The following is a 480,076-nucleotide window of genomic DNA, read 5'->3' as shown; positions in this document are numbered from 1 at the left end:
CATTTGGCCCCTCCACCCTGTTCTGCCATTCAATAGGATCATGTCTGATCCAAAATTCCTCATGTCCATTTTCCTGCCCTCTCCATATAACCCTTGATTCTCCAACTGATCAAGAATCTATATGTCTCAGCCTTAAATATACAAAAGGGCTCTGCCCCCACACTGCCTGTGTCAATGAATTCCAAAGACTCACAACAGTCTGAGAGAAAAACCCTTCTCCTCATCTCGATCTTCAACTGACTCTCCTTTATTCTGAGACTATGTCCTCTGGCACTACACCCTCCCATGAGGGAAAACATCCTCTTAGTATTTACTCTGTCAAGTCCCTTAATAGCCCAGGATACTTCAATCAGATCCCTCTCATTCTTCTAAACTCCAGTGAGCAGAGTCCGAATCTGTTTAATTTTTGCTCATAAGACAATTCATCCATCCTGGGGATCATCTGAGTGAACCTTCTCTGAACCACCTCCAATGAAAAGATATCTTGTTTTAAAAATGGGACTAAAACTGCTGACAGTGCTCCAGATGTGGTCTTACTAGCACTTTGTACAGATTTTCCCACTCTTATACCACCAACCCCATTGAAATAAAGGCCCACATTTCATTAGACTTCCTGATTATCTGCTGCTCATGTGTGCTAGCTTTCTGGGTTTTATACACAAGTACGTACAAGTCCCTTTGTGTTGTAGCTTTCTGCATTTTTTTTTCCATTTAAGTAATACCCTGTATATTTGTCCTCCTTTCCAAAATGAACAACTTCATATTTTCCTATATTATACTCCATTTGCCAAACTTTTGGCCACTTACTGAACTGATCACAATCTTTCTGTAAACTGCACCCCTCTCACAACCCCCCAGCAGGTGATCCAACTTTGCTAACCTAACTGCTGTGTGGAGCTTTGTTGAATGCCTTACTGAAGCCTACATTGATTATGTCCACCACTCTGCCCTCATGCAATCCTCTTAATTACCGCAAAAAACTCAATCAAATTAGTGAGCCAATATTTCCCAAGCACAAATCCATGTTGGCTATCCCTAATCAGTCCTTGCCTTACCAAATACATGTAAATCCCTTCCCTCAGGATCTCCTTGAACAACTAGCCCACCACCAGTGTCAATAGAACATAGAACAGTACAGCACAGAACAGGCCCTTCAGCCCACGATGTTGTGCCGACCATTGATCCTCATGTATGCACCCTCAAATTTCTGTGACCATATGCATGTCCAGCAGTCTCTTAAATGTCCCCAATGACCTTGCTTCCACAACTGCTGCTGGCAACGCATTCCATGCTCTCACAACTCTGTGTAAAGAATGCGCCTCTGACATCCCCTCTATACTTTCCTCCAACCAGCTTAAAACTATGACCCCTCATGTTAGCCGTTTCTGCCCTGGGAAATAGTCTCTGGCTATCAACTCTATCTATGCCTCTCATTATCTTGTATACCTCAATTAGGTCCCCTCTCCTCCTCCTTTTCTCCAATGAAAAGAGTCCGGGCTCAGTCAACCTCTCTTCATAAGATAAGCCCTCCAGTTCAGGGAGCATCCTGGTAAACCTCCTCTGAACCCACTACAAAGCATCCACATCTTTCCTATAATACGGCGACCAGAACTGGACGCAGCATTCCAAGTGCGGTCTAACCAAAGTTTTATAGAGCTGCAGCAAGATCTCACAACTCTTAAACTCAATCCGCCTGTTAATGAAAGCCAAAACACCATATGCTTTCTTATCAACCCTGTCCACTTGGGTGGCCATTTTAAGGGATCTATGTATCTGCACACCAAGATCCCTCTGTTCCTCCACACTGCCAAGAATTCTATCCTTAATCCTGTACTCAGCTTTCAAATTCGACCTTCCAAACTGCATCACCTCGCATTTATCCAGATTGAACTCCATCTGCCACCTCTCAGCCCATCTCTGCATCCTGTCAATGTCCCGCTGCAGCCTACAACAGCCCTCTATACTGTCAACGACACCTCCAACCTTAGTTTCGTCTGCAAACTTGCTGACCCATCCTTCAATCCCCTCATCCAAGTCATTAATAAAAATTACAAACAGTAGAGGCCCAAGGACAGAGCCCTATGGAACACCACCCACCACTGACTTCCAGGCAGAAATATTTTTCTTCAAGTTCATTGGTCTATAGTTCCCTGGCTTTTAAACTTTACTACCTTTCTTAAATAGCAGCACCACGTTAGCCAACCTCCATTTTCCTGGGTGAGTGATAATGGGAACTGCAGAGGCTGGAAAATCCAAGATAACAAAGTGTGAAGCTGGATGAACACAGCAGGCCAAGCAGCATCTTAGGAGCACACTTCCGCACCTACACAGGCCCCAAATCCCACATCTTCCTCTGTTACATTGATGACTGTATCGGCACCGCCTCTTGCTCCCCAGAGGAGCTCGAACAGCTCATCCACTTCACCAACACCTTCCACCCCAACCTCAAGTTCACCTGGGCCATCTCCAACACATCCCTCACCTTCCTGGACCTCTCAGTCTCCATCTCAGGTAACCAGCTAGAAACTGATGTCCATTTCAAGCTCACTGACTCCCACAGCCACCTAGAATAACCCTCCTCCCACCCACCCTCCTGCAAAAATTCCATCCCCTCTTCCCAATTCCTCCGACTCCGCCACATCTGCTCCCAGGATGAGGCATTCCACTCCCGCACATCCCAGATATCCATGTTCTTCAAGGACCGCAACTTTCCCCCCGCAGTGGTCAAGAACGCCCTTGACCACGTCTCCCGCATTTCCCGCAACACATCTCTCACACATCGCCCCGCCACAACCGTCCCAAGAGGATCCCCCTTGTTCTCACGCACCACCCCACCAACCTCCAGATACAACGCATCATCCTCCGACATTTCTGCCATTTACAATCCGACCCCACCACCCAAGACATTTTTCCATCCCCACCCTTGTCTGCCTTCCGGAGAGACCACTCTCTCCATGACTCCCTTGTCCACTCCACACTCCCCTCCAACCCCACCACACCCAGCACCTTCCCCTGCAACCGCAGGAAGTGCTACACCTGCCCCCACACCTCCTCCCTCACCCCCATCCCAGGCCCCAAGATGACCTTCCATATCAAGCAGATGTTCACCTGCACATCTGCCAATGTGGTATACTGTATCCATTGTACCTGGTGTAGCTTCCTCTACATTGGGGAAAACAAGCAGAGCCTTGGGGACCGCTCTGCAGAACACATCCGCTCGGTTCGCAACAAACAACTGCGCCTCCCATTCGCGAACCATTTTAACTCCCCCTCCCATTCCTTAGATGACATGTCCATCATGGGCCTCCTGCAGTGCCACAATGATGCCACCCAAAGGTTGCAGGAACAGCAACTCATATTCCACTTGGGAATCCTGCAGCCCAAAGATGTCAATGTGGACTTCACAAGCTTCAAAATCTTCCCTTCCCCCACTGCATTCCAAAACCAGCCCAGTTCGTCCCCTCCCCCCACTGCATCCCAAAACCAGCCCAGCCTGTCTCTGCCTCACTAACCTGTTCTTCCTCTCACCCATCCCCTCCTCCCACCCCAAGCCGCACCTCCATTTCCTACCTACTAACCTCATCCCGCCCCCTTGACCTGTCCGTCTTCCCTGGACTGACCTATCCCCTCCCTAACTCCCCACCTATACTCTCCTCTGCACCTATCTTCTCCTCTATCCATCTTCGGTCTGCCTCCCCCTCTCTCCCTATTTATTCCAGAACCCTCTCCCCATCCCCCTTTTCTGGTGAAGGGTCTAGGCCCGAAACGTCAGCTTTTGTGCTCCTGAGATGCTGCTTGGCCTGCTGTGTTCATCCAGCTCCACACTTTGTTATCCATTTTCCTGGCACCTCTTCTGTGGCTGTCAATGACACAAATATCTCAGCAAGGGGCCCAGCAATCACTTCCCTAGCTTCCCGCAGAGTTCTATGGTACACCTGATCCAGTCCCTGGGATTGATTCATGTTCATCTTAAAAAAGACATCCAGCACCTACACCTCTGTAATACAGAGGTATCAACATGTCGCTATTTATTTCCCCAAGGTCCCTAGGTTTCATGTCCTTCTCCACAGTAAACACTGATGCAAAGTGCTCATTTAGTATCTCCCCTATCTCCTGTAGTTCCAAACATAAGTGACCTTGCAGATCTTTAAGAGTCCCTTTTCCTTCCCTAGTTACTCTTTTGTTCTCAATTTATTTGTAGAATCCCTTTGGATTCTGCTTAACTCTATCTGACAAAGCTGTTTCATGCCCCCGTTATGCCCTCCTGATTTTCCTCTTAAGTATACTCCAACTGCTCTTGTATTTCTCCAGGGATTAACCCAATCCCTGCTGTCTATACCTGGCATATGCTTTCTTTTCTTGACGAAAACCTCAATTTCTCTCAACTTTCCTTTGGTCTGTAGCAATTGGCAGATCATGAAGCTGAATGTGGACATGGTGAGCACCAGGTTCGGTTAAATCATTAGGTTCTGCAACCAAGAACCCATATCTCTTTATACCTGTCACCCCTTTGGCTATCCTTCCAGACTAAACTTGCACATGTTGCCATCCAAAAATCTTGAATTAAGACTCTAACTGTCTTCCTGAGTCCTGTCAATAAGTTTGCTGATGCCCATTATCATGGTGCACAGTCCAAGTGACCCAACGCCTTGATGATAGTAACCACCTTCCTCTGCCTCCACTCCCCATAGCACTCCATATCCTTGTGAATTACTTTCCCACAGTAATACACTTCAATCAGCTGGTTGCTGCATCTGGGGCAGTCTTGAGCTGCTGTCCTCCACACACTCTTACATTCATACAGCATGAAATCTCAAAGTCTAGGAGAATTGTGATAGATGATGGCATATCTGCTGCTCTAACTACTGAAGCCTAGCAGTGACCCTTCCGTCACTGCTTCAATGTTCAGCTGAACAACTCTGTCCTCATACCTTCGAGGATTTGGACAGTTCACAACTGCTTCTGCTTCAGATGCCTCCTCTTATCCACTTGCTGTACTGCATTCCTCAGCATACGCTACTCGATTACCATGTATATCCTCATTGAGTCAGTTTCAAAAGGGATCACAGCAGGCTGACGCTGCTACTTGCTATATGTGGATGATGTGATGACCATTACTGCAAATATAGAAGGGCTACAGGCACATGGATGCAAAGAAAAGCAGCCTCAATGGGAGCAAGCTAAAGCTGGGCATCAAGATGTCCACGTCCCTACACTGCCCTGCTGCGGACCAAAGAGGAGACAGGACATTGTGACCATTGTTGGAACAGAAGGTGGTCAAATTTAAGTACCGAGTTTGATTATCCAGTGAGATTGTGAACTCAAGGCGGAGGACAAACGTCAGGTAGGTAGATCGTAGAATAGCTGGAGATTGCTGGCCAGGGCCCCGTGTGATCCTAAATGCCACCCTGGCTCAATGGGTTTTTAAGAGATAATGGGGATTGCAGATGCTGGAGAATCCAAGATAAGCCTGGCAGTGTTTTCAAGGCATGAGACCTGAACTCTGAAGAAAATGGAAGGAAAAATATCCAACAGCAGAGCTGAGAATTCTGAAGTGAATCTGTCATGTTTCCATAGGAAAATGATCTCAGCATGGCAATATTCAAGAGAAACTCAGGGGAAAGATCCACAAAGTCACAGAAGGGGAGGTTGGGATGGCACATCCATGTGCAATGAAGACCAGTGATCAGATTATCAGAAGGATGTTGTAATTGGCTTTGCCAGGAAAGAAAGGATTTTCAAGGCAGAAGTGGTTGGAATACTATCAGAAAGGATGTGGAGAAGAAGGGTCTGGATGTGAGTTTGCTCGCTGAGCTGGAAGGTTAGTTTTCAGACGTTTCATCACCATTCTAGTTAACATCATCAGTGAGCCACTGACGAAGCACTGGTGTTATGTCCCGCTTTCTATTTATCTGGTTAGGTTTCCTTGGGTTGGTGATGTCATTTCCTGTGTTGGTGATGTCATTTCCTGTTCTTTTTCTCAGAGGATGGTAGATTGGCTCCAAATCAATGTGTTTGTTGATGGAGTTCTGGTTGGAATGCCATGCTTCTAGGGTCTGCAGGGAAAGAATGTCTGAGGCAGGGAAAGGTGGAGAAAATCCATTATACTTGTGATAACCACCTAGTGGGAAATATGACATTCTCCTATTGACATGTACCTCTGCTTTCAATGAACTGTGAACCCATACTCCAAGGTCTCTTTGTTCAGCAACACTACCCACATCCTTACCATTAAGTGTATCCGTCTGGTGTTTATTTATTTAATAACATAATGTCTGGTTATTAATTAATAAAACAAATCAATATTGTTAAGATTTGTGTGGAATGTTATGTAAAAGGTTGAATTTAGCAATAAAAGGATGTCATAAATGAATAAAAGCAACTTTGGCAGACCCCACTATGCACTATGCAGGCAAGAACTCCTTAAATGACAGAGAAATATAGCAACTTAGAAGAAAGGAGCATGAGGAGGCCATTCAGCCCTTCGAACCTGCTCTGCCATTCTTCATTATCATGGCTGATCATCCAACTCAATAGCCTAATCCTCCTTTTTCCCCATAACCTTTGACTTTATTTGCTCTATGTGTTATATAAAATAAAATAGAACAGTAACCTTTGACCTACTGTCCATTCAATTTACATAAAAAAAATAAATACTTGGAGGTATCCAGTCTTCACATTTGTAAAAAGAAAAACACATTTATTATTCTAAGTGTCAGAGATAATGGGAACTGCAGATGCTGGAGATTCCAAGATAATAAAATGTGGGGCTGGATGAACACAGCAGGCCAAGCAGCATCTCAGGAGCACAAAAGCTGACGTTTCGGGCCTAGACCCTTCATCAGAGAGGGGGATGGGGGGAGGGAACTGGAATAAATAGGGAGAGAGGGGGAGGCGGACCGAAGATGGAGAGTAAAGAAGATAGGTGGAGAGGGTGTAGGTGGGGAGGTAGGGAGGGGATAGGTCAGTCCAGGGAAGACGGACAGGTCAAGGAGGTGGGATGAGGTTAGTAGGTAGCTGGGGGTGCGGCTTGGGGTGGGAGGAAGGGATGGGTGAGAGGAAGAACCGGTTAGGGAGGCAGAGACAGGTTGGACTGGTTTTGGGATGCAGTGGGTGGGGGGGAAGAGCTGGGCTGGTTGTGTGGTGCAGTGGGGGGAGGGGATGAACTGGGCTGGTTTAGGGATGCAGTGGGGGAAGGGGAGATTTTGAAACTGGTGAAGTCCACATTGATACCATATGGCTGCAGGGTTCCCAGGCGGAATATGAGTTGCTGTTCCTGCAACCTTCGGGTGGCATCATTGTGGCAGTGCAGGAGGCCCATGATGGACATGTCATCAAGAGAATGGGAGGGGGAGTGGAAATGGTTTGCGACTGGGAGGTGCAGTTGTTTGTTACGAACTGAGCGGAGGTGTTCTGCAAAGCGGTCCCCAAGCCTCCGCTTGGTTTCCCCAATGTAGAGGAAGCCGCACCGGGTACAGTGGATGCAGTATACCACATTGGCAGATGTGCAGGTGAACCTCTGCTTAATGTGGAATGTCATCTTGGGGCCTGGGATGGGGGTGAGGGAGGTGGTGTGGGGACAAGTGTAGCATTTCCTGCGGTTGCAGGGGAAGGTGCCGGGTACGGTGGGGTTGGAGGGCAGTGTGGAGCGAACAAGGGAGTCACGGAGAGAGTGGTCTCTCCGGAAAGCAGACAGGGGAGGGGATGGAAAAATGTCTTGGGTGGTGGGGTCGGATTGTAAATGGCGGAAGTGTCGGAGGATAATGCGTTGTATCCGGAGGTTGGTAGGGTGGTGTGTGAGAACGAGGGGGATCCTCTTGGGGCGGTTGTGGCGGGGGCGGGGTGTGAGGGATGTGTCGCGGGAGATGCGGGAGACGCGGTCGAGGGCGTTCTCAATCACCGTGGGGGGAAAGTTGCGGTCCTTAAAGAACTTGGACATCTGGGATGTGCGGGAGTGGAATGTCTTATCGTGGGAGCATCTGCGGCGGAGGCGGAGGAATTGGGAATAGGGGATGGAATTTTTGCAGGAGGGTGGGTGGGAGGAGGTGTATTCTAGGTAGCTGTGGGAGTCGGTGGGCTTGAAATGGACATCAGTTACAAGCTGGTTGCCTGAGATGGAGACTGAGAGGTCCAGGAAGGTGAGGGATGTGCTGGAGATGGCCCAGGTGAACTGAAGGTTGGGGTGGAAGGTGTTGGTGAAGTGGATGAACTGTTCGAGCTCCTCTGGGGAGCAAGAGGCGGCGCCGATACAGTCATCAATGTACCGGAGGAAGAGGTGGGGTTTGGGGCCTGTGTAGGTGCGGAAGATGGACTGTTCCACGTAACCTACAAAGAGGCAGGCATAGCTGGGGCCCATGCGGGTGCCCATGGCCACCCCCTTAGTCTGTAGGAAGTGGGAGGAGCCAAAAGAGAAGTTGTTGAGTGTGAGGACGAGTTCCGCTAGGCGGATGAGAGTGTCGGTGGAGTGGGCCTGGTCGGGCCTGCGGGACAGGAAGAAGCGGAGGGCTTGAGGCCATCTCCATGCGGAATGCAGGTGTACAGGGACTGGACGTCCATGGTGAATATGAGGTGTTGGGGGCCAGGGAATTGGAAGTCCTGGAGGAGGTGGAGGGCGTGGGTGGTGTCACGGACATAGGTGGGGAGTTCCTGGACCAAAGGGGAGAAAATGGAGTCCAGATAGGTGGAGATGAGTTCGGTGGGGCAGGAGCAGGCTGAGACGATGGGTCGACCGGGGCAGGCAGGTTTGTGGATTTTGGGAAGGAGATAGAAACGGGCCGTGCGGGGTTGGGGAACAATGAGGTTGGAGGCTGTGGGTGGGAGGTCCCCTGAGGTGATGCTACACTTGTCCCCACACCACCTCCCTCACCCCCATCCCAGGCCCCAAGATGACATTCCACATTAAGCAGAGGTTCACCTGCACATCTGCCAATGTGGTATACTGCATCCACTGTACCCGGTGCGGCTTCCTCTACATTGGGGAAACCAAGCGGAGGCTTGGGGACCGCTTTGCAGAACACCTCCGCTCAGTTCGTAACAAACAACTGCACCTCCCAGTCGCAAACCATTTCCACTCCCCCTCCCATTCTCTTGATGACATGTCCATCATGGGCCTCCTGCACTGCCACAATGATGCCACCCGAAGGTTGCAGGAACAGCAACTCATATTCCGCCTGGGAACCCTGCAGCCATATGGTATCAATGTGGACTTCACCAGTTTCAAAATCTCCCCTTCCCCCACTGCATCCCTAAACCAGCCCAGTTCATCCCCTCCCCCCACTGCACCACACAACCAGCCCAGCTCTTCCCCCCCACCCACTGCATCCCAAAACCAGTCCAACCTGTCTCTGCCTCCCTAACCGGTTCTTCCTCTCACCCATCCCTTCCTCCCACCCCAAGCCGCACCCCCAGCTACCTACTAACCTCATCCCACCTCCTTGACCTGTCCGTCTTCCCTGGACTGACCTATCCCCTCCCTACCTCCCCACCTACACCCTCTCCACCTATCTTCTTTACTCTCCATCTTCGGTCCGCCTCCCCCTCTCTCCCTATTTATTCCAGTTCCCTCCCCCCATCCCCCTCTCTGATGAAGGGTCTAGGCCCGAAACGTCAGCTTTTGTGCTCCTGAGATGCTGCTTGGCCTGCTGTGTTCATCCAGCCCCACATTTTATTATCTATTATTCTAAGTCCTTGGTGCACATTCTGTTTCTTCTTCCCCTGATTTGACAACTTGAGAACTGTACCTTTTCAAAAGACAGCTTGTGATTTCCACGTTCCTGAAGATTCTGCTCAAAGACTCCTGTTTTTGTGAGGAAGATTTTGTAAGTGAGGTGTCTAAGTTCCAATGTTTCTTTAATCACTGTTTTTGGACAGTGGCAGACATTGGGGACTGACAACTGTTTTTATGAGAAATAAGAAATCATAAGAGATCTTCAGGCCAGCGCCTCTCTGCTAGGAATGGTTACAGAATGTGCTTCTGAGGCGTTCCTTCAGGGCTAACAATGGTCAGCAGAGTTTTCGCAGCCTAAACGTCATCACTGAAAAACTTCAGTACCCGTAAGATTACTTGTTAAGAGTGAAGAGGATTGCAGTTCAATGGGAAGATGTCGCCATCTTGTGAATAACATGCTGCAAGTGCACTTAGAAATACTTCAAATGCAATCATTTGGGAGATTTTTCTGCGTTCTGAATTCAATGGTTATCCCATCAGCATTTCTTTAATACAGCAAAATCTCATTTTGCTTGTTAAAAATTAAAGATTTCCTAATTTTCGTGTTGACCATCCTAAGGGAAATGAAGCAGCTCGGGTTCTCCAATATTTCGTTGTGATTGGATGTATTGAGAAATGATGTTTTTATTCACCAACGTCTACCCTCCACAATCTCTTCCTATCATAAGGGATCGTCTTTCTAACGGACCTGAAGCTGGATTTGCTAAGGTCTCAGACAGGCATGCCGTATGGTTGTCTCAACTACTTTATCCTTCGTATAGTCATGGGACGATTCTCGACACCTAAGAAGCCCTTAAAGTCAATGAAGGGTTTCTTGAAAACATTTTGCAAGTTTATGGAGCCAGAAAGGGAAAGAGTGCTCCTTTCAAATCCACAAGACTTTGGATGTTGCCTGTAAATCTGGCATCTGTTCCCTCTGCTTCACCTCTTTCACTTTTCCAGAACCATCCTGTGAGATCAGTGTTTCTAACACCACACATGGGTCAGTTACATTAAGGTACCAGGCTGACCCTGTTAGTTCCCTGGTTTTGTGGAATGAATTCCCAAGATTCACAATGCACCTCAGGGGTGGCAGAGTGGTTATCCCTGGTGCTTCACAGGGCCAGGGAGCCAGGTTCAATCCCAGCCTTGGGTGACTCTCTGCGTGGAGTTTACTCATCCTTCCTGCATCTGTCTGGGTTTTCCTCTGGAGATTAGGTGGATTGGTTATGCTAAAACAAATTGTCCCGGAGTGCCCAGAGATATGCCATTTAGGTGAATTTGCCATGGTAAAATCCCACATGGGAGTACATGGATGGAGTGGGTCTGTTTGGGATGCTGTTTGGTGGGTTGAGGGTCAGTGCAGATTTGATGAGCCGAATGGCCTCTTTCTGCACTGTAGGATTCTATGAAAATGACGTTGGCACCATCACTGTAGGAAATGTTTGTCAGTTAGCATCCTCCACCTAAAATTAAAATCCATCCATTTAATTATGAAAAAAAATGTTAGAACATAGAACATTGAACATTACAGCACAGTACAGGCCCTTCGGCCCTCGATGTTGCGCCGACCTGTCATACCGATCTCAAGCCCATCTAACCTACACTATTCCATGTACGTCCATATGCTTATCCAATGACGACTTAAAATTACCTAAAGTTGGCGAATCTACTACCGTTGCAGGCAAAGCGTTCCATTCCCTTACTACTCTTTGAGTAAAGAAACTACCTCTGACATCTGTCCTATATCTTTCACCCCTCAATTTAAAGCTATGCCCCCTCGTGCTCGCCGTCACCATCCTAGGAAAAAGGCTTTCCCTATCCACCCTATCTAACCCTCTGATTATTTTATATGTTTCAATTAAGGCACCTCTCAACCTTCTTCTCTCTAATGAAAACAGCCTCAAGTCCCTTAGCCTTTCCTCGTAAGACCTTCCCTCCATACCAGGCAACATCCTGGTAAATCTCCTCTGCACTCTTTCCAAAGTTTCCACATCCTTCTTATAATGCAGTGACCAGAACTGTACACAGTACTCCAAGTGCAGCCGCACCAGAGTTTTGTACAGCTTCACCATGACCTCTTGGTTCCGGAACACGACCCCACTATTAATAAAAGCTAAAACACTGTACGCCTTCTTAACAGCCCTGTCAACCTGGGTGGCAACTTTCAAGGATCTGTGTACATGTACACCGAGATCTCTCTGCTCATTTACACTACTAAGAATCTTATCATTAGTCCAGTACTTTGTCTTCTGGTAATTCCTACCAAAGTGCATCACCTCACACTTGTCTGCATTAAACTCCATTTGCCACCTCTCAGCCCAGCTCTGCAGCTTATCTATGTCTCTCTGCAACCTACAGCATCCTTTGTCACTATCCACAACTCCACCGACCTTAGAGTCATCTGCAAATTTACTAACCCATCCTTCTACGCCCTCATCCAGGTCATTTATAAAAATGACAAACAGCAGTGGACCCAACACCGACCCTTGCGGTACACCACTAGTAACTCGTCTCCAGGATGAACATTTCCCATCAACTACCACCCTCTGTCTTCTTTCAGCAAGCCAATTTCCGATCCAAACTGCTATATCTCCCACAATTCCATTCCTCCGCATTTTGTACAATAGCCTACTGTGGGGAACCTTATCGAATGCCTTGCTGAAATCCATATACACCACATCAACCGGTTTACTCTCACCTAGCTGTTTGGTCACCTTCTCAAAGAACTCAATAAGGTTTGTGAGGCACGATCTTCCCTTCACAAAACCGTGCTGACTATCCCTAATCAATTTATTCTTTTCTCGATGATTATAAATCCTATCCCTTATAACCCTTTCCAACACTTTACCAACAACTGAGGTAAGGCTCGCTGGTCTATAATTACCAGGGTTGTCTCTACTCCCCTTCTTGAACAGGGGAACCACATTTGCTATCCTCCAGTCATCTGGCACTATTCCTGTAGACAATGACGAGTTAAAGATCAATGCCAAAGGCTTGGAAATCTCTTCCCTGGCTTCCCAGAGGATCTGAGGATAAATCCCATCCGGCCCAGGGGACTTATCTATCTTCACCTTCTGAAGGATTTCTAATACCTCTTCTGTGTGAACCTCAATCCCACCTTGTCTAGTAGCCTCTATCTCAGTATTCACCTCAACAACATTGCCGTTTTCTAGAGTGAATACTATCGAAAAATATTCATTTAGCGCTTCCCCTATCTCATCTGACTCCACACACAACTTACCACTACTATCCTTGATTGGGCCTAATCTTACTTTCGTCATTCTTTTATTCCTTAAATACCTATAGAAAGCCTTAGGGTTTACCCTGATCCTATCCGCCAACAACTTCTCATGTCTCCTCCTGGCTCTTCTGAGCTCTCTCTTTAGGTCAATCCGGGCTACCTCGTAGCCCTCAAGTGCCCTGACTGAGCCTTCACATCTCATCCTAACATAAGCCTTCTTCTTCCTCTTGACCAGAGATTCCACCTCCTTCGTCAATCACGGCTCCCGCGCTCTACAGCTTCCTCCCTGCCTGACAGGTAGATACTTATCTAGGACACACAGGAGCTTTTCCTTGAATAAGCTCCACATTTCTAATGTGCCCATCCCCTGCAGTTTCCTTCCCCATTCTATGCTCCCTAAATCTTGCCTCATCTCATCGTAATTGCCTTTCCCCCAGCTATAACCCTTGCCCAGTGGTATACACCTATCCCTTTCCATCACTAAAGTAAACTTAACAGAATTGTGATCGCTATCACCAAAGTGCTCACCGACCTCCAAATCTAACACCTGGCCGGGTTCATTACCCAGTACCAAATCTAATGTGGCTTCGCCCCTTGTCGGCCTATCTACATACTGTGTCAGGAAGCCCTCCTGCACACACTGGACAAAAGCTGACCCATCTATAGTACTCGAACTATCGTGTTCCCAGTCAATATTTGGAAAGTTGAAGTCCCCCATGACAACTACTCTGTCTCTCTCACTCCTATCGAGGATCATCTTTGCTGTCCTTTCCTCTACATCTCTGGAACTATTCGGAGACCTATAGAAAACTCCCAACAGGGTGACCTCTCCTTTCCTGTTTCTAACCTCAGCCCATACTGCCTCAGTTGACGAGTCCCCAAACATCCTTTCTGTAACTGTAATACTGTCCTTGACCAACAATGCCACACCTCCGCCCCTTTTACCATCTTCTCTGTTCTTACTGAAACATCTAAATCCCGGAACCTGCAACAACCATTCCTGTCCCTGCTCTATCCATGTCTCTGAAATGGCTGCAACATCGAAGTCCCAGGTACTAACCCATGCTGCAAGTTCACCCACCTTATTCCGGATGCTCCTGGCATTGAAGTAAACACACTTCAAACCAACTTCTTGCTTGCTGGTGCCATCTTGTGTCCCTGAAACTTTATTTCGGACCTCCCTACTCTCAACCTTTTCTATAGTCGAACTACAGTTTTGGTTCCCATCCCCCTGCTGAATTAGTTTAAACCCACCCGAATAGCCTTAGCAAATTTCCCCCCCAGGGTATCGGTACCCCTCTGGTTCAGGTGAAGACCATCCTGCTTGTAGATGTCCCACTTACCCCAGAAGGAGCCCCAATTATCCAAGAGTCCAAAACCCTCCCTCCTGCACCATCCCTGTAGCAACATGTTCAACTCCACTGTCTCCCTACTCCTCACCTCACTTGTTTTTTTTATTTGTTATGTGCAACACGGGAATGTTTCCACACTAAAAGAAAAATAGGTAGCTATGGGGGCATTTACATGTGACTTAATGAGAGCCAAGTAAACATTCCTGACCTGGGGGTGGAGGGGCGGGGGGTGGGGTGGTGTGGGGGAGGGGGTGGGTGTGGGCCGGTGGTGTTGGGCTGGGGTGTGTGGTGGTGGGCAAAGTTTAAAGCACCAAATTTGTTAGATCCGCAGTTTCACCTGGATAGTGAGCTGTCTCACATATTTCCAGAAATAACATAAGTGACTATCCAGAGACTAAACCATAAAAATAATTGTCACAGCCGTATGAGTGGAGTGCTTGCTGGAACAGGCCAGAGTCCGAGCGTTCTGCAGCACACGGTTCATATCCCAACTTTCTGACAGAGCAATAGCAATACAAACATCAGGAGGCAGACGGAATTTGTTGTATTTGTGCAGGTAGGTTTTCTGTGCATGAACCAGTCTTTAATTCATGTTAAAGTATTATTCTTGGCTGTAATGATGATTTTGTCTGAACATGTGAGCACCTGATTGAAGTATATAAAATTCTGAGAGGCATGTATAGGGTGGGTATTTGAATCTCTTTTGCGGGGTGGAAATGTCAAACACCAGGGGTCATAGGTTTAAGATGAGAGGGGAAAAGTTTAAAGGAGATGCGAGTGGAAAGTTTTTACACAGAGAAAGTGGTCTTGAACACACTGCCAGAGAAGGTAGTAGAAGCAGATATGACAGCAAATTTTAAGAAGCATTTTGACAGACTCATAAGCTGGTAGGGAATGGAGGAAAATGGACCATGTTAGTCAGATGAAATTAGTTTAGAATATTTAGAATGTCATCATGGTCGGCACAGACATGGTGGGCCAAAAAGGGTCTGAACCTGTGCTGTAAGGGTGGCACAGTGGCTCAGAGGTTAGCATTGCTGCCTCACAGTGACAGGTTCAATACCACCCTTAGGTGACTGTCTGTGTGGAGTTTGCACATGCTCCCTGTGTCTGCGTGGGTTTGCTCCGGTTTCCTCCCACAGCCCAAAGATGAGCAGGCTAGGTGGATTAGCCATGCTAAATTACCCGTGGTGTTCAGGGAAGCGTAGATTAGGTGGGTTATAGGTGGATGGGTCCAGGTGGGATGTTCCAAGGGTCGGTGTTGACTTGTTGATCCAAAGGGCCTGTTTCCGCACTGTAGGGATTCTATGTGTAATGTTCTACATTCTATGTTTTGTTCAGTAATGTGAATTTAAGGATATGAGTGCATTGATTAGATGCCACACATCCTGCTACTTCAGAATTGTAGGTTTTGTTAGGAATTGTAATACAATGTTTTTTGATTACAAGTAATTTGGTACATTTTCCACAATAACACTGTTGTCGTTAAAATAATTTGCAGATGTCAGTGAAGAACTTTTGGGTGGGCATGTACTGTAAAACATTAATGCTACCCCCAGCAGTAAATGATGTGCTTCAACAAATTGTAGTTTGATGTTATAATAACTATAGCATGTAAAAATTACAATGTGTGATTTGTTCAGAATAAATTATTGTTATTCCCCTTGAAACTCTGAATCAACATGTAATTTCTCTGAGTAGCCAAACCTATCCTTAATCTTCCTGTATTGTACAGCTCCTTAAAGGCCATCAGCTGAAATGGCTTTTGTTTTACAGAGGTAGGTCTATGGGCAGGGAGTATTGACTGTGTCACTCAATAAGCAAATTGCATTTTAAACTCATCTAATCTAGGCTTACCTTATTAAATTTAGTTTAAGTGTAAGTTGTATCGTTTGCAAATATCTCATTTTACTTATATTTTTGTTGTCCTAACACTAGGTGGAGTTGTGACTCCTCCCAACTATTTAACACCATTCTAATTATGATGTTTATTGTTTAAATTAGACACAAGCTTTAGTTAAGTTTGCCTAATAATTTTAGCCATAATTTCCTTCCAATAAGTGACTCATTGCCATCTTAGACCTCGCAAATCTTCACCTGCAGCCATTTCAGGGGTCTTTGGGGTTCTTGTTTATCCCTCAACTCCTTTATCTCCAGAGTGCTCATATCCAGTGGTCCAATCCTCTCTCTTCACCATGCCCCTCGGCCTACGTCACCCACCACCTCACCCATCCTGCGAAACCGTAAGCCTGCTGTGGGTCTTGCAGCAATTCACAACCACAGACACTTCTAATCCCCTGATCTCCTGTCTGTTTATCATCAGCTTTCTGAATTTAAGCAATATTGTTAACATTCAAAACACATTTAGTGCCTTACAAATGGAACTACAGGACTTGCAAACGTACAAAACAGCAGCAGAAGCAAACCATTTGTGCCCTCGGGCTGCTCCAACATGCAATCAGATCGTGACTTATCTGTTTGTCTTTTGAGCTCCCGATTTTGAACAACTCTTGATAACTTTTGACTCTCTTACCGAATAATGTTCTATTTACCTCTGACATAAAAATATTCAATGATCTCACCTCCATCACCTTCTGAGGCAGAGTTCGAAAGTCACACAACTCTCTGAGAGAAATAAAAGGGGTGCCGTCAAATCTGTCCTAAAAGTCTAGACCTGAAATGAAGTGCCCTCTAATTCCACAATAACCCTAATTAATCAACAGTGCTATTCACTAATACAATACACAAAGTGAAATATAAATAAATGTTGCCACCAACTTATATACTGTTAACATTTAACAATAGTAAAAATCTTAAATTTTCCTAGACTCACAAACAGCTCCTTTTCTGCAGAAGAACAAGAACCAATTCCAATCAGCTCCAACAAACCAAAGCCACATTTTAAAAAAATTATTACACTGTCACAGGATTTCTCCTTGTACAGAGGAGAGCACTGACGGTTAGATAAATTACAAAAGGATGAAAACAAGCTCTGCATTCAAGGAGGTTTCTGGGAATCTGATTGAGAAGTGGAACACTCAAAAATTGTGAACAATTTTCTGCCCCCTCTTAGAAAATGCAGGTTGGAGGTTCTGGCCATTCTGTGGGATTGCAGCTGAACAGCATGATATATTTTCTGCTGCTTTTGTGCCAAGTCGCTGAGAGTAACAAATGAATCCACCACTGGAATGTTAACAGGAGATGTTTCCTGACACGTCAAGGATGACAGGATAAATGGCAAAAGTTAAACAAGGGCATGCAAGGTTAAGCACCATTCCTCTCTGAGGCAATTTTGTATCTTTGTTTGAATAGCCGCAGGAGCTGCCATTGTATGTTTAAAATAACGGGCGTGTGCTGCAAGTAGGGTGGCATGGTGGCACGGTGGCACGGTGGCACGGTGGCATGGTGGCATGGTGGCACGGTGGCACGGTGGCATGGTGGTTAGCACTGCTGCCTCACAGCACCAAGGACTGTGGTTCAGTTCTAACTTCAGGCGACTGTCTGTGTGGAGTTTGCACATTCTCCCTGTGTCTGTGTGGGTTTCCTCCAGGTGCTCCGGTTTCCTCCCACAGTCCAAAGATGTGCTGACGAGGTGGATTGGCCATGGGAGATGCAGGGTTATAGGGATAGGAAGGGGATTGTGTCCAGGTGGATGCTCTTTAGAGGGGCAGTGTGCACTCAATGGGCTGAATGGCCTGCTTCCACACTGAAGGGATTCTATGAAATGTTAAAAAACTGACCTACAAAGATATTTTCTAGGTGCTCTATGTGCAGTCACGCTTCATGTTTGCAACCTTTGTCGACACCGTGAACCAGTGATAAAATTGTGATGATCTCATGGGGATGTCCCTAGCCATGAGAAAGCCTTGGCTGTCAGCAGGGTTGATGTGGTAAAGCTCGAGTCCCAGACTGAGTTCCCGGGGGGAAAATGGAGAACACAAAGGGACAGGACACCTCTCGCTCCTGCATTGTGGCTGAGAACAAAATCCAGGTAAATGTGGCAGCAAAGATAGGAAAGCCATCAAACAGGAAATAATTGGTGAAGAAACCCAGGGCTAAGAATTAAAATCTAAAGCCAAAGGCTTTTTTATGCACCACCACATCTCTCTGAGCAGAACGGAAACTGCAATAAAATGATCCCTGTCACATGGCTGGGCTCATTCTCGACAGAGAACATTTCTCACCAGTACAAAAACCAAGGACTGAAAATGCTGACTTTCTTTTAAATGTAATGTTTGTTAAGTTCCTATAACCAGCTAAAGCCTTGTTTATCGCAGCCAGGGATATCACCTTGCTATTGCTGCTCATTTTGCCAACTAGAGATTGAATTTATACAATTCACAGCCTTAAAATAAAGCAATATGCAGAGGTGGGCAAGAAACTGCAAATTTGAAAGTGTAGTTTGATTTTACAATTTAGTGACCTAAAAGCTATATATATCACAATTGTACATATATCACAATTCCATAAATTATATTCATGAAAACGTTACTGTGTTCCTAGCGTAAAATGACTTATCATTGTTTAGCAGCGTAGCTACAGATTTTGGCAAACAAGAACTGTATTAAGATAAACATGTTAACAAACATAAATTTTAATACGTCTGTTCTTGAATTGCAAACAGACCAAATATATGACAATATTATGAAAGAAAGCACCAGCAGCCTGGGCTGATCGACTACGTATCAAAACTTGGGAGTAATTGATCCTTTAGTCCTTTCCTTCAATGCTAGGCCAATGTAACAATTGTTTCTGGCAAGAGCACAGAAATGAAAGATGATAGCACTTTCAGAAGTCTGACAGCTTAGTAATTCAATGAATGCATCCTTTAATTGCTGTCAATCAATTTACAACTTTGTGTTTGTGATACATGCACCAAATAAAAACATTAATGCCAACAGTCAGTCCTCACTTGATGTTATAGTTGCATTCCTGAAAATCATCTCTTTAAGTGAAGCAACTTTACGTGAGTCATGGTTTCCCGCAGGAGTCAATGCTAAAGCTGGAGTTAGGTTCCTTTGGATATTTCTTGTCTGGAGAGAAAACAATATACGAGTTGAAATCCTGTACCGTACATGAGCAAGATTGCATTCCTTAGGTGAAATAACTTACAAACTAAAACGCATAATTAAATATAAAAGAAGCATTAATCAAGTTTGAAAGTTAAGTTACTCACGTTCACTATGCAATAGTATTCAATATAATGGCCACAAGTAAAGGTCAGGGGTCAGGAATCCTACAGCACGTGGACTGCAACAGGTCAAGAGGGCAGCTCACCACCACCTCCTCAAGGGGCAACAAGGGACAAGCAAAAAATGCTTGTCCAGTCAGTAACACCTACATCGCACAGTGAGTAAAACAAAAATGGCAAATCCCCATCTGGTGTCAGATTGGTTGGTGCAAGGAGCAGCTAGACTCCCAAATCTATTTGCATTGAACAACAACTGCTACCAGACAAAGACTAGGATGTCAGTAAAGGTTCAGGAGTGCCAACCAGCAGCTGAGCTGAGTTTAGAGCAGCAGTCAAGTCAAGAAATCTCGGTTTGTAAATTAAGAATAGACTGTGGACAACAAGGCTCAGAGGGGAGGAAAAGCCAGGGAGCATGCCCTGGGGAGGTTAGTATAGTCAGGGAAAATGGTTTAAGGAAAACGAAGGCCCAGGACAAAAACAAGGCTGGAGGGAGGCAGTGGATTGGAGGGGGCAGCAGGGGATTGAGGGCCAGAGCTGAAATATTAGAAGAGAGGTCATGTAAGAATGCAATGCCCACAAAAGAAACTTAGTGGCAAATGTGGATAAAGTAAAACTAACAAGGTTAACTAGATGCATTGCCCTTATTAACTATTTTAAAGTGAAATAATATCCATTGAACATGGTACAACAGTGAAACTGTGGAATGATGTATTTACATGCAGACATAAAAAAGTTACACAATATTTGAGTTCCATATAAGCTTACCCAATTCTTTGTTGTTCAATTATTCTTAAAGTAGACTTAGCTCACTGGTTTCCTAATCCTGGATATCTCCTTTCTTGTCCCAAGTTTTTAGACTTGGGGAAAGACTTTTATCCAGCCTCAGCCCCATCCCTCATCCCTCTATTTATTTCTCAGCTCCCTTCCCCACCCACCCCCACCCCAGTCCTGATAAAGGGTCCTGACCCAAAATGTTGACTCTCCTGCTCCTCTGATGCTGCCTGACTTGCTGTGTTCCTCCAGCTCCATACTGTATTGAGTCTGACTCCAGCATTTGCAGTTCTTGCCATCTCCAAAAGACTTTAATCCACAGAGCTAGTAGGAGCTGCCGATGCTAGAGAATCTGAGATAACATGGTGTGAGGCTGGAATCTTCGATCTTATCCATCTTCAACCCACCTCCCCCTCTCTCTATAGTTATTTCAGAATCTCCTTCCCCTCCTCCATTTCTGAAGAAGGGTCCGACCCAAAACATCAAGCTTTCCTGCTCCTCCAACGATGCTTGGCCTGCTGTGTCCACCCAGCTCCACACCTTGTTATCTCAGACTTTAATCCACTTTGGCATGAGTCTGAAAATGAGTTTTCCTCAACAAACACTGACATTAGGTTCAAGCTGTACCCTAAATTTCCACTTCAATGGATTTGTCTGATCTGAATTGTTGAACTAGTAATGGTACACTATCCATATTCGTGTTATCTGATTCATTGGAATCATTGGATTCTTCCTTGTGTTTGTGAACCTCTGAAGGTGAAGCATGGTGATACGGAAAAGCCTAACCTTTTCCATGACTAAATATATTGACAAAACATCAGCAAGAACCCCATATTTTCATGAATCTTCCCAGTAGCCTTTAATTTCTTTTCACCTTCTCCCATTCTACCTCTTTCATGACTCTGTTTATCTTGATTGGTTCTTTACTCCTGACTATTTTAAACGTTGCTTTGGCAATGAAAGCCTAATTCTGGATTGCCTTCTAAGAACAATAAACTTGGTATCTGGTGGTAGTGGTCAGAGATAATGGGAACTGCAGATGCTGGAGAATCCAAGGTAACAAAGTGTGAAGCTGGATGAACACAGCAGGCCAAGCAGCATTTTAGGAGTACAAAAGCTGACACTTCATCAAGGTCTAGGCCCGAAATGTCAGCCTTTGTGCTCCTGAGAGGTTGCTTGGTCTGCTGTGTTCATCCAGCTTCACACTTTATTATCTGGTGGTAGTGTTGTGAAGTGTATTAAAATAAATAAACAAAAAAAATTCTCAGTTTGTGATTCAATCATAACTGACAAGTCTTTTGATTTGGAGTTCACGTTTGCTTCAGAAGAACATGTTTATCAACTTGTGACTTCCATTGGAAGCAAAGTAAAACTCTACTGTGGTCTACCCCGCTTATTCTCATGAATTGTGCTAAATCCTCTGAACAACTGTGAAGCCTATTGTCTGAGAAACCATGCAAAATATTGCCATTTTATGTGGCTGTTATTCAATTTAGCAGGAGCCTCATCCTTTCAGTGGCAATCTATCAACATTAAAAGCTGTGCCTTTCCTATTCTGTTCAATCCATTTTGCCACAACATAGCTGACCAAATCCACACCTGCTTCTTTTCTACTGGTTGATATACTTGACACTTCTCATTGTGCCTTGTGTCCATGTCAAACACTGACCACCAAAGCTAGCTTCTCGCTAAACTCCTTGACAACATTCTTAAATACCAATCATGAAGAACACAACGCGAGTCTAATCTGTACAGGAATTACAACTCTGGCTCGTCACATAACACAGACTTTATCAACAGGAAACAATGGATTTCTAAATCTAATGATTGTTTCAGTCACTCATTTGCAATGGAAACTTACAAACTTGACTATTTGGGATCACTTTGTATTGTTCTACAAATGTCATCTGCTGTGATTGACAGCTCATCTATATGTGAATGGAGCCTCTCAGCCTGCCTGTTGGGTTTGTCTTTGGATAGTCATCTAGATATCAAACTGATATTGTAATGATCTTCTGATTATCTCTACTCTATATTGTCCTTCTAGCCAAAGTACATCTCTGCATACTAAAGTACATAACAGAGACTTTTGATTCAAAATAGACCTTGGCAGCTTATGATCAATTTGCTTATGCAACTATGAACATGCAAGCATCTATGAAATTTTCTCAATTCTCAAATCAGAAAAATGTTGATGCTCTATTTGAGTATGTACTGGTACTGAGTGTGTGAGGCAAACACAATCAGTCTGTACACAGAAGTACGTCTGCTGTCCTCACCTGGTCTGGCCTACATGTAACTCCAAACCTATAGAAATGTGGTTTATCCTTAACTGTCCTCTGGGCATTTAAGGATGGACTATAAGTGCTGGCTCTAGCGAGTAATGCCTACATGCCAAGAATTAATAAATAATAAAAACAAGATGTTTTGCGATATGAATTTCACTTTCAGATGGGCTTGTTCCAATTTAAATTAAGTGTGACCAACTAGTTCCTTGTTAACAAGATTTTTTTTCTCACCCTTCAATACGACGATGAATAATGTTGCATAAATGATCGTTTTTTGTAATTGGAACTGATAAAGCTTCAATCCTGGTAACTTCCTCTCTTTAATTGCTGCGTAACTCTCTTCAGGTTTTTACCAGCAAATATTAATTCAACTATCCATAATTCAGCAACTCATCAATCATGCTAACCGATGAATCCGTGATAACCTTCATGTTTACAGGAGCCATGTACAAAAACTATTTGCACCATGATGTGCTGGGGCTTTACCAATGGACATCCTTGTGTTTCTGATCATATGGATCGCAACTGACTCCTCATTAACACGTTTTTGTTTGATAATTGTATGCAGTGACTGTGGATCCTTCCAACAAACACTTTCTTCCTTGACATGTTGCTCCATCTTCTTGCAGCTGTTGAGCTCTGCCTTCAGAATTGGACAATTGTTGGCCTAAGCACCAGGAACTATAATTGATGCGCCACGACTATGACCAACTGCTGTTGCGGGGGCGTTTTGTTTACTCAGCTGGAGCTCATTCAGCAAATGACTGATGGTTGTTAACTCTAATTTTACTTGAATTACATTCTGCCATGTCCATGGACAATGTTTGGCAAACTGCTAAATGTTAACTTTGGCAACATCGCCATTTCACTGCAAATACATTCACTTTTGAAACAGAACAAGTGTGTTTCACAACGTTCTCTTCTGAAATTCTCCAAAATTACAAAAAGTGCACAGTCTTTTCATGGTCTTAAGAAACTAACCAAGGTATTCACAGATCAACTGATTTCTTCTTCCAAATTGATAGCTTGCTGCAATCTCTGACAACTTGCTTTTGTGCTCCTGAGATGCTGCTTGGCCTGCTGTGTTCGTCCAGCCCCACATTTTATTATCTTGTCATTCCCTCAACCTGTTTATATCCTCCAGCAGACTCTGTGTATCAACTGCACCATTTGTCTTTGCACCTATTTTTGCAAATTTGGCGATAGTACATTAATTTCCTCATCCACTTCATTAATGTATATTATAAATAATTGTAAACCCAGCACTAATGCCTGTAGCACTCCAGTAATAACATGTTGTCATCAGAAATGTCCTGATATCCCAATTCTCTGTCTTCTGTTCATATTACCTCAGAATGAATTCACTTTGGACTAGAAAGGTCGACAGTTCCACAAGTTGAAAGTGTTGACATTGTTTGTGTTCTTGACAGTGTGAGGCCTGCAAATTCCTTTAAGCTGGAAGATCTTCATTATTTGATTTCCTTTGTGGAGAATGGTCATCTATTCGAAAAGCCTTTTATTTTCTGTTTATTTTTGACAGTGTCCTGTATCTCTGAGCCAGACGGTATCTTCTGGACATTATCTTGCGTCTGACCAAGATAAGATTCTTCTCAACTATGTCTGTAATCGAAAGATGTTGGTCAGTCAAACTCAGTGGTTGATTCAAAACAGTTTTATTTACCACAACTTCAATCTGTATGAACAGATTTTTATTCTCAACCTGCCAGAAATCTATGTAAATTATTTACTCAGCGTACTCATTAGGTTGGATGCTTTCATTGAATCACAGTGATTGTGTTACTGGTGAAACCGTATGCTCACTTCCTGAATCGTGCTATTTGAGAACCATGTGCTTCTTGCTATGCATGATCTTTGCCACAGATACTGATGATTCATCCTGGGAAGATATACAAATAAAACAGTCTGTTTGAACTTAAGTCTTCTCAACGTCTGACATCAAGGGCAGGCTTAGAATTATTAACTGTTCACTGAGATATAATGAAATCTGAGTAACATAATTGAGGATTCATTAATGAGCTAAGGTAGTGTACACTGCACGCTTGTGATAATGGGAACTGCAGATGCTGGAGAATCCAAGATAACAAAGTGTGGAGCTGGATGAACACAGCAGGCCAAGCAGCATCTCAGGAGTACAAAAGCTGATGTTTCAGGATGAAGGGTCTCGGCCCGAAACATCAGCTTTTGTGCTCCTGAGATGCTGCTTGGCCTGCTGTGTTCATCCAGCTCCACACTTTGTTATACTGCACATTTGCTATTTTATCACTGGCATTTCCTCACCAACTGTGATCAGAGATAATGGGAACTGCAGATGCTGGAGAATCCGCTTTTGTGCTCCTAAGATGCTGCTTGGTCTGCTGTGTTCATCCAGCTTCACACATTGTTATGCCCACCAACTATGCTGGTTTTGCCAATCCAAACTCTCTTCAGTGTTAGCATGAGTGGAAAATATTTTTGCCAATTCTATATAGTCACGTGTTTCCATCTGGCGAACAGAATGCATCAAATTTCTTATGGCAACATAACACCTCAATGAATTTTGTCTTCTGTTTGGTTTCTGCCATGATTCGAAGAAAACCCGATGAAATCTTCTGCTTCTTGACTGGTTGTTCAGTAACCAAAATTTCTGTGGTGCATTGAATAGACCCCCCAAGTGCAGAAGCATGCCATTTGGCCCATTAAGACCATACTAACCATCTGAAGGTCATTTCACCCAGTCCCACGCCTACCCCATCCCTGTAACCCCGCAAGCCCCATGGTCAATCCACTTAAGTTGCACATCCCTGAACACTGTGGAAATTTAGCAAGGCCAATCCACCCAGCCTGCACATTTGTGGACTTGTTGAAGGAAACTGGAGGATCGGGAGGAAACCCACACAGGCATGGGAGAAGAATATGCAAACTCCACATAGGCAGTCACCCAAGGTTGGAGTCAAACCTGACCCACTGCTGCTCTGAGGCAGCAGTGCTAACTGCTGAGCCACTGTGCTAAAAATTGGTTGTTCCATGACCAATGTTTCAATAATACCTGTCATTCAACCAGTGGTTTCTTGACCTTACCAAATTTTGACTCATTCTGCCATTTGAAAAAGGTTCAAGTTAAATATCATATTCATTCTCAAGAGTCATTCTCAAGAGTGAGAGAAATCGATTGTGAAGTATATATAACTTCCCTACTGTATGATGGCTCTTGTTTTGCAGAATTGCTCCTACCACACCTTTGATCTTCAATCATGTAGACTGTCTCATAATATATACTTTAGCCAAAGAACTAGGTCTAGGTCGCATATTTCCTCTAGGAATGCTTTTGGGTATTCCTCTGTTGTAGTTGTATTATCTCATTAATTTCTTTCTGTGAATAGCTATTTATCTTCTTGGTACTCTGAAACTATGTTTTACTTCAGGACATGTTCTGAAAGTGACTTATTGCGTTATAGATAAAGCATTCTTTTTGATAGCTTGACATTCTTTGTGTGTGAGAGATTTCCTTGCTATGTAGCACTGCCAATAACTATTAGTATCTATTTCCCTCTGTTTTATCTTCTTACATATGGTTTTAGGTTTTTCTTAACCTCAGAAACTGAAAGAGCTTTGCTCTGATCAGTTTGATTTCGTTTTTTCCTGCAATGGAGATTCATGAGGTTGATTCCGGAGTTGAGAGTGTTGGCTTTATGAGGAGAGATTGAGTAGGCTGGGATTATATTCATTGGAATTTACAAGTATGAAGGTGGTGGGACTATTATAGAAACATATAAAATTATGAAAGGAATAGATAAGATAGAAGCAGGGAAGATGTTTCCAATGGCAGATGAAATTAGAACAAGAGGTCTTAACCTCAAAATTAGGAACAGCAGATTTAGGACTGAATTAAGGAGGAACTTCTTCACCCAAAGGGTTGTGAATCTATGGAATTTCCTGCCCAGTGAAGTAGTTGCAGCTTCCTCATTGAATGTTTTTAAAGTTAAGGTAGATAATGTTTTGAACAGTAAAGGAATGAAGGGTTATGGTGAGCGGGCAGGTAGATGGAGCTGAGGCCATGAAGAGATCAGCCATGATCTTATTGAATGGCAGAGTGAGCTCAAAGTGCCAGATGGCCTGCTCCTGCTCCTGGTTCTTAGGTTCTTATGTTTATTGCTTTTCAACTTCTGATTAATTCACTGCCTGAATGGCTTTCTTCAGTCAAAGCTTTTGACAGTAGTAAATCTGGTAAATGTTCATTAACATTTCCAAAAATTCTGTATTTTAGGAATTCTCCATTGTCACATTTTTCCATTAATCTGTAAAGATAATTTATAAAATTATCTATTGATTCTCCATAATGTTGATATCATCTATGAAATATTGTTCTTTTTTGCCCTGAGGTTACAGTAATTGTCAAAGAGTTGCAAACATAATCAAAAGCTTCTGCTGTTTCTTTAGTCTATTGGCAAATTGTAACATCATCAGAAACTGACACAAAAATGTATTTATTTGCTTACATTTTGATTTAGTGTCTCATCTGGGAACGATTATGCATCTCAAGATTTGTTTTCTCTCGTTTTTCCATACCTATGTTCTATATGACAGATGCTTAAAAATAAATCTTCCTAGCAACATTAGTTTCCCTGCTTTATCTTCCTAATGTGATAACTTAATTTCTTTGCTTTAAAGGCTTTTGATTCTGCTAAATGGTAATGTTGCAAGTGTACATTGTTGTTCTGGAAGATTTTCCCAATCTCGTGTAGTCAAAATAGAGGATGTCGGCCTCTTTCAAATAAAGTAGATCATTTACACCTTTCCTTTGGCTTCTCTTGATGAATTTAGTGAGTTACAGCCTTAATGAACTATTCCCATTCTCTCAACAGCTTTACTCAATGAATCCTGCTTTTAGTGACTTTATAAAATAAATTCTTTATCTTTGACAGTTATCCTTAGATAGCTCCAGTTGTCTGTTGGGTGCTAATAATCGTTGTTGCTTCATCGCTTTGCCCTTGGATGAATCCTGTGGTATTTGGCTTCAGTAAATATTTTATAACTTTAATGTGGTTTAAATAAAGGTTCTCCCATCTTTATTGTGGCCTCAATATCTCCCAGGTTTCTTCTTCCATTAGGTTTGTTTACCTAGGCATCTAATTTACCCCTTTATCGCTTTAATTCTGCTTTGTGACAGGTGTAGGCCTACACTTGCATTTTAAATTGCTGCTGTGGCGCTTCATTTCACTTACTGTAGAAGTGCCTCATGGTGCTCACCTTCAATGCTTTTCATAAGGCCATAACAAACAGGAACAGGAGTAGGCCATTTAGCCCCTTGAGCCTGCTCTGCTATTCAGTAGGATCATGGTTGATCTCACATTCCTCTTATCCACTTTTGTGCCTCTTCTATGTAACCCATTGATGCTCAATGTGAGCTGTACACACTTCCCCTGCTTCTCCTGTTCCCTGTCTATAAACTGCCCTGATTTTATTTTCTACTTGACCACCACTTTTCAATTTCACTTGTGTAGTGTCTGATGTCTGCTCACTCACCAACTGGTCCCAAACTGGGTCTGCTCCCACAGACGACCAGCTCATGATAAAGCTGGTAACTGCTTTGTAGTAACTAGTACTCTAGATCTTTAACTTCCTAAGCCTTCTGCTACAATGTGCCTCTCACTGGGACCAAAAAGCTTTTGACTACCCATTGTACATTCTACCTTGTTAATTCTTCCCACAAAAATCATCATGGTGTGAGGTCCATCTAGCAGATTGGCTGCCACCATTCTCTTTCTGGATAGGGAGCTACAATGTTTGATTGGTTCGGTGTTGTAGAGGAATACCACCCAGTTGCTTAAGCAAAAATGCTCTTGCCTTAAGCAAGATATGTTTTACCTCATGATTACAACTGGGTACATGACCTGAGTTCATGCAATATCACCATATTGGGATGTACTTAATGCATTCCTCAACATTAACTATTTCAGGACTTTACCATAATGTTGCAACTTCTATTTAAATGTGAATGGTCATTATTCAGAAGCTTCATTTGTATGAAGTGTCCATGATCAAAATATCAACAATTATTTCTGCTTTCAGATGGTGATTTGCACACAATCTCCAGTATTTGCTGTTATTAGTTCAGATTTCCAGGTTTCCTTTAATATCTGATTGCCCATAGGATTACATGTAGAGGTGGGAGGTATATCTTCAGTCAGAAAATGAAAATTGGAAAATGGCTTATAAATACGATTCTTATTCATCTTCTTGCAACCAGTTACAAATCACTTACAATTACATTTGGAACAGTTTGCAGGACATTCTTGGAATGGGATAAGCAATTGAGCTGTTTGAAAATGTGATGGCAGTCGATAAAATAATAAACAAAGGCCAATGAAATTTTGGACGTTAGAAGTGGTGATTAATTTGTTATCAAGTGCAATTTGTTCTATATTGCATCCCAAAAGCAGTGCTATGTACACTAGTGTGCAACTCAACATGAATGTATTTATCATGTCTGGCAGTATCTGTGGGGAGAAATCAGAATTAACATTTTGGTTTGAGTGACCCTTCCTCAGAGCTAGGAAATTAATGGAAAAACACAGTAGGTGTGGCCGCATCTGCAGAAACCAGAGTTAACATTTCAGGTTCAGTGACCCTTCTTCAGAACTCTGTTGTATTTTGCCAGTAATTTCTGTTTTTGTATCCAATATTTAATGTTGTCTGTGATGTAGAAGTGCTGGTTTTGGACTGGGGTGGACAAGGTCAGAAATCACACAAGACCAGGTTATAGTCCGAGATAACAAGGTGTAGAGCTGGATGAACACAGCAGGCTAAGCAGCATCAGAGGAGCACAAAAGCTGACGTTTTGGGCCTAGACCCTTCATCAGAAATGGGGGAGGGGGAGAGGGCTCTGAAATAAATAGGGAGAGAGGAGGGAGGCGGATCGAAGATGGATAGAGGAGAAGCTGGGTGGTGAGGGAGTGGGAGAGAGATCTCCCTCCAGACAAACTTCAGGGGATCTCTCTCCCACTGGCTCTCCACCCAGCTTCTCCTCTATCCATCTTCGATCCACTTCTCCCTCTCTCCCTATTTATTTCAGAACCCTCTTCCCCTCCCCCATTTCTGATGAAGGGTGTAGGCCCAAAACGTCAGCTTTCCTGCTCCTCTGATGCTGCTTGGCCTGCTGTGTTCATCCAGCTCCACACCTTGTTATCTCAGATTCTCCAGCATCTGCAGTTCCTATTATCGCTGACCAGTTTATAGTCCAATAAGTTTATTTGAAAACACAAGCTTTTTGGAGCCTTGAAGTAAGAGCTAAAAATACTGGAGTCAAAACATTGGTGCAGAAGTTTCAATGAGAAGACAGCTGCTGCCACAATTTAGATTGGAGTTGTGCGCTGAGACCACATGGAAAACCACTGCTGCTGGCTCCTTGAGAATTGCCCAGAAAATTTGAGTATAAATTTATCTAGCATTTGGAATCCTCTGAAAAGTCCCCCAATCTCAGTTACATTTCAAAAGGAACTGATTCACTTACTCAGGAAATGATGGAAGATTAAGACTGCTCTGAGAGTCCAGCAAGAAACTATTGTTAGTAGCTAAGGTTAATTAAGGGCATAGAAGACACGCTGAACAAAGTAAGTATACCAAACAATAATAAAAACACCATCAGTACATTACTGTGCTTTTCCCATAAAATCAATCCAATAAAACATCTTTGGTTAAACACTGAAAAAGGGGACACAAGAAAAGGGAGACAGACAGGCAGACAGTGTAATAGCATCCTATTTTAGCCATTTGTGTATTTATACACATGTATATAGAAACAGGAATGAGCTAGTTTCAGCTGAGTGCTTAAACTCTGTGTGCAAGCGTCTGTCTCTCTCTGTCCTGCAACATATCACAGGTAACCAACAAAGAAAAGTCAACTGTGGTCTGGCAAGCTCAGTTGCTCTCAGTGGGATGTAAAATATCAGACATTGCTGCAAATCAAAAATGGAACCACTGCAATGTACCTTTGATAGTCCAAAGTAATATCATGCAACCAGTTTTAAAAGCAGCTACCATCTAGGCATGTAACTTTCTTAAATGTGTTAATTTCAATTTGATTTAGCACGTTAGTGGATCCTCTCTAAGGACACTGCATTGGTTCAGATGTTTCAGTCCACTGGGTCCTAGTTTGTACAAAAGTCTCCACTATGCCCTGAATTTTCACCCAAATCTTTTACAAGCATTGGAAGCAGAAAGTTAAGTAAACTGTGTGCTCAGTTGAATGTTCCGCAACGATGTCCTTACTGGCAAACTGTTTGGGCTTCATCTATTACGTTTGAATGACTGACTTTAAATGAATATTTAAGAATGTAATAAATTTAAAAATTGGTCTGTGTCTCTGTGTAAATATTGTTTTGGTCCCTTTCCAGCATCACGGATGTTTACAAGTTAAAACAAGTATTCTTATGTTTAAAATTGCATTCATTCAGGATGTGCATCTGAGTCCTGATGACTTGAGTTAAGTATCACATAGTCTGGGAACTATGCAAAAAATTGTTTTCTTAGTAACAGTGATTACATTATACATTATGCTGTAATGTTAAAATAGTATGTTTAGTAACTGTTAGCAATAATAACCTACCATCCAAGGAAAATATTTGAAGTTGCCAGCAAGGTAATTATTTGTACTGAAGCGTTTTTGGTTCTTTGTTTCATTGCTGGTTCTTATTTTTATGTTTTATAATCTTTGATTTCTCCTCCAAAAATGTATATTTTCATGTCATTAACAATTTTAAGCATGAAGTGCATTTAATTCTGTACTTTATCCTAAAATTGTGAAAGTTATACAATTATAAATGAGACAGAAAATCATTACAGTTTAGAACTTATGTTTATGGAGCACCTTAAACAACCGCAATATATCCCAAAGTGCTTTGTGACAAATGAAGTAATTTTGAATCACATCCAAAGTTTTCCACGTTAAATTGGGCACCCTAACTGTATTATTTTATATTCAGGTGTCAGAGAACCAAGAAGAAAATATTCCCTATATCTCAGCTTCTTTCGGCTAGGAAAATGAAACATTTAAAGAGCAACTCTAATTATGTGTGTTATTAATAATTATATAATTCATTACGAAGTGCAAAGGAAATTATGCAGGATGTTTTAATGAGAATGCATAGGAAGAGAGGAAACCACTTACTGTTCATCTTGCCCCTCAAAAAATACCATGCATAACCTCAATCAGATATTCCACTGAATATTTGTCCTATTTCCACTGGAATTAAATTGTTATGTAAAGTTAAATATTGATCTTAATGATCACTTAATCAAGCTGACAATTGAAAATGAGTAGTTTTATTTGTAAGTTCAAGCAGCAAAATAGGACTGGAAAGGCTGTGTAATCATGCATAGCATTCCAGGTAGGAGTCTAGTCAATTTTCTCCAAACAGCTTCTAACACATTGACATTGTTAGAGGAGACAACCATCAGAACCAGCCTTGTCAAATGAAATCTTGCATGCTAGGCCACAATGTTGAGAAAGGCTACAGAGGTATGGTATGGTGAGGCTGTGGATAGATTTGCATTCAAACGAAGGAGTTTTATGGAGCATGTGAAAGCTGGAAATATCATGGACGGGGTTGCTTAATTAAGTGGGAACTGAATTTTTTCATACTCAGCAGCAGGTTCAAGTTTAGAGATTAAGTCATTTGTATTTACAAACATGCATATAAACACTGGAGTTGCAGCAAGAGTGAGCCTTTTATCCTCTTGAACCTACTCTGTCATTTAACAAGATCATGGCAGATCTGTTTCTAATTTCAACTCTTTATTCCTGCTTATATGTAATAACCTACCAACAATTTATTCAACTTTGCCTTAGGAAATTTCAAAGTCTCTGCTTCTAACCTCTTTTGAGGAAGAGAATTCAAATCTTAAGTCTGTGAGAGAAAGGGGTGTCTTTTTTGTCTTAAGTGAGTCTCTTATTAAAGGTTAAAGGTTGAGCCCTAGCCTATTTTTCTTCCAAAAGTGGAAGCATCATTGCTTCATTCACCCTGTCAAGACCTCTCGGGATTTTATATGTTCTGAAGAAGGGTCTAGGCCTAAAACGTCAGCCTTACTGCTCCTCTGATGCTCCCTGGCCTCCCGTGTTCATCCAGGTCGACACCTTGTTACCTCGGGATTTTATACGTTTTAACCAAGTTACACTTACTCTTTTAACCGCAAGTAGATCTTTCCTCAAAAGACAATCTGCCTATTCTATGTATTAGTCAAATAAGTTTTCTCTGAACTGCTTCTAACACATTGGCATCCATCCTCAAATAAGGAAATCAATACTGTGTACACTATTCCAGATGTGGTCTCACCAATGACTGCTATAACCAAAGAATAGCTTCCCCACCTTAGTATTCAATTGCCCTTGCATTAAAAACAACAATTTGATTATACTGGCTTTCTTAATTACTTGTGTACCTACAAACTGCCTCCTATGATTCTTGCACTATGATACCTAGGTTCATCTGCATTTCAGAGCTCTGCAGTATTAACATTTAGATCATATGCTTTTTGTTCTCCTGCCAAATTGAACAATTATACATTTTCCCAAATTATACTTTACTTTCCAGAACTTTACTCACTAACAATATAATTCAGGGGCAAAAACAAAGTTATAGAACATAGAACATTACAGCACAGTACAGGCCCTTCGGCCCTCCATGTTGTGCCGGCCTGTCATACCGATCTCAAGCCCATCTAACCTACACTATTCCATGTATGTCCATATGCTCATCCAATGACGACTTAAATGTACCTAAAGTTGGCGAATCTACCACTGTTGCAGGCAAAGCGTTCCATTCCCTTGCTACTCTCTGAGTAAAGAAACTACCTCTGACATCTGTCCTATATCTTTCACCCCTCAATTTAAGACTATGCCCCCTCGTGCTCGCCGTCACCATCCTAGGAAGAAGGCTCTCCCTATCCACCCTATCTAACCCTCTGATTATTTTATATGTTTCAATTAAGGCACCTCTCAATCTTCTTCTCTCTACTGAAAACAGCCTCAAGTCCCTCAGCCTTTCCTCGTAAGACCTTCCCTCCATACCGGGCAACATCCTAGTAAATCTACTCTGCACCCTTTCCAAAGATCCACATCCTTCTTATAATGCGGTGACCAGAACTGTACACAATACTCCAAGTGCGGCTGCACCAGAGTTTTGTACAGCTGCAGCATAACCTCTTGGTTCTGGAACTCGATCTCTCTATTAATAAAAGCAAAAACACTGTATGCCTTCTTAACAACCCTGTCAACCTGGGTGGCAACTTTCAAGGATCTGTGTACATGGACACCGAGATCTCTCTGCTCATCTACACTACTAAGAATCTTACCATTGGCCCAGTACTTTGCATTCTGGTTACTCCTACCAAAGCGCATCACCTCACACTTGTCCACATTAAACTCCATTTGCCACCTCTCAGCCAAGCTCTGCAGCTTATCTATGTCTCTCCGTAACCTACAACATCCATTGTCACTATCCACAACTCCACCGACCTTAGTGTCGTCTGCAAATTTATTAAGCCATCCTTCTACGCCCTCAGCCAGGTCATTTATAAAAATGACAAACAGCAGTGGACCCAAAACCGACCCTTGCAGTACACCACTGGTAACTGGTCTCCAGGATGAACATTTCCCATCAACCACCACCCTCTGTCTTCTTTCAGCAAGCCAATTTCCGATCCAAACTGCTATATCTCCCACAATTCCATTCCTTCGCATTTTGTACAATAGCCTACTGTGGGGAACCTTATCGAACGCCTTGCTGAAATCCATATGCACCACATCAACCGGTTTACTCTCATCTACCTGTTTGGGCACCTTCTCAAAGAACTCAATAAGGTTTGTGAGGCACAACCTACCCTTCCCAAAACCGTGCTGACTATCTCTAATCAATTTATTCTTTCCGAGATGATTAAAAATCCTATCTCTTATAACCTTTTCCAACACTTTCCCAACAACTGAAGTAAGGCACACTGGTCTATAATTACCAGGGTTGTCTCTACTCCCCTTCTTGAACAGGGGAACCACATTTGCTATCTTCCAGTCTTCTGGCACTATTCCTGTAGACAATGACGAGTTAAAGAACAATGCCAAAGGCTCGGCAATCTCTTCCCTGGCTTCCCAGAGGATCCTCGGATAAATCCCATCCTGCCCTGGGGTCTTATCTATTTTCACACTCTGCAGGATTTCTAATACCTCTTCCTTATGAACCTCAATCCCACCTAGTCTAGTAGCCTCTATCTCAGTATTCTCCTCGACAACAATGTCGTTTTCTAGAGTGAATACTGTCGAAAAATATTTATTTAGTGCTTCCCCTATCTCATCTGACTCCACACACAACTTACCACTACTATCCTTGAGTGGCCCTAATCTTACTCTCGTCATTCTTTTATTCCTTAAATACCTATAGAAAGCCTTAGGGTTTACTCTGATCCTATCTGCCAACAACTTCTCATGTCTCCTCCTGGCTCTTATGATCTCTTTTTAGGTCTTTCCTGGCTACCTCATAACCCTCAAGCGCCCTAACTGAGCCTCCACATCTCATCCTAACATAAGCCTTCTTCTTCCTCTTGACCAGAGATTCCACTTCCTTCGTAAACCACGGCTCCCACGCTCTATAGCTTCCTCCCTGCCTGACAGGTACATATTTATCTAGGACACACAAGAGCTTTTCCTTGAATAAGCTCCACATTTCTAATGTGCCCATCCCCTGCAGTTTCCTTCCCCATCCTATGCTCCCTAAATCTTGCCTAATCTCATCACAATTGCCTTTCCCCCAGCTATAACCCTTGCCCAGTGGTATACACCTATCCCTTTCCATCACTAAAGTAAACATAACAGAATTGTGATCGCTATCACCAAAGTGCTCACCTACTTCCAAATCTAACACCTGGCCAGGCTCATTACCCAGTACCAAATCTAATGTGGCTTCGCCCCTTGTTGGCCTATCTACATACTGTGTCAGGAAGCCCTCCTGCACACACTGGACAAAAGCTGACCCATCTATAGTACTCGAACTATCGTGTTCCCAGTCAATATTTGGAAAGTTGAAGTCCCCCATGACAACTACCCTGTCTCTCTCACTCCTATCGAGAATCATCTTTGCTATCCTTCCCTCTACATCTCTGGAACTATTCGGAGACCTATAGAAAACTCCCAACAGGGTGACCTCTCCTTTCCTGTTTCTAACCTCAGCCCATACTACTTCAGTTGACGAGTCCCCAAACATCCTTTCTGCAACTGTAATACTGTCCTTGACCAACAATGTCACACCTCCACCCCTTTTACCATCTTCTCTGTTCGTACTGAAACATCTAAATCGTGGAACCTGCAACAACCATTCCTGTCCCTGCTCTAACCATGTCTCCGAAATGGCCACAGCATCGAAGTCAGAGTTAACGTTTTGGGTCCTGAGTGTTCTGAGGAAGGGCCATAGGGCCCAAAACATTAACTCTGATTTTTTTCTTCACAGATGCTGCCAGAACTGCTGAGCTTTACCAGCAACTTCTGTTTTAGTTTCTGGTTACAGCATTCACAATTGTTTTGGTTTTTAATTTAACCTAACTCTTTGCCTCTCTATGTCGTTTATGCCCACTTCACAACTATGTTCTTAAGTAACTATCCTGTGTCACCAACAAATTTAGCAACTCTACCTTTGGTGCCTTCATCCAAATCATTTATTTACATTGTAAAAATTGATTCAGCAGTGATTCCTGTCGCACATCACTTTTACATCTTGCCAACAAGAGAAAGACCCAATTATGTGGATTCAGATTCTGGCTTTTAGTTAGCCTTCTACCTGGAGGAGATAACGGTGAAGTTGTATAGTCCCTGCACTAGTAATCCAGAATGCCAACCTAGTATTCTAATAACATGGGTTTATATTATCATCAAAAACCTATTTGATTCACATGTCCTTCAGGGAAGGAAGTCAGCTTTCATTGCCTGGTCTGGCTTCTACGTGACTCCAGACGCACAGAACTGTGGTTGATTCTTAGCTGCCCTCTGAACTGGCCTTGCAAGGCACTCAGTTCAAGGATATTTAGGGGTGGGCAACAAATGCTGGCCTTGTCAATGCTGCCAACATTCCGTACTAGAATATATGTTGCCCCAACATCCTGAGACCTTGTTTTCAACAATTACCACATTTTTGGTGGGCCAGGCCTCACACAATCCAGGGACAGGCTCCAATTTGTAACACAGTTGCAATCAATGCATACTCATTAAGTTCTTTTGCAATTACATCCAACCCTCAAAATAAAGTCAGTGGCACATATGTACCTTGTGGTACTTGGTTCACGTTTAAGAACATTAGAATAAAGGAACAAGACTCGGCCATTCAGCCCCTCCAGCTAGTTTGGCCATTCAGTGAGATCATGGCTGATCTGTGACTTAACTCCATATACCTGCCTTTGGCCCATGTCCTTTAATATCTCTGCTTAACAGAAATTATCTCTCTCAGATTTAAAATTGAGACAAATAGTACTAGATTAGTTTGGGAAATTTGGTTGGCATGGATGAGTGAAGGGTCTATTTCTGTGCTGTTTGACTATATGACTGTATGGTGGGAGCAGGTTAAAATGAGTATTTAAAGGGGAATTAGACAATTATTTGGAATGGAGCAATGTGCAGGATAACAGCAAGAAAGCACAAGAATCATATAGGCAAGATGCTAATTAGGAGAGACAGCACAGACAAAATGGACCAAATGTCTCGTTTTACCCCCGTGACAATTTTGTGCTGATCGATGTTTGCTAGGTGAGAGTATCAGGGAATGTGGAGTTGAATGAGTGAACGAAGTTCAGGTCTCAGTTAATTGTGATCTGATTGAATGGTGGAGCTGGCTCACAGGGATGAACCCCTATTCCAGTGTTCCATTTAGTAGCACCCTCTGTTCTTATAACCATCCATCATAATCTACAACTCCCTTCAAGCTGAAAGACCTCTGATTTGTCTTCTAATTTTGAGATTCAGAATCCTTAAATGGAAGACAAGCAGAGTCACTGCACCAAATAATGGGGAATCTCCTGAAATTTTCAAGAATCGGCAGTTCCCCCACCCTCCACCTTCCTTCTAATGCAGATGCAGATACTGTCCCCGCTTTTTTTTTAATCTATCAAGGAAAAATCTTGGCCAGCCTTCACCCCACCACCACCTAAAAACCCTACAGCTGTTAAAAATCAGAAGCAAAAACTGTAAATATTAGAAAAAGCTAAGTGTCACCACCTGAAAAGAGAAAAGACTCGTTAATGCTTTGAGTATGGACCCAGGTGCTAGTAAAACTATACCAGAATCATTCACAAAGACAACCAAAGTTGTTTTCCACCTGACTTTCCACGATTCCCAGACGGCCAATGTTAATAAATACACAATGACACACTAGGATAGTATTTTGGCATTTATGGGTGACATTCCATTTGGAGACCTTTGCAATGAAGTGATCAACATATTTAAATAATAATACTCCATTTGATGTTCTATTAACTAAGTTGAAATAGAGAACATAGAGAAATTTTGGACAATCATCTAGAATATTTATGATAAATGCTGCTGAAAGTTACTTCACCCCAAGGAAAGAAACTCGATATTAGTCAAAATTACAACCATTTAAATGTTAATTCATTTCAACAACTCCCTAACTAATGAATGTTTGGATAAGCCTACAGTAACATGCTCATGATTTATCAAGTTCCAGGAATTGCTAGGCATTTCCTTCTTTAGTCTGTGATCTGTAATGATTGTTCCCTCTTCAGAACTGTTTTGCAAAGTGGCATTAAACAGCCTTATTGGTGTAGTTATTCATTGATGCTCTATGTGTTATATTTTCATTTTCACTACACAGCACCGTGTCCTGTCACTGTCATTAGGCTGCCAAGGAAGGACTGAGGTTTGAAAGTCTAAAGAGTTGATATCTAGATCTTCCTGAGCAAACAGGCAACCAGATTTTAATAGCAAACAGAAAAGCATCACAATTTTTTTTGCGGACTTTTAATCTAATTCCAAGTAGTATACAGTAAGCAAAGTGGAGGGCAGACCCCTGTCTAAGTCTGTGGGATTGAGGTGGAGAGAATCCATTTCCTGGGGGTGAAGATCACCAGTGCAATCTGTCCTGGTCCACCCTTGTTGGTGCCAAGTCAAGAAAAGCACAATAACTTCTTCAGGAAGCTAAGGAAATTCAGCATGTCCATAAAAACTCTTACCAATTTTTGTACATGCACCATAGAAAGAATTCAATCACTGCTTGGTACAGTAACTATTCTGCTCAGATCTGAGAGAAACTACAGAGAGTTGTGAACACAGCCTGGTCCATCACACAAGCAAATTTTCCACTTATTGATTCCATTTTTACTACTCACTGCCACAGGAAGGCAACCAACATAATCAAAGACCCCTCCCACTCAGGTAATACTCTCTTCCACCCTCTTCCATCAGGCAGAAGATACAAACGTTTAAACACATGTAACAACAGATTCAAGAAGAGCTTCTTCCACGCTGTTGTTAGGCTTCGGAATTATCATACAGCTCAAATTTTAAATTTAATGCTGATTTAGCTCTTTTTGTACCTTCCCTGCAGCTGTAACATTGTACTCCTCACTCTGTTCTATTACCTAAATACACTTGGTGTGGAATGATCTGCTTGTACTGCAAGCAAAACAAAACTTTTCACTATGTCTAGGTACATGTGACAATAATAAATCAAATGAAGTATTGAAAATTAACTTTTCTGCTTTTGAGCAATGCCTTCTTTTTATCATTTGATATTGTGTCCTTTGAAGCTGCTATCACTGAAATCTGTGTTGTTTGTCAGAAGCATTGCTAACATATTCAAAGATCTGAACACTTTGAGTCAAAAAGGTAGAAATTAGATTTCAATCTGCATATTGCTGCAGTATGGTCATGCAGGAGACAGTGCAGAAACTGTTTACAAGGTCGATGTTTGGTGTGGATGGCATTAGATATGAAGAGAGATTGGACACACTTGGTATGTAATCACTTACAGTCATAGTCATAGAGTTGTACAGCATGGAAACAGACCCTTCGGTCCAACTCATCTCTGTGCCAACCAGACATCCCTATCTGACCTAGCCCCATTTGCCAGCATTTAGCCCATATTCCTCTAAACTCTTCCATTCAGATACTTTTTAAATGTTATAATTGTACTCACCCCTACCTCTTCCTCTGACAGCTCATTCCATATACGCACCACTCGCTGCATGAAGAAGTTGCCCCTCAAGTCCTATTTAAATCTTTGTCCTCTTACCTTAAACCTATGTCCTCTAGTTTTGGGCGCTCGTACCCTAGAAAAAAAAATCCTTGGCTAGTCACCCTATCCATGCCCCTCATGATTTTATACACCTCGATAAGATCACTCCTCAGCCTCCAGCACTCCAGGGAAAATAGTCCAAGCTTATTCAGCCTTTCCCTACAGCTCAAACCCTCCAGTGGACCCAGCAGTGATCCTTGTGGCACACTATTGATCACAGGCCTCCAGTCCGATTGAGCATTGAAGGATCAGGGGCAGCCTGGTAAAAATTTACAAAGTTATGACAGGCAAGGATAGGATGGATAGTGGGAGTCCTTTAGCCAGGGTAGAAATATAAATGTCTAGGAGGCATTGGTTTAGGGTAAAAGGGGTTAAGTTTAAAGGAGATGTGAAAGGTTTATTTTTACACATAGAGTGGTAAGTGTCCGGAATGCACTGCCAATGGAGTAAAAATAGATAGAACAGCAATGTTTAGATGCATCTTGACAGATATATGAATAGAAAGGCAATAGGCAGGTAAGAACTGTGCAGAGGAGAAAGAATTTTAGTTTAGAAAGGCATCATGTGTTGGCACATGGTGGGCCGAATGACCTGTTCCTGTGATGTACTTGCGTAAAATGAAGAGATGCAATGTGGATGAAATGTTTTTGACATTGATAGTGTGAATGACTGTGACTGGTTGACAGTAATGTATTTCAAACAAAGCAGCGAATCCTGGCTCAGTGTTGCAGCTCTTCTGAAGTGCCATGAACCAGGTATTGTAACAAAACTGACTCAGGTGCATTAAAATTGTGAAGGGGTTTGAAATTTGCGTTTCTTTCAATGGGCTGAAGCGCTACGTATATATTAGTAACCCAGATCCTTATCTGGTGCTGGTAAAAGTTGCTGGAAGTAGAAATGAAGTGGAATGCCCAGAATTGGGTGCTGCCAGCTATTCGTAAAATTCTTTTGATTTGTCAAGCTCCAGGAAGATCTTGGCCCTGATTTCACAGTGTTCTTTTTTCACCATCTGAACTATTGCTCCTCTACTCAGTGGCAGAGTTGAGATATAAAATCTTTAAAGCAGCCCTAGTAATCATTGTGCTCACTTGGTGTCCCTGTCTGGCAAGAGAAAATGAAAGCAAGTTTAGTTTCTTTGAACAGAGAACCTGAGGGATATACCTCATACTATGGCAACTATATGTTTCTAATATTTCAGGCAGCAGGCTGGAGCCACTAGCTACACCAACACTGCAAACTCGGAACAGTGCAACAACTACATTGTCAGTGGCTGTGCAGATAACCGTGGCAATAAAGCTTTGTGCATTCTTCATGTTGTGGCAGCTGGAATGCTGAGCTCCAAATGTCAATTCTGATCAATTCAGTATTATGGCAGTGATTGATGCCAGTCTTGATTATCTGCAGGGAACATTAATTGTGCGCTCTTAACACCTACACCACGATGATGTCTAAAATACTTCATACACTTGTGTGCATGCAGCACAAACACTTCGCCTGCAGCACTCAGATCATTCATAGAAAGAAGGGAACTACCAAGTCCACAGATAGTTCTGCAATAAAGTGTATTTTATTCATGCGAATTAGTTGTGACGAGATTGATGAATAGTAGACGCTGTTTGGATAAAGCAAACTTTTTACTGCAGTGTATAGTGATTTCCCTATAACGTGATTTTCGATTGTGATTTTCTATTAGGTGACGTCACACAAGAACACTATTGCGTTATAGGAGAGCTACCTGTATTTATATCCAATGGTTTTGGTTTATCTGATGTTGTGAAAAAGGACCAGAACAGCCCCAGTCAGGGAGCTCATATTCTATGAGGTCCACCTAGCTGACCTCATTTCAATCATGACAGTGACACCCCACCCCCTTAGTCCGGGGACGTGGAACCATTCTTTTTCCTGTAGCTTCTCCCTGAAGCATTTCACACCAGGTTCCTCTGAATCTGCCTCGGATGTGGGTGGCATGTACCAGGCCGTAGCCCACCTATTGCACTTGGAGACTCTCAGCAGAAATTCACCCTTTTCTTCAGGCGGTAACAACATTGAGACTGTGACATCTGCTGTGTTCATCTCATCCTCAGAAGGTTTCTTCAACGCCAGGCAGAGGGGGAAGCATGCTTTCTGACAGCCAAGCTGATATTCTGAGGGGTGGGTATGGTTTGCTCCTGCCCCGTTTGCAGCTTTCATCTGGTCCACATGCTTGTTCAGGAGCACTTTTCGTCCCTGAAATTTTTATGTCACGGGAACTGCCTCTTACCTGCGCAGGGCCATTCCTGTGGCTCCTACACCAAACTTCATCCCCCAAAGTAAATTTCTCCCTCACTTAGTGGAGTCTTATGTCTGGCATTGCATTCCTGATGCTGTTTCATCCTCAGGTCTGGGAAGATCAGGTTTAACCTGGTGCAGAGTCTTCTCCCCATTAGCAACTCTGCTGCAGCCATCCCCATAGCTGCATGATGGGTGGCCCTACAATCAAGTATGAACTGGGACAGTTTTGTACCTAGTGAAGCTGTAGGTTGTTTTTTTAAGCCTGTCTTCAAAGTTTGGACTGCTCTTTCTGCCAGACCATTGGACGATGTATGGTATGGAGCTGTCCGAACATGCTGAATGCCATTTGAATTTACAAAATACTTGAATTTACCTGCTGGTAAGTGATGGCATGTTGTCTGTGACCAACACATCTGGGAGTCTGTGTAACGCACAAGATGCTCACAGTGTTTCAACTGTCCTCTCCGTGTTTGCCGAATGAGCTCTATGTGCGTCAAACCACTATGAGTGGGCACCCACAATAGCTAAGAAACCTGGCCCCATGAAAAGACTGGCATAGTCAATGTGTAACCAAGTTCAGGATTTACCTGGCCATTCCCACAAAGGTGGGGGAGCTGCTGGCAGTAATTTTTGCTCTTGTTGGCACTCTGGGCACCAACCTATGTATCTTCATGATTTCTTGCCAACATCTTCAGTTTGAAAATCCTTGGGTGACCAGGAGGTGAGCCAATATCTAGCAGTGACCTTTGTTCAGGACAATCACACTTGCTCTCTATAATAATATGCTGTTCTCTACAATGATCTGGTCTCACCGAGTTCTAAAAGGATTTAATTCTGATTGTGACAGTCCTTTTGGTTCCCCAGTCACCACCAACTGTTTCAGATTTTCCAGGGGGGGGGGATCATTTTGTGTCCGCAGTCTGATATTGTCAGTGGTGAGGAAGGGTGTCCAGAAATTTTAAAACCAGAATGGACTCTTCCAATGGTGGCACCACCAGCGGGGTATCTACCAGTGGGAGGTGGCTCAAGCCATCCACATTTGTCACTTGGCCTCCTGAAAGCACTCAGAATAAGGGCCCGCATCTGAATTTGATGTAATGGTACAGACTTGTCCTCTTTGAGTAGCCCTCGTAGGGTTTTGTTTTCTGCTACTCTTACAAATTTACATCTATAGAGGTATTGGTGGAACTTTCTCACACCAAAGATGACCGCTAAACCTGCCTTCTCTATCTGGGAGTATTTTTATTCAGCATCTGCCAGTCTGGGAAGTATATGCCATCGGATATTTCTCTCTATTGGACCACTAGTGAGCCACCACTACCCTGATACCACGCTGTGGAGGTGCCAGTGTTGGCCTTGGGTAGACAAAGTCAGAAGCTACATTCCACCAGGTTATAGTCCAACAGGTTTATTTGAAATCACAAGCTTTCAAAGCACTGCTCTTTTATCTTGAAGTGGAGGAAAGCACATAAACACAAAATATCCTGGAAACACCTGCTGCTAAATGATGCCTATTGTCTGTGAGTAACTTCTCTGGGAGTGTCCCAGAGGCTGTGCCTTAGCACTTCACTCCACTTCACCTGATGAAGGAGCATTGTTCCATAAACTTGTGAATTCAAATAAACTTTTGACTTGGGCCGATACCATACAGGGAGGCATCGCATGTCAGCCCCACATCTCACTGGGGATTGTAGTGGGCCAACACCTTGGATGATGTTAGTGGCTTCTTCATGTTGCTAACAGCCACATTTTGGCCATGAAACCATTTCCAAGGCTGATCCTTTTTCAATAGCAGTTGTGATGGTGCCAGGATGGATACCAGGTTACATATGAATTTTTGATAATAATTCACCAGCCCAAGGAAAGATCTAAGCTCCAGTACAGACATGGAAGCCAGGGCACCTTTAATCAATCACATGTTCCAATTGGTGTAACCCGGTCTAGTTGACTCTGTAGCCCAAGTAGGTCACTTGGGGAAACACAATTTTCCCTCCTAAGGCGAACACCCACCTGGGAGAAATGGTTAAGCACAATGTCCAAGTTCTCTAAATGCTCTTTATTGGTCTTCCCAGTTATTAGCACGTCTTCCAGATAAATTTGACCTGGGTAGACCTAGCAACGTGTTCTCTATCGCCTGCTCGAAAATGGCACAAGTTCATGATACCCCAAATGGAGGCCTCATATACTGGTGCAAACCCTTAAGTGTATTAATTGTAGCATATTTCTGGGAATCCTCATCTAACCACAATTCCAAGTATGCATTGCTCATGTCCAGCTTTGTGAAGGTCAGGTCTATCCCCACCCTAGTCAGCTTTGTATACAAGTCCTTTATACAAGGGAGTGGGTATTTATCCAGTTGTGAAAAGTGGTTTACCACTTGCTGGAAAACCAACCAAAGGCAAACAGGCCCATCGGACTTCAGTATCAGTATGAGTGGTGCTGTCCATTCCGCAAACTGGACTAGTTGGCGATTCCTTCACTTTCCAGCACCCTGATTTCTACATCTACATTTCCCCATAAGGCCATTGGCACTGGGTGGACCTTGTGGAATCATGGAATTGTTTCCTGGTCAACATGCAAGGGGACCTCGGCTCCTTTAATAGTCCCTAGATCTAGCGAGTTTTGAGAAGATTTGTAGCTCAGGTTGAGGTTCTGGGTGTGAGTTTGCTCGCTGAGCTGTAAGGTTAGTTTTCAGACATTTCGTCACCATTCTAGGTAACATCATCAGTGAGACTCCAACGAAGCGCTGGTGTTATGTCCCGCTTTCTATTTATCTGGTTAGGTTTCCTTGGGTTGGTGATGTCATTTCCTGTTCTTTGTTTTACCATCCCCTGAGAAAAAGAACAGGAAATGACATCACCAACACAAGGAAACTTAACCAGATAAATAGAAAGTGGGACATAACACCAGCCCTTCGTCGGAGGCTCACTGATGATGTTACCTAGAATGGTGACAAAATGTCTGAAAACTAACCTTCCAGCTCAGCAAGCAAATTCACATCGAGTCCCTAGACCTTCCTGAAAAACTGAGTGTTTAAGTTGGATTTCATTCAGGCAGCTATTTTGTAATTGAAAAATGTTGAGCCAATCAAGTTGAATCTTTCTCATCAATTTCTCCTCATTGAAGCTTGGGACTGAGCTTTTTACTGCAATCAGTGGTAACTGAAACAACTGCTTCTCATGAGCAGCCAGAATCAAAGTTGCACCCTTAATCTGTAAAGATTCCCTGGTGTATGTTCTCAGCTTGGCTGAGGACTATGTAAACTTAAGGGTTGGAGTCCAGAGTGAATTTTGGTAAAGATTGGTTCTGCAGACACTGATATAATCACTGCTGGTATCGACCTCCAATAAAGCTCCATTTAAACAGGTTTTTGTTTTGACTGAGAGATAATAGGAACCGCTGATGCTGAAGTATGAGATAACATGGTGTAGAGCTGGATGAAAATAGTAGGCCAGGCAGCATCAGAGGAGTAGGGAAGCTGACATTTGGGGTCTGGACCTGAAACGTCAGCTTTCCTGCTCCTCTGATGCTATTTATTTTGATTGGTTCTAATTTGGATGTTGCTGAGCAATTTACCTGTTCCAAACCAGATGCATGTAGACTTTCCAGGGTGTGCGTTCTCCTGGATACCGGCCTATGAGTTCTCTAACTCAGTTTAGGCCTAGTGGGACTGTTTTGCTGCCTGAGTCCATATATCAGCAGCAACTACAATGGCCTGCTGGCCCAGATCCTGAAGGAAATATTAACTGCTTGACCAAGATTCAGCTTTGTTTTAGGGTTTTATTGTGGGCTGACCTCGAGTCCCTCTGTTCAGATGTGTCCTGAGTGACGCTATGCAATTGCGTTCACTCATGTGGTGCTACCCATCTCAGAGAGTCTGGCAAGGGTGTCCACTTCCATCGGAATACCCTGCAACTCATAAGCTCTGCTTGCTTCATTTTCCAAGATAAAGCCACTTGTAGTGCCTGTTTGAAGTCTAGTCAGGCTTTAGCTAGTAGGCACGTTTGCATATCACATCATTAATCCCACTCTTGTTGCCACTGAAATAACTCCACAAAGACTGTTGTCCTATCCCCAAGTCACTGCTTTATTTACACATAGTACATGAGCCAGATAGCTCACAGCCAGCTCTTAGAGTGAATATAACCCCTGAAATACCTGTTTCTATCTGTCAGCCAGGGCTCCCTGATTTGACCAGCTCAACAGCTCCAACTGGGGAATTCATATTCTATGAGGTCCACCTTGCTGACCTTGTTCCAATCACTACACTACCTGTATGTTGTTTTCTATCCAACATTTGAATGCTTTTATCTGAAGATGTATGTTCACTCGGCACAGAGCTAAATCAAGGTTTGGCACATAGTGCCGTGATCACTTTCTCTAATGTTTGCGCTATCTTTGTATTGAAATTTCTGCAAGTTTAATACTTGGAAACATCTGATAGTGATGGAAGGTAAGATAGATAGTTTTGTAGTTGTTCAATGCAAATTTTAAAGCTATGAGCTTGCATTAGGCAACAGCAGATGCCATTAAAGTGAGTTAATCTTGCTGCAGGCACAGTGAGCTCAGCTGAACAGCGCACCAGTGAAAGTTGTGTGAACACCTTACAAGCCAAAACCACATAAAAGAAACAAGAATACTGTGTAAGATTTTGAGTCTTTCTGCTATATAACCCTGGGATGTAGGAGAAGGTTTAGATATTTTTAATTCTGCAGAGAAAACTAGTTGTCAAAATTGCCATTATTTACTTGTGTGGGAGGCAGTAGAGCTTTACTGACTGTAAAGAAAGAAAAATAACTAAAAGCATATGTCAAGATTAGGATTTTAAAACAATAGAGAGGGAGGGAGAAACTGCACCAGTATTTATAGAATCCCTACAGTGTGGAAGCAGGCTATTCAGCCCACCACATCCACACCAACCCTCGGAAGACCATCCTGGCCAGACCCACCAGACCCCAACACATCCCTGTTGCTCTGCATTTCTTATGGCTAATCCACCTATTCCTAGGCACTACAGGCAATTTCCCATGGACAATTCACCTAACCTGCACAACTTTGGACTGTAGGAGGAAACCGGAGCACCTGAAGGAAATCCGCAAAGGCACGGGGAGAATATGCAAACTCCACACAGACAGTCGCCCATGGGTAGGATCAAGCCCAGATCCTTTAGGCTACGAGGCAGCAGCGCTAACCACTGAGCCACTATGCAGCGCACCAATTCATTCAGCCACTATTATGGGATGATGGTAATCTTCTATTGGCATGTACGAGTTAAACAAAAGCAGTTGATTGTACGTGTCACATTTATTATTCGGTGCTCTCTGTGAGCAAGTATACATTGCTCCTGGTTTTCACCTACATGTGTTTATAAGTAACACAGTTAGCCACATAAAATCTATATAACCCAAAATAATAAGCTTTATTGTAAGAAAAGTTGTTCGCATACTGATATTCTCAAATCTACAAAATAATGCACCCCAATAACAAAATGTTCCTTTTTCAATTTTTTTTAGAATTTTATACAAGTCTTTCATCTCCCTTCTAAATAAAAATGCGACATTTGTGCTAAGGAATCTTCAATGCAAAATGCATCTTTCAACAACACAGATATGTATTAAAATTAGGCTCATTTCCTTACTGGTATAAACAGGGAGGTACAATCTTTTACAAACTCAGATTTTTTTAATGTATTTTTCACAAGAACCAATTGGTGACCAATATACCCCTGATATAGAACACATTTTTACAGTATATAAAAAGAAGACATTACAATCTTCGAGTTAGCAACTAGCAGGCATTCAATGTGCACACATTATCCTTTATACATGAAATACAATGAAAACATGAAACAATGTAAAATGCTGCACAAATCATGATGTACTGAAACAGAGATTCCAACGCCAGTTACTTCCTGATGAGATCTAGTTTTTGGTTGTACAGTATGCTGACCCTGATAGAATAAATATCATTAGCACCAGTTTTCTGTACAGGCACCACAAAAGTACACATTTACTGTCATCTTCAAACATGCAATTGAAAACATATAGCCCATTGTTCTGAGCTCTGGTACCAGTTACGTATGAAATATTGCACCACTTGAAAGGAAAGGATTTGTGGTGATTCAAATGGTTCCTCTGAGAATGCCCTATAGTATACAGTACAGTCTGATTTTAGCATTGCATATTGATATTAATATGATATAAACAGTTACATTATATTATCCGTAACCCAGAAAAATGGCTCATTATGTTTCTATTAGTCTACATTATTAGAAGCCATTTACAACTCATGTACTCACACACTCATGTAAAATATGAGCTCACTGACTGAGGCAACTGAGGTGATATTAAATATACAGCAACCATGACTGAGGTTATATGGAATACTGTTAACATGGCAGTGTGTAAAAACCCATTTATTGAATGAAGGGTCTCGCAGTCTTGGAGGGAACATGAAGTTAAAATGTCCCATGTAGAATCATAGCTCTTGACATGTGAAAGCTTTTTCAAAGCAGACATACTGTGGAGATAATTGAAGGAATATTTTTGAATAGAAGCATTGTATGTCTTAGCTAGTTTAATGAAGCTGGATCTGTAGTCTCATTTTGAGTGCTTCTCCCAGCTCACCAAGGAGGTAGTCATTGTCTTTTTCATCTTCCAGTTTCTGTAGAGTCTTTTTCTTATACAGAGGAATACTGGTGATTTCCAGTGTGTATGTACCTTCCAGAGGCCTCCTTTTGGTCAAATGCAGGTAGCTCAGGCCATCCTTTTGGTGGATACGGAAGTTGTTGTTGTCATTTCCATTGGAGATAATGTAACGAACATGATTGTAGAGTGGTTCAATAGCTGGCACAAGCTCTAAAATATGCTTCTTGTAGTTCAGCTCTGAGATAGTTAGATTCATTTCGACAGGGTGGTCTGTATCCAGACTAGCCAAACTAATTCCTTGATCCTATCATCAAAACAAGTAGCAAGGGAGTATTAATAATTAATGAATATGAAATAATTAGGATACTCCTTTTCTACTTTTAAGAATGCCTCAAAATAAGCTGCAACGGTAGTCAATTTATAAAAACCTATTTACTCGTGAGATGTGGGTGTCACTGGCTGGCCAGCATTTATTGCCCCATCCCAAGTTGCCCTTGAGAAGGTGGTGGTGAGCTGCCTTCTTGGACTGCTGTTGTCCACAATGCCCTTAGGGGAAGAATTCCAGGATTTTGCTCCAGAGACACTAAAGGAACGATGATGTATTTTCAAGTCAGAGTGGTGAGTGTCTTGCAGGGGAATTTGGAGGGGGTGGTGTCCCCATGTATCTGCTGTCCTAGTCCTTCCAGATGGAAGTGGTCATGGATTTGGAACGCGCTGTCTGAGGATCTTTGGTGACTTTCTGCAGTGCATCTTGTAGATAGTACACACTGCTGCTACTGAGCATCGGTGGTGGAGGGAGTGGATTCTTGTGGATGTAGTACGAATCAAGCGGCTGATCTATCTCAGATTGTGTCAATATATTTGAAAGCTCCCTTTACAGCAAATCTCTTATTTTTAATAGACGTATGAATATAAATTTGCCCTTTCCCTCATCATTGCAGACACTTGATATTTTGAATACTTAACTTTTGAATAGGAATATAATTTCTATATCCTAATTCTGATTTCTATTGCATGAAGACAAAAAAAAGGATATACTTACCTGTTCTGATTTGGTATCGTTGACACTTCTTCGATTTCTGCCACTGTTCTTGGAGTAACCATTGATCTTACATTCGTAGCAAGTTTCATGTGATAAAAGATTTTCATCATCAGCATCTCCGCCAAAAGGCCCATATTGCCCTTTATTGAATCCCATACCAGACACACAATGGCTGTGGAGTAAATTAAGAATGAGAATATAATTTGAAACAAGGCATGGAGTTTAAAGCAAAAACCACACGTATAGATAGGTTAGATCATTCAAAACCAATGCTTGTTCCTAAAGTTAAAATTGAGCCCTATACTTCAGTTCAGTTATATGTTATAATGTTCATGTTTCACTTTTAAAATTTTAAAAATCTTATTTATGTCTCTCTCTCAGTCTCAGGCATCTTCAATATCCTTGATGGTATCCTGGATCTCTAGGCATTGGTCATCTATTTCCAGTGATGCTTCCCTGGGCCGGTCTGCACCACATCTTCAACCTATGATGGAACACTCTACGTGCCGGTAAATCTGCCTCCTTCTGTTTCTTGGTTGACAATGCTGCCTGAAGCTTTTTGTGTGAGGCTGGCTACATGATTGCTCACCAGGGGATTAGTGGGTGACCACCACCAGCTTCCTTTACAGTAGGGGCCTAAAGGGTCTGCTCAGTCTGATGTAATAGAGCAAAGCAACTTGGTTGTCTAATGAGACTTTCATCTGAAACAAGACATAGCCAAAACTTTTTTCTGATGGCAAGATATCGATTGCAGTAGCATAGACTGGAAGCAGCCTGTTGAGATCACGCAAAACTCCTGATGCAGCTAACTCCTTTTGAGTTGATTCTGGAAGTTGAAAAATCTGATGGGCAATTACTGAGAATCTGGAAGCTTCCAAAGAAGTCGGCAACTCTGGCTTAGAGTTGGAGGCTGTGGAGGGTTCTGACTGACTTGATTTAATAGTTACCTAAGAAATATCAGAGGGATAAAAACCTACTCTACCTCCTGGCTCACCACTGAGCCCCTTAACCCCGCCCATTTTGACATGCAAGCAGCCCTGTTCTCCACCAGCAAGATCCAACCCCTTACTCCTTCTATACAAATGTTCCTGGACTTGACATAACCTTGAGCCAACTCAATGGTCCCACAACCCCTCCTGCCTCCTACTGACAACTACACTCTCTTCAACTCCTACTGACTCCTTCCAACCCTCAGGGACTTAAGCCCCCAACTGGACTCCAACACACCCTCCTGAGCTGATAAATCCTGACCTACTCTAAGTACACACCCCCTTAGCCACCTCCATTAACATTTACCCCCAGGATCTCTCACCTACCTGGCTCCCAACCCTAACATTCACCTGGTTTCTTCTAAACTCTCACTTACCTGGCTCTCTCTATATCCTCACCCACCTGGCTCTCTCTAACCCTCACCCACCTGGCTCTCTCTAATCCCTCACTCACCTAGTTCTCTCTAATCCCTCACTCACCTGGCTGTCTCTAACCCTTCACCCACCTAGTTCTCTCTCACCCCTCACCCACCTGGCTCTCTCTCGCCCCTCACCCATCTGTCACTCAATTGTACACCTGTCACCCTACCCTGCACCCACAAGCCAATCCAAATCCTTATCCACTTTCCACCCCAATCCTTTCACCCATCTGACATCCTAACACACTGTACCATCTGACTCTCTTACTCCCTGACTTAGCTTACACTATAGCCTCTCTCAGTAGCTGTGGAAGTGGCTTCAAACCTGATAATTGTGCAGTAATGCTCAGGAAAGGGACATTATTACAGTGTTAATCCACTTCGCTGCTGTCAGCTGCATGGATTCCTTGACTATGCTTCACTGCTTCAGTGGGGAAGACTTGTGGTCCAGAATTTTGTACAGTAAGCTCCTTTAAAGTCCAGGATATATTTTTGTGTTCATTCCTGATCAGAATACATTGGTCTCAGTTTATTGCATATTTGAAACTCAAGTTACACTGATGTAACTGAAACTGTTACAGAAACATGTGATAGATATTACCCCTTCAACATTGCAAGCTGTTCTCTGACCATGTGCATTTGACATCATGATAATGGGTCTTGGTTATTAACCGTTTCAGTCTCCTGCACTATTCTACAACAAGACCTATGACCATGGCAGGAGCTGTTAATGCCTTAGTTTTCCTGCTGTTTGGAATACATATTAGCAAACTCACTTTTGAGCTGCATGAGTTTTAGGGAGTAGGAGTTCACAGCACTGCCTTTTTCAAATATTAAAACATTTCATTTTATTAAATTTTGGCAAATTGCTGGTTAACTGGGTTAATTCCCTTCTGCAGACTTCAAATTTACTCCTATCTTCCTCTTATTTTGTGGGCCTCCTTAGGATGCAACTCTTGTGGCCAAGTTTGTTGTTGGTCTTGTCGTATGTCTTCCTTTGGTTCTGCGTCCATTTCTTAGTAAAATATCAAAGGGGCACTATTAATGTTTTAAGTGCTAAATAAATCAAGTTGTTGTGATTATGGCTGGAGGTTGGTGGAACTGGGACCAGGCCAAGGGTTTGCCTTTGTTCCAGCAGGCTCTTGAGGAATTTATTAAAGCAATCAGTTGATCTACTTATAGATTTCTGAGTTTTACATGTTACTGTCAACAGAAGAAGCACAGCTTTCTGTGTTGGGACATATTGGGAATACCATTGGCCTTTGGGCTTACACTACAAGGAGAAAGGAAAGCATGTGTGTAGTTGATTGAAGTTGTTATTTAAATTTGGTTTAAGTTGACGTGAAATTGCTTAAATCTACAAAATAAATGTGGCTTCACACTCTATTTCTCCCATACAAGGAAGGAACAATGAATTCCTGTGCACATCTGGCAAGTGGTGACAATCTTAGGTTCTACAACAAGAAATAAAACAGTTCATTTCTATTCAGACAGCTCAGTTATACTGCATTTTATTAAATTTCAAATGTTCTCCAGTTAGAAAGTATTTCATCCATGGCAAGAATATGGAGGTTTGTTAATAATGTGGATGGTTGCATCAAGCATAACCATACTGTCATAATAGTGGGTGATAAGAAAATTAAACTCAGAATTGGAAAGTACTAAGTAACTTGTTCTGATGGAATCAATAAAGCGGCCATTTATTTCACAAAGTTTATAACCTGTAGGTGCAGATTTGCTTCACCCAGCACCGCTAAAGGGGTTTGTGCTGCCACTGACAAGCAACTTTCACTGCCAGGCACATCACATCCCATCCACTACCGGAGGAAGACACTGATGGGTACTATCCCGATGCCGTAAAGTCCAACTAGATGGTCTGATGCCAAATTAAGCAATCAATCTGCTGACTGAGTTTACATCTCGTTCAAGGGAAACCAGCATGGAGCCAGAACATGGGTCCTGTAGCAACCTTTACTGTAAGGTCCTAGCAGCTGAATTACAGGTAAAGTAAATATCGCGAATGTTTTTCATTAAAAGGTGGCTAGAAGAACTCCACACTGTTTCTTTTAGTGCAATGAGTTTTGAACTTGTCCATCCTTCCATGGAGAGGGGGGGTGTGGAGCAGGGGTAGGGGTGTCCACATGTTGAAGATTTACTTCTGGATCTACAGGTGGACATGGAAACGGATCAGGAACTGCGGGGAGACCAAGCTACAGATCATTCCTTGTGCCAAGTTGGCATTGGTGACGTTGCTCCTCTGTGAGCGAGCACATGATTAATCTTTTCTCCCTGACCTAGCTGCAGACCATTCACACAGAAGTGGGAGATAATCAACAGATGGTGTTGCTCACCACCTCTCACAGTAGAATGAGGGACTGCTGTCAGCTAAGAAAATGCACATGGCAGAAACGGGTCAATCACCTCAATGTCCTTAGTAACATGGGACAACACAGGGCCCATTGCAGCAGGCTCTGTGATACTGAGAACCAGCTCGTCTGTATGGCTCAGGAGATGCAGGCATTCTTGTCCTTCCATTCTGACCCTCAGGCCTCCTGGCTGCCCCACCAGTGCCCACCTCTCTGTGGGGCTTCTGAAGGACATGATTACAAGTGCTCTCACTGAGTTCATTGGTTCCCTGATTAGCTAACCATCCTTGATTGGAATGGCACTCCTGACAATGGGTCATTAATTGACCATCTCCTGGAGGATCTCGGTGCCTTTTCAGCTTCCACCACAATTGGGTCTGGGCTTGCATTTGTCTCAATTTCAAAGATGGGAAGATTCCATTCATTGGTTTTAATAGAAAATATGTACAAGACATTTAAACAAATGACAATAAGTTTTAAAAGGGACTTTTGCAGGTTTAATTTCTTTTTTTTTTCACCAACTCCATACTCTAAAACCCAGCCAGGTTAACAATGCAAGCATCAACTGTGGACTTACCCTTGTCCTACTCTGTAATATCCAGGTGGGCAGCCACAGAGATAGCCACCTTCTGTGTTTGAACAGCCATAAGAGCATGGATTCTTGTAAGATGAACATTCATTCACATCATGACAGCTATTGGCAAACTCATCAAAGTTATAGCCAGAAGGACAGGCACATTTGTAGCTGCCAAGTGTGTTGTAACAGGTTGCTGAGCCACAAGAAGCTGGATTGGAACATTCATTCTCATCTAAATGGGACAGAAAGGGCCAATAGAACAGTGTGAAGTTGTAGTCCAAGCTTGCCTGTTCCAAATTGACCTAATATGACTTCTAGTTACAGTCATACAAAATAGTTTTCTACATCAGTATATCAAGAGTCTAAAATGACCCTAATATGATAGAATTTTGCAGAGTTTGACAGTGTTTTAGAAAATAATTTCAATAATTCATAGCACGTGCGCATTGCTGGTTAGGCAATCACTTATTGTCCATCACTTAGCTCTGCGGTTGGCTTGATCAGTTCAGAAGGCAGTTCACTGTCAACCACATTGTCTGGGTCTCGGGTCACTATAGGTCAGAACAGCTAAAACCTTTGTTCCTTTGCAGAGGGACATTAATGAACCAGATAGCTTTTATTGACAATTCAATAATTTAGTTGGGTTGAATCTTATGATAATGTGGCTAATTGTCCATAGGTAGATACATAGATGTACAGATAGATAGTTGGATGTACAGATAGATATTCTTGATCGATAGGGGAATCAAAGATGATGAGGAAAATGCAGTAAAGTGGACATAAGAAAAGTCGGATCAGCCATGGTCCCATTGAATTTGGGAGCATGCTCAAGGGGCCAAATGGCCTTCTCCTGTGACTGTTTCTTTTGGTTTTATGGACTGTGCTTCTGGAATAGGTTTCTAGGTACTCAAATTTGGGCTACTCTCCCTCAATCTCTTTGCCATTGTCTCCTCCCAAAAAACTCTCCTTACAACTTACCTCTGAACGAGGTTTTCATTATCAGCATTTTTGTGTTGGTGTCAATTTTTGCCTGGTTAAACTTCTGTGAAGCACCCTGGGATGTTTTACTACATAAAAGACTTTATATAAATGTGAGCTATTCTTAGTTGCTATTTTATAATATCCTGCAGTTTGGGACCGCTCCTCACAGTACATGGGCAGGAATTTCTTGTTTGTCTGACTGATTCGCCTGGGGTGGCTACTAAATAAATTCAAGCCATCAAACAAAGCTTACATCAACCTGTGAGTTGTTTGGAAGAAGGTGGTGACATACATGTTCCAGATAGCTCAAATCCTCTTGCTCTTCCAGAGCAGTAAATACAATGGGCTGAAGCTGCTGGAAAAAGAGCATTTGTTAACAGCTAACTTCATTACTAACGTGTAAATTAGCCACAAAATTCTGGAGATTAAGGGATTTCTGTGAGTTGTACATCTCCAGAAGCTTCCCTCTCACCTCCGTCCCAGACCCAAACAATCCTCTCAGATCCAACAGAGATTCACCCGCACTTCATCTAACCTCACCTACTGTATCAGTTGCTCCTGATGTGGGTTCCTCTATATCAGGGAGATCAAACGCAGACTCAGGGATTGGTTCGCAGAGCACCTGCACTCTGCACGCATCAACCAACCTGACCTTCCAGCTACCATCTATTTTAACGCCCCCTCCCACTTCCCTGTGACATGTCCAGCCTTGGCCTCCTCCACTGTCAGAGTGAGGCTGAACATAAACCGGAGGAACAACACCTGATATTTCACCTTGGGAGCTTACAGCCCAATGGCCTGGATATTGGCTTCACCAACTTCAAAATCTCTCCACCTGTAAGCTGTCCATCTTCCTACTCACCTATCCACTCCACCCTTCCCATCAACCAACAATAATAACCTCCTACCTGCATCCACCTATCTCCATTCGACCTGCCCTCCCCCTGGCTCCACTCCATCCCCCTATTTATTTCTGGGCTCCTCTTCCCCTCCCTAGTTGTGACAGAAGGTTTTGGCCTGAAACACTGAAATCCCTGCTCCTCAGATGCTGTCTGACCTGCTGTACTTTTCTAGCTCTATATTTACTGCCAGGCAACAGCCATCTCCAACAAGAGAGAACCTAAGCATTACCGCTGACAATCAATGGCATTGTCATCGATGAATTCCTACTATCAACATCATGGCATTTACTATTGACCAGCCATATACTTATACTGTTTATGAGAGCAGGTCAGTGAATTGGAAATCTGAGGCAAGTAGTTCACCTCCTGATACCTCAAACATAGTCCACCATCTCTATGGCATAAGTCAGGAATGTGATAGAATACTCCTGACTTCTCTGGATTACTGCAGCTTCAACAAAAGGTTTGGCACAATCCAGGACAAAGCAGTTAGCTTGATCAGCACCCTTTCCACAAATATCACAGTCATTAGACAGATCCTCCCTAACCTGCGATCTCTATCATCTGGAAGGACAACAGCAGCAGACTTATGGGAACATCACCATCTGTAAGTTTCCCTCCAAGTAACTCATGTGGAAATATAGTATCAGAGATAATGGGAACTGCAGATGCTGGAGATTCCAAGATAATAAAATGTGAGGCTGGATGAACACAGCAGGCCAAGCAGCATCTCAGGAGCACAAAAGCTGACGTTTCGGGCCTAGACCCTTCATCAGAGAGGGGGATGGGGGGAGGGAACTGGAATAAATAGGGAGAGAGGGGGAGGCGGACCGAAGATGGAGAGCAAAGAAGATAGGTGGAGAGGGTGTAGGTGGGGAGGTAGGGAGGGGATAGGTCAGTCCAGGGAAGACGGACAGGTCAAGGAGGTGGGATGAGGTTAGTAGGTAGCTGGGGGTGCGGCTGGGGGTGGGAGGAAGGGATGGGTGAGAGGAAGAACCGGTTAGGGAGGCAGAGACAGGTTGGACTGGTTTTGGGATGCAGTGGGTGGGGGGGAAGAGCTGGGCTGGTTGTGTGGTGCAGTGGGGGGAGGGGATGAACTGGGCTGGTTTAGGGATGCAGTGGGGGAAGGGGAGATTTTGAAACTGGTGAAGTCCACATTGATACCATATGGCTGCAGGGTTCCCAGGCGGAATATGAGTTGCTGTTCCTGCAACCTTCGGGTGGCATCATTGTGGCAGTGCAGGAGGCCCATGATGGACATGTCATCAAGAGAATGGGAGGGGGAGTGGAAATGGTTTGCGACTGGGAGGTGCAGTTGTTTGTTGCGAACTGAGCGGAGGTGTTCTGCAAAGCGGTCCCCAAGCCTCCGCTTGGTTTCCCCAATGTGGAAATATACTCTTGTTCCTTTAGTGTCATTGGGTCAAATTCCTGAATCTCGCTCCCTAACAGCACTGTGGATGTTCCTATACCAAATGGACTGCAGCGGTTCAAGGAAACAGCTCATTACCAGCTTTTCAAGGGTTGGGGCAAGAACTAGGGATGAGCAATAAATGCTGGCCCAACCAATGAAGCCCACCTCAATTGAACGAATAAAAACAGAACTAATTCTCTCCATCACTGACACATTATGGCAGAACAGTATTATCCACAAGATGCACTGCAGCAGCTCTTTCAACAGCACCTTCCAAACTGGCAACTTCATTTTGTCTTGCTTTGTAGTAAAGTATTACTCCTTTCCTAGTAAAGATATCAGAATAAATATTAATCTTGTATACTTGCATATCTTGCTATTTGAAAGAAAAAATGCAGAATGGCATAGCATTAATTCCAATAAAGACAGAGGACGTAATTTTAGACCTTCATAAACTTGGCTTTGTTAGGACAGAGCCTAGAAAATGTACAGAAAATGTACTGAGGAGAAAATCCACATATGAGAATCATTGTTAGACCATGTCCAATGGAAAGACATTTTATACAGGGATATGGCAGTATAACGGTTATGTTACCAGTCCAGTAATCCAAAGGTCTGCATTAATGATTTGGAAACACGAGTTTAAAATCCCACTGTGGCAGGTAGGGAATTTAAATTCAGCTAATTAAATAAGTATGGAATAAGAAGCTAATACCAGTATGGCAACCATGAAACTACAGGGTTGTTAAAGAAACACATCTGGTTCATTAATGTCCTCTAGAAAAGGAAACCTGCTGGTTTACCCATACAGGCCAGTAACTGACTCCAGATCCACTGCAGTGTGGTTGACTCTTATGTGCCCTATGACATGGTCCAGCAAAGTCACTCAATTTCATTCAAGAATGTGACTCACCACTACTTCAATAACCAGCATTGCCCACATCCTACAAATCAAAAAACATCTTTCTGAAGGAATGTTGTTGGCACGAGTCACTATCCCAACTATATAATCACAAACAACATGGTAATGCAGTACAGCTGAACAGCATTTCCTTGACAGAGGAACACTTCATATTTAGCTAACCACTCTGTTTAGCAGAGTGAAAACAACCATTTGAACTAATTATGATTTAATATACTAAAAACATAGCAAGCAGCTAAACATATGGTACTGGTGCAGCACATTTAAAAAGTTACTTACCAGATAAGTTTCGATGACTCAAAATGATAGAAAATAATTGAGTACAGCAAAATTTCAACGCATAAAATCATTGTTCCTAGTGTGTTAGCAGATCTGTTGTTACTTATGAATCTAATTCAACTTGGCTTCCGTCCAAGAAAAAAGATGGTTTCCAACTGCGGCATAATTCATTTTGTTTTTGTATAAACTCTATTTAGCATCACTTTCCTCCCTCCCTTGTCCCTTAATTCCCATTTATGCAGTGAGGTTTAAATCAGAGGAACACATCCACTCAGCATAAAATACCAAACATTCTCCTGAGGTAGATTTCACATTCCAAAAATAATTCTTTCTTGTTCCATCAGTAGATATTAAACTTCCATAAGGAAAGACAGAACTAATTTCACTGAGCTACAAAAAGTAACTTGTAAATAAGGATTTGGATGAATGAAGAGAAATTAAAGAGCACAAAATGAAAGCCTAATGGACCTTCGTTTTTAAGATTGTGATATTTAGCTTTGTTTATTGATGCATCAGATGCTAAGAAACTCCAGATAATGTACTTGTTCTGTTCACAATGTGTCTGACATAACAAATGATGCAACAACCTGACAGGTCAGGACAAACTGCAGAATCTCCTGTTGCTATTGTTCATTTATCTCTGAGACAAAAAGAGTCAATCCATTTCATTTATTTCTTTAAACTGTAGAAAGGACAGAATTTTTATTGATATCAGCTAAATTTGAAATCAGGAACATGGTCAAATGAGGAGGTCATTTTTCATATAATTCAATAACTCTTTGAATTTCATTATCCACTTCATTTTGGTAGAAAGTATTTTAAGATTTTTCTTTGAATCATAGAATCCCTACATTGCAGAAGGATGCCATTCTGCCCATTGAGTCTCCACCAACTGCTGAACAGCATCCCCCCTCAGAATCAACCCCTACATTATCCCTGTAACCCTGCATTTTCCATGGCTACTAAAACAAAGTTGCTGTAAAAGCACAGCAGGTCTGGCAGCATCTGTGAAAGAAAAACAGGAGTTTACATTGTGGGTCTGGTAAGCCTTCCTCATTCTGAGGCAGCAGTGCTAACGACATTATGAAAGGTTTTATGTACTGATTTAAGTTAAAAATTCAGTGATACAAGTGCATATCTATTGGATCCATGCCACATCCAAGTTGAATTTGATCACTAAACTCCACGTGATACTCACCGACACACTGGTTCCACTGATAGTGCTGCATGTAACCATGAGGACAGCTGCACCTGTAACCTCCCAGCATATTTTGACAACCGTGTTGGCATCTGTGACTTCCTTCACATTCATTCACATCTGCAAAAAGATTGGGTAATTGAGAACAGAATGATGTTTTCCATAGTTTCCAGTCTATCCTCTCCTTTCCTTAAAGTGCTGAATCATTTTGGGGTTTGATTCCAAAAACTGTTGGCAGCCCTCCAGTGTCTTTCCCTAGTGACCATTTTTCACATTTGAGTCTAGACACTGAACATTGGCTGGGGTATCAAAGCCAAGTTTGATTTGTTTCACGAATAAGCCTGCAACTCAGCATGGGTGAGTGGATATAAAGCAAGAGTGGGTACTCTGCCTAACATTTTCCTTCTTCATCGCCAAATGGCAGTGTTGCCAATTGTAACAATTCGACTGTCAACTGACATTAGTTAACTTGGTTAGGGATCAAACCCAAGATTCCTTTTGGTATAAGACATAGTATCTTGTCAGACAATGCACATACGCACAAAAGCACCAGAACAGGTCATCTTCCTCTGTTTTTGACCTGTGATGGGAAAGTGATTGCCTTTATAAAGTTGATAATTATCTGAAGTCATAAATCTTCATTATTTTCAGCATCCAATAGTAGACCATGATTTGGTATCAAAGTAATGTTAAAACTAATGGCATTTACTTTTATTTCCGAACGAACAATACAGCAATGTCAGGCAAGTGCAGTTGTATGGTTAAAAATGTGAATTCAAAGCTGTGTCACTCCACTATTGTTATCATTAGAGCAATACTTTGCTGATTGACTCAGCACTGAAATGCACTGCTTGGCATGAAGTCACTGTATTTGCACGGCAGATTCAAAACTAAACACACGACAGGAAGTTAACAGTGATAAGAGAATGCTTGGATTGAAACAGTCACTGTGACGTTCCAATTACTACTAGTCAACATTGGCTTGTACTTTTCCTCTATAGATACAAGCTGATTTGCATAAATTCTCTATTTGATTTGGCTTTTGGTTATTTTATGATTATAAAAACAAAATGGCCAACATTTCTTTCAAATGTCATTTAAAAAGTTTAACTTTTTAATGGGCTCTGGGGGCTTTGGTTAGTTATTTCTCAGCCATTTCCAGCACAGAATCAGAGTAAGAATTATAAAGGAAAATTCTAAAGCGGTCCAAACTTAATGAAAGGGAAATAAAAACAGAAGATTCAGCAGGTCTGGCAGCATCCTAGGAGAGAGGAACAGAGTTAACATTTTGAGTCTGGTTTAACCAGGCTTCAGAACGAGAACAGTTGTATAAGCTGCGTCATGTTGGACTTTAAACATTAATTGTACTTCTGTTTCAGATGTTGCCAAACCCGCAGAGCTTCTCCAACATTTCTGCATCCTTTTTAACTACAGACTCCCAGTATTTGCCATATTTTGCTTTTAACTTTAATATGAGTGAAAATGTGGCAGCTTCTATCACAGGTTTATCTGTTCAGCCTGTCACATCCTAAAGCTGTGCATGCAGATAACAGGAGAAGTAAAACTTTGCTGGGGGCATTCGGGGTGGCACGGAGAGCTGTCGGGGACGAGTGAGAGAGAAATAAGGTGCAATATTTTAGATAATTTTTCATGTATTGTTAACTGTAAGTAAAACAGATTATCAGTTTCAAAAGCCGATTTCAAGACTAGGGGGCACAAATGTAAGGTAATTGGAGAGAGATTTAAAAAAGATGAGGCAACTTTTTTACATGGAGGGTAGTTTGCATGTGGAATGAACTTCCTGAGGAAGTAGTGTATGCGGGAACTATAACAACATTAAAAAGATATTGGGACAAGCACATAAATTGGAAAGTTTTGGAGGGATATGGGCCAGGAGCAGGCAAATGGGACTAGCTTAGTTTGGGATTATGTTCAGCACAGATTGGTTGGACCGAAGGGTCTGTTTCAGTGTTGTATGACTCGATGACAATATTTTCTCATCACATCTGGCACCAACATTTAAGCTTGGCTGAGATCCACTAACTTCTAGACATTGTCAGTTAACACTCATTGCTCCAACACACACATTAATCACATTAATCATGTCCAGTTGAGCAAGATATCAAACGGCAAGTAACTTCAATGGAATTGTACTCAAATGGAATAAAATTGCATAACTTAGGATGGAAGCCGATGAGACATTTCTAAGATTGGGTTTGTAGTTCCAGTTCCCTTCTATGGCATCAGCTAATACAGTGTGGAGCTGGAGGAACACAGCAGGTCAGGCAACAGCAGAGGAGCAGGACCTTAATCAGGATCCCTCTTCTAGGGTGTGTCAGGGAGATACTCAAATCAATATCAAATGATCTTAATTTTGATTCATCATTGTTAAGCTGTATTGTTTCATTATTATGAGACTAGCTGTCCCAAGAACCAGGCAGATTTTTAATTATCCAGAGCCAAGCGAAACAATTTTGATAATTATTTGTGTTTGAGTTGACCTATGTTTTGGGCAATTTTGCTCCTGATGTTTGTGGCATAATTGCTAAATGGGCTTCTGCTAGGCATCTGAGCTTCCTCAGCTGAGGTCTGGGTGAGATGCTGGCTGTAATGTTGCCAGTAAAAAAGTGAAATTCATTCTTTGCATCTGTAAATCAAAGTAAATCAAAATTAATGTGTTGTCTGCCTTTGCTTTAACTCAAGGTAAAATGTAAACTGAAATAAAAAAATTAAACTGCCTTTAAGAATAACACTAACTAAATCAGAGACAGTTCGGTCCAGGAAAGCTGCAAACTGGCAGTAATGTTTTACATAAAAATTTTAATGTCAGAATCCTTCAAACCTCAATCATGTTACCTGAATGTCTCTCTCTTGTCAAAAGTTATAGCTCAGCCTCCTGATGACTTACAACCTTGACAACTGCCTGAAGCAGTACTCTGATTGTACATGAAATAACCCAGCCCGTTAATTGAATAAGAAATTTTGCAAATTAACAATTAGAAACAAAATGGAAAAACTTCCAGAAATTGCTTTGCAAGTCTGTCAATAGAAAATTGGTGCAACGTTAAACTAACATTTAGAAATTGTTCAATAGCATGGACATTACCTCCAACGTACATTTCCAATGTTTCTGCTCAACCATTTTGCTTGGATTTGCTTGAATGACAGATTTGATGATAATCCTATTGTCACTAGTGGCTGTTTAGAGCTCTGTACTTGTGGTATGTGATATCATGAATAAATATATCCTTCCTCATCCAGCTGTGGGAAAGTTTGCTTGAAAGATCAAGCTCCAATCAGCCAAGTACGGGTTTTCTGGCAGGCATCTCAGCCTATCAGAAGCCTTGCTCCTTCCCTGCTAGAAACTATCAACCAATCAGGGCTAGTAGTCAGAAGCCAGGAATACTATGGCTATTAACTCAGCTCCTGACTCCCCAAAGCCTGTGCACTGTCTACAAGGCACAAGTTAGGAGTGTGATGGAATACTCCACATTTGCCTGGATGAGTGCAGCCCCACTCAAGAAACTTGACACAATCCAAGGCTACATTCACAGGCATCCACTCCCTCCACCACCGAAGCTCAGTAGCAGCAGTGTGTACTATCTACAGGATGGACTACTGAAGTTCACCAAAGATCCTCAGACAACATCTTCCAAACCCGCGACCACTTCTATCTAGAAGGACAAAGGAATCAGACATATTGGAACACCACCAACTTCAAATTCCCCTCCAAGCCACTCACCATCCTGTCTTGGAAATATGTTGGCATTCCGTCATTGTCATTGGATTAAAATCCTGGAATTTCCTCCCTAAGTGCATTATGAGTCAACCCACAGCAGGTGGATTACAGCGGTTCAAGAAGGAAGCTCACCACCACCCTTCTTAAGGACAACTAGGGCTGGGCAATAAATGCTGGCCAGCCAGTGACACCTACATCCCACAAATGAATAAAAAAAAACCTGGAAAGTTGAGCTGATACCTGAAGAGCCAGGTTGCCCAGCTATGAGGAACTATGCTCCATGTGTTTTTATTTGGGGAATTGTGGAAAGATCACAGGCAGAGGGGTCCAGGGACAAGAGAAGGGGCTAATTTTCAGCAGCTATTCCCTTGCCCCATCTCTGCCCTCAATAACTCCTTGACTGAGGCAAATGGGTGCTTCTTCCAACAACAGGTGTATTCCACCAATAGTAGGCAAGTGTGTGATGGTTTTCCTCTCAGGAAGGTTGTCTCTTTCCTCGCCCGTAAAGTGTGTCAGTTATCAGATGGCTGGAAGGTTGAGTCCACTCTGGCCATTCATCAACCGCCTAATGACCTGAACGGGTGGCAGATTGGGAAGGTCTCTCATGGACCGTCCCCCATACAACGTAAACTGCTGGAGTACCAAGATTGGGGTGGGTACCTCTACAGTGCCAAGCTGCCCAGTAATTTGCTTTTATCTATCACCTGCTTGGCCACTTCTCAGAAGGTGAAAGTTCTGTCCTATCGGGATATCGTGGCTTTGCCTAGCCCAGCTGCAGATGAACATGGAAGTTAAGTCACATTGCCGGGAATAGAAGGCAAAATGGGAATTATTTGTTAAAATCTCATCACAGGTAGCAACATATCATGGGCTCTCTCTTAGTCAGACCTTATTACACTCAATTTGGTTGTAGTGCCATGGTGTAACGTGACTGTTTCCTTCATTATGGTCAGACATTGAGCAGGGCAACAAGGCATTATAAACAACTGCATAAGTATCTTGAAGAAGTCGGGTCTGAAGGTACATACCCTCACAGTTTAACCCAGTGTTATCAAGGGTAAATCCTCGCTGACATTCACAGCTGAAACTTCCAGGTGTGTTCTGACAAAGCCCCTTGGATCCACACAGTGAGAGCTGGGATGCACATTCGTTGTTATCTAAAAAACAGAAAAGTCAATGTAAAGTACTGGGGCTAGAGGAAATCTAATAATGGAGGCCAAGGATAAAATGCAAATATCGACTTGTTGAGATAGAACTTCCAGCCTTTCATTACAAAACAATGCCAGGGTTATGTTGAAAAATGTGACTTGCTTAAAGTCACGTATTCAATGTATTCATTGTAAATAAATGTAGTTTCCCCGAGCTACAGTTGGTGGAACTGACAATCTTCTAGATGGTCCCACCCCACAGAGAGTAAGACATCCTGAGCACAGTGCAACACTTCATCCTGGGAATCAGAATTAATGCAGTTAAGAAGTCTGTTACAAACTAATGTTAGCTCTGCACCTGACAAACTATTAACTGTCTTGTGACTAGCTTCCACAGCAGGTAAATAGAAAAGCAATGGCTGGCAAGAGAATAGCAGCTGTCAAGTCTTGGTCCTGGGCCCAGGGCTTGTCCGCTTCCATCTGCCTTTTTCTTTTCTCTCTTTATCTTATACTTTTATTCTTTTCTCGTTTCTTTCTTTGTTAGCAGGAGCGGTTCTTTCCTGGAGTGTGAGCAGCGATGGGAGGGTTTCCTCCCTGGAGTGTGAGCTGCGATGGGAGGGGTTCCTCCCTGGAGTGTGAGCAGCGATGGGAGGGATTCCTCCCTGGAGTGTGAGCAGCGATGGGAGGGGTTCCTCCCTGGAGTGTGAGCAGCGATGGGAGGGGTTCCTCCCTGGAGTGTGAGCAGCGATGGGAGGGGTTCCTCCCTGGAGTGTGAGCAGCGATGGGAGGGGTTCCTCCCTGGAGTGTGAGCAGCGATGGGAGGGGTTCCTCCCTGGAGTGCGAGCAGCGATGGGAGGGGTTCCTCCCTGGAGTGTGAGCAGCGATGGGAGGGGTTCCTCCCTGGAGTGTGAGCAGCGATGGGAGGGTTTCCTCCCTGGAGTGTGAGCTGCGATGGGAGGGTTTCCTCCCTGGAGTGTGAGCAGCGATGGGAGGGGTTCCTCCCTGGAGTGTGAGCTGCGATGGGACAGGTTCCCCCCTGGAGTGTGGGCAGTAGTGGGAGGGATTTCTCCCCAAAGTGTGGACAACTATGGGATGGTTTCATTATTCAAGATAACAAAGTGTGGAGCTGGATGAACACAGCAGGCCAAGCAGCATCTCAGGAGCACAAAAGCTGATGTTTCGGGCCTGGGCCTTCATCAGAGAGGGGGATGGGGAGAGGGTTCTGAAATAAATAGAGAGAGAGGGGGAGGCGGACCGAAGATGGAAAGAGGAGAAGATAGGTGGAGAGGAGTGTACAAGAGAGTCCACCTCCCCCTCTCTCCCTATTTGTTTCAGAACCCTCTCCCCATCCCCCTCTCTGATGAAGGGTCTAGGCCCGAAACGTCAGCTTTTGTGCTCCTGAGATGCTGCTTGGCCTGCTGTGTTCATCCAGCCTCACATTTTATTATCTTGGATTCTCCAGCATCTGCAGTTCCCATTATCTCTGATCACGGTTTCATTATTGATTTTGTTTTTACTCCAGTTAATCTCATTTGCCATTGCTTATTTTATTTTGCTATTGTCAGTAATGCCAACCACCCGAGCAAACAGAGGTGTATAACTAACAAGCAGGACAGGACGCTAACACTTCACCACAGGCGCACTGACGATGTTAACTAGCAGAGTGATGAAACATCTGCAACCAAACACTCCAGCTCGGTGAGCAAGTCTACAACAGCTTGAAGTGTCAGGTCTCAGCCTGACTTCGCAGTTTTCTCAATTTGTTTTGTCTTTCTCATTCGTATATTACATTTTTTTTTTGCCTACAGGCAAATTCACCGTAACATAAAATACAAGTGCATGAAATACATAACTTGGAAGTTAAAAAATCCTTGCCGTATTCACAGCATAAGAGAAATCATTCTTTCAACCACAATACAAAAGTGCAGCAATGCCCCTACTTCTTCAGGAGGCTAAGGAAATCCAACATGTCCACAAAGATTCTTACCAATATTTATAAAGACTCAAGGAGAGCATTCTATCCAAAAGCTTCATGGCTTGGAATGGCAACTGCTCTGCCCAGGACCATAAGATTGTGAACACAGCTCAGTCCATCATGCAAGATAACCTTCCACCCACGGACTCCATCTACATTTCTCACTGCCTTGGAAAGGCAAGCAATATAGTCAAAGACCCCTCCCACCTCAGTTATAATCTCTTCCAACCTATTCCATTTGACATAAAGTACAAAAGCTTAAACACACGTACCAACAGTTTCAAGAACAGCTTCTTCCCCCATGTGATTAGACTTTCTGAATTATTATACCTCTCAATTTTTAAATTTAATGTTGATTTGGCTCTTTGTACATCTTCTCTGCAGCTGTAACATTCTATTCCTCGCTTTGTTCTATTGCCCTAATGCACTTTGTGTGGTGTGATCTGCCTGTACTTCATGCAAAAAAAAACTTCTCACTGTCAGTAGGTACATGACAATAAAAATATCAAATTATACATAAAAAACAAACAAAATTACAAATTTCCAAGCACAATAATGTAAAAATTCCCTTTGTCAGTGTAGATCACTCTTACCAATGCAGGCAGTATGATGTTGTGTGAATCCAGGTGGGCACTTGCATGTAAATCCCCCAATTGTATTAACACACAGGAACTGACAATTGTGCTGTTTTGTAGAGCATTCATCAAGATCTGTGATTGAGAAGGTAAATGAAACAAGTAAGTAGATGAACAGCCCAAGCTGTTTAAAAGCATCGGTAATATGAACTGCTAAATATGAATTATATCGGTGAGAAAGGATTCATGTGGCTGCTGACGACTGAATTGCCAAAGTGTCTGAACTTTGGGAAAATCTTCAGGATGAGATCTTTAGCTAGCTATCAGTTACACATTTCAAAGACGTCGTCTCATGCGAGCAAGGTCCAAAAGCCCATGGACTTCCAATGTGTTCCTGATGTCACTGGATTGTGTTTTAGCTTAACTCATCAAAATCAGGGTTGAATTAGATGGCTCCAATGAGGATAGCTTAAAACTTTATTACTCGTAAAAACAAATTTAATAATTCACCATTCACAGTGCCCTTCCCTGGAGTTACTTGAAACATTAAGAATTCTACACCAAACTACTCATTGTTCTTTATTAGTTTTGAATGTTCTTTTTACTTCTTTCTGGTCACCTCACTCCACTACAGTGCATTAACTTCACAATTGCAGGGATCTACATTTACAATTTCCTTCACTGACCTCTACACGTTTTCCCATCCTCCTGCAGAATGTAGCCTCTTGGACATGAACAGTGATAGCTCCCTTCTGTGTTCTTACAGATGAAGTTGCATGGTTTTGGGGCCTGAGCACATTCATCAAGATCTAGTTATGTCGTGAAAGAAAGAATAGCAGAATTAGGAGCCTGTATCCAATCCTTAATAGATTTGAATTTATTGTAAACACAATGATATACCAAGTCTGGGATCATTGACGGCATTGTCTTTACTTGGATAAAATTTATTAGCATAGTCTGAATTTTCTATTCAGTGTAATTTTAGTGCTAGTGACATCGCATTTAACTAACACTTTTAAAGTGGATACATTTTGTCAAAACCTCCAGTCTGGCATTCATCAGGGCAATTCGCAATAATACTAATTTCAGGTGAAAATCAACTGTGTTAAAAGGAGAGTGCTGATTGGTTGGGAACTGGATTCTAATTATGAGAGGTCTTGTTCTGGAAAATGTGTGAATTAATTATGGTTGACAGTTAACTATCTGTCTTGTTTAAATTTTAAAGCAGGGAATGTAAACCAAGTTGGCAATTAATTGCCAATCATCATTAATTGGTGCATTCTCCAGGGCAGAGCTCTATCATTCAGAATTAAATTGCCAAACTGTCAGCACTGTCCTCTCATACGGTAAAATGTATGTTTACCTTGAAGTCGATATTTGTGAAAGTGGTCCTGATGAGTGCAAAGCAGCATGGTGGCTCAGTAGATGCTACTGCTGCCTCAGTGTGCCAGGGACCCCAGTTCGATTCCAACCTCAGGCGACTGCCTGTTTAGAGTTTACAGATTCTCCCTGGGTCTGTGTGGGTGTCTGCCCAGTTCTCTGGTTTCCCCCCACAGTCCCAAGATGTGCGGGCTGGGTGGGTTGGCCATGCTAAATTGCCCATAGTCTTCTGGGGCGTTCAGGGATGTGCAGGCTAATTGGATTGACTAAGGGAAACGTAGGGTTAAAGGGGTAGGGAAGGGGGTGGGTCTATGTGGGATGCCCTTTGGAGGGTTGGTGTGATCCCAATGGCTGAATTGCCTGTTTCCACACTGAAGGGAGTTCTATGATGAAAAAACTTTGACAAAATTGTTTCCTTAGCAATGCACAGGTTCTGAAACAAAAATTATTAACCTAAGTAGGTTATTACTCACATTAAAATAATGAAATTGGAGAATGTCAGGTATTGTCTACAAAATTTATATTCGGTAAAATGGTTAGAGCTGGGTGTGTAACATATTGTCGTGGTCCACAAACTGATGTAACAGTATTTAGGGCATTACTGCAGTGCACGTCCACTGTTCTGATACAGGTTCACTCCTTAGTTCCTGCTGTCATTGCTTTATCATCACTAAAGGTTTTTTTTGTTCAATACAGCCCTAGGCCTGGAACTCCCTCTCTAAACATTGTATAACTTAAAAAAACACCCTTTATAACATCTTCTTGATCTTTCTGTTTTAATTTCTCCCTTCCTGCTAACTTTCCATCTATATTTGTCCTTGTCATAGTCTCATAGAGTTCATACTGACCCCTGAAGGTCATCCCACCCAGATCCATTCCCTTACCGTATCCCTGTAACCTTGCAGTTCCCAATGGCTAACCCACCTAGTCTGCACATCCCTGGACACTATGGGCAATTTAGTGCAGCCAATCCATTTAACCGATAATCTTTGGACTGTGGAAGAAAACCAGAGCGCCCAGAGGAAACCCACAGACACGGGGAGAATGTGCAAACTCCACACAGACAGTCACCCGATTCTGGGATCAAACCCAAGTCCCTCTAACCACTGAGCCACCATGCTGACCCCATGTTCTCTAAAGCATTCAGCCATCTTCCTACAACTTAAAAACTGCAGAAGTGCAAGTTGATGTTGGGAAGACTGGCTGATGTCTTGGTCCCAGGAGTCTACCAAGACTATTTTTGATTTTGTCGCAGGTGACTTTTTATCTGACTTCCAGTAGAGAAGTTGATATTTAAAACAATAAGGAACAGAATCTGACTTTAATTTCAAGAAGTCATTAATCCACTTCCACGAGATGTCTATAACAAAAACAACAGAAGAGCTAAACAATCTCTTACCAATACATGCTGTACCCGTAATGTCTGTGGTATAACCAAGCTTACAAAGGCAGCGGTAAGAACCCAGTGTGTTGATACATTGTCCATTCAAACATAGGTTAGGCATCACCTTACATTCATCAATGTCTGTAACAAAATCCCCAGTTAGAAATAGATCCACAATCAATTTGTTGCATCTGTTCAGAATAATACTTTCAATGACTCCCATTGAAATCCAATTTTCAAAAGCCTTTTATTAAGGTTAGCAATTACTAATTATGATTCAACTCAACACATGTGGTAGATGTACCAAAACTGCAGCAAATAATTTCGCTGAAATTCGTAATTTTCATACTGTTCACTACATCCAACCCAAATAAATTGAAAAGTCTCTTTGATCCTAAAATACAATATAAAGTACAACATTAAGCAAGGAACTGTTTTTACAACCTTGTCCATCAGTTGTGTAGCCTGGGCCATGTGGACACATCTTTTTGTAGTGGGCAGTGCCAGGGAGTGGGCAGAGTTCACATTGGTTACCCCAACCACGGCCACCGTCACAGCAACACTCAGACTTGGTAACCAGGTTGCGGCTGCTGGAGGACATCTGACACATAGTTTGAAGAACCTCTGCAAAGCAGAAGGCCTGACGATTATCTGTCGGTGGAAAAAATACAGTGATTAGAAGATTCAACTTGCACAGTAAGAATCCACCACCAATAAACATAGAGTTTAAAACTGATGAAGTTTTGAGTTTTGCCCTGCAACATCTCAAAAATGACCTCTTATTGAAGCAAACAGGTGTGATATATAGCATGAAGAGAAGTTGTCAAGGTGATTGGAAGGCAATATACAGGAGATATCCGATTTCCAAACATCAACTTACCAAAGCTCACACTTATGAACATTATCCCATTAAGAGGTATAATTTAAAAGATTTGCTGGATATAAGAGAATTTCCTGTACCTATGAGCAGTTCCTGTATATTGTCCTGCACTGTGTTCCAACATGCGACTCAGATTCGGGAATGGAACCTGTATGTAACCCAGGGACTGCCTGTATTCAGAACATTCAAATAACAAGGCCATTGAATTTCCATCATTTCTGCTTTTCAACTGAGATAACAAAGTGTGGAGCTGGATGGACACAGCAGGCCAAGCAGCATCTCAGGAGCTACTTGGCCTGCTGCGTTCATCCAGCCCCACACTTTGTTATCTTGGATCCTCCAGTATCTGCAGTTACCATTATCTCTGCTTTTCAACTGCTTTGTTTTCTCCTGTAGTCAATGTATTGTTCTGTTGGCCTTTTCTGGAGGCACAGTTTAGATTTTTCACATCAGAACAATGCCATACTGTTAACTTGGTCTGGATTCACATGATGCTAAGTTATAGCCTAACAGGTTTGTTTGAAATTGCAAGCTTTTGGAGCACTGCTTATTCACCTAATGATCACTAGCACCTCCATATCATTGTTAACCTGGTAGCCAACTGTAAAGGTGCACCCTGATCCCTCAGATATTATTGCATTAATATATTTATCAATGGGAAGTGCTGCAGGAAGGAATAATATCATGGGTGTAAATTCGAAAATAAGTTAAAAATATTTTGGATCTGTCAACAGAGCCCCTTAACTGATAGCCAGCAAGTGGGAGCACAGGATCCTGTGTCTGTTCCAATGATACCAAAGTTCTGAAGAAGAGTCATAGGACCTGAAGCATTAACTCTACTTTCTCCCCATTGATGGTGTCAGACCTATTGAATTTCTCCAGCAATTTCTGTTTTTGTATCAAAGGAAGATGTTACCATGTATGCTAGTTGCCCTACATCTAATTGAAGAGTTTACAGTGATAATTCAATATGATAAATTCAGATAACTAATTCCTCTGGTGTGTAAATCCAGTAAGAATATTAATATTAAATTTAGTGGTAGACCATGTAGAAGTACATTTTCCACATAAAGATTAGTGTAATTTTGGGTTAGGCCCCTTTAAGGTTTGTGGATATTGAGTTAAATGAAATTTTCAAGCTAGACATTAATGAGTTTTGATCAGATAAGTGTGTGAAGGGAAATGAACAGAGGCTGGTAAATGGATTGATGGTAAGGATCATCCATCATTTAAATGATTTATAAGTGTCCTTTGTTCAAAGGCAGTGCATTCTCAATGCCATTCTAGAACAACGGGACAGAGGGACTTAATGGTAAACTGGGACCTGTCTATACTAACTTCACTTCAGATTGTGGCTCAGCTGCACAGCACACTTCCATGAGAGGGGCTATACAGAGTTCCAGACCTCTCAGGAAGCATGGGGAGAATTTGTGACTGCTAAGGCTTAAAATAAAACGTACGTGGGATATCGTCTGAACATCAGGAATCTTTTTCTGGGCTACAGTTGGTTGCACCTGTAGTACATTAAGATGAACACCACTATTCACAAACAAACTGGTCAGGGATTTCAAGTGGTTGAAGGATCACATGAGTTTTGAATTTTCAGAATTTGCTGGTTCAATTTAAGCTATTTGATTCACACAAATAGCATCCCATCCCTAGCTTTCCCATTAAAAAATACTCCCTGACGTTTCATATTAATTTTCAACTAAATTTGCCAGACAGAGTTATGCAAGGTAGTTAACAGTGTGAGTACCTTTGAAATAACATGCCAACAATACCAATCAACCACTTTCACCTAGAAAGGGAACAATTTAAATCTTGCAATTTTGTTTTTAGAGTTTTTTTCCACCTATTCATACAATGTGGATGTTAATGGCGAGCCTAGTATTTCTTGCCCATCCCTTATTGTTCAGAAAGCAATTAAGGGTTGGGGTGCTGTGGGTCTGGAGTCAGGCTATACTAGATAAGAATGGCAGTTTCCTTCCCGAACGAACATTAAAGAACCAGATTGTTTTTACAACAATTGGCAGCAGTAATATGGTAATCATTAGGCCTGTTTTTTGTTCCAATTTTTATAAATTTCCAAATTTGAAATATCTTCTCACTTCTGCTTAGATTTTTTTCTCTGAATTTAATCTTATAACTCCTCTCTTTGTTTCCCTTTCTGGTCTGCATTTGAATATAATACATCCTCCACTCCTAGCTTCTTTTTCCATTGTTAATTCTTCAGGATTAAAGAGATACAATGTTAGTTTTAGAGTCAAAGAGTCACAGAGTAATTCAGCATGGAAACAGGTCCTTCAGCCCAAACTGATCCATGCTGACTATAATGCCTCCTCAGCTAGTTCCAATTGCCCACATTTGATCCATATCTCCCTAAACCCTTCCCATCCATGTGTCTTTCCAAATGTTTTTTAAGTGTTGTTATTGTACCTGCCTCAACCACTTTCTCTGGCAGCCCATTCCATACATGAACCACTCTCTGTTTGAAGAAGTTGCCTATTCAGTCCTTCATAAATCTATACTCTCTCACCTAAAATCTATGCCTTCTAAATTTCAAATCTCCATCCCTGGGAAAGAGACCATATGCATTCATCCTATCTATGCCCCTCACGATTTTATACACCTCAATAAGATCACCCCTCATTCTTCTATGTTTCAAGGAATAAAGTCCTATCCTGGCCAACCTCTCTCAACAACTCGGGCCTACTAGTCCTGGCAACAGTATCCTTGCAATCTTCTTTGTACACTTTCCAGTTTAGCTATGTCTGTCCTTTAACAGGGTGACTAAAACTGTACACAATACTCAAAGTGCAGCCTCACCAATGACTTAGACAACTGTAACATTACGCCCAACTCCTATAACTCAATGCCTCAACCGATGAAGGCCAGCATGCTAAATGCCTTCTTCACCACCCTGTCTACCTGTGATGCCACTTTCAACAAACTATGCACTCGTACTCATAGCTTCCTCTATTCCACAACACTGCTCAGGACCTTACCATTTACTGTATAAGTCGTACCTTGGTTTGACTTTCCAAAGTGCAACATCTCACACTTATCTGTACTGAGTTGCATTTGCCAGTCCTCAGCCCACTTCCCCAAACCACCAAGGACCCTCTGTAATTTTTTATAACCTTCCTCACTATCAATGATACCTTCTAATTTTGTATCATCCACAAACTTACTACTCATGTCTCATACATTCAGATCATTTGTGTAAATAACAAAGGTCCCAGCGCCAACCCCTGTTGCACATCACTAGTCACAGGCCTCCAGTCTGAGAAACAACCTTCCACCATCACTCTCTGCTTCCTACCATTGAGCCAATTTTGCATCCAATTAGCTCGCTCTCTCTGGATCCCATGCAACCTAATCTTCATGAATAGCCTGCCATGCGGGACCTTGTACTTAGGTACAGATAGACAAAATCCACTGCCCTGTCCTCATCTATCCTCTTCGAAAAACTCAAAGATTTTTCAGATATGATTTTGAATGCACAAATCCATGCTGACTATTCTTAATCAGACATTGACTGTCCAAATATTAATTGATCCCATCCCTCAGTATCCTCTCCAATAATATGCCTACCACTGATGTCAGGCTCACTGGCCTGTAGTTCCTTGGCTTCTCCAGCTTAAACAATGTAACAACATTAGCCACCCTCCAGTCTTTCCGGAACTTCACCAGTGTCTAAAGATGAAGCAAAAACTCTGCAAGGGCCTCTGCAATGTCTTCCCTTCCCTCCTACAATATCCAAGGATGGGCTTGATCAGGCCCAGGGGATTTATCCACTTTAATGCGCTTTATGGCTGAGAACACCTCCTCTGGTAATATGTATGTGGTACAAAACATCCCCACTTGTTTCCTTTATTTCCTTAGCACCCAGGATTCTCTCCTCAGTAAACACTGAGGAGAAATATTCATTAAAAATCTCCTCCATCTCCTGTGTCTCCACACGTAGATGGCCCTACTGATCATTAAGGGGACCTATCTCTCCCTAGACATGCTTTTACTCTTAATATAGTTAAAGAACCTAAAGTTTTCAGTAAGATTTGTAGCTCGCGTTGTAGATGAGGTTGTAGACATGCTCGCCGAGCTGGTGTGTTTGGTTGCAGACATTTCGTCACTCTGCTGAGTAACGTTGTCAGTGTGCCTCCGGCAAAGCATTGGTGTCCTGTCCTGCTTGTTAGTTATACACCTCAGTTTGCTAGGGTGGTTGGTATTACTTCCGATTCGGTTTCTCAGTGGTTTCTACGCAGGGTCTAATTCAATGTGTTTGTTGATGGAGTTCCTGTTGGAATACCAGGCCTCCAGGAATTCCCTGGCATGTCTCTGTTTGGCTTGTGCTATTATGAATGTGCTGTCCCACTCGAATTAGTGTCCTCCTTTGTCCATGCGTATTGAGACCAGTGAGAACTGGTCTTGTCTCTTGGTGGTTAGTTGGTGTTGGTGTATCATTATTGTCAGTTTACTTCCAGCTTGGCCGATGTAATGTTTCTCACAGCCCTTGCATGGTATTTTGTATATTACATTAATTTTATTGGTTGTGGGTATGGAATCCTTTGCAATTGTCAGTAGCTGTCATAGGGTGGTTGTTGGTTTGTGGGTCTGATACCTAGGAGTCTGAGTAGTCTTGTGGTCATCTCTAATATGTCCTTGATGTACGGTAGGATGATTAGTCAGTCTGGTCATGTTGTGTCTTCCTGTTGTGGTCTGTCTCAGAGGGAACCATGGATTGTGCCTTTCGGGTATCTATTCCTTTTAAAGACTCCATATAGGGGCTACGGTTCTGCTTTGTGTAGTTCTGGGTTGCTGCAATGTGTTATGGCTCATTTAAATAGTGTCCTGATGCATCTCCGTTTGTAGGCATTGGGGGAACAGCATAGTAGCACTTCACCGGAGGCACACTGACAATGTTACCTAGCAGGGTAACGAAACATCTACAACCAAACGCACCGGCCCAATGAGCATGTCTACATCTGAGCTATAGAACGTCTTGGGAACATCTTTAACCTTATCTGCCGGATCCATTTCCTACCCTCTTTTAGCTCTTCTAACCTCCCTCTTAAGTGTGCCTCAATATACTTCATCAGCCAGGGATCCCTAAAGCTGCTAGCTTTTCCCTTCAACCTAAAGGGACATACTATCCCTGGACTCTTGATAGCTCACTTTTAAATGCCTCCCTTGTGCCAGTCGTTCCTTTTCCTTCAAACAGACTCACCCAATCAACTGCTCCTAGATAGAACATAGAACAGTACAGCACAGAACAGGCCCTTCAGCCCACAATGTTGTGCCGACCATTGATCCTCATGTATGCACCCTCAAATTTCTGTGACCATATGCATGTCCAGCAGTCTCTTAAATGTCCCCAATGACCTTGCTTCCACAACTGCTGCTGGCAACGCATTCAATGCTCTCACAACTCTCTGTGTAAACAACCCGCCCTGGGAAATAGTCTCTGGCTATCAACTCTATCTATGCCTCTCATTATCTTGTATACCTCAATTAGGTCCCCTCTCCGCCTCCTTTTCTCCAATGAAAAAAGTCCGAGGTCAGTCAACCTCTCTTCATAAGATAAGCCCTCCAGTCCAGGCAGCATCCTGGTAAACCTCCTCTGAACCCTCTCCAAAGCATCCACATCTTTCCTATAATAGGGCGACCAGAACTGGATGCAGTATTCCAAGTGCAGTCTAACCAAAGTTTTATAGAGCTGCAACAAGATCTCACGACTCTTAAACTCAATCCCCCTGCTAATGAAAGCCAAAACACCATATGCTTTCTTAACAACCCTGTCCACTTGGGTGGCCATTTTAAGGGATCTATGTATCTGCACACCAAGATCCCTCTGTTCCTCCACACTGCCAAGAATCCTATCCTTAATCCTGTACTCAGCTTTCAAATTCGACCTTCCAAAATGCATCACCTCGCATTTATCCAGGTTGAACTCCATCTGCCACCTCTCAGCCCATCTCTGCATCCTATCAATGTCCCGCTGCAGCCTACAACAGCCGGCTATACTGTCAACGACACCTCCAACCTTCGTGTCGTCTGCAAACTTGCTGACCCTTCCTTCAATCCCCTCATCCAAGTCATTAATAAAAATTACAAACAGTAGATGCCCAAGGACAGAGCCCTGTGGAACACCGCTCACCACTGACTTCCAGGCAGAATATTTTCCTTCTACTACCACTCGCTGTCTTCTGTTGGCCAGCCAATTCTGTATCCAGACAGCTAAGTTCCCCTGTATCCCATTCCTCCTGTCCTTCTAAATGAGCCTATCATGGGGATCCTGCCTAATAACCCTAAAATTGGCCCTGCTCCAGTTTAGCACCTTAACCTGTGGACCTGACCTATCTTTTTCCATAACTATGTTATAACTAAGAGAGTTATGGTCACTGGATCCAAGGTGCTCACTGACTGATACCTCAGACACTTACCTGACCTCGTTTCCTAACAGGAGGTCCAGTGTTGTGCCCTCCCAAGTATTGACCTCTACTTGTTGATTTAGGAAACTTTCTTGGACATATTTGATAAAGTTTACCCTGTTTGGGGTTTTTTACTCTCTGGGTGGCCCAGTAAATACAGGGGAAATTAAGATCTCCAACCAGTACTACTCTATATTTCCTACAGGTATCTGCAATCTCTCTACACATTCACTCTTCCAGCTGCTAGCCTATAATACAGTCCCAACAGTGTGACCATCCACTTCTTGTTTCTAAATTCTAACCATAAGGCCTCATGGCAACTATCCCTTATTGCTTACTTGTACTTCTGGTTTTGTTATTCACCAAGATCTCAAGATGTTCTATTGTCCTTGCCATAATATTATAACCTTGTATTTCCAGCAAGATATAGTGGAATGTTTATCCAAGAAGATTAGACAATGCTCACACAACCTCCTGAAGTCACCAGGAGACTGGTGCCATTTCTCCCATTTCAGGTCATGTGCTTGTGGAGGCAGGCAGTCATGCATGGTCAAATAGTTCAAATGGTCTTCTAGTGCATGGTGGATCTGCCAACTTGCCTCCTGCCGAACAAATGGAATTAAAGCATGAAGCTGAAGGCATTGGCCTGATATATTCCTGAACCATTCTAACAGCTTTCTAGCCTTCAAGCCCATTGACGAAGGGCTGGTTAAAACACTGGTTTTTGTTCCTCAATTTGTCCTTATTGTCTGATCAGAAGATAATTTAGTTCAGGCCAAGCTGCTCGACTTACTTTCAGAAAGTTGACCTATCCGGTTAAAAATAAGTTTGGAATCATTGACTAGACCGTGATGGTAACACGAAGGGGAGGTGATGGCTTTGTGACATTATGATTGGACTGTTAAGCAAGTGACCCAGGGTAACTTTCTGGAGACCTGGGTTTGAACCGCACCATGGTGCATGGTGGAATTTGAACTCAACAAACATCTGGAATTAAGAATCTAATGACGACCGTGAATCCATTGTCGGAAAAACCCTCTGGGAAATTATGGATGGGCAATAACTGCTGCCTAGCCAGCAACACCCTCATCCCATGAACAAATAAAGGGAAAAAAAGAAGTCATATGTAGCTTCAGATGCATACACCGGATTGCCCTACAAAGTTGGAAAATTGTCCCTGGTGAATTTGGTGCACAGTTCTCGATGGTCAACTATCAATGCTTCCCCCTGTTTATTCTCTTTCACTTTTTTTTCTACAATCTTTCCAATGGAATATTCAGTTATGTGTATTGAATCTGAATGACAGTTCAGCTCAAACCTTTAGGTGACACATCTCACTGAGCTGCTAGCTCCTTTAATCAGTAACAAATGGTCTAAAATGAATGGTTGGGTAATGTTTGTACTGGGTGGGAGATGATGAGAGCGTGCAGAGAGGCATAGAGCAATCAGGAAAATTAGAAATGAGGCATCACTCATTTTAAACTGGTGTATTCCTATTACTATTGACCTCTGTGTTGGAGAGGTGAGCTTCCCAGACTAACATTACCCTGATTGACAGGGAGCTCTTTCTACCATCAGTTACAAAGTGCCCTTTGTGCTGTTTACCTTCAGAGGATTGGTCTTAATCCCAGGGAAATGGAATTGAGGAACCCAGCCATTTTGGCACCTTGACAAGGGTATGCAATTACTTCCAAATTGCAGCTTCTAACAGAAACATAACTATTATGGAGAAGTGCAGTCAGCTTTGAAAGATTAAAACTTCTCATCTGTAAAAATAAACTATAATCTGATTCCTTTTAAATTGCGTTACTTAATCCCAGCTATGACAATGAATTCATTTTGTCTCACTTACTTGTATTTTTCAACAGCTGACTCAGATCCAAGCCTAATACATCTACTTCTTTTTAACATTTTCTTGTGTGTGTGTGTGTGTGTGTGTGTGTGTGTGTGTGTCTTTGTGTGACTGTGTGTTGTGTGTGTGTGTCTGTGAACTGTGTGTGTGTGTGTGTGTGTGTGTGTGTGTGTGTGGGTGTCTTTGTGTGACTGTGTGTTGTGTGTGTGTGTCTGTGAACTGTGTGTGTGTGTGTGTGTGGGTGTGTGTGTGTGTCTCTTTGTGTGACTGTGTGTGTTGTGTGCGTGTGTGTGTGTGTCTGTGAGCTGTGTGTGTGTCTGTGAGCTGTATGTGTCTGTGTGTCTGTGAGCTGTGTGTGTGTGTCTCTGTGTGTGTCTCTTTGTGTGACTGTGTGTGTTGTGTGTGTGTCTGTGAGCTGTGTGTGTGTGTGTGTGTGTGTGTGTGTGTGTGTGTGTGCGTGTGTGTGTGTGTGTGTCTGTCAGCTGTATGTGTCTGTGTGTGTATGTGTCTGTGAGCTGTGTGTGTGTGTGTCTGTGAGCTCTGTGTGCGTGTGCGTGTGTGTGTCTGTGAGCTTTATGTCTCTGTGTGTGTATGTGTCTATATGTCTGTGAGCTCTGTGTGTGTGTTTGTGTTTGTGTGTGTGTGTGTGTGTGTGTGTGTGTGTTTGTGTCTGTGTCTGTGTGTCTGAGTCTTTGTCTTTCTCCATTTCAGGGTTTGTCACCTTTCATCTCTTGATTTAGTTATTCTGCAATCCTGCTAACTCAGCCCTCACTGATCTTTATTACAAAATTTCAGCCCCTCAGCCTCCCTCTTCCTGCCCCTGTGGCACCTCTGGATAGCCCTTTAACAACTCCACAGCTGCCTGCTGTGTCTCTCGGGGCTTCCTCCAAAGACCCTATTTTGCTTGTTATCACTACGCTTTTGAAAGGCATGACCTGGAACGACTCATTTACCTCTCTGTCGCTATGCCTATTTTGTTTGCTCTTTATCCTCTAATTTAGTGACACTGTGATCTTATCAGCAGTCACATCTTCATGTCTCCTGTTCCTCTATCACTTGTCCCTCCTCTGAGCACCTTACATTGTTTGCTTATCCTTCTTAACCATCATTATTCACATTCTTTCCTCTACACACCAAAATGAGTTTCTCCATAAAATATTGTTCCTTTTGCTTCCCTCAGCAATGGACTTCAGATCGGTATGACAGGTCGGCACAACATCGAGGGCCGAAGGGCCTGTACTGTGCTGTAATGTTCTATGTTCAGCAATTTACTTTGATTGACTCCACATCCTAAATTATTTAAATTTCATTCTCAGCTTCCTTTGGCCTCTGTGTTGCAAATATATTGTCCTTCTGCCCTCTCTAAGCTTCTGTCTTCGAAGAAAAACTCTCTCACCTCATTCACGACCATTCTTTTTGCATCACCACATCCATGCCTGTTCATCGGATCTCAGTCATTGAAACTTTTACTTAATGACATCGTGCACATCCCCTCAATCTCTTTCTCCCTCTGACAACTACGCGCATATTGATTTGCTTAGCAATTCTCATGCCAGCAAATTGCATTTCATATCTCCAGTAAAATGTTCCTCATTTCCCAGTCTGTTTTTATGCTCAGGTACTGTCACAAACCTAGTTCCTTTTGAACTTTCCACTGGACTTGAAATGTTCTCTCTGCACAGTTCCTGCCAAACCCACTGACCTCTCCAGCAATTTGTGTTTTTGTTTCCGACTTCCAGCATCCACAGTTCTTTGGTTTATTTTAGTTGCAACGTGGTTTCCTTTTAGACTGAGACTGAGCTAATGAACTAATATCTGCTCTATCACTGAAACAGTCTAACCTTAACATCACCTTATTTGCCCCAAATAAGCTTGTTTGCTCAGGAATGAAATGCATTTGTTAAGCTTTGACCTGGCTGTCCCAATGGTCTCCTCATTGGTCCTTCATCCTGAACCCTCTCTAAACTTGAATTCATTCAAACCTCAGTTCCCATATGTGAATGTATGTGCAATCCATTCAAATTATCTCCATTGTTCACCAGACACATTGGTTACCATTCTGGCAATATTACGCTTTTAAAACTCTGGAGCAAATCCCTCCACAAATCCCACACCCCATCTATGTAACCAACTCTGCGCTTTTCCAGTCCTGGCCTCTTGTACAGTCCCAATTTTAGTCTCTCCATCATTGGCAGCCTTGCTTTAGCTAGTCGCTCTTGACTTTGTATTTGCCTCAGCTGCCTCCTTACATCTTCCTACTTCGATAAGATGATTCCTAAAACCTGCCTCTTTCACCAAGCTTTTGGTTATCTGTCTAAATATTTCACATTGCTCAGTCTTGAATATTTTGATCAAGTGCATCCCAGGACATTGTGGGAAGTTAGGGAAGAAATTGTGGGGCCCCATGGTGGAAATATTTGTATCGTCTTTAACCATTGGTGATGTGCCGGAGGATTGGGGGGTGAACATAGGACCATAAGAAATAGGAGCAGGGGTAGACCATCTGGCCCCTTGAGCCTGCTCCATCATTCAATAAGATTATGGCTGATCTTTTCATGGACTCGGCTCCACTTATCCACCCACATGCCATAACCCTTCATTCCTTAACTGTTCAAAAATCTATCTACCTTTGCTGTAAAAACATTCAATGAGGTAGCATCACCCACTTCACTGAGCAGGGAATTCCACAGATTCACAACCCTTTGGGTGAAAAAGTTACTCCTCAAATCAGTCCTAAATCAGCACCCCCTTATTTTGAGGCTACAGCTCTAATCCTAGTTATAATGGGAACTGCAGATGCTGGAGAATCCGAGATAACAAAGTGTGGAGCAAGATCACCTTTGATCACCTTTTCTGATGAAGGGTCCAGGCCCAAAACATCAGCTTTTGTGCTCCTAAGATGCTGCTTGGCCTGCTGTGTTCATCCAGCTCCATATTTTATTAGCCCTAATCCTAGTGTTGTGGCTAATGTTGTGCTTTTATTTAGGAAAGCCTGGGAACTATATACCTGTGAACTTGATATTGGTGGTGTGTAAATTGTTGGAAATAATTCTGAGAGATAGGATTTACATGCATTTGGAGAGGCAAGGACTGATTAGCAATAGTCAAAACGGCTTTGCGCATGGGAAATTGTGTCTCACAAATTTGATTGAGTTCTTTGAGGAAGTTACCAAAAATTTTGATGAGGACAGAGCAGCAGATGTTGATTACATGGACTTTAGTACAACCTCTGATAAGGTTCCACCTGGTAGACTAATTAGAAAAGCTAAATCACATGGGATTCAGTGTGAGCTTCCTAATTGGATACAAAATTGGCTTAACGGTAGGAGACAGAGGGTGGTGATACAGGGTTGTTTGTTGGACAGGAGGCCTGTGACCATCAATGTTCCACATGAATCGGTACTGGATCCACCTTTGATCGTCATTTACATAAGCGCTTTGGATGAGAAAATAGTAGGCAGGGTTAGTAAGTTTGTGGATGACAGCAAAGTTGGTAGGATAGCAGACCATGAAGAAGGTTATCTAAGATTGCAAACAGATTTTGATCAATTGGGTCAATGGACTAAGGAGTGACAGATGGAGTTGAATTTGGATAAATGTGAGGTATTGCATTTTGGTAAAACAAACAAGGCTAGGACTTACACAATTAATGGTAGGGCCCTGGGTAGTGTTGTAGAGCAGACAGACTTAGGGGTTCTGGTGCACGTTACATTGAAATTTGCACTGTAGACAGGGTGGTCAAGAAGGTGTTTAGTATGCTTGCTTCCTTTGCTCAGCCTTTCGATGTTATGTGTGGAATAAGCTGTCGGAGGAAGTGATAGATAAAGGTACAGTTACAATATTTAAAAGTATTTGGATAAGTACATGAATAGGAAAGATTTGGAGGGATATGGGTCGTGAGGCTGGTTTAGTTTGGGAACATGGTCAGCATGGACTAGGTGAACTGAAGGATCTGTTTCCGTGCTGTGTGACCCTATGACTATGACTCCATAATATCTTAGCGTGATTTATGGTATTCAAAGGCACTACATAAATGCATGTTATTATTGATATGTTTGTAGCATACTTTGTTCTTCAAAATAATTTGTAAGATTCTCTCCAACATTCGTTCTCTTACCTATTGTTCTTTAATTTCTAATATTTTTGTTGCTCTCGCCATACACAAATATCCCCCAAACCTTCTTCAACTCAAGTTACTGTTGGCCTAAAGTCTGTCTCAACTTCTCTTTCGACTTTATCATTGAGACATCACTGCTCGGTTTTCTAAAGGCTGCCGCTCTCTAAGCTGGCATCCTACTTTTTCTCTGTTCATTTGGATTTTAAGTCTGTGTTTCTGTTAAATGTTTTGCTTTGCCCTGTGCTCACATCAAAAAAGGCCAATCGTGTAAGGCGCAACAGGAACAGGGACCATCAGTTTGTGACTTAATGCACCTCAGGCTATGCCACACCATGTGGAAAAGAATATTTATCTCGGTCTCTTGATTATCAGTAGTCAAGTCCATCATGGGTTATGGTTCCAATAACAGTGAATAAATCCTTTTCATATTAGTAAACCATCTCTTCTGCTATGTGCAGAATATCAGACTCCCAAATTGATTGGTAGTTTTGGAGGGATTTGTTCCTCTTAAAATGTAATATGTGGATCAGTCTACAGCTCAAAGGAATTGGGACACTGAAACTCTCATGTAAATTGGACTTACCAATGCACTCAGTGCCTGAGGGAGTTGCTCGGAATCCTTCGCCACAGTCACATCTGTAGCTGCCAACAATGTTTATACAGCGCCCATTTTCACAGATACCTGGCTTGCTCCAGCACTCATTGTCATCTAAAATTGGAAAGATTCAGAGCATTTTTTGAAAAAAAAAGTGATCAAATTTAAAAACCAAGCTATTTTGATTCTTTCATCTTCTCTACAAAATATGTTGGCATGAGTTATTTTTGGTGTCACTATTCAGCTTCTCCATATCTGTAACAATTTTGAGACTTCTTTGATACAAACGAGGCAGAATCATACTGTGCAGTATTATTAAAGTGGTTAGCAAATTTTAACTGAATCCCTGTATGCTATTTATTTTGTCACAGCAAATTCAGTAACATATTCAAAGTACAGAGGCTACAAACAGCACTGAGATAGCAAAGAAAAGAATTCCACATGAATATATCAGTATTTATGTTTCTAAAAATGCACGGTGTGATTTCAACCACTAATGTCAAGTTTGTATACTTCAGAAGAATTTGAGACAAATAAACATCGTGCACCTGTCACATTTGGAATGTTGTCAACCAATGGTACAATGGACCATTTTTAAACTGGGAGGGGTATAGAGTGTGTAAACCCTGAAACAGACAGAGAATCTTCGGAGTTCAGAGATGTAGTACATCTGGTGATCTTTTTGGACAGGCGATCAATTTTCCCGAAGTCTCATTGGACTCGAGTTAGAGCTGTTGTTTGATCTTGTGCAAAGGACCAGACCCCAGGCCTTGGTTAAGATGAGAGGAGGTCTTACAAAGCAATTAGAGAGGCTGGGTTTGGGGGTAGCCAAACTTAGCGATTTTTGTTCTTCTGGCCCCCGGCTGATTTGGCTCAACGGAGAGGATTTTGCCAGTGACCAGCTCACACTGCAGATCTACTTTTGCTGTCCAAACTTTTCTTTAAGAAAGGAACCTCATTTCCTTTCTGATGAAATGTCACTCTATGGCACAAAACTGTGAATGTAATCAGGACATGGTGGGAAGGCAAAGGGATCATGACAGATAAGGGTCTTCACTGCATCTAACTCTGTATTGGTTTCCACAAGGCTAGAAGAGTTGAAATCAGGGTCAATGTGCCTGAAAACAGGCACACAGGATGAGGGCCACATTGTTCCCATGATCCATGGAGCAAATGAAATCGGTGTCAGCATTTCAATGGCCATGAGTCACATACGCGATCAATAAACATTTTCCAGAACACCACAGAATCACAGAAACTGACAGTACAGAAAAGGTCTTTCAGCCAATCAAGCCTGTACTGCTAAAAGCACACAACTACCAACACTGGCTCCATTTTCCTGCCCTAGGCCCATAGCCTTGAATGTCACAAAATGCTATGTGCTAATCCAAGTGCTTGACACCAGCTTGAAGCAGGCCTAATACATGTAACATTGCTGGCTGCCTAGAACTTACAAACAGTATTTATCTTCATAGGATGCTGATCTGAAGATATTCATGCCACATTTTCATCTATTCCATCCCTCTCCCTATTTTTTACGGCTCTAAGATAAGGCAGGTGCACTTTTCACAAAAAAATGGCTTGACTTCAGCTGAATTTGGCTATATTTCTGTGTAGAAGTATTTTAAGCACATGAACCAACTTAGAATGGGACTCATGCCCAAGATCAGTACTGGCTCCAGGTCAACACAAGAAACGTGCACATTGCTGCACAGTGCTCTTATAGCCAGAACAAATTCCAGCTCTGCTTTCTTTTAAGGAGTATCAGCCAATTGGCCCTACTAACTGCTGTGTGGTGTGCTGGAGCGAAGGATGGAGAAAACCAGTACTTATCTGCAGTAAATAAAAAGTTGCTAGTTTTGTCTTTACAGAGCCTTCAGTCTGAGGAGAGCTCAGATCCCATGGGTGGCCTTTCTCTCCTGTAATGTTTCAGTGAAATCATTGGATAATGACATGGAAGACTTGATAGTGTCACTCCTGTGCCAGTTGTACACTATTTAAATGCTCATTGCTATTTCAGGCTGAGACTTCTTTTCTCCTGTAGTGTGGCTACAGGAAATGCACAGGTCAGATAAGTGAAATTAAAGCTTTTATTTTCCCTCCCTAACACCCTGAAAGCTGGCATATTTTTGAGCATTCAATGAAATGAATATTTTTCTCTTTAATAGAACAGTTTGTATTACAGGGTTATTCATTGCTTTTTCTGGTGAACTTTCTTCAGTGTTAGTCTTCAGAACTCGATAGTTAGGGGAATTGACAGGAGATTTTGTGGTCTGGATCGGGATTCCCGGAAGGTATGCTGCCTCCCTGGTGCCAGGGTCCGGGACGTCTCCGATCAGGTGTATAAGGTTCTAAAAGGGGAGGGCGAACAGCCAGAAATCGTGTTAAATATTGGCACTAATGATATAGCCAGAAATAGGATTGAGGATATAAAAAGTGATTTCAGGGAGTTAGGATGGAAGCTGCAGAGCAGGACGAACAGAATAGTGTTCTCTGGTTTACTACCGGTGCCACGAGATAGCGAGGCGAGGAACAGGGAGCGGGCGCAGCTTAACACGTGGCTACGCAGCTGGTGTAGGAGGGAGGGCTTCAGATATGTAGATAATTGGGATGCCTCCTGAAGAAGGTGGGATCTGTACAAGAAGGACGGGTTGCATGTGAACGGGAAGGGGGCCAATGTCCTGGGTGGAAGGTTTGCTCGAGTAGTTCGAGAGGGTTTAAACTAGTATGGCAGGGGGGTGGGAACCTGAGCTGTATACCAGAGGTGAGAGTTGATGCAAGTGAGGCAGTAGCAAGAGGTAGACCAGCTAGTGGGATGGATTTTCCTGGGAAGGAACCAAGGGATCAGTTAAAGTGTGTTTGCTTTAATGCAAGGAGTATCAGGAATAAAGTGATGAACTTAGAGCATGGATCAGTACCTGGTGCTATGATGTTGTGGCCATAACAGAGACATGGGTTTCTCATGGGCAGGAATGGTTGCTGGGTGTTCCAGGGTTTAGAACATTTAAAAAGAATAAGGAGGGGGGGAAAAGAGGAGGGGGTGTAGCACTACTAATCAGAGAGGGTATCACAGTTACAGAAGCTTCCATTGTCGAGGAAGATCTGCCTACTGAGTCAGTATGGGTGGAAATTAGGAACAGCAAGGGAGTAGTCACCTCGTTAGGGGTTTACTACAGGCCCCCCAATAGCAGCAGGGAGATTGAAATAAGCATAGGTCGACAGATTTTGGAAAAATGTGGACGCAGTAGGGTTGTTGTAATGGGTGACTTTAACTTTCCTAATATTGATTGGAACCTCCTTCGAGCAGAAGATTTGAATGGAGCTGTTTTTGTAAGGTGTGTTCAGGAGGGTTTCCTAACGCAGTACGTTGACAGGCCGACGAGGGTAGAGGCCATTCTAGACTTGGTGCTCGGAAACGAGCCAGGGCAGGTATCAGATCTTGTGGTGGGAGAGCATTTTGGTGATAGTGACCATAACTGTCTCACATTCTACATAGCTATGGAGAAGGAGAGGATTAGGCAAAATGGGAGGATATTTAATTGGGGAAGAGGAAACTATGACGCGATTAGACATGAGTTAGGAAGCATGGACTGGGAGCAATTGTTCCATGGTAAGGGAACTATAGACATGTGGAGACTGTTTAAGGAACAGTTGTTGCGAGTGATGAATAAATATGTCCCTCTGAGACAGGCAAGAAGGGGTAAGATAAAGGAATCTTGGATGACGAGAGCGGTGGAGCTTCTTGTGAAAAGGAAGAAGGTAGCTTACATAAGGTGGAGGAAGCTAGGGTCAAGTTCAGCTAGAGAGGATTACACGCAGGCAAGGAAGGAGCTCAAAAATGGTCTGAGGAGAGCCAGGAGGGGGCACGAGAAAGGCTTGGCAGAACGGATTAGGGAGAACACAAAGGCATTTTACACTTAAGTGAGGAATAAGAGAATGGTCAAAGAAAGAGTAGGGCTGATCAGGGATAGCATAGGGAACTTGTGTGTGGAGTCTGAGGAGGTAGGGGAAGCCCTAAATGAGTTTTTTGCTTCTGTCTTTACGAAAGAAACAAACTTTGTAGTGAATGAAACCTGTGAAGAGCAGGTGTGCATGCTGGAATGGATAGAGATAGAGGAAGCTGATGTGCTGAAAATTTTGTCAAACATTAAGATTGACAAGTCGCCAGGCCCGGACCAGATTTGTCCTCGGCTGCTTTGGGAAGCGAGAAATGCAATTGCTTTGCCACTTGCGAGGATCTTTGCATCCTCGCTCTCCACTGGAGTCGTACCTGAGGACTGGAGAGAGGCAAATGTAATTCCTCTCTTCAAGAAAGGAAATAGAGAAATCCCCAGCAATTACAGACCAGTAAGTCTCATGTCTGTCGTCTGCAAGGTGTTAGAAAGGATTCTGAGGGATAGGATTTATGACCATCTGGAAGAGCAGGGCTTGATCAAATGCAGTCAACACGGCTTTGTGAGGGGCAGGTCATGCCTCACAAACCTTATCGAGTTCTTTGAGGATGTGACTAGAAAAGTTGAAAGGGTTGAGCTGTGGATGTGGTGTATATGGACTTCAGTGAGGCATTTGATAAGGTTTCCCATGGTAGGCTCATTCAAAAGGTTTGGAGGAATGGGATACAGGGGAACTTAGCTGCCTGGATACAGAATTGGCTGGCCAACAGAAGACAGCGAGTGGTAGTAGAAGGAAAATATTCTGCCTGGAAGTCAGTGGTGAGTGGTGTTCCACAGGTCTCTGTCCTTGGGCATCTACTGTTTGTAATTTTTATTAATGACTTGGATGAGGAGATTGAAGGATGGGTCAGCAAGTTTGCAGACGACATAAAGGTTGGAGGTGTCGTTGACAGTATAGAAGGCTGTTGTAGGCTGCAGCGGGACATTGACAGGATGCAGAGATGGGCTGAGAGGTGGCAGATGGAGTTCAACCTGGATAAATGTGAGGTGATGCATTTTGGAAGGTCGAATTTGAAAGCCGAGTACAGGATTAAGGATAGGATTCTTGGCAGCGTGGAGGAACAGAGGGATCTTGGTGTGCAGATACATAGATCCCTTAAAATGGCCACCCAAGTGGACAGGGTTGTTAAGAAAGCATATGGTGTTTTGCCTTTCATTAACAGGGGGATTGAGATTAAGAGTCGTGAGATCTTGTTGCAGCTCTATAAAACTTTGGTTAACCCGCACTTGGAATACTGCATCCGCTTCTGGTCGCCCTATTATAAGAAAGATGTGGATGCTTTGGAGAGGGTTCAGAGGAGGTTTACCAGGATGCTGCCTGGACTAGAGCGCTTATTTTATGAAGAGAGGTTGACTGAGCTCGGTCTCTTTTCATTGGAGAAAAGGAGGAGGAGAGGGGACCTAATTGAGGTATACAAGATAATGAGAGGCATAGATAGAGTTGATAGCCAGAGACTATTTCCCAGGGCAGAAATGGCTAGCACGAGGGGTCATAGTTTTAAGCTGGTTGGAGGAAAGTATAGAGGGGATGTCAGAGGCGGGTTCTTTACACAGAGAGTTGTGAGAGCATGGAATGCGTTGCCAGCAGCAGTTGTGGCAGCAAGGTCATTGGGGGCATTTAAGAGACTGCTAGACATGCATATGGTCACAGAAATTTGAGGGTGCATACATGAGGATCAATGGTCGGCACAACATCGAGGGCCGAAGGGCCTGTTCTGTGCTGTACTGTTCTATGTTGTATGTTCTAACACTTCATTGGATTGATTCACCAAATGATGTAATTTAACACAGATTTCATGCCTTTGTAGTCAGTCAAACATGTCTTACCCATGCAACCATCACCATCAGGTCTGCGTACCATTCCAGGCGGGCAGATGCACATAAAAGTACCAATCAGGTTTTTACACATCATGCCTCGCGATTCACAGTCTTGGAGTTCCTGAGCACATTCATCAAGATCTGTGATGAAAGAAGGTGGTGGAAAATAGGTTGACACAAAACAAAATAAATATGCTTTCAAACAAAATGTAATTAAAAGACAGAAAATAAGGCGGAAAAAAGAAATTGCACAGTACTAGGTTAGCATCATTTTTATTGTCTGGTACTGCTACCTTCAGAAGATATTCAAAGTTAAAAACAGAAAGACTCAGATAACACAGTGTGATAATGTTGTTTCATTCCTCTTGGGTCACATGTTATTAAGACTGCAATCTCACAATTGCAATTGATGTGTGGTTAATATGAATGGCTAGAAACAGCCATGATTCAAGGAAATAATGAGAGCGCAAAGTGGAGCATCAGAAGATAAGAACTAGGAGCGGGAGTCGGCCACCTGGCCCCTTCAGCCTGCCCTGCCATTTAATAAGATCATGGCTGATCCTTCTGAGATGCCGCCCCACTTACCCGCCCACTCACCATATCCCTTAATTCCTTTACTGTTCAAGAATTTATTTAGCCTTGCTTTAAAAACATTCAGCGAGGTAGTTTCAACCGCTTTACTGGGCCAATCTAGGTTAGGACTACAGAGATAATGGGAACTGCAGATGCTGGAGATTCCAAGATAATAAAATGTGAGGCTGGATGAACACAGCAGGCCAAGCAGCATCTCAGGAGCACAAAAACTGACGTTTCGGGCCTAGGACTTTCCTGCTCCTCTGATGCTGCCTGGCCTGTTGTGTTCTTCCAGCTCTATCCTGCTCTCTCTCTCTTAACAGCCATGACATTCCTTTCATGGTTAGAGTGAAAAAATGTGGGATAATTTGCTCCAATAAACAAGACTTTGGTTTGTACCTTGATCCGATCCCATCAGCCTGGTGGTCATATTTTGTGTGAGTCTTATGTTTTTCAACTTGCAAACAGTTAATGTCAGCTTTGCCTTGCTTACTACGATCTGTCTGTACTGCTCATAAATAAAGCTTTTCACTGATGAAGGGTCTAGGCCCGAAACGTCAGCTTTTGTGCTCCTGAGATGCTGCTTGGCCTGCTGTGTTCATCCAGCCTCACATTTTATTATCTTAGGTTAGGACTACAGTTGGGTCATACTTTATTAGAAATGCTAGACCAAAGAATAAAAGCATGTATCAGAGATAATGGGAACTGCAGATGCTGGAGAATCCAAGATAATAAAGTGTGAAGCTGGATGAACACAGCAGGCCAAGCAGCATCTCAGGAGCACTGCTTGGCCTGCTGTGTTCATCCAGCTTCACACTTTATTATCTATAATAAAAGCATGTAGATGCTTTAATGAATCAGAAATTACTATTAGGCTCAACAAGCCTATATATCTCTGATGAAGGGTCTAGGCCCGAAACGTCAGCTTTTGTGCTCCTGAGATGCTGCTTGGCCTGCTGTGTTCATCCAGCCTCACATTTTATTATCTTGGAATTCTCCAGCATCTGCAGTTCCCATTATCTCAAGCCTATATATCAGTTCACCGTAACTACTTTCCCACTCTAAGCCTCAATCACTTTTATCTACTGAAATGTGCGCTATTGAGATTTAACCACGTTTGCATTGCCTATTTCAATGGCCTTTCAATTATTTTTCAGTTGTAATGGTGAGAAAGACTTGTACTTTTGCTCCTTTACTGATTTATAACTTTTTGCTTCTAGTATATGAATATTAAACACCGTGAGGAGATTTTTGCCAGAAACAGCTCTGATAATGTCTGTATAATGTTGCAAACTTCAACTTGTTCAGTTCTGAAGAAGGGTCCCAACCCGAAACATGGACTTTCCTGCTCCTCTGATGCTGCCTGGCCTGTTGTGTTCTTCCAGCTCTATCCTGCTCTCTCTCTCTTAACAGCCATGACATTCCTTTCATGGTTAGAGTGAAAAAATGTGGGATAATTTGCTCCAATAAACAAGACTTTGGTTTGTACCTTGATCCGATCCCATCAGCCTGGTGGTCATATTTTGTGTGAGTCTTATGTTTTTCAACTTGCAAACAGTTAATGTCAGCTTTGCCTTGCTTACTACGATCTGTCTGTACTGCTCATAAATAAAGCTTTTCACTGTACTCCATAATCAATCAATATTGATTGTCCTCACCTCTACACATCTTCCTGTCTTCCCTCAAAGTGTAACCAGCAGGACATGTACACTCATAGGAACCAAAAGTATTAATGCAGCGGAAAGCACACAGCAGTAGGTTCTGGGCACATTCATTGATGTCTAAATAAACAAAAAAGAAAAAAATATATAAGTTATATATTAGGAGTCCTCCAAAATACTTTATTTCTGTCTACTATCCCTATGATGCATTACACTTCACAGAATTAAAACCTATTCAGATGATAATTCAAATGGTCCGAAAAAATACCTCAACAAGGAACTTACAAAAACAACAAATTACTAATAATCATACTGAAACTGCATTTCCCACTTTGTGTTTCTGCCTCAGGGAGACAAGTTATGAGATTTTCAACAGTTTGAATTCCAACAAATTGGAAGGAAGTAATGGACAGCCATGCAAATTTTTTTCTTAAACTGAAAGATACCCTCCTTAAATAAAATAACAGGAGAAGAATTGATTGCATCTTAGAGTGTGGGCCAATATATTTTTCATTACACCTCTATTACATTCCTGTAGAGAAGTCTCTGGAGTCTCACATAGGATCAGAGAATGGGGACAGCACAGAAGACCAGCTCACCAGGATGGTTTGAACATCTTGTCAGAGATAATGGGAACTGCAGATGCTGGAGATTCCAAGATAATAAAATGTGAGGCTGGATGAACACAGCAGGCCAAGCAGCATCTCAGGAGCACAAAAGCTGACGTTTCGGGCCTAGACCCTTCCTCCGACACTTCCGCCATTTACAATCCGACCCCACCACCCAAGACATTTTTCCATCCCCACCCCTGTCTGCTTTCCGGAGAGACCACTCTCTCCGTGACTCCCTTGTTCGCTCCACACTGCCCTCCAACCCCACCACACCCGGCACCTTCCCCTGCAACCGCAGGAAATGCTACACTTGTCCCCACACCTCCTCCCTCACCCCCATCCCAGGCCCCAAGATGACATTCCACATTAAGCAGAGGTTCACCTGCACATCTGCCAATGTGGTATACTGCATCCACTGTACCCGGTGCGGCTTTCTCTACATTGGGGAAACCAAGCGGAGGCTTGGGGACCGCTTTGCAGAACACCTCCGCTCAGTTCGCAACAAACAACTGCACCTCCCAGTCGCAAACCATTTCCACTCCCCCTCCCATTCTCTTGATGACATGTCCATCATGGGCCTCCTGCACTGCCACAATGATGCCACCCGAAGGTTGCAGGAACAGCAACTCATATTCCGCCTGGGAACCCTGCAGCCATATGGTATCAATGTGGACTTCACCAGTTTCAAAATCTCCCCTTCCCCCACTGCATCCCTAAACCAGCCCAGTTCATCCCCTCCCCCCACTGCACCACACAACCAGCCCAGCTCTTCCCCCCCCACCCACTGCATCCCAAAACCAGTCCAACCTGTCTCTGCCTCCCTAACCGGTTCTTCCTCTCACCCATCCCTTCCTCCCACCCCAAGCCGCACCCCCAGCTACCTACTAACCTCATCCCACCTCCTTGACCTGTCCGTCTTCCCTGGACTGACCTATCCCCTCCCTACCTCCCCACCCACACCTTCTCCACCTATCTTCTTTACTCTCCATCTTCGGTCCGCCTCCCCCTCTCTCCCTATTTATTCCAGTTCCCTCCCCCCATCCCCCTCTCTGATGAAGGGTCTAGGCCCGAAACGTCAGCTTTTGTGCTCCTGAGATGCTGCTTGGCCTGCTGTGTTCATCCAGCCTCACATTTTATTATCTTGGTTTGAACATCTTAGCAAGTTGAGTGAGGTGGTGGAAGGGATGTTTATGTGGGAGGGAGAGTGGGGGTATTATTCCTCAGCGAGGCGGATGCATCAATTCATAAAAGATACCCTGTAGTAAAACAGTGCCCTTCATTCCCTCTCCTTTCAAAAAACACTTTTTAATGGGGCTAACCACCTCAGCTGCATGATAGCAAAGGTAGGATAATATTACGCTCAACTGAGATTTTAACAAGCTCAATTTGAGCTTGTTGGGCCTAAGGGCCTGTTTCCACACTGTAGGGAATCTAAAAAGAAATGTACTCTTATTTATGGATTTAAACATAGCACACGGGCTGGTAGTTTCTGTACGTCACCCCAACACCCCTTCCTGTGCACACTCCATCACCCACAAACTATATTATGTGGATTGACCAAAGGGTGGATAGGAAGGTAACACCCTGTGAATACACCATTAACATGGTAACGTGGCTCCGCCAATGACAAAGACCACTGGAAAGGAAACATAAACTTCTGCCTCATATCTCAACCCTAACTAGTCGTTATTGTTTGGACAGCAGCAGGTTTTGGGTGACCGAGTCTCACATTATGTTCTGTTAATTAGTTATTAATTGTCACTCCAGTGCAACTGGGGAATGATTGGAAACTCACTGCTCTCCCATAGATTTCTGAGGCATTAAAAGATTAATCAGAAAAAGGGAGTTGAGAGCTGTTAAGTTCATGAGGTTCTCCAGCATTGCTTGCGAGCCAGAATAACAATAATGACTACCCTCTGGTTTACTGAGGAAACCATTGTTCTCCAAACTACTCCAACTTTCTCCAAGTTGCAACAGCCAAACATCCTCTTTCCAGCCCATACATGCTGCCACTGAATACCAGAAAATATTATAATGGGGTGTGTGTGTGTGTGTGTCCGTCCGTTCGTCCATGCCTGTTTGTGTGTGTCTGTGTGTGCGTGTGCGTTTGTCCGTGCATGTGTGTATCTGTGTGTGTGTGTGTGTGTGTGTGTGTGTGTGTGTGTGTGTGTGCGCGCGCGCGTGCGTGTATATCTGTGTGTCTATGTATGTATCTGTGTGTACATGTCTGTGTGTCTATGTGTGTGTCTGTGTGTACGTGCCTGCCAATATGGACCAGTGGGCCACATATTATAATGTTAGGAGCAGTATTCCTTCTTCACGTTCAGCTTAGTATATTTTAAATATTCACTGTGTTGAAAGCTAACCACTAGTCCCTTTAAGGCCATTGTATATATGTATGCTGAGAGAATCCTTAGCTTATAGAGCAAACGGAAAGCAAATGCTCACAATCAGAAGATAAGACGGTCATTTTACACTGAAAAAACAACATTGTATGATTTGTGTGCACGCTTACAGTTTCATAGGATGCACACTTAACTGCAAATATGCTTGATGCAGATGAGATGTCATGTTGGATGTATGCATTTGGTATTTCAGCCTTTACAATTCAATTCAATGTTCATGCAAATACACATGAGCAGGTTTCAGCCATTTGACCCATCTGCTCTGTCATTCAATCATGGTTGATATGTTTCTCTAACACATTCTCCTGCCTTCTCCCTGTAATCCTTGATCCCATTACCAATCTCTGACTTGAATACAGTCAGTCACTTGACCTCCACAGGCCTGTGTGGCAGTGAGTTCCACAGATTCACCACCCTTTGGCTTTAGAAATTCCTCCTCAGCTCAGTCCTAAAGGGTCGTCCCTTCATTCTGAGACAGTGCTCTCAGGTTCTAGTAGCTCCTACAAGTGGAGACATCTTCTCTACATCCAACCTATCCAGTCCTCTCACTATTTTGTAAGTTTCAATTGGATACATCTCATCCTTCTAAACTTAATTGAGAACAGACCCAGAGTCCTCAACCACCCCTCACTTGGCAAGCTCTTCATCCTCAGGATCATTCTTGTAAACTACCTCTGGACTACCTCCAATGCCAGCACATCCTACCTTAGATACGGAGCCCAAAACTGCTCACAGTATTCCAAATGCAGTCTGACCACTGCCTGATACAATCTCAGGAGCATATCCCTGCTCTTGCATTCTAACCCTCGTGACATTCATTCTAACATTGCAATTGGCTTCTTAACAGCCAACTGAGCCTCCGTATTAACCTAAAGAGAATCCTAAACTAGGTTCCCAAGTCCCATTACGCTTCAGATTTTCAAAGCCTTTCCATATTTAGAAAATAGTGTATGTCTGCAGGACACTGTGAGTTCTTATCTTATTCATAGAACATAGAACATAGAACATTACAGCACAGTACAGTCCCTTTGGCCCTCGATGTTGTGCCGACCTGTCATACCGATCTCAAGCCCTTCTAACCTACACTATTCCATGTACGTCCATATGCTTGTCCAATGACGACTTAAATGTACCTAAAGTCGGCGAATCTACTACCGTTGCAGGCAAAGCGTTCCATTCCCTTACTACTCTCCTTTGCAGTGCCTTGCCAAAGGCCTACTGGAAATCCAAGTAGATCACGTCCACTGACTATCCTTTGTCTAATGTGTTCATTACCTCCTCAGAGAATTCCAACAGATTTGTCAGACAAGACCATCCTTGATGAAGCTGTGCTGACACACCCTATTTTACTATGCACTTCTAAGTACACTGTAATCTCATCCTTGTTAATGGCCTCTACAATCTCACCAATGACCAAAGTCAGGCTAACTGACTGACAGTTCCTCCTACCCTTCTTAAATAGGGTATTACATTATCCACTTTCCAGTCTTTTGGGACCCTCTCTGACTACAGTGATTCCTGAAAGATCACCACCTATACCTCTACAACATCCTCAGCGACCTCTTTCAGAACTCTGGGGCGTGGTCCAAGTGGTCTGAGTGATTTATCCACTTTCAGGCCTTTCAGCTTCCCCAGGGCCTTCTCCTTAGTGATAGCCACTAAACTCACCTCTGCTCCCTGCTTCTCTTCAAGTTCTAATACGTTGTTGTGGTCTTCCACAACACCTTGAAACATTATGCAAAGTATCTATTCAAGTCTTGCACAATTTCTTGATTACTATTTCTCTAGCTTCATGCTCCTACGATTCAATGTCCACTCTTGACTCTCTCTTACCTCTTAGATACCTAAAAAACACACTCTTGCAATCTTCTTTTATATGCTTTTTCTTTTGCTTTTGTGCTGTCCCTGGCTTGCCTCATCCTTCCCTTAATGGGTTTCTTTCTCTTTGGATGAATGTCTGATGTGCCTCTCAAATTACCCCCAGAAACTCCTGTTATTGCTGTTCCACCATATTCCCTGTGAGGGCCCCCTTCCAATCAACTCTTCCCAGCAACTCCCTTACGTCTTAGTCATGACCTTTACTCAACTGTAATGCTGTTACATCTGATTCCAGCTTTCCAATCTCAAACCATTCTCTATAATATTGTGGTCACTGCCCTCTAGGGGTTCCTTCACTTAAAGCTCCCTAATCAAGTCTCCCTCCTCACACATCACCAAATCCAGAATTGCCTGTTCCCTAGTAGGGTCTACCACTATCTGCTCCAAAATAACATCTTGTAGACATTCCAAGAATTCCTTTTTCTTGAGATCTGCTACTAACCTGATGTTCCCAGTCCACCTGCATAGTGAAGTCCCACATGATTATTGTAATAGTGCCCTTCTGACATATCTTTTCTATCTGCTGATTTATTTTCTTAGGCTGCGTCACTTGGGCAGTGCACGACTCTGGATGTGATCTCTCTTTCCTAATCATGTGAACCTAACTGATCACCCAAGTATGTTCCATTCCAAGTTCACTCATTTACTCCCCATAAAACATCTCAGTACCTCTGACATGTAGCATCCATTATGGGGACTAGAGGAAGGAAATCTTTAAGTATCAAAGGGCCAGAAAACCTATGAAATTGCTGCACGAGATCAATTTGCATCATTTCTAGTCCTTTTAAAAATAGACAGTAATTTGTTTTGCTGGCACAAACAGAATGCCTTGCACGTTCACATTGGCTGACGTCAAAATCAGATCACCTCCATACCTCTCAGCAGATACTTGGAAAGTGCAAAAATGCAAATAGTTCTTGATCCAGTTCAACTAAGAATTCCAGTTTTGAGACAGATTCCCACCTCACAAAAGATGCTTCAGACTTCCTCAATAACAGGGACTGATAGATGTTGGCTCTAAATTTATAACTCGTTGTATATTGCCAACTGTACATTGATCCATTGAAGTCACGTCTTACCTTCACAAGTCATCATTGGACCTGGCTCAAAACCTTCATCACAACTGCATTCAAACCCACCAATGACATTGGTGCAAGTGCCATTCCCACAAGGATTACCAATGGAGCATTCATCTGTGTCTGTTTTCATGGAAAAGCAACAAATTATTTGCTGTGACAGTAGACTTCAATTTTCATTAAGAATACTCCAAGCTGGTGTTTACTGCAATATTATAACATTGTAATAAAAAGATTCCAAGTGTATCCTCAACACTAACTTATTAATTTACGCACCTGAATCTGGAAATGTACAGCATCAGTGTAATACAGACCACACGCGTGACAGTAGCATTTGATACAATAGGTATGTAATATTAGTTAATATACAGGGATAAATTTTGACTTTCAGTCAGATCAGAAAACCTGCAGTAGCAGATCAGCTGACCATTATGCACTCTTCCCTGTTTTACCTACAACAAAGCCAATGTCGAGGAAATCTGGACTGAATTGACATAACATTGTGGCTGATCCATAGCCACAAGGTTCCACTCCTGTCAAAAGTGAATCTGATGCACTATTTATTTTTAAAAATGACTTTATAATAACTGATAATGATATCCCTACCAGCACAATTAACTCCACTGTAATCCAAGTTGTATCCCATTGGGCACTCGCATCGGAACGATCCATCTGTGTTGATGCAATGGCCATTTGAACAGATTCCAGGGTTTTCCAAACATTCATTAACATCTAGAATGCAAAACAAAAGATTCATGCAAAATAAACCAAATGACATAGTAAGTTGTATTACAGTTTGTACTGCTGCAGTGCGTGTTCTAGCAATGTGAATTAGCTGTAATGCAACTGATGAATAGGGGAAAAACATTTCTAAAACACAAACTTGTGTTGGCTATAACACAATTCTATCAGTGCAGGGAGGAGTATGTGTTGACATCACATGATTGTTTAACTGCATTTGTTGTGAATATGTACAATGTTAGTGCTGAAAGAGTCTCTGCACCGACATCCCGTGACCATTTTGCAGACTTTGTCGTGAAGTGTTTTCTGCGAGAGGTACAATACAACCTCCTCCCCCATCAACTCATTTGGCAACATGTTTTCAAGGTAAAGTGCTAAATTTACTTTTATTTCATTATGAGATATGAATTAAACATTTATTCAAATTGTGCTATCTTTTGTGATTTTTGACTGATTTTCAGTGTTTTGTTTTGGTGATCTGCCCCTAATCCCACTTTTCCTACAGGCCCTGTTATTTTTATAGCGTGGTTTTCCATAACGGGATGTTGTGCAGGAACGCAACTATTGCATTGCAGCAAAACTGACTGCTTCATTCTAAATGAACAAGAAAAGTCTAATCTGTCTCAGGGTCTTTCCAAATATTGATGTATTCCCAGAATCATGGTGAAATTGTTTCATTTATTTTTCTTTTTCCAAACATTTTCCTGAAATGTTAAATTAAATATGGGATACACGTTTGGTTGTCATGCATAGTTGGCCTTTCAACCCTAATGTGTATATATAAAGAAAATAACTCTCATTCTAACCAACATTTATCAAATAACCACACACACCATGGTAGATGTGTAAATACTCTTCCATTCAATTCTATTTTTGTATTGTAATAGAAGAAATCACTGACCAGAAACAATAACTCTGTCTGTCTCTCCTCAGAAATTGCCCAGTTGACAGCATATCTCCATTATTTTAAATTTTTATTTCAGAGTTGCGGTATCCACAGCATTTTGTACTTACGTTCTTACACAGTATTATTCTTAGAACTGCACTGCCTCAAGTGTTAAACACTCTCTGTGCTGTTTTTCCAGTTTTATTTCCTTATTGAAATCAGTATTCAAGATGGGGAAGTACTGCATTACAGTATAATGACAATAGAGGCCAGAAAGTGACAGATGTGCTTATCACATACAGTCAGGAGAACAGGACATGGCGTTAAATGATATCTTAGTAGAAGCTATGGGTATCTTGCAGATATTTTAAGTTGCTTTTTAAATTACACTTCTGGTTAGGGTACTTCATACTGAAAATATTTTCTGACAGCTTTTTATTTGTTGAGACTTGAAAGGTAAAATGCTAAAGGTTTCTGATGAAGGGTCTAGGCCCGGAACGTCAGCTTTTGTGCTCCTAAGCTGCTGCTTGGCCTGCTGTGTTCATCCAGCTTCACACTTTATTAACTAAAGGTTAATAGCCTGTTTTTAATTTTGTAGCAGGAAAAATAGTTAATAGAATAGTTAGCTAACAAGCAGATCTCAGTATGTGCCTTCATTTCATGCATGCTCAATGCATACCTCACCCCCAACCAGGTGTAACACAAGGGAGATATACAATTAAGTTGCCTAATGTACCACTCAATGAATTGCAATTGTTGCATAATAGTTTGACAAAGGCAACTAATTCAAGTGTACTTTTATTTAAATGCAGAGCTTCATTTAAATGCAGAAGTGACTTCACAGATGTTAGCTCAATATATGGTGTGAATAATCTTTATAGATTTAAAACATTAACTAACTGCATCCTTGACCCTGACGCTATACTGTGCCAATCTCACATTCTAGACCATTAGATCTATTATCATGACGTAATACAATACAATTTTGTCCTTATGTGACTATTTTTACCTTCACGAGAATCTCCGATGCCAGGGATTGTACCATGTCCAAATGGACACAGATCTTGGAAAGCAACTGCAAAAGAGGTAACATTCATTTTAAAAATTATTTCAACTCATAAAATGCATGCAAAAATTGGAATTATTTTGTTTCCATGACATTTATAGGATTGCTCACTTAAATTAAATCTAAATCATAATTGGTCGATTTGTGAAATATTATTGTGCGTTTGGTAGTCCACAGGCAATGACTTCTCTGTTTAATTTGACGATATATACATGTTATGGTAAATAGCAGGAATGAAAGAGCAACAGCGCTGATCATTATAATTGTCTTCAAAAGACTAAAACAGTTTGGACTATCCATTTTTAAAAGGGATAAGTAAACAGGTTGCTTATCTAAGCATATGTGACAGCACGCAGGAAACAAAAGATATTGCGAGAATACTACCTGAAGGTGAAAGGAGTCCATCCACAAGGTAAAAATCACATGAGAAAAATCAGCAGGCAGGTGAGGAAGTTCTGCTTCATACAGGCAGTGAGCTACAGATGAAGTGAGCTTTTAGATAATGTAGAGCAAGCGAAAATCCTGGAATCACTTAATGGTTTCGTTAATGGTCTTTCTGGGAAGATAGACCATTATTAAAAATTTGTTCTCGAATCTGTCGTTAAGGATTTTATAGTGCAGCATTTAGAAGGTAATGGCAGGATCAGACAGCGTAAGCATTGATTTACGAAGGGGAAATCATGCTTGACAAATTTGTTGGAATTCTATTGAGATGTAAGGAGTAGAGTTGACAAGGGGGAGCCAGTCAATGTAGTATATATGGATTTCCAGAAAGTGTTTGACAAAGTCCCACATAAGAGATTATTGTGTAAGATTAAAGCACATGGGATTGGGGAAAGTGTATTGAGATAAATAGAAAACTGGTTGGCAGAGCGAAAACAAAGGGTTGGAATTAATGTGTCCTTTTCAAATTGGCAGGCAGTAACTAGTGGGGTACCACAGGGTTCAGTGTTGGGACTCCAGTTATTCAATATATATATTAATTATTTAGATGTGGGAACAAAATCTAAAATCTCTAAGTTTGCAATGATACCAAGTTGGGTGGGAGGGTGAACTGTGACAAGGATGCAGAGATCCTTCAGCATGATCTGGGCAGGTTGAGAGTGGGGCAATTCAATGGTACATGCAATATATGACCCCAGTGAAATCATCTCCACAGACAATATGCTCAAACCATTAGACCTTTGCCTCACCATCCACTTCACTTTCAACGGCCAAACATCCGAACAAATCAACGGGACACCCATGGGATCACCAATCTCCGGACTCATAGCCGAGGCAGTGATGCAAGACCAGAAAGGATGGCCCTTCTGCAAATCCAACCAAAACTATGGATACGCTATGTGGTCGACACCTTTGTCCTCATTAAACGGAACAAACCAGAGGAGACACACAAACTTACAAATAACACCTTTACCAGAATAAACTTACAAATAACACGTTTACCAGAATAAAATTCACCAGAGAGGAGAAGAACAAACAGCTCCCATTCCTGGATGTCATGGTAGAGCGCAAGACAAATGGGGAACTCCAAATAAAAGTACACCGAAAACCAACACACATAGACCAGGTGAACTTCAACAGTAACCATCCTGGCACACACAAACGAAGTGAGAACACTATTTAAAAGGGCAACAACACACTGCAGCAACATGGAACTAAGCCAAGAGGAGGAGGAATACCTCTTCCAAGTGTTCAAGGATAATGGATATCCAAAGAACTGGGTCAGAAGATGCTGACACGAACAACATCAGAAAGATACCACACTCCCTGACACACTCATCATACTACCCTACACCAGGAACACGTCAGAACTCACCACAAGACTTCTACGACCGCTGGAATCAGAGTGGCACACAAACCCACATCAACCCTACGACAACTGCTCACCTGAACTAAAGACCCATTCCCCGCCATGGACAGGACCAATGTCATCTACAAGATCCCCCGCACAGACTGTGAGAAACACAACATTGGACAAACAGGAAGGAAACTAACAAGAGTACTTGAACACCACTGGCTACAAGAAGACACGGCCAAAACTCACTCATCTCAATCCACATGGACAAGGAGAACCATCAATTCGACTGGGACAACACCAAAATCCTGGGACAGGCTAGGCAGAGACAAGCACGAGAATTCCTAGAAGCCTGGCACTCCACGAAGCATGCTATTAATAAACACATTGAACTCACCCCTATATACATTCCACTACGGAAGAAAACTGGAAGTGAGGCAATCCATCTTAACGGGCCCCAGAGTTTAAAAACCAGGCGGGAAAATACACTGACACTTCATTGGAGGCTGCACTGAGGATGTTACCCAGAAGGCTAATGAAACGTCCGAGGAACAACAAACCAGCTTGGCAAGCCAACCAACCTCAACACGCACAACCCAAGCTACAAATCTACTCCAAATCCTTAGATGCAGTATAATTTGGATGAACGTAAGGTTATTCACTTTGGAAGCAAAAACAAGGTGGCAGATTACAACCTGAATGGCTGTGTTGGGAGAAGGGAGTGTGCAAAGGGACCTGGGTGTCCTTGTGCACCAGTTGCTGAAGGTAAGCGTGCAGGTGCAGCAGGTGGTAAAGAAGGCAAATGGTATGTTGGCCTTCATTGAGAGAGGTTTCGAGCACAGGAGCAGGGATGTGTTGTTACAGTTATATAGGGCCTTGGTGAGATCACACCTAGAATATTGTGTGCAGTTTTGGTCTTTTTTTCTGAAGAAGGATACTCTTGCTCTTGAGTGCAACGAAGGTTTACCAGGCTGATTCCAGGGATGGCGGGTCTGACATATGAGGAGAGATTGCCTGGGTTAGGGTTGTTTTCACTGGAGTTCAGATGAATGAGGGGCGAGGTTTCATGGAGACTTATAAAATTCTAACAGGACTAGACAGGGTAGAATCAGGGAGGATGTACCCCAATGGTGGATGTGTTCAGAATCAGGGGTCACAGTCTGAGGATTCAGGGTAGACCATTTAGGATGGAGATGAGGAGACATTTCTTCACCTAAAGAGAGGTGGTCCTTTGTAATTCATATTACCACAGGAAGTTGTTGACGCCAAAACATTGAACATATTCAAGAGGTGGCTGGATATAGCACTTGGGGCAAATGGGATCAAAGGTTATGGGGAGAAAGCAGGATTAGGCTATTGAGGTGGACGATCAGCCATGATCATGATGAATGGAGGAGCAGGGTCGAAGGCCCGAATGGCCTCCTTCTGCTCCTATCTTCCATGTTTCTATGTAGGCATTGCAAGCTGGGCCAGTATTTCTTGCTGATTGCTAACCTCCCTTCAGTCAGTAGCTTTGAGCTACCTTCTTGCATAATTGCAGCCCATTAACTTTAGATACATCCATAGGGCTGTTATGGAGGGAGTTCCAGGAATTTGACCCAGCAACACTGAAGGAACAATGATATATGTCTGAATCTGGGTTGGGGATGGTTTGGATAAAAATTTGGTATTCCATGTCTCTCCTGCCCTTGTCATTTTAGCTGAGAGTGTTCATGGTTTGGAAGATGCTGTCCAAGGAATCTTACTGAGTTTCTGCCGTAGATGGAACACACTAGTGCTGCCATGCGTCAGTGGTGAAATGAATAAATGTTGAAAGTGGTAGATGGTGTGCTAAACAAGTGGACTATTTTGACCTGGGTTGTGTGGATCCTCTTGAGGGTCGTTGCAGCTGAACTGGGGATTATTCCATCACAATATTGACTTGTGTCTTGTCGATAGGCTTTACAGAGTCTGAAGCTGAGTTACTTGCTGCGGAATTCACAACTTCTGACCTGCTTTTGTAGCCACTGGATTAATGTAGCTGATTCAATTTAATTTCTGGTCAATGTTAATCACTAGAATGCTGATAGTAGGAATTAAGTGATGGTAATACATTGACTGTAAAAAAGAGATAGTAAGATGCTGTCTTGTTTGAGATCAGCATTGCGTGCATCTGTGATGTGAATGTTACTTGTCAATTATCAGCCCAAACCTAGACATCGTTCAGATTTCGATGCTTCAGCATTTGAGGAGACGTGAAATGTACTGAACACTGTGCAATCATAAGTAACAATTCTCACTTCTAATTTTATCATGGAGGAAAGACCATTGATGAAAAGCTGAAGATGTCTGGGCAAACCCTGCTATTCAGGTACTCGTGTAGAGATGTCCTGAGACTCAGTTGATCAATTTCCAATGACCATAACTATCTTCCTTTTCTAAGTATGCCTTCAAACATGGGAGAGTTTTCCCCATGATTTCCATTGACTCTAGTTTTGCGACGGGTCCATGCTGCCACACTCTGTCTCACACAAATACTGTCCTGAGGTCATGGGGAGTTGTTGCACTTCCTCATTCCTGTCAATTTTTTTAATATTGTAAGCTTAATATTAGATATTGAAAATATCTGAGAATAGATTATTTGAATTGATAAATGTAGAACTATGTGGCCAAATTCCCAAAACGCAGTTATAGAATCATATAGTTGTACAGTATGGAAACAAACCCCTCAGTCCAACTCATCCACACCAGGCAGATATCCTAAACTGACCTAGTTCCACTTTCCAGCATTTGGCTGACATCCCTCTCAACCTTTCCTATTCATACACCTATCCAGGTGTCTCTTAAATGACCTTATCGTACCCACCTCCACCACTTGCTCTGGCAGCTCATTCCATACATGCACCACTCTCTGCATGAAAAAGTTGCCCCTCAGGTCCATTTCAAATCTTCTCCCTCGCACATTAAACCTATGCCCTTTAGTTTTTGGCTCCCCTACCCTGGGAAAAAGTCCTTTGTTTTTTGTCCTCATTATTTTATAAACCTCTACGAGGTCACCCCCCAGCTTCTGATGCTCCAGGGACAAAAGCCCCAGCCTATACACCCTCTCCCTAAACCCAAAGCTCAAATTCTCCCATCTGGCAACATCTTTGTAAATTTTTTCTGAACTGTTTCAAGTCTAGCAACATCTTTCCCATAGCAGGGAGACCAGAACTAAATGCAGTATGCCAAAAGGGGCCTCATCTCATACAACTGCAACATGACATCCCAACTCAGATACTCAATGTTCTGACCAATGAAGGCAAGTGGGCTAATGCCTTCTTCACCATCCTGTGACTCCACTTTCAAATAACTATGCACCTGCATCCCTCGGTCTCTTTGTTTGGCAACCCTCACCAGAGCACTACCATTAATTATATAAGTCCTGCCCTGATTTGCCTTACCAGAATACAGCGCCTCACATTTATCTAAATTAAAATCCATCCATCATGCTTCATCCCATTGGCTTATCTGATTGACGTCCTGCTGTACTATGAGATATAATGGGAACTGCAGATGCTGGAGAATTCCAAGATAATAAAATGTGAGGCTGGATGAACACAGCAGGCCAAGCAGCAGGAGATGCTGCTTGGCCTGCTGTGTTCATCCAGCCTCACATTTTATTATCTTGTACTATGAGATAATTTTCTTCACTGTTCACTACACCATCAATTTTGGTGTCATTTGCAAACTGATTAACCATACCTCCCATATTCACATCCAAATCATTTATATAAATGACGAAAAATAGTTCACCCAGCGCCAATCCTTGTGGCATCCTGGTGGTCCCAGGCCTCTACCAGTCCGAAAAACAGCACTCTACTACCAGAGAGAAAGTAGGAACTGAGGATGCTGGAGTCTGAGACAACAAGGTTTAGAGCTGGAGGAACACAGCAGGCCAGGCAGCATCAGAAGAACAGGAAAGCTGATGTTTCAGTTCTGGACCCTTCTTCAGAAATGGGTCCAGACCCGAAATATCAGCTTTCCTGCTCTTCTGATGCTGCCTGGCCTGCTGTGTTCCTCCAGCTCTAAACATTGTTAACTCTACTACCACTCTTTGTCTCCTACTTTCAAGATAATTTTGTCACCAACTGACCAGTCCCCCCTGGATTGCATGTGATCTGACCTTACTAACAAGTCTACCATGCAGAACCTTGCTGAACACTTTGCCTTCATCAATCTCCTTTGTTACATCTTCAAAAAACTCAACCAAGTTGGTGAGATTGGATTTTCCATGCCCAATGCTATGTTGACTATCCCTAATCAGTCCTTGCCTTTCCAAATGAATGTAAATCCTCTCCTTCAGAATCTGATATGCAAAGCTGGAAATTAGAGCACATTTATGAGTGATACATTTAAATTCCTCTTGAAATACTTCTACCAAAATTAATGTTACATGAGATCAGTGAGCTAAACTAGGCATGATGCATTGTGAGGACAATGTACTTTACCTTCTCCATCCTTGGGGCAGAGTTCACAGGGATCTCCCCATCCCTCTCCTGGCATTTTACTGCAACAACATTTTGCTTTGGTTGTATTGGAAGGCTTTGCCACTGAACACTTCCCATTCTCAAACTTAGTGAAACAGAAGCTTTTGCGTGTATCTAGCGGAGACAGATCAAATGGGTGTCAATTTCAAGCCAGAGCAATGAAAAGCCATCTTTTACACACCATGCACAAATTAAAGCTCTGGTTACTCAAAAGATGAAGCTGCAGACCTTTTATGTTGAATCTTTTAAAACTATGCACTTGGAAATTCTCCATAGTAGAAGATTAGTCAAAGTCCTGGAGACATGTTTTAAAATGTCAATTTATGATTTTTCTCCAGGTTTCCCATTCAGATTGCAGTTGATGATTTGAAGAACTCAATGTCAGTTGAGTGACATCTGACAAATAGTTTATTCTAATTTAACCTCAAAAGATCTCCACCTTTTGAACGTACTTATACATCAACAACACACAATCAGAGGCTAGACGCCCAGGTTAGATTTTTACAATCCATAATAACAAACGTTCAATAAATGCAGACTCACCGAAGCATCTACGCCCATTCTCTGACAGAATAAAGCCTGGTCGGCAGACACACCGGAAGCTGCCAGCAGTGTTTTCACAATTACCAAATAGGCAGATATTTGGATCTTCCTCACATTCATTTATATCTGCAGAACAGGAAGTAGTATTTGTCTGAACAATAGGGAAAAACATTTTGTACTGAGTTCAGTACACCAAAGACTGCAGTGCAGTTCTTAGATAAAGAAAGGACTATGAAGTGAAATCACTTTTGCAAAGAGCTCCCAATCATATGTTATTCAGTGAACTATTCATTCAGAGTTGCTAACTTATTTTCTCAGTAAGTAAAGGAAACACCTTCAGAAAGCAACTGAAGCAGTTCATTTTCTAAGTTAATTGAATGTTGACAAAAATTGCCAATTCTCAGCATAAACGTAGAAAAACACAAGCGAGGTGAACATGTCACATTTTAAGTCATGCGTGTCCCTTTTATGTGGACTTAAAATTGCATGACTGCCCTGAGAAAGATGATTTTTTTTATTTCAGCAGAAGTCTCTAGTGTATAGGACAGCAGAAATTAAAGATCCTCACCTATACAGTTTTCATTTTGCACTTCATACCCTGAAGGACAAATACATCTGTACGCACCGTCGAGGTTCTGGCAGGTCCCAGGGGCACATGATCCAGGAACTAACAAACATTCATTGACATCTTTCCAGAAAATAAGGAGAAATACAGTTACAGGCCTTGTGAAGAACCAAAATATCATTTCCAAGATTTTTAAAACCAGTTGTAAGATAACTGTTGTCGCACTCACCCATGCAGTTCTTCTTGTCAGGTGTAAGCTCATAGCCATCCTGACAAAAACAAGTGAAGGAGCCAATGCTGTTAAAACATTGTCCATTTCTACAGACTTGGCTAAACAGAGTGGCACATTCATCAATATCTGAGGGTATGATGAAGGATATATTTAGTTGAATATTATGCATTCACTCTCAGTTATTAGGTAAGTTTCTAACCAATTCAGTTAGCTATGCAACATAATTAAAATGTGAAACACAGAGCTAATTTATAAAGTAGTAGGAATCTCAAGTGTAGGGTTTAATTTCGCATTTCAGCTATCTAACATTTGCATACTGGAAAAGGAACTTGAAATTCTTATCAGACAGTCTTGAACTCCAACAAATGTTTGTTGGCTAGAATATTTCTTTGGGGTGGAAGTGAAAACTCTTGGGTGATACTAATAATCGGAACTATGGGAGGAAAGCAAAGCAAAAACACAATAGCCAACAAGAAACAGTTGATTTTTAATGTACAGTTGCAATGACTGGAAAATTACAAATGGTAACAATGGCTAGGAAATTCCTTGGTCCTGGTCTTGAGGTGTTATGTTACTGACAGAGCAGCAGAAACCCTGTCTATTTTAAACAGGAATCTACTGCACAGCCAATGAAGTAATTCCTTCAGAGTAATAATAAGTCCAAAGAATTTCTCAGATAATAACGACTGACATTTATTGAGGAATGATTTTCAAACAAGCATTGCAATTACTGCACAAGACAGTAAAGCATATTCTTTATTGTTTGACAAAGCCAAGGCTCTGACCAAAACGGATGAATCGAAAGATAAATTTTACACTTTCGCCACTCTTATCATCCTGATGTTTGTTTGGGAAGGCAAAAAATGGTTTGTCAAGTTTACATTAACAAATTATTTTTGTGTCCTAAAAGCTGCAATTTTCAGCCTTCCTATTTTAGTTAGGAGTATGGTTAATTTATGCACTATTTCTCATAATAAAATTTCTCCATTCCCTCAATGATTCTGTTTGTCCTATATCCTATCCTTTTATAGTTTGTAACACATTCTTATCGGTTATAGGTTTCATTGGCTTCATGTGGATATATTTATTTTCAAAATCTCATTGTCCCAAAAACATGTGGGTCTTAAAATGCTGATGTTTCGGGCCTAGACCCTTCATCAGAGGTCTAGGACCAAAACATCAGCTTTTATGCTCCTGAGATGCTGCTTGGCCTGCTGTGTTCATCCAGCTACACACTTTGTTATCTTGGATTCTCCAGCATCTGTAGTTCCCATTATCTCGGGTCTTAAAACTGGGCTTGCACACACTTAGTTCCTCTGACTGCATAAATTTCTTGCTGCTTATTTCTGGCAAGCATCCCAACAGAGTCCTTTACAATCACCAACATTCTTCCTCTTCACTTGCAGGAGAAGGTGCCATTCAAATTAAATAAAGAAGGACAGATGTGGAAAAGTTATGCTGACATGCCCTGAATCCCCTGAAGGAGGTGGTTGGCTACAGGAGAGCAGGACCTGGGGTATCTGAAATTGAAAGAGATGTTAAAGGTGATACTATAGTCTTTTCTCAGCTTTCACATCCTCATCCTGATATCTGGCATGTAGCACAAACTGCTGCTGACCATGAACCTCCTGATTCACATCCAAGCCCTCCTGTCACACCAATTCCTATTTTTCAGACATCTGATAAATGCAGCCTGCTTCTTCACAGTGGCCATAGGAGAATGAAAGAGAGCAAATAGCACAGCTTTGAGAACTAAACTCCGTCACTTAATCTGACACTTGCAGTCTCCAGCTCAGATACATGTGGTGCACAAGCTGTGGAGGGTGGTAGCAAGATGGGTATCAGACACGCTCAATCTTACCGACAAAAGACCCCAGACAGCAAGGGCAAAGGTTAACTCTGTCACTGATTCACCAGAAGATAGGATCGTTGATGGACTCTGTTACATCCAAATGAGGAGCTCAAAGGAGCCATATATAAGAGACCACTGATGGGTTCTGTGATGCTGGGTGAATGTGTTGGCGGTTTTGTTTTGCTATCAAGTATTGTGTTTTGAGCCTTGGAGATAAGCATATGTGATACACCATGCTCTTTGAGTACAGGAGCTTTTCTAATATATTATCTCACACTAACAGCATATTGCTTCAGTTTAGTTCCTTTTTCTCTGCAACCATAACTAGACTTGACCAAATAACACACAGTGGACAATCAACAACCTCTCAAAAACTGAACTATTATTGCCAAAAAGAAAACAAACTTGCCAACCAATCAGCATCCTTTTCCTTGTAATGTAAATTTTGATCAGTTGGAAGTTGGTATTCTTGTGTTTATCATCAAGAATACAAGATCAAAAGCTCCAGCAACATGTTTCTCTTTTTAGCAATATTCAAATTCTGTACCACCAAGTGAAAAACAAGTGAATACTATACCAAGGGGTAGGGAGGAGCTCTAGCTGATTGTGGTCAGTGCCACAGAGTTTAGCTTCTCTCCAGCCTCTGCTCCTTCTCTCTATTGTGTTGCAGTCCCAGAGGCTGTGCAGCTGCAGGCCCCATTACTGTCACAGACCAAATGTGGAGAGATCACCTTCTGGCCTGTCTGCCCTGTAAAGATTCTAGCAAATCCAGAAGTGCACTTAAGCACTTTCAAGAATGGTGCTGATACTTCTGGGCATTTAGCAATGCATCAAGTTGTAAAATATCACCTCACCTACACAATTTGGGTGCCTAGCACTTTAACATGTTAGTTGAGCACGCAGGTGCGGTATAAAGCATCTTTCTTGCAGAGCGATACAAGAATTATGCTGCATGTTTGTTCACTCTCCAAGTTAAGAATTTTGGAGCTATTCCAGTCAGTTGGGTTCAGTGAGGACAGGATTGTACCGACTCACAAGGCATGCCCTTGCATGCCACCTTCTGCTAAAAGAACGCTGTACAGCAAGTGGTCAACAGTGTGGGAGGGTCAGAGAGGATGGCACAAGACAACTGCAAGTGGCAGTGTGTGAGAGGCAATTACTTGTCTGTGGCCTTTTCCTGATAAGGTCTTTGGAAGGGCATAGATTTCCATCAGCTAAAGTTTACATTAACAAGTCAATTCTAACCCCGCTGCATAACACTAAATTCTATGTTGCAGTGGGGGAAAACATACAGGCTTTGTGGCTCACCCATGCAGTCATTATTGTGAGTTATCTCAAATCCTGGGAAGCAGAGACAATTGTATGATCCCACAGTGTTCTTGCAAGTTCCATTTCCACAAGGCTGTCGTTCACATTCATCAATATCTATCAATATAAAATCATTTGTTTAACACTAATCTGAACATGGATCTCTTTTACATATAAACATTGCTATGAGCATATTAGATAATATATATGACTCACATTATAAACATGGTGGGTGTGTGGCATGCATTTCTGGCAGTGGAAGTGCAGTCACTTTAGAGACTTTTAAGCAGCTCTTGGATAGGCACATGGATGATAGTATAATGTCGGGTATGCAGGCTAGTTTGATCTTAGTAGGATAATAAGTCAGCAGAACATCATGGGCCGAAGGGCCGGTACTGTGCTTTACTGTTCAATGTTCTATGCAAGAGCATAGAGCTGATCTTGGACATACAATACTCTATCCTTCATGGTAATGCCTATTAAAACTTCTGCCCTCAGTCCAGTGCTTTCTGACTTTATTCCCCAGTGGGACCACATTTGTTGCGATCCCTCATTAAGGAGGTGGAAAGGGGAGGAGGAGAAGGGGGAGATTTGTTTAGCATTGTTGGCTATTGCTGCCACAGACTCATGAGTCCACATTTCAACTCTTGTCCCCACCAGGTATCTCAACTTCCTCTTTGGAAAGGCTACGATGCTTTGACTGTAAAGATGATGCAGGAACATTCTTGCTCTAACTCTCCAAAAGGTAGATTTTCCAGAAGCAGGCCATTAAGAGGCCATTGATGAATTTGCTGTTGGATGAAAGTTGGAAAATTAGTTACAATCGGTGGGTCAGAAAGGCAGCAGCCCCACCAGAGCAAGTAGGCATTGCTATCATCAGACAGGGGCACAGGGGCACTTGAGGTCTCCTCTGTAGAGATTCAAATTCAATAAAATAAACATTTCAAGGTTACCCTTGCAGAAGATGTTCCCCAGGGGGCCCACAAATGGGCCACTTCTGTAAGTGATGACCAACCTGCTGAAGATCACTTGGAGATTGGATTGTGTCACCTCCTGAGGGCAAAGCTAATTTCAGAGAAATTCCTCCTGGCCCAGCCTCCAGGCCTGCACCTATGGGACCCGAATGATTCGCTTGATATTTTAGTCATCAACTCCAACAATTGACCACAAAGGAAAATTAATGTTCACATTGTTTATCTTATAATAACATTTGGCTTGCAACAACATGTAATTTTTAAGAACTTTATTCTGTAAACTGTTACATTTTTCATTTACTAAGTTGCAATCAATTATATCTAGTTATCACGGGTGACTTTAGCTAGTATCTAACAGACTCGCCAGCCAGTTTTTAAGTCTGGTGAAACCTACATAACATTAATGCTAAGACTGTCAGCAATGGTCCATTATGAAGTTAGCAGCTAATAGCCTCACTTACCCATGCACATGGTCTGATCAGGAGTCTGCTTGAAGCCATTGTGGCAGGTGCACCGATAACTTCCTTCCAAGTCAATGCAGTCACCGTGGCTACAGACATTTGGAATTTCCAGACACTCATTGCGATCTAAAGGAATTGTATAGTATTTTTTTTACTAGCTGAAAGGCTTAAATTTGAAAAGTTGCAAAGTTAAAAACAAAAGGTTGAATTTGTGTGGGGTTTCTCCCAAACTGACATTTTGCTCTTGATGCCTTTGAATTTCAAAAGATCTCCTGCTAAATGCAGGATGCATGATCTCAGGAGCCCTACTCAATCTTTTCATTATAGTTAACTGCTGTTCCATTTCAATATACCAATTAACAACATTTTAGCTTCCATCAAACCACACTGGCATATAGATGAAACCTATATAACACTGCTAAGAACACAAAGGATTGAAATTAGGATGTGGATATCTACTAAAAAGCTCTGTGAAGCACTTTCAAAGTCATTTATTTTAACCTGGTTAACACTTTGTGCTGATTGATTGTGTAGAAATTTCAAACTAACATTCTAACCCTTTCTTATGTTAATATCTTGCAGAACAATTTTGCTCTAAAAGATAAAAATGAAATTTTAAATCATTAATTTCTTCTAGTCAGTGAATTCTATTTTTTCCAAATTGTATTTTTCCCTTTACCATCTCACTGTTCTCTGAATTGCAGATTTCTGAACTAAGACAATGAAAAATCAGAATTCCTTCCGAAACTATTTATAATCTCACCATTCATGGACTTTACTCCAATTTATTTTTTCCACTCGCTGAGAACTAAAAGAATCAGACAGTTTAGAAACCCAGATATGGTCCCTATTATTTATAAGGTGGGATATTGATGTTAGGATCTCATTCCTCATTTCCACTATGTTTGTATCCAGCTGTACAAAGTCTCATTCGGGGCTATAGGGAACACTCTGTGATGACTGATGAACAGTAAAGGCTTAGAGTCTTTTTCCGAGGAGTCTTTTTCTGAGGATGAGGACTTCAGCTTGTACAAGGGGGCATAGCTACAAATTGAGGGGTGATAGATTTAAGACAGATGTCAGAGTCAGGTATTTTACTCAGAGAGTGGTAAGGGCGTGGAATGCCCTGCCTGCCAATGTAGTTAACTCAGCCACATTAGGGGTATTTAAACAGTCCTTGGATAAGCAGATGGATAATGATGGGATAGTGTAGGGGGAGGGACTTAGATTAGTTCACAGGACGGTGCAACATCGAGGGCCAAAGGGCCTGTTCTGTGCTGTATTGTTCTATGTTCTATGTTAGTAACTAGTCCTCAGACCCACACTCGTGAAGGGAGGAGAATTGGGAGTAAACGTGGAGTTGGTGGCTGGAAGGCAGGCAGGAGAATGACTTGATGATAATTATGAGGAAGAAATCATTAGTTTTGTAGTAATTAACCGGTCTTTACCTAAGATTTACCTGACGGCTAGCACTTGCATTCCTCCTGTCCCATAAACAGTGCTACATTAACGCAAGGAGAGCTGGCTTTTAGCAATACCGTAAAGGGACTCTGGTTTAGCTAAAATGGTGCTGGAGCTCTGATTCCAGAAGTCCCACCAATGGTCCAGGTCCCAGCACAGGGAGATGGTGCAGGGGTGCAGAAATATGTTTGCACATCCATACTTCACAGAGGCAGCTGCATAAATAAAAGTGCAGCTATCTTCAAGCAGATATGTTAGTGGGTTGTCTAAAATATAACTCCTGAACTTTAAATAATTGAGCACAAGTTCCAAAGCTGCTGGAATTATTTGCAGAGGGCTGGCATCCCTTTGGAAAGATGTCTACCTTTGGGATTCCTAAACGTAGACATGAAAATGTATAAAAATGGACTCAATGGAACTACCGAGCTTTCTGGTGACATAAGTTTGAAGGGTATCATATTATTAATGCGTCATAACTGACTACACAAACCTACTATTATCAGACTTGGGAACTTGTAAGTTCAGAGTTTCACTGACTGTTTTGAATCTTTGATATGGAGCTATGAATCCAAAATGCCTTATCATAAGGGATTAAGCACTTAAATGGAATTTTAAAAATTAGATTAAATACATTGAATAGGTTTTAATGATTGAGTGCTTTTAAAATAGTGCAGCCGTCAATATACATTTAGAACTTTATTTTAGCTCCTCTAATCTTGGCTATGGAGGTCTGCCCATGGTGGATAATAGGTGAGTTGGCACAGAGTTTGTTATGCCAAAAGTAGGTGAGTGGGATCATGTGTTGGCATGAGTTGGCACCAGGTTGACATAGGAACAATAGAGGGATATGGGTTGAGTAGAGGGACGTACATTGGCATGGAGGGTATGAGGGGTGGTGAATAGGGGCCATGAAGCTGCATGAGTTGGTAAGAATGAGATATGGCAGTGTATTGGTTGGAGGGCACTGTGCTTGAAGGATATGAGAGATAGCGGGTTACTGCTGGAACCAAGTCCCTGATCACCAAGGTGACAGCCTTTCAGAGTCCACCTTTACATCCAGCAGTCCTGTGGCTGCCTCCAGTCTGTTTCTGGACATGGTGGGATCAACTCCCATCAATAACCAGCTCTCAGAATGAAAGGTACCTCATCTGTCCCACTTTCTGCAGAGGCAGGTTCATGATTGAGAAATACTAGCGAGTTTTGAGAAGATTTGTAGCTCAGGTTGAGGTTCTCGATGTGAGTTTGCTCGCTGAGCTGGAAGGTTCGTTTTCAGACGTTTCATCACCATTCTAGGTAACATCATCAGTAAGCCTCCGATGAAGTGCTGGTGTTATGTCCTGCTTTCTATCTATCTGTTTAGGTTTCTTTGGGCTGATGATGTCATTTCCTGTGTTGGTGATGTCATTTCCTATTCTTTTTCTCAGAGGATGGTAGATTGGCTCCAAATCAATGTGCTTGTTGATGGAGTTCCGGTTAGAATGCCGTGCTTCTAGGAATTCTCGTGCGTGTCTCTGTTTGGCTTGTCCTAGGAAATACTCACGATGCTGTGCTCCAGTTTAGGAGCAAAAATTCAGCCCTTATTTGTGGGATCTAGCTGCATACAGGAATCTTGAATTCCCTGCATGAATTGAAAGTCTTTCATGAAGGATCAACTTTAGATTACTGTAAAAATATTAGGAAAGTGGTCTCATTTAAATATTATAATCTTAGAGCTGCTACCCCCAACCAGGTTGCTTAGACACCCCAGTATACACTTTGGCTAATATTAAACCAATTAATAGTCAGTTTATTTGGCACTCAATTGGTCCGAGATAATAGGAAGTAAAAACAGGGTAGATAAAGATAAACTATTTCCACTGGTTGGTCATTCCAGGCGATTGGGGCAAGGTCTGAGAGTTAGGGCCAGGCCCTTCAGGAGTGATGTTACAAAGCACTTCTACATATAAAGGGTGGTGGATATTTGGAAGTCTTTTCCAGAAATGGCAGTAGATATTGGATCAGATGTTAATTTTAAATCTGTGAGAGATAATTTCATGTTAAGCAAAGGTATTAATAGAAATCAGCCAAAGGGAGGCACATGGAGTTAGGCCACAGCCCAATGATCTCATTGAATGGTGGAACAGGCTCAAGGGGCTGAATGACCTACTCCTGTTCCTATTAAACGTTTATAAATCAATTTGGCTGGGCAGTATCAAGTTCAATGAGGTCTGACTCTTTACTTACCACAACTGGGGCATGACCTTAAAATGCAACAGGACTGAGGGCATAATGAGTATCGTTGTCACCAAGACTAAAACTATCTAATCAGCTGGCTCTGTTGTTTCCCCAGTCCCAACCACTCCTCATGCTCTCTCCCTTGCTGTGGTCCAAGCCACTTGTTTCTCTACAACTTCTTTGTCATTTCCCTTGATATTATTTCTCAGATTCTCTCTCCTGAGAGACACACTTCCAGCTCTTCTGGCTGTATTCCCAGTAAAATACCCTTCCATACCCAGCTGCCACTTACATTCCCTGTGCTTGCAAACGTTAACTTTTCTCTTAAAGCCTTGCCTCGCTGTCTTCGCCACTTTAACTTTTCTTTGCTCTGCAAACACCAATCAATATCCTCTTTGACACTATCCACAATGCATTTCCCTCAGCGTTTCTCTCAGCCTCTCGGCAGTATTTTATACAGTTGGCCAATGTCCCATATTGTTCAGAGCAGAGAAACTGTCCTTGCTGAGTAGCCAGATCATGTACAGCAAAGGCTTCTCCTAGTGTATTGCACTGCTCCTCTGCAGTACTATTGTTTCCGTGAGGATAATCCTGTGCCCTATCCATGATCCATCATCACCATCATGCTGCCCTTTTGGTTACACCATATGCGCACACAGGGTCATCTTTCACATGCTCACTGGTGACACACAAATCCCACCTCTGCACCACTTCGTTTGACCCACCTGTTGTCTCAATGTACTCAAACTGCTTGTCCAAGATCAGTGATGGATTTCTCTATTTCACGCGCTAAACACCGACAAAACAGAAGTGTTTGTGCTCAGCCTTCTCCACTGAACCCTACCATACTGCCAATTTCAACTTCCCCTCCAGCCACTGGTGATTGTAAGTTTGGTGTCCTGGTCAAGTCTGTGATGACCTTCTGTTCACATATCTTCTCCATGAGAAAGATCACTCCTTCCACTTTCATTGTATCATTTGCCTCTGCCCACAGCTCAGGCCAGCTGCTGCTGAAACTCTCATTCATTATTTCCAGGCAAAATGATTCCAACGATCTCTTGGCCATCTTCCCATCCTTTCTGAATTTTATCTTCCTCAGAATTCAGCTGCCTAATTTCTTAATCATTCATTATTGCAGTCCCATGCTCATCCAGTCTCAGACACTAACCCGACAAATTCAAAATGCTCATCCTCAAGTTTACATTTCTTTTTAGTTTCACACCACGCTACCTTTAAAGTTTCACTCAGTCCTATGAAGACTGTTCCTTCAAATGTTCTGTTCTTCTCAAATCTGAATTGTTGTACATCCCACAGGCTCATCCACTTCCTTCGCATTATAGGCGTATCATCAGTCACCTCAGCTGTTGATTCTGGAATTTCCCTCCCTAAGCTCTCCTGAATAACAGTCGCATTGACTAAGCTTTTGGTCATCCTTACTAACTCCCACTTCTTTGACTCGGTGCCTTTTATTTTGACTATGTCTCTGTGAAGCAACATGGGATGATTTTCTACAGTGAAGGAGCTATTTCAATGCAAGTCACAGTTGTAGCAATATACAAACAACATGCCCACCACCCTGCCTACTGGTTGATAAGGATGTGGATGCACTAGAATGGTTCAAGAAGCTGGCTCAACTTCATCTTCTCGGGGCAATTAGGGATGTTGACAACTGTTGGCCTGGCCAGTGACACTCACATTCTGTTGATGAATAAAAAAAGTCCAAGAATGAAACTTAATTTTCACCAGAAGATGTTGTATTACTGAATAAGTCCTTACCAATGCAAGCTCCATTAGGTGCTAGTTTATATCCGGCAGAACATTCACAGCGGTAACTGCCAGGAATGTTAATACAATCTGCATTGCGTTGGCAAAGATTGTCTCCATTACTGCATTCATCAATATCTAAAACAAAGACAAAAATACTGTCTGTAATGTCTCAAAAGTTGAGATAGCAGTAATACAACACTGAAAAGTTAAAAAGGCTATGGAGATTGGAATGCTGAAAATATAGCAGACTGTAACTAAAACAGAGCATCATAACCAGAAATACAATACAGTAAATAAAGCTGTTTATATTTCATGTTTACCAAGTTCAATTTTAAATCTGAATACTGTAAATGGAGCAGACATTATGACTCAGGCCTCAGGACGAGGGGAAACAATCATCATGCTGTAACCAGGTTAATGGGGTAAATCTAATATTGGGGGCTGATGTTCATGTAAATGAGACTTGGCTGCAGACATCAGATGGGCAGTTTTCCAACACAACTCATTGGTGAAGAGGCAGGAATGTTTGTATGTCTGCAACTGCCTCATTTAACAGCTGCACCTTTCCCCATGGAACGTTATCATCGGGGAAATGAGTACGAACAGGAAAGAAGGTGCTTGAATGTTGAGGGAGAAGGTGGAATAGAAAGCATTGAGTACGCTGTGATTTTGAGGAAAGGCAAAGGAACAAAAATGATTTTCCAGTATGAAGCCAGCATGGGAGCTCAGATCAATGAAGATCCTGTCTTTGCATCTATAAAGAAGTTAATTATTGTTTCAGATTTGAGCTTTGGATGCCTTTTTTTTTGCTAAGGCCGATATGGTTGGTGGTACATTTCTGGACTGTAATGACCCCTCGGGTTAGCCACAATCCTACTGAGTGACATAGCTGGCTTGAGAGGCTGAATGGTCTAATCCTGTTCCTACTTCTTAGAGAAGACAACTCCTGCCTGCCACACTGGATGCTTTGACATTTGGCTGGCATGGAAACAAATTGGACGATGTCATCATATGGTGTTTTCTCACAGTCAGAATGTCAGTATGACTTTAATAGACAAGGTTATATCATCATTGCATCTTATCACGTCATCTGAGGGTCTAAAGATCTCTTATGCCATTTTACCCAAGGATTAACTGATCATGTGTCGCACTATTAGAAATGTGCTCTTCCTCTATAATCAAATTGCCCATGCTTTCCCAGACACTTACGTGCCTGTGAATGTAAGATTTGTATATTTTAGTCAGCTGTAATAAATGTCTGTCCAATCCTTCCATTCCACGACATCTACATTTTGTTTCTTACATTATGAGGGATAATATAAGCATTTCTGCATCAGATCAAATACACTGCTAGAGGTAAAAACCACATTAGAGATTTTAGGTCAGGACTTTTACAGCCAGAGTGCTGCACAGTTCTTCAGAAATAAAACAGGTTAGGAGTATTTTTGTATCTCAGCATTAGAAGTTGAAATAGGATTAACTTGCTGCATCAACTGTGCTGTAATGCTCTATTGTTCTATTGTCTATTGTTCTATCAATATACCATATAATACTTGAGTGAGATAAGCTATATGTAGGAATTCACATGGGCTGGATGAAGTAAGTGTTGGCTGTTCATAATTTGTGTTTTTCAAACAAACATATTGAACCTAGGTTGCATTTTAATTATACATAGTTTAAGCAAGTTTCATCCTGAAATGTGATTAGGTGAATTAATCACAGTTTAAGATAAACAGTATGTCTTCATTGCAATAACTTTAGATCAGTGAGAAATATAATGTTATTTGGACACCAAAAATAATATGTCAAAAGGAAAACTTGGTGAAAGTTTCCCATCACTGAAAGCTATGTGAATAACTGCCTTTTTCCATCATTTTTTACCATTCAATATGATTGCTTTCTGAGAAACTGCAGGCTTTGTAGTTATGCATTCAAATTGTTTTATTAGCTTAAAAAACATGGCTCAGAAATATTCTTACTACTGGATTTCATATCCCATTTAAAAATTTATGTATTACGTTTCTGGTGTAGAAAATGGTTTTGGAATTGTATACATTGCTGAAATGTGTCAAAAACTGATTAAACATTTGGAGCATATTTTAAAGTTTCTGTTAAACAAATTATCCAAATGGATTGATTTATTGTTTCTAAGATTTTATGGTTGTGTATACAGAGAACTAAAAAGTTAGCATGAAAAATTGTTAAATGCAACTGAATGCTAAGAATCAGTCATTAAGATATTAAATTCTTTAGCTTATATATACATCTTAACTTTAGTTAAACAAGAGAGTAGTCAAGAATACTTACCTTTGAACAACTTATCCAAGGTTCTTTAAGCAGCTCAAACTTGTGACCTATATCTTCCAAACAAGGCTTACAGATACAGAGGACCACCACCACCAACTAGCTCCAGCTCCATTCCAAGCAAAGTTACCTGGATTTGGAACTATGTTGCCATTCCTTCACTTACTGCGTTAAAATCCTGGAAATCTCTTCATAACAACACATGAACTGCAATGGTTCAAGTAGGTAGTTCACTAGTACTTTCTCAAGAGTGCTTAGGGGTGGGCATTAAATATTGTCCTAATGTTTGATGCCCACACCCCATGAAAGGAACGAAATAAAACAATTGAACTCACAACTCTATGTGATGTAAAAGTCAAACTATTACACGTGTCTGAAAAAAAAATTGAAGTGGGGTCTTATAATAAATGTGACAATACCTTCACAGATGAGAAGCAAGTCGTTGTAACTAAATCCCATTGGGCACTCACATCGGAAGCTGCCAATCTGATTGATACATACACCGTTTGCACAAATGCCTGGAATTTTTCTGCATTCATCGATATCTAGGGGTAATAATCAGATGCAAATGTTTCATTCATTCATTGAGATTTATGTTAAATACTTGGCTTCATCTTGATTGTGTGATTTAGTTTTATGAAACGAAAATTGGTTTTCATGAAATAAAAAAAAGTGATATAAGAACAGCATCAGGGTAAAATCAGACCGAGTTGTTTCTCATTTGCATATCTAATTTGAGGAACCAACCTTTTGAGACTCTTGCACTGTAACAGTAGTGTCCTTACCTCTAATCCAGGAGGCCCAAGTTCAGGTCCCACCTACTTCAGAGGTGTGTAGTAACACTTCTGAACAAATTGATGAGAAACTACCTCAAGGAAGAGCCTCCCGTGCTCAATCAGTGTCAGAAACAAGGCACCTGTTTCAGAACCCCACCCTTCATGCTCATCTAGTAGAGGGAGGCTTCTCAGCCAGTCCTTTTTTGTTGGCCTCTTGTTACTTACAGGCTGCTATCGAGGCTGCAAATGTCACCAGTGCAATCTATACAACTATGGTCATTTTATCATGTTCCTGCCTCCAGCTTTCATTCGTTAATTGAAGCACCGCACTCAATCTGATCCCACTCCAACTCTAGGCCATTGTACCTAAAAACATAGGTGACTGGAGGAAAAATATCAAAGAGATAAACATGAACCACGCAGAAGGGGCATTCCCATTGGTTTGTTTTCATAAAGCAGGTTTCATAACTTTTTGAAACGGAGGCAGAAATTGCTGGAAAAACTCAGCAGATCTGGCAGCATCTGTGGAGAGAAAGCAGAGTTAATATTTCAGGTCCAGTGACCCCTCTCCCCACAGGATCTGCTTCATTTCTCCAGCAATTTCTGTTTTTGTTTCAGATTGTCAGCAACCATAGTTCTTTGTTTTACTTTAGTGCATAACATTTCTTGTTTATTGACTATTTGCTTCTAACAAGCTATTTTGTTTATGAGTAAATATCTAATGAATTTATCTTTGAATTGGAAAAGAACATTGAATGAGACACAACAATAATATAAATTGTGCGATGTTATATTCAAACATGGCCAACTCATTGAATTACCGACTTTAAAGAAACAAATCAAAAGTTTGCTCTGTTTTAATGTTGCATGGAGCTAATGTCCCTGTAATTGCGAAACAAATGTGAGTAACAACTTCTCTATTATTTTGGGTCTGAGTCACCATCTGTGCTGGGAAAGACAACAGTAGTAAGCCTGTTGTCATTTTCACTGTGCCTCACAATGTCTGGAAAACAAGGTCAGGCTCTCAAGACTGTTCACCCACTCCCTCAAAATTCTGTAGTCATTCCATTTCAAACAAGTAATCTCAAAGGATTATCAAAGAATGATGTTGTTATCATGAAAGTGATAACAGATGAATAACATAAATCTAACTTCCCAAACTGTATATATTTTGAACTTTCTACAGTGCAAATTTAAAAATGAAAATATAATTTTATTCAAGTGAAAATGAATCAAATACCAATGTTTTTCCCCATGTCATTGTACCTTTTCTAAAGCCAGTTCTGCATAAATCCTAATTACGGTGCTTTCAAACCTCAGTACTCTGATTTTGACTAATAATCTCAGCGACAACAAAGGAGGGTGTGGATTACAGTGTGAATCTTGTGGGGCAATGTGATCTCTCAGCAGCCAGCTGGAAATCTGATGAGAGACCGGTGTTAACATCGATTCACACAAACACAAGCAAAACAGGCCACTAGTGAGGTCATTGGTGAAACCTTCCCCAAGATCAAAGCCCAATGAGTATACACCTTGTCCAGCAAGGTGGCCAATGAGACAGCACCAATTCTTGTCCTTGACAATGCCACCGAGGACGGCATGCTAGCGGGCAGAACAGCACCCCAGATTCACAGAGATCCCAAAGTCACAGGATCAAGAGATCTCAGTCACAGGAACACAGAGATCCCAGAGTCATGGAGATCCCAGAGTCACAGGATCACAGAGATCCCAGAATCACAGGATCAAGAGATCTCAGTCACAGGAACACAGAGGTCCTAGAGTCATAGAGATCCCAGAGTCACAGGATCACAGAGATCCCAGAGTCACAGAGATCTCCGGTTCATAGGATAACAGAGATCCCAGAGTCACGGGATCAGGAAATCTCAGTCACATGATCACAGAGATCCCAGAATTACAGGATCAAGAAATCTCAGTCACAGGATCACAGGATCCCAGAGTCAGAGAATCAAAGAAATCCCAGAGTCACATAATCACAGAGATCCTAGATTCACAGGATCACAGAGATCCCAGAGGTACAGGATTGAGGAGGATCCAGTGTTGGGTTTTGGCCATGTTGACACCTGTCCTAATGAATTGTTGTTCTCATATCTAAGATTGATTCCCCCAGCTACAGAAAATTCTATCCCAGACATTTGTTTTACACTTCACCTAATTGTAACCCTCCACTGAAATGAAGAAGATAAAATTGGCTTGGGTGTTAAAAGAACATCTGAATTAAGCTTTTCCTCACCTCCCTAACCTGTTCTTCCTCTCAAATGCAGCCCAATGGTATCAGTGTGGACTTCACAAGCTTCAAAATCTCCCCTTTCCCCACGGCACCCCAAAACCAGCCCAGCTCATCCCCTCCCCCCACTGCATCCCAAAACCAGCCAAGCCTGTCCCCGCTTCTCAAACCTGTTTTTCCTCTCAAGCACCTCCCAGTTGCAAACCATTTTAACTCCCCCTCCCATTCCTTAGGCGACATGTCCATCATGGGCCTCCTGCAGTGCCACAATGATGCCACCCGAAGGTTGCAGGAACAGCAACTCATATTCCGCTTGGGAACCCTGCAGCCCAATGACATCAATGTGGACTTCACAAGCTTCAAAATCTCTCCTTCCACGACTGCATCCCAAAACCAGCCCAGTTCGTTCCCTCCCCCCACTGTATCCCAAAACCAGCGCAGCTTGTCCCCGCCTCCCAAACCTGTTCTTCCTCTCACTAATCCCCTCCTCCCACCCCAAGCCGCACCTCCATTTCCTACCTACTAACCTCATTCTGCCTCCTTGACCTGTCCATCCTCCCTGGACTGACCTATCCCCTCCCTACCTCCCCACCGATACTCTCCTCTCCACCTATCTTCTTTTCTCTCCATCTTCGGTCCGCCTCCACCTCTCTCCCTATTTATTTCAGAACCCTCACCCCATCCCCCTTTTCTGATGAAGGGTCTAGGACCGAAACGTCAGCTTTTGTGCTCCTGAGGTGCTGCTTGGCCTGCTGTGTTCATCCAGCTTCACACTTTGTTATCTTGGATTCTCCATCATCTGCAGTTCCCATTATCTCTGATCTGAATTAAGCCTGTCCACAGATAAATTTAATGATAATTGGAGCTAAGGTTGTTTTTTGTTTATCCTCTGATCTACCCAGTGCTTGTTCTTTCAACTTCTTCCTTCACATCAAATCTGCAAAATGTAATAATTGGCATACATACACAATATATTCATGATGTGGAGGTGCTGGTGTCAGACTGGGGTGGGCAAAATCAGTAATCACACGACACCAGCTTATAGTCCAACAAGTTTATTTGAAATCACAAGCTTTCAAAGCGCTGCCCCTTTGTCACGTCACCTGATGAAAGGGCTGCATTCTGAAAGCCTGTGATTTCAAATAAACCTGTCGGATTATAGCCTGGTGTCATGTGACTTCTGGTGTTACACACTAATTCTGATACTGCAGAGGTCTGATTAACACAGATTTGTGCAACTGTTACAGGTGGGGATTAAACATGATTAGGGATCCAGATTCACTTTTTCTTTTGCTATTTATTCACGGGATGAAGGCCTCGCTGACCAGGCAGCATTTATTGCCCATCCCTAATTGCCCAGACGGCAGTTAAGAGTCAAACACATTGCTGAGAGTCTGGAGTCACATGTAGGCCAGACCAGGTAAGGATGGCAGTTTCCTTCCCTAAAGGACATCAGTGAACCAGATGGGTTTTTCCAACAATTGACAATGGATTCATGGCCATTGTTAGGCTCTTAATTCCAGATATTTATTGAATTTAAATTCCGACATCTGCCAGGGCAGGATTTGAACCCAGGTCCCCACAACATTGCCTGGGTCTCTGGATTAACAGTCCAGCGATAATACCACTAGGCCATTGCACCCCAAAATTTAAACACATATTCTCGCCAAATATTTTTAGAAAAATGCCAACAAAAATTAAATACCTTGGAAGGAAGATGTGTTGCAAGCACAAAATCTTTGTACTTACCAACAGGCTTCCCAGTTTCAAAGTCAATGGTAAAGCCAGGACCTTGATTTCCACACAGCAACTGGTATTCAGCTGGAACACACAATCATTTCAGTAATTAATCCAAAATGTACTATTTAAATCACTCATTTCATTCCAATAATCTATGCACATTTCTTCATGACAAACTGAGCCTAGGATTCCACAGCTTCTTCAAACAATCTGACCTTTCAGAACACTGTCAGAAATCCCTGAGAAGTGAGTTTGCGCTTTACAGCCAGTCAGTTCTAAGCATCTGGAGAGCCTGATAAATATATTGCATCAGACTTGGTTGAAAAGAAAAGTAGGATGCTAGTACACACTGAATGGAAACGAACGTAGCTCAGGGAAATTTGGAAAGGGATCTGGCAATAATGAGGTGGATCTTAACTTGAAGTCTAGGCAGGAGTGGCGTCAGGGCTTCCGAGAAGTTGGGATACTTGGAAGATGGGGTTTCCCACACTTCCTGCCAAACTTAATGGCAGGAATTGATTAGCATTTATTTCTTTCCATCTCTTTTCTGTAAGCAATCAGATTGGTTGGCTGACTGGCTTGTTGGTGTGAAGGTCTTAAGATCTAGGTCACAACCAGATTGTGGATAGTTGGGACAGCATGATTGAGAAATGCTGGCGAACAGGGGCAAAAGCCAGGGAAGACCAGCATCCAGAGCTAAGTGTCTGTTAGAGGTGATAAGGCAGATTGAGGCCTCGAGGAGGCAAGTCACTAGATTGGCGTTTGGGGACATCAGAAAGACTAGGGGGAGATCAAAAGGACAGAAGGGTCAGAGAGAACACTGGAAAGGAAGATGGGGGTGCCTGACAGCAGGAATCTAGTGAACAGATGCAGATCTGGCCACCACACCATAGGAAAGATATATTGGTCCTGGAGACAGTGCAACATAGGTTTAGAAGGATGACACCTGAATTTCAGGAATTAAGCTATGAAAGAGATTATACAAATTTGAGATAACAAGGTGTAGAGCTGGATGAATACAGCAGGCCAAGCAGCATCAGAGGAGCAGGAAAGCTGACGATTCAGGGCAAGACCCTTCTTCACAAATTTCTGAAGAAGGGTCGAAACCCGAAACGTCAATGTTCCTGCTCCTCTGATGCTGCTTGGCCTGTTGTATTTATCCAGCTCTACACCTTGTTATCTCAGATTCTCTAGCATCTGCAGTTCCTACTCTCTCATATACAAATTTGGCCTTTTTTTTTGAGAATTTAGAAGGTTGATGGGTAATCTGATTAAAGATTTGAAGATATTAAGAGTAAAAGACAGGGTAGATAAAGATAAACTGTTTCCACAGGTTGGGGATTCCAGAAGTAGGGGCATAGTCTGAGAATGTGGGCCAGACCCGTTCAAGAGAGATGTTACAAAGCACTTCTACGCACAAAGGCAACTTTTAGAAACTTTATTAAGGGAAATGGGCCAAAGGCTGGTGTTTGGAGTTAGGCCAAATCCCAGCTGTGATTCAGTGAATGATGACATTCCCTGGTGGTGTGGCGGTTAAGATTCAGTGCTTTCACCGCCGAGGCTTGGGTTCGATTCCCGGTCAGGGAATAGAACTTCTCTTGACGGGGGTGGCATGGTGGTTGGCACTGTTGCCTCACTGTGCTGGGGGCCTGGGTTCGATTCCACCCTGTGTGGAGTTTGCACATTCTCCCATGTGTGTGGGGGTTTCCTCTGGGTGCTCCAGTTTCCTCCCACAGTCCAAAGATACGCAGGCTAGGTGGATTGGCTGTAATAAATTACCCTTAGGATTCAGGGATGTGCAAATTAGGTGGGTTATATGGGGATGGGTCTGCGTGGGATGCTCTGAGGGTCGGTGTGGACTTGTTGGGCCGAAGGGCCTGTTTCCACAATGTAGGGATTCTATGGATCAGTATCTAGGGGCCAAATAACCTATTCCTGTTCTGATAACTGAATCCTGCAAGGAAATGGAAAAACATGCAACTCAAAAGGATGCATTGGTAGTGTTCTTCCCTCTGGAGTAGGAGGTCTGGGTTCAAGTCCCAATTGTTCTGGAGATGCATAATCACATCATTGTTAGCAAATAAGAAAGACAGGCTGTGATTCCTGGAACCAGTAGTCCAGCTTTGTTTGAACTGTTGTTTCAGGTCTTGGAAAGCTTGGCTGGTCAGAATTAAACTTCAAATGATGGTTAAATATCGATGCACACAACCTTGTTATAATGTTTAATTTGCCAACCCTCCTGCTGCAGCTGATTGGTTGTACCTATCATCTTACTCTGTTCAAACCAGAAATAAGCATGTTGAAGGCAGGATTCAGATTTTTAACAGTCTTTGGTTTGGGTCTTGGGTCCACAACTTTGTGACTCAAGAGTCTCAATGGAGCCACACATGACAGGGGCCACGGCCTCAAGTTTGTAAAATGCAACTTTAAGATGAAAACAAAACATAAAACTTCTTCAGACTGAGTGACAATATATGAAACAGGCAAAAAAAGCTTGTGCAGCCAGTTAAGAAATGGTTGGATGCCACATAAGGATCTCTGAAAGGATGGATTATGAATGAATGAATAGCTGCCTTCATCTATAATCTTCTGATCTTGGTGCCCCCATTTTGTATGTTAAATATACGATGCTGAATTGTGTATGGGGGCTATGGTTTATACAGAGTTCTTGTTCCTCTCTGTTTGGTCAAAGAAAGAGTAGGGCCGATCAGGGATAGCATAGGGAACTTGTGTGTGGAGCCTGAGGAGGTAGGGGAAGCCCTAAATGAGTTTTTTGCTTCTGTCTTTACGAAAGAAACGACCTGTGTAGTGAATGAAACCTTTGAAGAGCAGGTGTGCATGCTGGAATGGATAGAGATAGAGGAAGCTGATGTACTGAAAATTTTGTCAAACATTAAGATTGACAAGTCGCCAGGCCCGGATCAGATTTGTCCTCGGCTGCTTTGGGAAGCGAGAAATGCAATTGCTTCGCCACTTGCGAAGATCTTTGCATCCTCGCTCTCCACTGGAGTCGTACCTGAGGACTGGAGAGAGGCAAATGTAATTCCTCTCTTCAAGAAAGGAAATAGGGAAATCCCCGGCAATTATAGACCGGTAAGTCTCACGTCTGTCGTCTGCAAGGTGTTAGAAAGGATTCTGAGGGATAAGATTTATGACCATCTGGAAGAGCATGGCTTGATCAAATACAGTCAACACGGCTTTGTGAGGGGTAGGTCATGCCTTACAAACCTTATCGAGTTTTTTGAGGATGTGACTAGTAAGGTTGATGAGGGTCAAGCTGTGGATGTGGTGTATATGGACTTCAGTAAGGCATTTGATAAGGTTCCCCATGGAAGGCTCATTCAGAAGGTCAGGAGGAATGGGATACAGGGGAACTTAGCTGCTTGGATACAGAATTGGCTGGCCAACAGAAGACAGCGAGTGGTAGTAGAAGGAAAATATTCTGCCTGGAAGTCAGTGGTGAGTGGGGTTCCACAGGGCTCTGTCCTTGGGCCTCTACTGTTTGTAATTTTTATTAATGACTTGGACGAGGGAATTGAAGGATGGGTCAGCAAGTTTGCAGACGACACAAAGGTCGGAGGTGTCGTTGACAGTGTAGAGGGCTGTTGTAGGCTGCAGCGGGACATTGACAGGATGCAGAGATGGGCTGAGAGGTGGCAGATGGAGTTCAACCTGGATAAATGCGAGGTGATGCATTTTGGAAGGTCGAATTTGAAAGCTGAGTACAGGATTAAGGATAGGATTCTTGGCAGCGTGGAGGAACAGAGGGATCTTGGTGTGCAGATACATAGATCCCTTAAAATGGCCACCCAAGTGGACAGGGTTGTTAAGAAAGCATATGGTGTTTTGGCTTTCATTTACAGGGGGATTGAGTTTAAGAGTCGTGAGATCTTGTTGCAGCTCTATAAAACTTTGGTTAGACCGCACTTGGAATACTGCGTCCAGTTCTGGGCGCCCTATTATAGGAAAGATGTGGATGCTTTGGAGAGGGTTCAGAGGAGGTTTACCAGGATGCTGCCTGGACTGGAGGGCTTATCTTATGAAGAGAGGTTGACTGAGCTCGGTCTCTTTTCATTGGAGAAAAGGAGGAGGAGAGGGGACCTAATTGAGGTATACAAGATAATGAGAGGCATAGATAGAGTCGATAGCCAGAGACTATTTCCCAGGGCAGAAATGGCTAGCACGAGGGGTCATAGTTTTAAGCTGGTTGGTGGAAAGTATAGAGGGGATGTCAGAGGCAGGTTCTTTACGCAGAGAGTTGTGAGAGCATGGAATGCGTTGCCAGCAGCAGTTGTGGAAGCAAGGTCATTGGGGTCATTTAAGAGACTGCTGGACATGCATATGGTCACAGAAATTTGAGGGTGCATCCATGAGGATCAATGGTCGGCACAACATTGTGGGCTGAAGGGCCTGTTCTGTGCTGTACTGTTCTATGTTCTATGTTCTATGTTCTATAAGAAGGCTACTTTTTGTGTTGTATGGAGGATTAAGTTTCTTGGCTTCAAAGAAGCTTCGACAATGGAAGGGAAATACAAAGTACTTAGTTAATAAAATGTAAGTGAGTTTGTTTAAGATGTGCCCCTATTGACTATTGAGCACTGTATTTTGTGTAAGTTCCTTTCCGAGTTATATACTGATCAAAACAAGAACGAGCAAATCTAATGATATTGGTTAAAGCCAGTACTGTTGGCCAAAAAAGAGCTGTTCTGTGTAAATGTTTAATTCATTTTGATTAATTCAGTACACTTTGATCAAAATGGAAAGTGAACACATTTAATTAAGTTCATACTCTGTAATGTTTGCAGAATTCTCTTTATGTGTTGATGTATTGGGTTTCTATTGAAGACGGTGCTAATTTGAGGATGTAGCTGACAGGTGTTAATAGTCATAGACGCATGAAGGAAATAAATAACTAAGACCGTAGTTATCCATTGAAATACCAGCAACACCATTCATTTCAAATTACATCTTGACAGCTGGACTGCTTGAAGCATGAGCCCAATCTGTCATTTTTGTGCAAAAAAAACTTCTTATTTCTCTCTGAGACATAACTGAGACTCTACTGTCTACAAAATAATTATGCTTTGCCTTATCAGTAACTTCTTTTTCTATTAGCTCAAATGGAGAACACCAACTTTGTTTTTTTTTGCTTCTGTAACTCCATCAAGATTGTCTGTAGTCTTCAGTACTTGTTGGCAATATAAGGGAGGGCATGGATTAAAGATCTAATTCCTTAAGAATTTGTCCAAAAGGTACAGTCACCATTTTCCTACTGGGCTTTTCAGCAGTTTCTCTTGTGAAAGAGAAATGACTGGTGGTGGTTTAACCTGTGGGTCATCACACCTTGGGCAATGGGACAGATTGAGGAGGATAGTTCATCACAGTAACCTCAACTGGTGTGGAAATTGAACCCACACTATTGGCATCACTCCATATCACAAACTAACTATCCAGCCAACTGAGCTAAATAATTTGCCTATATAGAACCTACATGAATGGCCTGCTGTGTGTTTAAGCCTATATTAAAAAAAGACACACTTTTGACCGAATGTTTTACTTTCGTTTATTTAGCGAGTAACTAAGTGTGCTAACCAAGTGGGTAAGAGTAGTTATACACTCACATGTAGCAGGTGTTGGGCAAGGTTCACAAGGTTTATTCCAGCCTTTACCGACATTGTAAGAACAACAGCACATTTTTTTGGTTAAGTTGAAGGACAGCTCATTCTCACAGGTCCCGTTGTAGTGTCGATAGCATAAGCTCTTTCTCATGTCTGGAAAAAATTTAAAAATGGTATGAAAGTCTGGCATCATATCTAAATATCAGTTGAAATATTTCTGATCTTATACTTGTTGGCTGTCTGTTGATGGTAGAACATTTAGGTTGGACTTTACATCAATACATACCAATTTATTTGTACTTTTTGGCCAGACATTCAATCACTTCCTGCCAACATTTATGAATGTTAATATATCTGAAAATTCCAAGACAAGTACAAGTTTCTTTGAGAGCTCTGATTATAGGGTAAGTGATATAGTTTCCTGTCACTTCCTGTGAATACTAAAGTGATTTATCCACTATAAAGCTGTATCTGGTTGAATATTTTTTAATTCATTCATGGGATGAGGGCATCATTGGCTAGGCCAGCAGTTATTGCCCGGCCCTAATTGCCAAGAGGGCAGTTAAGAGCCAACTGGAGTCTGGAGTCACATGTAGGCTAGACCAGGTAAAGATGGAAATTTCTTTTCCTAAAGGACATTAGTGAACTAGATGAGTTTTCCCCCGACAATCAGCAATCAAATTTTTATTGAGTTCAAATCCCACCATCTGTCGTTGTGGGATTTGAACCCAGGTCCCCAGAACATTACCTAGGTCTCTGGATTAACAGTCTAGCGATAATACCACTAGGCTGTCGCCTCCCCATACTGTGAGTCGAATATTTCCATTCTGATTTCAGTGCTAAGTCTCTTAGGTTTGAACTCAAATGTTAGGAATTCCCACTTTGTCATTCTAATACAGAACTGGAGCTGGCTAACGGATTCTGGAATATATCTATAACTTTAAAGCAGCCTGTTATTGCATTTGGCTAGAGTAGGTAGGACTCAAACCCAGGTCTCCTGGTTCAGAGGTAGGGACACTACCGCCGCACTACAGAACCCTTCACAGATTTATGACAAATTGAAATGCAACAATATTGAGGTACTAAGGATTAAACAGCAGCCGACAAATTCACAGTGAATGAATTCACTCCCTCCCTCTCTGCCTCACTTTTAGGTCGTCTACAGCTCCTTTGACTGGCTCTGCATCTAAAACCATTCAGTCAGAAACATGGTGATTTCCTCATGGCAGTTAATAAATGAAAAAAAATTCCACTGGCGATTTGGTGATGGAAAAAAAATCTCTGTTGTGTGTCAGAGCACTTTTGGATATATTAAAAAAAATGAATTCACATCGAAGGTTTCTTGGTGCACTGCTACTGTCCATACCTCTGGACCGGGAGGCATGAGTTCAAGTCCCACCTGCTCCAGAGGGGTGTAATAATGTCTCTGAACAGGTAAGTTAGGAAATATCTGAACTAAATCTAATACTGAGAGGAGTTTCTCTTAATTCATTTTATCAGCGTAGGCCGATGCCGTGCTTCTCATGTTGACCAACACTGCTGATCTACAGAAGGTGCACAAACACGCAGCAGTCTAAGTGGCTGTGGCTTCTACTAGAAACAATTAGGCCAAACATTCCAGACTCCTGGTCGCTCCACTGTAGGTGGATTCCTAGCCAGAGGAATTATGGTGTTTAGCTGGAGTGCCACCCATCTCCATCTGGGTCTTACCACAGCCAGGCTGAGGAATCCTGGCCGTCGGCAGGAGGCGGGGAGTTGTTTGGAAACTGGCAGGAGCTGAAGGCCAAAGCTTCTCAGTCAGTTGATTGGGTGATCAATCTCTATCCACGGACAATGAAGCACAACCCAGACCTGCCCAGCTCTCTTCTTCTTCTCCCACAAAAGACACTCACCTACGTAGACGGCTGCTGGACAGGAGTGCTCCCAGTGTTACCGTACAGGGGCTGAGCGCTGGTCAGAAACCAGCTGGTGGCTTCCATGCTGTGATACCACCTGGTCCCATTGATCCTTGCTTCTGGGTTTGTCACAAACACGATCAACTCGCACCAGGTTTTCCCACCATCAGGAAAAGCAGCTGTTGTTAAGAGTTCCACTGCTCTGGAAGCTGCACCTTCACCATTGCTGGTTCGAGTGGCTGGCAAGGCAAAGGGCGTGGCCACAGTGGAGATGGTGCTGGGTAGCAAGGTCTGGTGGCTGTTGGCTGGGGGAGGACGGGGATGGAGGTTGCCACAGGAACCGGTCGGCAGGGAGACAGTGGATGGCCACCTCATGGCTGATGCTTGGACTCGACATTCTCCACCAGCTGGACGATGCTCGGCTGTATGGTGGAATCCCCTTCTGCGTGTCTCCCTGCTGGGATGGAATTTCACACTGGCCCCAGGATCCTGAACCTCCATTAGGAGCCTGCACTCTGGAGCATGAGGTGCCTCATGGCAATGCCCTCTGTGCTTCCACCAGCCACAGAGGTGATTCTTGTACAGTTGCTGCTGTACACCATCCACCTCAACTCTGGCGGCCACTGCCCAGTTACATCCTGATGTGCTACTGCTGCTGGGTGGTGGGGATCCCCACTGGAGGATCATCTATGTGGGAGTCCTCCAACGTGCCCTTGCGGGGGATCTGGGACAGAATGTGTTGCATGTAGCTGCCCCATATAATCACAGATTGCAGCGGTTCATGGACTCCCAGCCTGGCTGATTACTTTAGCAGCACTGTGGAGTCCATGGACCATGTGTGTACTGGTTTTGGTTGTGATCTCCCCCATGGGGCTGCTCCTGGGTCAGTCTTGCTATAAACAGGTCCAGGCAGAGGGCCATGGAGGGGATTGTCTCTGCTCATTGCCTGCCCAGCTTCCTCAGTTACATTCATGCCCAAGTATCATTGGATAGGAAACATGAGGTATCCATCAGTGCTCTCAATACCTTTACAGAGAGGTGAGGACTGCAGGGGATGCAATGCTTTAACTCTCCTTTGAACTATGTTTTAGTTTAGGTCCTTCTCCTTCTCGCTACCTCTCAACTGTGGTGGTCTCACTCTTAATGGGCTTGGATGTAAATTACTCAATTGGAAACATGGGTGATTTCATGGTGGTACTTAGCAGATGAAAAAATGCCATGGATGATTTGGTGATAGGAAAAATACAAATTAATTGTGTGTAAGAGCACTTCTTTAAGAAGACAAGAAAAATATATATTTATAGACAGAAGACCTGTACAACACAGTAGTAGTGTGCTTACTTCTGAACTAGGAGACCTGGGTTCTAGTCCCACCTGCTCCAGTGGTGTGCAATTACATCTCTGAACAGGCTGATTAGGATTATACTTCACAATGAGTTTTGATCAGCTGTTTCATTCCTTCCCTTTCTCATTTCATAGCTCAGTTTTGATGCCTTGTGAATAAACTAGTAAGACAAATTCCTGATTTCATAAACAAAGAGGACGAACAAGAAGTAAATTTATTGAAGAACTGACCAGACCAGTCAGACTACCAGGCCCTTTGATCTGTTGTTAAGTGATGCATCTACAATTGATGCTAATGGTAAAGGTTATGGTTATCTTTACTTGCAGAGTAAATGTGGAGTGTGTGCAAGTGGTGAGGATTAAAATTAATTTCAATTATTTCAACACACCAAGGAGGAATTTTATCTCTACTTGGAGCTCGTTTTCAAGAGAATAAAGATGCATTGTTCCTATTTGCGAGGACAGTGTCTGACATTATGCAACAACAAAAATAAAATGCCTCACACATTTCTCATGCAATTTGAAAAGTAAACACATTCAGAGTCTTAGAGCTGTAGAGCATGGAAACAGACTCTTTGGTCCAACGTGTCCACGCTGTCTAGATATCCCAAATTAATCTAGTCCCATTTGCCAGCATTTGGCTCATATCTCTCTAAGCCCTTACTATTCACGTACCCATCCAGATGCCTTTTAAATGTTGTAATTGTACCAGTCTCCACCACTTCTTCTGGCAGCTCATTCATACATGCATCACCCTCTGTGTGAAAAAGTTGCCTCTGAGGTCCCTTTTTAATCTTTTCCCTCTCTCCTTAAATCCGTGCCCCTCTAGTTTTGGACTCCTGCATCCTGGGGGAAAGACTCTGTCTTCTTACCCTTTTGTTAAATCTCTCCTATGTAAGTGTTATAACAGTATAGAAATACAATATTAACCAAGATTTTAACTCAGATTTTCTGACTGAAGCTTGTTGATAAGTTGTTTTATGTTTCCTATATACTCATGTTTGATCTTTAAATACTGTCAGACTTGTAAACTTCAGCTGTAACTAAGATATTATATGCATTAGAAATATTTTAGGGAAGGTTCAGAAGTACTGCTTTCATGAAGAACTGTCTGTCCTGACTTTGCTTCCTGAGATGACATTCATCCAGCTTCAGATAACTGGCACTGCAATTGAGACATTACTTCACACTTGGATGTGTTTGAGTAAGTAGACGATGAACCTGAAAAGTCAAGCAGGAGCACTGATTATCTCCTTGAACTACAATAGCAAAGCTTCAGCCCAATACATTAAATGGTGTGTGTTTTGGTTCTGCACTGGCTTTTGCACCATTTTCTTGAGAAAACTGCAGAAGAGAATGTTTTTTTTCAGACCATGTGTTCATATGGCTCACATGGTAAATTCACTAATTTTGAGGAATTAATGATCATTAAAACTCACCCATACAGTTGTTCCCACCATTGATCTGCATGTACTCTGGAGGACACACGCAAGTGTAGTTACCCAAAGTGTTGTAACATGTCCCAGGTCCACAGATACCAGGGTAGGTGACACATTCATCAGTGTCTGTGAAGGCACAATGGATTAATTTATTATAGGAATATGACGTCTATTTCAGTTACTTAACAATTGGTCTATGGTTACTACCCTCACTCTCCCATTACCCCAACCCTTTCAATCAATTGCCTTTGGCATTTTGTTTTAAAGACTATGCTTTCTATTGAAATGTTTGAAGTAATCCCCATTCCTTCAGCCACGTCTATACCTTACCTTCACAGATCCGGGTTTCATCATTTAAGTAATAGCCAGCCGGACATTCACACTGAAAACTACCGAAAGTGTTGACACAATTTCCACCTTGGCACAGTCCTGGCAGCTCCTGGCATTCATCAATATCTGAGAAACCAAGTAATAACAGAGGATCATTCCCAAGGGGCATCAACTCACTAAAACAGTGCCCACCACTCCATTCTCGATTGACAGAGTCCAATATCATTCACTGCCAGAAAGTGGATGGAGTTGCGTTCGATTTGATATGGGTGGTGGCATATTGCTGTGAGGCTACACCTTTTCAATTTTATCAGCATGAGATTACAATCATTTTCAAGAACAGGCTTCAACTGCATAATTGGGAGTGGCTCACAGATTTGATCAAAGCATTTCAGGGCAGCATGGTGGCTCACTGATTTTCTGCCTCCCAATGCCATGGATGCTTGTTCAATTCCAACCTCGGGCAACCAGCTGCGTGAAGCTTGCACATTCTTCCGGTGTCAGTGTGGGCCTCCTCCCACAGTCCAAAGCTGTGCAGGCTAGGGGAATTAGCCATGGGAAGTGCAGGGTTACAGTGATAGGTTAAAGGGGCAGGTTTGGGTGGGTGGGTCAGTATGGACTCAGTGGGCTGAATGGCCTACTTCCATTCTGTGGGGATTCTATGATTCTAAGTCTGATGTTCATGATGAAAGGCATTGTAGGAGAATGGAAATGATGCAATGGGCCAGAGTGCATGGCCCAAGGTATTGTGAGGTAGCATTGATGGTGATGGTGTGGGATGGAGACATGAATGCAATGGGAGCGGACAGCTATTGTGGTCAATGTTTGGACTCTAAAGCTGAGAACCTGAATACAGCACTGCAAAAAAGTTTAATGACTTCACGTGTGGTTAGTGACTCCAGCTTCACATCATTAGGTTACAAATGGTCCATTAACATCGGACACTGCTGAATTCACTAACCCTCATCCTTCACAAGCCTCTCATCAAACTCTATCAAATGTGAGTCATACATAGTCCCTTTTATTTGTTACCCTGAAGTACTTTGCTCTCTTGAAAGCCTCAAACTCTCACCTGTCTTTGTGCAAGCACTGATAAATATTAACTGTGGGAGAGAGAATACTGAAATGCACTGCAGCTGACTTCCAGACACACTCTCCTTGCTCTTACAGGCCAAGGTGGCCAACAATTGGAGGTATCACCGAACTGCAGGGAGGAATAGAGCATTACATTCTCCCAGCCCAATGTTAGCTATCATTGGTTTGGCCATGAATAAGGCTGAAATCACAGAGCATGGCGCTATGTTCTTACCCAATGCATCTACTCACGTTCCTCCTTATCCCACAATCTCTTTAATTAATAAACTGTTGAGGGTGTAAGTACGCACGTTTTGATTTTCTTCATTCCCTCAACCCAACCTTTAGCCTTTCATTTACCCAAGAACTGCCCCATGGCAAAGGACTATCATGGAAGATAAAGACTTAAGTGGAGCAAGAGAATTATGAAAAGGACACTTCATCGCTCAGTCTCACGCGTACGGCTGTCAGCTCAGACACTGGCACTTTGTGAAGTTCAGAGTAACACAGAGGTGGGATCCACAGATGGGAAAGTCACTGAGGGTGTGGGGAATAAAGGACTAAACATGTCCACATTACTTACCTTCTAAGATGACAGTGATGGGATTGGGTCTAAATCCTTCACCCCCTGGACAAAGTGTCTTGTATTCAGCTGTGAATATAAATAACACAGACATTAAATGTTGTAAAATTTGGGGAAAGGTTAAAGTGAACTCAGGATAATTTCCTGTCTTGCTTTGTGGTTATATGTAATCCAAGCTGAGTGTTTTAGAGTACAATAGATCAAAATATTGTGGTTAATTTTCATAAATCCAAAGGTGAAATCATTTCATGTTAGTAACAAGATAATAAAATGTGAGGCTGGATGAACACAGCAGGCCAAGCAGCATCTCAGGAGCACAAAAGCTGACGTTTCGGGCCTAGACCCGATGAAGGGTCTAGGCCCAAAACGTCAGCTTTTGTGCTCCTGAGATGCTGCTTGGCCTGCTGTGTTCATCCAGCCTCACATTTTATTATCTTGGAATTCTCCAGCATCTGCAGTTCCCATTATCTCTGATACTATTTTAACCTCACTGCGAAGCCTCTTCCAGGGATGCCTAACCTGAAGAAGTTACCCTCCTCCCTCCGGGCTCTGATGAAGGGTCTAGGCCCGAAACGTCAGCTTTTGTGCTCCTGAGATGCTGCTTGGCCTGCTGTGTTCATCCAGCCTCACATTTTATTATCTTGGAATTCTCCAGCATCTGCAGTTCCCATTATCTCATGTTAGTAACAAGTTAATTTTATATGAAATGATATTTTAAAAGGTATCGTAGGAATTTCTGGGGTCTGATGGGCGTACACCTTTTTTAGATAGCAGACAAATATTTTCAAACATTACAACTACTGTACAAGATGATTTCAACTCTGCCATGTCAGATTGGAACACTGTTCCATAATGATGTACAGCTGTTGTATCCCTCAAGATCTTTGATATCCAATTAGAATGTGAAAGCGAGTTTTGAGAAGATTTGTAGCTCAGGTTGAGGTTCTGGGTGTGAGTTTGTTCGCTGAGCTGGAAGGTTAGTTTTCAGACGTTTCGTCACCATTCTAGGTAACATCATCAGTGAGCCTCTGACGAAGCGCTGGTGTTATGTCCCGCTTTCTATTTATCTGGTTAGGTTTCCTTGGGTTGGTGATTTCCAACGCAGGAAATGACATCACCAACCCAAGGAAACCTAACCAGATAAATAGAAAGTGGGACATAACAGCAGCACTTCGTCAGAGGCTCACTGATGATGTTACCTAGAATGGTGACGAAACGTCTGAAAACTAACCTTCCAGCTCAGCGAGAAAACTCACATCTAGAATGTGAAACATCAATCTCCAGGCTCTTGGTTGTATGGCTAATTTTAACACTACTGAACTCTGGAGTTTCACTTTGAGTTAATTATAATTCCTGGTAACTAATTTAAATATGGATTTAAAGTGCTGGAGAAACTCAGCAGGTCCGGCAGCTTCAGTGGAGAGAGTCAGAGTTCATGTTTCGAGTCCAGCGACCCTTCTTCAGAACTGAAAGCAGCTGGAAATGGTAAACTGATAAAGCAGCTCTCCCTGTCTTTGTTTCAAGTCTCCAGCTTCTGCAGCTGTTTGTTTTATTTTAAAGACAAATTTAATCACATAAATGTATTTTTGATTTATTTCTATCTGGTCCACTGTAGCTGTCAGACCTGCTGAGTGTCTCCAGCAATTTCTGTTTTTCGTTCAGATTTCTAGCATTTGCAATTATTTATTTTACTTCTGAGATTATCCTTGTTAAGCCTCCCAGAGCCCGCCTCAGTTGATCTGGATCCTGTCTATGGTATGGTGACCACAATCACATGGAGGACTCTAAGGACAGGATTTTAAGGGTTGCTGTGGTCCCTACTCTAACATACGCTCACCCTACTGACTCCAGCTGAACAGTGGACTGACAGCCAACTGATGAGCTTGATCACTACTGCGTAGGCAATTTAATGCCTGATTTGGTAGGAGGACACTGAGTGGATGGTTGGCAGCTCTGTGATCTGAGTCTGCTACAACTACTAATAGACTCAGCCTTCACAGCAACCCAGATTAGTCCAAGGTCAGGGTACAAATAAAGTTGCTGGTCCTCCCCAGGCACCGATCAAATGCAGCTGGGAGTGGGGTAAGGCCTTTTGGCAGCCACTAGCCAGCCACTGAAGGGCCTCAATAGGTCGGGATTACACCTTCCTGATTCCGGGTTGAAGTTTAGACTGCTGAGTGACAGGTAGATAGGCGGAGGGAGAATATGAGCCACCCTCTTTCTGTTTCAAATCTGATGGCAGTGGAGCACGCAATCCGATCCAAAAAGTGGCCTAACCAAGGTTCAAAAGAGGCTTAGCGTAGCTTTTCATCTAGAAAGAAAGCCTCCTGCTTTGTTTGCCATATTTTTTCATGGCCTTTGCTAATCTGTCCATGCAACTTTCAGTAATTGAAGTATTTATACTCCCAGATCGCCTTGTTCCTCTACCACAGTGAAACTTGCATTTCCAAATAATGTGACCTTCCCATTCTTCCTTCCAAAATACACAACATCATTTTTATCTGTATTGACCTTAGTTTGTCAATAATTTTCCTGGGAATTTAGTTTGTCTTCCTGTAATTCAAAGCAGGCTTTCTTGGTGTTTATTATTGGTCTGTCTCATTAATGTAAAACGTGACTAGCTGTAGGTCTCGCACTGACCCTTGTTGGATGCCAATCTCTGAATAAGTACACTTCCCTTGCACTCTCCACTTTTGGTTTGGAAACCAGCCAACAAGCTATTTGGCCACTGTCCCCTAGTTCTACATTCACTGACCTTGTTCATTAATCTATTATGTGACACGTCGTTGAAGTCCTTTTAAAAATCAAGAAACAACTACTGCCCTGCCATGCGTCGACTCCCTTTGTTACCATCTCAAAAATCCAATAAGGTTTCCAGCACATTGTTTATGTGAAGACAGATAAAATACATTTGTTTAAATCCTCTGCCATTTTCTTATTCTTTATTATAGGGTCTATCTCTACTTTTGTGGGGCCACTGTTTACTTTCCATCTTTATTACATTTGTAAGTGCATTTTTAAAGTGTGTACATACTTGTATTGACATCAGGGCAAATTTCACAAGGGTTACCCCAGGCACTTCCCAGAGAACAACAGCAAGAGGCGCGGGTGACCCCAACGCCAATGTCCACACTGCACGAGAGGCCTCCATCACCTCGTTGGCCATATTCCAAGAAGCAGTTCCCAACACGAGTATCTACAACAAACAAATACAAGAATAACTTTGAAAAAACTTTTGCATCATGTAAAATTTATTATTAACACATTTATTACCTCATTTATTACGCTTTGATCGACGGCACACTACATAGCAAATTTTAACACAGCAGATCCTTGGCATGGGGTTTTAAATTATACAAATGAAGTTTAGGGAATTAGTCAAATGGATCAGCACAACTTCTTCAATGTGTTCACAATCTTCCAGTTATTAAAATTAATCTCCCTAAAAATGGAACACTATTAAACCCGCTGCATCAACTCCCTGATATGTGTATCAATGGAGTTAAATCTATTTTTTAAGGCGTTCAGAGCGAGACATAAATAATTCTTCCAGTAACAGATGTTATTCAGAATAATCAATTGTTAAAACAATAATTATGAGATGAATTGAGGTGATGTGACTTTAGAAATTGTTGGAGAAATTCTGCAGGTCTGGCAGCATCTACGGAGGGAGAAACTGAATTAATGTTTCGGATCCAGAGACACTTACTTTGATCAGAAGGGCCACTGGACCTAAAATGTTAACTCTGCTTTCTCCCCACAGATGCTGCCAGACCTGCAGAGTTTCTCTAGCAATTCCTGCCTCTCTTTCAGATTTCCAGCATTCATAGTTCGTTATTTTATTACATTGATGTTACTCAGGCTTGAATATTTTCTTAAGAACCTCAATTAATGAACAAAGATACAATAAAACTAAGTTGTGGTCACGTAATTTTTGGACTTCACCAATGTAACAATTGAATTATAACAAATCCCTAACCAATTTCTATTAATTCTGTGTGAACAAATACAGTAACTATAACTGCTGCAGCTGATTTTTTTAAAGCTTCTCTGCAACACGGCTCTAAAATTTTTCCAGTCTGGGTGGCACGGTGGCCCAGTGGTTAGCACTGCTGCCTCACAGCTCCAGGGACCCAGGTTCAATTCCAGCCTCGGGCAACCACCTGTGTGGAGTTTGCACATTCTCCCCGTGTCTGCGTGGGTTTTGTCCGGGTGCTCCGGTTTCCTCCCACAGTCCAAAGATGAGCCGGCTAGGTGGATTGGCCATGCTAAATTGCCCATGGTGTTCAAGGAGGTGTAGATTAGGTGGGTTATAGGGGGACAGTCTGGATGGGATGCACTGAGGTTCGGTGTGGACTTGTTGGGCCGAAGGGCCTGTTCCACACTGTAGGGATTCTGTTCTATGAAATCTCTTCATAAAATAGATAATAGAATCCCCGCAGTTTCGGCCCAACATGGGAAGAATGTGCAAACTCCACACAAACAGTGACCTGAGGGTGAAATTGAACCTGGGTCTCTGGATCTGTGTGGCAGCAGTGCTAAGCACTGAGCAACCGTGCCAGCCAGGCTGAAAAAAAAATTTGATCCATGTTTCAAAGAAACTTTAAAAAAATCAGCTGCAGCAGTTACAGTTTTTGCTCACACAGAATTAATAGAAATTGGTTAGAGATTATCAAAATTATGGTCCTGCTGCTAACTGTTTCTTGGAGGAATCATGCAAGCAAACACAACTGGAATTTTGAAAAAACAGACATAACAAGGTGTAGAGCTGGATGAACACAGCAGGTCAAGCAGCATTGTAGGAGCAGGAAAGCTGACACTTTGGGTTCAGACCCTTCTTCAGTAATGGGTGAGGGGAAGGGGGTTCTGAAATAAATAGGGTGAGACGGAGAGGCGGATTGAAGATAGATAGAGGAGAAGATAGGTGGAGAGGAGACAGCTGGTCAAAGAGGCGGGGATGGAGCTAGTAAAGGTGAGTGTAGGTGGGGAGGTAAGGAGGAGAAAGGTCAGTCCAGGCAGAACGGACAAGTCAAGGAGGTGAGATGAGGCGATCATCTGCAATTCCTACTATCTCTGGAATTTTGAAAAGGCTGTTTGGCAATTCTAAATGTTGCATAAGACAGTTATTAATCCTTCTTGGTCACCTTTTGATACACCATTTACTGCTGGTTGGACTCATTCTATGATACATTTGGGAAGAAAAATAGCGGTGTCTTGAGCTATACAGACCCAAAGAGCCTGATTTTGATTCCCTCATCAACACTGATGTATCTGATCCAACTTACAGTAACAAGGTGGGGGATTACAATTGGCCTCACTACCTCAGGGTCAGGCAAGGGAAAGCCATATCAGAGCTCCCGTTCCTATTCATTAATCTGTGAGTCACCAGTGAAAACTGCACTCTGCTGTACAACTGTGAGAATAGAATATGAGCCCATTGTAATGTTCCAACAGCCAAATAAACTACTATCGAGTGTCACATGTAAAAGAAAATAGCCATTTGGGCAAGGAATCAAAGGGAGATTGGTATAAATGACTTATATCATAGCAAAAGAGAGATCTTTATCCAGAGAAGGATGAAAACAATTGGGGGAGATAAGGAAGTAGGAAAAACAATTATTTTGCTTGGAAGCCAGTTGTGCAGCAGATATTATGATCCTGAAAGTCCTCACAGTTTTCCCGATTCTTTACTTCACCAAAACTGTGCTGGAAACTTCAAATGTGTAACTATATTGGGTCACCATTGCATTTTCGAGTAGTGATCCTAGAACAGCAGGTACAACTCTGAGGAATTTCCTGAATGAACAGTGGTATCTCGGTGACACTAGGAGGTTTGTGAATGGAACTTATTATTGATGTCTCTGAATTGTGATATTTGTGTTATGTCACAAAAAAAGGAATAGTTTCCAGGTGTTTTCTAACCACTTGTTCAATATATAACAGTGAAAGAGCTTAAGTAACCAAGAGACTACTGCAAATATATTAAGCTCTGTTATTAATTGGAGGCTGAGAGTTAGAGATAAGTTGAATAGCCAAGGTAGGCATTCAGAGCTAAATAACAAATGGTTCCTCCGTGTAACAAATGTTGTTCAGAATAGACAATAGCTAAAAAAAATTATGAGATGAATTGAAGTGATGTGACTTAGAAATTGCAGGAGAAATTCAGCAGGTCTGGCAGCAACAGTAGAGGGAGAAACAGAGTTAGCATTTCAGTCAGAACCCCGGGTAGGGGATCCAAAATTAGAGGGCATAAGTTTAAGGTGTGAGGGGAAAGATTTAAAAGGGCTCTAAGGGGATAACGTTTTCACACAGAGGATGGTGCCTCTAAGGAATGAGTCGTCATAGGAAGTAGTAGGAGCGGGACCAATTACAGCATTTAAAAGGCATCTGGGGCAGGTACATTAATAGAAAAGGTTTAGAGGGAAATGGGTCAAATGTAGGCAAATGGGAGATAACAAAATGAGGAGCTGGATGAACACAGCAGGCCAAGCAGCATCTTTTTGTGCTCCTAAGATGTTGCATGGCCTGCTGTGTTCATCCAGCTCCTCACTTTGTTATCTCGGATTCTCCAGCATCTGCAGTTCCCATTATCTATTTTAGGCAAATAGGGACTAGTTTAGCTTAGGAAATGTGGTCAGCATGGACAATTTGGGCTGAATGGTCTGTTTCTGTGCTGCATGACCCTATCAATATTTAAAGAAAATCCAATAGCACAGATTTATTTTTCAATAATTTTAGGTTTTTTTTAACAAAATTGTAGAGATTCCTGCCATTTGGGAACATTGATTATCACAGTCCTGAATCACGTAAGGAGATTTGTGTCATTATTTCTGGAATTCTTTCAGAAACATATTTAGATTCAATTACAAAGAATTTTCACACAAGAAATTTCAATATGTTATGTGTCGACAGAAACCAGTCCTCAAGCTTTCATACATGGCTGCTTAAATTAATGACTCACCAACGCATCCAATTCCTGTCGGATTAAGCTCAAAATCAGCAGGACAGTTACACAGGTAATCGCCTGGTGTATTGACACATAATCCATTGATACAGTTGACTGGATCAGCACACTCATTGACATCTGCAAGTTGAAACAAAATATCTCATTTCAGCGCTTTGTTGGCTTTATGAGATAAAACAGTTCCAGTTTCAGAGAAGTAATTACTCTGCAGTAAGTGGGCAGCAATAACAGTCAAATCCCCTGAAGGCAATCTTCAAAGGTTTTAAAAATAAATACAGCTATCTACCATCTTTATATTTCAAGAAATTATCAAGAAATTTAAACAAAGGCCAATTGACAGTTGAACTTAGAACTCCATAGCAGCTTGATTTCGGAAATGCTCAGAGAAGGTCCTCAGATCTACAGAACTCACATGGGAGTGAAACTCCTCTTTTAGAAATAAAACAGATTAAAATAAAATCAAATTTCAATCTCCAGAAACTTTGTATTCTACACTTGTGTTTGTAATTAATAAATGCTGACCCTTCTATAGTTAAAAAAAATTATTATGCCTAAAATTAATTACATAGCTGTAGTATTGGACTGTAGATCATTGATGCTTTTGCAATTCTTGGAAGTACTCCCGAGGTACAAACAGTGCTAATCAAAAGATTTCAGTGATATTGTGTCGAATAAAGTCTTAATCTGATTCCTCTGATGAGTGAACTGATATAGGCAATGAAACCAAAACCAAATTTATTAGGCAGTCGCGGGTAGCAGTAATAATGCTCTGGTCAGCACAGTGTCTCTGGATTAGGAACGTGAAATGGAGCCAGGATTGTTAGTCACTGCTCTTCAATAACTCTTTCTTATTCATTCAAGAGGTTGGCCAGGTCAGTATTTATTGTCCATCTCTAATTGCGCTCAAGACGACACTGGTGCCATTTTGAACGAATGCAGTCCCAATGGTAGATACACTCACAATAGTTTTTACAATGGAATTCCAGGATTTTGAGCCAGCAATAGTGAAGGAATGGTAATATATTTCCAAGTCAGGGTGGTGAGTGGTTTGGAGGGGAACTTGCAAGTGGTGGTGTTCCCATGTAACTGTAGATCTTGTCTTACTAAATGGTAGTGGTCGCGGGTTTGGAAGGTACTGTCCCAGGATCTTTGGTGAATTTCTGCAGCGCATTTTGTGGATAGTACACACTGTTGCTATTGAGTTTTGTTGATGGAAAGAGTGGGTGCTTGTGGATGTGGTGCCAATCGAGTAGGCTGCTTTGTCTTCTCTCACTAAAATGCTCTTTGTGTGGGTGTGAGCTGGGGAGAGCATCAGGTTTGGATTTGATGCTGTCTTTCTCCTTCAGTAAAATACCCTGTCAGTATTTACTGTTTGTGATCTCTTACTGGGGTTAGATCATTTGATGTGTGGTATCATCTCCGTGCCAGGTCTTTAGTGTTGCATGATCATTGCAATATCAGTTTCCGTCAAAAGCTAAACAGGAACGATTACATAAGAACAGCAGTGGACCATATTGCCCCCTTGAGCATGTTCCATCCCTCAAATTAAATTGCTTTCCAGCAAAAATCTCAATTAACTGACTTTTTGAAAAATACAAGAGATTCTCATCACCCTTTCTGTAGAAAAGTACTTTCTGGATTTCACTCCTAAATGGCATGGTTTTCCATTTTTGCTGAGGTTATGTTCCGTTACCCAGATTCCTTGGCTAGAAGATTTTTTTTCCTGTGTCTACTGATTTGTTCTTTTGAACATACTGATTAGATTACCTCTCAATCTTCCAATGACATTTGAAATGCTAGACGAGAAGACACTCAGTAAAATACATAATCTACCAGGTTGTGTTAAATGCAAAAGATTACAATTACGCATCTCTTTCTTAACAATTTTTTTCCTGCCTGGTTGTTGCTCTATGACTATAAAACTGAACAAAAAATATTTTTATTAAAAACTTCTATTGAGGAGGCTTCAGGACAGATTACATCCAATAACCTGTTCTGAAAACTCGGCTCACATTTTGAGAGCCAGGACAAATTGCACTACAGTAGTTGAGATAATCCTCAATATTAAAAAAAATCATTTACTCCTTCTCTTAACATTAATACATCTATTGAATGAAAAAAAAAATCAAGGACCCAGAGCTACATCTTTAAAAAAATACTGATTAGCTCTTCTTTGGGCAATTCCCTATTTGTGTACAGAACTTCATTGAGAACTGTAGATGTTATTAAGACATAGTGCTTACATATAATCAGAGGCATAAACTTCACCTCTCTCCACCTTTATGAGTGAAGGTACTTAGGCAGGATATATGCTGTCCTTATGTTTTGAATCTACAGCTCTGATTATCTGAAAAAAAACTGATGCTTACTGAGAGATGCCACTGAAACCAATCTCAAGGAAGGTTCATAATACTGACCCAGACATTTCCAAAGAAGGTAATCACATTGGATTGCAAAAGAAGCAAATGTAATTTGAGTGAAAAAGCAAATCAAAACTTTTATACAGCAAATGGTCTGGAACTGGAATGCATCATCTGGTGGAGTTGGGTTTAATCAAGTCATTTAAGAGGGTACAAGGTGATTAGGAAGTGGAAGTAATATGCAGGGTTACGGGGAAAGGAGAATTGCATCAAGTCATGATGCTCATTTGGAAGTTGGTGTAGACACGATGGGCTGAATGGACTCCTTCTGCAGACTTATATGTTAGTTCTGTACCACTATTTCATAAAACCAAAGCTCCTACAACATACTTTTTAATATAGTATTATGAATTTGTTTTAAAAAGATTGTAAGTAATGTATCACAACAATAGTGCCATCAACATGTGTCGCATTTTGTATTTCTTAATCTCTTGATGACGATGCAGATTGGTGGTAGAGTAGGAAGGAAAATGAAGCAGATCCTGCAATTAGATCTCACTACCATGTAGGATATCCTCACCAAGTGCCCAAAGATCGGCTCATCAAGAATAATCCTGTTTAGTCACATGATGGTCTATAGCCAAAATTTTGTGACTATGATCCCCGATTTTAGTGAGAAATAACAGATAAATCTATATAACATATGTAAGGCAGTGAGAGTAACTACAGCAAAGTTTTACAATCACATTGTAATTGGAAATAATCTTTCAGGAGTCAAACTGTTTACCTTTTTGTTAAATTGATAAAACTTGTTCATGTTCAAACAAATGGGTATTATTTTAGCAATGAGAATTTCATTACTGCATATTAAAAGAGGCTTGCTTGGCTGACATTCTGTGTCATGCTAAGAAATGTAGAGGACCTTACTTATGTAATCCAATCTGAGAAAAACTGCTTCATCAATTTCTATATATTTATCATTTTTAAGAAAACCTAATATTTTAATATCATAACAATTGTTCTTCGTATCTTACTGGATAGATGCTTACATAAAAGGTAAAAATAGTGGACAAATGAAAAAGTATTTGACCTCTACACTGTACAGTGCAATTTCTGCGCCTTTTTACATTACATTGATATTTTGAGAAAACGTGAATATCTCGACAAATAAATGAAACATGTTCTGTTTGTAAGTGAGCTCTGTAACTGCTGTGTTCCTACCTGTACAGTTGCCTCCACTTCTGTCAAGTTCATAGCCCTCATCACAGACACACCTGAACATTCCTGGCAAATTCTGGCAGGTGCCAAACACACAGATGTTCTGAAATGAACATTCATCGATATCTACAAGGGAAACAGACAGTGCTCATTTAAACATGATGTACAAAAACTCTGAATGTTTTGGATGGAATTTTATTGCATCTTCTAAAGTGCTCTGGTAATACCCAGAAAGATCACACAGGGGTGTAGTTCTGAAGAAGTAGTTAGGTGATGACCAGATAAGCATTTAGTGAGCTACAGCTATCAGGTACCCTCACTGAATTACATGAGGAATTTGCAGCACCTGGTTTCTGGGTGAAAGACAAGAAGTAAATAAGTAAATAAGACGACTGGGGTTTTAATGAAACATAAATGCAAGAAAGTAAGGTAGCTGCTGCTCAATGGCAAGATTCTGATGTTGCCATTTAAGACTTAAGGGAAAAGTTGGGAAGTTTATCCATTGAAGAAATGGTGCGGTATCATTTTTTTAAACCTATGTAGCCAACAGGAACTTCAACAAAATAGCATTCACTCAATGGTGCATTATGTACATAATTCTCAGAGTGCATCTAAGAGTCGTTGAGTCTTGGGGTCCTACAGCATGGACACAGACCCTTCGGTCCAACTTGATGTTGACCAGATATCCTAAACTGATCTAGTCCCATCTGCCAGCATTTGGCCCATATCCTTCTAAACTCTTTCAATTCCTGTACCCATCCAGACGCCTTTTAAATGACGTAATTGTGCCCACCTCCACTGGCAATTTGGTCCATTCACACGCCACTTTCTGTGGGAAAACTTTGCCCCTCAGGTCCCTTTTAAATCTATCCTCCTCTCACAATTAAACGCATGTCCTCTTGTTTTGGATTCCCCTACCATGGGAAAAAAGATCTTGGCTATTCATCCTCTCCATACCTCTCATAATTTTATAAACCTCTATAAGCTTACCCCTCAGCTTCCAATGCTCCAGGGAAAATAGCCCCAGCCTATTCAGCCTCTCCTTATAACTCAATCCCTCCAACCACGGCAACATCTTTGTAAACCTTTTCTGAACCCTTTCAAGTTTAACAATATCTTTCCTACAGCAGTGAGACCCAAACTGTACCCCGTCCTCATCCCCTTACTAGTTTAAACCTTCCCAGGTAGCACTAGCAAATCTCCCCACCAAGATATTGATCCCTTTCCAATTCAGGTGCAACACAGCCCCTTAAACAGGTCACTTCTACCCCATTTCTGCCTGTACTGCTCACAAAATAAAACTTGCCACTGTATTTAGGTACATGTGATAATAAATCAAATCAAAAATCAAAATCCAAGAGATGACAATGATCCAAAAATGTGAATCCCTGTCCCCTGCACCAGCCATGCATTCATCTGCTCTATCCTTCTGTCCCTACCCTCACATACATGGCACTGGGAGTAATCCAGATATTATTACCCTCGATGATCTACCTTTTAACCTCCTACCTAATTTCCTATATTCTCTCTATAGATTCCTGTCCCTCTCTCTTCCTGTGTCATTGGTTCCAATGTGTACAATGACCTCCTGCTGGCCCCTCTCCTTTTTGAGAATATTCTGCACTCTCTCCAAGACGTCCTTCGCCCCGGTACCAAGGGAGCAACACACCATTCTGATGTTTCGCTGTTGGCCGCAGAATCATCTGGCTGTGCCCCAGTTTACAGAGTTCCCTATCACAATTGATCGCTTGGAACCACTAGAGTAGAGTCAGTCCCAGTACCAGAACCCTGGCTTGAACCCATAACTTATTGAGCCTGAGTCGAGAACAGTGTTTAAAAGAAGGACAAGATTCGAGTAATTTCTAAATTCTCAAAAGATGCAACTGAACACATGCAAAACTTTCAGCTTTCAGAAAGTTTTGTTTTAGTTGAAGCATCTGGCCTGGCTTAGTCTGAATTTGGCTGGATGGAGACTGGCCAAAGTGAACCACATTTAGAATGTTCTCTGGCTTGGTTATCTTTAACTGGGAGCACTTCCACTTATTGGCAGACAGTTTTGATGTCTTAAGATAAATAAAAGAGGAAACCTAAGGTTCCTATTTGTTCTGTCCAATTTAATGCATACAGAAGAGTTATAACTTTTCTATTTATTCCCAGAGAACAGTCAAACTGATGTCATCTCCAATCCAAATGGCTAATCTCTGACTTACTTCCACAGTGAAGGATGAAGAACTCTCTCAGCACTGCAATAGATGTATATTGGCAGTGGGGTCCATTACCTCAAATGACATATTATTTGAAAAAAAAGCACTAAAAATCTCCATTAATCTTAATATTTTAAACTTCTCCACCATTTTGAACTAAATACATAGCTTTCATTGCCATTTCAGAGATATTACCTAACTAGTCAATTGCCTTTTTAACCTTGTTGAATTTAAAGCATTCCTACTGTACTTGCTTACAGAATGTAATAACATTAGGTTTAATCTTTTCTCCCCCATTATGTTTACTTATTCACATGAACAAAAGATTACATTCAGTTTACACAAAACAATATTAACATATTTAAACATAACACCAGTGCTTCGTCGGAGGCTCACTGATGATGTTACCGAGAATGGTGACGAAACATCTGAAAACGAACCTTCCAGCTCAGCAAGCAAACTCACATCCAGAACCTCAACCTGAGCTACAAATCTTCTCAAAACTCGCTATGTTTAAATAAGGCACATGTTAAGTTCCATTTTGACTTTGCTATTACACATCAGCAAAGTTAATTTTTTTAAAAATAAAATATCTATCCTTGCAAATGGAAAAGGATATGTTGAACTATAACTTTCTTTGAGGAGAATTCTGACATTTCATCAGGACAGTTGTCCTTATTTCTATCTGTCAGCTAAAATAATGGATGCTTTGTGACAGTACTTTTGCATAAGATACTTTGTATTCTGCCTGCAGATATAGCTATCACTCAGATTCAGGATGTTCAGTTAAGATGGTATGGTACCACTAAACCTACCTTGACAGGATCTGCTGTCAGAAGCTGGTGTGAATCCCATCTCACAGTCACATCTGTATCCACCAGGTGTGTTGAGGCACTGGCCATTATCGCACAGATTAACATTTTCTGCACACTCATCCAAATCTGTCAATGAAGATGAGTAAAATAGTTTTCATTAGATCCCAGCAGCTCCATGTTGGCATACCTACATTTGAGGGACTGCAGCAGGAGAAGACCCCTCATAAACTGAGGCAATAAAGCAATAAATGCTACCCTCACCAGCACACCTCTCATCCCATGAACAATTTTTTAAAAAGTATCATTTTAATTCCAAACAAAGAGAACATATTCTGAGATTAGCTTTCCTGTTGCCTAGAGGTGATTGATGCAATTAGAAATAACTCTGCATCAGTATATTTTTATTTGTTTTAATAAAGCATGACTGGTTTTGCTGGTTTTATGTCAGGGGTTATTACTGATTCAGGAAACAGATTACAGACATTAGTAATTAATGTTTGTTTAATGTAAGCTTTGGCAAAATGCTCATGATGGATGATTGCTTTCTTCCCTCAAGACACTCTTTAAAATAACCTCTTGAGCAAGCTTTTGGTCAGTTGACCTAATAGGTCCTTTATAGCTTGGTGTCATATCTTGTTTGTAATACACCTGGAATGCACCTTGGGATATTTTATTACTTTAAAGGCCCTTAATATTTTATTCTCTAATTGCTGTTACACTTAAAACCAAATTGCATTCTGTCTGAGATAATGGGAACTGCAGATGCTGGAGATCCCAAGATAACAAAGTGTGGGGCTGGATGAACACAACAGGCCAAGCGGATGCTGCTTGGCCTGTTGTGTTCATCCAGCTCCACACTTTGTTGTCTTGCATTCTGTCTGAGTCAGGATCAGAAAATAAAAAGAAATTGCTAGAAAAGCTCAGCAGGTCTGGCAACATCTGTGAAGGAAAAAACAGAGTTAATGTTTCAGGGCCGGTGACCCTTCCTCAGAACCCGGACCCAAAACATTAACTCTGTTTTTCCCTGCACAGATGCTGCCAGACGTGCTGAGCTTTTCCAGCAATTTCTGTTTTGTTTCCTGATTTCCAGCATTTGCCGTTCTTTTGATCTTATTTCGGATCTGAAAATACCTGGACATGATTTCAAGGCTTTCGGAATGAATGGAAATGAAGAAACAAGCAGAAAATTTCCCCCCAAACTGGAGATATTGGTGCATGGGTTTGACAGGAGCATACAAGCTCTCTTCTATCAGAGAACCAGGATGATCTTCTGATAAGATATTCAGTGTAGAGGGTCATGGCTCTCAATATCATCAGTTATGTTCTCTCAAAATGTTTTTCATCTCAGCTGCAGCATGTAACCTTGGTGGAAGAAGCAACATGTATCTCATGGTTCAGTCAATTGCACATGTTTTAGGGAGGGTTTTCACCAGAGGGGTGATGTTCAAAATGGCAGATCTTGTATCAATTCAACAGTGGGTGATGAATGATGTTACAATCTATTTATTTTGCATACAAGTTCTGCATGTATATAACACCTGAACTATTATCTTCAAGAACATAAAGATCATTTTGGGCATATCACAAATGATTGGGAATGGTGTAGATGACAGTGATTGCAGTCACCCATAGCATTAATGCTATCAGCTCTATGGAACAGAGATTTGTCAGCTAGTGGATGGTAATATGCGGTTTAAAGGTGTTTCTCTACGATCTGCTTGTAAAGTAACTGTAAATTAACATCTTTTGAAGTGCCAGTGAATAATCTGACACTGAGGTAATGGAATCAGCAAAGATAACTGATCTTAACAAGAGGAGTAGAGAGAGTTACAACTGGATTCAGTGATGAAGATAAAATTTCAGTTGCCTGTGGCTCCTGTCTGTTTTTGCTCTTTTTGCTTGAAGTCTCCATTGTGGCATTGCTTTAGGGCTGGATCAGGTTCAATAATGATGGCTCTCTTGGGACAACAGCCCTCCTGCTCCATGCATTTAGGTTCACTTGAGAAGTCTTAAGATGACGTGTCAGAAGTTTCTAGTGTCAACAGAATTGTAGCCTTGTATGGGTCACTTTATTTAGGAACGGGGAGTACAATGGTTAGGGAAAAGAACAACCAGTGAAAACTATAAAGGGGTAATGTTGGATCGATACATTATAGTGATGTTCTTTCAAGTGGACAAACATGAGATATGTTAAGATAACAAGGTGTGGACCTGGAGGAAAACAGCAGGCCAGGCAGCATCAGAGGAGCAGGAAAGCTGACGTTTCGGGTTGGGACCTTGTTTCAGAATTTAAAAAGGGCCCATACCTGAAACATCAGCTTTTCTGCCTCTGATGATGCCTGGCCTGCTGTGTTCCTCCAGCTCTACACCTTGCTATCTCAGACTCCAGCATTGGCAATTCCCACTATCTCAGATATGTTAAGACGGCTATTTTCTGGATTCTTTTTAAGGTCACATTTTGTACATTTTAAAGAGTTTATTTAATTTCTTCCCCATACCTGCACATGTAAAACCATCACCACTGAAACCTTCAGAACAAAGGCAGCGATACGATCCTGGTGTATTCATACATTTAGCGTTGAGGTTGCAATGATGTGTTTCATTGATGCACTCATCAAGATCTAACAATTTTAAAAAGACATACAATTGTTTAAATACAGTACACTACGTCACATTTATCCTTAACACATCTTGTAAAGCTAGGGCTAAAAAATATACTCTTTTTATAGATAGCATTATAACATTAAGAACAGAAAACAATTAGTGCACAGCAAGTCAAGCAGCTTGTTATGGGATGATTTGATTAATTCAGTAATCTGACTTGAATCTGCAGTGTCACTTACAACTGACAATGCCAAATATATATTCAAAGCTCTGATGAAGAGTCGTCAGACTCAGAACATTAACTCTGCTTTCTCCTCACAGATGCAGCCAGATCTGCTGAGTTTCTGTCCCAGAATTAAATTGTTTCTTAATAAACCACACTCTAGATGTCCACACATCCTTCATGTTTTAAGGATAGGAGTGAGATCTACAGTCATGGACAAATTTCCAATCCTCTAGCACCTGAAGCTCTCTAGTGGAAACTTTGAAAGCAGAAAATGTCATCTAATTGCTTCCAAACCCTGCTCAAGTTTTTGGTCCTAACTTTGTCAGTCAATCAAATTGTATCACTGCTGCCCAGACCCCTCTGCTCAAAACACTTTGAAAGAAAATGCTGGACTTGCTATAATGTAATGCAAAATTAATCTAACTGCTTTGTCAACATCTCATAACGTTATTTCATCCTAGTGGCTGTTTGTACATTGGAGCACCTGTTATCAATACTTATAGGGAAGTGTACATTTTAATGCTTACTGATTTGCAATGTGGTCTATGCAATTTCATTACAAAATCTTGAGCAAACAAAATGCAATGAAAGCTTAGCTTTCTCGTTAGATAGTCATAGAAAGACAATTTGAATGATCATGAATGCCCACACAGCTTTATGTGTGGTTAAAAATTAAACTTCATTATCATGATGTTAAAGGGTCTAGCCACAGGGGGAATTCAGAATTGAAACTATCATGAAGGTCTACAGGGTAAAGACAAATTCTGAAAGCTAACTGTGATGAAGGGAACTTCAAAGGAATGATGCTTTTATCGATTCAGATGAGAATTTTGCAGGTTCAGTAATTCAATTCAGTCTGTGCTAATATAGGAACTGAGCCAGTAAACGGGATTATTTTCTTCCAACACATTGTTGGTGGTATTGTTAAATGGTATTGGAACACAGCTATCTGTAATAACCAATATTGAGTCATGATTTTTAACTTAGCACTGGAATCATATGGTCCAGAATTCCATCCGTCTTCAATTTCTTTAAATTTACTCTCTGGCCTCCCCATCACAAATTACATGTTTTTAAATGAACTTGCAACATTTGAGGAATTGGTAACATGAACCCAGAGGCAGTGCATGCCACCACTTTTTGGTTTTATAAACCTGATCCAAAATAGCCGAGTTAAGCATTCCCACCTTCGTATCCAGCTTATACTCTTTAATAGCTGTGTTCCTCCAACTTTCGCCTTTTGTCAATCTGCCACTCTCTTTGCCCTAGCCTTGGTTGATATATCTCCAGTTTTCCAGGTCCCAGTACCAGGAGTTCCTCTTCGATACTCCCAGCATCTCCACATCTCTGATCTTGTGAAGTCCCTGCTTATTTTTATGGGTGGCAAGGTGGTTTAGTGGTTAGCACTGCAGCCTCACAGTGCCAGGGACCCAGGTTCAATTCCAGCCTCGGGCAACTGTCTGTGTGGAGTTTGCGCATTGTCTGTGTGGGTTTCCTCCTACAGCCCAAAGCTGTGCAGGCTAGGTGAATCAGCCTTGCTAAATTGCCCGTAGTGTTCAGGGGTGTGTAGATTAGGTGGATTATAGGGGAATCGGTCTGGGTGGGATCCTTCAAGGAGCAGTGTGGACTTGTTGGGCCAAAGGGCCTGTTTCCACACTGTAGGGAATCTAATCTCTTCAACTCAACTTTTAAATTGTGGTTTCTGATATCTCATTTTTAGAAACTCTGTCAACTTTTGCTGAATTGTGCTTCTTCGAAATACATTGGAATACTTTTCCATGTGAATTGTATTACATAAATTCAATATAAATTTTTATAGTATTAACGCTAAACTCTTTTCACCATCAGAAACCTTTAGACTGCATGCTGCTGAAAACAGCTGCTAATGAGGAAACAAAATATTGAATAAGTAGAGTACTATAATCTCTAGAAAAACAGTTTTCAGCACAAGTTATACAACAATAAAACTGCAAATGTAATGCATTGCAACAACCAGAACATTATCTAACTGCAATTTCTCCCATCTAATGTTTATCTATTTAGTTGCACGCAAGACAAGTTTTCGTTTATAAAAGCATTGCTACTTGAAGGTAACCTAGAGTAGGCTCCAGCTTGATAAACACACTCCTCTTTTCTCACTCAATCATGAATCACTCACCTTCACATTCAGTGCCATCACCAATCCATCCCTCACGGCAGCTGCATTGGAAGCTTCCAGGAATATTGATGCATGAGGCATGCATATCACAGTTGTGGGCCCCGATTTCACACTCATCGACATCTGAATGAGAAAAAAGAAGTTGTCACAGCAGATACATTTCAGAATTAACATTACTTTAGATCAATTGTTAGATAAAGCAACCAAGGCTAAAACATTGAAACAGCTGTGTTGTTGATTTATAAGATGCTTTGTAGGATTAGTGTTTAAACTGATTTAGCTAATGTGAGTCTTGTTTTTAGCCAATAACATCATTCATTGCTACTTTGTGCGATGCTTGTGAAATTGTGAACAACCTTTAGAGTATTTGGCAGAATAAATTTTCTGTCTGAATCAGTACAGCTTAAGATATAGAATATGCATTAGGTTTGCTCTTGTGGAAAACTAGCTGCTTTATTCTCACATAAAGTTTGTGGAGGGTATATACTCATTGTTTTTGCAAAGCTATTCTCTTTTAACAGTCAAACAGACATGTGCTGGTATTCCTATCTTAGTCTTAAATGTAAGTGAGAGGTTAAATTTTCTCTCAGGTTTACTATTTATGTTACTTTGTGCTCTTCTTTTCATCATTGATCTCTCCGCAGAAACCTGAGCTGTGACATTAAAGTAGGTAATGAGTTCCCAAACTTTTCCTCTGGTGGTCATCATCATCATCATCATCATCAGCATCAGCAACAACTCAGTCAAGATCGTCCACATCAGAAATGTCATGGGTCCTGGGCTCTGTGGTCCTTGTGGGGATGATAAGCCCAGTACTAGAGCCCCACCTGATGTTTCCAGGAGGTGAAAACGGTCCTCAGCCTGGTGATCACTGGTATTTCTTTCTCCAGTTCCTTTTCCATATTTCTTGTTGATAGGTTTTCTCAAAACATGGTTGGGTTATGTATTTGGTAGGAAGAATAGAGGCTTAACCTACTATCTAAACAGGGAAAGGCTTTGGACATCTGAAGCAGAAAGGGACGAAGTGTCCTAGTTCAGAATTCTCTCAAGGTTAACATTCAGGTTCAGTTGGCAATTAGGAAGGCAAATGCAATGTTACATTAAGTTCAAGACGGCTAGAATACAACAGGAGGAATGTACTACTGAGACTGTATAAGGCTTTGGTAGATTGTATTTGGAATATTGTCAGCAGTTTTAGGCCGTGTGTCTAAGAAAGAATGTGCTGACATTGGAGGGGGTCCAGCGAAGGTTTACAAAATGATCCCGGGGATGAAGGGCTTGTCATATGGGGAGCGGTTAAAGACTTTGAGTCTGTACTTAATGGAGTTTAAAAAGAATGAGGGGGCTCTGATTGAAACTTCCAGCCTGGGTTACAGTGGACGTGAAGAAGATGTTTCCATTCATGGGACAGCCCCAGAGTGAAGGGACGACCCTTTAGCACCCTTTAGATAGGGTGGACAGTGAGAGTCTTTTTCCGAGGATGATGACTTCAGCTTGTATGAGGGGGCATAGCTGCAAATTGAGGGGTGATAGATTTAAGACAAATGTCAGAGGCAGGTATTTTACTCAGAGAGTGGTAAGGGCGTGGAACGCCCTGCCTGCCAAGGTAGTTAACTCAGCCACATTAGGAGCATTTAAACAGTCCTTGGATAAGCATATGGATAATGATGGGATAGTTAGGGGGAGGGGCTTAGATTAGTTCACAGGTCGGTGCAACATCGAGGGCCGAAGGGCCTGTTCTGTGCTTTATTGTTCTATGTTCTAACTGAGCTGAGGAGGAATTTGTTCAGCCAGGGGGTGGTGACTCTGTGGAATTCACTGCTGCAGAGGGTTGTGGAGGCCAAGTCACTGAGGGTATTTAAGACAGAGATAGATAGGTTCTTGATTGGTAAGGGGATCAAGGGTTATGGGGAGAAGGCAGAAAAATGGGATGAGAGACATGACCAAATGGTGGAGCAGACAAAATTGGCTGAATGGGGAGGAGATGGCCAGGTGGTATTATTGCTGGACTGTTAATCCTGAGACCCAGATAATGTTCTGGGGACCTGGGTTTAAATCCCGTCATGGGAAATGGTGAAATTTCAATTCAATAAAAATCTGGAACTAAGAGTTGAATGATAGCCATGAGTCCATTATCGATTGTTGGGAAAAAACCCATCTGGTTCACTAATGCCCTTTAGGGAATGAAACAGCCATCCTTACCTGGTCTGGCCTACATATGATTCCAGACCCAGAGCAATTTGGTTGACTTGTAACTGCCCTCTGGGTAATTAGGGATGGGCAATAAATGCTGCCTGGCCAGTGATGCCCTCATCCCATGAGTGAATACACAAAAAAGAATGGCTTAATTCTGTTTCTATCTCTCACATTCTTATAGAGTCCCTTCACACTGGAAATTTCCTCCAATTTAGTATCTGCTGAATTAGGGTCTCCCACACATTGTCAAATATGTTGTATTTCTTGAGGGAAGTCTTCAGCAAGTCTTTGAAACATTTCCTTTGTCCTTGTCTTGTTCGAGTGCCTTCCTTGAACGATTTGTTTTGGCAGTTGGAACCCAGGCATCCTAAACCAATGTGATACTTTGTGTTTAACCCATTGAAAGTTAAAATCAAAACAGCCTCTAACTTTTCTCAAGGCCCTCCGCTTCTTCCTGTCCCGCAGGCCCGACCAGTCCCCCTCCACCGACACTCTCATCCGCCTAGCTGAAGTCGTCCTCACACTCAACAACTTCTCTTTTGACTCCTCCCACTTCCTACAGACTAAGGGGGTGGCCATGGGCACCCGCATGGGCCCCAGCTATGCCTGCCTCTTTGTAGGTTACGTGGAACAGTCCCTCTTCCGCACCTACACAGGCCCCAAACCCCACCTCTTCCTCCGGTACATTGATGACTGTATCGGCGCCGCCTCTTGCTCCCCAGAGGAGCTCGAACAGTTCATCCACTTCACCAACACCTTCCACCCCAACCTTCAGTTCACCTGGGCCATCTCCAGCACATCCCTCACCTTCCTGGACCTCTCAGTCTCCATCTCAGGCAACCAGCTTGTAACTGATGTCCATTTCAAGCCCACCGACTCCCACAGCTACCTAGAATACACCTCCTCCCACCCACCCTCCTGCAAAAATTCCATCCCCTATTCCCAATTCCTCCGCCTCCGCCGCATCTGCTCCCACGACAAGACATTCCACTCCCGCACATCCCAGATGTCCAAGTTCTTTAAGGACCGCAACTTTCCCCCCACGGTGATCGAGAACGCCCTTGACCGCGTCTCCCGCATTTCCCGCGACACATCCCTCACACCCCGCCCCCGCCACAACCGCCCCAAGAGGATCCCCCTCGTTCTCACACACCACCCTACCAACCTCCGGATACAACGCATTATCCTCCGACACTTCCGCCATTTACAATCCGACCCCACCACCCAAGACATTTTTCCATCCCCTCCCCTGTCTGCTTTCCGGAGAGATCACTCTCTCCGTGACTCCCTTGTTCGCTCCACACTGCCCTCCAACCCCACCACACCCGGCACCTTCCCCTGCAACCGCAGGAAATGCTACACTTGTCCCCACACCTCCTCCCTCACCCCCATCCCAGGCCCCAAGATGACATTCCACATCAAGCAGAGGTTCACCTGCACATCTGCCAATGTGGTATACTGCATCCACTGTACCCGGTGCGGCCTCCTCTACATTGGGGAAACCAAGCGGAGGCTTGGGGACCGCTTTGCAGAACACCTCCGCTCAGTTCGCAACAAACAACTGCACCTCCCAGTCGCAAACCATTTCCACTCCCCCTCCCATTCTCTTGATGACATGTCCATCATGGGCCTCCTGCACTGCCACAATGATGCCACCCGAAGGTTGCAGGAACAGCAACTCATATTCCGCCTGGGAACCCTGCAGCCATATGGTATCAATGTGGACTTCACCAGTTTCAAAATCTCCCCTTCCCCTACTGCATCCCTCAACCAGCCCAGTTCGTCCCCTCCCCCCACTGCACCACACAACCAGCCCAGCTCTTCCCCCCTACCCACTGCATCCCAAAACCAGTCCAACCTGTCTCTGCCTCCCTAACCGGTTCTTCCTCTCACCCATCCCTTCCTCCCACCCTAAGCCGCACCCCCCGCTACCTACTAACCTCATCCCACCTCCTTGACCTGTCCGTCTTCCCTGGACTGACCTATCCCCTCCCTACCTCCCCACCTACACTCTCTCCACCTATCTTCTTTACTCTCCATCTTCGGTCCGCCTCCCCCTCTCTCCCTATTTATTCCAGTTCCCTCCCCCCATCCCCCTCTCTGATGAAGGGTCTAGGCCCGAAATGTCAGCTTTTGTGCTCCTGAGATGCTGCTTGGCCTGCTGTGTTCGTCCAGCCTCACATTTTATTATCTAACTTTTCTTCTCACAGCTTGAGGTGCTCGGGACCTCTGCACCTTATTCTATTCACACTCACACTACTCTGAAATCAGGATGTCACCGCTCCACTGGGCTGACTCAAATTCTTGGGTTGTCTGTTCGAATGGAGTTAAACTTTACCTGACCTTTTTTTTATCCTTTACCTTAATTAGTGAGATTATAACTTGTTAAACATGAATACTTTCAGATACAGCACAGTAATAACTCTCAAGGAACACATTGGGAAATTTCTGAGTGGATGGTGAAGAATCTCAACTGCTGTTGGAACTGAACAAAATATTATAAGAAGAAATTCCTAGCATTGATGTGCACTCCAAAAATTGGCTGCATTTGTCTCTATTTTAAAATTAAAACCACATTCATTTAACATCAATAAGTGAGTGAAGAAAGCTTTTGCTATAAGGTTCAGATCTTGCAGCAGTGGGTCAGTCCTACCTGAACATCCAGTTGTTCCCTTCTTTACAGAATATCCCAGCTGGCAATGGCAAATGAAGGAACCTTTGGTATTTTCACAATCACCGTAGAGACAGATATTAGGATTCAAGTCACATTCATTCACATCTGCAATGAGACGATGTAATGTCACTTTCAACAACACTAGCATTTGCAAAGTCCACTTCATCTGTAACATACCCTTTCTAGATTTATATTCTTCCACTAGAACAGTTAAAATTCACTTACATTGTGTTACATTTACACCAAACTTGCTCAATTATGGGGAAAAAAAAGCTAAACATTGTTAATCTAAATAACAATGTCATAATCATCTTGGTGCTTACCAATGCAGGTCCTCATGTCCATAGAAGCCATGAATCCATCAAAACACAGGCAGCGATACTCCCCAGGGATGTTAGTGCACTGTCCACCATCACAGATATCAGGGTTATCCTCACATTCATCAATATCTAATGAGGCAAGGCAAAACATAAGGCAAGTGTCATCATTTTGAATATCCCTCTTTAATTTGTTAACTAGCCATCAACAAATATCAATTGTACAGTGAATAGTTCTGACTAGTATTAGTTTTGATGAAAATGGCATTACTATCAGAAATTTCTTTGGGTCTATTTTGTGTCCAATGATGAATAGTGAGATGGTGTTGAACACCTGATGAGAAAAAAAACTTAAGCAGGGTCTCGGCCCAAAACGTCAGCCTTTCTTCTCCTCGGATGCTGCTTGGCCTGCTATGTTCATCCAGCTCTACACCTTTTTATCTCAGATTCTCCAGCATCTGCAGTTCCTACTATACTTAATCAGGGCCATTTTACTCATTATAAACAGATATCAACTGCATAAATTAAAAAGGTGGATGATCTCATTGAATTATTTTAATGTTTGTAAAATTTGCTGTTGTCTTACTACATAAAACATATTACTTTCAACTTACCTGCACAGGTTCTCTTATCAGGCATAAGAGCATAGCCCTCAATGCAACTGCATTCATAGCTTCCTTTGGAATTTGTACAGTGTGTGTCACAGCCACCATTCATGATGGTACATTCATCAATATCTGAAATATGAAGAGGATGGTGCAAATGGCCTCAGTCAGGTTTTAGATTTCTTATATACATACACATAAAGCTGGATATACTGATTACAGTTTGAATGTTTGTTTCTTTGGAGGACTTAGGTCAAGGGGCAAGTTCCAGTGTGCTGTACATCATCAATTTTGGAATAAAGAATTGAATTTTCTCGAAGTTTCTCCTGATCTTCTACCACATCTTTAGCAGAAGTCCAAGGTTACGGTGATGGAGAGGGTGGAATCCTAAGGAAATCCATCATCTAAACAAAGATGATGGGATTAGGTAATTCCAAGTTGATGCTTAAAAAGACAGTAAATTGATAAAGTTGGAATGTGCTCCAGGATGGGTACTGAAAGAATTCAAGGAAATAATGGTCTTGGGAAGGTTTTCCTTGGAATAAGAGGTGATGTGATCCAGTGAGAGATAGAGAAAAGGGGCATAACTCAGGGGTGGAGAACAAAGTAAGTAAAGGCAGACAAACAATGCCAGAGATTGTTAACGACAGGGACATATCACGGTTGGACGTGTTTTTTCTTGATCAAGGAAAAACAGACATTAATAAAGCTAAGTTATTCGTAAATGTTTATTGAAAATCTTACAGGAAAATCAGATAGGGAATCATCTTCAACAAAAAAGTCCTGAAGAACACATCCATATTCTAGTGAATGCACTGAAATGCAGCACAGGGTGGTGGGAGGAGGCTTGAGGGATGAACTATCCTCTTGAAGACCGTTTTTTAAACAGATGGGGGCTTACATTCATTTCTGCTGTCGGCAGACTCAATTTTGGACCCAGTGAACTTGCAGAGTTTGCTCCCAGTAGGATTCCTCTTATCACCAAGTGGTCTGCTCATGAAAAGGAGAAAAATCATGCTGATGGTACAGAGCAGAACCTCACTGTATCAGCAGCAGCAGGAGAGTGCCTCCTGGGACAAGAGCATCCAAGAGATTGCAACACGAGTTCCATAATCTTGTCTGAGGCTTACGCCTTCAATAACTCAGTGTTGGAGTTAGAAAGGAGGAGGAAGACACCCATCAAGATCCTCTCTCTCCACAGGATAATTCAGGTCATTATTGCCCTTGCTAAGCCTTCTGTGACTTATATTATGGTGTTTTCAGGAAGTGATGGGAGCTCTATTGGAACTCATGTTGGATTGGGTTTGGCTCTAGTCGTCTTAGTGGGATGGGGGAAGAGAAGCCATGGACTGTTGCATTCAAGATAACGTGTTCTTACAAAGATTTGATCAGGCCTCGACAATAATGGCCCATTTTAAAATTATATATATCTCCCTTTTGTTCTGTAATATATAGGAATATGCTTCCCAGCTATATGTTAAAACAAAGAGCTGATACCAACCAATTTCCAGCCCACACCTAATGTTCACCTCCTCCCCACTGCCCTATGGTCACTTCTCCCAGGTGACGCCTTCTAACCTTGTCCAGGCATGATCGCTATCAATCACCTCCTGTTTGCTCCTGGAGAGTACCTCTCACCCTCACCAGCATTACCTGGCAATTGCTCCTTCTCCCTTCCTGATCCTAACAATGGCTCCAAAATCAAGTTGTTTCCTGGTGAACTGACTGGGGAAATGTAGCAAGCATCCCGCTGTATTATGCAAATGAAATCTGAAGCTGAATATCGGAACTGGTACAGGGATTGCTCCCTATGCTTTGATCATGGCCTTCACAGAACAACCCAAGCCCTAGATATTTTTAGTCAATTCTGTTCAGACAGGGTGTGACATGCATCTGGAGTGAGTGGGAATTAAACATGGGCCATCTGGCCCCGAGACAGGGACATTACCATGTTGCCATTAGAATCTCTAAAACAATTTCTAAACTGAAAAAAAAAGGGATAACAACCAAATATTGGCATTGGTAGCTTTCTAAATGAAATGGGGATGGGAAGGTGAGATTGCAAAACTTACTTCTGCCTTCAGAAGCAATTTCTCTCAGCACTAATGGGAGAAATGGTAGCTTGAACTTGAAATTAGAACATTTAAAGGCAATTCAGCCTGCTAAGAAGCTGGGTGTTTACACTATGAATGACAAGCTAATTCAATAACAGAACTATATATACTATCAATATTTCAACAAATCTTACCAACGCAGCCTTGCCGATCAGGAGTAGCCTGGTATCCAGTGTTGCAAGCACATTGATATGTTCCAACCATGTTTACACACTTGCCATTTCTACAAAGAGTGTCGCTGAGGGAACACTCATTGATATCTGAAAAACATCCGAAATAAAGCAACAAAATTTATTTATTATGGAAAACATTTTCTGGATCAACAGCCGAAAATAAAAGTCTGGAACTAAATAGCTGGTCATAAATAAACTTATCATCGCCAATGAGGGACCTAGTTTCTCTTACCAATACAGGCACTACCATCTGGAGTCAGCTCATGTCCTGGAGGGCAAATACACCTGTAACTACCTTCTGTGTTTATACAGGTCCCACCACGGCACAGAAGAGGGTTCCTCTCACACTCATCAATATCTGCATGGGCAAAGCAAAGAAAATATTAAAACATTAAAGCTTCTGATGACTAATCAGTTGAGTCAACAATTTAAAGAATATGATTGGCCCTTGATATTGTTATTTGTTGACTTGTTTATTAAATTCCAAACCCTCTAACATCTGACCTAAAAAATATGTTATCAGATACACTTTGGCATCTGTGTGCAAACACAAATAATAACATTCTAACCTGCGCGCCCTTCTACGGATATCAAAGAACATAAAATCGGGGAGGTTTTTATTTCATCGCTCTTCTTTATTTTACGTTGTGTTTTAATTTTCTTTCCAAGTTCCATCTAAGCATTCTTTTCCCTATTTAGTGATTTGGCTATCTGAAAACTAATTACTATCTTTTAGAAGGTATTCAAACCAAACGACTGTGAAATCTAATTGAGAGATTCTGTATGCCTGAAGTGAACTGTATACTGTCTCATAGATACACAGCACTGAGAGGAGAGGGACAACTTGTTTTCTACATACTGAAACTAAAATAATTTCTCCTTTGACCTGACAGTTAGCTTGATACCTCCAGATATGGGTTTGATTGAGAATTTGCTACACGAGGAACTGAGAGTGCGAAACATATTCTATTAATTTTTGGAACACATGTAGATTGAGTTGAGGAGGAACTTCTTCACCCAAAGGGTTGTGAATCTGTGGCATTCCCTGCCCAATGAAGCAGTTGAGGATACCTTGTTGAATGGTTTTTAAGGCAAAAATAGATAGATATTTAACAGTAAAGGGGTTAAGGGTTACGATGAGCAGGCGGGTAAGTGGAGCTGAGTGCACGAAAAGTTCAGTCATGATTTTATTGACTGGCAGAGCCCCTCAAAGGGCCAGATGGCCTACTCCTGCTCCTATTTCTTACAGTCTTATGTTGGAGCTGACGTAAGAAATTTTTAATTTGTGTGAATGATCTTTTCTAAACAACACTATTCTTCATCATTGATGTATACAGCATTCCAAACAGAAAAAAATGACTTCAAATGAAGTCCATTACAAAAAAACACAACCCAAAAGAAAACCGTATATTTTATAGCACAAGAAGTTAATGCAGATAAATCTAAACTATTATATAAATGAAGTCTGATATCAGGAATAAAGTTATCCTATAAAGACTGAACTGAGCAGTGCCATCATCACTGCTGGACAACATGTTACACATCCGAATACATCTTCTCAATGCTGATTGCCTACAGGGCTCTATAATGTTAGTTTCATTCTCAAGTACATTCTCAAGTTGCTGCTAAAGTAAACCCTAGTGTATTTCTACTCACGCAGCTCAGTTTTAGAAAATGAGTCTACTTTTAGATCCCTCCATGTGAAAGATCCTTCTGTGGTTAAGCCAAAGGTCAGAAGCCTGTATTCTAACATCTGTCTATGTATATCTTGGGTGGTTTCATGAAGTTTGTGAATTGACTGGGTGATTTTCCAGCTGATTTTTCTCCCCTTCCTGTGAGTAAGTGTATCGTATCTCTCTGGCTCCTCTCCTGATTAAATTGTCCTCTCTTGGTTTGTTTCATTTATTAGTTGAATTTTCAGCTGAAAATTTTTTTTTAAGTTAGCCTAGTTTTTGAAGTGCACATGCAAATACACTTGAGGGCCCTGTACAATCCCCAACGTAATAGAATCTGACGGAATTGCTTGGGTAATTGAAGATTCAAATGGACAACTCTGTTGCAGGAACCCCCTGAAAATATCCATTTAAATCAGAGCATTTGGATGGTTTGGCTGCACTTAATAGTTACCGATGAACAGCTGGACAATTAAAGACCTAGCCTAGCTCCTGGGTAACTACTAAGCTTGTTGCTCCCAGTGATACTGATCCCAGATCCCATAAATCCCCTGCAGCCCATGACAAGGCACTCTACTCAGACACCCACTCCAGCTATCAGATCTGAAAGCCCCTGAGCTGCCAGATTTGACAGCCACTCTCTCCCCAGGACATGGCACTGCTCCCTACCAGGACCTGACATAACCGCTTCCTTCAGGGACACAGTACCCCACCTCTCCCTGGCACCCAACAATATCTCCTCACCTGAGGTCCAATATCCCTTAGGGAATTGCATTCCCCCTTTCCTTTCCACTCAAGGCCTGGCATCTCCTGGCTCCCCCCTTCTCCCAGGACCTGACGTCACCATTCACTTGCCCCTGGCCCAGATGCCCCTTCTGGCCCACCCACACCCTAGGCGGACAGCGCCCTTATGGTTTCTCCCCCAGCAGACTCAATTCCGCCACACCCGCTCCACCCGAAAGCCTCTAATACTTACATGACACCTTAACTTCGCAATTATATTTCCACAGGATTTGCCAAAGTATCGGCTTTGTATTGCTGCAGCTGTGAATCTCAGAGTAGAGCAACTACAGGAAAAATGGGGCATCATTTGACTTCCCCAACTGTCCTGTACTAGGAGGGATCTAATCAAAGTAAGATGTGCTCTACATTTCTGGAGGAGCTGGAATTAGAATTTCCTGCCAGAAATATAGAGTTATTTCTGATTGTAAAAAATGAAGGAGCAGAGTTGCAATATGAATGTGATTGCCACTCTTTGGAAAATCCGATCCCTGTTGTATTATTCATATGAGCAGGCGCCTTCACAGTGTTAACATTTGTCAATCAGTAGGACGATATACCTACCCATGCAATTCTTCATCATCATAAATCCGCTCTCAAAGCCTTCAAAGCACTCGCACTCAAAATGGCCAGGGGTATTGACACAAGTTCCATTTCCACACAGGCCAGGAGAGATCCGGCATTCATCAATGTCTTATTAAACAGAAGAAAACAGATTTCAAAAGTGAACATTCTGAAGGAATTAAAAAGACCACTAAGTGTTTGGGTTTTCTACTCTGTGCTTTCTATTTTTGTGTTCAACATAGCTTTCCTCGATCTCTATGAGTGAAATGTAACTTACAGCAAAAGGCATAACTAGCTTTTGGAAATTACAATAGGTTAAATTACTTGAGCTGGTAGAAATTACAACTCAGTGAATTGTGAAATAACCTAATTTAGTCGGACATTCAGATTTAAAGGTGTTATTGCAAGTGTTTTGATTTAGAACAAACAATACTTAAGATTAATAAGGGCTGGAGGATTTGAATAACAGCTGAGCAGGCAAGGCTGCCACTCAAAATGATCACGCTAGATTCCAGACCACTCCCACCAATTTTAATGATGTCTGGCTGCATTGCAACCAGAATATTGTCCCGGATTCTCATCCTCGAGACAAAGGAGATGGCGTCTCAAAGGTTTCCGGCTCTCCCACCCTGCTTTGAGAGAGACTGGCCACGGAGCTAGGGTTGTTCTGTTGAGGAGAACCTGCAAGCTACATTTGGGCCAGTTGGCTGCAGAAAGCATTCCAAGGCAGCACAGTTAAAAAGTGCAGCTGTAAACGTTCTCCTTTCGGTGAGAAATGAGTCCAGACAATGTCCGAGATCTCAGAGGACAGATTAAGGGGTGGATTCTGAGACCCCCCATTGACTAAGGATAGCAGGCAGGTTCCTGAGGTTGCAAGGCCAAACTGAAGGCCTGCAACATTGCGAGAACTCAAAGTACAAATGCCTTTGAAGACATTTCAAAGTATCAACTCTGGTGTGGGCTTAAGTAAGGGAAGCTGAAAGGTCTGAAGGTGGATTAATCACTCAGATCAGATGTATGACAGCCCAGAGCTCTGAAGGAGATAGCTGAGGAGACTGTACAGGCTTTGGTGGTTATCTTTTGGGAATCATTGGAGTCAGGGAGGGTCCCAGAGGACTGGAAAAAGATAATGTAACACCCAGGCTTAAGAAGGGAGGGAGGGAAAACACAGGAAATTTTAGACCAGTTAGCCTGGCCTTCGAGCCCAGTATTAAATATGGATAAGCATGTGGATGTATATGGAATAGTGTAGCTTAGATGGGCTTCAGATCGGTATGATAGGTTGGCATAACATCGAGGGCCAAAGGGCCTGTACTGTGCTGTAATGTTCTATATGTTCTATGTTAAGGATGAGTTTGTAGGCTGCATGGTGAAATGGGGCGGAGTCAGTGCATTTTCCCTAAGGGAAGGCCATGCCTGGCAAATCTATTCAAATTGTTTGAAGAGATAATGAGCAAGTTAGACAAAGGTGAGTCAGAGAACATCATCTATTCGAATTTCCAGGAGGCATTTGGCAATCTGTCTCACAGGAGGCTGCTGAATAAGAGCCCATGGTGTTGGGGCAAGGTACTGACATGGATAAAGGGTTGGCTGACTGGCAGAAGGCAGAGGGTGGAGATGAAGGGGTCTTTTTCAGGATGGCAGCCAGTGACTAACGGAGTTCCGTCAGCGCCTATGTTGGTACAACAACTATTCACACTATACACTAACAACCTGGCTGAAGGAACTGAGGGCATTGTTGCTCAGATGACACAAAGATGGCTGAAAGGACACATAGTGTTGAGGAAGTGGGGAAGCAGCAGAACAGTTTGGACAGGCCAGGAGAGAGGGCAAAGATGGGACAGATGGAATACTATGTGGGAAAGTGAAAGGTTATTCACGTTGCTGGGAAGAATAGAGACATAGGCCATTTTGCGAAATGTGGAAAGGCTTGGGAGAGCTGAAACATAAAAGGACTTGGGGATACTAGTTCAACATTCTATTGAAGTTAAGTTACAGGTTCAGTTTGGCAGTTAGAAAGGCAAATGCAGTATTAGCATTCATTTCAAGAGGGCCAGCATGCAAGATCAGAGAATTACTGCTGAGGCTGAATAAGGTTCTGGTCAAACTGGAATACTGATTGCAGTTTTGGGCCCCTTATCTAAGGAAGGATGTGGTGGCATTGAAGAGATTCAGAGGAGGTTTACAAGAACAAGCCGAGGGATAAACGGCTTGTCATATGAAGTGTAGTTGAGGACTCTGAGGCTGTACTTAATGGAGTTTGTAAGGATGAGGGGGATCTGATTGAAACTTACAGGATGCTGAGAGGCCTGGATAGGGTTATCACTAATACCCAAGGGCGTAGCTTCACACTGAACCCTTGAGAATTCAGATGAGGATGAATTTCTCAGTCGTGACTCTGTGGAACTCATTACACAGAGGGCTAGGGAGGCCAAGTCATTTGTGTTTTTAAGACTGAGATAGACAGGTTGTTGATTAGCAAGGGGAGACAGGAGAATAGGGTTGTGAAACATATCAGCCAAGACTGAACAGTAGAGCAGATTTGATAGGGTCCAGAGCCAGTTCTGCTCCTATATCTTATGGTCTTCTGGAATCTCTTGGGAAAGCAGGGAAATGCCTCCAGAGTACCTGCTTAGCTGAAGCTTTTCCTGTCCCCTACCCCATTCCTGGAACATCGTCTCCATGGAGCAGCCAAGTACAGTGATGAATGGCAGGCTGATCTAATACTCAGAAGATCCTGATAACATCCTCTCTGTCCTCCCCAACAGCCTCAGTAATTGGCAATTATTTGTGACCCAACAGGTTACCTGGGTGGGTTTTGCTGTTTCTCAACCACCCCTGGTCAGCTAACCAAAATCTCAGAATGCAACAATACAGCAAAGGAACAAGCCTACTGCCTGATTCCATTTTTCTATTTGTGCTTCCCATTTCCCCGTTGAATCGGCATCTATAGGACAAGCAGGATTCTGTGCACCGTGTTTTGTTTGTTTTTAGTTGTGTTCATCAATGACTTACAGATCGTGGTGCTGGTATTGCTCAGTCAAGTCAAAGACCTGTACCTGTGCAGTTTCTCTCCTCCATATCCAGGGCAAATCCATTGTCACATTTACACCTGAAGCTGCCGATGGTGTTCCTGCACTTCCCATTACTGCAGAGGTTGCTAAACACTTTACATTCATTAACATCTGTAAAAGCAATAAACAGCATGAATAGAAATCACAGAGTTGAAAAGAAAACATTTCTGATGCCTGACTCAACTCATTGGTTACCTACTTAAACTTGCAAGGCAAGACCTTGTCACATGAACAAGTCAACACTTCAACAATCTCATCAAATACAATCTTTGTGTACACTGAACATTAAATCTAACCCCTGAGTTACAAAAATATACCAATACATTTTTCAATTTATCTGCTATGGGGAGATATAAATTAGTTTTTAACTACTTAATGTAACATTTTTAAGTCAAAAGGCCATCGGGTTGCTCTCTCATTAAGGAGAAATGACTGGCGGAAACTTAACCTGAGGGTTACCATGCCTCAGATGAGAAGTAGAGTCCTTCATGGTGACCTCGCTGTTTGCATCACCCTGCATTTCAAACCAGCTATCTGGCCAACTGAGCTAACTGGCCCCCATAATGCATAGCTGCAAATAATTGGACAACATTTTTTAAACTTGTGATCTAATTAGTGATGTAGAGAATAGATAACCAGCTAGGTGATGTGTTGCAGTTTTAGCTTTTGGGATCAGTGTGATCCACAGCTGCCACTTGTGCAGGCACAGTTCAGAGTTCATGAGCTGGAGTCTGAGCTTGTAACACTGATATATATCAGGGAGGGGAAAGGTTAACTGGAAAGGTTGTTTGTTTCTGGGAGCAGTCACACTGTTGGACAAAGGTTGTTTGGGGGAGGCAATGGCCTTGTGATGCTATGGCTGGACTATTAATCCAGAGACCCTGGTAATGTTCTGGGGACCTAAGTTCAAATCCCATCATGGTGGAGCAAGTTGAATTAAATTTAATAAAATCTGGAACTAAGAGTCTAATCATGACCATGTCAATTGTCAGAAAAACCCACCTGGTTCACTCATGTCCTTTAGGTCAGGAAACTGTCATCTTTACCTGTTGACTATATGTGATTCCAGACATACAGCAATGTAGTTGACTCTTAAATTGCATTCTGGGTAATTAGGGATAGGCAATAAATGTTGATGTGGTGCCGACATCCCATGAATGAATAAATAAAAAACAAACTTCTCATTTGCCCTTCAGTCGGGGCAGGATGGTGTGACTGCCACAGTAGTAGGTTGAAGACTAGAAAGGGAGGTCCAGCAAAGGAGAATTAGCTGCCTCATGTCTCCAACAGGTTTGACATTTCGTGAGCTTATGTGGTTAGGAGAAGGGGCTGCAGGCTAGATAAGCAAACTGGCCACAATATCATGGCACCATCACAGTCCCTTGAGGCATGTGTCTCTGGTTCTGTTGGTGCTGGGCAATACTTTTTCTTCTCCTCTTTCTTAACTTCAATGTTAGTATCGCTGATGGTTAAAGTGCCAATCATAGAGTAATAATCCTTGAAGAAAAATGAAGAATGAAATGTTTGTTTTCCATCTGAGATCCTGACATCGTAAAGTTGCCGTTTCGGTCCTTACCAAGGTCTCAGCTATCGGGTTAAACCCTGTCCTACATGTGCCTCAACACAGTGAGTTGTCTTCTCCATGACCCATGATTGGTCTTCTCCTTCCTCATTCTACCATGTGTGGCTTTGATGTTTACATTCCTTTCCATGCACGTGGTAATTAACTCAATCTGACTCTTGGTGGGGTCTTTATTATTTTCTTACAACTTTGAAATCTCCAGCCTGCAGGATGGTTTATCCACAAGTTCGGATACACAACCTGGGAATGCTCCACCATGGACAGTTGTGGAATAATCCACCCCACCAGCATCACTAGTGTTAGTCAGTCTTGGGTACTCAGTGTCAAATGAATCACAGGGTGTTACGAGCCAAAATAGTTTATTCACTTCTATTCTATAGTAAGTGTTTTCTTCAGCACTGAATCCTTAATTGAGTGCTTGCACAATAGTTTTTTCAGTTGCTTTCTTTACTCCCTCAGTTGTGTGTATTGGTGCTGTGCGGGAGCATGTGCAAACAGATCAGTGACCCTCCCTATTTGGATTGCACATTTTCTGCAAGGGTCTTTTTTAGCCAAATGATCTAGGAGAAAGATGATAGCTGTTAATATTTCATGTGCTTTATTCAGCCTCTAGCCAACACACTTCTCTACTAGAGATAATGGGAACTGCAGATGCTGGAGAATCCAAGATAATAAAATGTGAGGCTGGATGAACACAGCAGGCCAAGCAGCATCTCAGGAGCACAAAAGCTTTTGTGCTCCTGATACACTTCTCTACTACCCCAGACACATACATTATCTCTCTCGACCCCCATTTCTGCAGAAACCTATCTCCTTTCTTTTGGTGATGCCTCTACCCTTCAGTGTCTCCCTGCAACCATCATCACTTCCATTCTCTCCCTTCATCTTCCTGCTTTTCCCCCTGATCCCACTCCCACTGCAATTCTCATGCCCTGGCTAAGCTCACACCACCTCTTATTCACATCACTAACTCATTCTCCCTCGCCATTGCAGCTAACTACTCCAACATGTCCCCCAGCCTAAACATGCAGCTCTCATCCATCCTGCCCATACACAACACCAGGTTAGTGTTCAACAGGTTTAGTTGAAGACACAAGCTTTCGGACTCTCAGTCCTCACTGACACCCGAAGATTAAGTGAGACTCCGAAAACTTGTGTTTTCAAATAAACCTGTTGGAATATAACCTGGTGTTATGTTATTTTTGACCTTGTCCACCCCAGTCCAACACCAGCACCTCCACATCAACCCTTCCTGTCCACCTTGTCCTAATCACTGTGATGCTTCCTTCTGCATCCCAGATTGCTCTCTCCATTCTTTGGGATGCTTCCAATGCCACACAAGAAAGTGACATACAATTTGTTTTTCTGATCAAAGGATGACTTTAGTTTTACCTTTATAGAATGGTCTTCCTGTTAGAATGTCACCCCTGTTGGTGAACCCTGGGCCTCTTGGGCAAAGCAGATCATATTCCTTAGTACCAGGCCTGGGGCACTCATCACAATCCAATCCCCAGGCAGATCCAATCGAACAGCAGCAGGCATCCATTCGAAATCTTCCAGCGACTGGTTCCGTGCATTCATCCTCATCCCACTTGAGATAACACTGCTCCTGACGGATATCTACAAAACATATTACGTAGCTGTCAGTGCCTCTCTGTTGTAGAATCTCTATAGTCTCACAGTTATTCTTGGAGTCTTAAACCAAAACGATTATAGGACTTCTGAGCAAAGTTTTTTTCAGATTTGCATTTGATTGCTTTTGGATGTCAAAAGACTATTTGTGATGTGTACAGCCACATATCTAAAGCAAATGTTTGATGCCACTCCTGAGATGTGTCATAGATCACATTGGGATAGTTTGCTATGTGAAGAGGGTACATTGATGCCCATATATTACATGGAATTTAATTCAGACAATGGGGCTCTTAGCAGACTGTTGGCAGACCCTCACATCGCCTCCTTTGGGAAAGCCTATAAAAACTGGTGTCCTTCACTCAATTCTATCAAGTTCACACAACCCTGAGTGAATATAAAAAATTGGCCTACATCTGTGCCCTAAGTGCCAAGCATGCAAATACATAAGCAAGGAACAAGTAATACGAGTAGACCATCAGCCCTCTGTTCCCATCAAAGGCCTTGCTTTAAAAAGTAGCTGGAACTTTGCAAACAGCATGGACAATGCCCACTTTCCTTTTAAATTTTGTGCTTAAAAACTGACACTTTAAAAATGGAGACAGTAAAAACTGCCGATGCTGGAGTCAGAGATAACACAATATGGAGCTGGAGAAGCACAGTAGGCCAGGCAGCATCAGAGGAGCAGGAAAGTTGATGGTTCAGGTTGGGACTCTGTGTTCCTCCAGCTCCACACTTTATTAACTTTAGGAGCAGTCTATTAACTATATTTTAAGGTATCCAGATAATTGATTTCTTACCCACACAGATTCGACCCGTACTGTCTCTGGTCAAACCTTCGGGACACTCACACTGGAAGGACCCTTGAGTATTAACACAGTGCCCATTCGGGCAAATGCCAGGAAAGACTGAGCATTCATTCACATCTATACAAAATGATAAAACAGAATGATAACCTTTGATTCCAGTCATTTCATTAATTTGGTTTACTACAAAATTAATATTCAAAGAAGTATGCACAACAGTTAAGATCATACAATCCCTACAGTGTGGAAACAGACCCTTTGGCCCAACTTGTCCACACTGACCTTCAGAGCACCCACCCAAACCCACCCTCTTATAATTCACCTAATCTACACATCCCTGAACACTATGGCTAATTTCCACCACCTAGCCTGCCCATATTTGGACTGCGGGAGGAACTGTGCAGATGTGGGGAGAATGTGCAAACTCCACATAGACAGTTGTCCAAGGGTGGAATCAAACTCGTGTCCCTGGTGCTGTGAGGAAGCAATATTAACCACTGTACGACTGTGCCACTCCGAGGTAAGTTCACAATCACATCCTGCTAAGTACAACAAATACAGAAATGAGGGGCCCTAAACTCACCTCTTAAGATAGGCCATGTCCAAATGCAGCAAGGCCCGGACTCTAACCAGGCTTGGCCTGAAAATTGGCAAGAAACGTTCCTGTCAGCCAATGGCCATCTCCAAAAATCAGAGGATCTGAGCATTGTTTCTTGACTTTAATAGGTATTACCATCACTGCTAATCATCCTAGGGGATAGCACTGACCAGAGCTTCAACTCGGCAACATGGTGGCTCAATGGGTAGCACTGTTGCCTCATAGCCACATGAACCAAGGTTTAATTCGAACCTTGGTGTGTGCCTGTGTGGAGTTTACATGTTCTCCCAATGTCTGTGTCAGTTTCCTTGCACAGCCCAAAGATGCACAGGTTAAGTAGACTGTCTGTGCAAAAGGATTGTTCTGTAGTGTCCAGGGATGTACAGGTTGGTGGATTAACCATGATTAAAAACCCCATGCAGGGTTATGGAGGTGGGAGTGCTGCACAGTCAGCACTCATTCTCAATAATGCTACATGCTACTTTGAGTTATAATTCCGTCATTCTTGGTGCTTTAAGTGAAAAATTTCCATAGGAAACAATGTTAAAACCAGAAATGGGCTCTTTCAGACATTTTTGGCACATAAAAAAGCAATGTGAAAATTCAAGCACTGCAGCAAATATGCCATCCCAGCTGGCATAACCTGCAAAATAAACTGCAATACTGAATGTAAAAGAAATACGTCATCTATGTATACATTTATCCAAGTATGCATCAGGATAGAGTACTGTTAGATTGACCAGGCTCCATCTAATGGCAGAAGGTGGTCTGTCCAACTATCAGCCGCAGTCGTAGGTGGGTGCACTGACCAATGGTGACTATGAGATGAAGGCCAGGAGGTCAGTGAGATTTCAGGGAGTAGACTTAAGAACAGAGCTAGGATCTAAGGTAGGAACCAAGGGTGGCAGGGGAGGCCAATTCTGGGGAGGCAAAAGGGTTTGACAAGGTCAGGAGGGAGGAAGGTTGACAAGCTGGGAGGAAAGCAAGGCAAGGAGCCGAGGTCGGGGGAGGGGGTCAGCAATGCAGGCAACGAGGTTGGTGGGGGTAGGGGATGTAAAACAGCCCAGAAAGAGTTGTGGGGGCAGGTAGGTTGGAAAGGGTCAGCATGGTGGGGTTTTTCAGGGTAGTTAGAGATGCATGGCAAAACACACTTGAAGTCGGGGAGATGGGCGGGTGGCATGGGCTGGCATGGGGAATGTGTAGTGGTGAGGAGGTATCAGTACTGGACAGGGCTGTTTATTGTATTATTGCTTTTATTTCAGTACAGAACCCAGGTTGATCATTTGTAAACCCTGCCTCAGCACTCAGCAACCCTACCCCCAGAACAACACTCCAGTCATTCAGGGCAGCGAGTGAAAATTGGACCTTTGTGTCAACTGCCTCCTTTTACAAGTGATTCACAAAATAAAACAAAGTAGAAAAATAAACTGGTCTCTAAGGGAGATTGCAGCAGTTCAAGAAGACAGCTCACCACCACCTTTTCAAGGGAAACTGGGGCCAGGCAATAAATGCTGGCCAGCCAGCAATGCCCACATCTGATGAATGAATAGAAGAGTTAATATATCTGCAGTGTGATAAATTTGTTAAAAAAATTGAATTGAATAATTAAATTTAATTCTTCTGTATGTACCAGATATATTTCCATATAAACTTAAATGCAACAAAATTCCCACTGAGTGGATGATCATTTTTAATAGCTGGCACAAAGACTGACTCAGGGTCGGGTGTGTAATTACCAGTTTCATTAGTTTTTTTTGTTATTTTGTTCAACTGCAAGAAGTTGATATATACGAATATTGTTTGCTGTGTCACTCAAGGTGACAGTTGATTGCATTGAGAGGGTGGAAGGTGTATTTAGGACATAAAACTTAAGGTGGTCAATACAAAAGACTGAAATACTTGGTGGTAATTATTTTAGGATCCTCTCCCTGGGCCATTGAGATAGTGATCAGTCCAAACGTGTTGTGTTGATTCTACTTTGTCTTGGAGTTTTCAATTTGATTCAAATTTCACTCCAAAGACTTGAATACATAATGTAGGCTGACACTGCAGCGTAGCTCTGAGAAAGTCCTGCATTCTGAGACGAGTTAAGTATCAGATAAGATGCTAAAATTAGGTCCTTTCTTCCCTTTTAAGTAGATGTATAACACTCTATGGCAGAAAACAAGGCTGTTCTCCCTGTGTCATGGTCAACATTTATCTGTGAACATTACCTTCTTGATAATGTAGATTAGGTGGATTCGCCATGCTAAATTGTCACTAGTGTTTAGGGATGTGCAGGCAAGGGGGATTAGCCATGGGGAATGCAGGCATACAGAAACAGGGCAGGGAAGTGGGTCTGGGTGAGATACTCTTTGGAGGATCAGTGTGGGTTTAATGGGCTGAATGGCCTGCTTCCATGCTGTAGGGGTTCAATGTATCTTGTCACTATCCTCACTGCTTTGCATAAGACTTTGACTGTTGCATTTGCCCACACAAAATATTAATTCCATTTTATTTCAATTGCTGTGAAGTATTTACAATACCATGAAAACAAGAAGAATGCTGTGAAAATGAAAATTACTTCTTTCAAGGTGTACCTATGTCAACAAGTCATAGAATCATACGGTACAGAAGTGGTCCTTCGGCCCATTGAGACTATACCACCAAGTATAGACTGTGACCTGCATGAGTCCCACTTTCCCACATTAGGTCCATAGCCTTGATTGTTTACACACTTCATGTGCTCATGCAAGTACTTTTTAAAGGTTATGATGTTACCTGTCTCCACTACCCTCTAACTACTATCTAGGTGATAAAGCCTTTCCTCAAACCCCTTCTAAACCTCCTGCCTTCCGCTTCCCCTTTACTCAGTGGTCATGCGTCCATTTATTTTAAAGTTAAAATATTCTTACCTTCACAGGCTACACCCTTAACTCTTGCGTATCCTCTTGGACAGGTGGTATCTGCAAACAAAGATACAAGTCCGAGAATAAAATCTCTGAAATTTGTATTGTATCAACTGATTATCGATAGTTCACTATTTTTACGTAAATAATATTTTGCAGATGTGGAAAATCTGACATAAGGATGTAAAATGTTTGAAGATATTACTGGAAGCTTGTGTTTGGTCTGTAACGTGACATTGTGACATCTGACTTTGTCCACCCCAGTCCAACACTGACACCTCCACATCATACGCAGGTGGAACACAATAAAAATCCCAACTTAAAAAGGTTGAGTAAATATTCTGGTTAAATTACTAAGCAGTTCCTCTTGTTATTAGTAAGTAATCCTACTGTAAAGGAGTTTGGTGTGCTGCCAGAAATAGAGATTAATCTAAATACTTGATTTTCTAATCCAGAAAACAGCCATCAGGCAATAGTATTCAGTTATCACACAGACACACACAGCCCCCTACCCCAGGTACCTCAAATGTATGTAAATATAGTCTTTTATAAGTAACAAATATCTTGGGGTTTTTGCTGGATACAGTCAAACTCCAATGTTTGTTTAAGTCTTCATACGCTACTGTACAGAACCAAACTGCTTTAGTGACTATGTATGTATATAGAGATATTTATATCAGTTAAGTACACGTTTGAAATTTTTAGAAAGTGCTCATTTAAAAAATCCTACACAATCAATACAGTAACATTCCAACACATTTTTGTAAATGTAATTCGTTTTGTCGGTAACCACGTTCAGTACCTAGTTCACAGCGTTCACAAGGACTGCCCCAGGCAGCTCCCAAAGTAGCACAGCATTCTGACTTCAGCGTGGCTCCGTTGATGTTAACCTCACAGCGGCTGTTTTGGATGTTTAACCAGCAAGTTCCTTTCACACTGTCTGTTGCAATTTGTGAGAAAGTTCAAATAATTACAAAAAAAAACAACCCCTTTTCACTGACAAGTGTCTCAGAACTTACTGAGCTTTGAGTGTGCACACAACATATCTTCATACTGACTGGAAAATGTATGTGTTGTTTTGCAAGCCATGCAGTGTGTCTGCATCATTTTTACATCAGCCCTGCCTGTACCTAAATAGTTACTTTGAATAAAGACTAATGTTTGCATGTTTAACATCCACTCTAACTTTTCCTGTCTTGTTTTTCTACTGATCTGAGGAATCAAAAGGAACTTCAAAGGACAGACTTGGTAATATCAGGTTTTTTTTTGGTGAGAAATGTAGTTCTAGTTATCATTGGTCCTGAGCAGCTAAGTTAAAAACGCAGATGCAACATGGAACTGTGACCATTTTATTTCTGACATTATATTCTAACACTGTCTGGAAATAGCTACAATGAAAACAGAAATTTAAAAGTCAATTGTATTTTCACTCTTTCTCTCCCTCTGTGATAAAGGCATTGCTTTGTGTTGTCCACCATTGTACAGATATCATAAAATCCCTACAGTGTTGAAACAGGACCTTTGGCCCAACAAGTCCACACCAATCCTCAGGGCATTCCACCCAGAATCATCCCTATAACCCACCTAATCCACACATCCCTGAACACTATGGGTAATTTAGCATGGCCAATCCACCTCGCCTGCACATCTTTGGACTGTGGGAGGAAACCAGAGCACCTGGAGAAAACCAACGCAGACACAGGGAGAATGTGCAAACTCCACACAGTTACCTGAGGTTGGAATCAAACCTATCCCAGGCACTGTGAGGCAGCAGTGCTAACCATTGAGCTGCCGTGCTGCTCATCTGTTTTCATTGGAAAATGTTACCTTTATAAGCAAGGTGGATATCCTAGTCAAGCCCAGTCCTGATTGCCCAATACATCACAAGCTCTACAGACAACAAGAGACGAGAAGTTCATTTGCCCTATTGACCCCAAGTGAATCTCCTTATTTCAATATCCAATTTTCTGTTCAGGGATTTCAAGGTTTTCATTTGCACAACTCTTCTTGGAAACTATTTTTACATATTGATCCCTCTTTCTGAAAGTTATTTTGACATCGTACCTAACTTAACCTTTTACTAGTTTTACACTATGACCATTTTGTTCTACCTCTACTACTAAACTTCATATTTCAGTCATACATTTATCCATTCTCTTGTCGACCTTACATATTTTCTACAAGCTCAACTCTCATGGTGCATCCGTTTCCTTCTAACAATGCAAATACCCCAGTCTTTCTCATTTTCCTGTTCCTACGGATCAGTCAACTTGCTTTTTCCTCTGGAGGTTAGAGCCAAAGAGCCAACAGTTCTGAAAATGGGACTGGAACCAAAGTGTGTAACTAACCTATTACCATTGCTTCCCAATTGAAAGAATGAACATTTTGCGCCGCTTAAGGCAGCCTGTTTGTGCAGAATCTTTGAAGGGAATACAGGCATGACCCTAACTTGTTTCCAATTTACAGTATTTCAGCAGATTCCAATGACTGTCTCATTTTTCATATTTCCTCCCTCATCTTTCTTGACACAGTAAGTTGGCCAGTTGGGGATGGGAGCTCCGCTGTTGCAGAAGAGATGTTAAGCACCCTACTTTAAAACATATTTTCCCACTTATTTCAATATTATTAACCAAGCTAACTGGGTTTTATAAATAATAAGAGTGAGTTAGACCTTTAGCACAGTACATCATTGTACTACCTGTTGCTTTACTGTAATTATAACAATGTCTACAATTCCTCAAAGATCCACCACGACCCAATAGCTCAACTTGACTCGACTATAAACGCATGCCTCACTCAATGGAAGACTGCTGATACTCTGCACCATAGCATTTTGCCATGATACACAGAACTCTCCTGTGTCGAAATGAGGATAAAAGATAGCCCACCTCCTTTCCTGAGCTTCTAAAGTATCAAGGTGACAGGTTCTCAATTTGCACCCCTGAGAGCGCTCTTAGGAAAATAAGTCAGATTATATAATTGCAGATATTTCATCAATGAACAAGTGCTGCTCTGTTGGGTGTGAAGCGGACCCATTAACTGAATTCTATACTGTCGATGCAGTGGTCTATTTCTAATGAATTTAATACTCTGAAAGGATCCAAACTAATATTCACTAAATTGATCACTGAACAAAACTCGAAACTTTGATATATATTCGAGGCATGCAGAGAAGAATTTCTTACTATCCATGGCTAATTATAAAAAGATGTTGTTAATAAGAACAGTGATTTATCTATGGTTTAGGTAACACATAAATGCAATGTCATTTGAGAACAAACTTTGCACCATACCTGGTTAAAAATAATACTAGGCTAGAGTTGATTTTCTCTGCTTGGAAATCTTTTGAGTTTGTTCTTTGAGCTGTGTTTTTAAAGAAAAAGTGAAACTGTATCTCACCAATGCACACAGTTCTGCTTTGATCCAGTTTGCTACCAGTAGAGCACTCACACGAGAATGAGCCTACTGTGTTCCTGCATTCCCCATTGACACAAGGGCTGCTCTCACATTCATCAACATCTGAAAAAATAAATAGCACTGTTAAGTATTGTTACAGCCTGACATATTCATGTAGGCAAAACAAACCGAAAGTACAATATTAATTGATTTTAAAAATCTTCAAATTTGCTTTGTTACCTGAGGAGAATGTGCTGAAGACAACAATTGTCTCAAATTCGGGGAGTTAGTTCCCAAGTAGTTGATAAAAGTGAAGGGCTTTTGTTTTTTTTCTGACATTAATAACTTGCTATCTACCTGAATTTCATATTGTTTACTAAAGCCCCTGACAAGAATCCCCTATGCACAGTGAAACATGTGTAATGAAGCAATTTTTTCTTCATTCACAGGGTGAGGGTGTTACTGGCTAGGCTAGCATTGATTGCCCATCCCTTATTACCCAGAGGTCAGTTAAGAGTCAATCACATGGTGTTCTGCACAGAAAGACCTTACACCTGTATGCGTGGCTGACAGACAGACTCAAAATGATTATGTCAGCAGGGTTTTTTTGTTTTGACAGCTGAAAAGAGCTGCTGACCTTGCCTGATTAGCATCGTTAAGCAGTTACAATAAATTGTTCCTTCTGTGAGCTCTTTTGCCAATGTCTCAATGTTTGTTTGCACATGATGGTGTTGGTCATGGAAGGCCCGTGGTCGGTATGAGGAGTCTCAACAGGTGGATGGGTAAACACGAGATGGCATGGAACATCAGGAGCATGGAAGGATCATGGGGGGAGCATGCAAAACATCTTTTAAACTTACCCTTCAGAAAAATCTTAAAGCTGGCTTGACTCCATTAAATTGTTGTGTTAGGGGTGATAGTTTGAAGGGACGAGGTGCAGTGATGGTAATGGGAGGTGAGGAGATGCCAATCACCCTAATGGCTTTAGTCAGAGTCTCAGTGTTGGGTCTGGGCCTTCTACCGGCTGCTTCATCATTTGCCACTGAAAACTACTTTGGGGAGAACGTTCACACATTCCAAAATTGGGTTGTGCACATCATTTTCTAAGTGAGTTCTGGAATCATTTGATTCCACAAAAGTCCAAGACTGTGCCTGGTTACTTGAGATCTGAGCACACTATCCCATGGCAGCATTCAGATTCCTGACTTCACATTATTGCTGTCTCTGAGGTAAGAATGAAAATTGAGTCTGTTGAAATTTTCAAAATAAATACCAAACTTTAATTTCAGTTCTGAATGATTAGAAGTCGCTATTGATGTAAAATCTATAACTTGGCCAAATGTTCAATGTTTTGAGTGGAATTATAACTTTGTATATTACTTCCTAAAGCATCAGAATTTAAAACCACAACATGAGGTTGGTTTCGTTTCATGGGGATTCTCTGATGTACTAAAAAGCAACTCTAAGATTTTTTTTTACTTGTTTATGAATGGACTTTGAGGCAGAATGAATTAATTGATAGGCTGATTGCTTTAATTTCAAGCAGAAGTAGAATCATAGAATCCCTACACTATGGAAACAGGCCCTTCAGCCCAACAAGTCCACACTGACCCTTGCAGCATCCCGCCCAGACCCATCCCTTTATAACCCACCTCGCTGAACACTACGGGCAATTTAGCATGGCCAATCCACCTAACCTGCACAACTTTGGACTGTGGGAGGAGGCCGGAGCACCCGACGGAAACTCACACAGAAGCAGGGAGAAGGTGCAAACTCCACACAGACAGTCGCCCGAGGCTGGAATCAAACCCAGATCCCAGGCATTGTGAGGCAGCAGCACTAACCACCGTACCACTGTGTCACCCCAAACATGTTTGAGCATCTGACGCCTCAATGCAACAGCTAAATTCTCACAGCCACCATTTGTTTTGAGCGAGGCAGTTGGTAGTGAGGAGAACAAACCAACGGCATGAATAGAAGTGCAAATTAACCACATATTAGGCATTAAATCTGCACAGATATAAGGACTTTCAGCTTAAATGGAAGAGAAAATTGACTTTATTTTATCAAACCAAGTGGATCAAAGACAATTCAAGTGAACTGCATAACTTAATATTAAATTTACCCCATTTAATCTTAAAGGAAAACCACAGTATTAACAAGGTATGGGCCACTGAGTGAAGGATACCAGAGCTAAGAATTGTAAAGGAACTTTGTTTATGATTGTGTTTTACACAAATGTAAACATGGAGTATATAGCTTTCTATTCAGGTTTACCAAATCTTACGATCACACAGAGAGTTAGGTTTGTAACCTTTCTGAAGCACGCATCATTCTTATGACCAAATACTGTATCTGTTTCAAATCAGGAATTTGGTTGTGGTTTTAATGTTTGCTCAAGGGCTCTGATTACATGTGTGCATTACATTAGAGAAACAAGAAAGAAGTACCTTTTGTTTTACCACTTACAAAATATTAGGATACCCTGGAAATATACATCAAAAGACACCTGTTTTAAATTAGTCCTGCTATGCTATTTGGGAGAATATTTACTGTCCAGACTAAAAAATCCAAATTCCCCCAAACCACAGTGACCTGATTCGGCTCCAGTCATTCAACCACATTGAAAGCAAGGTTTAGTGGAGTTTATGAAAACTGTTAACAAAACAGCAGCATCTGGGGAAACAATAGTATTCTCCTCAAACCGTCTAAAAAGTCTCCTCTATCTTTCCTCATCTGTAGAAGGAGTTTATTAACAAATAGGATGTGGTTTAACACAAATCTGGAGCTTCAAAAGAGTTTTCACTGAGGATTGCTATTTGTCTCCTGATAATCCTTGAAGTAGCAGGGGCAGGAGGCAGAAAAATAAGTCAATGGTCAGAAGCTATTCTCACCACCATTGGTTACATGTAGCAGGGCAGTCAAACAGAAAATGGCTCATTTCCCTGATGGAGCGAATGAAGGAAGATTCCTGGTGTATTGTTCAGAGGTTACTCTGTAATAGCAGCACTTCTTGCCTAATGAACTTTTATTTTCTATCGCTTTAATGTCATTTTTTTTCTGTAGTAAGGCCCAGAAAAGTGCAATTTAGTGTAAATATATTTCACTAGGCATTGGGGGGATACTACAGGGCATATGAACCTTTCCTTGACAGGTATATACACATGCATTTTCTTACAAATATCGCTCTATAGCAATCAGAAAGTAACAAGCTAGGTAAGTTAGGTGGCAGCTGGTGACATTAGGGATCTGTCTGTCAGAAATTGGCTAATTTATCACATACCAGGCATTGCATTGGAGACCATCCCACTTTGCAAGTTTGCAGCTCAAAGCCAGGTGGTAAAATTGCACACTCAGCTATTGGATGTTGAGTATTCTCAAAACATTTCAATAGTGATTGCTTTTAACGAGCTAGACAACATTAAAGATTTGATGTTTTAATAGTGGTGATGGACTGGTAATGGTTGAGGGATGGTGTAATAAAGACAGAGCAAAATCATATCTGTCATCTCTGTTACTATCTTTAACTTACAATCAAAAAGATAAACCCAGCAAACGAATTAGCTGAAGAACCTGTGCAATGATGTATATGACTTGCCCCAGTACATTTCTCCAGGCTGGTATATTTGCCCACTAGCTCCTCACTGACTTTGTCCAGCGGCAACACAAAGTTATTGCCGTGATTTTGCCACTTTGATTTTTCTCTTTTGAGGTTGGGAAATAGAAAGGATACAATTAACCAGAATCAGGCACATAAGGATCTGCTTAAAAAAACACATCTCTGATTAAAGTCAGGCAAAAGTCCAGTGTGTATCTCTGGCTGCTATAGAATAATGAGAAAATGTAATTGTGCAGATGCTAAATTTGAGGTTTTCTCACTGAGGCCCTACGAGTTTGCATCTGGTGATTTTTTCTGCTTGTAACACGGTAGGTAACCTCTGTTACTATTCAAATGAATGTTGTCTGAAAAAAAAGCAGCCAATTGCAACGACACTAGTTTTGATATTTTAAACTGCTTCTGATATTGTTGGAAAGCCCACATGGTGGAAATTGTACTCGTTTACTTCCACTCCAGTCCAACGCAGGCACCTCCACATCAAGAGCTCATAGTTCGTAAGTAGTTTGGACAGGTGATACATTGCAATGCAGATGCTTGGCACTGCCTTACGGTCAATTGCTTTAAAGAGTGGGTGTCTTTTTCAATTCAGTGCGTTTGTTAACATCCTCACCTTCACACATCTCAGAGTCTGGTTTGAAAAGGTAGCCCTTTGGGCAGCTGCAGGTGTAGCTACCAGGTGTGTTCCGGCAAAGGCCATTATCGCACAGGAGCCTGTTCACTGCACATTCATCAATGTCTGGAAGGTAAGAGTGGTGGTAAATCAAAAGGAGCGGACACAAATAACTCAAGAAAGAGTTAGCAAACTTTAGCAGAATAATTAACCACAAGTATAAAGTATTGATTCCTTTCAATAATGTCAGTAAGAATGGTTTGGTGAAATATCTCTATGATTCCCTGCTGACTTTGTCAAGTCACATTTCCACATCAATCAGTTAACAGCATTAATAGTTATTATGTATAACTTGGGCTACAAACTAGAATCAGTAACTCCTGCTCGCTGCTATATGTTAATCATGATACATTTTACAACTCATTGAACTAATCAAATGTTAAGAAAGAGAAGCAGGTGTTTTGATCTTCATTACATTGTAGAAACCATTTTCCTAAACAGAGAACTTTTATGTGTTGTGTACTTTAATGAGTGTCACATTATATGCCACACTAACTATAAGCTTGGAACTAATTGTTTTGTAGGATGTAGAAGGTTCAGGGCAAGCCATCTTGTCAGAAGCTCAATATCTTCGGGTTAGTTGCAATAATCATAGGCCTGGAATTCACATTTTCTAGTGGATGTGCAACAGACCAATTCCCACCTGCGTACAGTTAAACCTCAATCAGAAAACAACAAAACAACAATGTCAAAGTGGGGCTGTGGCCAGATTTCCCGATCTGCATGAGATGATTAGCTTGCTTACAAAGTGCAAAATGTTAAGGTCTCATTTTGGATATAGGGAGTTCAATGCCACCCTCAACTGCCCTCTAATTACAGATTCGTAGCATCCCTACAGTGTGGAAACTGGCCATTTGGCACATTGAGTTCACACTGACACTCTGAAGAGAATCCCACACAGACCGCCCCCACTACCCTCTCTCTGTGACCCTGCAATCCCATGGATTAGATAGTCCTTCTTCATCAGGCATGCTTTATTCGCTCTTATTTCACCAGAAGAGCAACAACACTTTGTATGGATCTAGCTTTTAGTGTAGATAAATATCTCATGGTGCTTCACAGTTATAATCTGACACAATATTGAGTACTGGGTAATGGTGGAGCAGTGGACCTCACTACTGAGGAGAGCTTTAAAAGACTAGAAACAGAATGGACAGTTAAATTAAAGTCGGGGTGCTCAAGGAATCTAGTGCATGGCCTTGCAAACATCTACCCAACTGAACTTGACCTGTGTAAGATTTTATGGGGGTTGCTGAAGATGTAGACAGCCCACTCATCCTCGGGCTTATTGATTCCTTTATGTGGTAGTGTTACTGTATTATTTTACCTGCAGTAGGAGGAGACCTACAATTCTGGGAAGCACAGTGGTTTTAGCAAATTGATACTGGGCACTCCTGCCACTTGGCACAGCTAGAATCACAAAGCACCTTAACTATCCTCCCAGCAAGCAGCTATCCGTGGTCAACCATCTTGTTCCTGAAGGGGCCTAGGAACTATTCAAAGACACTGGTCATTTTGAAATCATGTTGTGTCTGGACAGAGTGGACAGGCAGAAACTGTTTCTACTCATGTAAAGATTGAGAGAGAGGGCACAGATTGAAAGTATTTAATAAAAGAAGCAAAATCAATATGAAAAAATATCACACTGCAAATCTGGAATGCACTGTCTAATGGTGTGGTGGACAGAGATGCAATCAAAGTATTTGAAAGGAATTAGATTATTATCTGAAAAGAAAGAATGTGTCGGGTTAGGTGAAGAAGCAGGAGCATGGCTAGTGCAGGCACAATGAGTCAAATAGTCTCCTTGTATCATGTAGCAATTTTCTCATTCTGCAGCTGAGCTTTTCTTGACCTGATAGTGGTGACAGGGAGAACGCAGCCCCATAAATCCAGCTTGTTAAATACACTAAATACACAGTAGCACCAGGAGCAGGAAAAGATAACGACTGAATACGCAGGAAACAGATAAATGCAAAACATATATAAAACGAGGAATTAAAACTCTTGTTAATAATAGACTATTAAATTTGGAATATTAGTTCAAGCTCATTTGCAAAACTGCAACCTTTTACAGATATGGCCTTGAGAAAGAATTCAAAATAGCAAACAATATTATCTTCAAGACGTCAGTAAATTCTTGGATTCTCAATTATCAGAACAAGACATTTATTTATTGTAAACTTGATTACAGGAAATTGCATTTACTTTATCCTTCATAGCTAATGCCACTGGTTTAGTGCTTTTACAAAAAACAGACTGGATTGCAGAACATAATCCACAAATGATAATAAAAATGCTGCAATTCCACAGAATAAACACTAATTCACCATATGCATGCACTCACAGTAAAGCAGTGCCTAAGTCATAGAATATTGCTACATTAGGTTTAAGCATTTTGGATCCTTGCAAATCTCTGATAGCGAATAGATAAAACTCTCTCGTACTTATAGACACTACAGTATTTTGGCTGTTGTTGCCTTGGCAAGCTGTCTCATGATGCAATGCATTAAACAAATAAATTAAGAAAGCAAAAGCTTGAGGAATATTTGAAGAAACAATATTTTTGATAAATATCAGTGGAAATGATTTTCTTTTGCCAAAGGCACAAATGATCCTTGGCTCACCAGTCTCCATGATAAACAGAAGTAGAATGCTTCTGAGTAAAACATGAGTAAGAAAGGAAAGGCTTTCAGTGATGTTTTCTCTTACCTCACTGCTGAGAAATGTACCATTAAAAAATAACCCCATTTAATTCAGTTCCTCAGGCTTTTCTTCTCAAAAAAATTTAAAATGTGTAGTTCATTGTAATTTGTGTACAGTAGTTCACAATTTTTCTTCCTTTTATCTTCCAAAATTTATAGGCACCATCTCTTGGGATCCCCAAGCTAACTGAATGAGCTTATAGTAAGTTCAGAGGCATCTCTGAGACTATGACTGCTCTGTAAAGGCATTTGGCCCATATCCCTCTAAACCCTCCCTATGCATATACCTATCCAGGTGCCTTTTAAATGTTGTAATTGTACCAACCTCCATCACTTCCTCTGGCAGCTTGTTCCATACATGCAGCACCCTCTATGTGAAAATGTCGCCCCTTAGGCCCCTGTTAAATCTTTCCCATCTCACCTTAAACTATTCCCTCTGGTTTTGGACTCCCCTACCTTGGAGAAAAGACCTAAGTTATTCACCATATCTGCGCGACTCATGTTTTTATAAGCTTCGATATGATTTATAATGTAGATACATATAGATACATATTAATACCATTTAATTGGAGTTTGGATTTTGAACTAAGGGCATTTGGGTTTTGGTCCATGTGTGAGAGGATGGTTTTATAAATACCTTATTAGTGTTTCTGGAGTCAATTTTATTTTTTCAATGAGTATGAGAGAGATTGATCCTGGAGCACTAATGGGAATTTATTTGAATTGGGAAAGTTTTACAAATAGACCTAATAAACTTTGAAGAGTGTCAGCCGCTTTTAGTTGGTATGAACAAGGGTTGACTTTTGTTGATGGAAAATATCCACAACAGACTGAGCTTTTGGTTTCAGTTTTTGGCTGTTCTGGTCAAAGATGGAGGAAGGAGTCAGTTCTAAAGTTGGACATACATTAACTCAATGTAAAGCTGTAATTTAAAAGTTCCAAATCAAAAGAATTTGATGAGAATGCTGAAGGTATTATTTGAATTTGAGAAAATCTAAGCTCAGTTGTGTGGTCATTCAAAGGACTATCAAACTCTTGAGACTGGTATTTGAAAACAAGTTAGTTGGATCTATATATATGATAGAAAAAAAATCTTTTTGTTCTTTCAGCACTTGAAAGGGATTGTGCTGGGAGAGATGGATTATTATATTTTTACTGTGTTTGAAATCTTTAAAAATTCATTCTTTGCAAATAGCCGAGGTTAATCAATTCTATCACTCTTTCTTTTGAGTAATAGACTTACATTTTATTGTTAAAAGCAAATCAATAGCATTGTATGCTTGGGTTTCAGTAAAAGATGACCTTGTTAATTTTTTTTAATATAATTGATCAAGCCAGATTTCAGTCTGGATTCTGGCTTTTCCAGCAATAACAACAGCTGAGATCAATTCAACTATCACAAGCAGAGATCCACAATGGAACATAGTCTCTGTTGGTCCAGGTGAAGTCCATGTGCCAACCTGCAATTGGACTCACATGTTTGATTTTGGTAGCCCACCTCTTTTAATAATAGAATTCCAATAATTTCTTACAAGTGTTGCAAAAGTCCAAAAGCACATCAAAGAAGCTTTCAAAATGTTGCTGGCTATTTCAGCAGAAAACCAATGGGATTGAGGATTCTGTTCTGGAGAGGATTCAGTGCAGTTATTGGTTGTGTAATGGGGGAAGAAAAAAACAGGATAGAGATGTAAGTGAAATCACAACTGGGAGTAGCATAAGTTAATAAACCTCTCTGCAAACTCTTTAAAACAATGGAGTGTAACATTTTGAACAAAAACAGAAATTGCTGGAACAACTCAGCAGAGTTAATGTTTTGGGTCCAGTGACCCTAGTTAAGAATCCTTTAGAAGGGTCACTGGACCCAAAATGTTGACTCTGCTTTCTCTCCAAAAATGCTGCCAGATCTGCTGAGTTTTTCCCACAATTTTAGTTTTTGTTTTGGATTTCCAGCATCATCAGTTCTTTGTTTTTTTTAAACAAAATCTGGAATGTTAGATATATCACAGAATTCCTATAGTGCAGAAGCAGGCCATTCAGCTCATTAAATTTTCACTGACCCTCCAAAGGGCATCCCACTCAGTCTCACCCTATCCCAACAACCTTATACTTCCTATAGCTAATCCACCTCACCTGCACATTTTTGGACTGTGGGAGGAAACCAGCGGACCCGGAGGAAACCTACACAGACACGGGGAGAATGTGCAAACTCTACACAGACAGTCGCCTGAGGCTGGAATCAAATTGGGTCCCTGGTACTGTGAGGCAGCAATGCTAATCACTGAGCCATTGTACCAGCTTCAAACTTTGCTCATTTGCAAATCTGTAACCTTCTACTAATATATGAAGTGACTTTTCCTTGTAGCTTTAAGCTGTGTTTAAATGCACGGCATTTATGTTGTCCTATAGTTTTCACACAAATAATTTATAGGAAATGAACTTCAATTGAAATTTGATTGCACAAACCTAATAGTCTGGTCTGGCCAATGATTCGTGACTTCTTACAGGGAAGCAGAAGGAACAACAAATAAAAACAGAAAAGCTGCTGTTGTTAAATTGTTGTTAAATTACTTACCCACACAATTTTTCCCACTTAGGTCAGATTCATAGCCAATGTTACAGATACATCGATAGCTGGCATGAAGATTTTCACATATTCCATGTGGGCAAATATCCGGATCCAGATCACATTCATTAATATCTATTCATCAAAGAGCGACACAGAACATGTGTTTAAACATATGTTTTCCATTTAGATTGTTATAAACATTTCTTTTTAAAAATGATATTTTATTGCATTGCAAATATCCTTTACCTGCTATTATAAATACAAATAAATGCCTTATATTTACAACCATGAACTACAGGTTCAGCTTTTATAAGACTATTATAAGACTATGCTCCTGTTACAGCCTGACCTGTTGGCAGTGCCTATTCCATTATACCATTCTTGCATATTATTTGATCTTCTATGAATTAAAAGCAATAGATGAAAATATTGTGTGTTTCGTGTCTTCGATTTTCCAATACAGGTAAAATTTGGACAATTATTTCGATTAGCATTTTCTCATTTGAAACATGCTGTCCTGGTGTTGGAGAGGTGTGAAAAATGTAATTAAATCCAATTGTGAGAAATGAATTAATACCATCAGGGACATAGTCACTAAGCTAGAGTGCTTCACAATCAAATCATTTGATTTTCCTGCATTCACTGGCTTAAGGCATTCCAATTTGAATGGACAATTCACATGTTTCTGAAGATTGGCAAGTTTTGAGCCTTACTCCTGAAACTGTCACATGCATCTGTACATGCAACATGAACTTAGAAAATGTCCACATCATTTAATTAGACATGATATTAAGCATGGACTGGTTGGGCTGAAGGGTCCGTTAGCGTGCTCTATGACTCTATTAGCTTCTCCAACTATTTTCCTGCAATACTGATTATGTTTCACGCCCCACATTGAGAAATGAAGATCAACTCCTTCTTGCCCTTCTCAATGATAAATAATATTTGATCGTGTACATCCAAGTAATCTTTTGATGCAATCAATCACTGGAGAATAAAGTACTAAGTTCCTTCCTTTTGAAATAAGCAGGCCAAGCACATGACAATAACACAGGGCCCTTTCTAAAACACAACAGTGACACTGATTCTCGCTATTTAAACTGAAGTTCTGCAAAACTCAGGAACTGGCTGACAAATGCTTTTGCTGTGACTGCTTTTATAGGATTTCACTTCACTGGTAGGTTGCTGAGCCCGCCTTATTGAGTTTGCTTTTAACTGTTTCCAATTTATTTTGGAGATACAGCCTTGTAACCACAGATTGGCAAAGGACATTGAAACTGTCATTGTGCATAACCACCATTGCAACATTTTTTAACATAAATATCTTCACTGTGTGCGGCCCGGGCACTCAGTGTGTTGCTGTACAAACACACAGTCAAATTACTTGGGAAGCTGAATGAGGCATTAGTCACCGCTAAACCCACATAATGGGAAGTGGGAAGGAGAGTTGAAATTGTTTCAGAGATAGTAGGAACTGCAGATGCTGAAGAATCTGAGATAGCAAGGCATAGAGGTAGATGAACACGGCAGGCCAAGTAGCATCATAGCAGCAGGAGAGCTGATGTTTCGGGCCTAGACCCTTCTTCAGAAATGGGGGGACGGGAAGGGGAGTCCTGAAATAAATAGGGAGAGAGGGGGAGGCAGATAGAACATTGATAGAGAAGATAGGTGGAGAGGAGACAGACCGGTCAAAAAGGCGGAGGTAGAGCCAGTAAAAGTGAGTGTAGGTAGGGAGGTAGAGAGGCGATAGGTCAGTCCAGTGAGGTCAAGGGGGCGGGATGAGGCTACCTGCAAGGTCAGCTTTCCTGCTCCTCTGATGCTGCTTGGCCTGCTGCGTTCATCCAGCTCTACACCTTGTTATCTCAGGAGAGTTGAAATGTTCGTTTACAGGAATTAAGGAACATGCTGAAGTCATTGAAATAAATGACAGTGCTTTCATTATAGCCTATTGCATTCCAGTTTCAGTTTAAGCTGGATTTGGAATTTGGGGGTTTTTGGTTCTGTATGATTCAGAACTGCACCACTGTTTCTATTCAAAATAAGCCACTGGTGATCATGTAACTCTGCACCAGAGTAGCAATTTTTGTTTAAAACCCAGAGTGCGAGACTTACAATGTATAAGTAGTAACAGCAGCAAACTTGAGCTGTACCAAAATTGAACATAGTAAGACCAGCAGGAAGGGGAAACTACAATGCTGCTTTTATTTCTGTACGGTCAGGGCAATGGTGATGTGGGAATCCATATCTTTAGACAAAGCTAAATTGCTCCATCGAGCATTGTGCAATAAATATCATCTCAACCCAGTTGTTTAAAAACAATTGTTGCACTTATCTAAACATAGAACATAAAACAGTCCAGCACAGAACAGGCCCTTCAGCCCGCAATGTTGTGCTGAACTTTTACCCTAAACCTAAGGTCTATCTAACCTCCACCCCTACCGCTATCATCCACATGCCTATCCAATGGCTGCTTAAATGCCCCTAATGAGGCCAACTCCACTACCCTCTCCAATGCATTCCACTACCCTACCACTCTCTGAGTAAAGAACCAACCTCTGACATCACTCTGATACTTACCTCCTTTCACTTTAAAACTATGCCCCCTCATAAAAGCTACCTCCCACCCCAGGAAAAAGTCTCTGGCTGTCTACTGTATCTCTACCTCTGATCATTTTGTACACCTCTATCAAGTCACCTCTCATCCTTCGTCGTTCTAAAGAAAAAAGCCCATGCTCTCTCAACCTTTCCCTGTAAGACCTTCCCTCCATTCCAGGCAACATCCTGGTAAATCTCCTCTGCACCTTTTCCAACACTTCCACATCCTTCCTATAATGAGGTGGCCAGAACTGGACACAATACTCCAGATGCGGCCGAACCAGGCTTTTGTACTCAATCTCTCTATTAATGAAAGCTAACACACCATATGCCTTCTTAACAACTCTATCCACCTGGTGGCAGCTTTTAGTGAACTGTGGACATCAACCCCGAGATCCCTCTACTCCTCCACACTGCCAAAAATCTTTCCGTTAACCCTGTATTCTGATTTCAAGTTTGTCGTTCCAAAATGAATCACCTCACACTTTTCAGGGTTAAACTCCATCTGCCACTTCTCAGCCCAGCTCTGCATCTTATCAATTTCCCTTTGTAACCTAGAACAGCCCTCTGCACTATCCACAACGTGACCCACCTTCGTATCGTCCACAAACTTACTAATTCCCCCTTCCATTCCTTCATCAAATTATTTACACAAATCACAAATAGAAGAAGACCCAAAGTAGATCCCTGTGGTACACCACTCGTAACTGAGCACCATGTTGAACGTTTTCCGTTCACTACCACCCTTTGTCTTCTAAGGGTCAGCCAATTCTGAATCCAATCGGCCACATTTCCCCCATCCCATGCCTCCTTACCTGCTGCATGAGCCTACCATGAGGAGCCTTATCAAACACCTTACTTAAATCCATGTATACCACATCCACTGCTCCACCTTCATCGCTGTGTTTGGTCACCTCTTCAAAGAATTCAGTAAGGTTTGTGAGGCATGATCTACCCCTCACAAATCCATGCTGACAATCATGAATCAAACTGTGTCTTTCCAAGTGATCATAAATCCTATCTCTCAGAGGCCTCTCCAAAAATTTGTCCACCACTGTTGTAAGACTAACTGGTCTGTAATTTCCGGGGTTATCCCTGTTCCCTTTTTTGAATAAGGCAATGAGGTTTGCCTCTTTCCAATCTTCCGGCACTATACCGGTGGACAGTGTAGACGAAAAGACCATCGCCAAAGGCCCTGCAATCTCATCCCTCACTTCCCAAAGAATCCTTGAATAAATCCCATCAGGCCCGTAAAAGATCTCAGAGATATAAATAAACACAGCATTGCCATCATGGGACAGAGCACTCCTAATAATTCCACATCGTCCTGCGCTTATAAACAACACAGTTCAACAATTTCAATTGAACAGCATAAGTAAGATGTGTAAATATAAACGGAATGATCAGTTACTTTGAATCAAGTGACACAGAATACTGAGTAATAGACTCTAGGCCTAGATCTTGCAATTAGGTTAATGGTGAGGCTATCAGTGCTAATGAACAAACTGAAAAACAAGTTCCTATGACCACACAAGGAGAGCTACACCAGGAAGCTGTTGTCCAATTTGGCTTCCTCTTCAAGATTTATTAAAATGGTATTTTGCTGAGTGACTTAGTCTGAAAATATATAAAGATTGTAAAGTTGCAGCACTTAATAACTCATCACCCAGCAGTCACTAAAAATTACAATAATTCTGGACCAGACTCTTGCAGAAAGCAGGATGCTAGGGAAACATAGGTTATTGAGATCTTGCTCCTGACTTCACCCTCCTGCTCAAAACACATCTTTGAGCCAAGATTGGAACTAATCTGTCTCTATGACGATTTTTCAAATCAATTTGTTAAGGAAAAGTGGGTCCAGGCTTTCCCCATGATAACCACCTTCTCCGACTTGGCAAAAATAGAGGAAGTCATTGGAAATCCTAAGTCTCTCACCCGAACATGGCTTTTCCCATTTTCAGGAAGGTGGTTCAGGATTTGGAATGTGCAGCTTACAGAAACAATGGGCATCTTCTCACAAGTTTTCATCAAACAAAACAGGATTCTAGATATTTGCATGTAGTTACCATTTTCTGAAAGGATGGTTAATTCAAATTTCTAAACAACGGCTGAAACAATCTGACAGAACTGTGGAATTAACCAAGTCTTCCTAATGTTCTAAATTTTGGACACATGACCAAGCAATCTTTTGCACAAGAATTAGGATCAAGGACTGACAACAGACCCAGATAAAGCAAAACATAGACTTCTTTTGCTCTGAAGTGAAAATGCTTTTTCATTATACCTCTTCCATCAGCCGTGATGCCAATTCCACTGCTACAGAGTGCCTGGAATTCAGCTGTAAAAGCAGATCAAGAAGTTGGTTAATAACTATGAATTTGGAAAACTTACAATTTCCAGATTAACATACAATCACCTGACAATAAAATTACAAATGAAGATGCAGTTTCAAACAGGGTCATTCTAATAGCATACATAAAACATATAGAAATGTAAATGCTATTAAATCATTATGTGTGATTTGTACTTTAAATGCAGAATGCATGGAGGAATCTCATAAAGTATCCTTTGGATACAACTGACACTCGATGAATTAGAATTAAGTTAATGGGTAGGTGTAGATCACAGCTATGACCAGCAGAGTCAGATGACGAAGTTGGTAACTGGTAAATATATCAAATATGTGGAACTAAAAATAATTCATGAATTTTGAATACATTTTAACCATAGATCCCAGATTAGGAAGCAAGTAATAACATTAACTAGTCATTCTTCATGTGTGATTATTATGTATACAAAATACTTATACAGCATTAAGCACTAGTTGAGGACTCTGGGTCTGTATACGATGGAGGTTAGAAAGATGGGTGGATCTGTTTGAAACTTAGAGAATACTGAGAGGCTTAGAAAGAGTGGACATGGAGAAGATGTTTCCACTAATAGGAAAGACTAGGACCCGAAGGCACAGCTTCAGAATGAAGGCATGACCTTTTAGAATTGAAATGAGGAACAATTTCTTTAGCCAGAGACTGATTACTCTGTGGGGCTGTGGAGGTCAAACTCAAGGCTCATGGTTGTGGAGGTTAAATCATTGAGGTCGATAGGTTCTTGATTAGTAAAGGGATCAAGGCTAATAGGGAGGACGCAGGAGAATGGAGTTGAGTACATATCAGCCATGACTGAATGACAGAGTAGGCTCAATGGGCCAAATAGCCTAGTTCTGCTGTGTCATATGGTCTGCACTGTTATAGCTTCATTTTGTCAACACATTCACAGCACCAATGTTGTCCATTAGGATCAAGGCTATATTCTGTAGTGCCTACAATTTAAAAGTGCTGCAAAACTTTTCACGTTGTCCAGAGGCTGTGTAAGATGTTATAAATTCTGTGTAGCCTTCTATAGTACAACAATGATACCAAAGTTAGTTGTTGCATTCCCCTCTGCTCCCTGCGGTTAGACCAGCTAATACAGAACTCAGGGAAAATCCTTTGATACTTAAATAAACACAAAGGACTGCAGGTACTATAAATCAGACACAAAAACACTGCCCACATGTGGGGTTACTGGATTCAAAACATTAACTCCGTTTCTCTCTCAACGAATGGGCAGCACAATGGCTCAGTACTTAGCACTGCAGCCTCACAGCCCCAGGGACCCGGGTTCGATTCCCGCCTCGGGTGACTGCCTGCGTGGAGTTTGCACATTCTTCCTGTGTCTGCATGGGTTTCCTCCGGGTGCTCCGGTTTCCTCTCTCAGTCCAAAATTGTGCAGATTAGCTGGATTGGCCAAACTAAATTGCCCGTAGTGGCCAGGGGTGTGTAAATTAGGAGGGTTAGCCATGGGAAAATGCAGGGTTATAGGGAAAGGCTAACAGGGATGAGTCTGGGCCAGATGTTCTCAGAGGGTCTGTGTGGACTTTTTGGGTGATTGGTCTGTTTTCACACTGTGGGGATTCTATGGATTCCATGAGATGCTGTCAGATCTGTTGAGTTTCACCAGAGCTCTGTTTTTGTCCTTGATATTTCTCAGTGGCTTAATGTTAGCGTAAATACTGAGTTGCCTGGGAAAATGAAAATGTATTCTTCATACAAGATAAACATTGGACACAGGCATTCCCTGAAGTACCATATTTAACCTTCACTCAGCATTTAATGACCACAAGTTTGGTCAAACAGAAACAAAACATTTCTTTATAAACAGATATTCAGGTGAAAATGAGATCGGGATTCAACACTTCTAGATTTACAGCATCATCTGTTCATTAGTATTTTTTTTGAAAAAAGGTAAAAAAAATGGTGCCAATAAAGGGTGAGGCTATTCATTCTAGTTTAAATCAGTTCAGTATATGTAAAGGGAAAACTGTCTGTCAAAGTTGCCAAGGTGACAAGCAAGTTTTTGCAGACGCAAGGAGAGACTTGAGAGATGAAAATAATCTTGGGCTGTAGCACAAACCAGGTGATGGTGAATTGGCAGTTTATTTTATATTTGCTCAATTTCTTTTCCCATGAAATTGAACTGTATACAATAGTTTTAAATTATATTTGCAGATGCTGGAATCAGGCTTCCACCTTTTTAAATTTTCCTGGTTTGGCATGCTGCCAGACTGAAAATGTACCTGAGCTTTTTGCTGGGCAAGGTTGACACGGCTCTCCAAACCCATTATCTGGACTGGCACAGCAGCACCCAGACTTTGTCACAGCCCCATGAAATGCACGGACACATATTCCCTTCTTAATTCCTCCGTAGCATGTGCTGCGCATATGTGTGTCTAAAACGATAAAAGAAAACACATTATAAAGAAGAATTCACAGACCTTGGATGCTGCTCACAGTGTCTGGAATTTGAGTCAGGAAACTTTTTTAAAATGTTTATCAAAGCCCTATTCAGTGTGTTAGTTGTCAAGACACAACTATGACACAGTGAAGCAGGGGTCCTCTCAGCACTGTTGGATGGACAAATGAGCAGCCCCCAAGCATGCAGCACTTGTGTAAATATAGCTTTTAAAGACGAAAAATACTCCATTGAGCCACAATTTTGCATTTTGCCAGTGAAATACTAGTAAAAATAGCAATGAGCTAACAGTATTAAAAATCTCAAGGCTCCAACTCTCACAAAGCTCCTGATCACTTAAACAGAATTTTTCAATTACATTTTTCTTCTTGCTCATTCCTGATGTTTTAAAGAAATGACAATCTGCAGAAGTATTCAGGAGAAATGCCAGCACCGATGCTTTGAAATATTAAAGTGCATGAGAACAAATTATATAAAATAGTCCTTTATTCTGGAAGCAAGCACTGGGTTTTAATGAATTTATTTTTACAGTTTAGGTAAAGCATTATAAGTCAAACAGTGTGTTGAGAAGCAAAGTTTTAGTGAATTCACAATAGAACAAACCATTCTAATGATAAGATGTAAAATTCCAAATGACAGCCCCTGAAGTTTCCCCCGAGAACCTGACCTTTAGTACCTATTAGACATCTGGTTCAACTTTTACAGCTCGAAACAACGCTTTGGGGAAAAATAAGGCATCCTTCAAATATTGGTGTAATTCTTGTGAAGTGCTGCTACATTCCCTTGTTTTAAGTGTTGACTTTGCTTTCAGGCCGCACAGTGTCAAGCTAATGCTTTCTAGAAATGAATACCCTTCTGCTGAATGCAAAATGTAGTGATGGGATTTCAATGGGACAACAGGCTGTGAGAGACAGTGAGGAATGATTTTTTTAAAAATAGTACCCAGTTAAGGAAGGCAGAGAAATATTTCAACGTTATTAGTTTCGCTAGAGATTCCACACTTAGAACGAATGTTTGTTGTTAAATTGCCAGTGGATTGGATCCACCCAACTGCTGCCACCTTTCACATTATCAGAAGTACAAAAGGAGATTTGTCTTCACAAATTTGATGACGGATGCCCTCTGACTCATTTCAAATGCCTGATTGTACAGGTTAATCAGTAGGTGAAGCACAAGTTGATCCAGTTTATAAAGTCCTATAAAAAAATTCCTTTTAGGGCAAAGTTCAGGTGTGGTGATATAACCTGCTCTGATGCAGGGCAATGCACAGGAAAATCAACAAAACTTTCTATGCAATGGTTGAACTTTTAGTTTGTTTCTTTATTTTTTGACTTAATGCTAAGAGGGACTATAAAATTTAACTTTTGACTTTGCTCCTTATTTCTTTTTATCATGTTTTAGGTTTTGTACCTAGGTACTCGTACCTAAGATGTCTGTGTGTGTGGCAACATTAAAAAGTTTTCAGTGCACTTTAGTACACTTGCATGTGACAATAAAGTTTAAATCTAAAATGATCCTGCAGGATTTTATACTGATTTAGAATGAGGCTTTAATAAGTATGTTTTAAGCTTTCTGTTATTTTTAATGGATACAGAAAACAAGCCATGTGTAAACAATACATAAATCCTTTTCGCAATGCATCTGCAATGATGCAAATGTTGAGTATGCCAGAACCTTCAATGGCTTACACCAAATGCACTAGATTCTTTTTTTTCAAATTCATTTATTTCAATTCTGCATTTTTTCCATGAATGTGTAGATCTGATTATATTAAAAGAGTCTAAGCCAAAATAAAAGATTTTGAAGATGTTTCTGAAAAGTAATTTGAATTCTCCAAAGGGTTGAATCACGCAATGTTCTGGCACATTGTGAAAGAATTAATAAAGAATGACAGGAGTGACCCTTTTTCTTTAGGTCACTGTCTGGAATTATATATCTCTCTTACCAACACAGACACGCCCATCCACACCAACAGCGAGGCCTGGGGGGCACTCACACCTGAAAGAGCCTTCGGTGTTGATGCAACGACCATTCATGCAGATGCCTGGAGTTTGGCATTCATCAGTGTCTAAACAAAGAAGCATAAAATATTACATTTTCACCATCATTATTTCAGCTGCCGCAGAATGATCAAAGCTGTCCTCTTAATTCCATTAAAAACAAATGGCTTATTTAACGTCCAGATGTTTTATTCTCACTGAATTAACCACCCTTTTCTTTAAGAATGCTGGATTCATAAAGTTCTCAGACTAAAATAAGGGGCTGGTTTAGTTTAGTAGTCTGGATGGTCACTTGTGATGCAGAGGGTCGCCAACAGTATGAGCTCAATTCCCACAACAGCTGAGGTTACCATGAATGCTTCCCAATCTCTCCACTTGCATGAGGTGTAGTGACCCTTAGGTTAAGCGACCACCAATTCTCTCTCTCTCTCTTTCTCTGTCCTTAATCAAACAGCAGCGCTATAATCTGGTGACACTATGTGACTTTACCTTGCACACAAAAATCCAGAAACTTTGAAAGCACTGTCCACATACATTATGAAATTATCAGTTGGAACACTGTAAGAACAAGACAGAATATCTTAATGTCCTAAACCTGTTTGAAGTCTTCCAACAGTTTAAACTCTTCGGTTTAGATCTTTTTTTGAAGGGTCTCAATGATAAAATTGCTAGCAACACGTCCTGAGTTATCAGAAAGCTCTCAACTTTAAAGTGATACTTATAACGCTGTGGACACCAACTTTTAACTTCTTAACTTTCAGGTTAGAAGTTGTGATAAAATTACTGGCGAAACTAATTGCAATTTCACGTGAACATAATTCAACGCTAAAGTCCAAAGTTACTGAGTGAGACGTGTTACACTGTGTAAAAATGACAACCAACTCCACATACAAGAATGTATATATTAAACATTGTGAAGGTCATATCCAATTTGTAAACTCAAATTAGACTTATCTCTGAAAGTTAAGGATTACTCGTTTGAGTTTAAGAACCAGTTTTAATGTTGGTAAGCCTAAACAACTTTGCTGCCATATTGTTGGGCAAATGGATAACAAGTGCATCGATTAACAAACAGGTTGTTGGTTTGAGGCCATTGACGGCAAAGGGTTGCCTTGCTTCCCATCAGTTGTCAGTAAAATTTGTACCAAAAGGTTCCGGGTCCAATTGCCATTCCTGGATTTGAGTACAAATAGAAGGCTCACATTCCAGAGCGGTATTCCGGGATCCTGTCTTCAGATCAATTGTTAAACCCAGGATCTACCTTCTTGTTTGAATGGATACAAAAGATTCCCAACGAACTGGCAAGAGCAGCATAGTGGCTCAGTGCTTAGCATTGCTGCATCAGTGCCAGGGACCTGGGTTCAATTTCACACTGTTGTGTGGAGGTGGCATATTCTGCCTGTTTGTGTGAGTTTCCTTTGGGTACTCTGATTTCATTCCACAGTCAAAAGATGTGGAGGTTAGGTGATAAAATGTGAGGCTGGATGAACACAGCAGGCCCAGCAGCATCTCAGGAGCACAAAAGCTGATGTTTCGGGCCTAGACCCTTCATCAGAGAGGGGGATGGGGTGAGGGTTCTGGAATAAATAGCGAGAGAGGGGGAGGCGGACCGAAGATGGAGAGAAAAGAAGATAGGTGGAGAGGAGAGTATAGGTGGGGAGGTAGGGAGGCGATAGGTCAGTCCAGGGAAGATGGATAGGTCAAGGAGGTGGGATGAGGTTAGTAGGTAGGAGATGGAAGTGCGGCTTGGGGTGGGAGGAAGGGATGGGTGAGAGGAAGAACAGGTTAGGGAGGCAGAGACAGGTTGGACTGGTTTTGGGATGCAGTGGGTGGAGGGGAAGAGTTGGGCTGGTTGTGTGGTGCAGTGGGGGGAGGGGACGAGCTGGGCTGGTTTTGGGATGCGGTGGGGGAAGGGGAGATTTTGAAGCTGGTGAAGTCCACATTGATACCATTGGGCTGCAGGGTTCCCAAGCGGAATATGAGTTGCTGTTCCTGCAAACTTCGGGTGGCCTCATTGTGGCACTGCAGGAGGCCCATGCTGGACATGTCATCTAAAGAATGGGAGGGGGAGTGGAAATGGTTTGTGACTGAGAGATGCAGTTGTTTATTGCGAACCGAGCAGAGGTGTTCTGCAAAGCGGAGGTTTAGGTGAATTGGCCATGGGAAATGCTGGGACACAGGGTGTGGATCTGGGTGGGAAGATCTTCAGAGGGTCAGTGTGGACCGGATGGGCCAGTGGCCTGCTCCCACACCGTAGGGATTCTATGATTGTATGATTCAAGCATATCCAGGCATCAATTTGCACCATTCTGTCGTACTCTGGTCAGACTTCAGTGGAAGTGCAACAGAACAACCATGACACTTGTTCAGCTGCACAGCAGTACTTGAGAGGATTCTGTGGCAGGAGATACAGTGATAAAGATCAGATATCTATCCCTGGATAAACACATTTAAAACTTTTTGCTTTTTTTTTCCAAGTTATTTTAGAATCTGCAGATGAAGCATATTTCAGCTGTACTTCCAGGTAAAAATTTCAATATGCACAATCAAGGAAACAGCCCAGAATATGTTGGCAGAGTGATAGACTATAACAACTTTGCTGCTAAATACTAACTGAAATTCATGGGCTTCATCCATCATGTCCTAGGTACTTCACCAAAGAGATTATAAACTTCATTTTAAAAAAAATTATTAGCTGCTCGCACTAGATTCTGAGAGGCCTGTGATGTTCTGAGTATGAGCTTTCCAGTGTGGCTTTGTGTGAGGGTAAATTTCAGTGAAGGGACTAAACAGGCAGTGGTGACTTTGCTCTGTTATACACATTGCCTGATTTTCTTTTCCATTCTTTTTGACTGCCCACTGTTGAAGCTTGTCCTCATGATTCAGAAATAATCTCATTAATAACTGAAGCAACACTGTTTAATCTTAATCCTGTTGAAGGGTCACTGGACCTGAAACCCTAACTCTGCTTTCTCCTTCCACAGATGCTGCCAGACCTGCTGAGTTTTTCCAGTAAATTCTACCTTTGTTTCAGTTTCACTGCAATCTGCTACATACCAATGCAGTATCGCCCATTGGGCGCGAGCGCAAAGCCAGGTTTGCAGATGCACTTGAAGCTTCCATCTTCATTGATGCACATACCATTGAGGCACATGTTGGTCGTTGCACACTCATCATGGTCTGAAGAGAATAAAAACCAATCATTAAACCTCAGCAATATTTTATCATAGCTTCATTCATTTTGAACCTGTGAGCGTAATCCTCAAGTGTATCATAAATTACAGGTGATACAAGGAGATCGTTAATGTATACTGTGAACAAATTTGTGAAATGTTTTATACAAGATGTGATTATGAAATAAATGTGATGAGTATGCTGAAAGTATTATTATGTTATCAGTAGCACAATTATTTTGAATTATTCTGTTGACAGTTCGAGACTAGAAAGAGATAGTACACAAATTTGTTTTTCCATGAAAATGATGGAAATCAGTTTGATTCTTGTTGGTAATCCTGCTTTGAGACGATACCCAGCAGAATGTTGGAGGACAAACTGTTTAGAAGCATTGTCTGACTGAAGGCAAGATTTTGATCCATTAGGAACACAGGACTTAGGAGCAAGAGCTTATTTATGTAAATGACTTGGTTGAGAATATAGGAGATATAGATAGTATGTTTGTGGATGACACCAAAGTTGGTGGTTTATTGGACAGGGAAGAAAGTTTTCTAAGAGTACAATGGGATCTTGACAAGTGGGCCTGTGGGCTAAGGAATGGCAGATGGAGTTCAATTTAGGTTAATGTGAGGCGTTGTGCTTTGGAAAGACAAACCAGAGCAGGGCTTACACAGTTAAAAAGGGTCTTGCGGACTGTTGTCAAACATACAGACCTAGGGGTTAAAACCATTTCAGAGATACTAGGAACTGCAGATGCTGGAGAATCTGAGATAACAAAGTGTAGAGCTGGATGAACACAGTAGGCCAAGCAGCATCAGAGGAGCATGAAAGCTGACGTTTCGAGCCTAGACCCAAGAAAAGAAAAGAAGGGTTTAGGCCCGAAACATCAGCTTTCCTGCTCCTCTGATGCTGCTTGGCCTGCTGTGTTCATGCAGCTCTACACCTTGTTATATCTGAGAGATGCAGGGGTCAGGTACGTAGTTCCTCGAAAGTGGTGAAGAAAGCTTTTGGCACATTTGCCTTTGTCAGTCAGAGCAAAGAACAAAGAACAAAGAACAAAGAAACCTACAGCACAGGAACAGGCCCTTCGGCCCTCCAAGCCTGCGCCGATCAAGATCCTCTGTCTAACCTGTCATCTATTTTCTAACGGTCTGTGTCCATTTGCTCCCTGCCCATCCATGTACCTGTCCAAATATATGTTAAAAGACGTGTCTGCATCTACCACCTCTGCTGGTAACGCGTTCCAGGCACCCACCACCCTCTGTGTAAAGAACTTTACACGCATATCTCCCTTAAACTTTCCTCCTCTCACTTTGAACTCATGACCCCTAGTAATTGAGTCCCCCACTCTGGGAAGGAGCTTCTTGCTATCCACCCTGTCTATACCCCTCATGATTTTGTAGACCTCAATCAGGTCCGCCCTCAATCTCCGTCTTTCTAATGAAAATAATCCTAATCTAATTAACCTCTCTTCATAGCTAGCACCCTCTATACCAGGCAACATCCTGGTGAACCTCCTCTGCACCATCTCCAAAGCATCCACATCCTTTTGGTAATGTGGCGACCAGAACTGTACACAATACTCCAAATGTGGCCGAACCAAAGTCCTATACAACTGCAACATGACCTGCCAACTCTTGTACTCAATACCCCTGTCCAATGAAGGAAAGCATGCCATATGCCTTTTTGACCACCCTGTTGACCTGCGTTGTCACCTTCAGGGAACAATGGACCTGAACACCCAGATCTCGCTGTTCATCAATTTTCCCTCAGACTTTTCCATTTACTGTAATAGTTCGCCCTTGAATTTGATCTTCCAAAATCTTCCCCAGCACTGAGTACTGGGGTTTGAATGTCATATTGCGACTGCACAAGGCATTGGTAAGGCCACATTTGGGGTACTGTGTACAATTCTGGTTGCCCTGCTGCTGGAAGAATGTTATTAAATTGGAAAGGGCTCACTTTAGGAAATCTAGCCGGCATTGACAATTTGAGCTGAAGCATCTGTGTCCATACTGCATGACTGATTACTAAGCCCTTTGAGTATGGCCTATTACTCAATAAGACATGGACGATGAGGCTGTGTTTCAGCTCCATTTGCTCATGTGGATCCACTCAGTCTCAACTCCTTTGCCTATCTAACTCAGTTTTGAATTAATTAAAGATACAGCCTCTATTACCTTCTAGGGAAGGGAATTCAACACAAGACCCTAGAGAGAAAATTGTTTCTCCTCACTTCTGTTATAAAACGGTGACCACCTTTCATTCTTCTAAACTGTGATGGATATAGGCTTAATCTTTTCAACATTGTGAGATAAGCTCTTCATCACGGGAATGAGTCAAGCGAATCCTCTCTGAACTACTTCAAAAGCAATTATGCATTTAGTTCTCAGTTAAGGAGACCCTCCTCCAGATGTAGTCTCAGCAAAGCCTTGTGCAGCTGCAGTTGATACTCTGTTCCTGATATTCTAATTCCCTTACTGTAAGCAACAACATTCCATTTGCCTTCCCAATCACATGCTGTACCTGTACATGACTTTAAACTGAAGGGATAGTCATACCTGTGAAAGACAAATGTATTTGGGGCGGCATGGTAGCTCAGTATTTAGCACTGCAGCCTCACAGCGCCAGGAACACGGATCGATTCCAGCCTCAGGCGACTGTCTGTGTGGAGTTTGCACATTCTCCCCGTGTCTGCGTGGGTTTCCTCCGGGTGCTCCGGTTTCCTCCCACAGTCCAAAGATGTGCAGGCTAGGTGGATCGGCCATGCTAAATTGCCCATAGTGTTCAGGGATGTGTGGGTTATAGGGGGATGGTGATGCTTCAAGGGGGCGGTGTGGACTTGTTGGGCCAAAGGTCCTGTTTCCACACTGTAGAGAGTCTAACATGACTGAGAGGACAGTTTGGAGGTAATGGAATTCCCAGGATCTTGATAATCTGTCCTTCTCACTGTTAAGAGCTCAAAGGGCTGTAGGGTTCATTTCCAGAAGCCCTAAGAGTTGTTGCAAACCATCCAGTATATCATACCTACTAGGGGCTCTTGAGAAGCAGTGATACGGTCCCTAAATCTGGACCAGAAGGCCTGGGTTCAAGTCTCTCCTGCAACATGTCCTGCTTTCTCCTCATTCCCTCCTTGCCAACCCACATTAGCTCCCAGTGCATTCAATTTAAGATCATCATTTCCCAATGCCTTTTTAGGCTTCTGACCCTGGTCTTCTGCACAATCCCTTTGCTCTGTTATTAACATTGAACTGGCTCTCTGGAGCTCTCTGAACCTGGTGCTTTTCTAACTCTCTTTCCTCTTTTACATGACATTTTCAGTAATGGATATGTTTAATTCAGCTTTTGGTCACCTGTCCTAATCTTTTCCTCCCTTGACCAATGTTTCTTTCCTTAAATATTTGTATTTATGAAGTGCATTTATTAACGTAAAGATTCAAATCATTATTGCTTTTGATAGAGTAATATCATAGAGATGGTTTTACAGAGCTGATGGTTAAAGAGAATGGAAATAATTTAGGTTCCCTCCAACACCATCTACACCATAGCATATTTCCTGGCATCACTTAGTAGCTCAACCTTCTCCTTTTTTTCAACTTAACTATCAACATGACACTTGTGAAGTAATGATATTTACTTCAAGCAAGCAAAAGTAGTGTTTGATAGAAAACATGTCCTTTGTCTATGTGCTTGATTTAAAATATCTCTTACCAATGCAATTCTTTCCATCTGGAGTCAGTTCAAACCCAGCATTACAAATACACTGGAAGCTACCATCTGTGTTCACACAACGACCATTTTTACAAAGAAGTCCATTTTGAATACATTCGTCAATATCTGAAACAAGAAACAAACAGTGATATGACAAGACACAAAGAGAGGATTGCAACGGTAACAGTTCCTAGACATTATATACTTACATACTAAATTCCAAAGGAGTATAAAGACTATCAGAAACTACCTTGGTGGGTTCTTTTAACAACACAGACACGGCATATATCTTTCCACAGAAATCGTAAATAAGGACAACTGCAGATTCCTCCATTGTGTTTCTTGTATTGTGTAAATAAATGGTAGCCATGATGTGGAGGTGCGGTGTTGGACTGGGATGGACAAGGTCATAAATCACACGACACCAGATTATAGTCCAATAGGTTTATTTGAAAGCACAAGCTTTCAGAGCGCTGCGTCACCTGAGGAAGAAGCAGCGCTCCGAAAGCTTGTGCTTTCAAATAAACCTATTGGACTATAACCTGGTGTCGTGTGGCTTCTGACCTTGTGTAAATAAATTAAGATATGGCCCTCAACTCTTACTCTTTTGCAGAGCGTGCATTAGATATTTCTTCTAAGAGGCAAAATTAGTTAGAATTTCCTTCTGAACACCACAGTGGGTGTGCCTATGCCCCTGATGACTTTAGTTTAGGAAAGCCACTCACACTCTGCAGGACAATTAAGAATGGCCAATGAATGCTGAGTCAACCAGCAATACCCAGATCCCACAAATAAATAAAATTAGTTCTTTCAGGATATTGTTACTTGGAGAGGAGGCTTCCAGCCCTGCCACCCCATGCTAAGAGGGAATGCTGGGACATTTTCTGCATTGAGTCAAGAAATTTCATGTAATAGTCATTCATACAAGTCTAAAGGAAGTAAGCTCAAGTGTCTACTCAAGAAAGTACTTCCCTCAATCTAGTCTACTGTATTCGCTGTTCATAATGCAATCTCCTCCACATTGGGAAGATGAAGCACAGCCACTTTGCACAACACCTATGTTCTGTCTGCAAAAACAAACTCTAGGTTTCCAGTTGCTTGCCACTTCAATACACCACCACGTACCCTGATAAACATCTCTTGCATGCCTGCTGCAGTGTTCCAGTGAACTTCAACACAAGCTCAAAGAACAACTGCACCTCCCAGTCGCAAACCATTTCCACTCCCCCTCCCATTCTCTTGATGACATGTCCATCATGGGCCTCCTGCAGTGCCACAATGATGCCACCCGAAGGTTGCAGGAACAGCAACTCATATTCCGCCTGGGAACCCTGCAGCCATATGGTATCAATGTGGACTTCACCAGTTTCAAAATCTCCCCTTCTCCTACTGCATCCCTAAACCAGCCCAGTTCGTCCCCTCCCCCCACTGCACCACACAACCAGCCCAGCTCTTCCCCCCCACCCACTGCATCCCAAAACCAGTCCAACCTGTCTCTGCCTCCCTAACCGGTTCTTCCTCTCACCCATCCCTTCCGCCCACCCCAAGCCGCACCCCCAGCTACCTACTAACCTCATCCCACCTCCTTAACCTGTCCGTCTTCCCTGGACTGACCTATCCCCTCCCTACCTCCCCACCTACACTCTCTCCACCTATCTTCTTTACTCTCCATCTTCGGTCCGCCTCCCCCTCTCTCCCTATTTATTCCAGTTCCCTCCCCCCATCCCCCTCTCTGATGAAGGGTCTAGGCCCGAAACGTCAGCTTTTGGGCTCCTGAGATGCTGCTTGGCCTGCTGTGTTCATCCAGCCTCACATTTTATTATCTTGGAATTCTCCAGCATCTGCAGTTCCCATTATCTCTCAAAGAACAATATCTCATTTTCCACTTGCAGCCCCTCGGACTCAACATTGAGTTCAATAACTGTAGAACCCCCTGATTCCATCTTTCCATGATAACAAAGTGTGAAGCTGGATGAACACAGACGGCGAAGCAGCATCTCAGGAGCACAAAAGCTGATGTTTCGGGCCTAGACCCTTCATCAGAGAGGGTCTAGGCCCGAAATGTCAGCTTTTGTGCTCCTGAGCTGCTGCTTGGCCTGCTGTGTTCATCCAGCTTCACACTTTATTATCTTGGATTCTCCAGCATCTGCAGTTTCCATTATCACTCCATCTTTCCATGCTTTCTTTTACCCATCCTAAACACGGTCCTGTTATCACATGGTTTCTTTTAGCACAGTCACCCACTCCCATGCCTATTATCACATTAAACGGGTTTCAATCAATACAGTTCATGCATTTTCTCACTCTTAGCTCTTATTATTATCACCGATTAGCTTTTCTTCTACCCTGGCCTGCAAGTCACTATCTCTTTGTTTACCCTTTCATATCTCTCTCTCTCTCTGGGCTCCATCTCCACCTATCCAGTCTCTTCTCACCACTCCTTCAACTTCAGCTGCTGCACAAATACCAGTTTTTCTGAGCTATGAACAGTTCTGATGAAGACTAACCAGACTTGAAACATTTACTGCGCTTTCTTCCCACAGGCGCTGCCAGATTTGCTGAGTTGCACAATAATGACAGTTTTTGCTTCATATCTCTTCAAATTTCAGCTAGCCATTTAAACGATGCACATTCCCGCAATATTCATAAACTTTTAGCTAATGTTCCAGAACATTATTTCCAGTGCATTTTTAAAAAAATATATATTTGGGTTGTTCTCCCTCTTGTCGCCTTCTTGTTTAACTTATTATCTTGTGCAACCCATCAAGTGTTACTGACCCTCTTGTCACTGCACAAGACATGAATTCCACAGCTGTATAAGATAAATACTATCCTCTCTGCCTTTCTTGGCAGCCCATATAGGCAGCTCACATTGAGGTACCTTCCTTACCTCCTTTGTCCATGAGAGGACCTGCCTTTTCTCCAGCTACCCTCTTATTCTTTACATGTGTATAAAAAGCCTTGGGAGTTTCCTTAATCCTGTTTGTCATGGTCATTTCATGGCCCATTTTAGCTTTCTTAACTGCTAGTTTAAGTTATTTCCTGCTTTCCTTACATTCTCAAGGATTCTGCTTGTCCTCAATTTCCTAAACCTTGCGTATGCCTCCTTTTTTTTCAGACTAAGCTCACACTTTCTCTTGTCATCCAAGTTCCCTGAATCTTGCCATCCTTACCCTTCACTTTCACAGGATCGTGCTAGTCTTGAATGTAATCAACTGGCTTCAAAAGATTCCCACCTGACAGATGTGGATTTATCCTCAAACAGCTGCTCCTCACCCTGCAATCTACATTCCCCAGTTCCTGCCTAATATAGTGGTGGTTAGCCTTCCTCCAGTTTAATAGTTTCATTCTCGTACAATTCTTAACCTCACCCATAAGTAACTTAAAGCTTATGGAATTATGGTCCCTGTTCCCAAAAAGTTCTCCCACTAAAACTTTGATCACCTGGCTAGGCTCATTCTCCAATGCCAGGTCTAGTGCTTCAAAAAACTCTCCTGGGCACACTAAACAAACTTCTCTCCCCATCCCAGCCCCTGGCACTAAGTGACTCCCAGTCAATAAAAGCGGAAGTTGCTGGAAAAGCTCAGCAGGTCTGGCAGTATCTGTGAAGAAAATATCGGCGTTAACGTTTTGGGTCCGGTTCTGAAGAAGGGTCAGCGGACCCGAAACATTAACTCTAATTTTTTTCTTCACAGATGCTGCCAGACCTGCTGAACTTTTACAGCAGCTTCTGTTTATGTTCCTGATTTACAGCATCCACAGTTCTTTCAGTTTTTATTTGACTCCCAGTCAATATTGGGCAAGTCAAAATCTCTCACCACAACACCCCTGTTGTTCTTACATTCTTCCATAATCTGACTACATCTGTTCCTCTATCGCCCACTGGTTGTTGGGAGGGGTGTAGTATAATCCCACCAAAGTGATTGCACCCTTCCTGTTCCTGACCTTTCCACATATGGCCCTCGCTGGATCAGCCCTCCGGGGTTTCCTCCCTCAGCACAGCTGTGATATTCTCCATTGTCAGTAACCCAACTTTTCCACCACTTTTATATCCCTCACTATCTCACCTGAAACATCTAAATCCTTAATTAAGCTGCCAGTCATATCCGTCTCACATCCAAGACTCTGTAACAGCTCCAACATCATAACTAGATGCATTAATTCAAGCTCCAAGTTCATCTACCTTACCTGTCATACTCCTCACTTAAAAATGAGCCCACTTTAGACCATCATCCTGCTATTTTCAGTCAAACTGCACATCTTGAAATCTTGACTTCACAGTCAGAAACAGCCTTTGCTTTCAAATTTCTCCTGTTTTCTTACTCTTTTCTTTCATCTTTATATATATATTCTTTTTCCTTCCCTATTTCTTTCTCAAAATTATTTTGTATTTAATTTTAACCAAAGAAAAATAAGTAAACATTCATTCAGAGATAGCAGGAACTGCAGATGCTGGAGTCAGAGCAACACAGTGTGGAACTAGAGGAAAACGGCAGGCCAGGCAGCATCCGAGGAGGAAGAAAATTAATGTTTTAGGTCAGGCCCCTTCTTCAGACATGGGGCAAGGGGAAAGAAAGCTCTGAAATAAATAGAGAGAGGAAGAGTGGGGCTGGGCAAGGTAGGTGTGATGGTGATAGGTGGATGCAGGTAGGGAGTGGTGGGGTAGGTAAGTGAGGTGTGGGGTTGGACAGGTGGGAGAGAAGATGGACAGATTGTGTCAGGTCAAGGAGACGGGGATGAGAGGGAAGTTTGGTCACGGGATGAGGCCGGGGTGGGGAGATTTTAAAACTGGTGAATTCGATGTTTAGGCCATTGGGCTGTAGGCTCCCGAGGAGGAATATGGAGGTACTGCTACTCCAGTTTTCAGGTGGTGTCATTGTGACACTGGAGGAGGCCCAGGATGGACATGTCACCCAGGGAGTGGGGAGGGGGGAGCTAAAATGTTTAAAATAAACATTCATTCATACATTTTGGTTAAAAGCTTTCAAAATCATGATTTGGCGATCTTTGGCTTATAACAACACAACAAGCCCGTGTGGCTGTGTATATTGAGAAAATCTAAACCAAAATTCTTTGTGTGAAACAATAATAAACTTGTCCAATAACACCATTCTGATGTTGTCACTTTACTTACATTGGCATATTGAGCATCAACAAAGTGGGAGACCACAATAAGCCTTTCCAAATTGCTTTCCTCATCTAATACTGTGGGGAAATGCTGTGGCTCAGTTGTATTTCTAATCCAAACTAAATAAAGTCAGACATTTCAATGAAATGTCTTTTACCCAGCAGAAACTTGCTATATGCAAAGGTCAGAATGACCACATGTGTTCCTAATAGTTAGAATCTCAGACATGCGCAACAAAACTGGCTATGTTAGCATGAACTAAATACCCTAATGCTTTCATAACTACCAAGATTATTTCACTGATGTTCTATTACTGGCATTTTGCTTCACTTGTATTTCTAAAATGTTTTTCAACAAAGAGACAATGAAATTGGTACTGAATACATAACCACTACCATGTCAGATAACTCAGTTCCTAAACTCTTCGCTAGTCCAGCAGTGACCTGACAACCCACCTGACTTTAGAAGGTTATATCATCTATTTAGCACAGAAGGCCAAACATGTTCTTTTGTATCCTCTACAATGCACTGAAAGCATCTGAAATGTTTTCAAAGGTGATTTAATAAAATTATAGAATTCATTTAATAACTTCCGAAGTACTTCTGCTTTAAATTTTATGAGTAAAAGTATTTACATCTTGGAAATTTTGTAACTTCTAACAGCAAGATCATTACAATAACTAATGGAACCAAACTTTCAAGAATAAATATGAAGAGAAATTTGAGAAGGCTTGCTGTGCGTATTTACACTTGCCCAGTGCCCTTTATAGGTCCCAGCTTCTCTTGATCAATTCCAGCCTTGTGCAAAGGTCACCATGCCAGAACCACCCATAACTGCAGGAAATCAATACAAATGCAGCAAAGTATCAATAACAAGGTGTGGAGCTGGATGAACACAGCAGGCCAAGCAGCATCAGAGGAGCAGGAAAGCTGATGTTTCGGGCCTACTCACAACTCCTTTTTTGGACGTTATAATTAACTTTTCTGTCAAATAAGGGACTAAAACACACAGAGAAATTAATCATCAGCCAAACTAGCAACTCACCAAGATCACATGAATGAGTCCCTAACTCAGAATCTTCTGCTTATTAGTAGCATGAGTTGCTTGGCAAAGTAGGGGGCTGGGACAGATCGATAACACAGCAAGGATATGAACCTTAAACATGCTTTTTGTACAATTTCCTGGTTGCCTACATAGCAACCTCATTTAGGTCAGGCTTTATTTCTGACATGAAAGAGTTCCTGCAGGTAGCACCTGCTACATTGAGGTACCCATTTGCGCTTGAATAACAGGACAATACCAGTGGATTGTCCAGGCCTATAGGTGGCCTGAAGGCTTCATGGTAAACAGTAATGCAGCCCACAAAAGGTTTCTGTAACTCTGCTCTGCAGAAAACAAAGTGTGAATATAAATTAGCTTTGCTAATCATTGATGCAATTTTTCCAAAAGTCTGTGAGCAGAGAAGAGGAGAATCATCAGTGATCATCTTATGAGTTGAAGTGATTGAGGTAATTCCAAAAGATGACATGGTCATACACTTGGCTGTGGAATAAACGAGGCAATCTAACATCGGAGGAAAACAATGACCAAGGGTAAGAAAGGACTTTAAAGAAAAAATATTTTGACAGATTTTAGCTCTGTATTCTCTTCATTTGTTTACTATCTGAACAATCATAACCAATATTTCATCACTGATTCGCATTGCCAGTAGGGTTTTGTATCACTACTTAAATGGCTATTTTTAATTTGTTTTATACCACTAATTTCTCTTCAAAAGTGTTGAGAATTTTCTGTATCTTGTCCAGTGATTATGATTACTTCCATTAAATAACCCGACATGGAATCTGTTCAATTTATGCTTGGCCACTTAACAGCACAAGGGAAGAATAGTAGAAGTCCTGGATGATTTAATACACTCTAAGCTACAAAATATTAGCTATGTGGGACTCTAACTCCTCAATGCCTGATTCAATAGACCTGCTGGCGAAATGTGTCCATCAGTTCTGGGTTGTGGATAAATGGTTTTATCATTGCAGGTGAACTTAATCTTATCAAATCTGACATCCACATGCAACCACCTCTTACAATGGAGACTGGAAACCATTTAGAAGAATGGATTTTAGGTCAGACAAGAGATACTTTTGAAACCTAAATCCATCTTAAATAAACTGGGACAACAAAATGAGCAATTAAAGTTGGATTGCCTTCATCACCTACATCATAAATTTACATAAAGAATTTGTATTTAGTCATGAGCACTCAAAGCATTGAACCAACAGAACAAGTAACTCTTTTATTTAGTAATTTTTGTAGGATATGGGTGTTGCTGGCTGGTCAGTATTTAATGGTCCCTAGTTGGCCTTGAGAAGGTGGTAGCGAGCTGCCTTCTTGAACTACTGCAGTCCACCTGCTGTGTGTTGACCCACAATGCCCTTAGGGAGGGAAGTCCAAGGTTTTACATATGACAATGAAGGAACGGTGATGTATTTCCAAGTTAGGATGATGAGTGGTTTGGTGGGGATCCTTCAGAATGTGGCATTTCCATGTATCTGCTGTCCTAATCCTTCTAGATGGAAGTGGTCATGGGTGTGGAAGGTGCTGTCTAAGGATCCTGGATAAAGTTCTGCAGTGCATCTTGTAGATAGTACACACTGCTGCTACTGAGAGTTGGTGGTGGAGGGAGTGGATGGTTGTAGATGTGGTGCCAATCCAGTGGGCTGCTTTGCCCTGTATGATACAAAAACAGAAGTTGCTGTAAAGGCTTTGCAAGTCTGGTAGTATCTGTGAAGAAAAAAGTCAGAGTTAAGATTTTGGGCTCTGAGGAAGGGTCACCAGACCAAAACATTAACTCTGATTTTTCTTCACAGATACTACCAGACCTGCTGAGCCTTTACAGCAACTTCTGTTTTTGTTCTGATTTACAGTATCCGCAGTTCTTTTGGTTTTTACTTTGTCCTCAATGATGCCAAGGCTCTTGATATTTTTTTGGAGCTGCACCCATCCAAGCAAAGGGGAGAGTATTCCATCACACTCCTCACTTGTGTCTTGCAGAAGGCAGACAGAATTCAACTCTTAATGATCTTTAATGACATAAATTTGTTTCAATATATAGCTGTCCAGTGAATGTTGTGAATAAAGATGAAATAACTCCTCAGAGGCCAGTATCCCATCACCAAGTCGCCTTTTATTTACACATGGAGAGTCCTTGACACTGATCCACCTCCCTCAGACCCAACTCTCAAAGTGAACAGGATGTCGGACACTCGTGTTATTATCTGACAGCTAGGGCTCCCTGATTGGGGATGTTAATCTAGTCCACTTAGGGAACTCATATTCTATGACGTTCACCTGGCTGGCCCTATTACAATCACTACAGAAAAGAAAACCTTATTCATGATTTTAAGAGGTGCATGCAAAGTTCTGCAAAACAATAACTAATTCAGAAACAAAATGAAATTGTTAAAAACGTGAACAATGTGTGGTAAATTCTGTTGGCATTTGAAACAAAAACTTATCTTTTTGCAAATACTGCTTTACCAACATTATATTTTCGGCAACGTCTATTTTCATTGAGACTTGTTGCTATTTTTGTTTTTATCACTTACCAATGCAGGCTTGCTTAGTGGGAGTGCCCTGAAATCCAGTGTGGCATTTACAGTGGTAAGAACCTGGAGTGTTGATACAGTCACCATTTGTACAGGGGCTTGATGTACACTCATCAACATCTACACAGACCAATACATAAAACATTAGTGATATTTCAAGCAATCCAATTTCATAGATATATCAGTTGACCCTCTTCCAATTAAACATTTACCCATGTTACAATATTAAAACATTTTGTACTCTAATTCATTTCTATTAATTCTCAATTCATGCTTATTGATTTCTTCTGTATTTTTAGTTCATTTACAACTACTTTTCATTCAAATTAAAATTGTGAAAATTCATTTCTTGTTCTCTATCATATAAATTTCCATTTAAAGCTTAGTACGCTCATTAAACGTTTAACTCAATGATCTGCAAATCACAGATCTGCAAATTCCTACTTGCAAATGATCCATCATTAAAGAAATGCCAGACTTTATTAAAGACATCTACATCTCTGATGAACAGTCATCCAGACTCAAAATGTTAGCTTGCTCTTTTCTCTTCACGGATGCTGCCTGACTTGCTGTGATTTCCAGCATTTTTGGTTTTCAGTAGATTCCAGCATCTGCAGTAATTTACTCCATCTTTATTAAAGACGAGGACACCTGAGCCAATCTTATGGTGTGGCAGTGCTGGTGTCAGACTGGGGTGGGCAATTTCAGAAATCACACGACACCAGGTGAAAGTCCAACAGGCTTATTTGAAAACACAAGCTTTTGGAGCGTGACCCCTTTGTCAGGTGAAGTGAGAAAGGAGCACACAGAGCAGAGAATTTATTAGTAAAAGATCATACAACTGATGAGGATATATTAAAGAAACCTAAGATGTTATTAAATTTTTAATCAGTGAGGAGGTTTTAATTGATTAATATGTATATGTAAATCCCCAAATTTCTTTCAAGTCACTGCTCTGAGAGAACTAAAGGTTTTATCAGTGTAAAGAAGTGGTGTCTTTTTAGGTCAGACAATGCATGTTATGTGTAAGGCCTTGTTTAATTCTCTCAGGCCAGTGACTTGAAAGAAATTCAGACGTTTACATATACATATTAATCAATTAAAACCTTCTAACTATTAAAGATTTAATAGCAACTTATGTTTGTTTAATACATTCTCATCAGTTGCATGTCCCTTTCACCTTTGACTTATAAATTCTGTGTTCTGTGTGCTTCTTTCTATCTTCACCCAAAGAAGGGTCTATGCTCCAAAACCTTGTGATTTCAAATAAACCTTTTTTGCTATAACCTGGTGTTGTGTGATTTCTAACCTTGTGCCAGTGTGAAATAGAGAACCACAGACTGTGAGGTTATTTCAATCCCGAACCCATTAAAAGTTTTTAAAAGGCTGCCTATATCAGTGAGGTTTGATCTATTGATTTGCTCCATCAATTAGAATACCTATTTACTGATATTATCCTTCAGGCTATTGTGTCACTGGCAATGTTGGGCTGCTTTCCACATTACATATTTATCTCACAAGTGATCTGAAATTCAGAGTTTGATTGATACCTTAAAAAAGTTAGCAAAGCATTGGCCTTTCAGCCCATGATTTCGTGCCGAACATGATGCCAAATTAAATTAATCCTTTCTGCCTGCCTTTGGAATATGTCTCTCCAACTGGAGTTATTTTAAACTATGGTAAAGGCTATAATAGATCTTCAGACTTTTAGCTCATTATGTCGCAACATGGTTCCCCAGGCTTCTGCACCTCATCTGTCTGTTTGCACAGTTTGCAGAGACAAGAAAGGCTATAGAAGCTGAAACTCCAGGCTAAGCTGTACCTCCTTCCTGACCCCCCCGCTTTTAACAGAACTGACATCGTCAAGAATGGGTTGAAGCTCCGAACCTTGTAAAAACAGGCAGGATTTTAATCAGATTGGAAGTTCAGTCTGATTTTCTGTGCCCGAGGAAATTGGGCCAGAATCAATCTTTTCATTCAATTTCTTGTTATTAAAATAGGTTACAGCTTAATTTCTGAAGCATGTTCTCCAATGAAGAAGAGGAGCATTGTATATGGATTCCCAATGCAAAGGCAAGGGAAGCAATTTCTCTATCACTGGTATTTAAGTGTTAAGTGGTGCATGAATTTAATAACAATAATGTCTAATATTTCATAGTGATTGGAGAATTGCCCTGCTTGGAAGTATCAGGAATACTATAAAATACTAAGTATCTTCTATTAGTAACAGAAAACAAGGGCTGGCAGCATCTGTGGAAAGAAAACAGAGTTAATGCTTTGGGGTGAGTGACCTTTCAGAGCTGAGTAAGGGTCATGGGACCCAAAACGCTAACTCTAATTTCTCTCCACAGATGCTGCCAGACCTGTTGAGCTCTCCCAATAATTTCAGTTTTTGCTTCTGATTTACAGCATCAGCAGTTCTTTTGGTTTTTTTTTTAAATGGGCTTTCACAGACCACTTTGTCAAAGCATAAATGGATAATGTCAGGGAAAGGTGGCCATCATTTTGGAAGCTTTTTCTTTTCAATGGGTAAAATTTTCGTGTGATTCTTACCAACACATTCTCTGCGTAGATCTTGTTTGAAACCCATATTACATTCACAGCGGTAACTTGTTGGTGTGGGGATACAGCGTCCATTCAGACAGAGATTGGTGAAGTGTTTACAGACATCTATATTTGTCTGATTAATGGAAACAGTGCCTGGAAGAAATTCACATCTTCATTTAATAATAAAGCAAAATAACTGATCAATATAATGCTCAATGTTCAAATGGCTTTGTGCATCAACATTCTAGCGATTGTTTTGGGAAAGGTTTATATGAAAAGAAAGGTCACATTTCAATCTATCTCCATTTTATTTTCAAATTTTTTAAACTCTCATTAGTTGTTGACATTTAAAATCCATAAAGAACACCCCTGAACCCATACTCATATAATTAGTCTCTGTTTGTACAATAGATTTGCTCATTTTCTGTTACGTCATCGGTGGGAATTCATGATGCCTGGAGGAATGAACTGGGAGATGGAGGTGTGGAAGTGGAGGGCTGGCAGAGAGTAGGGAGCTCACTGCTTTCTCACCACCATGATAATTCTGTCAGTCCTTGGGATAGTAGAGGGTGGCCCACTTAAGTTGCCAATCTTGGTGCCATGGCAGCTCAATGGTTAGCACTGCTGCCTCACAGCGCCATCGACCCCAAACGTAATATAAATGTTCAGCATCACATACAATCACTTTGACAGTGCCTGCGAAAGGGTAAATGCGTAAGGTAAGCATGAGGTTAGGGTGTCAGGTGGGTAGGCGGTAGGATGTCAGGTAAATAGGATGCCAGTCCACAATGTGGAAAGAGGGCCAGATGAGTGATGGAGTGCCCAGGATAGGTTGGAGTGAGTGGGAAACATCTGGTCTGATTGGGGAGAGGGTGGTCATGTCAGATGGTGGAGGAATGCTGTGCTGGAGTGGGCAGGGGGTCTCATGTCAAAGCAAAAGGGGGTCATCATCCAGTTCTGGGGTTGGTGTTGGTAGTTGGTGGGGAGATGTTGGACTAGGATCTGGTGGGGACTGTAAGAGTTCTGGGGGAGTTGTAGTTGGTATGTGTGTTGTAACCTTGGTTTGGAGGGTTAGTTTAATAGCTACCCAGGACTTAATTGTTCAACATTTCCTGGCTAACTATTTATTTAACTGCAGTGAAACTTGCCAGGTTTTCCCAATGAAGTAGTTCCTTTCGGAGGGTTCTGCGCTTACAGGAATTTCCCTGCGGTATCTTCAGTTTCCCAGGCAATCCCTTTAGTCTGCTACATTGAGAATTCTGCAGAGTCTGATTCATAACTTCCATCGATGATACAGCAATGAGTAACAGGCTAATGGAAAATCCACATCCATATTGCTTTCTAAACCGTGAAACTGCAGATCTTTTGATTTTGTTTCCTCATCTTTACTGTTAGCATTTTTATTTTTAAAATAGACATTACTACAAATAGAAAGACATGGAATTCAAACTTACTAATGTCCGAAATCTTGCGGGGTCTGTTAATGATCTCACCTCCCCCTGGATCACGATCAACAGTGGCAAGACTGATGGCAGGATCGTGGGGTCTAAAGCGTCTTCTGTCAAAATCAAATTCAGGTAAACCTGGAGTGTCAAATCCTTGTCTGGAATGTGGACCATGCTGCGGAACACCTTGCACTACCGGAGCACCCTCAACGCAAAGCCTGCGATATTCATCTGAGTTGAAGAACATACATATAATTAGAATGACTTAGTAATAACATCACAATGTTTTTAATAGTTGTTCACGCACAGGATGTTCAACCGAGGTGCTGCACGATCTCACAGGCAGACAAAGGTAAGGTGAAGTGGAGTTCGTTCCAGGGGCCTGGCCAATAATTGTACCACGATTAAGTTTATCACGTTGCTGTTTGTAGGATTTTGTTCTCAAAACAGCTGTTGTGCTTCCTGCATTACAATGACTACACTTCCAAAGTCTTTCATTTGTTGCAAAACACCTTGAGATGCCTGGTAGCTCTGAAAGGCATTAACTAAATTTCATCCAGCTCTACAACTTGTTATTTCTATTGCCTAAATGACAGTCTTTTCTAAAGGTGTTTGGAAATGGCCTGAGGACTTGTAACAATGTAAATATAAGTACATTCTTGCTTTCCAAAAATTGAGTTTCTACTAAATCGTATAGCTAGTGGAGGTATGCGGAACATGATAAATCAACCATGTGTCACAGACAACAATTTAGGATTGTTCAAAAGCAAAACACTGCTCACTGCTCAAATCTGAAACAAAAGAGAAGGAATTTGAGAAACACTCAGCAGATCATGCAACATCTGAAAAGATAGAAGAAGTGCCACTGTACTCGAATTGTCAACTTTGTTTCTCCATCCACAAATGATGCCAGACCTGAGTTTCTCCAGCTCTATCTATTTTTGTTTAAGGAAGAAAATGAATTGAGGTTTTGTCAGGAATGGAAAAGCTAAAGATTTTATGCAAATACAGAAGCAGGAACTAGGGAATGGAAAGAAAGAACAAAAGAAAAGGCATATGCCAATAGGGGAGAAAAGACCACAGGCAGAATTTTCACTTTGGCGCCTGGAAACGGATGCCTGGGGTCCTGACTCCGCCAGGGACTGGGAAGTAGCAAAGGATTGTCATAGCCTTTCAATGAGTTTCAACGAGGCACATGTGTGGGCTGTTACATTTATTGGAAGAAGAGCTGGGCGGTCAAACAGCAGATGCAGGACCCTCCAATGCTGCTTGGCCTGCTTTGTTCATCCAGCTCCCTGCAGGAGTGCACAATACCTACTACCATAGAGGAAGAAGCCGCAAATATCAGCTGGATAGCTCTGAGGTAGCATGTCAAGGGAGGTGGAATGGGCCTTCCTGATGGAGTGGGTGTAAACTGATAAGAATTTGGAGTTGACAAGGTTGGAGTGCCACCCTGCATGTTGAAGACAGAGGAATGCTGGGAAGCCTCAGCAATCTATACACTCCTGTTTTCAAAGGTTTCTTTCCTGACTTCTTCCTGCATCTCCTCCCGGTTCTATTCTGGAGGCAGAATACCAGTGTCCAATATACAGGGCACATGAAACAAACCAGAACACCAGAACCTACAAGAGTACTCTTCACATGAAGAGATAAACCCACATCAGTGGGGTCAGGCCCCAGATTAGAGCAGGTGGAAAGAATGTCATGAGAGAAAGAATGGAGCCAGACACAGGGTAGCTGCTCAGCGTGATAATGCATGTGTTATTTATTCGGCAAATGCCAATCTCCAAACTCAAGTGACAACTTCCCCACCTGGTCACTTTGAGGTTAAGGGTGATTAGTCTGCCATTTCGAATGTAGGCAGCATATTCCTCAGGAATTTACATAGAAACATAGAAGATAGGAGCAGGAGGAGACCATTTGGGCCTTCGAGCCTGGTCTGCCATTCTTCATGATCATGGCTGATCATCCAACTCACTTGCCTAATCCTGCTTTCTCCCCATAACCTTTGATCCCATTCACCTCAAGTGCTATATCTAGCCATCTCTTGAATATATTCAATGCTTTGGCATCAACTCCTCCATATGGTAATGAATTCCACAGACTCACCACTCCTTGGGTGAAGGAATGTCTCCTCATCTCCGTCCTAAACCGTCTACACTGAATCCTCAGACTGTGACCCCTGGCTCTGGATACACCTGCCATTGGGAACATCCCTGCTGCCTCTACTCTGTCTACTCCCGTTAGAATTTTGTAAGTCTCTATGAAACCCCTCCTCATTCATCTGAATTCCAGCAAAATCTATCCTAATCTAGTCAATCACTCCCCATATGTCAGACTCGTCACTCCCTTGAGAGCAAGAGCATCCTTCCTCAGAAAAGGAGACCAAAATTGCACACAGTATTCGAGGCATGATCTCACCAAGACCCTGTATTACTGCAACAACACATCCCTGCTCCTGTACTTGAAACCGCATGCAATGAAGCCATCATATCATTTGCCTTCTTTACCATCTGCTGCATCTGCGTGCCTACCTTCAGCTACTGGTACACAAGGACACCCAGGTCCCACTGCACACACTCCTCTCCCAATTCATAGCCATTCAGGTTGTAATCTGCCACCTTGTTTTTGCTTCCAAACTGAATAACCTCACATTTATCCAAATTATACTGCATCTGCCATTGATTTGCCCCTCACCCAACCTGTCCAGATCATGACAAAGGATCTCTGCATCTTCATCACAGTTCACCCTCCCACCCAACTTGGTATCATCTGTAAACTTTGAGATGTTACACTTTGTTCCCTCATCCAAATCATTTATATATATTGGGAATAGCTGGGGTCCCAGCACCGATCCTGTGGCATCCCGCTAGCTACTGCCTGCCAATTTGAAAAGGACACATTAATTCCTACACTTTGCTTCCTCTTTGCCAACCAGCTTTCTATCCATCTCAATGCACTTCTCCCAATCCCATGTGCCTTAATCTTACACCTTAATCTGTTATGCAGGACTTTGTCAAACACTTGCTGATAGTCCAAATATATTACATCGACTGGCTCCCCCTTGTCAACTCTACTCACTATGTCTTCATAGAATTTCAACAGTTTTGTCCAGCATGATTTCCCCTTTATAAAACCATGCTGTCTCTGTCTGATCATGTCACTGATTTATAAATGTTCCACTATAAAGCCCTTGATAATTGATTTGCAAATTTTCCCCACTACTGATGTTAAGCTTACTAGTCTATGAGTCCCTGTTTTCCTTCCACTTCCCTTTTTGAGTATTGGAGTGACACTAGTCACCCTCCAGTTTACAGGGACTGCTCCAGAGTCTATAGAATCCAGGAAGCCGAGCACCAATGTATCCCTTATTTCTAGAGCCACTTCCTTATTTATTGATCATTCCTATTCATCCTTGGGAAGGTGGAGGTGAGCTACCTTCTTGAACTGCGACAGTCCTTGTGCTGGAGGTAGACCACAAAGCCATTAGGGAGAGAATTCCAAGTTTTTGTCCCAGCTACACTGAAGGAACAGCGATATGGTTCCTGTTTAGGACGGTGAGTGGCTTGGAGGGGAATTTGTAGGTGGTGGTATTTCCATGTGCCTGCTACCCCTGTCCTTCCTAGGAGGAAGTGGTGATGGGTTTGGAATTTGCTAATTAAGGATCTTCAGTGAATTTCTGCAGTGCATCTTGTACGTAGTACACACTGCTGAATGTTGATGGTGGAGTAGTGGATCCTTGTGGTGCTAATCAAGCGAGCTGTTTTATCCTGGATGATGTTAAGCTTTTCGAGTATCTTTGGAGCTGTACACATCCAGGAAAGTGGGGAGTATTCCATCACACTCCTGACTTGTGCCTTGTAGATAGAGGACAGGTTTAAGGAGACAGGAGGTGAGTTACTTGCTGCAGTATTCCTAGCCTCTGACCTACTCTGGTAGGTGTTTATGTGATGAGTCCTATTGAGTTTTAGGTCAATGGCAACCTCTAGGATATTGATAATGAGGGACTCGGAGATGGTAACACTATTGAATGCCAAGGGGTGGTGATTAGATTGTCTACTATTGGAGATGATCATTGACTGGCATTTGTGTGGCGCAGAATGTTACTTTTCAGCCCACACCTGGATATTATCGAGATCTGTTTCCATTGAAAATGGGTTGCTTCAGTATCTGAGGAGTTGCAAATGGTGCTGAATGAGGAAAGATGGGTTGAGGAGAGGCCAAGGAGAACAGATGAGACAGGACGAAGGGAGGATTAAAACAGGGGAAATGAGGAGAGATAGAAAATATATGTCAAGGGCTAGGATAGGGGCGGTACAGGAAAGAGAAATAAAGGTATCAAAAGACAGGAGATACATCCCACTGGGTGCTGGGAAGTTTGACTGGGAAGGCAAAATGTCCTGGTTGAGAAATCAAGAATGAACCATGTGTATAAGCATTTCAGGACAACATTACAATGTCTTTCCTCACACCTTTCATCTTGTTTGACAGTTTCAGCAGGCATTATTTTTGGGGCGGGGGGGGTGCAGTCAGAGAGTAAGCACCTCACCCATTATCTGATGTTACCTCATCTACATTCGCGTTTGAGATTGCTGCATTTTGTTTCTTACCAGAACCTCTGATTGGGCACATCTCTGGAACAGAGCCAAGGGCCCAACAGCGCCCAGATTCACAGCAACACTGCATCTTGGTATAGCGTATTGTCTGCTCCTGAGCACAGCGGCCATTGGTTAGGCTGTAAAAGCACGTCCCAGCTCTCTGATCTGGGAAAGAAACAAAAAGATCGATGGTTGATTTCACTTGCGATTTCTAAAGTACTTTCATAGTGCAGTTTTGTAAACACTTATGTAAATACCAGTGGAACAATTTAAAAAGTAATGGTTGTAACACGTTTTTAAAAAATCTTCCCACTATTCTTTTCCTTTCTTTAATACACTGATCCTTTTCATTGTAGTTTCACTGAAACTCTCCATTACCACAAACAAATCAACATTATTAATGCTTTCCAAATGTGCAGAACAGACAAACAAGTCAAATCGTATTCTCAACTGGGCTTTGCACACTCTTTCCACAAGAGATCATAGGACAACTATCAGGACCTGGACTTTTCTGATTCTTTACCTGCCTCCAGCCCAAGGATATTGGAGTTATTGAGGCTGGGTCCTGAACAAATCCAGTGTATTACAATGGTTGAACCTTGGAATCTTACCAACGGAACAGAAACAGAAAGCATCAAAAAAAAAAATGACCAGTGCTTTACACAATTGTATTTCCAACAGCAAAATACAAACCAAAAACATGGTGAGCTACTACTTGTTATTCTTCATTGTAGAAGACATTCAAATAACATATGTGTGTTTTACCTTTACATTTATCAAAACCTGATGTCAGTTGTAGTCTTTGACCATGTTAATCCAAGTAAACAACCCAGTACACCAAGCCAACTTCCCAATATTGCATCATGTCCAACTTAATTATGTTAGAATAAAGTAACACTGAATTTGATTGCATGTCTGAAGCATGATCAAGTTATAGATTAATTAGACAAATGCAAGCTGAGTTGAGAATCATCCTATCCAAACATCACATTGCTCAGTTTCATGCATAGAACATAGAACATTACAGCACAGTACAGGCCCTTTGGCCCTTGATGTTGTGCTGACCAATAAATATAATCATCATAGAATCCCTATAGTGTGGAAACAGGGCCTTTGGCCCAACAAGTCAACACTGACCCTCAGAGTATCCCACCCAGAACCATCCCCCTACTCGAGGCATCCCTGAACACTACAGGCAATTTAGCATGACCAATCCACCCAGCCTGCACGTCTTTGGACTGTGGGAGGAAACTGGAGCACCCAGACGAAACCCACAATGACATGGGGGGAATATGCAAACTCCATACAGACAGCCGCCCAAGGATGGAATCTAACCTGGGTCCCTGGTGCTGTGCGGCAGCAGTGCTAACCACCGAGCCACCATGCCACCCAGTTACACATGTAGTCATTGGTAGAGTGATAGCAACCTTTGCAGAACGTTACGTATGGTTAGCTTGTATAGCTGGTTTGTGATGCAGAGCGACGACAACAGTGTGGGTTCAATTCCCCCCACTGGCTGAGGTTATTGTGAAGGGCTCTGCTTCTCAATTTCTTTCCATGGTGACCCACAGGGTAAACTCAGAGCTAGTTTTTGTTCTCTAATGGAAGAGTGGGATTACACCAACTTTACCTTTGCTTTCGTGTATCCCTAAGAGAAATTAGCAGGAATTTTTACAATCCACAAAATGATTTTCTGTGGGGCAATGGCTGGTGGTAAGGAATTTGAAGGGATTGCTCTGGATAAAATAAAAAGCAATTTAAGATTGGAAGTCAGGCTTTGAAGGCTTTTAAATACGTAGACTTGGGTATTAAGCTTAAATTAAGAAAAATGCACATTGAGATTTCCAGCCTTGGTTGACCGAAAAAATCTGAAGCTAGTTCTTTTCAGTGATGCTGCACATGACAATCTTCCTGATAAATATTCTAGTGTGGCAAGGTTTATCATATTAATGGTGGGAAAAAAAAATGTGTTAATCTTTATTAAATGTCCATTGGCATAGCAAGTCAAGAAAATGAGTAAAAGTAAATTAAAGGCACCTTAACTGTTGAATCACTGACACTACTGCAAATAACAGATGTGGTGTGTATTTATTTGACATTCTGAAGAAAACCCTATCCAGCACAAGCGACAAGAGAAAAATGCACCCGTCAAATGTTATGTCCTTAATAACTTTCTTTGCAACAATGTTTGACAAAAGGTGTCAGTCAGAAGAGGTTGATGATTGATCTTGTTCACAAAAAGGAAATGTTAGAAAGGAATGAAATTGCCAAATTAAAGTAGAATGATTGAACTCTAGTTGTCAGAACGTTTCACAAGAAAAGACACTTATTTGAACTAATTATTGGGGATCCTCATAGAGGTAGACCCAGGGGCTGAAACAGTCTAAAGGCAAAAAAGATTTTTGCTTTATTTCAGATCATGTTAGTAACTAACGTAATAATTTTTATATTAAAAAATGGAAAATGTGGAAGGTTGCATCATCAGGCAAAAATATAGTATATGGCAATACATTTCATTTTGAAATTCTTCAGTTCATGACTTGCTTGCCTTTAAAGTTTAATTTAAAAGTAAGAAGAAAATGTGAGCAGAGATAAGCAGCTGACTGCAGTTAATTAGTTAATTGCTGGACTAAATATAAAAGGGAGAAAGGTGATACACATGTGTGGAACAAACTGTGTGTGGGAATTTATTGACTACTCAATGTCCAAGTATATGGTGTCTAGAGTTCTACCTCCAACAGATTTAAACCTGAATTGATATCACGATGGTGTGGAGGTTTAAAATAATAGCTTGATTGACAGCTGTGAGAGATCATTAAAGGATATGTTGTCCTTGATATAGAATTATGAATACAAATATTAGTTACTGTTGAATTAACTATGTATGGGCATTTAAATGTATTGATTTTGATTTTGGATCCAAAGTATTATTAAAATGTAATGTTTGTACTACATACTCAGAACATTATTTTATTTAATCTCACCGTAGCAGCTGATTCTTGTCATAGTATACACTGGGTGAGCTGGCATAGAGACTATAAAGGCAAAGACTGTTAGATGGGGATGTGGGTCAGCATGAATTGGCACTCACCAAGTTGGTAAAGGGGCTATAAAAGGCTACAGTGATGAGTGAAGAGACAAGGATTAGTATGGAGGTTGTGAAGGGCCCTTGCTGATATAGGTTGACTTAAGTATGGAAATCTGGGTAGATAATGAGGGAATTGAGGGATGAGGGGATAGATCCCCTAAAGTTTGGCAGCACAACTGAAGCAAAGTCACAAAGAATAAGGCAGGCATCTGAAGCAACTTGCCTTGCCACATGACAACCCTCCAATCTACATCCCTGACCTACATCTGGGGATGTTCACTGAAACATGGGGCAAAAATCCTATGATTTGAGGCAGATGGTGGGCAGGTAACTGACTCCACCCTGCCTCTGAAGTGAAAATCCAGGCTGAAGAGTGGAAGAAGAATAAATCAGGATATAGATAGAGTCATTAATGGGTGTCCATTATAAACTGATAGGTTAGAAATAGCAATATGGCAAAAATATTAGAAGATGATTTTGCCTGAGTGTTTAACAGGTTAGACAAATATGACAGAATGATATTGGAAGAAGAGATCAAAAAATATATTTAAGATCAGATGAACGGAAACCTAATGGATAAATTATTCAACTTCAAGGTGATGAATTCCTGTTTTAGATGGGTTGTAATGTTGCAAGTTAAGAAAGGCAAGAAACGGAACAGGCAATGTTACATCTAAAAGGAAATGGAAAAGAGAAAAGTGCAAGAGTACTGTAGGATAGCTAATGTGATTGACAGACTGATAATTTTAGGTAATTAAACTGTTATAGCTTAACATAGCAATATGATTGAAAAGAATTTCAAAACTGAAAATATGATGAGGCATTCTAATTCTGGAGACCATTATTTTAATTTATCTCAGACAGCAGGTCAGATTTGCGAATCAGACATCCAATATGGAATTCAGGACAAACAGCTTTATTCAGACAATGATTAGAATGTGTAACTGCTGCCACCAAGAGCAGATGAGGTCACAGCACTTTCGGGAAAGTAAGGTGAGCATGTAAGAGAGAATGAAACTGAAAAATATGTTGATGCGGTGAAAGAAAATTGGAAGGGGTCTCATGTGGGGCCCAAACATCATGATGCATCTTCTGGTTGAAATAACCTGCTACTTTGCTGAAAGACTGTAATTCTGCATAATATCAGGTCAAACAATCCAACTGCAGATTCTGCTGAGCAGAAGTCCATAATGATACAATCTAGTAATATCACTTCGTAGTTTAACAAGTTAGTTGTGACCGCAAAATTGTTATGCTCATAAGTTGTAATATTTTTGTCAATTTGGGCTAATTAATACTGTTAGACAGTGGAAGGGCGATCATCTTGTTTACTCCTGACTTGCAAGTAAAATTGACAATGGATGCACGAGCTGAAAGCTTAATTCACATGACCATCAATAATTATCTTAATAAGTTTAATGAAATGTGGATTTTTAAAACAATTCACTCATACAATGTGGGTGGCACCAGTTAGGCCAGCGTTTATTGTCCATCTCGAATTGTGCAGCTTATATACAGCATGTTTATTCAATCAACGTGCCACATCACAAAGTGGACCGGGGGGGTAGTCCTCATAACAATTTTGGGGGCTGCTATTGGTCAGGGTTCTTGGCTACATCCAGAAACAGTCCGCACACAGTTTAAGGGATTGGTCGCAGTCTGACATAAGTTTGGTGTACTCGCCACTGGGGAACCTGCCTGATGTTTTCTTTAATTCCCTTGTAGAATGTGGGTGTCACTGGCTGAGTTGGCATATTTCCCATCCATGGTTGCTCTTGAGAAGGTGGGGGTGAGCTGCCTTCTTGAACTGCCGCAGTCCATGTGCTGTCAGTAGATCCGCAATGCCCTCATGGAGGGAATTCCAGGATTTTGATCCAGCGACAGTGAAGGAATGGCAGTATAGTTCCCAGTTTGTGTGGAGTGAAATGTGTCACCAACACCTTCTCAAGGGCTACTAGGGATGTGTAATGAATGCAGTCCCAGCTGATGACACCCACATCCCATCAGTGAATAAAAGGACTTTTACTGTGACACCAGTTTGTCCTGTATACTTATCTGGGAACTTCACGTAACCTGTGATCAATGCGTCATGACATGAAGTAAAATACACAAGCCATTAAAATAACTATGATTTAAATTTGAAGCACAATGAAGGACATGAACGTCAATGCACAGAGGGAATAAGTTAACTTGAACCCTGATTCATGGTTGCTGTGGAGGCCTTGGCAAAATGAAGACGAGTTTGGACCTAAACAATGCTATTAACCAAAGGCCCATCACCAGGGGAGTCATAGAATTTTTCTTTTGTGTAAAGAGGAGGAGGTAGATAAGGATAATGAAATGTGAGGCTGGATGAACACAGCAGGCCCAGCAGCATCTCAGGAGCACAAAAGCTGACGTTTCGGGCCTGGACCCTTCATCAGCTTTTGTGCTCCTGAGATGCTGCTGGGCCTGCTGTGTTCATCCAGCCTCACATTTCATTATCTTGGATTCTCCAGCATCTGCAGTTCCCATTATCACAGAGGTAGATAAGGAGTTGTTTCTAATCTTGTCATTCTGCATAGCCCAGGAACTTGAAATACCAAGATAATGAGGTATGAACGACCAGGTGAACCAGGTTAACTGAGTCGATGCCTGAAGCTTGGGTGCGGAATATTGTGACTCAGACACTTTAGGAAAGAATAACATCAAGTGTAGGTACTGTAGTCAGATGAAGGAGAACAGTGACTGGTCATCTGCAGACCCAGTTTTAGAATCAACATTGGTAACAACTAAATTGTAAATTTCAGTCAAATCATTGCAGGGATTGTGGGGTGGGGGTTCTTTCCTGGATTGACAGTGCTTCTCTGAACCACACAATATAGGCATTTTAAAAAAGTGTTGTTTTCTGATGGTCTCCACTGGCCCTTATAAAATCATCGCGTGAGGCTGCTCTTTGCTTAAAGTAAATGGATAAAGCGTACAAAACAAATGCTGTCTATTTGCACTTCAGAATTACAAATATTTGTCACACCTAATTGTAACAGATGGCTACTTCTGCTTTTCATCACAGGACACAGTTGCTAACACCTGAATTGACTGCATAATTGGAGTTGTAGTGATCCGTCAAAACCATTAGGACAAAACTGCTCTGTTTATGTCAACTAGCAGCCCTTGAAACCATCCCTACCAACTCAATAAAAACAAATATTACTCAAATAAAAAGATTCATGCAAAACTTTGAAAAGTTTCAAATAATGCTTACTGCATCAATAAAATCTGAGACATATGGTTCTATGTACAGCTACATCTACATTAAATGAGATGCATTGGAAACACACATTTCATATATTTCTTTAGTAAGTTAATCACGCTGTTGGAATAACAGAGAATATGTTTTTACTTATTCCTGAAATTTCCCTTTCTCTGGAATTTTTTTTGCATATTACATTCATGAAACAATTTGATGCCTAGAAGGCAAAATAGTTTGTGTCTCTCTCCATTAGCCCTTCGTGCAATGTCTTGAAAATTCTTTAAGTTCTTTTGATATTATCTTCTTAGTTAAGCCTGCTCAACTGGACCTGTGAAATCTCATGCAAGTCTCCTGATGAAAGAGGGTCAACTGACTGAAGGTACCTGCAGGCATCAATAACTGTTTTCACTCACTGATAGAATTCCATGTCACTCATTGTTCAGTGTTTAACTTGCAATAATAGTATATAACATGACATTTCCCTGGACAGACTGTGCAATTTCACAACCTTCTCTATGGAAAATGCAGTGACAACCTGTTTTGTTTTCAAGTTGCTGTGAAAATTTCAATATCCTAATTTCATCTGTGCTAGACCATCATGAGTGTTTGTTTGGATTCTCTGAAGTAATGCTAACTAAGCACACAACACTAGCCCTGCTGAGGATACAGGCTTAATTGGGCATCGATACATACTCCTGAGGTCGGTGCACAGAGCTAAGAAAATTCTTGGCTTGGTAGACCTACCTAAAGAGGTTCTGCCCTTAGAAGCTGGATTTATAGTGTGTGTGTGTGTGCGTGTGTGTGTGTGTGTGTGTGTGTGTGTGTGTGTGTGTGTGTGTGTGTGTGTGTGTGTGTGTGTGTGTGTGTGTGTGTGTGTGTGTGTGTGTGTGTGTGTGTATGTGTGTGTGCGCGCGCGAGAGAGAGAGGGAGGGAGTCTATTCCCAAAACTGTGCAAGAGCGTGGAGTGTGCGTGTTTGGGGTGTGGAGGGCTGATGGTGATCTGTGAAACTATTGTGGTGTCATGTCAGTCACACTGTGGGATGAGGGCTGTCCTATTCATTTCAGCTGAAATAGCAGGTCAGTCTTTGAGCTCACAACCCTCACACCACCTCACTCTTCACTTTCTCTCTGTGCTGCATCCATGCTAACTCATGTCCCACCCATCCCCATCTCCTTCCTACCATCCATAACAACCATCAGCTCTTTACTCTGTCACAAGTGCCCTCACACCCTGTATGCTAACTTATTCTCCAACTGGCCTCTCATACCCTCCATGCCAGCCTTTACCTTCCGCCTAGCCTCTGGGGCTCATATACCCTCTATGCCAACTTTTATTCTTCTATGTTCTCTCTATGCCACTTCATGACCTCCATGTGAACCTGTACTTCTCTACACCATCCACCCTACCAATGGCATCTTATAGCTTCTACGTCAACTCATGCTCAGTCATTAGCCCCATTACTGCCCAGAGCTCCCTTTGATCCTTGCCCTTACACTCTCCATCTCAACTAATCCAGAATGTACCACGGGCAGATATCAAAAGCCACTCTGAAATTAAATAAGCTAGAATTCTAAGTGTCTGTTATAAACTGCATTATATTTTTAAAAAAACTCTGATTGATAGAAACTCAGCCTTTCCAAGTGCTTAATTCCCAATAAAAGCAAACACATATTTTTAACCTCACATTAAAGATGGGTAATCCCTTAATAATATGTTGGAACTGTCAAACAGACTTAATTTTCATGCCCTCGCTGTACAATGAAAAATTTAGGAAACAGTTAACAATCATTAACACTATCATTAGACCCCTCCCCTGTATGTCAACAAACAGCTATTGAAATTATAAACCCTGATTGTTGTCAACTGGAACACATAGTTGATTCTGAAGAAGGGTCTAGACAGCGTTCCTGCTCCTCTGATACTGCTTGGCCTTCTGTGTTCATCCAGCTCTACAGCTTGTTATCACATAATTGATTGCTATTTTTCAGAGTAGTAGTCTAAAATAACTTGTCAGCTTGACAAGTTTCACAGACCTTGTTCACTTTTTATGGCCATTCACATCCATTCTTAAATACTGCAAGTCACACATTGCAGAAAATAGGCATCCCTCCAATAAAATGTGGTCTACTTGAATTCACCCTTCTTGTTGGACTTGGGTTTCCTGTATGTGTGAATCCCATCACAACCCATTCCCTCCTTAGCTGACTGGTGAGAACAGAATCTAAGGTGGTTTTAAGGCAAACATGGGTTGGGAGAGGTTGTAGGGATAGGGAAGGATTGACAGATGAATCTGTGACAACGACCTTTTATTTATTGTTGTACAGGATGAGGACATTGCTGGTCAGGTGTTTGGTGCCCATCCCTAGTTGCTCCTTGAACTAATTGGCTCTCTATGCCATTTCAATGGGCAGCTCAGAGTCAACTACATTGTCACATATAGGCCAGGGAAAGATGGCTGATCTCCTCCCCTTAAGGGCAGAGACATTAACAATGTATTTTTTAATGACAATCCGTATATGGTTGATATTAGACTAGTTTTGTTTTCATTCTAAATTTTGCTGAATTGAAATGTCACTATGTGCCATGGTGGAATTTGAGTCCATGACACCAGAACACCAGCGTGGGACTTTAGATTAGTGTATCAGTGACATTCCCACTTCCTGGTCTTGACATTCACCACCAAAAATTCGATGATGCAGGTGATTATTGCTGAAGATGAGTTAAGGTGGGAACCTCAACACTGCTATCCAATAGGAAATCATTCCTGTAACATGAGGCACTTAGCAAATGCTGACCTTAAGCCAAGATGGGCAGTCCCTCTCACAATGTGGTTGATACCTCTGTGGTAGTCCTTAATAGAGCAGGCGCTCAGGGTGTTCTGCTAAGAGAATGAGTCTCTCTTTTTTAACTAAACAGAGATTTAATCCTATTTGGGCCAAGGTCAATGCTAGAACAGAGAAGCAGCTAAAATTCTTGCCTTGTCACAGTACTAGCATTGGAAAGGTGATGGCAGAATTTCACAGCCTGAATACCTATGTGATTGAGAAGCAGCAGTACACACAGTTCCAAAGTGACAGTGAGGTAATGATCAGCCACAATGTCATTGAATGGTGGAACAGGCTTGAAAGGCTGAATAGCCAACTTCTCTTCCTCTGTTCCATTCTGAAAGCAGCCCAGCTTTTGTTCAGTGCCTGCACTCAGCTTCAACTGATATGAATTCAGATCAGGAATCTTCTTTCTAACTTTTTCTTTGGCATCGCTGGCTTGCCTCGCGTGCATTCCTACTTGCCCTCAGGATACTGGTAATGAGTCACCTCTTGAACTGCTACAGACATTATTGAAGGGTCTAGGCCTGAAATGTCAGCTTTTGTACTCCTGAGTTGCTGCTTGGCCTGCTGTGTTCATCCAGCTCCACACTTTGTTATCGCAGACAACGGATAGACAGCTACAATGCTGTTAGGGAGTAAGTTGACAGTGAAGGAACAGTGATGCAGTCCCTGAAGGAATCTCATGAACTGAACAGGATTTTACAATAATCAACAATGGTTATATGGTTGCAGTTAGGTTAGGTTTTAATTACAGTTTTTTTGTTCAAATGGAATTCAAATTTCACTAACTAACATGGTAGGATTTGGATCATTGTCCTCAAAACTTTAGCCTGGGACTTGAGATCACAAGCCTGTTCCCCCAAGTAAGGAATCCCCTAAAACCACTGCTCTTCCAACCATCCTCCTCTCTTTCTGCACAGTTCAATCATGCATAGTTTCCGTGGCGACTTGTACCAGAATGAACAAATATATAAAATTTCAAATATGTAAAGTAGAAATCAGGAACTTTATGCAAGTAAGTTCCTCATCATGTGGATCCTGTCCATGTTAGCAGTATTTAACCAGCAGAAGGTTGAAGCATCTGCCTTGAGAGAAAGAGATAGTACGAACTGCCGATGCTGGAGGATCTGACACAACAAGGTGTAGAGCTGGATGAACACAGCAGGCCAAGCAGCATCAGAAGAGCAGGAAGGCTGATGTTTCGGGACTAGACCTTTCTTCAGAACTGCTTTGGTGGGCTTGAAATGGATATTGGTTTCTAGGTGGTTGCCAGAGGTAATTGATATTGGTAGGTCTAGGCCTGAAACGTCAGCCTTCCAGCTCCTCTGATGCTGCTTGGCCTGTTGTGTTCATCCAGCTCTACACCTTGTTATCTCTAGCCTTGAGAGAAAACCTGTTTTTACCAGCACAATCATTGGGATTGTGCTTAGCCTGGATTCAGGCCTGTGCTTAAGCAGCAGATTCCAAATGGCCCAAATCCACAGCGTAGGAAAGGGTCAGGTGCTGGGCTCTTAAAAACTTTTACAGCCATTATGTAGTGCACAAATTTTAAGGTGAACTGTGGTGTCCCAAACACCATCTTCACTGAGGCCAACTTGTTGTTACCGATTCAATCGAATCTAGACGTTCTAGTCAGTATGGCTCATATATTCAAATAGGGTAAACTAAGCGAGGCCTGCATAGAGAATATTTTATTTACAACCCAGTGAGCTGGAAAGGCTAAAGTTCAGAATGACTGAAAACCAAAAATCAAGAATTTTTTAATGCCTATCACAACACATGAAAAGCAATGCTGACTTGTCTTTATTTAATCACAAGGGCAATGCATGAATCATTGTGGAAAGTAAACAAAAATTATAACTATCAATACCTGAGAAACTGTCCCAGAAAAATTTGATCTAAAAATTAATTTACAAAAACATGGAGCCAACTGCTGATTTCTGAACATTCTATCTTCAATTAGAAATGGAATAAACTGCCAGGTCAATGTTTTAAAATGCATCTTCCTTCGATAATAATTTGCTCATGCTCTATAAAAACTACTACTGGAAAATCTCCAAAAAAACACAGAAACACACAGCCCAGACCCACCTCTGAAATCAGAGCATGCGAAGAATGCTAATCAACTGGCACCATCCAGATCAGGTCAGACTAAGAGACCTGTAGCCTGAGGTTGTGAGTTACAATGGCATAATGCAAATTGCAAAGACAGCCCTACTTGGGCTGAGCTGACTGCCCAAGGGGTTACATTCTTAGTCTTGGAATCATTATTAAATTGGAGCGCTCTAATGAAACAAGTGAAAAGATAATCAATTTTGTAAATCAACTTTAGTATTGCAAATTGAATCCAAACATCTCAGCATGGTTTAATAAGAATTCCATAAACAAATGTTATCACAACTCAGAATCCACATAAACCAAAGTCCATTCCACTTGCAATAATTTTCTATAGAATTAAACATATCCCATTGTAATGTAGCTACCTTATTCACTTCAGATTGATAGCTGCTCTAAGCAGACTTGGGTGTAGCAGTAAAAAAAGTAATCGACAAAGATACAAAACCGAAGTAGGCTAGCCAATGCAAACATTTACATAGGTTTAATACCCAAAACAAATGAGACGATAAGTCACCTCAACAACACTTTGGCAGGTAAAATAAATCAATGCTACAGGGTAAGCCTTGCAACTTCTCTTGCATTCAACTGTTTTTGAGTTTGCAGTCTTTTCTGAGGCACTGAAATGAGCATTAAAATCATTTGACGATGCAAACTATTATTTAGCTTCTAGCACAACCATCACTGTCCAATAATACCCATCCAGAAGGTCATTAGTTGAAATGTTCAATCTTCAAACAGAGCTAGGACCAATTTTCCTGCGGGATGATTGACTAGAGCATTTGGAAAGATTTAAACTAACTTGGCAGGGGTGACAGAATCAGTGGAGACTCCAGAGAAGAATCCCAAGGTGCAAAGAATACTAGGAAAGAAAGATCATTCTGGAATACACAATTGTAAGATACCAGATGGGTGTAGTATGACAGAGATGTAATAATGTCTATATTAGGATTATAAAGGGAGGAGTAAATTATTGCAGATGCTGGAATCTGTACTGAAAACAACCAATGCTGAGGATCTCAGCGGGTCAGGCAGCATCCAGGGACTGACAACACTGATGAAGAGTGATCTAGACTCAAAATGTTAGCTTGCTGTCTCTCCATAGAGGCTGTCTGATCCACTGTGATCTCCAGCATTTGTTGTTTTCAGCACAGATTATAAAGCATGAATGAGATTGCACAGATTACACAAATATGACTGAACAGTTGCAGATGCAAATAGCCACAGAGACTAATGATGCCATGGCTGCAGCAAGGGGCTGGCTGATTAGCAGTTAGACTAACTTTAATATTTTTAGACAGCATTACTGTATTTATTGTGATAAGTACCAACGTAAACAAAGTTCTTTTGTAGTTTCACATGGCTACGGAAGCATTTTGCATTTCATATTTTTCATTAACCACAAATGTATATGAAACACTGTATTAAGGCAGTAACCAGTCTTGTAACAGATATCTGAATAAGGACCGAACCTAAATTGGGAAGCTGTTTGAATAAAGGAGCTCTTGAATCCTTCTGAAAAGTCCCTTGGAAAATGAAGCATTACTCAAGGGTGCATTATTTGTAAAGTTGATAATGATCAGAGAGAAAGATGGTGCAAATTGCTCCATCATATTTTGTGGTAATGATGTAGTAAGATGCTCTGTGATTGGGAAACAAATAAATTAACTTTGCAACAATAAGAGCCCTTGTGGCGCAATGGTTGTGACCCTACCTCAGCAAATCTCAGCAGATTGATTAACAGTGTTTGCAACTGCAAGAGCCAGTTATTAAATTGGTAAAAGTCCTGGCTCTGACATACAGTAATGGTCACTCTAAGGCTTCAGAATTGAGGCCCCATGGAATTTTGTTGCTAGTTGTTAGCCGAGTACTAAAAACTCTGACAGGTAGAACCACATGAGATAAGGGATCTATCTATTAGAGAGGGAGATTGAGTAGTTTAGGCCTATACTCTCTGGAGTTTTGAAGAATGGCTGGAGATCTAATTGAGGTATATAAAATGCTAAAAGGATTGACAAAATAGATGTGGAAAAGATGCTTTAGGTACATTTAAGTCGTCACTGGATAAGCATATGGACGTACATGGAATAGTGTAGGTTAGATGGGCTTCAGATCGGTATGACAGGTCGGCACAACATCGGGGGCCGAAGGGCCTGTACTGTGCTGTAATGTTCTATGTTCTATGTTCTATCCTCCTTCATGTTGGGTAATCTAGAAAGTGAGGTCATAGTTTAAAGGGTAGCAGATTTAAAACAGAGATGGGGAGAAATTACTTCTCTCAAAGGTCTGTGCAGTTCACTACCTCAGAGGGTGGAGGAGACTGGGACATTGAGTAAATTTGAGGAAATACAGGTTTTTAATTAATAATGGGTTAAAGGGTTATGGGAGTGTGCGGGGAAGTGAAGTTGAGGCTAAGATGAGATCAGCCGTAATCATATAAAAATGCGGAGCAAGCTCAAGGGGTTGAATTGCCTACTCCCGCTCTTAATTTTTATGATCACATTATCTTTCTCTGCAAGTGAGTTGCATCTGAGATTGAATCTTGAGAGGATTACATTTAGTCATAGAGTCATACAGCATGGAAACAGATCCTTCAGTCCAACTTGTCCATGCTAAACAAGTTCCACCTGCCTGCTCTTGGCTCACATCCCTCCAAATCTTTCCATTCATAAATCCATCCAAATGTCTTTTAAATGTTGTAATTGTATCCACATCTACCACTATGTCAGGAAGTTCATTCTGCACACGAACCACCATCTGTACAAAAAAATTGCCTCTTATGTTGTTTTTAAATCTCTCTCCTCTCACCTTAAAAATGTATCACCTAGTCTTGAAATCCCCCATCTTAGTAAAAAGGCAACTATCATTAACTCTATTGACACATCTCATTATTTTATAAACTTCTATCAGGTCGCGTCTCAACCTCCGAGATAACAAAGTGTGGAGCTGGATGAACACAGCAGGCCAAGCAGCATCTTAGGAGCACAAAAGCTGACGTTTCGGGCCTAGGCCCTACATCAGAGAGGGGGATGGGGAGAGGGTTCTGAAATAAATAGTGAGGGGGGAGGCGGACCGAAGATGGATAGAGGAGAATCCATCCTCAGTCCGCCTCCCCCTCTCTCCCTATTGATTTCAGAATGCTCTCCCTATCCCCCTTTTCTGATGAAGGGTCTAGGCCCGAAACGTCAGCTTTTGTGCTCCTAAGATGCTGCTTGGCCTGCTGTGTTCATCCAGCTCCACACTTTGTTATCTCGGATTCTCCAGCATCTGCAGTTCCCATTATCTCTGATCACCTCTCAACCTCCTATGTTCCAGTGAAAAAAGTCCCAGCACATCCAGCCTTTACTTATAAATCAAAACTTCCATACCCTGCATCATCCTGTTAAATCTCTTATAGCTAGTTAATACCTTCCCCTTTAATAAATTTCCTAAAGTTTACTGACTAAGGAGCCCTATCTTTCTTAATTGGGTAACTCTTATCCAAGTGGTAGAAAATGTATGAACTCAGTTATGGCTTGCTGGCAAATTGAGATGACTGGAATCGATTGATTTAGAGATTACATAATCAAACAGCATCAACAGAAATTGCTGGAAAAGCTCAATGGGTCTGGCAGCATCTATGGAGACAAATCAGAGTTAATGCTTTATTAACTTATCTTTGCCAGCATTTCCTGTTTTTGTTTCTGATTTAAAGCATCCACAGTTCTTTTGGATTTGAGACAGAACAATGTGTTTGGTCCTGCAGCTAGAGGATTTCCCATAGGAGTCAAGAAAGGAATCAATCTGGCTAGAGCTAAGGAATAAAGACAATGTAATTATACTGTTTGGCCTCATTCATAGATGATCAATTAGTGAGAAAAATGTTGAGGAAAAGGTTTGCAAGAAAATGACTGAAAAATAAAAAAATCATACAGCAATTATAATTAGATATTTCAATTATCAGAATATTGATAGGAGTAGCTGGGGTATAAAATGCCAAGGAAGACAAGAGTTCCTTACATATGCTTAGGAGCAAAAGTAACAGGGTAGTTGCTATGGGGGCTTTAACTTTCCAGATATTGCCTGGAAATGCTACAATTCAAATACGTTAGATGGTTCAGTTTTTGTCCACTGTGTGTGGGAGGGTTTCCTGACACAGTATGTAGATAGGCCAAAAAGAGGTGAGGCCACGTTGAATTTAGTACTGGGTAATGAACCAGACCAGGTGTTAGATTTGGAGGTAGGTGTGCACTTTGGTGATAGCGACCACTATTCGGTTACATTTACTTTAGCGATGGAAAGGGATAGCTATTTACAGCAGGGCAAGAGTTATAGCCGTGGGAAAGGCAACTATGCGGCGATTAGGCAAGATTTTGGATGCATAGGATGGGGAAGGAAACTACAGGGGCTGGGTGCAATTGAAATGTAGAGATTGTTCAAGGAACAGCTACTGCGTGTCCTTGATAAGTATGTACCTGTCAGGCAGGGAGGAAGTGGTCGAGCGAGGGAACCGTGGTTTACTAAAGAAGTTGAATCTCTTGTTAAGAGGAAGAAGGAGGCTTATGTAAAGATGAGGTGTGAAGGCTCCGTTAGGGTGCTTGAAAGTTACAAGTTAGCTAGGAAGGATCTAAACAGAGAGCTAAGAAGAGCCAGGAAAGGACATGAGAAGTCTTTGGCAGGTAGATTCAAGGAAAACCCTAAAGCTTTCTATAGGTATGTCAGTAATAAAAGAATGACTAGAGTAAGATTAGGGCCAGTCAAGGACAATGGTGGGAAGTTGTGCGTGGAGTCCAAAGAGATAGGAGAGGTGCTAAATGAATATTTTTCATCAGTATTCACACCAGAAAAAGACAATGTTGTCGAGGAGAATACTGAGATACAGGCTATTAGACTAGACAGGATTGAGGTTCATAAGGAGGAAGTGTTATTCTGGAAAGTGTGGAAAATAGCTGGGCTGAGAGGTGGAAAATGGAGTTTAGTGTGGAAAAGTGTGAGGTGATTCACTTTGGAAGGAGGAACAGGAATACAGAATACTGGGCTAATGGTAAGATTCTTGGAAGTGTGAACAAGCAGAGAGATCTCGGTGGCCATGTACATAGATCCCTGAAAATTGCCACCCAGGTTGATAGGGTTGTAAAGAAGATGTACGGTGTGTTACGTTTTATTGGTAGAGGGATTAAGTTTCAGAGCCATGAGGTCATGTTGCAGCTGTACAAAACTCAGGTGCGGCCGCACTTGGAGTATTGCGTACAGTTCTGGTCGACGCTTTATAGGAAGGATGTGGAACAATTGGAAAGGGTGCAGGGGAGATTTACCAGGATGTTGCCTGGTATGGAGGGAAGGTCTTATGAGGAAAGGCTGAGGGACTTGAGGCTGTTTTTGTTAGAGAGAAGAAGGTTAAGAGGTGACTTATTAGAGACATATAAGATGATCAGAGGATTAGATAGGGTGGACAGTGAGAGCCTTTTTCCTCGGATGGTGACAGCTAGCATGATGGGATATAGCTTTAAATTGAGGGGTGATGGATATGGGACAGATGTCAGAGGTAGGTTCTTTACTCAGAGAGTAGTAAGGGCGTGGAATGCCCTGCCTGCAACAGTAGTAGACTCGCCAACTTTAAGGGCATTTAAATGGTCATTGGATAAACATATGGATGATAATGGAATAGTGTGGGTTAGATGGACTTCAGATGGTTTCACAGGTCAGATCAACATCGAGGGCCAAAGGGCCTGTACTGCACTGTAATGTTCTATGTTCTAACTGACAACAGGGAGGCAAAAGGAGTTGTGGTGTCAATGAGAGAGCAAGAGGTCTTCATGTCTGGGGGCAGGGCAACTAGGAATTGAATGAATACATTGTGACGATTTCTATGAAGGAAGGAAATACTGCCATGGTCCTGGGAAAAGGAGGTGTTGTAGATACTTGAGGGTTTAAAATTGATATGGAGGAAGTATTGGAAATGCCAGTAGGTAAGGTGCTGAACTAAATGAGATACATCCAAGGAATAAACAACAAAGAACAGCACAGGAACATGCCCTTTGGCCCACCAAGCCTGTGCTGACATATGATGCCTTTCTGAGCTAAAAACCATTTGCCTCCACTCTGCCTGTATCCCTCTATTCCCTGATCAGTCACATATCTGTCAAGATGCCTATTAAATATTGCCCTTGTATCCACCTCCATTATTTCCTCTGTCAATGCATTCCAAGCAATTACCACACTCTGTGTAAAGAAAACTTGTTCTCACACTTCCTTTAAACTTTCCCCCTTTTACCTGAAACCTATGTCCCCAAGTAATTGACGTTTCCATACGTCCTGTAGTAATTGACGTTTCCATATGTTCCCAAGTAGCTGGCATTTTCCTATGTCCCCATAGTAAGTAGCATTTCCATACGTCCCCTGGTAATTGATGTTTCCACTCTAGGAGAAACATGACAAATTCTATCCCAGTCTCTCAAAATATTACAAATCTCTGGTAAGTTGCCCCTCATCCTGCGACATTCAAGTAAAAGGAGACTGAAGGAAGTGAGAATGGAAATCACAAAGATACTGGCCGTAATTTTCCACTCTTTTTAGACTCAAAGGAGTTTCTGCCAGACTGGAAAATTGCAAATGTTGCACATTTGTTCGAACGAAAAATGTAAGAGCCAAGTCTGGAAACTACAGACCACTCAATTGACTTTCAGAAGCAGGGAAACAATAATTCAAACAAAATTAACAGTTTCCTTGGAAAATACAGGTTGATTAAGGAAAGTCAGCATGGATATGTGAAGAACTAAGTTTGTCGGCAAACTTGATTGAATTTTTTAGATGTGATAAAAAGAGTGTTGATGATGACGCAATTGATGTGGAGTACATGGACTTCCAATTGCATTTGATAAAGTACTACACACAGATATGTGAGCAAAATTAGATCCCATGGAATAAAAAGGTCAGTGCTACAATGATGTGAAATTGGAAACAAAGAGTAATTGTGAATAGTCGTTTTACATACAGAAGAAAGGTTCACAGGTGGAGGTCCCCAGGAATCTGAGATAACAAGGTGTTGAGCTGGATGAACACAGCAGGCCAAGCAGCACTAGAGGAGCAGGAAGGCTGATGTTTCGAGCCTAGACCCTTCTTCAGAAATGGGGGAGGGGAAGGAGGTTCTGAAATAAATAGGGAGAGAGGGGGAGGTGGATAGAAGATGGATAGAGGAGAAGATAGGTGGAGAGGAGACAGAAAGGTCAAAGAGGCGGGAATGGAGCCAGTAAAGGTGAGTGCAGGTGGAAAGTTAGGGAGGGGATAGATCTGTCCAGAGAGGATGGACAGGTCAAGGGGGTGGGATGAGGCTGGTAGGTAGGAGATGGGGCTGGGGCCCGAGGTGGGAGGAGGGCCAAGGTGGGAAGAAGGACAGGTTAGGGAGGTGGGGACAAGCTGGGCTGGTCTTGGAATGTGGGAGCGGAAGGGGAGATTTTGAGGCTTGTGAACTCCACAATGATACCATTGGGCTGCTGGGTTCCCAAGCGGAATATGAGTTGCTGTTCCTGCAACCTTCAGGGGGCATTGTTGTGGCAATGCAGGAGGCCCAGGATGGACATGTCATCTAAGGAATGGGAGGGGGAGTTGAGATGATTCACGACTGTGAGGTGCAGTTGCTTAGTGCGAACCAAGCGTAGGTGTTCTGCAAACCAATCCCCAAGCCTCTGCTTAGTTTCCACGATGTAGAGGAGGCCACAACGGGAACAGCAGATGATGTGAAAGTCTTCTTGAGGCCTGGGATGGGGGTGAGGGGGTGGTATGGGGCAGATGTAGCACTTCCTGTGGTTGCAGGGGAAAGTGCCGGGTGTGGTGGGGCTGGAGGGGAGTGTGGAATGGAGAAGGAAGTCATGGAGAGAGTGGTCCCTCCAGAAAGCAGATAAGGGTGGGAAGGGAAAAATGTCTTTGGTGGTGGGGTAAGATTGTAGATGGCGGAAGTGTCGGAGGATGATGCATTGGACCCGGATGTTGGTGGGGTGGTATGTGAGGACGAGGGGGACTGTGATTTTGGTTGTTATTGTGAGGAGGGGGTGTGAGAGATGAGTTGCGGGAAATATGGGAGACACGGTCGAGGGCGTTCTTGACCACTTTGGTGGAGTGGGGGGGGGGTGCAAGTTGCGGTTCTTGAAAAACGAGGACATCTGAGATGTACGGGAGTGAAATGCATCATCCTGGGAGCTGATGTGGCAGAGGTGAAGGAATTGGGAATATGGGATGGAATTTTTGCAGGAAGGTGGGTGGGAGGAGCTGTATTCTAGGTAGCTGTGGGAGTCGGTGGGCTTGAAATGGATATCGGTTTCTAGGTGGTTGCTGGAGATGGAGACAGAGAGGTCCAGGAAAGAGAGAGAGATATTAGAGATGGTCCAGGTGAGCTTAAGGTTGGGGTGGAAGGTGTTGGTGAAGTGGATGAACTATTTGAGCTCCTCTTGGGAGCACGAGGCGGAGCCGATACAGTCATCAATGTAACGAACGAAGAGGCGGGGTTTAGGGCCAGTGTAGGTACAGAAGAGGGATTGTTCCACATAACCTACAAAGAGGCAGGCATTACTTAGGCCCATGCGGGTACCCATGGCCACCCCCTTTGTCTGTAGGAAGTGGAAGGAATCAAAAGAGAAGTTGTTGAGGGTGAGGACGAGTTTGGCTAGGCGGATGAGGGTGTCGGTGGAGGGGTCTGGTCGGGTCTGCGGGACAGGAAGAAGCGGAGGGCCTTTAGGCCATCTGTATGTGTAGGAGGCCTGGGGGTGGTGTCCAGGAGAAGGGGATGCAAGGGAGGCAGGAGAAGGGGTCAGTAGAGGGAGGATTAGGCTCACGGTTAGGAAAGTAAGCGCAGAGGCAGCAGAGCCTTGTTTATTTTGATACAAACTAGTGATTACATAGAATCCCTACAGAACAGAAAAAGGCCATTTATCCCATTGCGTCTGTTCCAGCCTCTGAACAGCATCCCAGCTAGACCCACCCTATCCCCATAACCCCGCATTTCCCATGGCTCATCCACCTAGCCTGCACATACCTGGAAATTATGAGCAATTTAGCATAGTTAATCCATCTAACATGCACATCTTTGGACTGTGGGAGAAAACCGAACCACCTAGAGGAGACCCACACAGACAGAGGAAGAACATCCAAACTCTACACAGACAGTCTCAACAGCTTGAATCAGATCTGGGTCCATGGCGCTGTGAGGTAGCAGTGCTCACAGCTGAACCACTGTGTAGGAAAGCAGCAAGGTGAGTACCAAAAGCCAAAAGAAATAAACCAACCCTTCTGGAAGCACAGCAGGCTCTTCCTTGGAGAAATGTACTGAATCCATAAGTTATCATCAGGTTGCCTGGTGCTGTTCGACGATAGTGACGGCAGCAATAGTGATAGAGAAGTCTGGTACAATGACTGTAAGGTAAGATGCTGTGAGTGTAACTATATTGGGCTGTTGCTTTGTTATTCTGTGGGATACCACCCCCAATTTTGGCACAAATCTCCAGATGTTAATATGGAAGGTTTGGTTGGATAATGTGTACATGATATCCTACCTGATTCTTAGGTTGATCCTGGGTCCTCTGTCCTGTCTTATTTTGATTTGAGTTTTATACTGTGGTTTGATATTCATCTAAATGGATGCTTTGGAGAAGGTGCAGAGGAAGTTCACTAGGATGTTGCCTGGTATGGAGGGTGCTAGCTATGAAGAGAGGTTGAGTAGATGAGGATTATTTTCATTAGAAAGACGGAGGTTGAGGGCGGGACCTGATTGTGGTCTACAAAATCATGAGGGGTATAGACAAGGTGTATAGCAAGAAGCTTTTTCCCAGAGCAGGGGACTCAATTACTAGGAGACATGAGTTCAATGTAAGAGGAGGAAAGTTTATGGGAGATATGCGTGGAAAGTTCTTTACACAGAGGGTGGTGGGTGCCTGGTACAAGTTGCCAGCGGAGGTGGTTGACGCAGACACGTTAGTGTCTTTTAAGATATATTTGGACAGGTACATGGATGGGCAGGGAGCAAACGGATACACACCCTTAGAAAACAGATGGCAGGTTTAGATAGAGGATCTCGATCGGCACAGGCTTGGAGGGCTGAAGGGCCTGTTCCTGTGCTGTAATTTTCTTTGTTCTTTGCTCTTAAACGGCTTGCTGGTCAATTCTAGAAGGCAGTTACAAGTCAAACGTATTGCTGTTTGCCTGAAATGCTGCAGGCTTCCTTCCCTATAGAACGTCAATGAAGTAAATGGAAGTGCAATGGTGGATACAATCACACTGGTCAGATTGGCTCCTGTTCCCTCCTGTGGTCGCAGCCATCATTTGATACATTGTCCACATTCTGTGACTTGCATTCACCAGGTAGTCTTTGGAGTGCACAGCATTTATGATTTCTTTTTGTATTTTTGTAAAATATTATTTTTCCTTCTCAGGGGAGACTAGGTTAATTGTTCTTGCAGAGAGGAAGCACAGGGTTCCTTTATGTTGTAACTATTCTACAATAATTTGTATAAATTCATTATGTTTATGCAAACAGAATGTTAAAAAAAGCCAAATATTTGAACTCAAAATACAAATAAATATTAAACAGTGTGTGGAACACAATCGTGTAGTGAACTGGCAAAATATTTACTTTTGTTTTTCTTCAACAAGGCTCAATTCCAATTTACTTTATGAGTAGAAACTACTGTCAAGGTGAAATAAGCAAATAAGTGCTGGAAAGTGCAATCAGTCGGTGCCTGTAAAACAAAAGGACAGATTGACGTGATATTGTGAGTGTCTACCTTTAGTGAACAGAAGACTAAAAAAGAAGCAGGCCCCACAGAAGGGTGATAAAAACCAAAAATAGGCAAGTAGAGTCGAGAGAGAATGAACACATAGTGCTGAAGAGAGAAAAAAAACAAGGATGTGGGGAAAGAGAGTGATGAAAATTTGCTCTTCTTACTAACTGAAATAATCCTACACTTTGAAAGAACTAAGCCATCTTGCCCCATTACTAGTGGGCTCCATAATTTCATAATTAAAAACACATTCTGAGGGAATTGTCAGCTTCATTCACAAAGGTGATGAAATTGCCTTATGAAAAATGGAAAAATACAACACGATTGTACAAGAATTATTCCTCCGAGGGTAAAGCAGATGGGGTAGATTTTGCAAATTAACACTCCCAGTGCAAAGTTCCATGTGATGGCAGCACAGATTGAAAATTCAGATTTTCCATCTATTAAGATAAATGGCTGGAAAATCATATGAACTGTACAAACCTTGATACTCCAATCTTTCATTTCAGTCACTGAAGAAATCACCGAGGTGTGAGCAGCACTTTGTGAAACCATCTCCCCTCCAGACACATTCAGAGCAAACATCAGAGTATCTCCCACCAATTTTTCAGGTGGTAGCATATTTTAAACAGCAAAGTGAGTTGTGTCCAAAATAAACATGCACTCAGACCACCTCAGGTCACAGCCTCCCCATTCTCCAGGTATCTGGGTGGCCCCTAAAACAAGCACGAAGCCTGTTGGTCATTAATGAAGGAGCTCGTCCCCATTAAAGTAATCCTCTGTGAACCAGGTGCGAATGCTGTAGGAGGTGAGGTCCCCTCTAGTTTGTTGTAGTGAAAGCCATCCTGAATCCACTGCTTCATTCCTAACAACATCTTAGATTTTGCTAAGCACATGGTAGCAGCATCAGCAATATTTTCAAACTGTATATTTGCATAGCACATAAAGATTTTGCAATGATCACAGGCATTGCAGGTACAGTATGTTAAGACCAGCAATCTCAGGATCAAGGCACTGCAGATTTTAGAGAACTGTACTGAATTCTGGGTTGGCTAATTCAGGCTGTGGGCTGCTCAGGCTAAGCCAGTTCACATGGGGTGAAAGGTCACTTAGAGCAGGGGAAAAAGACTGGTGCATAAATGGCGAAAGAGATAATTGGTCTAGAACCACGTTGAGCCAAAGCTACATCCAGACCCGCTGCCAAGGTAAGTTGTTTTTATTTTAGTCAATTAAAATTGGTGCACTGCACACTTTAAAGGTGCCTGGTTTTTGGGTCCTCCTATTTTTGGCCACCCAGAGTTAAGATACTGTACTGGATATTGAAATCAATGTTCGCAAACATTTTTTTTCAAAGCCGAAGGGTCTAGGCCCGCAACGTCAGCTTTTGTGCTCCTGAGATGCTGCTTGGCCTGCTGTGTTCATTCAGCTTCACACTTTATTATCTTGGATTCTCCAGCATCTGCAGTTCCCATTATCACTGATACAATTTTAAACTCACTGCGAAACCTCTTCCAGGGATGCCTAACCTGAAGAAGTTACCCTCCTCCCTCCGGACCAACCTCAGGGAATCTCTCCCCCACTGCAACTCTCTTGTAAACTCTTCAGGCTTGAAACTGCTCGACTATGTCCTGAAGCAAACCAGGTACCACAGTCACATAACTTTCCTCAGCACCTGCCTATGGAACCGGGCACTCTGATGAAGGGTCTAGGCCCGAAACATCAGCTTTTGTGATCCTGAGATGCTGCTTGGCCTGCTGTGTTCATCCAGCTTCACATTTTGTTATCATTTGAGGGGTGCCAGGTGACAAAGATGGCTGTTTGCAGGAAAAGTGACTGATGTGCCATCACTAGTTATGGTCAGTTCGATTTGCATTATGTAACACAACTGGTCCAGCAGAAACTTCTTCATTTTGTTGTTTTGTTTTGTTGAAGGGAACTTCCCCATTTTCAGTTGAAGTGTATTGTCATGTGAGATTGATAGTGTTTGATCTATTGAGACATGAAGTAACCCTTTGTGTGCAATCTTTCATTCTTCACCTCATTAATGGTGAAACCTGGCACAGTATTTAAAGCCTAGGTACATACCACTTCAGGCACTACAAGCCAAGAAGTGACCCCCCCACACCCCACAGTGTTGTGGGGCTCTATCATCAGCACTAAGGATATGGCAAAAAGAAAGCTCACTCCTCACTTTGTGGAGAGGGGTATGCATGCCTTGGTTGATGCAGTGGTGGAGAGCAGAGCGGTCCTTTTTCCATTGACTGCCAGATGAAATGAAAAGTCTGGGTCAGTGCTATGTTTCGGGTGAAAAGGGACAGAAAACATTACAGTGAGCAGGTTAATGATCTTCCACTCACCATAAGGCTAAATGTTACCATTGCCCCTTGAATAGCCCACACGCACAGAATCACCACTCACTTGATCTCTGCCTCTACACATGTGTCTCACCAAGGGTCATGGACTATTACTCTCACTATTACATGCGTCATGTCTACTCAAGATCTGAAGGGACCAAAGACCTGACTGACCATGGCCTGGTCCTCGACTGGAATCGGACCAGTCTCTTGAGTGACGGTGACAGCAACCCAGATTGACTGCAAACCCCTCTCATAGCACAGAGGGCAATTTCCACCTGACTTTCAGTGGTGGGTACTTTCCTGAAGTTAATGGTATATTTTCCACACTAACATGTGCTGCATGCTGTGCTGTTGATACAGCACAATATCACGCAGTGACTGTTCCTCCCCTTAATTATTCTTTACTGGCAGTTTGTCTCTCAGCAATGTACAAAAGTAATGCAAGAAGCTGGCAGCTTGTAACAGAGTAGTGATAATCCTGTATGCCAGGAAAGCACTATGACCCACTGACAGGTTGGCATACCAAGTGCTGGGAAGTCAGTGCTAAACAGTGAGAGTGCAGTCAGAGAGTAAGGTGAAGTCCAGAAAGGCTGGCAGCCCCCCAGTAATTATAAAGTGAGTGAGCATTAAGAAAGCAAGGTAATAATGTGAATCCGATGTAGAGAAATGAGATGTGTGTATGTCGCTAAACTCAAAGTGGCCTGGAGAATGCATATAGGATAACAAAGTGGAGAGCTGAATGAACACAGCATGCCAAGAAGCATCTCAGGAGCTTCACCCAGCTCCACACTTTGTTATCTCGGATTCTCCAGCATTTACAGTTCCCATTATCTCTGCAGAATACATACAGATGTATTTGAATAAGAGATAATGGGAACTGCAGATGCTGGAGATTCCAAGATAATAAAATGTGAGGCTGGATGAACACAGCAGGCCAAGCAGCATCTCAGGAGCACAAAAGCTGACGTTTCGGGCCTAGACCCTTCATCAGAGAGGGGGATGGGGGGAGGGAACTGGAATAAATAGGGAGAGAGGGGGAGGCGGACCGAAGATGGAGAGTAAAGAAGATAGGTGGAGAGGGTGTAGGTGGGGAGGTAGGGAGGGGATAGGTCAGTCCAGGGAAGACGGACAGGTCAAGGAGGTGGGATGAGGTTAGTAGGTAGCTGGGGGTGCGGCTTGGGGTGGGAGGAAGGGATGGGTGAGAGGAAGAACCGGTTAGGGAGGCAGAGACAGGTTGGACTGGTTTTGGGATGCAGTGGGTGGGGGGGAAGAGCTGGGCTGGTTGTGTGGTGCAGTGGGGGGAGGGGATGAACTGGGCTGGTTTAGGGATGCAGTGGGGGAAGGGGAGATTTTGAAACTGGTGAAGTCCACATTGATACCATATGGCTGCAGGGTTCCCAGGCGGAATATGAGTTGCTGTTCCTGCAACCTTCGGGTGGCATCATTGTGGCAGTGCAGGAGGCCCATGATGGACATGTCATCAAGAGAATGGGAGGGGGAGTGGAAATGGAACCCCTCCCCTGTCTGCTTTCCGGAGAGACCACTCTCTCCGTGACTCCCTTGTTTGCTCCACACTGCCCTCCAACCCCACCACACCCGGCACCTTCCCCTGCAACCGCAGGAAATGCTACACTTGTCCCCACACCTCCTCCCTCACCCCCATCCCAGGCCCCAAGATGACATTCCACATTAAGCAGAGGTTCACCTGCACATCTGCCAATGTGGTATACTGCATCCACTGTACCCGGTGCGGCTTCCTCTACATTGGGGAAACCAAGCGGAGGCTTGGGGACCACTTTGCAGAACACCTCCGCTCAGTTCGCAACAAACAACTGCACCTCCCAGTCGCAAACCATTTCCACTCCCCCTCCCATTCTCTTGATGACATGTCCATCATGGGCCTCCTGCACTGCCATAATGATGCCACCCGAAGGTTGCAGGAACAGCAACTCATATTCCGCCTGGGAACCCTGCAGCCATATGGTATCAATGTGGACTTCACCAGTTTCAAAATCTCCCCTTCCCCCACTGCATCCCTAAACCAGCCCAGTTCATCCCCTCCCCCCACTGCACCACACAACCAGCCCAGCTCTTCCCCCCCACCCACTGCATCCCAAAACCAGTCCAACCTGTCTCTGCCTCCCTAACCGGTTCTTCCTCTCACCCATCCCTTCCTCCCACCCCAAGCCGCACCCCCAGCTACCTACTAACCTCATCCCACCTCCTTGACCTGTCCGTCTTCCCTGGACTGACCTATCCCCTCCCTACCTCCCCACCTACACCCTCTCCACCTATCTTCTTTACTCTCCATCTTCGGTCCGCCTCCCCCTCTCTCCCTATTTATTCCAGTTCCCTCCCCCCATCCCCCTCTCTGATGAAGGGTCTAGGCCCGAAACGTCAGCTTTTGTGCTCCTGAGATGCTGCTTGGCCTGCTGTGTTCATCCAGCCTCACATTTTATTGTATTTGAATAAGGATGGGATTGGTCTCTGATGGGACAACACCATTGTCAAATAGTTCACCTTTATTCACTGCCTTATGAGGTTACAATATAAAATATTCTACAGCCTACTGAAAAAAAAGAACTACCTTGCAGTTTGCAACTGCCAGTTACGGTTTCTTTTGGCCCCATACTGTCTCCTGTAATGGAATAATAATCACCTCTTGAAGTGATATTCCATGCTGCAATTATACCAAGCTGCACTAACAGAGTGAATCTCTACGGTCTGGATTGCCTAACACGACTGTACCATAATACAGGCTAAGACGGATCATGATCCCTCTTTTGTTTATATTGCATAAACCAATTATCTTTGTTCTGGCATTGTATCACAGTGAGTTGTTATTTGGTTCCCATTACCACAAAACCCATAGTGGAAGGAAACAGTCTTGATTCAAGGCTTTCTTCTAATGCAATCTAATTGAAATAAGCTTCTGTTTTCATCTGAGCCCCGACAGCATGAAAGCTGTTCATCTGGACTGAATTCAAATAACTTCCAGCTCATATTAAGTACTATTTCTCAAAGAAGGGTGAAGCTAATCCACTCTGAGCAGATCACAATTAACACAGTATCATCACTGGTTTGGGTTCATTTTGACTGGAATCCAATATGAAACAGAATCTAAACAACAAGTTTCATTAGCTTACAAATCAAAACATTATGGTCTTTCTGAGTCTTACCAGTAAAAAAAACTTGCTAATTCTAACTAATTTCAGCTCTTTTACTCAAAAACTCATTATTTTCAACTGAATGATCTGAATCAAGCTACATCTGAAATTGCACTGCCTTCAGGTTTCCACATTAACTAATGTAGAATGGTTAACATTGTTTACGTAAACTGTGAATATTGGAATGGTGGGCAAGCCACAGTGAGATTTATTCTTTCATGGTGCTTGTCAATCTACAGGATTTGGCTGTCAAGAACATCAACATCACACTAATTCAGTTGGTCCTAACTCATCTTTATCCTGTACAGAAAGATTCCCATCAACCTATCAATCTGTTCACACATTTATTTATAACTTATTTATGTTCATCTTGCCATTCATTCTGCCATGCGTTATCTTATGGTATCTATTGTTAAGCACAATAGGCCACCCCACTGTATAGATCAAATAATATTGTGTCATAAATCCACAGTGCTGTGTTCGTTGACCTTGTGGGATGTGATAGCTAGTGTTATACAATTGACTTTAGCTCCCCATAAGTAATGAGGATTCCTTTCTGAGGTGACGGTCAGTTAGCTCAGTTGGCCAGACAGTTTGTTTGTGATGCAGAGAGATGCTCAACAGTGTGGGTTCAATTTCCAAACCAGCTGAGCTTACCAAGAATGTCTCCCCTTCCCCAAGGTGTGGTGACCCTCAGGTCAAGCCACGACTAGTTGTCCCTCTCTCTAATGAGACAGTAGGACTTTAGCTTGACAATCAACAAGTTTTTGCTAGAAAATGAATATTGGTGGATACAAATGAGAAAAGAATTGTGTATGATTGTAAGCTTTGGCCAGGTATTGAGAATGGCCTTGTCAGTGCAAATTGTCGAAGCACAAACAGGTAAAGAGGTAGCATGGATTATAACTGAAGAATGGCTGATACCTTAAGGACAGGGGATAAAACATGGACAGGAGAGAGAAACTTCTGTCACAACGGCCCAGAATTTGCAGGGTTTGGAAAGCAAACTACCACTTACAGTTGTTGCTACTTTGGTTCTGACAGTAATATCAGTACGGAGCAATTGCTGATTAACACAGGAATCATTCATTGAAGTCTGAGAGGACACAAGGCAAACTCCATCGTAGCAGCTGGTAGAATTTAAATTGGATGACTTAATATTTAAATTCCTCAAGTGAAAGTTGGTATCAGTAATGGTGATCATGGGATGATCATTGATTGACATAAAAATCCCCTCTGTGTCACTGTTGCCTTTCAGGGAAGGAAATCTGCAATCCTTACCTAGTCTAGTCTACATGTGATTCTGGAACCACAGCAATGTGGCTGACTCTTCACTGCCCTCCAAATGGCCTAGCTAGTGATTCAGTTGTCCAAACTGCTGGCATGGTGGATATAGCAACGCTGGATGGATGGCAGTGTTCCAAGGAGGCAGCTCACCAATACATCCTCAAGGGCAGTTACAGATTAGCAATACATGTTGGCCCTGCCAGCAATGCACACATACCATGAGAGCTTTCTTTTAAAAGTCTGTCATTTACAATTCCATCAAAGGTTATGCTGCAGACCACTCACTATCCCACACCCCTCCCCAAAAGCCAACACCAATCAATTTATTCTGAATGCCCCACTTCTGTTCTCAAATGTAAAAACCCATAAAAACATTTACCATTGATAAATAAAGTGTAACTGTTTTTTTAATCACTGCCTAGACAACTGACCTTATATACAATATATTTGTGGCATGCTATTAATTTAATTGTTAATTGTATCTGTTATGATTAACACTTAGATACTTCTAAATATGATTATTTTTGAAATGACATTAATGATTTTACTTTATATTTATCTACTTGTCCAAATCTTTATTTTAAACTTTGTGTTACATAGAACATTACAGCACAGTACAGGCCCTTCGGCCCTCAATGTTGTGCCGACCTGTCTTACTGATCTGAAGCCCATCTAACCTACACTATTCCATGTACGTCCATATGCTTATCCAATGATGACTTAAATGTACCTAAAGTTGGCGAATCTACTACCATTGCAGGCAAAGCGTTCCATTCCCTTACTACTCTCTGAGTAAAGAAACTACCTCTGACATCTGTCCTATATCTTTCACCCCTCAATTTAAAGCTATGCCCCCTCATGCTCGCTGTCACCATCCTAGGAAAAAGGCTCTCCCTATCCACCCTATCTAACCCTCTGATTATTTTATATGTTTCAACTTTTAAACAATACTTTGATTATTGGTGTGTTTCATTGTCTAGCTAGCTGTCAATGAGAATTCTTCACATTGACAGGCTCTGCAGCCAGCTTGATAACACTACTGCAGTCTAATGCTGGGAATCCCTTGGAAAATGTAAATCAAGACAGTCAAAGTGCTTGTCAGAGATGGTTAAATTTCTTAGATTCTGAATGTTTTTCTCCAAGGTCAGTGGCAAGCATCTTTGCTTCACTATTTACAAAAAATTCTGGACCAATAAAAATATGATTGAGGGATTAGTAATGCACCTGCATAATTAACCTTGTATACCCTTGATAAATTCTTTTAAAGAATCGTAGAATTACAATGGAGAAGAGGAGGTCCTTTAGCACAATTGAGCCTGTACTGCCAAAAGTACACTATTACCTACACGAGTCCCACTTTCCCACACGAGGCCCATAGCCTTCAATGTTAGGACACTTCAAGGGCTCATCGAAGTGCTATTTAAAAGTTGTGAGATTTCCTGCCTCAGCTCCCCTCTGAGACAGTGCATTCCAGACTGCCACGAACCTCTGAGTTAAAATGTTTTTCCTCAAATCCACTCTCAATCTCCTGTCTTTTACATTAAATTTGTGCCCCCTTGTTACTGACCCTTCGAGTAAGGGATATCCAACCTGTCCATGAATCTTATAGTCTTACGCACCTCTATCGGGAACACCCTCATCTCTCTCTGCTCCAAAATAAATGACTTAAGCTTGCCCAACTGAAATGTTCTGACCTGTACAACATCTTGGTGAATCCCCTCTGTATCCCCTCCAGTGCAATCACATCCTTCCATTAGTGTGGTGACCAGAACTGTACACAATACTCCAGTTGTGACCTCACCAAAGCCCTGTACTGCTCCAGTATAACCTCTTACTCTTATAAACTATGCCATGATTGATTCAGGTAAGCGGCCCATTAGCCTTCTTTAACCTGTCCTGCCACCTTCAGAGATCTTTGGACAAGCATCCCAAGAGCCCCATGTGTTTCTGAGCTTTCTGGTGTCCTGTTATTTATTGAGTTCTCTTTTGTCTCGTTCCTTCTTCCAAAGTTCATCACCTCACATTTATCAGAGTTGAACTTCTTCTGCCCATTGTAATAAAATATCACAAATGAGCAAAATATTTGTACACTGCTACTTGAACAGATGCCAAACAAAGTGCTGGAGAAACTCAGGAGGTCTGGCAGCATCTGCAGAGAGAGAAACACAGTGAATGTTTCCAGTTCCACTTCTTTGGTCCAAAATTCCAAAGAACAGCTATCGCTCTATCCCCACAGGTACTGCCAGAGTAGCTGAGTTTCTCCAGCAGTTTCTGTTTTTATTTACATGTTGCTATTTTACATGATAATAGCAATTAAACTATAGAGTAACAGATTTTCAATTAAGTTAACTAAAAATTATTCATAATACTGGCAGGAAGTTATGATTTATGTCATATAACGGGTATTGTGCAATGATTTCAATAATGATCCCTCAGTCTAAATAACCACTTATTTCAACCTGTCACAGATTAAACTGATTTGTGACAGCATATATCTCTCAGGATATTCCTTTGAGTAAGTTACAGAAAAATATTTCATTAACACAACATTTGCTCAGAAGGCTGCCCAAAACAAATAGAACAACAGAATGATGGATTTTTATTACACTTGGCAGACTTTTCTTTTCACTTTTCGAAGAGAAATGTTTCAGATTTGTGTATTCTTTAAACTTACCAATGCACTGAGAACCATCTGCAGATGTTACATAGCCACGGGGGCAGGTACAGTAATAGCTGCCAATAGTGTTTGTGCACTCGCCTCTATCACAGGCACCAAAGATGGTTTGACATTCATCAATATCTGAAAAATAAACCAAAAAAAGGGAAATGAAATCAGCGAATTATACAAAATTAAAGCCAGATGGGATCTGTCTCTATGAATGATGAATTTGTTACGTTTGCCAAAACTTTACTGATAATCCAGTTACCAAGAATATTGAGAACACCTCTGAAGTTCCAGTGAGGGATTGTTGTTATCAGCAGTGAGGTCTGTGAATAGATTCACTTGCATCCTCATCTGGGACTAAGGCTCCCATACTAATGCCTGTGGTCACCAGTGCTTCTCCAGGGCCTGCAAATAAATTTGTGGCTTCACCTGCCACTGACTGAAACTCTTTGGTGAATTCTGTATAAATATGTATTTAATTTGATACCTCTTACTCTGCTTCCAGACTCCTTATTTTTTTTTGACCAATTATCATTCTACGTTAGGGTCTTAGTCTCCTGCTTTCTCCTTTGTGGTTAGTGGTCCTTAACCCTATTTTAGAGCCCTGGCATTATTCTCACACCCTGCAGATATCACACTTCCCTATTAGGTTCTCAATTCCCAGCTTTCATTCTCTGCATTTCCCCATATAGAACCACAGAAGTTTTAAATTTTGGAAAGAAGCCATTCAGCCCATCGTATCAGTGTGAAGTGAGAAAACCACTATCCAGCTGTTCTAATCCCACTTATCAGCACATGGTCTGTAGTCTTGCAGGTTACATGTTTCATGTTTTCTGAATAAGTTCAGGGTTTCTGCTTCAACCAACAAGCCAGATAGTGAGGTCTAGGCACCCATCATCCTCTGATTGAAACTGTTTTTCTTCATATCCCCTCTAACCCTTCTAAGAATTACCTTAAATCTGTGCCTCCTTTTAGCTGGCCTCTCTTCTAGGGGAAACGAGTTTTACTTGTCCACTCCACCCAAGCCCTTCATTATTTTATACCTCACAATTAATTTGCTCGTCAGTTTCATCTGCCCCCAGGAAGACAACCACATCAGATCCAAGCTTTTCTCATAGCTCCAATTTCAAGCCCTCACAACATTCCTCTAAATGTCCTATGTACTCTCTCTATGGGAATTATACCCTTTCTGTAATATGACCAGAACTGTACAGAAAATGTCATTTGCGGCCTAGCCAGTGTTTTATGTAGTTCCGACATGTCATCCACGCTTTTGTGTTCAATAGCTCATGCAAAGAAGGAAAGCTTAAGTCCTTCAGAATTGGTAACACTGCTCCACCATTCAATAGGATCTTGCTGATCCAACACTCCTCACTTTTCTGCCTTCTCCCCATAATCCTTGATTTCCCAGCTGATCAAGAATCTAACTATCTTAGCCTTAAATACATAAAAGGGCTCTATCCGACACCTCTCATTAACAAGACCACATTAAAATCAAATTTCCTGCTTGCTGGTTAGTCACAGTTATTGATAGGGCATCATCATATGAGGCATAAAATATTTTAAGAGACAGTAGGAATTGCCGAAGCTGGAGAATTAGGGATAACAAGGTGTAGAGCTGGATGAAGACAGCAGGCCAAGCAGCATTAGAGGAGCAGGAAAGCTGACGTTTCGGGTCTGGACCCTTCTTCAGAAATTGCTTAGAATATTTTCAGGTCTTGTAAGATGAAAAGTGGACAGCATTAGATGGAGTCTATGATCAGTTTATAAGGTTTTATACAAGTATACGTGGTGTTCAAATTTAAAAGGGATTTTTTTTTATTCTCAGAGCATACAGGACATGTGGTTAAACTTTATTATTACAACCACTTTGGTGTATTAATCATCAATTTCCTAAATTTTAAAAATAATCCACATCTTCAATACCCTTTTATGCAAATACCACCAGCTTTAATTCATCTTTTCAGGAAAGCACAATTCATATTACAGCAAGTTAAAGGCAGAGACCAAGCAGTCATGTTTGAAGATATCCAAGACAGATGTTGGGAGGAGAAAGAAAGTGAGATGGAGGAGGTCCTAAACACTATAAAATAAGGGCCAGTGTTTGTCTCCTTTCCTGCACAATGTTGAAAACAGATATGTTTGGAAACTGTCTTCAAAAGCTGAAGCAGAAAATGTGAAACAAGTTTCCAAGCTAACTCATGCATTAATATCCTATTGTATATGCCAAATGAAACAGTGCACTCACTTGGCAGCTGTGATTCATGATAGTCATTACACAGTTGAATTTTGTGGTAATGTCTAAATAGAGAAGTGCTTGAGTAATGGAGCAGAAGTGCCAAGAAGGGTTAGAAGAATTTCATGAAGGTGGCCAATGTGAGCTTCAGCCAAGGAGTCCCTTAATTAATGGAATTAGATCTAGACTTCAATCATCAATTGCAATATTTAACAGTTAAATGCTCAGTAGCAGTTAACATTATTTCAAGAAACGTTGAAGCAAACTTTAACTTTTTGTCTTGCTGACATACAGAGAATCTAATGCAAAGATTTTCAGTACTTCTGCAGTTCCCATCCTTCCAATATGTTCACTAAGTATTCATAACAGTAACTGATGAACTGCCATGAATCACATTGACACTGAAAATCCGTACTTTGATCATAAAAAATGTCACAGAAATAAAATAGGCTATTAAAGGTGTCATTAAATGTATAGCGGTGTACTTTTTATTATGAACAACATAGCTCCTGGCACAGAGACATAAGCTGTGGATTCAAAACTTCTCCCAAGATTTGAGCAAAGAGTTCAGCTGGCACTTGAACTGTCAGAATGCTACACACTTGGAGGTCCTGCTGTCTGGATGGGGTGTGTCTGCCTGTATGTTTAGATAAATGTAAAATATGCTCTATACTCTTGTGAGAAGATCAGGGAATCAAAGCACAACTGCTTTGATATAAATGAATGACTTAGATTTGGGTGCACAGGGCAAAATTTCACAAATTATGGTTGACAGAAAAGTTAGAAGCACAGCAAATTATGAGGAACATAGTGACAAACTTTAAATGAATAAAAGCTGACTGGTAGACTGGGCAGACACATACATGGCATCTGACATTTAATGCTGAGAAGTGTGAAGAGAAACACTTGAGTGGGAAAGACAAGCCGAAGTAATATGAAATAAAGGACACTACTCCCAAGGAAGTGCAAGAACAAAGTGACCTGTGGGATGTGCGCACAAATCATTAATGGGGGCTAAACAAGCTGAGAAAGTCATTAAAAAGCCATATGGCTTTATAAAGAGTGGCATAGAGTCCAGAAAAAAAAGTAGGTTACAATGAGCCTTTATTAAACATTGTTTCAGTCTTACATGGTGCTCTATGTCCAAATGGAACGCCACATTTTAAAAAGGAAATGAAGGATTTATAGATGGTGTAGAAAAAATTTAGGGTGGTTGGCAAAACAAAAAAACAAGGTGACCCAAGAGAAAACCTTTTGTGTATTGTGCATTTGAGTAGGTGTTGTGTTATGTCTTACAGTCAGTACGTCATCATAGTATAAAACCTGATGGTAGAAAGACCACATACTCAATCCTACCTCAGTTCACCTGAAGCATGACACTGTAATTGAAGCATGCTGCTGTGTTGTAAACTATGAGCTGAATATTGGCCAAGACACACTTCAGCAGCACACAGATAAGACGAGAGAAATTGTGCTCAGTTGTATTTGCACAGGATCAGACAGTGTCCAGCAATAGATTAAAACAATAGGGAACAATTTTGAAACACAGTAAGTGGGAGTGACAAAAATCACATTGTTGCCCCAGTATCCACACTCAAATAGTGGAAAGTGACATATGGTCCATGTTGTCAAATCAACGATCATTAAATGTTGAACAACAAAAGTAAGATTTTCATACTGTACAGAGAAGTGATTACTATCTCCAGTACATCTAATGCCAGGCAGGTGCAAACAACCTTACCTGGCAACCAACTGTCTAACCATTACAAGATACACCACACTATCCTTCGAGGGCAGATGAGAATGAATGTGATATGCAAATGAGTGAGCAGATAGGATCCACCAAAACTGTACAATGGGCAGAGAGTGAGAGTCAGAAATACACATACTTGGATTCCAGCAAAGGTTTCTGGAACTTGCAACTAGCCCCGGTCATACAGCATCATTGCTGATCGTGGTGTTACCAATCAGGTATGGAGTGAGTGAGGAAGAATGCTCTGATAATGATGATGATAATATGGTCATGTTGAGAGACACCAGTGGAATCAAGGTGACCAAGATGACCAAACACCTACAACAGAGAGCACCACATGCCTCTTCAGGTGGGCATATGATCAGGAGATCAGAATAATAGTCAAACCATAAAAGAAAGTACTTGTAGAGGGGGTGTGGCTGTCATTGGTTAGACCAGGATTTATTTACATCTCTAATTGCCCAGAGGGTAGTTAAGAGTCAAAAACATTTCACAGGCCTGGAGTCACATTGGGTAGACCAGGCAAGGAAGACAAGATTTCTTTCCCTGTATGATATTAGCAAACTAGGTGAGTTTTTTTGTCAATTAACAATTAGTTGCAATTAGACTAAATTTTGACTCCAGATTTTCACTATCTACCATGATGGAATTCTAAACCTTGACCTCAGAACATTAGACTGGACTCTGGATCACTAGTGCAGTGACATTACCCATTGTGTCACTGGTTCCCCTAAAGACTTAGCTGAGTTGCTCTCCAAGAGAGGGCACAATGGGCTTCTTTATGGCAAATATCCAACACGGTGGCTCAGTGGTTAGCACTGCAGCCTCACAGCGCCAGGGACCCAGGTTCAATTCCAGCCTCGGGTGACTGTCTGTGTGGAGTTTGCACATTCTCCCCGTGTCTGCGTGGGTTTTCTCCGGGTGCTCCGTTTTCCTCCCACAATCCAACGATGTGCAGGCTAGGTGGATTGGCCATGCTAAACTGCCCGTAGTGTTCAGGGGTGTGTGGGTTATAGGGGAATGGGTCTGGGTGGGATGCTTCAAGGGGCGGTGTGGACTTGTTGGGCTAAAGGGCCTGTTTCCACACTCTAGGGAATCTAATCTAAAAAAACTGCATGTGTTCCTTTGGCTGCTTCAAATTACCTTACTGCTTGGCAAATGGAACATTTGCTAAAATCAAATTAAGAGATAACGTCTAATTTGGCTGCTATATTCCATTTTTTAAAAAAGTATTACACTAATGCTGTGTGACTCACTTTGACTGTAGTAAGTCAGGTTAGTTCAGTTTGTAGCAGTACTGCATCTTAAGGTTTAGATTTCAGCTTCAATCCAATAACTAGGCACTTGTTCTAAATTGGCACCTCACTGCATACCAAGAGTGTCCTGGATTTCTGAAGAGCCATCAGTTAAATGAGGTGTGAAATCCAGGCCCTGTAATAACTGTGTTCAGTCTGCACATTAAAGATCTTTTTGCACTGCTCAAAAAATGAGAAGGAAGTTCTCTTGTCTAATAGGGGAGGCAACATCCCAGCAGTATTATTGCTGGACTGTTAATGTTCTGGGAACCCATGTTTGAATCCTACCATGGCAGATGGTGGAATTTGAATTCATAAAAATCTGGAATTAAGAGTCTAATGGTGACTGTGAATCTATTATTGGAAAAACCCATCTGGCTCACTAATGTCCTTTCCGGAAATCGTACCTGGTCTGGCCTACACAAGATTCCAGACGCACAGCAACACGGTTGACTTTTAACTGCCCTCTGGGCAATTAGGGATGGGCAATAAATACTTGCCCAGCCAGCAATGGCCTCATCCCATGAATGAATAAAAACTTTCTCTCCTAACCAGTGGATTAAATCATTATTCATATAATTTACTTATGCATTGTGTACAAAATAGCTGATTGCTTTCCTCGCACTGCTCAATGTTTTTAACAGAAAGTAATCCAATGGCATGAAGCACCTCAGAGATCCTGAGGATTTGGTGAGATGCTTTATAAAGGCAGGACGCTTCATGTAATGTTACATCATGGATATTTTTCATTTGTTTTCTGGATGAAAGGCTTGTACTCAAACTCAAAACTGAGTTGTTTAATTGTTCCAACAACAATTACTGGCCACCACCAATAAAACTTCTTCGAATATACAGTTGACAATCTCCATATCTCCTTACACCACAAAACAAAGTGAAGCAAGATGACACAACCAAATTGATTATTTTTATTTTATAGGCAATTTTTGCCAGAAGTAACAAACATAAGAAGGACTCCTTGTCCCCATCAAAATGCTGGAAACAAGAGCAAAGCAGCATGTATTCAGAGCTATGTTGCTGGAGAAGCTCAGCAGGTCTGGCAGCACCTGTGAAGGTAAAAAACAGAGTTAACATTTGGGGTCTGGTAACCCTTCATTAGAACTCAGAACTGTGTTCTGAGGAAGGGTCACTGGACTCAAAACGTTAACTCTGTTTCGTCCTTCACAGATGCTACCAGACCTGCTGAGCTTCTCCAGCAACTTTGTTTGTGTTCCTAATTTACAGCATCTGCAGTTCTTCCGGTTTTTATTTATTCAGAATGTCGTTTAGACAATCTTGTAACATTTTTTGAGGGTGCTCTGTAAAATATAGCTGGCTCCACAGTTGTAGTATTTGCTTAACAAAGTATTGTTCTTGAGTTTCCACGGCTACTGATTTATGATGCAGGAGTAAGTAAAATCCAAGTTCATTATATAGGGCTAACAAGGTGTAGAGTTGGATGAACACAGCAGGCCAAGCAGCATCAGAGGAGCAGGAATGCTTACATTTTGGGCCTAGACCCTTCTTCAGAAATTATATAGAGCTGTTCACTTTTATTGGTGAATTTAGCGATTCAATTTTTTTCATGGAAACTGTTAATCAGTGGCTTCACTCATGATGTGTACAACTCACGAAGTATCAGATGCACAACAGAAATAAGATGGCACAGACTAACAAAGGAAGGGAAAATTGCTTCCATGGGTTTCCTTTTTACAAAAATGTCTACACTTCAGAAGTACCTGGCTGCAGAGCACTTTTAAATGCCCTAAGGTTGTGAAAGGCGCTACAAAAAGAACAAGCTCTTTCTTTGTAACAAAAACTTATGCTCAGAAACAAAACAAAAGAAATGTAATCAAGAAAACTATATTCAAAAGGGAATTTGAGAGACAGGAGTCACAAATTAAATAAAATTCGATTTTGTCTAGACCTCACTAGAATTTGGAAAGGGTTCTAAATTATGATCCAACACATTGCAAATTCAACTATTATTGCCAAACCACATGACTGAGTGAATGAACAGCCTATGGAACATTTATTTTATATTGTTGTTTCACAGGAAGGTCCTAGTACTGCTTTGTAACGAATATCTATCACTTGATGGTCAGCAAGAACAGTGTTGGTTAAGACATAAAAGGGTGCTTTCTGATTGTATTGCTGAGCCAGATTTATTCATAAGTGACTTTGTATGTTTTATACTCATCTTCGAGTTATTGTAGTTAAAATCTGTAATATCCTTAACTATTACATGCATGGATACACTTCAAGTAAACATTTTCACTTGCTAATACATTTAACATGCTCTTTTACATAACCAAAACACAGATGGAATTCAATTACACTAGCTTTGATTAGATTCTGGAGTGGAATCTTATGGGGCCTGAGCGACATGGCGAGGGTGGGGTGACCTGTGGCAGAATCGGATGGGAACTCCAGTGGGAGGTCTAGGCCCGAAACGTCAGCTTTTGTGCTCCTGAGATGCTGCTGGGCCTGCTGTGTTCATCCAGCCTCACATTTTATTATCTGGGAACTCCAGTGAAGCCTACTTTGATCTCCTGCCATCCTTGATGCTTTTGTTGAGCAGTGAAGTTCATTTCTCCCCAGGGAGCTGTGAGTTGCCAGTTAAAGGGAATCATTACTTGTTAAATGCCTTGTTAATGGCTCTACTCCATTACTTAGTATTGAGTTTCCTTTCTTAATAAACACTCCAGAAAAGCTAGACAGTGAGAATTCTTTGACATGGAAATCAAGGCAGCGTGATTTTAGCCCGCTGCTCACCTCCAATAGATCTCCATCCAAACAAGACTAAACAGGAAGGGAATGCAGATTCAGAGCAAGAAGCTGTGTGGAGAGAGGTGGACCCAATGAGTAAGACTGTGGGGGAAGGTGGGGGAGGGGTGGAAAAACATTACCATAAAGCTCATTGATTGCGATGTAACTGCTAATTTTAATGGCTATTGTAAATTGCTTTCAGAATCAATGTAAACAGGAGAAACATTTTACAGATTAAAATGCGACAGGCCAGTAGGAAATTTAAAAACAAACTAAATACTAATTAACTAATGTACAGTTGCAGTGCTAAATGATGTGTTATACCTGCCTTTGATCTGGAAGCTGGTGGACCCCATTGTGGTTCATAGTGACCACATCAGTAACAGGTGTTGTTTGCTTGAGCAACTCTGGATCAGAGTTGATGAGCTGGAGTCTGAGCTTCAAACACTGCGACATATCAGGGAGCAGAAGAGTTACCTGGATGCTTTAATACAGGAGGCCGTCACACATTTGGATTAATTGCCTCGTATTCAGTCAGTGGTCAGGGACAGGAAGATGCGACCACGAGTGAGACAGGTAGAGGGATCCAGGAGCACTGAAGGAGCCTCAGCCCTTTGAACGTGTCTAACAGGTTTGAGATTCTTGCTGCCTGTGTGGATGAGAGTGGGGTCTGTAGGGTTGATGCGCAAACTGACCATACCACCATGGTACAGGGAGCCCTTCAAGGGGGGACAGAAAAGAGAAATGTAGTTGTAATTGGGGACAGTATAGCCCGGGGAATAGGCACTGTTCTCTGTGGGCACGATCAAGGGTTCTGGAGGCTGTGTTACCTGCCTGGTTCCTGGGTTCAGGATCTCACATCCGGGCTGCAGAGGAAATGGGAGAGGAAAGTAGTAGATTCACCAACTTTAGGTACATTTAAGTTGTCATTGGACAAGCATATGGACGTACATGGAATAGTGTAGGTTAGATGGGCTTGAGATCGGTATGACAGGTCGGCACAACATCAAGGTGAGGGGGGAAAGCTTAGGGGAGAATTGTGAGGAAAAGATTTCACACAGAATGTGGTGGGTGCCTGGAATGTTCTGCCAGTGGAAGTGGTGGATGCAGATATGTTAGCCATGTTTAAGGTGCATCTTGATAGATACATGAACAGGAGACAGACAGAGGGAGAGAAACACGAATGGGCAATACGCAGTAAGTGTAAATAGGGATTAGGCATTGGAACAAGCTTGGTAGGTCGAAGGGCCTGTTCCTGTGCTGTATTGTTCTTTGTTTTTGTTTCTTTTTAGCAACATTCAAAATCTTCTTTAATGTGTGAAGAAATTTAACATTGTACTTTTTCTCTGAGGCGGAAGTAGATTGATCTGTAGCTCAGGCTGCGGGTGTTGAGGTTGGTTGGCTCGCTGATCTGGTTTGTTGTTTTGCAGAGGTTTTGTTACTGTGTTTGGTAACAGTGCAGCCTCTGATGAAGCATCGGAGTACTTTCCTGCCTGGTTTTTAAACTCTGGGGTCCGTTGAGATAGATTGCCGCACTTCCAGTTTTCCTCCGTAATGGAATGAATATGGGGTTGAGTTCAATGTGTTTGTTAATAGCATGCTTCATGGAGTGCCATGCTTCCAGGAATTCTCGTGCTTGTCTCTGCCTAGCCTGTCCCAGGATCTGGGTGTTGTCCCAGTCGAATTGGTGGTTCTCCTGGTCCATGTGGATTGAGATGAGTGAGTATTGGTCGTGTCTTAGATTAGATGAATTAGATTACATTTAAGCAATTTATAGTTGACCCTGAGTTGACTTTCTGATCATAGATCTATGCCAGATGCATGAACACCTAATTTGTATTCCCTGTCTTTGTTTATCTGCAGATGGAGCCTTCACCCATACATTATTCCACGATGTGAAAATTCAAATGCACTCCTAAGCAAGCTCTCACATTCTATACTTTATAAATTTATGGTCAAAATTCACATGACACCAAATTATAGTCCATCAGGTTTATTTGACTATGAAAGCTTGTGGTTTCAAATAAACCTGTCGGACTATAACCTGGTCTCATGTGATTTCTGACCTTTTCCACCCCAGTCCAACACTGGAATCTCCACATTGTAAATTTATGGTCACCCAATTTTTGCTGACCATGTCCTAACTCACGAAATGAGCCATTCACCAATCGCCGTTGTTTGATATTGAATGATAGAGAATAAGGAGAGTAAGCTGTGTGCTGAGATGATTAAGCAGCAACCAGGGTGGAAGAATGGAGCTTGATGTCTGAGGGATTATCAACTCCTTGTAATGACCAGCATGGCTCTGTGGCTGCTGTGTCATGATGTTGAGGGAAATTGCCAAATTATCAGCCTTTCAGCAAGTGCACCCTGGGTGTGGTTCCATGGCCGGTGTGCAGTAAATTGGGGATAGAATTGGATGTGGCAAATGCTCATGTGTGAGGTAGGCGGTTAAAGAGGCACATTTCATAAAATACAGCAAGAAATTTTAGTGGGCTTCACGGCAAGAATCACTCCCAAAAAATTCAAAGCAGTTTGGGCAAAATAAAACCCCACAGATTCAGCCCGACCTTTCAACTTGAAAGGAAAAGTAGTGAGTAAAGGTAACAAAGCATGCAGCAGTGCCTACTTAAAAAATGCCATCCTCTTTCTGTTCCCACATTAAAAACCACTGAACCATATTTAAAACGAGGAAAGGCAATAATTCCTGGTCTCTGAAAGGCAGAACACATAGCCCAACTTTTCTGAAATTCTTTGAAGACTTGAAAGAGTTGATGACTGAATGTAATCTGATAGCTGTTATATCTGTCTCCATTTTTAGAAAGTATTTGATGTGACCTGTGCATAAAATGAAAGGTGATAATGGGCACTGCAGATGCTGGAGAATCCGAGATAATAAAATGTGAGGCTGGATGAACACAACAGGCCAAGCAGCATCCCAGGAGCACAAAAGCTGACGTTTCGGGCCTAGACCCTTCATCAGAGAGGGGCAGGGAGTGAGGGTTCTGGAATGAATAGGGAGAGAGGGGGAGGCGGACCAAAGATGGAGAGAAAAGAAGATAGGTGGAGAGGAGAGTATAGGTGGGGAGGTAGGGAGGGGATAGGTCAGTCCAGGGAAGACGGACAGGTCAAGGAGGTGGGATGAGGTTAGTAGGTAGGAGATGGAGGTGTGGCTTGGGGTGGGAGGAAGGGATGGGTGAGAGGAAGAACAGGTTAGGGAGGCAGAGACAGGTTGGACTGGTTTTGGGATGCAGTGGGTGGAGGGGAAGAGCTGGGCTGGTTGTGTGGTGCAGTGGGGGGAGGGGACGAACTGGGCTGGTTTTGGGATGCGGTGGGGGAAGGGGAGATTTTGAAGCTGGTGAAGTCCACATTGATACCATTGGGCTGCAGGGTTCCCAAACGGAATATGAGTTGCTGTTCCTGCAACCTTCCGGTGGCATCATTGTGGCAGCTTCTTCCTCTATTATCAGACTGTTAAATGGACTCTAGTCTGAAATAGCAATGATTTTGCTAATGTTGATCTCATCTAGCACATGCCCTGTGCAAGGTAACCTGTATGCATGTGTCTAAGACTTTTCACAACCATTGATCTGTACATCGATGCTTACTATGATCTGCCTGTACTGCTCATAAACAAAGCTTTTCACTGTACTCTGGTATACGAAACAATCAATCAATCAATCAATCATCGCGTCTGCACTGACTCCAGAAACAGCTATCCATCTCATCCCATTCTGCAGCCCTTTCTCTGTAGCCCTCTAACTTCATCCCTTTCTAATATGTTTCCAGCTCTCTTTCGAAACCTACCTGGAACCTGCCTCCACCACTCTCCCAGGCAGCACATTCCAAATCCTAACAACTCTCTGAATTGAGACGTTTCTCCTTATCTCACTCCCAGCTCTTTTGCTGACAGTCTTGAAAGTGTGACCCCTAGTTGCTGACATAACAACCAGTGGAAACAGAATTTCTTGGTTTACTTAGTGAAAATTGTGCATAATTTTGAACACTTTAATGAGGTCACCTCTTAATCTTCTCTGTTCCAAGGAGAATAAACCCAATTTCTCTAATCTTTCCTTGTATCTAAAATCCCTCACTCTTGCCATCATTCCAGTCAATTTCCTTTGCACTTTCTCCAGAGTTTTAATGTCCTTCTTTAAAAAGGGTGCCCAGAGCTGAACACAATACTCAAAATATGGTCTGATCAATGATTTTTAGAGGTGTAGCATCACTTCTTTGCTTTTCTACTCTATGCTTCAACTTATAAATCCAACGATCCTATAAACGTTCTTAACAATTGTTGCAACTTGCCTGGTCACCTTCAGAGAATCATATACATGCACTCTGAGGTCCCTCTGCTCCTGTACTCGTCTCAAAGTTGCATCACTGAGCCTGTATAGTCTCTTCATGTTTCTTCTACCAAAATGCATCTGAAGTCACTCAATGTCATCCTCACAATTCACTATTTTCCCTAGCTTAGTACCATATGCAAATTTAGAGATTTTGCCCTCAAAATACATCTCAAGATTGTTTGTCCTTATTTGCGCATTTTGAAGATGTAAGGTATGATATCCCTATCGAAGAGGTCAGATACTCTCTGGAACAGGAAGAATATCCTTGAATGTGTAACAGATAGATAGGTTTGACATGAGTTGTGAAGCTTTCAAGTCATATAAGTCCCCAATCTGTTTAATGCTTGGGAAAAAAAAGTCCAGCAGTTCCAATAATTTCATAGTTCACAGCCCTAAGCATTTAAATAATGATGAGCAGAGTTCTGACGTGGGGCTATGACTACAAATGTTTTGTTTAATTATAAACAATTAAGTTCTTGAAGGAAATGTTTGTTGTATTTGATAGGGAATCAAGGGATTTAAATGTATTGAGTGTTTTCTTTACATGAGCATTTTTAAAATATAGTCAGATTGGCAAAAGGCATGTATTTGATTGTATTTTATTTTTATTTGATTCCAACTCGATATGATTCCTGAGGTCTGACCAATGTGTATAGTGGGTGAGTTGGCACAGAGGGGGTAAGGAGCAAGGTGGTCGGGGGGGGCATGGATTAGCACTAAGTTGTCATGTAGAGTCGTAGAGTCATACGACATAGAAACAGACCCTTCGGTCTGATTTGCCCATGCTGGCCAGTCTCCTACGCTGAATTTGTCCCATTTTCCTGCATTTAGCCCATATCCGTCTGAGCTTTTCTCCTCCATGTACCTGTCCAAATGTCAGTTAAATGTTTTAAATGTGCCCACCTCTACCACCTCCTCTGGCAGCTCATTCCATATACACACCACCCTCTGCGTGAAAAAGTTGGCCCTCAAGTCTCTTTTAAATCTTTTCCCTCTGACATTGAGCTTATGCCCTCATGTTTTGGGCTACCCTACCCTGGGGAAAAGACGTTAGCTATTCACTGTATCTATGCCCCGCATGATTTTATAAACTTCTTTAAGGTCACTCTTCAGTCTCCTATATTCCAGGGAGAACAGCCCCAGTCTATCCAGCCTCTCCGTACAAATCAAACCCGCCCCCCCCCCGGTCTCAGTAGCATTGTTGCCAATCTTTTTGTACCCTTTCCAGTTTAATAACAGCCTTCCTGTACCAGGTGGACCACAATTCCACACAGTACTCTAAATGTGGCCTTATCAATGTCTTGTGCAGCTATAACATGACATTCCAACTCCTGTGGTGAATGCTGTCAGCAATGAAGGCAAGCATATCAAATGCATTCTTCACCATCCTGTCTACCTGTGACATCACTTTCAGGGAATTCTGCACTTGAACCCCTAGGTCTGTCTGTTCGACAACAATCCCTAGGGCCCTACCATTCACTGTGTAAGTCCTGCTTAGGTTAGTCTTACTAAAATGCAATACCTCACATTTATCTCAATTAAACTACATTCGCCATTCCTCAACCCACTGGCCCAGTTGATCAAGATCTATGGTACTCTAAGATCACCTTCTTCACTGAACACTATAACACCCATTTTGGTATCATCTACTGAGGGGATGTAAGTGGCTCTGGGGGTTGTGGGGCTGTCAGTAGTTAATATCAATTGGCATGAAGTTAACATGAAGGGTATAAAGGATGATGGTACCCCTCATCTCTAACGTCCACACTCAATCACTCTCTACCCCCCCCACCGCCCCAGTCACTCTCTACTCCCCGCCACCGTCACCGTCTATCCCCAGCCCAGTCGCTCCCTACCCCCAGCCCCAGTCACTCCCTATCCCCTCATCCCCAGACTCTCTCTACACCCTTCGCCCCATTAACTCTCTATCCCCTCTGCCCCAGTCATGCTCTACCCCCTCCACCCCAGTCACTCTCTAACCCCTCCGCCCCAGTCACTCCCTACCCCCTGCCCCAGTAACTCTCCACTCCAAGCCCCAATCTTTCCCTACCCCCGCCCCAGCCATTCACTATCCCCCTGCCCCAGTCACGCCCTACCTCTCTGCTCCAATCACTCTCTCTCTTGACCCCCTCTTTGTTTCTCTAACCCACCATGAGTATCTCTCTCTCCACTCCCACCCACAGTCACCCTTTCTGTATCCCACCTCAAGTTTCTCTTACCGCCGTTCCCTGTCACTCTCTCTCTACAATCACCCGCAGTCACACTCTCTTCCTCTACCTTTACCCCTCTTTCACTCTTTCTCTTCCCCCACCTTGAGCTTTCCTCCTCGCTCTGACAGGATTCCTATTTTATGACAGTCTTTTTCCAGCTACATTTAGTTCTGATGAAGGGTCACAGGGCCTGAAATGCTAATTCTGTTTTCTATCCATGGATGTTGCCAGAGCTGCTGAGTTTTTCCAGCAATGTTTGTGTCTGTTGGTGTTGACCTCCATCAATTAACTGGCCAGGGACTTTGGCTCTTGGTGGCATTAACTTGCCACTTGATTTTAAAACATATCTCTTTGAACACTCCTTCAACACCATTTCCTTACTCAATGGCTACTCAATGTTCCTTCCTCCACCCTCAAAGCAGTTTTTAGTATGTGTTATGTTGAAGATTAAAGATACATTGTTGTGCTATCTCCCCTCCACCTTTTTTGTTTTATAGTTTCTCCTCAAGGTGAGGCTCCTCAAACTCTACCTCTGATACGGGCGACATGTAATACACAGTAGCTCACCTCTTGTGCCTGGACAAGCCTCGGAGGAAACTCAGGTGGCAAAGGCGTGAGGCAGTGGCATCTACCGTGTCCACCTCAGAATCCAAAACATCTTCAACACTTGATAGGAGAGGGAGAACTTTTGGGTTATGGAACTATCAGAAAGGCTGTCGAGAATCCAGGTGCATTTTGCTCCTGTACTATTTCTGAGTTTGCAGCTTTCATGTGGTCTTAGTGCTTGTTCAGGACCACTGAGCTGACGCAGACTTTATAATGTCACTGGACCTGACCTCACATTGACAATGTCTCTTATCCACACAGGCCATCCCATGGTCCACACAAAACTTCATCTCCTGAAGTAAACTGTCTCTCTAGCTTAGCGGAGTCTTGTTTCCAGCAGTGGAAGTCCAGATGCTGTTTCACCCAAGCCCCGCCGAGGTCTGGAAAGATCAGATTTAACCTGATTCAGAGCCTTCTCTCTATTAGCACCTCTGCGGGAGCTATCCTTGTCGTTACATGAGGGATGGTCATAATCAGATTAGAACCAGGACAGTTTGGTGTCTAGTAAAGCTGTTTCTTTAATCCTTCCTTCAAAGTTTGGATTGCTCTTCCTGTCAGACCATTGGATGATGGATAGTATGGAACTGCCCTTATATGACAAAAACCACTTGAATAGGAAATATTCAAATTCCCTGTTGCTAAACAATGGCTCTTCATCTGCGACTAATATTTCCGGGAGTCTGTGTATTACAAAAAATGCGCACAGTTTTTCTGTCGTCATCCCCAAGTTTGATGAATGAACTGTATGCACATCCAGCCACTTTGAGTGGGCCTCCACAATGACTAAGAACATGGAGGCTATGAAAGGACCTGCATATTCGACGTATAACCAAGTCCAGGGTTTACCCAGCCATTCCCTCGAATGTAGGGGACCTGCTGGCGGTAATGTTTGCCCTTGTTGGCACTCTGGGCACTGCCCCGCCAACCCGGCTATGTCTGCACCAAACCTGGCCACCAGACATAACTTCTCACCAACATCTTCATTTTGGGGACCCCTGGATGACCCTGGTGTAGTTTAGTCAGTACCTGGCCGTGACCTTTGCTCAGGGCAATCACCTTTGACGATTCCTTCAATTTCCAGCCTCCTGATTTCTGTCTCTACTTTTACCCATAAGCAAGTGGCACTGAGTGGGTCTTGCAGAATCATGGCATTGCTTCCTGGTCAACACACAGGGTGACTGGATCCTTTGATAGTCCCTAGACCTTCCCAAAAAATGTCTGGGTATTTAATTTAGACTTCACTCAGGCAGCCATTTCATAATCAAAATATCAACGCGAATCTTTGTCAACCAATTTCTCCTCATTAAGCTTGGGACCGAGTCTTTTACTACAATCAGTGGTAACTGAACCAGCTGCTTCTCATTAGAGACTGGAACTGAAGCTGTACCTTCAATCTGTAAAGATTCTCCTGTATAGGTTGTCAGTCTATGCAAGATCTTGAGCAAACATAAAGGTTGGAGTCCAGTGCAAATTTTGTTAAAGACTGGTTCTATGGTCGCTGAAACAGCTGTGCCAGTATTGACCTTCATTAATACTGGAGGACCTGAGGCTTATTTTGATTGGTTCTGATTTGGATGTTGCTAAGCAATTTAATTGTTCCACATCAGCAGCAGGTCAACTTTCTGGGGTGTGCACCCTCCTGGATACCGGCCTACGAGTTCTCTTACTCAGTTTAGGTCTTTCTGATAAAGGGTCTAGGCCCGAAATGTCAGCTTTTGTGCTCCTAAGATGCTGCTTGGCCTGCTGTGTTCATCCAGCTCCACACTTTGTTATCTTAGGTGTTTTGGGACACTTTTGCTATCTCAAGTCTGCATATCAGCAACAACTACAATGGCTTGTTGGCCTGGATCCTGAAGTGACTTTTAACCATTTGTCTGAGGACTGGCTTTGATTTGGAGTTTTGCTGTGGGCTGACCTGGATTCCCTCTGTTCAAGAAATGTCCTGAGTAACTCTATGCAATTGCCTTCACTCCAGTGCTGTCTCTCAAGCTCAGGTGGCCTGACCAAGGTGTCCACTTTCATCAGAATGCTCTGCAACTTATAGGATCCACTTGCTGCATTTTCGAATGACAGAGCAAGTTGTAGTGCCTGTTTGCAGTCCAGTTGGGCTTCAACTTGTAGGCATTTTTGTATGGCTACATCGTTAATCCCACTCTTGCCGCCAATAGATCTATCTCCACAGAGGCCGGTGTCCCTAATCTTGTCCATTTGTGTTTTCCTATTGTCTCATTTTTTATTATTATTCATTCATGGAATGTGGGAATTGCTGGCTAGCATTTATTTCCCATCCTTAAATGCCCAGAAGGGGTTTGGAGTCACACGTAGGCCAGACCAGGTAAGAATGACAGTTTCCTTCCCTAAAGGACATTAGTGAACCAGATGGGTTTTTTTGACAATTGGCAATGGATTCACTGTCATCATTAGAACCCAAATTCCATGTTTTTATTGAATTCATAATTCTGTCAGAACATAATTCCCCAGAACATTACCCTGGTTTCTAAATTAGCAGTCCTTTAATAACACCACTAAGCCATCCTCTCCTCTGTTTGCTCTCCGAATTGCTTTTTGTTTTCCCCTCTGCACTTTCTGTACCACTCCAGGGCATCCATTGATTTGTCTCCTTTGTATCCATTATCCATCTCTCTTTTCTTTCTCATCCAGTCCTGAATATTTCTAGGATTCTCTGGGGTTGTTACTCCGGCATTTCACCGAGAAGGGAACATGTTGGGCAAGTTCACTCCCTAATTCCTGGTTGAATGCCTCCCTCTTAGTTTGCTTTGGATTTTCCCTCCAGTAGCTATACTCAGTCTACTTGGGCCAGATCCTGCCTTATTTTAATAAAACTCTCCCAGTCCATAATCTTGGTTTCAGAGGTGGGAGCTCTCACCTTCTCAAAGCGAGGTACAAACATTTCAGTTTTGTCTCTTAAATTGGTAGAAATAGCAGACTTTCATTCAATCATATATCAAGAACTCAAAGCTGATTCCAACCTTCTCACTGAACTTAAAGGTCTTATAGCACTGCCCAGTTTCTGGCAACACTTTACTCTGTAGATGATACTTTCATTTTCATTGATAGCCAAACCTGCCTCATTTCTACACAACTTTAGAATCGTAGAATCCCTACAGCATGGAAGCAGGCTATTTGGCCCGTTCAGTCCACACTGACTCTCAGAACAGCATCCCACACCTCTGCACCCCCATCCCGACTCTATCCCTATAACTCTGCATTTTCCACGGCCAAATCACCTCACTACAGTCTTTAGATGGTGGGAGAAAACTGGAGGACCTGGAGGAAGCCCAGGTAGACGCAAGGAGAACGTGCAAGCTCCACATAGACAGTTGCCCAAGATTGGAATCTAATCCGGCACCCTGGCACTGAACCACCGTACCCACCCAAGCCTCAAGCTTTCAATTCTCCTCTCCTTCCCCAAGGAACTGGGCACAGTGGCTCAGTGGTTAGCACTGCAGCCTCACAGCACCAGGGACCCGGGTTCGATTCCAGCATTGGGCGACTGTCTGTGTGGAGTTTGTACATTCTCCCCAGGTCTGCGTGGGTTTCCTCCGGGTGTTCCGATTTCCTCCCACAGTCCAAAGATGTGCAGGCTGGGTGGATCGGCCATGCTAAATTGCCCATAGTGTTCAGGGGGATGGGTCTCGGTGGGATGCTTCAAGGGGCAGTGTGGACTTGTTTGGCCAAAGGGCTTGTTTCCACACTGTAGGAAATCTAATCTAAAAACTGGACACTGCTAACCCACAATATTAAAGTCAGAGCATTAACCTGGCAGTGATAGTCCATTGCATGCTTCACTGGGCCTTCGGCCAACTCTCTTCATCACAACATTCTGCATGATTAAGTCTCCAACTTCCATTCACACAGGTCAGCTACCAGCCTCATCACACCATCATGCCCACTCTCAGAGCAGCTCACACACCACGTCAGCCTTTCAGAACTTCAGTTTAAAGCGGAAGGTCATCCAGGTTGATTTGTGTGCAAAGATACACACACGGGTCTCACGCGTTAAAATATGGTCCATCTTATGATTCTTAACTCAATTGTTTAGCAGTCAATCATTTTGCAGTTACTTGGAGGCTGCTAGTTTCTAGTGAGACACATGGCCTTTTAGCACGGATGGAAGTAAACGCAAGTAATTTTGGAGGAGGAGGTGGCTGATAGTCACTGAGGGAACATGTGATAATGAAAGTTGTAGTTCCTGAGCTTTGGTGAGAACAGTATGCAGTGGAAGAGTTCAAGTGAGGAGTGGCCTTCTGAGTGTGAATAGAGAAAATAGTCGCACTTACCGTTATAGACCATAGAACACAGAACTGTCCAGCACGGGATCGAGCCCTTGGCCCACAATATTGTGCCGAACATGATGCCAAATTCAACTGATCCTTTCTGCCTGCCTTTGGACCATATCCCTCCATTCCTTGCATATTCATGTGCTTAACTAAAAGTCCCTTAAATGTCCCTGCCATATCCACCTCTGCCATTATCTATGGCAGCACGTTCCACACTCCTACCACTCTCTGAATAAAAATCTTGCCCCTCACTTCTCCTTTGAACTTCACCCCTCTCACCTTAAATGTGCCCCCTCCCCAGTTTTAGACAGTTATAATGTAAATGTATGTAAATAAAGTTTGGATCTGGTTTACCGTGAACCACTTAATTTTCTAGCATTCAAAAGTTTGGCCAATTCTTATCCCGAAGCAAAAATCACTAAAACAGATAATCTAATCATTTCTCTCTCTGACTTGTGGTATCTTGTAAACAGACTTGTGAACTTATCTACATTTCAACAGTGGCTATCACTTAAACATACTGACTTGGCTGTCAGATTCTTTGCGATAACCTGGGAAGCTGTGAATTAAACTCTGTAACATTCTATGACATGCAGAGAGCAGGGCAATCAAATATTAAGGACAAAGTTACAAGCAAAACTGAACATGTAATCAAGCAAAATTTTAATATGTTCAGTTCACCTTTATTGATCAAAATCCCATTTGAGTACACTATGTTGTCAGTAGCCATTTTCCCATGGAATTCAATTTATGCTCCCTATGGAGGCGAAATTACAACTGAAGAAAGGATGACTTATTTGTGTACTGAGACAAGCGTATTATGTGATTAAAGCAGGGTAACCTTTGACAATGGAACATGTTTATTCTGTAAATGACCCCTGTTTGAAGAGTGGTGTTACTCGGTTTACTTGGACAGGAATGAAACATAAGGTTCATGACACTGCACTAAGGCTTCAATGGAGATATCACTTTTAAATCCTGTTTGCAATGCAGAAGCACATTTTTTCCCAACAGGGTAGTTTCTTCAGGCGCCATCATCAAAACAAGCACACATGTCATTGATTCCAGAGATATATGTGTTTAACTGCAGCTGAAAAAACAACATTTGACATCTCAGCTGTGACAAAAAACGAATACTTCTTTGAGGTTCATTTTACTGAACATACCTATTTAATTTCAAACTCACTTTAGGGGAACGAATAAAGTAAGAACGTCTGTCAATGCTATCTTTAAGCACTACTAAAGGCTTATGTGACATTACAGTACTTAAACAGCTACTGCCCTCAAACTCTCCCACCAGTCAAACATTTCTACTCTAACTAGATTACAATTACAGTTGAGGCACCTGATGAAATTTGACAACATACTTCTGTCATTAAAATAATTTGTATTCATGAATACAACAGCCAAATAGCATGCTAGGCAGTAATCTAACAATCTAACAAAGGAAGAGTGTTGACCACAGTATAATGGGATATTATTGACTTTCCACATCAAGCAGATGGTCACCTGCACATCCGCCAATGTGGTATACTGCATCCGCTGTACCTGGTGTGGCTTCCTCTACATTGGGGAAACCAAGTGGAGGCTTGGGGACCGCTTTGTAGAACACCTACGCTTGGTTCGCAATAAACAACTGCACCTCCCAGTCGCGAACCATTTCAACTCCCCCTCCCAGTCCTTAGACGACATGTCCATCCTGGGCCTCCTGCAATGCCATAATGATGCCATCCGTAGGTTGCAGGAACAGCAACCCATATTCTGCTTGGGAATCCTGCAGCCCAATGGTATCAATGTGGATTTCACCAGCTTCAAAATCTCCCCTCCCCCCACTGCATCCCAAAACCAGCCCAACTTGTCCCTGCCTCCCTAACCTGATCTTCCTTTCACCTATCCCCTTCTCCCACCTCAAGCCGTACCTCAATTTCGTACCTACCAACCTCATCCCGCCCCCTTGACCTGTCCATCCTCCCCGGACTGACCTAAGCCCTCCCCACCCACACCCTCCTCTCTACCTATCTTCTTCTCTATCCATCTTCGGTCTGCCTCCCCCTCTCTCCCTATTTATTTCAGAACCCTCTCCCCATCCCCCTAGGCCTGAAACATCAGCTTTTGTGCTCCTGAGATGCTGCTTGGCCTGCTGTGTTCATCCAGTCCCACACTTTGTTATCTTATATTAGAATGTAGGAGACAGCTCTGAAAATGATTCACATTTATCTCCTTCTTAAACAGACCCTCAAGATGAGAGGTGGCTTTCTTCGCTCTAATATTGTGGGTCCTAAGGTGGCAAAACATTCCAATGCTGGGTTCACACACTTTGCTGCTGATCTGATTGTACTCTTGACTCCACTTTCCTGCCTTCCAACTTTCATCATTAACTTGCTTGTCAATCAAAACTCTGTCGAACACATCCTTGAATATAATCAATGACTCAGCCTCCATTGCTCTCCTGGTAAGGTAATTCTAAAGACTAAAAGCCTTTTGAAAGAAGAAATGTCTCCACATTACACTCTTAAATGGAAGACTCCTCCTTATAAACTATGTTAGAAACTTTCCTGAGGGTTATCTACCCTGTCAATAATAATAAATATATTCCTACTAATTAAAGGGAAGTGATGTCCTCTCAGTTAAAGATTACATTATTCAGAATTTATGAACAGATTCTTTAACTTATTTAAAATACTATCTCCAATCTTTAATGTTGCTCTGACAGCAACTTTAAAAAGTCTTCCCCAATAAATTTAAGCCACTAAAATGGGGCTAGAAGTCACAAAATTAATTAATGAGAAGTAAAGGTAAAGTAATTATTACATGCTTTATGACATCAAATTTCAACAGATCAACAGCTAAGTTGATGTATCAAAGTTAGGTACTTGTGAGTTATGTGTTCATGTGATAATAGTCACCGTTATGTCTATTCATTGGTCAGGATTCTGCCAACAGCTTGCTGGTTCTGATTTCATAACCAGAGCCTTGCATCATTTCACTCTGTTTTCTCTGGGATTACAATTAAAATTTCTAAATGCCGGCAGTGTAAATGCAATATGTATAATGTTAAGCTTTGTGAGCACCTCTCTGTGGGATACGGCTAAACTTGAAAGCTCAGCTGAGGCTCTCTTCTCTGCATGGCGAAGGATATTGTCCAAGTTCACACTCAGTGGGGATAATTGAAACAGTGTAACCCTGCAATGACTCTGTCAGACAACATCCTTAAAAGGTCACACATTTGTTCAATTCTGACACCTTTCTTACTTTGTCTGACTCTCCCCAACCCTATGCAACCACACCCAGGACAGTAGACCTTTCCTATTTCATCTTCCATGCCCTTATAATCCCATTCCACTCCACAAATTCCCTCACTGTGATTCATCTGTGCCATCCAAAGCCTCCGTAAAACTATCATTCTCCTGTACACTCCCATATGCCAATGGGTGTAACAAAGTCAACTCCTGGTCCTTTGGACAGCTGCACAAACCTAGCTGGTACATGTCGTTATTACACAAACATGAAATTTACAAAATTTGCACAAATTGGTCAGTCGTGATATCCCACCATGGCAGCTTGTGGAATTTAAATTCAATTAAATCTACAATCTAAAGCTCTGCAAACCATGACGGTTATCTCAGATTGTTTCAATAACTAATCTGGTTCATTAGAAACATTGGAACAGGTGTAGGCCATTCAACCCCTCGAGTCTGTTCCACCATTCAATAAGATCATGCTGATCTGTGGCCTAACTCCATGTACCTGCCTTTGGCCCGTATCCGTTAATACCTTTGACTAACAAAAATAAATCTGTGTCAGATTTAAAATTAACAACTGATCCTGCAACCACTCTAGTGTGGTGCGTGGAAGAGAGTTCCAAACTTGTATCACCCTTTGTGCTTCCTAACATCTCTCCTGAACAATCCAGCCCTATTTCTAAAATAATGCCCCCATGTCTAGAAGCCCCTTTTGGGGGATTCCTTTAAGGAAGGGAATCTGTCATTCAAAGACGTTCTGGCCTATGTGCGAGTCCATATTGACAGCTATGTGGTTAATCCTTAACTGACCTCTAAAATGGCCAAGCAAACCACTCAGTTCAAGGGCAGTTATGGATAGGCAACAATCCTGGCTTTGCCAGCAGTGTCCATATCCATTAGGAGAAGATAAAATATGTCAGATAGACTTCTCAGGCAAGCCTGAAAGGTATGGAACTGAGAATTAACTTGGAATAAAACAAGGTGGAATAGTTCAAGCAAAGTTCATATATTCGATATTAATTCATGTAACATGAGGATAGTATTTGAATTTTACACAGAGTTTATATTAACAGAACCTCACAATAAAAATACTTCCCCTATCTTTCATTTGTTTATGCATGATACAATTAAGTTCCAGTTATTTGCCAATTATTTTCATCTGGTCAATTATATATTACAATATTGTACTTACAGCGTGTTAGGAGCAACATTATTACATAGACAGAGAGCAGACCTTAACCAATTCCTTTTGTAGAATAGAACAAAGCAACTTCTATATACATGGTAAATAATAAAAGATCAGATATAAACAACAGATGTATTTCTGGGCTCCTTGCTAAGGTGTTTCCAGCATTGTATAAACACTCAATTAATGCGGAGTAGAATAACGCCGCTTCATCGGAGGCTCCGCTGATGATGTCACCATGCATGGGGACAATACATCTGAACAAAAACAAGCCAGTTCAGTGAGCAAATCAACAATCTCAGTGTAAACTTTCTTCAATCAGAACGGAGTTGGTGGTGTGTGAATGTTATATATTACATATATTATATATCTATGATTAAACACTGACCATCTAATATTCATGTAAACAAATGGAATAAAATACAAAAGGTAAAGAATGTTATTCTTCTAGTTCTGTGCTTTAGACACAGAGGGGACTTCAGCAGTGCATTGATTATAAATTTCATTAAACAGATGCTTCCAGCTTAGTTGCAGCAATAAACAGATTCCATAAAGTCTCTACGATCATCTACTTACCTTCACATTTCTGAGTTGTTTCACTCTGTTTGTGACCAGCAGGACATTTGCATTCATAGGAGCCAACAGTGTTGATGCAGCTTCCACCTTGGCACATGCCTGGGATTGCCTGACATTCATCAACATCTGGAAGAGACCAGCACTTCAGTTCCATAATCTGTGAATCAGTCAGACTGCACACATAGTAACATCTGCCTTACGTAAACACAATAGTTGCTGGATCTGAAGGAAGAGAAAGACAAATTCTTCTGTGAAACTGTTTAAGTTTGTTTTGTCAAAATTAGGTTTCACACCAGGTTCTCACTGAGATAGATTTCTGATCCCTTGAAGTCTAAAATTATTGAAATTTTTAAATTGTTATATACAATGATTTATAACAAACACTCAGTTTCACCTTATGAGAAAATGGACTTCTTTTGTGGAAATTCTGCATCATTTCCATCAGTAATGTAAAACTTTCCCTAGCACGGCCATTTTCCAATCTGATATTTATAAGAGTTTCTCTGCATGCAAAGTTTTTCTAACAGCGCACTAGCAGTTGTTCTGCCTTTCAGACAAAACCAGCAATCAACATTCCCTCCAATGCCTACATGATCATCTCTGGTTTTGGTTTCCTATTTATCATTTCTCCTGGCAAGTTTTCACCAGTACACCCGTGACGCTTACCGTATCATTCTACATTCTAGAGAAAACTTTCCAATTGCTTGAGCAACTGCAAGTCTGGATGAGTGACATTTATACCCAGCTCAGCATTAACAGAACTGAAGGTTCCGGTTCAGCTCCATTAACCTCCTAGTGCCATTGAGATTATTCTGGTAGACACAACTTTGCGACTGCTCTACCTCATGTCTGGTCTATTATCAACATATATTTCTTTCATGTTGGACACTGGCTTTGATTTTCCTTCTATGCAGGCCCGGGAACAGAGCTGTGCAAATTTGCAGACATTGCTGAAGAATGAGATATAACGAATAGTTCTGAAAACCAGTGAAGACCTGTAAAGGAATCAACAAATGGAATGGGTTTTAAGCATGAGCCAATTGTGTTGTATTTTAAAACTGGTGATAAATATATTTGGATCTCTGCAATGATTACAGTAACACAAGAAAATATGATTAGGCTCTGAAAATGTTTGAATCAGAACTTTGAGCTGCAAACTATAATGTTTGTAAACCAGTTTATGGATCAGGAAGCAGTTTTGAAAATGTACCCTTTGTATCAATCAAGAATGAGGTATGGCGGGGGGGGGATTCAGCAGAAGAACCACAGAGCTATGCCATCATGATCTTTAAGCAATGTACAGAAAGAAACTAAAAGTAAAGTTCAAACTACCACATAACAATATCAGATCATTAAAGCAGCATCATCTTAATTGAATAACAAGGAGAGCTGCCCCAGCATTGTCCATGAGTAAGTCTACAGCACAGTGGCCATGTTTATCTGCGAAAGTGGACATTTTCCCATGCCTGCCTTTAAGGTAATCCAAATGGGAAATGATCTAAGTAAGGAAGTTTGGGCAATTGAAGCTACTTGTGAAATTTGAAGTCAATTAGAAGGCAGTTGTAACTGCCTGCAAATTTCTAGCTCCAGGTTAAAAGAATCCAGGAAGAAATCCCTGCCTATTCTGTTCTTTTTTCAAGAAATTACATTGGATTAGCAACGAAGTGTGACACTTTGGTATTTAAGTTGTTCTGACGTATAATGCTTATGAGCACAAATGAAAAAAAAACTTCACCCTTATTTTTGGAAACATTTTGACATGTTGGTTGCATTAAAATGTGTCGCTGGTTTGTAGAAGTAACTTTGCTGTTCTCTTCAATCTTCTAAAATACAATGCCTCCAAAATGCTACGTGAACATCAGTATGTTAAAGAATAAGTAAGCAAAATTAAACCTGTAGCATTAACTGGTACCTGAAGCCTAAATAAAGGCAATTAGTTGAGTATAAGGAGAAAGTTAGTGAACAGGAATAATAGATTAAAATTGAACAGGATTGACAGGCAATGACCACATTTAAGAAGATATTTAACAAATCTCTACAAAGGTAGGAATGTACCTTCTGTGTCTAATTAAGGAAGTTAAACTGAAAGTAAAGGTTCACAATACAATAAAAAATTAATGATTGAGAAGCTGATTTGGAAAGATTTAGAACTCAGTGAATGATAACCAGTTAAAATAAGAAATTGGAGTACAAGAAAAAGCAAGCAAGAGGTAATAAAAGGTTAAAAACTTCAAGTGTAGTAATGAAAATAGAATAGCTAAAGTTAGCATTGATTCTTCAAAGGATGGAACTGAGGAATGAATAATGGGAAATATGAAAATATTAGAGGCCTTTAACAAGTGATTTGGGGAAGTCATGTCATAGTAGTAATGTGACTGGTCTAGTAATCCAAGACCTCAGCTAATGTTCTGGCGGGATGAGTTTTAATTCCACCGCAGCAGGAAGTGAAATTTAGATTCAGTAAAAATCTAAAATGAAAAAAAAATACTCTAATGGTGACCATATACCCACTTTTGACTGTTATAAAATTCATTTGGATCACTAATATCCTTTAGGAAATGAGATCTGCCATCCTTACCTGATCTAGCCTACACATGACTGCAGATCACTCTTAACTTTCCTCTGGGTAGTTAGGAATGGACAATAAATTCTGGCCTAGCCAATGACCTTTATATCACATAAAAGATATTTAAAAATTGCATCCAAGTTCACATTTAAAAACAACTAAAAATATCTCAAGAATAGGTGAAAATCAAGAGATAAAAAGTAAGAATTGTGAGTCATAGGATTTAGGAAACTGAAGACATAGACAGCCCCTCGAGGAATGTAAAGAGAGCAGGAAAGAACTTAAACAAGGTGTTACAAAGGCTAAAGCGGGGGAATGAATAACCTTGGCAAATAGGATTAAGGGAAATCCCAAGGCTTTTTATAAGTGTATAAGGAGCAAGACAGTAGCTAGGGAAAGGGTAGGTCCACCCAAGGTCAAAGAAGCAAATTTGTGTGTGGAGCCACAGGTCCTTAACAAATACTTTGCATCCGTATTCACAAAGGAGAAGGACATGATGGATGGTCAGTGTACAGGGGTATGTTGATATTCTATGGCTTGTCGATATGAAATAGGTGTTGGGTGTATGTAAAGCATTAAGGTGGATAAGCCCCCAGGACCTGAGGAGATCTATCCCAGAATACTGAGGGAGGAAAAGGAAGAAATTGCTGGATAGAAACCGAAAAAAAAACTGCAGATGCTGAAAATCAAAAACAAAAATAGAAGTTGCTGGGAATGTCAGCAGGTCTGGCAGCACCTGTGGAGAGAAATCAGACTGAATATGTCTTCTGAGGAAGGGTCACTGGACCCGAAACATCAAATCTGATTTCCCTTCTCAGGTGCTGCTGGACCTGCTGAGCTTTTCCAGCAACAGCTGTTTTTGTTTAGGAAATTGCTGGAGCCTTGTATAAAACCTTTGTATCTTCTTTAGTCAAGGACAAGGCCCTAGAGGGCTGGAGTTTAAGAAGGGCTACAGGGATAATCCAGGAAATTACAGGCCGGTGAGCCTGACATCAATGGTAGGGAAATTGTAGGTGAATATTCTGAGGTAAAGGCTTTACCCATATTTAGAAAAATATGAATTTGTTAGCGATAGACAGCATGGCTTCGTGCAGAGAAGGTTGTGTCTAACAAACTTGAATGAGATTTTAGAGAAAGTGACAAAAATGATCGATGAGAGTGGGGTGGTAGATGTTGCTTACATGAGTTTAAGCAAGATCTTTAACAAGGTCCCTCAAGGCGGGCTGATACAAAAGTTGAAGTCACATGGGATTCACAGTGAGATGTAAATGAATACAGAATTGGTTTAGTCATGGAAAACAGAGAGTAGCAGTGGAAGGGTGTTTTTCAGATTGGTGATCTGTGTTGCAGGAGTGAAGATCTAATGCAAGAGGCAAGTGCATAGTAAATGGCAGAACCCTAATGCATTAACATGCAGAGGGATCTAGGCATCTGGGCCCAGTTTCCTGAAAATGACAACACTAGTCACAGGGTGGTCAAGAGGTATATGGCATGTTTGCCTTCATCATTTGGGGGAAAAAAAGTATAAAAATTTGAAAGGCATGTTGTAGCCTTACAGTTCGGGTCACCACTCTACCAAAAGAATGTGGAGGCTTTAGAAAGGGTATCAAGAAAGTTTGCCAGAATGTTGCCTGGTTTGGAAGGTATTAGCTATGAGGATAGATTGGACAAACTTGGTTTGTTTTCACCTGAACATCAGAGGATGAGGGGAGACCTGATAAATGTTTACAAAATTATGAATGGCGTAGATATAATGGGTAGTTGGAATCTTTTTCCCAGGTTAGAAATGTCAATTACAAGGGCACATAGGCTTCAGGTTAAAAACGGGTAAGTTTAAAGAGGCTGTGAGAGGCAAATTTTTACACAGAGGGTGCTAAGTGCCCAGAATGTGCTGCCAGAGAAGATGGTGGAGGCAGATACAATAGCAAAGTTTAAGCACTATCTTGACAGGTACATAAATAGGCGGGGAATAGACCGTGTAGAGGCAAAAGGTTTTTACTTTAGGCCTTGTGATATACATCGGTACAAATAATGTGGATAGACCAGGTTCTGTGGTCATAAGGTAAGGTTTCCAAGATTTAGAGAGGGATTTATAAGTAGAACCTAAAGAGCTATAATCTCTGAATAGCACCCAGTGCTCTATGTAATTGTAATAGCTGAAATAGGAAGATATATAGGTTCAATTTGTGACTTGAAACACCATGCAGGAAGGAAAGATTTTGATTTTTATGGCATTGAATCCAGTTATGGATCAGGAGACATCTATTAAAAATTGATGGGTTACATTTTACCAAGAATTAGTTCCCTTGTGGGGCTCACTAGAGTAACTGTAAAGAATTTAAAGTAACTTATCAGGGGGAAAGGCACAAGCGTATGAAAATGGAAAAGAAGAAGGTGCATGAAGGAGGGAGAATACTAGACAGTACTGTCGGACAGCAGCAGATTATGCAGGATTATAAGAAATACAAAGACAGTTTTCCAATGCAGGTACATGAAGACGGTGTGGTGAATGAGGTGAGTGAGCCTTAGCTGTGTAGGAAAGTGGTGACAGCAGAAATGCAGCATAACCTTGGGGAAGGCTGGGGGCTAAATATTCAAGTATTCAAAGTGGACTGAAGAATAAAGGGAAGGAGAAAGCACAGCAGATAGGTATCAGGACTGATCGGGGATGACGCTGTATGAACTGGAGGGGCAATGACAGATTTTATTTGGTTTAAAGATGAGAAGTTGGAGTTGAAATGATTTGCAACTGGGAGGTGCATTTCACCTCCCCCTCCCATTCCTCAGACGACACGTCCATCCTGGGCCTCCTGCAGTGCCACAACGATTCCACCCTCCACTTGGGAACCCTGCAGCCTAATGGTATCAATGTGGACTTCACAAGCTTCAAAGTCTCCCCTCCCCTACCACATCCCGACTCATACCTGCCTCCCTAACCTGTCCTCCCTCCCACCTATCCCCTCCTCCCACCTCAAGCCCCATCCCCATTTCCTACCTACTAACCTCATCCCGCCCCCTTGACCTGTCTGTCCTCACTGGACTGACCTATCCCCTCCCAACCTCTCCACATACACTCACCCTTACTGGCTCCATCCCACCTTTTTGACCTGTCTGTCTCCTCACCACCTATCTTCTCCTTCCATCCATCTTTGATCCACCTCTCCCTTGCTCCCTATTTATTTCAGAACACCCTCCCTCTCCCCCATTGCTGAAGAAGGGTCTGGGCCCGAAATGTTAGCCTTCCTGCTTGGCCTGCTGTGCTCATCCAGCTCTACACCTTGTTATCTCAGATTCTCCAGCATCTGCAGTTCTACTATCTCTACGCCAGGAAATGAGCTAATAGTCTCGTGATAATACCAGTTGGCCATTGTCTCCCCCATTTAGAGACTAGGCTAATGAAAGGAAGGAATTTGTGAATTGTGCTCAAAAGCAATTAGGCAACAAATGCTGGCCTAAACAGTTATGTGCTCATCTCACTAACAATTTATAAAATCATCTCCTTGTGAAGTTCCACAGCGTAAAGTGCACGATAAAATGACAAAAGCAAACAATATTAGGGCTGGCATTCTGGTTTAGTTCTTTATGGTCATTCGTCACAAAGGTATTGTAGTTAATCATTACTAACATTCCTAAATCTGGAATTCTGAAGAATGGCACATTGGTGCTGAATGCCACAGCTCTAACAATGTTCTATGCCCTGAAACAGAATATAACGCTACATTTCCACCTTCTGTTTGCTGAAAGTACTATGCTGAAAGCTTCCAATAGGAAGGCTATTTTTCTTACAGAGGTAGGACATTGTGAGGGAGATCCATTACAGCTGAATTACTAGAGCAGAATTACTAGAGCAGATTACCGATACAGGTTGCTAGCTGTGATTGATGTCTGGAACAAATAGACTATGGACGAAGTAAACAATGCTATTGCTTCTTGACAAAAATTAATTTTGAATTAAATAATTCCTATCCACTAATTGAATACAAACTAACTGAACATTTGTAATTTCTTTGTAATGGTGTGAGTGTTCTTTTCTGTAATAGACTTTATTCCCAGGTGAGACATGTACAAGGGCTCTGCTCTCAGGCATCTTTTGTTTCTCATGAATTTCAAATCTAATCTTAACATTACAAAGCAGCCTTTCAATAGATGAGAATAGAAATTTCTGCAAATACTTTGTAAGTTCATCAATAACTTTAAAAGAATTAAAGAGAGGTTAATGCTTTGGCTGATGACTTTTTGTCAGAGTGTTTCTAACAAAGTTTTCTTCTCTGATCATGTGTAATGAGACTTATTCCATGCTGTGGCATTTCAATACATTCAGTTCAATGCTCATATTCATAAATGCTGAGATATAAAGGAGACAAATGTGTCATTTATAAAAGTATTAAGTGGTGATATTCTAGAAGGATGAAAATCTAAAATTATCCAGGGGAATCCATTGCATTACAATAAACAGGATAAACATAAATACACTGCTTTAATCTTTTAACTATGAACAAATGATACTGAAATGCTGAAAATAATTTCATAGATAATTGTTGTGGAAAAATTACCTTGGCAAGCACCCGAGCGGACATTTGGAATGAAACCACGACGACAGGGGTGGGGTTGAGCTGGGCAAATTTCACAGGGATGGCCCCATGCTCGGCCAACTGTAGCACAGCAAAGTGTTTTGGTGCAAACAATGCCACTGATCTGACCCTGGCACATCTCATTATTCACTTGGGTGAAGCAAGGACCAGTTCGGTAATCTGCCATTGAAAAAAACAGGAAGTCATGTTGTTATGTTGTAAAAACATGCTGAATACATAAGTTTTTCAAGCACAGTCCTGACTTTCTGCTTTACAGTAAAATGGTAATCACTGGAGCCATTCAATTCAGCTATTTTCATCAGTTCTCCCAATCAGCAAATTACTCAGTGTTGTTCTCCCACTTTCCTCACATTATCCTGCAAAAGCTTTGTTTTCAGATGCTAGCCTTGTACTGTTCATAGCCGGAGAGACAACTTGGGGATTCCCTTTCGTGTTTAGCTGCCACTCTCTTTTCATTCTCTGTCTTTGCCACTTTTATTGGCTTTTTCACCTCCCCTCTGAACCCTCGGCCAGGTTCTCAGTGTAATTTCTACCTGGCATCTCTAAAAGGCACACTTTTTCTTTTATATCTCAATTTCTATCTCTTTTGTCTCTCAGGAGCTCTACTTTGTTTACCCTACCTTTCCTTTTGAGGGGATATACCTTCACTACGTGTGAAATTCCTCTTCTTTGAAGGTAGCTCCTTGTTCAGCTCCTGTATCTACAGCCAACATTTGACTCCAAGTTATTCAGCACAGATCTATTCACAGTGCTGTCACATTGGATTGTTCACTGGTTATTCTCAATCTGAATGTTTGTTTGTCCTTCTCTATAGTCGTCCTATAGTTTATCATACAATGATCACTGAAAACCAAAAATTCCACCATTGGCCTCTGATCATCTTGACCCATCTCATTGATAAGAAGCATGTCTAACAATGTCTCTTTTTCAGTTGGAATGGACACATACTGCTGTAGAAAATGTTTCTTGCCACACTATAGAAACTCTACTATCTCATTGCTCGTTACACAGCTATTATACCTGTTTTTATCCAGTTAATTAAAGTTCCCCATTGTAACAGTTCAATCATTTGAGATTTTCTGTTATTTCTTTGCAAATTTGTTGTTTGGCACTTTTTCTCAATATTTGGTGACCCCTATCTCTAGTCAAATAGGTTACGCAATTGACCCCTATAGAAACCCCTCTTTCAATCAAAAGCACAGGTAGGAGCAGAAGTAGACCCTTCAGCCAATCAAGTCTATTACACCATTAATTATATCAAATCTGATCTGATAATCCCCAACTCCATTTTCATTATCTCATCATCCTTGATTCGTTTACTGACTAAAAATCTATCTCAGCCTTGAACATACTTAACTTCCCAACTGCTACAGCCCTTAGTATGAAATGATTCCACAGATTCTCTACCCTCTGAGAGAAGAAATTCCTCCTCATCAGCATTTAAAATTGACAACTCAGTACTCTGAGATGACGCTTGCTGAATCTAAACTCCCCCATAGTGGGAACAACCTCTCTGCATCCACTCTGTCAATCTTTTAACGTTTCAATTGGGTCTCCTCGCATTGGCCAAAAACTCCAATTAGTACAGGCCCAAACTACAAAAACATTCCTCATGAGACAAGCCCTCCATACCTGGGATCAACCTAGAGTACCTTCTCTGAATTGCCTCTAATACATCTCTTCTGAGACGAGGGGACTATAACTGTTCACAGTACTCCAGCTGTGGTCTGACTAAAGCCTTGCCTTCTTCTTTTTCTTATTCACTCATGGGACGTAAGCTTCAATTGTAGTTTTTCCCCATCTTGACGTGACCTTGAGAAGGTGGTGGTGAGCTGCTTTCTGGAACCATTGTAGTCCACAGTGCTGATAGGGACTGAGTTCCATAATTTTGACTGAAGGAACGGTGATATATTTCCAAGTCAGGATGGTGAGAGGCTTGGAGAGGAACTTTCAGGTGGTGGTGTTTGACAGCTGCCATTGTCCTTCCAGATGGAAGTGGTCGTGGGTTTGGAAGGTGCTGGCTTAGGAGCTTTGGTGAATTTCTGCAGTGCATCTTGCAGATGGTACACACTGCTGCTACTGAGCGTTGCAGGCAGAGGGAGTGAATGCAGTGCCAATCAAGCAGGCTGCTTTGCCCTGAATGGTGTCATGAGTGTTGTTGGAGCTGCACCCATCCAGGCAAGTGGTGAGTAATCCATCACACTCCTTGCAGATGATTGACAGGCATTGGGGAGCCCGGAAGTGAGTTAGTCAAGATTCCCAGCCAGTCTTGTAGTTGTAATACTAATATGACTATTCCAGTTCAACCTCTGATGAATGGTAAATCCCAGAATGCTGATAGTGGGGGTTTCAGTGATGATGATAGCATTGATTATCAAGGGGTGAAGGTTTTATTCTTCCTTGTTGGAGATTGTCATTCCCTGGCACTTATCTGGATTGAACCTTACTTATTACTTGTCAGCCCAAGCCTGGATGTGATCCAGGTCTTGCTTCATTTGGACATGGGCTCCTTCAGTTTCGATGGGGATGCGAATGGTCTTGGACATTTTGCAATCATTCGCAACAGTTCCCACTCTGACCTGTATTCTTTTAGCAAAATTACCTTATTTTTATTCACTATGTATTTTGTAACAGTATCAACATTCCATTTGCCAGTCTAATTACACAGTGAACTAGCATGCAGGCTTTTTGTGACTATGCACGAGTATTCCAAAATCCCCTTGCAGCTTTCTGTAGTCTTTCTCAATCTTAATCATATTCAGCTCCTCTAATTTTCCTGTCAAAATGCATAACCTCACATTTTGCAGGTAATATTCCATCCTCAAAGTTTTGGCACTCTTTCTCAACCTTTCCAATATGCCTCTCTCGAGTCTTATCATCTTCATCACTTGCTTTACTTTTTTTGCAATCTCCACTCTTGTCCACATATCCAGCAAGAAGCTTATAGCTGTAGGCTAAATGCAGGGACTGTAGCTCATCAAAAGCTACCCCTTGGGTCCCTGTGTCTGCTTCATCAACAGTCACACACACCAGCCCCTGATCACAAACCCAATCCAAACTCATTGACCTTAGTGATGATCTCCTGCAGCCAAATATCTAGGTAACTTTTTTCACCCCTCACTGATGTAGCAGAATCACTCCAGCTTGAACTCAGGCTCCTCAACTTGGCTCCAAAGTTGTTCAAGCTGCAAACACTTGGAAATGTGTTCACTCAGGGACAGCTTGGTCCATCACCCAGTCGTGCCCGTCTTTGCCCAAGTTCTCTGCAATTCTATTTCCACCTGTAACTCACTAGTCTGATTTATCAAAATGCACATTCATGTACATACACAGTAACGCTGACTGAAACTTTAGCACTTTCTTCCTGAATTTGATCCACCTTGTAATTCCTTCTTCAAATGCTATCTACCTGTTCACACCTGGTGTTAGTTTCTAAACAAATCAATAAATACCTAGGTAGCTTACATAAGGTGGAGGAAGCTAGGGTCAAGCTCAGCTCTAGAGAATTACAGGCAGACGAGGAAAGAGCTCAAAAATGGTCTGAGGAGAGCCAGGAGGGGGCACGAGAAAGGCTTGGCAGAACGGATTAGGGAGAACACAAAGGCATTTTACACTTAAGTGAGGAATAAGAGAATGGTCAAAGAAAGAGTAGGGCTGATCAGGGATAGCATAGGGAGCTTGTGTGTGGAGTCTAAGGAGGTAGGGGAAGCCCGAAATGAGTTTTTTGCTTCTGTCTTTACGAAAGAAACGAACTTTGTAGTGAATAAAACCTTTGAAGAGCAGGTGTGCATGCTGGAATGGATTAAGATAGAGGAAGCTGATGTGCTGAAAATTTTGTCAAACATTAAGATTGACAAGTCGCCAGGCTCGGACCAGATTTGTCCTCGGCTGCTTTGGGAAGCGAGAAATGCAATTGCTTCGCCACTTGCGAAGATCTTTGCATCCTTGCTCTCCACTCCAGTCGTACCTGAGGACTGGAGAGAGGCAAATGTAATTCCTCTCTTCAAGAAAGGAAATAGGGAAATCCCCGGCAATTACAGACCAGTAAGTCTCACGTCTGTCGTCTGCAAGGTGTTAGAAAGGATTCTGAGGGATAGGATTTATGACCATCTGGAAGAGCATGGCTTGATTAAATGCAGTCAACACGGCTTTGTGAGGGGTAGGTCATGCCTCACAAACCTTATCGAGTTCTTTGAGGATGTGACTAGAAAAGTTGATGAGGGTCGAGCTGTGGATGTGGTGTATATGGACTTCAGCAAGGCATTTGATAAGGTTCCCCATGGTAGGCTCATTCAGAAGGTCAGGAGGAATGGGATACAGGGGAACTTAGCTGTATGGATACAGAATTGTCTGGCCAACAGAAGACAGCGAGTGGTACTAGAAGGAAAATATTCTGCCTGGAAGTCAGTGGTGAGTGGTGTTCCACAGGGCTCTGTCCTTGGGCTTCTACTGTTTGTAATTTTTATTAATGACTTGGATGAGGGGATTGAAGGATGGGTCAGCAAGTTTGCAGATGACACTAAGGTTGGAGGTGTCGTTGACAATATAGAGGGCTGTTGTAGGCTGCAGCGGGACATTGACAGGATGCAGAGATGGGCTGAGAGGTGGCAGATGGAGTTCAACCTGGATAAATGCGAGGTGATGCATTTTGGAAGGTCGAATTTGAAAGCTGAGTACAGGATTAAGATAGGACTCTCGGCAGTGTGGAGGAACAGAGGGATCTTGGTGTGCAGATACATAGATCCCTTAAAATGACCACCCAAGTGGACAGGGTTGATAAGAAATCATATGGTGTTTTGGCTTTCATTAACAGGGGAATTGAGTTTAAGAGTCGTGAGATCTTGTTGCAGCTCTATAAAACTTTGGTTAGACCGCACTTGGAATACTGCGTCCACTTCTGGTCGCCCCATTATAGGAAAGATGTGGATGCTTTGGAGAGGGTTCAGAGGAGGTTTACCAGGATGCTGCCTGGACTGGAGGGCCAATCTTATGAAGAGAGGTTGACTGAGCTTGGACTTTTTTCGTTGGAGAAAAGGAGGAGGGGAGGGGACCTAACTGAGGTATACAAGACAACGAGAGGCATAGATAGAGTTGATAGCCAGAGACTATTTCCCAGGGCAGAAATGGCTAACACGAGGGGTCATAGTTTTAAGCTGGTTGGAGGAAAGTATAGAGGGGATGTCAGAGGCGGGTTCTTTACACAGAGTTGTGAGAGCATGGAATGCGTTGCCAGCAGCAGTTGTGGAAGCAAGGTCATTGGGGACATTTAAGAGACTGCTGGACATGCATATGGTCACAGAAATTTGAGGGTGCATACATGAGGATCAATGGTCGGCACAACATCGTGGGCTGAAGGGCCTGTTCTGTGCTGTACTGTTCTATTTTCTATGTTCTATTGTGTATAAAATCCAAAATTCCTGGAAAATTATCTCTATTTTGTTGACAGGCCACATTGATGTCAGTTATTGTAGAAAAGTTTGAACTATGATGCTCAAAACCTTGGTTGTAAAATGTGAAATGTAACCTGCTGGATTCTCCAAAACACAATAGCATCTGGAGTGGACACAGCAGCGCAAGCGTAAAGAAAGGATTATGAGTTATGAATAGAGTTGAACTTAAATTGGAGATAGTTCTCTTGTTTAGATTTTTGCAAAGTGTTTATTGCTCTTTTCACTCTTCTCTGTTTATTACAGACTCCACGAGCTCCACGAGACTGCAACCTTTTTTGCCTCAACTGAATTTGATCAAATTTTTCAAGAGCAATTTTCACTTGACTGCGCCATTTATATTGCTTAATTAAAATTATTGGAAAGTTATGTTTGTAATACCAGAAATCTTTCATATATCTGTGAAGTGCAATTGACTTTCAATTATTTTTTGCCCTTAAGATATACATTTAAGATTATGGGAAATTTAAGTATTTTACTATAGGCAACCAGTTACTTTTCTGCAAGCACACACACACACACACACACACACACACACACACACACACACACACAGACACAATCCCACACACAGACACACACACACACACACACACACACACACACTCACACACACACATACAAAAGGCTCATCTAAACTTTAATGTTGATTTTTTGAACAAAACACTGAACCATTTTGATAAACTATCTTTGCATGTAGCTTTTTTGAGCTAATTCCCACTGACGTTTTGTGCAGGTGTGCAGTAACTCGAAGGAAATGGTTGACTGTTTTTCTGAGTGAAATCAATGATGTCTTTGTTATTGTTTGGGCAAGAAAGTGGATCCAATCAAAGACCAAGAAACACAGCTGTGCAGAAAGTAGAAAGCTCTCCACATTACTGCAGGAAGGACTGTCATTTATTAACTTCATAAAATAGACTATCAGAACCACAGCCTACTGAAAACAACCCAGCTTATAACAAAAGGTACCAGACAAGGGGACATTTAGTGGGTCTGGGCCGAGAAATATTATTTTTCATAACTGCAGTGAATATCTGCAAATCATTTGGGTCAGAGCGTACATCTATAAAGATTCCTGCAAATATTTTCCAATTTCCAGTAATGGAGGCAAATCAGACAGGTTCTCTTAGAGACATGCTCTTCAATCTGTCCAAATTTTCAGTTGCTGGGTCCAAGTATTGCAGTCCATCCGGAGACAAATTTGGAAAAGTCTCCACTGTTTTCTCATCATAATTTTGTTTTATTATTTCCAAGCATGCCAACTGTTGGAAAGCAAGACAAAACACAAAGCGTGCATTGTTAGTGAATAATGGAAGCCAGCCTCACCATGAACTCAGTGTCACTTCTTGAGTTTATACAACCACCAGCTTTTAAATGTGCACTGTAACTCTCATAGTGTTTTTTTTGTATTTTCAAAAAAATCGTTGTCCACAGTATTAAATAGTGCTCTCTTTTTATGTACATTACTTTTGCAAACAATAGTAAACAAAAAAATCAGCAAATCATTACAAAGATTCCAGGGGGTAGATGTCTCAGAGCACAAGAGGCAGCATTCTTTTCATCATTTATATAAATGATATGGATGTGAACATAGGAGGTACAGTTAGTAAGTTTGCACATGATACAAAAATTCAAGGTGTTGGAGGACAGTCAAGAATGTTACCTCAGAGCATATCAGGATCGCGATCAGATGGGCAAATGGGTCGAGGAGTAGCAGATGGAGTTTATCTTAATTAAATGTGAGGTGCTGCATTTTGGAAAGGCAAATCAGGGCAGGGCTTATACACTTAATGGTAAGGTCCTGAAGAGTGTTGGTGAACAAAGAGACCCTGGGGTGCAGGTTCACAGTTCCTTGAAAGTGAAGGCGCAGGTAGTTGGGATAGTGCAGAAGACTTTGGTATGCAAGTCTTCAGCGGTCAGTGCATTGACTATAGGAGTCAGAAGGTCATGTTGTGGCTGTTTGGGACATTGATTATGCCACTTTTGCAATACTGTGTTCAATTCTGGTCTAGCTGCTACAGGAAATGCATTGTGAAACTTGAAACGATTCAGAAAAGATTTACAAAGATCTGGATGTGAGTTTGCTCACTGAGCTGGAAGGTTAGTTTTCAGACGTTTCATCACCATTCTAGGTAACATCATCAGTGAGCCTCCGGTGAAGTGCTGGTGTTAAGTCCCGCTTTCGATTTATCTGTTTAGGTTTCCTTGTGTTGGTGATGTCATTTCCTGTGTTGGTGATGTCATTTACATTTCCTGACATCACCAATGCAAGAAATGACATCACCAACACAAGGAAACCTAAACAGATAAATAGAAAGCGGGACGTAACACCAGCACTTCACCGGAGGCTCACTGTTGATGTTACCTAGAATGGTGACGAAACGTCTGGGAACAAACCTTCAAGCTCAGTAAACCAGCTTACATCCGGAACAAAATAAAAACCCACTCTCTTGTGGACCGAGAGGAGGAGAGCGCTGTCTTGGAGGTGAAAGGAAGACGTTGGGTTGGCTGTGCACCCTTGCAACCAGTGGATCTTAATGCTGGCTTCGGCCTAACGCTGGTTCAGGGGAGCAGCCAACCTGCAACGATGGCTGTGGCAAGTGCTCGTGCCCCAGGTCAGGGGGTCCGGAACACCATCCGTGTTTCCGTAAAGAAGGTGGATGAAGGTTCGCCTGTGGACCGCACCTTCTTCGTGAAGAGGGTACGGTTGGACTGTTGCGGGTTCGCTGCTGCAGACATTTATTGCCTGCAGGATTTCCCCAGAGGAGGTTTTTACGATGTGACCTTCAGGAGTGCCAAGCTTTGCGAACGCTTCCTGGAGGGTTTCAAGGAGAAAGGAGGGGAGGGCCCCCTCTCTGTATTGACCGCTGTCCCGCTGTTTGCGATGCCAGCGCAGAGGAGCTGTATGGTGACTGCACATATGTACAACCCGCATGTGCCAGCAGTTGATGTCCTGACCTTCCTCGGAAGGTACGTGAAGGTGGAAGGGGACCTAACTTACATCATGGACCCCTTTGGCATCTGGACGAGTAAGAGGCAGGTCAAGGTGACGCTGAGGATGGGCGCGGACGGGAATGTCGTACACCCACCGTCCAGCTTCACGATCGGCGGGAGCAAGGGCTACCTGACCTATGCAGGGCAACCTAAAGTCTGCCATGCCTGTGGTAAGTCAGGTCACGTGGCGGCCGACTGCAAAGCCACCATCTGCAGGAACTGCAGGGAGGAGGGACAACTTGCAAAGGATTGCTCACAAGAGAAAAGCTGCAACCTTTGCGGGGAAGCGGGCCACCTCTGTAGGGCATGCCCACGGCGGGGGACCACCTACGCCCAGGTCGCCAGCAGGGGCAATGCGGGGCCAGCCCCCCCGGAGGAGAGGAAGGCACCAGAGCCCAGCAAGGACCCCACTAATGTGCAGGAGGGCCAGGCCGTGCAGGAGGGCCCAGCCCCGCAGGATGGGCCCGAGGCCAGCAAAGCACCCCTGCAGGCCCCGATCCCCCCCGACAACCTGGAGTCGATGGAGGCGGTGACAGGCGACCCAGGGGAGTGGACGACGGTCCGGAAAGCGAGGAGGAAGGTGCGTCGACGGGCCCAGGAACTGCAACCATCAGGCGGGAACAGGCAGCTACAGGGGGGCTATAAGAGCTCCTCTGACGAGGGGGATTCGGAGAGGGCTCACCCGACGCAGAAGTTAAAGATCTCGAGGGAGAAGGAAAGCAGCACCCCGCTTCCAGGTGACGGGAGGCGTCCTGCGGCTCCCTCCGACACCCAGTCATGTGCCGCTGGGGCTCTGGAGGGCCCCCCGGAACTTCCAGGCGGGAAGGAGGAAACAGCGCGTCCCCAGCCTGACCCGGAGCCGGACCCTCCTGCCTCCGCACCCCTGACGGGGGATGCCACCCGGAAGGCAGCACGGACGGTTTCCTGAGCCCGGAGAGCGTCCAGCAGTTGGCCCGGGCAATGGACATGAAGGGACAGATGGAGGGGCCGGACCTTGGACTTGGGGAGGGTACTCCGGTCACTGTCCACAATGAGGGTACGGGTTGCGAGCATTACTGTGCGCAGTGTCAGGTCCACCACAAGATGTGTATCTACGTTATCCTACCTGACCACCAACAAGGCGGACCTCCTGTTTCTACAGGAGTGCGGGATACCGCACCTCGGCAGGTACGGGAAATGGTCTGGCGCCTGGACTTGTGGGCCTTCGATCTGGTCAGGGGGTAACGACTGTCGCTCCTCGGGCCTGGCTATTCTGCTGCGGAGGTGCGACTTCACCATCGCTCAAGTTCAGGAGGTGGTGGGGGGGGCGCCTCCTAGTGGCTGACGTCACCTACAGGAACGCTCCCCTGAGACTGATCAACGTGTACGCCCCAGCGGTACGGAGTGAGCGGTTGGCCGTCCTGCAGCGGCTTCCACCCCTGCTGGCTACGTCCAGGCCGGTCATCCTAGGCGGAGACTTCAACTGCATCATCGATGCAGATGGAAGATCCGGCGTGGGGACAGCAGGTGGGGGGGGTCAACTGGACATCACGTCCAGATTCCTGATGGGCACAGTGAAGGACGCCAAGCTGCTCGATGTCTTCAGCACCCCTGCAGACGGAGCGCAGCGGAGGTACACCTGGTCGCGACCAGACGGGTCTATTCGCTCAAGGATAGACTTCCTGTTTGTGTCACGGGCGTTCTTGGTCAGGTCCACCGGCATCGAGCCGGTGTTCTTCTCTGACCACTGCCTCCTGCTGACCGACTGTCACTTACAGGACGATCAGCCGGCCGGAAGGGGACATGGAAGCTCAACACGACTCTGTTGACCCCAGAGAGCGTCAAGGAGCTTAAGCGGGAGTACGCCGGTTGGAGAACCGTGAAACCCCTCTTTGAGTCTCCGGGCGACTGGTGGGAGACGGTGAAGGAGAACATCATGAGGTTCTTTGTCCTCAAGGGTGTTCGGAAGGCGAGAGAGAGGTGGGGAAAGCTGTTGCGACTCCAGAAAAGGGTGCAGAACCTGCTCCTTCTGCAGTCGATGGGGGTCGATGTCACAGAGGACCTCCGCGAGGTGAGGGGCCAGCAAGCCTCGCTCTTCGCCGCGGAGGCCTCCAGGATAATCTTCCGGTCCAGGATCCGCTCCGTGGAGCAGGCCGAGACGTGCTCGCGTTTCTTCTTTCAGAAGGTGCACAAAGAGAGCTCTGTGCTTGGCCGGCTGAAGGAGGATGACGGCTCGGTGACGTCGTCTCGGCCCGACATTTTGAGGATCAGCAGATCCTTCTGTGCCGGACTGTACGACACGAAGCCCATGGACAGCACGGCCTCCGAGTTGTTCCTGTCGTCTATCAGGGAGGTCTTAGACGACGGCACGAGGGAGTGGCTGGACCGGCCGATATCCCTGGACGAGCTGACCAGAGCCCTCAAGTCCTTGGAGAGGAATAGGACTCCCGGGAGTGACGGCTTACCGGTCGAGCTGTATTCCGCTCTGGGACCTGGTCGGCCAGGACCTGCTGGAGGTGTACGATAGTGCGCTTCGGGCAGGGGAAATGTGCAAGTCCATGAGGAAGGGAATCATCACCCTCATTTACAAGAGGAAGGGGGAGAGGGAAGAAATTAAGAATTGGCGTCCCATTTCACTATTGAACGTGGATAACAAAATCCTGGCCAAGGTCATAGCCAACTGGGTCAGGTCTGTTCAGGAGTCGGTGATTCACCCTGACCAAACCTGTGCTGTGCCGGGCAGGAAGATCACTGAGAGCCTCGCGCTCCTCAGGGATATGATCACCTACACTCTGCACAGGCGGGTGGACACCTGCATCGTCAGTCTGGACCAGGAGAAGGCCTTCGACAGGGTCTCTCGTGCTTACATGAGGGACGTCCTCTCCAAATTGGGGTTCGGGGAGGGCATCCGCAATTGGATCCGGCTGCTCTACGCCAACATCGTTAGCGCAGTCTCGATCAACGGGTGGGAATCGGACAGTTTTCCTGTCAGATCTGGAGTCAGGCAGGGCTGCCCGCTCTCTCCTGCCTTGTTCGTGTGCTGTGTGGAGCCCTTTGCCGCATCCATCAGGAAGGACGTGAGCCTGAAGGGCGTGACTATCCCAGGCAGCGGAGGCCTTCAGGTCAAGACTCCCAGTACATGGACAATGTCGCCGTCTTCTGCACCGATCGTCGGTCGGTGAGTAGACTATTGGACATCTGTGGCCAGTTTGAACTGGCCTCGGGTGCCAAAGTCAATAGGGGTAAGAGCGAGGTCATGTTCTTCGGGAACTGCGACGACCGCTCCTTCATCCCCTTCACCGTCAGGACAGACTACCTGAAGGTGCTGGGTGTTTGGTTTGGTGGAGCTGAGGCGTGCACTAAAACTTGGGAGGAGCGTATCACCAAATTGAAGCAGAAGCTGGGCAGGTGGACGCTCCGGTCACTCTCCATTGCGGGTAAGAGCCTGGTTGTCAGGTGCGTGGGGCTTTCGGTACTGTTGTATGTGGCGCAGGCCTGGCCTATTCCCTGGACCTGCGCCGCTGCGGTCACACGGGCCATCTTCCACTTCATTTGGGGGTCAAGGATGGACTGGGTCCGCAGGGACACCATGTACAAAGACCTGGGAAATGGGGGAAAGGGCGTACCGAACGCCACCCTCGCCCTGACAGCTACCTTTGTGTGCGGCTGCATCAAGCTGTGCGTAGATCCTCAGTACGCAAACACCAAGTGTCACCACTTACTGAGGTTCTACCTGTCCCCGGTGTTGCGAAGGATGGGCCTGGCCTCGTTGCTGCGGAACGCTCCGAGTAGTTGGACCGTTCCGTACCACCTGTCCTTTGTGGAGAAATTTTTGAAAGGAAACACCTTTGACCACAAGGCCGTCAGGCAGTGGTCAGCATGTAGTATCCTCGAGACCCTTCGGGAAAAGGAGAGGTGGATCCCGTCATGTGGTTCCCCACGCAGACTGCCAAAGTCGTTTGGCAGAATGCCTCATCGCCAGAGCTTTCAAACAAGCACAAGGACATTGCTTGGCTGGCGGTGAGAGGGGCTCTGCCAGTGAGATCCTTTATGCATGCCCGGAATCTCTGTGCCACCGCACGCTGCCCTTGAGGTGGCTGCGGGGGGTACGAGGCTGTCGATCACCTCCTTCTGGAGTGTGCCTATGCGCTGGAGGTCTGGAGGGGGATGCAGTGGTATTTGTCGAGGTTCGTCCCGAGCAGCTCCGTGACGCGGGACTCCGTGCTCTACGGGCTGTTTCCCGGGACGCACACCGAGACCAACATCAACTGCGCCTGGAGGACCATCAATGCGGTGAAAGATGCTCTTTGGTCTGCCCGCAACTTGCTGGTCTGCCAGCTGAAAGAACTGACCCCGACCGAGTGTTGCAGACTGGCGCACTCCAAGATCCAGGACTACGTGCTGAGGGACGCGCTAAAGCTTGGGGCAGCCGCCGCCAAGGCACAGTGGGGAAAGACCACGGTATGAAACCCCTCGTCCAGAAAAGGGAAAAGAATCCTATCTGGTAACTGGGCCCACCTGGCGCCTTCCCCAACTGGTCAGGGGTCTAACTGGGACTGTGTGGGGAGACGATTGCTGGGGTATTTTCTTTGCTTTTTTTTCTTCTTTGTTTGTTTTTTTCCTTTAGTTGGTGTACGTACCCCCTGGGTAACCCGGAGCGGCTTGCATGACTGGGTAGGTGTATAAATATGTTTTATTTTTTGTACATCTTATGAATAAAGTATATTTTTTCAAATAAAAAAAAGTGACAAAACGTCTGAAAACTAACCTTCCAGCTCAGCGAGCAAACTCACATCCAGATCCTCAACCTGAGCTACAAATCTTCTCAAAACTCGCCATTTACAAGGATGCTGTCAGGGTTGGAGGGTTTGAACTATAGGGAGAGGCTGAATAGGTTGAGGCTATTTTCCCTGGAGTGTCGGAGGCCGAGGGGTGACTTTATCGAGGTTTATAAAATTGCGAAGCACATGGATAGGGTAAATAACTAAGGTCTTTTCCCTGGTGCAGGGAATCCAAAACTAGCGGGCTTAGGGCTTAGGGTGGGAGGGGAAATCTTTAAAAGGTATCTAAGGAGCAACATTTTCATGTGGAATGTGGTGTGTGTGTTGAAATGAGCTGGCAGAGGAATTGGTGGAGGCTGGTACAATGACAACGTTTGAAAGGTATCTGGATGGGGATATGAATAGGAAGGGTTTAGAGGGATATGGGCCAAATGCTGGCAAATGGTACCAGATTAATTTTGGATATCTGTTTGGCATGGACAAGTTGGACCAAAGGGTGTTTCCATCTTGTACATATCTATGACAATGATCTATTAGATTTTATGACATAAAATTCAACTAAGGTGCAAAATGGCACTAGTGCAGTCACTTGTTAAATCATCCATCTGATTTCCCTCCAGTTCGAATTAAGCAAAAGTCATGACAGGGCCATGTAGTAGAAAAAAGATTATAAGGAACATTTTTTTCCAATCGGAGTCATCCTTATAATGTTGCATAGATTCCAAAACAGTGAGTCAATGTACCTTTGAGACAGCTTGATGATATCACTCAGCATGACTTTCCAGTATAAAAGGCATTCACTTCACCTTTCGAAGCCAGGAATACTATTACCGTTGGTTTGTAGTTACTGTCCACTTCCTCCAAGTCATAAGTATGCATGAACTACACATACATCTAAGATCTATTAATGAGGTAAATAGTGTTGCTAACAAACTCTGGGACAACTACCTCAACAAGATCTCAGTCTTCAATGGAGCGATAGCATTTGTCAGTACAGTCTCTCCCTTTCAAGAAAAGGGAGGTGACAGTCTGTTCGATCCAGTTTTTCCAAGACTCCCAGACCAGCTCCAACATCAGCTCTCAAGACATTGTCTTGGCAAAAATGCCAGAAAAATGTATGCTGTATTATTAAATCATTACCTGTGTCCAGATCTCAGTTAATTCTGCTTTTTCATTTTCTAAATGGCATGAAAACAGCAAAAAAAAATGCACATGACATTACTCTGATCTCTCTTTTGGCAGAAATGCAATATATAATCACATCATCACAGAGTTGTACAGGACAGATACAGACTCTTTGATTCAACTCGTCCATGTGACCAGAACTTAGTTTTATTTTTGCTGGTTTAAAAAGCTAAAATGAAACAAAAAGAAAACAAAAGCAAACAACAAAAAGATTATTACACTGCGACACAGATCGTTTGTATACCTGAAACAAAACAGAAGTTGCTGAAAAAGCTCTCCAGATCTGGCTATGTCTGTGAAGAGAAATCAGAGTTAACGTTTTGGGCCTGGTGACTCTTTATCAGAACTCTTCAGCAGTTTTGAGGAAGGGTCATGCAAGCTGTGTTCTCTAAGAGATCAGGGGTAGTAGGAATGGCAGATGCTGGAGAATCTGAGATAACATGGCTTAGAGTTAGATGAACACAGCAGGCTAAGCAGCACCATAGGAGCAGGAAAGCTAGTCTACTGCACCTGGTATTCCCAGGTGGTTTCCCATCTAAGTACTAACCAGGCCTGAGTCAGCTTAACTTAGTAGTCTACAGCACTTGATGCTGCTTGGCCTGCTATGTTCATCCAGCTCTACACCATGTTTTCTACAAGAGGTCATTGGGTTACAATGAAATCCAGTTGCCGAGAGAAACCTAAGTGTTACACTCTGCTCCACAGCAGCAAGTGAAGAAAAGGCAATTACTAATCAATGTCAAGGACATTTTCAAGGTTCTATCTGTGGGGTCAAGCATGTTAACAATGTCAGAGAGATAAATTTAATGTTTCCAGAGCCCAGGCAAACATAGTCAGCATGGACACCATCAATTACCTCCATCTAAATGATAAAACTCAAAAGAAATGAACAAATCAAAAACAAATGCAATGAGTTGCAAGATGTTGAATGCTTTCATCATTGTTGTAAGCTATATTTCCTTTAACATCCCAACGGCCTCCCTTGGTTCTTGCACATTTCTCCAGAGTTGGAACAAACAAGGCCATGTAAAGAAAAGCCATTGGAAGTGATCTTTCTATTTTATTTGGCCTACACACAGAAAATATCAAAACTGACACTGGTGCATATGCAAACATCAGCCCTTTATGCACGTTACAAGAGACTGACTCAGGGAACTTGCACATTGTGATGCAATTCGCACTTGATAGCCTGTTTATCATGGTAATACCAATACCATGCACTGGTATTATCCACCTTAAATGTTAATACAACTTGCTTGAATGGACACTTATAACTTTTTCCATGGTTTTAACAGCTGAATAGCTACAACTGGTCCACATAGTTTGGTATATTTTTCAGATCCACAATGTGTCAAATCTGTCAGTGGCAGCACCAAGACTCCAGACTGTGACATCCAGCCTATCCTTGACCCGGATAACCTTTACACAGACCAGTTTGATGCTATTAGCAACTTTAGAGGTAAGGTAGTGTTACATCTGAAAGATGATTCCTGATATAGAAGTGTAGCATTCACATTCAAAAAAAGCACAAACCAGAACTGGGTTTCATGTTACTAAACTACCTGATCAATCTCACAGAGTGCAGGGCCCGGAAAAGAAAGCTCATGCCCACTTCAAAGTCAGGGTCCTGGAGTTGGTGGGCAGGCTGATGGAAAGGACAGTTGAAGGATAACCAGACCCAAAACATTAACTTGATTTTTTTCTTCACAGATGCTGCAAGACCTGCTGAGCTTTTCCAGCAACTTCTGTTTTAGTTGTTGATGCCATCCTTTATTTAGCTGACTGAAGGAGAAGACCACACTGCCAGACACAACCAGCCCAGATCCAGGCAGTAGCACACTCTTTCCCAGGTTAAACCGAATGCCCGGGAATGCAGGAAGACCAATGATCTTTCTCTCTGCTACCCCCGTAGCTTTGACGTTGCACAAATATCCCACCAAGGCTCACAAACCACAACTCTCAGTATTCCTTGCATTATGGCTGCTCATCATAAACAAATCAACTCTGAGACTACAAACTCTTCCTGCCCTTTGTGATATCTACCTACATTAGCTTGAGACACTTTACCACCTCTTCGGTTCCTTAATTCTCACTAAATGCTCTTCCATTGACCCTCATCATACTCAATCCCTCTCTTTGTCTCATTGCAAAAATAATTGATACAAAACATGGTCAGGAAGGTCAACACCAGCAAAGAGCTCAGACTCTGCACTCCTCCCAAAGAGGAAATGTTCAGTCCAGCCAAAGAAGAGCAGCACTGGGGAATAAGCTTCACTGTAGTGTGCTGTTCTGCTGTAACATCAATACCAGAGCGAACACATTCCAAACTAGGTGTGAAAGCATGAAGTGCCTGAATATCCCTGTGTACATAGTGACCTGGTAGAAGTTACACGGCATTGGTTAGGCCACTTATGAAAGACTGTGCGCAATTCTGGATCCCTTTGCTAAAGGAAGGCTGTTGTGAAACTTGAAAGGGTTCAGAAAAGATTTATATGGATGTTGTCCGAATTGGAGGGTTTGAGCTATAGCCAGAGGCTAAATATGCTGGGCTTATTTTCCCTGGTGAGTCAGAGACTGGCAGGTGACTTCATTGAGGTTTATAAGATCATGAGGACCATGGATAGGGTGAATAGTCAAAGTCTTTTCCTCGGGGTGGGAGAGTCCAAAACTAGTGAACGTAGGTTTTAGGAGAAAGGGGAAAGATTTAAAAGAGACCTAAGGGGCAACTTTTCATGCAGAGGGTGGTGCGTGTGTGGAATGAGCTGCCAGAGGAAGTGGTGGAGGTGAGTACAATGACAACATTTAAAAGGCACCTGGATGGGTACCTGAATAGGAAGGAATTAGAGGAATATGGGCCAAATGCTGGCAAATGGGAGTGGATTTATTTCAGATATTGGGCTGGCATAAATGAGCTGGACCAAAGGGTCTGTGTACGTCTCTATGACACTACAACTCTAAGTTGTGGAGACTGTGATCTGCAGGTATCCACCAGCTCCAAAGGCAGTTGTTGTAGGGCTGTGTGCTGTGTAATTTGGACAGAGTACAGCAATGACAATGTGATGAGCCTGGTGGTTTGCTGCTACCAATGTGTGTGGACAAAGGGTTGTGGAGGATGACATCCGTGGATCATGCAGGGATGACCAGTTTAGGAAGTTGTAATGGCTGGTACTGACCTTGGGAATTCGCACTGTCTAATTTCTCAATAACAGAAAGGAAAGCTGGTCATGGTATATAAATGAGTAGGGCTGTAAATGAGATACAAATGCATTCAAGAGCAAAATACTGAAGCTTAAAGAGGAAATCGAAAACTTTTTTTAGCAATGTTGTGTTTCTGATGATTTCATGCTCTCCATATTTCCTTACCATTGCCCATGGGATGGGAAAATTCTGCCCCAGTGTAAGTCTGAGGTCTTACAACAGTGTAAATAGTTAGTGTGGTTAATAAACTTCAAGATATTGCCTCAATATGGGCCAAATCTTCAACTCTATGCTATATGGGCTAAACATAAAGGGAAGCACTCAGTTAACAACATTTTGACAGTCATTAAATAACAGCAGTTACATTTTCAATGGGGTTACATTTTCAATGGGGTTACATTTTCAATGTGGTTACATTTTCAATGGGGTTACATTTTCAATGTGGTTACATTTTCATTGGGGTTAGTCAACATAGGCTATGCAAGCTTCTAAAGTAAACTACTCTGTGTCTGTATTGATCTAATATCTTCTGCAGTTAACTCATTCAGGAATTTTTGTGTGACAAGCTTTTCATTAGTTTCAAACAAGAACAACTTCAAAAACTTCAAAAACTGCACAGAAAGTGATAACTTGATAAATTGACACTTTAAGCATCAGTGAGAACATAGAACATAGAACATTACAGCACAGTACAGCCCTTCGGCCCTCCATGTTGTGCCGACCTGTCATACTGATCTCAAGACCATCTAACCTACACTATTCCATGTACGTCCATATGCTTATCCAATGACGAGTTAAATGTACCTAAAGTTGGCGAATCTACTACCGTTGCAGGCAAAGCGTTCCATTCTCTTACTACTCTCTGAGTAAAGAAACTACCTCTGACATCTGTCCGATATCTTTCACTCCTCAATTTAAAGCTATGCCCCCTCGTACTCGCTGTCACCATCCAAGGAAAAAGGCTCTCCCTATCCACCCTATCTAACCCTCAGGTTATTTTATATGTTTCTATTAAGTCACCTCTCAACTTTCTTCTCTCTAATGAAAACAGCCTCAAGTCCCTCAGCCTTTCCTCCTAAGACCGTCCCTCCATACCAGGCAAAATCCTAGTAAATCTCCTCTGCACCCTTTCCAAAGCTTCCACATCCTTCTTATAATGCAGTGACCAGAACTGTACGCAATACTCCAAGGGCAACGCACCTGAGTTTTGTACAGCTTCACCATAACCTCTTGGTTCCGGAACTCAATCCCTCTATTAATAAAAGCTAAAACACTGTATGCCTTCTTAACAGCCCTGTCAACCTGGGTGGCAACTTTCATGGATCTGTGTACATGGACACCGAGAACTCTCTGCTCATCTACACTACTAGGAATCTTACCATTAGCCCTGTACGTTGCCTTCCGGTTACTCCTACGAAAGTGCATCACCTCACACTTGTCCGCATTAAACTCCATTTGCCACCTCTCAGCCCAGCTCTGCAGCTTATCTATGTCTCTCTGCAACATATAGCATCCTTCGTCACTATCCACAATTCCACCGACCTTAGTGTCGTCTGCAAATTTACTAACCCATCCTTCTACGCCCTCATCCAGGCCATTTATAAAAATGACAAACAGCAGTGGACCCAACACCGACCCTTGTGGTACACCACTAGTAAATGGTCTCCAGGATGAACATTTCCCATCAACTACCACCCTCTGTCTTCTTTCAGCATCCAATTTCTGATCTAAACTGCTATATCTCCCACAATTCCATTCCTCTGCATTTTGTACAATAGCCTATTGTGGGGAACCTTATCGAACGCCTTGCTGAAATCCACATACACCACATCAACCGGTTTACTCTTATCTACCTGTTTGGTCACCTTCTCAAAGAACTCAATAAGGTTTATGAGGCACGACCTTCCCTTCACAAAACCGTGCTGACTATCCCTAATCAATTTATTCTTTTCTAGATGATTATAAATCCTTTCCCTTATAACCTTTTCCAACACTTTACCAACAACTGAGGTAAGGCTCACTGGTCTATAATTACCAGGGTTGTCTCTACTCCCCTTCTTGAACAGGGGAACCACATTTGCTATCCTCCAGTCATCTGACACTATTCCTATAGACAATGACGAGTTAAAGATCAATGCCAAAGGCTCGGCAATCTCTTCCCTGGCTTCCCAGAGGATCCGAGTATAAATCCCATCTGGCCCAGGAGGCTTATCTATCTTCACCCTCTGAAGGATTTCTAATACCCCTTCCTTGTGAACCTCCATCCACCTAGTCTAGTAGCCTGTATCTCTGTATTCTCTTCAACAACATTTTCGTTTTCTAGAGTGAATACTGTCGAAAAATATTCATTTAGTGCTTCCCCCATTTCATCTGACTCCACACACAGCTTCCCACTACTATCCTTGATTGGCCCTAATCTTACTCTCGTCATTCTTTTATTCCTTAAATACCTATAGAAAGCCTTAGGGTTTACTCTGATCCTATCCGCCAACAACTTCTCATGTCTCCTCCTGGCTCTTATGAGCTCTCTCTTTAGGTCTTTCCTGGCTACCTCATAACCCTCAAGCGCCCTAACTGAGCCTCCACATCTCATCCTAACATAAGCCTTCTTCTTCCTCTTGACCAGAGATTCCATCTCCTTCGTAAACCACGGTTCCCGCACTCTACAGCTTCCTCCCTGCCTGACAGGTACATATTTGTCTAGGAAACACAGGAGCTTTTCCTTGAATAAGCTCCACATTTCTAATGTGCCCATCCCCTGCAGTTTCCTTCCCCATCCTATGCTCCCTAAATCTTGCCTAATCTCATCACAATTGCCTTTCCCCCAGCTATAACTCTTGCCCAGTGGTATACACCTATCCCTTTCCATCACTAAAGTAAACATAACAGAATTGTGATCGCTGTCACCAAAGTGCTCACCTACTTCCAAATCTAACACCTGGCCAGGCTCATTACCCAGTACCAAATCTAATGTGGCTTCGCCCCTTGTTGGCCTATCTGCATACTGTGTCAGGAAGCCCTCCTGCACACTCTGTACAAAAACTGACCCATCTATAGTACTCAAACTATCGTGTTCCCAGTCAATATTTGGAAAGTTGAAGTCCCCCATGACAACTACCCTGTTTCTCTCACTCCTATCGAGAATCATCTTTGCTATTAGAGATGGGAGAACAACACTAATTCTCTGACTATCAACCACCATAAGTGCAATTTTCCACAGGGAATATATGATTTCAGTATTTTCTCTTATTTCTTATTAATGAAGAGTAGGTCAGAAAGTCAAAAGTTGGATCTATTAGTTTTATTCAAGATTGAAATCTTCACTATTTACTTGTGAGGACCTTTTATATGCATTATTCTGTGAGGTAGCTCGAAGTGCTCATAGTGTTAATATCTACATTCCATTGAGCAGATAAAGATTCAGATATAGGCTTAAGGAGTAGCCAGGCAATGAAGTTCCTCATTGTCAATCTTCTGGGGAAAGTGCAGACCAAAACCTGCAATGCCCATATCCCATTCACAAATGAAATAGAGTCTGAAATGAGTGACGCTGTATGTTGACACTTTGACCCTGCCTTCTCAATTGCCTTAAGGACTTTTCTAAACAATCACTGTCTCTGTAAATGTATGTGTTAAGTTGTCTTGGAAACCATTTCACATCATCAATAACATTGTTTATTCTAGTTTAGCCAGATATTTAGGACCATTAGCAGATCCTGCACTAGGGCCTCAGGCAATTGAATACGCAAAAGTGTCTCCTGCAACATGTTTATCTACAATTAGCTGTAGCAAGTCTTTTCAGATTATTAAAGGTTTTCGAGGTGATGTCGATACATGACTTCAGATGTAGTTCTTTGTACTGTCAACTGTTAACACTCCAACACGACATTTACAGGCCGAGATATGTAATTTAACTAATTTAACCAGGGTTTCAAACAGTTGAAGCAGGAAAGCTGGAGTGGTTTCTGAAACATCTGGAATGCATTTGTAATTAACATTTTTATCAAACTATGTGGCTAGGGAATGTTAATGTTGGGCACAAAGCCATTTCCCCTTTTCCCAAAAATAAAACACAATGCCACATTTGATTGAATTTCATACAGTTTTGGAAAATGTTTATGACAAAACTTCTGAATGTATTTGGGGGCCATATTCATAAAAAATTCAGGAACTTCCTCAGATACCATGTGAATTTTCTGAGGTGTGGCATCTGCAGCCTTCAGAACTACTATCACATTTATACTTATGTGTGAACTAGAGAGGCAGTCCTGCTGTTGAACTAATGTAAACACTAGAATAGCACACGATTACATGAGCAGACTACATTAACCATGCTATTGAATGGCTGCATACTTTAGCAGGGCTCTATTATCCTGAGAAGTTAGCACCAACTAAAGCTGGCTTACAATGTATAAAATGGAGTTGCACTGTGGCAAGAACCTTTACTGGAAGTCATTGTAAATTGTTTCTACCTTAGAAAAGGAACAAGAATGGCACAATATGGGAAAGACCTGGACTCCAAAATTTTCCAAGGTTGTATCCACCTCTTTCAACAACCTAGTCGCTGTCTAGCCTCTCAGACAATATGAAATAAGGGTTGGTTATGGGCCCAGAGAACAATAAAAGAACTGAAAGTTTTGAACACATTTGATTGATAACTCTGTCTATCAAATCGCTACCAATTTCACCATACCAAAAATACAAAGAACAACAGATGCTGGAAATCGAAAATTGAAATGACTGGAGAAACCCAGAAGGTCTGCTGTAGGAAAAGTACTGATTAATTGTCATGATCTGGTAAGTGATGAAGTTTTATTCTATTCCTAAGGTTCAAGGTATATTTTTGAGAGACCTGAGCAGGAGATGATGAATGATGTGGATCGAGAGGCCTGCAGTGAAACCAATGAAGAATGATGTAATGAAACACAACATGATGCAAGTGGAGAGAAAGCAGTTGATTCATGTGTAGGATTAATATTTCTAATCTTTAGAATAAAAGTGAAACCTTTAGCTTTAGCTGGCCAATGTAACAGTCTTATTCAATAAGGAAAGGATATAAAAATAGGTCACTGTAGGCCAGTTAGCTTAAAATTTGTCATTGGGCAAATGTTAAAGTCTATTACAAAGGAAGTAATAGCAGACTATTTATTAATACATAATAAAATCAAGCAGAGTCATTAGGCTTCATGAAGGGAAAATCATGCTTGAGAATTGTACTAGAACTCTTTATGGAGGTAACATACAGGATAGATAGGGTGAAATGTCATTTGTTTGGATTTCCAAAAGGTATTCAGTAAAGTACCATGCGTAATGTTACAGATTAAGTGTCCATTGTGTTAGGGATAATAGGTTAGCATAGATAGAGGACTGGCTAACCAATAGAATACAGAGAGTTGAGAGAAGGTGGGTACTTCTAGGATGGAAACCAGTCAGTAGTTGACTGTTACAAGGTTCAGAGCAGGACAATTATTGAAAATAAATGTTGATGACTTGGAGTAAATGTATGACAGTCAAGTTTGTGGATGACACAAAAATAGGTGGGAAGGCAAGTAGTGAAGTGTGCAGGGGGATATAGACAGTTAAAAACCTGGCAGATGGATCAAGAATTGGAGAAATGTGAAGTTGTGCTCTTCAGCAGAAAGACTGGAGGTTTAATATTACTTAATTGCACAAAGACAGCAGAAAGCTGTGACAAAGACATTATAACAGGAACAAATCAAGGGTTGTTGGGCAAAGGGCAGCAAAGTGGAAATGAGGATTATTGGTTCAGCTCTAACCTCATTGAATGGAACAGGAGGCTCGATGGGCTGAATGGTCTAGTTCAGATTCTGCATTCTATGGTCTTACATGGATGCCACGGTTCACACAAGGTTCCACAAAGAGTAATTTGGCAATGTGTTTTAATGGTAAATGTTGGCCAGGCCAATGCCAGGGCAAGGTGAGGACTTGGATTCACAACCCCTCTAAAAGATGACACTTCTGTCAGCAATATTAGAGTTAGAGAGATGTACAGCATGGAAACGACCCTATGGTTTCAACCTGTCCATGCTAACCAGATATCCAAGGTAAATCTCATCCCATTTTCCAGCATTTGGCCCATATCCCTCTAAATCCTTCCTCTTCATGTCCCCATCCAAATGGCTTTTAAATGCTGTAATTGTACCAGCCTTCACCACTCCTTCTGGCAGCCCATTCCATACATGCACCATCCTCTGCATGATCAAATTGTACTCTGAGGTAACCTTCTTCGCTATCTACTACATCTCCAAATTTGGTGTTATCTGCAAAACCATACTTCCTATGTGCACATCCAAATCATTAATATAAATGAAAAAAAGCAGTGGACCCAGCACTGATCCTTGTGGCACAATGCTGGTCACAGGCCTCCAGTCTGAAAATCAACCCTCCATCACCACCCTCTATCTTCTACCTTTGAGACAGTTGTGTATCCAAATGACTAGTTCTCCCTGTATTCTGCATGATCTAACCTTGCTAACTAGTCTACCATGTGGAACCTTGTCAAATGCCTTGCTGAAGTCCATATAGATCGTGTCCACTGCTCTGCCCTCATCAAACTTCTTTGTCATTCTTTGAAAAGACTCAAACACGTTTGTGAAACATGATTACCCACACACAAAGCTATGTTGACTATTCCTAATCAGTTCTTGCCTTTCCAAATTCATGCATATTCTGTCCCTCAGGATCTCTTCCAAAAAGTTGCCCTCCACCAATGTCAGGCTCACCGGTCTATAGCTCTGTGAGGTTTTCTTACCACCTTTCTTTAAAGGTGGCACCATGTTAGCCAACCTCCAGTCTACCAGTACTTCACCTACAGCTATCAATTATATAAATATTCCATCAACCATGTATGGATGAAATGTTCAAGTTTCCAAAGGGCAGTGTGAATCCTCAACATTGATTCAGAGGAGAGAATGTGACATATGCAAATAAAATGGTTTTCTGTTTGCCTCTAGTTTTCTTAATCCTTTAATGGAACAGAGTGAATTTGAAACATGAGCATCTCAACCATCTTCCAACCTGAAAATAATCCAATTCTCTAAGTTCTCTGCTTCCTGCAAGTGAAGCTACTATCTTGCCTCTATGTTACCCCTAACTCTACCTAAGAAAAATCCATGAGCTCTTATTTTGTGCAGCAACTTAATCTAAACACATCGCATTGACGGGTTGACTTTGTCCACCTTGCTTGGCACTTCTTCAAAAAAAATCTGAAATTGATCAAAACTAATCTCCCTTTTATATGATCCGTCAGAGTCTAAAAGGCTTCATTATATATTTGTTTCCAAATGTCCTGCTATTATGTCTTTAGTAATGAATTTTAGATACTTTGCTACAACAGGTGTTAAGCTAACTGATCTACTGTTTCCTGCTTTCCGCTTCCAACCTTTCTTGAATATGGCATTAGTCATTTTTCCAATTTTCTAGGACTCTACCAGAACATGGGATATTTTGGAAGATCACAACCAGTGCATCTACTATCTCTGCAGCTGCTTCTGAAGAATCCTAAAAATTCCTAAAAGAAATCTATCCGGGTGACTTGTTAACCTTAAGCTTAAATTTTCCCCTGCACCGTTGCCTTTGTTGTTATGATTATTTTAAGATTCCCCCTTCCCTTTAACTTTATGAAGTATTTGTGATATATCTGTTGTAGCTTTTATAGTAAAGCCAACAAACAATGAAACTCTTGATGCTGTCTCCTAGGTTATCCTCCAATTCTGGGAACGTGCGTCATGTTAAAAAAAGCTTGATAAAGAAGCAACTCTTTTACCCTTCTGCACCAAATTCCCACGTGAAACAAATTCTCAATGCCACATCTGTCTGTATCTCACTCAGGTGTGGTCTCCTTTCTATGCCAACATGAACTAATGCTGAAGAAACAAGTCAGGGAGGAGGAGAATGAGCAGTAACTAATTAATACAGCCTATATACAGAACAAAGCTGTACAGTTCTTGGATAAATTTGCACATCTGATATTTAATGGGCTTTTTCCAACAAATGTTGAGCCCACCCAGGCTGTGCAGAGATACCAGGGATTCTCATGGAAGATCCAAACATAGAAGTACGATCCAGGGGGGTCTCTGAACAGATTTTACTTTCATATAGTTGTGAAAGTGCTAAGATGACATGAAAATTAGTTGTTTAAATATCTAATTTATCCAATCACTAGGTCTTACATTTGAACTGAGGAAAATATGTGAATTTTTAGCAGGAATTCGTTGTGAATAATTATACTAATTGAAAGAGCAGATTGTAACAATATGAAAGAGCATTGTGAAGTCATCGAACCACATGTCATTTCCACTAGTCTTAATACAAACTTGAACATGTACTCCTGTTTCCTTTTAAAAAATTAAATGTTAGTTGTGGTTAGGCATCTTATAGTTTACACATCATTACAACTTGGTCATGACACATCAAGATGGTAAAAGAAATTAGTTTTAGCATGTTGTCTTCTTGCATTAAGAAGTGCAGAGGGTAAATTATATAGATGTATGCCGCTGAAAGTGCAGAGAGGAAAACATGTGTAGAAATCTGTGGAGCTCAATGACATTTTCTGCATTTAACAGATAGAAAACTCACACCTCCACCACATACAACATGTCCACCCAGATATTGAAACTAACAGTGCCCAAATTCTGCTTTAAAATAACGCTTTATTAGAAATTTAAGACAGTTTGTAGTTTTATTTTTTACTCAGGCAATTTGCCAGTGAGTAACAGGGTGCTCTATTTTTGTTCTTTGACCTTATTTACTTGTGCACTCTGAAGACTGAGTGCTCCGTCCCTTCCTGTTACACTGTGGCTGTCAATACTGACATTGCTACACTGCACTATTACACTGATTGAACTTTAACTTCCTAAATTTCTCCCCCAACAACAGCCCTCTAACCCACTCCATATCCAACCAACAACTACTTAGTTTAAAGCCCTCTCAACAACCTAGTTAAACAATTCCCCAGTACATTGATCCAACCATGATCCAATAAAGGCCATCCAAATGGCACAGATTCCTCTCTTTCCCGTATTAGTGTCAGTGACCCATGAATTAGAAGTGACTTACTGTTGAATCCTCTGAGCTGTAGTGTGCCCTGACAGACGATAAGGTGCTATTCTTCAAATTTGTGACGTACAGCACGTTATCTTCTGCCTGGGCACGCTACAGCCCAGAGGATTCAACAGTGAGTTCTCTAATTTCAAATAACCTTCCCACCGCTCACCTCCCTCTCCAGCCCCACCTCCTCCCTTCCATTCCATCCAGTGACGCTCCCTTCCAGCTACCAACTTGATTCATCCCTGCCATCAACCAACCAAATTGTACCCACTACTGGTGTCCACCTATCACCAGCATTCCACTACCTCCACATCCAGTCCTGAAGAACAGTAATACCCAAAACGTTGACTTCTCCTTTCCTCCAGATGCTGCCTGGCTTGATATGTTCTTCCAGCCTCCTCTTTTTCTACACGTGAATTAACACTCATTTCTTTTATATTGCATTAGCTCCTAAATTTGCTTTTATGTTTTAAGCATTGCTCAGCGTAGCATTAAGTCACATGGAATGGTTCTGAATCCTACACCAAACTGAGTAAACTGATTTAACCACGGCAGAAGTTACAATTAGTTAAAGGGAAAAAAAATCCAATTGGGACTCACCCATCCCTTCCTCCCACCCCAAGCCGCATCCCCAGCTACCTACTAACCTCATCCCACCTCCTTGACCTGTCTGTCTTCCCTGGACTGACCTATCCCCTCCCTACCTCCCCACCTACACCCTCTCCACCTATCTTCTTTACTCTCCATCTTCGGTCCGCCTCCCCCTCTCTCCCTATTTATTCCAGTTCCCTCCCCCCATCCCCCTCTCTGATGAAGGGTCTAGGCCCGAAACGTCAGCTTTTGTGCTCCTGAGATGCTGCTTGGCCTGCTGTGTTCATCCAGCCTCACATTTTATTATCTTGGAATTTCCAGCATCTGCAGTTCCCATTATCTCCAATTGGGACTCAGTTGACTTTTAATTTTTGGGAAGATGTATAAATAAATATTTAATTTTAACATTTGATAGAAAGTCAATACTAATACTAGATTGAAATTCAACAGTAAAATAAAGGAAAATATAGTTGACCAAATTAAATACATAATCTTATCTCATAAACTCATGCTTATGACTAGCTGCTAATACATTCAAGTATCAGTGTTCAATATGTTATTTATCCATTGATGAGGATGGTCATAAGGGTGGTTTTAATGGGATTATTTCTCACTACAGCAGGAACAGTGGGCTGAACCTTACATGTCTACCATTAGTATTTTCATTGGGCTAACACATAAAATATGCCAGATGTCAATCTTACCGTGGTCCCAGCGACCACAGGCTTACTCCCTAAATGTGAAGGAAGAACAGGTCCCGAAATTGGCAGCCAGTACACGATATATATACATAAAAAGAAGCCAATCAGCTTTGTAAAAGCTTATTGAACCTGATAAATGAGGCAGCACTCAGAAAGACGTCTATAAATTTCCAAAGCAGGAAAACCAAATGAGCAAAGGAAAATGCTGATAGAAATATAGGGTTGGACTCGATGGTCTGAATGGCCTGCTTCCACACTGCAGGGATTTTATGATGAAATAGACTCCAAGGCTTTGTAAGGCATATCTGCTGGACTCTGTCCCGTACCTGAAGCTTGGATATCCCAGAGTCAAGTAACTTTTGAACTTAATCATTATATTGAATATAAAAAATCTGCATATTTCTTGTATATAATAAATAATTCACATATATAGGTACCTGCATTTGATTACCAATCTTCCTGTAATGCTCATATCCAGTGGCCAGCCTTTGTATGCTACATTTATTCCCACATACCCACACATCAAGTTCAATAAGTTAAACAGAAGGGACAAGGTGCATTTTTAGCAGCTCTTGCCAGATCAAAGGAAATCATTTTAATTTTTTTTTGTACCCAACTTACTGTTTCTTAATAGTGTTAAATAGCCAGAATATATGTAGCAAATGTGTGTTGAAAATACCATGTAGACTGGAGAATGACTAAAAATAAACTGTATACCATAAACAACAGAGCAATTCCAGCTCTCTATGTCTGATTTTGCTTCTTTTTAACTACCTGTGCAAAGAGTAGAATTGGTGTAAGGCTAATCCTTTGATTTTAGGAAGGCACAATTTGACCAGAAATTTCTTTTTAAACAGGAGTAATTTTTTTTCTCCATAATTAATACACAAATCCATGAAAGCAATCAAATGTGAGTATGATTTTCAAAATTACAATCTTATAAATGGGAGTAACACAGATTCTTCACTTTGCTTTTATTGTGAGGAATTTCATACCAAAGCATGTGTTTTCAAATCCATTTTAAGCAACTACTTCTTGACAAATTTTAAAATTGCATTTCTTCTTTTCTCAGAAAAAATGGCTGTTACGTTGTATCCGCACTGTAGAGTAAAGCACATAGCACCCAGCAGACTGTTAACTGATCCGAAAAGAACATGCTATTTAAATGCACAGACAATCCAAATATCGTAAGACAGGGGTAGTAGGAACAATACTGGAGAATCTGAGCTAACAAGGTGTAGAGCTGGATGAATACAGCAGGCCAAGCAGCATCAGAGGAGCAGGAAAGCTGACGTTTTGGTCTGGATCCTCCGCCACTTCTGAAGAAGGGTCTTGGCCCGAAATGTCAGCTTTCCTGCTCCACATCTTGTTATCAAGAGGCAGGGATTCTTTATTTCACTGTCATGAGGTCAATATAAACATGATGGGAAATTGAAACAAAGTTGTTGGAAAAGCTCAGCAGGCCTGGCAGCATCTGTGGAGGAGAAAACAGAGTTAGCATTTCGGGTCCGGTGACCCTTCCTCAGAAGGGTCCTGACGGGACCCTAAGGAAGGGTCACTGGACCCTGAAACGTTAACTCTGCTTTCTCCTCCACAGATGATTTACAGCAGCCGCAGTTCTTTTGGTTTTTATTTTGATGGGAAATTAAGATTGAACAAGGAACACTATACATGGAATGAAGCCTGTGCTTTACAACGAGGAGAGAAACCCTTTGTTTGTCTGCTCTTTTTTTCCATGAGACCTCCTTCCCCCCAAAAACACCCTTTTAATCAGAGGGGCTGTATTTGGCTGCTTCATTACCCTCCCTCTCTCCTTCATTGTCGCCACTTCCTGTTGGCTCCTGCTTGAGCTTCTTAGCTCAACACCCTCCCACATCACTTCTACCTATTGCTAGAGGTTGTGTTGCATAAAAATCAACCTAACAATTGTTTGAGATAACAAGGTGGAGTGCAGGATGAACACAGGAGGCCAGGCAGCATCAGAGGAGTAGGAAAGCTGACATGTCATGTCTAGACCCTTCTTGCACAGCTATACAGACCAGGAAGGTTACCTGAATCGATCTGTGCTGAGTGAATTAAGGCACAAGTTATAACATTATAACAAAGTCTGTGCCCTGGATAATGGACTGAAGAATTCTGCTCCATCTTCTACTGAAAGAATGCTATCCTGTATCACCAAATGAAAAGTGAGGAGTCTCCTAGATGGTTCTGCAAATAATTGAGTGTAACTGAACCATATCAAAAAGGAAGTTGCCAGTTTTGATCTTTAGTCTCTGCTTACAACAAGTTAATGGGGTTTTAAAATTAGGCCTATCTCCTGGGTTAATCAGAAGAAAACAAGATCATGTTCCCACTCCTTGTGGTTATTTGATGATGCATGCTGGACAATATACATGCAGGAATACTAAATAAGGGCAGAACTTGGTTCAGCTTCCTCCCTTTCAAACAACTTGCTCATGCCCGTTGTCTTGCTTCACTCAATGAAGGACCAACAGTTGAGTGACACATTTGCAGTATGTGCCTCAGATCTTATCTTTCACTATGTGAAATAGGCATGGTATATGGTTTTCTTCATTGTAGTGAACAGATTGACTGTAACGTAATGCATATTTCAGAAGGTTAGTCAAGCATTGGGCAGTGAAGAATGGTTCATGGGGGAAACTTGTTTGAACGTGACTTTCCGTGGAAGATCTGGGAAGTTAAAAAAGCAGGAATCCAGGCTAATTTTCCTCTTATCTGGGGTAGGAACAGCTACATTGCCTCAAAGTTGCCTTGACTGAGATGGGCAAATACAAAGGCTAAAACTAAAATCCAAACCTAAATAAATAGCCTCATGCTGTCTCAGTAATGTCATTAACTGCAAGGTTATCAAAGCTTCATAGCACTTTCCTGGAAACTTTAATGAAATTACCCTCAGAAACAAGCCATATGCCTCATTAACACTTGAAGAGAAGTTGAGTAGAAAACAGAAAAAAAAGACTCAAAACAAAGAACAACATTAACTGCATTATTAAATGTTTGAACTACTAATCAGACAGGAACTGGATGATTTCCACAGAGACAGAGTTTGCACTGGCAGACAGTCCCCAGACAAATTGTCCTGGATCTGTGCAGTGTTCCAATAAAAGTTCCCACACCTTCAGGCTCCTTATGATAAAGATATAAGCTTACATAACGAATCATCTTACTGCAATTAAACAAGTCTTAAAACATTCTGCTTTTTTAATATAATGTGCCAGACCTTCATCTTGACCAGAAAGTTAAGGTCAATTGACAGGAAATGATCACATTGTACAGATCAGCTGTGAGAGCTATTGAGGCAGTACTTTGCACTACATAAAACAGTGGCTATTTTACAATTGGTATACTTCCAGGTTTTTGCTGTATTAACACTCCTGAAATAGTTTTTTCCTTCCCTGAAATGACATGGACCTGTGTCCTAGAGTTTAGTTGTCATTCATGATCACAGCTTGGAATTTAACTCACTAACTTGGCAAACCAGCTCAGTCTGCCCATGGACTGCAATGACCATGTTGCATTATTGTGGAGGGAATAAGCACTGTTGGTTAACCCATAACAACTCAATCACCAGCCTGATGTAACTTACTTTGAAGGTGTTAACTTTTTAAGGTATGGAATGTGATTACAATACTGCAAAACACTTTAAAAGGAACTGCACATTTTTAACAAGCTAATTTTTTAATTCTCCCATGGTACGTGAACATTGGCATCTCGGCCAGCGTTAATTGCCTGTCCTTAGTTGACCTTGACAAGCTGGTGGTGAACTGCATTTAAGCCAGACTATGGCCCTGAGCCACACAAGGCAATAACTGACCCAGGGTTAAATACCAACACTATTATTTCAAAATACAGAAGGCTCTTAATTACTGCAGGTGATCCACCTCATTACTGTACTGAATTGTTCATTCCCATTCATAACTCCTCAGATAAAATGAAACAGTTTGTGGATAGAAAGCTTTACGGTTTGGCTTGATGAGTGATTTACCATGCAAAGGACAGGTAATGACCATCTTTGACAAGAGGGAACTTAATCCTGTCCCAGGCATTCACATTATCATTGGATTCTCCACCATCATCACCCTTACGACCATCAGAAACTGATCTACATAAACACTGCAGCTACTAGAGCAGAGCAGAGGCTGTGTATTCTGTGACAAAGTAATGCATCTCCTGATTGCATACCACCTTTCCAAAATTTACCACCTAGCTGTTTGTATTCCATCAGCAGAAGCTATTTCCTCACTCTACCGGTATTGCTGGCAATTACATGGACCGTGTCAACTGGGTCTTCCCTTTCTGACTCCAAACCCCTCTGCAGCCCAGATGAAATACTCATAAACTGGGCATCAGGTCAGCAATGTAGCCTTTGGGGGTCTTGATCCTGGCTATAGTGAACAGTGCCTATTCCCCTAACTATACTATATAGCCAACATTTCTTCTTTCTCCTTGTTCCTGAATGGTTGCCTGTATCATGGTGCTGTGGTGAATTTGCTCATCCTCCCTGCTCAGACCTCACATCAACTCTGAACCTTATGGTATCGGAGATAATGCATTGACATGGATAGAAAGCTGGTTAGCCCACAGGAAGGAGAGAATTGGAATAAATGGGTCCTTTTCAGAGCAGCAGGCAGTGATGAGTGGGATGCCACAGGGTTCAATGCTGGGACCTCAGCCATTCACGACAAACATTAATGATTTAGATGAAGGAATTGAATGCCATTTGTCCAAATTTGCAGATGACTCTAAGCTGGGTGGCAGTGTGTGCTGTGAGGAGGATGCTAAGAGGCTGCAGTGTGACTGGGACAGACTGGCTGTGTGGGTAAATACCTGGCAAATGCAGAATAATGTGGATAAATGTGAGGTTATCCACTTTGGTCACAAAAACAGGAAGGTAAATTATTATCTGAATGATGGAAGTTTTGGGAAAGGTCAGCTGCAATGAGACCTAGGTGTTGTGGTGAAACAGTCACTGAAGGTTGGCCTGCAGGTGCAGCAGGCAGTGAGGAAAGCTAATGGCATGTTGTCCTTCATAGTGAGAGGATTTGAGTATCGGAGTAGGGATGTCTTGCTGCTGTTATACAGGGCCTTGGTGAGGCCACACCTTGAGTACTGAGTGCAGTTTTGGTCTCCTAGTCTGAGCAGGGGCATTCTAGAGCGAGTCCAGCAAAGGTTCACCAGGCTGATACTTGGGATGGCAGGGCTGACATATGAGGAAAGACTGGAACGACTGTGATCATATTCGCTGGAATTTAGAAGAATGAGAAGGGATCTCATAGAAACTTATAAAATCCTGATAGAATTGGACAGGCTAAATCAGGGAAGAATGCTTCCAATGTTAGGGAAGTCTACAACTAGGAGTCATAGTCTAGGAATGGGGGGTAAGTCCATTCAGGACTGAGATAAGGAAGAATTTCTTCTCTTAGAGAGTTGTGAACCTGTGGAATTCTCTCCCACAAGGAGCTGTTGGGGTCAGCTCATTAGATATATTAAAGAGGGAGCTGGACATGGCTCTTGAGGCTAAAGGGATCAAGGAGTTTGGAGAGAAAGCAGGAGTGGGATACTGAGATTGCATAATCAGCCATGATTGTATTGAATGGTGGTGCAGGCTCAAAGGGCTGAATGGCCTACTCCTGCACCTATTTTCTATATTTCTATGTGATAGAATACATGCCGTTTACTTTTTCAACGAATATATTTTCAAATCATTGGATTTGGGCACTGTTGACTTGGCTAGCATTTATTGCCAGTCCCTAATTGCCCAAAGGGTTGGGTCTGAAGTCACATGTAGGCCAGACCAGGTAAGGATGGCAGTTTCCTTCACTAAAGGACATTATTGAACCAGAGGGATTTTTTCCGACAATTGTTAGACTATTAATTCCAGACTTTTTTTTAAATTGAATTCAAATTCTACCATCTGCTATGGCAGGATTCGAACACAGAACATTCTCTGGGTTAACATTCCAGTGATTATACCACCAAGCCATCACCTCCCCCTTAGATAAGTGCATCTCCAAGAAAACCCAAGAATCTTGACACCATTAAGAACAAAGCAGCTTTGAGTGATATACCATGTTAAACATTTACTCCATCCACCACCAACACACACTGCTGTTGTGTGCACTAATTATAAGATGAACACTCATAATTAACTAGCTAGGTGGCTCTTTCGGCAGCATCTCCCAAATCCAGGAACTGGAACCAAATGAGACGTATTTGAGGATATTGAAGGAGTTGACTGTGGAAATTACAGAGGTATAGGAATAATCTTTTCATCTTCCCCTCTCCAGGTGTGATGCCAGAGCACTAAGCGTGGTCAATGTAACAGTCTTGCTCAAAAATAGTTGAGCCTGGAAGAAACAGAAATGTCAGTTTCATTCCTGTGGAAGGGACACTTTGTGAAACAACCATTCAGGATAGAATCATTTGGATAAACGTGGATTATCTAAGGAGAGCGATCATGGATATCTTAAAGAAAAATCATGTTAAATAACTTCCCAGAGGTTTTTGAAGAAGGCGTAGGAAGAGTTGACTTAAACAAATGCTGTTGATGGTATACATGGATTTACAAAAGGCATTTAATACAACTGATGTAGAAAAACTGTTCCATCTTAAAAAAGGATCAAGAATGAGGACACAGATATAAGATAGTTTGAAAAAGAAGCAAATCTAATGAGAAAACATTTCACAAAGTGAGTATTAAAGGTCTGGAATGCATTGTCTGAAAGTGTGATGGAGTCAGGCTGAACTGAAGCATTCAACATTAGGGAATTATTTAAATCAAAACATTTTTCAAGATGATGTGGAAAAAGCAAGAGAATAGCACTAAGCTTATTCAGAGAATTGGTGCAAAACATCCTGTCTTTGCTCTGAAACAATTCTGTGATTTCACTGCTGATTTCTTCCTCTAGCTTCACCACACAGCTCTGACAATCCAAAATCATCACAGATTTGAAATTTTCATTCTAAATATTGGACCCACTCATAATTTCTACCCAGAAAGATCACTAGTTCCTAATGGCTTCTAAGCTCCTTACTCCAGTTGCCAGCAGTTAAACAATTGCCTTTTAACAGTGTTCCAATATAACACTTTTTTTGTGAGAAAAACACAGAGATAAACCCAAAACAACACGAAACTAAACCTCTCCGCTATATCTACCTATGGCAGATTTAATGAATTCCAAAACCCTGTCCTTTGACTGTGAAGTTATGAATATTTAAGAACTTGTCTTGTTTGCCAGTTGTCTTTCACCATGTCTCTGATCTGGGGAATTTCATGAATAATTTAAACCCCTTACAGGATCATAGAGTCATAGAGCTATACAGCATGGAAACAGTCCCTATGGTCCAACCCATCCATAATGACCACACATCCTAAATTAATGTAGCCCCATTTGCCAGCATTTGGCCTACATAACTCTAAATCCTTCCTGTCCATATACCCATCCAGATGTCTTTTAAATGTTGTAATTGTACCAGCCTCCACCACTTTCTCTGGCAGCTTATTCTAATAGATGCACCACCCTTTGTATGAAAAAGTTGCCCCTCATGGTCCCTTTTAAATCCTTCCCCCTGCACCTTAAGCCTATGCCCTCTAGTCTTGGATTCTGCTATCCTGGGGAATAGAATTTGTCTATTTACCCTATCCATGCTCCTCATAATTTTATAAACCACTATGAAGATGTGTCAATTTCTCCTCTCTACCAAGGCTCAGAAGGAGATTATTAATTTTTAATACAAAAACTAAAACTACCGGAAAAACTCAGCAAGTTGGGCAGCTTCTGTGGAAAGAGAAACAGAGTTAACATTTAGAATCAAGTGACCTTTTGATCATTGACTTTGCTTTCTCTCTACACAGATACTTCAGGCCTGCTGAGTTTCTCCATAGTTTCTGTTATTATTTTAGTTTTCCAGCATCTACAGTTCTCTGTTGGCTCTCCATTTTTTAATGTTTTCCCATTTCCTTCATTGCAACTCTTTAATTTGCAATTCCTTTTAGGTGTTTTGTCTAACCTATCAAAATCAATGTTTTTATCCATTTACTTTACAATTAAAACTTTAATCATCAGTCTGTTGCAAGTTTTATTCCTAAAGAAGATGGATCATGATCTTCAACATTTTTGCAACGCATGGGAACATCACCATCTTTGATGTGATTTAATTTGATTTATTTGTTGTCATGTGTATTTTGTTACAAAATACAGTGAAATATGTTGTATAGTGCTATATCTGCAAGTTTTCTTCCACACTGGCTCAGCACCAGCCTCAGCAAACTCCCACAGATGGTCACCCGAGGCCAAACTCAAACCTGGGCCTCTGGCACTGCTAACCACTGAGCCACCCTGCCACCCCTGGGCTTGCTACATTCCAGGGACAAAAGTCCCTGTCTATCCTGATAACTCAAACCATTTCAGTCTTGGTAACATCCTTGTAAGTATTTTCTGCACCCTTTCCAATTTAATAATGTCTTTCCTTTAACAGGATGACCAGAAATGTGTGCAGTACTCTAAAACTGGCCTCACTGATGCCCAACGCAGCTACAACATGGCCTCCCAACTCCTTTACTCAATGCACTGACCAATAAAGGCAAACATTGTAAATGCTTCCTTCATGACCCTGACCACCTATGTTACCACTTTCAAGGAATTCTGTACTGGAACCCCTGGGTCTCAACCATTACTACCACATTCTCAAGGACAATTAGCATTGGTCAATAAATGCTGACCCCCATTGCATTGTTGCAAAAAATCTGATTCCACAATCCATACTTTTCAGAGATATCACTTTTAGTGGGAGTTGACTAGCTCAGTTGGCTCGACAGCTGGTTTACAATGTAGAATAATGCCAATAGTGTGGGTTCAATTCCTGCACTGGCTGCGGTCACCATGAAGAACTCTTCTCCTCAATCTCTCCTCTCATCTGAGGTATGGTGACCCTCAGGTAAAATCACCACCAGTTGTCTCTCTGTCTCTCTAATGAGTGAGCAGCCCTGTGGTCTTCTAAGACTATGGCAAAACAACTTAAGTTGGAGATTAAAATGTCCAATGTAAAATAAATGGGGAAAAGCCTGAGTAAGAACATTGTAAATACTGGGATTAATTACATTAAATAGTAACTTGTGTCTATCATTCAAGATTACAGATAAAAGTGTGAAAGCACTGACAATAAATGACGATATATCAACCCCTGAGAAACCCTGTTATTGTTTCAATTAAAGAAGCTAGGAATTCTGGTCATAAACTCCATTAGAGATGTAAATTATCTACAGGACTCACGGAATTGGTGTTTTAAAGGCAACAAACATGATTCCTTTTTATTTACAGGAATGCGACAAAACATGCCATAATGCCTTGGAAATGAGTAATGGCGGAACAGTATTTTTCTATTTAATACAACTGAATGTATCTTATGGAAGGTAGTTGCAGGTTTGGTCTTTTATGTGACAGCAGTTTGAGACAAAGAGAAGGTGAGCTGCCAACAAGTTCAGTTTAGAAAACTGTAAAGCAGATGTGGAAACAGACTGGAAGCAAACAATTAGCAGTTTAGTTTTAGGGACGGAGAGACAGATGCAGTTCACTGAATTGAGGGAGCAAAAGTGACAACTGTTAACAGGACCTGAACCTCAAGCAGAGAAATTACTAATTATTCACTACCTCAGATGTGAGTGGAAGCTAATGCTTAGTGTGGAGGTAGAATTCATGAGGAGGAAGAGGTGACAAATTCACTTAGCTTGGAACTAGAGAAAGAAACCTACAGGAAACATCAGAGAGAAACCTAAATATGAACTAAGAAGTTCTTAAGTTTTACAAAGGTTGCAGGTTTGCTTAGACAAAAACATAATGAAAGGACACTCAAGAAATTTCATAGCTTGGAGAATAGATAAAGAATGGAGGAAATATTAAAAAGAACGATGGAGAGCACATACCTTGAATAGGTCCCAGAAAATGTCAATGAACCTTCAAAAGTAAAAGTAAAGTAAAAGATTCTCTAACTGCCTCCCAACAGTTTCTGGGGTTAGTTGACCCAACTGCAGCCCACTTCCCTACTTGCTCATACCTCAAGTAAAATAATGTCTAACAGAAAATAATCTATTCTTCCTCTCCCCTTTCATTTTGTTCTAACTGTTTCCTTGTTAGCTGGATTGCATTATAGTCATTACATTATGAAGCAGAAAATTTCTACCTTTCATACAGCTACATCAGATGTTAGAGGTGTCTTTAGAAAATGCACCCAAGTCCCAACAAGATTACAATTTCCATCTACCATTCTTTCAACGTGGTAAGAAAAATCTAGGCTTCAAATTATGAAGTTTACTGTGTCTATTCTGAACTGGGTTGAGGCCAAACTAAATGAACTAGCCACAATTTATGTCACAAAGGATATTTTCAGCCGGCATAAAGTTATCTCACCATACTGGACTGAGGGTTCAAACTCTTTTTGAACTCAAGTCCTAGCCATGATGGATAATTTGCTGTACAATTAAACTCATCCCAAAACTGGGCTTCAGATCTGCCCTACACTTTACAAACCACATTTGTGACAGACAGACACCCAGAAATCAGAAAGCAAAAGTCCATGCAATAGCTATAGAAAAATACTCAAATGGTTCTTACTCTATGAAGATGTATATTTTAAAATGAATAATGCTCTGAACACTTCTTTGTGAAGCACATGGTATGTTAAATCATCATATTATGGTACACTACACTATTTTATGAGCGAAGTTCTCAGCAAGTTACATCTGTACATAACTACTTCTGCTTAACAGCAACATTTCTGCAGTACTCCATACTTTAAGTTGGATGCAAAAGATTTATTCAAATTACATTGACCAAAATCATATGGTAAAATAAATGCTCATATGCAGTGTTGAGTTATGCACTTTGCACAGATATATGCCAATGTCACATATTCCATGAAGATGAGGTTATTGATGAGTTAGATGTTTTGAAGTTTATTGGCAACACCTACTATTGACAATGCTTCAACATTATAGGCTTACACATATTTTGGATTCTTACTCATTGATGTTAGCTACAACTGACAGATTACTATCACATAGAGAGGATGCTGAGATCTAAGCTAACCTTTATACCAGAACGTCACAAGTTGTAAGATCCCTGGTAACTGTCTTAAAGGTACAGACCCGTACGGTGTGGAATGTGTACCATGATAAAATATAGAATAATGGCAATAACGTCAGCAATAAGTATAATGGCAATGTGTAAGGATATAATGACAATGTTGGGGTCATGTGATTATGCAGAGACAACTGGAAGAAAACAGAAGCTCTACTGAATTAGAATGTCTATAGTATCAAAGATCATGCTGGAGGTAGAATTATTATAGAGTGGTCTGCAGACATACATACAATAAAACATGGTGGGAGCAGAAAAGGCAGCAAAATGGAGAGTCAAATGCAGCAACAGAAACAATCTTGTGGTCAAGATTAAAAGACCCTTCAAGACTCATCAGGATGTTGCAGAACATCAGGGTTGCAGCATAAAGCTGGAAGGCAGAGCCAGAGTCCAGGCAGCTGTGAGCACAACCCAGAGCAGAGTACAACAGGATAAAATATTGCCAAAGGTGAAGGAGCTACTCCAGAGCTCAGATAATGCATGGAGGCTGGTGTCCACTTCCCAGAGCCTGCCAAGCGATTGAGGACTTGCACCAAGATCAAGCATGCCAGGTTTGGAAGAGAAGATTTATGTTACAGAACTACATTTTCAAAAAGCCAAAGAAAAATACATAACACAGCATGACAAATGACCCTCCCTCCACTGACCCCTTCACCCGCTTCCAACACAAGTCCTCCTCCTGGACACCACCCCCAGGCCTCCTAACCTCCCTCGACCTCTTCATCTCCAACTGCCGTCGAGACATTAACCGCCTCAATCTCTCCCCTTCAGAACGGGCAGCCCTCCGCTCCCTCTGCTCCACCCCAACCTCACCATCAAACCCGCAGACAAGGGTGGCGCAGTGGTAGTATGGCGCACTGACCTCTACATCGCCGAGGCCAGACGCCAACTCTCCGACACCACCTCCTACCACCCCCTCGATCATGACCCCACCCCCCGAGCACCAAACCATCATATCCAACACCATTCATGACCTCATCATCTCAGGGGACCTCCCACCCACAGCCTCCAACCTCATTGTTCCCCAACCCCGCATGGCCCGTTTCTATCTCCTTCCCAAAAACCACAAACCTGCCTGCCCTGGTCGACCCATCGTCTCAGCCTGTTCCTGCCCCACCGAACTCATCTCCACATATCTAGACTCCATTTTCTCCCCTTTGGTCCAGGAACTCCCTACCTACATCCGTGACACCACCCACGCCCTCCACCTCCTCCAGGACTTCCAATTCCCTGGCCCCCAACACCTCATTTTCACCATGGGCGTCCAGTCCCTATACACCTGTATTCCGCATGCAGATGGCCTCAAGGCCCTCCGCTTCTTCCTGTCCCGCAGGCCCGAACAGTCCCCCTCCACCGACACCCTCATCCGCCAAGCCGAACTGATCCTCACCCTCAACAACTTCTCTTTCGATTCCTCCCACTTCCTACAGACTAAGGGGGTGGCCATGGGCACCTGCATGGGCCCCAGCTATGCCTGCCTCTTTGTAGGTTACGTGGAACAGTCCCTCTTCCGCACCTACACAGGCCCCAAACCCCACCTCTTCCTCCATTACATTGATGACTGTATCGGCGCCGCCTCTTGCTCCCCAGAGGAGCTTGAACAGTTCATCCACTTCACCAACACCTTCCACCCCAACGTTCAGTTCACCTGGGCCATCTCCAGCACATCCCTCACCTTCCTGGATCTCTCAGTCTCCATCTCAGGCAACCAGCTTGTAACTGATGTCCATTTCAAGCCCACCGACTCCCACAGCTACCTAGAATACACCTCCTCCCACCCACCCTCCTGCAAAAATTCCATCCGCTATTCCCAATTCCTCCGCCTCCGCCGCATCTGCTCCCACGATGAGGCATTCCACTCCCACACATCCCAGATGTCCAAGTTCTTCAAGAACCGCAACTTTCCCCCCACAGTGGTCGAGAACACCCTTGACCGCGTCTCCCGCATTTCCCGCAACACACCCCTCACACCCCCACCCCCGCCACAACCGCCCAAAGAGGATCCCCCTCGTTCTCACACACCACCCCACCAACCTCCGGATACAGCGCATCATCCTCCGACACTTCCGCCATCTACAATCCGACCTCACCACCCAAAACATTTTTCCATCCCCACCCCTGTCTGCTTTCCGGAGAGACCACTCTCTCTGTGACTCCCTTGTTCGCTCCACACTGCCCTCCAACCCCACCACACCCGGCACCTTCCCCTGCAACCGCAGCAAATGCTACACTTGCCCCCACACCTCCTCCCTCACCCCTATCCCAGGCCCCAAGATGGCTTTCTATATTAAGCAGATGTTCACCTGCACATCTGCCAATGTGGTATACTGCATCCACTGTACCCGGTGTGGCTTCCTCTACATTGGGGAAACCAAGCGGAGGCTTGGGGACCGCTTTGCAGAACACCTCCGCTCGGTTCGCAATAAACAACTGCACCTCCCAGTCGCAAGCCATTTCCACTCCCCCTCCCATTCTTTAGATGACATGTCCATCATGGGCATCCTGCAGTGCCACAATGAGGCCACCTGAAGGTTGCAGCAACAGCAACTCATATTCTGCTTGGGAACCCTGCAGCCCAATGAGATCAATGTGCACTTCACCAGCTTCAAAATCTCCCCTTCCCCCACCGCATCCCAAAACCAGCCCAGCTCGTCCCCTCCCCCCACTGCACCACACAACCAGCCCAGCTCTTCCCCTCCACCCACTGCATCCCAAAACCAGTCCAACCTGTCTCTGCCTCCCTAACCTGTTCTTCCTCTCACCCATCCCTTCCTCCCACCCCAAGCCGCACCTCCATCTCCTACCTACTACCTTCATCCCACCTCCTTGACCTGTCCGTCTTCCCTGGACTGACCTATCCCCTCCCTACCTCCCCACCTATACTCTCCTCTCCACCTATCTTCTTTTCTCTCCATCTTCAGTCCGCCTCCACCTCTCTCCCTATTTATTCCAGAACCCTCACCCCATCCCCCTCTCTGATGAAGGGTCTAGGCCCGAAATGTCAGCTTTTGTGCTCCTGAGATGCTGCTGGGCCTGCTGTGTTCATCCAGCCTCACATTTTATTATCTTGGATTCTCCAGCATCTGCAGTTCCCATTATCACATGACAAATGACCTGTCAGTTTATGCAGGTCATCAATGAGAATGTGGTGTCATATGAAGCAGTACCATGGGGATTCAATTCTAATTTCAGTGTGCACAGGAATTCAATAATAGAGTGGTGGAAGCTCTGTGAAAGAAAGTAGAGATCAAGTGAAAATACAGACTTACTCAGAAACAATCTCGGCCAAGGCCAAAAATTGTGCATATGAGGGGGTGGATGCAGAATAAATTTGTGGCCAAATCTAGGTTGGAGTTTCAGAAGAGCCTTGTCAGATCTTTTACAAGTGAGGGAGGATTTGTTGTTTGAGAAGGCAATGCACATCACAAGGCAAACTGAACTTCAGAGGCAGAATGGGGTGTTCATTCAAGTGGAAAGTAAGGAGATGTGAAACAGATCAAGCGAGGCAATTCAATACATAGGCCCCAAGGAATAAGCCACATGAAAAGGACGCCTACCAAAACAGTAAGAAGGCAGCAGCCACCATTCTGAAATAGTGGAGATGTGGAGGGAACAAATATAAAGGCTCAAAAGCAGAAGTTTCTGGAAAAGCTCAGCAGGTCTGGCAGCACCTGTAAAGAAAACAATCACAGTTAACATTTTGGGTCCAGTGACCCTTCCTCTGAACAAATATAAAGGCTGCTCACTTGGGGAGCACAGTGGCACAACTATGAAAGCTAGGACATTTTACACTGGTGTGCAGGTTTTGAATGCAAATCACAGTAAACCAGAAAGGGAACTCCTTGAAATCCAAGCAAATTCTAGACGTGAAGCTACTGCAAGAATAGAAAAATCTAACCTTTATGGGTGACTTCAAATTCTGGGGTGGAAAATTTGAGGTTTATGCCACATGGATGCACGAAAGAAGAACATGATAAAACATTCTGAACAGTCATGAAAGTGCTTCAGAATGCGCAGTTAACATTGAAGGAGAAGCCTAAGTTGGCACAACAGAGAATAACATTGCTTGGGCATGTTTTGTAAGCCACAGGAAGCACAGTGGGTACTCAGTAAATCAAGGCTATTATAGAACAACACCAACCTTCAGAAATTCCCCCTGTGAATCAAGCTTTTGCCAAGCCTGGCAAAAATGTTATCAGTGATAATGGGAACTGCAGATGCTGGAGAATCCAAGACAATAAAATGTGAGGCTGGATGAACGCAGCAGGCCCAGCAGCATCTCAGGAGCACAAAAGTGCTCCTGAGATGCTGCTGGGCCTGCTGTGTTCATCCAGCCTCACATATTATTGTCTTGGCAAAAACGTTAAATGTCTTTAATCAAGTTACTTTGCCAAGGAGTCCACAATGTTGTTGGAATGTCAACCAGCAAAATTATTTTTGAAAAAAATCAAGAAATTCCTGGTTTTATCAGCAATCTTAGCATATCCGCATCCACCAAACACACCAGCCAATGATGTGTCATCAACAGAGTTCAAGGTTTTTCCCTTTCAGAACCAGAAAGGTGAAAAGCATTGACCAGTCTATAATGCATTCAGATCATAGAACATAGAACATAGAACATTACAGCACAGTCCAGGCCCTTTGGCCCTCCATGTTGTGCCGACCTGTCATACCGATCTGAAGCCCATCTAACCTACACTATTCCATGTACGTTCATATGCTTATCCAATGGCGACTTAAATGTACCTAAACTTGGCGAATCTACTACCGTTGCAGGCAAAGCATTCCATTCCCTTACTACTCTCTGAGTAAAGAAACCACCTCTGACATCTGTCCGATATCTTTCACCCCTCAATTTAAAGCTATGCCCCCTCATGCTCGCCGTCACCATCCAAGGAAAAAGGCTCTCCCTATCCACCCTATCTAACCCTCTGATTATTTTATATGTTTCAATTAAGTCACCTCTCAACTTTCTTCTCTCTAATGAAAACAGCCTCAAGTCCCTCAGCCTTTCCTCGTAAGACCTTCCCTCCATACTAGGCAACATCCTAGTAAATCTCCTCTGCACTCTTTCCAAAGGTTCCACATCCTTCTTATAATGCGGTGACCAGAACTGTACGCAATACTCCAAGTGCGGCCACACCAGAGTTTTGTACAGCTGCAGCATAACCTCTTGGTTCCGGAACTCGATCCCTCTATTAATAAAAGCTAAAACACTGTATGCCTTCTTAATAGCCCTGTCAACCCGGGTGGCAACTTTCATGGATCTGTGTACATGGACACCGAGATCTCTCTGCTCATCTACACTGCTAAGAATCTTACCATTAGCCCAGTACTTTGCCTTCCGGTTACTCCTACCAAAGTGCATCACCTCACACTTGTCTGCATTAAACTCCATTTGCCACCTCTCAGCCCAGCTCTGCAGCTATTCTATGTCTCTCTGCAACTTACAGCATCCTTCGTCACTATCCACAACTCCACCGACCTTAGTGTCGTCTGCAAATTTACTAACCCATCCTTCTACGCCCTCATCCAGGTCATTTATAAAAATGACAAACAGCAGTGGACCCAACACCGACCCTTGTGGTACACCACTAGTAACTGGTCTCCAGGATGAACATTTCCCATCAACTTCCACCCTCTGTCTTCTTTCAGCAAGCCAATTTCTGATCCAAACTGCTATATCTCCCACAATTCCATTCCTCTGCATTTTGTACAATAGCCTACTGTGGGGAACCTTATCGAACGCCTTACTGAAATCCATATACACCACATCAACCAGTTTACTCTCATCTACCTGTTTGGTCACCTTCTCAAAGAACTCAATAAGGTTTGTGAGGCGCGACCTTCCCTTCACAAAACCGTGCTGACTATACCTAATCAATTTATTCTTTTCTAGATGATGATCATGTACTGAAAAGCAGCAATGTTATACCACTTTTGAAAGAAAAGCTTTAACAGCAATATGGGCATGCAAAGAATTCCTTCTCAGAATACAAGGGCTTTCTCAGGGCTTACAGGTTACAAAAAAATCCTCACCATAAACCCACTGAACATTCTTCTGAATAGAAAGGCAATTGATAAGATGGTGGATAGAATTCAGTGGCTCAATTTGAAGTTAATAATTGAGGTATGACTCAATGTTTGCATACATGGAAGACAAGTACCAAACAAATTATAACATTTAAAAGACATTTGGACAGATACATGAATACGAAAGGATTGGAGGGATACCAGCCAGGAGCAGGCAGGTGGGAATAGTTTAGTTTGGGATTATTTTTGGCATGGACTGGTTTGGCCAAAGGGTCTGTTTCCATGCTGTAAGACTCTATGACTCTTTGTTGGTTTGTTAAATGATAATGTGGAGGAGCTGGTATTGGACTGGGGTGGAAAATGCCAGAATTCACGTAATACCAACTTCTGGTACAACAGGTTTTTTTTTTAAATTACAAGCAGCACCTGATGAATGGGCTGTGTTCCTAAAGCTTGTGATTCCAAATAAACCTGTTGGACTATAACCTAGTATCATGTAATTTCTGAATTTGTTAAAAGATACAGTACATTGCCAATATTTATCTTGGAAGCTCCAATCTATTCACCACAAGGATCTAAGTCAGTCTGTTTATATTCTTTTCACAGCTATTTGAAAAAAGGTGTTTAACTTGCACTCTATTGTTTCTCCTTTGCACTTTACAGAATCTGTCTCCCAGTTTAGTGTATATCTGTGATTAAAGAGGCAATATAATTTTTGAAAGCTTTATTATTCAAAGTCAAAGCTATACAAAGTAAAAAATCTCTCCCAATCGCAGCTGGAATACTAAGCATTAATCTCTCTAATTTATACATTTCTTTCCTTTGTCATTCTAATAAAGACCACCAAAGGAAACATTTCTTCCCCTTTATTCATTCACAAGTCAAAGGTGTCACTTGCCAGACAGCATCCCTTGTCCATCCCTAATTGCCCAGAGGGCAGTTGAGAGCCGACCCCATTACTGTGCGTCTGATGTCACATGTAAGCCAGATCAGGTAAGGATGGCAGTTTCCTTCCCTAAAGGACAGGAGTGAACCAGGTGGGCTTAACCTAACAATCGACAATGGATTCATGGTCATCATTAGGTTCTTAATTCTAGGTTTTACTGAATTCAAATCCCACGATCTGCTGTGGCAGGATTTGAACCCCAGGTCCTCAGACATTACCTGGGTCTCAGGGTTGGCAGTCCAGAGATAATAGCACTAGGCCATTGCCTCCCCACGTTCTTGGAGAAATGCTTCCAAATGTTTAAGAGATTAACCACATATCTTACTGAGGGGCAGAGTTGGTTGGGAATTATGAACGAAGAATAATGAGAGAGAGAAAATAAATCACACTCAGCTTTTCAGGTATTGAAAAGAAAGGACTAGATGCACATCTGTTCCTTGGATTGTATGAATTGGTTGACCATTGCCAGGTCAGCAGCAAGGGATGTGGCTATCAGCCTTAGAGGCAAATATTGGTCAAATTGCAATTGCTTTAGTCAATGCACATGTGCAGAGGTCATATATGTAGCTAAATAGCCTGTGAAAGTTTAAGGATACCCTAACGGTGTTAAAAATAAACTGCCGTTTGAAAGCTGTGTAGGGGGTTGGGTGGGATGCAAGATGAATATCAGGAAGAGTTTCTAGCTTATCGAATACTATTGTACATGTTCTATTCAGCAAACCAAAGGCTAGGGACTGAGATCAGGAAATCCCTTAACAGTGTGGTACAAACATTACTAAGTGGCACATCCGGCAGCAGTCCTTATCTCCCATCCATTTCCAGTGAAAGAAAATCTGGAAAATTCAAAAAGCAACTTCTGAAACCATGAATGCATCTTATAAATGCCATGGCGCTGTGCGAACTCCTCTTCTGAAATGGCTGGAAGCTGGAAATCCATGATTTCTCTTGGTAAAAGGGGAGGAATCCAGAGTGACAATAATACATTCAAGTGGAACCCTGACAGTAGCTCATGAGTCCGACAAGAAATGCACACACCTATCTTCAGGTACAGTGATAAGAAGATGACAGCTGGTAGTTTCAGGCATACATAAAAGAGCTTTAATTAAAGAGCAAATGCCACCACTAATACCATTTTGTAAAGATCAAACCATACCAGAGAACTATCATTATCTTTATCAGCCTTTGATTTACTTTGTCTTTCTGTTAAATATTCCTCAAAACTTTCATTGAGTGTTTATAATTTCTGCAGCAAGATGGAATTTGAGATGTTGCAGGAGTTTAAAATGTCATGAAGACAAACTAACTCCAACCAACCAGCAATTATTCAGCTGTAACTGTATACTAGCGCAGGTAACCCGTTATACCTATCGCTTAAATAGTACTTTCAATTATGGTGCAGCAATAAAGTTGCTTTAAAAAATATTTCCAAGCCGCAAAACACTGCACTGTTTTGTGTGGCTTTGCACAGAACTAAGAATTAATAGTACCCAAAATGAAATATTGAATTTAAAAAAGGAATCTGAGAATTACAGGGCAGGTTTTCTGCATTTTGGACACCACTAGATCTCTTGGTGAATACTGAAATATCAAACCGAGACTTTGTGTCAAGGGAGGGGTGGCTCTCATGTGAGCAAAGGAAATGTGGGCTTCCTTTGCTGCATACAGTCTGACCAGTATTTTGTCAATATGTCGAGGTGACCCATTACATCAGAGTGCTCAGCCATCCAAATCCTTCATTAAATCTTTCTAGCAGAGCAGCTCAAATTCAGAGTGAACATGAAATAAGCATTCTTGTCTCTGCTTGTCAGTTATCTTTTGGGTTATCGTTAACATTTTGCATTTGTGAAAACATTTTCAATAAAATGCTGGAGGTGAATTTGACACAACTGAGTTACATTAATGGCACAGGAAATCATTTCTGATAGGAAAATCAAATCAAAACTACTTCTGTCTAAGCTAGCATTCAAAAGGGTGCCTTAAGTTTACTTATGTTCTTGTTATAGTCATTCATTAAAAGGATCTGGGCATTGCTGGCTGGACCCGTATTTCTTGCCCATCCCTCTTTGCTCTTGAGAAGATGGGGGTGAGCTGCCTTCTTGAAACACTGCAGTCCATGAGCGTGTACGTTGACTCACAATGCCCTTGGGGAGGGAATTCCAGATTTTCACTGAGTGACAGTGAAGGAACGGCGATGCATTTCCAAATCAGGATGGTGAGTTGCTTGGAGGGGAACTTGTAGGGAATGGTGCTTCCATGCATCTGCTGCCCTAGTCCTTCCAGATAAAGGTGGTTATGGGTTTATGATAAGGAGGTGCCTGTGTCGGGCTAGGGTGGACAAGGTCAGAAATCACACCACACCAGGTTATAGTCCAACAGGTTTATTTGAAAACACAAGCTTTTGGAGCCTCGCTCCTTCTCCAGGTGTTAGTGAGAGAGGTAAAAGATCAAATGCTCACACCACTGCTGAGGATGTATTCACCAAATCCAAGGTGCTGTTAAATCTTTAATACGTCAGAAGATTTTAGTTGGTTAATATGTGTACATCACCCCTGAATTTGGATGTGAACCTTCGATCTTTTACTTATAAATTCTGTGTTTGAGACTACCTCTCTCACTAAAGCCTGAAGGAGTAAGATTCCGAAAGCTTGTGTTTTCAAATAATTATGTTGGACAATAACATAGTGTCGTATGATTTCTGACCTTGTCGTGGGATTAGAAAGTGCTGACTGAGGATCTTTGGTGAATTTCTGCAGCGTATCTTGTAGATAGTACACACTGCTGCTACTGGTGGTCGGTGGAGGAGGGAGCGGATGGTTGTGAATTTGGTGCCATTTGACCTGGATGGTGTCAAACCTCTTGAGTGTCATTGGAGCTGCACTCATCCAGGTAAATGGACAGCATTCCATCACACTCCTGATTTGTGCCTTGTAGATGGTGGATGGGCTTTGAGGAGTCAGGTGTGAGGTAACCCACTGCAGAATTCCTGCCCTTGGACTTGCTCTTATGGTCGTTATATGTATATGGCTAGTACAATTCAGTTTCTAGTCAATAGTAATCCCCAGGATGTTGATAATTGGGGATCCAATGATGGTAACACCTCTGACTGTCAACGGGCAGCGGTGAATTATTTCTTTTTGGGGACAGTCATTGCGTGGTATTTGTGTGGCATGAGTATTAATTGTCACATCACTCCAAGCTGGAATGCTGCATTCGAACATGGACTGCATTAGTAACTGAGGGGGAGTGAATGGTGCTGAACACTGTGCAATCATCAATGAATATCCCCACTTCTGACCCTATAATGAATGGAAGGTCATTGACAAAGCAGCTGAAGATAGTTAGGCCTGTATGGGCCTGTAACCTGAGGAACTCCTGCAGAGATGTCCTGAAGCTGAGATGATTGACCTCCAACATCCACAACTATCTCTCCGTGTGCCAGGTATGACTCCAATCAGTGGAGAGTTTGCCTCCAATTCCCATTAACTCACATTTTGCTCAGGCTCCTTGATGCCACACTTGGTCAAATATGGCCTTCATATCAAAGGCAGACTCTCTGCTAACCTCATCCCGCCCCCTTGACCTGTCCGTCCTCCCCAGACCGACCTATCCCCTCCCTACCTCCCACCCATACTCTTCTCTGCACCTATCTTCTCCTCTATCCATCTTCAGTCCGCCTCCCCCTCTCTCCCTATTTATTTCAGAACCCTCTCCCCATCCCCCTTTTCTGATGAAGGGTCTAGGCCCAAAACATCAGCTTTTGTGCTCCTGAGATGCTGCTTGGCCTGCTGTGTTCATCCAGCCCCACACTTTGTTATCTTGGATTCTCCAGCATCTGCAGTCCCCATTATCTCTCATCATTCTCTCTGATACACTGATTGTTTAGCCTGTGCCATATGGGAATGACAGTTAGTGGTACTAGCATTCGGGTGGTCTTGCTTTTGCTAATGCATTCTGTGTAATTTTTGCCACTTTGTGCAGAATTTACCCATTGTTCCCAATGTGAACAGCGTGAAAATCTGATATTTAAATGACTGAAGTGGTGAGGCAGTGTTAAGTATGTTTTGTAAGTCTTGGTTTATACTTCTGAACAATGTGGCCCAAACAACAGAGCTGACTGGCAGCAGCCAGTCTCTCAATGTTCAGGATCTTGGCTTGAGAGTTGACATTGATATTGCAGAGATAATGGGAACTGCAGATGCTGGAGAATCCAAGACAACAAAATGTGAGGCTGGATGAACACAGCAGGCCAAGCAGCATCTCAGGAGCACAAAAGCTGACGTTTCAGGCCTAGACCCTTCATCAGAGAGCAGGTATTGCAGCGTGTGTTTTGCGAGGAGATTGAGATGTCTGTTGTATATTTTTGGCAGTATGTATTCGATGGGCTGAAGGGACTCTTCTGTGCTGCATGATTCTATGATTCTAACAGATAATTCAGCCCACTGAGGCTCCTGTTTTTTTCAATGAGCTCATGGCTGATCTGATAATCTCAACTCCACTCACTTGTCTTTTCCCCATAATCCTTGATTCTTTCACTAATTAAAAATCTGAAATAAAACAAAGAACTGCAGATGTTGGAGGTCTGAAACAAAAACAGAAATTGCAAGAGAATTTCAGCAGGTCTGGCATCATCTGCAGGAAGAAAGCAGAGTTAATGTTTCAAGCCCGAACCTGATGAAAAAAATCATCAAACTCAAAATGTTAACACTGTCTTCTCCCCACAGACGCTGCCAGAAGTGCTGAGTTTCACAGGCAATTTCAGATTTTGTAATTATAAATCTGTCCATTTAGCCTCGAATACACTTAACAGCCTAGCCTCTACCACACGTTATGGCAAAGAATTCCACAGATTCACTGCCTCACATTTGCCCCTTGATTATTTCATAATTTTGAGATGCTATTTATCTATTCTGGTCAATGGTAATCCCCAGGATGTTGATAATTGGGGATCCAATGATGGTAACACTTCTGACTGTCAAAAGGCAGCAGTTAATTATTTCTTTTGCCTAACCTGCCTCGGTACACATTATAAGATGAAAGAAAAGCATATGCTCCCAGTTTTTTTAAAAAGAAGTAAGATAGATTGTGTGGCATTTGTGTGGCACGAATATTAATTGTCACATCACTCCAAGCTTGAATGCCATGGAGACTTATGCAATGTATTTATTCAGGAGATAACAAGAATGGCAGATGTTGGAGTCAGAGTCAATACAGTGTGCAGCTGGAAGAACACAGCAGGTCAGGCATCCTCAAAGGAGCAAGGAAGTTGGTGCTTCAGGTCAGGACCCTTCATCGGGACTTCATTGACCAAAGCATTGACTTTGCCGCTCCTCTGATGTTGCATGACCCGCTGTGTTCCTCCAGCTCCACTCTGTATTGGCAAGGTATTTATTCAATCCCTCTGTCATTTCCTAGTTCTCCATTATTATCTCCCCAACCCCATTCTCTAAGGGCCAGGTTCACTTCATCTTCTGTCTTCCTTTTTTTTACATATTTAAAGAGGCTCTTACTTAGCATTTTTATATTATTCACTAGTTGACCTTCAAACTGTATTTTTCCCGTTCATAAAATAATTTCCCAATCCTCTTGTTTATTATTCATCTTTGTCACATAGTATCAAATTGAAAGAAAAAATACAATGCAAAACTTCCTTGGTTAACCATGATTGTCTTAACTCATTCCTTGAATCACTTTTCCTCACTGGAATATATCCTTGTTGTGAATCACAAACTATTTTCTTAAAGGCCTGCCATCGTTCATCATTCAACTTTTCTGCTAAACTTCTTTCTAGATCCACTTCTGCCAATCTCACCCTCATAACAACATAAGGAACTAGGAGCAGGAGTACGCCATTCGGCCTCTCAAGCCTGCTCTGCCATTCAATAAGGTCGTGGATGATCTTTTCGTGGCCTCAGCTTCAGTTACCCACCCGCTCATCACAACCCTTATTCCTTTACTGTTCAAAAATATATCTATCTTTGCCTTAGAAACATTCAACAAGTAAGCCTCAACTGCTTCACTGGGCAGGGAGTTCCACAGATTCACAACCCTTTGGGTGAAGAAGTTCCTCCTTCCTCATTCCTTTGTAAATTTCCATATTCAGGTTTACCACATATTTTCACTCTAAAACTGAATGCTAAATTCTACCACGTTAGTCACTACTTTGTGGAAGATTTGTTTTTAACTGAGATCACTTACCTAACCTGCCTCGGTATACATTATAAGATGAAAGAAAAGCACATGCGCCTTGCTTTTAAAAAAAAACGTCATGAAGAAAAATCAGATAGATTATGAGAGTAAACTAGCTCAGAATATAAAAACAAGCAGCAAAAATTTTTACAAATATGTAAATTGTAAAAGAGTGATGAAGGTAAATATTGATCCTTTTGAGGATGAGAAGGCCAATTTAATAACTGGGAATGAGGAAATAGCCGAGGCATTAAACACTTATTTTGTGTCAGTTTTAATAGTGGAAGACATAAATAACATGCTGAAAGCTAATGGCGAGAAGGTTATAGCAGGTGAGGATGTAGAAACTATCATTATCACTAAGGAGGCAGTGCTGGGCAAACTAATGGGGCTAAAGGTAGACAAGTTTCCTGGCCCTAATGAAATGCATCCCAGGGTATTAAAAGAGGTGATGGGGGAAATAGCAAATGCACTAGTAATTATTGACTAAAATTCACTGGACTCTGGGGTGGTTCCCGCAGACTGGAAAACAGCCAATGTGACACACTGTTTAAAAAAGGAAGTAGACAAAAAGCAGGAAACTATAGGCCAGTGAGCTTAACTTCAGTAGTGGGGAAAATGCTTGAATGTATCATTAAGGAAGAAACAGCAAGACATCTGGATATAAATTGTCCCATTCGGGTCACCCAGCATGGGTTCATGAAGAGTTGGTCATGTTCAACTAATTTGGTGGAATTCTTTGAGGACATTACTTGCATCGTGGACAATGGGGAGCCTGTGAATGTGGTGTATCTGGATTTCCAGCAGGCATTTGACAAGGTGCCACACGAAAGGCTGCCACATAAGATAAAGTTGCACGGTATTCCAGGTAATGTATTGGCATGGATAGAGGATTGGTTGACCAGTGGAAAGCAAAGAGTAGGGGTAAATGGGTGTTTTTCTGATTGGCGTTCAGTGGCTAGTGGTGTGCCTCAGGGATCAGTGTTGGGGCTGCAATTGTTTACAATTTACACAGATGATTTGAAGGTGGGGGCTAAGTGTGGTGTGTCAAAATTTGCAGATGACACTAAGGTGAGTGGTAGAGCAAAGTGTGCAGAAGACACTGAAAGACTGCAGAGGGATATAGATAGTCTAAGTGAGTGGGCAAAGGTCTGGCAGATAGAGGACAATGTTGATAAGTGTGAGGTCATCCATTTTGGTAGGAATAACAGCAAAATGGACTATGCTTTAAATGGTTAAAAAAAATGCAGAATGCTGCTGTGCAGAGGGACCTGGGTGTCCTTGAGCATGAATTGCTAAAAGTAGGATTGCAGGCACAGCAGGTAATTAAAAAGGCAAATGGAGTTTTGTTTGCCATTGCTAAAAGGATGGAGTTTAAAAACAGGGAGGCTGTGTTACAGCTGTGTAGGGTCCTGGTGAGGCCACACCTGGAGGACTATGTGCAGTTTTGGTCTCCTTACTTGAGATGAGATATACTAGCACTGGAGAGGGCGCAGAGGAGATTCATTCGGTTGATTCCAGAGTTGAGAGGATTGAATTATGAGGAACAACTGAGTTAGGAAGGTGTACGGTGTTTTATTAGTAGAGGATTGAGTTTCTGAGCCAAGTGGTCATGTTGCAGCTGTACAAAACTCTGGTGTGGCCGCACTTGGAGTATTGCGTACAGTTCTGGTCGCCGTTTTATAGGAAGGATGTGGAAGCTTTGGAAAGGGTGCAGAGGAGATTTACCAGGATGTTACCTGGTATGGAGGGAAGGTCTTATGAGGCAAGTCTGAGGGACTTGAGGCTGTTTTCATTAGAGAGAAGAAGGTCAAGAGGTGACTTAATAGAGATATACAAGATGATCAGAGGATTAGATAGGGTGGACACTGAGAGCCTTTTTCCTCAGATGGTGATGGCTAGCACGAAGGGACATAGCTTTAAATTGAGGGGTGATAGATATAGGACAGAAGTCAGAGGTAGGTTCTTTACTCAGGGAGTAGTAAGGGTGTGGAATGCCCTGGCTGCAACAGTAGTAGACTCGCCAACTTTAAGGGCATTCAAATGGTCACTGGATAAACATATGGATGATAATGAAATAGTGTAGGTTTGATGGGCTTCAGATTGGTTTCACAGGTCAGTGCAACATCGAGGGTCGAAGGGCCTGTACTGCGCTGTAATATCCTATGTTCTCTGTTCTATGTTCTAAACTGGGATTATATTCATTGGAATTCAGAAGAATGAGGGGAGATCTTATAGAAACATATAAGATGATGAAGGGAATAGATAAGGTAGAGGCAGGGAGGTTGTTTCTGCTAGCAGGTAAAACTAGGACTAGAGGGCATTGCCTCAGAATAAAGGGAAGCAGACGTAGGACTGCAGTCAGGAGGAACTTCTTCACCCAAAAGATGATGAATCTGTGGAATTCCCTGCTCAGTGAAGTGGTTGAAGCTACCTTGCTGAACGTCTTTAAGGCAAGGCTAGATAATTTTTTGAACAGTAAAGGAATTAAGGGTTATGGTGAGTGGGCAGGTAAGTGGAGTTAAGTCTCAAAAATATCAGCCATGATCTTATTAAATGGCGGGGCAGGCTCGAGGAGCTGGATGACATACTCCTGCTCCTAGTTCTTATGTTTTTGCTCCTCTTGTCTAACTACATGTCTTTTGTCTTTCTCCTTTCAATTAAACAAACACTGACACCCAGACATATGGCGGTGCAGCAGCAAGAGTTTGGAGGACTGGAAGACAGTGATGATAAAGAAAAGCTATTAGACTCATTGTTTAATCTTATTTTTTCATGCAGGCAGGGGGTTGAGTGAAACAAGCTTCAGCTAGCTGCTACTATTCACTAGGATTTAATTCAAGTTAGCTATTTTGTAACTAATCTAATTCGTGTTCTTCATGTGACTCTTGACAGTTTCTAATGTCTAATGGCTACATCACCCCTCTCCCACTTCCCCCATCCTTCTGTTATGGTTCCTTGCCCTTTCAATGATCATGATGCTGATTCACTTACCATTTCCATGTTCCAAAGATCCACTGACGACTTTTCACTCTAATTCTCCCCATTTTAAACATTCAAACATACAGAGCATTATTAGCTCATTTATGATCTTTGAGACACACCCAATAAAAATAATACTGGAGCCTCAGGAATTCCAGCCCAAAGGCTTTTAACTCAAAGAATTTATCATGGAAAATGCATGTCCTTGTCTGAACTTTAGTTCTTCATGCATCTGCATATCATCTGCCAGATGGTTCCAAGTGGTATGCTGGAAAATGATAACTGATGCCTTTAATCTTTGAGTTAGAGAATTAAAGTTTCCACTGTAAGTGCTACCTCAGGAACAAAAAAGGATAATTACAGCTCTTAGTGCGCTAAAAGAATAACCAAGCAGTAAATGATCGTTTCTGGTAGTGCGGATATTTGAAAACTAAACTCTTGTGATTATCAACATGATTTGCTGTACTACAGAAATACATGCTGCTTTCATCATGTACTGTAGGTACTAAATGCGTTCTAATACTTTTTTTTATTACTGAACTGTGCTTATAAACAAATGAAAACGTTTACCTACAAAATTATAGCTCTTCTATTCAAGTTAGGGTTGATTTGACATGAGTTGATTCACTCAATGCAAGTCATCCAGTTTTCTGAATGATTTGGTTTGCCATTATATAACATATTTGAATAAACACTCAACATTGAATTTTTTGATAATCATCTCCAGATTATTTCTGGAATCAAGAATAACGATAACACAGCTAATAATACTTTTCTTCGAATTCCATTATACATAAAGATTATAAAACATCTTGGCATTTGGCATCCACATTGAGCCTTTAACAGAAATGAATCTGAGCTCCCTTAATAAAACTGAATAAGCAAACAGTGCATACAATGGCATTTCAAGGATGGGTTTCAAGGCTCAAAATGAATGTTTTCAAAACAAAATGATATGAGCAGATAGTCCTGCTCCCACAACTGCACAAGAACATAGAACATAGAACAATACAGCGCAGAACAGGCCCTTCGGCCTCGATGTTGTGCCGACCTGGAAACTAATCTAAGCCCCTCCCCCTACACTATCCCATCATCATCCATATGCTTATCCAAGGACTATTTAAATGTCCCTGATGTGGCTGAGTTAACTACATTGGCAGGCAGTGTGTTCCATGCCCTTACCATTGTCTGAGTAAAGAACCTGCCTCTGACATCTGTCTTAAATCTATCACCCCTCAATTTGTAGCTATGGCCCCCATACAAGCCGACGTCATCATCCTAGGAAAAAGACTCTAACTGTCCAACCTATCTAATCCTCTGATCATCTTGTATGTCTCTATTAAATTCCCTCCGAGCCTCCTTCTCTCCAATGAGAACAGACCCAAGTCCCTCAGCCTTTCTTCATAGGGCCTGCGCTCCAGACCAGGCAACATCCTGGTAAATCTCCTCTGCACCTTTTCCAATGCTTCCACATCCTTCCTGTAATGGGGCGACCAGAACTGTACGCAATATTCCAAATGAGGCCGCACTAGCGTTTTGTACAGTTGCAGCATGACGTCACGGCTCCGGAACTCAATCCCTCTACCAATAAAACCTAACACACCGTAATCCTTCTTGACAGCACTATCAACCTGGGTGGCAACTTTCAGGGATCTATGTACATGGACACCAAGATCCCTCTGCACATCCACACTACCAAGAATCTTTCCACTGACCCAGTATCCTGCCTTCCTATTATTCTTCCCAAAGTGAATCACCTCATATTTATCCGCATTGAACTCCATTTGCCAATTTTCAGCCCAATTCTGCAGTTTATCCAAGTCTCCCTGCAACCTGCAACATTCTTCCACACTGTCCACCACTCCACCGACTTTTGTGCCATCTGCAAACTTACGAACCCATCCACCTATGCCTGCATCCAAGTCATTTATAAAAATGACAAACAGCAGTGGTCCCAAAACAGTTCCCTGAGGCACACTACTAGTAACCAGACTCTAGGCTGAATATTTTCCATCAACCACCACTCGTTGCCTTCTTACAGAAAGCCAGTTTCTAATCCAAACTGCTTAATCTCCCTCAATCCCGTACCTCCGCATTTTCTCCAACAGCCTACCATGTGGAACCTTATCAAAGGCTTTACTGAAGTCCATGTACACCACGTCAACTGCCCTTCCCTCATCCACCTGCTTGGTCACCTTCCCAAAAAACTCAATGAGGTTTGTGAGACACGACCTGCCCTTGATGAATCCATGCTGACTATCCAATCAAATTGTTGCTTGCTAGATGATTATAAATCCCATCTCTTATAATCCTTTCCAAAACTTTTCCTACACCAGACATAAGACAAGAGTCCTAAGGTTTCTTGTTTGGGCCTTGATCACATGATCTGGCAACATACCCAACCAGGACTGAGCACCTGTGAATTCTCAGAAAAACCAAGATGTCAGCTTCTCCTGTCAGCAAAAACCTGCTTGAATCTTGGCAACCAGGAACTGCCTGCTGTAAATTTCCAATTGGGAATATGAAGCAAGAGGCAAAGATCAGTCTGGCTCATTTGCAGGTTGCTTCCTGTTTTATTCATTTGTGGGATGTGGACATCACTGGCTGGCCCAGCATTTCTTACTCATCCCTAGTTGTCCTTGAGAAAGTGGCGTTGAGCTGCCTTGTTGAACCACTACAGTCCACCAACAGTAGGTTGGCCCACAAGGGAGGGGAGCTTGAAGGTGATGGTGTTCCCATACGTCTGATGCCCTTGTCCTTCTAGATGGAAGTAGTTGTGGGTCTTAAGATCTTTTATGAATTTCTGTAGTGCATCTTGTGGACAGCACTCACTGCTGCTACTAAGCGTCAGTGGTGGAGTGAGTGGATGCTTGTGGACGTAATGCCAATCAAGCGGGCTGCTTTGTCCTGGATGGTGTCAAACTTCTTGAGTGTTGTTTAGCCTGCACTTATCCTGGAAAATGGGATGTATTCCATCACACTCCTGACTTGTGCCTTATCGATGGTGGACAGTCTTTGAGGAGGTGAGTTACTCATTGTATTGTTCCCAGCGTCTGACCTGCTCTTGTAACTGCAGTGTTTACGCGGTGAGTTCAGTTGAGTGTCTGTTCAATGATAACCCTGGGATGTTGATAGTGGGGGATTCAGTGATGGTAACACCATTGAATATCAATGGGCGGTGGTTAGATTGTCTCTTATTGGTGATGGTCATGGACTGGCATTTGTGTGGGGTGAATGTCATTTGCCATTATCAGCCCAAGCCTGGAAATTGTCCAGATCTTGTTGCTTTTGGACACAGACTGCTTCAGTATCTGACGAGTCATGAATGGTGCTGAACATTGTGCAATCATCGTTGAACATCATCGTTTCTGACCTTATGATGGAGGGAGGGTCATTGAAGAAGCAGCTGAAGATGGTTGGGCTGACGCACCTTCCTGAGGAACTCCTGCAGAGATGTCCTGGAGCTGAGATGATTGGCCTCCAACAGCCACCACATCTTCCCATGTGTCAGGTATGACTCCAACCACCAGAACGTTTGCCCCATGATACCCATTGATTCCAGCTTTGCCAGGGTTCCTTGATGCCACACACGGTTAAATGCAGCTTTGATTATCAAGGGCTGTCACACTCATTCCACCTTTGGGATTCAGCTGTTTTGTTCATGTTTGAACCAAGGCTGTAATAAGGTCAGGAGCTGAGTAGCCCTGGCAGAACCCAAACTGGGCATCACTGAGCAAAACCAGCCCAGACTGTCTCTGCCTCCCTAACCTGTTCTTCCTCTCACACATCCCTTCCTCCCACCCCAAGCCGCACCTCCATTTCCTACCTACTAACCTCATCCCACCTCCTTGACCTGTCCGTCTTCCCTGGGCTGACCTATCCCCTCCCTACCTCCCCACCTATACTCTCCTCTCCACCTATCTTCTTTTCTCTCCATCTTTGGTCCGCCTCCCCCTCTCTCCCTATTTATTCCAGAACCCTCACCCCATCCCCCTCTCTGATGAAGGGCCTAGGCCCGAAACGTCAGCTTTTGTGCTCCTGAGATGCTGCTTGGCCTGCTGTGTTCATCCAGCCTCACATTTTATTATCACTGAGCTGGTGCTGCTTGATAGCACCGTTGATGACACCTTCCATCACTTTACTGATGATTGAGAGGAGACTGATAGGGAGGTAATTGTCTGGGTTGGATTTGTCCTACTTTATGTGTACAGGACATACTTGGGCAATTTTCCATATTGTTGGGTAGATACCAGTGTGGTAACTGAACTGGAACAGCTTGATAGAGAAGCGTTAAGTTCTGGAGCACAAGCCTTCAGTACTATTGCCAGAATGTCATCAGGGCCCGTAGCCTTTGCAGTATTCAGTATCACCAACCATTTTTTAATATCATGTGGAGTGAACTGAATCAGCTGAAGACTGGTATCGGTGATGCTAGGAACTACTGGAGGAGGCCAAGGTGGATCATCCCCTTGGCACTTCTGGTTGATGATTGCTGTGAAAGCTTCAGACTTAGCTTTTGCGGGGCTCTTGCACCATTGAGGATGGGGATATTTGTGGAGCCTCCTCCTCCAGTGAGTTGTTTAATTGTTGACCACCGTTCATGACTGGATTTGGCAGGACTGCAGAGCTTAGATATAATTCATTGGTTGTGGGATCGCTTATCTTCATCTATCACTTTTTGCTTTCACTATTTGGCAAGTAGTCCTGTTTGGTGGCTTCACAGGCTGATACCTCATCTTCAGATATGCCTGGTGCTGCTCCTGGCATGTTCTCCTTCAATCTTCATTGAACCAAGGTTAATCCCCTGGCTTGATGCTAATGATTGAGTGAGGGATATTCTGGGTTGTGAGGTTACAGATTGTGCTGATCAGCTGTTGTTGATGGCTTACAGTGCCTCATGAGTGCCCAATCTTGAGTTGCTAGATCTGTGTGAAGTCTGTCCCATTTAGCACGGTGATAGTGCCACACAACATGATGGAGGTTATCGCAATGTGAAGGTGGGACTTCATCTCCACAAGGACAGTGCAATGGTCACTCTTACTGACACTGGCATTGTCAGATGGAGGTAAAATATTCTATTAAACTAAACACTGCATAAATCTCAATTACAGTGTCCACTGTAAAAAGGGAATAAAATGCGTCATCACAAAACTATCAACGCGGAGGGACAACATAGCTGGATTATATACCTTTACCAGTACTAGACTGTGTTTCCTCCAACCCTCATGGTCAGAGTATGGGATTAGTGTACGTAGTGGTATACTTCTGAAAGTGTAGACTCAATGAGCCGAAGGGCCTTTTCTGTACTATATGCTTCTATGATCATAGAGAGAGTCATAGTACTACAACACAGAATAAGGCCCTTTGGCCCACTGCATTTCTGGACAAGTCAAAAACAGCCACCTCACTTTTCTGATCTCATTTTCCAGCACTTGGCCCATAGCCTTGTATACTTTGTCATCATGAGTACACATCTGAATACTCCTTCAATGGGATGAGGGTTTCTGCTTCTCCCACCGTGCAAGCAGTCAATTTCAGATTCCCCTCCAGCCTCTGGGTGAAACAGTTTTTCTTCACATTGCCTTTAACCCTCTGCTCCCTACCTTAAATGCACCCTGATCATTGATCCTTTCACCAAGAGGAATAGTCTTCTCCTGTCTACTGTAACTACACCCTCATCATTTTACACATTCCAGTCAGATCCTCCCTCACTCTCCATGTTCCCAGGAAAACAACCCCAGTCGGCTTGGAGATCCTGTAGCCTCTGTACTCAATATCGATTTCAACAACTGTAGCCATGAGCTCTCCCATGTGCTTACCCAAGCCCCACACACCAGGTCTTGTCATCACATAGTCTGCGATTATACACAACCCTTGTTTGCCACTAACAGTCCCCATTGACAGCTATTCACCCTCCTAGAGAGATCATTATCCACTTCTTTGTCTATCCAACTGTTCTTCTCTCTCTTTGGCCTCTATCCTCACCTCTCATTTACTCGTTAAACCACACCCCACCTCCCCCACCCCCAACCTATCTTCTGTATATCAACTGAAATTTCTTAGCTTCTATCAGTTCTGAAGAAGGGTCGCTGGACACGAAAAATTAACTCTCATTTCTCCCTCCACAGATACTGCCAGCCCTGCTGAGCTCTTCCAGCAATTTCTGTTATAGTCTCAATCTGTCCAATCTCTCTTCATGACTGAAACTGTCCAGCATGGGCAACTTCCTGGTAAACCTGCTCTCCAAACAATCACACTCCTCCTATAATGTGGACAACATGGATATCATGTGTCACTGATATTCAGTCTTTCTACGCAATAGCATGTGAACCAATATTTTTATTATTAGGGAGCTCCACAAATTACATTCCACAATAATGTACTTACAGAACCCATTAATATTAACTTCTTAACAACTTCTCAAAAGTATCTGGTGAGATTGATCTGAAATATGTCTTGGCTTTAAGTTCTACAGAAACCAGACACATTATGATCTCATGTCAGCCTCCAGTCTTATTTCTTTGCATGAATGAATAACAGTAGGCATTGAATTAAATCATCATAGCTCGTGGTTAAAAACATTTGAGCTAAAAGACAGACCGGAGACTGAATATTGCTAAATATTCTTAGAAAATTACTAGTGCACTTAAAATCTGTGGCCACTATCCTTCATTCATTACTCAAAACTAACAATGAACCTCAGATTATACCAATATGATCACTTGTCTCTGCTAACTCTATTTGATGCTATTAAAATACGGCAGCCTCTAATCTTGACCAAGTCCTAGCTCTTGTACAACACATAACTCATTACAAACAAGAAAATTTATTTCACTCTGTTTTAATCTTTTTTTTCTTTTAAAGTAATTCTCATGACATAGGTAATAAGAGTTAGGGTTTACAGCAATAGAATGATTGAGGACAATAGGAGGTTTTTCAGTCCAACATGACCATGCTAGTATTTGTCCTTTCTTCAGTCTTACAAACGATCCTATACAAATATTTCTCCAATTGCCATTTAGAAATGATCATTTTTGAATATGCATTCATCACACTTTCAGGTAGTGAATTCTGGATCATAACAATTCATTGTATAAAATAAATCTCATCTTGCTTCCTGCTTTTCTGCCAAATGCATTAAGTCTTTGACTGCTGATTATTGATTATTCTGCTTGTGAATTATTTCTGTTTATTTATTCCATCAGCTATTACTACTCCCGTCAACTTTCCTCCTTAAGGGAGAATCTGAGTTTCTGAGTCTACATGGGGTTACATAGAATTATATAGGATTACATAGGATATAGGGGGCTGAAACAGGCCATTCAACCTAACTGTCTATGTTTACACTCCACATGAACATCCTCTCTGTCTATGCACTTCTTTTTAAAATGCTTGCACTGTATCCCATAAATGCATCCATACCTACCCTTCAACTATTCTCCATGATTGTGAATTCCACATTCTTATTACTTTTGGTCAAGTAAGTTACTTCTGAATTCCCTGTTAGGTTTTTTAGTTGAATATCTTCTATTATTAACCTCTGGTTATGCTCTTACATAGAGGAAACATTCTTTCTGTATCCCCTCTGCAAGAAATGTTTAGATCATTATCTTGAAAGAACTTTTTCACTGGAGCGTTGAGGGGTGAGCTTATAGAGGTTTATAAAATCATGAGGGGTGTAGATAAGCTAAATAACAAAGGTGTTTCCCCTAGGGTCGGTGAGTTCAAAACTAGGCAGCATATTTTTAAGGTGAGAGGAGAAAGATTTAAAAAGGACCTGCGGGACAACGTTTTCACACAGAGGGTAGTTTGTATGTGGAATGAACTGCCACAGGAAGTGGTAGATGAAAGTATAGTGACAACATTTATGAGGCATTTGGATAGGAAAGGTTTAGAGGGATACGGGCCAAACACAGGCAAATGGGTCTAGCATAGTTTAGAAAACTTGGTTGGCATGGGCTAGATGGCTGAAGGGTCAGTTTTCATGCTGTGTGACTATATGAATCTGGTCTAAGGCTCTAACTGTAGTTCTACTAACCCCTAAAGAACACCAATGTCTACATTCCTCCAGTCTGAAAAAAAGCAAAAATTAACTACTACTTGCAATTCTTCTGAAAGTCATTGACTCTGTTTCTCTCTCACACAGATTCTGCCAAATCTGCTGAATATATCCAGCCTTTTCTGTTTTATTTCAGAAATTTATTATCTACAATATTTTGTATTTCATGTTGAGTTCACTAATACTCTCTGGTTACTGTCCCTAGGCCATTTTAATCAACAAACTGAACAAAATAAAACCAAAGAACTGCAAATGCTGAAGATCAGAAATAGAAACAGGAATTTCTGGGAAAACTCAGCAGATCTGGCTGCATCTGTGGAGAAGAAATAGAGTTGACTGTCAGATCCAGTGACCTTTGCCCCTTAATCCCATGAATTTCAATTTCACTAACAAGTTTGTTATGTCGTACTTTAATTGAATAAATTGCTGTTCAGTATACACAATCCTCCCATTACCACATTTTCAACAAACTAAAACCAAAGGGGTTCTTTGCAGGGCTGCCAAGAACCCAAATGCAATGATGTAATTAAAAGTGGGCAATGTACAAAATGCAATGAAATCATCATTGAAATGTTTCCCATAGGAACTGCCATGGTAATCAACTGTGACTCTCCTTCTCTTTCCCTAAGTTTCAATCCCTAAAGGAATATTGCTTACTTCTTCCTTTATATCACAAAACTAATGCAATTAAGTTACCCTTTTGCTACCTTTAAAGTCCAACCAGGCTGACACCTCAGTGTAGTATTGAAGGAATTATGCATTGTTACAGTGCCATCTTTCAGTTGTGAAATTAAATCAATGGCCCACATCGATTACACACTAAACTAAAAACAGGGGAGATCTCAAGGTGACTTCACCAACGTATTTTCTTTGTTAAGTCTTTAAAGAAAGGTAATATAGTATTTTACTACAATGCTGTTTATGCAAATTTGTTGAGTGCAAAATGGTTTCTGCATTCTTGAGAAGCTTCAAAATTTACAGTGTTGCGCGTACTACCCACAAGAAACACTGCAGAAATTCACCAAAGATCTTTAGACTTACCTTCCAAACAAGTGGCCACTTCCATCTGGAAAGACAAGGTCAGCAGATACAAGGGAATGCCACCCACTGCCAATGGCTCTGAGCCACTTACCATCCAGACTTGGAAATATATCACTGTTCCTTTAGTGTTGCTCGGTCAAAATCCTGATATTCCCTCCCGGAGAGCATTGTGAGTCTACCCACAGCATGTGGGCTGCAGGAGTTCAAGAAAGCAGCTCACCACCACCTCTCAAGGTCATCCAGGGATGGGCAAGAAATGCTGGCCAGCAACACCCACATCCAGGTGAATAAAAACTTATGAGGTACAAGAACATTGATACATAAATGTAAGTCTTATTTCTTTATGTTGAAGACAAGAGTGCAAGAAATGGAGAGTGTTAATTTTCTATAGGTTCCACCAACAGGAAAGCCATAACTTGTTTCTAAACTGAAGATTAATATTTTGATTTTTGATTTAGAGTTTTATTTCTTTTATGGTATTTTAAAAAATTTAAATGTTCACTAATCAAAATAGCAGCATGCAACAATGTTTTTGCCATTGCAAAATGTGAAACAAAAGGTGAATTTTGTGATTTGATGAAGAGTTTTCTCCCTTTTTCCTCTACCCGGTTCTTGTCCTGAATAATATGTTTTTGACCTAGAACGTAAAATGATCAATATTCTTTAGCCTAAAACTGACACTGTTGTGTCACTGACCAATGATGAATTAGTGTGATCAAATCATTTAAACATTGAAGGGCTAGAACTGAAGATCCTGTGAAAACTACAATAACTCGCTGAGTGATAGATGGGAGCTCTTCCACAGTGTTTGCAATCTTACCTAAATTTGAAGGCCAAATGCTGGCAAATGGAACAAGATTAATTCAGAGTATCTGGTCGGCATGGATAAGTTGGACTGAAGGGTTTGTTTCCATGCTGAACAACTCCATGATTCTGTGGCTCTCTAAGGATCATGAGACTTTGGAACTCTCTTGCCCAGAAAACTGTGGAGGTCAGGTCATTGAATACCTTTAAGTCAGAGGTAGATAGGTTCCTGACTAAATAAGGGAGTCAATGCTTACTGAGGATCAGTGGAAATGTGGAGTTAGGGCCATAATCACATCAGTCATTAGGTTATTGAATGATAAAGAAGGCTAAATGGGCAGAATGGCCTCCTAACTTGTGCCCATATGTCTCACAATCACACCTCAGTTCCTCCAACTATTCATCTATGGTTATCACATCATACAACCACACAGTGTCTTTAACTGATGCTCGTAGAGATATAGGATCAAATTTCACTTGGACAGATGGTTAAATGTGAATTTGGAAGAATATAGAGCTAAAAGCTGGTCTAATGATCACTGTCAGTCATTGTAAATACCCATACAGTTCACTGTTATCCTTACCTGCTCTGGCCCACATGTGACTCCAGACCCACAGCAATGTGCTTTGACTCCTAAATAGCACATAGTTCAAGGCAAATCAGCAAGAGAAATAAATGCTGGCACCAATTAACATTCTTCTTAAAAATTCACCCTCGACCTTCCCTGCCCCGACTGAATCAGGGGTCACATGGCACTCCAACCACTCACCTCACAGCCCTATCCCGAGGATGGAATTACATCCTGCCATCCAAACGTGATGAGAATTGGATCATGCTAAATTGGCTTAAAGGGCCCTTTGATCTTAATGCAAGGCTTCAAAAAAATCAACGTTCCTTTGATGCAAATCGGATTGATTACCTGGTGAACAGACAGAAAGGGAAAGGGAAAGACTCTGACCAGGCATCAGGACAGAGAGGTTAACCTGGCAGAAAGAGACCCGATGATTCTATATGATGTCTCTAGCAGATTCAAACATTTAAGCTTGTCTTGTTAAGTCAGGCCAGTTGACTCCTCCTGCCACAGAGACAGCATGAGACTTCTCTCTCTGTGGAACTCAGCGCCAAAAATTTGATCTTTACTTGTCTTTTCAATCTTAACTCAATCCCCTCCTTCCTTTAGCAACAGCCTCACCATTGACATGATTTCTGCTGTTCTGCTATTAATATTACAGCAGCAGCACTGTGGCTGGCTGAGGATGGAGTAACCATTTTTAGGCTTCTATCTTCCTTCCTGCAAATAAATGACAAGTACTTGTATGTGATACTGAATAGCTGCCAGCTCCCATTAAAAATTCAAGCTTTACTCTTCCCCCTCACACACAAAAAAACTTAAGACAAGTACTAATTTTTATGGTAGTACACTTAAGTCCATTTCTGCATGGCATAGCTTTTGTAACCAATGGTAGCAATTATTTGTGGTTAAGAAAAATCTGTGTTTGTGTTTCAAGCTACTTTTTAAACTTATTATGATTATTTTATTCTCATCCACAGATAAGTACAATGATTGTTAAAAATACAACAGAATTTGGTCCAAAAGTTTCAGAATGGTTTTTGGTTGTGAGTGATGCATATCAAGTCTAAAACTTCAAATTTACCAAACAAGTCAAAGGCACTGGACTCTGACCCTTTGCAGGAGGCTAATAGAGGCACTTAAATGGCCAATTAATGGCATCACTGATGAAGTGGGGTCTTACTCCACAGGAGGCTTCTCAGAAACAACTGGCAGTCCCTGTGCTCTAACCCTGATTCCCACTTCATGGAATCTGCAGTATTTCGCCAGAGCTTTATGCTACATTTTGTTGATTCCTATTTTTCATTTCTTGTTATGCCATCAAATAAAAGTGGGCATGAGGAAGCTCTAATCTCAATTGCTGAAAAACTGTAAATGCCCATTGTTAGGGCAGCAGAGTGGCTCAGTGGTTCGCACTGCTGCCTCACAGAGCCAGGGTCCCAGGTTCAACTCCAACATCAGGCAATTGCCTGTGTGGAATTTGCACATTTTCCCCATGCGTGGGTTTCTTCTGGGTGCTCTGATTTCCTCCACAGACCAAAGATGTGCAGGTTAGATGGATTAGCCATGGGAAATGCAGGGTTACAGGGATAGGGTGGGAACTGGGTCTGGGTGAGATGCTGTTCAGAGGGTCACTGCAGACTTGATGGACTAAATAGCCTCCTTCTACTATGTAAGGATTCTATGTCACACGGTTGCATTTGAAGAGAATGGCCATGCCAATACTTACTGTGACCATACATCTGTGTATTCTCTTATGAGCCTTGATCACTACATCACTGTCCAGGAACACATGAATGCATTTTCATAAGAAGCAACAGAAAATTATTTGTTGCTATAATGTAGAGTTTGTTCCTCCCTTTACTAAATACTCATTAGCTCAAAAGCTCTGGACTAGGGTAATTTACAGGGGTAACATGTACACTACATGACAATGGAGAGAGAATCACAAACCAGATGTACTCTAATTTTTCAACAGAAAGAAAACAAACACAGCTAGTTAAACAGTGACAGAAAAGTAACTGCTCATTAAACCTCTAAGTGTGTGATATTCCCAAATTAGGCAAAAAAGATTAAAGCATAACATTGCAGGGGAGAAAAGAGACTTTTTTAGTGAAGTTGCTCATGTAAAGTGATTCAAATACAGCTTCACATCATCTTGATCCAAAAATGAACAGGCATCTGGCCACAGAACCACAGACTAGATTCAGAGGCTGGATCTCCCACACCCCTCATAATCTTATACACGTCTCCCAGGAACCCCCTCAGCCTCCTCTGCTCCAAAGAAAACGTCCTGAGCTTATGCAGAGACAGTAAGAACTGCTGATGCTGGAGTCTGTGATAACTCAGTATGGAGCTGGAGGAACACAGCAGGCCAGGCAGCATCTGAAGAAGGGTCCCGACCCAAAACGTCAGCTTTCCTGCTCCTCTGATGCTGCTTGGCCTGCTGTGTTCATCCAGCTCCATGCTGAGTTATCTGAGTTTACCCACCCTCTCCACAGCTGAAACAGTCTATCCCAGGCAACATTCATATCCTCTGTATCCCTGTCCAGTGCAATCACATCCATCTTATAGTGTGGAGAACAGAACTGCACACAGTACTCCAGCTGTGGCCTAACCAAAGTCCTATATGGTTCTTTGCTCTTCTAATCTATATCCACCTGATAAAGGCAAGCATCTTGTATGCCTTGCCTTGAATGTGTGACTTAAAGATTGGTATGAGAGAATAGTTCAGCTGATGGAGCACTGGCACTAGTACTGGGCTAGAAAGGAGTTGTTCCAAGGCTGGAGGGAAGGACTTAAAATAATTAAGGTTGGGGGTGGGGGTGTGTTGGAGGGTTCATAAGAGTGAAGGCTTACAATGCAAAAGAAATGCCAGCACTGCGGAGTTACTATTTTGAAGATGATACTCAGCATGGGACAGGAATGGACAGAGCATGTCCATTAAGAAAACTGTAGCAAATATGGGTTGGAGCAAGGGTTAAATAGAAAGGCAAGTGAAAGGCTGTTTACTTAAATGTGCACAGTATTCAGAACAAAATAAAAAAAATTAACAGCATAAATAGAGGTTAATGGTTATGATCTTTAACCAAAAGAGAGACATGGTTAGAAGGAGATCAAAGCTGGGAACTAAATATTGGGTGTATGCAACTTTTCGAAGGGACAGGTAGGAATAGATGAGTGATGGAGTTGCCTTGTTGGCATGAGAAGGAAAAAGTACAAGAGTGAAAAATGATTATAGATTGGATGGAACTACAAATAACAACAGGAAGATCTGGTGGGTCTAGGCTCTACATTCCCTAACTGTAGCTATACTGTGGGACAGAAAATAAATCAGAACATAATGAAGGTAAAAGGCAATGCATTCATCATGGATGACTTTGATCCTCATGGAGACTGGGAAAGTTAAATTTATGGAGTGCTCTCGGGGTTGGAATAATAAGTGGTGGATCCCTTCATGGATCTGGCAAGTCTGGATCTGTTAAGGTGTAACGAGGCAGGTTTCGTAAATAATCTCAAAGTAAGAGATCCTCCGGGGAACAGTAACTATAAAGTACAGATGTCATCACATAGGTATGGAATGTAATTTCACTGAAGCGAATTTAGCCGAAAGGTTTATCAAACTGCACCGCCTCTACACCCAGCAAATCCTTCAGAAAAGCAGATCTTGACAAACCCACAGAAAACAACAGCAACACACAGCTAGAAGAAGGATCCAATTTGAAGATTAGTAACATTTTTAGATGGTGGCTCAGTTAGAGCTACCACTACAAACATCAACAGGTTCACCAATACCTCCAAATCTTCTACAAGGTGTGGTTTGTCTTACCCTTCCAAAGACAATGTCTTGAGCCTCAAACACACGTGTAAAGTGTATGTTTTACAGGAGGACATTGGGCTAAAAACAGCCTGAACATCAATCTTCTCCCAGCAGGCAAAGAGCTATATATTATTCTGATCCACCGAGGAATAAAGCTGTCAGGTGCAACACCAAAGCTTCTAGGGAGTAACACTGCTCTCATTCATTTTTGTCACAGTCGATCAAAGCAGTTTCAACATTTACATCTGATGATTACCAGTTGCGACAGCTCAAAAAAATCATCCGTGGGTGGCCTGAATGATCCAACAAGTTCCTAACCAGGCAGGATCACTCTGGATATTTAGAGATGAACTAGAAATCTCCGGCAATGTACTTCGTAAAGGCAAGCAAGTGGTAATTTTACAAGCTCTACGTAGAGACATGCTAGGCCTGTCAGATATAGGACACATGGACACAGAAAGAAAACCCAGAGATTAGCGTATGAATCCAAGGCCTGAATCAGGACACTGTTCAAATCATGTGAAACTTGTGAACTTAATCAACATCAACAGTCAAGAGAATCTGTTTAGTGGGGCTTGTGTGGCACAGCGGTACTCTCCCTATCCCTGGCCAGGTTCAAATCCCACCTTTTCCAGAAATGTGTTAGAACATTTGTGAATAGGTTGATTAGAAAAGCAGGACAGTTTCTGATTTCCAGCACCTGCAGCTCTTTTGTTTTTAATAGAAACTGTCCATTTGGTCCAAGCAGTCCATGATAATGTTTATGCCCCAAATGAATTTCCTTGCATTGTTCATCTAGAATCATCATAGCTCTGTATTTCTTTGCCCTTCTTTTCCAGCCCAGCTTCCCCTTTAATACTTCTATAATCATTCACTCAAATCACTAACTGTCAAACAGTTCTGAATTCTCACCAGTCTGGACAAAGAGATTGCCTTTCTTCTTCCCTATTAAATGTTGAATGTTCTCTCAGGAAGAATACACTTGTTTCTTCTTTGAGACATTATCATACCATATAGCTGTAGTTTCCCTCCTCCTTATCTGCTTTGAATTATTAGAATAAGAACATTACGTCAGTTGTACATAACATTGGTAACAAATGATTATGACTCTTACATTTTCTAAAATGATAATAAATTAATGTGCTTTCATATCTCCTCCTATACTGCCTTGTTTGTATTTTAAAACCATAACTATGCAATTTTGTGCATATTATCGTGTTATGATTCACTACGAATTGTGCACCATAATTCACATGTTACATTAAAGTGTACATTCCTTAAAATGAATTAAGTGTTCAGTGTGGTACTAATTCAATTCCACATTTAGCAATTAAATTCAATAATAACACATCACCACTTTGTATATACTTTACAATATAAATACAACAGCGAAATCACAAAGGTCAATTACAAAAATAATGAAACTTCAATTATCAACATTTATAAAAACATTAAATTATCTTAAATCATGAATTAATCTTCTGGCTCATTCGCCATTTCTGACTAAGCAATGAAGTTGACAATAGTTGGACTATGGTCAGTGAAGACAGAAAAACCTGTTTGTGAAACAAAGATTACAACAAGGCTGTACACTGTTCACTTCAGAAGATTTCAAGAGGCCCCATTTAGCCTGAGTTGAAAAAGGATCCTTTCAAATCCCTAATTTATAGCTAATTTGAAAGAAATGACCTCCATGTATCAAGGCTAAAATCTGCAAAACACGTAACAACTTAAACATTTCTTTAGATGAGAGATTTCCAAACTGAAATGCACTGAAGCATAATTCCTGCAAAGACCCCAGCTTCAACTTCAGGATATAAAGTAACAACGTAATCCTTGATTGATGCTGTAAATAACATCCTTTGTGCTCCAATCTTCTTTTTTACTCCAAAATTTACAGAAAATTAACAATATTATGGCACAGTCAGCATGATGTAGAATCATTGACCTCGGAAATCGCACAACCGACGGCTTGTTTCAATGTTATTATTTGATTAGTTGATTAATTTCAGTGGGAGATAAGGCTCAGAATTTAGAAATTCAAATCTTCCCATTATATTGAGCTGGATCAGATCATTTAACACACTCAGCTGCTGTATTTAGGTTTCAAGAACATTCTTGCAACATTCGGCACATTATTACCTGAACAGCAATAGATTGGGGAAGGGGGAGGTGCAACGAGACCTGGGTATCCTTGTACACTAGTCCCTCAAAGCAAGCATGGAGGTTTCAGCAAGGAAATGGTACATTCACTGTCAAAGCAAGAAGATTTAAGTACAGGAGCAGGGATGTTTTGCTGCAAACGTAAGGGGCTTAGGCGAGGATCTTATGTGCTTTTTCTCTTTATCTGAAGAAGGATGCTCTGGCTGTAGTGGGAGTACAACAAAGGTTTACCAGACTGAAGCCAAGGATAGGAGGACTAACATATGGAGACAGATTGGATTGATAAGGACTTTATTCTTTGGAGATTAAAGGAATGCGAGGAATTTCAAAGAAACCTGTGAAATGCTAATAGGGCTATTCAGGTTAAATGAGGAAGGATATTCCTGAGACAGGGTCCAGATCCAAGGCTCAGAATATAAAAGTATGGCCTGTGGAATTCTATGCTACAGAAAGCAGTTGAGACCAAAATATTTGATTTGATTTGATCTATTTATTGTCACCAAAGGGGAAAAGTGTTCTAAAGTGTCACCACTCTCCACCACCATCTTAAAACACAGAAAACAAAGGCAGCAGAATTAAAAAGTAAAGAAAACTGTCAAAATTTACAGTCCTTCTCGTTAAGTGCTGCACCATGTGCTGTGAGTCTGGTGCCCAGACGTGAGTCCCTTCACAAGCAGCTATCACTAGAATGAAAGTCACCACTCTCCAGTGCCGTCTTATCTCCACCAGATACCCTCGCTGCTACAAGTCCCCGCTGAACCTTGCCAATGCACCAGCCCAAACTCGGCTTCAACCGCCACTGTAAGTCCGTCTTGGGCCCAAAGCGACACTGGTGCTGCCAGGTCTCATACTGCACCCAGACTCACCTCCATCACCACCTCCATGAATCTGGGCTGAGCGCAGACTCCACGGGGAACCCAAACTCCCCTCCGCTGCAACAGCCATGAGTCAGCGCTAGAACGTCCTCATTGACGCAGAAGCTGCAGCACACACAAACTTACCTCTGACACCACTGCCATGAGCTCGCACCGGGCTGACTTGCCGCTCTTCACTAAGAGGTAAGTCAAACAAGATAAAAACAAAACAAAAGAGAATAAAGAAAAGAAGAGAAAAGAAGTGGACGAAGTGGTCTAGCCCTGGACTCAGAAGCCCTACTCCACTACTATGGCAGTATTTATTGCCTATCCCCAATTGCCCAGAGGGCAGTTAAGAGTTAACCACATCGGCTGTGGATCTGGAGTCTCAAGAAATCCAGATCAGGTAAGGATGGCAGTTTCCATCCCTAAAGAACACTAGTGATCCAGGTGGGTTTTTGCAACAATCTGCGATAGGTTCATGGTTATCATTAGACTCTCAATTCCAGATTATTTACTGAATTCAACTTTCGCCATCTGCCATGACAGGTTTATAGTCAGGGCCCCCAGAACATGAGCTCAGTTTCTGGATAAATAACCTGGTGATGATACCATTAGGCCATTGCCTCCCTTGGGGCAAATATGAATAAGTGATTATGGCCTGGGGCAGGAATGGAAAGAAATGGTGTCAGCCCCATGTCCCACAGAAACAGAAGCAGCAGCTGCATGCTACTCAGAGCAGGAGGCAGAAAAGGAGTCAAACCTTTGGATCTCAGTGAATGATTGGCTCCACTAGTGAACAAGTGGGAACAAGGAGATGGAGATGAAGAATTCTCAAGGCCCTTTCAGAATATCAGAAACTCCATGTACAAAGCAACAGCAGAAAGACCTACCGCAGCTAGTCTTGGCCACAGGAGTGCTCTGGGGAATGATTCCTGATCCGCCACATTTACCAAAAGAGAAAGTTCTTTAGTGGTCCCGGCAGCATCTTTAAAGGTCACTATCTATGCCAGCATTGACCTATAAAACTATAAGTTAAAGCTGGTAATGACACGTGGACCAATTATTTGATCAGAATTTTCAGGAGTGTCTGAAAAAAGACTTAAGTCCATATTTCGTGATCATGTTTGAAAGAAGAAAATTCTCCAGCACCCACGAGGGATCACATAGGTAGCAAGAACAAATAAGTCAGTGATCATATGGCCAAAGCAGATTATGTGCCTGACATTGTTCCCCGAAACTGGCATTTACTGCAACTATTCTGCAGCCTCAAAATAGGCAGACAACATGCAAACATCAAGTCTGGTGTCTCCAAATAACTCCTACCGAATATAACTCACAACATATGTCAAGATGTTGGATGAGGCACAACTTATAAACTGAGTTTGATATCGAAGATCAATAGAAACCTGGAAAACTGCCTCAATTAATAGGCACTACCAGCTCACTGAAATTATTCAGTTAAAGGCAATGTCCAATTCCAAAGAAGCCTTGAGCATCCAGCTTCTGGTGAATGTTAGGAGTGAGTTGAGCATTTCAATAAAGAAAACAAAATGTATTTTTTCTCCTATTCCTACTTGCAACAACAACAGGTGCATACATTTCAGGGCACTACACTGCCAACAATACATATGAATATATACATAGCATATCACACACTGAAGAAGATGGCAGTCTAAATCAAATTCACGTGCACTAATATGAAATGGAAATTGGTAGCTAATTTATCATTGCACACAATCTTCTACCGGTTCTCATTGTAAACAGATTGGAAATCTCTAAAACTTCATTAGTTACAATGACCTCCTTTAAACTAAAATTGAGGGTCTCGACAAATGTTGGGTGGGCACCTTTGCCAAATTGTTGAATATTTGCAGACTAGCAGATGAAAGATCAGTTTAATTAATTCAATTAATTGTAACATTTAATTGTTTTAGTTGTCATTTCACAGCACAAAAATGTGCTTTGTAAATAGCATTAGTGAATTAGACTACAAGCTGAAATTGGAGACACAGGAATTCTTTTGACTTTCTTTTGGAAATTGTATTCCTCATAACATGGACTCATTTTGAACAGATGTGCCAGGACAATTATTCTGTCGAAAAGTCTAATATGGCTTTGGCCTGCAGCTGTGCATCCACACAGCCTTTCATGCACAAGTCAAATATGAACAGGTATTTAACTTTTGTTTTGAAAATGTGCAAAAGCTACACAATATCACGAATAATTCAAACCCAGTCTTCTTGACTTGAACATTTTAACAAAAATGCAGATTTAGATATGCAGCTTGGTTTGCTGTTTTCCACTAGTAATAAAACAGCTGGAGCCACATCTGCATCGCACTGTAGTAGGATGAGCATGTGGGTCAAGCAACAGTTGCCCCACCAAAGGTTATACACTTTGATGTGGTTTCACTGAGTAACTGACACTCTGCTGTTATCATTTTGCTTGCTGTAGTCTGCATCCGGTCTGTAAAGCTACAATAAAGTCACCATCTGCTGCCTCATCAATGCCAGGAAAAGCATTGGGATTAACGCCAGAGCATGTCTTCCATAAAGGGACAGTTGGAATCTTTCGCTTTTCTGGTTTGTTAAGTGTCACTGACAAATAAGCATTTCATTTTTTTAATAGAATATCATTTTCCATTGTGTTTTTTTGTATTCTGATGGTATGTTATCCTCGTGAAGAACTGATAGTTAATGTTGGATCTGGTTTTGGAACAAACACAAGGCAAACATGAAAGAAACAAGATCAAGGGACTTACCTGTTTCCCTTTAAAAGTTAAATCAAACCCAACCAATTCTTTCATCCCTAAAGAAAGGTTTGTTATCTTGTAATCAAATTCTTTCTTCAGCTGTGAAGTCTGCTACATAGGCTACATCATTTTTTTTAAAATCAGACATAATCTTGGACATTAATTTGAATTCTATGCTCCTTTTTGAAACCATGAGAGCAATTATTATTATGATTATTCCAAATTTTAAATCAATGTCATCCAGTTGGCCAAGCCACATTAGAAAGATATTTGTTCAAGCCACATTGCCAACTTGGGAACAGAACTAGGCTGACGGCGTTGTCAGAGCCATTGTCTTTGAATGATATTTTAATTGGAAGCCTTAATGGGCAATTGTAAATATCTCATGAAACAAGACTTGGATGTGATCTCCTCGTGTCTTGTCAAGAACCTTCCTTCAATCATCACTACAAAAACAGATCAGCTGGTTCTTATACCTCCAATGCTCATGAGATCATTCTGTGTAGAGACTGGCTGCTGGTTTTATCTCTATGTTCCCATTCAGTCTGCAAATCCGTCACTTATCTGAGTGATAAAAAAAATCTGCATATCCCAATCTAAATGGACACATCCACAACCCCCTCAGGTTCAGAACTTCACAAAGATTCACGAGCCTTTGAAGTGAAGAAATGTCTTCTCATCAAAGTCCTATCACCCTTATTCTAGATTCCTCAGCCAGGCAGAAACAACCTCTCAGTGTCTACCAATCTCAAGCTCCTTCGTAACTTTGAATGTTTCAGTGAGATCACCTCTCATTTTACTCAGCCCCAAAGAATATAGACCCAATTTACTGACCCTCTCAACATAAAACTATCCCCTTATCCTAGGGACAAATTTAATGAACCTTCAAATGCAAGTATTTTGTTCATTACGACAGGAGAGCATACAATACTCTGGATCTGGTCCCACCAAAGCTCCATAAAATTATAGCAATACTTTTTTTTCCTGATATTCAACCCCCTTGCAATAAAGGTCAACAGCTACTTTCTCTCATAATTGTTCAATTTCCCTGCATGATAACCTTTTCTCTACCTTACATGAGGAAAGCCATAATTTTCTCTGAACATTAATATTTACAAGTATCCTGAAATCTCCCTCAGATTACCCATGAACAAATTTCTGAAAAGTTTTCCTGGTAGGGAACTTCCCCGTTGGAGTGTAAAGTTGAAAAGGGATGACAACAATAATAATAATCTTAAGGCAGTCCCCAAGTATTTTTGGTTAACAATTACACTTGCTCAAAATTGGACTTGGTTTTTTTTAAAAAATCAATTAATACAAAAAAAGTCCTTCCAAAATATATCCACTAGGAGCAGACGGCAGTACACTAGAGGTCAGAGTTAACATATTATGTGTAAATTCTAAATTTTGCATCCACTTAGTCAAATATTAAAAAGGTTTCTATCAGAAATGTTTGTCTTAGATTGATTACATTCCATTCTGAACTCTGAAGTTTTTTTGTGGATAAAGAAACAATACTTGTAAATTTTGCTTGACATTTCTTTCTGTGAGTTGAATACCTTCAAGTAATTGTATCCTTAACAGCACCAAGAGATTAGCTTTCAAATAGCAGTATCTGTTCTCATATTTTCTTATCTATGTTCATTCCAAAGCATCTTTAACACAGTCAAACATTGCTCATTGAATTGACTGATTTTCTGTCTGCAGACATCAAAGATTACTTGTCCTTACCTCTCTCACACTGCGGGCCAGTAAACCCGTACACACAGGCACAACGGTTTGGACCGATACAACGACCACCATTCTGGCAACCATTTTCACAGACAGCTGTGGCACAAAATAAATAACAATGCTTTCACAAATGTTTTGCTGAACACAGGCAGAGAACACAGACTGACCAATAAAATGCTTAGGCAACGCAAGGGAATATTTAGAAAAATGCCTCAATGGCTTCCACAGATGTCCACCTGCAATTAATTTCATTGAAAGCTCTTCACAGAAATTGTGACACTGAAATCAATTTCCTTAGAATACTATTTTATTGAAGAACCATACTGTACAATGTGCGATATAAAAGGATAAATGAATCTCTATCTTAATAGACCCACTAAAAATGTAACCTTGCTACCTAACAAGGCTGTAGTATGTTGTTTAAGGAATATTTGTCAAGGTAAGTACAGTTCAATCAACTTGAGCCAGTATAAAACCACAGCCCAAGTATTGCAAAGAGGACATATATTTTCCAGTTTTCAGTTCTAAGAAAGCATAAGATGAAACTTTCTAACAGGAACTTCTACCAGCCGTATGCCAGTACATTCTTTACATATCTCTACATTTTTTTAACAGTGAATGTCTGACTCAGTCTTCCATGTCCCACTATAAACACACTTTCTAGCAAGTAAGCACAGAATGATATTGGCAGTGGGTAAGACAAAATCTGCAGAGAAAATAATACCACTCTCCTGGCTGGAGAACTCTTCAAGGACATGAACATTTAATGGGCATGGGTAGTAGGAAAGCAGATGGCAGAAAAATTGTATCAGCAACTATTTTTCCTACAAATTGAGGAAAGCCTTCACGTCAATTTATTAATGGATTAACAAAAAAAAAACAAAAAAAAGCCTTTTAATTAAAAATGATTCTGCTGAAAGTAGTGGTCTAGATTTTCCAGCTGGCATCAATCATACATTCATTGTCTTTGCCTACAAATTAATTTTCAAACCAGATGGTATTACCCATTTTCATCCATGTGTTCCAATCCTAGCTCAAGAAGAAAGGGGCAGTGCTGACATTTCAGGGCAGATATTTTCAAATAAACCTTTTCAGAGATATTACAACACAGCTCTGGAGAAGGTGGGATCTGAATGAGCAAGTATAGGAGCATTCGTGAAGAGGGAGGATGTGCATTTTAACGGTAGCAATTGCCACATTCAGTTAAAACTCTTAGTTTTTTTAAATGAATGGCCAAGTGAGTGTGTGAGAATGGGAGGTGGGTGACCGAATGAGGTGGCTATGTGGTTAGCCAGGTTGTGTGTGTTAGGTGGTCAGGAGGTTTATCAAGTGTGGTCTGGAAGTAGTTGAGTTGTTCAGGTCGGTTGAGTCTGGGAGGTAACTGGGTTAGGCCGAGAGACTGTGAGATCTGCTCGGGAGGTTGTTCAATCTGGGCAGGAAGTTGTTGGATCTGGTCAGCAGATAGTTTTGATCTGGTCAGGAGTCTGTTGGACCTGGTCTCAGAGCAGTTTGGATGGTCAGGGACAATCAGGTGGCCGGAGGGTAATTGGGTCTGGTCAGGGAAGTAATTCGGGAAATCAGGGAGGAGTCAAGTGCTGAGGGGATAGTCAGATCACTCAGGGATCAGGGGAAAGTTGGCAGTGGATAGGGAAGTGGCCAAATCTGGAAGTAAGTTAGGTGGGGAGTGCGGCCCCATCTAGTTAGTGAATCATCAAATGGTTCGGGGGAAGTTGGTTTGAGCACAGTCAAACAGACAGGATGGTCAGTGTATAACCTAATGGTCAGGGAAAATAATCAGGAGTAGATGGGAAATCAGGATTTGGTGGCAGGGAGGTAGATAGGTCTAATCAGGGTAGTCACATGGATGGCGGCTTATCGGGGAGGAATTGCCGGTGATGCTCAACTGAGTTACACAGCCAACTGAACCTGTCTGAGGTTGCCTGGGTAAGCATCCTGGAAGTATCCATACAGCTGACCAAAGTTTCAGCCCAAGCTCAGGATCAGAGACTTTGACACAGGGTCTAGGACTGCAGGGAATCAGCCCGTTGGAAGCTGAAACATTGTCGAGAGGTTCCATCTACATCCAGGGTTTCCGCAAGACCCAGATGGACATCACCTATATACATTCTACTTCCAAGCAGTCTAGAAAAGGGGAGATCAAAGCTGGTATCTTTAGTGATTCTACCGTCATTTCAAGGAGCTGTTATGGTATCAGAAATAAGATGACAAAAGAAGGTCAGGAATTAAAAATAGATAATGGGAACTGCGGATGCTGGAGAATCCAAGATAACAAAGTGTGAAGCTGGATGAACACAGCAGGCCAAGCAGCATCTCAGGAGCACAAAAGCTGACGTTTCGGGCCTTTGATGAAGGGTCTAGGCCCGAAACGTCAGCTTTTGTGCTCCTGAGATGCTGCTTGGCCTGCTGTGTTCATCCAGCTTCACACTTTGTTATCAGGAATTAAAAAATCTACTTAAAGTATCGTTAAGCTTAATTTTATTAACTGTCAGCAATGAAAGTAAACTCAATCCAATACAAACTGCCATCTCAAGGAAAGAACTGGAGGATACTAGAAGGAAAGTGAACATCTGAGATGACTCTAATTTAAAAACTGTAATGTTAAAATGTATTGCTCTGTCTCTTTTTGAAAAAGTCCTAAGCGTTTAAAAAGTGACATTAGTGTGAAGAGATCATTCGTTTGTTGTTTTGTATGAAATTAGAAAAATCTAAGAAACTTATTTAGTGAAAGGAACTGAACAGCACAGATAAAATAAAGTTCAAGCCAAGATACAGGCTTTTTGTACACACAGGAATAGAGTTTGACTGGGATCTCCAAATGCTGATATTGAAAAGACAGAAGTATTGATTGAAAAATTTGTGCTTGAAGGCTGTCACACCAGGCTCTCACACCCAACACTTATCATTTACTGAAACCTGTGGGAGGGAACCTGCACTAAGCAAGAAACTGATTCAGCAAGCTCGGCACCTGAATTCCCTGTAAGTGCTTCAAACAGACAAAACTTTGTCAAGACGACCAATTTAAAATATGACCTGTGGTGTTATTAAAAAGGGAAAGATTATCGGTCCTATTAGTCTTTTGTTGTTCCCAAAGAAGAAAATATGGTCTTTCGCTGTAGGCTTTATATCAGGAGTCCCGAGCCCTAGGAGATTGCAAAAGTTCCTGAGGTCTTCACATTGTTCTATATATTATAATCATACGTTTGTGACAAATAGTGACTAGAGGAATGCTTACCATTCAATATATTGAGAATTCTCTTTTTATCACATATATAAAAGAGCTAATGACATCAAAAATTTGTCTGCAGATTAAAAATTATTAAAGTCAATTGTGAAAATTAATGTCAAAATGTCCTTCAGTCACGGTTTCAGTAGCACACTGCAATCCTGTTGAGCTGTGATTTATATCACATATCTCCCCGTAAAATCTACTTACGTTGTCCACAGTGAGTTCCTGTGTATCCTTTTTGGCACTGGCAGTGATCTTCAGCACAACTCCCTCCATTCATACATCTGATATTGCATTGTTGGACTAGAAAGGATATTAGTTTATCATTAATCTCGCACACATACCACTATAAAAATGATGGCTACAATCACATTGTTATCTATAGATATTGATCGTGATTCTTTTAATGTGAATTCTACGTCAAAGAAAGATCAGATTAATTTTCTTACAATACAGATGAAACCACTACATTTTCTTGCATATAAGTGAATAATTACAAAAGATTTAATCATTAATGCATTGATTTGATATAATAACTTGAGAAAAAATACTGCATTTTATATTGTGAGTTGCTGACATACATAACCAAAACTGTTACTCGCCTCTGACTGCACTACACAAAGTTAGCAACAATTCTAAGTTAATAAAAGAACATGTTTAGGAACCTACGAGATTTTGTTCCGCAACTAGGTGAGATTTGTCCATTGGAGCAAGTGCACATGTTGGGACGTGAGCAGAATCCATCACCACAGGTGTTCCGACAGATAGCTACAAGTGAGAAGCAAAAGACAATTACTATATGAGGGAAATATTATGCTCAGAGGAGTGTTTGCTTCACCTAACCATACAGTCTCTTGGGATTTCTGGTAGAATTATTGATGAGACCATTAATAACTGCGATAATTAAGGAGTACATAGGAACAAGAGGAGGCCATTCTGACACTCCAACCTGTTCTGCCATTCAGTGAGACTATGGCTGATCTGTAACATGGCTTTGGTCCATATCCTTTAACACCTTTGTTTAAGAAGAAATGATAAAATTCAGATTTAATACTAATAACTGATCAAGTGTATACTGCTGTTTACGGAAGCGAGTTCCAAACCTCTAGCACCCTTTGTGAATAGAAGTGCTTCGTGAAATCTCTCTTGTACAATCTGGCTCTAATTCTCAGACTACATGCCCTAGTTCTTGAAGTAAATTGGAAAGCAATGCTTGCCCTCTGGCCATACACTGTTACATGTAGAAGTCAAAATGCTTCTCTCAAAGTTTCCCTGTTCCTCAAAAACAGTGCTACACTGGTGTCCTGCAGAAAGTTGTGATATACAAATAGTTGGAAAGGTATGATGTTGTAATCCTTATTAACTGTATCCAATAGGCACACCAAATTATGTTATGGTTTGTCCAAACAAGTCTAAATGATTTTTTTCCATCTAATGTTTCCGACAAACAACGTCTTTGGAACTAAAAATTAACTTTTATCACACAGTTTCTCATTCCTTCAGATTTTAATTATTGTTTAAATTCATGAAAAATTAAACAATTTAAATGAAATGTGAGGAATCCTAAGCAGGACATGCAGCATCTATGGAGACAGATCAAACTTCAGTGAAAAGTCATAAAGCTGAATTGTTAACCCAATCTCTTCCTCCACAGGTGCTATCAGACTAACTAGGCACTTACAGCGTTTTGTATCTTTATTTCAGAATCCCAGCACCTTCAGTACTTAGCTTTTATAAATAAAATGTGTTTTTTACTTTATCTTTGTCTCTTTTAATGCTGGCACAGTGGCTCAGTGGTTAGCACTACTGCCTCACAGCTCCAGGGACCTGAGTTCAATTCCAGCTCTCTGTGACTCTCTGCATGGGTTTTGTTTGGGTGCTCTAGTTCCTCCCACAGTCCAAAAAATTTGCAGATTAGGTAGACTGGCTATGCTAAATTGCTCAGTGAGTCCAGGGACGCAGAGGCTAGGTGGATTGGCTATGGGAAATGCAGGGTTACAGGGATGGGATGGGTCTGGGTGGGATGATCTTTGGAGGGTTAGTGCGGATACAATGGGCTGAATGGTCTGCTTCCACGTTGTCAGGATTTTATGATTTCTTGTCTTCTATTTCACTTCCTGCACAAAATTTGACATTAAATTCAGTATTCTACCTTACTCTTCCTGGTTTAGAATCTGTGTAAGGATCCTTCACTCTGATCAGATAAGAAGACACATTGGCTGATCTTACCATATTTTGGTGGTGTTGTTTTGGTCATTTTCCTGGAGAGCTTCTCTCTGCAAGGCCTAGCAGCTTTTTCTCACACAATTGTCCCTAACTACCTTCCACAAACCCAAAGGAGCACCTCTCTTTCAATGCAAGCCCAATTCTCCCACTCACCACAATGGCAACTTCCAATGCCAAATCCCACAGCAAGTTTAGGGGTAAGCTTTGATTTGGTGAATATTGGCATGTTTATTTGGCTTTGAACAAAAAATCTGGGCCATTACCAATTAAAAATTTTGGAACATTTTACTGAATCAATGCTGAATTTATCAATGGTTTTTAAATTCTTAAGTACATTTGTGATAGAAGGCCACATAGCACCTCCCCTCACAAGCGCAAGTGATCAAACACCTGTCCTTTTACTTTCTCCTTCCCAACCATACAAAGTTCCAAATAATCTCTGCTGTTGGGGTAGGAAGTTATCTATTGTTCCTTCAATTTAATATATAATAGTCATTGTTCATAGTATGGTCTCCTCTACACTGTCTGGATCAAATACAGATTGAGTGATCACCCTGCCCTGTTCAGCCCACAAATAAACTGGCCTTAGCCTAAGCCTGTCATTCCAACTTGTTTCTTCATTCCCAGCTAACATCTCTACCCTTAGCCTGCTACTCAATGTTAATGAAGCCCAACAGAAGCATGAGGAAGAGCAGTTTGTTTTTCAGTTAGACAATTTCAAGCTTTCCAAATGAGTCCGAGAGTTCAATAACTTTTATCTAGTTTTACCATTTTATCTGAGACCAGCAGCTGGTAATAATTCTACCATTGTCACTTACTGCTCATCTAAGATTGCTGTATTTTTTTCTTGTCTCATTGCTGCCCCATTTCTCCTGAACACATCACTCATTTTGTCATTCAATCTCTCCTTTGTCCCACCCAGTCACAGACACTGCCCTTTGCGTTGCCTTGTCTTCCCTAGCCCCTTCCTCAGAACTTGCTGAAAGATGATTACAACTCAGCTCTGATGGAAGGCCACTGGCCTGAAATATTATCCAAAATGCACAGGCTCCTTCACTTTTACCACCCCCACTGCCTGCGAGGTGTGTGGGATCACAGCCTCATCGAATGGAGCTGGAGGCAGCAGCTTGGGGCTTGCACCTCCTCCTGGTTATGCCTTGGTTGGAAAAGCTTGTGGAAGACTAATTGAGTCTCTTCAGTGAGCAGCTAATGCAGTTAACATGAAGTTTGTTTCTTTATAGGTCCCATATTATGTGAAACATCAGTGCGGACTTGTTAACCTTTCGCGTGCTAAACAATACAAATGCATCTGCTTCCCTGTGTCAACTTGTATTCAGATTTCTGCCGCTCGGGCTGTGCAAGACCCAGGCCCAAGGGCAGCTGATGACTCTGCGGCAATCCCAACAGCACCAGACCTTACCCGTGAGCCCGGCAAGGAGGCCGACAAAAATCAGGAATGGAGGCTGGACCCAAATAAGTCCCAGGCTTAGGAAAGGAGTGAAGGGGGTACAGTGACAGCCTTGGAAGCCAGGTCGGAAGTGACAAAGTGGAAGACAAAATCTTGGGAAGGGATCCTGTTGCATACAGGGTAATCTTCCCCTTCCAGTGCAATTCTGCAATGCCCCCCACGCCCACTGCAGTCTACCAGCAAATGACATGCCTCTTCTTTTCCTGCACTTAAACCAATTGGGTTAAGAAAAGTGATAATGGGAACTGCAGATGCTGGAGAATCCGAGGTAACAAAGTGTGGAGCTGGATGAACACAGCAGGCTAAGCAGCATCTCAGGAGCACAAAAGCTGACATTTCGGGCCTAGACCCTTCATCAGAGACCCTCCTCTCTGATGAAGGGTCTAGGCCCGAAACGTCACCTTTGTGCTCCTGAGATGCTGCTTGGCCTGCTGTGTTCATCCAGCTCCACACTTCGTTATCTTGGGTTAAAAAAAGGTCCACCAAATCCTGCCTACCCACACCAACCACATTGTAACATAGACAGCATAATATTCAGATCCATTGGCTTTTTTACAACCTCAATAACCCATTAACTATGTTTGTAATTTGAGCAACCTACTGTTTCATGCAGACGAATCCATAAGTGGATAGGAAGTCAACAAGCTAACTACCTGACATATTTTACATGTCACTGCATTCCACCACCCCATTAAAAACACTCATCAGGCGAAATGTGAAACCCAGCCCTGCAACTTCAGGGAAGGATGGGAAATAACATGCTTGTGTCTGCTCTCCCTCTCTTCCCAACCACTGCTAAAGTACACAGCCACTGTTCAATCTACCCATTCTGATGTGGGACATAATTCTATTAACAAAGCTCATATCACTTTGTCAAAATTGACTCCTGTTCTAACTTTCAATTAATTTTCTTGTGCAGAATATGGTAGTAGAGAATGGTTGCTCAACAGTTGGAAACTAAAGAAAAACTGCCAGAAAATTAAAACCTGTGTGTTGTGGGACTTGGCAGAAAGGAAGTGTAAATTAAAGTTATCCTTCCAATGTTCTCTCAGTCTGAACCGCAAGAACAGTAGAAGAATGAAGTGGATATGTGTCACTGGATGAATTCTTATCAAGGAGAAAATAATGTACAGCTCTTTGCTTGTCTCCTCCGATAAAAGGTGAAATCAGAAACACAGTTATCTGCAAGATTGATTCCTGTTGCCACCAGCTGGATAATATTGAGCGTGCGCAAATTCTATCAGAGTGCTTGGATAAAGTCTACAAGGAAAATGAGGATAAAATACTTACGAGATATGGCTTACAGCTTGGAAAAATATCATCATTTCATGAAGGAATACATTACAGACTGGGCTCAGGATGCATTACTTCTACTTCAGATTGAGAGTTTTAAGGTGACCAACAAGTCCAGTGTTGGATCCTGACTCTGTGCCACTGGTGGGGCAGATGGTGTTTGAAGGGGCCAGCTGGAGGACGGTGCCTCGGCTTTCTCACATGCTTTCCACTGTTTGCTTTGGCTTCCAACCAGGCCAATTGGAGACACTCAAAATAGTGGCACTTCTCTCTCCAGCTTAGGCAATCTTTGCCAAGAAATTCATACAAATCAGTGGGGATTTTAGTTAAATGTCAGAGGTTGAAACACTAGCTGACAGAGACAAATGACGTATGTTTCTAGTGGATATCTGTGCATCGCAATGGTGGCATGAGCGGTCAGGGAGAGAGAGAGAGAGTGTTCTACAGTGGCAGCAGGGGAGTAGAGGATTTTTTTTCCTGCAGATGTTTAGACTGTGCTGCACTCTCCTCCATGAATGCATTAGCAATGGTTTGGAGCTCAGCCTGTGAACTGTGAGCCTGCATAAGTGTAGTCTGTGTAATGCAGGTCACTGACAGAGTTTAGGATCTAACCAGCGTCAATCTGTCCAAAAGGAGATGAGTGGGTTCTCCTTTGGGATTTCAATGCTAGAACTGGGAGGAAGCTGATTGAGAAAGATGGTACAGGTACAGCAACATAGTCTTTGATAAGGAAATGCCTAGACAACAGTTTGGCCAAGGAAACGTCTCAGTTTGTCAGAGTCTGCAGTACAAAACCTGATGGCAACACGCTGTCAAACATTGCTGGGCAGCACCATGTCTGAGTAATGGACAGCAAGGGTGTCCATGTAACTTGATTTCTGATGAAGGGTCTAGGCCCGAAACATCAGCTTTCCTGCTCCTAAGATGCTGCTTGGCCTGCTGTATTCATCCAGCTCCACACCTTGTTATCTCAGATTCTCCATAGAGAACCTCTATTATCTCTGTCCATGTAAACTGATTGATAACAGGAGCAGATGGCTGCTTGACCAATCATCACTGACTCCACACTGCCACCTCAATCAGCTCAGTTTAAAAATGGCAACAACAGAAATATGGTAGGGGCATTGTATTTAAGAGTCTTGATGTTATGCTGCATCTCTATAAAACTCTGGTTAGACCACACTTGGAATATTGTGTTCAGTTCTGGTCAACTCATTATAGGAAAGATGTGGAAGGTTTGGAGATAGTACAGAGGAGATTTACCAGGATGCTCTTGTAATCTCTTCAGCTCCATCTTCGGTCCGCCTCCCCCTCTCTCCCTATTTATTCCAGAACCCTCACCCCATCCCCCTCTCTGATGAAGGGTCTAGGCCCAAAACGTCAGCTTTTGTGCTCCTGAGATGCTGCTGGGCCTGCTATGTTCATCCAGCCTCATATTTTATTATCCTGGATTCTCCAGCATCTGCAGTTCCCATTATCACTGATACAATTTTAACCTCACTGCGAAGCCTCTTCCAGGGATGCCTAACCTGAAGAAGTTACCCTCCTCCCTCCGGACCAACCTCAGGGAATCACTCTCCCACTGCAACTCTCTTGTAATCTCTTCAACTCCATCTTCGGTCCGCTTCCCCCTCTCTCCCTATTTATTCCAGAACCCTCACCCCATCCCCCTCTCTGATGAAGGGTCTAGGCCCGAAACATCAGCTTTTGTGCTCCTGAGATGCTGCTAGGCCTGCTGTGTTCATCCAGCCTCACATTTTATTATCTTGGATTCTCCAGCATCTGCAGTTCCCATTATCACTGATACCAGGATGCTACTTGGATTGGAGGACAGGTCTTATGAAGAAAGGTTGAGGAAGTTAGGGCTTTTCTCATTGGAGCGAACAAGGTTGAGAGGTGGCTTGATTGAGGTTTACAAGGTGATGAGAGGCTTAGTTAGAGTGGATAGTCAGAAACTTTTTCCCAGGGCGGAAATGATTATTACGACAGGTCACAATTTAAAGGTGATTGGAGGAAGGTATAGGGGAGATGTCAGTGGTTGGTTCTTCACAAGAGAGTGGCGGGCGTGTGGAATGAGCTTCCAGAAGTGGTAGTGGAATCAGTTAATTTAGAGACTTTTAAGTGACTCTTGGATCGGTACATGGAGGACAGTAAAATGTAGGGTATGCAGGGTAGATTGATCTTAGTAGGATAATAGTCGGCACAACATCATGGGCTGAAGGGCCTGTACTGTGCTGTACTGTTCTATGTTCTAATTCTGTGCAGGAAATTCAATGTTGATACCCAATCAGTTCTTCATGGTCAATCTGACAATGATCAATGCGCAAGATCCACAGAATGTCTACAGAGGTCTGTCCTGTTCATACCGCAGCATAAACAGCTCCAATGATGAAACATCAAGGCTGATTTGTGAGAATGACAAGAGATCCAGCAGTTACTAAATTGCAAGCACAAGATGTTCCTAAACTAGAATCACCACCAAAACTTGGGGGAAGTAAATTAGAGATGCCTGAGTCTGCACTAGTATTTAAGTGACTGGCTAAGATGTCTCAAATGGGCAGGTTCCAGATCCAACTAGTGTTGAAGTAAAGCCACTGTTGAATCAGATGTGCTGCCTTAACAATTTCGTTGGGAATATGCTGTTTCCTCCAATCTTCAAGGAACAAATGAGACTCTTCACAATGACACAAAAGTGTAGAAAATTCAATGATTTCCTGAATTTGGAAATCATTCAGATGCTGAATGCAGGCGTCATTACAAATAGAGAATGAACGGCAGGCAGAATAAAAATGTGAGCACCTGCAACAGAGCCTGCTATTACAGGAGATGGCAACATTTGAAAAACAACACAGGTATTGGGCAAATTGATTCATGAAATGCTCAAAGCTGAATTAATAGGAGCCTTAAGTGCGATTCTACATTTTGTTACACAGTGAACTGCCCAAACCAAACAAACAGGGTACAAAATGATAATAAAGTGTGAAACTAGATGAACACAGCAGGCCAAGCAGCATCTCAGGAGCACAAAAGCTGACGTTTCGGGCCTAGACCCCAACACCTCATTTTCACCATGGACTCCAGTCCCTATACATCTGTATTCCGCATGCAGATGGCCTCAAGGCCCTCCGCTTCTTCCTGTCCCGCAGGCCCGACCAGTCCCCCTCCACCGACACCCTCATCCGCCTAGCCGAACTCGTCCTCACCCTCAACAACTTCTCTTTCGATTCCTCCCACTTCCTACAGACTAAGGGGGTGGCCATGGGCAACCGCATGGGCCCCAACCATGCCTGCCTCTTTGTAGGTTACATGGAGCAGACCCCCTTCCGCACCTACACAGGTCCCAAACCACATCTCTACCTCCGTTACATTGATGACTGCATCAGCGCTGCCTCTTGCTCCCCAGAGGAGCTCGAACAGTTCATCCACTTCACCAACACCTTCCACCCCAACCTCAAGTTCACCTGGGCCATCTCCAGCACATCCCTCACCTTCCTGGACCTCTCAGTCTCCATCTCAGGCAACCAGATTGTAACTGATGTCCATTTCAAGCCCACCGATTCCCACAGCTACCTAGAATACACCTCCTCCCACCCACCCTCCTGCAAAAATTCCATCCCCTATTCCCAATTCCTCTGCTTCCGCCGCATCTGCTCCCACGATGAGGCATTCCACTCCCGCACATCCCAGATGTCCAAGTTCTTCAAGGACCACAATTTTCCCTGCAGAGTGGTCGAGAACGCCCTTGACCGTGTCTCCCGCAACACATCCCTCACACCCCACCCCCGCCACAACCGCCCAAAGAGGATCCCCCTCGTTCTCACACACCACCCCACCAACCTCCAGATACAACGCATCATCCTCCGACACTTCCGCCATCTACAATCCGACCACACCACCCAAGATATTTTTCCATCCCCACCCCTGTCTGCTTTCCGGAGAGACCACTCTCTCTGTGACTCCCTTGTTCGCTCCACACTGCCCTCCAACCCCACCACACCCCGCACCTTCCCCTGCAACCGCAGGAAGTGATACACTTGCCCCCACGCCTCCTCCCTCACCCCTATCCCAGGCCCCAAGATGACTTTCTATATTAAGCAGAGGTTCACCTGCACATCTGCCAATGTGGTATACTGTATCCATTGTACCCGGTGTGGCTTCCTCGACATTGGGGAAACCAAGCGGAGGCTTGGGGACGGCTTTGCAGAACACCTCCGCTTGGCTCGCAATAAACAACTGCACCTCCCGGTTGTAAACCATTTCCACTCCCCCTCCCATTCTTTAGATAACATGACCATCATGGGCCTCCTGCAGTGCCACAATGATGCCACCCGAAGGTTGCAGGAACAGCAACTCATATTCCGCTTGGGAACCCTGCAGCCCAATGGTATCAATGTGGACTTCACCAGCTTCAAAATCTCCCATTCCCCCACCGCATCCCAAAACCAGCCCAGTTCGTCCCCTTCCCCCACTGCACCACACAACCAGCCCAGCTCTTCCCCTTCCCCCACCCAGCCTGTCTCTGCCTCCCTAACCTGTTCTTCCTCTCACCCATTCCTTCCTCCCACCCCAAGCCGCACCTCCATCTCCTACCTACTAACCTCATCCCACCTCCTTGACCTGTCCGTCTTCCCTGCGCTGACCTATCCCCTCCCTACCTCCCCACCTATACTCTCCTCTCCACCTATCTTCTTTTCTCTCCATCTTTGGTCCGCCTCCCCCTCTCTCCCTATTTATTCCAGTTCCCTCTCCCCATCCCCCTCTCTGATGAAGGGTCTAGGCCCAAAACGTCAGCTTTTGTGCTCCTGAGATGCTGCTTGGCCTGCTGTGTTCATCCAGCTTCACACTTTATTATCTTGGATTCTCCAGCATCTGCAGTTCCCATTATCACTGGGTACAAAATGATACATTCCACAGGGAAATGTGAGGGAATCGAGAAAGTCCATGATGATCCAAGTACATGGTACTGATGAAAGGAGCTTTAGCCTTGTGATGAATGCATTGCTCGTGGATACTTTTCAATGTTAGATAGTATTTGTGCTCAACAATAGGTGTTGTGGATTAGTTACAGTTACCTTGGTTCAATAAATATTGCATGTTATAATACAATAGAAGAGTAAATATAATCAATGTAAAGCTAAGGAATATAAATGTATTGCTCGCTTTAGGTTTGATGATGACAACACACTTGGCTCAGGAAACAGAACTGTTACCTCACATAGAATAGCTGCAGCAGGCCATTTTACAAGTCTCCAGTGAGATTACAACAATGTTCAGCAAACTTTTTGTGAAAAAGACACAAATAAAACTTGACATAGAACACTTAAAGGCAATTATATTTGGTAGGCCAGTTGATCTGCAGTTCACCCAGTCAGGACATTACTGCATTTCCTGAACAAAGCCAATATGTTTTCTCCAGCATTGGATAAATATTAATGGCGCCACTTGTTAAGTAGCAGACAGAAAAGTAACAATTTGTCTTAAAGTTACATAAATAATTTGCTTACACTACTTGTCAAAGGTTAAGAATCTTGCTAAAAGAAGCATCAATGGATGTGAGTTTGCTCACTGAGCTGGAAGGTTAGTTTTCAGACGTTTCGTCACTTTTTTTTATTTGAAAAAATATACTTTATTCATAAGATGTACAAAAAATAAAACATATTTACACATCTACCCAGTCATGCAAGCCGCACCGGGTTACCCAGGGGGTACGTACACCAACTAAAGGAAAAAACACAAAGAAAAAAAAAACAAAGCAAAGAAAATACCCTGGCAGTCGTCTCCCCGCGCAGTCTCAGTTGGCCACCTGACCAGTTGGGGAAGGTGCCGGCAGGGCCCAGTTACCAGATAGGGCCCTTTTTCCTATTCTGGACGAGGGGTTTCATACCGTGGTCTTTCCCCACTGTGCCTTGGCGGCGGCTGCCCCAAGCTTGAGCGCGTCCCTCAGCACGTAGTCCTGGACCTTGGAGTGAGCCAGTCTGCAACACTCGGTCGGGGTCAGTTCTTTCAGCTGGCAGACCAGCAAGTTGCGGGCAGACCAAAGAGCGTCTTTCACCGCATTGATGGTCCTCCAGGTGCAGTTGATGTTGGTCTTGGTGTGCGTCCTGGGAAGCAGCCTGTAGAGCACGGAGTTCCGCGTCATGGAGCTGCTCGGAACGATCCTCGACAAATACCACTGCATCCCCCTCCAGACCTCCTGCGCATAGGCACACTCCAGAAGGAGGTGATCGACAGTCTCGTCCACCCCGCAGCCACCTCGAGGGCAGCGTGCGATGGCGCAGAGATTCCAGGCATGCATAAAGGATCTCACTGGCAGAGCCCCTCTCACCGCCAGCCAAGCAATGTCCTTGTGCTTGTTTGAAAGTTCTGGCGATGAGGCATTCTGCCAAACAACTTTGGCAGTCTGCGTGGGGAACCACATGACGGGATCCACCCTCTCCTTTTCCCGAAGGGTCTCGAGGATACTACGTGCTGACCACTGCCTGACGGCCTTGTCGTCAAAGGTGTTTCCTTTCAAAAATTTCTCCACGAAGGACAGGTGGTACGGGACGGTCCAACTATTCGGAGCGTTCCGCGGCAACGAGGCCAGGCCCATCCTTCGCAACACCGGGGACAGGTAGAACCTCAGTAAGTAGTGACACTTGGTGTTTGCGTACTGAGGATCGACTCACAGCTTGATGCATCGCACACAAAGGTAGTCGTCAGCGCGAGGGTGGCGTTCAGTACGTCCTTTCCCCGATTTTCCAGGTCTTTGCACATGGTGTCCCTGTGGACCCGATCCATCCTCGACCCCCAAATGAAGTGGAAGATGGCCCGGATGACCGCAGCAGCATAGGTCCAGGGAATAGGCCTGGCCTGTGCCACATACAACAGTACCGAAAGCCCCTCATACCTGACAACCAGGTTCTTACCTGCGATGGAGAGGGACCGGAGCGTCCACCTGCCCAGCTTCTGCTTCAATTTGGTGATACACTCCTCACAAGTCTTAGTGCACGCGCCAGCTCCACCAAACCAAACACCCAGAACCTTCAGGTAGTCTGTCCTGACGGTGAAGGGGATGAAGGAGCGGTCGTCCCAGTTCCCAAACAACATGGCCTCGCTCTTACCCCTATTGACTTTGGCACCCAAGGCCAGTTCAAACTGGCCGCGAATGTCCAATAGTCTACTCACCGACCGACGATTGGTGCAGAAGACGGCGACGTCGTCCATGTACAGGGAGGTCTTGTCCTGAAGGCCTCCGCTGCCTGGGGTAGTCACGCCCTTCAGGCTCACGTCCTTCCTGATGGATGCGGCAAAGGGCTCCACACAGCACACGAACAAGGCAGGAGAGAGCGGGCAGCCCTACCTGACTCCAGATCTAACAGGAAAACTGTCTGATTCCCACCCGTTGATCGAATCTGTGCTAACGATGTTGGCGTAGAGCAGCCGGATCCAATTGCGGATGCCCTCCCCGAACCCCAATTTGGAGAGGACGTCCCTCATGTAAGCATGAGAGACCCTGTCGAAGGCCTTCTCCTGGTCCAGGCTGACGATGCAGGTGTCCACCGGCCTGTCCCGCACATAGGTGATTGTATCCCTGATGAGCGCGGGGCTCTCAGCGATCTTCCTGCCCGGCACAGCACAGGTTTGGTCAGGGTGAATCACCGACTCCAGGACAGACCTGACCCGGTTGGCTATGACCTTGGCCAGGATTTTGTAGTCCACGTTCAATAGTGAAATGGGACGCCAATTCTCAATTTCTTCCCTCTCCCCCTTCCTCTTGTAAATGAGGGTGATGATGCCCTTCCTCATGGACTTGCACATTTCCCCTGCCCGAAGCACACTATTGTACACCTCCAGCAGGTCCTAGCCGACCAGGTCCCACAGAGCGGAATACAGCTCGACCGGTAAGCCTTCGTTCCCGGGAGTCTTATTCCTCTCCAAGGACTTGAGGGCTCTGGTCAGGTCATCCAGGGATATCGGCCGGTCCAGCCACTCCCTCGTGCCATCGTCTAAGACCTCCGTGATAGACGACAGGAATGACTCGGAGGCCGTGCTGTCCGTGGGGTTCACATTGCAGCATCCGGCATAGAAGGATCTGCTGATCCTCAAAATGTCGGGCTGAGACGACGTCACTGAGCCGTCGTCCTCCTTCAGCCGGCTAAGCACAGAGCTCTCTTTGTGCACCTTCTGAAAGAAGAAACAAGAGCACGTCTCATCCTGCTCCACGGAACGGACCCTGGACCGGAAGATTATCCTGGAGGCCTCCGCGGCGAAGAGCGAGGCTTGCTGGCCTCTCAACTCGCGGAGGTCCTCCGTGACATCGACCCCCATCAACTGCAGAAGGAGCAGGTTCTGCACCCTTTTCTGGAGTCGCGACAACTTTCCCCGCCTCTCTCTCGCCTTCCGAACACCCTTGAGGACAAAGAACCTCTTGATGTTCTCCTTCACTGTCTCCCACCAGTCGCCTGGAGACTCAAAGAGGGGTTTCATGGTTCTCCAACCGGCGTACTCCCGCTTAAGCTCCTCGACATTCTCTGGGGTCTACAGAGTCGTGTTGAGCTTCCACCTCCCCTTGCCGGCCGGCTGGTCGTCCTGTAAGTGACAGTCGGCCAGCAGGAGGCAGTGGTCAGAGAAGAACACCGGCTCGACGCCGGTGGACCTGACCGAGAACGCCCGTGACACAAACAGGAAGTCTATCCTTGAGCGAATAGACCCGTCTGGCCGCGACCAGGTGTATCTCCGCTGCGCTCCATCTGGAGGGTGCTGAAGACATCGAGCAGCTTGGCGTCCTTCACCGTGCCTATCAGGAATCTGGACGTGATGTCCAGTTGACTCCCCCCACCTGCTGTCCCCACGCCGGATCTTCCATCTGCATCGATGATGCAGCTGAAGTCTCCGCCTAGGATGACCGGCCTGGACGTTGCCAGCAGGGGTGGAAGCCGCTGCAGGACGGCCAACCGCTCATTCCGTACCACTGGGGCGTACACGCTGATCAGCCTCAGGGGAGCGTTCCTGTAGGTGACGTCAGCCACTAGGAGGCGCCCCCCCCCACCACCTCCAGAACTTGAGAGATGGTGAAGTTGTGCCCCTGCAGCAGAATAGCCAGGACCGAGGAGCAACAGTCGTTACCCCCCGACCAAATTGAAGTCCCACCGGTCCAGGCGCCGGACCATTTCCCATTCCTGCCGAGGTGCGGTATCCCGCACTCCTGCAGAAACAGGAGGTCCGCCTTGACGGTGGTCAGGTAGGCCAACGTGGACACACATCTTGCGGTGGACTTGACACTGCGCACATTAATGCTCGCAACTCATACCCCCATTGTGGGCAGTGACCGCAGTACCCTCCCCAAGTCCAAGGTCCAGCCCCTCCATCTGTCCCTTCATGCACATTGCCCAGGCTAACTGCTGGATGCTCTCCGAGCTCAGGAAACCATCCGTGCTGCCTTCCGGGCGGCATCCCCCCGTCGGGGGTACGGAGGCAGGAGAGTCTGGCTCTGGGTCAGGCTGGGGACGTGCTATTTCCTCCTTCACGCCTGGAAGTTCCGGGAGTCCCTCCAGGGCCCCAGCAGCACTTGGCTGGGTGTTGGAGGGAGCCTCAGGACTCCTTCCATCACCTGGAAGTGGGCTGCTGCTTTCCTTCTCCCTTGAGATCTTTAGCTTCTGCTTTGGGCGGGCCTCCTCCAAATCTCCCTCGTCAGAGGAGCTCTTATAGCCCCCCTGTAGCTGCCTCTTCCCACCTGATGGTTGTGGTTCCTGGGCCCGTCGATGCACCTTCCTCCTCGCTTTCCGGACCGTCGTCCACTCCCCTGGGTCGCCTGTCGCCGCCTACATCGGCTCCGGGTTGTCGGAGGGGAGCGGAGCCTGCAGGGGTGCTTTGCTGGCCTCGGGCCCATCCTGCGGGGCTGGGCCCTCCTGCATGACCTGGCCCTCCTGCACATTAGTGGGGTCCTTGCAGGGCCCTGGTGCCTTCCTCTCCCTTGGGGGGGGCTTGCCCCGCATTGCCCCTGCCGGCGACCTGGGCGTAGGTGGTCCCCTGCCGCGTGCATGCCCTATCGAGGTGGCCCGCTTCCTCGCAAAGGTTGCAGCGTTTTTCTCGTGGGCAATCCTTTGCAAGGTGTCTCTCCTCCCTGCAGTTCCTGCAGATGGTGGCTTTGCAGTCGGCCGCCACATGACCTGACCTACCACAGGCATGGCAGACTTTAGGTTGCCCTGCATAGGTCAGGTAGCCCTTGCTCCCGCCGATCGCGAAGCTGGATGGTGGGTGTACGATGTTCCCGTCCGCGCCCATCCTCAGCGTCACCTTGACCTGCCTCTTACTCGTCCAGATGCCAGAGGGGTCCATGATGTCAGTTAGGTCCCCTTCCACCTTCACGTACCTTCCAAGGAAGGTCAGGACATCAACTGCTGGCACATGCGGGTTGTACATGTGTACAGTCACCATACGGCTCCTCTGCGCTGGCATCACGAACAGCGGGACAGCAGTCAATACAGAGAGGGGGCCCTCACCTCCTTTCTCCTTGAAAACCGCCAGGCAGCGCTCGCAAAGCTTGGCACTCCTGAAGGTCACATCATAAAAACCTCCTCCAGGGAAATCCTGCAGGCAGTAAATGTCCGCAGCAGCGAACCCACAACAGTCCAACAGGACCCTCTTCACGAAGAAGGTGCGGTCCACAGGTGCACCTTCATTCACCTTCTTCACGGAAACACGGATGGTGTTCCAGACCCCCTGACCTGGGGCACGAGCACTTGCCGCAGCCATCGTTGCAGGTTGGCTGCTCCCCTGAACCAGCGTTAGGCCGAAGCCAGCATTAAGATCCACTGGTTGCAAGGGTGCACAGCCAACCCGACGTCTTCCTTTCACCTCCAACACAGCGCTCTCCTCCTCTCGGTCCACAAGAGAGTGGGTCTTTATTTTGTTCCAGATGTAAGCTGGTTCACTGAGCTGGAAGGTTTATACCCAGATAATCAGTCACCATTCTAGGTAACATCAGCAGTGAGCCTCCGACGAAGCGCTGGTGTTATGTCCCACTTGCTATTTATCTGTTTAGATTTCTTTGGATTGGTGATGTCATTTCATGCATTGGTGATGTCATTTCCTGTTCTTTTTCTCAGGGGATGGTAGATTGGCTCCAAATCAATGCGTCTGTTGATGGAGTTCCGGTTGGAATGCCATGCTTCTAGGAATTCTCGTGCATGTCTGTTTGGCTTGTCCTCGGATGGATGTGTTGTCCCAATCAAAGTGGTGTCCTTTCTCATCTGTATGTAAGGATACTAGTGATAGTGGGTCATGTCTTTTTGTGGCTAGTTGATGTTCATGTATCCTACACACCACGCTTCTATGGACTACTCAAAATTCACAAACGAGGAGCCCCCCTCAGACCCATAGTCTCGTTACCTGGAACACCAAAATACAGATTAGCCAAGGAGCTACACCGAAGACTAAAACGGGCCCAGAAACCATAACCACTCCCCCCAACATAATAGACATTTCCGAAATGCCTGCCAGACTACTCTGACCTCTTGGCATCAGGGTAGCCCACAAACCCACCTACACACTAAAACAGCAGCTAATGAACTTAATAGACCCTATACAGACAACAAACAAAACAAACGTCATCTACAAAATACCTTGCAAGAACTGTGACAAACACTACATTGGACAAACAGGCAGAAAGCTAGCCACCAGGATACATGAACATCAACTAGCCACAAAATGACATGACCCACTATCACTCGTATCCTTACATACAGATGAGGAAGGACACCACTTTGATTGGGACAACACATCTATCCTAGGACAAGCCAAACTGAGACATGCACGAGAATTCCTAGAAGCATGGCATTCCAACCGGAACTCCATCAACAAACACATTGATTTGGAGCCAATCTACCATCCCCTGAGCAAAAGAACAGGAAATGACATCACCAACGCAGGAAATGACATCACCAACCCAAGGAAACCTAACCAGATAAATAGAAAGCGGGACATAACACCAGCGCTTCGTTGGAGTCTCACTGATGATGTTACCGAGAATGGTGACGAAACGTATGAAAACTAACCTTCCAGCTCAGCAAGCAAACTCACATCCAGAACCTCAACCTGAGCTACAAATCTTCTCAAAACTCGTTAGAAGCAGCTATAGTTCATGCAGAGCATATGAAGCTAATTGAAGGGATCACTGAGAATTACGAAAACTATTAAAGGAAACCACCACATCCCAATCAGAAACAATGCAATCAAATGACCTGAATGAGGTAATTGCCATGGATTTAAAGGTATGGAACAAAGACAGAAGTATTTTCACCCTACAACTTCTAGACCAGGAGACTCAATTTAATCTTTCTACAATAATACATTGCAAGAATGGAATGTTAGAGTCTTAGTGTGGGCAAATCTCACCACTGATCATCATGTTGTCTGGGACCATCTGCACAACTGCTTACAATAGGGTTGTTTTTTAACTGCTACAATCCCCTTTTAGGGTAGGGATAAACTCAGTCTGAGGACATGAAAAACAATTTGCTAGTCTACTGGGAAGGGGCAGAGTATTATTTAAATGGCAATAAATGGAGAAACATCAGTGTATAACAGGACCTGGTTGTCATGAACACCAGTCACTGAAAGTGAACATGCATTTGCAGCAAACAGTTAAGTAGGCAAACAGTATGTTGACCTTCATTGTGTAAGGAGTTGAGTACAGGAGCCTTGAACTGACTCCGTCCTCCACCATGACCCTTCTCTGCCTGACCAAGCTCAGCTTCACTTTCTCTTTTAACTGCCCTCACTTTGTTCAGGTCAAAGGTATGGCCATAGGCCCAGTTATGACTGTTTCTTTGCAGAGTATGAGGAATGTTCCTTGTTCTAATCCTTCTTGGGCCCCCACCCAAAATTCTTTTTCTGGTACATTGATTATGTCGTTAAAACTGCTTCCTTCTATCATTCTGAACTGGAACAATGTATCAATTTCACTTCCAATTTCCACCTTGTCCTCAGCTTCACTTGGTCTATCTCTGAGTCCTCCCTTCCTTACCATCACTGTTTCCATTTCCAGGGATAGACTGGCCACCAACTTCCACTACAAACCCACCAACTCTCACAGTTACCTTGACTATACATCCTCACACCCTGCTCCCTGTAAAGGTTCTATTCCATTCTCTCAGTTCCTCCAGCTCCATCTCTTCCTCATCTATTCTGAAGATGCCACTTCACACCAAGGGCCCTCAGATATATCCACGTGTCAATTTTGCCATGCTGAGAATGTTAATATTTTACTGAATGGTTTATCCCTTGAATTACTTCAGCAACAGTGTTACTATACATTTCTAATTACTGGGAAAATATATTCTGCTATGATCAAGAGACCATTATTGTGAATTTAAATCTCAACCAGTTTTATCTGAGAACAAGAAAATATTTCTTCTATTATTTATTTTGTTGTTACTAAACAGATGGGAATAAAGCCCAATCCTATAATAGGGCATCCAGTTCTGGTCGCCCTATTATAGGAAAGATGTGGATGCTTTGGAGAGGGTTCAGAGGAGGTTTACCAGGATGCTGCCTGGACTGGAGGGCTTATCTTATGAAGAGAGGTTGACTGAGCTCGGACTTTTTTCATTGGAGAAAAGGAGGAGGAGAGGGGACCTAATTGAGGTATACAAGATAATGAGAGGCATAGATAGAGTTGATAGCCAGAGACTATTTCCCAGGGCAGAAATGGCTAGCACGAGGGGTCATAGTTTTAAGCTAGTTGGAGGAAAGTATAGAGGGGATGTCAGAGGCAGGTTCTTTACACAGAGAGTTGCGAGAGCACGGAATGCGTTGCCAGCAGCCGTTGTGGAAGCAAGGTCATTGGGGTCATTTAAGAGACTGCTGGACATGCATACGGTCACAGAAATTTGAGGGTGCATACATGAGGATCAATGGTTGGCACAACATCGTGGGCTGAAGGGCCTGTTCTGTGCTGTACTGTTCTACGTTCTATGTTCTATGTTCTAAAGCCGCATTATAACCCTAGGATTCTGCCTGTCTGTGAAAATTCTTGATACGTCATAAGAAACCAGAGCTGCCATTTGGCCTGTCAGTCCTGATCCTCTCCCATCTATTTTTAATGTCAGCAAATTTGGATATATCACACACTATCCTTTTGTCTTAGTCATTAGTTTAGATAGTAAATGAGGCCCTAGGACAAATCCTTGTGGCACTCACTAGTTATACCTCTCCAATCTAAAAAACACCCGTTAATCCTGATCCTGTCTTCCATGTGTTAACCAATCCTCAAACCATGCAAGTATGTTACTCTCAATGTCACGAGCTCCTATCTTGTACAATAGTCTTCTATGTGGCACTTTATCGAATGCCTTCTGAAAAACCAAATAGCTTCCAACTATTTGTTATGTTGTATTAACTGTGCTTGTTATATCCTCAAAGTTTCTGGTAAATTTGTCAAACATGATTTCCTTTTCACAAGATCACATTGACTGACTGATTATGTTAAGCTTTTCTAAATTTCCTGTTGTTTTATCCTTGGCAATGGAATCTAGTACTTTTCTAACAACAGAAATCAGAGTAGTTGGCTTATAGTTTCCTGCTTTCTGTCTCCTTCCCTTCTTGAATAGGGTTATCACATTATTTTTCTTCCAATCCATCAAACCCATCCCAAAATCCAGTGAATTCTGGTTAATTTTGACCAGTGTGTCCACTATTTCTGCTGCCACCTCTTTTGAAACTCTTAAACGTACATTGTTGGGTTCTATGAACAGATGTACCTTCAGTATTATTAAGTTATGAAATACTTAATCCCTCATTATAGAGATTCTTAGAAAATCCTTCCTGCCATTTGCACTTTCTTATCTTTAGGATGTTTATAGCAACTTCCATAACGAAGACTGATGCAAAATATGAGTTTAAATTATTCGCCGTTTTCCTATTTCCTGTTTTAAAACACAGTTTCAATCTCCAAGGGTCTTACATTTAAGTGATCTACCTTCTTTCCTTTCATAAATCCATAGGAGTGGTGCTGTTTCCTTTTATATTACTTGTCAATTTACTTTTATAATCAAAATTCTCCCTCTTTATTAGCTCTTTAGCTCGCCCTCAAGCTGAATTTGAAAGTCTAACATGTTGAGATCACTATCCCTGGAGAACCCTTAACTATGAGATCTTTTAATAACTTTACCCCGTTACACATTACAAGATCTAAAACAGACTGTTCCCAAGTAGGTTCTGCAAATGCCAATCAATGTTGCTGAGCCGAAAGTCACCAGTAATAATGTTATGCTCACCTAGGCAACAATTACACACCTTTCTACACCCTGTCCTCAGTGCCACCCTTCTACCTCCCTGTCCTCTCTCAGCTCCTACTCTGCACCCACTTGCTCTCTCCATCTCCCTAACTGGCCTACACGCTCTCCTTTCATTCCTCTCTAACATACCTCCTGCTCTATCCCAGCTCCCACTTCCTTCCCTATCCCAGTTCACCACACCCACCCCACCACCATGTGGCTAAGTCAACATCTATAAGTCACAAATAAGGAGTGTCTTGGATTACTCCCAACTTGCATGGATGGGAACAGCTGCAACAGCATTCAAGAAGCTTGACACCATTGAGGACAAAGCAGGCCACTTAACAGACATCCCATCCATCACCTTCAATATCCACTATCTCCATAACCAATGTGCCATAGCAGTGATGTTTACCATCTACCAGACACACTGCAACAACTCACCTAGGCACCTTCAAAAGCAAATTTTTCAAACGTGTGTCTTCTAACGACACCACAAACTGCAAGTTTACCTCAAGACCACACAACATCTGGTCTTGGAAACATATCAGCATCCCGTCACTGTCATTGGGTCAAAAGCTTAGAACTCCGTTCCTGGAAGTATTGCACGTTTACCCACAATGCATCTGCACACCACCGTACCTCGCCACCGCCCCCCCCCCCCCCCCGCCACCCACAACCTCCAAGACTCAAAAGGGGGACAAGCAGCATTCCAAAAAGGAAGCTTACAATTGGGCGAAGGCAACAAATGCTGGATTAGCAACAATGTCTACATTCCTCCAACGAAAAAAGATGCACAGCAAACAATATCCTGGCACTCCAAATGTTTTGATCTTCCTTTCATCCTATGTCACTGCTGCTGATAGAAGGAATAGGTTGCGATGCCACAAACAGTAATTTTCCATTTGCACCAAAAGTGGTAGATGCAAGAGATTGCAAAGCCATTGTACGATACAAAATGTTCTGAAAAGGAATCATATTAGACGCTAAGTTAACTTTGTTTCTCTCTCCACAGATACTGCCAGACCTGCTGAGTTTCTCCAGCAATTTCTGTTTTTATTACTACTGTATATTTGTCACAACTATTTTCCATTTATTGTGTCCAGATGTTTTGTTCCTACAAGCTGTACATTTTATTTAAACATTGCCATGTGTTCAAATATTACATTGCATCATGTAATAATCCCATTGTATAAAATATTAACTGGCCCTTGTTAGGACGAGCTAGACTTACGGACAATACACTGGTTTCCACCAGGTAAAGTTTTCCATCCGGGGCAACAGTAAGAGTGAAATCGAGATCCACAAACATTTGGCCTGTAATGCAAACATTGAAAATCAACCCATTTAAACATTAAGCAAAACACTTTACAATGGAAAGACAAGAATTGTCACAGATCAAATAAAAGCAATACTAATTTCTATTTTAAGAATAATCAACAGAGTAAATATACGTGGAAAAAATGTTATATCAAGTTAGAGTTTTTCAAAATGATTTTCTGTGATACAAATTTATGCGGAGGATTGGAAACTTGGCAAATAACGGAGTATAAGCTACAGAAAGGAACGCTATACGCTATACTGGATATTGTAGGCTAGCAGAAATGTAATAATTCGCAATAGAGATGTTAATTTATAAACTCGTAAACTAATAATTTCGCTCACAAAAATTTTGCTGAAGAGGGAAAGTAACAGTCTTTTCGAAATAAAACGATTTCCTATTTTGTTCAAAACGATTGCAGCTAAGTCTATGTATTCTGTACTGTATGTATCGTCTAGGGGTTTCCCCCACACAATTAAAAAAAACACTGGCTTTGACTTTATCCCGTGAAGATTTATTATTTTATTGTAAAGGAAGTACTTGTTAAAGCTTGAAAAAAAACACAAACTATTAAAGAAAACATGATTCACTTCGGAGTTTTGAAGTGCGCGCAAAGCATTGAGTCGATTGAGGTCTAACCGCTTTTGGAAAAACTGTGGAATAGTCACCGAACACTTAAGGTCAAGATGCTTCTCAGTTTTGCCGAGTAGATACCCAAAACACCCTCCCCTGACCTTCCTCAGAATACACGGTGACATTTTCAGTGGTGGGATCTACCATCTGTATTATCGCTGACCACTGTTAGGTACAAACACATTGAAAAAGATTGCAATCCGGAAACTCTCTAAGAATACACTCACTGCACAATTCCTGTCAAAGTTAATGTGGGACAGGTCAGTAAGGAATGAGCTTTTACACTAAAACACAAGCCAAGTACATCTTAAACAAAATTAATGATTCAAACCCATACACATTGTGATTTTAAAAGGAATTTATGGAGATACCCTCTCAACATATCATGCTGTCCTCTCCGTCTCACTCTGTTGGTCGCTGTCCTCATTTCATTTGGGTTGAATCTTTGAGCTTCCAACTTTCTTGCATACTGCTGTCCAGAGATATTCTCCACGGCGATACCTGCTATAGCTATCCACGCCAGCAGAACTCTCCAACAGCACCGCATCCCCATCCTGGGAACACACCGGCTCCTTGGCTTGTGAGAGCAGATCCAGATCAAGTTGTTATTTTGTAATCAAAACAAGAGGATAACTTCACACAGTCTCTGGAAATGAGGGGCGTTCACGCGGTAACAACACGCGATCCTCTCAGCCGTTCTTCAATGAAAGCTCTGGAAATGGTGCGATTTCCTTTCGTCAAACACAAGAATAAAGTTTACAAAAGAAAAGATGGAAAGGATTTTTTTTTAGCTGCGGTAAGTGCGGGCAGCTCAGGACCGTGCTAGGCGGAGAGCTGGGGTGGGGGGTGGCTGGCAGGAGTTGGAATGCATGGATAGAAAGCCTGGCCTGGGAGAGCGACGGCGTGCCCGGGGCTCTGGGAGCGGAGACTGAGAAGCTACAGCGCAAACCCGGCCTTTTCACTGTCTGCACTCACTGGGGAAGGAGTGTGGGACGTGGGGCTGGCTTTAGATCAGGAGGAGGAGGAGAGCTCCCTCAGCCACACACATTTCACAAGCTTGGCTGGGTAGTGCAGCCCCAAACGTACACGCTCAATGGCCAGTCCTGCCTTCCCTTGTGGAGACTTTTTTTTCCCATCTTTACGCCCAACCCCGCTGTTTGCAAAAGCGATTTGAAATCATTGGAGACATGAATCCAAATCACCGCCGATATGTATTCCTAAATGAAGTAGCAGGAAAGCTAGACTAAAGCTTGGTATTTCCCCAGACCTCTGAGTGCCGCCAGGCGATGTCACAGGGAAGCACACGCACCAGCGAACCAAAGTGCTCACCTGGGCACCAGTCACACACCATTCTGATACCGTATAGCACTCACCTGGGCACCAGTCACACACCATTCTGCTACCCTCCAGTCCTCACCTGGGCACCAGTCACACACCATTCTGCTACCCTTCAGTGCACACCTGGGCACCAGTCACACACCATTCTGCTACCCTTCAGTGCACACCTGGGCACCAGCCACACGCCATTCTGCTACCCTCCAGTCCTCACCTGGGCACCAGTCATACACCATTCTGCTGCCCTATTGTGATCACCTGGGTACTAGTCACACACCATACTGCTACACTTCAGTGCTCACCTGGGCACCAGTCACACACCATTCTGCGGCCGTCCAGTGCTCACCTGGGCACCAATCACCCACCATTCTGCTACCCTTCAGTGCTCACCTGGGCACCAGTCACACACCATTCTGCTGCCCTATTGTGATCACCTGGGTACTAGTCACACACCATACTGCTACCCTTCAGTGCTTACTTGGGCACCAGTTACACACCATTCTGCTACCCCATAGTACTCACCTGGGCACCAATCACACACCATTCTGCTACCCTCCAGTGCTCACCTGAGCACCAATCACACTTCATTCTGCTATCCTTCAGTGCTCACCTGGCACCAGTCACACACCATTCTGCTACCCTTCAGTGCTCACCCGGGCACCAGTCACACATCATTCTGCTACTCTCCAGTGCTCACCTGGCCACCAGTTACACACCATTCTGCTACCCTCCAGAGTTCACCTGGGCACCAATCACACACCATTCTGCTCCTTCCAGTACTTACGTGGGCACCAGTCACACAACATTCTGCTACCCTGAAGTGCTCACCTGGGCACCAGTCACACACCATTCTCCTCCCCTCCAGTGCTCCCCTTGTCACCAGTCAAACACCATTCTGCTACCCTATATTGCTCACCTGGCACCATTCACACACCAATCTGTGACCCTATAGTGCTCACCTGGGTGCCAGTCTCACACCATTCTACTACCCTATAGTACTCACCTGGGCACCAGTCACACACCATTCTGCTACTGTATAGCACTCACCTGGGCACCCATCACACACCATTCTGCTACCATATAGTGCTCACCTGGGCACCAGTCACACACAATTCTGCTACCCTCTAGTGCTCACCTGGGCACCAGTCAGGCACCATTCTGCTACTCTCCAGTACTCACCTGGACGACAGTTAGACACCATTCTGCTATCCTATAGTGCTCACCTGGATACCAGTCACACAGCATTGCGCTACTCTCCAGTGCTCACCTGGCACCAGTCACACACCATTCTGCTACCCTATAGTGCTCACCTGGGCACCAGTCACACTCCATACTGCGACCATCCAGTGCTCACCTGGGCACCAGTCACACACACCATTCTGCTACCCTCCAGTGCTCACCTAGGTACCAGTCACACACCATACTGCGACCATTCAGTGCTCAAGTGGGCACCAGTCACACACCATTCTGCTACCCCATAGTACTCACCTGGGCACCAATCACACACCATTCTGCTACCCTCCAGTGCTCACCTGAGCACCAATCACACTTCATTCTGCTATCCTTCAGTGCTCACCTGGCACCAGTCACACACCATTCTGCTACCCTTCAGTGCTCACCCGGGCACCAGTCACACATCATTCTGCTACTCTCCAGTGCTCACCTGGCCACCAGTTACACACCATTCTGCTACCCTCCAGAGTTCACCTGGGCACCAATCACACACCATTCTGCTCCTTCCAGTACTTACGTGGGCACCAGTCACACAACATTCTGCTACCCTGAAGTGCTCACCTGGGCACCAGTCACACACCATTCTCCTCCCCTCCAGTGCTCCCCTTGTCACCAGTCAAACACCATTCTGCTACCCTATATTGCTCACCTGGCACCATTCACACACCAATCTGTGACCCTATAGTGCTCACCTGGGTGCCAGTCTCACACCATTCTACTACCCTATAGTACTCACCTGGGCACCAGTCACACACCATTCTGCTACTGTATAGCACTCACCTGGGCACCCATCACACACCATTCTGCTACCATATAGTGCTCACCTGGGCACCAGTCACACACAATTCTGCTACCCTCTAGTGCTCACCTGGGCACCAGTCAGGCACCATTCTGCTACTCTCCAGTACTCACCTGGACGACAGTTAGACACCATTCTGCTATCCTATAGTGCTCACCTGGATACCAGTCACACAGCATTGCGCTACTCTCCAGTGCTCACCTGGCACCAGTCACACACCATTCTGCTACCCTATAGTGCTCACCTGGGCACCAGTCACACTCCATACTGCGACCATCCAGTGCTCACCTGGGCACCAGTCACACACACCATTCTGCTACCCTCCAGTGCTCACCTAGGTACCAGTCACACACCATACTGCGACCATTCAGTGCTCAAGTGGGCACCAGTCACACACCATTCTGCTACCCTCCAGTGCACACCTGGGCACCAGTCACACACCATTCTGCTACCATCCAGTCCTCACCTGGGCACCAGTCATACACCATTCTGCGACCATCCAGTGCTCACCTGGGCACCAGTCTCCCACCATTCTGCTACCCTTCAGTGCTTACCTGGGCACCAGTCACACACCATTCTGCTACCCTCCAGTGCTCACCTGGGCACCAATCACACACCATTCTGCTACCCTCCAGTGCTCACCTGAGGACGAGTCACACACCATTCTGCTACCCCATAGTACTCACCTGGGTACTAGTCACACACCATACTGCTACACTTCAGTGCTCACCTGGGCACCAGTCACATACCATTCTGCGGCCGTCCACTGCTCACCTGGGCACCAATCACACACCATTCTGCTACCTTCCAGTGCTCACCTGGGCACCGAACACACTTCATTCTGCTACCCTTCAGTGCTCACCTGGGCACCAGTCACACACCATTCTGCTACCCCATAGTACTCACCTGGGTACCAGTCACACACCATACTGCTACACTTCAGTGCTCACCTGGTCATCAGTCACGCACCATTCTGCGACCATCCAGTGCTCACCTGGGCACCAATCACACACCATTTTGCTCCCCTTCAGTGCTCACCTGGGCACCAGTCACACACCATTCTGCTACCCTCCAGTGCTCACCTGGCCACCAATCACACTCCATTCTGTTACTCTCCAGTGCTCACCTGGGCACCAGTCTCCTACCATTCTGCTACCCTTCAGTGCTCACCTGGCACCAGTCACACACCTTTCTGCTACCCTCCAGTGCTCACCTGGGCACCAATCACACTCCATTCTGTTACTCTCCAGTGCTCACCTGGGCACCAGTCTCCCACCATTCTGCTACCCTTCAGTGCTCACCTGGCACCAGTCACACACCTTTCTGCTACCCTCCAGTGCTCACTTGGCACCAGTCACACACCTTTCTGCTACCCTTCAGTGCTCACCAGTCACACACCATTCTGTGGCCATCCACTGCTCACCTGGGCACCAATCACACACCATTCTGATACCCTCCAGTGCTCACCTGGGCACCAATCACACTTCATTCTGCTACCCTTCAGTGCTCACCTGGGCACCAGTCACACACCATTCCGCTACCCTCCAGTGCTCACTTGGCACCAGTCACACACCTTTCTGCTACCCTTCAGTGCTCACCAGTCACACACCATTCTGTGGCCATCCACTGCTCACCTGGGCACCAATCACACACCATTCTGATACCCTCCAGTGCTCACCTGGGCACCAATCACACTTCATTCTGCTACCCTTCAGTGCTCACCTGGGCACCAGTCACACACCATTCCGCTACCCCATAGCACTTACCTGGGTACCAGTCACACACCATACTGCTACACTTCAGTGCTCACCTGGTCACCAGTTACACACCATTCTGCGACCGTCCAGTGCTCACCTGGGCACCAATCACACACCATTCTGCTACCCTTCAGTGCTCACCTGGGCACCAGTCACACACCATTCTGCTACCCTCCAGTGCTCACCTGACCATCAATCACACTCCATTCTGTTACCCTCCAATGCTCACCTGGCACCAGTCACACACCTTTCTGCTACCCTTCAGTGCTCACCTGGCACCATTCGCACACCATTCTGCTCCACTGGGCCCCACTCACACACCATTCTGCTACCTGGGCACAAGTCAGACACCATTGTGCTACCCTCCAGGCTCTCCTGGACAGCAGTCACACACATTCTGCTACCCTCCACTGCTTACCTGTGCACCAGTCACACACCATTCTGCTACCCTAAAGTGCTCACCGGGGCACCAGTCAGACAACATTCTGCTTCCCTACCTGCGTTCACCTGGGCACCAGTCACACACCTTTCTGCTAGCCTCCAGTGGTCACCTGGGCATTGGTCTGCCAGTGCACCCTGCACCCCATCCAGACACCTTTCCCCAACCCTATTATCGAAAGGATATTATTAAACTAGAAAGTTTGCATCAAAGTTTTACCAGGATGCTACTTCATCTGGAAGATTTGAGTTATGAGGAGAGGCTGAATAGGTTCGGCCTCTACTTCCTGGAGCACAGGACACTGAGGGATGACCTTAAAAACCATGAGAGGCAGCGATACGCTGAATAGGCGCAGCTTTCTTCCCATGTTAGGTGAGATTAAAGCTAGAGAGCATAGGTTTAAGGTGAGTGAGAAAAGATACAACAGGGTCAGAGGGGCGATGGTTTTCCACAGAGGTTGGTGAGTGCCTAGAATGGACTGCCAGAGATAATGGTGGATGTGAGTAAAATTTTGTCATTTGAGAAACATTTAGACAAGTACATGGATAGGTTGTGTATGGAGGCATATGGATCAAATGCAGGCAAATTGAACCAGATTAATTGTAAAAACTGGGCAGCATGGACACGTCGAGCCGAAGGACCTTTCCCCATTCTGTAAATCTCTATGACTCCCACCCTGCGCCCCTTTACTCTTTCCATCTCCTGGCCTGATCCCTCCCACCATCTACCCATCCTTGAAGCTCCTCCTTCTGCCATCGCCATCCTGACTTCATCCTACCACCCACTTCCCCACCCACTTCCACCACTGTCCCACCTCCCAGCCATGTCTCTTCTCAACTCTATCGACACCCATTTCTCTCCCTGCCTATCCCACCTCCCACTCTACCCCACCTCCCACTAGCCTAATTTTCCCTAACCACAATCTTTTTACTAAAAAAACCCAACCCCCAATTCTGTTCCTAGCTCAGAAATTGTCCCAAACTTTCAGGAATTGCTTCGAATTTTCAATTAACCAGCCAAAAAAGGTTTACCATCATACATTTATTTTACATCCTCTCAACAGATTGCCCGCAAACGTCCACTGCACCCTCATTCTGAGCAAATCTTGGCACATCTGCTCACATAAAAATATATTTCCAAGGATACTGAGCAAGTTATCAAAAGCAATCATGATTTGTCACATTGACATACGTATTTGTCAATATTGTGATTCCTAATTTAGGGCAACATGGTGGCTCATTGGTTAGCACGGCTGCTTCCCAGTGCCAGGGATACGGGTTTGATTCCACCCTCAGGTAACTGTTTGTCTGGAGTTTGCACATTCTCCCTGTGTCTGCATGGGTTTCTTTCGGGTCCTCCAGTTTCATCCCACAGTCCAAAGATGTGCAGGGTGGTGGATTGGCCATGCTAAATTGCCCATAATATTCAGGGATGTGTTGCTTAGGTGAGTTATAGGGGGATGGGTCTGGGCACGATGCTCCAAGGGTCAGTGTAGACTTGTTGGGCCGGAGGTCCTGTTTCCGTACTGTAGAGATTCTATGAATATTGCAATCTACATTCTTGTACAACAAAGCCAAACTTTTGTTAGCAATACAACTGATCAAAGTTGTTCATCTTTACAGACTTAAGTAAGTTGCTTGCTCTCTGAACAAACTCACAGGTCACGCATACTTCTTGAAACCTCAAAGTACCCGCAGGAAAACAGTCTTTTAACTTAATTAGTGAAAATATACAGCCCGGCTTTGAATCAACCGCAATCATAAAACTTTTTGTTGATGAATTTACGTTACAACTTCAATGCCTTCTCAAAGAAGAGTTCGTCTTATAATGCCAGTAAAGTCTCGGTATTAATCTGGAGTTGAGACACAACCTGACCATGAAGGGAAGCAGTTTAAAGCTGCATGAATGAGAATATCTCTTCGATTACATTTGACACCACAAGCAGTGATACCAAAGTTAAGCATTGCCCATGGCATCCAGCCTTTGCACCTCTTAGACACCCTTGAAAGCTGTCTGGAGTTAATTTAAATGTTTAAGCAGTGCAGATGCTTTCACCCATATTCATTGGGATATTTTAAGGTCATGAAAAGTATTATATAAATGAAACTTCCTCTTCTCCTTTACATGTTTAAATGTTAACTATCAAGAGAGGAGCCCTGTACTTGGGAGTAACCTGACTTGTGTTAAATGCTAGTCAGGGGAGTTGAAATTCCAGTCAGGAAATTTAAATCGGGCTACAGTCTGGTTAGAGCTCATACAAAGGATTTTTTTTAAAAAAGCAGTAATATGAATAATGATAGGACCGATTATGTGGTACTCCTAATAGGTTTCTCTCCTCTGTAAGATTGAGGAAGTCCCTTCCAAAACTTTATAACAGCACTGTTACCACCTCAACTTTCCTTATGTAAAATCATATCATGCTGCAGATTGACACAAACAGAATCTCCCCAACAGAGCCCAGACTATAGGTTACAACTGCGGAGAATGTACCCAAGTGAAAAACAACAGCTCTGAATACAAGTCATTTTGAAAAAAATGGACAACAAAGTCTAATGATCACCTTTCCAATAAAGAGAAAATAATCAAAGGACCCAAAACAGATTTCAAATGAGTAAACAACCGTTCAACATTAATGTTTAAATTTGAAGTGATGCTCTTCTATAAATAATGACATTTCCCGGGTTATTTGTAACTAATTTGACTAGGAATGTACAAAGTGAGTGTTGCAAGCTTTATAGTATATTGGTCTTTATTTAGGAGGTACTCTGGAAAGTAACAACTTGATATTCTATGCCAAAAAATTAGCAAGAAACTGGCTTATGTGCCACTTGTCATGTATTGTAATGTAAAAAGCGTCTCAAAAAGTGTCATGCTGATGCTAAAATTCCTTGATCATTTGAAATGATGTTTTGATAAGTGGAAGAGCTTTATGTCTTTTTCAAACAAGGGATTGCACTGAGACAAGTTTGATGCCATATTTTACCTTCTTGCATGATGATCTAAATTTGGGGATTCTTTTCTGAACTTTCAGCTTGAATAATGGCACAACCCTCCATTATGCTTTACTTTGTCATATTAACTAAATAAAACGTGTCCCCAGCCAAGCACTCATTCTGCGCAGACCAACGGGGGAGATATTCACCAACATCTTCACCCTCTCCCTCCTACAAGCTGAAGTCCCCACCTGCTTCAAGAAGACCACCATCTTCCCCGCACCTAAATAAATACACGCAGCGTGCCTTAATGAGTATCGCCCAAGCACTGTGACCTCAATAATCATGAAGTGCTTCAAGAGGCTGGTCATGGCCCACAACAATTCCAGTCTCCATACCTGCCTCAATCCCCTACAGCTTGCCTACTGACGCAACAGGTCCACAGAGGATGCCATATCCCTAGCCCTGTGCTCATCCCTGAAACATCTGGACAACAAACACACCTACATCAGACTCCTGCTCATTGCCTACAGCTCCACCTTCAACACCATTATCCCCTCCAGACTGATCTCAAAACTCTGTGACCTTGGTCTCAGCTCCGCCCTCTACAACTGGATCCTCAGCTTCCTGACCTACAGGCTGCAGTCAGTGAGGATAGGCAACTGCACCTCCTCCACAGTAACACGCAACACTGGAGCAACTGCTCTGCCCAGGACCTTAAGGAACTACAGAAGATGGTGAACACAGCACAGACCATCAGGGAAGTCAACCTTCCATCCACAGCTTGCTGCTGCAGAAAGGTGACCAACATCATCAAAGACCCATCGCACCCCGGTAATGATCTCCTACAACTTATTCCATCAGGCAGAAACCTGAACACACAAACAAGAAAGGTTCATGAACAGCTTTTTCCTGGCTGTTATCAAACTGATGAATGGATTCTAACCTCAAATAAAGTAACTTGCAATGTAACCTGAATGCCTCCAAGTCTTTCTGATCTGAATATTCTTTGTTTGCTGTCATCTGCCTGTACCACTTGTAAACAAAACTTTTCACTGTATTTCAGTACCTGTGACAATAAAAATCAATCAAGTCCTTTGAATACCATAGTTTGCATTGGTGACCTGTGAACACTATTTCAAGATAAAATTCCAAAGTTCATGTTTTATATTTCTTGGTTACACAAAACAACTGATCATCAACTTAGCTGCTTTAAATAAGATTTCCTTTCAGACTTAGCCCTTAGTTCTTTGCTATCAATGATTAAATTTGGAATTAGCAGATTCTGCTTTGCTCTGTAATGACCAGACTTGTTGGTATGCTAAATTCAGAATGTTCTCTTATCTTGCTGAGTCATTTCACTGGGAGACAATACTGTGAGAACTCCATAACCTAAACAAAAATAACATGGTGCAGATGTTGTCAATGTGAAACAAATAAATCTCAATGGACTGCAATTCTTTTCAGGATGAACCCTTTTGTAGTAAGACTAAGAAATGCACAACAAATTAAAGTAGAATTTTTCCCTCTCTGTGGTAGTGAGAATGATGTCAAGTATGTTAATTAATCAGGAGACAGTCAAATAATTTTTTGTTGTTGAAAAAATCTCTCCAGATTAACTTTCCACGCTTTTGATGGTGAGTTCAGAATCTTACCACCGGATGATGAGAACCACATTGCTATACTATAACATCTCAGTAACAGCCCAATTCACCACATTCGCAATTTCCTCTCCTGAGAAGGTCAATGGCACAAAAACACATCTTAGGTACTTGCTGTCCTATTGTATCGGTGCCTATCACAGGAGCTGGATTGGCCATCTAGCTTGCCTTTACATTGAACAGCTTCTTCTAGTCAAGGGGGCTCCATGCTCAAGGGCATGCTCTCTTCAGACTTTTCATCCATGCTACTCTACATCAGCAAAGAAATAGCCTCACAACACCATCATACAACCTTTCGCTTCAACTCAAACATGGCTTCAGGCCTTCGCGCATGTACTTTGGAGTTGAGTTAGAGTCAGGACTTCCACACTAATGGCAGGACACTTTGCACTGAGGAGCAGCTAAGCTATATAGGATTTTTATCACTGATATAAAGCAAGACATTTTCTGTGCCTCACACAGGAGTTCTTTTGTGCTAATACTGTTTGAATTAGTTTTATTTTTAGTGCAAATGCAGAAGGGGGCAACTTGTGGCAATAGGAAGCAATGTGGAGTAAATATATCAGTCAGTCAGGAGAGCTGGACATGTTTTCCTGTAGCATAGAGCAGTATCAAAGCTGCAACGTTTTCCAGCAGCTCATATGCACATGCTCAGAGAACACGGAAATGCGTGGAAGTTAACAGAAGTGTTTTCATGGGGTCAAGATGAATTCAAATCAGTAAGGGCAAAAGTCAGTACCACAGTCAATAAGGTCATAGATCATAGAATCCTTATGGTATGGAAACAGGCCATTCAGCCCAATAAGTCCACACCACCACTCCGAAGAGCATCCCACCCAGACGCATTCCTCTAGCCCTGTATTTCCATGTCTAACCCACCTAACCTAAACAGCCCTGGACACTAGAGGCAATTTAGCATGGCCAATCTACCTAACCTTCACATTTTTGGACTGTGGAAGGAAATCGGAGCACCTGAAGGAAAGCCACGTAAACACAGGGAGAATGTGCAAACTCCACAGAGACAGTCACCCAGGGTTGGAATCACTCCTGGGTCCTTGGCACTGTGACACAGTAGTGCTAACCACTGAGCCATCATGCTGCCCACGAAGAAGCAGATCAGACTTCAGTCCTGGGAGTTGGCCACAGTTAATTAGGTGACTGTTGTACACAGTTTGGGGATTCGGAGAAACATAGAAACATAGAAGATAGGTGCAGGAGAAGGCAATTCAGTCCTTCAAACCTTCTCCCCCATTCATCATGATCACGGCTGATCATCCAACTCAATTGCCTAATCCTTCTTTCTCCTCATAACCTTTGACCCATTCGCCCCAAGTGCTGTATCTAGCCACCTCTTGAATACATTCAATGTTTTGGCATCAAATCCTTCCTATGATAATGAATTCCACAGGCTCAGTACTCTCTGGGTGAAAAAATGTTCCCTCATCTCCGTCCTACATCATCTATCCTGAATCCTCAGACTGTGACCCCTGGTTCATGCCTTCGTAGTCTGCGGATTGGGGATGAAATGTAAACAGTCTGGGTATTATAAGTGAATCAGTGATGGTGCTGTTGAGAGATATGTTAAGCAGGTTGGAGTTGATCTAGTTTCAAAATGGTGCAGTGGTTCTGTCCCTACCTCTCAGCTTGGAGGGCTAGGTTCAAGTCTTACTTCAGTAGTACGTAATATTGCTAAAGACCTTCTGAGTGAGACACAGAGGATGCCTTGCTTTATGTCAGTGCTAAATATCCTGTATAGGGACATATTTGGCCTTGCTGGCCCTCAGTGCAAAATGTCCTGCCACTAGCATGCAAATCCTGAATCTCCCTCACCTCCAAAATAACGAAGTGTGAGGCTGGATGAACACAGCAGGCCAAGCAGCATCTTAGGAGCACAAAAGCTGGTGTTTCGGGGCTAGATCTTTCATAGAAAAGGGGGATGAGGAGAGGATTCTGAAATAAATAGAGAGAGAGGGGGAGGCGGACTGAAGATGGATCGAGGAGAAGATAGGTGGAGAGGAGAGTATAGGTGGGGAGGTAGGGAGGGGATAGGTCAGTCTGGGGAGGACGGACAGGTCAAGGCGGCGGGATGAGGTTAGTAGGTAGGAAATGGAGGTGCAGCTTGAGGTGGGAGGAGGGGATGGGTGAGAGGAAGAACAGGTTATGGAGGCGGGGATGAACTGGGCTGGTTTTGGGATGCAGTGGGGGAGGGGGAGATTTTGAAGCTTGTGAAATCCATATTGATACCATTGGGCTGCAGGGTTCCCAAGCGGAATATGAATTTCTGTTCCTGCAACCTTCAGGTGGCATCGTTGCGGCACTGCAGGAGGCCCAGGATGGACATGTCATCTAAAGAATGGGAGGGGGAGTTGAAATTGTTTGCGACTGGGAGGTGCAGTTGTTTATTGCGAAACGAGCGGAGGTGTTCTGCAAAGCAGTCTCCAAGCCTCCACTTGGTTTCCCCAATGTAGAGGAAGCCACACCGGGTACAATGGATACAGTATACCACATTGGGAGATGTACAGGTGAACATCTGCTTAATACGGAAAGTCATCTTGGGGCCTGGGATGGGGGTGAGGGAGGAGGTGTGGGGGCAAGTGTAACACTTCCTGCGGTTGCAGGGGAAGGTGCCGGGTGTGGTGGGGTTGGAAGGGAGTGTGGAGTGGACAAGGAAGTCACGGAGAGAGTTGTCTCTCCGGAAGGCAGACAATGGTGGGGATGGAAAAATTTCTACGGTGGTGGAGTCGGATTGTAAATGGCAGAAGATGATGTGTTGTATCTGAAGGTTGGTGGGGTGGCGTGTGAGGCCAAGGGGGATTCTCTTTTGGCGGTTATTGCAGGGAAGGGGTGTGAGGGATAAAGTACATGCTCAAAGCTCTGAGTAGTGGTTGAATTGGAACAAGGGCTTGTATGATGGTATTGTGAGGCTATTGTTTTGTTAAAAGAATTCTGTTTTTGAATTAGCATTGCTGCCCCACAGCACCAGGGACCCAGGTTCAATTCCACTCTAGGGTGTCTGTGTGGAGTTTGCACATTATCCCTGCACCTGGGTGGGTTTCCTTCAGGTGTTCCAATTTCCTCCCACAGTCCAAAGTTGTGTAGGCCCGATGGATTAACCATGGCAAATGTAGGGATGGGGTGGATCTGGGTGGGATGCTCTTCAGAGGGTCAGTGCAGACTTGATAGGCCGATTCTATGAATATAACAAATACCAGAAAACAACTAACTTTCTGGTAGTTTGTCATATTCTTGAAAATACTAGTCTGGAGCAATATAGACTGTGGTGTGGAAAGGAAGTTTGGGGTTGGCAGCATTTCATGGCATCCTGCTGACAGGAGTATAGTCCCAGTGGAACATAGACACTTTGGTTATCCACTGTGCATTTGGTAAAAACAACATATGTCAGTGCTCTTTATCAAACAATGAATGCTATCACCTTGTGAAGTCTCCATCTAATTCTGTGTGAGGGCCTCTTTTTTCAGTAACTGTGATCTATCTGACTGCAGTCTCTTCTAATAGAGAGAGATAATGGTGGATGTGAGCTAATGGAGGGCTGCACTGTGGGAGTAGCCATGGATCATACACACTAGAATATTTATCAACGCCTGCCTCTTTCCCAGCTATTTGGTTCTTACAGGGATGTCTGCCAGGAGACCAGGGTACAACCTGAAAACCAAGCACCTGAGACCTGTAATAAATCTACAGGGGGTCACAGAGGTAGGTTACAATGGTACTCATTCTTCTACCAGAGCCATTGTCCTCCTTGAGACATCGTTTCGACACCTGGACCAGTCTGTTGGAGCTTTCCAGTTTGGTCTGGAAAGGCTGGTCCATGTCATTGTTGCAAGGTGTACCTTTTGCAATTTAAGTTAATAAAGGAGCGGGTGTCCTGGACACTGATGAAGGGTCTAGTCCCGAAACATCAGCTTTTGTGCTCCTGAGATGCTGCTTGGCCTGCTGTGTTCATCCAGCTTCACACTTTGATTTAAGAGTAAGCCATATGAGTGTGCAGCCACAGAGAGAAGATGGAGCAATTATCCTTACAGAGTAAAGAAGATCATTAACCTTCTTTGTGCACTGTTGTGAGATCCTTTCTACAATGGGCACAGCACTGATCCATGCTGCCATCTCTGCCCAGGCTGGCTGTTTTTGGTGGATCAGCCTCCTGTTGTGGTCAGCAGGGCGGACCAACTTTCATTCTGATACCCTTTCTACGAGTGCCATTGCCAATGAAGCAGAGAGGTAGCTTGTTTCACTTCTCTGCCATTTACTGAAAGTTTAGAGGTGACTCGGAGTTGGGGGTGTGTGGGGTAGTTCATGGTTTGCATTGCCTGAAGTGGTGTGCAGTAATTCTGACCTGGAAAGTCTTGCCAAACTGGAAGAGCCTCTATCTCACTGACCATGCAATTCGTCAGTAACTTGTGCACCATCTTGCTTGTATAAATATTGAGCCTTGAAGTATGTGAATGTGCAACATAACCCAACCCAGACCGAGAAACAAAGCCACATAAATCACATATCACCATCTTCAAACTAGAAAATTTCCACTTTGATTTGCTCTTTCAGTCTTTACTAAATATCTGAACGACAGTTGTCACATTTAAGTGGAACATTTTAGACACCAGCCAATCCCAGAGGCAGACTTTGCAATTTCTATGAACTCATTTCTTTTTCAATGCCAAGGTCAAAATCGTGAACCCCAAGAGAAGACAAATAGCTGCATTATCTGGGTGGTAATTTGTCAAAGCAGTCTGACCACAATTGTAAAACCCATCTGATTTTCAATCCATTGAATTCTCCACATTGATTTGTACCAAATGCTTTGAATTGTCAGCTATACTGGTATAATTTAAGGAACTGAACTATGTGTAGTGAGGCCTTCCCAAACTTCATACATCACCGCTTAGTCTGAAGCACAACTATTATCCAACTTAGAGAATTAGCTAACCAGAATGGATCTTAAAAACTGGCAGAGTTGACAGTTTAATAAGTGCAGCATATCAAATGTAGGATACCTTAAATTTTCACTTCAGCACAGTAAATGTTCACAGCAGGAATTTCCCTTGGGGCTTTTCCTGATTGACCACAGCTCTGGCCGAGAATTGGTAAAATTGCCATGATTTATATGTCAATCGTTTAGGATTGGAGACCCTCTGAGAAAATTCCTGGCAATATTTTGTTTCCAGAAAGAAACTCGGGGAAATAAATCTCATGTTTTGCATATTGTTGTTGTCATGTCAAACTGTATGATTGCAGGGAAATTTCTGAAAATGTCCTTTCTTTAAAATGGACGTAGGTCAATTACTGACATGGTTGTCAATAGTCAAGAGACCTTAACTTATTCAACACAGTTGGGCATTTTAATTAAACCACTTTGGGTGGGGCCATCCCCCTGGAATAGACATATCAAGCTAAAAGTTATTTGTGGAAGTCACATCTGCCATTGTTCAAATTCCACTGCAAACACAAAACTAACGGATCACTAGATCTTTCATCTCAAAGATCAACATTTCACAAAAGAGATCTAAAGAGACCAGATGTTCACAGAATAACTGCAAACAACTACCACTAATCTCTTTTCTTTGTGGAATGGTTTTTCTAGGCTTCCAACCATTTTGGTTAGAAAATATCATTGGAGATTATGAGATCAAAACTGTCAAGCATTATGAGTTTTCATCTGAAAATTCATAACTGATCTGAGCATTCAGTAAGAGTTTATGAAATTGAAGAACAGGGGGGGAAAACAGGCTTTGTCATCTTCTCCTGCTAAAAAAACATGAAGTTTTGAAAAGCTTCCCAATCTGATTCCAAAACTCAAAGGCCATCAATACAAAATCTGATCTCCTGATATGGAAACCTCAAAGGTATTGTTTTGCAGCTAATGAGAATTAACCGATTTGAAGGAAGCCAGACTTAACAATTCAAACCTATTTGAGCTCAGGTACTAAGTTGCGACAGTCATAGAGTCATGCAGGACTGAAACAAACCCTTTAACCCACCTCATCCATGCCAATCAGGTTGCTTGTATTTGACCCATATCCCTCTAAACATTTCCTGACTATGTACCTGTCAAATTGTCTTTTAAAATATTGTAATTGTATCCTCCTCTGCCAGGGCTGCTCTCTCATGAGAGAGAGAGGCGACACTGCTGTTAGTTTACCTTGAGGGTCACCTACACTAGACGAGGGGAAAGGTTGAGAAGGAGATGGTAACCTCAGCCAGTGTGAGGATTGAATGCAGCATCACAAATCAGTTAACTGAGCTAAGGCTACCAGTAATCACAAAGGGGTCATCATCTCAAGGGTTTATTTCCAAGGGGTATCATTGTATGGCTCTGTAACAGTAAGGAAATGGAGCTGGTGCTTTCAGGTTACATCTCCTTCCCTGTCCATAACAATGTCTGATTCAAAAGCCTAACAATTTCCAGTCAACTATTGCCGAAGGAGTAGGTTCCCTGGAGTTTTAATTTAGAGCATAGCCTCTTCAAAGTGGAGAAAGTGGGATTTCCCTAAACTAATAGAATTTACAAGTGGCCACTTCCATCATCAATTAACAACAAAGTCTAGACAATGTGTATACAGTGCATATGGTGATTTACTGTCTGGTTCAAAAGGAGACGTCACATGGTATTGGGGGTGAGTTGACAAGGTGGATACAGAATTCGCTTAGTCATAGGAGACAGTGGGTAGCAGTGGAAGGATGCTTTTCAGAATGGACGGTTGAGACTATTGGATGAATGAATGAATGCTGGCACCACTGCTGTTTGGGATCTACATAAATGATTTGGAGGAAAACGTAGCTGGTCAAATTAGTAAGTTTGCAGATGATACAAAGACTGGTGGAGTTTCCGATAGTGAGGAGGATTGTTAGAGGATACAGCAGGATATAGATCCGTGAGAGTCATATGTAGAAAAATGGCAGGTGGGTTTAATTCAGACAAATGTGAGGAGAAGCACTTTGGAAGGTCAAGTGTAGGTGGAAATTATTTGGGGAATGGCAGAACCCTGAGGCATATTGGTATGCAGAGGGATCTGGATGTAGAGGCCTACAGATCACCAAAGGTGGCAGCGAAGGTAGATAAGGTAGTCAAAAAAAGGCTTATGGCATGCGTGCCTTCATTGGAAAGGGCATTGAGTATAAGGATGGACAAGTTATGCTGCAGCTTTTAAGAACTTTAGTTAGACCACACTTGGAACATTGCGCACAGCTCTAGTCACTACACTGCAAGAAGAATATGGATGCTTTGAAGAGGGTAGAGAAGAAAGGTTGGGTAGACTGGGTATGTTTTCACTGGAATGCAGGAGGTTAAGAGGCAACCCAACAGAAGTTTATAAGATTGTGAATGGCACAGATAGAGTGGAAAGTGTGAGGTTTTTCCCAGGGTGGAGGAGTCAATTGTTAGAGGACACAGGTTCAAGCTGCAAGGGGCGATGTTTAAAAGAGACGTGTGAGGCAAGATTATAACACAATGGGAGGCGAGTGTCTGGAATGCACTTACAGAGGAAGTGGTGGAAGCAGACATAATAGCAGTATTCAAGGAGCATCTGGATGAATAGTAAAGGAACAGAGGGATACGGATCCTGTAAGTGAAGACAGTTTTAGTATGGAAGGACAAAATGTAGTGGCACAGGCTTGAAGGGCCGAAGGGCCTGTTCCTGTGCTGCATTGTCCTTTGTTCTTTGCTGGCTCTAAGCATTAGTTTCTCCAATTAATCATTATCAGCACAGGAACCTGCGTGAGTATAAAATTCAAACTTTCCCATAAGTATGGTTTTTCATGGAAAAGAAAAGTTACAATCATTTCAAAAACAGCCAATACTATTGTATGGATGAACTTAACAATTCTCCAGAAAAAGCCAAATCTATATTTTTAGTGGAGAAATCAGATGGTGGATAAAAAGATGTTCAAAAAATATCAGCAGATATATAAACTAAATCTGTCCTACTAACCTCATCCCGCCCCCTTGGCCTGTCCATCCTCCCTGAACTGACCTATCTCCTCCCTACCCACCCACACTCACCTTCACTGGCTCCATCCCCATCTCTTTGACTTGTCTGTGTCCTCTCCACCAATCTTCTCCTCTATCTTCTATCCGCCTCCCCCTCTCTCCCTATTTATTTCAGAACCCCCTCCCCTCCACCATTTCTGAAGAAGGGTCTAGGCCTGAAACATCAGCTTTCCTGCACCTCTGATGCTGCTTGGCCTGCTGTGTTCATCCAGCTCTACACTTTGTGATCTCTGTCCTTTCCTCCCTGCTTTCCCATAAGAATTGAGAGATACTGGAACAGGTTGCTTATTCTTTTTGAGTTGAATTTACAGATTTCTTTGGCTATCGATTCTTTGAGATGGTTTTATGCCATGAATCCTGACGAGATTTCTTGCCACATCTTACCAAAATCTCCTCTTTAAGCACATTGTACATGCATTTGGTATATCTCTTGTCTGATTCTGTCTCAATCAAGTACCTTCCCTGAAACAATTCATTGAGCAGCAGATGTTTGCAGAAAATCATGCCCTTGTGCCCATGCCACATTTAAAAGTATAGCCAGACAAGTGTTGGCAATCTGACATTGCCCCTTGTTGGAATATAATGACACATCTGTCACAAAACTTTGTGGCTCATGACATTTATTCATCTCTCCCTCGCACACACAATCCCATCCTTTTATCCTAATCACAGTTCAACCAACAGACCATACAATTTATCTGTTCAAAAGCTACATTTTATCTAAATACCTTCTCTGAATCACCATTACTCTATTCTCAGTGCCCAATGGAGACCTGCATCTTGTCATTGTCCAGGAGGGGACCATCACAGACAGGCAAGCAACTGGACAATTCCAAACAGGAGCTTTTATTTACAGCCACCAAAAGTGAACACAAACAAAATGAATGAAGCTGCTACTTGCCTCCAACACAAACGAGATACTGGCGTCATCATTGATGACCGTTCTACAGTCTCTACTAGTCTGCTCCAGCCAGCTCCCATCGACTGGAACCTGATGGCAATCAGATCCCTGATAACAAAGTGTGGAGCTGGGTGAACACAGCAGTCCACACAGCATCTTAGGAGCACAAAAGCTGATGTTTCGGGCCTCGGCCCTTCACCAGAAAAGGGGGATGGGGAGAGGGTTCTGAAATAAATAGGGAGAGAGGGGGAGGCGGACTGAAGATGGATAGAGATCCCCTGATGTTGGTCCAGAGGGAGGAGGGTAACTTCTTCAGGTTAGGCATCCTGGAAGAGGCTTCACAGTGAGGTTAAAATTGTGATCAGAGATAATGGGAACTGCAGCTGCTGGAGAACCCGAGATAACAAAGTGTGGAGCTGGATGAACACAGGACCAACCTCAGTTCCCCTCAGCCCACAGCACCTTTTGAAATTTCACAAGCGATTGGATGCTTTTGCCCAGAAGTTGCCTTTTTTTAAGATATTGCCACTTACTTCCACAACACTGCGATGTCAGTGTTTGGCTGCAATGGCAGGATGCAAATTGCCTTTGACCAACCTTTGAACCCTCAGCATGTCAATTCTGCAGGCATTACAAATGCACAAAAAAACATTATGAATGAAATAGCTGGAATTTGATAATGCTTTATATATTTGACTCTTTAATGTCCTAGCATTTAGTCAAGGTGGGTCCCATATATTTGCTCATCAGACCAATGCTGACTCCAGTGTCAGTATTGACACTGTCCTCGTCAGTTTCCCATTGCACCTCGCACTAGAGAAAGGTAAGTCATGACAGGGAACATTCTGCCTGGTTACCAGGTGCACCCTCGAGCTCCCATGTTTCCTTGACCCCACACTACCCAACACCCCATCCCCACCCATTCCCCCTATGTGGAGACCCATCACTTTAAGCTTTGTCTTCTCAGCATACTGAACTCCAACATTATACCTTAATGTTGTTCACTCTCTTCCTCTATACTCCCCTCTGGAGTCTGTGATGATGGTTACTAGCAACAATATCTTTCTTGTAGCCGTTGTGCCCTCTGATACTCCCCATTCACTGGAGTTCCCCTTGGCACCGTCCTTGCCCCCACCTCTGCTCACATTGAGGATGTTGGTTAGGCTGCTTTTGGAATACTGTGTGAAATTCTGGTCACCTTGCTTTCGGAAGGACATTGTTATACTTGAAAATGTTCAGAAAAGATTTATAAGGATGTCAACAGTGGTGGAGGGTTTGAGCTACCTGGAGAGGCTGCATAGGCTGGGGCTATTTTCCCTGGAGCATCGGAGGCTGAGGGCTGACCTTATAGAGGTTTATAGAATCACTAAGGGCGTGGTTAGGGTGAACAGAAAGGTTTGTTTTACTGGGTAAGGGAGTCCAAAATTAAAGGATATTGGTTTAAGGTGAGAGAGGAAAGATTTCAAAGGGACATGAGGGGCAAATTTTTTACACAGAGGGTGGTGTGTGCATAGAACAAACTGCCAGAGGTGGTGGTGGAGCTGGGTACAATTACAACATTTAAGAGGCATCTTCATGGGTACATGGAAAGGAAGGGTTATGAGCCAAATGCTGGCAAATGGGACGAGATTAATTTAGGATATCTGGCCAGCATGGATGAGTTGGACCGAAGGGTCTGTTTACATGCTGAACAGCTCTATGATGCTATGACATGACTTTGTTTTCCCCTCTAGCAGCCTCGACTCCCCCATGCCTTTCAGTATTGATCCCTGCACTATCCTTCCCGCTACCCCTGATTACCCCATTGAAATCCCCTCAACAATCAATGCGTCGATACTCAATACTGTGTCTGCCTCACACCTGTAACCAACTTCAACAAACAGCCCCTAAGCATGATTGACACGACCCCTGACTGCTGTGTTTGCAGCTCTCTGAGGGATGAGATGCAATTGCCTGATCGCTTGTGGTGGCCATACAGCATTGACCATTGATCACTCACCAGACTGTAGTCAAACATACCTCATAATCTTTCCAGATGACTTATTGTGCCAATGGTCCTGGATTGTTTGTCAGACTGACATCTTGGAGTGACGTACATCACCTCCTACCCCAAAACATGTACCACACTCCCACAGAGAGATCCCTACTGACAAGCAGTAAGCAGCCTACTTGCGCTAATCCAGCACATCAGTACAGCAGGTTTAATGCCCTGAGCAAAAACCAAAAGAACTGCGTATGCTGTAAACAGAATCAAAAATGTTCTGCATTCTGTGGAAGGGTCACTTGACCTGAAACGCTTTCTCTGATTTCTCTCCACGAATGCTGCTGGACTTGCTGAGCTTTTCCAGCAATTTCTGTTTTTGTTTCTGATGTTCTTAGCTCTAGCTCTAACAGAAATGGTACAGCATGGTAAGTCAATGGCATGGATGCTGGAACATGTACGAAGGTGATAAGAGGGTAAGCATTGAGAGGGTGAACAGCTCTCAGGTACAGTCTTGTCCAATCTACAAACTGTTGACTGTCCTTGCCCACATGTTCCATGCAGCAGCTTGTCAGTGTTAACTGTTGCTGCACCCTGCAATGCAAGGCTATCCTTCCAAACCATTCTGTAAGTGTATCATAGAGGCAATGTGAGGATCACCCAGGGTTGTTAAATGCTAATGTCGATGTCCTTGGATGAAGGATGTGTGAGGCTGGTGCCCATGAACAGTGTCCTGAGATACCATTGGTACGGAGCAACATAAAGATTCCAGCAGCCAATGTGATCTGAAATTTGCCAGGTACTGGCTTTGACTGCCAAGCTGAGAATTCTTGAAGCATAACTTGTTTGGTAAGATACAGACCTGAATATTAATGAGGTGAGTTGTGCCATTAATAAGGAATTTAAACCACTATAATGCCCCTTAATTGGAAATTCACCACTCCTTGTGAGAGCACACCTCACCACCGTTAAATGCAGAATCAATGCAGCAAGTCATTTCAAATGTCAAACGGACCCTGCTGGACTTAATTCTGCCAAAAATCCCACTATTGCTCATGCCATTCAGGCCTCCTTAAGATCATGGAATCACTATTAGTGCAGAGAGAGGCCATTCAGCCTATCTATACCAACCATCTGAAGAACATCCCAGCCAGACTCACCCCGCCATAGCTGAAGTTTCGGGCCTAGAACCCTCTCCCCATCCCCCTCTCTGATGAAGGGTCTAGGCCCGAAACGTCAGCTTTTGTGCTCCCGAGATGCTGCTTGGCCTGCTGTGTTCATCCAGCTTCACACTTTGTTATCTTGGATTCTCCAGCATCTGCAGTTCCCATTATCTCTGACCCCCTCCATATCTCTGTAATCCCACATTTACCATGTCAGGTAAAAGGGGAAAAATTGAGAATGAGCTTATTTACATCCGCAGACATGCATTATTTAGAATGAATTTTCCCAAAAGCAAATGCGCTGACAGAAACTTAGCTTTTGACACAGCACAGGTATACACATGGCAGATCGCTTTTTGCAACACAAGCCAGACCAAAAATAAGATTGCTTCACACTTTCATCCACGTACTGACTTTAGCATTCCGATTCCCTGAAATTCCATGTTTTGCCCTGAAATAAATTTTCCTTGACTGAATATTTAAAAGGATTTGAAAGTGCTCTCAGAATGGCTCAGAAAGGAGACTTGTTGAACAGTTTCCTAACGATATTTTGAGGTTTTTCTTTGTTGAGATTAAACCCCTGAAAAGTTATTTGGATGTTGAGTCTGTAAGACTGGAAGACAAAGATGTTCTGAGAATTGAGAATTGGATATTACTCAAGGCAATCTGACTTTATTTTGAATTCTTAACTATCTGGAGCAAGCACTTTTATCTGCTCCTGAAAATTAATAAATTGGTTTAAGATATACAAAGAATGCACAGCAAATAATGTATCACACCAGTCAGTTAAAGGAGATAGCATTCCCTTTAAATTAGCAAGGGACAAATGCAAATAATTTAGACAATTTATGAACAACAAATTAGTCAGATTAGATGGAGGCTCACATAACAGCATTCTTGAAACAGCTTAAGAGGACTGATTTTCCTATGTCTCTATTTTGGGTCACATGTAGGAGAAAGTAACACATCCAGTGTGCATTTCACACTTTCTAGCAGTGGACACATCACTATTACCTATATATTCAAAAACTCAAATGATACCCATCCACAAGCACACAGCAGTAAGGGTAGCAGAACTGGGGAATATGTAGGGCCTTGTGCTTAAGCATCCAATAATTTTTGCCATGAGGGCAACTTAGTTCTACCGCATTTAAATGGTGACATCAGGTCTGCACCTTCCTGTTCAATGCCTCCTGAGGAATCTTGGGAATTACAGGACAATATTAAGGGCATGAGTTGAGATTACCATGAAAAACTCGCCTTCCCAACCCCACATTGTGCCCAAGACACTGTGACCCTTAGGTTAAAGCACAACCAGTCCCCTCTCTCTCTAATAAGACAACAGCCCCTACTTATTATGGGGATTAAAAGCAGGTGATTTCAGTTACTATCCCTTTTTCTGACTCTTGTATCTTGGAGTTGACATTGCCTAGGTGCAAAGGAATCAAGGTAATCAAGTGTTTTGGATTGTTGTGCTTTAAGCAACTTGAATAACCTCAAAGAGAAATGTAAAGTTAGACACTGAATGAAGATGAGTAATATGCCAGGACTCTATTTACTATTCCAATATCTGAATCATGGTGAGAACTGTAAAATATGAAATGCTTCTTGCGGTTATCAATTTTTTTTGTGAACGGTAGTATGACTAGGGTTAGTGATAATGGGAACTGCAGATGCTGGAGAATCCAAGATAATAAAATGTGAGGCAGGATGAACACAGCAGGCCCAGCAGCATCTCAGGAGCACAAAAGCTGACATTTCGGGCCTAGATCCTTCATCAAAGCACAGTTCATAATCATTACAATGCATTGCTGAATGTATCTCCTAATTTCCAAATAATTAAGTGTTAGTATTAATATCCAAGTGCAAATGTAAAACAGTGTGGAAGCTCCTCAGAAAATACTGGAAATATTTAACAGACGCAAAGGCTAATATCCAAGTTTAGAAGCAAATTTAAGCAGACAATTTTTTATACAAAAGAAGATCGATGATTTTAAGTGGACAGACAGCTGCATGAAGCTAAACAAAACAGATGTATTTCCCTGGATATCTTCCAGTTCAAAGTTCTGACAATTCAACAGCAGATTTCATTATATCAATCATCATGTTCTTCGCCATTTAATCCAGAATCAGGGTATTCTTCTCCAGGTTTTAGCTTTTGCCTCATTGCTTTCTTCCTCATGAAATTAACAGTAAACTAATCATAACATTTAGATTTGGGGAGATTTCCTGAAGATTTGACAAATAGATCTTAAAATATAACTGCATTAGAGTGATTGTTTGACAGAAGATGAACGACAGCATTTTTAAAAATTCTCTCATAGGTCATGGGCTTCTCTGGCTGGTTAGCATTTACTGCCTGTCCCTGGCTGCCTCTTTGGGGAGGTGATGAGTTCATGGTATTATTGCTAGATTATTAATCAACAAACACAGCTGATGTTCTGGGCACCTAGGTTCGAATCCCGCCATGGTCGATGAAGGAATCTGAATTCAATAAAAAATATCCGGAATTACAAATTTACTGATGATCATGAAAACATTTTTGGAAAACTCATTTGACTGACTCCTGTCCTTCAGGGAAGAAAATCTGCTATTCTCATCTGGTCTGGCCTACACCCGACTCCAGACCCACAGCAATGGAGTTGATTCTCAGCTGCCCTCTGAAATGGCCTAGCAAGCTATTCAGTTGTAACAATTACTACAATATCTCTCTAAAGAACACTGAGCTATTCATTTCAATGACATTGCAACTATATTCAGCCAGAGCGGCCAAGTGTATAATCTATTTTGGCCCCGTCTGGAACACCCAGCATCCCAGTTGCCAGCTTTAACCAATTCAATTCACTCCACGTGATATGAAGAAATAATTGAAAGAACAGGATGCTGCAAAAGCTTTGGCCTTTAATAATGAAAATAAATAACTAAGAGCCTATGACTGATCTTTGTGGCACTCTATGAGCTATCTCTTCCTAATCTTGAATGATCCAGTAATCCTGATTCTCAGTTTTCTCTGTGTTAACTAATCCTCGATCCATCCTAAAAACCCTGGCCCTAAGACATTACCCTCAACATCATGTGCTCTTTTGCAACAATCTTTTGTGGAGGCTGCGGTGTGGTGGTAATGGTAATATGGTAGCCATGGCAATGTTGTTGGATTAGTAATGTAGAACAAGTTAATGGGTTAGAATTCCATCATGGCAGATGGTGAAACTTGAATTTAATAAACAGGTGGATTAAATAAAGCAAAATTCCTGTCCTAATAGCAACTGTGTAACTACTGTTATTATTTGACATGAAAACCCAATTAGTTCATGAATATCCATCAGGGAAGGAAGCCTGCCATCCTTACGCGGTCTGGTGTACAGATGACTTCAGAGCCATTGCGAAGTGGTATAACACTGGGCAATTAGGGGTGGGTAATAAATGCTGACCTAATCAGCAATGCCCCCATCCTGTGAACACAAAAAATAAAATGTGGCATCATATCGAATGCCTTTTGGAAATCCAAGTACACAATATTGATTGGTTCTCCTGAGTCAACGCTACCAAACTTGTCAAAAATGTTTTCCCTTTCACAAAGCCATTAATCTTTTCTAAACATTTTACTGTTTCTTCCTTCCTAATGTACTCTAGCATTTTCTGAACTAAACTTCTTAAGTTAATTAAGTTTTTGAATTTGCTGGTACCCTCCCGGAACCCAATGAATTCAAGAATATTTCGATGAACACCTTCACTATCTCAGCTGCCACTCCATTAAACCCCTCAATACAGCCCATCAGTTCACTGGTCACTTACGTACCATTAGTTCCATTAGTTTGTCAAAAACATTGTCCTTTATGAGAGAACCTGTTATAAGATCTTTCCTCCCATGAACATTTTGCTTTTCTTATAAATTTGGATATTTATAGTGTTCTTCGCTATGAAGATTAGTGCAAAATATTGATTTAAATTATCTGACATTTCTCTGTCTCCTGTTTCCCAGTACATCCTCTAAGTGTCACAATCTAACTTTAGCTACTCTATCTTTTATATGGTCATAGAAGCATTTTCTATATCTTGCCAATTTGCTGTCATAATCAAATTTATCTGTGTTTATGAGCCATGACAGGTGATCGATGTTTTGGTAGGAGAGCACTTTGGGCTTAGTGACCATAACTGCATAAGATTTCAAGTAGTCATGGGCACGGATAATGACAAGAGTGGATCTCAGGAGAAGGTGCTTAATCGGGCAATTATTTGAGGGCAAGTCTATGTCTGGCATGTGTGAGGCTTTTAAAGACAGTTGATTAAAGCACAGGGCATGCTTGGCCCTGCAAAACTGAAGAGTAGGAATGAGAGATGAGAGAGATAATGGGAACTGCAGATACTGGAGGATCCGAGACAACAAAGTGTGGAGCTGGATGAACACAGCAGGCCAAGCAGCACTTCAGGAGCACAGAAGCTGACGTTTTGGGCTGAGACCCTTCATTAGAAAGGGGAATGGGGAGAGGGTTCCACCTCCCCCCTTTCTCCCTATTTATTTCTGAACCCGCTCCCCAATCCCCTTTCTGATGAAGGGTCTAGGCCTGAAATGTCAGCTTTTGTGCTCCTGTAATGCTGCTCGGCCTGCTGTGTTCATCCAGCTCCACAATTTGTTGTCTTGAACAGTAGGAATGACAGGATTCAGGAACCATGGATCACAAGGGAAATTTAAACCTCACACAAAAGGAAAAGGGAAACATACGATACGACAAGGCAGCCACAAGCTGATGAAGCCCTTGAGGAGCATAGAGAAATTGGGAAGGAACTTAAATGCGGAATCAGGAAGACTAAAAGAGGCCATGAAATGTCTTTAGCAAACAGCATCAAGAATTGCAAGGCTTTTTATACATATATTTGAAGAAAGAGGCTAGCAAGGGAAAGAGTAGCCCCCCTCAAGGACAAAGGAGGGAAGTTATATGTGAATCCACAGGAAGTGGGAGATCCTTAATGAGTACTTTGTGTCAGTATTCTCCGGGGAGAAGGACATGGCTGACTTCAGGTCCTGGATGAGTATATGAATGCTCTAGAGAAAGTCAGTATATTGAAGGAGGAAGTTTTGGGTCTTGGGAATTGCATTATGTTAGACAAGACCCCAAGGCCAGATGGGATCTATCCTAGGTCACTGCATGAGGCAAGCAAAGAAATAACTGGGGCATTAGCAGATATTTTCACATCCTCTTTGACCATAGGCAATGTTCCACAGGACTGGAGATTAGCCAATGTTCCCTTGTTTAAGAAAGGAATCAGGGATAACCCAGGAAATTATAGACCGGTGAGCCTGATGTTTGTGGTGGGGAAGCTATTGGAGAAGATACTGAGAGACTAGATATATGCACATTTGGAAGAAAATGGACTAGCTAGTGACATACAGCATGGTTTTGAATCGGGAATGTTATGTCTCACCAATCTGATTGTCACCTCTTGAAAAAATTCAAAGATAATTGATGAGGGAAGAGCTGTGGATGTGGTTTATATGGACTTTAATGAGGTAATTGATAGAGTCCCACATGGAAGATTGGTACAAAACTAAAATCACATGAGATTCGGGGTGGGCTGGCTGGATGGATACAAAACTGTCTTGGTCATAGAAGACAGAGGGTAGCGGTGGAAGGGTGTCTTTCAGAATGGAGACCAGTAATTAGTGGTGCTCCACTGGGATCAGCCTTAGATCCTCTGTTGTTTGTAGTTAATATAAATTATTTGGAGGAAAATGTGGGTGGTCTGATTAGTAAGTTTGTAGATGACATGAAGATTGGTGGAGTTGCTGACAGTGCCAATGATTGTGAAAGGATACAACAGGGTATAGATAGAGTGGTGGCTTGGGCACTTGGGCAGATGTAGTTTAATCCAGACAAATGCATTTTGGCAGATCAAATTTAGTGTGAATTATTCTGTAAATGGCAGAACTTTTAGGAACATTAACATAAAGATGGATCTGGGCATGCAAGTCCACAGTTCCCTAAAAGTGACAACACAGGTGGCCAAGGTGATTAAGAAGACTTATGGTAAATGGAGGTTCAAAGGGCCTCTTCCTGTACTGTACTTCTCTTTTGTTCAATTAGCTCTTTAGTTATCCTTTGCTGGTCCCAAAAAAACAAAATCCCAATCCCCTGGCCTACCACTGGAATTCACCACTTTTTATGCCTCATATTCTTATTGGATACTCTCCTTGATCATCTTTGTGAACAATGTATGGGTCATCCTTCTAATCAAATCCTTCTTTTTGACTGGAATAAATTCTTGCTGAGCATTATGACATATCTTTAGAATTTAGAATTAGAATTTGGTTTTATTTTCACATGTACTTAAGCTCAGGGATACGGGAGTACAGTGAAAAGTGTACAAAGTGGCCATTATGTACAAAGGTACCTATGTGCAAAATCTTAGATACAAAGTAGAAAAACAAAGAAATAAGGTAAAATGTTCAAAATTACAATTCTTAGTACAAAGTAGTAAACGAAAGAAAATAAAGTTAAATGTTCAGCATCATAGTCCTTCTGTAGCCGTGACCCTGTTGATGCTCCACTGCGGCATATCACACAAAGGCTTGCCCTCACCCTAACACTAAACATGCTCCCCACCCACCCCCACCATACTGGACTTGAGCTCACCCAATCTCTTGTTGGGCATGCTGTCCTCTGCTTTGGGGTGGTCTGTCGCTATTTATTTATTGCACATCCCCTTAGGCCATACTCCCACTCTGCTTTTAAAAGTTCTCTTCATACTTTTGTACCCTGCTCTAATTGTCCTTATTTAGGTTGAGAGACAGGTTTGAGACATGAGTTATTCTACCTCAAACTGAATTTCGAAATTCTGCCATGTTGTGTTTGTTACACCTAGATATCTAGGGCCGAGTGCCACCTCTGACTTTGTTGCCTTATTATATCTTGCTCTACCATTTAAACTTATTCTGTATCACTATTACAACCGACATCACAAGTTACATCACTGCACTGCTATCTTTTCCTTCTTGTCTATTTTTCCTGGAACATTGAATACTCTTGAATATTGAGTTTCCAGTGCTGTATATACGGCTACTTAATAAATATAAACCCATGTTGTTATGAGTAACCTGACTATGTTACCCGATTACAACTAGATTTCTCTTTTTCTTTTCCCACTTGAATGATGCTGTCTCCCACTGTGCCTTGGTCAGTTCACTAATCCTCCCTGCAGTTTGCACCCTTGTCCCTACCAGGAGCAAGAAACTCGTAACTCTTGGCCAGAGACACTGGTCAAAACACTCCTAAAGCTACATTCTGGATGCCAATTCCTGTCACAATCATAGCCACACTTTTCAGATCTTGGACCAAATTTGATGTAATGAATCTAAGCAGTATCACATTTTCCTGAAACACAACATGCAGCTAACTCTTTCTGTCCCCTCCTTGAAGTGACGCAGCGTCCATAGCTCAGGCTCCAGCTCATCAACTCTGAGACTGAGTTCCTGAAGCAGCTTACACTTGTTATGGATGTGGTTGCTATGAATCACCAGCTCCCAGATCAAATACAGATATTACACATCGCCTGGCCTGATATCACAATTTTGTTTACTTACCTTTTAATTTTTTTAACCTTACTCCTTACTGCTACAGCTCAGAGACCAATAGACAACTCTCACTAATGTTTTCCAATCTTTCTTGTATCTTAGTACCATCTGGACTGGTTCTACAATTGGATTTTGTACACTAATATCCTTTCTCAGAATTGTTTTGATTTCCTCTTTCACAAACAACACCGTCACCCTCATTTCCTTTTCACCTGTCCTTCCTAAAAGTTGAATTATCTTTCACATTCAGCTCCCAACCTTGGTCACCCTGCAGGCTTGCCTTTGTAATTACAATCGTACCCATTTCCAATCATTTGAAATGGCAATTCACCTACCTTATAGTGAATGCTCCGTGCATTCAGATGATGCACCTTTATACCTGGCTTTATGATAATTTTACACATTTTCTTTGTAGAATGATCCTACTCATTGTTAGACCCCTTTTCCTCTGCCTTCCATTGTTGCTTTTTACTTTTCTCGTTCATTTCCATCTTTGTTTCTGTCCGTGTTGTCTCTCAGCACAAGTTCCTGATCCTCTACCACTCTCAGAAATAAGCTGCTTTGCCTTGCTTCCAGTTTTAGTCTGCAGGCAGTGTGTCTTCAGTATTGAACAGATGGCTGATGTGATCTCTTGATGTTCTCTGCTAATCACCTATTGGCACGTGGGAGCTGAATATCATCTTTGCGCCTATTCAACAACTAATGACATCCTCACTGAACCCAACCCTGGCTTCAGTCAATGTTAACCCACTTATAAATAAGGACTGATGCATAACCATCATGAAGAGATTTTCTTCCTTAATGTGCTGCATTAGTTCAATTATTGCACCTGAGTTGTTGCTTTCACTGAGATTAGTTCACTCAGCAATGCACGGGACTGAACCTGGGATCTTCTGATTTGGAACATGCCACCTCACTGCTGAGTGTGTTAACCATTGAACCATTAGGATATCATCAGAAAGCTGTTTCATGTGGTCTAGATAAAAGAAAATCTTGTACAAGTGGATGTACTTGCAAATTTATCTTCCTTTCAAAAGTCAATAACTTTTGTACTTCTATAGGCTGATAAAGGATCATTTATATAAGTAACAGCCTGTATGTGTATGGTATTATACAGTTTGTACAAAATGTGTTATTCTTGATTCCATATGAATAGAACCTGAATGTTCTATGTTCAGTTAGTGAATACCTGCCACAGAAGAACAGCTGGTAGCGAAGAGTGAAACCAGCAATTGGTTATAACAGACCCCTATTCATTTGTCTATATCAGATAACAGAGTTTCCTGTACAAATAATACATACTGCCTATGTATAGTCAAGCTAAACATGTGCCAGTGTTACTTTTTTTTAATGGACTGTGGCCCATTTATAGAGCATTACTTCAAACCTAAAAATTCACTTTTGCTGATGGAAGATAATAAGGAACATATTCTGTACATAACATTTCTGGATTGACTGTATAAGGTTTCTCTAGCAGAGTGGAATGAGAGAAATCAGTAGATCTAGCTGATGCAGACGCATGAATATTGTAAGTCTTCAGGGAGACGTGCCACGATAATTTCTTACAGATGTGCTGCTGGGTCTCTGCAAATTACTAGACTAGAAAGGAAATGCTGGCCACACCCTCTGACGCACTAGGAGCACAGTGCAGTACAGCAGCACATTGTGTACATTAACATGTAACCCATTCTTTTTGCACAAGCAATTTCTGTCTTGGATCAAAATGTATTATTTTAAAGGGTAACTATTGCATATTGTCTGAGATATTTACTTCAACTCAAAGCATTGATTAGATTTTTTTCTCTCTCCAGAGCTGAAGATAATAGCCTTGGCAAAAATAATTGTGTTCCTGAAGACAGTAAAACTAAAACCTGGATAAACTTTGAGTTTATGTTAAGGTTGATTGTTACAGGGCTACATATTGACCAACATGTTCAAATATATTGCAGTACGTGATCATTGTTGAAATGTTCACTGTAAAAGTTGCCTGATCGGGTTTGTAAAATAGATGTGTAGAATGGTAATCTGGAATTTTTGTAAAATTATTTTGAAGGGAAAATTAACACATCCGTCCATTGGGAGTTTGGATCACTTGATAATGTGATTTGCAAATTCTGCAGCATTTCAAGAGAATGAAGAAGTAGCATTTAAGTGGTATCTTTCACAGTGTCAGGATCTCGCAAACTATTTAACAGCCAGTGTTTGATTTTATAGCAGTACACATAATGTGGCAACATCTTGATCGACCAAAAAGATGAAAAAATGGTTAATAACTTGTCTTGCTGGCATTGATTTGAAAGATTAATACTGCTTTGGGCACCAGGTTTACTCCCTGTCCTTCTTTATCATGGTTCTGTAGAATCTTTAATATGTATCCAAATGGGTAGTGAAAGTAACATCTGAGATGCAATATCTCCAACAGCTAGCACTTTCTGAGAACAATACAGTGATGTAGCAAAGATTGCATGCAGAATGCCTGATTGGGTTCAAAAAAGATCTAACTTCCAGTGAAAAAGCTGTCCTGAAGACAAGATAAAATTCAAAGTCCAATTTCCACCACCAATGGAAACAGATTTACTGTGAGAGTATGTAGGTTCTGCGTCGGGCCACAGGGTGGGACAAAGGGAGGCTTACAGAATCAGCTGTGATTACTGGGAACAGGATGTTGATACACTTTCTACGTAGAATCACAATGAGTAGCCAAAAATGTGATGATGAATCACCCTCACTACATGTGGTGACACTATCGCACATCCTTGCTGTTAACTACTGTACTTCTCCAAGGACACAGCCTGCCTCTTCCACCTGTGAAGAGTCCTGGGTAGGTACGAACCAAGTTAGAAAAGTCTGATATGAAAAGCAAAATTCTGCAGCTGGGAGAAACCTGGAGCTAAGACATGACATAAATATTCAGCAGATCTGGCAGCACCTATGGGGAGGGAAACAGCTTAACATTTCAGGATTATGACTTTTCACGTTCTGATGAAGTTGAACTACAACTTACATTGCAGGAAAAGTATTTCCCACTGTTCAGGAAAACAGTAGAACTGTTAATTCTCAATTTAACTTTTGATCTGTAAATGAAATTTAATTTAATTTGATTTGATTTGAATTATTATTGTCAAATATACCAAAATACATGTTTGTCATGCTAACCAGACAAACCATACTTTACATATGTACATCGGGGTAATAGAACAGAATGCAGAGTATAGTATTACAGAGACAGAGAAGGTACAGAGAAAGATCAACTCTAATATACAAGAGGTCCATTCATAAGTTTGATAAAAGCAGGAAAGAAGCTGTTCTTAAATCTGTTCATACATCTTCAAAGTTTTGTATTTTCTGCCTGTTGGAAAAGGGTGGAAGAGTGTATTCCTGGGGTGGGAGGGGTTTTTTGATTATGTTGGCTCCTTTCCCGAGACAGCAGCAAGTGTAGACAGAGTTACTCGATTGGACTGTGTTCACAACTCTGAATTTCTAGTCTTGGGAAGAGCAGTTGCTAAACTAAACTGTGATGTATCTGGGTAGGGTACTTTTTGTAATGTATTTCCAATGTAGTCTGTTTTCAGCAGCAGGAAGAGCAGGAGCTTGGGCCAGGGGCCTTTTGGGAAGCAGAGGTTTCTGGGAAAGGAGGGACTTTTTTTCCCCTCAGCAATATAAATGAGTGTTTTCCCTTTTTTTTACTTTCTGATAAGGGGACTAGCAAGGATGACAATGCAGGGAGAGGAATGTTCCTCCTGCATGATGTTTGAGGTGAGGGACGCCATTAGTGTGCCATCCAAGTATATCTACAGGAAGCACACCCAACTCTTGCTCATCCAAGACCGTGTTATGGAACTGGAGCAGGAGCTGGATGAACTTCGGATCATTCGAGATGCAGAGACAGTGATAGATAAGAGTTACAGAGAAGTCGTTACTCCTAAGAACGAAGAAAGCTGGGTAACTGTTAAAAGGAAGGAAAAACAGTCAATGCAGGGATTTCCTGTGGTCATTCCCCTGAAAAACAAGTATGCCGCTTTGGGTACTGTTGGGGGGGGGGTGACTTACCAGGGGCATGCACTGGGGTGCAGGTCTCTGGCACAGAGTCTGTCCCTCTTGCACAGAAGGGAAGGGGCAATAGGAGGAGAGTGTTAGCCATTGGGGACTCAATAGTTAGAGGGACAGATAGAGGTTTATTGGGAACGAAAGAGACTCATGCTTGGTGTGTTGCCTCCCAGGTGCCGGGGTCCATGACGTCTCAGAACATGTCTTTGGGGTCCTGAAGGGAGAGGGTGACCAGCCCCAAGTTGTGGTCCACATAGGCACCAACGACATAGGTAGGAAGAGGGATAGGGAAGTCAGGCTGGATTTCAGGTAGCTAGGGTGGAAGTTGAGAGCTAGAACAAACGGAGTGGTTATCTCTGGTTTGTTACCCGTGCCACGTGATAGCGAAGCGAAGAACAGGAGAGATATCAGCTGAGCACGTGACTGCAGGGATGGTGCAGGAGGGAGGGTTTCAAGTATATGGATAATTGGGGCTCATTCTGGGGAAGGTGGGACCTCTACAAACAGGATGGTCTCCACTTGAACCAGAGGGGTACCTATATCCTGGGGGGGAAATTCGCTAGTGCTATTCGGGTGGATTTAAACTAGCTCAGCAGGGGGATGGGAACCTGTGGTGTAGCTCCAGTACACAGGAGGATGAGAGTAGGGAGGACATGGACAGGATCTCACTGACACAGGAGTGTGCTGGCAGACAGCAAGCTGGTTTGAAGTGTGTCTACTTCAATGCCAGGAGTATCCGGAATAAGGTAGGTGAGCTTGCAGCATGGATAGGTACCTGGGACTTCAATGTTGTGGCCATTTTAGAGACATGGATAGAGCAGGGTCAGGAATGGATGTTGCAGGTTCCAGGGTTCAGATCTTTCATAAAGATCACGGAAGGTGATAAAAGAGGGGGAGGCATGGCTTTGTTAGTCAGGGACAGTATAACGGTGGCTGGAAGAACTTTTGACAAAGTCTCATCTACTGAGGTGGTCTGGGCTGATGTCAGAAACAGGAGAGGAGAGGCCACACTGCAAGGTGTTTTTTCATAGGCCTCCACAAAGTTCCAGGGATGTGGAGGAGAGGATTGGCAAAATGATTCTGGGCAGGAGTGAAAGGAACAGGGTGGTCTGATGAAGGGTCTAGGCCCGAATATTTAAATGGGGAAGAGGAAACTATGATGCGATTAGACATGAGTTAGGAAGCATGGACTGGGAGCAGTTGTTCCATGGTAAGGGAACTATAGAAATGTGGAGACTGTTTAAGGAACAGTTGTTGGGAGTGATGAGTAAATATGTCCCTCTGAGACAGGCACGAAGGGGTAAGATAAAGGAACCTTGGATGACGAGAGCGGTGGAGCTTCTTGTGAAAAGGAAGAAGGTAGCTTACATAAGGTGGAGGAAGCTAGGGTCAAGTTCAGCTAGAGAGGATTACACGCAGGCAAGGAAGGAGCTCAAAAATGGTCTGAGGAGAGCCAGGAGGGGGCACGAGAAAGGCTTGGCAGAAGGAATCCGGGAAAACACAAAGGCATTTTACACTTACGTGAGGAATAAGACAATGATCAAAGAAAGAGTAGGGCCGATCAGGGATAGCATAGGGAAATAGTGTATGGAGTCTGAGGAGGTAGGGGAAGCCCTAAATGAGTTTTTTGCTTCTGTCTTTACAAAAGAAACGAACTTTGTAGTGAATGAAACCTTTGAAGAGCAGGTGTGCATGCTGGAATGGATAGAGATAGAGGAAGCTGATGTGCTGAAAATATTGTCAAACATTAAGATTGACAAGTCGCCAGGCCCGGACCAGATTTGTCCTCGGCTGCTTTGGGAAGCGAGAAATGCAATTGCTTCGCCACTTGCGAAGATCTTTGCATCCTCGCTCTCCACTGGAGTCGTACCTGAGGACTGGAGAGAGGCAAATGTAATTCCTCTCTTCAAGAAAGGAAATAGGGAAATCCCCGGCAATTATAGACCGGTAAGTCTCACGTCTGTCGTCTGCAAGGTGTTAGAAAGGATTCTGAGGGATAAGATTTATGATCATCTGGAAGAGCATGGCTTGATCAAATACAGTCAACACGGCTTTGTGAGGGGTAGGTCATGCCTTACAAACCTTATCGAGTTTTTTGAGGATGTGACTAGAAAAGTTGATGAGGGTCGAGCTGTGGATGTGGTGTATATGGATTTCAGTAAGGCATTTGAAAAGGTTCCCCATGGTAGGCTCATTCAGAAGGTCAGGAGGAATGGGATACAGGGGAACTTAGCTGCTTGGATACAGAATTGGCTGGCCAACAGAAGACAGCGAGTGGTAGTAGAAGGAAAATATTCTGCCTGGAAGTCAGTGGTGAGTGGGGCTCCACAGGGCTCTGTCCTTGGGCCTCTACTGTTTGTAATTTTTATTAATGACTTGGATGAGGGGATTGAAGGATGGGTCAGCAAGTTTGCAGACGACACAAAGGTCGGAGGTGTCGTTGACAGTGTAGAGGGCTGTTGTAGGCTGCAGCGGGACATTGACAGGATGCAGAGATGGGCTGAGGGGTGGCAGATGGAGTTCAACCTGGATAAATGTGAGGTGATGCATTTTGGAAGGTCGAATTTGAAAGCTGAGTACAGGATTAAGGATAGGATTCTTGGCAGTGTGGAGGAACGGAGGGATCTTGGTGTGCAGATACATAGATCCCTTAAAATGGCCACCCAAGTGGACAGGGTTGTTAAGAAAGCATATGGTGTTTTGGCTTTCATTAACAGGGGGATTGAGTTTAAGAGTCGTGAGATCTTGTTGCAGCTCTATAAAACTTTGGTTAGACCGCACTTGGAATACTGCGTCCAGTTCTGGGCGCCCTATTATAGGAAAGATGTGGATGCTTTGGAGAGGGTTCAGAGGAGGTTTACCAGGATGCTGCCTGGACTGGAGGGCTTATCTTATGAAGAGAGATTGACTGAGCTTGGTCTCTTTTCATTGGAGAAAAGGAGGAGGAGAGGGGACCTAATTGAGGTATACAAGATAATGAGAGGCATAGATAGAGTTGATAGCCAGAGACTATTTCCCAGGGCAGAAATGGCTAGCACGAGGGGTCATAGTTTTAAGCTGGTTGGTGGAAAGTATAGAGGGGATGTCAGAGGCAGGTTCTTTATGCAGAGTTGTGAGAGCATGGAATGCGTTGCCAGCAGCAGTTGTGGAAGCAAGGTCATTGGGGTCATTTAAGAGACTGCTGGACATGCATATGGTCACAGAAATTTGAGGGTGCATACATGAGGATCAATGGTCGGCACAACATCGAGGGCTGAAGGGCCTGTTCTGTGCTGTACTGTTCTATGTTCTATGTTCTATGTTCTATGAAACATCAGCTTTTGTGCTCCTGAGATGCTGCTTGGCCTGCTGAGTTCATCCAGCTTCACACTTTATTATTTTAGGGTGGTGATTATGGGAGACTTTAACTTGCCTAACATTGACTGGAATTGTTGTAAGTCTAGTAGGTTGGATGGATCAGTTTTTGTCCAATGTGTGCAGGAGGGTTTCCTGACACAGTATGTTGAAGGGCCAACAAGAGGGGAGGCCACACGGGATCTGGTACTTGGTAATGAACCAGGCCAAGTGTTTGATTTACTGGTAGGTGAGCACTTTGGAGAGAGTGACCATAATTGGCGGCACAGTGTCTCAGTGGTTAGCACTGTAGCTTCACAGCACCAGGGACCCAGGTTCGATTCTAGCCTCAGGTGACTGTCTGTGTGGAGTTTGCACATTCTCCCAGTGTCTGTGTGGGTTTCCTTCGGGTGCTTCGGTTTCTTCCCACAGTCCAAAGATGTGCAGGTTAGGTGGATCGGCCATGCTAAATTGCCCGTAGTGTTCAGGGGTTGTGTGGGTTATAGGGGAATGGGTCTGAGTGGGATGCTTCAAGGGGCGGTGTGGACTTGTGGGACCAAAGAGCTTGTTTCCACACTGTAGGGAATCTAATCAAATCTAATCTAATTCAGTTTACGTTTAGTTTAGCAATGGAAAGGGAAAGGAACATGCCACAGGGCAAGAGTTATAGATGGGGCAAGGGCAATTATAATGCGATTAGGCAAGACTTAGGGGGCATAGAATGGGGGAGCAAAATGCAGGGGATGGGGACAATCGAAATGTGGAGCTGGTTTAAGGAACAGATATTGCGTGTACTTGATAAGTACGTCCCTGTCAGGCAGGGAGGAAGTGGTAAGGTAAGGGAACCGTGGTTTACTAAAGAAATTGTATCTCTTGTGAAGCGGAAGATGGAGGCTTATGTGACGATGAGATGAGATAGTTCAGATGAGGTGATGGAGAGTTACAGATTAGCTAGGAAGGATTTAAAGAGAGAGTTAAGAAGAGCAAGGAGGAGACATGAGCAGACATTAGCAGGTAGAATAAAGGAGAACCCTAAAGCTTTCTCTAGGTATGTGAGGAATAAGCGGATGACTAGGATAGGAATAGGGCCAGTCAAAGACAGAAGTGGGAAGTTGTGTGCGGACCCTGTGGAGATTGGAGAGGTGCTAAATGATTATTTCTCATCTATTTTCACTCAAGAACAGGAGAATATTGTCGAGGAGAAGACTGAGTTACGGGCTATTAGAATTGAAAGGATTCAGGTTAGTAAGGAGGAGGTGTTATCAATTCTGGAAGGTGTGAAGGTAAATAAATCCCCTGGGCTGGATGGGATTTTTCTGAGGATTCTCTGGGAAGCCAGGGAGGAGGTGGCAGAGCCTTTGGCCTTGATCTTTGAGTCCTCATTGTCTACAGGTTTAGTAGCAGAGGACTGGAGGATTGCAAATGTTGTGCTCTTGTTCAAGAAGGGCAGTAGAGATGACCCAGGTAATTATAGACCTGTTAGCCTTATGTCTGTTGCAGGAAAAGTTTTGAAAAGGATTATAAGAGGTAGGATTTATAATCATCTAGCAAGCAACAATTTGATTGGAGATAGTCAGCATGGATTCGTCAAGGGCAGGTTGTGTCTCACAAACCTCAGGGAGTTTTTTGAGAAGGTGATCAAGCATGTGGATGAGGGTAGGGCAGTTGACGTGGTAACATGGACTTCAGTAAAGCCTTTGATAAGGTTCCACATGGTAGGTTATTGGAGAAAATACAGATGCACAGGATTGAGGGAAATTTAGCAGTTTGGATTAGAAACTGGCTTTCTGTAAGAAGGCAATGAGTGGTGGTTGATGGAAAATATTCAGCCTGGAGTCCGGTTACTAGTGGTGTGCCTCAAGGATCTGTTTTGGGACCACAGCTGTTTGTCATTTTTATAAATGACTTGGACACAGGCATAGGTGGTTGGGTTAATAATGTTGCAGATGACACTAAAGTCGATGGAGTGGTGGACAGTGTGGAAGAATTTTGCAGGTAGCAGGGAGACTTGGATAAACTGCAGAATTGGGCTGAAAGGTGGCAAATGGAGTTCAATGCAGATAAATGTGAGGTGATTCACTTTGGGAAGAATAATAGAAAGGCAGAATACTGGGTCAATGGAAAGATTCTTGGTAGTGTGAATGTGCAGAGGGATCTTGGTGTCTATGTACACAGATCCCTGAAAGTTGCCACCCAGGTTGATAGTGTTGTTAAGAAGGCTTACGGTGTATTAGGTTTTATTGGTAGAGGGATTGAGTTCCAGAGCCATGACATCAAGTTGCAACAGTACAAAACACTAGTGCGGCCTCACTTGGAATATTGCATACAGTTCTGGTCGCCCCATTGCAGGAAGGATGTGGAAGCATTGGAAAAGGTGCAGAGGAGATTTACCAGGATGTTGCCTGGTCTGGAGCAAAGGTCTTATGAAGAAAGGCTGAGGGACTTGGGTCTGTTCTCATTGGAGAGAAGAAGGCTAAGAGGGAGTTTAACAGAGACATACAAGATGATCAGAGGATTAGATAGGGTGGACAGTGAGAGTCCTTTTCTTAGGATGATGATGTCAGCTTGTACGAGGGGGCACAGCTGCAAATTGAGGGGTGATAGATTTAAGACAGATGTCAGAGGCAGGTTCTTTCCTCAGAGAGTGGTAAGGGCATGGAATGCCCTGCCTGCCAATGTAGTTAACTCAGCCACATTAGGGGCACTTAAACAGTCCTTGGATAAGCAGATGGATGATGATGGGATAGTGTAGGAGGATGGGCTTAGATTAGTTCACAGGTCGGCGCAACATTGAGGGCTGAAGGACCTGTTCTGTGCTGTATTGTTCTATATTCTATGTTCTAAACATTGGCAAGAGGGATTGTGGGCCTGCTGAATTTCCTTAGCCTCCTAAGGGAAGTAGAGGCAGTGCTGTGTTTTCTTCACTGTAGCATTTATTTGGATGAACTAGGACAGATCATTGGGGAAATTTACTCCTGGGATTCTGAAGTTCTTGACCACCCCCACCTCAGCACCACTGATGCAGACAGGGGCGTGTCCTCCATTTCACTTACTAAAGTTGATGACCAGCTCCTTCATTTTGCTGACATTGAGGTAGGGATTTGTTGCCTTTATACCATGCCACTAAGCTGTCTGTCTCTATCCTGTGCTCTGTCTCATTGATGTTTGTGATCTGACCCACTACAGCGGTGTCATCAGTAAATTTGTAATTGGAGTTAGAGCTGAACTTGGCTGCAGTTGTGAGTGTATATGGTGTATATTAAGGGGCTGAGTGTGCAGCCTTGCGGGTCACTGGTGTTGAGGATTATTGTGGAGAAGATGTTGCCTCTCCTTATCGATTGCGGTCTATGGGTCAGGAAGTCAAGAATCCAGTTGCAGAAAGGGGAGCAGAGTCCTACATTTCAGAGTTTGGAAATGCGTTTTGTTACAGCTGTGGTGATGAAGGAGGAGCTAAAGTCAATAAGCAGGAGTCTGATGTTGGTGAAACTGATTGAAGGGTCTAGGCCCGAAACGTTAGCTTTTGTGCTCCCGAGATGCTGCTTGACCTGCTGTGTTCATCCAGCTTCACATTTTGTTACCTTACGTCTGATGTTGGTGTCCTTGTTATCCAGACATTTCAGGGATGAGTGTAGAGTCAGTGAGATAGTGTCGTCTGTGGATCAATTGTAACAGTAGGTGAATTGTAGTGGATCGAGGCAATCTGGCAGGCTGGAGTTGATATGGGCCATTACTAACATCTAGAAGCTGTCCATCGTGATGGATATCAGAGCCACTGGGCAGTAGTCCTTAAGGTACGTTGCCTGATTTCTCTTTGGCACTCGAATGCTAGCGGTCTTCTGGAAGCAGGTAGGATCCTCGTGTGGGAATAAGGAGAAGTTAAGGATGTCTGTGAATGCTCCCACCAGCCGGTCTGTGCAAGATCGGAGTATACAGTGGGGGCTCCATCTGGGCCGGTCACGTTCCATGGGTTCACCCTCCAGGTAGATCTGGTGTCTGTGGTGGTGACTGGTGCGGTGGGTACAGTGCACATGAGGCTGTTAGGGGCAGGTGACATCATTTCACTGGCCTTCTGTTCAAAACAAGCGTAGAATACATTGCTTCCCTCCCCAACGAGCACATTGTTGGCAGCGATTCTATTCAACTTCGCTTTGTGGCCTGTTACATCATCTAAGCCTTGCCACAGTGGACATGTTTGTGTGTTTAGTCTGGGGCTGGTTTGGTTTGGTGGTGTTTGTTAATGGCTTTGTGCAGGCCATACCTTGATTTCCTGTAGAGATCAGTGTCACCCGACTTGAACATCTCAGACCTGGATTTCAGTAGGGAGTAGATCTTTCAGCTCATCCATAGTCTCTCCAAGGTGGGTAACACACAGATTAACGCTTTAGGCAGGCAGTCCTCTCCACTCTTACTGAGGTGGTCTATGATGTCAGTGGCATACTTATTTAGATTGGCCAATGAATTCTTGAATTTGGACCAGTCCACCAACTCCATGCATTCACTTGGGAGCTCATTGGTTAGATCAACACTGTGTGGCTTTCTGTACTTGATCCACACTTCAGTTTCTGCTTGTTAGCCTGCAGAACGAGTGCCACCTCACGGTCTGATTTACCACAATGTGCTTGGGAGATGAAGTGGTGGGTGTCTTTGACTGTAGCATTGGTCCATAGTGTTTGGGCCTCTGGTGGGACAGGGTACTTGGTGGTATCTTGACTGTACACTCTTGAGGTTGGCCTGGTTAAAGTCACTGGCTACGGCAAACAAGGCCTTGGGATATGGGGGATAATGGGAACTGCAGATGCTGGAGATTCCAAGATAATAAAATGTGAGGTTAAGGGTCTGATGAAGGGTCCAGGCCCGAAACGTCAGCTTTTGTGCTCCTGAGATGCTGCTTGGCCTGCTGTGTTCATCCAGCCTCACATTTTATTATCAAGGCCTTGGGATATTCTGTCTTAAGGTGATTTGTGGCGGTGTATATTTCATCAAGTCTACTCTTCACTTCCTCATGGAGTGGGAGGCAAACCACAGCAGAAATTAGAAATTTTGATGCATATTCAATTCTTGGGAATACAGTTTTGATAATGTCAATGAAAATAAAGCATCCAATAATGTGAGACTTTTATTAGACCTCAGGAAGTTAATAAGCTAATCAGGCAATAGAATTGTTACTTTTTTAAAAAAATTAAACATGAACTGTACAAGTGTTATGATGAATGCTGCAGACATTTGAGAAATGTTAATTATCAGAGTAGGCACGGAACGTATTGATTCGCTCTTAAATGGAACATTGCCAACTGATTATTGATAGAGGATATCCCTCTATATGCAAAGACCTCATCCAGCTTGGAAGTTTGCTTCAGAAATGTTCAATTCCAAGTTAATAACTGGGAGGACTCAGTGTGAAGGAAGAGGTTCAGGAGGAAGTTCAGAAAGAAATTGTGCGGTATAATGTGGAAGTGCAGAAAGTTGAGGGGTGAGTATCATTTTCATGTCGTGGTACAATGTTTTGATGCTTAAAGTAGCAATTGCTAAAAACATGAAAAATTACCAGATATTTGTACAACAGTTTCCACTGCTCTCTTTCCCCCCTTCTTTACTTACACAGAGGCTTTCGGAGCAAAGGTCTGACTGGAGAGATGTATGAAAGAATAACATTTGCTTTCGTTGAGTCTATACAGAGAGAATGGTTCTGTTATGGGGGAAAGCCTAAGTGGAGACCATCAATATAGGACAGTTCACCAAAAAATCTCACAGGGAATTCAGAAGAAACTTCATCAGTTATGAAGTGGTAATGACTTGTAAAACTATCTGAGAGACTGATTGTAGAAAATGGACAGTGTGGGGGAAAGTACATAAGGGAGAAGAAAATAAAAAGGTATAAAAGACAAATTTAGATAAGAAGAGTTGAAGGTCTCAGTGGAGCAGAAACACCAGGATGGACTGGATGGGTTAGAGTGGTCCTCTTCGGCAACAGCAAATACAGACTAAATTGAAAATCATTTTCGAAGGGTGTCAGCAAAAGGAGCACAGATCAACCAGAAAAAATGTAATTCACACATAGGTGCAGGACAATGTGTAGCTTCCTCAGTAATACAGACATGGTACTGCTCACACCTGTAGCTTCCTCAGTAATACGCACATTATACTGCTCACACCTGTAGCTTCCTCAGTAATACACACATTGTACTGCTCACACCTGTAGCTTCCTCAGTAATACAGACATTGTACTGCTCCCACCTGTAGCTTCCTCTGTAATACACACATTATACTGCTCACACCTGTAGCTTCCTCAGTAATACGCACAATGTACTGCTCACAACTGGAGCTCCCTCAGTAATACACACAATGTACTGCTCACACCTGTAGCTTCCTCAGTAATATACACATTGTACTGCTCACACCTGTAGCTTCCTCAGTAATACACACATTATACTGCTCACACCTGTAGCTTCCTCAGTAATACAGACATTGTACTGCTCACACCTGTAGCTACCTCAGTAATGCACACATTGTACTGCTCACACCTGTAGCTTCCTCAGTAATACACACAATGTACTGCTCACACCTGGAGCTCCCTCAGTAATACACACATTATACTGCTCACACCTGTAGCTTCCTCAGTAATACAGACATTGTACTGCTCACACCTGTAGCTACCTCAGTAATACACACATTGTACTCCTCACACCTGTAGCTTCCTCAGTAATACACACAATGTACAGCTCACACCTGTAGCTTCCTCGGTAACACACATTGTACTGCTCACACCTGTAGCTTCCTCAGTAATACACACATTATACTGCTCACACCTGTAGCTACCTCTGTAATACACACATTATACTGCTCACACCTGTAGCTTCCTCAGAAATACACACATTATACTGCTCCCACCTGTAGCTTCCTCAGTAATACGCACATTATACTGTTCACACCTGTAGATCCCTCAGTAATACGTACATTATACTGCTCACACCTGTAGCTTCCTCAGTAATACGCACATTATACTGCTTCCACCTGTAGCTTCCTCAGTAATACGCACATTATACTTCTCACACACTATACTGCTCCCACCTGTAGCTTCCTCAGTAATACACACATTATACTGCTCCCACCTGTAGCTTCCACAGTAATACAGACATTGTACTGCTCACAACTGTAGCTTCCTCAGTAATACACACATTATACTGCTCACACCTGTAGCTTCCTCAGTAATACACACATTGGACTGCTCACACCTGTAGCTACCTCTGTAATACACACAAAGTACTGCTCACACCTGTAGCTCCCTCAGTAATACACACATTATACTGCTCCCACCTGTAGCTTCCACAGTAATACAGACGTTGTACTGCTCACACCTGTAGCTTCCTCAGTAATACACACATTATACTGCTGACACCTGTAGCTTCCTCAGTAATACACACATTATACTGCTCACACCTGTAGCTTCCTCAGTAATACGCACATTATACTGCTCCCACCTGTAGCTTCCACAGTAATACAGACATTGTACTGCTCACAACTGTAGCTTCCTCAGTAATACACACATTATACTGCTCACACCTGTAGCTTCCTCAGTAATACACACATTGGACTGCTCACACCTGTAGCTACCTCTGTAATACACACAAAGTACTGCTCACACCTGTAGCTCCCTCAGTAATACACACATTATACTGCTCCCACCTGTAGCTTCCACAGTAATACAGACGTTGTACTGCTCACACCTGTAGCTTCCTCAGTAATACACACATTATACTGCTGACACCTGTAGCTTCCTCAGTAATACACACATTATACTGCTCACACCTGTAGCTTCCTCAGTAATACGCACATTATACTGCTCCCACCGGTAGCTTCCTCAGTAATACGCACAATGTACTGCTCACACCTGTAGCTACCTCAGTAATACACACAATGTACTGCTCACACCTGTAGCTCCCTCAGTAATACACACATTATACTGCTCCCACCTGTAGCTTCCTCAGTAATACAGACATTGAACTGCTCACACCTGTAGCTTCCTCAGTAATACACACATTATACTGCTCACACCTGTAGCTACCTCAGTAATACACACAATGTACTGCTCAAACCTGTAGCTCCCTCAGTAATACACACATTGTACTGCTCCCACCTGTAGCTTCCTCAGTAATACACCCACTATCTTGCTCCAAATTGTAGCTACTTCAGCAAGACACACACTGTACTTCTCACACCTCAAGGTACATCTACAATGCCCCCATTTTACCGTCCCATTGTAGCTACCTGCAAAATTCACACATTTAACTACTTCTAATGGTAGCTACCTCAATAATATGCCCATTGGACTGCCCCCACTTGTCGCTGCCTCAGTAATAAAATAAACAAAGAACAAAGAAAATTACAGCATTGGAACAGGCCCTTCAGCCCTCCAAGCCTGCACAAACATGCTGCCTGCCACAACTAAAACCCCATACCCTTCCAGGTGCTATAACTCTCTATTCCCTTCCTACTTTTCTGGTTGCAGTAGCAGCGCGAGCGGGTGCTTGGAGCAGGAGCCTGTCGGGAAGCCGGTGAGTCACTGTTTTTGAATCTTTAAAAAGCTTATCTCATGAATAGGCGGAGGTACGTTGAGCAGGAGCCAACATGGGACTGGTGAGTGAGTGAGGTAATATATTTGTGTGGTTACGTTACCCGAAACACTACCCGGGTAGTGTCTCCCACCCATCCTATACCTCTAACCAAAAAAACGTTTGTGTGCTGGATTGGTTTTGGGAATTTAGAATAATGGGAACGGAGGTCAGAGCAGTTGAATGTTCCTCCTGCAGAATGTAGGAGGGGTTATTGAGAGGAGTTACAGGGAGGTAGTCACTCCTCAAGTGGCCATTTCGGAGACATGGATAGAGCAGGGACAGGAATGGTTGTTGCAGGTTCCGGGATTTAGGTGTTTCAGTAAGAACAGACAAGATGGTAAAAAGGGGTGGGGGTGGGGGGGAAGGTGTGGCATTGTTGGTCAAGGTCAGTATTACAGTTGCAGAAAGGATGTCTGGGGACTCGTCAACTGAGGTAGTATGGGCGGAGGTTAGAAACAGGAAAGGAGCGGTCACTCTGTTGGGAGTTTTCTATAGGCCTCCGAATAGTTCCAGAGATGTAGAGGAAAGGATAGCAAAGATGATTCTCGATAGGAGTGAGAGAGACAGGATAGTTGTCATGGGGGAGTTCAACTTTCCAAATATTGACGGGAACACTATAGTTCGAGTACTATAGATGGGTCAGTTTTTGTCCAGTGTGTGCAGGAGGGCTTCCTGACAGTATGTAGATAGGCCAGCAAGGGGCAAAGCCACATTAGATTTGGTACTGGTTAATGAGCCTGGCCAGGTGTTAGATTTGGAAGTAGGTGAGCACTTTGGTGATAGCGATCACAATTCTGTTATGTTTACTTTAGTGATGGAAAGGGACAGGTGTATACCACTGGGCAAGAGTTACAGCTGGGGAAAGGCAATTACGATGAGATTAGGCAAGATTTAGGGAGCATAGGGTGGGGAAGGAAACTGCAGGGGATGGGCACATTAGAAATGTGGAGCTTATTCAAGGAAAGGCTCCTGTGTGTCCTAGATAAGTATGTACCTGTCAGGCAGGGAGGAAGCTGTAGAGCGCGGGAGCTGTGGTTTACGAAGGAGGTGGAATCTCTGGTCAAGAGGAAGAAGAAGTCTTAAGTTAGGATGAGATATGAAAGCTCAGTTAGGGCACTTGAGGGCTACGAGGTTCCCCATAATAGGCTATTGTACAAAATGCGGAGGAGTGGAATTGTGGGAGATATAGCAGCTTGGATCGGAAATTGGCTTGCTGAAAGAAGACAGAGGGTAGTAGTTGATGGGAAATGTTCATCCTGGAGACCAGTTACTAGTGGTGTACCGCAAGGGTAGGTGTTGGGTCCACTGCTGTTTGTCATTTTTATAAATGACCTGAATGAGGGTGTAGAAGGATGGGTTAGTAAAGTTGCAGACGACACTAAGATCGGTGGAGTTGTGGATAGTGACAAAGGATGCTGTAGGTTGCAGAGAGACATAGATAAGCTGTAGAGCTGGGCTGATGGTGGCAAATGGAGTTTAATGCGGACAAGTGTGAGGTGATGCACTTTGGTAGGAGTAACCGGAAGGCAAATTACAGGGCTAATGGTAAGATTCTTAGTAGTGTAGATGAGCAGAGAGATCTTGGTGTCCATGTACACAGATCCTTGAAAGTTGCCACCCAGGTTGACAGGGCTGTTAAGAAGGCGTACAGTGTTTTAGCTTTTATTAATAGAGGGATCGAGTTCCGGAACCAAGAGGTTATGGTGAAGCTGTACAAAACTCTGGTGCGGCCGCACTTGGAGTATTGTGTACAGTTCTGGTCACCACATTATAAGAAGGATGTGGAAGCTTTGGAAAGGGTGCAGAGGAGATTTACTGGGATGTTGCCTGGTATGGAGGGAAGGTCTTACGAGGAAAGGCTGAGGGACTTGAGGCTGTTTTCATTAGAGAGAAGAAGGTTGAGAGGTGACTTAATTGAAACATATAAAATAATCAGAGGGTTAGATAGGGTGGATAGGGAGAGCCTTTTTCCTAGGATGGTGACGGCGAGCACGAGGGGGCATAGCTTTAAATTGAGGGGTGAAAGATATAGGGCAGATGTCAGAGGTAGTTTCTTTACTCAGAGAGTAGTAAAGGGAATGGAACGCTTTGCCTGCAACGGTAGTAGATTCGCCAACTTTAGGTACATTTAAGTCGTCATTGGATAAGCATATGGACGCACATGGGATAGTGTAGGTTAGATGGGCTTGAGATCGGTATGACAGGTCGGCACAACATCGAGTGCCGAAGGGCCTGTACTGTGCTGTTATGTTCTATGTTCTATGTACTTATGTATTTGGCAAGGCACCCTTTAAAAGTCACAAAAGCATCTGCTTCAACTACCTCCCCCGGCAGTGAGCTCCAGGCACCTATCACCCTCTGTTAAAAGCTTGCCTTGTACATCATCTTTAAACATTGCTCCTCGAACCTTAAGCCTACTGTCCCTGGTAACTGACTCTTCAACCCTGGGAAAATGCTTCTGACTGTCCAATCTGACCATGGTCTTCATAATCTTGTAGATCTGTATCAGGTCGCCCCTCAACCTCCATTGTTCCAGTGAGAACAACCCAAGTTTCTCCAACCTCACCTCACACCTCCATACCAAGCAACGTCCTGGTAAATCTTTTCTGTGCCCTCTCCACTGCCACCACATCCTTCTGGCAGTTTGGTGATGAGAGTTGATCACAATATTCCAAATGATGCCTAACTAAGGTTCTATTAAAATACAATATTACCTGCCAATTTTTAAACTAAATACCCCAGCCTATGAAGGCCAGCATACCATATGCCTTACTGAAGTCCATGTAGATAACTGTCAAAGGCCTTACTGAGTTCATGTAGACATATCTATATAAACATTGTCCTGTGTCCCTGCTGTAACTACCACAGTAACAGACACATTGTACTGATCCCCCCCATAACTCCCTCAGTGATACACACATTGTACTGATCCCCCCCATAACTCCCTCAGTGATACACACATTGTACTGATCCCCCCGATAGCTCCTCAGTGATACACACTTTGTACTGACCCCCCAATAACTCCCTCAGTGATACACACTTTGTACTGACCCCCCAATAACTCCCTCAGTGATACACACTTTGTACTGATCCCCCCATAGCTCCCTCAGTGATACACACATTGTACTGATCCCCCCCATAACTCCCTCAGTGATACACACTTTGTACTGATCCCCCCATAGCTCCCTCAGTGATACACACATTGTACTGATCCCCCAATAACTCCCTCAGTGATACACACTTTGTACCGATCCCCCCCATAACTCCCTCAGTGATACACACTTTGTACTGATCCCCCCCATAACTCCCTCAGTAATACACACATTGTACTGATCCCCCCCATAACTCCCTCAGTGATACACACTTTGTACTGATCCCCCCCAATAACTCCATCAGTGATACACACATTGTACTGATCCCCCCCATAACTCCCTCAGTAACACACACATTGTACTGATCCCCCCCATAACTCCCTCAGTAACACACACATTGTACTGATCCCCACATAACTCCCTCAGTGATACACACATTGTACTGATCCCCCCATAGCTCCCTCAGTGATACACACATTGTACTGATCCCCCCATAGCTCCCTCAGTGATACACACTTTGTACTGATCCCCCCCATAGCTCCCTCAGTGATACACACTTTGTACTGATCCCCCCATAGCTCCCTCAGTGATACACACTTTGTACTGATCCCCCCCCATAGCTCCCTCAGTGATACACACTTTGTACTGATCCCCCCATAGCTCCCTCAGTGATACACACTTTGTACTGATCCCCCCATAACTCCCTCAGTGATACACACATTGTACTGATCCCCCCATAACTCCCTCAGTGATACACACATTGTACTGATCCCCACATAACTCCCTCAGTGATACACACTTTGTACTGATCCCCCCATAACTCCCTCAGTGATACACACATTGTACTGATCCCCCCCATAACTCCCTCAGTGATACACACGTTGTACTGATCCCCCCCATAGCTCCCTCAGTGATACACACTTTGTACTGATCCCCCCGTAACTCCCTCAGTGATACACACATTGTACTGATCCCCCCCATAACTCCCTCAGTGATACATTCATTGTACTGACCCCCCCATAACTCCCTCAGTGATACACACATTGTACTGATCCCCCCATAGCTCCCTCAGTGATACACACATTGTACTGATCCCCCCATAACTCCCTCAGTGATACACACATTGTACTGATCCCCCCCATAACTCCCTCAGTAACACACACATTGTACTGATCCCCCAATAACTCCCTCAGTGATACACACATTGTACTGATCCCCCCATAACTCCCTCAGTGATACACACGTTGTACTGATCCCCCCATAACTCCCTCAGTGATACACACATTGTCCTGATCCCCCAATAACTCCCTCAGTGATACACACATTGTACTGATCCCCCAATAACTCCCTCAGTGATACACACATTGTACTGATCCCCCCATAACTCCCTCAGTGATACACACTTTGTACTGATCCCCCCCATAGCTCCCTCAGTGATACACACGTTGTACTGATCACCCCATAACTCCCTCAGTGATACACACTTTGTACTGATCACCCCATAACTCCATCAGTGATACACACATTGTACTGATCCCCCCATAACTCCCTCAGTGATACACACTTTGTACTGATCCCCCCACTCCCCCATAGCTACCTCAGTGATACACATGTTGTACTGCTCCCTCCCATAAATAGCTCAGTAATACAATGATAAAAATCTGAAGAACTCTGGATGCTGTAAATTAGGAACAAATGCAGAACTAGCTGGAAAATCTCAGCAGGTTTCGCAGCATCTGTAAAGAAAAATCAGAGTTAACATTTGGGGTCCAGTGACCCTTCCTCAGGATGATAAAGTTGTTTGTTGTCAGTCTTTTAGCTAAGCTTTATTTGGGTATCCTTGTCCAATTATTTTTAATTAACTGAATCATTCATTTATTCATTCATTATTTGCCCTGCATTTATTTCCCATCACTAGTTGCCTTTGAGAAGATGGTGGGGGGGGCTCCATTCTTGAATTGCTGCAGTCCCTTTGGTTTTGTTAAATACACACTCTGCGAGGGTGAGAGTTTCCAGATTTCAGCCCAATGACATTGAACTAACATCAGAATGGTGACCCATCGCATTGAGAAACCCAGTGCAGGTGCACTGAAGAGAATCTTTATCCACTGACAGAGCCTGGTAAGCAGGTGGTCTGTGGCACTCCTGGCAGCAAGTTGAAAATATAACAGGGAGTTTACCTTTTCAATAATCTGTTCCAGAATGATTTCAGACCTGACCTGGGTTGCCAAATGTGCAGCTGCAATCTTTGATTCCTTCATGTTTTTGTTGGTCATAGAGAACAGCCACTGAGGATTTCAGGTGAACTATTAAAATTATCCAGGAGAGGAGCTATCTGCACTGCTGTCTCCTTTCAGAGGCAATATGTTTCAGATGCATTATTCTTGTCTGCTGGAAGCATAGAGCAAAATTAACAATAGCCAAGAAATTATTTGGTGCTGTACCTGTTTACACAGCAACTGATAGTCATTTTGTACACTCATGGTCCATCTTCTCTGTAGTATTGTGCAGAAACACTTTGGTGGTGGATGCTAAAATGCCTGCCTGCCATATAAATAAAGACAGGGAAAAAAATGTGATATTGAGTGTGTCCCAGACTGCCCCAATCCAAAGCAAGGAATCACCATTTCTCATTTTGCAGAAACATGATGCCGTGATCTAATTTCTGATTCTTGGTCTGAAGAGAAGTATTCAAGTGGAGGCAATTATTTATATGAAATGTCAAGGGAAAGATGTGTATAGTTTTTCTGTTGAGAGAAATTTCTAGCTGCCACATCAAAGTACTGTTCCCGATAGATCTGCTGGAAGAGAGAGTGACTGAGGATGAAGGGTCTAGGCCCGAAACGTCAGCTTTTGTGCTCCTGAGATGCTGCTTGGCCTGCTGTGTTCATCCAGCTTCACACTTTATTATCTTGGATTCTCCAGCATCTGCAGCTCCCATTATCACTGTGACTGAGTATTCATGGATCTAAGCTAGGAGTGCTGTTAAGTGTGAAATGTGAAACACATGGAAGTCGTTGACAGCTGCAAAACAAAATATTTAACAGTTTTTGGACATGAATGAGGTTTAACAATTACGGTAATTTCTTCTTAGTGACAATGAACGGCCTTAACACTGCAGACACTGATGTGAGTTCTGTAGGCTGAAGACTCGGGAATCCTTGTTACTGTCAACTTATTGCTGCGAACATACCCAGATTCACAATAATCCTGCACTGTCATTCTCATGGTCCATGTCCCTGGACAACGCCATGATTTTTTATAATGTGCTCCTGCAGCTGCCAGTGGCCTTTCACCCTCTAATTTTGTGAGAAGTCAGATGTTGTTGGAGGGCCATTGGCAGCACAGGTGGTGGGGACAAGGACTCTTGACTTTCATAGGCTGGAAGACTGGAATCAGGAACTTAGTGAGCTATCGGCTGCACAGAAAAAGGGCCATGTCCTTTGAGAAGTTTACTGGGGGTGATATCCTGCACAGTCAGGGGGCGGTACCCCGTGCGGTCTGGGGGCGGTACCCCGTGTGGTCTGGGGGCGGTACCTGGTGCTGACTCCTTGAGGGATAGTAATGCTGAAGCTTTTATTCCTTTGTTTTTCTAATCTAAATTCGTGTACGTTTGTACCTTTGTACCTAAGATGGCACCAAATGTGGTCACTTTGGAATCTCTTCCCTCCGCTCAAGTGATTACAAGTGACAATAAACCTAATTCTAATCCTTAAAGGACACACAACTGGATAGGGAACAGCTCAAGAGGTAGGTTATTCAAGGATATTTCAGTAAAATAAAACAGTAATATTACAAAACCTTTGCAGGAACCCACTCTGTTCTTACGTCTCCAACTTAAAACAAATAGACACAGAATGATACAGATCATACACAGTCTTTGTAGCTGAAACCACTAGTGCTTTGAAAGTGAAATGAATACAACAGGAGTATTTGGAGTGGGTCAGCACTGATGAGACACCAATTGCATAGACAGGGATTACCACTGCTCGTGCAATATGTACACTATACTCAAACTAAGTGAAACATCTGAACTAATAGCAAAATACTGTGGATGATGAAAATGTTAACAAACAGAGAAATGCCAGGAGGAATTCAGCAGATCTGGCAGTAGCTGCAGAGAGAGAAACAGAGTTAATGTTTTGAGTCCCATCTTAATCTTCTCAATCTCTGAAGATGTGTCTCTCTGGACTCAGTGCCTGAATTGCTGCTTCAAATGTGGATACACTATTTGTAGTTTTGTAAACTCGTGTTCATAGTTACCTCTTTTCTGTAGTGCCGCATGATAGCTCAAACCATATATCCCCTGGTGTCAACTAGTTATACTTCCTCTTGTTTTCAAGTTTAGATAAATAATGGATGGCCTGAGAAGCTGAGATCTATGTTATGGTTCTTGTCCTTGGACTTCATTGTCACTATGTTCTATTTGCACTGAATCTTGTAAAATGAAGCCTGCCAGCATTTTCAGGTCCAAACTAAATGTCTAATGACTTTTGTTCTGACCTGATTTGATGTCATCTCAGAATCTTACCCTTTGGATCTGTTGTATTCTTCTATCCATCATAAATGTACCAATTTACAACAAAATTTGGCAAAGCAAACTTGTATTTTCTTTTGTACAAGATGATCTGTGTGCAATGTTAACTGTGAAGCCAAGTAGGCATGTCTGCCTTGTAGATACACTTGCCTTACAGGGGCTGTATTGTGAGTGAAGAGTTATGGGACTTGTCTAGAGGTGAGGAATGAGTGACAGCAGTTTAAAATGCCCCCCTTCTTACTGCTCCAACACACAACTATGTTCATGAGTGGCTGTATGAAAATCTGCAAAAGGAAGGTGATGGCAGCCATGCAGTGCTAACTGCAGTTTCTGCTCTACAAGGCTAGTTCTCATGATCTCATTATGTGTCTCCCACAGGTCTTTACTGAGGCTGAGCTTTACAAGATGGTCAGATTTCGAAATACATTTATAACCCAAAGGGAAACAAAGACGTCAAGATAAACCCCTCCACACTGGGATGCGCCCTTATGGTCTGGTTTCCAGTGAGTAAGAAAGACAGCAGTAACTATTGAAGTCTGATTTATCCAGTAATTTAAGTTTAATTTATGTAGACTCTGACATGTGTCCAAGTAAATGCCAAAAATAATTGAATGCTGTTGTAAATTTCTTCATTTGCTTAAACAGGTTATTTTGGTTCTGGGATCTTTGTGGGGACCAGGACACTTTGCACTGTTTTTCTTTCTGAGAACCATGTCAGTGGGAAATCAGATTTTATCAAAGTGCGACAAGAAAAGATTTATGATCTGGTGAAGGTGAACAAGGATCTTCCTATGATGACAGTGAAATATTTAGACAGATGGGTATGTTTCATCAATGGTAGGAAATTATATGCTCCAAGCTCCCTATTCAACAGAGACATTAGCACAAGCAGTTCAGAGTGAGTTCCAGACCACATCATTCAATGGACTTGGGGAGGCTCAGTGAAAATGATCCTAGATTAGCAGATCAGGGACATTTTCAGTGTCTTAATGAGATCCTCAAGCCCCAGCCATATCCCTGCATTACTGGAACCATACCCCTTGCTCAGCCTTCTTGTTCCATCTCGTCTCCCATGTCGTGCTTCTGCTCTTTTTCAAATGACCTGCATCTTTCTACAGCCTCATCGTACTGAAGCTTCACAATAAAGTATTGCAAGGCAGCACCTGATTGATCAGAACTACATCTTCAGAAGCTAATGGCTCTTACAATGTTTATCCTGATGAGCAGGTAGCTTTGATACTATACTTTCTGTGTGCCTCTGTGCAAGAGGCCATTATAGAATACTGAGTAGCCATTTCTTCAAGAGTAACCCAGAATTCTTTTGCAAAACATGGGGTTGGAGTGAAGAGCTGCAGAAGACTGGATTTGGCAGACGATGAAGGAGTTCAGGAAGCTGCCAGGAAAGGGAGCAGACAAGATAGGGGAAGGTCTTGTTATGGTCACAGACCCAGGGGGCCATTGAATACACCTTTCCTCGGGGTGACTACTGTGTGCCTTGACAGATACAGTTTTTTTTAGAAAGTTTCATAGTGCTTTTCTCTCCCTGATGACCCAACAGTGTTTCCTCGCTGCATCTTACCAAACTTGCTTCATTCACGATAAACCTCACCTCTATCGCACCTCTCTCCTCTGTCTCTAGGCTCATTCCACCATTTGCTGTGCACAGAACAACATGCCATTTTGGCGCTATCCCAGGATCCCTTGTGCTGCTGCCATCTTTAAAAGGCTGCTGTACACCTGGACAAGCTCGTTAATCCAGAGCTGCCCTCCAAGGCTCCTGACATTTGCCTCAGTTGTAGCAGAGACTGAAACATTGGTGCCACTCTCTGTGGACAGAATTATGAAGGTCCTAGCTGATGGAGTGCTGCAGAGGCAGGAGCTTCCTTCTCACCAGGATCAGGAGTAGAGGCCACAGTACCAGAACTTGCCTGGTCTGAGAGTCCCATCAGGGCAAGTGCAGGCTCAGCTATCTGGAATATATAGTGCTGTAGACCTTCTGCACTCTGCCTGTATCAACTACACCATCTTCTCTTCAAAATCTCACACTTACTCCATCTCTGAATCTGCACTCTCCTCCCACCAAGGTTCATGCTCTACCACTCTCACTATTGTCTGAAAAATCTTCCCTCACTCACTGTTTCCCACCCCAAACCCAAACCCCACCATCGCTGCACTTCCTCTGTGCTGCTAATCCTGAGGATATTAGAGAAGACCCAGAAGGAAAGATGTTCTAGCTCACAGTGACTTTGATGGCTGCTGGCAGGGGAGGAGAAGACGTGATGCAATGTGTGAGACCTTTGGTAAGTACAGTGCCAATCTGTGTAATCATCTGCTTCAGTTATCTCCAAGGACCTCTGTCTTCAGCAGAATGTAGATTTTGAGGATGTTGTTCCCCTGTCATTCCTGTGCCTCATCCTCACTTCCTGCCTGAGGGTGTGCCCTTCCTGTGGCTGGGATTGTGTCGCATTGCTACTGAGCCCAAACCCTGAGAGCTGTGGCCCAATGCAAGTTCCTCTCTTCCTTGTGGTAGCAGTGTTGCACAATTTTGAAAAGAAATTTATCTATTATATTAACTTGTAGCTGCCATACACAACAACATATACATGACAAGGAAGAAGAAGCGTGTAGTACTATTGATAAAAGCCTGCTATTGTTGTCATATGGCATGTCTAGAGCCATTTCTAAGTCCCAAGAAACTCACATGCAGGTAAGAGCCTCACAATGTTCATTTTCTATGCCCCGTTGTATTTGGCAGCCTTGCTTCCTCCTCCTAGACTCCCATAATGCTAGAAATATGGTACTTCTTGAACTGCCCAAGTGCTTAGTGTTCATTGTCCCTGGAATTATTCTGACACCTGCTTTCCAGTGGATGTAACCATCTGATGTTATACACCTAATACTCTGGCTTCCTACTCTTTGACTGCACATACAGTCTATACAACCACATCCACAGCAGAATTTTGATGAGGTCCTCAAGAATCTAAATTGGCCATCTTAATGTGCCCTGCAGGATTTTCATGCCTTTCCCCCCATCCAACCACCCCAGCCCCCCACCGTCTATTTGCACATACAATTCTATTGATACAAACAGCATTAGAAATGGATTCAGCAAGATGATATTTTCAACCATGGCCTACCAGTGGTCCTGAACATTCTGAAAGTTCAACACAATTTTTCTTTTATTAGCTTTTTATCCAACCTTGTGCATACATTTACTGTCCTGTTTGTCTACAAAACTGTAAACAGCATATTGAAAATGACTGCTTAATAGTAAGGTACTTTGAAATTTCTGTGCGTGTGAAAGACATTTAATGTAAATTCTTCTTTAATCTGTTTATAGATTGGGCCATTAGGAGACCTGAAGAGAGCAATTGTTGTTCTGATTCGGGCATTGGCTAAAGCTCAGCAAGTCTCTTGTTCTCCTTTAGTACTTTCTTAAATCTATCTTGCTGCATCATTTTGTTATAAAACATGGGACAGGCGTCCTCCGGTGAAAATATAATGCAGCATGCAGAATTTTACAGCTATTCTAAAAAATTGTTCCAGCTCAAATTGTTTGTGAGCTCAAAGAAATCTGTTGTACTTCTGGGCTCATGCATGTGTAGCAATTGTAGATCTTTACGTGTGTACTACAGACACACCACGTTCATTTTTCAGTATTCTGAATGAGGTGTTAACACTGACCACGGGCATCGACATATATTGAGAATAATTATCACATAATCACAAACAGTCTCCTCTTTACTGCGCAGCAAGCACACATTCCAACTCAAACCCACAATGTAAATTAACCCCCTTCAAGATTTATTGTTCATGTCAAGGCAAATCTTTCTTGAAATGGTAGTGATCAGACTTGAAACAAAAATGCATATTTTACGCTGGCACAGAGAATCACATGAGTTTGATATATAGCTGAAAACTGTTTCACAAGGCAACGAATGACCAGAATGCGTGAGTTAATTAAAGGAGGTTCACAATAAGTACACACAGACAATCTGGCAACTGTCTGTTTTCAAGTGTTTGGTACTTGTGAGAAAACTGACAAAAATAGAACTTACTTGAAGTGCAGAAACTTGCCTTTGTTGTATTATAATGGTGAAGCAAAGGATCATAACAGATGTGTAATATATCTATTTGTGCTATTTGGTTCTTGGTATGTTGATAATTACTGATGACACCGCAATAGGAAATTAAACCAGTAACGAAATAAGATTTTTCTATATTCCTGTGAATAATGTGGTGCATTATTCTTCACATCATTATGTTTGCAGCAATATATTAGTTCAATAATGTGGTTAATTAAATGTTATAATAAAAATGTTTAGTATTCTGTAGAATATATGAATTGAATTTTGTCAGTGAGACATTGCCTATGTGAAAATTGTTTTAATGATATTAGTACGCAACTAACCAGTGTAAGTAGGAATGTTTTGTTAAATATTTAAGTATTTTTTCTTTTATATGTATCTTTCTTCATTTAACAGGCCACCTCCTGGTATACATATGATTGATCAAAAAACAACAAAAAACTGTGGATTCTGGAATCTGAAACAAAAACAGAAACTGCTGGAAAAACTCAGTAAATGTCACTTGAGGTAGCTTGCTTTGTCTTGGGCCCACTTAGTGATTTGTTGCAGAGGATACCCCATCCTAGAGTATTTGGAGAGGTGTAACACTGGGGGAACAATACCGTCATAGAGTCATGGAGTCAGTGAGTGCAGGAAATGCCACACTCATGAACCAGCAATCCACCAGGTAGGTTTCCTCTCCTCTCAGGTGCCAAATGGCTTTGCCCCTCTGAGTTATTATTTAAACACATGTCCACAAGTGTGACTCTATGTTGGTCAGTAATGCTCACCTTTTCTAGTGGGGTGACCAAGATTCTGGAGCTGGGGCCCTCTGATCGGATTAACAGTATTGCAAGCCCACCTCAACTGAACATGCACATGACCAGTCATGAGACCACCTCCTGGAAGCCAAACTCACTACCAGAAAGTGAGAGCTTGAGACTAGATTTGGTCCTAATCAAAAAGAAAAATTGCTGGAAAAGCACAGCAGCTCGAAGAAAAGTCAGAGTTAACGTTTCTGGGTCCAATGACCCTTCCTCAGAACTGATAGTAGGCAGGAGTTGGTTTATATGCAGAAGCTAGGGTGTGGGGAGGGAGTAAAGAATAAACAATAGGTGGGGATAGAGCCCAAAGAGAGAAAAGAACAGTTGGACAGACAAAGGAGTTAATAATGATCTGGCTGGGAGGGTGAATAGCTGTCAATGAGGACTGTTAGTGGCTAACAATAGGTAATGTGTAATGGCAGGCTATGTGGTAACAAGGGCTGGTGTACGGGGTAGGGGGCTGGGACATGGGAGTTCAGCCCTAAAATTATTGAACTCAAAGTCTGGAGGGCTGCAGTGTCCCCAAGTGGAAAGTGAGGTGTTGTTCTTCCAGCTTATACTGAGCTTCAAAGGAACACAGCAGCAAGCCTGAGACAGCGATGTTGGCCAGGGAACTGGGCAGTGCATTAAAATGGCATGCAACTGGAAGCTCAGGGTTTTTTTTGTGAGCAGAATGTAGATGTTCTGCAAAGCAATCACTCTCTGATGAAGGGTCTAGGCCCAAAACGTCAGCTTTTGTGCTCCTGAGATGCTGCTTGGCCTGCTGTGTTCATCCAGCTCCACACTTTGGTAATAAAGTGTGAAGCTGGATGAACACAGCAGGCCAAGCAGCATCTCAGGAGCACAAAAGCTGATGTTTCGGGCCTAGACCCTACATCAGAGAGGGGGATGGGGTGAGGTTCCTGGAATAAATAGGGAGAGAGGGGGAGGCGGACCGAAGATGGAGAGAAAAGAAGATAGGTGGGGAGGTAGGGAGGGGATAGGTCAGTCAAGGGAAGATGGACAGGTCAAGGAGGTGGGATGAGGTTAGTAGGTAGGAAATGGAGGTGCGGCTTGGGGTGGGAGGAAGGGATGATTGAGAGGAAGAACAGGTTAGGGAGGCAGAGACAGGCTGGGCTGGTTTTGCGATGCAGTGGAGGGAGGGGACGAACTGGGCTGGTTTGGGGATGCGGTGGGGGAAGGAGAGATTTTAAAGCTGGTGAAGTCCACATTGATAGCATTGGGCTGCAGGGTTCCCAAACGGAATATGAGTTGCTGTTCCTGCAACATTTGGGTGGCATCATTGTGGCACTACAGGAGGCCCATGACGGACATGTCATCTAAAGAATAGGAGCGGGAGTTGAAATGGTTCGCGACTGGGAGGTGCAGTTGTTTATTGCGAACTGAGCCGAGGTGTTCTGCAAAGCGGTCCCCAAGCCTCTGCTTTCCCCAATGTAGAGGAAGCCACATCGGGTACAATGGTACACACGTTGGTATCTTGGATTCTCCAGCATCTTCAGTTCCCATTATCACCTAGTCTACGCTTTGTTTCTCCACCATAGAGATCGCATTGTGAGCAGTGAATGCAGTAGACTGGTTTGTGGGAAGTGCAGGCAAAGTGCTACTTCACCTGGTCCACTCTTCCTTCACTCCCAACACTTCTCCTCCCCCAACCCCCCAGCCCCACAGTACTTTACCCTGCAACCAGCAAAGGTGTAACACCTGCCCATTTATCCCCTCCCTCCCCAGTATCCAAGGGCCCAAACATACCTTCCCGGTGAAGCAACACTTTACCTGCACTGCCCACAATCTAGTCTATTGCATTTGCTGCTCACAGTGTGGTCTCCTCTACACTGGGGAAACGAAGTGTGTGATTGTTTCACAGAACATCTCCAGTCTGCTCACAAAAAAGACACATCTTCCAGTTGCCTGCCACTTTAACACGGCACTCAGTTCCTTGGCCAAAATCTCTGTCTCAGGCTTGCTGCAGTGTCCCAGCAAAACTCTAGACAAGCTGGAAGAACAACACCTCATTTTCTACTTGGGGACCCTGAAGCACTGTGCACTCAATAATGAGTTCAATAATTTTAGCGCCTAAACTCCCCCATGCCCCAGCCTCCTACCCACATACCAGACCTTGTTATCACATAGCCTGCCAGTACACACTACTTATTGTTCACCACCAACAGTCTCCATTAATAATTATTCACTCTCCCAGCCAGATTGCTATTAGAGATAGTAAGAGCTGCAGATGCTGGAGAATCTGAGACAACAAGGAGTAGAGTTGGATGAACACAGCAGGCCAAGCAGCATCAGAAGAGTAGGAAAGCTGATATTTCAGGCCTAGACCCTTCTTCAGAAATTGCTTGGAATATTGAATCAAGATTTAAATTGTGTGTCAATTTGTCCCATTGAAAACTATTAGTTTTATTGAAATATAATGTTTATGTAGGACTATTTGGATTGTTTGCCCCTTCGGGTGGTGAGACTGGAGGGCGCCCTTCTGCCAAAATTCATTTGTCACTCACTCATTTGTTTTGGATTTGTGTCTTTACATGAATTATACAGAATTGTATGCATGTAAACAAAATACTTGCCATGCACATTCATTTATAGTTACTCAAAGAATTGATATTAAGGTACATATTAATATCTGAACACTGTGTCTCCCTGATGAATGGAAGCCCATTATAGCAAGCACATTCCAAAGTTCTCTTAAATTACTTTGTTATTCTTTCCTGAAAGATGTGACAGCAGATGTTTCAAACATACATGGAACCTATCTTAACCAGTTTGTAGAAATTTCTGAATCTGCTGGAATAAGACATTGATCAACAGAACACTGCTGCTTTGAACAACTTGTGAAAATGTGTCTTCTAACTGCCTAGAAATATATAGAGTTTCCTGCTGCAAGCATTGTGTTGTCATCCATGAGCCTCCTGCTGATACAAAGAGACAGCAAAGTCTAAAAGCACAACTTCTCAAGAGGACTGGTTGGTGGAGAGGAATGGAACATGGAGTGGGTAGAAGTTCTGAGTTGAGTTGAAACAAGAATGAGATTGTTAGTTGGGGAAGTGGAATCAGGAAATTTGAGTCATAGAGTCATTGAGTAATACACTACAGATACAGACCCTTCAGCTCAAACTGGTCCATGCTGACCATGGTGCTCACTCAGCTAGTTCCAATTGCCCTCATTTTGGTCCATATCCCTCCAAACCCTTTCCATCCATGCACCTATCCAAATGCTTTTTAAGCACTGCTATTGTACCTGTCTCAATCACTTTCTCTGGCAGCCCATTCCATACATGAGCCACTCCCTGTTTGAAGAAGTTGCCTCTTCAGTCCTTCATAAATTCATCCTCTTTCACTTTAAACCTATGCCCTGGTGTTTTCAACTCCCCACCCCTGGTAAAAAAGACTATATACATTCAGCCTATTTATGCCCCTCATGATGTTGTACACCCCAGTAAGGTCATCCCTCATTCTCTTACGTTCCAAGGAACAAAGTCCTATCCTGGTGAACCTTTCCCTATAATTCAGCCTCACTAGTCCTGGCAACATCTTTGTAAATGTTCTTTGCACATTTTCCAGTTTAACTATGTCTTTCTGAAAACAGGTTCACCAAAACTGTAGCTAATACTCCAAGTGCAGCCTTTGGGGCAGCACGGTGGCTCACTGGTTAGCACTGCAGTCTCACAGCGCCAGGGACCCGAGTTCGATTCCAGCCTCAGGTAACTGTCTGTGCGGAGTTTGCACATTCTCCCCGTGTCTGTGTGGGTTTTCTCTGGGTGCTCCGGTCTCCTCCCACAGTCCAAAGATGTGCAGGCTAGGTGGATTAGCCATGCTAAATTGACCGTAGTATTCAGGGGTGTGTTGGTTATAGGGGGATGGGTCTGGGTGGGATGCTCCAAAGGGTGGTGTGGACTTGTTGGGCCAAAGGGCCTGTTTCCACACTGTAGGGAATATAATCTAATCTTACCTGCAATTTATAAAACTGTAACATAACGTCCCAACTCCTGTACTCATTGCCTCGACCGATGAAGGCCAGCATGCTAAACGCCTTCTTCTTCACCCTGTCCACCTGTGAGGCCGCTTTCAATGAACTATGTACATAGGTCTTTCTTCCACAGCACTGCTTAGGACCTTACCATTTACTGTATTAGTTCTATTTTGATTTGACCTTCCAAAATGTGATACCTCACACTTACTTGTATTGATTTGCAACTGCCAATCCTCAGTCTACTTCCCCATCTAATCAAGATCCTTCTATAATTTTTGATAACCTTCTTCATTATCAAAGATCTCCTAATTTTTTACCATCTGCAAACTTACTAATCAAATATTGTCCATTCACATGATTGGTAACAAAAATAAAATGGGGAATATATGGCTCTGCTGAAGTGGATAGACAGGAGAGTTGCAAGGATTAAAAAAAAACTTAACAACTTGGACGCTGGAAATCTGAAAAAAAATCAGAAATTGCAAGAAAAACGCAGGAGGTCTGGCAGCATCCGTGCAGAGAAAGCAGAATTAACATTTTGTGCCCAGCTAGAAAAAGATTTGTATTCATGCTGAAGATGGGGTGGGGGAGGGGTGCGGAGTAAAATATAGGTGGAGATGGAGTGCAGAGGGAGAGAATAACAGTTGGACAGACAAAGGAATGGGTAAAGTTCAGTCTGGGAGAATCAATAGCTGCTAATGGGCACCATTTGTGGGTGACAATGGAACGATTGTGGTAGCAGATCATACGATGACAGGGCCTGGTATGTGGGGGTTGGGGGTCAGGACATGGGGAAAAACCTCTGAAATTATTGAGCTTGATTTTGTGTCTTGAAGGCTGGAGGGTCCCCGAGCAGAATTTGTAAGGGTGGTGCCTGGACTGGAGAATTTTAATGATGAAGAAAGGTTGTACAAACTAGAGTTGTTTGCTTTGTAACAGAGAAGGCTGAGGAGAAACATAATTTGAATATAGGAGGTTATGAGGGCTCTCGGACAGGGGTGAATAGCACAGCCCTATTCTTCTCAGACGAGATATCCATAACCACAGACATAGATTAAAATAGGAAGCAGAAGGCCTACAAAGGATTTGTCTGATTTTTCACAATCTATTTTGTCAAAGAATGCCATTCATTATTCTATGTGACTTTTTTTAAGAGGTAGTGGCTATGGGTCAATCGACTTTGCAGCATAATGTCACTAGACAAAAACCATATAATGAAATCCATAGAAATAATGAGACAAAATTTAAATGCATGTCAGGAGCCAAGATGCAAGGTTAATTGAAATTGAGACTCAGTTTTCATGTTAATATTGTGTCTACTGCATTTGAGGGGCAGTTTGCCCAGACATGAAATTTGAGTGGGTGTGGTGCTGCCCTCCAGAATGAGGTGGAGGGCATATTCGGCTAAGTTTGGTCTGACAGCAGCCCGCCATCACACTTTGAAGTTGGAACAAACTCTGCTTCATGGTCTTCTTATGCTCCTAAAGTATAACTTAACCCCTCCAGCTATATTTCTCATCCCAGCTCCGCAGAAAAGGACAGAAAACAAAGCCTCACTACTATTTCTTCAGTGTTGTACAGCTTTCACTTTAAGAAGGCACTAATTAAGAAGATTGTCAAAAGGATTATGTGTAATGTCTCCATCTAGTTTGTCACACATTTCCAAAAGTGTCCTAAAACAAATGTGGGATCCTCCTTTGAGTGTTTATGTTAATTTCAGTCAGCACTTAAAAGCTGTAAATTAAAATGGTTGAAGTGACTGGCTCAGATCAAACGCTCAACCTGGTGCCCAGAAATTGATATTGATTTTATATCCAGAAATAGACCAACTGATACCAATTTGTTCCTCACTATACCCAAAGACCTGTGATCTACATCTGATGGTGGAAAGTTAGATCAGGCTCACCATATCAATTGAAATTGACCCCTGTATGAAGGGATTGAAGAATAAATGCAATCAGTTATAATTGCACAAATTTCTGTTTTTATTGAGACATTACATCTGTTACTTCAACATACCCGTGGAAGCTGGTCTCATGATTACAGCTGACGTTACTAAAAATAAGGTGAAAATATTACAGTGTGCCAGAGGTAATGATGTGGGTACAGGTGGAAAGGTTATTCAAACAGATGTACTGATTATTGAATAAAGGAGGAGAAGGCAGTGATGTAAAAGAGAAGATTAGCTGAGTGGATCAATCAGGCAAAACTTTAAACTATGAATCATCAGCAGAGCTTCCTGAGTGGTTCATATTTACAAGTCATACTTTTGAAACTTACATTTGTTTTCATGCTAATAAAAACATGTTAATACTTAATATTACATTAGCTGCAAGTATGAAGCTCATGACCAATATCTCCTCTCATTATATTGTTTACAGCAGACAGCTGTTTCATAAATGTTCCATTTATAATGGCTGAAATGTTTTAAAAGTTTTAAACCATTAATAGAAACAGCAAAAGAATGAGAAAATGATAAAATAAAATTAATTGACACGAGGGCAGCATCCATCAGATCTGAATGGAAAGAAAATATAACGACTAACTGATCCAGCCAAATTTCTGTTTACTGAGAACTTGCTCAACATTACTCTGCCACTATAGTAAAACATCACACTTCACTGTGTAGTAAGGACAGCTGCATTTACCCTGAACAAAGACCCACAGGCAAAATCTTCCCATTTTCATTTAAAGTCTCAGTATCAGCACACCATCACAATCATGGTCTAATATTCTCTCCCTCTGCCTTAGTTTGTCAGTCTCTGTGACAGACCATGCTGGCTTCTGGAGAAATTCAGAATTGAGATCTTGCTTACTTTCCACTTCTTTTACTGAGTGAGACTTTGAAAACATGTGGTTCCTATGCACCATGAGTAAAACTTTTAAAAAAGAAAATTTGCTGTCATTTGGCTCAATACCTTCTGCTTGATTAGCCACAATCAGGAATACCGGGAATGATGTGAAAATCACATGCTTCAGTGTCAAATTACCCCATTTCGATGTTCTGACCCTTCCTGTTCTTTCAGGCTGTCCTTAAAACATGCATTTGCACGGAGCTATTGTAAGGAAGAAGTGTGACATGGTGTTTCGTGTGACTTCCCCATGCTTTTGATACATAGGTGCCTGCGGTTTTGTGATACGTTGCTGAAATTACCCCTCTTTGTTTCAGTCAAAACACTGACTGCAAGGCAATTAGTCTGGGGACAGAGAAAGAATATGATATCTCATCCTAACCTTACATCATTCAACAACTGCAAATATGCACTTTCCAGCAGTTACTACGAAAAACTAATTAGGACATTGGCGAGTGTGAACAAAATAAAATTGGAGAAATAAATCAGGAAGCTGTTAGCTGTCATAATTTAGCAATAATGTACAATGCAATCGCCATCCTGTAATATAGGAGAAAGACTTTAAATTAATGTTCATCTAATCCATTGCATTTTCTGAATTCCCATCAATTTTAACACATTATAATTGATTTCCCCTATCATTCCCTTGATATGCATACATATATGGTGCAACTTGCCAATGCAAATCAGGGTAACTACTGTTGCTGATAAGTCTTCTTGCTGACAGATTCTACATGGGATGATTTTAAGTCCCTCCATCCAGTGTAAAAAGTGACAGTATCAAACTGAAGATAATGTCGTCACTTCTTAGCTCCTTCACTTCTCCAGCTACTGTTTTCTTTGGTAGGGTCCTGAGATAAGTACATGAATATGCAAGGGATGGGGGGATATGGACCAAGGGCAGGCAGAAAGAACTTATTTCATTTGGTATCACAAATGCACAACAATGTGTGCCAAAGGGCCACTTTCTGTGCTGCCTTGTTCTATGTTCCATGGTGCACTGGAGCATACCTGTCTCAGCTAGGATGCCATTTATAGGTTTGAACTTTGGAGTGTTCTGATTTAAATAACACTTTGAATGCTGTGCTTTTTAATTGTCATTGACCAAACAAGGCTATATCTCTAGAGGCCATGCAAAAGAAGGGTAAAAATATTCTAAGCTTTAATCTCTACAGGTTTTTAAGCAGTAAGCTGGTCAGCTCCTCAAGACTAGTCCTCCACTCTTTTACATTATGGTTGCACCATTATTCAATATCATTGACCCACAGTGTCTCAGTAGTTAACACTACTGTCTCACAGCAGCAGGGACTAGGATTCAATTCCAGCCTTGGGTGATTGTCTGTGTAGAGTTGTGTATTCTCCACATGTGTGTGTGGGTTTATGTTAGGTTTTCTGGTTTCCTCCCAAAGTCCAAAGATGTGCAGGTTAGGTAGATTGGCCATGCTAAATTGTCCTGTAGTGTCCATGGATATGCAGGCTAGAGGGATCGACCACAGTAAATGTGATGTAGTGAGGACAGGGTGGGGGATGAGATGCCCTTCTGAGGTCAGTGTGGCATTGAGCTGAATGGCTTCTATCTGCACTGTTTGGATCCAATGATCTTTACTTGATCATCCTTGATACAGCTACCATAAGAACCACTGGCCTGACATTTCAATCGACTAAGACATCCATAGCCTTTTTAGGGAAAGGTCTTAAGATCTTGTTTTATTGTTTGGGTCAAATATTACTTAATTTCACGTCCTAAATGAGGCAGCTCTGATTTTCAGAATATGTCCTCTTGCTCTAGATTATTCCACAAAAGGAAATTGTTTCTCTGTATCCCCCTTAAACAATCCCACTATTATTTGAAATTTCATGACCAAGTCTCCTACTAATTCTTTAAATTTAAGGAAATGCAAACTACAAAATGCAAAATTACAGAACCCATCTTCCAAGTTTGACTGTTTAAGCCCCGCCATAGCTAATAATCATTTTTATAAGCCTGAGAAATTTATCTATGTAATGAGGTGCTCACTTACAAATAATCAAATGTTTGCAAAGACTTCAGGCAGATTTTATTTCTCTCAGTTTGGAAATGTTTAGAGATTCTGTTTGTCAGGTTTGTGATTCCACCAAAAGGGCTTTTAACTGAAATGATTTCCTTTCCCTTTGCTGCACCTTCAATATCCTTCAGGAGCTATCTTCCCAGAGAACAGCAATTTGCATTTTACAGAAGCTAATAAAATGAATATCTCAAGGTGCATCACAGGGTCTTTATCAAACAAAATTTAACAGTGAGCTAGACAAGGAGATGTTAGGGACGTTAACACAAATTTTAAGAAGCATCTTAAAGGAGAAACCAGTGATAGAGAGATTAATGTGTAGGCTTTCGCTTCATGCACGTAGGGGAGACAATGGTATAGTAATAATATCTCTGCAGTGTTAATCCAGACACCCAGGTAATTTTCTGTGGACACAGGTTCGAATCTCACCGTGGTAGATGGTGCAATTTGAATTCAACAGAAGAGAATCTGGAATTAATGATGACCATGAATTGATTGTCAGGGAACACCCATCTGGTTCATATAACATAGAGCATAGAACATAGAACATAGAACAGTACAGCACAGAACAGGCCCTTCAGCCCACAATGTTGTGCCGACCATTGATCCTCATGTATGCACCCTAAAATTTCTGTGACCATATGCATGTCCAGCAGTCTCTTAAATGACCCCAATGACCTTGCTTCCACAACTGCTGCTGGCAACGCATTCCATGCTCTCACAACTCTCTGTGTAAAGAGCCCGCCTCTGACATCCCCTCTATACTTTCCACCAACCAGCTTAAAACTATGACCCCTTGTGCTAGCCATTTCTGCCATGGGAAATAGTCTCTGGCTATCAACTCTATCTATGCCTCTCATTATCTTGTATACCTCAATTAGGTCCCCTCTCCTCCTCCTTTTCTCCAATGAAAAGAGACCAAGCTCAGTCAACCTCTCTTCATAAGATAAGCCTTCCAGTCCAGGCAGCATCCTGGTAAACCTCCTCTGAACCCTCTCCAAAGCATCCACATCTTTCCTTTAATACGGCGACCAGAAGTGGACGCAGTATTCCAAGTGCAGTCTAACCAAAGCTTTATAGAGCTGCAACAAGATCTCACGACTCTTAAACTCAATCCCCCTGTTAATGAAAGCCAAAACACCATATGCTTTCTTAACAACCCTGTCCACTTGGGTGGCCATTTTAAGGGATCTATGTATCTGCACACCAAGATCCCTCTGTTCCTCCACACTGCCTAGAATCCTATTCTTAATCCTGTACTCAGCTTTCAAATTCGACCTTCCAAAATGCATCACCTCGCATTTATCCAGGTTGAACTCCATCTGCCACCTCTCAGCCCAAAATGCCATTAATGCCATTTAAGGAAGGAAACTGCTAACCCTACCTTGGTCTGGTCTACATGTGACTCCAGATCCACAGCAATATGGTTAATTCTTAACCGCCGAATGGGCAATAAATGCTGGTTAAATTAGTGACATCCTCATCCCATGAATGAATGAAAACATTTGAGTGTAAGAGTTGGCAGGCCATGTTACAGTTGTATAGGACTTTGGTTCGACTACATTTGGAATACTGCGTACAGTCCTGGTCGCCACATTACCAAAAGGATATGGATGATTTGGAGAAGGTACAGAGGAGGTTCACCTGGATGTTGCCTGGTATGGAGGGCGCTAGCTATGAAGAGAGGTTGAGTAGATTAGTGTTATTTACATTAGAAAGACAGAGGTTGAGGTCTACAAAATCATGAGGGGCATAGACAGGGTGGATAGCAAAAAGCTTTTTCTCAGAGTGGGGGACTGAATTACTAGGGGTCATGAGTTCAAAGTGAGAGGAGGAAAGTTTATGGGAGATATGCATGGAAAGTTCTTTATACAGAGGGTGGTGGGTGCCTGGAACACGTTGCCAGCGGAGGTGGTAGAGCCAGGCACGATAATGTCATTTAAGGTGTATCTAGACAGATACATGAATAAGCAGGGAGCAGAGGGATACAGGCCCTTGGAAAATAGGCAACAGGTTTAGATAGAGGATCTGGATCGGTGCAGGCTTGGAGGGTGGAAGGGCCTGTTCCTCTCTGTAATTTTCTTTGTTCTCCGTTGTTCCAAAAGCGAAAGGCATGTCCGTGACTGATGAAGCAATTAAAATTGAGAATGGTCAAGGATCCAAAATTGGAGGAGTGCAGGTAGATTCAAGGACTGTAGGCTTTGAGGATATTACAAAGATAGGGAAGTGGGTGAACATTGGAGAGCACATGAGTAGGAATTCTAAAATCGAGGCATTATATTCTGACAGCCAATGTAGGTCAATGAAGAAGGGTCTAGGCCCAAAACGCCAGCCTTCCTAATCCTCTGATGCTGCTTGGCCTGCTGTGTTCATCCAGTTGTACACCTTGTTATCTTAAATTTTCACATTAGACCTGTTGCAGGCTAAATGAATTATTTTAAAACCTTTGTTGGATCTATTTTTGCTTTTTGTAAATATAAATGTAATGCAATATCACATTAACACATAAATGTCAGGAGGTTTAAGGAATCAGAATCAAATGAAATGCAACTAGACTGGAGAAATTGATTTGCCCTGAGAATTGAGTTAACTGCACACTTGGTCTCATTAAGACAGGCTGCATGTAACATACAGCTTTTGGCTGTAACAGCACACCATTGCAAAAGTTGTTGCTGACGAGTTGGTGCACACCATGTCTGTTACAGGGAAGATGTGCATGCGCAGCTGTTGAATCAAAGATGAACTGCACCAACCGTGTCATCTTACTCTGTATTTGAATGGACGCTCAAAAATCATTCTGCAACCTTAGAGATGAGGGATTGTTACAAGCAAAATAAATCAGAGTGCCTTCTGTCTGTAAACTAATCCTGACAAAGAGGCAGGGGCTCAAATTTTCTCAACACTGTAAGAGCTCTGTCCCTTAACCAAAATGGCACCTAGATTCATGGTTGGATTCTAGGACCCATCAATTTTGCTAAGAAGTCAACAGGGCCAAGAAGTATTTTACACATCAATTACGTCTGCAGCATACTTAAAAGTGCAGCTGCCTTCAAATGGAGCCAGTTTTGGTTGCACATATTTCTGAAAGTTGACTTGCGGGAGGGATTTAGACATTTCAGGGAAAGATCAAAACCTACCAGAGTTCTCTGTGAAGGCAAGGCACACTCTTTTGTAGAGGTAAAGTGACCTTTTGGGAGAGGTGTGCTACCCCTTTGGATAGCCAATGTACCCCTTTTCAGAGCTCAGATACCTTTTTGGGATTGCGAAGGGTAAACGTGAAGATGTGTAAAAAGTGGAACTCTTTGTAGTTGTCCAGTTTTCAATCATCTAAATACCCTGCCCTTTAATTTTTGAAAATAAAAAGAAACAGTTAACCTATAGTTGAAAACGTCAATGGTTGCTATGTTAACAGCTTATTGTTAATATGAGCCTGAAGGTTATCATGCTTGGATTAGAGATAATGGGAACTGCAGATGCTGGAGAATTCCAAGATAATAAAATGTGAGGCTGGATGAACACAGCAGGCCAAGCAGCATCTCAGGAGCACAAAAGCTGACGTTTCAGGCCTAGACCCTTCATCTGATGAAGGGTCTAGGCCCGAAACGTCAGCTTTTGTGCTCCTGAGATGCTGCTTCGCCTGCTGTGTTCATCCAGCCTCACATTTTATTATGCTTGGATTAGAGTTGCTTGTCTGCTTCCACAGTCTATTATTTTTATTTTGGGCTTGTAAGATCCTTCACAGCTCAGAGATGTCTTCAAAGCATGAGCTGTCATTGATGTACAGTTATGGTGGGGGAAATAGTCACCCAATAGGATTTTTGGTGTGCTAGCTAAGTATTGGCTAGACGATGTACTTGCTGTTCAATTAAGGATGGAGGGCAAGCTGTGAAGGCTATACCCTGGAAGGTCAGTGGGAGGCCTGCAGTGATGACAGATCAGCACAGCCTCTTTCCTAGAGATACAGAGAGACAGAGGGCAACCTCATTGTATTGTTGCACCTGGATACTGGGCCCAATAGAAAGCAGGATGAAACATTCCTGCTACTCTTCCCACTGGCTGCATCACAGCCAATATTTAGAGCTTGCCAAATTGGAAATTCAAGTTGGCATGGGAACGGGACCCTTAATACCATCATTTGACTAACCATCAATACCAGAGCTGCCATACCTTTGCAGACCGACCTTTTCAGAAATAGGCTGGTTGCTGATTGGCCACATCACGTTCCATGTTTGCCTACCTCCAGTCTTGCCTCCATTGACCTTTCAAAGTCCTATCCACTTTACATGAGAGCTACAAGCAACGGAGCCCTTTTGAAGAGCACCCATTGTTTTTATATAGGAGAGATATAAATGATTGTGAAGCAAAATTGAGCCTGAAATTTAAACTTGAAGATTCTGTATGCAGTTTTTTTTAACCCCAAGGTTTAACATCGAAACATTATGGAAATAGCCCACCTCTAGATTTGAAAACAAAGTGCTATGATTCAGAGTTAACTCAGCAACGGGGCAGTTAGACATGAGATTGGACAATGAGATTAGAAAATTAGACAACTGGATGGAAAACAGAAATGTTGAACAAATTAATCTAACTCAAAGTCTAGTGTGACTAGATTATCATGTGCATTATAAAAGAATATAGGGAACAGATAAAAGAGGAATGACTACAGATTTTTAATTCTTTAGGGAAAGACTGACAAGCAGCTCACAATACATCTGTATTTGAAGTAGACTGCAGAACATATTGGGAAAACTATTGGCTGTTAGTTTCGAATAGAGAGTAGGAAAAATAATACAATCCCAAGGAAAGGAGAGAACAGAATACAATTTAGGGCATAATTCGCCCATCCACTGAATGGTATGGACGCTGTTGAGAGATTTGGGAAAATCACATGACCTGACCAGCTAAAAGCTTCTCGACATCTGAAGTAAGAAACCCCATTTTCCAGCCAAGTGTTGAAGAACAAGACAAGATTCCCATTGGTGGCACTGAGAGACCTATTTACATGCATTAATATCTCATTATTACTTAATCTCACCTCATTAATAAGCAGTACTCTACTTTGCCACACACCAAATAGAAAGTAGGCACCAAGAATACCCCTTGTGAATATCAGAGTGGTGAACTGGTAACTCCAGCTGGCCTCTTGTTCCTCTGGACCTCCACCTTCGAAACCCAGCAACAACATCATAGGCCACATTTTATAGCCATTCTTCACATGCACTGTATGTCCACAGACCTAGATATCCAACCTGTACTAACCTTGCTGCATCATCATGGCACATTTCTGATCCACCTACTGTACAGCTCTGCGCTTCAATGTTTGGAGTGCAGCGACACCTTTCATTGCAGTACTATTGCAAGGGCTATCTGCACGCAGGAATAGACAATGATCTCATGAATGGGAGTAGAGTGAGTCTCTGGGCTGCTTGCTCACTCCACTATTAGCCAGGGGCCTCAGCATGGCCAGTTGGTCAGCTTTGGATGTTTTGGGTCAGGGTTCCATCTTAATACTTAATACAGTTTTGAGGAAGGGTCATTGGACCCAAAAGATTAACTCTGTTTTTCCCTTTACAGATGCTGCCAGATCCGCTAAGCTTTTCCGGCAACTTTGTTTTTGTTCTATCTTCAGACTGTTCACCCTCCAGACTGATCTCAAAATTCTGTGAACTTGGTCTCAGCTCCGCCCTCTACAACTGGATCCTCAGCTTCCTGACCCACAGACTGCAGTCAGTGAGGATAGGCAACTGCTCCTCCTCCACAATAACACTCAACACTGGAGGCCCCCAGGGATGCATCCTCAGCTCCTTACCGTACTTGTTGTACACCCACCACTGTGGTGCTAACTTCCAAAGAAACGTCATCTACAAGTTCGCTGATGACACCACCGTAGTGGGACAGATATCTAACAACGATGAGTCAAATTACAGAAGGGAGATCGAGGACTTGGTGACATGATGCAATGAAAACAATCTGTCTCTCAACATCAACAAAACTGATCATTGACTTCAGAAACTAAGGAGTAAAACATGCGTCTATCTACATCAATGCAACTGAGGTTGGAAGAGTGAAGAGCATCAAGTTCCTCAGAGTGACGATAACAAATAACCAATCCTGGATTTCCCATCTAGATCAACAGTCAAAAAGGCACAACAAAGCCTCTTCTTCTTCCTCAGGCAGCTCAGGAAATTTGGCCTGCCCATAAGGTCCTTCACCAACTTCTACAGATATAGCACAGAAAGCATCCTGTCCTGGTGCATGATGGCCTGGTACGGCAACTGCTCTGCCCGGGCCCGTAAGAAACTACAGAAGGTGGTGCCCACAGCTCAGACCATCACAGAAGTCAACCTTCCATCCATGGGCTGTATTTACATGGCTCACTGCCATGGAAAGGCAGCCAACATCGTCAAAGACACATCGCATCCCGGTAATGATCTCCTACAACCTCTTCCATCAGGCAGAAGACACAGAAGCCTGAATACACGCATCAGAAGGTTCAGGAACAGCTTCTTCCTGGCTGTTATCAAACCAATGAATAGACTGTGCAGCTTCAAGTAATACTGATCTTGCTAATGGTGATCACGCCTAGCGCACACCCTGTGCAATGTAACCTGTATACCTCTGTCTAAGACTTTTTGATCTGCGCATCCTTTGCTTATTATGATATGCCTGTACTGCTCAGAAACAAAGCTTTTCACTGTATTTCAGTACATGTGACAATAAATCAATCAATCAATAAATAAATCAATTAATTAAATGCAGCAAAGCATTTACAAGCTTAACTAAATAATATTTAAACTTTCATGGTTTACTCAAATGAAGTCAAAGGTTTTATGAAGTTAATTTCTGAGTTGTGACAGTAATTTTAATGCTTGTAATTTAAAAGAAATGTTATGCTTATTTTTTGCAACAGTCTGCACAATGGAAGTTCAAATATTTGCAAAGTTCCATTATCCACCATGCGGATCAGGCTCCCTCATACTGAACTGATGTTAATGAATAGACAGATGGACATGAATTATTCTGGCAAACTTTCTTCAGGAGATATATTACTGCTGATGGGGTTTGAAGGAGGCTGCTATTCTAAAAATCAACACAGATGATGAAAGCTAATAAAAAGGATCATCATGCCATGTCTGCTTCAACATACAATCCCTTTTCAAGGCACCTTTGTTACCTCCACCATTCTGGAAAAAATTACATCAGCACATGTTACAGACAGCTGCTACTGAAAAGAAAAATGATATGCAATTTATGTGAAACTGTAAGTTATTTTTGGGAATGTTGAAGTAATGTTATTCTTCATGAAGTTGCCTGTAGGAATATTTTCAAATGACAAAACCCAGCTGAGCATATAGAAATATTCATATCTTTACCCCTGGCCTCCTCTGACCAAGTACTTATTGTGAGGAATAAGAGCATGTCTTAGAGTGTAGTATCATCGAATTTAACAACGCTTATGGAAGCTAGTTGACTGTCAGATACAATGAAAGAACTAATCATTAGCCCTCCTCCCTGCACTTTCTATATAGCATTATAATTTTCTCTCCTTCACATCTTCACCCAGTTCCATTTTGAAAACTGGATCTGCTTCCCTTTATCATTCGAGTCAATCTCCTTTGCATTTTCTTCAACGCCTTAAAGTAAATGTTGTTGCCCAAATTGGAAACATTGCTTCAGCTGAGGTCTGATCTGTAATTTACAGACATGTTACATAACTTACTTTTCGTACCATAAGTGAACAAATCCCACTGGAGAGGCTAGTTTAACGAGTTTTGAGAAGATTTGTAGCTCAGGTTGAGATTCTGGATGTGAGTTTGCTTGCTGAGCTGGAAGGTTAGTTTTCAGACGTTTCGTCACCATTCTAGGTAACATCATCAGTGAGCCTCCAACGAAGCGCTGGTGTTATGTCCCGCCTTCTATTTATCTGGTTAGGTTTCCTTGGGTTGGTGATGTCATTTCCTGCGTTGGTGATGTCATTTCCTGTTCTTTTTCTCAGAGGATGGTAGATGGGCTCCAAATCAATGTGTTTGTTGATGGAGTTCCGGTTGGAATGCCATGCTTCTAGGAATTCTCGTGCATGTCTCTGTTTGGCTTGTCCTAGGTTGGATGTGTTGTCCCAATCAATGTAGTGTCCTTCCTCATCTGTATGTAAGGATACGAGTGATAGTGGGTCATGTCGTTTTGTGGCTAGTTGATGTTCATGTATCCTGGTGGCTAGCTTTCTGCCTGTTTGTCCAATGTAGTGTTTGTCACAGTTCTTGCAAGGTATTTTGTAGATGACGTTCGTTTTGTTTGTTGTCTGTATTGGATCTTTTAAGTTCATTAGCTGCTGTTTTAGTGTGTTGGTGGGTTTGTGGGCTACCCTGATGCCAAGAGGTCCGAGTAGTCTGGCAGTCATTTTGGAAATGTCTTTAATGTAGGGGCAAGTAGTTATGGTTTCTGGGCCCGTTTTGTCTGTTTGTTTGGGTTTGTTGCTGAGAAATCGGCGGACTGTGTTCATTGGGTACCCACTCTTTTTGAATACGCTGTATAGGTGATTTTCCTCTGCTCTGCGTAGTTCCTCTGTGCTGCAGTGTGTGGTGGCTCGTTGGAATAATGTTCTAATGCAGCTTCGTTTGTGGGTGTTGGGATGGTTGCTCCTGTAGTTCAGTATTTGGTCCGTATGTGTTGTTTTCCTGTAGACACTGGTTTGAAGTTCCCCATTGGCTGTTCGCTCTACTGTGACATTTAGGAATGGCAGTTTCTTGTTGTTTTCCTCCTCTTTTGTGAATGTTATGCCAGTAAGGGTATTATTGATGGTCTTGAAGGTTTCCTCTAATTTGTTTTGTTTAGTGATGACAAAGGTGTCATCCACGTAGTGGACCCAAAGTTTGGGTTGGATGATTGGCAGAGCTGTTTGTTCGAGTCTCTGCATTACTGCCTCTGCTAAGAACCCTGATATCGGAGATCCCATGGGTGTACCGTTGGTTTGTCTGTAGGTTTTGTTACTGAAAGTGAAGTGGGTGGTGAGGCATAGGTCCACTAGCTTGATGATGTTGTCCTTGCTGATGAGGTTGGCGGTGTCTGGTGTATGTGTCTTCAGTTCTTCTAATAGTGTAGTCAGTGTTTCTTTGGCCAGGTTGATGTTGATGGATGTGAACAGGGCTGTTATGTCAAAGGAGACCATTATTTCATCCTCTTCTTTCTTGGTGTCTTTGATGGTGTTCAGGAATTTTTGGGTGGAGTGAATGGAGTGGCGTGAGTCTTCTACTAGGCGTTTAAGTCTTTGATGTAGTTCCTTGGCTAATCTGTAGGTTGGTGTTCCAGGTAGAGACACTATGGGCCTGAGGGGGGCTTCTGGTTTGTGAATTTTTGGTAGTCCGTAGAAGCGTGGTGTGTTGGATCTGCTACGTGGATGACACCTTTGTCATCACTAAACAAAACAAATTAGAGGAAACCTTCAAGACCATCAATAATACCCTTACTGGCATAACATTCACAAAAGAGGAGGAAAACAACAAGAAACTGCCATTCCCAGATGTCACAGTAGAGCGAACAGCCAATGGGGAACTTCAAACCAGCGTCTACAGGAAAACAACACATACGGACCAAATACTGAGCTACAGGAGCAACCATCCCAACACCCACAAACGAAGCTGCATTAGAACATTATTCCAACAAGCCACCACACACTGCAGCACAGAGGAACTACGCAGAGCAGAGGAAAATCACCTATACAGCGTATTCAAAAAGAATGAGTACCCTATGAACACAGTCCACTGATTCTTCAGCAATAAACCCAAACAAACAGACAAAACGGGCCCAGAAACCATAACTACTTGCCCCTACATTAAAGACATTTCCAAAATGACTGCCAGACTACTCGGACCTCTTGGCATCAGGGTAGCCCACAAACCCACCAACACACTAAAACAGCAGCTAATGAACTTAAAAGACCCTATACAGACAACAAGCAAAAATACTTTGCAAGAACTGTGACAAACACTACATTGGACAAACAGGCAGAAAGCTAGCCACTAGGATACATGAACATCAACTAGCCACAAAACGACATGACCCACTATCACTCGTATCCTTACATACAGATGAGGAAGGACACTACATTGATTGGGACAACACATCCATCCTAGGACAAGCCAAACAGAGACCTGCACGAGAATTCCTAGAAGCATGGCATTCCAACCGGAACTCCATCAACAAACACATTGATTTGGAGCCAATCTACCATCCCCTGAGAAAAAGAACAAGAAATGACATCACCAACGCAGGAAATGACATCACCAACCCAAGGAAACCTAACCAGATAAATAGAAGGCGGGACATAACACCAGTGTTTCGTCGGAGGCTCACTGATGATGTTACCTAGAATGGTGATGAAACATCTGGGAACAAACCTTACAGCTCAGTGAACCAGCTTACATCCGGAACAAAATAAAGACCCACTCTCTTGTGGACCGAGAGGAGGAGAGTGCTGTGTTGGAGGTGAAAGCAAAACGTCGGGTTGGCTATGCACCCTTGCAACCAGAGGATCTTAATTCTGGCTTCGGCCTAACGCTGGTTCAGGGGAGCAGCCAACCTGCAATGATGGCTGTGGCAAGTGCTCGTGCCCCAGGTCAGGGGGTCCGGTACACCATCCGTGTTTCTGTAAAGAAGGTGGATGAAGGTGCACCTGTGGACCGCACCTTCTTCGTGAAGAGGGTCCTGTTGGACTGTTGTGGGTTCGCTGCTGCGGACATTTACTGCCTGCAGGATTTCACCGGAGGAGGTTTTTACGATGTGACCTTCAGGAGTGCCAAGCTTTGCGAGCGCTTCCTGGAGGTTTTCAAGGGGAAAGGAGGTGAGGGCCCGCTCTCTGTATTGACTGCTGTCCCGCTGTTTGTGATGCCAGCGCAGAGGAGCCGTATGGTGACTGTACATATGTACAACCCGCATGTGCCAGCAGTTGATGCCCTGACCTTCCACGGAAGGTACGTGAAGGTGGAAGGGGACCTAACTGACATCATGGACCCCTTTGGCATCTGGACGAGTAAGAGGCAGGTCAAGGCGACGCTGAGGATGGGCGCGGACGGGAATGTCGTACACCCACCGTGCAGCTTCGCGATCGGTGGGAGCAGGGGCTACCTGACCTATGCAGGGCAACCTAAAGTCTGCCATGCCTGTGGTAGGTCACGTCACGTGGCGGCCGACTGCAAAGCCACCATCTGCAGGAACTGCAGGGAGGAGGGACAACTTGCAAAAGGATTGCCCACAAGAGAAACGCTGCAACCTTTGCGGGGAAGTGGGCCACCTCTATAGGGCATGCCCGCAGCGGGGGACCACCTACGCCCAGGTCGCCGGCAGGGGCAATGCGGGGCTAGCCCCCCCCCCGGAGGAGAGGAAGGCACCAGGGCCCAGCAAGGACCCCACTAATGTGCAGGAGGGCCAGGCCATGCAGGAGGGCCCAGCCCCGCAGGATGGGCCCGAGGCCAGCAAAGCACCCCTGCAGGCTCCGATCCCCCCCGCCAACCCGGAGTCGATGGAGGCGGCGACAGGCGACCCAGGGGAGTGGACAACAGTCCGGAAAGCGAGGAGGAAGGTGCGTCGACGGGCCCAGGAACCGCAACCATCAGGCGGGAAGAGGCAGCTACAGGGGGGCTATAAGAGCTCCTCTGACGAGGGGGATTCGGAGAGGACCGACCCGAAGCAGAAGTTAAAGATCTCGAGGGAGAAGGAAAGCAGCGCCCCGCTTCCAGGTGACGGGAGGCGTCCTGAGGCTCCCTCCGACACCCAGTCAAGTGCCGCTGGAGCACTGGAGGGCACCCCGGAGCTTCCATGTGGGAAGGAGGAAACAGCGCGTCCCCAGCCTGACCCGGAGCCGGACCCTCCTGCCTCCGCACCCCTGACGGGGGGATGCCACCAGGAAGGCAGCACGGATGGTTTCCTCAGCCCGGAGACCGTCCAGCAGTTGGCCCGGGCAATGGGCATGAAGGGACAGATGGAGGGGCTGGACCTTGGACTTGGGGAGGGTACTGCGGTCACTACCTACAATGGGGGTATGAGTTGCAAGCATTAATGTACGCAGTGTCAAGTCCACCGCAAGATGTGTATCCACATTGGCCTACCTGACCACCATCAAGACGGACCTCCTGTTTCTGCAGGAGTGCGGGATACCGCACCTCGGCAGGTACGGGAAATGGTCCGGCGCCTGGACCTGTGGACCTTCAATCTGGTCGGGGGCTAATGACTGTCGCTCCTCGGGCCTGGCTATTCTGCTGCGGGGGCGCGACTTCACCATCTCTCAGGTTCAGGAGGTGGTGGGGGGTGCGCCTCCTAGTGGCTGATGTCACCTACAGGAAGGCTCCCCTGACGCTGATCAACATGTACGCTCCAGTGGTACGGAATGAGCGGTTGGCCGTCCTGCAGCGGCTTCCACCCCTGCTGGCTACGTCCAGGCCGGTCATCCTGGGCGGAGACTTCAACTGCATCATCGATGCAGATGGTAGATCTGGCGTGGGGACAGCGCGTGGGGGGAGTCAACTGGACGTCACGTCCAGATTCCTGATGGGCAGGGTGAAGGACGCCAAGCAGCTCGACGTCTTCAGCACCCCTGCAGACGGAGGGCAGCGGAGGTACACCTGGTCGCGGCCAGACAGGGCTATTCGCTCAAGGATAGACTTCCTGTTTGTGTCACGGGCGTTCTCGGTCAGGTCCACCGGCGTCGAGCCTGTGTTCTTCTCTGACCAATGCCTCCTGCTGGCCGACTGTCACTTACAGGACGACCAGCCGGCCGGCAAGGGGAGGTGGAAGCTCAACACGACTCTGTTGACCCCAGAGAACGTCGAGGAGCTTAAGAGGGAGTACGCCGGTTGGAGAACCGTGAAACCCCTCTTTGAGTCTCCGGGTGACTGGTGAGAGACGGTGAAGGAGAACATCAAGAGATTCTTTGTCCTCAAGGGTGTTCGGAAGGCGAGAGAGAGGCGGGGAAAGCTGTCACGACTCCAGAAAAGGGTGCAGAACCTGCTCCTTCTGCAGTTGATGGGGGTCGATGTCACGGAGGACCTCTGCGAGGTGAGGGGCCAGCAAGCCTCGCTCTTCGCCGCAGAGGCCTCCAGGATAATCTTCCGGTCCAGGGTCCGCTCCGTGGAGCAGGATGAGACGTGCTCGCGTTTCTTCTTTCAGAAGGTGCACAAAGAGAGCTCTGTGCTTAGCCGGCTGAAGGAGGACGACGGCTCGGTGTCGTCGTCTCAGCCCGACATTTTGAGGATCAGCAGATCCTTCTGTGCCGGACTGTACGACACGAAGCCCACGGACAGCACGGCCTCCGAGTCGTTCCTGTCGTCTATCACTGAGGTCTTAGACGATGGCACGAGGGAGTGGCTGGACCGGCCGATATCCCTGGATGAGCTGACCAGAGCTCTCAAGTCCTTGGAGAGGAATAGGGCTCCTGGGAGCGACGGCTTGCCGGTCGAGCTGTATTCCGCTCTGTGGGACCTGGTCGGCCAGGACCTGCTGGAGGTGTACGATAGTGCGCTTCGGGCAGGGGAAATATGCAAGTCCATGAGGAAGGGCATCATCACCCTCATTTACAAGAGGAAGGGGGAGAGGGAAGAAATTTAGAATTGGCGTCCCATTTCACGATTGAACCTGGACTACAAAATCCTGGCCAAGGTCATAGCCAACCGGGTCAGGTCTGTCCTGGAGTCGGTGATTCACCCTGACCAAACCTGTGCTGTGCCAGGTAGGAAGATCGCTGAGAGCCTCGCCCTCATCAGGGATACGATCGCCTACGTACAGGACACGTGGGTGGACACCTGCCTCGTCAGCCTGGACCAGGAGAAGGCCTTCGACAGGGTCTCTCATGCTTACATGAGGGACGTCCTCTCCAAATTGGGGTTCGGGGAGGGCATCCGCAATTGAATCCGGCTGCTCTACGCCAACATTGTTAGCGCAGTCTCGATCAACGGGTGGGAATCGGACAGTTGTCCTGTTAGATCTGGAGTCAGGCAGGGCTGTCCGCTCTCTCCTGCCTTGTTCGTGTGCTGTGTGGAGCCCTTTGCCGCATCCATCAGGAAGGACGTGAGCCTGAAGGGCGTGACGATCCCAGGCAGCAGAGGCCTTCAGGTCAAGACCTCCCTGTACATGGACAATGTCGCCGTCTTCTGCACCGATCGTCGGTCGGTGAGTAGACTATTGGACATCTGCAGCCAGTTTGAACTGGCCTCGGGTGCCAAAGTCAATAGGGGTAAGAGCGAGGCCATGTTCTTCGGGATCTGGGACGACCGCTCCTTCATCCCCTTCACCATCAGGACAGACTACCTGAAGGTGTTGGGTGTTTGGTTTAGTGGAGCTGGGGTGTGCACTAAGACTTGGGAGGAGCGTATCACCAAATTGAAGCAGAAGCTGGGCAGGTGGACGCTCCGGTCCCTCTCCATCGCGGGTAAGAACCTGGTTGTCAGGTGCGAGGGGCTTTCGGTACTGTTGTATGTGGCGCAGGCCTGGCCTATCCCCTGGACCTGCGCCACTGCGGTCACCCGGGCCATCTTCCACTTCATTTGGGGGTCAAGGATGGACCGGGTCCGCAGGGATACCATGTACAAAGACCTGGAAAATGGGGGAAAGGGCGTACCGAACTCCACCCTCGCCCTGACGGCTACCTTTGTGTGTGGCTGCATCAAGCTGTGCGTAGATCCTCAGAACGCAAACACCAAGTGTCACTACTTACTGAGGTTCTACCTGTCCCCGGTGTTGCGAAGGATGGGCCTGGCCTCGTTGCCGCAGAACGCTCCGAGTCGTTGGACCGTTCCGTACCACCTGTCCTTCGTGGAGAAATTTTTGAAAGGAAACACCTTTGACCACAAGGCCGTCAGGCAGTGGTCAGCACGTAGTATCCTCGAGACCCTTCGGGAAAAGGAGAGGTGGATCCCGTCGTGTGATTCCCCACGCAGACTGCCAAAGTCGTTTGGCAGAATGCCTCATCGCCAGAACTTTCAAACAAGCACAAGGACATTGCTTGGCTGACGGTGAGAGGGGCTCTGCCAGTGAGATCCTTTATGCATGCCCGGAATCTCTGCACCACCACACGCTGCCCTCGAGGTGGCTGCGGGGGGAGGAGGCTGTCGATCACCTCCTTCTGGAGTGTGCCTATGTGCAGGAGGTCTGGAGGGGGATGCAGTGGTATTTGCCGAGATTCGTCCCGAGCAGCTCCGTGACACGGGACTCCGTGCTCTACAGGCTGTTTCCCGGGACGCACACCGAGACCAACATCAACTGCGCCTGGAGGACTATCAATGCGGTGAAAGACGCTCTTTGGTCTGCCCGCAACTCGCTGGTCTGCTAGCTGAAAGAACTGACCCCGACCGAGTGTTGCAGACTGGCGCACTCCAAGGTCCAGGACTATGTGCTGAGGGACGCGCTAAAGCTTGGGGCAGCCGCCGCCAAGGCACAGTGGGGAAAGACCACGGTATGAAACCCCTCGTCCAGAATAGGAAAAAGGGCCCTATCTGGTAACTGGGCCCAGCTGGCGCCTTCCCCAACTGGTCAGGGGGCCAACTGGGACTGTGCGGGGAGACGACTGGTGGGGTATTTTCTTTGCTTTTTTTTTCTTCTTTGTTTGTTTTTTTCCTTTTAGTTGATGTATGTACCCCCTGGGTAACCCAGAGCGGCTTGCATGACTGGGTAGTTGTATAAATATGTTATATTTTTGCACATCTTATGAATAAAGTATATTTTTTCAAATAAAAAAAGGTGACGAAACGTCTGAAAACTAACCTTCCAGCTCAGCAAGCAAACTCACATCCAGAACCTCAACCTGAGCTACAAATCTTCTCAAAACTCGCTAGAATGTAACATGTTTAAACTAAGTTCAGAGCTGTTTTCCTGGATTCTGGTGTATGATGCAGAAAATAAAACGTTAAGGCTTACTTAGCAATTCATAATAAGGATTTACAAATATGTTTGGATTAGTCTAAGAACTAAAACGTCCTTGAAAAATATAGACTACAAAGGAAGTTCAATTCCCAGTCAGATTAAACTGACTAGAATACATATCATTTAACAACAAACTAAGGGAATTAATAGGCTGTTTTGTGAGTAGGTCCAGAGAAGAGAAATCATTTTGTGAATTTTCAGATAGGTACCAAATAGAATTGTTGAGCTGATGACAACATCCACCCCGTGGAGCTTTCAAAAAAGTTTTGCATAATGAACCAAAGACTTAATGTAGCAAAGAATTACTGAAGGTTGGATTAAATATAAAACAATTCTTGCGGATCACAAAAGATTACAAACTCTACAGTTGACATAATCACTATAACACCGAAACATTGCAAGACATGTGGAAGATGTTGCCATCTTTATGCACCAAAGAAATAACCAGTTTTCAATCAGTTTTGCAAAGCATATGACCTAATAAAAGCAGTTGGTAGAGGTGATACGCTAGAGCAAAGGCTGATGCAGCTACAAGGAATCATGCACTGACTCAAACTGTAAAAGCAGTAATTTCAAGCCACCTTAAAGACCATCTGGTATCTTGCCAGAGGCATATACATGAAGGGAGCACCATACCAGAATCTGACTAGCTAACCAAAGGGACAAAGGGTAGTGAATGTATTTGTCTCATTATTGTAAATCTTGTGGAAAACGTCAATGTCATCAACCCGTCCAAATTCTTGGCAAAGACCTGTCCTCGGAAAATTGCTTATTATTTGTTTTTGGCTAAGTTAGACACAGCAAGAAGTGCTAATATGCTACCTATGCAAATTTTTTAAAAAAGTTCAAACAGATGTGGGAAATGCTATCACAAAACCTATGAATGTAAAACTTGAAAGATACAATGTTTCACCACTTCCACACTTAGAATCAGTAGTACCAGAGTATAAGTACAATTAATTCACCTAGATGCCACAGTGTTTCTCATCAGAGACACTGATGATTAGTAATTACAAGTATAGCTACATGTCATGACCTAACATTAGTCCCAATCCATGGAACCAGTCAAACATTGTATAACAATCAAATTCAGAAACTTCACATCACTTCTGGGTGGCACGGTGGCTCAGTGGTTAGCACTTATGCCTCACAGTGCCAGGGACCCTGGTTCGATTCCACTCTTGGGTGACTGTCTCTGGAGCTTGCACATTCTCCCCGTGTCTGTGTGGGTTTCTGCCGGGTGCTCTGGCTTTCTCCCACAGTCCAAAGATGTGCAGGATGGATTGGCCATGCTAAATTGTCCCATAGTGTTCAGGGAGGTGTAGATTGTAGGGGGATGGGGATGGGCTTAGGTGGGATGCTCTGAGGTTTGGTGTGGACTTGTTGGGCCGAAGGGCCTATTTCCACACTGTAGGGATTATATGATTCTATGACTTCAATTCATGAGTAGCGTCAAATCAGAATCCTCTCATAAAATTGGCAATTTCAAGGCAGCCAAGACATTGTTCTTGAAAGAGAACACAAGCCGGTTCACTGACTCATTGCGTAAGTGCATTTTCCACTTAAAAGACAAATTGATGATTGAGAGAGACAAAATGAAGTGAGAGAGCATCATTAAAACAGTGGCTTAATAACACGCAACGTTAAAAAGCATGAGGCTTTGAGAGTTAGTCTTGATTCCTGACACCAAAATGCAGCTTTGCAAAAATGTGCCCTAACAAAATATTCACGACAGAAGATCTAAATTCAAGGCTTGCAGAACAAATCCAAAGCTTGATACCAAGTCTGGGCAGCACAATTTGCAGAGAAAAGCTCATTATATTCCACACACTATTTGAATGATACTGATTTTAATTACTCTCCTTTGGGCTTTGTGTTTGTGAAGATTTCTTTCAAGCTCACACGGACCATATTGCACCCACTGAGCTAGAATACATTTGCGTCATTGATAGCATTGCTGTGGTAGGATGAATAAGGCAAGAACATGAATATAATCTGAACTTCTTAATGCAAGCTGTACACAACGAAGAATTGGTGGCTCAGTGTTTGGCACTGCTGCCTCATGATGCCAGGGACCCAGGTTCAGTTCCATCCTTGAGCGACTGTCTGTGTGGAGTTTACACATTCTCCCTGAGGTTACATGGGTTTCCTCCAGGTGCTCCAAATAAACGGTGAAAAAATAAAGGAAAAAAAGCTACGTTAAATTAATGAGATTAATATAGATATAAAGATAAACATTGTATCTTTAAAGTTTTACATTCATCGATTTTGTGATAGCTTTTTCCACATCTGTTTGAATTAGATCAACTATTGTTTGGTTCTATTTGTTTCAAAAGCTTTATCTGTAACAGTCGAGCTGTTGAATAATTTAATGGGAAACATTAGCTTGCATCCATTGAGGCACATGTTTTCATATCATTCCATTCAGTAAAAGATTTGTTTTCAAGGCTGATCACAAACCACTGGATGGCCCAGTGTACCACTGAGCTTGATGGGCTGAATGGCTTACTTCTGCTGCTATGTTTAATGGTTTTATGGTCAAGATAGAAGCATCTCCTGATACAGATCCGAGGTTAAGATTATGAAATTAGATATAAGCTCGATGACTTGACAGTCACATCAGAAATACTGGGCTTTTTCAGGATGCACCAGGTCTTTTTCCAAGGAGTAAATTTTAAAAGAATGCAGGTCAATTTACGAGAAGTTTTATGACTGAATATTTTTTAATAACTTCATTACCACTGAAAAGACAGCCAGTGAATGGCCATGTAATGCTTGGATCAAGATGTGCAGATTGTGATCATGTTCTTGCTTTGTTCTTCCTACCACAGCAATGTCATCAACATACAAGTGTTTCATATTGCATGCATGTTAAGAACTGTAAGGCATACTAATGTCCAGAGCACACTCCAAGACAGTGAAGAGAATAATTTAAACCAGATGAAGCCCCTTCCCATCCTCGGCACGACATCACATTATTCATGTTGGTGGAAATGACATATTGTCATCATTGACTACTTTTCCAAATATTCCATCATCTATCACTTCAATAATAAATTAAGCATAACTGCTGTTCATACTTGAAATTCCATTTTTAGTTTATTTGACACTCCTGAGGAGATCATTATTGACAATTCTCAACAATTTATTGATAAACCATTCAGACAGGTGTGAGAAGCAGACTAAATAGAAACATAGAAACTAGGACCAGATGCAGTCCATTCAGCCCTTTGAGACTGCTACACCACTCAATGATCATGGGTAATCATGCAGCTCAGTTTCCCATGCCCACTTTCTCTCATTCCCTTTGGTCCTCGTTAGCCATTAGGATTACATCTAACTCTCTCTTTAAAATCCAATGATTTGGTGTCAACTGCTTTCTGTGGCAGAGAAAGAATTCTGCACGTTCACCCGTCACTGGATGAAGACATTTCTTCATCTCTCAGTCCCAAATGGCCCTGTATCCTTAAATTAAGATCCCTGTTTCTGGAACAATCACGCCTCATCTTCTCCACTCTATTGCATGTCAAATGATCTAGCTGAATGCGTTGTTTGTGCAATCAAAAATCTAATCCTCAAATGCAAACATATCAAACAAGATTTATACATTGCAATGTTAGATTGGAGAACAATACCCCTGAATGCAATCTTCCCATCACCAACCAACCTCACATTCAGAAGACCAGTGCTTACCACTTTATCAACTCATACCCAAAGTACACTTTTATTAACACATGGCAGCAGCTTGTGAAACAGTAAGCAGAGATGACCAATGAGTAGGATAAAAAACATAGGTATGGAATTGCCGCAATTACAAGTGAACTGACAAGTTTATGTTCAGAATCTCACATGAGGTCCTTGACAGCCAGCTAAAGTAACAAGAATCTGCTCAGGATTGAGGTCCAATGAGACCTATACACATTCTAGTGCAATGTGGTGATAGGAGTAAGGACAAATCAGACCTGTTTTAATTTCCCTACTGCCGACCACCATTCTGTATGCTTAGCCCACTCCACCCCAGTCCTGTTGCATTTTGTACAAACAAGAATGATAAACAACACCACTGATCACTGTGGGTAATCAAAGACACCTATAGACAAAGCCACCATTTTGAGATCTGTACATATCAGTTATTTACCTACCTATTATAGGAACACACAGGCTCTCTTATTATTGTCAACAGTTAAATATTCTCCTGGAAAAGAAGGCAGATGTTGTATATGTACCAAGTCTTTAAGAAAGCTCACCAGTAAAGGCAGCATGTGCTATTTGACTCAATATTGCAACTCTACCTGCCAGTGAGTCTGCTATGGGTTTGCACATTGTACATACGGAATTCAATTGTTTAATGTAGTGTCTGTTTCTTGTGTTGTGTTTCGCTGTTTTAAATTTACTAACCCATGGAGGTAGTCCCTGATGTGCAATTGATTATTAGTTCATAGCCACTAACATAACATCTCACGCAGACAAAAAAACTAAGTTTTAAAAATGACACTGGTGAACTGAGTAATTGCAATGTTTCATCTTTATATGCTAATAATAATAAAAATCCAAACGGTGATGTTTTTATTCTCTTGTGGAACATGGGAGTCACTGGTTGGGTCAGCATTTATTGGCTGTCCCTAGCTGCTCCTTGAGAAGGTGGTGGTGAGCCATTGCAGTCCATGTGCTGTAGGTAGACCCATAATGCCAATAAGGAAGGAATAACAAAATTAACAAAATAACCTCATGATTTAATATTGTTGCTGTTTGGGCTGAAAATTATAACTCAAAAATGTTGAAGTGGGAACTTGGTCTACAGAACATAGGTGATTAACCTCCTGTGTGCTGGTATTAGTATTAAAAACTGTTCTAATAACAATGAAATAAATTTTATCTAGATGGCAATACACTTTACTTTATAGAAAATGTACAATAAAATTTACATAGAACATTTTATTTCATCTTTTTCAAGGCTGGTCATCAACTTCAAATTGGTGTTAAATTCTTAGAAATAATTTTTTATATGTTTATATTTTAGTGGAAGTATTAACCCATTTTGAAAAATGCATCAATGTTTTTGCTAAAACAGCACACAAATGTGAGCTATTTATGGCCAGATTTTTTGTACTAATATCTCCAAATAGTAGTTTGTAGACACGTATTGCAGTGAATGAAAATAGCTTTGCCTGTGAAATCTGGTTCTCTTTGGTGAGATTGATCTTATCAGATGTGATCTGACCTGAAATAATAAATACCAACATTATCTTTGGACATTTCCATTCGTGTTTGTAAAGAAAGCTAATTACTCTACAATCTGTTGGTCTAAGATAATGTAGCAATGTTTTGACTGCAGATTTTGATCCTGTTTGCATTATTGTTTTCTTTTGCCTGCTTTTAATTTTTTTGGCATGGGTCTTGAAAAACAGAGGCAGTATTTCATATGTATTGCTCATATTCCAAGAAAACTCACATCTTCTGAATAGACTTTTCTAGTTCAGAAGTTTCAGAAAACGTTCAGGATATCAGCTAAAGATTCCTGTTGTGAACCCAACGCAAACTGATTCAGTACATGGCTCAAAGACACTGGTTAAGAAATGCTGAACATCGACTGGTGACAATATCCTACCCACTACTTGCTTACAGTTGCTATGTGTTCTCCAAGCAAAGAGCTTGGCATTAGCTTTACATTTATGACACTATTTGAATTATTTCCTCCAATAACTGCAGGTTCTTGATTAATTAGGGGATCAAACAATACATGGAGAAGGCAGGAGAACAGGGTTGAAAAACCTATCGCATGATTGAATAGTGGATCAGATTCAATGGGCTGAATGGCCCAATTCAGCTCCAAATCTTATAGTCTTAAACTAAATTTTCAACTAAGATCCGTGAGGGCAATATTAATCTAACCTACCTGTTAGGAATCTGATATGACCAAATACTAAGTAAACAAGAGCTGGATGAACACAGCAGGCCAAGCAGCATCAGAGGAGCAGAAAGGCTGATGTTTCAGGCCTAGACCCTTCATCAGAAATGGGGGAGGGGAAGGGGATTCTGAAATAAATAGGGAGAGAGGGGGAGGCGGATAGAAGATGGATAGAGGAGAAGATAGGTGGAGAGGAGTCAGACAGGTCAAAGAGGCGGGGATGGAGCCAGTAAAGGTGGGTGTAGGTGGGGAGGTAGGGAGGAGATAGGTCAGTCCAGGGAGGATGGACAGGTCAAGGGGGCGGGATGAGGTTAGTGGGCAGGAGATGGGGGTGGGGCTTGAGGTGGGAGGAGGGGATGGGGGGAGAAAGGACAGGTTAGGGAAGCATGGACGAGCTGGGCTGGTTTTGGGATGTGGGAGGGGAGGGGAGATTTTGAAGCTTATGAAGTCTACATTGATACCATTGGGCTGCAGGGTTCCCAAGTGGAATATGAGGTGCTGTTCCTGCAACCTTCGGGTGGCATCATTGTGGCACTGCAGGAGGTCCAGGGTGAACATGTTGTCTGTGGAATGGGAGGGGAAAATGAAATGGTTTGCGACCGGGAGGTGCAATTGTTTAGTGCGAACCAAACGTAGGTGTTCTGCAAAGTGATCCCCACGCCTCCAAGATAACAAAATGTAGAGCTGGGTGAACACAGCAGGCCAAGCAGCATCTTAGAAGCACAAAAGCTGATGTTTCAGGCCTAGACCCCTTCCCCGACGTAGAGGAGGCCACAACGGGTACAACAGATGCAATATACCACGTTAGCAGATGTGCAAGTGAACATCTGCTTGATGTGGAAATTCTTCTTGGGGCCTGGGATGGGGGTGAAGTATAGGGGCAGGCGTAGCACTTCCTGCGGTTGCAGGGTAAAGTGCCAGGTGAGGTGGGGCTGGAGGGGAGTGTGGAGTGGACAAGGGAGTCGCGGAGAGAGTGGTCTCTCCAGAAGGCAGACCAGCATGGGGTAGGAAAAATGTCTTTAGTAGTGGGGTCGGACTGTAGATGGCGGA

At 42.7% G+C, this 480,076-nt stretch overlaps 1 protein-coding gene across 1 annotated transcript; it reads right to left on the bottom strand.

The window, feature by feature from the left end:
* Positions 1-47,390: 47,390 nt before the first annotated feature.
* Positions 47,391-391,032, bottom strand: LOC125450677 (fibrillin-2). Its single transcript, XM_059642692.1, has 65 exons — positions 390,419-391,032; positions 389,328-389,410; positions 368,516-368,614; positions 368,054-368,149; positions 364,600-364,695; positions 287,514-287,711; positions 280,395-280,520; positions 255,884-256,009; positions 224,399-224,551; positions 219,798-220,019; positions 218,350-218,496; positions 215,797-215,916; positions 207,063-207,188; positions 203,235-203,357; positions 200,123-200,245; positions 198,002-198,154; positions 195,671-195,724; positions 190,798-190,923; positions 185,464-185,589; positions 181,238-181,357; positions 178,641-178,778; positions 177,845-177,895; positions 174,347-174,472; positions 173,307-173,534; positions 170,318-170,443; positions 167,259-167,387; positions 164,474-164,599; positions 164,203-164,328; positions 161,964-162,086; positions 161,356-161,481; positions 161,012-161,137; positions 156,163-156,285; positions 153,673-153,795; positions 151,175-151,300; positions 148,159-148,281; positions 144,575-144,697; positions 140,648-140,809; positions 137,614-137,682; positions 135,957-136,082; positions 135,627-135,752; positions 130,952-131,101; positions 125,340-125,411; positions 120,989-121,114; positions 118,275-118,400; positions 112,824-112,949; positions 111,389-111,505; positions 108,226-108,354; positions 108,000-108,119; positions 107,432-107,557; positions 106,850-107,002; positions 100,526-100,591; positions 98,496-98,621; positions 97,893-98,012; positions 91,917-92,039; positions 89,695-89,826; positions 83,903-84,028; positions 70,484-70,690; positions 70,055-70,180; positions 67,962-68,084; positions 67,294-67,410; positions 64,606-64,734; positions 59,839-59,958; positions 54,146-54,377; positions 49,795-49,966; positions 47,391-49,056 (listed from the first exon to the last, which is right to left on the bottom strand). The coding sequence occupies exons 1-65, from the start codon at positions 390,598-390,600 to the stop codon at positions 48,682-48,684; spliced, it is 8,664 nt and encodes a 2,887-aa protein (XP_059498675.1). The 5' UTR covers positions 390,601-391,032; the 3' UTR covers positions 47,391-48,681.
* Between the last annotated feature and the right edge of the window lie 89,044 nt (positions 391,033-480,076).

This window comes from Stegostoma tigrinum, chromosome 3, assembly GCF_030684315.1.
Source record: "Stegostoma tigrinum isolate sSteTig4 chromosome 3, sSteTig4.hap1, whole genome shotgun sequence".
Classification (NCBI taxonomy): domain Eukaryota; kingdom Metazoa; phylum Chordata; class Chondrichthyes; order Orectolobiformes; family Stegostomatidae; genus Stegostoma; species Stegostoma tigrinum.
This window is presented reverse-complemented; position numbering and strand designations above follow the sequence as displayed.

Bases quoted from the DNA above. Each gene is read 5' to 3' on its own strand.
- LOC125450677 (XM_059642692.1), bottom strand. From the start codon at position 390,600: ATGGGGATGCGGTGCTGTTGGAGAGTTCTGCTGGCGTGGATAGCTATA. The intron at 256,010-280,394 runs GTAAGTAGATGA...TTTATTTTTCAG, and splicing joins AACAACTCAGAAATGTGAAG to ATATTGATGAATGTCAAACC. The intron at 156,286-161,011 runs GTAGGACTGACC...TTTCTCATTCAG, and splicing joins GGGAACAACTGGATGTTCAG to ATGTCGATGAGTGTGAAATC.